General features: G+C 39.5%; 1 protein-coding gene across 3 annotated transcripts; it reads right to left on the bottom strand.

Moving 5' to 3' along the window:
- Positions 1 to 91260: 91260 nt before the first annotated feature.
- NRG3 (neuregulin 3) lies at positions 91261 to 526306 on the bottom strand. 3 transcript variants are annotated; one of them, XM_075422987.1, is made up of 9 exons: positions 525050 to 526306; positions 346087 to 346216; positions 215108 to 215181; positions 171605 to 171628; positions 124965 to 125067; positions 119658 to 119784; positions 111338 to 111465; positions 102723 to 102893; positions 91261 to 97765 (listed from the first exon to the last, which is right to left on the bottom strand). In XM_075422987.1, the coding sequence occupies exons 1-9, from the start codon at positions 525744 to 525746 to the stop codon at positions 97258 to 97260; spliced, it is 1962 nt and encodes a 653-aa protein (XP_075279102.1). In that variant the 5' UTR covers positions 525747 to 526306; the 3' UTR covers positions 91261 to 97257. The 3 variants fall into 3 exon arrangements, with proteins under 3 accessions (XP_075279102.1, XP_075279101.1, XP_075279103.1); XM_075422986.1 differs by having other exon boundaries at positions 171605 to 171631; positions 525050 to 526305; XM_075422988.1 differs by lacking the exon at positions 525050 to 526306 and adding an exon at positions 362335 to 362411 and having other exon boundaries at positions 91262 to 97765; positions 171605 to 171631.
- Between the last annotated feature and the right edge of the window lie 50410 nt (positions 526307 to 576716).

Below are 576716 nucleotides of genomic sequence, written 5' to 3'. Positions count from 1 at the left end.
TACTAGAATTGATGGCCAGTTTTAATCTCATTTTCTGCCTCTATTTACAGGAGGCAAGCAGCTGGTGTTAGCTATATTTTTTTGTTCCCATACCATGCAAAAATAATCAACATGCTGCAGTTTCCTGGTTAAGGGCTGCCAGTTTCCTACCTGCTTCATTCACAGATAGAGCTCCAGAGTCAGGCCCAGTAAGACAAGGGTTTTCAATCTAGGATGTTTTGGCTGGGGTTTTTTTCCCCCTCTGATACCAATGTTATAAATCATGCTTTAAAGTCAACTTCTACTCTTTGTGTATCTCAAGTGACTAAAAAGGAGTTAAGTGACTTTGAGCTTGATGCTCCTGTCATATATTCAGGCTTCCATAACCACAACCTCCAGTGATCTCCATTACTGGCTGTGATTCTGTGATACCTTGGTTTTCTCTGCTGTAGTATTCCCGTAACAGAAGATTAGGACTTTAAATCTTCATTGCTCACAGGAACAGATAGCAGCCGAGAACAAATTCAAATAAAATTGAAGGGACAACACAAAAATTGAAATAGACAAGTTTGGCTCATCAGTGATATGCAGAATCTAACATAAATCTTACAGTCTTTGGAAAAACAACTATCAATTAAGGAATTTTGTGTTCCTAAGGTGCATCTTTAAGCAGATCTCAAAGTCTTACTCTGTGCATAGGTAAATGTCATTGAAAAAGAGACATGGAGAATGTATGCAATGTATCAGATAGACCCATATTGAAATGTAAAAGATAGCTGGCTGTCTTAGCAAGTTCTGTTCAGTGTGCCATAGTAAATAAAGGAGGCTGACTACAGGGCTCAGAAATTGTTCTCGATGTGAGCTATCTACAATAAGTGAGAAAACACCCTATGAAGGTAGGGGGCTAAATAAAGATAATGATCACTCCTGCTGAATTGTGTTGCGATTACGCTGTTGAAAAGGAGAAAAATCTAAAGAACAGTTCAGGAGTCAAGAATGAGGATTCATAGAACAATCCTAGGCATAAGGTAGCAGACTGGGTGAAAGACAATTACTGTCAGTTTTCCCACAGCTTCCTAAGCATACCCTTCAAAGCTCCTCAGCTTATTCTGTGAGCACGCAAAAGATATATCAATCTAGAGCCTTTGGAGACCAAGTCTCTGAAGACCACTGCGTGGGTGGTAAAGTTATATGTTGTTTGAAATGATAGAAAACTCCACTGACATCTGTCATTCCACTCCATATCCAAAATCCTGTTGTGTCCTTCAAAATAGCTAGACAAGTGTCCCAGAGGTCAGCAGCACAACTTGTTTGCTTTCAGTAAGAGCATAGTATCCCTGTTTTGATGTTGTCTGCCAATTCCAGGTTATTGAATTTTGTGTGTGGTGGTAAAGGCTACTCACCTCCAGCACAAAGTTCAATCTTTGGCCAAGAATTACGTAGAACAGTATGAAGTCTAGTAACAGAAAAACTTCAAATTTCAGTTACACACCTGGATGTGAATGTTATTCTCAATCTGAACTTCTACAACCATGAAGAGGTTATCAGTGTTTTCAAAGAGCTCTGAAGTACTTTGCTTTCATCCAAACAGTTAAACCCGGCTGTCTCTGGCAAAGCTATGCTCCATAAATGGTTATCTGTCCTATTCTCATTATTCCCCATCTCCTTCCATATGCATCTGAGCACAAGTACAACTAGAAAACTAGAAACTAGACACAAATTTCTTCCAAACACCTGTTAGCAATGCCAGGCATTTCCCTAGCTAAAAGTCCTCTTGAAATAAATAAGCTGTGATGTTTGGCTGAGTTTTAGAGAAGAAAGCAGCCACAAGATCTGTACTGTTCAGGTCAAGTTACCTCTTACTACTTTACGTGGCACATTACTAAAAGACAACTGTTGCAGCTAAATTAGCAAAACACAACAAAAGCCCTGATCTTGCAGTTAAGCATGCTTCTGGACAGGCTTTTCATTGCCCTTGTCCATATAGACACTTCTAATGCAGCTGTGTGGAGCAAGAAAACTATAGGATTGGAATAGCACTGAAAAGTGTTAACTCTCTTTCAAGGTTTTGTAGAAGTTAGGCATAAAGATCTGACTATGGCTCATTTATTCCTTGCTTGAGGTCTTTGGCTGAAATAGCTACATCTCTTGCAGCAGAGGATGAGAACAATTCAAGCCTTTTGGATGCCTATTGCATGATGGCACCAGCTGTGTCCTTTCTACAGTGCAGTAATATACTCTAACAAGATTTCAGTGGTATGATCTATATCCAAATATTGCATAACTGGGGCAACAGCAGTACTATTGTTCATGTCAACGGAATTAAATCAGAGATGCTACACAAAAATCACAATTCATTTGAAAAGAACTGTTTTAAAACAAATCTTAATTATAAATATAAATGCAGCTGTGGAAATGCAAATACACCCATGCTGTAATACTTAGTTCCTTACATAACTATGCTACACAACAGAGGACATTTTGGAGTATTGGGGAGAAAACCCTAGTTCCTAATTAACAAAGCACACAAAACAGACTTGAAAATTATTAGATTAAACAGGCCAGTATCATCTAGGGTCAAGTATAGGCATTACACAGTCAGGTGAAAGTGGTTTTATAAATTATTATTAGAATATTTTTCTCCCTCAGCTAAATGGCAGCTGCATTTAATCTGCCTAAAATATCTTCAGTGCAGAGTAGCAGAACGGAAGTAGGTCAAAGGACAGAGCCAGCAACCAGCTGATAACAATCTTCAATAATAACCAGAAGTGCCAGGTCAGGTTTATTTTGATTCCAACATTTTGATTTCTGAACCAACCTGGAAAGCTTCTTGTGATTTAAACAGTTGATTGTGCTCTAGTTCAGTGACCACGTCACACAAAAGTTCATATGTAGAAGGGAAACTGACACAAATGAAATATTCATCAATTTGTGTCAGCAGAGGAGAGCATAATATGGAAAGAAAAGGCTAGAAAGCATTCACCAATGCTACATCAAATTGATCCTTGTCATTGCTCATTTATCAGCTATGCCCCATGGGTACTTCCCTCCAAGGTTTTTTAGTGGACCTGCTTTTTACAGTTCTTCCTAGGCTCTTTTGTACAATTATCCATTCAGGGAAGAGAAATGAGACAACACCACGCAGGTGATCACGAAAAAGAAACAGCAAGATGAAGGAAGCTTATCTGTAACACCACCCCCAAGTACTCCAACACTCACTGTCACCACATTTCCTTCTCTGAAGCTTGCTAAAGCAATACTGCAATGCCACAACACACCAGAAAACCAATTGTTTAACAAGTCTGATTTATGGCAATACCATTGCCATCCTCACCTCTTATTTTACCATCCTTCTCCAGAGGATTCAAAATACAAATGATTATGAACAGGGAGCAGGAGGAGTAAATTACTTAACCACTGAAGAACCAATTCCTCTGTCCTTACAATGGACAAAGTAAATGTTTCATATACTCATATATACATACATACACACAGATGAACACTTTACAGTAAAGGCAGTTTTGTTGTTTGTTTTTTTTCCCCCCCCCGTCAAGTAATCTGCACAGTAATTGGACACTTTGATAAAACAAAATAGTTATCCAATGTAGAACTTTCAAAAAAGTCCTTAGAAATGAACTTCTGAACTGTTCTAGTGAACATTTTCAACCAAACTGCAAACCTCCTCTCAACTTTTAAAGCAAGCTCTCATTTGCCCTGCTGTCTACTCTATTCTGGTTTGCTTTTCAGTTTTCCCACTCAGAAACCAAATATTTTGTATTTTAGTTTCTCTTATTTGTGAAAGAGACCTTTCTCCTACCTGTTACGGTATTTTAGATTTTTGTTAAAAACTCTGGAAAAAAGCTGTGCATAAAGCAACACAGTAAGTAAATATCTTCTGGTAAGTTCTGTATCTGCTTCAGAAAACAGCAGCTCTTCCCACAAAACTAGTGTTCTCCAACTAATTTCTAAGTAGCAGTTTCTAAGTCACACTCACTCAGTTCAGCAGATGTTTTTAAACAAGATACTACAGCCTAATATGAAGACTAGAAATAAAGGAACACAGCCCTATAAATAGATTGCTATTATTTGCTAAAGTTACAATAAAGGGACATTAACAAAAATAAAATTCCCCAATGCTATATTCATCATTTTCTCACTGGCATTGAACCAGGTTTATCAAAGTGATAAAGAACAGCTGGTGAAGGACTTCATTATTTGTTTTTAGTCATCAAGCAACCAATACAACAAAGAGCAGAGACTTCAAAAAAAAAAAAACCCAAACAAAAGAGCTGATACCAAACCAAAACAGGCATATGAAATAAATCCAAGAAAAGCCAAGAAGAAATGCTGGTGTGATTATCTGCTATGTGGGCCTCAAAAGAATCATGTCCCAGGTCATATACACACCTCAATGAAATGCTAAAGATACTCGTAACACTTTTAGGTCAACATTTCCTTTCCATACCACTTCTACTCAGAGCATTGTCTTATGTATGTGTGAAGAGCTGGGTGTCAGCTTAGCAGTAATAGTCTTTGCTTGATAAAGTCTGCACTGGAGACCTACGAGGAGATTTTATACATTGCCTGGAGACTTTAGAATACGATAAGTAAAAGAAAGTGCAAGTTGCAGATTAGCTAGCCATATTAATAAGGAAAGTCATCCCGAGGGAGAAGTTTTGCACCGAAACATTTCACAAGTTTCTGTTTCTTTTTCAGCTGAAGCAATATCCAGCAAATCCCTGACACTAGAATAATTGGGATGCAGGAAACTTTCATTAGAATGATAATCCAAGAGTGCTTTGTTAAAATACAAAACTCTATTTGCATTTGCTGCTCGCAACAGTATTGAAAACAAACCAGATGTTACTTTCATATTCAAAATTTGAGGACTTTTTTGAAGTAGCCACACATTAGGACAAAAGCTTACAAAACAAAACAAGAAAAACAAAGAAAAACCCCTTCCAACACCTGACAAAACAAAAAGTTCCTATTTGGAATTGATACTAGACAACGTTTACAATGAAATTATGTGGCATGGAAGACTCCTGTTAGCCGGGTATCCAAAACTCTTGTTGGTACTGCAGAGAAGTGTGCTGAGTGACCACGAGGCTACGCGGGACCACCTGGGTACTCCGCTCCCCTGCTCCACCTCCCCTCGCCGGGCTGCTCCCCACGCACAACGCCCGCAGAACGCGCCCCACGGCCCAAAGCAGGGAGCAGGCCCAAAGCCGCAGCCACACCGCGCCTGAGGAGCCGACCAGACCACCTCACAGGCTGCACCTGCACCCTGGTCTTCGCCACCACTGCACGGTGCTGACGCAAGGCACCAGAAGCAACAACAAAAAAACACAACCCAAAGGAGAATTTTTTTTAAGAGCCCAAACCAAGACATCCCAGAGGAAAAAAAAAAACAAAAACCAAAAGAACTGCAGCTGCGAGTTGGTTTTAATGCAACCCATCTGCGCAGGACAGCCCCCAGGCAACACATCCCGCGTTACCTCGCACCTCCCCGCCGGGCTCACCGAGAAGGTCCCGTGGCCGCCTCAGCCCGCCCCGAGAGAGGGAGATGGAGGGGGTGCAGCGGACCCGGCCGCGTTTAAATAGCCCGCCGGCGTCACGTGACCCGCGAGGCCCCTCACGCCGCGCGGGCCCGGCGGGGCGGGGCCTGCACCAGGCGCTCACTCCGCGCAGGCTGCTGGCTCGTCGGGGTTTCCAGCGCTTTCTCTTGCTGAGCGGCGAAAAAACGCGGAAAAGACTGCACGTTCCAAGCTGAACGTGTTTATGTTTCCAGGCTGAACGTGTTTATCTTTCCAGCGCGAGCAGAAATACAGCTCTTTGGCCTTTGTCAGCTTTTAAGTATGTGCTCGCAGCAGAGCTCTGGTTTCATCGCATTACGCGGTGAAGCAATGTTTCAGGAGGAGACTATGGCGTGCTTTCTCTGGGGTGACGTGAGCGAGATGAAGCGCACAGAACTTGAATGTGTTTAAAAGCCAAGCCGGTTTGTCAAAAGATGAAGTGCGTGCAAAACGCCGAGTGGCTGAAGCAGAACAAAAGCAGGACCTGTGCAGGAGAGGAGCCAGAGCCACTCCAGCAAAAACTTTCTCAAGTCAGAGGGTCTCACCGACAAGCCTAACCCAAAGATTAAGCAGAGCTTGAAAAATAGCAGAAATTGTTTACAAATAAGCACCTGACCATAAACGCTGATCGCATTCACCCATTAAACTTTATGTTGTGAAATAGGAAACAGCAAAGTACAGAGCTGGCTTGCTCCGCTCTGCTCTGCCGCCCTGCGCCTCGCAGCCTGCCGCGGCTGCTCGCGTTGCACCAGGCTGCGCTCAAAAGCGAAGGCGCCGACATGATCGGCTTTCGTTGTCATTCACCTCTTTGTTCTTTCTTGCCTTGCTATTTCTCTTGAAGCAGAAATCACTCATGGTGGAAGCGTATGGCATTTTCTAGGTATTAAAAGGACAAGACTTCGAGCTGTGTGCAAGAGGAGTTCCCCTTTACGGCCTTTTTCCAATGTTTAGGCATCACTCTCAGTCACCAAAACCCCCTGTCTAACCTTGTTGTTGCTTAAGTTTCCGTACATAAAATTGTACAGGCCCTTATGTTTTGCTGCTCTGCACGCACCCAGCCATGAGTGGTGTGATAGTGTAGACCTGCTCTACCTTAAAATCTTTGCCAGCGCTCATAAAAGAGGCTTTTGCCTCCCTGTTCCATTTGCTGGACAGATTCAGCAATGTGTGGACTGCACTGGCTCAGGAGCACAGAGCTAGAAGGGGCTTCCTGACCCACGGGGGTCCTGGCTCCACAGCCATCCGTTAAAAATGCCAGCGATGTCTCTTGTCGACAGGTCCAAGCACCGTCTCACAGCTGAGGAGACACAATACTCCCCTGCGCTCATTCACAAGACCTACTCAAACGTGCTGTGATTTCACACAGATGGAGCAGTAATAATAGAGTCGTGGGGCTAATAACACCCCTAGAAGAGCAACGGCTTTCTGAAATAAAGCTCCCAGGTGAGCCTGGTGTAAGATCATGCCTTGCTCTGTAGAGGAGAGTAGAAAACAAACCTTAATAGCTGCTCATGATAGGATGCAGAGGAAATTCCCATCTGGCTCCATATCTGTACTTGGATTTGTGCTAAGTGGATTAGCAAAACACCAGCCAAACACATCTGAATTTCATGCTCTTTGCTCTTTCTATCAGCTTACTAACGGATGTTCTCCACAGAATTCAGATTTTCTCTTGTGTGAAAAACGTAATACATCAAGTGCGGATTACTGTGTGTACCTTGCCAAAATCCTACCTGTAGCTGGAGCCAAACCCCAAAGTTGCAGAGGTTAGTAGAAATAATACTCCAAAGCCAAAGAGTATGTCAAAATCAAAAAAATCCTTCCTGATCTCCCACGTGTACATCAGAAGAAAGCTGGAGGTCTGAGGTTAATACTGTATAAACACAGTGCAAATAAAATGTGTGATTGAGCCTTCTACCATAGTTCTGCAGATTTGCAAGCAGCGCAGAAAACTAAACATTATTAGGAGAAACTAAGGTAACAAAGATTTTCTTGAAGAGGGCAACAGTTATGAGGAAAAGTTAGTAGCCCCACTTCTCTTACACTATCACAATCTTTATCTTTTAAACTAAGTCGCTCTAATTGTATGCATCTGCTGGATTCGAATGCCATTATTTAATTATCCAGAGGCCATCTCTCTAAACACAAAACATCAGGCCCACCTCGAGGGCCATGCTATCTCAAGAAGTTTTGGGGACGGTCCAGCCTGCCTAGCAGCACAGCCAGCCAGCTCTTCCCCCTCAGGGTAAAGGAGAGAGGCCCTCCAGCCTCCTTCTACCCTGGTACAATGAAGGGATGGATAAGGGGTAGCAACCTAGACCTAAATTTTGCACCCATTCTTTACCCCCACAGCCTGCACGTGCAGGGAGCAGGTGATACATGTGCCAAGCATGCAGCAAGAGCCATGGAGACAGCAGTGTGCAGATCAGAAGATGTCCCAGTCTCACATCCCAGTACTTGTGTACCTTACAAAAACACCAATCTTAGGAACTTTGCTGAACTTTAAGAGTGCTCCTAACCGAAATGTTTGTTCTTCTACTGGTTTGATTGACCAAAGCTTAGGCAAGCATCCAGGGAGTTAGACTTGAATGCCTGGGGCGACAGCCTTGTCCACGGTAGACTTATTATTTGGCATACATTTCTCAGCTAGAAGAAGGGCTGCCGTTTCAAGAGTTTTTGAAATATTCCTAAACAATATAGAAGGAGTTTATCAATGTTTGTGCTGAAAGTTCTTAAAATTTCCTTATCTAGAAATAGCTGATTCTTCCAGCAGCTTTGTGTTCAAAATAAAGCGTACTGAGCTTGGGTTTCACCAGCGTATTCAGAACAAAGCCATTCAGGTACTACAGCTTTTACTAATGAGGAATGACCACCAGGCTGACATCTGAATGAATCGGTGTGTTACGTGAGATTGTTCAGCAGATGTTTTATTGGTGCAACCGTTAGTCAGAGATTACTTCCTTGTAATTCTCTGGTATTCCTAGAGGATCATTGATAACCAGTGTCATCTCACATAAATTCCTGTTCCTTACTTCTCCGTGTTTGAGGGACTGCATGTTGCGAACCACAACAAAATCTCCTAATAGACCTGTAGAGCCCTTCTAATAGAATTACAAAAGCAAAATTAGTTGACACAACTTGAAAGAAACCAAACTTTCTCTGGCAACGTTTGAAAATTTTTGAAGCATGCTTCTATTGGACAATGTGCTATCTTTAGACAACCACATTTTTTGAGAGGAAGAAGAGAAGGAACAGCCATTAGACTTCAAATCATTTCTAAATGTTTGGGATGAGGCATTGCATTAGGAAGCCTGTTGATCATTTTTGTCATTAAATGCTTCATGAATATTGCTTCCACTTCTCCTGGGATCTGTGCTTGTTTCTTTCAGAAAGCCTTCCTTTCAGCTGTTTACAATAGCAAAGTGGCACTGGAAAAAATGCTCAATTAGAATTTGCCTATTCCTGAATAGTTACTTTCATATGTTTCTGTTCTTCACGGGAGCCACTAAACACCTGCTTCTTTTTTATCCCCTGCCTTATTATTATAATCCCTTCATTCTTCCTTCTGTTTTGTGCTTTTCTCCCTAATTAGACACCTTTCACCTCTCAAGTTACGGAACTAAAGTGATCTTTACCAGTGTCTCGTAATTCACCCCGGATGCATTATATCCATGGCCACTCCATGCACTTTGTGTAGTGCTTGGGACAAGCTAGAGGGGCTCCCAGGCTCGGAAAGTGTGTGTGGAACTTGGCAGATGCTGCTTTTGCTCTGGAGGGGAGAAACAAGGGGCACAACACTGGCAGCATGCAAAGGAGCCCATATGGTAGCAAAGGCCAGGTACTGTCCTGTGTGCCAGAGAAGGGGTTAAAGCTCCCAGTTGTGCTCTAACTCTAGTCTTGTCAGGATTCAACTTTAGAACCTGCCAACTATTTTGGGAGAAGTGAGAAAGCTCAGTCACAGTTGCTTCCTAAGCATTAGAGGAATTAATACAATCTTTAATAATCTTTGCAAAAATCGGACTCTCAATTTTTATCCAGCATACATGCTAAGCACTGAATCTGGATCAGGACTCATGTTTCAGAGCATTAATCTGCTATTCTGTATGGTCATCTTTTTTAATACTTTATGGGTTTTTGCTGCTCATTTAGCCATCACCTGCAGATCTTGTTTGCTATGTTCTTCCTCATTGCTTCTCTAATGCTGTGTTGCACCTTAGCCTTTCAACCAGGTAGCCTGGAGCGCTGAGCTTTTGATTGGCAGCTGCATACTGGGTTTTCTGCACTGAGATTTTAGGGTAGATTTGCAACACTTAATAGTGGCTGAAGGACAAAATTGGTTCCTGTGTGCTGCTTTAAGGTGTCGCACAGATGAAGAGCGGTTCTGATTTTTCATTCACTTGCTTCCCGTCAGGAGAGCCTGCACAAATATTTTTTATTCCTTTACAACTGAGATCAAGTCTATGAGGAAAATACATGCTTCATGCACAATGCTCAATTCACCCTAATTTCAACTGACAGCTAACACCCCCCCCCCCGCCCCATTCCACTAACTGCAGCCTCATGCAGTTAGAAATCACTTTACCAGAGCAAGACAAGGAGGCATACACGTGCAAACACAAATATGTGGAAACTGTAAAGGGTTTTGTAGAACATAATAAGTAAAAAAAAAAAGCTACATCTGAAAATCAAAATTATCATTATAGAGTCATTTGATAGATGAGCAAACCAAACACACAGGAAGAAAATGATCCCACAGCACACATGGTACTGAGAGAGTGTTAGCAAGAACAGAATTCTAGTTTCCCAACCCAGTCCTCTAACCGAGACATCAAGCAATCCCAGGATTAGATGAGTATGAATCGTTGTAGAGATACAAGCCTTTTGAATTAAGTCTTCCTTGATTTACATCAACAAGTTCAACTTTGAATTACTACCCTGAGGGATCTAGATTTAGGTTTGGAAGTATCTGCTTGCATTAGTTCAAGTCAGTGCTGTCTGGGAAGCAACGTGAAAAATGTAGAGCAAAAGCATCATCTACTGATTAGTCCCAGCTGTAGTGTAGGTGTGGGAGCTTGTGTGGACCAGTGGGCTTCAAAGCCAGCATTTTCCTTCCATTCAGTTTTCACCAGCTCACAGTCTCTCCATGATCACTCCCTTAGAGTGGACAAGAAGAGAAGTGGGGTCAGATATACCCCAATTTCAATCTAAAGCACAATATCTCCCCTAGAGAACCGCATCGCACTAGAATTAGCCTGTGTAAAGCCCCAGGAGCTTCCTCTCTTTCCGATCAAAATTAAACCTCTTCACCCTGAACTCCTTTCTTGGATCACTTCCTCATCATTATTTTCACCATTTTCGCTTTGCAGTTCTTATGGTCTTGGCTTATTTTGCTGCACATCATCCCCAGATGCGAGAGCCACTCCAGTGTAGTCATAAAATGTCATTGGTGGTAGCCTGCCCGTGAAGCAGAACAGAGTGGATCTTTAAACTCATTCCTGAGACACTTCTAGAGATGAAATGGTATTTCATGGCTCTTTTTCCTGATATTACCTACAAGCCTATAGATTGTCACGATTTTTCAGTAAAACCATTGTGCGCTGGAAAATAAACTGAGACCCTGATTGCTCATCCCCCTAGGAAAATGAACAGTTCTACTAGCTGAGCTGTCTTCACTTGTTTCACTTCAGATCAGTCACACAGAGATAAAAGGCTTGTATCCCTCTGCTAATAATTCTGTCCGCCTCAGTCATCAATACCTTAATCCTCCTAAAGAAGCAGAAAACTGCCTCTCACAACAGTAGAATTGAGCTAATGAAAAACTTATTTGTCTCAGAGATGGGAAAAAATTAAAAAGGTTAAGCAAGCAACAACTGAAAATGTAGCCATATTTATAATGAAAATAATTATATTAGCAATTGTACCTTGCACTGCTTTTTCACATTTTGTATTATCAACTTGTACCTACATTTTAATCAGATTAATGAGATCATCTACATATTTTAAATGTCGGAAAGACTTTAATAAAATAGTTCCAGAGAGCTAACTGGGGGTAAAAAAACCCAAAATAATGCACAGTTCATAGAGCTAGCAGAATACACTAGACACAAATGGAAATATACACTCAAGAGAGAAGCAAGGCAAATGATTTGAGAAAACCAGTTCTTTCATGGGGGAAATAAAGGAAATGCAAATCTAAGCATTTCTAATCTTCTGTAGCCTTTGATGTCAAAGAGATCAGGTTCTAAAATCATGTCTGCTTTGCGTTACAAATACAAATGTTCCTTTCCAATAGAGATAATGTCAGAGAGAATAATTTCTGCCCCAGTGCATGAGTATTGTCATTGGAGAGACAGAGGTGGCCAACAAGCAAAATTGAGATTGCATGTCACCAGCATGGCCTGAGGTGGGGCTACAGGGTGCTGCTTCACTGCGTTGCAGGGAAAGCCAGGCTGTTCCCCCCTCCCACAGGTACAGCAGGCTTAATCTGAATAACTGAAGAAGTGTTTTCTGGAAGGTAAAACCAAATTTGAGGCAATTGCACAAGCAGAATGAGGGAGCACTGACATAGGAAGCAGCAGAATGCAAGACTAGTCCAAAGTGTCCAGGGCTTGCGATAAGAGATCTTCCATGCATAGCAAACACTGGGTTTATTGAAATTAATCCCAATCACCTGAGGGTGAAACAGAGTTTTAAATTATATTTCTATCTCTGTCCCCTAAAGATTTCAAACAGCTTTTTCAAGGGAAATGTGCTGACTTTGAGTTTTCTTCCTAAAATCATTTGGTGTCATATTTAGCTACTCACTACACAGGAAATTCAAAATAAGGAGGCCAACTCCTGGGCGATTTCTCTCTGTAGCAGCAAGTGGAATTCCTGGAAAGAAGTAGTGCTTTATCAGAATGATAGTGCTAGGAAATTTAGGTTTTTGCTGATAGAAGCAGAAAAATATGTTTGATGTCTCGAAACTTTTAAAACAAAGAAATTGTAAAGCTCATTCTGCCTTTGTTGTTAAAAAACATCATGTCAGATTCATAATAATCCATTTTAGTTGATGCTTTTTACCCTGCTAAAAGGAAATAGTACTTCTAAGCTTTATCACATGGGAGCTTGCATGAAAGAGAAATTTGACTTTGCCAAAATAGCATCTTCTGTCTTCTCTGCATAGTGCATTCAGTTCAGATACATGTTGCTCTTTCTCCTGGCAGTTAACATGTGCAACAGTGTGTTTATGCCAGTTTGACCTTCCTGTTCTTCCCTGTCTCATTTCTGCTTGTGTGAGCACTGTGAGCTGATAAAGTACATTTCTAAGATCTCCCTACTTCGTGAAGCCTTGAAAAGAAGACAGCTTTTTCTCTGGCTCAAAGCTGTTGAAAGTAGACTAGACATATACCTTCCCAGCACAGTCAGGAAACAACAGTTAAAACTCTTCTTTTGTTGAAGCAAGTAGATGAACAGCGTACAACAAACTTGTGCTATGCTTAGCAAAGTGTCCATGAAAAAAAAATAAACTAACAAGCCTGCACACCCTGCTAGTTGGAGAAGTGACTGGCTTTGTATGGACCCAAGCCTTGAATGTTTTAAGGACAACAGTTATCAAACAGCATAAATCCATATAAGATCATAGCGAAGGTTGACTTACTAATTTTCCTTTTTTTCTTTTCCTCTTTTTTTTTTGAAAAACAACAAAACAGTTGCCCTAGCCACAGTTGATGCCATGCTCCCACCCATTTAACCACCCAAAAGGAGAAGGGCTGGTGTCTTACTTGATTTTATCAGGGTTTCAAAATTTTTTTCCTTAATCTGCAGCTGAATGTCCCTTTCTCCAATAAACAATCACTCCCATTAATGAAACAGAAAATTAGAATTAATTAGTTTGCGCCAACTAACATTACTGTAATATTGACTTCAAAGCTATCTTTTCAAAAGCATGCTAAGTAGTACTTTGCAACCCAATGAAATTAGCGAAATAAATAATGGGGATTTTTTTTTCTCACTTTTAAGCCAAAAATCAACTGATAATCACATTTATGAAAGGCAAAGCCCAGCTGTAGCTTTTTTAAAAATCAACAATTAAAATAATGAGAAAGGTTTAATTTCCAAGTTCACATAAAGATAATTATCAGTGGCTTATGGCTTTGCCACATTTTGGCATCATATTTCACATAAGCTTTACATATATCAAGAAAAAATCTTCTGTCCTTTACCAGAAGGATTCTGGGGAAAAAGCTCATAGCTTAATCTGTAACAGGAGTTTCTTAAAACTGTTTAATTGGGAAATTTAATACCTCTGTAGTTTGGTAAGTGGACGTAAAATATTGTGATCTGTTGTGGGATAGGAGATATGTTTCCACCAGAAGACAAGACTAATATCACCTCGGTGTCTGACCTGCATCGGTATGTGCTGTCATGAGAGAATGTTTCATTGCCTGTTCATACGTTGTTCGTACAAGCTGTGGATTGTGGTCAGAGCAGTGTAATGGCACCTGTATCATTAATGTTGCATTTGTTGCAAAAAAATCATAGTGTTTCAAGTGAGACAAGGAGCTCAAGAAAAGAGAAGACAGTCTTATGGTTTGAAAGGATACAAGCTGCTCTGGAGAACTGCATTTTGACTCTGCCAAAAAAACCCCCTCGTGTATTGTTGGGCAAATAATGGAAACCAATACTTTTCAGAGATGCTTATTAAAGTGTATTTCATTATTTGTGTAAGGGATATCTGAGTCTTGTTTGCAGAAGGGCTACTTGAAAAGGACCTAATTGGAGCTGTTCACTGAATCAATACATTAGTATAAATGGCTAACTAATTTGTCTTATAAATTGGATATAAAAGAAGCAAACAAACAAAAAACCTTTGCACACAGTGTTGCGCCTTTATTCTGTCCTTCAGTTCCTCTTATGTAAAATGGAAAGAATATATAACAGAGGTGTTGTGAAGATAAAGACACCAGTTTATGTTAGGTGCTCAGATTACATAGTAAAAAAACACAAATAAAAGCCTCTGAGGGCCTTAGTAAATCTTCCATCCACAGAGAGTCAGACTGATGCAGTACATAAGGCACTGAGGCCACGCAATGAACAAGAAAGATGTAAAAAAAGATGTTAAACAGCTAGCCACAGAGTGAGTATAGGGGATGAGAAAAGAGGTCATGAGCCAATAGCATGGAACGAGGCAGGAATCTGGTGGAAGAATAAAGAAAATTGACTTAAATGATGAGTTAAATAGATGCAGTAACAATTTTGATACTGCCTAAATTCTTAGCAAATTCATTTTATATAATTTTCTTTGCCCTGTCATAATAATGTCACCAATGCTATTTTCTGCTGCAGTTCCACAGATTTTCTTTGTACAAGATACACATTATATGCAGGAAGCTTTTAACAAATAGGTCAAAGAAAGTATAATAATAAAGTTAGAATCAACAAATACTGTAATTATATTGTACTTCAGGAATAATAAATCCCTCTTAGAAACGCTTCAGCGTATATATTTTATTTTATCAACTCTGGAATTTAGTGTTCTTGCAGCGCACCACTCACCAGGTTTTCTTTTTTAATGGAGAGAGTGAACAAAAAAAAACCCCCCAAAAAACCAAGACAAAAAACCACAGTTGAATTATTCACGGTAATGATTTCGCACCTAAACGTAGGTGAAAACCACTAACTATGCTGTTAAAGGTAGCTTGACTTACTAGATGATTCTGAGAATGTTTCACTTGTGAAAATGTATTCGGTACATGTTACTTGATGCAATATAACTGAATACTGCAAAGGTTTAATTCCAAGGTCTTGGGTGTTGGAAAGCATTGGCAGGCAGCAGGTTTGCATTTGTGTTCCCTTTGGGACATGTGGATGACTGTATAGAGGTCCTTAAAAGAGAAGACAGCCTACAGTCAGGTAAACTGAATCTTCCATGGATAATTTGGGGAAAGGTACAAATCCAAGAAAAGAGCTGGAATGCCCGGAAGACCCGGCACCAGGCAGCAATTTAAAGGGCCTGCACTTAAAATTCAGTCCTGAGCCCAGTCTCGTAAGCACATGACGTGCTTGAAAGAGCATAAAATCAAATATGAATTTTAGCACAAGAATGTCAAATTCTCATGAATGATCTTATTAACATCTATGGAAAAGTTAATACTAGTTCTCATTGGAGATGGGAGCTTAAAAGATGAGCGGGCTTATAATTTATAGCATGCTTTCACCTCTAGAGAGGCTGCCTGTATACATCAGAGAGCATTCTGTGCTTTTGGCATGTTTATCCAGACTTCTAAGTTTCACTTAACACGGCATTTTCTACAGAAAAAGACATCCCTGCTCCGCTAGTGGTGGTGGTCAAAATGGTCTGCCAGTGCAGCCTTGCTCCCGGTTCCCAGTTCTTCTGGTGGGGCAGGTACCATAGCATGAAGCTGAAACCAATGAGCAGGTCCCTCTAGGTGGGAGTTTGGTGCCTGTGTAGCACTGCGGCCCCTCAGCAGCTCTTTCGTACCATATCGGTCAGGAGGCTGAAGGGCTGTGGCTGGCCTGACGGCATGTGGGACCAGAGCAAAACCACAGGCCTGGGGTGGAAATGGATGCAATGCTGGTTCCGTGGTCTCCTCTCTTTTATCTTCTTTTCCCTTGCTGGATCCTGGAAAAGAGCTTACATAGTCTCTTGGCTTTCAGCAGAATGCTCTAAGTGAACTATTTTCAGCTTCTGAAAAATTATGTTTTCAATGAGAAATTTAAACTAATTGCCGGTTTTGCTGTTACTTCGGATTCTTGGGTTTTGTTTGATCAGCTCTAACATTTATTTGTGGGCACCACTCAAAAAGCAATTTAGCCCATTCTCACTTCTATAGTTAAGTGCCACAAACTTGGTTTTAAGCCAGAGGTTACCGTGCACAGGGTAAGCAGCAAACACAAGTGGCGATTTGGCTCCATCTGAGCTCTTCCTGGGATGCTGGTTCTTGCACAAGAAGCAATACTTCTGCAACCTTTGAAAAGGGCGGCATTAACTTGCAACTGCAGGACAGCAACATCTGTTGAAGCTTTGCTCTCTGCCTCTCCCGTTTCAGGCCTGGAGGCTGACTCTTACCTCCAGGTACAGCCACAGAGCTGAGCTGACTCCAGACTTCTCAGTTCTGTAGATAAAACTGAGTTTTGCAGTGATTGTAGAAAGAAAGGAAATAAGGGCTGGAAGGGAGGAAAATATTGATTTAAAACAGGGCTTTGGTTAAATGACCAGTGGTACAGACATCTGACTGTGCTGCTGCTTCTGCCTTAAAATTTGACTCAGCCTCTGTGACAGACCATCCCTCCTTGCCCTTCCGATCCAAACCCACTGTCTGTCCCCTCGCAGCCATGCTTCCCTCATTCTCAAAGGTGTCTTTGCTGACATTCACAGGAGAAAGAAGGAAGTTGAATTGGGTCAAAATATCAGAGGACTCCTGCTGCTGCTGGGAAGGTCCACCACCTGTGAGAGCTGAATCCCTCATCAGCATCCATCGTAGGAGCAGGTTAGAGGTGACGGCAACTCTTCAGGTTACAATAGCTGATTCCCTATAGTTTGCAAGCTGCTGCCCTGCTTTGCCTATGCTTGTGCAATCTCCCCTACAGTGCAGGGCACTCAGACCCTTCTGGGCACTTTGCTGGACATGTGGGGTCCTTGTACTTGCGTGAGGTTTGGATTCATGCTCAAGAGTAAGCCTTCAGCCTTTTGAGCAGTTAGACTACAGTTTATGTTCCTGTACTTTCAAATCTTAAGGCTATTTTCATTGAGCTGTTGCTCAGACGGGCTGCCTCTCATAGCACTGGGATCTTGCCTTAGTGAAAAATATCTCAGGGAAAACAAAGTACTATTGTTGGTACTTAGCTAACAGGCAGGACTGAAGGACAGCAGAAGAATGATGCTTAGCTACCTCGATGGAAAAATAAAGTAACACCCTTTGAAGAACAGCAACCTCTATAGGCTCTCCTAATTTATAGTAGTTATATGCACCATTTGGTTTTGGAAAAATTTCCTTCAGTCTGAAGTAGGACGAATTTAGCGCTTGCAGTGAAATATACCATCAATTTTGTACTGATTGAAAAGGAAAGAACATTTCCTTTTTATGTTTCTTTTATATCATCTTTGTTATGATTTTGTTTTAATAGAAGCTTCAATATGCAGGAAATAGAAAAAAAAGAAAAGAAACAAGACCCTCATTGTAGTCCTTTTTCCTGTTAGGTTTTAAAGTGAAAAAAAAAAAGTTTCCTCAGACAAACTGCGGTCCTCTTTTTCTTTGCCTTATTGTATATAGTGTGTGTATGTGCAATGGAAGAAGAAACCTGATCTGAAAGCCCTCGACTGAAAATTTGGGCATGTCATTGGAAAGCTGCAAATTCTTGCTTTATTTTTCACACGGCAAAACAAAATTTGTACACAACTTACCTGACATTAGAGAGACTAAAACGATGCAAGCCCCACTTTCACTTTCCATTCAGCAATCTAGGATGGGAAACAAGGTGGCTTCTGAGCTGTAGGCAATGTCACTCTGTAGGATAGCTGTTGTGTGACAGTAGCTTAACTACACCTGTGACAAAATACAGACCACAGGGTTGGTTTGCTAGAGGAGGGATCAACAGCTCAGACTTTGATTACTTATAAAAAGAAAACAGGAAAAAAAAAGGTGAAAATCTAACTGAAATCTGGAGAATTGCCTGTATCTATACATCCTATAGCAGAACGAGAGAGAAATTTGCCCAGCAGCAGAGCCAGTGACCATAACCTTCTGCGAAACAAGGGTGAGACTCACGCAATTGTCATGACTCAGATTTCTCCTTCAGAGCTTGGATTGATACTCTCCCCAGACCTACCTGTAACATGCCAAATCATTCGGCAGATATAGGCAAAGAGCATCGCCAGGAGTGCCTGAGTAGTACTACTGCTGTCTCAGTACCAGGGAATCATCCTGAGGCCTGGGAAAGTCATGCTGCAGTGGTTGTACAACGGACACATCAGAGATACTTAGTAAATACATACTGACATAACAGATCAGATCTTCCAGTTGTAGATCAGAAGCCTGAAAGCCTTTTGAGTTCCAGAGGGAGAAAAGCAGAGGAATGCTGTAATGTTTGCCAGTCATGCTTTTCTGAAGAAACACAGATCTCAACACACATTCAACCACAGAGATCTCCTGTTGTAAATAGCTACCTATGCAAGGCTCCAAACGCAAGTCCAGATTTGGGAAAGACAGAAAGTGGCACTCTTGGTTATTCCTCACACCCCAAGGAAGCTTTACTGGCAGGACTGCCTGGAAGACTTTAGCCCAGGAGTTGGCATTTTCAGAGCACATCCCTCTCCACTCTCTTGTAGGCCCCCTTCAGGTACTGGAAGGCTATGATAAGATCTCCCTTGTAAATCAGGCACCCAAAATTGATGGATGCTTATATGGGAGTCGTATTCCTTGACGGAAGCTATTTTAACCAGAAAGAAGGCGGCACAGATTTGGTGAGGCTAATTATTTGCCAAATAATTTGTTTGTTTTTCTGATGTGTGTGATAACCTTTGTGGTAGGTGCACATGAGAACATGACATTTTAGATTAAGAGGAATATCATTGCGTTTAGCTCAAATGCCTCTTGGCAGGCAGTGAAAAGGCTGGCTGTACATTTACATGCAAAATGTCATTTATACAAATCAAATCTTGAACATAAATACCTAGAGATATTGTTTTCCTGTATGCAAAAGTTCATCATGATATTTTCTGTGTTCTGGAGTGTGAGGCATGAGTTAATCATTTGAAAGAGCATTTGGGAGTCGCAGAGAGTCACTGGCCCTATCTTGGGCAGCATGCAGAGAAATGGCGAAAACTGTTCCCCAAACTAAGGATTTTAAGATTTTATGCCAGAATGTCTACTATGTGAGAACATCTTGCAAAGTGGAAGCCTATACATTTAGAGAATCTAAGCTGGAAACAAGCTAGTTAATACCTTAAAAAATAGCTGGTCACTCTTCAGAGTTAAAAATTGGAAAAGAAAGAAAATAGAATATCTTATGTGAAAGAAAATGAGCTGAGAGATAATGAATTACCATAGTAGTTAAATTCCTCACCTGGGATTTGATCCTCTCCTGTGACCTGTTCTGTATAAACAGAGAGAAAGAGGAAGGATAGGAGAATTGAGTCAAAGAAGGACTAAGGGTGATATTTTTTGAAAGGGATGTGGATGCTTGAAGATGAAGCTGGTTGACAAGGGCATTTACAAATTCCTAATTTTCAGTGGACTGAGGCAGTTAGTTGACCCTGGATATGTGATTTAATGCCTCTTTATTCTGAAAAGGGTTTATCACTATTATTTGAGGAATATTTTGTAGTCACACACAATGTATATGACAGAGTCTGCTCCTCAGTTCAGAAGAACTTGAAATTTAGCAGTGTCTTCTCCACATGACACTTCAGGTTTTGTTTTTCCCCAAGAGCCATTCATTGAAAATGGACTCCACCAAACTACTGTACAGTGCTGGGCACAGCAAGGTACACAACAGGAGCTTTTCTGTCTCGTTATGTCTGTGATTCAAGGTCACCTGTGGTTTTCAGAGGGAAACCACTGTTGAAATTTGTAGTTATCCTTAATATAAAAATAAGCCTTTCCAGCCAACCATTGTAACATTTCCCCACCCTGAATAGTGTGAGGAAAATAATCCTTTGGGATTCATCCTAAACAGAACTGACTACTAATCTGTTAGCAGGAAAAAGAGAAATTAGCTTTAGCTTTAATTCATCCTAAGCAGAACTGACTACTAATCTGTTTGCAGGAAAAAGAGAAATTAGCTTTTCCCTTCCCCAGAGGCTCCTCTGAACTGCTGAACAATAGGGTGAAATAAAATGGTTTTGTTTCAAAGTCTCTGGAAGTGGCTGCCATAAATGTGGCTTGCTGTGTGGCATTCTGGCCTTCTTTGGGTTTGAAATGCCACAGGTTCTCCTAAGATTTCAGCCCAAGTTAGAGGCATTATCCCCCTAAAAATTGCTTCCTGTAAAATATTCAGCAATGCTAAACTGGATCCAAAAGAAATGGAAGATGTTCAGTCCTCCCTGTCTCCTTAAGGGGGAAAAATGGAGAACCGGAACACATTTGAACAGGTGGAGAAAAGTTACTGCAATCTTGATTTCCATTCTCTGAAGAAACCCAGAGGCCTGATAGGAGTGAGTTTCAATCAGATTTCCACAGAGAAGTCTGTTGTTATTTTATCCATCTGACACGCGGAGAGATTGTCTCGTCGTAGTCGTTTCAGTCACGAACAGCCCCTCTTCTCTCTGCTCCATTTGGTTTTACAAAATGCCTGGTTTCTGCAAGAAGACTGATTTTGCTTTTATTTCTTCAGCTGAATTGCCTCTTACTGCCTTAAGCAATGTTTGTTGGAGAAGCTGGGCACACAGGGATAAGGGATGCTTACAGTAGCTCTGTTTGCAGGATGCCTTCCTTATACAAAAGATTCAAACCAGGGACTAGGTGATTTTATGACATTTTTACATCCTTTCTTGCGCACTTGTGCTATTCTCTACGGAGCGATTGTTATCAACAGATTTAGTTCATTTTGAGGATCTTGTTGTGTTATGTTTTATGGGGAGAAGTAATAGCTTTCATTAGCCCATCTGATATGGTTGGGAAAAAATAAAAAAGACATGCTTGCTTGCTTGGGCTCACTACCTCTTTTCAGATCTGAAAAATAATTTGCATGCTTGCAGCAAGAGGCCTAGCTGTGCAGCTGTCTCTTATCACACACTGTTCCCAGCTTTAAAATGTAGGAACAAATGTATTTGGAGTGATGAATAATAAATAATCTTTATCTCAACACACTCTTTTATTCCACAAAGTCTCAAGGTACTTCACAAAAAGTAATAAACTTTCTATAAAGAACAAGGACCAACGTGCTGCCACCTCCACAAGGAGAAGTGGCAAACCCTTAGGAATGCACAGCTACTCTGCAGAGGACAGATACACACTCGCACACACAGAGCCTTTGCATACTGAAGCATGCATAAAAGAAGGAACTCTCAGGGTTCCTTATATCCACAAGCACTTGTCTGCTGATGAAAAGTAAATGGGAAATGAAAGATAACAAAGGACAAAGGTTGCATTACTCCAATTTCTAAACTGAAGTCTTAATTGAGTTTTAGAAAGAACAGATAGTAACCTGTATTTTGCAATGTCAGGTGATTTTTAAAAATAGAGTGGGACTGACCAGCTTGGAATTTGCCCAGAACACCAGGTTTAAGACACTAGCCCATTGGGAAACCACCCTGTCCCTGTCAAATGTCTTCATTTCTCAGTATTAAGGAGCACAGGACCTCCAGCAATGGCGGTGCCCTCTCTGGATTCTGGGCATTTGCTAAGTGCCGGGTCAGGAACCTGCACACAGAAATTTCCTGAAAATGTTACTGCGCTGTGGTGTCATGCACTTGTCTCACAAATTTTGCTTTCAGCTTTATGCTGCAATTCTTTATGTCATTGGGGCAGCTAATGTGAATTGGGTTGGAAGATACAACTCATCGTACCCTGGAGCTGAGGGCTTCAGCTATCTACGAACCCCAGTCTGGTTTCACACAACACAATTGCCACGATGCTAGAGTTTTATAGAACAATGCTGTTGAGATGTGAGAAAGCCCATGAGCTAAAGCCATGCGGGATAAGAAAAGCAAAACAATAGACTCAACAGCATTTGCTGAGATGGCGTACTTAAAGCTCAGGGATTTAAGAGCAAAATACTGACAAGGAAAGCTGTAAAATCGTAGGGAAAGAAAAACAAATAGTAGGAAGACAGCAAATCAGCAACATCAAAGATCAGCCTACACCAAGGAGCAAGAGGCAGACCCTTCCTCACCTGACTAATGACTGCCTGTTCAGCAGAGACTCGCCCAGAGTCACAGGAAAATTTGCATGACCCTGTAGCATGGTAGTCCTAGCTAGCCACCGCGTGTATTCACCAATAAATAAATGCTGTGTACTCTGAAGTTGTTTTTCTTACTTGCAGACTCAAGCACAGTAGAGGTACCCAACCAAAAGCAACCCGGAGGCAAAAGGCTAAGAAATAAATGAGCCTTTGCAAGAGGGACATCTGTTTCCATCCCTCTTCCCCTCATTAATTCCCTGCAATCCATTTTCTCTGGGAAGCCCAAACTATCAACTAACTCCATATTCCTGGCATCTGGTCATGGTAAGGGTATGCTGTTGGCTGAAGAGAGGAAAGGAGACACATCAGTCAAAGCTTTTCACTCACCTTCCTCTTGGCTAAAGGAGAAGGGCACAATTAAATGATAAAGGAAAAAAGAGCAGACATGGGGAGGAAATCCAGCAAGATGAGGTGGTCCAGAGTAGAACAAAAAAATGAGTATTCCTGCCTTTGGTATGATGGCTGTGGAGACTCCTGATGCATGCTAGTATCGATCTAACTAGCCTAGAGCCACATTTCTGCTTCTGAAAAGAAAAGGAGGAAACTTGATCTAGATTTAGATGTTCCCCAAACAAGGGAAAACAATGCTTTTGTCCAATTCTACTAGCTCTTCCCGCAAGAAATTCAGTAGTGCAGTGTGATTTCCACCTAGTCTAGGCAGTAGGATCTCAGACATTGGTTGCCAGCACCCACAGACTGCCCAGTCATCCGAATAACAGTGAATTGCACAAGTAAGGCTGGGGAGAAAGCCTGTCTCCTGGAGAACAAACACCACTCGTTCCTGCAGTACAGGCCTATTCTGGTCCTTAGCTGTGAAGCCTGGCTTACAGCCCAAATGGGTAATCCTGCAAGCTATGCAGATTTTCTAGTACAAAGAGAGCATTCCTCGCTGCCCATTTTTATGTTTTAAAAAAACCCTCTTTTAAGGTCAGGGTTAAATCACAAACAAACAAATGCTAATAGAGAAGATCACATGCATAACCCCTGCAGTGTATTTACCTATGTAAATAACATGTAATTTTCACTATCTAATTACTGTTTCATGTCCCATTTCCTGCTGTACTCTGTATTTAAATTGTGTATTTGCCTCTATCTACTTTCTCATAATGTGTCTTGATATGAATATTCATACCACCATTGAGCGTTTGATTACTTCTGTGCTAACCTTGAAAATACTACCCTTGCAAAGCAGCAAACAGCTGGGTGCTGTGGTTGTAGAACAGCAAAGGAAATAAAATACAATAAACAATGCTCAGACTGATTTAACAGCACTGTTTGGGATCAGGCCATACTCTCCTTTGCTCTTTCCTTAGCAGGTTTTTTTTTTTTCTCTTATAAATTACGCAAAGTTCCCTGAATTACAACTCTGGAGACTGGATTTCCATAGAAAAGGAGTGGTGCAAGTAACAGGCAATGCAGAATTGCTGCACATTGTACAGCCTTTTCAGACGGGAGGAAACACAGTTTCTACTGCAGCTGGATGCACATTGCTTTTTCATCACTTGAAATTTGAAAGAGCATCTTTACTGTTCTAAATCAGAAAGAAGAAAAAAAGGCACAGTCTGGAAGAGTTCTCTGAGGACAAAAAAAGGGAGAAAGATCAACAGAATTGAGTATGCTGAAGTATCCTGAACTGGTCTCAACCAGCTTACTTCCATTATGACTGTTTTATAGCATGAAGTTTTGATGTTCAACTTACATTTGATAACTGTAAATGTAACAAATGTAACATGTAGGGAATGTTATCACTTCAGGTGGTCAGAAACAAGTCTTGGTTCTTTGTGAATAATTCGGACGGTTGCAAAACAAGGGACTCCTGAATAATCCCTTTAGGCGCCTAGGCCTTGGGAGAACAGGTATGCAAACTACAGAGATAAGGAGGCTGCAGGATAATCTGAAGACCCCCGCCGAGAGACGCCAAACAAACATGTGCGATGGACATTACCATATATTAATGAATTCTCGGAAAAGCCATTACTATGATAAACATTTCTTGGAAATGTAATTAATATGTATGTTAACATAGCATAAATACCTAGTAACTGTGTCTCTTCGGTGCACACGTTTGGAGGAGAGATCCCCCGTGTGCCCGGCGCCGCAATAAAGAATACCTGCTTAATAGTCTGCTGACTATTGAGTCTTCAATTCCGGCTTTTCACGGCATCACATTTCAAAACAAAGGGATTCTTTAGAAAATGAACAGAATTATTTCATTTGGAGAAGGAATGAAGAGACTTATTATATTAAGACTCTTTCATAATTCAAGATCTGGGAAGAGAAACAAGCTAATTCCCTGATCTCTTTTATAGATTAATACCTACGATGGAACGAGCCATGCCCTGGCAGTGCACGTTTCCTTAGACTGACTACGGAGGAAGCCTAGCGTCACTCCAAGGCTGTCAGACACAGCCACATGTGTCCTGGGCTGGGCAATTCTCTGTTCCCAGGACCATAAACTCATGACAGACAGACAGATGGGCTTGCAGGTGTTAGGGAAGGGGGTTATTTTATGACAGTGTCATATTGACTCCTGGCCACATACAAGAGTCTGTCACTCTCCTGGTCTTGTTTTACCCCTGTTCGAGAGACACCTGCATACCACAGTTTCCCCATCCTGCACAGTTAAGCGACTTGAGAGCATTATCAAGATGCCTATGTATCAGCTGCCGTTCACCTTAAGAGCACCGAGCTCACAGCTAAGTAACTTGTCCTGGTGGTTTGTGTTTTTTGCGAACTTGTTACTTCAGTCTACACGGCTTATACATTCACCTCTGGGGGTATCTTCCAAGTATCTTCATAGCGAAGGCATCATTCCCTAACAGCTTTGCAGTTATGACTCAGTGACTTCAGAGAGTTCCAGCCTACAGAAGAGGGAAAGCAGGTCTGAGCTAAGAAGTAACTTCTGTGAGAAGCCGTGGAGTGTCTCTTACTGAGACATGATTTTATTTCATGGCCTCTGCCGATTTATCATGTCCTGAGGAACAGTTAATGCAGGGAGCTATAGCTGCTGAGAAAATGCAAAAAGTTTAGGCTGATATGGATCTTCAGCTAATTAAGGTGTAGCGGCTGAGAGTTAACTCTGTTGTCTCCTCTGTTTGCCGTCTCTGTTGCTGCCTGTAGAAGTAAGGCTCTTTAAAGCTGCTCCAATGATACAGCTCTGCAGAGGCTGAGTATATGCACTCATGTTCACATCAGGAACACAAATGGACATGATCAGCATGGTAAGATTTTGGTATGGCAACTTTTCTCCTGGCTCCTGATTATCAGATTTGTTACAGTACTGGCTAGGGACAAGGCTAAAATGTATCACCACTCCTCTGCACGTGGGAGTTTCATGGAAGGAAGAACTCTAGGGTTAGCTTAATAGACTCCACAGCTCCACGTATGGATTTCATCATGGGACAGTGGCGTTCAGAGCCAGTGTTTGATAGGAGTTGAGTTCCCAGAAGTCTTGAGAGGACTGCACCCTATATTGTGAAATGACCAAGGTGCACTCACAGTCAGAGCCCATTTTTGAAAATCAAATCTTAATCACTTCAGTTTATGGACAGATGAGAGCATTATTCACTGAGGACCACTTCTTTCCCACACAATACATTTAAAAGAGTTCTACTGGGATATAAAAATGCAATTGCCAAAGTTATTAAAATTAGATCGTTGCTATGTAACGTGCTGCCATTTTTTAATCTATGCAGGCTGCATCTTGCTCTTGGACAGAGTTCAAAGCTGAAATGGACAAACTTTAAGGAACTCTATAAGGACCAGCAGGAAACTATAGGATCCCAGAACTGTTCTGAGCTTTAACTAAGTTTTGTCTTTAATGATTCTGTTCTGCCTCCAAATAAACTGAATAATGACTAGAATCTAAAGCTTATTTAGGAAGTTGCCATAGTAACAATTAACTACCTCTAAGCCTTTCAGCTTTATTTTATCTTTTTTCACTGAGGTGCCCTAAATTACTTGAATCCTGAATAGCTACAGTAATATATCCATGTCTTTGAACTAAATGACATGGTTTTGCTAGAACTCTCATTATGTGAATATTGATTGAATTTCTAATTGGGACTAGGCATCATCTAGCTGACAGCATCACTGAGACAAGCCATGTAAGAGTGAGAAAGATGATTAACAGAAAAAGCAGAAAAAAATAAGAATGCTGTTTCCCCTAGGAAGGCAGATAGGCTGATCAAGCTGAAGAAACAGTGAATGGAGTAGAATTAGCTTAAAAGATTAAGTTTATATGGACTACAAACCTCCTCCAGTTGCAGTGCTATTTGTTTCTGCTGTTATCCTCTTACAGTCTCTTAAATATAAAAATATCTGAGGAACCCAAAGAGACTGAATCTGACCTGTGGATTAAATAATTATTCATGCCAGTGCAAAGGTCTTATTAACCCTAATTATTCTATTTTAGGTGCATTTTCCTCTTTGTCCTGACAGGAAAAATCCTGATATTGTAGATTGTTTCATGAAATGTTGTGCCCTATATTTTCCTCTGCCACTTTGTCTGCTGTCATTTGACTTTATCTTTGATGAAGCAGAGCTTCTGAAGTGATAGTGCTTCTGATGTAATTAAAAATAACTATCACATTCTCAAAGCTTAAATTGTGCCCAGGCACCCATTCCTGGTGTTATTCCTACCCACTATCTTTAACCGTTAAATGCATAAATCTGAGCTGTAGAAGATGCATCTGATCTGGTGCATGGGGCTCGTCCTTGGACTTAAAATCTTTGAAAGTACCATACCAGTGTTTTGTTTCCTTTAGAAACTTCAAGCATTGCTGAGGGCAGACTTCAGGACAACGTGCCATGCAGAATACCCTCACCTCTGCCTACTGGTATTCATCAGTATGCTCTATGCATGTTCAGTTTTCTGTCTATCTTTTCAGTTATTACTGTGGATTGTGTTCTCATAGCTGTAGGTGCCAGGATTTTCTGAGTTACCTCTCCTGGGCGTGGCCTGATTACCAAGAAGAACTTCAGGCCTCATGAAGAGCAAAGAACAGTCCCTCTCAGTAATGTGGCTGCTGGTTCTCCTTGCCAAGGCAGAGGGGCTACTGAGGTGCCCCAGTAACTGTAATAGCTCCAAAGCTTAATTTGGCTCTGCAGGATTCTCAGGGTAGCTGTCTCAATCTCTCAGTTCCTTATTGTGCTACTTCTGCGGTCAAGAGTTACTGCACACCTCCAGAGATGGCTATGCAGGGCCAGCATCATGCCACCAGTACCTTGCAGAAAGAGTTTAAGTAACACAGTGTCTGTAGCAGCTCCTGTTGTAGTGTCTCCTCCTGTGTCCTAAGTGTTGTAGCAATTGCCAGTTTGCTTTCAGCCTCTAAGGTCTTCTGGGATCAGTGTTAGTACCTGGACCATTGCATTCAACAGTCAGTAATGGCCAGAAGCAGCCACAAAAGGCAAGCATTTACCCATATCTCTTCGATGAAACTGAAGTCTGTAGCATTAAAGCACCCTTCTGTTCTCATATCTGTTTTTTATTCATAGTATTTTGGTCACTCATCTTTCAAATCAATCCCACTTTTTGGCCCTTACTTATTTTTTGTGCTAGAAAAAGGAGAGCATTTTCATCTTGTGTTCATTTTTTTGCTATAAAGACAGTACATTTCTAACTTCCCAAGTGAAAGTGGGGAAAAAAAACACTTACCAGTAGCACTATACAGAAAGCAAGTAGTCTTTCTTACATCAGATAACTACAAACAGTAACTGATAAAAATTGAACTTTAAAGGAATTGGAGCAAAATAATTCCAATTTCACTTGATAGAATGCCTTTTCTAAAGCTGGCCCTAGGGCAAAAGAGAAAAAGCAGATGACTTCACTATTGCTTTGATGAAAACAATATTCATCTGGATTACCCTTAAACCTGTCCTGGGGTTTAATAATCACTTTAACTGCAGATAGCTTAAAAGAAATAGCTCAATACTGGGTTTGTATTATTTTTCCCACATCTTGAAAAGCATTTCTGCAAGTCTGCTGAATGCCTTTTTTGATAATAAAAGACCAATATCCTAAAGCAAAGATGTTAACTCCATCCCTATATCTGATGGGAAGAAACACAATCATTCAATGCAAATAAAATCTGGAACAAAAGGATAAGATGTGGTCATTTTTGAACCAGAGAAAATGATTCAGCAGATGTAGATTTCTTGTCTGCACTGCAGTTCTCAGAATTTTCATAATTTACATGACTAAGAGATGTTTGGCTGCTCAACCTTGTAATTCACAGGGAAATTGCATCTGGCTATTTACACTGTTATATTGACCTTGGAGAGCTTCTTCTACATATTTTTCTCTTGCAAAAATGCCTATTGCTATCATATAATGCAAAATAGCAGTGACGCCAGTCGTCACAATATATAGCGTGAAGGAGACTCAGCTCCTGGGCCACACACTGTTTGCTCTTGGCATAGGACAGGACAGTCGTATGGGATGGAAGAATGAAGAAGCAGAGTTTTCAGCCACTGCTATACTCTATAGTGCAAGGTGCAAAGCTGGACAGTACAAAAAAGGTATCTATCACTCACACACATCCTACCAAGCCACTCCCTTCCAAGCCAGCTACTGGTTTCTATCTTCTTTTATTCTTTTGCTAAAATTCTTGTAAAAAACTGTGCCTGTTAGGATGGGACAGCTGGAGGTGGCTGACTGTGAAATGTCTTGCATGACGGGAAAGATGGATGAGCAGAGGAGGGAGAGCCACTGGGGTGGGGGCAGCGTCGATGCTGCACTGGCCGTGGCTATTACTGACTAGCAGCAGGCTGCCTTATTGATAACGAGATGAACTGGGCTGGGGGGGCTGCAGAGTAAAAGCACCGTCCCCGCAGCGAGTTCAGGTGTGCTCCAGCAAACGCAGGCTGGAAGCTGCTCCAAGCAAGCTGACCGCATGTGAGTAACTGCCCACCCACTCTCGGCAGTGCTTGAACAAACAGTGCTCCCATACGCAGCTTCTGCAAGGGCTGCTTGCAAGACAAACGTGAACAGCTAGAAAGGCCACTGCAACATATACAACATCTATTCAGCAGCAGTTTTCAGAAACGGCTTCTGAAAATACCTATCCCTTCTCCCCAGTTGTCTTCCCAGGATGGACACGCTGCATTTTCCGAAGACATCTTTCTCTGGGAGCAGCTCCTTACCCTGGACACCTACTTCACAGCCACCATGTCCTCATATCTTTTTCCCCCAGCTTCTGATGCCCTCTGATGCTCCATCCTCCATCTCCTCCTTCCTCCTGCTTTGCTCATGTGAGCCTCTGGCTTGGTGGGCGGTTGTTTGCTGCTCCATTCCTCCGAGACCTGTGTGTCAGCAGAACAGACAATCACCACAGCCCCAGAGCCTCGCCCCCTCCACACCTTATTTCCAAGGAAGGCTGTGGCACCTCACACCGACAGCTCCCCAGCTCTTTCCACTGGCCGGTCTGCATTTCTCTGTCAAGCTGGATGTGGCCTCTGCACTGTGTCCCTTGCCACCTGTGATGCTCCACACACTACCTGAATGTACAAACACAACACACGCTTTTTCATATATATGCTTCATTCGTTCACGCGTGTTTAATTCAGGCACAGTGATTCATGCATTTGCTTTCCTTGGAGATATTAATACCAGCTCATACATACAGAATGAGAAGGGAAGTAGCAATAGCATTGAGACTGGCCTATAACAGATGTTAGCAAAGATAGTTATAATGTCTGCCTGGCATACATCTTTGTTTCTTGGGTGATGTGTGCAGTAGAGAAATAGAGGAGAAAGAGAGAAAGATTGTAAACCTTAGGTGTACGTCTGGAAATGAAACAATTTTGTACATTGATTGCTTCTGTCTGGAGAGGAGACATCTTAAACCTCTATGAATTATGCTCTGAACCTAAGGAGAAAAAGCTATACCTTTAATTTCTTGCAGAAATGTGCTGTGATTTTTCTGTAGCTAGCAGAAAAAGGAGTGCACTTTCAAAAGTGGTAACTGGAGGTCGTTACAAAAGAAACCAGCTGTTGGAACCTGGTGCTGAAAGATAAAATGCTCAGGTAAAACCTAGTTTTAAATAGTTAATTTTAGACAAATGTACAGGCATTTTCCTCTGATATTTGTGAAAACACTTTTGCATTTTACCAAGGAAAGCATTGATAGTTATTAGACATGAAAGATGCAGTAAATAAGTGATTTGTTGTCAAACATCTCAAGTGGTGGTTGTGATCACAGAGGTGTGGTGTTTCCTTCTCTTCTTTTCTCCCCTCTCCCCTTGCTTCTACAGTTCTCAAACCCCCAAATAGTATTTAACAATTAACAAAGCTTTGTAATCATTTCTAGACTGGGCTGCTAATTTACCCAGAACACATACTGACGCTGGTAATGTTCAATATTACATATAAAGGTAGCTGATTTTTCATGGTGGTTTTAATGGTGTTTTACTTTATGATGGATGGTGTTCCTTGTGGGGTCCAGCATTAGTATTACGTTCACAGCAAGGTGGAGTCGCGATGGCTGTTGTAAAATTCTTGGTCTTTCTGATACGAAAGACATAATGGTTTCATTTTACTGACTCACATTAAATATTTGGTTTGGGTTTGTCCTCTGCTCTACACTGACCACTGACATAAGTTCATATCCAGTATAAAGAAAGGGCACAAAGCAATGAAAGATGTACTGAAATATCACAGTTCTTAAAGTTGTCACATATCTTAAATCCACATAATGATACTTTTCTTCACAGATCTGCTGTTAAATCTGCACCCACCCTAAGCACATTTATATTAAAAGTAGTTATTCAGTAAAATTCAAGCACTGTTCCCTAAATGTTAAACAAAATTCCCCTGAGAAATATGCTCATTTTTTAATGAACTTTTGCAGAAGGACAAGACATATCTTACAAGCAGATAGTTGAGACCAACTTTGCTTTATTTTTTTTATTATTCATAGTGTGTTAGCTTGGTATTTAATAATGTGATTTACTCATTTCACTTAACTAATACCCATAATTAATTATTAGAAATAATTATTTCTTTACATTATGACATTTTCACTGGTGTTTTTGAGTTACAGCTTTACTGATGTTCACTAATAATAAGAGCTCCAGTCGTTTCTACATAGGTAACCCTGAGTATTGCTACTGGCTTAGCAAGGCTGTTTTGTATGTTCGCTATTGGAAAAAAATAAATCTCCTCTTCAAGTCTCTGTAGTGGTTCACCTATTTCATGAAGCCTGGTTTTATCTTCTGATTTGATAACGTAGCTCGTATGGGCAGAAATTATCTGATAAAAAAAAAATCTCTTCCTGTACTCAGTGTTATGTTTTCATAACACTGGCACAGTCTAAGGCTATAAGGAAAATAAAAGAGGTCAGCACGGGAGGCTGAGCCCAAAATCCTGTTTGTTTTTCCACCTATATGAATTGATCTAATAGAAGACATTACTTCTCCTCTAAATTTGATGAGCTCTTTAGAAGGGACTGGGTGGCATTTTAAAGAGAAATGGATAGGCAAAGACAAATAGTCCAGTGAAGTTAAGCAAATGCCCCAAAGCCCTCTGCCTAACTTTATTTCATACTGTATGATGAGTCAAGCATATGTTTACCTTTCTGTATTTTCTGTCCCAACCACAGGAACAGAGAAGCACACTTTCAAAGGCATGTTTTCATAAATACCATGTTTGTATAAATAGAGACTTCTTCCTACAAGGTCTAAGACATCCTTGAAAACTGGAACTTGAAAGACTTACGCTAAAGCAGGCTGAGTCCTGAGCCCTGTCATTGCTGCGCTGACGGGCTCTGAGGAGTCAAGTTCTCAAACTGGACATCGCCACAAGAACTTCAGATAACAATTACCTTTCCACTAAAGCTGAAAAGTCAAAAATAGAAATCCATACACTAAAAAAAAAAATCCCCAACACTCTACTATACAAACAGAAATCAGCATTTTTATAAACCTCAAAAGGTTTTGGGGAAAAAAGAAAAAAGCTATACAATTTAGCAGATGAAGAAAAATCATACATGCACTCTGTACCCTTCAATACACCAATCAATTCTTCCTCATACTAATACTAAATTATTTTTTTTATAAAAATGCAGATCAACTTCACCTTAGAAATCTCCTAGTAAAACCTTTTACTCATTAAAATGACTTATGCTTTTCTTGCTACTAATATACTTCACCTATTTGTATTGAGCTATTTCCCTCTGGTCAATATTCATAGAGGAATCTCATTCTTTTAGTAAAGTCAAAGCATAGTTCCTATGGTCTCAACACGCTTGGACTTATTGAGCTTTTGAGGTACAACCTTTGGCTGTCTTATTTGCATTTCCATGTGGACCTCTGACCTTCACCCAAGTGGGCTTCAGGTATCCTTTGTGTTGGATCCAAGCACTAGTCTTTGGCTGCATCCTTTACAGATAATTTACAAATTAATAATATTCTTTCAATAAATTACTTTAAAAAAATAATGCAATTATGCAGCAGTAGATACCATTACAGCCACTTAATTTGTCTTGCATTCTCTATGAATTCAGAAGAAAGAAAGAAAAGGCTGGCCAAGCTAACCACCGTGGACAACAACGCAAGGTTCATGTTTTGTTAAGTTGACACATTTAAAATTCTAACTTTTGGGTTTTGGTAGGAATTTAGCATACAGCTGTGCAAGGAAACAAAATAAATTTTAAAGGTTTTTCAACAGGATGCTCCCATTGAGAAACTCAGAAAAGGAAACATAACTTTAAATGGCAACAATTTTCTGGAGATACCTATTGAACAACTATAACAGTCGATAAAATTATGCAACACAGATTATTTGCTCTGTTTAATAAAGATGAATTGAAGACAGGTTCGTTGTGCTTTAATTAGTAAAAGCAATAGTTAAGAGCTCCTGTTCATCAGATTTCAGAGGATTTTTAACAATAGAAGCTATCTAGAGACATTAAGTAATTCATTGTAGATTATGACCAAATATACCATTGGTTAGGATAAAAGCTCATGCTGATTTCTTGTTCTGTACATTCAAGGACAAGTCCAGAAGTATTTCACCTAAGACAACTAAGTTTAGGAAAGTTGAAGTTTAACAATATGCAAGCAAGCCAATTGAAGGAAGGATGCAGGGAAGGAGAACTTTTTTTTCCCCAAGATTTGCTGTTAAATTTAACATCTGTAAAAGTAGCTTTTGATTATTTAGTGTAATAGTCTTATAGCAAATACGTGAACAGTTTTGAAAGTAGTAAGTCTTTATTCTACATACGTATACATAATGTAGATCTAGCATGCCCCTGCCCTCAAAATCAGCTAAGGAAATAGCTGGGACATTATTACAATAGTCTTCATGCTCCCTATCCATCAAGGGATGCCTGGTATCTGCACTGCAAAGATTTTTCTGCTCTTTTTTTTATTAGTTTAATTAAGAATGGCCAATATATGTGAGGCTTACTAGCAAGTTTTTCTTTTTTTTGTGATCTTGCAGCCTATCTAGAAAAAGAAGTATCGCAGAGGAAATAGAAGCATTCATGATTCATGAAATGCTTTGGGCACAGACTCAGAGTAACACTTATAAGATCTGTGCTGTTTAGCCCTCCCTATTCAAAATTCATTAGTTCACACATACATTCCAAGACCATAAAATTAAACAGAAATTAAAAACAGGCTTAAATACCTTCCTACGTAGGAAGGCGTTCTTTGGAAATATTGGGCTGCAAACTATAACTTCTTAAAATAAAAGTGCCTGGCTATCATTTAATGTGGTATCTGTCATTTAGGATCCCTCAAAACAGTCTGCAACTCTTCCCACTTATGTCCATAGTTTTTGGAGCAGAACCTTGGTAATCAAGTGTTTAAGAACATTTTTAACGTTAATGGCAGGTCTCACAGAAATTAAAGCATCACCAAATATTAAAAATTGATGACTAGGAATAGGCATTACCAGGTGCTTCAGAGCTTTGCCGAGTCCACGTTTGAGTGTGAGAGAACTTGTGGTACTGATGGCCATAATACAGAGAAAGTTTGTTTTCACAGCGATTACTTTGCTCGGAGATGGGCTTTTAAATAGAGTTCCCTGGCTGAGACAGCAAATATTCTGTTTGGTACTTAAAACTGTATCTTCTTAGGAGGTGCCCTTGTAATCTGCCTTTGAGTACCCCAGAATTTCAGTATTTGAACAGCTATTCTGCAGATTAAGATCCATTACCTTACATCAGAGCTTGCAGTCAAATATAATGAAATGGAGATCATGTGCTGTATACATGCATGTTTCCATAACTTACCTTCATTTCCAAAGGCATCACCAACTGAAGTACATTATCTTGTTGTGCTCATGAGTTAATGACCAGAGCTAGACATGAAGGAGTCAACTGAGTCCTCCTTCGTCTGATACTTACTCTGTTTGTACCAACTTTTGCTTCACTTTTACTCTCTGCAAGTGTGGCAAGATTCTTTTGCTAATTGCTTTCATTATTTACCCTTTTTTTTTTTGGGGGGGGGGAGGGATACAATCCATAGGTGCTTTACAGAGCTCCTTTACCTCCAAAGTGAAAATATCTACATGCAATGAGAGGCTCATAAACCAATGAACTGCAGCCCTTCAACAGTTGTGGGTTGTTGTTTGCATTGCATTTCATTCGGTGTGAATCTGCATTCAACAGCGCTAGAGAAGGCCGTCAGTGCCAGCGCACTGCCTGGACTTGCCAAGGCCCAAGCACAAGGGCACAGCAAAGTATTTCAGTGGTTTGTCAGATCTCACCAGTGCCACAGTGCACTCCCAGTTAGCCACAGCATAGAGCATTTCTTCAAAAATTCACTATCATGATCTGCATACCTTTTTCCATAGGCTTTGAATCATGGCTTACATACATCTGCTGAGCTCATCCCAGATGGGATTCAAATCATCTTGAGACTGAGTTCATAAAACTGGCATCAGATCACTATGCATCTTGCACAAGTTGCTTAGTAATGACTTGTTCATATTTTCATGGACATAAGTTTATATTCACATCCTTAGCGACTGTACTTATGTATAGAGCTAGATAGATTACCAGACTCACCTGGGAGGGCATTTTTATGTTCATATGGATAGTTTTACTCCAAGGCAACAGTAGCTCCCAAAACACTAAAGATGTTGCTCCTCTCTCTGGGGAATTCTGTCTTCCACACTGCTTTGCATGGCAAACACCTCTATCTGTTATGAGCAGGGGAGAAGCACAAGGAAGAGGGTGAAAACTGATCTGTGATGGTCTTTCTGGGCTTTTTTTTATGTGTATCCTCTGCAGTGAATGCTACCAACTTCAAGTTAGTTTGATATTCTAATTTTTGTGCTCTTTAGTTACCCATGGATGGTAAATAAATGCTTCACAGTGAATCAATTGATGTATACTGGGACTTCAGCTGCAACTGCTGCTGCTGTGAAGTATTGAAATACAGATAAAGAGTAAGTGAAAAGTGATACAAGTCAGTAGAACAAACACAGTAGCAATATACTGTTTTTAACTAAGTAACACAAAACAGATCCTAAATCACATTGTATCTTTACTTGCTTGTCTTGGGCTGTATTAAGGGAACAGTTCAAAGACAGAAACTTACTCTCTCTCTTCCTGTTCCACCTCCCACAACTCTCTACATTTGTTGGTGAATTACCCTTCATAACTTGACATTTATACTAACAGATGCATGACAGATAATCACTCCCTCGAACAGAAAATGGAGGCTAGCAAATTATTGTGAAATTGTTTGATTTCTCTTAGAACAATAGAGGTGAAAACCTTTTCTAGCTCAGCAGACTTATGAGACACCTGTATTATAACTGGGAATCTTGGAAAAGACAAAAGAAAATCCAAAGCAGAGAGTCACTACTGGTTTTGCTGAAAGGCAATTCATTTTAAATATTCACATAGAGTTTACATTTTGCATTGCTTACCTAAGAACCACTTTACGGGCGCTCCTTTCTTGTGTTCCCTTGCAAGGATATTGTGCTTTTCATTGGGAGAAGTAAGGTAAAATTCCACTGTTTAACATACTACAGGTTGACAGTGGGTCCCTTTTTGTAGCTGATAGTTATCTTGATATGCAAATGTGCGCATTACAGAACTCTCTCACCCATCCTATTTCTATTCCTTAGTGTCTACTGCAGCTTACAATTATGTTTCTAACTCTCCCTATTATAAAGCACTCCGGTTGCCTCATTGTAAATTTGATATTGGAAAGCTGACTGTACTTCAAAATCACATTCCTGTCAATGCTGTACACTGTACAAAAAGGACCATTCAATAACATTTTAGTTTAGAAGGATTCACAATTTGCATAAAGTAATCCAAACCGGGCAAAGAAGTAGCCATCCAGATTCTTATCACACGCTGGTGAGGGAGTTTTCTGCTGTGGGGAGGTTCATATCTCATGCAAATTCAGAGGCCCCAGTAGTATTCAAGATATCAGCAGAACAGAACTATGCCAGAAGTCAATCAATACTTTCACTGCGAGTAAGAGCAGAACTAGAAGTAGCTGCCATGAAAGCACAGAAATTAAAGAAAATAAAAAGGAGAGTGAGATAATGTTAATTGGCTCCTCCACATGTTACCATTTCCTACTGAGCCAAGTTTCCCATACAGAACTGGAATGTGGATAAAATGTGATAAGTGAGTTTTAGGTAAGTTGTACAGAAATTATGTTTCCTCATGTACTGGCGTAACATTACATTTTACCATGAAAAACACTCAGTCTAGATATAGCTATAATTTAAATATTTGAGAGCTTACTACAGATTAAAGTGTTATATAGCCTGAAATTTCTCACCTCTGCCATCAGCTTCTCGAGGAACCTGAAGAAGGAGCTCTCAAGTACTACAGTGAGTTGTGTCGGTTCATGCAGATATCTATGTACAAGATTTAATGCATCTTTGAAATACATCTTCTCCTGCCTAGAAAAATTCTGTGGCAAGAGGGAGGGGAACCTCATGAGAAATCATGAAAGAGGAGCTGATCATGGATGACAATCAAAGGAGTCAGTCTGGAGCTCGGTGCAATCATTTATAAAAGCTAACCGCTTTCTGTGAATACTGACAACTTTGGAGAAATGCTGCATGGATTACAGATGGACGAGATCTTCTGTTCTGAATAGCAAAGGCAATATTTAGAGCAATAACGAAGGTCAGGACATGTTTGCTTTCTAATTCACCTTAGCCTGTAAACAATGGGCATGTGGGGCTGTTAAGCTCAAATCCTGTGAAAATGAGTCCACAGATTTGTTAGGTTGTGGATCCAGACTGAGCTAGCATTTTGGTAGGTCGCTTTTACTGTGTGTAAGCATGAACATCTAGTTGACATTACTTATACATTACACTATCTATCATTTTTAATATAGTAGATGAGAAACCCCAGACTTTTGAGGGCATCAAAGGCAAAAGGGAGATCATGATTTATTATATATTATGTAATATCATTGTGTATTAAATCACAGCATCCTTTAATCTCTTAAAATAAAGAATGCAGAGTAAACTGTCGTCTTTGACGCATCCTGTATTCTTTTGTCCCCCAGCTCCTTAATCCCCATTCTCCTCAATTGGCCCACTGGCAGGATAAAATAAAATGTGACGCAATAACTAGAAGATTCTTCCAGGCAAATGAAAAATCAAACACACAGCACTGATTTTAAATGTGAGAGCAATTAACCATTTGCTGCAAGAAGTTGCCAAAGAGATTCTTTGGTCCTTTAACTCTCAATCAAGACCTGACTGAATATCATCCTCAAAACTTTGCCCCAACTCAGTCAGAATTAATGAACCGCATCAGGGCACTGGCAGCAGAAACTGGCCTCTCTTATGTAGCAAGTCTGATCTGATATCATAGTAGTCCCTTCTGGTCTTGAAACCTATAAATCTGTTTTCAACCATGTCAAATGCAATAGCTCTCCACACAAAATGGAATCTCTGTTTGCCTTTCTTCTTTTGGCAAATGGATCCTGCTAACAATTAAGGTTGGCAAATTCCAGAAGACTGATGTTACTTCTTTTTTTTTTTTAACTGCCTGCTGAGGCTTTGGCTCTGTGTTAATTTCAAGAGACTGTCCTCTAGCCAGGCTTTGCTTTTTTTCACTCCATCTTGCATATAAATATTTTACCATACTCCGATATAAAAATTTGATAGAATTTGAACTGAGGAAGCATAGATGAGGCAAAGATATTCAAGCTTAGCTTTATAAAATAAAAATGTTTTTTATCTTAGCTGCCTTACTAAAGAAATTGAGAAGAAAGTCTATTTGTTGCTCTAAGTTTTGGAGGAAAAGGTATTTTATGTTCTCATATTAATCAGGAAAGGTGTGTTTGGCTATTGCAATATGTATCTACTTTATAATAACAAATGACCAACCTCAGTAGATAACCACACAGGCAATGTGATCTTTTCCAGTGCTGAAAGAGAGATTGTTGATCTGTTCTGAGCCACAACAACTTTAGAAAGTCACACCCACAGAGCATCTTTTCACTTAGACTGAAGTGTTAAGAGGCCAGGCTTCGGCATAAAATTATACTGATTTACTAAATGTCTCTGTGATAAGATTTTTATCATTTCCCAGTGAGCAGAACAGTGGAAGGAGATGGTAAAGACAGTTTACAAGTAAATTGGTTATGAAATTCTGGGTATTTTGTTGATAGAAAGGAAAGAAATTATGACCTAGTAGGTAGATAAATATACTTCAAGTTTGAAAGTATGGATTACTGAACTGAAAAATTATATCTTCTTGGCTATAATTGCATAGCTTCTAAAAATAGGAAAAAGTGTATTTGGAGTGTAGGGTTTCAAGAGTTTGAGAATTAGTGATGAAGTGGTGATGTAATTTGGGGACAATATTTTTCTAATTATCAAAATGTGAGACGTGTCAGGATTTTTCTAGATACAAACTGAAAAATACTACCCGCCTCTCAGTTACCAACTCCAAAATAGCCAATGCTATAAATAGTAATACAAGTTTATGTGCTATCTCCCTTTTAGTAGAAGCTTTAAATGAATGGGCCTTGACACATACCCAGTGCTTCCGTCACTTAACTTTGGTGTTCCATTTCCAAAACCAAGATGCCTGTACTGCAAAATCTGCCCATAATAATCCCTTAAAATATGCTTTTTTTGTATCCTAAAAAATAATTTAAAAATATCAAGTCAATCTACTTCCCAAACTGCTCAGTGCTGTTAACATTCTCCTTTTAGCTTTGCATCGTATACAACGAGCATTTCATTTGCCTAATGAAAAACATATTTAAACTAATGAGTACACGGTGTTTTTATTTACATATGCAATTAAAATTTACCACTATTAATAGCTGACAGAGGGGAAGAGAAAGTGTGATTATTCCAGTAAATGCACACTCTTTCAAGAGGATAACACTTCCCAGACAGCACTAAAGATACAGATTAAAAATTCCCATCAGTGTGGGAAAAAAAGTAAATCTCTTGAGGTGTTCCAGTCCCCATAGTCCATTTCTGCAGACAAAGCAATTAACACTTTCCCCCTCCCTCGATGCCCCAGAATTTATGATCCCTTTATATAGCCCGCAGCTTGCGTTCCTGCCAGTTCCTGGAGGAGTGCAGGTGGATTCTCCCAGCAGAACCTGTTTCAGATTTTATTCTGCAAGAACAGAGCTGTGGGGACCAGTCAGACCATGAGCTTCTCAGAGCCTGGTGGGGGGTCAGTTCAGTAAGAATATGCTGCTCTGCAGATACGCAGGAGAGAAAAACGACAACAAGCGTACCCTGAGTGAGGAAGGAGAGCCAGGGTTACTCACTACGAATTGCACAGGAGAGAAAAACCTGAAGATGGGGCTGCCTTTAGCAGACAAGGGCTATCTGGCATTGACACACAGGTGGGGCACAGTGAAATGAGATAAATCGAAAGGAGTCAGTGATCCAGAGATCTTTAGCCCACCCCATTCTTCTGAGAAAGAGAGTTCAAAGATGAGCATCGGACACTAGTTCTCACTGCATGGACAGACATGGCAGAGAGTGCTAAATCTTCCACCTTTCTGCCGCTGTCTTTCACGGATGTTACAGAACCTGCTGGGGAAAGCAGGTTTCTGCTTAAAGTTGCACCATGCTCTTACTGAACGGTGCTGTTACTACAGCACGCTCCATTCTAGTGAGCAAGAATTTTTTCAGCAACACTATAAAGGCACTCAAATCTGTGGTATACAGCATAAATCCTTCGTTACTGGTATGTGCTGATATGCATTTTTCTAAACATTGTGTGAATGGTGCAGCCATAGCTAGGATATGAAAAAGGTTAGTAATACAGATTGAAACAGTCTTCATGCAGTTTTACAAGCATCAATAACGCTACTTTGATTTGAACCTTTGGGTCGAGTTGCCCATTTTTTAGTTTAAAGAAGAACATATAAAGAGACAGCGTGAATAGAGACAAAGATTTAATAATAATACGAGTACTGAACAGAGGGATTTAAAAAAAAGAAAAAAAGACAAAACAGGCATTTTTGATCAAACCTTTTCAAGTGGAGAGAAAAACTGCAGCTGAAAAATCCTGACTATAAAAGCTGTAGCTGTTTACTGCAGCTGAATGTTGGTTACCACGCCGATTGCTGGTTTCAGTCACTCTATACTTACGCAAAACCTTCCTGTCTGCAGTGGGAGCAGGCTCAGCAGCACTGGTACCAGGGCTGGCTGAAGCAGTCATTGCTAGTTTGCCTGCATACACAGACACATCGCGAGGAAAAAATGGTTTGAAAAACTGAAAGGCTGTGAAAACTCCAAGTCCTAATGTCAAAAGATTAACTGTCGCTGTAGTGATTTTTTGTAGGGTGGGTAGTTTTTAAGAAAGGTTGATACACCGAGAGGTGTGTATGGAGTTGTGAGGTAAAAAAATGGTTTAAGACATTAGGGATAGTTTTGCTTAAGCAATTTCTGTTCAAAGAACTGGACACGAGCATGGCTAACCACTACAGATCTGTAGCTGGATAAGGAAGTATGCCAGTCGTATGCTCAAACGTGCGGGTGCAGATTTAGAGGCTGTAACATTACTGTGTCTCCAGATGGTGCTGTTACAAATTGAGTTTTACATTCTGTTTACGTGAAAATGTAGGATTTACTTATCTCTTGGAGAAACCTGCTGGTTGTGCAGTTCATTGTAAGAGCTGAACGAGTTATTTACTACCTATATTGTGCTAATGCTCAAATCCTGTTGCTGTTTACAGTGTGGACCATAAAAGGAATCAAAAAGGACTATCCAATGCCAAAACACTGGAGATATCACTTCTGAGTTAAACAGCCTTTAAGGAAATGGGCAAAATGAGAGAAAATAGACAAGCAATTCTGTAAACACAGACTAGAGAAATCACCAAGTGCTACATACGTTATAAAATCAATCCTCTTATTCACAATGCCAGAAAATAGTTTCAGAATTCTGCGCTTTGGTAACTATTTCTTCTTTTCTTCCTCTTCTCTCTTTTTATTCATGGCCATGATGCACGCATTGGGGGCAGAATAATCAAGAGAATGGCTACATGAAAATACATAACTTTTTCTGCTGTCCATCTTTGATTTGTTTGTCTCTTTCCAATTATACAGTACCATAAAGCTTGAGCAGGGTTGTCAGCACAACAGAATCAGTGTTGCTGTGGAAGACTAAATTGTATTCTTTTCCACCTTCTGCTATGTTAACAAAATTGCCTGGTAAGTTTTGATTCTCAGACATTTGCAATTTGCAGTAGTTGATGATGATACATGAAGCAGAAGGAACATGTTGATTTTTAACTGGATTCAATTGTTACAGTAGGAATATTTGGAAATTATTATTTCCAAACTCTGAAGATTCATAGTAGAATGCTCTATGTTGATTATGGAATACTGAGATGTTATTTTAGGCAAGTTAATTTTCTAACTAATCGCTGCATTGCAAGTGTAGTTATTAGATGGTTCTAGAATCTCTTTTATTTTTTCTCCTCTGTTAATTAACATTTCAAGATTAAATAAATTGTAATGTTATGATAAATCCACTGAAGTTTCTTTTGTAGTGTTATGATAAAATCTCAGCTAGGTTTCTAGACACCTGTAGATGATATAGGTGCAGCACCTTAAGTTCTACTGACAATCTGAGCTCTCAGGAGTAACATTAAAAAGTGTCTCTGGACATGCTTTATGCCTAACGACTGCTGAGTTCCATTAAAACATATGTACCAGCTCAAAGAAGCACAGCATATGAATTAGTACGAAATGGCTTTCAAAGATAAAAGAAGTACTCCACGTGTGACATTTCGGCCCCTGTCCTTCATGTTCTTTAAGTTTATGGATTTTTAATTCTTTTTCCCCTATGGAAATTCATTGATGCTTTTGCCTTTAAAGTTCAGCGTATTTTCACAAAAGTGACTTCCAAAAAAATATGTGAAATATATTGCACAAATGCAAGGATATTGCACACAAAAATAAACTGGCCAAATAACGTAGCTGCTGCTCTGAATTATTCTCAGATACCTAGCAAGCAGTAGCTGCATCAGAGCAACTAAGTAAGCAGGATAGAAAATGAGTTTTGGCACGACTCTAGGAGTTAGCATTCTCCATTTCTATGGCAACATTGATAAAAGATTGTTAATAGTAATGACATACATGCAGAATAAAAATAAGCAAACTAAATAGAAAGACATCTATTACAAGCGTAAGTGTTTTTCCTTTTTTAACAGGAAACACATGTACAAACTTCGGTACAGCACAGACTGATGCATACATCATTAGCTTAGTTTGCTAGCAAGTAGAGACAGATGTATGATGAATACGTATTTGACCTAGGTTTACTATAGGAAAACTATTAAAAAAGACAAATGTAGACAGAGATTGTGATTGTTCAGCGGGCATTTTGTAGAATCAGAGATTCATTACTAATGAATTCAGGGTACATTAAAATTCTTGGCAGTTTTTCTCTGACACAATGATGAAAATACACAGTGGAAACTTTCTCAGCTAGGAAAATTTGCCTAATGCATTTATATTCTCACACAGAAAATAATAGGCTCTACCTCCAGCTACTTTTGATCCAGCTACTAACATAATGCATTATATAATTCTTCTCTGTACATATATACATATACATATTTATGTATTCTCATTGGTTTATAGACCTGCACCTAGAAAAGAGAAAAAATTCTCCTTACCAGGGATTCTCAAATCTCAGTTACACCGGAAGGAAAATCACAAATAAACATAATGCAAATCTTACCATCGCCTCCCATTCCTCAGTGGAAAATGCGTGGAGGTTCCTGATGATACAGAGAAGAAAAGCCCGATACCATCACCAGATAAATCAAAATCCATTACAGGGAAACAAGGAAGGGCAGGAGGGATGAAGAATAATTAAACCTCATCTTCATATTAATCTTTGCTTCAAATACAATCTGAATGTGCAGCAAAGCTCTACCAGCTTTATATAAGCAGGGCTTTTCATTCATTTTCACAGGGTTCTGTATTTCTAAGTTCCTGATAGAAGAAAAAAAAAACCCACTGAAAGTTGTAAAATATTTCCAGCTTCTGGGTGGAACTGAATGCCTGATCTGAAAGACTCTGATTTAGCAATGTTTCTGGGGCACGCTCAAAAAGTTCAAATAATGTAGAGCCACTGTGTGGGAGATGAAGCATCTAAGTGAACCAGCAGAAGCTAGAGCAGTCAGGAGAAAGTATCGTCTCAATCAACTGGAGATAAGTCTAATAAAACACATACCACAGGTATGCTAGAAGAGGCATAAAAAGCTTTCCCCCAAAGAAAAACATATTTGGACAAAAGATAACAACGTGAAACCTGACAAAAGCTGCTGAAAACAGCCACAGTCAGTACTGGAAGCAAGCGCGTGTCTCGGATGTTCCTTGGGTGCCCACCTTCACCTCCCTGAGTTGTCTTGTGCTTTTACTTCTCATCTCCTTTGGGGGCCAGACCCCTAACCCTTACCTTAGATGTCCTCAGTTCTGTACAAGTGTTCATACTTGCTTCAGATTTCATCCCTCTGGGTAATTTAATTTGAAAACCCTTTGTGTACAATCTTTCCTATTTGATAGACTTAATCAGGACTAGAAACAGTGCGCTCCGTTGAGAGTCCCAGCCAGGGGAGTGGCTGGGTGGCCACTGTAGCTCCCTCTGAAACGCACCCTGCTTGCCTTGCACCCCAGGCATACCCCAAGGCTGCTCCGTTCAGGGTAGAAAGTGAAGTATTTTGTAACGTGTACTTGTTTGGCATAGTTACTTAAAAATAACAAAGGTATTTAATTCTGCCAGCTATTCTAGCCTGTAGCTATCAGAAACAATTGGTTGACCAGCACACCAGGGGGTAACACGCACCTGCACAAGCTGGCGCAGACTGGTCCTGACCTGTGAAACGGGGTTGCATGCCCTCGGACCAAATAGGTATTCTCCAACAGAAAAGGACATATAAGCACCGGTGATAACATAGCTTGGGGAAGAGTGAAGGCCCTCACCGTGCTCCTGGCATTTCTCATCAAAGAAGCCTTGAAACTGGATGTCTTGACCTTGGAGATTAAGAAACATCAAAGACTGAAACCACAGGAGACCGAAGTACAGCATCAGAGTCTCAATACTGTGGCTTGACTAAACTGTTTGATTAGTGCTTGCTTTTCCAGCTGTCATCATTCAGATTATCACAAACTACTTGCCAAATGAGCCCCTGCTTGAAGTTTGGAGATTTGCCTGGTTTCTCACTATCAGAATCGCTGTCCTCATGGCTGTCCCTCAGTTCCCTTCTAACAACAGTTGCGACAGTATAACATCAGAGAAGCTTTATCTCCTTTCCTGACTCTTATCGTTGAAAAATAGTAGGACTTAACACGAATGGTAAGAAAATGCCAGCAGGTGTGGAGTGCCTTGCGGTGGCCCTCCAAGCCCAAGCACATCACTGGGTGTCAAAACTTTGTAAGGATAAAACTTACAGCGATAACTAATTAATCATGTTTAGTAAAGGTATTTTAATCTCTGCCATTTCCCAGCAGGAATCAGTGCTGCGTGCCTCATTTCTTACTTGCAGCTTCCTTGTGAAAGAAAACATTTCCACTTGTTTCTGTAGGTAGAACACCACCTCTTAAGGAAGGTGTTAGGAAACGCTGGGGGCAGGGGGAGCCATGGCAATTAATATCTGAACTGTTTGCAACCAGTATTCCTACTCAATTAAGCTAATGTGGGTTATGCAACACAAAAACAAAACTGAAATAATCACCTTCGAGCTGCTCAGTGGAAACATTTTAAAAGACTATCCAAAATGCTTGTCTATGAGGGATTTGGAACATCATTTAGATGCCATGTATGTCACGCTAATTATTTTGGAAATTCAAGCTGGAATTTTCTCTAGTCATAGCTCTACACAAATCAAGATAATTAAAAAATTATAATGCATAAGATATGGGTCTTCCTAGGATGAAGAAAACTAATTTGAAGGGTAATTTTCATAAAAATGAAATAAAGAACAGATTAGAAGATGTGCAATCCATGAAATATTAAAAATTGTCATTTAGGTACTTGCTATGGGACTTTAACTTCAAAAAATAGAAAAGGTAATTTAAAAGATTGACTAGCTTCAGAGGTTGAGAGATGCAAGAACATTTGGATTATTAGTTCTGACAGATCCTTCACCTTGTTGTTTCTGCAGCTTCATCCTTTTTGAAAATGTTAATCTATTTCTTTACGTAATCTTTTAACTTATTAGTATTCCTTACGTGGAGAGGTTTGTAGTTAATTTGCACCCCAAACATGAAAAAGACAGAATCTCCTCCCTTTTAATATCACGCTATGAGTAATGCAAACTCTATTTGCACTGCAAGTCCTAACTGGTGTCTTAATTAGTCAATAATCTTTGTCAGTTTGGCCAATTAACAAAAAACAGAGCCATCTCATAACCTTGGTGCTATTTATGTGAAGTACTGAATAAAACCAAACTAACAGGATTGACACAAAAGGTAGAACAGAATCTGTCATTTGTCACTTGTGGTTTTTTTCCCCCCTCAACACTTCTAAATTTGCTCATTCATACAAGGTGGATGCTTTTGTCCTTGTATGCACATCTGTTTCTCCGTATACACAGATCTGCAACAAGTGTACATATTTCTCTAGATAATAATCACTTTTATATTTTACTAGCACAACAATTTTTCTCCAGAGCATCAGTTATTTATTCCAACAATTTACCTTCTTAAGCACACCATTCTCAGGTCCTTCTTACTAGATGTATTTCTTCCATCACTTCTCAGCTATACTTGTCTAGACATGTGAATTCATAAACCCCATGCATTAAAAGAAATTTATTACATCAGTGCTTTTATTTGTAAACACAGATTGAAATTGGTACAGAATTATCTTTCCTCTTCCTGTAACCAGTGCTGCCAAGTCTAAATTAATGCCAGGACTCCAGCATAGAAACACAGCTACAACTCCTTACATCCGAAGTCTTTTCTCTTTTTAAAAAATCATTTTTGCCTTTAGCCAAAAATTGTGGTAACGTAGAATGAACCTGTCAGATGTAATTTCACTTCTCCAGTTCCTCCATTGGAAAGCACAGAGCCGTGCTGTTCAGCAGTAACTGCTCAGAAGCCTGTAGCCAAAGTTCCTTTTTCAGTGTATCTCTCCTCGCATGTTTTCATTTAAAAAGAGTATAAAAAACAAAAATAATTTGGATGTAGAACTCTTCCTTGTATTCAGAGTGAAAGCAAATATTTCATTGCTCAGCTCTTGCAGCATGCTCTGGTCATCCCATTAAACACTGGTCCCAGAATTTTTAAGTGTGCACTGATTCACTTCATCAGAGCAATACTTTGCCATGATACTTTTCTCATATTATTTATCCCTTCGACTAAAAAAAAAAAAAAAAAAAAAAAAAAAAAATCAGAATTTTTCCACCAACTGAGATTTATCAAGCCTGACCATTGCTGGAGCCAGCACTAACACAGAAAGCCCACCTATAGATAGAAGCCCCTGTGGTAAGCCACCGGGTAGGTGAAAGCACAGAGAACTGCGATGACTTGCAAAAAGAGTTTGAGAAAACTGCTAAAGTGATTTTGGAATAGTCTGGGATCCAAGGAAAGAATCGGCTCAGTCTCATCAGGCTGCTCACGTCCCTTACACTGAGGAGCAAAATACTGCTCTTCCAGGTGTACGCGCGACTTGAACTGGCAGGGTTACCTGGAGTCCTGTACAGTACGTCTTTTGAGTAAGAGAGAACACGGAATCGGAATCACTGGGCAGCTGATTCTCCCGGCAGACGCTGCTGCAGACCCTACCACGCCAGGTACTGCTGCTCTCTTGGAGGGTGAGCACCCATGCCCTTCACAGAGATCGCCCACCATCAGGAGCACAGCGTAGGGGAACAGGGAAAAAAACATATGAAAAACACCATAAGCCTTTTAAGCTTTTTTTTTTTTTTTCTTCCCTTTTAATTCTGTGCTGCCTGCATACCTGGCAGTAATTTGGAGAAGTACTGAAGGCTGGTACCTCAGGGCAGTCTCTCCCTGCTGTTCCTCGCACTTTGGCGCATCATGTCAGCGCTTTGCCAACGGCCCTCTCGCACAGTTTAATCCTTATCCTGGCAGATCTTAATGCATGGGGATTCACAGGAAAGAGATGTAGGATTCCTTAGTTTGGGCTATATCATATCTATAGATTTCTCCAGGAGTCGCCTTCAAGTCTCCTTGTAGGAACAATGTAATGCAGGGCAGGAATGGTAACAGCCAGAATTTAGTCTGATTTACTCACCCTTAAAGAAAACTAGGAAGCTACGGTGCATACTGAATGACAAGAAAATAATCTTTGTTTACTGGACTAAAGCCTGGAAATCTTTACTTGATACAGAGAATGGAAGCAGTTTTGTGGTGAGCCAGCCAAGAAAAACATCCGTTGCTCAGCATGGCATCCAGCTAAACTAATCTTTGCTTTCCACAGGAGATGCTTTTTCAATAATTTCTAAGAGCTAAAGGACTTCATTAAAAACCATGCAAGCATTGATCCAGATGTTAAGCCGCTCTGTACAATGAGAAGCCCTCCTGGAAAGCAGTAAAGAATAATTGGTTCATTGTTATCTGGTCCTGAGAAAAGAGAAGAATATCGCCTGTTTATTTAATGTTACTATGTAGAGGAACTTGTTTCGTTGTTTACATGCTGTTTGAAATGCATTTAATTATAATGGTTTTGTGTAATTAAAGTGTAGGTAAACATCCAGTTTCAACCTAAATGCCTTATTGTTGCACCAAAATTCATTATTATTACAAAGTGGGATACAAAGAATAACGTAATACTTATGAGAAGCAAAACGGGGCTCATTTTTTAAATAACCAATGATAAGCAGAAATACTATTTCTCAGTTGTTCCTTGTAGACTTTTCTTTAGTTCTCATTTTTATATTATGTCTATCAGCTTTAGCCTTAAAAAAATGACAGTCCCATAGAAATAATTTTTAGAAGGGTAAACAACTAAATGAAAAAGTAATCCTGTTCATGATGCCAAAGAATTTTGTAGCATGTTAATTTTTTACAAATTTCTGTATAGGCCTGGCAATGCCATTTTAAATATGGTCTTAATAATAACCTTTGCCAGTTTACTTAGACTTAATAATCTATTATTAAGGAAGAAATTAATTCCAAATAAACCTGACTTTGAAACCTGAGCACTGAGTATCAGTAAGAGGCAAATGTCTGAAGGCAGTTTCTTCTTCAGTGTCTCAGCAAGTTTATCTTTCTGTTCTGTTAATGGAGATTGCTACAAATTTTCAGGAGACTGATGCTTTGATCTCCATTTTCCTTTAGGTTTGGGACTCCTTCCTCAATCTTTCCTGCAAAGATACAATGCTTCACTCTGGTGCTCGCAAAGGAACTGACCAAGCAGGCAACTGATTCCAGGCCTGTTAAAGTCAGTAGAATTATGATAAAAGCATTTTTCTTGTTATTTTTTTAAATGAAAATAAATATCTACACTACCATGTTGCATATCAGGCTTTGATGAATGCCTCAGTTCCCCCTGTGCTGCCCTGATTCTTCCTATACTGCCTCCCAGCTTACTTGTATCAATAGTTATGTCCATAAAGCACACTATCGTGCTCTCCCAACTCCTAAAATACCTCACGCTTACGTCTAGTTGTTAAACACCCGAGCTCAATGTTCAGCCTCTCGCCCTCTGCAATGCTGCGACCTAGTGTTCTTCAGAGACATTTTAAAATTTAATGATGTGGCATGTCCTAATGAGAAACATTTAGATCCCGGTCTATTTATGTGAAAATCAAAAGCCATCATCACTGTGTTCCCCATGGACAGCAGACTGAATTTGCGAGTCACACTAAGTCCTTTTCTTCCTTCTCCACAGATTTTACACAGCAGTGTACAAAGAAGAGGAAAGCAGGTACCCTGTGAATGCCAGGTGACAGATTCAGACGATGTGAGACTTCACTAAGCATTTATTTGTAGGAGTCTGCCATTACAAATGGTTGTAAGTAATGATCTTTTTTCATTTCTGAGACTGCCAGAAAGACTTTGCAGCTGTTTAGTAGGGAAGTGAAGTGAGGAGGAGACAAGGGAACCTCTGAAGCAGTGTCCTGAGAGCATTTTAGTCACAGAGAGTGGGCAAGACTTGGACTGGCATTTGTGGTGCCTGACCTCAGGGATCAGGCTTCATGAAAGGTGTTTTTTCATCGGAAAAGCCAATGGCCTGTGTTGGTCTGTACATTCTTCAAGTAGAAGTTTTGCCTCCATATCTGATAGCAGGATTCTATTTTCCTTTGGGGTATGGCAAATAAAGTAAATTTTTTTCCTATCATCTGGACAGCAAACTTCTACTGCTAGCATACCAGCATGCTTGATTCGGAAATGTGCTCTGTGTGTTAGGTCAGCCTCGAGAGTTAATGGATTGTTTTTACCAAAGAAAATGATGTTGTAAAATCCTAATTTGCTGTGATCTGCAGTTGTTACAGTGAGCTGAACTGAAATCAAGAGTAATTAGTTTGACGTAAAGAAGGACAGATCACAAATTGTAATTGTGTCTTAGCTATGCAACCTACAAAAACTTCATTGGGGTAGTGGCTGCTGTAGAAGATCAGAATTAACCCAGGTGAAACACTGTGGCTGCATGCTGGATGAAGTGTTGCACTTAGTCCTGTTGACAAGTACAGAAGGGTAAGAGAGGATTACAGGGAAAGAAGTGGGCAGCAATTCAGATATCCTGAATCCTGATAGCACAATAGTCATTCGACAAATGAACCCGAGTTCTATGGTTCATGGTTAGAACAGTGTAGCAGCCGCTGCCACTTTCTGCTGAGCCCCTCCCAGTTTTCACAGAAACAGAGGGGAGAAATTTGGGGGCTGTCTCATGTATGTGACCTTGGTCCTAAATACTGACTCCTTCGGTCAGAAAATGGCAAAGTCAAGGCAAAATTTCATTGAAACAGTGAGGAGTGAAAACAGATATGCTGCAGAAGTAAAAAGCAGCACATTTCAGAAATCAAGAAATAAGTCATGATTTCATATTCCTCTTAGAAAAAAAGATAACGAACCAGAAGCAAAAGGCAAATGAGTATCAGAACAGATCTTGATTAATTTGCCTTTCTAACTAAAAATGAAAAACATAGAAAGCAATCAAATACCTTAAGTGTTTTACGTACAAGCTATAATAAGTGAAAAAAGTTGTCCTGCAAAGCAGTTGGTGTCAAAGAAAGTGTTTGGGCTCATATTAGTGCTTTTTGCAGAGATTCAATACAGTGGAGGAATTATTAGATGATATTTGAGTCTACAAACATAACTGAATTTATGTGACAACTAAACCCAAGCCTGGCTAAAGCTCTTATAAGTTAGAAATAGGTGTCCAAGGTTTTGATTATATGTTTGAATTTTTTTCTAAGTCATCTTCCAAAAGACTGATGTTTGCTCAGACCTGATAATCAAACCAGATTTTTTGGAGCTGTTTTGCAACAGAACAGAACATGAATACAAGTGAATTAAAGTATATCCTTCATCAACCTTCTAGTTACTAAATATGTCTCTTCCTTTTTCAATTTAAGGACATACTTCTTGTCTGTTTTCAGACACGTAAGATTCACGTGCTTATATTAGTCATTTTTTCCTCAAACCAAAGAGAATTCTGTAAATGCTTTGCTTCAAGAAAATGATGGGAAAAGTCTCTTTAAAAATAATCTTCTCCTTAAATATATAAATTTATCCTTTTCACTCCTCTGCATTTGTTAAATCCTGGAATTCAAGCTTAATGAATTCTGTTTTGATACAATACAGTCTTATTTTTAGATAATGTGGCACAAAACACACATTAAACGTTGATTAGAATAACCCATGCTTTCAGTGAGCTTGAAAGCGCTTGGTTGTCGAAATGTGCAGATAGTGACATCATCTTGAAAAAGCCCCGAGCCCCTCTGGGAGGGCTAAGGATATTCAAGCACTCCTCAAGCTGACATTTGAATGCCTGGATTATCCAGGCCACAAAACCTGAGCTAACAGCCCTTTGTTAGATCTTGTACTCGTCTTTTCACCACAAAGAGAAAACTGTTACATTTGCAAAACTAATTCTAAGCATACACTTCTAAAAATTACTTTACTTTATGCATTTTTTCCATGAAAGAAAATAAACCTTCTATAACTAGTAATTGCACCTAAATGATCCCCTCTCCTCCTTCCCTAGCCCATACCTATCTATCAGGCGATAAAAATTTGCAGTGCTACTTTGCCCCTTAGAGCTTGAATGGAAGACCTTAGGCACTGGAGCAATGTCCTCACCATTAGATCACTTGTAAACTCCAAAATTAACATTTGTCAATGCTAAAACCTACTCTGCACTTAGTTTCAAAGGCTTCTCAGAAAGACTTCATTCAGAAGACCAGAGAGCCTAATGTTGGCTCCCTCATTTACAGGTAAACTACTTGGATTGCATGTAATGATTTAATGGTATTTTCACCGAACTTTTATTCTCTCAGTTTGCCTTTACTGCTAATTTTATCACCAAATCATTAGTGAATCAACATTACTTCAAAATAAAGAAGGAAGGAAAAACAAACCAGTCAACCAGCCCACCCAGCTTGACATAGGTTGATTAAACCAAGGCATTTCCACACTGAGGAGGAAAATCAACGTGTTAACGTGATCCTTTCTTAAGGAGAGCTTGATGGTTTGGGAAATTTCTCATCATATTTGTAAGGTTCCAATCTTCAATATAGTTGTGTCACTAGGATTACTGTTATTGAATAATTATGGTCAGGCATTGAAACTACCAACAGAAAATACTAAATCCTTCAGTCCAACAGTGTGTTAAATTCTTGCCTAATTTGAGCACATAAAAATTCAGCAAGTTATTCAAGCATTTCAAGTCAGGTAGGTACATTTTCAGAACGGAAACCTTTAGTGTAATTTCAAAACTAAAGTGGAAACATCCGGCATCTTGCAGAATAGGTATAACATACAATTAAATAAAAGTTTGGAGCATGTACATGTATCTTTTAGGTAATCGGCGTGTCCTAGCATTGCTAACCATCCTGAAATAAACTTGCTTTTTGTTGCAACCATTTCAAAATCTGTGTATTTCAGGCTGACAAGAAAAGCCGATTTTTTGGAAGTTCAGAAGGCCTTGTAGGAGTGTTTTTTGAGGATTTGAAATGTGACACTCCTTAAATTGCATATTGTTCTTGTTCTAAAAGAATATACCTAACCTAGCTAATGTACATTACCTGCAAAAGTAATATGAATAACCATTTCTAAAAAAAACAGGGTAAAATATTTTTAAAATAATTGGAGAGTTATTTCTACAGCATAACCATGTTGATTGATAGATTTGAATGGGGGGGTGGGGTAGAGAGTCTTTGAAGGGCAACAACTGGAAGCCCCATTATTTCAGACTTTGGAAACAGGATCAAATAAAGCTGTAAAATTATGGGTATCTTCCTCTCCTGGAGGAGGAAAGGTTAGATTACTTAATGTCCTTCTCCATCTTTCTCTGCTTTACCTCTACTTCTGCAACCAAACATTTCCTCCTACAACAAATTGTTTCAGTTTACCTGTCCCAAAGGAGCACCTTTGGCACAAAAAAATCCTCCAAAACTTTAAGATCATTATGTCAATGACCAACCACACAGACTGAACTTCAGAGTGCTCTACCTCAATATTCTTTAGGTTTGCAGTCCTTTCGCTATGTGATGTGCTGAAATATGTGAACCTCTGAATTAAAAAAGGTAATTATTCCAAAACTTGTCTTATTTGAAGATGATCATTGTAGCATTTACATATTTTTCTTCTGTAACTACTTTTTCCTATACATATTTGTCAGAAACCAGTATGTTTGTGAAAGTCATCTCCTAATAAAAACACAGAGACATTTTAGACCCAACAGAACCAAAAAAAATTCAATCTAATATTTATAACGTCACCCATTGCAAAACATCACACACATTTCAATAAAGAAAGGATGTAGATTTTAGTGATATCCACTGTATATGTTCTGTAGGGATTCCTGTGTAAACCAGTTCCCCAAACTGGCATCCTTGATTTATTCATCCAAAGATTATTTAGCAATCTCAAAAGAAAGAGGGACTTAAATCACAGGAAGTTTCCAACTGTTAAGTGCAAATTTTCAGCCAAATTGCTGAAGCTTAAAAAATGGCCAAGACTTTCCTTTTTAGGAAAATATTAATTTTCTTATGTAAAATGTTTTAGATAGTGAAGTATCAACTACCTCACTTATAAGCACTGTTCAATTAATTATATGCAATGTGATATACAGTGACAAAATAGAAGGGTATGTTAGTATCATTTCTTGGAAAGGCCACTAAACTCAGACTAATATTTTCAGTGGCAATGGTTTAATCAAGATCATCTCAGGCAAATATGTTCACGAACTTCAGGAAAACAAAACACAGAACAATTGCATTAGTGAAGAGAATAGGAATATTTTATCAAAACTGTCAAGCTTTTTCTTGAAATGATTTCCAGTTCATTAGTGCACACTTTTGAGCCAAAGACCAAAATAAGCAGTACCCCAAAGAAAAAAATACACTCATTAACCCTAGGTCAGGTTCTCTATGAATTTCAGAGAGAATAACTCACCAGGAGAATAATGTTCAAACATCCACAATTTTCCCACTTTCATTTCTCTTGCTGTCTCAGAGACCCTTCTATTTATGGCCAAAAATGTGTCTGCAACCCACCAGCACATGAAGTTCAGCAGAGCTCAGGGAGAGACTCCAGACAGTGCGAAACCGTGATTTCTTGTACCACTGAGCAGTGATGTCTCCAGCAGCCACTGACCATGAGTGGGATGCTTCTCTTAAATGCATGGATTCTTAAATGTCAGGATCCTGCTCTTAAACAGATTTGTCCACCAACCACATTAAAGGTCCCTGATCCCTTGCTAGAAAGTTACCTTCTCAGAAATTTGGTAGTCCTTTCAGTGTGTGGGTCTGGACACATACACTTCTTGTGGCACATGCTTTTGTCCGAAGATGTGTTCAAAAACCATGAGAGATGGCATGGCCAGGGTGCAATATCTAGATACTGTCTATGGTTAGACTTTCATCTGCACCGCTTCTTTATTGGAAGAGCAGAAGGATAATATCCTTAAAAGTGATGAAAAAGAAGATTAAGGTACTGAACGAATATAAAGAACACAAAATTGTTTTGATAATTTGCAAAGCGTGTCAGACTCTTACATTAACAGGCAGTTTAGAGATGCTTATTAATACAGGCAGAGGAGAGAGACGGGATGAAAAAAGGATAGATCTAGAAAGGTTATGGATATAATTATGGATGTCCTCAGAGTCTGACATTAGCAAATTTTTTATATTTATTCCTAATAAAAATTCTTTTAATGAAACACATTCATGAAATCTGCATTGATTTTATTGCAGGGATGTAGCCAGAAATTTACTTGGAAGAATTATTTCCATGCCAGTCAGTTTTCCAATTTAATTTGAAGCAGCCTAAGTTTACCGAAAAGTAGAAAATTGATTGATTACTGAAGATCACATCTTGTAGTAAATGGCATTGTTCTGCCTGGGGAAGGAGTTTGCCATAATTTCTCTCAAGTGCTTGGTGACATTGGATCAATGCGGCTTCAAGCAAGAGCCTGGACTTTTTCCTGCAGAGCTCTCTGGAGAAAGGGCTGCATGCCCAAAGCAACGGGTATGTGGCTTCAAGCAAGAGCCCTGACTCTGGACTTTTTCCCTGCAGAGCTCTCCAGACACAGGACTGTGTGCTCAAAGCAACAGGTATGCAATGGGCAATGCCCTCTGCCCGGTGAGATAAAGCTCGATCTGCACGCAGGGGCACACTATTCTTCACAGCCATGAACAATATGAGCAGATTTGAGCTATCTGTTATTAATCTGTCCTTTCAGATTTCTAGCCTTCTAAATTACTTTAAGTGGTTTTAGGTAAAAGCAAATGCAAAAGAGGCTAAAAAGCCCAAACCTGTGTTAAGATTTAATTGGGGAAAATATCCTGTTCTTCGCAGTTAGATCATAGTCACTATTGAACTTTAAGACTAAGCCACTTCAGATTGATACAAAATAAATAGTAACTGCTGATAGCTGTCAAAATCTGAGGGAAAATCATTAACCCTCCTCCCATCTCACTTCTAACAGGAAGAAACAGGAAGCCCTTTGTGGATCAGCAATGACACAGTAGATTCAGGGAGCCACATCACTCAAAAACTAAGTCATGCAAATACCATGAGATGAAGCTGACAGCCTTCAAGAGTGGCTGAGTGATGAACAGCCCTCAAGCTCTCAAACATCTCATTGATGATAACAGCCAGATATGGGCTATTTATGGCTTGCCTCAAGTCTCCAGCAAGGCAGTGGTAAGCCATCATTGCATCCCTGTATTACATTAACTGCATTGTCAGAGGTGCTCTCGAGAGGTGCAAGAGAAAGAATGCTTTTTTAAGCTTGAAAAGACAAACCAAAACCAGAAATCAAACTGTGCTCTCTTTTCACCTATAGATCTGCTAAAGAATTCACACAGGTACTATTAACTAAAGCAGTAAAAGTCTCTCTAAAAATTCATCTCTATATAGAAAACTATTTTTTTGCAGTTGACGGGCCCTGAGTGCAGTTAAAAAGCATTTACTAGAACATATTCATTTACAAACAATATTTCCTAGCTTTAGAAATATTCTTGATTATGGTTCTGCCCTCTGTAGTGGGAGGCAGATATGTTATAAATTGTTGGTGTAGGGTTATAAATGTTATGTTTCACTTACTCAATACAATTTGCTCCTATTTCAGGCTGCACACATACACACATGTTCATTTATAGCCTGCAAGCAGTCATCCTAAGACACCCTCTGCCTGACCTAATCAGCTATGGGTCAGGTTTGATTCACTTGCTAGTGTCCCACTGCCACTTCTGTTTTTTCAGTTATTACAATAGGCTTTCCATTTCCTACAAAGAAGAAAAAAAATTTCATCTGACACAATTTCAAAGAGAAAAGCACATTTGTTACCATAAGAAATACAAATTCCTCCTCTACTTCAGACATATAAACTGAATTTCTATTAAAATATTTTCTTCACCTGACATTGGGATCTGCAGCCACAAGGGATATTGATTGCCCTGTACAAACACTCCAGTGCTGGTTCTAACACTGTCAGCGTGCTTCACCTATCATGCTAATATATTTAGCAAAACCCAATCTGTAGTCTGTCATTTACACAACCACTGTCCATTCACTATCTTAAATTCTTATTCCATCGCATTTATAAGGTTACCTACAAAGTCTCCCTTACAGCACACGGATTGCCATATCCATTTGAATTTCTGAAGCAGGGAGAAAAAGCCCGAGGCAAGGATTTTAGCAGAGCCACACACACACCTTTAGCTCCTTTCCCTTTTATTGGAAACCCAGCTTCACCCCTTCACCTACAGCGAGCCTTTAGATGTAAGGTTTTGCCAAGGATCGGAGCTCTGTAACAGAGCATCACTCCACCATACCTGCTTTACAATGGAAGACCTCATCGACTGCACCGAAATAAATTGTGTTCAAACCCGCTCTGCTGGCGGGGCCGTGGAGCCAGCCCACCTCTCCTCCAACCTGCTGCTTCTCACAAGCCAGTAATGACTTCTTCCTGCGCCATACGACAGAAATAGTGGCTGTATCAGAGAATTATTTCCTCTGCACAGTTTTTTTTGCAGGAAGAATATGTGCAACCAACTTTTAAAGCAGAGAATTATTTATTAAACAATCATTATGAGGGCTAAGGATTCAGTAATTACTCTGCGCGATTAGTCCCCAAAGTGGTATGAGACTGCGTTCCCAGGTGATCCAAGCTATGGAAACATGATGAGTGCCTGAAAGAAAATAGTTCTCTCTAGAAGAGCTTGACTACAGTAAACGATTACTTTGAGGAGGGGGAGGAAAAAGAATAGGACTGAAGGTAAAAGGCAAATCAAGGGAATTTGAAATTGTTGTCTTTTGAGTCGTCTCCCTTCCCCAGGCGAAGCAGACACCTGCCATGAGGTGAAGCAAGTGCTTTTGCTACGGCAGCAGTTGAATAAGAGCACAGAAACTGGTATCAAATTAGACATTATCAAAGCAGAACAGAATGGTTTCATGCCCTTGAATACTGTCTGCCATCTCTTCTTCGGTAGGCAACTACCAGCTCACAGATTATCTTTAATATTTTTCCACATGAAAGTTTCATTCCAAATATCTCAGAAAAGAAAGGATTCATCTTGGAAAAAACTGTCCAAAATTATGTTTGATTTTTTAATTAAAATGTGTTCTCCTGCTCTGGCTCGGTACATAGGATGCCAGCATCAGACGAAGCACTTTTTCCCCTAACAGATGAAGACGACAAACAGTAAGTCTTCCCTGCCCCATCACTGAAGAAATACAGCGAGGGAAATTTATGGGTGTCACGAGGGCCACCAACTCCACGCCTTCTCGGATGGTTGCTCTGTTCAGGGTAATGCCTGCCAGGCAAACGCATGGCATCTGCCCTCCTGAGAGCAGACCCAGCAGAGAACTTTTAATCCCTCATTCCTTCTCAGATCACTCTCTGGTCTCCGGTTTGCTCTGATTTAAATCAGCAGAGGTGAAGCATCTCCCCCATGGTACATTGCCCCGTCCAGACTGCATCCGCCTCAAATACCTGAGCTAAGGGCTCAGTGACCAAAAATGCTCTGTCAACAAGCAAAAGGAGAGGTAGTGCTTTCTGCTGCTGGGATGGCAAAATAGCACCTGAGCAGATGAATCACAGTGAAATGTGGGTGGCTGTTTGGGAAAAAACACATTTCTTTGTAAGTGTGGATACCTGCACTTAGCTGAGTCACGCCCCGTTGTTTTCAAATCTGTAATTTGAACCAGTTACTTGCACATGGGATAGAAAACGTTGGCACTCAAGGTCTGGGCAAAACTCTGAACAGAGCGTGGGACTTGCTATTAACTTTTTGCATTTTTTGATCACTATCTCAGGGAGCTCACGCCCGACAATGGCCAAAGGTCAGGCGAGAAGGCTGTAATAAGCAGGTTCCCACAGCAGGAGCCTCTCTGCACCATGATGGAGGGTGACGAGAGGTTCAGGGGTTCTTTAAACAATATTGGCCACCAGAAGGGGACAAATCTGTGATTCTGTGAAATGTGTTTCCCAAGGGAATACCTCATTTGAGTACACCAAAAACATCCAATTGAACTTGAGAGAAAATAATACTAGAGTTAATTAGGATTGTATTAAAACTTAAATCTTGACAGCTCTCTTGGTTGCTTCACCTTTCAAGATTTCTATGTTTGGATTTACTTACAGAAGCCTGCAGGTAAGAAGTCTGTACTTTGTCACAGTTCACAAGCTAGGTAGGAACTCAGACAGAAATATGTCCTTGCAGGAATATTGTTTCATCTCAAGTGCAACTAATATGAAGGTCATTCTACCCTTTTTCCTCTTTTCTCTCTCAAACACCTTATTTGCTACAACAACAGAGATTTAGAAAGAAAAATCAGGGCATCATATAATGATTCATAGCCAAGCACAGCAGATGCATTAATCATTCACATCTAACTCTAAAAGCATATTAATTTCCAAGGATGATCAGTCAGTGAGACACATTTATATTTTAGCTGGAAATCAAGTTTAGGAATGGAACATCCTGAACTACTGACCATAGAACAAAGTATATGAAATGCCACAGAGCCATCTTCATGGAATCCAAACGCATGGCTTCTACTCCTGCAAAGAGCTGTCCTTTCATATAAGCAACCCTATTCTTTGCAATTCAAGTCGTGATTTGAGAAAATATCAGGAAAGATGAGCCAGAGGTGCAGAACAGAGCCAAACACGCTTGGTGTCCGCCAGTCTCTCTTAACAAGAAGACTAAAGGAAGGACGCTGATGCTTGACAGCAGAGTTGAAAACTGGAAGAGACCTAGCGTGATTTATCCTTCTGTCTGAATAGTCCTTGGTGATCTTTCTAATGGTTCTCGCATACATTTCTAGTGGGCCATTGGAAATCATGAAAGTGAAGGCACTGAACGTAAGCTCTGTCCAATGATACATGGCAAAAAAAAGAAAAGGCCTTGAAAACATCCCTAGGAAAAAGATATCCAGCAGACAAGTGGCCAGCAGTGACAAAAGTCATATGCAAGTAATGAGCAGAGGACAAGGCACACTACAGAATATTTGTTGTATGTGTAGTAGCATTTTATAAAAGAGTCCGTAGTCTGGAAACTAAATCTCCCTTCACTGCTTAGCATCAGGATTTCATTGTCTGCATGGTGATGCAGCGATAAAGGCAGGTGGCCACGCTACCTGCACTTTTACTGGAAATTCAATGTGTCCTTTTCACCATTCTGTATCTCCCTTTGTATTCTTTACAAGAAAATGAAATGCTTTCATGTTCTCTTTTACAAAGAGATAAGAAATATTTTTTAATGTCCCAAAAGAAAAACATTTCCTCATAACACAAGCTGAATTTCTGTGTAAATTAGAAGCTGTCAAAGTTGTTAAACTCTTACAGATTTCTCAATTATAAAAAAATCAATACTAAATATTGTGGGACAAGGAAACAGAAAAGGTGATGGCAAGACCCTCTCACAAAAAGAGAACTGTTTTTTGTTAAAAAGAAGAGTTTAGATCCCCCTTATAAAGGTAGTTTTCTGATAAAAACACAACTTGAATGTATTTATAATTATGTGCTGTTTGCATTATTTAACTTCAAACAATCAAAAAACATTTAAAAGCAAACTATTATCTTTCCTTTCTTCACTTATAGGTTTATGTATTAAGTTAACACACCATGAGTCATATTTGAACTCTAAGGCTATTTCTATGCATTGAGTTGTCACAACAGCAGCACTATCTTCTGGGAACAAAGCAGTAGGAAAAGAATTTTAATGATAAGAAAAGATTATATTATACTGTTGATATGGCTGGTTTGGATTATATACTAGAAACTGAACTAGGACCAATGAAATTAAGAGCCAGTATGAAAAGCAGTGGCAGAGAAGCTGGCCACAAGTTCAGTTTTGTGGCTTGGCAGCCTCGGGAGCATATTTCACTTTGGCAAGTGTTTGTTGCTGCTCCCAAAGCGCACATCCACTGGAAGCCTCGATGCTCTGGAAATCAGGGGCAGGGTGAGGTTTGCTTCTTTGGGAGCTCCTTGCTAGCTGGAAATCTTGCTTTTTGACTGCTCTTCTGCATAGTGACAAACATACAAGGGAGCATCCCAATAAATCAGCATCTTGCGCTCTGCCGGAGGGGACTCTTGCTTGGCATTCAGAGCACGGGCACCTCCCACCCGCAGCTGCATTACCCACATCAGCATTATCTATGGAAAGTCAGCTTGCTTCTGTTTCGGAGGAGAAACACTTACAGGCTAATAAAAGCCATGAAAACAAGATAAGAACCGTTAGCGGGAAATCATTTGTTAAGGCTGAGAACTGCGGTGGCAGTGCTGCCCTGCCAGCGGTACTGCTTTACAGAGCAGATAACGCTCGTCCCGACAGATACAGCTTTCTGCCCGTTTCCTGCGAGTAATCACCCGCTGTTTTTCAAGTGCAAGTTTTAGCTGTACACTCACTGATGCTTCTTGTCAGCACAGTTCGCAGACCGCAGAAGATGCTATGTACAAGAAATTAAAAGCCTCTGCTCCGGGGCAGCACTGGGGTCTGGAGGGAGCAGTCCCCACAGCTCCCTGCACGGAGTAGATGCGGTAGGAAAACTCCTTACTGTAGCAGGCACACATAGCTCAGTACCTGCTCCAGGTGGGATCAGCAGAGGCACAAATTTCACCCACCATCCTAGAAGTGCTCTGGCAAAGAGGGTTGCTAGAATTTATGATTTTTTGTTTTCTTCTTAGTTCATTAGTCTGTGTATATTAACCTGTGATTTATGCTCTTTTCTCATTTAGAAGAACTAAGAGTATGGTAATATGGTAAATATACCATCTTCTACAATGTCACCCCATACTCATTAATAATACTTGATCAAATGTAAGAGTTATTTAAAGAAGAATCAGAAATTTATCATTACCTTTATCATAAAGCTTGCTAGAAATAAAGCCAGGATGGTGCCTGTGATTGTCGCGAACTTCTAGGTACGAACTGAGTTTAGGGCAAACCATGCCATTTCCAGGGCTAAAAAATGGCTGAAACAAAAAAGCAGGATGTGACAGCACGCTTACCAACAAAATCTCTTTTGTTAGAAGTAGGTTTAATGGTACAAGGTACGATTGTGGGTCTGGCTAAGGACATGTGGAAAAGGAGTTATGGATCCTTTATAGCTCAGAACAGACCTGTATATTAGTATTAGCTTGCAGTAGAGCGCATGTTAAACATCTCTGATGGTTTTAGGAATTCAGGTTTCCAAGATGTAGCTTGCTAGCACTTAAAACCAATGACCTGTGTAAGTGCCATTGGTAGTCATTAATTTCAATCAAAGCTATCCCCGCTCAGACACTGGTGTAGCTAGAATGCCAGAAAGAATTCCATTTATTACATAACTATATCAAAACATAAAGTAACATAAAAATTACTTTACCATTAGTGTTTCACATGCCTGAAAGGTGCACAGTCAAATATAATCCTCTGCATTTATATGGAAATCAAGATAGCCTACCAACTGAAAGTATTATTGCATTCTGCTTTAATATACTGACCCTTGACTTGCTGCTGCTATGAGCTTCATCCCAGATGAGCCTGCGGTAATGGAAGTCTGCTCTCAAGGCAACAAACTTTTTAAATATCTCCACTCAGGGCACAACTGGTAACCAATTCGAAAAAATCTCCAGAAACTTGCAAAGCAGTGGTTTCTGATCTGAGAGGAGAAAGCAGCTTGGGTACCTGCATGGGAGGGGAGGGATGGGGAAGGGCTTTGGGAACACAGGGGGTGGGGAGGGGGGGCCGGTGGCACAGCAGCCTTCACCTTGCTCATCAAGCAGGTCTGCGGGTGAGCAGCAGCCTCCCCTCCACAGCCACCTCTCTGCTGTGATTTAAAGCAAGAGTCCTTTTTGTGCCTGCCAAGAGAAATCTCTCTCCGACTGCTCAAAGCTCAGATGAGCTACTTCAAAAGAAAATAAGCATTTGTTGTTTCCTCTCTAGCAAAAACATACCCTAGAGCTTCAGGTTTATTATAGACTCCTACGTTTATGCTCCTGCTCCTAATAATGCCCATGGCATTATTCCTTAAGCAAGGAAAGAGCAAAACAAAAGCAAAATGGACAGAAACCTGAGCAATATGCTCATTAACAGTGTAATCAAGAGCTCCCTGCTGTCAGCAGGTATCTTTTGAGCTATTTTGCTGGATTCTTTCTTAGATTTTGTCAGTCTTTGACACCCTAGTGTAACCACGGTGATGGAATTAGTTAATCATAAAGCACGAACAATGCTGCTATGTCCCTTGTACAGCCCTGCCCATCTGGACAATAGGTCTGGGAACAGAGGGTTTAGTCCCTAGGTAATCATTAATGTTAAACAGTAATGGTGAAGGGTGATTTTTAATAGAAATAGCGTTAGCAAATAGTTGCAGGTGTATTTGTGGTACCTGTCTATTGTGTGAATTAACTGAAGCAAAAAGTCATACATCTCCCCCCAAAGAAGTTAGTGTTAATTAAAACTAGCAGGTGCCTAGAACTGGTCAAGACGACCCGTGCCGCAGGGACAAGAGCCAGAAGAGGACTGAGTTTGCGCAGAAACTGTGATGAAGAGGATAAGCCTTCATCTTAGGACCCCCGACGACCACCACTAGGAGGCACTGCGCAAGTGCGGGTGGGAGGAGTGTATGAAAATGGACTGATTTGACTATGAAAGGGCTTATGTCATCAGATGAATATGTATATTTTGATCTATATAAACTGCACGGAAAGGGTATGGGGTATGCACGTTTGGCGGAATTATCCCCCGTGCATCCGACGTCGCAATAAAGAATGCCTGCCTTTTAACACTACATTGGTGTTACGAGGTTTTATTCCCGGATTTTCGGTGACACTAGCAAGTACAGTTGCAAGGAGGGCTGGGCAAAAGCAAGGAGGTACATGCTGGCAAGCACGACAGAACCAAAGAGGACAGGGACCGTGCCGAAACCCTTCCCCAGCTCAACTGGCACAGACAGCAGCAGCATAAGCCAAGAAGAGTGCTTGAGTAGCAGCCGTCAAACCCAAACTGCCTGAACAAGACTGAGCTCCAGTAGCTCTCTTCTCCCTTAGCCTCACCCCTAAGCATCACAGGTAAACAGTGCAAAGTCTGAGACAAGGCCTGGCTGCTTGAAAATTTTAAATAGCCTAGTCTCATTATCTTTATTCCCCATTCTTCTTCAAACTTCTTAATGTGGTACTGAACACCTGTAAGATTTGATAACACACTGTTTTGTCCTTCCTAACCCAACCATGAAACAAAACCCAATCCCATCTGATGGGGTTGTCCTCTTTAAGACATAACCTTTCGCACACGGGAAAAAATTCCTCTGCTCAAATACAACTGGGGGTTCTCCAGCACAGGGAAATCATTCAAACACACAAGGAGGTACTAACTTTTCATACGCAGAATTCCCACCAGCAGTAGAGTTATGTAGGTTTTGAATATTGTAACTGGATATAGACTATGAAGCCCTTACTGCACAGTTACAACTAAAGGATCTTTAACACAATCTTTGTCTTTTTCCAAAATCGGTTTACAAGGGAAACAGCAGGTACGTTCTCAGCTTTAGTAAAGGCATCAAATATCTCCCCATACCCACTTTGGCTGTGCCCCGCCCCTACGTGCTTGCCTTTAGCAGATCCCTGCATGAGTAAGTCAGAAGCAAGTCCCAGCAGCACACTGCTAACGCACCAAATCTTGCTTTTATTTCTGACTGTTGAAGTGGGATATGCAAGTAGCAGCTGGACAAAAATAACTCTTGAGACGTGTGAAACATTTGGGAATGAACTGACGTGTTGATAAGCAAATCCAGCAGTCTGTGCCAACTACTTTTTAAAAAAACCAAAACATCTACTCTATTAATGAATTAAGTAGCTATTTCTTCCATTGTTAACTTTCTCCTGACAGCTACGCAACACTGGATAAATATCCCATCACGCAGTTGCGGTTTATGGCTTGGTGATCCACAGCATGACAGTTAGGGCAGCTTTCAGAAACCCTGCTGCATCCCAGGAGGGCACGAGCCTTTCAGCAGCAACCACAGTACCTCAGCCTGTACACTTTCTAGCTCTGCCCACTGCCAAACTGGGGGAGTGAGAGGACAGAAGAGCTCTGGGAGAAAAAAAAAAACCCAGTCTGTTACTCCCTAGCATATTGCCATCCTGCTCCCATCGCAGGCTGAGGAACCTGAAGGAGCGAGGCTGCAGCTTACCAAGCTATAGCTACAAAATGGGAAAGACCCTGTCCAGAGCCTGCTACCCACTAGTCATGCCACTGGTTTTCTTTGTGCCGTAGGAATTTCACACATGGTAGGAAGTTTTTTTTAGTGCCAGGTATGGTGTTAAAATGTTTAATCGTTGTATTGGTTCACCCACCTCCACAGCTATGGTTCAAGCCAGTGAGAATTAGTTCAATTTTTTTTTTTTTGTGCCGCTTCTATCCTGTTCCCTCAGCCTTCAGAGAGCCAAGTACTAAAGGGAAATTGCCTATACGATTTTTATTTCTTACCTTTTTAGCCTGAACAATGCACTAGGATTAAAACAGTAAATATTTCAGAAGCACATAGCTTATTATAAAGAAGTTACAGGACCCTGGAATTAAATAGGCTTTGTATCCTCTTGACAAGTTACCTGTAGGAGCAGGGAATGAGCAGTGATGGATATCTGGCCTTAGCTCCGCTTTTCCAGGGCAGGCTTCACCAAGCATCTGGAAGCCGTAGGAGCGAGTGCCTCCTTATCTGGACTGCGCTGGAGCCGTATCAGTCTGAAACTAATTGATGCAAGAGCTCAGTTCCTTCGAGTTTGCTATCTTGGCTTGAAAGCGAACAAACACAAACTACATTTCAATACAGCCTACTACGCAAGCACTGGCAATTTGCAGTGCTGCAATTAGAGGCTTTTAATGTTTCTCACCCTCTTAAGACAGCAGTTCCTTTCAGGAGGCACGCAAGCATCTGCACATAGCTTACAGGGCCTCTAGAATACTGTTTTTTTCAAAGCCTAGAAAATAAACAGGAGAGCTTTGTTTATAAGCATATGGTTACACCACAGAGGAAATGAAGTAAATGACCTGAACTCTGCTCTAACTGCAAACAGTCCTTCTCACCATATTTACCATGTTAACAGCCTGTGAGGAGACAGAAAGCTCCACACTATGAATATGTTTTTCTTATAAAATAATCTCTCAAAGTTTTGGATTGGGAAGAATTCTGCTCCATGGTTGCCCAGGGTACCATTCAATAGAGCTGTTTGAACGGCCACAGCATCCTCTGCAGACTTTTAAAATGAATCTGTACTTGGAAAAAAAAAAATCTTAGGCGAGGGGAGTCTCCTCATCTGTGATCAAGATTGCGAATGTGTGTACTGTGGGCAGAACCAACTGATAAATGCACACTTGTGTACAGGAAAAACACAGTCAATATTGATTCATGAGAGGGAGTTAGAGATCTCATAAATTTATAGCTAGACATTAAATACACAGAGAAGAGGTTTCTTTCTTACCTGAAGTTATCTTTGACCGATTTTCATCTTGAAGTATGAGTAATAGATCCTTCCTGCTGATCTGTCATGTATCCTCCTTGCTTACATCACCGTGCCGACACTACGCGATACACAGCGGTGGGTTTGCCCAGTGGAGGACCGAGTCATCCCACCATAGCCTGGGACCTCAGCAAAGCGCTCTTGCATTTTGGAGAATGGGATTTGATGCCTGTGCAAGGCGATGCATGCAGACATTTAGGGACCAAATTAGACGTTTTTTCCAAAGAAAAAGAATCTAATTCATAAAGTATTGAATACAGCAGCAATTTTTCAGCTATTCTGCTCATGTCTTAAATTAATTCCGTATGAAGTTACAGGCAGAGAAATCTTCTGCTCTCTGCTTTGGTTATGGAGGATCCCCCTGCACTGGGGAGGTCCATTCCCCTCCTCTGCACATTCATAGCCCTGGCCAGATCCCACTGGAGTCTAGACAAGTACCCGGGGGGGGGGGGGGGGTGGGGGGGGGTGTGGATGGGGGAGGTGGTGGTGGTGTCTGAGGGCACCCCAGCAGCACAGGAGAACTGGGTGAGCGTACAATATCAGCATGAGTTGCTATTTCTACTGGGGAAACATGATGTAAAAACATAATGGAAATAGCTCAAAGCTCCTGTTTTCAGCCCTGAAAGCAAACAAGACATGATTTCTCTGATGTAACCTGAACAGCCCTTTCCTTGGCACAGCAGTGATGGAGACATTCTGACTGGGGCTCCAAAACACAAGACACCAAGTAGCCCTGTTAATTAACACATGATTTCCTGCAAATGCAATCCACCTTTTCTGCTCCTGCTCTGCCAACATACCTGTACTCTTGACTCATCCTTAGGAATTGCAACTAGCTGCAAGGACAGCTGGAAGCAATTCAGGGTTACTCAGAATTTGAATTCAGAGGATCATTCCTCTTACATTCAAAGACATTTAATTCTCACTATGTTATGCAGTGCATGTTTGAATTGTGAGCTAATGAGCAGTCCAAAAATAGGAAATAAATCCATTTCACCTCTTTATTTTCCTCCATGTGTTTAAAACACTGCTCAGGTCATCATCCAGGAGTCATTCTTGTGATGAGTTACAAAGACATAAGAATAGATTCGTGTATAGAGTGGCTACCAATATTTGATCTACATATAACACCAAAGTTATTAAAGACTCATGAACAGAAAGTATACCTTCAACATGTAATAGACATGCCATGCAAAAAGTAAAAGCAGCAATTAATATGCATTTCTTGATACCATCCTGGTCTCATCCTGAGTATAAATGAAATCAGTCTTCAGACACTTGGAATAAGTGCATTTGCTTTTCTAGCTACATTCAAAATATTTCTGACACACTTTCAAATCTGATTGTCGGTTAATGCAAATGTAATGCTTCTTTCAGTTTAGCAATATCAGGAGAAACAATTTCCTTGTATTTAGGCAACACTGTCTTAAGCGACACTGTCTTAAGCGAGAACAGTTAAAAATATGAAAAGCAAGAGTATCAAAGGGAATTACCTAGTCAATAAAGTTTCTTATTTATGTTTAAGAGGTTTTCAGTGTGGCAGACTGCTTCATTTCTGTGCTTTGTTTCACTTCCCTGCCTTTCTTTTCAACCCAAGACAGAGAGAAAAAACAACAACAAAATACAATGCACCTGCCAGAGACCTTTTTAAGTAGAAAACTGCTGGAGTATTCTTGTCTTTAAACAGACAGCATGTATCACAGCTGGAAGATTCATAAAGAAAAGGAACATGAAATGATACACAAAGAAACTCAAACATCTTCCATCTACAAGGGCTCTGAAGCCTGATTTTTGCAAACATAGCTTTGATATTTTCAGTTGTAGTCTTCGCTGATAATTGTATTTGACAGAAATTCCTTTAGGAGCCAAAATCAACTTATTACTAAGCACATTTGCTACAAGGAGCTTTTACCAAGCTATTCATTTTTCTTGCATATTTTTACCCAGATGCCCCTCTCTAAATCTGCACAGATGCTTGGAGCCCAGCTTTTCTCGTACAGTTCCGTTCCCACTCCCCCACAGAAGGGAGGATTCTGCGTTCCCACCAGCTGAGTCCCTCCGGTTCCAAGTACTCTGTGAACAAACATCATCCCCTCTCCACTACCAAATGCCAGATTTATCACTACTCACCCTGAGTAGTGCTTTAATTCACATCCCAGGGGAATACTTACAGACAACTCTCAGTGCAAGTGGCACCCTGAGCTTATTTTTGTTAACTCTGTCTTCTCCTTCCTAGAAATCTCAAGTCTGTACATTCATTCATATCTGGAAAGAAGTCACAGCCACCCGTCGTTAAAGATCTGGTCTAGAAAAGCTCCAAAGGAAAGGCAAGCTTTCCTGGCTTTGCTTTTCCCTTGCTGTACAGGCTCTTGTGATGGAATTTTGTAGAGGTTAATTTCTTCTGCTTCTGGATGCTCTTCCTACCTTCTCTTTGATTCTCTGCAACAAATTTACCATTGTAAAATGTTTGAAGTTGGCCTCTAGCCAGAATCTGACAAGGTTTCCCCAGGTGATTTTTCCTCTGCATTTGATGCATACCAAGCAACACTGTCTACATACACACACCAAAAAATCTCAGAAAAATATAAGCCCTGAGAGGCACCAGTACACCTTTTTTTTCTTAAAGCAAGCCATTTAAAGTAGATGTAACAGACATCACTCCATATATTGAAGCCGAGTTGCGCGGAGGGAGTTGGTCATGCAAAGCCCATGTTACCAGCATCCACATCAATGGATGAGTTTCTGATGACCTCCTGCTCTATGACGCCAATTCATAGATTTGGAAGCCACTATAGCTAGCTGTGTTTGGCCATTAAGGAGACACAAGTTTATCATCCCCTGGGCTACAGAAGCAAGCTGCCATGTCACCAAAAGCATATGATGGCAGAGGTCCATTGTGCGTGCAGGAAGAACTCCAAATTCTCACATTTCTTTTTTTGCCCAAATTCAGCTGGCCACACTTTGTGAATATCAGTGGCTATATTTTTTGTCACCATACTGTTTAAGGGACAGTACTAGTCTTCAAGATGAGATATAAAATGTGATTTTACCCTTTTTAAGTTAATGTTTTCCCTTATTTCTACAGGCTCCATAAAAACAAATGTGCACCGTGGAAAGGAATGCAGAAGTCACTGCTCTGCGAAATATTCACAAGGTTTTAACAGAAATCCTTGTTTGGAAGTGCCCTAGGATGTAGGCCCTCAGTGGCATCCAGTGCTTTCTGAGAAAGCAGACACGAAAAATGTAAAGAATGGAGATGTTATTCATTCTTTAAATGACATTTTTCCATAGAGCTGTAACTTTCTGTAGTGATTAGAAAGCAATGGAAAGCTGGCTTGAATAGGTCTGTCTCACTGCTTGGAATTTTTTGTTTTGGGGAATATACTGCAACACCCATTTTTTATTAAAATTACTGAAGGCAGATGGAGGCACATGAAAGTCCACAGTGCTGCATTAGAAAAATCAGATGGAGTTAGCTTTGTCTAAGAGACCATCTAAGTATTTACGCAATTCATCCTTTCCGTGTTTTAGTCCTAGATACAGGGGATTGTTCAGAGTATGCTAATCTGATGGAAAAGAAGAGTTTAAATAGTATGTTTCATATACTATCCTTCTATAGATTACATGTAACCTTTGGTTGTCTTTAGCAGCTTCTCTCAGAATATAATTTTAAACTCTGCTTTATATCAACAACTACACAGACAGCTAATGGAGGTATCTGCACCCCACAGTTAGATTCAGGATGGTTCTGCTCCCCTTGTTCTGATAACAGCAATTTTCTTTCACTTGAAGTGATACATGGTATTCTTTTTAGACCAGCAAAATCAAGCTTGTTTTTCCATTTCTCTAATGATTTATGCCGGTGCTCATTGCCCTTTAAACTCAGTGGTCCAGCCAGTTTCCCACTCGCCTTGCCATCCACAGTTAAAATATGCTTTGCCGTATTTGCCCTGGCTTAACTGGACACTCTGGGTTAGCTGTAGCTCTGTTAGGTAAGGTATGTTACATCAGATATATCCAAGTATTTCCAAGTATAACAGATTGCAAACGCAGGTAAGAATTGGTACAGGAGTACACAGGCACGACAAAGTCAGGTGAACACGGGAAAGCTGTGATCAAGCACAACTTCCATCAGTGAGCTAGCAAGAAGGTGGCCATAAGTCTCTTCACAGCTGAAAACAAACACCCCTTCAATCTCAAGTTTGCTGTGCTGTGGAAGCTTGCCAGTATTCAACACCATTATCACTGATTTTTTTTTTTTACCTTCTACATTTTATTTCCTCTGTTTGTTCTCCCCCTCAAAGAAAACATAAGCAATTTTACTCTGGAACTACACAGACAAGAGGCAGAGACTCACATTTACCAAGCTGATGCCCAAGAGCCAAACAGCAGTGAAATAATCTGTGCTTGAATTTAGTCTAGTTTTCTCACATTTCACTCTTTGATTAACGACTGGAAGCAAATATGTACAATTACATACATAGAGGACTGGTTTTTTTAAACGTATCTGTTAGTTCCTGCCCCATTTCTTTTGTTTCATTCAGCTGACAGTCCAAAGGAAAGGTACTGACCAAAATACACATCATGATAACATTATTATCACAGGATAATAAAATAGATACTCCTGATTTTTCAGCTCAAATCCTGAAGCCAGTCAGCAGTATGAGATTAAAAAGAACCAAACTGCACACTTTTCCTGGACCTTTCTTAAAAATAATACTATCAAACCTCAGAGTTAAGTTTTTGTTAGCAACCATCGAAAGGACCTGCATAAATGGCAGCTTAAGCATGCCTGAATTGCAAATCACCCATAAATACAGAAAAATTTCAAAGTGAAACAGAATGCAGTAAGATTTAATTAATTGTAAAATAAAACATCACAACCATTCTTAATATCACTATTTCCTACCATTTGTAATAGGAAAACAAAAAGTAACTGTCACCTACCAAACTGCTGAAATAATCTAACTGCCGTAGAAAATACACAGAGAATTTTTTCTGTGTATAAAATTGTCTGTGCATGTTCTTTACTTTTTTTGCTCGCTGTCCCCTACCCCCTCCCAGCTATGCTTTTACTTCCCTTGCTATCCAAGATGTTGTGCAATTTTCCCAGCAGGCATTAAGTATGACCCTCTGACTGGAGAGCTTCCTAAAAGGAGCGTTGGGGGGCAAGAGGAGCTTTAGCTGTGGGGACTGAAGCTGTAGATCTCCAGCAGCTTCGCTAAGTTCATCAGTCTTTCTCTGCGACGTCCCCCGCGGCCTGAGACATAACATATATGCACATACCTGAGCTGCAGTATTTCATGGCATGCTGTATCCTCAGAGCCCTATGAAAAGTCTATGTTTTTTTCTGGAAAGCTAATGACGATTAGTATTTCTTCTTGGAAAAAGAAACATTCATTGGGTTTTGGCTACTCCAAATGTTTAAAGGAAATTAGTAGGCACATATGCAACCCAAGTATGTCAAAACAGGATACTAAAAGCACATCCCAAGGAAAAAAACATCCTTGGTGCTACAATATACATACGCTTTGAAAAAGTCAGTCAGCTCTTTTGAGGCCATGAAGGGGCTCTGTTCCCTGGGGAGTGACTGGTGGGTGGTTCATAAAACTGATTAAACAACTCCTTAGCACCAGCTAGCTTTCTATTAACTGCTAAAGGATAAGCTGGAAACTTTGATTTCAGTTCAGATCACTAACCCAAAGTTTGTCCTGGTTTCAAAAGAATTTATGTCAATTGGACACAACAGCTTTTTCTTTATTATTTTGGTCATGAACACAACGGATAAAGATTACTCATGTAATGACTCAGTAATTTCCTATTGACTGAAGCAAAGGAGGCAATCTTTCATGTTCTTTCATGCTACGATCATGACGTGAACAGCTGTTCCTTCCCAACTTCCAGTCTCCATAGGGAAGCATACATAGTATGCATAGGGCATTATCTCCAAGACGTAACATGCCACTGGTGAACCATGAGAATCCTTAGAAAACACACAACTACGAGTCTTTTTATTGTTGTTATTCTTAACTTTCCCTAAAGCTGCTTTAGTGTAAAGAACCTTGATTTCATATTTACTATGCCTGTTTTTAGCATGCACTACACATCAGATATCCCAAGACAGAAGAATTTATTTCCTGGAACATCATTTTGTCATACTGTGACTGTGAAAAGTCTGCAGAAGATGCTGCTTAGACATGTCTTGTCGTTAATCCTTATTTAAACATTTAAAATGTCTAATAAGTTGATCACCTTGAACTAGCTGAAGAGCAGTAGTCATATTAAAAATTAAGTAAAAGTACTTTATTTCTGAACTGGAACTCCCACAGGGGACATTAAAAATGCAAATTTCAAGTATGTTAATTAATTTGGAATAACTTTTGTATGATATCCATGGAAATGTGCTTTTAAAATACACATGGAATACCACTATGGTTTAGCGCATCTGTTCTTTGAAGACAAAAAAGCCCATAATTTGAATCATTCTTTTCAAAAAATAAGCTGTGTGTTGCTTATGACACTGCGCAGAGTTCATGTGTGGTTACACCAGAGAGTACGTGAGCCTCAAAGCCTGTTGCATGTGAGGCAGTAAAAGCATCCATGTGGCAGGATGAGCTCCCAGGGCACAGCCAGGCAGTGGGGAGCACATTCAGCACTGACTCCTCGCACCTGCCAGGACACTGGCTCAGATCTGCTGGCCAGAGAACCACTTTATGTCCTTTCCTCTGAAAATAAAATAAAGCTATATGATTTATTAGTGCATACAGGGTGACCTCTCGCAAGGCAAACAGCCTCCTTTTTCTCTGCCACATTTCCCTACTGGCTGCCATGAATTTCTCTTTGTGTCACTGCACATCACGACCCTTAGTACTTGCCACTACTCAGCACATTAATTTCTGTATTCCTGCCTTTGAAAATACTTTCTTGGGTTTTATGCAATTTGACTTGGACGTATTCAGCCAGTTTCTGCTCTCCAGACTGTTAAATATTACCTTTAAGAGCTCATGTATGGTCTGGAAATACTGAAAAAGATCAAGCACAGTGCCCCTGAGAAAGGGGTGAGGACAGGAGCAAAAAGGAGGTCTAGGCTAACAAGAAGACCCAATTTCTTAAAGGATACCAAAAGGAATAAAGTATTTGTGGGAAGTTTTGCAAGGATCTGCAGGTACTAACAAAAATGGGTTTGTCAAATATGACCTGTACCAAACCAGTCTAGTTTCCTTCCCTGACAGAAGACCAGACCATGTAGGTAAGTAAGCCCCAGTAAAGGTCATATCTTGGTTATAATAGAAAATTTTTGGCACCCTTTCTGATAAAACACAGGAAACATGGGCTAAATAAGACCACTACAACATGGAAGCTGAATCAATGGCAAAACACTCTGCCCTCGGTAATTATCAAGTTTTCATTGTCAAAACAGAGGGAGGCACTGGCTCAAGTCCTCCTTGATGGAGGGGATTCAAGAGGTGAGGTAGCTCCAGAGCAACACTCTGGGGAAACAGAGGCACCCCAGGCTGGCAGGGGTTTCTAACAGTCTTCAAATGCAGAGACAAAGTGGGAAAGGGCAATCTACTCTGCATGTCAAAGATGAAGCCAAATTAAGTACTCATCTTCACTTGCAGCAAAGGCAGTACAGGATTCAAATTTGAAAAGAATGGAAAAGGACCTGGGGAAATTACACAAGGTTTGAAGAACGGTCAGACAAGCAGTCTTCAAAACGGATGGAAGAGTTGGTGTTACGTTGGCTTCTTGGTGTCCCTCTCAGCCCTGTTTCCTGAAACTCTTGGATAGACTTGCCTTAACCTTAGAAAAAAGGATGACTTATTAAACAGGTATTTACACATCTGAGATGGAAGCACTTATTATGAATGTGGCTAAAAGTGACCAAAATCAGGTCATTTCATAGCCTTTTGCCTCTTAGCAGTCCTTAATTAAAAAACCCTCGAATTTAATTAAGCACAATGCTGTTTATGTGTCTTTGGGAGTCCTAACACACCCCCCCCATCTGGAATTTATTTTGATTGTAGTTAACAGCAGATTTGCTTTCAAAGATTTTAGTAATTTTAATTTCCCCTATGAAAATGCTCCCATTACAAATAAATCATCTCTTTTCACAGCAGCCTAGAAAAGTAAATACTCTTATCCTTTAGCAGCTCAACAAGACAACATATGCATGAACTTTCTGAATTTCTGCCACATTAGTAGGAGGTTAATATATGCCTGCTCCATTAGAAGGCTGAGATCCATCTTTTGTGCTAGATACGGCAATTGTTTATGATTCCAGCTTCAGCTGTTTGTGCCGACGCTTAAACTCACTGGGCTGACGTAGTTTAGAACATGCTAGGGAATAGCATGTCCCTCTCCATCTGCTCATTTGAACCACAAAATTAGATCAACTAAACCAGATAGTAGTAATAAAGAAATCTAGAAGGAAGTATGTTGGAAAAGTATGAACAAGGCCGAAGCATAAAAGTTAAAGTAGCATTTTTCATTACGGCAACAGCTGAATTCTTCCTTCAACTACAGACTCGGCAGCATAACCACGCTTTCCTTTTACTCAGAAAACTGCATGTCATACTTTAGAAATTTGGCTGACCTGCCCTGTGCTCGTCATCCTCAATGCTGCCTGTGACCACTAATTTGGTGAATGTACTGCAATGGTATTAACTGAAAGAGAATTAAGAGCTGGGAACTAGCTTGCCCTGTGCTGAACTCCCTCCTTGTTACTGGTTTAGCAGAGAACACTGGTTGCCATCCACGTGGTCTAGGACAACCCTCATATCCAGCCATGGACCCGTGTGCATTGGCGGCACAGTTCTTGCCATCAGAGTCACATACAGAGGATTATTTACCAGTGACAAGCTGCCGGGAGCCCTCAGATGTGTTTTGTTGCTGCTTTTGGCACTCCTGCAGCCTGCTGCCACGGTTATTTTCTGCATTTAGAAGGTTTGATTGTCCCCCTGCATGGGAACAGAAACCTGGACGACTCATTTTAGGATATGGAAGCAGCCGTGGCATCAGCGCAGCCAGCCACTGGGGTTTGCCAAGCCTGGCTGCCACTCCCCGGCACACTCAGTCTGTCTGCAGCTCATTTCTCCTCTCCTCAGAACGTCACAGGTGCCAGTGCTTGGCATCAGCGATTGCCGAGCACACAAATACTCCAAAAGACACTCTCAGAACAACAGCACTACCATAAAAAGCCTGTCAACAGTACCAAATGCTCCTTCTAAGCAACACAGAGAGCAACACTGCAGTGGCAAGGGGGTGTGTGTCTGTTAAAGCCCACCTGCAGGGTAGGAAACAAAGGTAAGAAAAACTGTCACTAATAAGGAGTAATAGAAATAAAATCTTAGTATGTGTTTTGAAACAGCAGCCACAGCAGGAACACTCCTATGATGTTAAGGATAATCAGCCTGAAAAATACATTCAAAACTTGGTTTGAACTCTGCTACACATACAAGCAATAACGAACCCGATTCACACTAGCCCGATTTGAGCATGGCTCTGCTGTGACAGCCCCTGCTGCCCTAACGGCAGGGCCAGGCTGGGACCAGCCTCCAGCACGGCCTCAGAGGGGTGCAGCAGCATCGGCTCGCTCGCTCGGGCAGAAAGGCAGACGGACAGCACAACTCTCTGTGCATCAAAGAGGGATACCTGTACCAGTGCAGGAAGCCTTGATGGAATCTCCTCTGTCAACTTCAGCCTCAAAAATATTATCTCCATATACCCCATGATGGCAGAGAATACTGCTTTGGTTTGGAGGAGCTCTACTCAGTCCCACAAAATATTTTGCTACCAGCTAGGAAGCCACTTCCATGGATCTGGAGAATCCAATACTCTAAGACATACCCTACTAATAATGAAAACAGGTGCTCAAGACCTCAGCAGCTGACACATATGGCACCCCAGCATTCACTGAACCAAGGAGCCAGAAAAGCCCCAAAGAGTTGGTACTGGGACAAAGCTGTTGCAACTGGAAAAACGTCCATCATAAAAAGCCAAACAGGATTGACAGGAGTGTCCCTATCCCAAAAGGGAAAGGGATTATGGCTGTTAAATCAGTACATGCCACTTGGCCTCAAGTGGTCTCCCACACATTTCAAGATGACAAGAACACAATTTTCAATACAGGAAATACAGTAGGGGAGCCATTCCTTGTTCCCTGTCCAAGCACCCTTCTAACTCCTTTTTCCTTGCTTTCCCAACATTCATTAAATTCTCCTTACCGTGTCACCACTTCCTCACTCCTGCATGTCATTAAACTCTGTTTGTAAACAATAAAGATAATTAAAAGGTTTTACTGAAGTTTCAAACTCATGTTTTCGCATACATTCTGAAACCCAGCTGAAATTCTGTGTCTCTCCGTTCACTTTTTTGTGCATTGCTGGGGCCCTCATCATTACTTGTGTTTGCTGCTTCTTCAGGATTGCTGCTGCTGGGAATGATTGCCTTTCCCGTGGCAGTTACTGCAAAACGACAAAAGCATCCTTGGCTTCCTTTCCCCAATCTCCATCCAAATACAGATGAGGCATATCAGTAGTTTGTGCCAGAAGCCACCACGCTTGGGTTGCAAATCTTTAAGTCTGTCTCACACTCAGCTGAGAGCTGCTCGATTTTCCCCTGTGTGCTGGGAAGTATTTCAGTAGAATTTTTGTTCAGGTTTTGTTATAATGTTATCAGACAGACTACCAGCCCTTACGAAGAATCCTCAATGCTAAATCTGGATTGACTAATTTGAAATAAATCCTTTCAAGATTACAGATATGATGGCTAGTACCTGTGTCTTTGATCAACTTCCAATTCTTTGTTAACACTGTGAAGTTGAAAAGACCACATAAGACTACCAGTGCTTTTGCTTTTATTTTAGAAAAAAAATAAATCTGAAAACCAGAGCAAGAAGGCTTCATTCCTAACCAGGTATAGCAGTTATCTTTAGTTTGACAGAAAGCCCCACTCCCTGAAGTCTCTGGCTGGCTGGATTCACCATCTCTACAAGTAACTTGCTATGTAGTTTATGGTTATTTTAGTTGCTTCTCAAACTCAGAATCACAGAATCACAGAATAGTAGGGGTTGGAAGGGACCTCTGTGGGTCATCTAGTCCAACCCCCCTGCCGAAGCAGGGTCACCTACAGCAGGCTGCACAGGATCTTGTCCAGGCGGGTCTTGAATATCTCCAGAGAAGGAGACTCCACAACCTCCCTGGGCAGCCTGTTCCAGTGCTCCATCACCCTCAGAGGGAAGAAGTTCCTCCTCATGTTCAGACGGAACTTCCTGTGCCTCAGTTTGTGCCCATTGCCCCTTGTCCTGTCTCTGGGCACCACTGAAAAGAGCTTGGCCCCATCCTCCTGACACCCACCCTTCAGATATTTGTAGGCATTTATAAGGTCCCCTCGCAGCCTTCTCTTCTTCAGGCTGAACAAGCCCAGTTCCCTCAACCTCTCCTCGTAGTGGAGATGCTCCAGTCCCCTCACCATCCTTGTAGCCCTCCGCTGGACTCTCTCCAGTAGCTCTTCATCCTTCTTGAACTGGGGAGCCCAGAAATGGACACAGTACTCTAGATGAGGCCTCACCAGGGCAGTGTAGAGGGGAAGGAGAACCTCCCTTGTCCTGCTGGCCACACTCTTCTTGATGCACCCCAGGATCCCATTGGCTTTCTTGGCAGCCAGGGCACACTGCTGGCTCATGGTTAACCTGTCGTCCACCAGGACACCCAGGTCCCTGTCCGCAGAGCTGCTCTCCAGCAGGTCCACCCCAAGCCTGTACTGGTGCATGAGGTTGTTCCTCCCCAGGTGCAGGACCCTGCACTTGCCCTTGTTGAACCTCATCAGGTTCCTCTCTGCCCAGCTTTCCAGCCTATCCAGGTCACGCTGAATGGCAGCACATCCTTCTGGTGTATCTACCACACCTCCCAGTTTGGTGTCATCAGCTCATCAACTCATCAACTCATTTTTGTGCTCCTGAAACCTCATTAGGGCTTTGCTGCTCTTGTATCTTCCATGGCCTAATCTAAATCACTTAACAGAAAAATTCTTATTTTTCCTTTATCTCTCCCAAATACCCCAGGGGTCTGCTACACATGGATCATGTTTCTAATCCATTTTTCTTCTTATTCTAAATGGGGAACCTCATACCTTAACTTTCAAACTGACCACCAATTTTGTTGGTGTTGTCCAACATTGGTTTTTTTTGTCAGACCACTGATCAACCACCTGTCCTCTCCAGCACACATCGCTTTGGGATTTTGCTTTGCTTAGATGCAATTTTTTTGGTTTAGTTTTCCTCCAGAAACTCCAATCCTTTCTTTTACATCTTTGTTTTACACTGTTTAAATAGTTAACGATTTGTTTGGCCCTGATTATAAAGCCCAAGAAGCAATCAAGCAGACTTCTGCGCTCTCTGCTTTTATCAACAAGCTTTATGCATAAATACTTTGGTATTTGCAATACAAAATAGTAATTGATTTGAATCACACTGAAAGAAGTTTAGCGTAAGGAAAATCCACACAACTCTCTAGCAAAATACAGCAAGAGCACCAGGGCAGATTATGCAGAGATACTGTCAGGGACCTCTGACACCTTTCTAATAAGCAGCTCCGGCATTAGTGGAAAGACCACATCCAGCTCTTGATAATCAGTTGCTAAAGTAATGGTGGTTTCAGTCACCCTGATGAAGTTGATAACAATGATTAAACTGGCTACTTAAGACACCTTTTTGATTAAAGTAATATTTAATCCATAAATCATGAAATTCACTCCTGTTTGACTTCATGACACGTATTTCATGAAACTCAGGTGAGAAATTTTCTTCTCAGGGGACAACCCCATTTTCAGCTCTTCCCATTTATGCTCTCATATATGGGATGAGGTTGGCTTTGCCCACACAGGAAACAAGGCATTAGACAATCGGCAAGCACTTCCATAGTTTCCATCCTTCACTAATAGCTGCTTCTTGCACATAACAGCAGCCCAACATTTTACATTTCTAATAATATAAACAAGAGAAATTCAGCCTTTGGCGCTGTGAATTTTGTACTCTGGGCAATCTTGCTGACTTCAAACATGCAGTAAGTCATCATCATATTTTTCCATCATCATCCAGATAAAGTAAAAGGGCTGTGATTTCTAGCACCTAAAAGAAATCTAACACATACTAATAATGAACCCTTTCTTCCTCTTCTTCTCAAGTAGGCATATGACCACAGTGTGATTATGTGGGGGGGGGGGAAAGGAATACTGGCACATTAGTGTGTCTTCAGCTATTGCTCTGATAGTGCTTATTGAAATTCCCTCCATGCACTGCTATTCCTTCCCACTGTTTGTAAGGCATTAGCAGAAGAACTAAATTTCAGCAGAAGAGTGCTAAACAGAAGCATTTCAAGTAATGCTGGAGTTGTAATTACCTCAGCCTATTATAGCCATATAAAAATAGTAACTTCTTGAGGAAAGCAATTAATAACTCAGTACAGTAAAATAATTAGTGGTAGCTTTCTAAGAAAGATTAATCCATTTAATTCACAGAGAGGAGAAGCTGTATGTTAGAAAAATTAATCTATTGGCTCAATTAACTAGATAGGAATAAAAGGCTCATTTGAGCTGAAATCAAAAGTTACATCTTTATCTTGCTGGTCTACATCTATAGTAAAAGTTATCACCAATAAATCTATAAACACTGCTCAATTCAAACTGGGAAAGCTCCCAGAGCAAGGCACACCCTATGGCTGTTGGGTCAAGAAGCTGTCACACTCAATAGTAAAATAGAGGCTGTTAACAAGGAGTAGCAAGCAAAAAGCACCTGATCTCTGCATCACTCAGGAAAGCTCCCAGATCAAGCACAGCTCAGAGGGAAAGGCGAGATCTCCCCTCTCCCAACTCCCCTGCTAGTTGCAGGGCTTGTCAGATGCCAGCATCCACCCCTTCCCACACACCTCTGTCATGTGTTGTGCACAACATCAACTTCACGTGTTCCTTACGCTGCTGTCTGTAAATAGGACAACTCATGTCCATAAACTGCAGTTTGCTCTAAAACTCTTCCCTACCAAATTACTGCTACAACATCAGCTCTTGGAATATCATTGGCTCAGCAGTGGTTTCTCAAGTGATCTCAGCAGGTGAGTCCCCACACCCCAGCATCTCCCTGGAAGGAAGGTCCTCAGAAGCTTCTGCCACCCCTGCACAGATAGCCAGAAAGCTGCACTGAGTGGAGGTATCGGGGCTGATATCAGGCCCTCCAAATGTCTTGGAGACTTGGCCAAAACAGGAACCACTTTTTTTCTTTTTTTTAAAAAAAGAAAGTCCAGAATAACTGTCATGTCTGTTATCCCTGGTATAAATCACAGCCTAGAATAGCAGCACCATTTTTAGAAGAGTAGCAGCAAACTGTCAAGTGTGACACAGGAAAAGAACTAGAGCATGAGATACCATAGGAGGAACCCTGAGAAGGGCAACTGGAGACTTTATATGACACCAACAAGAAAGCAGGGGACATGCTGTAGCTGTGGGGATTTGCATCAGCTGTAGGAGAGAAGTCCTGTTCTCTCCATTTCCACCACCTCAAGTCCATTGTGTCAGAGAATTTTCTGAATGAAAAGAGAAATAGTGTGAAGAGACTGTTATAAGTGAGATGTGTTGAAGTGGGGAAAATCAGGCATATGTAATGCTTGCAGTACTCAATCGGACTGTAGAATCAGTAGTTGTCTACCATCCCAGACTACAGGAAACAAGTTTAAAAAAAAGAGTTTTGTTTTCCCCAAGTTAGCCCCTAAAATTAAATCCCTGTAACTTTCTCTGGCCTGACCTAAGGAATAGAAGTAGAGAAGATAACTAAGCACGTCTCTCAAACTGAACAACTTATTTTTTTTTTCTAACAATAATAGTGCTTTTTTTCCTCCAGCCACTTCAATTCCTTAAAAAGAAATCTGCTCTAACTAATCCATTATAAAGATGATGTTTTCCAGCAATCGACTTCATCCACCACACCTCCCCCAAGCCATTTGTCAGACTGATGAGTTAGGAGGTAGAGCTGTGGGTCAGGAATACCCAGGCACCAAACATCACAGGCTTTACCTGCAAATCCCTCTCTGGTTCTGCTCTCGTGTGATTATGCTGAACAAAAATTTGCATTTCTAGCTACCTCTTTTTCTGGTCGATAATTGCCAGGACAAACAAGGAGTTCTATTTTCAGAGTACATTCCCCCACCTCGTTTTGCCAAGTAGCTGCCCTTTGCTAACCTGGATCTGTCTGTCTGGCTTATATCCATCTGAATATGTAGAAGGTTCACAGAAAGTTTGTCCTCTAAATCCATATTAACACTTGACACATAGCTCTCCCCAAATCTGTCTTGAGCTTAGGTGAGACCCACGCTTTCCCCAGGCCTTGGCTTCCTCAAATTCCTCTGCTACAAACAGCCAGAGCCTCCCAAATTATCAGACTCTTCCTTGCCTCTTTGTGTCTTGGTAAATCCTATTGTAACAATGCTTATGAATAACATAATTAAACAAAAAACACCAGCTACAAGCTCACCAGAAAAGAGCAAAATCAGAATGAGTGGCTGCTCATTTGCTGCCTGCCCACCTATAATTTCATATTTCAGTGTAATGAGGGGAAAATAAGCAAAACAAGCTCCTCTACTCACGGTGGGAAAGCATCCAGAACCCGTAGACATAAGCACAGTATTTTAAGTAGCATTAAATTAGTAACAAAAACCTTCATTTCATGGCACAGCGCTGCTCTTGAAACAAGATAGCTTCACGATTATCTTTGCTTCTTCAGATGTGCTACAGCAGGGACATTTTGCCAGTCACTAAGCACTTCACTGGATCTGCATATGCATATGCTCACCAAGTCCCAGCAAAAAAGATGCTTACAGTAAGACATACTCTTATTTCTCATAGTACCAGTGATATTCCTATAAGCATTTTGCTAGGAAGCAACTGCAGTGTTTGCCATGAGCAGTATATATAACTTTAAATATAGCTTAAGAGGTACTTGTTAGCATATTTAACAGTTTGCTATGGGTCTGTGAAGAGTACAAAGTATTTAAATGGTTTGAGGAAAGTTTTCGTTGTGCAGATGACTGCCTAAGCAAAGTGGTTTGAATTATTAGGATACAGATTGTCACAGGAAATTCCTGAAGCCGTATAATAGCTGCTGCAGCCTTGCTTCAGAAAGCAATCATAATTGATGTGTTTTTAACATTGGCAAATAGCATTCCATGAGCACATGAAATTTTAAGCAAGTATCAAACATGACTCTTAATGGGAATTTTATGAGCCCCTCTCATTGCATTCTTACCTGTTACACTTTTAAGCTGCACCCTTGAAAGTCAGCCCAGTTCCTCCACATGCAGGCTGTTCTATTGGACGGCTAGACAGCATGCACTGCCTGTTGTGACATAAACCACACTCTAAGCAAGCTTCAGACTTTTCCATTCTGGAAAGCAGCAGACAAGAAACTTCCAATTTACCCTCGTGCGAAAGGGAAAACAAAGGAGGTACTCTTTTACCAATCGATCAGACATGTTTTCAAAACAATCAGCCATAGCTCTAAATGGAGTCAAAGCTGGAAGATAAACCTATAAGACTGTTGCACTCTAATACCTTAATGCCTGCTCTGTCTAATGAACTCAGTTACTGTGTGACAGAACAAATAAACTGCTACTGAAAATATCCAGCACAAACCAAGGAGGAAATCAGAAAAAATAAACCTAAACACCACAAGTATTTCCCACCACAAGCATTTGCTCAGAAATGGCACATTTAGGACACAAACCTCCTGCCAGAGCCATGCCTCCAGAGCTGCCTCCACTCAGTAGCACAGTGCCTTCCTGGTGCAGACCCCCAAGGAGAAGAAACCTGAAGCTGTGGCCTCTGGTGGGGAGATAAAAGGTGTCCTCAGTGATTTCAGCTGTGACTGCAGACCAGGTGACCAGCTCGATCTAACAGGGGTCTGGGGGTTGCCTGTGGGTGGGAGCCTTACCTGAGGCAGCGTGGTTACTTTCCCGCCCAAACCACTCCTCAGCCCTGGGCAAAAGGAGAAACCTTCTGATTAGACCAGTGGGTTTCAGCATCAAACTCACCTGAGCACCTGGGGCGATGAGGTGCCAGGAAGAGCAGCTTTGAAAGGAAATCATTTTTCTGCTATTTTGTAAAGTCGGTGTGTTCAAAAGCACCCAGGCTAACACCACTAAAGTAAGGCAGATTTCAAGCAAAAAACATGCCTTAGCAGAGGCCAGGTGACAGATTGAGACAGATATTCTGAGCTACACAAAAAGAGCCCGAGCATTAGCCAGGAGAGCAAGGAGATGCCGGGCAGTGGTCGGGAGTGAAGCCGGGGGGAGCTGGGAGAGCCCGAGTGAGGTGGGGCGGAGCTGGGGAGCACCTGCTGCCCTCCCAGCCCCTGGCCCTGCACCCTGGTTTTGGCTTGGCCCGGATAAATGCCAGGTGCTCACTAAAACCGCTCTGTCACTCCCCCTCCGCAGCTGGACAGGGGAGAGGGAATATGGTGAAAGGGTCAAGGGTCGAGACAAGGACAGGGAGAGGTCACTCACCAATTACTGTCATGGGCAAACCAGACTGAACTTGAGGAGAAAAGGGTGTTTAATTCATCACCAATCAAATCAGAGGAGGCTAATGAGAAATAAAACTAGATCTTAAAACACCTTCCCCCCACCCCTCCCTTCTTCCCGGGCTCAGCTTCACTCCTGATTTCTCTACCTCCTCCCCCCCCGAGCGGCACAGGGGGACAGGGAATGGGGACTGTGGTCAGTTCATCACAGGTGGTCTCTGCCACTCCTTCCTCTTCAGGGGCAGGACTCCTCACACTCTTCCCCTGCTCCAGCGTGAGGTCCCTCTCATGGGAGACAGTTCTCCACAGACTTCTCCAACATGAGTCCTTCCCATGGGCTGCAGCTCTTCATGAACTGCCCCAGTGTGGGTCCCTTCCCACAGGATGCAGTCCTTCAGGAACAGGCTGCTCCAGCGTGGGTACCCACGGGGTCACAAGCCCTGCCAGCAAACTGCTCTGGTGTGGGCTCCTTCCTCCACGGGTCCGCAGGTCCTGGCAGGAGCCGGCTCCAGCGTGGGCTTCCCATGGCATCACAGCTTCCTTCAGAAATCCACCTGTTCCAGCGTGGGGTCCCTTCCACGGGCTGCAGATGGAGATCTACTCCACCGTGGACCTCCTTGGGCTGTAGGGGAACAGCCTGCCTCACCATGGTCTTCATCATGAGCTGCAGGGGAAGACTCTCTGCTCCGGTGTCTTGAGCACCTCCTCCCCCTCCTTCTTCACTGACCTTGGTGTCTTCATTGTCTCACTTCTCTCTCTTGACTGCTGTTTCACTGCAGGTTTTTTTTTTGTCCCCTTCTTAACTATGTTATCACAGCGGCACTACCACAGTCACTGACTGGCTTGGCCTTGGCCAGCGGCGGGTCTGTCTTAGAGCCAGCTGGCACTGGCTCTGTCAGATATGGGGGAAGCTTCTAGCAACTTCTCACAGAAGCCACCCTATAGCCCCACCGCTACCAAAACCTTGCCACGCAAACCCATAACAACCCCCCTTCCCTTGTCAGGGAGCAGGATGGCCCTCGGCTGGGACTTAGGGTGCTCAACGTGCTGTGAGCTGCGCTGGCAGTGGCAGGGACCTGCAGCGACCTGAGGCTTTGCCTGGGGCTAACCGGCATCAACGAGAGAAGCGTTTTGGAGGCGTGCGAGCAGAAAGTCTCTTTGGGGTTTGAATGATGAATAAGCTCGGCATGGAGAGGTTTGGCACAAATCGCTGGGGACGCGCGTGAAGACACAACCCTGGGCATGGGGCGGAGGGAGGAACACCCACGCAAGCTGCCGGGGACTGAGAGGAGGAGTGTGCATTGCGTCCCTCGTGGCTGCCCCAGCTGGGGGCCTTGGTGCAGGGGGCCAGGTGCAGGTGCGTGACACAGATTTCACCCCATCCCCACGGCCGCTGCTCTGTTTCACTGTGTTCAGGTGGGAAGTCATTTTGCAACGTCCTTCTGCTTCTGCTTGCAGGGACTGCAGAATTAAAGGTATTGCCGCCTCTGCCTTTCTTCTCAGTCGATCCTCCCTGCAGATGTGTTAATTTGGACACTTCAGCCTTTCTACATGGTTCCTTTAGCCTAAAACCAAGAGGCTTGCAGATGAGGCGGGAAAGATTGACTTCAGCAGCAGAAGACTTGGACTTTGCAGGCAGATGCCTCTGTGTGTGCCAAGACACCAGAGACCCCTGAGCCTTGTCGCAGGCTCCAGCGAACCCCAGCCGATCCTGCATGAAGCCAGGCTGAAAGAAGAAAGCTTTTGTCCTCAGACAGATTGGTGTCGTCCCTTTTTGCAGCCTTGCTAACAAATGAAACCTCTGCATTAAGAGAAAGATCACCAGAGACAGCAGGAGCACACTGCTTCAGTAAGCAAAAAGGACTGAATTCAATAACACACAATAAAACTCATTTGTGACGCTAAGTAGAGAAATGATACTGTTCAGCTTTGCTTACACATATGGTAAACCAATCCGGGTGCTGGGAGTATAAAAGCGAGTCAAAATACAGATTGATTCTGAAATCAGTTCTTTCTTTATCCTTTAAAACCATGGACAGGAATGTACATCTCCACAAAAACAGAGGCCAAACATAGCAAACCAAAACATTTTCTGGGATGCTGCGTGACAGTTTTCTAAGGTTATTTCCTTTCAACCACACTCAGTCTAAAAACAGCTTCCAGCTGTGGTTAAAGTAATCATGGTACACATTGCACACTCCTTGAAGCACAATCTTTGTCATAGGCACTAAGATTATTCTTCTTCTGTTTTTATTTCTGTTTTTACTGGTGAAAAAAAAACCATAGTTGAAAATAAACACCTTTCCGCCCCTTCTTTAATGTGCTTAGTCTATGTGGCTAAGTGGATATTCTCTCCAGCTATTTAGATAAATAAAATTTAAGTTGGACCATTCATTTCTGTGTTCTAAAAAAAGTTTGTGTTTGTAGTGTTACATATATATATATATATATATTATTCAGAAGTCCCAGATCCAGCTCAGATGTTTACCAGTGAGTTTATTGGGGCAGAATCAATTTTATTGATATTTTTATTGTCTTCTTTCAGTGAACGGTTCAAGACTTTCGGCTGTGAAAAAGGTTTCACAAGACTCGCCCTACGCATCAAGAACGCTCAGACTTCATGCCCACATTAGGTGCTGTTTCATGCATATCTACAGATCAGTTTTAAGGTAAACATAATTTCATGTGATATGGAAAAGATCTAGTGATCAATAAAGGAAAGTATGAAATTAGGTATAACTCTACAAGCAAAGTTCACCTGTTTAAATGAAGCCTGACTGACTCTACTTGATTAGTGCTGAGCAAAAAGTCTGGAATATTGGATTTGTGACCATTAAGACTAGTTCTGGGAATCAATCATTCCACTTTTACTTTTGGACATCTTAATGGCCTTGTTGACTAAATAGGGAGGACTGGAAACCTATTTAACCAATAAATCAGACACATGACTTGCAAAGGCAATTCTTCCCTGGCAGTTATTCCAACTATCCCAGCTGGATACTCACAGTGAACAAACCATGTTTCCATCACCTTCGTTGTGTTTATAAGTGCTTTCAACACGGGGATTTGCTCTGGGTGGCGTCGGCAGCCAGCGAGGCAGCAGGTGTAGGGCACTGCTTGGTCTTCTCTCAGCTGACCAAGGAAGGCAGGCAAAGCACGGCCACCCAGATCCTCCCCACAAGGATGGAGAGCGGTCCGTGGGCTATAAGACTTTGCTGGAGCATGGGTATTTGCCCAGTGATGTGTTCTCGTTATTCTCTGAAGCCACTTAGAGACATCTTGAAATTAATGTAAATACAAAACTGCTCTGCTTCTTGCTCAAGAAATTAAAACAAAAATCACAACCTTGTTACCAATCTACACAGGGTTACAGAGGAGCCTTTTTTTAAAGGACTGCCATTTGTCATTCTTGTCCAGGTTGCCTGTTTATCTCGGTCCTGGGAGAGCTTTTCATTTTAGCTGAGGAGGCCTCCCCTGCTGCGAAACCCCGTGTCGGTTGCTCGCCTGACGAAGGCGCTGAGCCCGTGGGATGCTCCCTCCCAGCCCAGCGTGCTGCCTCCAAGGCAGAGGGAAGGACTGGTTTGCCCTGCTTGCCAGCAAGCGATGCGGGGCTCGGTGTGACACCCACAGCTCCGGCAATGGGGTATCACTGCCGCCCAGGTAATAGAAATAAAAGCCCATTAGTCAAATGGAGCTGAGACGGAGGTTAAGGACAATGGTAAATACTGTCCTGAGCACTCTGAAAGTCCATCCTGAGACACTACAAACCACCGGCAATTCAAAACAGGCTGCCAGTTTATATACATCACGGCCTGCAAAGATATGTGAGCAAACCATCCAGAGTCATCTTAGTATTACTGGTCTGTGCAAATACCAGTGGAAATAGCTGGAAAGGTTTTTGGTAATTAGCCCTTACTTATGCTCCTGTCCCCTCTGCAGAGAAGGCAGAGCACACCTCTTGCCTGAACTTTGCTTAATGTTTGAAGTGTTTTTAGGTACATTGGCTCTCGGAAGAAAGTTTCTTAGGAAGAAAGACAGAGTAGATAAGCACACATATGGACAAAACCTGGTCGTAATCACCCTTCCCTGCCAGGGTACCATTTCCTTCTCTGAGGTCAGTATTTTAAAGACTTTGTCTCCTGAGCTGCTTTGGCAAACCCTACTATTGTTAGGCTAGGTGGAAATGCAGACAGGATGGATCTGCGGTCACTGCTTCCCTATACAACATACAGAGAAGTGGCATGGAAAATTATATTTGAAAGATAGATTTGTTACATAAAGTGGGTAATATGAAAGATCAGCCTGGCAGCTGATCCACGCTTAGATCTGAATGCATATGATTGCTGCAGAACAAGTATGGGGAGTTTTGCTTGCACACATAAATGATTTTGGACCCCAAGACCCAGCTCCGATCTGTAGAGTTGGAAGACCTCACCCCATGTTAGAAGTGGAGCTGAGTGATCACAATCATTTCCTCAGGCAATGATGTATGAGTGACGAGAACTTTGAGAAGGCTTTGGAAGCAGCTTCACCTCTGCAATAATCATGGAGAATAAGCAACGAAGTATAAAAAATGAGGTTAGCCAGAATCAAACTGCTTTAATGCTGTTCCAAAGTAACCCTGACAGGAAGGGAGATTTCTGCTTGGCTTGCTCCAGCTCAGGCGGTGGGAACTGATGGGTTGGGTCAAACCATGAGCCTCAGAAACTGTAAATCAGCACTATTGATGGCACTCCGTGTAACCTGAGAGCAGCTGAGAATCAGTCCCGTCGATTTTTGTCTCATAATATTTCATTTCGATTTGATGAGAGGAGCCTTCACAGAAGTCCATGCTGACACCTGCCTTTTGGCAGTCTCTAGCAGAGGAGTTGCAGACACTCAGGGGCTCGGGCCAGGCCAGCTTTAGAAAGGAGCATAGGTTAGCACTGCGGAGGTGGAAACCTGCGTTCTACTTCAGTCTGCTCAACTGCTGAGCCAGCATAAACATCTTCCTCCGGGAGCCTCGTTCTCTTCACATTAACTGTGCTTTCAGTCAAACAGCTGTCACTTGGACACCATCAGTCTGACCTGGAAGTTTTACATAGTCCATTTTTTCTTTTCAAATATATTAGTTTTATTTACCTTTCCATGTAAAACCCAAAGTTGCCATTGATGTGCACAGAAATCTCCAGCATTTTATGGACAATTCAATACATAAAAGAATTAACTTGAACATGCTTCTCAGAGAATGGTCTGGGTTGGAAGGGATGGGGACAATCTTTTTAGTAGAGACAGCAGCGACAGGACGAGGGGTAATGGTTTTAAACTAAAACAGGGTAGGTTTAGGCTGGATATAAGGAAGAAATTCCTTACAACGAGGGTTGTGAAACACTGGAACGGGTTGCCCAGAGAGGTAGTGGAGGCCCCATCCCGGGAAACATTCTAGACCAGGTTGGACAGGGCTCTGAGCAACGTGATCTAGTTAGTGGTGTCCCTGCTCACTGCAGGGGGGTTGGACTAGATGACCTCTAGGGGTCCCTTCCAACCCAAAACTTTCTATGATTCTATGATCTAGGTTATTGCAGGGGGGTTGGACTAGATGACCTCTAGGGGTCCCTTCCAACCCAAAACTTTCTATGATTCTATGATCTAGGTCCAACCCCCCTGCAGTAAGCAGGGACATCTTCAGCTGGATCAGGAGAGAAACACGAAGGACAGATCTTACCCATGCCCTATTATCATGATGTAAATCTAAATATTTGTAATTTAGAATTGTGACGTCTAATCTTTTTTTAAAAAAATAGTGAACATAATACAAGCATTTCAAGTAAAGACGGTTTAAAAATATTACAGAAGAAATTGTACTTTTTTTTTTTTTTTTGACAAGTCTCTGCTTCCAAAATTCAACACAGAATTTGGAAATCAAATTCCCAGAATTTGGAAATCACTGACTTAAAAACCTAACTAGTGCTAATGACCACAATTTCACCAACATGAGTGAGAAATAAGAAAGAAGTGAAAGTAAGGTACGTTTCTCAGATGATGTGACCTGGCACAACTCAAAAATCCATCCCTCCTCACTCATGGAAAAAGCTGTGCCATAGCCAGCAGAACCAGGAGAAGCTCCCTACCCTCTTCTGCAGAAGAAGTTCACAGTGTGCATCTTGGTGGGGTGGTGGGGGTGGTAATAATTCTGCTAGCTGCTGTTTTCCCCATGAAGAACATTCAAAATCTCAGCTATTTCTAGGACATTCAAGTTCAGCAGATGGCTTCGATCTTGGTATCGATGGGTAGATTTTTGAAAAAAAAGTCATGGAGTATTCAGACCTCTTTTCTTTTTTTGGAGCATACTCATGTATTCTTTCCTGGAAGAGATCAGAGATATCTAAAGCAAATGAGTTTCACTTGAGTCAGAAAGCCAAAGTGAAACCTATACTGCATTTCTGTCCTGCTTATGCTGAGGTATGCGATACTTGCCTTGGCTCTGTATAGAAATAAGCTTTACATTATGAAAGAAACATCGTCTTAATGTCTTGACAAGCAAGGGAAACTCTAAGGTTGAATTCCTTAAAAAAAGGGCTTAGATATATTACTGGCATGACTTACAAAATGGCCTTACCAAGTCTTCCTTCATTTCACTGGTGCATCTTGATAAGCTGCAGCTACTACTTTTTCTTCCAGAGAAAAAGCAAGGAACTATCTTTTTATTTTAGACATTTTACAATTTTACTTATTCTTTCTGTTCTTCGGTATTGTATTATTATTTGTGCTCTTCGTTTCCAAATATTTACACAACTGAGAGCTCTTGTTCCATATTCCTTCAAAGCAAGACGTACATTAAAAGAATAATATTTGCCATAGAACTCCTAATGTTATGAACTTTGGCATTATTTATATGAAGACCTTGGTTATTAAGAGGCAGAAAGTTGCATCTGAAGCTATAGCTCAGAACACTTCAGATGACTCCTGGTCTTTGGAAGTCTGAAAGAAGTCCAAGGCTTCAGGTCTGAAATCTCACAGTACTTCCCAGCGCTGGGCAGGAGAACTCAAAGAGACTGGCTGGCTTGGAGACTGGAAACATTGATATAGGCAGATAAGAAGGAACGGCTGGAAAATGCCTTGCAGCACAGGCTGCATAAAATCCTTCTTTGAGGAAAAGATCTCCCATTAGGTCTAACCAAAGCAGACGAATATAATAATATACAATTTTGAAGTGTTTAGGCTGTAAATTGACTCAGTGGACATCCCCAGTGTCTCAAAAGCTAGGCTGTAAATTATACTCTTGATTCTGAGGCGAAGGTAAAATTGCATGTGAATAACAATGCTGAAGCATTGTGAATTCAGTGATGTCAGTACAACCAGAGTGAGCATATGACAGCACAGAAGTAGGCCATGCAATGCAAGAGCAAGGAATAAGGACAAGAGTTTATTAATGCCCAGTCACTACAGTAATGTGGTACAGACTATGGTCACTGTTGAGGAAAAAAGAAATATAAATTGCATGTAGGTCTCCTCCTGATGGTGTTAGAGAACATGTTACTAAAAGCTACAGTACAAATACAGGATTTCCATGCCAGTTACATACGTTATATCCTGTACTTTATTATCTTCGGTCGTCAATAAAAACCCTCTCCATTATAGCTATAAAATATTGTAAGTCCTCATATAAAAAAAAATTAAAAATTGGGTTGTCTTGCTGTACTTTATTATTTATCTGTGAAGTTTCACAAGAATAACCATGTGGGGTATGAGGAAATCACTCCTTGTTTACAGGACTGTTGGCCAAAGAGGAGACTGCTAAAACTGTTCCAGAAAGTAAGGGTCAGCACAGCCTGTCGCTGTCGTGTGCCCTGCAGCAGACAAACTGTGCTCTAAGAATAAAGAATCAAAACATAATTACCTTTGTTTCAAGGGACAGTACAAGCATTACGAGTTTGGAAATTTCTGCCCCTTTTCCTTTTCTCAAATACTATTAAAATGGTCATTAATAAATTCAAGTAGTTTAAGCTTTTGGCATTTTCAGCAGACAGCTGGATTGGTTTACTATGAAGATGAAAGCACTGTTACCCTCTGCAGCATACACTGGGGATGACCGTGTCCACCTCCACTGCAGCTTTCCCCAGTTCTGGGGTACAGCGATGGCTTCCACTGCCATTAATATATTCTCTGACTGTATTTCTTGCAAGAAAGTACCAATTTCTATGGCCAAATCCACTAACCGCTATGTAATAAAAGTGAACCCCCCCATCTTATTAATAACTTTACTGCTGTTGTAGCTATTTCATTTATATCTCATGTATGAACTTTGCTATTTAAAATACAAGCCTCCTGTTTGGTATGGTGATTCAGAAGTGCCAAGCCTAAAACCTGAAAACTGGGTGTCACACTTGTTTTTATGTGAGTTGACATCAAAACAAAGGGAGAATAGTCTCAGTATGAACTTAGAGTAACAATGCAGTACAAAAAGAAAAAAGTTTGCATCACCTTATATTTTCAACAAGATAAAGAACTATATTATTCTATGAATCATTTTAAAATATAATTTAGACAAAATCTTGTTCTCTTTGAGGAAATCTAACAGTTCGGCATCTGGGCCACAACAGAGGACAGGGATGGCCTTTAAGGCTATATGTCAGACAATACAGATAATGAGATCATTGGCCTGTTGGGCTACGGAAATTAAAAAAAGATCATAAAAGCTGAAAAATCTATACTAAATATTTGCTTTTTCCCAATGTCCTTGAAGATGAGCATTTTAAATTCATGCCAAGATAATAAATCACTTCATATAATCTCACTGTTTTCCCAAATGAAAAACAGTTTATAGGGAAAATTCAATTTTATTGAAAGGCAATTGATATTAATGCCATTTTCAAAACCAGTTTTTTATTCCAGGTCTGCTCCTTCAAGCCTTAGTTTTATTTACTGTGGCTAAGACTCTGAAAGAGTTCTTCTTTTGTTCATTTTCATAATTTCTTATAAGAGAAAGAAATGTTCATGTAATTTCTGAAATTAGACTAAAGGAAGCTGGGGGATGATTTGGGAAGAAGAATCCAGTTTTTTTTCCCTACTTATACAAGAAGTAGAGAAGTGTTATCTGATTGAACGTTTGTATTCAGAAGCACATCTAGCACATGCCTGGCCATAAGCACACACCATCACCTCATTGTTTATCCAAAATTTAAACTTAAAGCTGTAGGATTTTGATGAATAACACTGAAATTTTCCACATGGTGGTAAGTTCATTGCTGTTAGAGCCTGGTTAGAGATACTCAGCCCTTGTCAAAGACAGACCTGGCAAATCAATCACTCGGCCAACGAAACTTGCACCATATTCTACTGAGGGTGTTCACACACTGATATGAGTGTGATTTTCACAAGTAAACTGAAGGTGGCTCCATAAATCAGTGTAGAAGTCCTTACATCATGTGGTAGGCTGCCAAGCTCTGTGACGCTACGTTGGTCATCGAGCAGAAGAGATCTGGGATGCGATCCTCTGTTAAGATAAACTGCCATTACTGTGTTGACTACATCAGCTGAGAGCATGGCTAGGTGGCTAGATACCAAGAGCATTCTGAAAAGCCCTTTACTTGTGGATGTATTTGTTGATCTAAACATGATCCTGCAAGAATTAGAACGTTTCAGCTTTTGGTCATGGAAGTACTGAAGAGTTTTTCAGTGGTTAATGCTATGAAATGTCCCCATACTTACCTATACTTCCTACTTCAAATGCTGGGATTGTTCTACTGACTGCGTTTTTTCAGAGTTATTTTGGATTGTTTTGAAGGAATTCTACACAGAAAAAAAAAAAACAAACAGGATATACACCTCTCATGATTCTGCTCCACAGCATTATCCTGAAGAGACATAGGCTTTCTCTATTCAGTTCAGAAAAAGTTCAATTTATTTGATTAGCTGTTCTCCCAGTTTACTCGAGTGTAATGCTGCACGTAAGAATTTCCACACCAGACTACACTTGAACTCCGTAGGTCAGATATAATTTTTAATTATGTTATAGGTAAATGACTGAGTTCAGAGACTCTTTCAGGGGGATTACAGTCTGTTTCCAAGTCTGGGAACAGCTGTAAACTTAGGCAGTGACTCGCATCCGTTCTGATCCACCGAGTTCAATGGGACCACATGGGTCAGAAGTAAAGCAGAATTTGGCCTACCATTTCATCTGTTTCAGTGCAAGTTCCTTCTGTGTTCTCTACATAATTAAGTGCCAGACCTCAGAGAAAATGTTGTCCCATTCACTGTAAAATAGGAGGGTCCATGGAGGAAAATAGTTGCATTAGAGAAACACACAAATGACATTAAGACTACCTAGTTTGATGTTTTCAAACCTTTTTCTTTTCTTCTGCAAACAATGACAGTTTCAATAGGGTCTGAAGTGATACTCTTAACAAATAATACACTAGTCTGTCATGTGGTTAATATAAACGTCTCTCTATTCAAACATGCTGAAAACTGAATAGAACAGTTAACGTATAACAGTCACACATCCTTTGCTGAGTACAAGAGCGCATCTCTAACATGAACTGAAGATATCCTCACCATTTCAGCTCTCCATCTGTCATTCAGTCAGACATTTCCTTCTCTTAAATACATCGCTCTTCCCCTCTTTCTGGGTCATTCGGGGGTGCTGAGTGAACACATTCTCTCCATAAAGACATTGGTTATGATATGATTCTTTCTTCAACAGAAATCTTGCCGTGTGCTTCCAATATGTTGCCAAAGGTGAATTTGCAGAGTTTGGTAGGATTTAGGGGCGAGAAAGTCTTACATCTGGATAGAAAAGATTTAATTTTGCAGCATCCATTTGGGCAGGATTCTGCACTTTATTGCAGAGAGACCATCTCTTGATGAAATTAACGGTGAACAATTAATTGTGATTGCACTTCACAAATCATTGAATCAGAGCTTTATATAGTAGCCAGTTTTTTTATTACAGGTATGTCCTCAGGGCTTATGGGTAGAGGCAAGCTCACTTTGCTCATGTCCTGAGCTGGTGGGATGCAAGTGGTGTTGACAGAAAAGTCACACTACTGTCGGGATTCAAAGCTGTCCCACCTAATACACCTCATCTTTCAGAGGGTTTCTCTGGTGGGGGCTTGCGGCTATACCCACCGCAGTCAGCTCAGCTCATGCACACTGAGATTGTGCCCAGCTGTGACGTACTGCAGAAACACGTCAGGCTGAGACCACTCCCACCGCACTGCCACGACAAAAGCTCTGTGTCTTTGAAGAAGGGAGTCCAAACGAGGCATGCTCCACCCCGGGGCGTAAAGCACAGTCTGCCCTCAAATATATTTTTATTGAAAACACACAGCAAAGATTACAGCCATAGAAAGTTCTGTAAACAAAACAATTGCATTCATTTTTCTCTTAAAAAAAAACCAACCCAAAACCAAAACTGCAAAAGAAATCAAAAATAAGACTTGCTGAATGAAGACTGTGAATAGTAATTTTTTTTTACTGTCTCAACAAAAAAAAATGACATACACCTTCAGCATTTCTTTTTGAAATTTACTTGACAGAGGTTAAAATATTGCTTTATTCTGACTCAACATACAACAGCACTGCGTGATCGATTGTGCTATTCTGGGAAGCCTTGAGACTTGTGAACGGGAAAGTTCAGGGCACATTAATAAATTTAACAATTAATTTGCTGCAAAGGAATATTTTAATACATTCTGTATATACTGTAGATTTGTTTTTTAATCAGTCTTCTGACGTTAACCAGGGAAAGCTATTTAGCAATTATTTATTATAGTTCACTTTATTTTTCCCCATGAATAAGCAGATATTTTAATACTAATAAAAACTGTAACGTGTGTGTCACTGAACCCAATTCATTGCATTATTGACATATTGTGTTACAATTTATGGGGGGAAGAGGGACTCAAAAGAAAACGAATGCAAAAAATGCTTACAGTGAGATTGGGATATGGTAACAAGGAAACGACTTTTCTTCTCTGAGGCCTGGATCCCCTGCAGGGAGTGATCTGGTGCAAAACATCTGCTCTTATATAGAATCAGATCTGTGTATGCTTGTGGGTCTGCCCATACTGAACCATCTGCAGGGCTGAAGCTTTAAAGTTCACAAGCCTAAGCCATGATTAATTAAAGTGGCTGGAGAGCGGAAAGTGGGAAAACATTAGGGCAGCATGGACACTTATTGGCTGGATTTTGATCATGTTGGATCTCCCTGACTCTTCTCTGAACAACCCATAATAAAAAGTTAAAAAAAAAAATCACACACACACACTGAGAAGTGCTCCTTGAGAGCTTACAAATGCCTTTAAAGTGTAACAGTTCAGAAATGTTGAGGGGTTGGTAACGAACAACGGATTTTCTGTTCCCACTCAAAAAAACCCCAAACCAAAACCCAAACCCAAACCTGTTGCAATACACACTTTTGCACTTTCTCTTGGTTTTCCTTACTCTCCACCAAGGCAGCTCTGATAGGCAAAGCTCAGAAGATGGAGTGGCTGCGGGCTCCTGGCCACGGCATCTCTACAGACCCCAATCCCGCTCCACACTTGGCCAAATCCAAAGCTCCTAAATGTTTCCATTGGCTTTCTTGGGCTGACTGACACACTAAAGTAAGGTCGAGAGTCAAGCATCTGGCTCAATTTAGGGATTTATTGTCATAAATGTACAGTAGGTACCAGACCTCAGAAGCAGACGTCTGCGTGCCTGTTTCCACGGTGTGAACCTGGAACCAAGAGGAGAGGGGAGCGGGTCTGTGCTGGGGGGACAGGCCTTCCTCCTTGGGGTCTGAATCCCTGGCCAGCAGCTCCCTGCAGCGCTGCCCTGAAACCAGAAATTAATCTAAGAATGGTCTTGGCCTTTACTGGAAAAAATGATGCATAGCCTAAGCCTTCGGACAGCCCAATGGGACCGTGGTACAATGCTCTGTAACTGAAACTGTGTGTGTAAACCTGCCTAGAAAGCACCTGATGTATGCTTCATCCCTCCTGGAACTTTTCCCTTAAAAAAATATTTTGTTAAAAAACACTATGATATGAGGGCGATTGACTATTTGGTTTCTTCTAAGTAGATGCTCTTAAATTAATGCATATAAATAATTTGTATTTAATCTCCTCCCTTCCTGTTTAGCAAAGCATCGAATGCACAGATCTCTTGTTTCCCCTCCCGCAACCCCCACACAGAGTCACTTGGTCAATACCGAGTCTCTTTGCGTTTCGCTTTTTAAGACAAATTGTGCCTCTCGCTCCAACTTGGCCGTGGGGCTCATGGGCAGAAAGGCCGTGTTCTCACTCGCGCTGCTCTCTGCTTCTACGCTCGCCAGTTCATAGTCCTCCGACCGCCTCGCGTCCGTCAGGATCTGAATCTGCTCCTGCACAGTTTCTAGCAATATTTTCACTTCGTGTTGTTCTGCTATAAGACAATTACTGACTGGGGAACTCACATTGACAAGTTCAGCTGAATAGGAGTTTTTGCACCATTTGATGCCTGTTACTTCCGAAACATTTTGCATTTGCATGCAGGCTACGTCCAAGCCCACAGCCGGGATGATGGGAACGGAGTTGGCCCTTGAAGCTGAATAGCCGACCAAGTCCTTCTGATCCACGTTATTAAAATAAGGGGTTGTCTCTCTTGAAGGCAGTTGCATATTTATTGAAGTATTCTGAGGAGTTTTTAAACCACTGGAGGAATACCTGGAAAGAATAAAAAGAAGTTTTTTTGTTGCACATCAGGCGGTCAGATGCAACCGGCAGCAGCAACGCTGTGAACTGTGCTGGAAAGACACACCTCATTTTTCTCTCACGCTAGGAGCACTTGGTAATAGCATGGCCCTGGGGAAAACAAGAGACTCTGGAGACCTGGTTTTGATTTTCAGATCTGCTGGTGGCAAACCACTCCTTCCCTCTCTGTCTCTTTTTGCCCAGCAGTACATGAGAGTAACAACAATTCCTTTTTAAAAGCTTTCAGGAGCAATACTGTATTACAATTAATTTTGTTTGAAATTAAATTTGAAATTCCTTTCCTCCTTTCCTAAACAGGGATATGGATCGATGATTTCCTCAACATCAGAACTCTCAATGTCAAATGGCTATTTTAGGAAAACACTTTAAAAAGGTACAGAAAGGACAAACCTCAAACAAAATATGGCTGCATAAAAATATGGCTGCATAGTCTTTATTTACACAGAAATGACTGTCTGTGCTCCCCTTCAGACAAGCAGGGCATCTAAGTGCAGCATACCTCTGAAAAACATGCCTTTTTTTCGATTGCCCATACTCCGAGTGTTGGCCTGATTCATTTTCTTAGATCTCATTGGGAAACAGAGCTAATACACTGGGCACAAAAAAAGGTCCATGTTTTCCTGATACTGTAATTCTGTGTTTCAAAAAAAAATTCTTTATCCTCCATGAATACACATCGTAGGACGATTTAGTTATTGTGAGGCAACTTTTGGTGAATTTTTATCAACATTTGCAATTTGCTTCAAAGCCAAATTAATTATTCTAATCAGAAAGCCTTTTCACTACAGGAAATACTTAAAAAACAGAAATGGAAAGTATACTAAATATAAAGTAAAGGAAACAATGACAAAAAAAAAAGATGTTTCCCATTTGAGAAGCAGTATTATCAGAAATTTGGTGCACTAAGAGTTACTATATCTACTGGTCATGATTGCCAAGGACTGCAGATATTGCCTCAGTAACAGAACATATTTTATTTATAATCAGCTTTGTGATTACCTCATTCTTTAATAAGGCAAGCTAATGGTGAAGTCTAGTATGTTTTAACCCTGGATGAGGAAAGCAACACTTAGACCTGGTGTGGAAGGAGGAGCTGTGAGCTCTGACTTGAAGGGTATTTTTCTGAAAGCTGCTTAAGCCTGCTGGACTTCACTAGGGATCACCTTCTGCTTACAGATCTGCCTTGCTGCTTTCTGGCATTAGCAGAAAGAGAACTAAGGAAAAGAAAGGGAAATGCATGGAAAAGCCATAATATTAGTGTACAATGCTAATTAACTGGAAAGGCTTCCTTTGGCCCCATCCTTCTGGCGAGCTGTCAGAAGGAGAGAGAGGAGGAGATAGCTTTTGGCTTGTTTCCAGCAGACCACCGCTGACTTGTAGTTAACTTGTCTACGGTGGCACCGTGTTTGTACCACTGCTTGACACGTTAACCTGTACATGAGCATGCACGCAGTTCCATGCAGCCCCTGTACGGAAACTCTCCAGGCATCCCCAAAAGACCAGAGAACGCAGCTGGGAGCTCTTTGATAATGAGGAGGTGCTGTGATCTTTGCTGCTCTCTGATGGACAGAGATGTTGCTTTGGGAAGTGGGACCCAGGGAAATAATATAGCAAGTGGCCTTTTTGGACATGTGATAGAACTTGCACATGCTATACAGCTACATCTCTGCTTTACAACTGAGCCAGCTAAGACTCAGCTTTTGGTTAATTACATTTGCACTACGCTTAGTCACGCTTGTAGCCGTTCATGAAGGGCCTTTTTAGAACAGTTTTCAAGAATCAGTATGAATGAAATACTGATCAGGGATATTATTCCCGAGGGGGGACGATTAAAAAAAATAAACAAAAACAAAACAGTGCAGACCTTTGGGTTGTGCCCATTCTTGTTTCCTTTGCTTATTATATAATTGTTCAAACGACTATAGCTGGAGAGATCGCATCAGTTGCATTATTCCCTTTTTTGGTAATTCGGGCCCTAAATATATTCTGGGCTGCACCCTGAAAACAAAGGGAGTGAATGTTTTTAATGAATTTCACATGCAATGGATGTATTTTATGGATGATATATAAGCAAAATGAAGAAAAGTCTGAATTAAAATGGGTTTGGTGAGAAAACAATAACATTTGCCAATTCCATAGTAGGTATTCAGTTTTTCTTGGTATTTTGAAAACTAATTGGCAGCAACAATAACATGTAATGCAATGCCTGGCACATTTTGATAATATTTTTTGAAATACAGACAGACACACCAATTTTATGCCAGAATTCGTATTTTTGCCCTGTGCTCACAGGGCTTTCAAAGGAGGACTGAGGTTGAAGTCAAGCACATACACTGTGTGCAACAAGCAAGGTATTACACTACTAGGGACATTACATCTAAACTGTGTGAGACTCAGCTTTTGGTTAATCACAAACTGATCCATGCTTCTACTTGTGACACCAGACGGCTGCTGTTTTCAGACTGAGACTTAGACCTATAATTGCAGAATCTTAATTACATTTTCCTATAATTAACTTCCCAGCACTATAGTTCCTCCTAAGACAGATATCTTGTTTTTATCTGAAAAACTATTTTGTCTGAATAAATTCATTCACATGCACGTTATTTCAAAGCGCAGCTCTCTCTCCACCCTCTTCCTAAAACTAAGCAAAAAAAGAAACCCAAACATTTACAAATATGCAACAGTAATTATGTTATACAGTGTTTAAAAGTCTAAATTAAAGAATGAAACTGAAAGAAGCATAGTAATTTCACTGCCCCCTTGAAACAGATATTAAAGATGGACAGAAGTGATCGGAACTTAAAATACAAAATGGTTTTCATTTAGCATAGTACCAACAGATTTGCCATAAGCCCTTTGGCTACAGGTGTTCAGTATGTGAGCCTGACGACAAGGTCCAGTAAGGTGAATGGGAGTCATTCCAGTGGCCATACCAGGCTTTGTTTCAGCCTTGTAACCACACATACCCATGTATACACCCCCTGTTTTCTATGTAGATATGACGCATTTGTTCTTGTATACACAAACACGTTTGTATCCATATATGTGCACATGCACAGGCCACAAGGCACTACTACTAACGCTTCACACCGTGTAGCGCAAACAGTCGTCACTGAAAGCATGCGATCAAGCCGCTGCCCACTGAACTGCAGGCAAACTCCTGGCACCCTCGGGGACTCGAATTGGTCTCCGAGACGTGACTGGCATGGGGATGGTTTGTTTTCTTTCAGCCTCTCATTTCAAGCAGGTTTTTAAACTCTTTCAAGTAGCATACCGATTAAACAACTGGTATTAGCTGTATTTGACTCAAACTCTGCAAATATTAGATCCTGTTGCAAATAATGAGATCTGGTGCTTCTTGAAGGCAGTAAAAGCTTTCTTCTCAATGTGGGGTGGGAAGCGGAGCACTTTTACAGGTCTAGATAAAAACTAATCAGGTAAATTAGCGTCTTTTCTATCAAACATAAACGTACAAAATCTGACTAAACTTCAGCCAGAGTTGCTGACGGACGAACTTCAAAAGGCTCACAGAATTAGGGAGATAAACCACTTTGATTTGTGCATCCATATAGGGAAAGATAGAGGTGAAAAGAGAGAAGGAAAGGAAGGAGTGTAACTTCGGCAGGGAACAAGGGGACTTTTCATTTGGGCTGGAAATCTAATGAGACTACCTACACTATGAAATGAACAGATATTTAGCTGGTAAAAAGCCATCTGATTCGGGTGAAACCTCTTCTTGAGTTAGAGGAATTCCACATAGAGTTAGTGAATTATTTTAAATTTTTGTTCAGAGATTAGATGTGTACTTATATTTTGGTTGAAGAGACTACTTCACTGATGCAACACAAAATAACTTACGAAAAGTTTTGTTACACTCTTAAAAGGCTTCATTTACATAAAAAACATCATGAGTAAAACTGCAATAAATCAAAGAGTTGCTTTTGTTTCCATGTCTAACATTGACATTCAAAAAATTCATTTCTGTGGGTACTGGTTGAAGACTTTTGGTGTCATATTTGTGATATGCACCGACTGCTGTGACTCCCTGTCACAACACCACCTGCTGATGCACTCAGAGGTCTCCTTCAGAGAAAGGTCCCATCATTAGAGTTGATATTAGGAAGCTCTAATTCTACAGACATCCCTAGTGCATGAAATATGGATGAAGTACTGTAGTGGATTGAGGCCAAAAGGGGTCATAGTCTGGTCCAAGTATCAAATTTGCAGAACTGCAGATTTAAAATCTACGCCAGTACGAGTTGATACTTGTAATATCACACGCTGATTTCCCAAAGAAGAGTAAATACAGCCATGCACACAACAGCTTTGCTGTTTTCTGCCTCGCTTCTCAACCTAGGAAGAGGCTGCAGCAGTCTCCAGAGCCCGTGTCACGAGCCACTGCCGTGGAAGAGGGCAGGCTGTCGGCCTGCCCCTTTCAGGAAGGATTGCATTCGGAGGCACAATTTTCGTAAGGACACTTCACAATGTACACAGATTTATTTAAAAAAACATGGAAGTTGGACTTCTGAAATATTTCCTCTTATTTGCCCAGTGCTGATGGAAGAAAAAAACGCTATGCAAAGATTACTAGATTACTAGAACTGCACATCCTGACACCACTAAAAAAAGCATCAATTACAAAGAGTAACATTGCCAATCACTTGCAGTTTGTTCCGATTGCTCCTTCTACAGCCTTTCAAAGGCTTAAAAAGAGTAGTCAGCCAAATAAAAACATACTACCTTCAAAGAGCCAGTACGCTGAAAACATTCTCCTGCTTTCAGTGCTATAAACCCTGGATCCACAGTACACTACAACAAAGCTGGAAGGACTGTAACGGCAAAGCGTATTACCCCCGTAACAGCAGCCACTCACAAGCTGGCTCTCTTCAGTTATGTTCTTACTTACCCGTGACAAGGTATTGTGTCCTGATCTGTGATCCTTGACTCTTCCAGCTGCTGATACGCTGGTCCTGTAATTCCATTGAACCTACCCCGAGGCAAGGGAGGAGTCCTCCGAAAGGCATTTCTGTGTAGCATCCCACTTTTTTGTCCTGGGCTGCAGCATGAAGAGAGACTTCTAGGAACGACACCAAGAGTACAGTAAAAATTATCACAGCAAAAGTGTAAATTTCTTCAAAGTAAAGATTCAGGATTAATAATGCATGGATTACTGTTTTTATAAACTTTGCTGTGGCGGTCTGTGACGTCAGTAGAAATTCTCTATGGAAATATAATACTATGATCCACAGCTAGCTGCTGTTTATGTCGTATTTAGTACACCACCTCTCTTCTAGGAAGAAAAATAACTGCCTGGTATATTAAATGCTTTCTCATACTCAATGAAGGATGCTTCTTTTTCTCGTGCTACATACCATAATCCTGCTATACAGAGTTGACTCCGCAGACCAGATAAATCAACAGCACAGCTCCATCATAACTACAGCGGAGCTCAAAATCAGATCTGAGATTTAGAGCCCACTGTATCTTCTATCAGCCTACAAGGTCCTGCTTCCCCATACAACATGAAATTGGGAAAAAATGTAAGTGAAGAATACAAGTGAAGCTTATGAACTGCAGCCTGAAGAAACTGACACAAGTTTTCTCCACATTGAACAAGATTTCTTGTCTATATTGTTTTATTCTTGTTTTACATACATTGATTTTTTTCTTCTTTATACATAAACACTGTGTTGTTTCTTGATGCAATATGATACAAACTCAGATATGATTAAAAAAAAGTAATAGTTTTCTACTTATTTTAGAAAATTGCTTTTGTAAACACCATTTTTGTACTGTTTTGGATGGAGAATGGATCTTTTCCGGTTTGTGCAGGAATTAAAAGACAGCTAGAATCCGCATAGTTTTGGTATATTAACCAAAAATTCAGCTGTTGCTAATGCAAAAGTAAAGGAAAACAGAATTAAAGGAAGATATAACCTATTTCTACTGTTACCAGGACACAGTACTGCCCAGTGTGACTGGCTATTCATTTCCCAGCAACTTATTCTCTTGATATATCTTGCGTTGTAGAAATGCATATGTATTACCTCATATTCTCTCATATCCTTAATGATGTTTTAATATAGGTTTCGTAGATGCATTTTAAGAATGATTATTTTTGATTACGTGAATAATTTCAACTTCTGACACAATTCAGCTATGCAAAAGACTTTTGATAAGCTTGCTTCTCTTTTCCTGTTATACAGTGACTTAAAAGCAATCTGCATTTTACACCTAGTGGGAACTTTATTTATAGTTAGGGCCACATCTACTCCCAGAGCAATTCTTGCTTGGACCAAGTATGTTGGACAAATTCTCTTGGAGCATACTTTTCCATTAAAACCAACCTTTACTCCCCAAAGTCAAAACATAAGAAAGAAATTCAACAGTCTCTATCCTACTGCTCAGGCTAGTAGCGTTCCATCACGGTCTCTGCTCTGTTCTCTTCCACACTTCTACTTCCCTGATGTTTTTTAATTGAAAAAAATCAATAACCCATAGCAATAGCACTCCCTCAAGGATTTTTGGTGCTTCCTTAAATAGATTTTTCCTTAGTTATTAGGGAGGCTGCGAAAAAACTTTTTTAAAAAGACTGAAGTATCGGCCTCTTGATTCTGAAGGCTGAGTTCAAGTTGTGAGTCACAGTTCATATTCTGTAAAATAACACTACAATATCACAAAAAATTTGAAAATTTCTGCTCAGGAGAGTCTGGGATTATTACAGCAGGGGATCTTAAAAAATGCAGCGAAATGAATAATTCCTGATGGATAATGAATTTCAGGGATTGTTAATTGATTGCAGTATATTCATCAATGTACTAGAAAAGTCAACAAGGTGATTAACTTAACAGGTTTTAGACTGATTGCAAATATTTGAAACTAGAAAGGTATTGTTTAATTGTGGTTGGTTTGATGCCCTTGTGCATGTTCCTTGCTGGATGAGAGCACACGGTCTCCCATCTCATAACACACCCATGCAAATTCACAAAAGCTCTGCATTTGCAATAGACATAAGTGTAACACATACAGGTGTACCCGAGATAGTTGGTATAAACTGCAGGAAAGATGCATATAAATGCCCGATCGAGACTTCCTTCAAATTGCACCAAAACTCTCGTTGGTGCATCTAACACGAGATGCTGCAGGCTGCTAAAGGTGCGTGGGCTGGTTAGGCTGAAGGGATCTGGCACACGCCTACATCATCCTGCAATCACAGCAGCTCCAGCACCAACAGAGCTTAAGCAACCCATTTGTCGCTCATGTGAGGTTCTTAGGCTTTCAGCATTTCTGACAGAAAAAACGGAGGAGAAAATGAATAAAAATCATTTGTGGTCATGGACAAGACAAAGTCACTAAGAAGGACCAGGAAATATTTATAGACAGTGCAGCTGCAAGCTGCAGGATAATGCTCATTTCTTGAAGCACCAATGACAACAGAGCAACAATTTTTGTTAAAAGTTCTATGAAAAAAGTGAAAGTTTTTCGTTTTTCACTAAACTGCTATGAACGTCAGCATACTCTTCCTCCAAAGTGTTAATACAGTTCCTCTCAGGCTGCTGCTCTATTGCTCACATGAAGCGTTCCTCTCTCACAGGCAAACACTGCCTCAGGGAATTTATCCTCCTTTAGCCATCATTATGATTTCTTCCCTGCCATACTCCAGTCTAACTGGGTAAAAGAAACCAGCCCACGTAACTGAGCTGTTCGATTAAACAGGCCAATAAGGAAAGCCGTAGCAGACAATAACAAAAAATCAGAATATGCTTGAACTGGTTCACAAGTAATGCATAAACTAGAGAGAAATACAGTTCTGATGAATTAATGGTTTGAAAGAAGTAGTTCAACCATTTCTAAAGTTAATTAAGAACTTGGGATTCACGGTCACAAATTGTTTTGTGTGAAAATTTTGTTTAGGTTGAGCAACTGAGTAAAAACCAAAGTCAGTCGCGGCAGGTGGAGTACTCCCTTCTCAACATACACAACTTCCAAGTGCAGTTAACCATGTTCATGAAGAGGAGACGACTTGTAGTGAATTTACAGTAACTCTGGGAATTCTCCTGTATTACTTTTTAATTACTAAACAAAATTGATTATACATCATGTTATGAATACATTCAGAAGTAACTTTGCCAAGAGGAACATCAAAAGCATTAACAAGAGAATGAAAATTCAAATGTTCAAACTTACGATGGGATTCCAGTCCTTCCCTTCTTGTTTAATAAGCACAATGGAGCTAAAGAAATAGTGCTTACAACCATGGTTTTGTGTATATCTATTCTACTTGTTCTTTCCCCTTTTTTCATGATTCTAATTCATGAAAAGAAAGATACAAAGTTGAAGGAGGAAGAAAAGTTCTAAAATTGATTGCAAATGCTCTGGCTCTGTACCTGCAAAAACTATACAGAGAGGCATATTATATTACATACCATATTACCTACTATATTACCTACTGATCATGAGATGCAAACATTAGGGTTGAAGACATGTTTTTTTCCTTGCAAGACAGAACAGTAAGTACATACCCCAATGACAGAGCTAGTTGCCAGATAGAATATCTTCTGACATTCCCTAGAAACCACATTTTCAGGCTAAGTTAGACAACCTACTGCTAACATTTGTACAGATTGACTATTCAGATTTTCAACCAATTTTCAGGCTTAGTAAAAAGTATCTGTATGTGATTAAAAGAATACTAAGATTGTAAGGAGACTGTTATGCTAAAAGAGCTGTGGTATAAGAGAACTGAACTTAAATAGTTCTATCCCTTTTTTCTCCATAGAGTCCTGTATCCCAAGCATTTAAAAATTACTCTTTTCCCGTGTCTTTGCAAAGTAATCGTGCACGGTGTCAGTACATGATTACTGTCTGGGAAAACATCTCATCTACAATGGCACCATGACCTGTGTTTCCTAGCTCGTGTTTATGAACCGTTACGGCTGGTCAGGTTCTCAGCCCAGGTGATGGAGCGGGACGGTAGCCTGCTGTTTGCTGTACTCTCCTCTCCCTTCGCATATGCAGGAGAAGCTTTCCTGCAGCCAGCTATACCTACAAAACTACTCTTCATTTCTGAAATGGGAGCATTGTTGCTGCCATTACATATTCATGTCTTCAGGAACAGCATGTGCTGGGGCTGACTGGGGACTTTGCAACCCTACATTAATCCTTGAACATTACCAATATCATCTGGTCACCATCCCAGTTCCACCAGATACGTAGATACACATAATAGGAAAGGGAACAGAGCATTTGAAGACACCTCAGTGGCACTGAGTTTAATCATCTGCCATAACTGCAGACTGAAACAAGACAGACTTTCCAACACTTGCTACGGAACACAGTTTACTCATTCCTCATATTAGGCTCATGAATGCAATTTGAGTCCATAGTAATCAGGAGGCCATTTTAACCAGTGGTGTATTCTCATGCTATATTCAAATGAAGTGACAACAGTGTCTCATGAAGTGGTTTTAATGTTTCTGACTTATAATGGAATTGTCTTGATAATATTTCCTCTCATCTCACTTATCTTTTCAACAGGTGCATCACTGTGACTTGGTTATCCTTTGACCAAATAGCATATACTGAACCATTTCTTCCTCATTTGTTTCTTAAATTTTGTTATGATTTGTCCCCAACATTGACTAATTCTTTGAGAGCCCCATTTGTGCTCCACTGGTGAATGTCTTCAGCCCAGCACTTACCTTCTCAGTGTAACCCCTTACTATGCCTTTTAATGACCTCTGTATATCTGCCTTATAGCTTTTCTGCCTCTCTCTACTTCCTCCCATTAAAGGCATTAGGCACGTGACAACAAATCAAATGTTGACTGAGGGTGTGTAGAGATCTAGCTCACCTACACCGCACAGAAAGAAAGTTATCAGTGTAGTGTTGCAGGAACTGCTGCTGGTAAACCTGATGATAATTCTTAGCCTTTTTTACATCTACCCAAAGAATCTGCTTCCCCCACGTTTGTCCTAAGGCTAGTCTTGACTAGTCTTCTCCAATATAATAGGTTCTCAGTTCCTTTAACAAATTTTTCCTCTCCCTAGATATATGACATTTGCTGTTCCATCACCACATGGCACAGCTCCCATTTTGGTAGATTTTGCTACCAGACTAGAAATTTCATGAACCAGTTCTCATTCCAGACTTCTTTGATCAATATTAACCAGACTATTTTGACTTCCGGGCTTTGACTTCTGCATTTTACTTCCACTTTGACTGTAGTAATGTTGATTTTCATACATTTGATTCTATTCCCATTCTACTTTCGTCCTGAAATAATCATCCTAACTGAAAAATGAAATATATTCATTCAGGATTACCCTAACTGCTTTCTATATTATCTCTGTCCCACCATCAGCTTTACTTCTTCCTGTAGAGTACTCCTCTTCTTTATACAGCAAGAACAATTGACTGCTTTCACTACTACCAGTACTACTTAACTCTCAAAGATTTCTGAAAATGCTCACTTCAGCATGACTTCTTGTCCTCTGTGATATAGTTTGTTTCTTCCTCCACACCCCATTCCTTTTAGGCATTCTTTTTAGCAGATTTCTCCAGAAAACTATGTTCATTCCTTGGGAAAATATCAAATCCCTTATACTTTCTCCCTTTCGGGCTTCCTCTGCCGTTAGTTGCTTTAGTTTATCAATATTTGTTCTTTGAAATTCAATAGCTTTATTTACTTCAATTTACTCTTTCTTTTAATTTAAACTGAATCAATTCAATTGGTAGCATAAAGAGTAAAATGCTTACTAAATAAAAAAAAGTTTTTACCATGGTTTTCATGGTCTTAAAAGTTTATTAAAATGCAAACACAAATTATTTTGAATTCTAGAGTAAGTTGATCCTATTTTGGCATTTTTGTAAGACAATACAGCTGCTCTAGGCTGAAAGCCTCTGCACTTGGCTTTCATCATGGTATTCTCTGAAATGAATCCCTCTAAAATCAATGATGACTGAATCAATGAACGAAAGTCACGATGACTAATTACCAAGAAAACTGCTTTTCAAAGGGATCAAAACTCAATCCCACAATTAATAAAACTCTAAGTTGTTGCTATCTGTTAGAAATTATGACAGTACGAGTTTTTTCCTTGCTAAAATCAACAGATAATTTGAGAAGAATTTTTGAGTGAATCGTATACTTTACGGGAAGTTTACCGATTAAACACATTTGTTACTTTCCAGTGCTGACTTTCCTAAAGAGTTGTTTTACATATGCAAGCAGATGCTCTAAAATTCTTCTACCGTAATAACAGTGCCTAACACAGGTGAAATATTTTAGGAGCAAGTTTCAGTGGAGACTCAAATTTTCAGTTCAATCTCTGCAATAATTCTTTGCATGCAGCTGAGGTTGCCAGAGACAGAAAATTGTTGTTACCTAGTCATCTGAGTGAAAGAACTAGGTGATCTCTGTCAGTCAAATTTCAGCATCTCCAAATGATTCCCCCACCTTGATAATCTTACTGCCAGGCCAAAATTGCATTGGTTAGGAACTGGAAACAGACAGCTCCTGATTTTAAGAAATAATCACCCGTCATTAGTGCCCTTGAGAACACCAGCGGAGAAAACAGTTCTGGATGTGGAACAAAATCTTTCCGTAGCATGCAGAAACAAAACAACAGTATAGTTTAACAACAGCATAAAATAGAGAACCTGCAGAGCTGCTGTAATTTTTCCAGGCTCATGTCAGGTTTGGAATGGAATGAAGGAATGTTTAGGACAAAATGTATCCCACTAAAAGAAGAAGTTTCCTCATCTGGCAACATTTGACCATTTGGCCACACTGAACGCTATTTAGAAACTAAAGAAACTGAGTAAACTAGGAAGCCATCACATGGTGCATAAATTAGGCAGCCTTACAGGTCTTCAAGGTTTAAATCTGTCACAGGTTTTATAAAGCAAGGGCCTTGTATAATAAATCTTAAGTTATAAAACTACAAAAAGAATTCTTTATAAATTAAGCTAGTCATTCCACATCTTAAAATAGTTCTGAAGCAAAGGGTTAAGATAATGCAGTGCTTGACATCTGCAAATAAGATGACTGTTGGTTTTTGCGGGGTTGGTTGTTTTTTTTCTGGGAAAGAGATTTTGTGTTAAAATGAGCAATCTGGGATACTGCATTAGTTCCATGTAAATTCAGTGTGGCTTATTCTGTAATTTCCCTATGGAAAACAGGGAGTCTAGAGAGTCATTCAGCTTTTATTTTAAGTGATGTTCATAAACACAAGACGTATTTTCAGTCTTTAGTTTCTTTCCACATTTTTAAGTTTAGGTAATGTTGTGGAACAGCATCTAAAACATTTCAAACCTGGATATTGCAATCACGCTATTACAGGTAACGGAATGTCACTGTGTTTTCTCTGATCTTCACCTTTTGACTAAATTGAAATAAAATTCCCCCCAGAACTTCTGTGGAAAGCATTCTAGGCAACAATTCCATAGTTCATCTATGTTCAGTAAAATTATTAAGCATATTTTGAAAATCTCTTTGCAATAAGGAATAAGCCCTAAGAAATGGATCTGACATGACAGTTGGCATTATTTTTTTCATGCCAAATTAAAAGCTTAAGTAAGGTAAAAGTAGATAGGATCCAAATATCCCTTCCTGGCTCATATGCTTCACTTTGGTAGGCTCAGCAAATAATTCATTCAAAAGAGAAGGAACATGTAGCTGACTGGGAGACTGCAATGAAAATGCACCAAGTACTACAGAAGCTAGATGATAACCTCATGCAGGCTTTTTTTTCCCATAATTTAAAAAAAATTATCCTTTTAATAAATAAGTCTTTCCCTCCAGATTATCTAGCTAAAAATACTCTGAACTCATTTTTCTCAGCCTTTCTTCTCCCTCTGTGTGCTCTGGACCAGATGTTACCACTGCCATTTCACCAACACTATTGCTTACACCAGACACGAGTTTGGTTTCTAGTCCCGTAATGAAGCATCTGCACTCTTTTTCATCCAAAAAATTCTAATCCAAATGCCATCCAGTGATGGGTGACTTTTCTCTTTTTTCCTCTTGGAAACAACCATCCAAACTTTTTAAAGACTAGTTTTCAAAGGCCAGCATGTGTTCATAAATAAGTCATTATTCATTTCAAGTAGTATTTGTTTAAAGAAACAGTGAGACAGGCTTGAAGTTTGCAACCATTCCTTTCTGCATGGAATGAGTCACTAACTTCATGAACATCGATAAGGAAAGCCTTGTTCTGAATGGTTGCTCAGCCTACAGTTGTTTCATTCACTGGTGTGTGTCTACAGCTTGGATGGCATCTTTAAATGCTTCCTCTAGGACTTTTACAAAACACAGATAAAGCCCGTGAGCATTATTATCACCTTTTCTGTCTGCAGCTAAGAAAATGCTTGGGCATCTGCTTAACGAGTCAGCTGAGGCTCTGTCGTACCACACCATTCAGCATCTCTCCTAGTCCCAGTGCACAATGATCCCACACACCAGTTCAGCGACATCCCTCGCAGCCTGCCAAATCTCCCATCAGGCGGCTGTTTGCTTACCTATGTTGCTTGATGGGCTGTGTTCCTCTGTCGGGAGACAAGGCCTCTGGGAAAGACTGAGGGCCTGAAAAACTAGACTCCATAACTTTGTCCAGAATTGGCCCAGGATGCCTATCTGGTTTTGAATACTGTGGCACAGAGAATAAAATTAATTAATACACAAAAGGCAAAGTACATTGTTCATGCTATTCAATCAAAATTAGTATCGGAGCGGGATTATAAGTGCCCTAAGGCATTTTTAAATTAAAATTGGGCATTGCAAGTAATATATTCATTCACTATTGTTTACATAGTGGAAAGTGGCAGTACTCATTATCCTCATTACCTTCTGCACATCAAAATGCCGATACTGCATTAGTAGCAAAATTACTGACTGATCTGCCCATAATGACAGGGAACACCGATTCCTTTAACTAAGAGCCTGGGTTTGTGGCTGTCCATGCAGAGACTGAGAGCCCGAAACATGTCTCAGAGGACCGTCAGCACCTTCTTGGGTCCTCTGGTGATTTCAGTCAAACACTGCTTATATCAGCATGCGAAAGTACAAAAACCAAGTCGAAACAGCATTTGTGTCATCAGATAAGGAAAAAAAATATTTGAATCCTATCCGTAGATATCATGTCTATATCCCTTCTGAACAAGTCTGAAACTTTTGACCTGGGAGTATCTGTGCTAGTAAGAACAGTGTAAACGTAATTCTTCTTGTGACAGCTGTAGGCATAGGGCAGTCTTCGGGCACACAGTGAGACACAAAGGTCTGTGAAGCAGACACCGGACACGAACAAGAACAGATTTGCTTCTTCTTGCTTTATGATTCCACTGGAAATTCAGCAAAAATTGTGTCTCTGATGCTGAATGGAGCCAGAGAGTCAAAGTATAAAAAGGTTGCATTTTGGCTTGGAAGAAGAATCAATGTTTTTAGTAGTTACTGGGCAATATCTCAGAGATATGAGAGGTTAACCCACATTTTCACTCAGATATGAAAAAAACTGCACTTTGCAGGTTTTTTACATTACTTTACAACAACCTGCACTAAAACTAATTGGTCTATTTTTCTTTAATCTATTTCTTTCTGTATTGAGTTTGTCTTTTTAGTATTCGATACCTAGATATCCACATTATCTTTATAATAAACTGGTATTGTGGAAGCTATTACATAATTAAATATTTTAGTAAGAAAATACAAATTAAAATAACACTAATAATAATAAAAAAAAATCACTGTGGTAAAAAATGTCATGCTATTGTACAATAGCATAAGCATTTGTGGAGAAGATAATAAGATTTCTTTCAAAGTGCAGTTTTTTGTTGTCTAAAAAAAGACCAGTAACTCCTTAAAAATACAGAACTATTTTCTGATTCTCACTTATTCTTATCTACGTTTCCCCAGACTTCAGCAAAATCAAAAAGGAAAGTCATACAAGGTTACTCTCTTTTAAAAACAGGTAAGAAGCAATTTTAGTCCATCTACTCAGGCTTCTTATGACCGATTTCTACACATAAAATAAGAGATCTTCAAGATTTTCTCCAGTGCTCTTCTCCCTCATTCTGTTGTATGAAATAATACCCAAATAAACAGGATCAAAATCCTTGCTTAGGTGCTTCTGAAGGCAAAGCTATGAGAGCGGCAATACGCAAAATGTTGCTGCACGCATGAAGTAAACACAGCTGAAATAATAAGAAGAAACATATTCCACTTTTATTTCTTTCAGTTACCATGATCTTTGTTGTCACTTGTAAACGTTGTAGATAAAATATTCAGACAGAAGTATGATTTTTAAGGTACCCCTGTCTGTGACGGTTTCAAACTTCAATAGTTATCTTGCCAGCTGCAGAAGTGAAACTGTCTTTGCCTTCTGACCTGAATAACTCAATTTAAACTATGTAAAGAATGGGCTGTTAGTGTTAGGAAGCTATTTATGTCTTTTTTTTGTGTTTGTTCATGATACCAAATTGAAGGCTTATAAGACCACGAGCATGAAGTAAATCATGAAGGGTAATCAGAGATAAGCTGTGCCTTTTGCTAGATCCACGGTTAAGGTGGATGTGGGCCAGAGCGATGGTACACAGTCTTTCCTCATCACAGCTGAGGAAAACCAGGACACCAGAAGCTGCTCTGATGCTTACTAGCAAACCATACTGAAGGTCCAACACCCAGCACCACCCAGGCACAGGCTGCAAAGGATATTTTTCCCCCTAAGCGAACATTTCTTTTACACCATTTTGAGATACACCACTTACCAATTACCATAACGGCCATAACATTAATTACAATGAAAACGTGAATCACAATTTAAATTGAGGGTGTGAATATACAGAGAATTTGAACAATGTAACTGAACTTATTTGGACGTATCACATTGTTCATATATTTTAACAGGTTTAAACACCGTTGGGTTTATTCTCCTTTAGCTTAACCATAAGTGCCACATCCCTTCTCTGAGATCATCTCTGGAGAAAAATCTTTTCAGATTTCTGTGAGGAGTTTACAGCAGTGTCAGCTGGTGCCCCCAGCAGTGCAGGATAGGATTACCCCCATCCGTAACCCAGCAGAGCCCATCCCGCTGCTTCCACAGCCCAGTTTTCACCTGGGCTGAGCTCTACAGAGCCCTCTGACTGCTGTGAGCTGCTGAATACTCAGCCATGATAGGGAATAAGCTGTGAAACACTTTCAAAGGACTGTTCCAGTAGGTTGAAAGCATCACTGAAAGCTTAGCTGTATTATTTGGGTTTTTTATGGTTTTATTGTCTTCTTGCTTAATTATTTCTGCTTGTTTGAGCAAATACTGAGAAACGTTGATGCATATTGCTATATAAATTAAAGAATAATTATAGCATTTAAAAATAAACCATTCTGAAAATTTTCAATTTTCCATGGTTTCATAGAGAAAATAATCTGTTATGTACAATTACTCATCTCTTTGATAATAAAATCCCCCCTCCACAGTTAGTTAATGCTAAGCGAATCTGCACAGGCATCCTGGGCCAGGACACAAGAAATCAGCCTCTGCCACTGACCTACTGTGTGACTATGAGCAAGTAATTCCCCTGCTCCGTGCCTTGTATTCTTTGTTCTAAAATGTATGGTCTGTGGGTAACAAATGCCGCTCGAGTGCTACAGAATAGCTTGACACTGTTTTCCTAGTATTATGCAAAACAAAACGCCCATCCCTCCACCCTGGCTTTTCTTAGCTCTTTCTCCTCAACGATTTTCCCAAAACAGTAATAACAAAAAACTCCAGAAATGTATGTGGCATTGGAAGAGAGGTGATGTGGGGATCCCATTTCAAAAAGGACTGAGAGGGCAGAGGAGTCAGCTTTAAATTACTTTCAAAGAGGGTGCCTCAAGGAGGGAAAGAGCCAATGATCTTCCTGGATGGGCTGACCTTGCACAAAAGCCCTTCAGGTGGCATATTTAACGTCCTTACAGCTGTTTGCATATGCTCTATATGTTTTGTTGCCAACCCTAGCTCTAGACAGAGGCCAGCAAATTCAGGTTTGTCTATTCTGGCAGCTCTTCCTGAGTAGTCACGCTTTATAGAAATGGGAAATTTGCTTTTGATCTCAGCTGATAAATCACATCGTAACTCAGGCAAAACCACACAGCAATCTTTTAAAAGATTTCACTGTATCTGTTGCTCAACGTATATTAATTGCATTTCTATCACAGTGACTAAAAAGAATTTATTTCCTACTCCTATCAACGAAAGGCAACAAGTCACAAAAGGAGCATTTTTTTTCCCCCCTTCATTTAAGAATATCAGAAACCTGGAGCTAGTGATCACAAGCTATTAGACACAAGCGTAGTGAAAAGTGAAACCACACACTACAGCATGAAAAGGATATTAACCACCTCAGAGGGAAAGTGGCGGGGAATTATAGATCCACTTAGTACCATGGGAGAAGGTATTAAAATCCACAAAGGTGAAAAAGGCCACTTTAAACAACTGCAACAACTCTCAGAATCACTTAAGGAATTGCAAGGCTTCAGCTGCCTCTGGGTTTTTTTTTGTTGCCTGATGTATTTGTCAAGTTACGAGAATTTAAAGAAACCCTGTAGTCAAAGGAAAAGGAGCTCTTAGTCGGGAGCGCGATGAAGACTGGTGAATCACAGAGGGCCACACCACCTCCCCTAAACCCTTGCACGGTGTAGGAGAGGCACAGAGCGCTTGTCTTTCCGAGAGGGGGAGCTGAGAATGACAATTTGCTTCTTTTTGCCTATGAGGACATTGAACCACTTGCTGCATTCCTGTGGAGAGCCTTCGATAAATATCTCTTGAAGATAATATAATCTCTTTGGGAAAGCAATACTAGAAGTCATAAGTTACATGCATTAGGTGAAATAAACCCACATCTCCTATGTATCTCAAAGATCCTGCATTAAAAACAGGCACATCTGTCTCTTCCTGACTGAAGAATTCATGCAAGATCAGCAGCATATTAAGTATCCAAATCCAAGACACTAGAAAAGTTTGCAAGAAATGAAGTGTGTTGCTGACAGAATATTTAGTAAAAGCAGTGGACTTGAAGGAAATTCAGGTGAAATACTAGGAGCTGTGTTCAAACCATTCTTCATGGATCCTGCTTACTGTAGACAGTAGTTCTTGTCTAATTTGTATCCCTAACAAAATAATGGAATTGATACTGGGAGAAATAGGCTCGGCACAGGAAAACAAAATTACCAGCCACGAGCAGCAGGAGTTCAGAGAGAATACAGATGTCCGGACAAATCCTAACCCTTTTTTTCACTTTACAGAACCCCAGCTGAGCAGAGGAATGAAGTGGAGGAGATGTAATCCATCTGAGCGTGGGAAGGAAAAGCACGTGATACTTCAAAATATCGTCAACGCATACAAAAAGCCTTATTTATTTATTTGTTGTGATAGAGCAAATGGCAGGGAGGCATCCATGTTTTAACTTAAACGTCTAACTCTCCTTACATTCTTCCTCAGCCTCGGGGCTTGCCAAGGGAGGTGCTGGGATGTGGCCGTTCTCCCTCGCTTGTGTTTACCCTGCTGATCAGAGAGGGCAAAAACCCCAAAGAGAGTAACGTCTTAAATGAAGGGAGCTCTAAAAAGCCTACATTTTTCAGTTGGCCAGCTCCATGTTTTTCTGAATACCCTGTTGTTTAACTTGAATATCCACATCTGAAAAAGCAGTCCTGCTATATGGGTGTTTAATGAACTCGGGGGAACGTCCAACACTTCAAACCCATTCCTTAAACACTGCCTTTTGAAACAAGGATTGCTACAAGGTAACCCGTAGTCCAGGATGCAGCAGGAGAATTCTGATACAAATAGAGAGTGTTTTAAAACCAAACATTCGCAGCTTTTAACCTTTTATACGGTTCTCATAATCACACTCCTGTAAAGAAGCTTTAATTGGCATAGAGGTGGGATGACATTGCGACTGAGGTCTGAAGTCCGTTTCTTTCGCTTCTGCAGTAATGCAAACAGCTGCAAGTATAATGAGTTAGGCCAGACTAAATGCAAATTTGTAATTCATGTTAATGCTTGGTTAAAAATGAAATGTGTGGGTTTTCTGTTAACAGCAATTTTTATACATTCACATGGCTTCTCTCATTTTAAAAAAAGACTCAAAATTAGCTTTGAAAAGAAGTAAAAAAAATAATTATTTTGCTAAAGTCCAGTCAAGGGTAAAAAGGGAAAAAAGCAATGATGAGGAGAAAACGTACTTCACTGAGGCTGGTCAAGCTCTTTACAGCCACAAACTGCTTGGAACACTATTTGCTATACCCTGGGTCTTGGGAAAGCAGTAAAACCTCTTTCTCGAGCAACACAGCGCTTGGAAAGATCCATGCATCCTTTACTAAATGTAGCAACCTCTGAGTCAAACTGTGGTGGCTCTTTCAGAATAGACATCATTAGAATAGTCATCAAGAATAATGAACCTTATGCAACTATTCTCAAGTCCACACTAATGTATTCTTCTCTATAGAAGAAAAAAAAGCAGGGTGAAACACCTGAAAGCATCACTAGGCGCTTTCAAAACAGGCAGGAGAAAAAAATAGAAGAAGCTCTTAGTGAACAAGCGAAAGGTGACATACAAAAGCAAGACAGTTTTCCCATGGAAGACGAGCACTTAATTGGGAGAAGAAATGGCTTCCCAGATTGCATAAACTAAAAACCGCCAGACTGAAGGACTGGTCTCCAGAAAATAACCACCTGCATTTATTTCAGTTTCTTTATTGGCTCCTGGAAACAAAGAGAACTAAGATTTCTGCCCGAACTGATGCAGTGGGAGCTGCCAGTGGGAATCGCAGAGGGCTCACAGGCAGAAATTATTGCCCGGTCCCTTCCCCAGCCAGCAGATCCACCGGGCCACACCTCTGGTCTCTCACGGAGAGCCACTCAGCCATGCCATTGAAACACCATTTCAAATTTCTTTGCTGCTGCCTCGCCATACCCCCTGCCCCTTTTTTTCCCCTTCAACCTGCCAAGTTTTGTAAATATTTAATGAACTACCTACATGTATTCCTGCACTAAAATCCTGCTAACAATAGAAACCATTCTTACCCTGCACTGTTACGCTACATCCTGCACAAGGTCATGCTGTTTTTCTTCCTTAGTATCTTTGCTCCCAAAGGGAAAATGCTTAAACGGCAAGGAGAAAAGACCTGCCTGCAAGCAGCCACCAGAATAAGAAAATGGTGTTAATTACCCCCTCTGATAATGCCAGGTTGAACAGTGTTAAAAGCTGAAAAGAAAATTTGGATTGAAATAATAAATAATAATAATAGTTTTCCATCTCTAATATCTGGACTCTACAAACTGCTACTTCAGCCATTATGGCTATTGTTATGGCAAAAGAAAAAGACATAAATAAACTTGTTGATGTGTTTGTCAGCTGCTCAGAAGCGGTGGAATAGTTCATCACGATGTTGAGCTGACAAAATACTGCACTGAATTGCAGTGAGAAAAAGGCAAAGAACATATTCTTAGTGTTAACCAAGACCTACTTGATAAGTTAGAACAAAAGGACCATAAAAGTTCATTATATCTTTAGCTTTTGTTGCCATCATTACAATCCATCAACACTCCCAACAGCTTTTTTCGGGGGGGGCTAGAAGTAATACATGACTGAATGAACTGAAAGCGTAACAAAGAATTGCACAAGGTTCCCTCAACTGTGATTATGTCAATTTAGCGGAGCTATTGGCCGTCTTCAAATAGCATATTTTTTGTGAACCACAAAGCATCTCATGACCATAATGGCGCTCGTACAAAAAAAAACTTCTAGTGAGCACAAGCAATGCTCTGACAACTCCTCTGCTATAGCATGGAGGCTCTGCTTAGTCTGAATTGGTTAAAAGGGCTTCTACTTATTTCTGCATTAATTGGATGTAAACCAGGAGTTCAGACATCTGTGGCTAAGTGCTCACTTTTGCTAAACTCCCACTATATTGATGCAATCTGACAAATAAGGTAGCCGGCCCTTTAAGCAAAGCATTTTTTTTCTTTAAGAGTTAGGCATTTAAAAAGGCTTCAGTACATCTTTTATAATTTCCTATTACATTACTACCAGGATCCTTCTCAGCTGTTCCAAAGACTTGGTTCAAAATAAGACAGCACTAAATGTGTATGACCAGGGGAAGAGAATGACAGGCATTGGAAAGAACCTTGCATCCAGGGCTAAACAAAATCGGTCGTCTTCGAGTTCATTATTTCAAATACACGTTATGTATTTCATGATTGTGGGACTGTGTTAACTTACATGTAACTATATACTGAAAACGACTAGATAAATTCCAAATTTAGTTTGAACAAACTAGTCTCTTTCTGGTATCAAAAATCCCTTTAACTCAAGACCCAGGAAAACGAGACCATCTGCACAGTCTTTCCTTGGGCACTAGTTTACACGCAGAAATTTAGTCCTAGATTTTGAATTTACTTTGAATTAACTATGACAAATATCCACATTTCTTCATGCAGGTTCATTAATTATTGGAAGACTTGAAATCACTTAAGATCAAGGACCTCTGTTTCACCTATAAACCATACACATGAGCTAAGGTATTGCTGCAAACTATAATAGTAATTTCCACTGCTGGATGCAGAGCTAGGGGGCACAGCAAGGTCTGCTACATGAACAAAATGTACCAAGATCCATTGAAACAACTTCAGAAAAAATTCCCTGCTTGGAGTTTTCCATTACCGGGCCTAACAGAAAACATTTTATGAAAGAGGTGAGAATTCTTGTTCCCATTGCTCAGATGCTAATAGCAACAGGGCGATGTGCTGCCATCAGCAGCAGGAACTCAGCCAGGCTATCAAGCGTTGTAGCTGGCAGGATTACTTACATTTTGCAGCTGGACTCGGCTTTGTGCCATACACTCTGACTTTGCCATCATGCTGGAAGCATTTAGGCTGTAGGTTTTCCTATTCTGTGTTTCTTTCAGCTGTTCATGAATTTGCTTGGTTTGTTTCCTGCAGAGAGAAATACAATTCACGTATGAAAGAGCTAGTTTGATCTTCTGCTATAGCCATGATATTTTTATAGCTATGGTTCCCTTTGTTCAAAGCTTCACCATATTAGATCAACCAGCTGAGCTAATTAATGAGTGTCTAATATTTCAACACAGTGGTCATTTTCTGGCAAGGCTTAAGAGAGGAAAAAAAAAGAGCTCTTCAGTTTAAAATATCTTCTATTCTCCGATTACTATAATAGCATGCTAGTTGTTTTAGTGCAGAGTTTTGTAAGATCACCTATTACATATTTAACAATAGCTTGCAAGTAGATCTGAATATTAAAAAAGCATTTTGCTCTGATTTAGAACAAAGATTTTGGCAGATACAGCAGGCATTAGCCCCTGTTGGCTATAAAAAGTGTTGAAGAATCAAAGATTCCTGCTAGCTGATTAGACTTGAACTATAACCCCATATCTTGCATAGACCAGCTTTTGCCTACATGTTTAAACCTAGAAAAAAAAACATCAGTACGGTATCTGAGGCTGCGTTTTTCACATATTATACTATGATCCATTATGTCACAGCTAGGAATACCACTAGATGAATTACTTGCAATATTCAGGAGATAACAACGCTATTAATAAAGGCTTTCTGTTTCTGCCACACTATATTGACAAACCAAGTTTCAAAGTTCTGTACACGATTGAGGATATGAAGCAGCAAACTTTATTTTAAATACTTCTTTTATCTTCTGCAAACAGGTACCTCAACTGGGCAAAAACTGTTAAAAAATATATTTAAGGTCTTTTATCAGTCTCTCTTCTTTTGCTAAGGTACATTGGCTGAGACTATCAGTTTTAAATGATCACGAGAAATAACTCCACAGCACTATTTTATCTCTTTCCTTCCTTCCCTTCTTCCTTTTTCTCCCCAGCAGATGCAACTCCAGAAGCGAACGTACAGAGGCCCTGGAAAGCACCCAGCAAGGTGAAGGACTCGTCAGCAGCACTTCGTTGTGCCACCAGCAGCTTTTGGACAGCAACTGGTGCAAACCCAGATTTCAGAAGGAAGCGATTTCAGGGAAGTGTCGATAAGAAATGAAGGAAATATAGTCTTTCTACACTGAAGTTTACAATTTTAGCAAAGAAGCTTCAGCAGCATTTTGAAAAATTTCTGGTGATTTTGCTGCTGAAATCCTTGTGACGTCATCCAGTTTGGTAGCATCTTACTTGACTCAGGCCAAGGAATTTGACACTGAACGAAGTATAAAATTTGGTTTAACTTCTTTTACTGGAGTCTGTCTAGTCAGGAAAGTGTGAGAAACCAGACAAAAATGACTTGCTTAAGTGGTCAAGGAGGGAAACTGTGAGAAAGGACAAGTTCCCTCAATATGAAAGCAAGCAGTGAGAAGTATCCCAGTTCTGATATTCAATTTTAATGATATGGTTTTGAATATATTAAAATAAATATATGAGATTTCCTCTGCCTTTGAGTCCCTTAGATCTGATTCAGCATTGCACAATTTAAATATTTGCTTAAATCCAACTAGCTGTAAGCACCTACTTAGCATCAGGTGTTTGTTATAGCACTTTTCCTGAATACAAGTCAGAAACTATAACAAATCTTGGACTATATAAGTATGTCTTATGCTTTCTATTTACGTCCTATTTTGAAACAGCATGGCAAATGAAAAAGAATGAATTTACATTGTAAGCATGTTACATATATGAGTGGCATGTTTTGAGTAGAGCTAGGAACTCATAATTAGTAAGATTTATGAATATGGGTGGGTGAGGAAATAATTTCTTAAGCTCAAATACTTATTTAACTTTCAAATTTCTTCCTTAGCCAAAACAACTTGTAAAGTTAATATCAGAATAACCTGAATAGATATATAATCTGAAGGACTACAGGGACAAATTAAAATAATTAGTCAGTTGATTCTGAAACATTTCTTTTAAAAACCTTTTTTTATACCTACTCATTTTTGAAACCAATGAAATTGAATAATTTAATTTCTGAAACATCAGAATGAACTCTTTAGTGTCTCATAAAATTCCAGGGGAATTCATAAAAGCAACTCTAGAGCATATAAATAATTATTTTCTGACCAGCTAAATTACATATACTGAGGAAATAAGCATACATATCCCTACGTCCTACTGTAAAGCCAGCTATTTGCACGTTTGTCTCCTTAATGGTTACAGGACGTCCAGTCTTTGCTGATGACTGTTTTTTAGCGGAGACTTCGTATAAAGCCTAATGACAGCGAAACATGATCACAGCATCAGACTTTGGGAATCTCTCCTATACAAACAACGGTCTTAGAATTTAATTAGAAAAATAACAAAACAAATTACAAATTTTTGGAACTATAATTTTAATTTATTTAGAAAACCTGGGTTGAGAGTTGTTTCTACATTTATAAACACCTATAAGTAAACTGGAATATTCAGCTTCACTGCTGCAATCTTTTACATTACAATTGAGATTCTCAAAGGTAATTTACTGAAAGAAACAATCTAATAATTAATTTCCTTTTATGTTCATGCAGCTTAACATCAATATTAGGTTTATGCATATTCATTTTGCCAAACCATGAGATGTGCAGTTATAAAACTAGAAACTATTAATAATTCAAAGTTTTTAACCTATTAATATATTTATTTTATTATTTTTGTTTTCAAAACAAATGGGCCTTGTGTTTTACTTTAGAGATATTTGGCAATTAAGAATTGTTACCTCAGCAAGAAATAAAGTCACTAATCATCTATAAAAATCTAGCCATAAAGAGTGGCCCATTGCTGTACTCTCACTCTGTTGCTAACACTTGCAGCACTTTCTTGATTACTGTAAAAGGAATAATTGGAAGGGCCTAATGTTTAATTATAGTTCTGAACTTCCTCAGATTGATTTTATTTTAAAGAAGGACTTTTAATTTAAAGTTGCATAGGGAAGTATGTATTTCTAGCATCAGGTATTATATAATTGTCAGACTAAGAAAGTCAGGGTCAGCGTCTTCAAGGAAATGTTTTCTTACAGGGTGCAGCATTCAGAGTTTCTGCATCAGAAACTCTGATGAGATACATCAGATAAAACCCAAGGATTTTAAATTTTTGATACATCAGATTAAACCCAAGGATTATCCCCCATGCAGGAGGAATGCTTCCATAACTCTTCAGCATGATCAGGATACATCTCCCTGATGAAGAAGCTCCTGAAAACCTTTTGACTAAAAGCTTATCTATGATAAGGGTTGAGACACTTTCAATTTGTTGGGTTTTCCACCCTTAAGACACTGGCCAATGTCACAGTTACAATATGGTTTTCTTGTGGCCTCTATGCAACCCAGTCTAGACACTCTCACTTGCTCTTTGGACAGTTTGCCAGATGGGGGCACAGCCAGGGAGTTAGGGGTTGATTACCATCCTACAGTTACTGTGTTCCGTGTATTCGATAAGACCTCTTGACTGAACTGGAGATGCTCATGTCTCATTACTCTTCAAACTTCAGTTCCCGAATCTGGCATAAGCACACTTCAGCTCTTCCCAGTAACTCTTAACTATTGTATTAATAATGCCGATAAAAGCCCAAACGCAACACCCCCACCTCCTGCTGAGATATGAAGTGCTACTGTCCTGCAAGTTCATCTCTGAAGCATTATTCCTATTCGTTATTTTAGACATAGTTTTCCCCGCCACCTCACCAAAGTCATGGTATTCTGAAGGCTGTTCCAAGCCGGCTGTCCACCACTCCCTACAACAGTGTAAAACCAAGAGGTGCACAGCTCAGTAACAAAAGGACATTTTATTCACACTATGCTCAGTTGTTGACTGCACCTTCTTCCAACTGACAATCCCATTCTGCCTTTTCTGAATCTCTCTTCATCAGCAAAACCCTCAAGCCTTTCCAGGAAGACAAGAAACACCTTATTGTCTCTTTATTTCTTCTGCAGATCTAAAACAAATAAAGCCATTTCCAATGCAGTGGCAAAATGGCTGTCTTGCTCACAATTTATACTACAACCAAGGAGTCTGCAGTGGGGAACTGTCCTGCCATGGCATCATCCCAGCTGGCATCACTATCATACTCTAGGTCCAAAAAACCATTTAAAGAAATGTCTCAAGACATTAGAACAGGTAGGAGTACATGAATGATCTCAAATCTTCACTCAAATTATGTACAAACTACCCCTGAAGTTTAGGGGGACAAAAAAAGAATAAAAAAAAGATGTGGTGTCTTATCCAACTTCTTCCCCCCCCCCCCCCCCCCCCGATAGAAATGTCAAAGCATTTTTTTTTGAAATAAAAAGTAGTCCTCATCAGATTTCTTACCCATTGAAACAAATTCTAAATAGTGGGATTCAGATAAGCATCCAAACTTGTAAATAGTGCAAACCTCCACATTTTTGCAGCTCAGCCACCATGACTAAACTCATGCAGGTACTATTCGTATTGACATGTGTTCTCTCATCAGCTCCAGCTGGAACAGGAATGAGGGATGACAACCATACAGAACATATTTATAGATACAGTGGCATTGACAAGCACGTCATGTAATTGCTATGAGTTTTTTGCAACTCAACTTACACACATAACAATAACTATTATAAAATAATGTTCAGTTGAGAAAAAAAATAGAGTTGAAAGTAAGTATTTCACTTGACAATAGTTTAGTAGAGATGAATCCATCATGCTTGAATAGTTCAGTGTGCTTGGGCGTTACAGATACTCATTATGCAACTACATGAGCAGTTTACAACTATTAGCTACAGGTTACAGATATCTGCAGAACTTGTATCTTTCTGCATTTCTAACTTCACCTCTGTTCTCAGCATACAGAAACCAAAGGGACATTCAGGGATATGAAATGAAATGCAAAAAGGAGATGGTACGTTTAAACTTCTATTTTCAAAAGAGGAAAGTGATTATTGCACTGATAGTAAAATCCAGAAAATCATTATTGTCAAAAAAAGAACTGGAAAGGACACAAACTCTTCTTTCCTGATATCAGAAAATAGAAACAGGAACACATATTACTCGTCTTTACTTTTTTTTGGACTTAGTGTAGCCACGGGGAACTGTTCTGGACTGTCCAGAGGTAACGACAGCTTCAAAAGGAGGGGAAGACCTGAAGAATTGTAAAGCCGTAAAAAGCACAGAAGCTAAATAACAAACACGCTAGATGAAGGCTCTTACTTTGTTTTGAAGTAGAACGCTGCACAAAGCATGCCCACTACGACTATGCCAAAGACGATACAGGAAATAGACAGCACCTGGCGCTGGTACACTTCTTCGCTCTCTGTGAACAGCAAAATTGAGAATTATGAAAGCATCAGAAAACGATACTTGCGAAAAGTGGATTTCAGCACATCATGGTTTCACTAATGATGGACAGATACGAGAGATTTGGAGGTCTGGGTTGGCGAATTCCTGAACAGAATGGATGCTTCTCTGAACCTCTCATCTACATAAGATTCTTAGAGTCGTGGCCTCCTAGGAAAGGTTTAGAAAGGGGTTCCAATACATACGGAGAGATACACAATAATAACAATCAAGATAGTTTAATATTTTATCTGCCCTACATGCTATTTTCCAGCTTTTTTTCAAAAACTTCTACTGCCAATAGGAGACAAAGAGCCCCACAACCATGAAGTTTTTTAAGTCAAGACCCATCAGAGCTCTCACAAGGTCCCACAAGAGTCAGAGTTCTTTTTTAGCTACCCCAAAAATATAAGGTTTTTTGTGATTGAATGATGATTACAATGCCTTACTCCCATGCCATTCCTTGAAGTTTATGTATAGAATCACAGAAAAGAATCATAGAATGATAAAGGTTGGAAGTGACCTTGAGACCATCTAGTTCCAACCCCCCGCCATGAGCAGGGACATCTTCCACTAGACCAGGCTGCTCAGAGCTCCATCCAACCTGGACTTGAACACTGCCAGGAAGTGGGCAGCCACAGCTTCTCTGGGCGACCTGTGCCAGTGCCTCACCACCCTCACGGTGAAGAATTTTTTCCTAATATCTAATCTAAATCTGCCCTCTAACAGGTGGTATAACATAGCACAGTAAAAAATTAATTCAATCAACTTGGATAGAACCCAATGACTACCATGCTACAATGCACCAGATAATGCTTTCGTGGAAGTCTGCTTTTTTAAAGAAATTTCTTTAATAAGTCTCATAATCTTCTAATTAATTTTAAAACAGGAACAGAATTAAAGTAAAACAAAAGAAAAAAAAAATGAAGAAACAAGCGAAAACACTCATTCATGACAGGTCACAGAAGCTGATCAGCAACTGGAGTGTCACACACTGAATCCATCTAACAGCTCCTGAAGTGTTGTATTTTATTTTCATTACTTCTACTACTTCCCTAGTCCAAAGTGCTAACATGCTAAACAGTGTTATTTTCCAAGATCAGTTTCTCCAAGCATGCAGCATACAAACCAGTATTTTCATTCATATATTTTAGGTAGAAAACCAGCATGTAGGATTATCAAAGCACAGTAGAAACACTGTATACCGACAACCTACATTTCCTCTAGGCTGGAGATCTTCAGTGCAGACTCCCCCATCAATATGAATACCAGACACATATGTCAAGCAGGTGACAGTAACTCCAAGTTCCAGGTTGAGAAGTCTCAGGTTCATAAGAAGAAAACATTTTATGATAACATCAAGGTGAATCTAGGTAAATATTGGAAAAAATCTACACCTGACTGGAACTTCAGTCAAAAACTGCCTGGTCTTGCAAGGACTGAAGACTACGCACAGCATCCTTATCACTACTAATTATTATTTTTTCAAGACTGAATACCACAGTGCTGTTACTAAACATTTGGAATCTTAAATATGATCATTTATCTCTTGTAAAAGTCTCAGTTCCTTTTCATATGCTATTTCAAATAAAAATACAAGTACTGAATCTTTATTTCTTAATTACTACTTTACTTGCTACCTCAAAGAACACCACAGTAATTCTGAAGCCATTTCTAAGATGCAAAATGTCCCCAGCTCCTGTTGAATTTTTTCCCTCATTTAATTTTGAAATTCTAAAAGTTGTACTTCTAAAATACTGTCTCAAAAATAAAAAGAAGCAAATAGATTAACTTACACTTTTTACATTTCTGAAATATATCTGGAAAGGTTCAACAGGAATTCAATAGGAAATCCTGATAACATTGCAGTAAAACGGATTCCAGTCGTCCGTTATTCATCGGCATGTACAAAATTTGGATCTAGACTGTAAATCCTCATTGGCAATGAACTAAATGTTGGGGGTTTTAATTTCTTGTTTTGTTTGTTTGTTGTTACTAGCCTGTGTAAACACAACTATCCACCTTCCATTTTCACTGCAGTACACCAAGGGCTATTCTTACAAATTTTGAAGTCTTCTGTTGATGTGGATGACACTGTAAATAGTTAAAGAATTATTCAGTTCAGCAATTGTTAAGGTGTTTTGCCTCCATACCAATTTCAGCACCTACTGCCTAAGACCACAACTAAGCCATACATACATACGAACTGTAATGTCACTCAAACACTGCATATAATAATAATAAAAAAATCTATTTATTAAAAGAAACTGATTTAAGTAATGTGTGCAAACAGGTCTAATTTTGCTCTTCTTTCAACCTAAGTCCTCATTAAATACTTTCTTTTTTTCCCCTTTTGTTCTGTTTTTCAGAAATGGTGAGTTTAACACAGCTATGGTCTTTTGTCAGCCCTGAATAGATATCACTGTCTTGTTAAAGATGCTTTAGAATACATCTTACCAAGATAAAAGCACTTCAGAGACTGGACAATATTATCATGCTGAAACAACTCTGTCAAGATTTAAGTCTTTTGTGTAGTCACATTAACCCCTGCCACTAGCTTTCAGCACATGCTGACCTATGCTTTCTTTCCTTTTTCTTTATTTTGTACAGTGCACACTTAAAGAACTACTTATTGATCACATTAACTGCATTTCTTAGACACCTTTGTTCATTTTTTTTACATCCTTTGAATCTTTATTTATGTATTGGACTCCACCATTTTTTTGTCTCAAATATCTTCAAATAAAATCAGTTAAGCATTCTTCCATTCTCTAATCTTCCACATGGGCTTTTTAAAAAAACCCCACCTTCTTACTGATAGAAACTTAATCTGTCTTTCTTTGCAAACTTTGAAGGTCTCCTCATGGTTACCTTGGTTTAACATCACTATTGCTGTAACTATGTATGGCACAGCTGCAATCGTCTCTAGCCAAGGTGTACTGAATAGGGCCTCTAAATACGGCAGAAGGCCACAGCCAAGTACTGCAAAGCATTTTGGCCACAGCCAAGTACTGCACAAAGGCAGTGAAAATTCATTCCCCTTAGTTGAAGATGTGCATACATGTATTCACACACTGACACAAACTTCCCAAGGTAATCTAAAGTGTGACTGAAATATAAGTCGCTCTTTATTCACATATTCCTTGTGAAATAAATCAACTTAATTGCATTCTATTGAAATAAATACTCTACGGAGAGGATTCTTCACTTAACAAACAGACAAGAAAATATTACAGCTAAAAATCAAAATATAAAACTACCATGGATATTCCTAAGTAATCCAGCTGAGGAGTTAAGACTACAGAACATGAATTCCACCAAGCATTCAAATTATACAAAATACATAATTTATACCAACAGAAATATAACCACAGACCACAGTGCTGAAAAATAATGTAGTAAACTGTTTAGATGCAGACTATTTCGTTATAACAAATGTTACAGAAAGAAAAAATCTTTCCAGAACACAGAGACAACACAAATTTACATGGGACATGAAGCCTGTTGAGAGGCTGGGTCCCACAGACAAGTCCCCACTCTGTGTCTGTGCTGTTACATGTCTAGCCCATTTTTATTTATACTATTGATTCTTTCACATTTTCATACCCCCTACAAAATTGTCTCTCTCCCTTCATCTCTGTCACGTCACCCCACTGAACGTAAACTTCTTATGTCTTAAGTGTTCCTTTTCCTAAGCTGATCTCACACATTTGCTACCATTATGAAACACAGAATGACTACTAGTGACCCATGGAAGCAAAGTTTCTTCCAGCACTCACATCACAGTCAAATTTCATTTGTCTGGTACTGAAAAAAAGTACATGCCATATTCCAAGTACTAGGGTTGTTTGGTTTTTTATTCTCTCTCTCTTCAAAATTTACTCTTAAAGGCTGTCATGTCTCTGCTTTATGCATGCGGAAAGACCCGCTGAAGCATACACATAAGTCTTTAGACGATTAAAAAGTATAGGGTAGATACATATTTCTCTTGATTGTTACTTGTAAAGGATATAGTAGTTTTGTTGTGTAAATAAGCTGAAACTTGCCTTTTCTCCATGACTTTATTATAAAAGGAAGAACACTGGTACAAGGTCCTTGAGAAACAACTACACATGTTTGTAATCATCTCACTGAGAAAAAATTATTTAGTTAATTAAAACAGATTATGTTCGGCTTTGTTAGCAGCTAAATCCACAATATCAATACCAGCCATAATCACTGGATCCTCTAGTTCTATTGCGTATTTTCTGAATTTATTGAAATATCTTTGAAAGGTCTTTCAAATACGAAGAACAGCACTGTGCACGTGGCCTAAGCAAAGCGATAACAAACCAAAAACATCAGCTTTACCCCTTGCGGTGCTTATTTCAAAGATTCTTCAATAAAATCTCCATATGTCACGATCATCACAGAGAATAATTATTGAGTATTCAAACTGAGCCAACTGAGAAATGACGACATTTACTGTACAAGTGCGTTACCTAAGCTTTGCTCTATAAAGAAAGTATGAATAAATGTGCAGGTTAATTTTTCTGCTGAAGTTTTTACTCCCAGCCCAAAACCCACCATAAACCCTAACAGCATTAAGTATCCCCTTACCTTCTTCACTCCCCTCCCCTAAATGGACCCGTTCGGCATTGCTGCAAGTAACAACATGCTATAGAATAAATACCCAAAGTCTGGTGTCATGCATAGCAAAGACGAGACAAACACCTGCTTTCCACATGCTTTCTTCCATCAATAAATGCCAATGAAAACTCTATGAAATAATTCTATGACTTATTTTTGACCAGCAACTTTAGAGATGTTCTTCTTCACCTTTTTCTCAATTGCTGTAATTTATGAGCTAACAGAGGAAGCGTGGCCTAATGGATAGAATATAAAACAAGCTCCTCCTCAATAAACTACGAGGGATTATGAAGGCAGGATTTCTTTCTGTCCCCATGCAAAAACTAAGCCATGCAGGTGCAGTGAAGTGGGCACTGTCACCTCCATTGTAACCTCGCTGCCACACACTTGTTTCATTTCCCTTCATTCCCTGCCTGTGCAGTTTCTGACACACCTCTTCACACGCCATATTGCACTGGAACATCCCACAGAGACAGAACCTCACTGCTGAGGTGAACCTTCAATAGTATCATCTCCCACTTACACTCTTCTTGCTGTCCTGTATCATTAAAGTCCCACATATAACAACACAGAAGGAGTACATGGAAACCCCATACACAAGATTTCCAGTACAATATGGATTCCTGTAAGTTAAAAGGTGAGAGAGTAGTTAAAGCATATTTCTGAACATACTTAGATTTGTGTGTGACAAGTGCTGAACTACATAAGGCATTCTAAAATTAATTCATGAGGAGAATAAAAAAAGCCTGCATGTTCCACAAAGCCTGTGATTGCCTCAGCATCAGACTTCCAACTCTCCCAAGAATTTTCTCCGTTCTTTGACTTGCAAAAACCTACCGTACAGATTCACTGCCATATGCTGTAACTTGTGCTAGGGCAGAACAATTTAACAGTTGAAAGGCTACAAGCCACAGTTCACAAATTTCTTCTTTGACCTTGGGGAAGCTGAGATCCTTGTTCTCTCTGTAACCATGAGGATAATGTTTCCTCTTCCTTTTTCAGTGATTAATGTGATAAAATTTAATATAAATATATTAACCTCTAAAGGAATAAAGACTATGCAAATATATAAAATAGATAAACCTGCCCCAGATATTTCTGTTCCGACATCTTTAAAGCATATGAATTACTTCACATAAAATACCATGTTTTATTCTAATTCTCAGCTACTTTTACTACACACTGAGTTTTCTTCCTTCATCTTTTGCCTGTCTGGGTAGAATTTCCCTTTCAAAAGGGCTTCAAAAAACTTGGGTTCACAAATTAGGAGCAGAAGTTTATATCTGCTATCATTTACAGAAAGGGCAGAGTCAAGGTTAATTGCACAGATTCACTTTCCAAACTGGAATCAGAGCAAGCTGACTTCTGCTGGCAAAAGTTCATAAAGTATTTCATAGTTTCGATAGTGATGCTCTCTTGGGTAGAGCTGTTCAATGATTCTGATTGTAACGAAGATTAATAAAATACATTTTCTTGTGCTTGTGGAACATCCGCAGCAGAAGGATCTTAACAGCAGCAAAGTGAAATAGATGTAGCCCGTTATATATTATAATTGCACAATATTATACATTGTTTGATTATTGGTATTTAACCCTAGAGAGATCATTTTCTGCATACACTGAAGGCAGAAAAGGAAGGGATGAGTATTCAACCAGACTGACCTATTTCGAGTACTTATTTCTATAATATTAATGCTGCATTAGCACTAGTTTTGCATGGAATATTAAAAATTCAGCAATGAATTAAGTATAATGTTATAGACTCCTCATGAAAAGGGTTGCAAAAGTATGTGCTCTAACCCTGAGCTCTCAGCCAGCTGTTTTGGGTTGGTGAGTGAAAGGTGACATCTCGTCCAAAAATAATGACCTAAAATCTCCTGAAAGTTATTTCCATCAACCCATACTTAAAAAACCCCACAAAATAAAACCAGACAGTGGAGAGTTATTTGCAAAAAAAGAAAAAAAAGAGGCTAACCTTACACAAGAATGTCTATTGTCTGTGGTTACAATAACTGACGTGCAATAATCAGCAAGTGAAAGTGCAAATATTGTTAGGAAGTGCTAGTTGTTGCAAAGTGAAAATTTGGTAAGTACTTTTAAACATCAAGATCATAATTCTGAAGGTAAATTAATTTTAACTCAGCTTCCTAAGAAACAAATATTTCCTTTTATCTTCAGGGAACTTGGGAATTTGTGTCAGCTATAACCAGAACTCAAATCCAGCAAACTTCCAAAGCCTTAGTTATGCAACACATTTATTAAATCTTAGGCTTGAAATAGCTCCACAGGAAGATAAAGGAAAAAGAAAAAGTCTGGAGTTTGCGCACATCAACAATTTACGAGCAATACACTAATTCTCTTACAAACTTTACCTACTTTCATTCTATTTCTAAGATGGGTAAGGTCAGTAATCTATCAACAAAAAGCATTACCTAAGTCTCATCAGCCTCTGTGTGCATGCACTAATTTTCCTTTTTGAAAAATTGTTTTAGAATTTATTATAGTAATTCCAAATTTCTCTAAGACCTTGTATTACTGAAAAAATACACCCAGTAAGCTAACCTGTACTACATTATTATTGTATACTAACAAGAATAAAAATTACAGATGACCCTTGTGTTGGGGTCGATGTAGCTTGAGAATTAGCATGACTAGGCCGCTTAAGCAAAACAGCATAACTGAACAGGCTGCTGGAAAAGACAGCTAAGAATAGCCATTGAGAAAGTCCTGATAGTGCACATGGTGTGGGTTAGCAAAACCAAGATGTGTTCAAGGACGTGGAGGCAGTCTGTTGCTATTGGCGTTAGTGCATAGTTACCAATCATAAGGGAATGTGGGGCATGTGAACAGCGCGTGATTTATGTCTGTAGCCTATTCGAATAAGCGTAATCGCGTATACAGATATGGAAATTGTACATAACCACACAAGCGGGAGAATAAAGAATCCGACTGTGCATTGTATCAATGCGTGTGAGAGTCATTCGCGTCCTTTCACGGATGCTGAAACTCAGCACCCTTGTTTTCACCTTATTCATTTTTTGACACAATCTGAATAAAAATGTTTCAACTGGAGTCTGCTAAGTATAAGAGAAAAACAAATATGAAGACCATTTTTCCTCCCTCGCCCCAGTTTAAATTCCAGTCTGGATATAGGGGGAAAAAAGTTACCCGGTTAACAGACCGACAGCTAAAAATCTCTGGCAATATTTTAGACAATGCGCACACTGAAAAAAATCCTCATGATAAAAAGGGTGAAGATGTCTAAAACTGTGATCCTCTGACAGAACTCTCCCTGTCTGATGGCTGCCTGCACTTTTGCTGGTGTGTGAAAGGGATGAGCAGCCAAGGAGCCACCCCTCAGGAACAGCAGTCCCGAGGGAGAGCAAGTTGGTATCTGGTGGAGAGAAAAAGAAACCACTAAAAGAGCTGAAACATTTCATTTCTGTTTTATATTAGACCACCGTTGAGGGCATTTCTACTAAAAATTCATCAGGTCGCTGAAGAAATAGTATCATGGTAACATGGTGTGAAATTCTGGGCAAACCAGCTACAACTAAATGAGATAAATATTGCCTTAATCTCACTTGAAATCTTGTAGCTTTGAGATGCAGAGCTAGAGACTTCCTGAAGTTTTTCCTGGGCAGTAAGGATTGCACGTGGCCCTATATGCTGCTGTATTCTTGCAACTGAGTAAAAAAAGTCAACAGCTCTGAGCAGAAAAGAGCAGGGAAGCAGCAAGCATTTTCAAAGAAACTGCATCCCCTTCCCCCAAACGACCGTGCCATGTCTGAAATGGAGAGGGACAGGGCCTCACAGAGCACCTATTTTTTTTGTCATCTCCTGTCGTTCAGTGCAGCAGGGCACTGGCCAACGATACTCCAGTCACCAGACCAAAATCACCCAATTTCCTTATCATTCAATCAGCCATCAGCACCTAGTCCCATAAGCAGCAGAGAAGTTACTGGTGTCTGGACACAGAAAGCTCTGCCTTTATTACCAAAAATGAAAACAAAAAAAGGGATTGAGAATAGCAAATAGGAACATCCAGATTTTAACAGCATGACGAGGCAGAACAATTTGCCCCCTCCTTCTTCGACTGCGAAAGAAACTTCAGAGTCTGACAACCCCTCTTTGCACGCTTTTTCTTTGTGTGTGTTCACATTGCACAAAAGAGAACCACAGTGTCAATGCTGTGTGAGTGCTTTTCTCGGCATGATAGACGGCACGAAGGGTGGCATGGCAGACAGCACTGAGTCCAGACAGCACCAGCAGCACAGCAGCAGCAACTCATGCAGCCAGGAGATCAGCAGCAATGGAGTGGTACCAAAGAAGCCAAATGCAAGAATACACTGAAAAAAATCTCAGTGGGACAGCTGGAGGTTTCAAAACACCTTTGCAGTCCTCTGCAAGTCCATGTGGTGCAAAACCTCTTCACAGTACCATTGCTAGTACCGCAGTACTGAACTAATAGCTAAAACTAATAGCTACTGAACTAACTAACAGCTAAAACCACTTGTGTTTTAGTTACTCAAACCTCTTAGCAAACAGCTAAAACTTCCCAATCTACCATCAAATCTTACTCTTTACGTCCCTTTTGCTTACTGAGAGTCACAGCCCCAAGTACCTCCAGGCCCCACTGCCAGTCCAAGAAATGCAAATCCAGCCCCTTAAAGGAGGCCTTTCACTGTCAGACCGCTCTCCGTGACAGGATCGTACTAAGGCAGCAGGCAAGGAGGGCACGCAAGATGCTGGTAATTTAGTTTCGCAGCCAAACACCAACCAAGCAGACAGCATGCACAGTTCCAGCTGCCTTTGTGGTGACAGCACTATTGACCATGCTCCTATAATGGTTTTGAAACCATTTGAAATTTAGGTAAGAAAATCCGCATAACTGTAATACATTGCAAAGTCTGAATGTTAACTACTGGTCTTTCATTAAACAAAGACATTTACAACATTATCTGCACTGTACAGAAAAAAGCTTCTACTCTTTCACAGATACACAAAAAGCTTCAAAACATAAATCACAAAAGCTTAAAGACTGGAAAATATTACAAATATACAGTGATTTTTTAAAATTAAATAACATTCTTTCCAGAAGGATTTAGTCTTTTGGCTATTTTTTTTTTCTTTTTTTTCCAGTGGTTATGTTTCCATGCATATTCTTGCAGGATATCAATTATTTGCCAGGTCCTAGAGACATTTCGTACCACAGATTTCCCACAGAAAGTAACATTCCCTTGCTCTCTCTCTGACAGAGTGTGTAAGATCCATAATTCTGTATGAGAGTCTTAAGTGGGGAGAGAAATGGTATACTGTCCTGTTTCCAGAATGATGAATCATCCTTTTTTCCTATCTTAAGTTTGGCTCTTCTTGGCACATCTCTTCATCTTCCCTCTCTGATTTTGTTATCTTCATTTCTTTTTTGTATTTCTTATTGTAAATCTCATAACCAAACACAGTTCTGCACTTTAAAAATGTCTTTGCTATCATCTTTTTTTTCCTTCACCATCAGCATGAAAAATCTTCCACAGTGAAAGTTCCATTCAGCATTCATTCTTCTTTAATAAGACCAACTACTTCTACAAAGTCCATGCTCAGCTGAGCTTTCCAGCTCTCCTGAGGCCCTGATTCAGCCATACTTCTTGCTGCTAAATGGAGGAAGCAGAGGGAAGGACATTTTGACACTATCTTCCCGCATGAGTTATTGCGGAGTGTGTCATGGTTTCTTAAGATACATACACATACATAGGGAATAATCCAAAGACCATTATGTGCAATAGGCATTGGATCAGATACATAATTATTGCACTTTATATCGTTTTATATGTAACCCCATAAAGACAATTTCTGAGAGGTTTATTACATAAAAGTATTACGGCTGTATAAAGCAATCGCATTCTTTAATTCTGCCTTAGTAATTCCTTAGCTGATGAGAGTTGTTATTCCTAAAATCTAACATCTAATATAATAATGTCCTAATTTCCTAGCTGACACTTTACTTGATCTCAGAGCTTGCATTGCTATTATGAACAAACCCCTGCCACTGGAATTTCTCCCACAGGTGAGGTTTATATATCCTATATCTTGCTCACTTGCTAGTATTGAACATTTCACTTGAATTTCGAGCTAACGTGAAAGCTGCCAAAGTCTATTTGACAGTTATTGTTGATGGTTACATTGTCAGAAGCTCACAGTAAGTCAAGAAATATTGTAATTAAGTGCCATCTCTGTTTTGACTGCTGCTGTTTTGACCAGGGTTCTTTTACAGTTTTTTTTTTTTGTTTGGTTTTTTTTTTTACAAAAATATGGTGTGAGCAGTGACAGCAGAACCACAGAAAATGATTGTTAATCACTTGAAATATTTTTGTTTTTCTTCTTCATACACTGAAACAGAAACGTGGTGTTCCACCTGGGAAGGTTCTGGAGGGTGAGGACATGGAGGATAAGGATAAGAGCTTGGTTAACTGCAAAACAGTGTGACAAGGGATACTGTGTGGCTACTGAAGTACAGCAGTTTCTGAACAAGACTGTGCAGACACAGGACTATGTATTTGTGCATTGCCTTCTAATTGTTCCAAGCCCCAACTCCCTGACCTGGCTTCTCCTCACAAGCCAGTACCCAGGGAGGGATGTGACGACAAGAAGAGAGACTGCCAGAAGGAGTCAGAGAAGTGTCCTTCTTCACAGAGCGTTGTGTCAGTCTGCATCCTCCTTGAAGCCATCCCCACTCCAAGATCCCAGATACGAGGAGGATTAAGAGACTATATTCTTGTGCACCCATTACTTCTGCTGCTGATTTTCCCTACCTACTCCATGAGCCAGTGGAAATTTGAGACAGAGATATGGCTTGGTGCATGCTGTCCCCCACCTCCACAGGTGCATCAGCATCCCCCTCACCTTGTCACAACATAATCCCATCAGCAAGGTCCACAGAATCATGGAATCCTTAAGGTTGGAAAATACCTCTAAGATCACCAAGTCCAACTGTCAACATCACCATGCCTGATAAACTGTGTCCTGAAGTGCCACATCTACACATTTTTTGAACACCTCCAGGGATGGTGACTCCACCGCTTCCCTGGGCAGCCTGTTCCAATGCCTGATCACTCTTCCAGTAAAGATATATTTCCTAATATCCAATCTAAACCTCCCCTGGCGCAACTTCAGGCCATTTCCTCTCGTCCTATCACTAGGTATTTGGGAGAAGAGACCAACATGTCACAGCACATGCATGTCTGCTCACCATAATACCTACAACACGCAGGTCTAGGCTGGATACACCTCTGTAAATGATGAGAGAGACAACCAGACTACACCGGCAGAGCGAGAAGAGTAAAATAGCACCTGAAAGCAGCTACACTCTACCCTTATTCCTCCAGAGGTTTTTTCCAACATGAGGGATAACGTGTCCGGTTGTTCATTCTAAGCAATGGCAGATGCTTAAAGCCTACTAATGTGAGTAGCAGTGTTAAGACACAATCAAGCCCTCAGCCTTCAAACTGCCTCAGAGAGTGCTCCCCGCGCTCCCCCACATCGGGGGATCTGCGTCATGCATTTGGCAGTGGCTGCAGGTAGGCACCACGCTGCCAAACCCAGGCTGCTGAAAGGCCGGCTTGGCTGTGCAGGTGACTGCTGGGACTGCCACAGCACAAGCCCTCTTGACTTTCTTTGCTTCAGCAGGACTGAAGAAGGGAATTAAAATCTTTGGCGACTGACATCTTGCATGGCATCAATAATCCATCCTGACTGTGTTCCGAGCTAAAAGAAAGTTTTGAAAGTAGTTGAGAATACAGTTTTACTTATTCTTGTAACTCTTCCTTCTGGCCTCCAGACAGATATATACAAGAAGCAATATAGAGTCTAATCTCTCTATATTAATATATTTTGGTGGGTTTTAAACACGTGCAAATCGTAGCTCAAGGGGATGCTAACACATGCTTCAAGATAAGCGTGTACATAAACAAACACATTTTTTATTAATAGATTTTTAAATTTCAAAATCCCTTACATATGCTGAATTTTTTTCAAGAGTTAAACACATAGAGTGTCAGAAAAAAATCCATATACTTGCCATTTCGAAAAGATGCATGGTTATTCAAAACCATACATTGCAATGTAACTTCTTATAATCAACAGAAGAATAAGAAATTAAACTCAGCAATAGCAAAATGACTTTCAGTATGACACACACAATAAATTTAAAGTTAAAAGTGATTTAAAAAAAAAAATCAAATTATCTCTGACCCTGAGGAGGTTACTGAGAAGCTGGAGCCAGCGGCGCATGGCGGGACAAGTCAAAACAGACTGTATTTAAAATGAGAGTGTTTCTCACTGGATATGAGGAAAAAGCTCTTCCCATGAGGACAGGGGGGTGGTGGCCCAGGCTGCCCAATGAGTCCACGCAGTGTCCATTTGTGGAGATTTTTGGCACCCAGCCGGTTGACTAGGGAGCTCCTGAGGTCCCTCCAAACCTGGATTATTTTATGACTGCATGAAAGGGAGAAGCTTTATCCAGTCAGTGTGTGGCAAGCTGAAGGACATATTACACCAGTGTCAAAACGTTTTCACGTGAAGCCTGACTGGTAGGACCAGTAATAAACATTTCTACCCAGAGTGCCTCGGTGGGTGTTACAAGCCAGGAGCTGTCACACACGATAGTGATGTTGGCAGCACAGGGCAGATTTTGATGTGCTTTGTAACATCTCTAGTCATGATTTTTCTCTAAAAATTGCAGATGGAAATACTATGCCAGAAGTAAGCAGTACCTCTCTTCATCACAATATTTTCGCATAAAGCTCACTTTGCCAAGCAGTCACGGCAAAGTGTTTTCAGACTCACGCTTTATACAACAGTCCTTTCTGTACCCTCAGCTTCAAGTCTTTTACAAATATTCACGTTATTTTCTGTGGCAGGTATGATGGACAGCTTATGACTATAGGGCCAAACGGGTGCTGAGCCTTGAACAAACATTGCTGAAACATCACAGCTCCGAGTATGGCTTAATGAAAAGGACAAGCAGACTTGGAGAGGCTGAGCAGAACAACCCATACAAAGGCAGCTGAACAGCATGCAATAACTTGGCCTACTTGGGCCTGTCGGTGACCCAGGTTCCTCTTCTGCCTGGGTGAGACATATTTTGAAGAGCCTGGATAGCGCTGGGCGAGGTGGGCTGATGGGGAGGCAAGAGGCGACAGCAGCTGCAGTGCCATGGTGTGAAAAAAAAGGTAAAAGAACACAGAAGAATAGCAGGGACTGCAAAAGACAGCACCATTTACGATCCCAACACCGCGGAAGAAGTGTGAGGGTTCACGGAGATGCCTTTATGACTGCAATTGAAATTCCACACAAAGAGGCTTCCTTGCTGGCCGACCTTCTGCCTGTGCTTCCAAGTCATTGTTCTCTCCCCTACATCTCAAGTTACTCGTGTTTTAAAATTATATCATACAATCATAGAATCATAGAATGGTTTGGGTTGGAAGGGACCTTAAAGGTCATCTGGTTCTAACCCCCCTGCCATGAGCAGGGACATCTTCTACTAGACCAGGTTGCTCAGAGCTCCATCCAACCTGGCCTTGAACACTGCCAGGGAGGGGGCAGCCACAGCTGCTCTGGGCAACCTGTGCCAGTGTTTCACCACCCTCATGGTAAAGAATTTCTTCTTAATATCTACTCTAAATCTGCCTTCTTTTAGTTTACAGCCATTCCCCCTTGTCCTACCACTAGACACCCTTGTGAAAAGCCCCTCTCCATCCTTCCTGTAGGCCCCTTCAGGTACTGGAAGGCTCCCATAAGGTCACCCTGGAGCCTTCTCTTCTCTGGGCTGAACAGCCCCAACTCCCTCAGCCTGATGATATGCCTTCATACTTCCTAGCAGCTTTAAATAGTTATGATTAATTCTCCTGTCATTAATTCAGGAAAAATCCAGTTTGTAATATTATCGAGGCGGCAGCTAGGTAAAAGCTCTGCACATCTTAACTGTCTCTGAATTTTTCATTTGCTGTCAGGTGTTGCTAAAGCCAAGGAAAATGCATTGCCTTTCCACCTTGCTTTTCATACATCCTCTTTGACAACTCTTATCTGTTTTGCTTCTCTGCGCAGGACTAGAGAGGAGATTCCTTCAGATGACCCTTCTTTACTCATCATCTTAACAGTATACATCTTCTATACACTTTAAGAAACAATCAGAAAGTATATGATTCATCCAGTTGCCAACATACTGCCATCCTCAATTTCAATTTTCACAATATTGTCAGAGAATGAAGAGGTGGTACGCAAAAGTGGTAGTCATGAACTAAGAGAAATGAATAAAATAAACTGTCATTAAAAAGGTAAGGACTTAAAGCTTCCTCAGTTGCTAACAATGAAGGAAATGCCAGGTCTCAGTTTAGACATCATCTCTTCCAAAACAGTTTTGTTTATATGTGTTTTATATATATAACAAACATATAAATATATATGTTTATGTTATGTTAATAGCTGGGAACTAGATTCAAGAACCTGCCAAGCTGACACTCCTCAACCCCTAACTCCTCTCACTTGCAGCTTTTATTAAATCTTTCTGTTTATTTCAACCTTGTTTAGACTCATTTTTGAGTTGGAAACATTTAAGCAGTGTTTCAGATGGATTAATCTGGGAAATCCACCTGCTGAGTCTCTTCTGCAGAGTAAAGCAAGGATTGCTAGGAATAGTGGGACCGATTCTGGTCTGCTTTGCAACATGCAAGAAAATGCCACTGAAAACTTGGAGCCATAGTGGTGAAAACCCAGACTGTGCAGGACCTGCCATTGCTACACATTGGCTGGAACAAGATCTGTCATTTGGACGTGAGCTTTCCTCCTATATTTAGTCTCAAATGGTTCTTTTTGAACCAAAAATCCATTTACAGGTATTCTTAACTGGCATGTGGAACGTCAAATGTTCCAATAATGCAGAATCAGACCTTAGAAAATACAGATAAGAGAATCAACTACCAGCTATGTGTCTCATTTAAGCAAAGCCTTCATTAATCATGCCTCTATTAGGTAATGCCAAATTTCAGCTCATTAAGAGTATTTTCACAGGGGCAACTGCAATATTTGAAGAAAGCAGGTATTTTCCCGGGCAAAGGCTTGTGAATCCTCTGACAAGACCTTTTGAAAGGATTTAGAAATGCTGACCAGGATGCGCCCTGAATATGTTGCGTACTTATGCCCACCTGTTTCCTGCTCCTTGTTTTTCTCTTTGCCATCTCATAATGAAATTACATACCAGCCATTTCTTCACTAAAAGTCAAATTTTTTTTTAATCTTTTGACAAAACCAATATTATATTCTAGGTATTCTAAAAACAGCCTAAATTTCAATAACTTTATGAACCAAACTATGTCCTGCAGAGTACTGTAACACTGTGATGATTTCTCACCTATGTTACTTGAATTTATAGAGAGACTCATTACTGACATCTCCATTAAATGTTGCGGATGCCTTCAAATTTGTTGAATCGTTGAGGTCACTTATGAGATGTTGAACTTCAGTAAGTGAGTGTGTCAAATTGTATATTTTTGCGCCAGTCAATGGGAAATAATTTAGGGATAACTCTGGTACTTGCAGCACATTTGTAGCTTACTATCAGGTTTATCAGACATTTTTATAAAGATCACTAACTTTTAGTCTATAAACACTACAGAAATAATCCAGACTTTGAAGCTTAATGATTTTAGTCTTCATTGACAAAATTCAGTCTGTGCAGTCATTCTCAGGTATGTCCAGTTCAGGCACAAAATAGACTGGAAGCCAAACGTTCCTTCTGGCAGGCCCAAAATTAAAACATATAAATACAGATCACCTTATACATTAGCCAGGACTCTCCATGTAATTCACTAAATCGCTATCTTCTGCTATAAAGTTTAATGAAAAAGTTGCTTTTCCGCAAAAATAATTTCGGAAGTGAACCCCTTTCAAACCCTGGAAAAGGTAGAAATGTACTTAAAATAATCAAAATATTACTTCTATTTTTATAAATAAACCTATTGCGTAAGAGCTGTTTACATATTATTTCACTTTTGTAAAAATAATATAAATATTCTGTCAAATACGCACTTCAAGTACTGATGAAATAGCATACTAAATGTCCTGGGGTCAGCTGGGATAGTGTAGGAAACTTCCCACATACTTGAAATAGTTTTTTTAATTCCTCATTGCATATTGTTAGGAACATAATTGCTTTAACTTTTAATAAGTTTTAACTTGTTAAAACTGCCTATGATAACCAAGAGCTATTTATGGTAACCAAGGCCAACTCATCAAAAAAACACAACAGCAATTATTTTTAGAAGTATATATATGAAACTGTCCTCTTTCCTTCAAAAAAGTCCGCAAACAGGATAGAGACGAGCTATTAGCTAACTGAAGTTCTTCTCACAGGAAAAAAAAAATCTTTTAAATGGTGGAGAAAGACAGAGGGTTTTTTTCAGAAGAGTCCTTAAGTTTTATCCTTCAGATAAAAACTAAACAAAGGCAATGAGGGCTGTCACCATGCCACTATGAGTCAGAGGAGAACCTCAACCTAGAAGTAGAAAAGGAACAGTGCAGATGCTTTTGGAAGAATTTTTCTGCAAAATTCATTTCCAAGACATTATAGCTCACATCCAATATTGCAAAGATATAGGAAACTTTCTTCAGATGTAAGGTCAAAATTTACCCTGCATCTAAGCCCATCCTTCTACTTCTAGCTTGGCTTTGGCTCACGATCAGGGAACTGTTCCAGAGTGTCTGGGAGAGGAACCAGAACAGCGAAATCTTCCTCCCAAATCAGCTTAAATCAGGATGTTTTGAAAGTCTGTAAGTTTTGCTGAATCCTGTTGCTGCCTTAACTATCTTGTTGAAATTCTTGTGGTCTGTGTGTTGCTATTACGCACACATGCTAGGAACAAAATTCAAACCTCGCTAATTAATCTTTCATATGAAATGGGTTAAAACTGACAGAACAAATTTGTGGCTGGCTAGGTACAAGTGATATAAAGCCCTCTCCTAGGATTAACAGAGCAGAAACATCCAAGATAAAGAAAAGAAGATTTCAAGGTTTAAATTCCTGTCAAGAGGCACTGGGTTTTGCTTTTTTTTGTCTTGTCTTTTTTTTTTTTTTCTTTTTTTAAATTGCACTTCCAGAGCCTAAGAACAAAAAATTTTAATTAAACAATTAACAGAAGCATGTAACCATTCTTCTAATTTGGGGAATTAGCTAGCATGGGGATGAAATGATTAAAGACAAGCAGAAAGGATTTAACCAAAACTGGAGAAGTTGACTTCGGAGAACTTTCCCTGTCACTTCTCACGAAACGTGACAAACTTTTCTGCTTTCTGTTTGTCAGTTCAGTAATTATGTTGGTATTGATGAACATGGGTTGAATAACATGCACATTACACACGCGATATGGACATACATTGGCTTTTTAAACAGGTTGGTGCTGCAGAATACCGAGCTAAACATCAGGGTTTTTCAGTAGGCATTCACAGGTTTTTATATATGTGTGTATATATATATGTGTGTATATATATATATATATAGACACAGAGAGAGAGGTCACTTTCTCTGTCAGTCTCTCTTGGGTGCTCTTCCGCACTGAATCTCCTCTGGCAGTAAGACTCCATGACTAATAATTTGACCAAGTTCAGGTGACTGAAGCAAGTATGAGTGATGAAAGCTCATCCCTAGTACAACCCAAACAAGTAGTACATCTCCTGAGAAAAGTCAATAGTCCAAAAAGCCATTGATTTTTTTCAGTGGAAGAAAGTATTTCACTCCAAGTCGTCTTTTGCATGTTCAGTGAACTCATCTCATAAAATAGTTTCTTCTAGAGGTAGTTTTTCACTCTCTTAGTCGAGTGAAGTCAGACTGAAGAACTGAGACTGAGACTCAGACTGAGTTTTAAATCATAATGTTAGTTGAAGTGTGGGTTGTTTTTTTCTTTCCTGCTCTTCCTAACATGAAAATAATATGTTTCTGTGAGACAAATCACACATGTAAATCACATACATTTCTGTGAAATAACAAAATATCTCATGTTTCCATGACAAAGAAAGTTTCCTAGCTATACGTAGCACAGTGTTTCACACACTTCTAGCATAGTACTATTGTTCAATACCTAGCTCTAAAACTCTGGAATATATGAATAGACTGTATTTAAGGCGAAAACCTGTAGCACTGCCTTACAAGTCGTCATCCGAAAAAACAAAAAGAAGGAAATGATATTTCTTGTAGTCTCATATTTAATATGCTATGATACACCATCATATTGCTTATAGTTACAGTACGAGGAACTCAAACAGCAGTGAGATCAACAGTGAATTTATGTAACATTTTCTTACAACAACATGCTGGAAGACAAACCTGCCTAAACAGAAATCCTTCAGCAGCTTAAAGTAAAAGCAGACGTTTCTCACTTTAGCACCCTATACTAAGGAATAATAAAGAAAAAAAATCTTACTGATGTCCAAATTTTTATTTCTTCCCATCTGCCATGCTTCCTGCCAGTCCAGCACTACCTGGAAAGTCGCTTGGGTATTACAGAAACAGAATAAAGGACGATGCCAGAAATCTCTTTTCAGAAAGAACAGCTCTTTCTTTTTCTAAATAAACTTCAAAACATGGACTTTCTAACTAGCTCATGTACGTATGTATTTTAACGGCATGTATTGGTACAACACGGTAACCTGATGTGGCTTAGTCTATATGGTTATTATTACACTTGCTTCTTTCCTACATTATAAATGACCTTGAAAGCAAAGCATCAATAAAGTTCAGTTTTGTAGGTACCCAGGAGGATATAATCTGACTTTTTAATGTCTTCTAAGTTCCCTTATGCTAAAATGTCCTATCCACCTAGTTTCCAAATCAAAAGACACCTTCCTTTAATATTGACTACTGCTCTCCAAGCAGCAACGCAACTCTCTCAGGAATAATGCAATGTTTTATCCTGAAATACTTTATAAAATTCTTTCAAACTTTCTGTACAAGATCCTTCCTACTGTGAAAATTACCAAACATCTAACCGGACAACTCATAACCTTATCTGCTGTTTATTTGTTCAGAAAAATGGGATGCTATTTTCTTATAATAGTTCAACTAATCAAAATGAATTAACTATATACATTTTTTTTCCTATTTATGGCACAACAACAAGAATTCTACCTATTAGACCATAAACATGCTGCTCTTAAGGGAAACATTAAAAAAATCTCATACCTGAATCCATGTATATTTCTCTTTAATCCAAAACTGGTTTCTGTGTAATAATCTATTGTCTTTTATAAAAAAGAATTAAAAAAAACCCAACTAAAATAATTTCTAATATAAGAAGTCAATTTTGAAGCTTCCAGAAATCATTATCTATTTAGTTTGCTATTTAAGAACTAATTTAAATATTTTTGCTTGGTTTGCAACAAAGCTGGATCGTTTTGATATAAAAAAAAGAAGTCTCAGGACACAAGAACCTCAGCAAAAAGCTGCAAACTCAACATGGCCCAGAAACTTATTTTTTTAATTTAGGATTTGCTTGATTTACTATCATCGATAACTTTTATTTACTATATATTTTTATTCAGTAATATGAAAATTTTGGCCCTAAAGCAACTAGTTGATATTATGATTCCAGTGAAAAACTCTGGTGGCTGAAGAAATGTGTAATCACATAAGATCTCTTTAAAGACAAGAAACGAGACCACCAGCTGCTCCCTAATAGGCACAAACTACTCTTTCCATACCGCAAACCTAGAGATTATAAAGACATTCAGCAATCCAACCACATGCAATTGACTTTTTTCTTTCTGGTAAACCACCGTGAAATACAAGGCTTTTTACATATTCAAAAATATTCAGATATGAAATGAGGCAAAAGCCTTTTTATGTTAATCAAACAGCCTAACGTCAGCAATAGCTCTGCTATTTAGCAGCTCATAGAAGCTAAGACGAAGGACAAGGCAAAAATATGTCTGAATACATCCAGTCCGAGCAAGTTTTACCTCCTCAGCCAAAATGTACCCCATTAAACTTACTCTGCTGAAACATTTCAAGTCTATGGGAAACTATAAATACCACCATTAAATAAATTTTGTGTATATATATATATACACAAATAACTTCTAAGCACTCCTCACTGGACCACTCAGTACCCTTACACGTTCAAAAAAATTCCTCCTCAGAGAAAAATACAGCACCAAAAAAAAATATTTCAGAAATTTTTGGCCATGTGACATAAGAGATGTTATGAAAAAAACGTTTTTTTAGCTTAAATTGTAGAAGTCTTATCAGGTAATGAAATATAGAGCCATTTAATTGAACAGCCAAGGGAGGAGAAATTTAGACAAACGCTACACTAGGGACATCAGGTTTTGTTGCTATTTCTGTGACGTTAACACATTGATTACAACGTTTTTCACTAATGAGCAGTAATTACCACTAATGAGCAAGTGAAGCTATTTGGGAGATGCAGATAATCAATTTACTTGGTTTACCAAGTAAAATATACATGCAATGCATGGTAAACTACTTGAATTGTATTGAACAGCTTTCCTTTCTGTTAAGTGAAAAAAAATGAGCCCCCAATACTAACCTATATACTAATTGAAGAGAGAGAGTAAAAATTGAGATAGTGTATTTTACTGAAAATTGTAATTTACATATAATTTACAGATACTTATTATCTCATATCCTAGTTATTTTTAACGTAACCGTTATTGCAATCCGTTCTGGTAAGATGTGCATCTCCTTCCTGTTGTTTTTAACGTAAATGATCTTTCAAAATTGGATATTAATTTATATGACCTTTTCCATATTTTTTGAAGAGCAGGCTGATTAACTAAAATTGTCTCTAAATATTTGACTAAAGAAAGAAGTGAATTGGCTTCAGTTGTATTAATCCCATTTTGTTTTCCCTGTGAATACCTACTGCTTGCCTGCACAAACAATTTTCTAGAATTGGAAGTATTTGAAGCAAATTTTAATTTTGTTTTCATTTAAGTTCCTATGAGATGTACATTTCATATGGTACTTGATGGAACGTGGTAAACACACTGTTTCCAAAAACCAAAGCACAGAGATCCTGCAGGATCCCTTCTAGGAAGCCAAGAAGTAACCGAGCGAACCGCAGAAGACCCGTTCCTCGAAGAGGAATCCACACATAGACATAGGGTTTGGAGATACTGAAAAGGAAGCAGTGCCCATATAAACCTCTGCGGCCAACAGAGAGATGAGTTAGAAAGAGTCCATCCTGCTACATACCTGCTTCTACTGTCTTCTTCGGCACAGGACTAAAATTCACAGTCTGTCTCAACATCTCCTCCTGTAACGGGTTTCCATATGTGCCGAGCACAAGACTTGGTTTTCTCCCCCCGCAGGTGAATACCTTCATGGCATGCGAGGAATTTCTCTGCACAGCATCCCAGGGATAAACACCACTAGCTGCCTTTGGCCCCAGGGCAAGTGTCCTACCAGTGATTCCCATCCTCACGCTGCTACTCCAGCTGAGGACAGTTAGGAGGAACTCAGATGGCGAGCAGAGTCATTTCAGTTCATAATTTAGGGAGCACTGCTTTCTCCTGAGGATTTCAGTTAAGTAGTACTTAAGACATTATTCAGTTCAGTTCAGTTAAGACATCATTCTGCCAGCACAATCAGTGGCATCCAGTCAACCCAGTTCACATATTCTGAACACAAATCACCGAATTTTTTCTAAGAGCTAACTATTTGTAAGAGTGGTGATACAACAAAGAAAGCAAGGATTTGAAATTAAAAATAGAAAACACACAAAAAAAGGTAATTATGTTATACGAAATGTTTGCTGAATCATTGTTGATGTCAGGAGCACTTTGGACATAATCAGTAAAAGTCAGTAAACACCAGTCACTGCCAGGGTGAACCCTTCAGCTGAATGGCAGATGTTCGCACCTCTGACACGGGTAAATGACTCAAGCTAAATAATACGTGAAAAACATGTGCTCTCTGCTTTATGATACTTCTCAGTATTCCTAGGCTAGCAGGATCTACATTAATTCTCACAATGACATGTTTGACAAAGATCACAACAATATTTGAAGCTCTGTGGAACAAAAAATGACAAGAGTTAAAAAGCCAGAACCAGTATTTATAGAAGTTATTGTCCCAAGCTGGGACACTGTATTTTCAGTAAAAAATTGTAAAGCAAACAGCCTACTTCTCCTCCCCCAAAAATTTAAGCTCTCAAACTTCAGTCAAGGCTTCAGAATCAGTACTTTACTTTTAACTACTTCAAAAAAAGACTGCTGAAAGTATTTAGCCTAAATAGTTACAATGATTTTTCTGAGGAGCCTAATGAATGCTTCAGCTGCATTTTAGTTTAAATTAAGTGGCTAATTTATGTTGTGCTGCTTTGTTAACTGCTGCTGATGGGCAGGCACAGCAGTGTGGAAGCAGAATGGCAGTAAGAGAATTTGCATGATGCGATTATTCACCAGTAAATGAGTCCGGGGACAGACAAATATTGCTTTCACTTACAGCTGTATTAAAGTACCTGGCATGGACATTATTAGTAAACACTGAGATGGTAGCTCCCAGAGTGATCATTGGTAGCGTGTGGTTATGAATGGCAAGACTCAAACCAAAGGAGCTCTATTCAGCAGCAGAAACTCCAAATTCTGCCAACAGGCTTTTCTAAAATTACAAATCAATTTCCTTCCAAATAATTAAATCCTCTCAGGTGCTACTAGGGTTCACTTCTTCCTTCGCAAAGCAAACTTTTCTTACTGTTTGCAAGACCAAATAAAAGTAGCCTGACTGAGTACGTGCGTCAAAGCCACCGAGTATTTTCACAGACACACTGTTCCCAGTTATGGCTCAGATTCTTCCATGCTGAATAAAAAGAATAAATGATCAGAAATAAAATACGAAAGTGAATGGCAGGTACTGTTCTGGTTGCTCCCAGTTGATCAAACAAACAGATTCCTATGTAAAAATAACAAACCTGGGAGGAAAATATTGCACCCCTGCTATTACTAGATCAGTCCTGATCTTTTATTTTAGTGTGAGGTTGAGAAAAATACACTTCTGTATGTTTGCAGTGTCAAACCCACATTGCATAGCACCTAACAATTTGCACAATAAGTTCATTTGGGCATTGAACACAGTTGTACTGTACCTAATGTCCTGGACTCTCACTCTGGCTCCTACATGCTACATAAAACAAATAAACAATTATAAAGAACTAAAACATTTGAGGAAAAACAGCAATAAATTAGTCTCTCCACCTCAAGCTCAGTGGATATGTGCTGGGATGTACTTTGCATAGATAGGGCTTCAAGTTCAGAGAAAGCTGACTAGAAGATAAGAGCTGCCGATAACCTTCAAAGCTCTACTCTATCACTGAAAAATGAAAGTTTCCCACATAGGTCTCCAATGGATTAGCAGCTTCGCTGTGTGCAGGCCCTCCCCACGGCTTTTCATTATATTTCATAGTCACTTAAGCCTCTTCCTAATAAAAAGACAATGCCAAGGGTGAGATTATGAAATACTCCAAAGTTAAGTTGATAACGATTTAATTAAATGTTGTTTCTGGCATGACTCAGACAATAAAAGGGAAAAATGAATGCTATAATTGCTTCTTCTACTGCCTTTTCACAATCTTCTGAGATGCTCTTCCCATGACATTGCCTTTGAGAGTGTGCTGCAGAAGATCTAGTTACATGACATGGTTGTTCAATTGCGTTTCACACTAAGCACGAAGGATTACTTTTGACTCTAGGTTTGGTACGGAGCAGGCTCTGCATGATCAGATTTTGTCTGTTGCTTTTTAATTAAAATAAGAGGTCCTCAAAGGGAGTAAGTGAGCATAGCTCTGTTGAAGCGAGTATTTACCAAGCCTTCTCCCAACGTCAATAGCAAAATCTTCCTGTTAGATCCAAGTTGTACTTTCTATGGTTATGCACATCTCTGTACAGAGAAGGTTCATGGCACTACTTATAAGCAAGATTCATTCACTTAACAGAGACACTTAATAAACACACACTTCTGTATTTGTTTCTTCAGATGTCATTTTGTTCCTTCATGCTGCAAGCACCTCATCATTTGTGCTCTCTGTGCCCTGTAGCATGCTTTCACTCTACAAGTCACCGTGATGGATAAGCAGATAAATAGTTTCCCCGGTATCTCCTCTATTATAACTTCTACATCATTATGTTTCTTCTATGCTATATTCTTCCCATATGTAAACCAACTCTGATTCAATGTAAGCTTGGAAATCTTACTTTGATAAGTAGTTTGGGGTCACTGCCTCATCATCTGCTGTTGTTGAAGTAGGCAAGTTAGTGACGTTCCAAAAAGTGCACATCAACTATTTTCTGCAGAAGACATGGAGAGGAGTGACTAAATTTACATTTCCTCTTAAAAATGGACTGCTGTTACAGTTTTGAATTATTTGACACAATAATCTTGTATCTTACAAACCTATAGAGCCTCCTAGTAGATGTTCGGCATAATTATCCATTAATCAAGCCCAACAAATAATGATGATACACTTAGATTGTGTTAAAACTGTAGTATAAGGGAGTACATAAGAGTTTTACCTGGGAAAACAGGAAATCTAATTCAAAGAGCACATAACACCAGGGAAATTACATAAGGAAACAAGAGGAGCTCGTTTTCAATAACAGAAATGCCTATCAAAATATGTGCAAGAAATACTATCACATGAAAAGAAAAATTCATTAAATTCCCATATGAAACTTGGCAATGGCACAGTTACTAGGTAGTGTACAAAGCCACAGACAGCTTTGAATCGGACGCTCCTATCCCAGCTACAGAAAAGCCAGAAGAAACATTCCTCATGTCTGCAAAAGCAGAAACTTGCAGCAGCAGTTCAATGCTAGAACTGCCTTTGTTTGTCTCCCGATCATTCATGCAAAAGCACATTTTATTGATGTTTTTCCCCAGACTGACACTGATTTTCTGACTCGGAAGCAGACTAGTTGTAATACTGAATTTTTTCCTCAGCAAAACTCATGGCTTCACTTTCGCCATGACAGTCTTCATTCTCAGACTTTGTTTTTAGGGTGACAAGAAGAAACAAACCCTTTTCCACTAAAACAACAGAGTCACAACGTTTCACAGGATGACTGCTGCGTTTTCCAGCCGAGTGCGCTGCCTCCTAACCCAAAGTGCCTTCTCCTTGTTTTCTTCAAGAGGCACTGGACTTCCTACTCTGTTTTCAACTTCACCTTTCCTGCCTACAGAATCACAGAATGGTAGGGGTTGGAAGGGACATCTGTGGGTCATGTAGTCCAACCCTCCTGCCAAAGCAGGGTTACCTACAGCAGACTGCAGAGGACCTTGTCCAGGCGGGTCTTGAATATCTCCAGAGAAGGAGACTCCACAACCTCCCTGGGTAGCCTGTTCCAGGGCTCCGTCACCCTCAGAGTGAAGAAATTCTTCCTCATGTTCAGATGGAACTTCCTGTGCTTCAGTTTGTGCCCATTGCCCCTTGTCCTGTCGCTTGGCATCACTGAAAAGAGCTTGGGCCCATCCTCCTGACACCCACCCTTCAGATATTTGTAAGTATATATTAGGTCCCCTCGCAGCCTTCTCTTCTTCAGGCTAAACGAGCCCAGCTCCCTCAGCCTCTCCTCGTAGGGGAGATGTTCCAGTCCCCTCATCATCCTTGCAGCCCTCCGCTGGACTCTCTCCAATAGCTCTTCATCTTTCTTGAACTGGGGAGCCCAGAACTGGACAGAGTGCTCCAGATGAGGCCTCACCAGGGCAGAGTAGAGGGGAAGGAGAACCTCCCTCGACCTGCTGGCCACACTCCTCCTAAAGTACCCCAGAATGCCATTGGCCTTCTTGGCAGCCAGGGCACACTGCTGGCTCATGGCCAACCTGTCGCCCACCAGGACACCCAGGTCCCTCTCCGCAGAGCTGTTCTCCAGCAGGTCCACACCAAGCCTGTACTGATGCATGGGGTTGTTCCTCCCCAGGTGAAGGACCCTGCATTTGGCTTTGTTGAACCTCATCAGGTTCCTCTCTGCCCAACTTTCCAGCCTATCCAGGTCACGCTGAATGGCAGCACATCCTTCTGGTGTATCTACCACACCTCCCAGTTTGGTGTCATCAGCAAACTTGCTGAGGGTACATTCTAACTCTTCATCCAGGTCGTTGATGAAGAAGTTAAACAAGACTGGGCCCAGTACTGACCCCTGGGGGACACCACTAGTTACCGGCCTCCAACTAGACTCAGCGCCGCTGACGACAGCCCTCTGAGTTCTGCCATTCAGCCAGTTCTCAATCCACTTCATCGACCACTCATCCAGCCCACGCTTCCTGAGCTTCCCTAGGAGGATGTTATGGGAGACTGTGTCAAAAGCCTTGCTGAAGTCTAGGCAGACAACATCCACGGCTCTCCCCTCATCTACCCAGCCAGTCATGCCATTGTAGAAAGCTATCAGTTTGGTCAGGCATGATTCCCCCTTGGTAAATCCATGCTGACTACTCCTGATAACCTTCTTTTCCTCCACTTGTTTGTTGATGACCTCCAGGATAAGCTGCTCCATCACCTTTCCCGGGATGGAGGTGAGGCTGACCGGCCTGTAGTTCCCTGGGTCCTCCTTCTTGCCCTTTTTGAAGATTGGAGTGACATCGGCCTTTCTCCAGTCCTCGGGCACCTCTCACCATCAGCTTCCGTCTTAATCGAGTTGGCGTACAAACACGGGTCAACAGGAGGGATTACAGCATTTTATGACCCCGATTCACTGTGCTCCATGCTGAGCAAACAACCTTGGGAAATAATCCAGCAGACAAGGGTGTTCTTCAGATGCCGCTTGTCTCCTCCCTACAAAGCAACGATTTTGCAGTAGCTGCGGCAACGCGCAGCAGCAAAGAGAAGGGCTCAGACGTATCATACACATATTTTGGATGATAGAACATTATTTCTTCACTGTATTCATAACAAATGCTCTTGAAAACACTAAGCATTAACACTGACAGTGTAAACTAATTGGAATTTGCTGGTTTTAGGCACAGCTTCAATTGCTTTTTATCCCTATGTAAGATAAACCAGGGAGATACTGGGGGATATATGGTCACAAAGGAGCAATCAGTGCGTATTCCCTGTCAGGAAGTTATGAGGATGTGTTATGCTGAGCCAAAAAGTATCTATCTGCAGTTTCACAAAAAGGCTGGCAACTCTACCTGTTAAGCGCCGAACCTACTCCGATCATTCAAATCGCACGCGTACGTACCCTTGGAGGTACATGTGAACATACCTTTGTGTATGGCAAGTGGGTGAGCAGCTCAGCTACTCAGCACAGCTCTTGTACCTCTGTAGGGAGGTGGAGGAATCCAAGCGGAGCTGCCAAAGCGGTTCTTATACCACAGACTACGTGCGGTGAGAGCTGCGCTTGGCAGGGGGAAGCCAGAAAGCTGCTGTGTGTACATACGCTTTGCCTCAGGGAAGGACAAGGGGCATTAAAATGCACCCTAAAAAGTAGGCGGGTATTGTTGTTAAGTAACTGCAACCCATCTACAAAGTCTTTTAAATATCAAAAGGCATTCCTATATCCCTATATGATGCTTTCATATCAGCCCTCTCCATCCATAGAGAAGGAAGTAAATTTTAAGTTATGGTTATCACACCATAGCCAAACCTCCCAGCCAACGGAAGGATCTGACTTCTCCAGTATGACTGGTTCATCTCAGGAGCTGAGCTCTTCAAATTCAACAACATTACAATAATGAACTGCATAACCTCTGAACTGCATGGTACTTCAGTTTTTTAGAGTAATAACAAACTTCTTAACCAAGAATGATTAAATTTAGAGTAAGAAACCATTTTCCTTTGTAATATTCCTAGTAGTAGATGACCTGAAATGTTTCCTATCTGCTTTCTCTTCAGAGAACAGAAACAAGAAGCAGAGCATCCACAACATGATTGTCCATATTAATAGCATTCTTAAGGGAAGGAAAATGTACTTTCATAAATTGCTGTAATTGTGCCTGGACAAAATGGGATGTGTCATTAGATGACGCATGATTAGATCAGGAGGTTAGATTAGAACGGCAGTATAGGGGTTTTTCTGTGTGTTTGTGTATAACACAAATGAAAAAATGTGACTTTAAATAAATGTGTGTGTAGATCCTTTGCAAAAATAGAAGCCAGCACAGGAAAACAGAAAACTAGAAAGGATCCCAGAAAACAGAAGAGGAATCTTTACACTAGATAGCTGGTTTAGGTATTTCCACAGGCAAAAAAATTCGTGAGGTCAGTAATTTTCCATTAACAACTTTATTCCATTTTACTTGAGTCGTATTTTAGTTCATGAAACTTTTGATTTGAGAACTGATTCCTCTGAGATTTTCTTTCAGGAATTAAGCTTTATTTCATCTAATAGATATCATGTATTTATCTATTTAGCTACTTCACTAGTTTTCATAAGATACAGTACCTTTGCATGTTATATCTTTCAGTCCCCCATCAGCGTAAAAGGAAGCTCGCTTGACAAGTGCAATGATAAAAGAGGTGAAAGCCAGGTTACACAAAAAAAATCACAATTACATTCCTTCTTGGAAATTATTCTTATTACAAGTGTAAGTTAGAATCTCTTGTGGCACCTGGGATACAAAAATATGTTTTTGATATTTTTTTTAATCACTTTCATTCATTATGAGACAATTAATTCAACTTGTAAATCAGAGCACATGTTATCTGAAATGACTTTTGTTCACTAACAATACAAACAGGTTCAAATTAGTTCACAACCATCCATATCATCCAACTGCACAAGAGAAATCCCATATTTATATGCAGGAACACACCAGAACCAAATTCTTCACAAAGAGATTGTTCTCTTCCTGGTTAAGAAAGTTAAACCGTGGTCAAAATTCTTTATATGTCTCTTGCCACCGCTCTTCCAGTGAATTCACACCTGCCTGCAGTTCTGTTTCTGCTCTTGTCTGTGGCTCCCCTTTTCATTAAACCTAACGAGCCCCGGTGGTAGAGAGCAGCCCTCCGCTCTGCAGGGGATTGCACCAGCCTTTGACATTGCACTCTGTGCTGCTCCCATCTAAATGGGACAGGTCAGGTATGACGGAAGATGGCAGAGATTTTTACCATCAAATATCTCTAACAAACTGTGGGACAAACTTTAAAAAAGCCCAAACAAACCTAACATATAATTAAAGTCATTAACAGCACAGAAGGTTACCTTTGGTATCCAAAATGGAAAGATCTTACAGGATTCATTTTTTTGGGTCGCTAGCTAAAAAGGCTCACACAGTTGCATTCAGAATACTTAGTGGATAAAAGATCTTAACACACGATCACTTCCTGAAGAAAATGAAAAATAACGCTAATGAAAATGACCATAACCTTTTACATTCAAATTAAATGACAGAAAAAAAATCAATGTATATAACAGAGAGGGACAAAAAAAGAGGAAAAAACCACATTATTTTCTGCCTTTTAACTGCCTGTCAAGGTTAGGGGAAAACACATTTTCTTAAACTACCAAAATATTTGATAGAATTCTTTTAAATTGAAATTTTAAATCTGCAAAACTTTTGCCCTTTAAGCATCGGGAACAGATTTTACAAGTTTCTTATCCTCCATTTACAAAAACATATTCTTTCCTCCCCAGCATATTTACTTTCATAACCCACTCTTCCTAAAATAATCTCAAAATAACCATCAGTTTGATACTGGCTCAAACTGTAAACGCTCAAGATCATCTAGACCACGTAACCTATATGGAAAATCTTCTCTATGTGTTTTGTCGAGAAAGATGCTCAACAAACTCAGCTGCACCAGTTGATAATCATACGGAAGCTACTCTGGAAGACTCAGGCCATGGCAATGTTTACAAAGTCTGTGACACAGAAAAAAGAAATCCAGATAACAACATGACCATTCAACACAGTGTTTAAGCTTGAAGAGACAGAAATCATGCAATTCTAAAATGATTTGTAAAACTTAAGAAACCAAACTAAAACAAATCATCAGCCTCATGGCGGGGCTAATATATATTTCTATTTGCATTGTCAGGAGGACAGCAAGAACAGCACAAAGATCTCTGATGAAAACAAACGGCTTTAGAGAAGGGCACTATATTTATAGAAGGAATTCAGCTACGTTTTGGATGGACTTGCTACATAATATGTTTCTTGTAATTAAAAAAAAGTTAAAATGACCATTTACTTCTTTGAGTAAATACACTACTAATGAAAAAAATAATTCAGTCAGGTCAGTTTTTTGTACTACTGTACTTTTATCTGCATAAGTTAATACATTATTAATAGATAGTAGAGCACATTATGAACTTAGGTTTACAGTAGCTAATCCACAGTGCTAGCGTGCTGAAGAGTGTTAAAAAATGCAAACTATTGATCCGTTAGACTGTACAATGAACTAAACAAAATTATCAATCTCTTCGGTAAAACAGCATTCCTGATTTATATACCACTTTTAAATTACTGTAGAAATGTTCCCCAAAGCATAAAGATATCCTCCTGCTATAGTGTGGTTTTGGTAATGGGTTGGAGCTTGTATTTCTGACGACTCCCTGAAGTTGCATTGCCCTTTCACTTCTGCAGCAGGATGCTGAGTTTCCCACCTTCTCTGCTACAAAAGCCAGAGGTTACAGCACCAGCTTGAATGCAAACAAGACAGCAAATAGTATCAATGGGGAAGTGTAATGCGAAGGCATTACTGGCATTGTTAAGCAATATCAATGCAGAATGACCACTGATAAGGTGATTTTAGGGTATTTTAGAAGTTGAGATTGGCATCTGCCATATTTCAGTACATTTCAGTTAGCATCACTTGATCTTGCAACCTATTTCACTGTCCTAGTAACAGCTCAAGCTTACAGCCCATATGCATTCTTATCTCAGGTTAAAACCACGTATGCTCGCTTTCAAGAGTATTTGCATATTTTCATGAGCGCATCTGTGCAACATAACCCAGAATCTTGCAATATTCTCATACTGGGAGTCAGAACAGCAGCCCAGAAGAGCCGGGTAATATCCTGTTGTCTTACCCAACTTGGCACACTTTGTTACCTCTCGTGTTTATTTTTTAATTAGGTTAGTGTGCAAAGCGCACATTCATAACCCCTCATTTTCTTTGGGAAGTGACTAGCACTTTTGGGTGCTACCAGAAGTACATAATGACATAATAACCACACTCAATAATCAACCTGCCTTTTTAAGAAGTTTGGCCAATATGTAAAATGATATAGGAAAGGAAAAATTGTCCCTAAAGGGAGATGATTAGTCTTTTCCTCCTTTTGCTGATAGTGTCAACACAGAAACACCAGAAAAGAAAGAATACTCTATTAACTTCATTTGGGTTTATCGAGTTGCTTGTTCCCTGCCACCATTCACTATAAAAATGGAATAGATGAATCTCAGTCTAGCAGAATGATGTCATAAAACATCTGATGCAAAATATTTTAATACTACAGTCATATTTGCTATGTGAATATCATTAAAACACAAAGATGAGTAAGATATGAAAGTAGAAATACTATCTAAAAAGGCATTTTAATTATTTGAAAAGTTTTTAAAAATCTCTTGAAGTTCATAAATTTGGAATATACAATACAATTTAAGCAATTTGAATATAGACAATGTTAGAAAGGAAACAGCCTCAGAGTAAACAAAAAGAATCTGTCATAGATTTTCAAGACTGAGGCATAAGACAATCCTGACTGTTAATCCACCTTTCATGATTATGCTCCTGATTCAGGCTATTGCAGATATGTCTATCAATAAAAGCACTTATGGAATACAGTGTGCGTTTGCTTTAAGCTAGGCCTGTGCTTTAAATACCTTTTCAAGCTTATTTTGACGGCATTCTCTAAAGCTTATAGCTCTTTTAGTAAGGCTCTTTGAATCACAGAATGTTCGGGTTGGAAGGGACCTCTGTGGGTCATCTAGTCCAACCCCCCTGCCAAAGCAGGGTCACCTACAGCAGGCTGCACAGGAGCTTGTCCAGGTGGGTCTTGAAGATCTCCAGAGAAGGAGACTCCACAACCTCCCTGGGCAGCCTGTTCCAGGGCTCTGTCACCCTCAGAGGGAGGAAGTTCTTCCTCGTGTTCAGACGGAAGCTTCAATTTGTGCCCGTTGCCCCTTGTCCTGTCACTGGGCACCACTGAAAAGAGTTTGGCCCCATCCTCCTGACACCCACATGAAGATGAGGCTGCATTGTTGAGCTGTTTCAAACAGTCTTTAATTCTGTCTACTCTCAAAAGATCTTTAAAGAACGTGGATGACTTGATGGTGAATACTACTCTTCCTGCTACTGCTATGGCTGAATTCTGTTCAATGGTCTTCTATCAGGAATCACAGCAGATTACATGCCTTATTTCCATAAACTGACTGTGAAGACTGATAAACTGCTTTGCTCATCTTTTTGGCCATTAGAAATCTCAACACTTCCAGTTAATTCTTTACAGATTTGCCTAAATACTGAATTTAACGTGAAGTCAGGTACTAGGTGAGAAATTCTCTGTATCACAAACCTATACCACATGAGCAGAGACATCTAAAATCGAATCATTTCCTAGCCATTCAGTTATGGTGATCTAACCTAAAACAATGTCCTGCAGCTCATTAATTTTGGAACCTGCTTTTGTATCAAGCTGATAAATTCTTATACTGTAGGTCTGGATAATTAGAAGGCCACAGAGGGAGCTTTACTTTAGAATTATATCACTCACTTCTAATAGTAAAATGACAGAAATGAGGGCTAGTATAGTTTCGACAGGGTAAGACAAGAAGGGCTATCAAAACTAAAGCTAAATACTTTTTACCTACCAAAAGCTCAACATTCTAACAACATCTCAACATCTAGCAACCTGATCTAGTTAGCGGGGTCCCTGCTCGCTGCAGGGGGGTTGGACTAGATGACCTCTAGGGGTCCCTTCCGACCCAAAACTTTCTATGATTCTATGATTCTAAATAAGCAGAGAATTGCATATCAATAAGCAATTATTTGTCTGAAATATAAAGTAGTAGAAAATATATAATTCCAGAATATTTCTACACAAACAATAAATTAAAATGAGACATTTTAACTAGATATAAGGAAGCTCTTTTACCATTAGGACAGTCAAGCATTGGAACAGGTTGCCTAGAGAAGTCGTGCATTCCCTGGTGTTTAAAGACTAAGCTGGATAAAGCCCTGAGCAGCCTGCTGGCACCTGAGCTGACCCTGCTCTGAGCATCAGGGTGGACTAGAGACCTTCAGGTCTTCAGGTTCCACCCCGAATTATTCAGTGGTTCTATGACTTCCACCCTACAAATACCTTTTAAGTACACAGGAAAACTCACAGGCATACTAACTGATGCTCTAGAGGACAGAAGTTTCAGACAAGAGGGGAGCAGAAAAAAAAAAAGTACACGAGGAAGCAAAACAGGTGGCATAAAGCAAAAGAAAACAATTTTTTTAAAATTATCTCCTCTTAAAGCTAAAATGGCAATAAGTATCAAGTAATATTCTCAGATAAAAGATTAAGAATTAGGGAAAAAATATTTGTATGCTAGTAAATAATATATAACAGCTAGTAAATAATATATTATAGATCAGGAACCACTTCAAACATATTGCACTGGGAATTTAGTGCATAAAGACAGAGATGGCAAAGAGGGAAGGGATATTCTAAATTATTTTAACAAGTATGTAGCTCCTTGCACTGCAGTGCTCCTCAGAAATAACTAAAAGACAGTTGGGACCTTGGAGGCAGCAAAAAGAACTCTGAACAAACAGAAGGCTAGCATTTACTATTACTATGACAAAAGAGGCTTTAGGCTCTAGCATAAAAGAACTAAAGTTCTGAATAATAGATGCAGGTGTTCATACATGGACTTCTGAGTAATTCAGAAAATTTAACATTACAGACTTTTGGTAAGAAAAAAACCAACATCAACAGCACAAGTAATAGTGATACCAAAATAATCAGGAAATAAGAGACGGCTGCAAACAGAGGTGTGCCAAACAATGCACAATAAATGGAAAAACACCTAAAGGAAGTAAATAGCTACAAAGCTAGTCTCTCAAGAACAGTGGCACGAGAGTAATGACAGCGAGGGACAGGGTCCTTTGAACAGCAGCAGACCTTGCAAGCAGGTCTATCAGCACAGCGGTGCTATCAACACACGCATCAATAAATTTTAGAACACCGAGCGCAAAAGAATGAAGGGTAAGATGAAGATTTCATAGAGACTGAGCAAGCAGTACAGACGGCAACAAGATAAATGAGGTGATTGGTGGTACACACTTTGATACCATAAAGAGTAAGGAGTATAGAATGGGACAAAACAGTAATGTGGGATGTATTTAAGAGAAGACAATTTCAAGGCAAATTAATCATATACTGGTATTTTCAGGAATTTTTATTAGCGTACTTTACTGAGAGAAGAAACTCTACAAATTTAAATTGAAGCTTTAAATTTATAAAAGAATTGGGGAAACCAAACATATTTTATTGGGGGGGGGGGAGGGGGAGGGAGGGAATGGGCTTCTTGGAACGTGAACTGTTTCCCCACCGCCTTCTTCACAGTACCAAAAAGGGGACCAGACTATGTCCCCATTTCTGCTGCATAGGTGAGATAGTAGACTAGCACCACCAGAATCCAGGAACACAGGCTAGACATGCAGCAAAGTATTCGGAGCACCTTTCAATCCTAAATTCACAAGGTAGTTTGTCACAACAAGAGTTACAGCTGCAAATTTGAAGGTGATATAGAATTTTCTTTGCAGGAGGACTGTTCGATCCTCACTGCGGAGGAGCAGACTGAATGGGATGATTACTGAACCAATTCACGGCCTATAGATGCTAAATCCAATCCATAAAGGTATTGAGGCAATGAAATGATAAAAACAGCTGATACATGAATACTACCAAGCCCTAAAAGATACAGGAAAAATTAGAAATCACTTGACAAAGCAAGCCAACGGCGTTACCTTACTCACCCCTTGAGCAGAACAACACCTGCCATAAAAGTTGAACAAAGCGGCACCGATGACAAGGCACACATTTTGACTGTCTTTCAGATGTCCTCTATCCACACCAATTGCATCACAGTCACTCAAGAAACTTTGACCCCCTACTGAGGAGTGGGAGATCACCCTTCCAGCGTAGTTCTCACAAATCACTAGCTGTATTTGGCAAACCATTCATAAGCAATAGAGTTTCTGTATTTTTGTCGAGGTTTTCATGAGATAATCTAGTTTTATGAGAGCAAAATCTTGAATAGAACATGTAGCTTATAAGAAGTAATCTTGGGAAAAACACACGAACAGCTGTTTAACTTCAAGGAAACAGCATAACTTAAGAAAAGTACATCCACCTTTTCTCTCCAGTTCACCCTTATGTCAGTTCTTGGAATAAATTAATATAAAATGGCTTGATTTATTTCTATAGTATTTTTATAGGATTCACTCACCTTTTCCCACCAATGGTCAGCCATCTTATTTCAAGACAAGATTCACTACTAATTGAAAGAATAAGATGCTCCGGTACTACCTTACCTTGAAAAGAGACTCTCCATCAAGCAAGAAAAACTTTAAAAGCACACTAGAGAGATTTACAAGAAAACAAACGACTGAAATAAAATGTTTACTTGTTTTTGGTGATTTTCTCTCTTCATCATTCACTTAATGAACCGTTACTGAGGACACTTTCTTGTTTTTGTCTTAAGCACATTACTTGAAGTACAGAAGCATAAAGAAACTTCATGCAGCAAAATTAGGAGGAGTCACAGTGTTATTCTCACCAAGGCAGGTTATTAATTTGAATTTAATAAAGTCTTATTTTTCTATGGTACACATTCTAACAATGCACTACATGCAACTACTTATAACTCAACAATTTTAAAGGTCTCCTTTGTAAGTCCACTGTAATATGTGAAATTTCCAGCACAACTGGCTTTATATTCAGTGTATAGACTCTACCTTACTGACTCAAAGAAAAACGTGGCACCAAGGACATCTAAACTTTTCTCATCAGAAGCAAATTGTCCTTATCCTGAAAATAAATATAAATTAGTTGAATAAGAGTAATGAGCACAGTGTAGAATAAATACAGAAAACAAAGTAGTTGGTATCTTTTCATTAATATCCCATGCAAGTGTATATTACAGTGATAAACACATATTTTTGTTCTTCTAAAGCTGATTAACTGTATTAACACTGCTGCATTCATTTTCTGAGCATTCATATTTTATGAGCTGGGCAAGTCAGTGTATATTGCAAGTCCCATTTTTCAAATGCTGTATCGCTTCTGGATACGAGAGGGGACATTACAATTATAAACAAGTAAAACTTCAGTGTGTTCGTGTCATACTCTCCATTAGTTAAACAGAGCAGTTGTGATACAACTGATTTGTAGCTCCTTCAGTAAACAGCAACATACACTTAAATAAAGCAAGTTATATTGATCAGCAGATTCATGAAACTAATGGAAAAGTCTGCAAGGATATAGAAAAAAAGCATCAGGTGGGTACAAAAGAGAAAAGGTAGGGAGAAGAAGAATGAAAGTTGAAGAGAGGAAAGGAAGACACTCTTAGCTTTGCACAGTTACACAAAATTACTTCTACGTGCTAGGTTTTGTAACTCCTGTTGAGGGATTTATCTGTTTTTCAGTTTTAGGTGATTTGGATTCACTCAGGAAAAGGACAAGCTCACTTCACATGTGGATCCAGTCACACACTTGAACTTGATTTCAAGTTCTGTAGATTATATCACAAATAACAACAATCATATTGAAATACACATTGATTTCCCTGTGTTTTAGTCAGAAACCACGGGCAAGACAGAAGTAACTCTTCTTAAATTCAACACTGCGAGTCTCAAAATTTCCAGTCAACTAACACTCTGAAAACATCCAAAGTCTTTATAGGCATCAATGTGAAATATTCTAGGCTTGCACAGACATACTTCAGTCTTTGCAGCACTGAGGAACTCGGTGCTTGCCCCGTGCCGTGCCGGACTGGCAGGAAGGCTGGAAGGGCAGCCGGCCACCACACACGATGGAGGAAAGGCTCAGGCAAGGCAGTGCTCCACACTACACTACAGAAGTTCTTCAGCTGATTTATCCATGTTCCTTTCATTTCAAGCTTTCAAGTAAGCTTATACCTTTGGAGACTAAGGTCATTATTTCAATGATGGAAAGAACTTGCAGTCCCAGCAATTAACAGCAATGTGTGGGAAACTACTAACAGAAGTCTTAACGCTCTTAGTTGCAAATAAACTACTTTCTCTCACTTCTGTCTCCTCCACAAACTGCTTGGTCTTACTCATTTTGTCTAGCTCTTCTCTAGCTGTTATTTCAAATGGATTTTTTTTTTTGTATTTCACTGTCAAATAGTGAAGATCGTAAATTGTTTCAGTTAATTCAGCCGAGAACTTCAATACTGTCACATTTTATGCTCCTCCATTAGCAAGTTATTATTTTATATTTCCATTTTGATTTTCCTTTCTATTTGAACATGAAATGCAAAATTACCAAGAGACCTGAAGTAATAACCATAGAATAATACTATATTTTGATAGAGTGTACTTGCTAAGGTAGGCTTGGAGTAGTACATGATTAACTTATCACAAAAATAAAAAAGGATGATATTCATATGAGAATTACTGGATGACTGATACAATAAATATAATCACAGTGACTCAACTACATGGACATGATCCAATTGGTGTGTGAGAATTCTGAATCCACACCAAATGACAATACCTCATGGTGATTAATTTCACCCTTCAAAGATGAAAAGTCAGCAGTGGTAAACAAAAAAGCTGGACTGTCATCTGCATGCTACAGTTTGCAATCCTGTGATTATTTAATGTGTGGTTAAGAACTGAGCACACAAGAACAAAGCATGCACACTAATACACACTACTCATTTTCCCTCCCCTCCTTTTCTTCTGCTCTGGCTTGTTTCCCAGACAACTGTTGGGCTGTCTAATCTGAAGCAAAGGCTGGGTAACTGGACAAACAGTGTTTTTCAGCACAGGCAGGTGAGTTTTGAAAAGGGGATAAACTGATGCTGGGGGGGATGGGAAATGGGATCATGAGACAGTTCTCAATTAGCACAAAAATAACTTTATTAAAAACAATCAGCCAGAGCAGGAATAACATCTCTGCACTTCCCCACGCGCCAATATCCTATAGCACCTGCAAAAGAAAAGAAAAGGAAGTACATGAAAAAGTAATTTAGTGCTCTACATAGCGCATTGTCAATTTTTCCACACTGCTTACCCTTCTCCTCTTCTTCCAGCAATTACTGGCAGGACACTGTCTCTACCCATTCTAGGCACAGAGGACACAGAAAGATTTAGTTCACTGTCAGAAACATCAATTTTTCTACACAACTGTAATATACAAGTGCACCACTGTCATGGAACATTTATTGTGATACTTACCTTCTGCCTTCCGAATCCTTGCACCATTTACTGGATGAGACTTGAGATCAACATAACACCTCCGAGTAGGAAAAGGACAAAGTAACATTGATTCACTGTGGCTGCATAAACATGGCACAGCTCTGGCATTTGGAGCCTCTCTTCCTGTAGCAAGGCAACTTCAGTACACAGTAAACAACCTTCTACTAATGAAAAAAAATGCCCACCCTCGTAGCCTAACACTGGATTCCCAGTTCTCATGGACATGTCTGGATTGTACTTACTACTTTGAAGTCTCCACTGAGGTCTTCTCTCGACTGGCAACAAAAATCTCACCGCTGGCAAGTCTTCTGGCAGCTCTCTCTACCGTCACCTCTGACGTGCAGATCTCGCCTTTGTCCTGCTAGGCTTGTTTCAGTGGCGTACAATATATACAAGTCACTTTCTACATATTTTTGCATCTCGTTAAAACTGCATCTGAGCTCAAACAAGGCCAAGAGTAAAATCTCAACATTGCAAGTCACTTAACCACATTAGCATACCCCCACGGTGTCAGTTTTAACAATTCCTCAAGCTGAGCGAAGCATTTACCTAAATACCACATGCAAAAGGCAGGTTACGAGGCTGACCGGGTATAAGGTCACATTTAAATACACAGCTGTCTGTTCAGTGTTGGTGCCATCCAATTACCTGTATATCATGATAAAAAGTGTTTAGCTCTGAGATATACCAGCCATGCAGGAACCTAGGGCACATGCCTCAGCCCAAACCAGAAGACACGTAATTTGCATACATAGAGACATAATACAGCAAACTGTGCTCTGTATGCAGCTGAGATGCTGTGCCCACGTTTGAAATTCAGCCTCAAAGCACACGTCCTTCCTCCCCGAGGTGACAGTACAGCACAACTGCTCTTGAAAGCAGCACCACGCAGAATAGGTCTGTACCTGGCACTAGGAGTTACACGGAAACTTACCTGGAGGCTTGCACACTGTATCCATGTTTGAGGCTTCACAAATTCACTTTTCTAATCCACAGATAACACTTTGACCTTACTAGTACCCCCGGATCAGCACATCAGGATACAGAGTACACATTCACATGGGAAGTGAAGGCTAACGGTTATACGTAGCATTACCGCTGATGCACACCCACGTCAAAAGACTGACACCCCACTTCATGCAACTAGCACCTCCTCCCAGCCCAGTCCACAGCAAAACAGAGAAACCCAGACCAATTCTGCCTGGCTTTCTAAACTTGCCAATGTACCGTGTTACCAGGTGGTTTGTGATTTTTTTTGTTCAGTTTCCATACGCTTCATCACTAATGATTAGTAGCGTCAGAGAAAGCAGAAGAAACCAAACACAGAGGAAGGTCACCAGAGTAAGTTACATATATTAACATTATTTCATCCATTTTATCCACACGGTTCACAGCATTACTGTTTTGATAAAGCACTACAGGCTACTAACAGCACGCATAAGTTAACTACATGGTAAATCTTAGTCTTGCCTTTTAAAAATAATGCAAATTAATCCAACTCAGTTCATTGCCAATACAGAAAATGCATATAAATTGGAAAAATGACATATCCAGAAAAGTACAGATGGTAGTGCCAAACCAATATAACAACTAGGCCACAAACATCTAGGGATAAATCTCTCCCTCCCACTAAATCAAAACCAAACCTTGTCCCCCAAACTGAGCCAGAATGTTGGAAGGCAGCCTGCAACATGTTCATCAGGTGCACGTTGACTTTCATTTAAGAGGGACGTTTTCCTAAACAGGTCAGCCACTGGCAGAGGTTCCTCCACCCCCTGAGGAACCTCTGCTTCATCCGATACTCTCAGAGCACACTGCTTCTATAAAACTCTCTCTTCTGGTGCTCTCTACAGGTGATAAACGACTCTTCTTCCCAGCTAAAAGAATCCTGTGAAAGTGCTGGAGATCTAAAACCATTTCATGCCTCAGGATACTATTGTTATTTTGCAGCATACTTAAAAAGCACAAGTATTTCACACAGCTATCAGAAATACAAGGTCCCAAGAAGAAAGCCTTTACTGAAGTGGAAAAGGTAAAATCAGAAGAAGGGAATGAAAAGTTGGGGCAGGGTGAAGAGCAAAGGGATTCAAGGTGCGATGACAACAATGGTAGTAAACACTACAAGTATCAATGCCTACCCGAATAGCACCTCTTAGTTCTTCAGGAATTTACTGAAGGAGTACAGGTAAGATATTTTAAATGATTATGATTAACAACAATATAATTATTAGACAGGTATGCCTTCATTGTACTGGGGGATGACTGTGATCAGAATCCCTAATAATAGATTTTGAGTAAACAGGAACATTAAAACAGTCAGTGTGCCGCATTACCAGAAAAGGATCTACCTGCTTTATACCTGAAAAAAGGAATACAGGGAAAACTGAACTTTAGAACACGTACATTCTTTGCTCACGTAACTGAACATCCATCCTCTCTTCCAGTGAGGACAGAAGTGTTACATGGTTTTATAACAGATAAGAGCTGCTAAATGGTAACTACGGCTAGGACCATCCATGCAAGCACTGGTTATTTATTTTCATTGTCTGTCTGCTGCTACAAGACATTGAGCTTCAGAGGACGGCGCACCAGTTGCACGTTTTTTGAGCTGTGCAGGAACTAGTGAACTTTGCCTTTTATTTCTTAGCAAACAGGAGAAATACTAAATTGTTGCAGTCTTGCTTATACTGCCCACCAGCAAAACCAACATTTTGCTTTCGAAAAATCAAAATGCATCTGCCACAGTGCATGACACAAGGTCAGAGAGTCAGTTTAGTTAACTGGATCATGTGTTCCTGGACTCTTAGGCACACAACGATCTTATTGCAATGAGGAGACAGCAGGAGTCAGCCAAGTGAAAACAAAGCATGCACCGTCTTCTCCAATATTAACAACTGCTCAGAGTACAGAAAACTGAATACATTTCACATCGTAGTGATTACAAGGAGATGTATAAATGTTAAGAGGATCCCGTCCTTGAGTTGCTTTATTGCTCTGCTCAATTAAATGTTATTTAATGATTCACCTCTTACAAGGGTATTATATACCATTCATACTCCACTGACTTCAGTGAAGCTGCTTCTGATTTTTCCAGAAAAGATAACTAGTTCTCAGGAAAAACATTAATTTCCTGTGTCAGGCTGAAGCATCAGCAAGTTAAAAGTAGCAACTAAATATAGCAATTGCTGTAATATTTTTGTAATTCACACATGGGGAGATTCAGGTTATCACATCATAATTGTTTACACCTTTGATATTGGTTTAACTGCTAAGCAGCCTAAGAAGGAGAACTATTTCATGTAACGACTTTATTTCCATCAAAACTGCAGCACCCTGCCTGTTGCAGTTTCTTAGGGTATTTTATTTTCAGCACTATCCATCATAAATTACCCTTACAGAACAAAAGATACAGATTCTGGATCATCAGATTAGGCAGTGTAGGTGAATTGCTGAAATAGCCATGATTGTTCATGTCTGGTAGCAGGTTATTCCTGTTATACTCACTGACCTTCATGTTTCATCCCTTAACACACCTTAACTCTACTCATTCTCAGTGTAAGAAAAGAGTAAAACTCTCGCCTCCTTGTCCTGGGCACGGACTCTTGGCACAGAACACTTCTTTCCAAAGATCACTCTCAGGCTTTTGCATCTCCTTGTATCTGGTGGTTAAAGCAACGATTTCACTCTGCAGCTGGGACCACATGCACCAGGTCAGTCTCCACAGCTCAGCTTTCAGCTGCTACCTGTTGCACCAAAGTAACCTGATCAGCCACGTTGGCTGTCAGAGATACTTAGCTTAGTCGCCAAATTTTCCATCAGACAAAAATAAACCATTCAGCCCTGAAGTGTGGTTAACCACTCGGGTCAAAAATGATAATAAGCTGTAGATACTCACATCTTCATGTTATCTAATGATAACAATATATTACTTCATTTTTGCATTGAACAAAGGCTGCTTCTTTCAATCTTTTTTTTTTCTTACAAACTCGCTGTGCCTCACATGAGCATTCCCAACAGCCAGCCTGCTTTCAAATGACATGACGCTGTTAATATGCTGAGTAGATTTCCAGTTTGTAGGAACATTGTGATAATATTTACCTACCTTTGCGTTGGAAATTTGAATAAAATTGCACGCGGCACCATTGGTGAGATAGTTTGGGAACCATGCTGACACAGGCACCAGCCCAGCCTGGGCGCATGGCACTCCCGTGTGAGCTTTCTGCTGTCCTCCCGTACGAGGAACCAGGGAGTACAGGCAAGGAGACAGCGAGGTCTGCACCCTCTTGTAAGAAGAAATAGTTTCTGTGTTACACACTCCCAAAAGATATTCCCCAGAGAGCTGAGGAACCTAAATGCAGAAAGCTTGACAAAAATTACTGTAACTGAGAATCTAAAGCACAGAGAGACTAAAATACCTTGCCCAAAGCCTTTCCAGAAGATCGTATCAGAGATGGAAACTGAATCCAGCTCTCACCAGTGAGTATCAAACATGAGACATTTTTTTCTTTTCCCTCTGAGGTACTAGAAAGTATAAAGCATTTCCTTATCACCAGAAATTTCATAAAGCTTGGCCACTCTGATCACAATAATTAAATGCACACTTCTAAGGACATAGTGTCCCTTAAACACATACTTGGCTTTCATTTAATTCAAGAGAAGCTGCACGTGCATACATCAGAACCCTACATTAATTGTACATTTGCAACATACTAAAAAAGATATGCCGTATTAATATGTCTGCATTTATCTCTGCTATCCATAGAAAGAAACTGATATGCCAAACCAAAGCCAGCAACAATATTGAAGTATCAGGTATTCATGTCTGGGAATGCACTGTATTGAATATTGTACGGAACAGAAACTTGACAATATACAAAAGGAGAAGGGGGTGGGAGAGCACGAGCGAGGTTAACACAGCAGTCAGTGTGACGGATAAATTGAATGCGTAACTCTTGTTCAACAAGTCCTGCAACGTGAGAGCTAAGGATCTGGTAGCAGAGAGATTTTGACAGGTAATGGAAAAGCAATGTACACAGCCTCCAACTACTGCTCTCTGGAACTGGGCTTGTGGGAGAAGACAGTATCAGCTGGTTCGCAAAAGGACACACAAATTCGTGGACAACAGATCCCTAATAGAACAGTGACAGGGCTGGGCAGGTGCACACACTCCAATGATTCTTGAGAGTCCAGCAAACAAAATGACTACGCTCATCTGCTTTCCTTGGCAAATGTACCCTAAGCTAGACGTGTAGTTGGTGTATGCTCATCTGTCCCCTGGGGCACCTCTACAGACAGATGTTCCTGCCTACATGAAATTTTAGCTTTACCACTGTGGAAAGAGCTCAACCTTCCCTGGGAATCCAGGCTTACGTGGTTTTCAAGCAAAATCTCTCGAAGATGATGACAGAAATGGAACTCCTAAGACAACTGAGCCCACAAATGCAATGAAAACATTAGAAAGAGTGTTCCCTGGATCACGTACTAACAAGGCTAAGCTCTGCCGCATCTATACGTTGTTATTTTTCATAATTGGAAAACACTCTTCCTGCTAATTGCAATTATTTTCTACAGTACGGAAGTAAACTCATGGGAAAGGCTCTGCATGAGTGGCCCTCATTTGATGAGTGTATTGTCACCGGATCTCTCTGTATACAGGGTGGGGATTTGTACTTCGCTATGTGTGCAGGAATGATTCTGTATGTGCTTTCACTTCCTAAGTAACTCTTCAAAAAGATTGGAGGAGGCTTTAACAAGCACAAGCACTTCACTTTTGTGTATGATTCTGGAACTCGTTTTTTTCTAGCCCATGGAAAACCATCTCAAGCCTCAGTTTAGACCGCTGTCATAATATTTTCAGGCTCGAGACACAAGATTTCAGTAAGTTCCATACCATCAAGATCTGTTCCAATATTAAATAAGACAATCAGAAAGATACTCGTATGAGAAGACTACTCTGAGCCAAGACTTCAGGAGTTGGCTTTATTTCAAGCCTTCAAGAGATGTCCTAAAAAAAAGAGCAAACTGAAATACTCAAAGTTAAAATAATTCAGCTTTGCCTCCTGGGTAACACTTTCCTGCTTCCTATGGAAAGGCTCACTCTAAGAATGCTATAAATATTCCTTACCCTGTTTCTTTTACGTGTATACTTGTCCTTCAATTCGTATGCCTCAAGACTGCTGCTTACAATTTAAGTTAAGCAATAGAACTGGGACATATGCAGAGCCTTCAAAGTAACCATTTCCCCATCGTGCTTGTCCACTAAGTCTGTGAAAACACTTGCATCAATTCCACCAGTACTTTTAAAGTTTCATATAAAGTGAAGTGAAGCACTGAACTTCTGGAGATCACAGAACAGTTCTCTAGAGAGAACCCTTCTCTAGAGAGGAGACAGTTCTCCAGGTATGCCACAAGAGTCCAAAAGCAGAAGGAAAAAAATCCCTCAACCTGCTGGCTATCCTCTTGCTAATGCAGCCTGCCATGCAGTTAACACTCATCACCGTATAGGTTTCAGAACAACTTACAATCAGCTTGTCAACAAAATCCCCATATCACCACTTACAATTCCTAGGCTATCATTTTTATTGCTAAAATCTAAAAGAATGAAGTAAAAATCAACATAGGGAAAGGACACTTTAAAAGCAATTTTTTTATGACTTCAATATGAATTTACAAGCTTTTTATTATAGTGTTTTCAGTCATATTTAATGGCTTATGCAAGCTGTTTTTACACAAATGATGCACCAGTCCACTAACTCTACTCAGGACAAACCTTGGCTTCCTTGAGGGAATTACCTAGGCTCTCTGCAGATCACCAGCTGAGAGGTGAAGCTAAGCCTATCAGTCCCTCGGGCTACGAACACGTTACAGGGCAGAAACTGAGTCAATAGAACATCGCCTTCTCCTTTCCAAAATTATAAGAAGCAAGTATTCCTTCCTGCTTTAGCTTTTTCCAAACCTGCAGTTAACTTATTTGTCCTCTTTCTTAAAAGTATTCCTCTGATTTGCCTGTTAAAAGCTAATGAAAGGGTTCTTGTTCAACCTAGTTACATTTAACAGTGTAATCAACACCAAATTCTGAAAAAAATTATTTCAAATTTAAGATTTACTTTCCTTTATATGAAGATAGACATTAACTCTTTCCTAAAATCTCCTACAAAATATTATTCTTCAAATATCATGACATGACCATATAATCTTTATATTATGTTTCATTAAACACCAAAACAACACCAAAACATCATCATGTAGTTTTTAATCCCCCTAGCAGTGGAAAAGAGAAAAACTGAAGCTTCATATAATTTCAAATGTAACTGGTAAATATAATACGAGCCCAATCCAAAATCCACTGATGGAGGTCACGAGATTCTTCCCATTAATTTCCATGTGCTCTGAGATAGGGCACCAAGATGAATTTTAGCAAGTGAAAGGAAGAGAAACGAAAACTTACCCATGAATTCAATTCCTAAATGGTCTGCTATATCCAGGAAAGCATGTAAAAGAAAAAGGAAAAAAGAAACAGAAATGTTAGAAACAGACTGACATGTAAATCTCACCTTTCTCATCACTGGTAGCCTTCATTAGTGATACAGCAGAGCTGCAGAATGCCATGCGGGGTCAGGGGACCGCTGTGTGGGTACTGGTCGAATCACAGAATGGTAGGGGTTGGAAGGGACCTCTGTGGGTCATCTAGTCCAACCCTCCTGCTGAAGCAGGGTCACCTACAGCAGGCTGTACAGGACCTTGTCCAGGTGGGTCTTGAATATCTCCAGAGAAGGAGACTCCACAACCTCCCTGGGCAGCCTGTTCCAGTGCTCCGTCACCCTCAGAGTGAAGAAATTCTTCCTCATATTCAGGTGGAACTTCCTGTGCTTCAGTTTGTGCCCATTGCCCCCTGTCCTGTCGCTTGGCATCACTGAAAAGAGCTTGGCCCCATCCCCCTGACACCCACCCTTCAGATATTTGTAACCATTTACTAGGTCCCCTCGCAGCCTTCTCTTCTTCAGGCTGAACAAGCCCAGCTCCCTCAGCCTCTCCTAGTAGGAGAGATGCTCCAGTCCCCTCATCATCCTTGTAGCCCTCCGCTGGACTCTCTCCAGTAGCTCCTCATCTTTCTTGAAGTGGGGAGCCCATAACTGGACACAGTACTCCAGATGAGGCCTCACTAGGGCAGAGTAGAGGGGAAGCAGAACCTCCCTCGACCTGCTGGCCACACTCTTCTTGATGCACCCCAGGATCCCATTGGCCTTCTTGGCAGCCAGGGCACACTGCTGGCTCATGGTCAACCTGTCGTCCACCAGGACACCCAGGTCCCTCTCCGCAGAGCTGTTCTCCAGCAGGTCCGCCCCAAGCCTGTACTGGTGCATGGGGTTGTTCTTTCCCAGGTGCAGGACCCTGCATTTGGCTTTGTTGAAACTCATCAGGTTCCTCTCTGCCCAGCTTTCCAGCCTGTCCAGGTCACGCTGAATGGCAGCACAGCCTTCTGGTGTATCTACCACACCTCCCAGTTTTTGTCGAAAAGAAAAGCAGAACCCTACCCTTCGAAGGGCAATCCTAAAACGGAATTTAGGGCACTGAGCTGTCACCAAAGGGAAACGTACGTGGGGAAGGGCACAAACGCCTTCACTCATTATATTTATATTTGACTGAAGTGCCTCAAGCCAGCTACGTACAGGAATTCCATTTTCTCTTCCTCCCGAAACTCCTCTCTCAACATGCTAACTGCTATCATTAGTTAGACAAGGTTCTTGCTTTCATTTTCTCTGACAGAGATTAAAATTTAAAGATATGAATGGAAGGCTTTTATGGAGTTCTGCAGCTCTCACTACAGCACAGTGGCCACCCGTGCACCCAATGTGGTTGCACAACTGCTACCTGTTGTGCAACAGAAAATCCGACTGCAGGAAAGAGCAGCCATGCTCCCTGCTTAGCTGTCTGACTGAAATCATGTGATATTTCAAGACATTTAGAACTGAAGCAAAAATTTTGATGATTTTAGAATACTGAAGTGAATTTACCACATGGAGTTCAAAACACTTCAGGACCCTTTTCTCACATGAGAAATTAGTATGTGATATGTCTAACAGACGGACGATTTCGTGCAAAGTATATTTAAATTTATATAAACACTTCTTAATTTTAAGTTGATAGGAGTTACGTTTAAGTTGATATGCGATTAAAGAATAACAAACTCTCCATCCTGCAGGGACAGGGCAACAGAAAACATAACTGACTTTTCAGAACTGAGCGTGTAAGGAGCAGTAGCTTCAAGTCCTAGCTGAAACTGTGGAAGGCCAGGCGTTCAGATAGGCTGCAAAATGCAATTTTCCTCTACACAAGGCTTGAAATATTTGGCTTTTGCATGGGAGGTAATGGTTTGCATTACAAAGAACAAAGAAGGAATTTTTTTTTCTGAGGAAAATGCAGTGTTTTCCTTTAAAATAAAATAAAAGCAAAACATTTTAATTGCATTTGTCTTTCTTTCATTTTATAGTCACATTTCCTTAATACAGAACAGATCAACACATGATTTGGCCACAGTTTCCAAGTGCAGTGCGTGGGGAGAGGAAGGCAGCAGAGAAAGAGCAGGAGGGATACAGGAGAGACAGAGCAAGAGCAAGAGCGATGCGTGTCGAACCACTCGGTCCCATTAACTAATGTGCAGCAACTTTCAAAACTCCACTTAAGAACTATACAGTAAAGTTAAAAGAAGATTTTGTCGACATAAACCAACAGTAATTTTAAACACTTTGTTGTATGAATTGTAACCGTGACGAGAATGTGAAATATTTGGACTTCTGTTGAAAATACTAGGAGTGATCCACGTTTTGCAATCCTACACTCCTTCCAGGAGAAGACATGGAGCATATGCTTGGTCAGTTCACTTAGCGTACAAATCTATACAATAGTTGCAAAAGTCCATATTTATCTTCATGCAGAAGACAACAATATGCATCTCAAAAGAACATAACATAATGCTACGTGGTACAGCTACCTTATTAGTATGGGGTTAGGACAGGCGCAAGTCCAGTGACACTCAAATTAGTCTTTCTTTTTGGTATTAAATATGTAACTCAAACCCATAGTATTCCACACTGCAATCTTCTAATCTGTATTCCTGCATTCATGTACAACTGTCATGTACAAACATCCTCAGTACATTTCACACAGGGAGGCAATTTTTGCAAGAGCATGAGATCAGAAATATCAGCAGCGCGTTCCACGCACATCACACACAATCACAGGGATTTGTAACTTGAGTTTTTGCCTCTAATTTTCTGTACCTGTGAAATCTGCAAATATTATCTGTGTGCAATTCACGCCTTGCATCCTTCTGTAATGATCAAGATGCAGTCACCAACTGCCTACTTTAAAAAAACAGTAACAGAGATCAAGGCACTGTAATCTGGTCTCCAAGCAGCTAAGGATATTCACACATGAAACAAGATCGTGCAACATCATCTTAAGTCTGTGTAGAACAGCTGATAAAACCATCCTCCTTTCCTAACTGGGCTATGCACGTCCTCTACCTGTTTTCCATTTGCAGCCTGCAATCTCTTCACCGAGTTCACCAGTACGATTAAAAGCCACCTTCTCAACAGTGCATACAAAATACACCTTGCCTTTAAAAAAAAAGAGAAAAGGATTTTGGCTCATCTTTGAGCGGTTTATATGCAAGTGAGAGTCAATGGTACTTGCAGCCTTCCTGGGAAACGTGTTCAAGTGGAGAGGGTGGAAACATGTCAGGTTATTTATTTTAAATATTTCATGTGCCTTGAAAGCAATTTCTGCAACCAGTGTAAAAGCTGATTTACCCAGATCACGATGAAAGGATGTCTAATGGGATAAACTTTTGCAGTAAAATATCCAAGCTGCCAAATTGTATCATTAAGCGTAGTTCAACAGGCTCTACAAACAGCTATCTGGGAACAGAAAACCATAAAATCACAATTCTCACAGATTTAGGGCACGCTGGCACTGCCGCAAGCCCTCCTGCCCCACTGCCGTGGCACACGCACAACAGCAGCAGCACCCAAGCCTGGGAGTGGGCTCCCGCACGCACCCTCGGGGCTAAAACGGTAAAAAGAAGAAATAATCCTCTTTAGAGCCTGAATGTACTCACTTTCTGTCACCCCTTTCCCCCCTCACTGCAGAAATTCAGCTGCACTCCCAAGTTAGCAAAACCCTGACTTTGAAGCTTGTTTTCCTCCATACAAAGAATGTCTCCCGCAGCAACGGTGTTTGCCAAAGCGTGCAGCGTCTTGGATCAGGGACACAAGGCAAGGAAAGCTGCTAGAAGAAACGTCAGCAGTCATTAACCATACCCCTTGTTCGGCTTTCATTATTTTTGCCATTCCAAGATGTTTACTCCACTAGCTACAGGAAAAAAAACAAACCAAACCAACAAAATACCACAAAAAATAAGCAAACCCAAATCCCAAATCTTTATGTCTGAAAAAAATTCGAAAAGGGGAGACGACGACTGCTTCCAAGCCTTGATCTGAGCCGGCCCTGCCAAAGGCCATCTCAAGCTCCCCCACATCTTTTCCAAAGGCGGAAAGTGACGCTGGCTCTCTTGGAGTAAAGCCTTTGTACCGCGGCTTGCCATTTCCCACAGAGGAGTGACTGGACTCTCATGTAAAAGAGCTCCGAAACCTTCCTGCTGGAAACGTAGCGGCGAGACGAGTCCCCAGGGCTGCCCTCCCTCCCTGCGCCCAGCTGCGAAAGGAGGGATGGGGAGAAGGACGGGAAGCAGGTTCTGCCCATCATTGGGCTGCCCCTTGGTGACTAACCATCAGTTCAGCGGTCACTCTCCCTTGTGCTGCGGTGGTGAAAATCGATGATTTTGCGAGCTCCAGCTTTAGAGTTGGGTTTCCCCGCTCTTAACAACGGCAAGAAACCTTCCCAGCAAGTCCATGTGAGAGACAGGCACTGCGCAGGGAACTGCACAGCATGGGCTACAGAGGGAAGCGAGCTGTGGTGGTGGTGACCCAAGACCGAGTCAAACGCAAAAATGTGAAGTATTGACCCCTGCCATGCCACAGGGCAACAAAGGACCATTACCTTGCTACACAGTCGTAACGCAGAAACGATAACTTGCCTGCAGAGCACGTCTGTGGACACCGCGAGTGCAATGCCAATCAATTCACCACCAAGCGATGCAGTTTCTTTAAGGACTCAGTTTGACAAAAATGTCTACGAGAGCTATTAACGTGCTGAAGCGTGGGCGCTGCTCCACAAGATGGGGTCATTAACCAAATAATGCACCTGCATTTTATTTTTGTTGTGATTTCTTCTTTCTTTCTGGTGTTGTTATGTTCTTAGGAACTAACATATTACTCAGACGGGAAGATTATTCACTTTTACATTTAGTTTTATGAACATTTCTGTATTTTGTTGTTGATGTGGGAAAAATACTGTGCCTTATGGTCCTTGCACTATGTTTGTTGCTAGTATTATATTCATTTTAATTCATCCTTTATGAGTATGTGCACACCTGGGAATACCTGATAACTAGCACAAGAGAAGATAAATTTGCACTCACTAATGGATTAATTTATTAGTGCTTCAGAAAGAACATGCAGCCTTGTGTCTGAATTGTGGTTTGCTTGGGCTTTTTTATTCATCATATTAACGTGGAGATTTTTCCCCAGTTAAAGACAGGTTTCATTAACCCAAGTACATTCTAAGCTACACGATAAATAGAAACTCAACATGTAAATCTCACCAATTTATAGAAGAAAAATCATGGACATGAAAATATTCGTTGTAGACCATTACAGATGTTTTAAACTGTTCTAAAGATAGGTTGACTTGGAATGGAGGAGACAGCTTCAGGAAATCGGTGCAACAGCAAAGTATTTTCCTCTGCAAATGAAATTTATCAGTTCAAATAAACTCATAAGATTTGTTAAATTATCCTTGGTAATTATTGTCTTGAATAGAACGTGCAACACAATAATATGCTGCAAGCTACCTTGGGACAGCTCCAGTACTCTGAACAGATTATCTGGCTGGAGTAAACAGGACAAAGTTTAACTCGTATTAGACCAATCAAACTTGCTCTGAAATGAAGAAAAATCCTTCCATTCAAAGGGTACTACTTCAACATACAAACTGCTGCTGTCTTATCCATTATGTTTTATTATGTTTGGTAGTACATAGTTAGCAGCCTATTTGTGTATTTCATGAAGCTAAAACCGTAACTGGTTACATACATATATATATATACAAAAGTATATTATTTTTTGAATCCTCAAGTATATTATTTTTCTGTGCCTCATTTTGTATGTGAGCACACAGAGTGATGGGACAAAGGATTTCTCTATTCTGTAGGAAGAGGACATCGCTCCCGTTTCCTCTCTGACATCCACAGGAGGTTATCAGACTTCGCAAACTGGCCAGATGCTCTCAGAGGTTGATTTGGGTTTTTTCAGTATCATAAAGAAAAAAGACCAGCATGTATTAATGTATTTTACAAATTTCAGTTATTAGAAAGCACAAAATCTGAGTTTGTTGTTTGTTTTGGAGAGGTTGCAGTGATCTGTTTCTGTAATTAATTTAAACAAAAGCACTCTTCATAACTTTTTTTGGGGGGGGTGGAAGAAATGATTGGAATGGATCAGGAGAATCAGAGACAAAAAATCAAGATAGTTAAACTACTCATTTTTCAAAACATCTTCACTGAAAGACATGATAGAAATCTCCCTCTGTGGGACATTTAAAAACAGACCAAACTAAATCCTGAGAATAGACTAATGCCTAGTGCCTCCTTTTATCCTCTCTCAAAAACAGGATTATTAGAATTTTTCCAGGTGTAAAATTTCCTTGGCAGTAGGTAGACTTTTAGCTGATGTAACAGTAAGTATACAGAATTTATCGGTAATTTGCCCCACCTATGTCAAGACACAGTGATGAAAATCATAAATACGCACATCCCTTACAAGATACTGGATCAGTTTTCAATGAAATTATAAATCATGGTTACAGAAATGATAACAACTTAAATACAAAAAAGAAAGAAGGCCATAAATCTATAAAAAACTTTAAAATCTGATACATTCTCAGTATAAACAATAACAGAAGATTTACATTTTACTCAATTTATACAGATAACGTTAATTTTATTTTAAACAAAATAAACTCAATCCACAAAAAATAACTACTGAGGACAACATCTAGAGGTTAATTGCTTTATCCACTTTTTTTTAAAGGAAAAAAAAAAGGCAACGGATGAAAAAACCCAGACTTGCTGTGAGTATCTGTATGGCTCTGGAGAGGCTATGGCATAGCCGCAGGACAGCATCCCCCCACCCACCATCAATTCCATGACAAAGGAACATTTGAAAAACATCCAGCAAACCTGTTGTTATATAAATAATACACAGTGCTGAATAATGGAATAAACTATTGATTTTCTTTCCCTTTGAGTGACAAAAGCTCGTGGCTGTGGTTTACACCACCAGAGCTGAAAGATTATTTCTCACTTTTGAAAATAAGTAACAGCAATGCTCCCACATTCACAGGTTCAAGACAAGTGGGAAATTTCAACTGCTTACCTCATCTGCAGCTTGCAGGCTCAGGGGATTAAACTTGCCTCTTGTCTATCATTTTTAAGACGTTAAATTATCATCTCTACAGCGAACAGACTAATTTACTTCTGTTTGAGGCACTATGCTGGATTTTGATGAAAAAATTTTGTCTCATCAAACAACGTAGCAATCTCTACTGATATCCACAATATTGTAAATCAGCACAGATTTTAACCCTAGGTTGATTTTTGTTACTATAGCTATAAATTCAGCAGAGCAAATAACATGTCTCTCATTTCAAATCAACGAATAGCCTGTTGAAATTACTCCATTCAATTTACTAAATTCCTGAAGAACATGTTTAAGAATTTTACCAAATCTAAGCCAAAATGTTTTGTGTTTGGTATCAGCCAAACGCAGTAATGCTTTATTCTTCTCTAAATAACTCATCGTTTTCATCAGTGAGAGAACAGGTAAATGCTACATGATGCTGCTATACGCAGGAATATTTTTGCTGATTTACTCAACATTCATAAATCAACAGAACTGCTCAACACACATAAGGACTTTAATTCATCCCACAATACCAGCGGGAAACAGTAACTCCACACAGAACCCTTTGTCCGCAGTCAGCCGACTTGAAGATGCTTTCTTCTTTAACTTTCTAAAAGTGCAATGCTGTTTCCATGAAAATTAGTAACTACATCAAATGAAAATGAAGCTGCCTGTACAGAGCCTCATAGCTCATGGTGACGAGATTATTTATGAAGTTTTCACCATATATATGTTGAAAATGCTAAACCAATGTGATCACTCTGAGATTAACTCCCCCCACCTCCGCAATGAGACTGCAGTATACATTGCACATTATATCCTGGCTACTTGATTACTGATATACATCAACTGTTACAACTAATGATTCTGACAGATATTCCTAGAAAAATCAAGACTTCTTTGATATTATTCAGTTTTGATAATCAGTAAAACCTCTGTATTAGCTTTGTAGTTGCAAAAAATGTAAATTTTCTTTTTTGTTCCTGTTCATAACTGAAGTCTATCATCTCCTGTAAAGTTCTTTTTTCCTTTCTTTTTTTTTTTTCCCCCCTCGGTTCCATACATCACACTTCTTTTACATTGCCATCTAAAAGTCCAACCTCACATATGAGATCTCTGACTGTGCTAAGAACTATACAAAGAGAAAACACCGCTGTAGCTGTTTGACCTACTTCTACAGTTCTGAACTATTTTCCTGGGCTTCTGCAGCAACTATGGCAACGACTACACTTGTCCCACCGTCGCAATTGCATAGTATGTGATCATGGCACTGTCACAACTGAGGAACTGTCAGAAGAATTAGGCCATGGAGCAATATATTCTATCCTTCTCGATGGCATTAATGCAATGGTTCCTGCAGAGCCAAGACTCGCACTGCGTAAAATCCCGGTCCCATCTCTTACAACTACTCCAGGTTTGCACAGTGGCATCACACTGCCTCTGCAGATGGGCTCGCCTTTATCTGCGGCAATGCTGGCGACTGGGTTTGAACATATTTACTGAAGTTGAGCTTAGATGTTTTAAGTCATTAGGCACTTCCACTGAATTGCAGTAGCAATTGGCATGGTTAGTCACGCAGCGTCCTTTGAAAATATCAACCTCTACACTGGAGAACTTGGTCCTTTCCCAGCTATGTTACGACAAGGTCTCATAAAGCTAGATAGGAGAGGGGAGGGGAATCATAATTTTTTGTCAAAAACCAGAAAAAAGTACAAACCATGCCCCAAAAGCATATTCAGTACTTTCAAAACATATGGTCTGGAAAGTTTTTGGAACCATGTATGAATTAGATTATTTATCTTGTCATAGGCGTGAAAGACTTCACTTGACTGCAGAGTTCTGAGGGAGAAAGAATCCTCTGCTGGTTAAATAAAGGATGCAGAATGTCTATTAAGGTGGGATAAGTATACGAGTTTCTTAGAAATTACTGGAGGGATTTTTGGACCATTATTTCCAAATGGGTATTTGATAATATGGGTCTGTAAAATATACACAGCCTCACAGAAACATTAAAGGAATTGTTAATAGCTCCCTCATCTTATGAACATATGACATTTAATAAACATTTCTCATGCTAAATGTTACTTTATTCCTTCCACAGATCATTAAGCTGTCCTTCACTTGCCTACTTCAGGAAAATGTTTCAGATGCAATTGTGTTGACTGCTCTCTAAAGGCACAAAAAATTTTATAAGTTTTTGTCAATTTCTTAAAACCTAATTACTTTCTTCAACTTCAGAACAAGCAATGTACAGCAATTTGTGAAGAAAAAAAAATATAGCTTTATTCCCTAACGCACTAAGTAATTTAGCTCTACTGCAGTCAAAAAACAAACTGGCCGCAGCAGAGTACAGGTATTTACACCAAGATTTTTACAATATTGACTGAAAGTTTTATGGCTGTGAATTACACATCTCTAATGACAAGAAAGTTGCTGTATTTATTTATATCCATACTTAGCTGCCTCGATAACTGGTCTGAGTTCTTCACAAAAGGGCTCGTGAGACTCAAAGTTGTGGGATTCTCAGACCATTTTAGAAAGATGCTGGTTTTTATCTGCCTTGATCTGGGAAACTACATTTCTTTAGGTATCCAGTTTTGACAATAGTAACCTTATTTGCCATACACAGAAGACACTTTATTACGTTGTTTCACTTAATGTAGAAGGTAGCACAACAGTTATTTGAACTTACTACGATTACTCCGTGCATGTGTCACACACCACGTACAGAACTGCCTTACGCAGCAGCATCACTGAGCATCCTTTCCATCAGTCCTGCGTTTCAGGCTGAGATGATGATAAAAGGGCATAAGCTTTATTCACAATTTTCCCCATGTTTGTGGCACTTGCTGCCTTATGGGTTCACTGGTCTGCTGTGCAATGCATACTCCCATGTATTGGGAGTTTCTCAACCCACCTTCCTGAACCACTGAAAGTTTATTAACACCAAGATCTCCAATGATTTTCCAAACCTTACCGAGAGTCATTTCTCTAGGAAAGCGGCATGGAAGTCGCTTTACACCTCAGATCCAGCTGCAGGTGACCAATTGTTCAGGTTCGGCTGCAGCCGGCAACAAAAGCGCCACGCGGCCGCCCCTCCCCCCGCCGGGGTGCGGAGGAGAATGGAAAGGAACAGGCAGAAACCGGTGGGTCGGGATAAGGGCAGTTTAACAGAACAGTAAGCAAAGGGAACTATAACAACAGCGATACAGAAAAGGGGAATACACAAAACAAACCAGCAGAACAGAGCCCGCAGAACAGACCTGCTCTCTCGGACCGAACCGCCGCTGTGCCCTCCCCAGCCGCGAGAGAGTTCCCTGCGCCCAGCTCCCCCCCACCGGAACCCAGCATGAGGCACGTGGTATGGAATACCCGGCTCTGTTTGGCCAGGTTGGGGTTGGGTCAGCCCGCCCAGCTGTGCCCCTTCCTGGATTCCAGTGAAAATCAACCCTGTCCTGGCCGAACCCAGGACAGCAATCCACATGTACGTGGTGCTTAGAAGGCTTTTATGTACAAGAGGTTGTTCTCAGCTACACAGGTCTCCCCTAATTAGTGAGGGAGAAGCACTCCTCCTTACTGTGATTTCTTTCAATTTCACAGGGCCATATATTTGAAAGCTTTGAAGAACTTTATCAGAAAACATAGCATTTGCCCAACATCTCTTCTGATTCAGTGGAGGAAATATCACGTCAGTTCACAAACCTACTCGCATTACTGTGCAACTCTCCCATGTCTGTGAGAAGGCAATACGTATAACAAGGCAACAACTCCAAATCTAGGCACATCTCTCCTTTTTTTCAATGAAAACTCCCTCTCTATTCATTTTAAAACTCAACTAATGATGTTGTTTTTTTTTAAAAGCTACTGCATGTTTGTTGGCTGTCACGGTGTGCAAACCATGCACATACACAACATCGCTTGCACTGCATTTATGCGGTATGTGGTACTAAACATTACAAGGACAAAAGTTCAGGTATAAGTGGCTTGCTAGAGAAACCAATCACTTTTATTTTTGGTTTCTTCTTGTTACCTGGGAAATGTCTATCAAAAACTTTGCAATTCCACCATAACATTTCAGCAGTTGCATTTTATTTAAAGCTGGTGGGTACGCACAGACACTTCACAGAATCACAGAATCGTAGAATGGTAGGGGTTGGAAGGGACCTCTGTGGGTCATCTAGTCCAACCCCCCTGCCGAAGCAGGGTCACCTACAGCAGGCTGCACAGGACCTTGTCCAGGCGGGTCTTGAATATCTCCAGAGAAGGAGACTCCACAAGCTCCCTGGGCAGCCTGTTCCAGGGCTCCGTCACCCTCAGAGGGAAGAAGTTCTTCCTCATGTTCAGACGGAACTTCCTGTGCTTCAGTTTGTGCCCATTGCCCCTTGTCCTGTCACTGGGCACCACTGAAAAGAGTTTGGCCCCATCCTCCTGACACCCACCCTTCAGATATTTATAAGCATTTATAAGGTCCCCTCTCAGCCTTCTCTTCTTCAGGCTGAACAAGCCCAGCTCCCTCAGCCTTTCCTCATAGGAGAAAGGAACACTTCAGTACCCCAATTTGAGTGCTCTCTCAAGCCATCCATCAGATGCTTTCCCCAGACCCTGTCCTGTGAGGCTGGCGCAATGTATGAACAGTCTTCATGGAAATACACTACTAATTGTCTGCCGATTTATGGTATCAAACCACAAACAGCAGATGGGAGCAGAAGAGCTCTGTTTTTCTCTAAGTTAAAAATCCCTTCTTGACATCTGGGAATAATTTGCTCAAGCTAATCAATACTAAGCCAGGTATGCTGGAGAAGCACACTGATTTGGACAACAGCTCTGCAGTGTACACTGTGCCTGAATCGTAGGATTTTTGAAGGGAGATAATGAGACGAGATTTGTTGAGATGTGAAAACTAAGGACTTGAGGTGTATTATCAAGGCACCAAGTAAATGTATCTCTCACGTGGAGCTGTAACAGTTCAAATGATGCCAATTCTATTTGTGGGTGTTGGCACACATGCCCTGACAACATCAGACCAACATGTGTTTATTAACCTACAGATAGTGTAATAAATAATTCCCCATACCATGCAGTTGGATAGAGTACATGCAAATGGAATCATGGTTTTTTTCCCATGCCTAAACTGCCTTTTTTATGGAAAGCTTATGGAAATCTATTCTGCTTAGAAGCCACAGGCTAATGAAGTAAACAAACAAATAGCAGCAATAATGAATGGCGAAAAACGACCATCAGATCTTCCTCACAGAGTCTGAGCATCTTGTGCAATTTTTGGATACATGACATGAATTTATGACTTCTGATATGTAGATAACAATCTGAAAAATTATTTAATTGCTTTTGTGTTTGAATACTTGCAGGTGTTCAAGTTCTTCACTAGTATAAATACATTAAACCAGCATTAACTAGTACAAACACGCACCACACAGGTGGTCTAAAAATGTTAAAGATTGGCATGAATAATATCAATCATCTATGAGACTGGAAGCAGACACAGGGCTATGATAGAAAGAACTACTACCTGCTATCAACAGCAATAAAAAATAGCATGTTGGAACAAGAGTGTATGATGTGCACACAACTCAAAATCGCCTACAGCGAGGGCAGCAAAATTAAAGCTGCTATTTGCCCTCATTTGTATATAGCGATACACTGCAATTAATTGTTATGAATATAATGTGAGAATAGTGCCAAAGGGCCCCATATACAGAAATACTAAACTCATTGAACATAACCTCTCTTGTCAGACCCATTCAAACAAATACTTTGCTTAGGCACGGATCAAACGTAGACCAAACCAACCAGAATGGTACCTATGTGCTGATACCTGCAGCACTGACGGTTTACATCTGGCCCTCAAGTCAACTCACAAATTACTGCAGCACCCTCGCAGAGCCGCATATAAAAACAAAAAACCCAAATGCAAAAAGGAGGAGAATTCATTCTGTGACCTTCATAAACACAAATCACTGATTATTTAAAAGCTAGGCAAAGCAGTTTAAATGAATGTGGGGATCATTTGTTAAGGGACTTCACAGAAAAAAAGCAAAAGATAGCCACTAGGAAAGATTGGAAGAGCCCCTAGGGCCTGCCCTGTGCAAGGCACCTCACTGATGCCTGTGCTTCGGAGGACCAAAGTGCACTTCTTTCTTCTTATTTCTTCTCTATAACACGAACACTGAATGGCCTCAAAGAATTAAAAAGTTCTGGACAAATATCAGAGAACATTCCCCCATCACAGGTCTTTTTCATTCCAGGTTTAAGATACAACTTCTTTTTACACTCAGTTAGATGTTAACAATATTGAGGAATTCAATGTTTCCCTTACAGGACTAGGGCATAAATTATTTTGACAAACAAAAACAGGGCAAAAGGAAGGTCTGGATTCTTTTCCAGTACCAGCAAACCAGGTACGTCAGTAAGTAAACAAGTTCTGAACAATGATCTAGAAAACTGAAATAAAATAAATAAGATAATGTTATAACCCGCTCAGGGTTTGGGATTTTTTTTGTTTGTTGTAAATCAGTAGGACTTTGCTCAGAGCAAAGCTGTGAGCTCAAGTCAAAATGTTTTACTTCCTCATAGACTATTGAACTTTCACAAATTATCAATGTGGAAAGGGAAGTTTGCCTTCACCACACTTTGTCCCACCTCTGCACCTTAATTCACAACCTGGGCAATGCACAAGATCTGTGAACCAGCTCAGCCAACGGAGTAGGTACCATGCTGCTGGGCAGGTCTGGCTCTGCAAGGGCTGACCCGGCACAACTGCCATTCAAGTGCGGGGTAAACACCATCATCTACCCACTACAGACGGTAGGTATATACCTAGGCGGGATTAAAATGTGTTAACTGTTCCTGTACTGTCCCAAGCATTTCTATCTCTAAAAAGTAAATATAAAGCAAATATTAAAACCACCTGTTTTTTTCTCTCATCTTTGATGAATTATAGTCAGCAGTATGGAAATCACCTTTACATGAGATCTAAATGAGTTTTGAACCAAGGTCTGTACAAGAGGAAAATGAGTGAACTGCTGCAGCTTCAATTAATACAGTCTTTGGATAATCTGCTACTCAGATGAAATAGGTTTCACCTCCTTGAAACGTACTACTTTGAGAAATTAGATGTGTATATGGTCATGAAGTAAGAACTATCTCACATGTAAATCCAATAAAATCTCTAGAAAACATTACAAGCAATTTCTAGCAGAAATACAGGATACCTTACCGAACGGTCTTCTCTTTTTAGCAAGTCATAAAATTAAAGGTGTATATGACCCAACATGAAGAAATTATTTCAAATTACAAGAGAAACACATAATATATCAGCATTTCAGGAGTAAATTAAACAAAGCTGCTACCTGCATATATTTTTATTTTATTTTTGCTAAATGAAACTGTGTCACGAATTCATTCATTTACGAATACAGTTACACTGACCACAGCAAGGTGAGAAAAGCACTGGGTTATCAAATGGACTTGCATTTTATCTGCCAATGCAGCCTGCTATAAATGGAGGCACAAACTGGCAGGTGACCCCTCAAATGACAAGACCACAGTTACTGGGCTGGGAGCTTACATGGAAAATTCCTTTTTTTGCAGTGGCAATATTACAGAGCAAATAGTTATAAAAGTGTCAGACACACTGCAAAATGTTCACAAACCTTAAGACAGTGAAGGGAAAAAGAGAAAAAGATACACTTCTGTTGTGATTCCCAATATATTTATACTTCACTTGAGGGTCAGAATTACAGGTACAGAATAAGATCAAGTAGGAAAATTAGCCTGAAAGATGGCAAAAAGGTGTCAAAATTGAGGACCACAATTTTCCAGTGCCTGCTCCAAACCCCTCTGAAGAGTAATTGTTGCTGACCTGAGATGAAAACTGTGATTTCACAGCAAACTTTGGCAAGCTAGCGGAGTCATGTAAAAAAAAAAAAAAAAATTAAATTTTTATTTCACATGTATACGGTCTCAAAACTGAGAATTCCAAGTATTGTTTCTTTTTCCTCTAGCTACACATCTGTTTTACAGTCATGTTCGTGGCAGGGTTGAGAAGGAGCTTTTGGAGGGGCTATAATCAGCGAGAAAGTCAAGTCCCCTTCTGACGGCATGAAGATGCCAGACAGCAGTGACAAAGGCAGCCTCAGGTTTGTGTTCAGTGAGTAGATCTCACCCACATCACGCTAACCCAAATTCATTAATCAGATTGTTAAACAAGCTACTTTTTTCTTCGGAGCATGGATGTGTCAGTAAACAGCAGAAAAGAGAGGTCTAGAGTAGGCTTCTGACCCAAATCCTCCCTTTTCCAGCACATTTAAAGAAGGAGGAATATTGCTCTTCAAAGGAGCTGTAAGGCTCCTACAAAATAGTATCTGTATTTCCTGGGACTCTGGCTGCAGCTCTTCCCTCAGCTCTTCCCTTCATCGCATTTACAAGAAGCGGTCTTTCTCCCTAAAATGCTGAACAGAATAACAATCTCATCCTGCCATTTCCTCCGTCCATTACATCAAATGCGGTCTGAAATCTGTGTTACAGAAGGGACCGTATTGCTGCTCGAGCTGACAGCAGCATCAGAAACAGGTATTTACATTTCAGAGCAGGTTTACAAAGGGCCAGTAAATACCCTGGAAATAAGCTGATATCAATGAAAAAGTACTTCCTACTATTGCTATAATACCATTACCTCTGTTAGGTGTGCAGATAGAAACAAAGGTTTTTTTCAGAGAGGTTTGTGAAGAATTCAGCATTTTGCCTTAATATCAGAGAACAGCAGCAGCAATATTGGTTTTCTCAAAGGAAAACAGTTGTCCATTGCAAACTGTAGTCCCCTCCTTTTTCAGCAGCTGTGCACTACATATAACTAACTTTCAAGAATATTTGAAGCTGAAAAGCAGTCTCTATATTTCATTTGCCATTTGCACTTGCCATTGAGGATTAATGATTTTCTTCCCTTAAATACAACATAAAAGAGGCTAGTGCATGGTCAAAAACACATTTAGGCACCTAAATACCTTTCTGAAATGCAAAACCCGATACCTTTACCTTTGAAAACAAAGCTGAAGTCACTTTCAAAATGGTCTTAGGCTCATACTTCTTAAGCTCTCCTGAAAATTTTATTTCTTTGGAGCAACATCTACATTGTAAGAGAGACGAGTGACTTTTTCACCTAGCCTTACATTTACACAGTCATCTAGTCAGCAGGAGGTATACCTGCGTGTCGTTATTGCAACATGGAAGAACAACCATGCATGAATTATCACAGCCTAGGAACACCTCGTGGTCTTGCAGCTGGTTCCTCCATGATATTGCTATTCTTGCTCGTGCTAGGTAGATCAGGTTAGCTTGGACACTCCTAGATTTGCTGTGAGATACCCATTTTGCTGAGACGACTACTCCTACTTCGGTCAAACAGTTGTATTAGCAGCAAGCAAGCAGGGCACCCAAAGCTGGAGTCTGCATACTCACACGTGGAAAATTTCTACAGAGGTCCAGCAACCATGGCAGGAATGGAACCACAAGGCAGTGAATCTGAGTCACTTGTACCACCATAGTAACTACGTTGACCAGTTGAGGTCTTAGATACGTCTTAGGCTCTGAGATGCAGAACCTGATTTTTCTAATGTATAAGAATTTTCTTTTGATTTTCAGTCTAAATTCATACTGCACCAATTTCAACACATTCATTCTTGTGCCAACATATCTTTCAGCTTCAATCATTCTTACCTTTCCTTTATATTTATCCACTTGAAGTATTTATAGACTCCATGATATCTCTCTGACATATTTCCCAGGCCATCATTCTATAAAGCTGTAACTTCCAGACAGACATTGGAACATCTATCAATTACTCTGCTAGATCAGCAATATATTCACTCAAACAATGGTGTTCAAATACCTTTAAAAAAACCCGATCACTGCTCCTACCATCACCTCCTACATTCCTATAAAACACAGCACACGAAAAGAGCCAACACTATACCATGTACCTATTGGTGCTGCCAGAATCACCAGAAACAAATCAAAAAAAACCCCATCGAGCAAGAATAAAAGAGGGAAAAAGCTTTGACTAGCACCCCAGCACCTTTGAGTCAGGCTCTTCAAGGGAGAGAAGAATACAAGATCTGCCACCAGAAGTGCAATTTCATCCCAACAGGTACACTAAGGACTGTGCTGGCTGGCATAGTTGCTCGCTCCACTACCGGGCCATCTGTGAGAAAACTGTCATAATGAATCTGGAGATTTTTCTTAGGTCCCTTTTGCCTAGGAAGGAAATTTCTGCCCCACTAACTGGATTTTAGGTAGAATTATTAAATGGAGAGAACATTTTTAACAGAAAAAATGTCCTCCCATCATATTTGTGTGACAACTTCCAGATAAAATAAATCAAAACAGTTCAAGATCTAACTCTTTTCCATACCCAAGTTTTGCACCGAGGAATGATTTTCAGAGTAAAAATATTCTGGTTTTAGAATGGAATACAAAAATCCAAGACAGAGGTCTTAAGATTGCATTTTTAAAAGCAACTTTTACAAAACCATGTTGTGATTATGACAGGTTATGTATATATATAGTCATACAAGAAATGCAGTCATACACTGTGCTTGCCTCTGCCTTTTGTGCAGATGCGGAACACTGCTGCACAAGACCATCATAATATAAATACTTTCTTCTGTATTTCTTTTACGTATTATTTTTGCTAATGCTGTTTAGATTGTTTGGACAACTTACAATAGCAATTTTGATGTCTCGTTGACTTCTCTTCCCTGTTCTCTATGCCATTTAAGCAAGTTTAAATACACGCAGAGTAATTACATGAGTTGTTAAATACCCGCCTACCAACTGCCACGGTACCTGGAGAAGAAATGTTTGTTGCAGAATTCACACAGGTTGAGGCCTGGAACGTGAACCTTACTTCTGGAAGGTATTCTCAGTCAGCGATAGTCATATATTAAGCACTAATATAACGAGCTGAAGACAGACAGATATGCCAAATGCCATGAAAAAAAAAAAAAAGGCACACAGCCCGAGTCAGCCTGGTTTGCAGTCGGTGTCACTGTGATGGAGTCTCATTAGCTGCTCTGCAACTGCACATTTTCATTTTCTTACAGTCCATTAGGCTGACTTTAACAAAATTAAACACACTCCAGGGCAAAATACCCAAGTAAAACAAAACACACTATTTATTAACATTTTCTTAAGAAATCGCAATTTTGAGGATAAACGTTTCTTTCTTGAGCAAACTAGAGACCATTCCTCCCCATTCTCCCATTCAGATGTCCACAGAACTGGGATGGGGGAGAGCAGAGGTATTTTGTTGCTGTGAAACACAGCCACCAAAAATACATCGTGTCTAACTGGACATTACTAAATGATATCTCCTCCATAACAACATAAAATTAATTATCACACTAATAATACAAATCTAACTCTACTATGATGAATAAGGTGAATTAGATTAATCAGCATATATCAGCTAAGTTAATCGTATGACTGTGTGTCCTATTCAGTGCCTTTCATCTGTTGCGCTAATTTCTGTTTTCCCTGCCTATGGCCATTAAATGAAACGTATGTAAAGTCAAAGAATCATTTGCAGCAAAATATAAGAAATGAACAACACTTCTTAACATAATCTTTTAAGGATTCAAAAGGATCAGAGAGTAGGTCAGATATTGAATGATATAAGACCTATTCACTTGCTTCACCTGCCATGTGCAGGCAGCAGGCAGGGATAGCTTACATTTTGATTTGACCTTCCATGTGTTTTACCAGTAAACGTATGTTTTGTCAAGTCACTGGTACCAGTGACGGTTTTCTTCTCTTTTTTCCAAAAACGGTCTTTGTAAACAAATTAATTGGTGTGCAGGATGTGCCACCAATTCAGGACATTTCAGCCATTTCGATGGGTACTTCTAGGCTTTAAAGACCACGGAGCGTACCATCACTGAGGAATGAAGCACGGGCTGAAGGTGTTACCAAAGCAGCTCTGAAAGACGGGGGTCTCTGAATGCCATGGCACAGTCCCCGTGTAGCACACCGTCCATTACATGCGTGGTAAACCAGTTTGAAAGAATTAAAACTCCAATCCGTTTATTTTTGTCCTCCTTGTAGCAAATTTCTTGGACACAACTAATGTATTTGATTTGAGGCCTTCGCCCATCGTGAACTAACCTGAGATGCCGACGGGATTTTTCACAGGCCATGCAACATTCTGAGGCGCGTGTGGTCTGGCCAGGATATTTATACTGCTTCTCAAAGATTACAAAACCAAGTGATGAAAGTGAGAGGTGCCAGCATGCACTGTGCTTAAATCAGCTGACAGCCAATAAAATGATTCCACATGGAAATAATTTTAATTCCAAATTGTTCCAGTGCTTTGTAATGAATTCATACAGGAAATCTGGGATTGAGGATCAGATTGTTCAAGATCTGTTCTCCCTCCATGCTCCTTTCCCTCTACCTTCTACTGCTTATTTGTGTATAAAAAACCCCAGGCTGGAATGTGACTTCCCATTTTGTGACAGTTGCTGGTGAGAGAAATGTGGCAGTGGTATTTTAAATGTCTGCAAAAGTCTCAGGGTCAGTGTGCTCTGCTCTGCCAGGAAACCTCTCCTTTGGATAATCAAAGTGGAACAGCAACTGTGCTAAACATGAAAATGGACACCACACCTTGTGCCTTGTCTGGTCAGACACTGTCCCGCTCTTGCTACGAGCACTAAGAAAAGACAGCCAGGAGGCACTGGGCAGCGAGCAGCGTGATGTGCTAGCCCATGCAGATGAAGTTCATCCCATTTGTACATGCTGGTCCTTCACTTTCAGACAGCGTTTGATGTAACTGGAAAAGATGCTTTTGTGATTGTGATGGAAAGGTAAAATCTTTGTGGTATTTTTGGATCACGGTTTACTGTTAAATTTGTATTTTAGTGCATTTTCATGTTAGAAAAAGAGGCTGACTGCTTACATTTTTTCTCAAGTTATGCCATGAAGAAATACAATTTGCCTTTTAATAGAAACATCAAGCACCCATTCTCTCCAGTTTACTATATAGATTTGTATACCCCATACAAAAATATTATGAGTTTAATTGGAACAGACAGCATGACAGCATAATTTTCTTCAACTGTTTACAATTACTACAATGGCAGCTCCCACAGAGCTCTCGGTGATTTTTCAAGAGCATTTGCAAGCATAAAGTATGTGTTAGGAAAAAAAAAATAGTAATTTGCTACAGCTGTGCAAAGTGGATTAAGAAAATCTATCAGCAGTGACACAGATATTGAGAAATGGGAAATATTTTGCCCATCTGAGAACATCTGTAACATTTGGTGCCGTTAATAGTTTTTCTAATGGCTAGATTAAATCAAGTATTCTATTTTAGCCTCAGTTATATGGAACATCAGAAAAAGACAGACTTACAGGTTAGGAAAGTACTCTGGTTGTTCTTCATTTAAGGGGAGAGTGAGATCAATATGACAGAACCGAAGACCTTTGGCCCTCCAAAGCAGAGGAAAGCACACAGCGTACATGAAGTTCTGGCAAGCTCTGTGAGAGCGTGGCAGTAAGACAACGCCAAAGGAGCGTATCAAAGGAAGAAAAACACAGACTATGAGTTTAGGAAAAAGTGGTAGGAAAGGCTCTTCTCTGGCAGCTCTAGTGCTGGAGCCGTGAACAACTCCCTTTAGTTTGATGTGTCCTGTTCAGACAAGAGATTTTGCTCCTTCTTTCGTAACCATAACTGCATCAAATATAGCTGGGTATTACCAGTGTGTCCTCCTAACCGCTAATTTCACAGAACCTTCACTTCTAGCTAAGCCCTTGGGTCAAAACTAATGTTACTATTCTATGCAACAGACTCGAAGCCTCTATTTAATCAGATGATGCAGAAAGGAGACTTACATGGAAGACTAGAAAAACAAGCAAATTTATTTTCTAAAGGGCATGTTGAACACGGGTACTGAAAGGAGCTTTGTGAGCATAAGGGCAATAAGAAAACAGAACACTTTGCTTAATTAGCCAATAATGAGAAAAGCTCATTAGGGAAGTTTAACACACTAACAGAAGTTTATAGAAGACAGCAACCCAGTTCTTTTCCTGGAGTGACTTTATGGTGATATAAGTTCTTCAGATTCATTACACTACAGATTTATTCTTTATTTACTTTTGAAGATATTCTCAAGGCCCAAAAGATCCTTTTTTGACCTTGAACTTTGTGCTTTTGTTGTTCGATTTGTCACTCAAATCAGATTAGAATAATGCAATAAGGACAGACGGAAGAAAACTGGGCTGTGATTAATACACGTAAATTACGCTGAAAAAGGGGCCCATGAGAGTTACTTGGTAGAAGATGGACAAAATTGCTTTACTTCTTCAGGGAGCAGGGCAGGCAGAGCAGTACTCATGAAAGCAGGCAGATTAATTGGCTTTTGCTGAGCTCTGTGCTGCTGCAGCTAAACTGCTTCCCCAGCGTGACCTAATTCATTTAGAATTGGCTTGGGTATTCCCTCACCCGACCACAGGACAGGCGCAGTATGCAGCGCACCGCAGAAATGATCTTGGAAAGTCGCACAGCCCCATGCCAAATAAATTTCTCATGAGCAAATAAGACTTCATAAAACATTGCTGCAGCACAAAATTGATCAGTAAAATCAGAAAAGACTAGATTAAAACTTGTATAATGTAGTCAGAAAACTGGCATAGTAATTTAAATGTACTATCAATGGCAATTAGCAAGAAGCTAATAAGCATCTAAGTCACAGGACACTCCGCATCCAAGTGCTTCACAGCGTTAGTGACCATTACATCTGTATACTGACAGGCCTCATTTTCTCCAGTGTACTCACCAGGCTGATTCCTCAGTCTCCTAATTTTCCTTGTATGCACAAGCTAGAAAAGCCTATGAGTTGCTTTGCCATGCAGAAGTTCATAAGTTTCTTTCACAGATTGCCTGTTCTCTGAAAATGACCATATTTATATATAAAATGTGGCCAGGTCTTATGGTTCTATGGAACTCACCTCAGAAAATTTCAGCTCCAAGATCACTATCTCAGCTTTTGTTTTGTTTAATTTAAATGGAAGAGAAAACATGTCTATCCTCTGTGAGGACACAGCTACTCACAACTCAAGAAATAAGCAGAGAAATAAAGAAAATTCAAATGTATTGAATATATTCAAATGTTTTCAAATCCTTCTTTTAAGCAGATGCTACTGTTTTTAGTTGGCTCATATACTGCAAAGGTAAACTACGAAAGAGTAAGAAAAGCTTTGTGAAAATAACTGGGATGATTAACTAAAACAAAGAAAAGGGCTTTTGCTGAGAGTAAGGGCATAAAGTGATGAATGTCTATGTACCATGCATAAAACTAAATAATTTTTTATAAGGGTAAGTTTACAAACAGAAAAAGCCTACACTTCATGTGCTTATCACTGAAAAAAGGAAGGTTAGAAGTGCCCAGTGCATGACGAACACATCTTTAATATTTTGCCACGCTGTAGAGTTTCGGCAGCCACAGTCCAACCCCATCACTGGCCAGCCTGACCTGCTTCACCACTAAACCTTACAACTCACTGATCGCATTTTACAACTGCAAAGAAGAGAAGTTACGACCATGCCAAGTGGGAGCCCTCTAAAACTGCCTGTTCACAATGCAGAGCTCCTGGGGAAGAATTATAATCAGACAAGTCACATTAAGTTACTTGACTCTGTAAAACAAATCCCACCCAAACAAACAAACAAAAAGGTGCACATGGAGCCTTCTGTTTCTCAGTTGGTGGTCCTCTCCCTTGCTTTCAGCCACTTTCAGTGTTGATAAAGACTGCATTTTTTTAAAATTAAAACCAATGGTTATTAGTTAACATAACTGATAAGAATTTCTGCATCTCTGAGAAGAGACGCTTGTACACCAAACACCTGGGTACCAATTTAATACCTATAATGACTTCCCGTAAGACTACTCAAAGCTTGTTACTCCATGTGCCTAATGGCACCCTTTAGAAAGGGTTGTCGAGCTCTGGGCTCTGTTGCATCTGTCAGAGTTACAGTCACAACACACACATGACATTTAAGGACAGATTCTAGGGAAATTCTGTACAGTTTTTGGCGTCAGCGGTTTCTCTACAACCCTGCATCTGTCTGTAAGTCCTCGCAGTAACAGTTCCCCTCCCTGTGGAAACCAGATGTTGGAAAAGGAATCAGAAACAAACTGTTGCCATCTCACCTTCTATCCGTTACTAGTTGTCCAGTCCAACATCTGTTCTCAAATATCCTATCCACTAGCAAGCTAACCAAGCCAAGGCATGCAATCCAAATACCATTTGGGACTCAACAGAAAGAAAAAAACTCCCAAGCCCTAAAACTGCATAAAAAATTTTCATCAACCTTTCCTAGGTGTTTCAAAGGCATTAAGGAGCTAATTTTCACAGAGCCTAATTTCAGAAAGTGACTTAAGACATACAGGAGCCTAAATGTTATTCAATATCCACAGGTGCCAAAATTCTGCTAATAATTTTGCACTTTTTGCCTTTACTTTCTCCTTTTGTGTAAGAGATTTTGCATTCTTACACAGCAGATGCATTGTTTTACATTCATATAGTGGTGCAGCTGCTGGTACCTAAGGCTTGAGAGATTTATGGAAAACAACAGGAGCGCACAATAAACAAGTACATTTGGATGCATACCAAACAGAAGCTGCATCAGTCAATCAAACTGCTGGACAACTGATCCAAGTTTACTGAAAAATGTAAAACAAAATAAAAATCTCCAGTCAGCCCGGCTTCTCCTTCAGAAAAATACATTATGCATTTCACAGTCCTGACATGGATAATGCAGTACTTTCCTCCTTGACCAAAGCATACCATAGAAATTTGTTTTCTAAGCCAATGGATGTGTTAAAGTAGAAATCAAGTCATTCTTCTGCATTGCTATCAGTAAAACAGAGCAACCATATCAATCAGTTCATGTAACAAGAAGAAAAAGTAAGTGGCAATGTCAGGATCTCAGCACATCCCACTTTGCACACAAAACAACCGCCCTTCATCTACACAGTAACTGTTGTACCAGGCAGACACTGCTTCTTTCCCCGTCGCTTCACTTATTCTGACATGTAATTTTTGCATTTTTTCTGGTGTAAATACCACATTCTGTACAAATGAAAACAATAAAAATTTCTGTGTATGCCTTTTTCATGAACAAGAGACCAAAATAAAGAACCACAGCAGTCCCAATCCAAACTTGACAACTTTGTGCGGTTCTTTTTCAATTAGAACGACTGAAATAAAAATAATGATATAGAGAGGTGCTCTGGATTGAGTTCTTGATTACAAACCTGTACCAAAAGTCAAAGGTGTCTGAACACAGCTCTCATTAACAGCTCTGAGGGAAAATGGCATCTGGTATTGAACGTGCAACCAGGGACGAGCAGATAGAAATCGCGGCACCCTATGGTCAAAACCTAGGGAGTAACATTCCTACCGCATCGATCAAAGCAACTGTGTCTATTCCAACTTTCCTTTCTCTTCTAGCTTTTTATGGTCAGCAATTTAAGACACTTGGTAATCTTTCAGAACTTCCCAAAGTCCTTCTTCAGCAATGTGCCTGACCCTGGAGCCAGATCCTGACCGTGATCCCAAGGCTGCGTCACCAGTCAGGGCTCTATAGAGCTGAAGTCCAAGCTTGTCCACATCCGTCACACTGAGAACAACTTTCCTTCTGCTCCTCCTGGCATTCTACCCCTACTGCTCTGTTGTCTGACACAGTTAAACCCCCACAAAACTCATCTTAAAAATGTAATATTTTTCTCATATTCCCCTTGATTTGGTTTCGTCTTTCTTTGAGCCAACCACCTACTAATAAACAGTTATCTACCCCTACCTCATATTATAATCTGCTGGTAAGGGATTTTGAATCAAGAATAAAAAGGGATGTGCTTAGGCAATATTCATAAACTCCTTCTCTGATCTCCTATTTTTCCAAACGCCCTCCTCTTGAATAATCTCTTAGCTAATGTCTAGCACACAGCTACATTTACTGGGTTTTAACCTTTACTATCACTCTTAGCAATATTATTTCCTTTGCTGCTGCTCCTTCTTCCACTCAGACACAGACCATCTGCCATCCTGCTCACCAAATTACTTGTCAGCTCTAATGTTTGTAGGCACCAATGGATATTATAAGCGTGAATTACATTCATATTTTTCTTTCTAAATTTTGGGTTAAGAAGAGTATTGTATTGTCATGAGAAACTGACTACAAAGAAAAAGCAAAAGCCTGTAGCAGATAGGACAGAAGGCACGTACCATAAATTTTTAATGTGCACCTCCCACCCCTTAATACAACCTTATTCAAATCCTCTTTCAGTAACCAAATTTAAATAGTTTTCAGCACACCTATACATTGAACAAAGGATTCCAAGTTATACATTTTAGATTTTCTCCTGAAAGCTGATCCATTTATGTTAAGCAGCAAACCACACAAATTGTTCCAGTGAAAAATGTACAGATGATATTCAGATTAATCAAACTAGAGAATCCTTGGAGTAATTCTAATGGAGTACTTGTAAGGATTGCAGCTCTAAAAGGCAACTTGACAGCTGATGAAAGACAGCGTTGTCAGATGCATGATGTAAGGATGAGGTGTAACTACGAAAAATTTTGGTTTATGTCAGCACATACACACTAGATGTTAAGAGGAACATTTACATTTCAAAGGTCAAGATGGGAAAAACTTTGTAGCCCAGTTGTTCCAAACCACTTGATGCAGGGTCAGGACTGGAACAGAAGATCAATCCTCTTTTTATAACCGTTGACCACTCTAAGCTTGAGTAATTATCATTTTAAGGCTTAAGTAAGTCTCATTCTCATTTTAGTAAATCTCATTCTCACTTTAAGTTTAAGTAATTCTCATTTTCAGGACAAACGCATCTGGGAAGTTAAAACGTACAGCAGACTCTCCAGGTCTTATTCTGGGCAAGCAAAGGCTCATTTGGATTTCATTTCAGCAAGTCTCTCCACTTGTGCAAAAACTGATTCCACAGTACACATCATAACCACCCCAAGAAAATCGGCCATTGGATTTTTTATTTTTCTTTTAAATCTCACCCACATTGCCCCATCTTGACAGTTCTGTGCAGGGTAGCATAGAAAGATCTGGATATTATATGCAATACAAGAATGGAAGTGGTTAACTATTAAAACTGTGCCAAGTTTTAGAAAAAGTCTTTAATTTCAAAAGTTGCATTACTCCATTCACAGCCGAGAGACACATAAAGGTGCTGAAGGAGCTGGTAGATGTCATTGCTGAGCCACTCTCCATCATCTTTGAGAGGTCCTGGAGAACTGAAGAAGTGCCTGAGGACTGGAGAAAAGCCAATGTCACTCCAATCTTCAAAAGGGGCAAGATGGAGGACCCAGGGAACTACAGGCCAGTCAGCCTCATCTCCATCCCGGGAAAGGTGATGGAGCACCTCATTCTGGAGGTCATCATCAAGCAACTGGAAGAAAAGAAGGTTATCAGGAGTAGTCAGCATGGATTCACCAAGGGGGAATCATGCTTGACCAATCTGATAGCCTTCTACGATGGCATGACTGGCTGGGTAGATGAGGGGAGAGCCGTGGATGTTGTCTGCCTAGACTTCAGCAAGGCTTTCGACACGGTCTCCCGTAACATCCTCATAGGTAAGCTCAGGAAGTGTGGGCTGGATGAGTGGACAGTGAGGTGGATTGAGAACTGGCTGAATGGCAGAACTCAGAGGGTTGTCATCAGCGGCGCTGAGTCTAGTTGGAGGCTGGTAACTAGTGGTGGCCCCCAGGGGTCAGTACTGGGCCCAGTCTTGTTTAACTTCTTCATCAACGACCTGGATGAAGAGTTAGAGTGTACCCTCAGCAAGTTTGCTGATGACACCAAACTGGGAGGAGTGGCTGATACACCAGATGGCTGTGCTGCCATTCAGCGTGACCTGGACAGGCTGGAGAGTTGGGCAGAGAGGAACCTGATGAGGTTCAACAAGGACAAGTGCAGGGTCCTGCACCTGGGGAGGAACAACCTCATGCACCAGTACAGGCTTGGGGTGGACCTGCTGGAGAGCAGCTCTGCGGAGAGGGACCTGGGTGTCCTGGTGGGCAACAGGTTAACCATGAGCCAGCAGTGTGCCCTGGCTGCCAAGAAAGCCAATGGCATCCTGGGGTCCATCAAAGAAGAGTGTGGCCAGCAGGTCGAGGGAGGTTCTCCTTCCCCTCTACTCTGCCCTGGTGAGGCTTCATCTGGAGTACTGTGTCCAGGTCTGGGCTCCCCAGTTCAAGAAAGATGAAGAGCTATTGGAGAGAGTCCAGCGGAGGGCTACGAGGATGATGAGGGGACAGGACAATCTGTCCTACGAGGAGAGGCTGAGGGAGCTGGGCTTGTTTAGCCTGAAGAAGTGCAGGCTGTGAGGAGATCTTATAAATGCTTATAAATATCTTGAGGGTGGGTGTCAATAGGATGGGGCCAGACTCTTTTTAGTGGTGCCCATCAACACGACAAAGGGCAATGGGCACAAACTGAAGCATAAGAAGTTCCGTCTGAACATGAGCAAGAACTTCTTTACTTGGAGGGTGACAGCACTGGAATAGGCTGGCCAGAGGGGTTGTGGAGTCTCCTTCTCTGGAGATATTCAAAACCCACCTGGACAAGGTCCTGAACAGCCTGCTCTAGATGACCTTGGTTTAGCAGGAGGGGTGGACTAGATGATCTCCAGAGGTCCCTTCCAACCCCTATCATTTTGTGATTCTGTAAAGTACCCTAAGTTGAAATCTAAGCAAGGTCTAGTTCAAACTACCCCAGGACTACATGTATAACACATATATATATATTTTTTTTCCTTTTCTTTCTTAGGTAACTTTGTTAACAGGAAAAAAAGAAAGAAAAAAGAAAGATATTTTCATCTTTATATGCGCTGAATTCTGGAGGTCAGCTTCATGATGCTGCCAACTCACTGAGTTCAGCTAAGCATCACTGGATTTGTTTTGCTGACCCAGCAGGGTCAACATCCTTGCTCTAAGTATAGATCTGCCCTAGCAGTCACTGAATAATTTCCCTCTATTAAGAAGCAGTCAGATAGAGAGCAGCTATGACTTTGAGTCTTCCTCAGACTATCATATTGAAGCGTCTTAAGTAATCAGAAGAGCTCATATCCTCTATATGTCACCTTATAACTTCTAAATTTCACTTCTGCCTAATTTGCCATATTCTAATTGGCCTCTGGTGGAGTAAGAGAGTACATCTCCCCCATTAACTACGTAGGGAACTTAAGGTTGTCTTAATTCAGACATCTGCAGGGTGGTATGAAAACCCATGTAGAAATTACGCTGCTTTCACATCTTCTGCTGCGAGGTTCCTGACTGATGCAGGGTTGAGGAAAGAGGAAGTCCTGAGGAAGAAATGGGTTATTCTGAATGTACCTTCAAAGGCACAGAGAGCTCATCAAACAAGATCAAACTGAAATGGGTCATGATCTCCCCAACCAGATGCACGTCCATACTTAGCAACAACTATTACAGTTGCTGATGTCTTAACAAAGTGTCCTTCTCATGATCTGAAGTGGCCCAACTTGTTATCCTTCTACTTAAAAACCCACGTAGTAGCACTGTCCCTTAGTCACAGAAGTGGCAGCTATACAATGCTGTGAATATGCCATAGTACTTTCCAAATAAAGAGTAGGAAAAGAGTTTTCTACAAAAACAAGTTGGGTAGCAAATATTGGCTTCTACATAACCAAGTCCAAATTTTGAAAGTCCTCCTCCTTGATCACACACCATGACAGATATTGTCAGCTAATTGTTTTGCTTTTTCTCATGTGGCATTTTCTTTTGTCTTTATGGAATGAAATCTGAATACAAATGTACAGGTTATAAAACTCTATTACTGTACAAAGCCCTGCTATGCTCAACTCAACATGCATCCAGATTAGAATTACTGACGACTGCAAAGTCAACAGCTATAAGAAAGTAAAAATTGGTGAGATTGATACGAGGTCTGACCCATGAATTTTGCTTATTTTCCCTCAGTGGAAACATGTACCACGTCAAAAAATGATGGTCTTCCAGCAAATATTTGCTTTTTTCCATTTACCAGCTTGCTGTCTGACACATCATCCTTGTTGTCTATTTAATAACAGTCATGTCATTGTTTAGTTTCAACGGAGAATAGACTGAGCAACCAGATGTATCAGGACACCTCAGAAGAGCTGCCATGGTTTGTACCATGCAGTTTCACCACAGGCGCTTGGTCACAGGCAAAAGTCAGTTTTGCACTACTGCATCCAGGCTGTAAAGTATATTGGAGATGGGCAAGGACAGAATTTATCTTATAGCAGTCTTACCCTTTTTTGATGGTTCTGTGACACAAGGAATGACCTTACAGATTTGATACATTTTACAGAACAGATTTTTATTTTCAGAAATAACCCTCAGCCTCTCCTTACATGCAGGGATTTACATTCTTCCTTTTAAAGTAACTGCTAGTCTCCTGAATGCTCCTACCTGATAAGCTTAAATCTATCCTACTTCAGACAAACCAGATGCATTAATCTGTCAGAGCTGCAGCTTATGTACAGATTGCAACAGCAGCAGGCAAGCAGAAAGGGAAAGCTTGGTCCAAAACCCTGTGACCATCATGTAAAGAGCCATAGGGGCAGAGTGTTGTCTCACAGAGCCCATTCAGCCAGCCATCCCCACTCCACGTGGTACCCAACTCCGAAAGCAGCTTCAGTTAGTCCCTTCTGCCACAGAGCTATAAGAACATTGTCATTTGCCGAATCAAACAAGTTACTGAGTATCGCCATGTTAAAGTCATGGTGGGAGACCTCCCTCAGTGCAGCTGCAGGACACCGGCTTGGTTTTATCACAGAAGCAGGCAGTTATCACAGAATAGCTAATGGCACTGTAAATCTACACCGTAACTGGCAGTAACTGGTTCCACAGGCATAACCTAAACTAAAAACTGATTTTCCCTACCATCTGTTTTTAGATGTTGCAGCAAAATTTAAAAGAATATTACAGAATTGGATATAATCTTTGATCTGTAATATGCACAATTCATCATTATTCTAATAGTCTGTTCTGGCCTCAAAAAGAAATTATGAATTTATATTGACTGGCTTTGCCTTAAATACATCAGCAGCCAAATATTCCCATTTTCCAGTGGATCGAGACATTCGCTACTATCATACCAGATTGAATCAGTTTATCTGATTTATTCCTTTAGTGATGATCTTTCCAATGTCTAGAAAATGAATAATAATTTTCTGAGAACAGTAGTACTGCATTAGTAAGTTGTTGTTTTACTTCGAGTTGTTCAGACATCTCCATATATGGCTTAAGCAAGTTTCACAGCTTTCTTCTGAAACAAGTCATCTTTTCTCTGTAAGTGTAAAGATAGAGGAAAAAAGCATTTTAAGCCTTTTAGAACATTTAAGCCTTTGAATGTTTACTGAACGCTGAACAAAACCTAACCAAAAGGGTTGCTTAAAACTTGGAGGATAAAGACAGAAAATTAATAAGCATTAATATGAGACTGAAACTTTCAAAGACGACTAAACCAGACTGGAATACTGACAGCCATTACAGTAAGAAAATTATCTTTTTTATATATATTAAGATATGTATACATATTTATAATTACAACTGTTAATCTCCACAGACCCACAAGTTCCTTCAAAATTACACTCTCCCGGCCGTCAATGTACCGACTTGCCTGCCAACTGCAGACAGAGGCACTCGGGGGGAGCTCCTCCAGCAGCAGGAGCCAGGCTCCTACATTTGAGCTGCTCAGCTTCATAGAAAAAGTCTTTTCAGAACGACTCATTAAATCCAGAGAATTAAAATACAGCAGATCATCTCCCTAGCAAAAGAACTGTAGGTTTGTGAGTTAAACCACAAATTAATGCAAATAATTCAGTCAGAAGTTTCAAATGTGCTTAGTATCTTTTATACGAGTAGTTCTCCTAAGAAATGATATGCATCAGTATACAGTTTGCATCATCAAGACCTAAGTCAATATCATACTGTTTGTGAACTCCAGCACCTTCTATAATATAGATCAGCATTAAGGCAAAATACTGTCTTGTGTTCTCTCTAGGGTAGAGCAATACTGTAAAAATACACGTTTACTACACCAGAGACTTCAGCTGTACCAGTTCATCACTACAGATAGCTGGGAAACAGCAGAAAAAGCTTAGTCTTCCTCTTCCAGAAAAGAAACAAGAAAAGACATTGACCCATTCTCTTTTCTGTGGTGTGATCTAGGCATTCATCTGGAAGAGAGGAAAATCAGGTCAAGCAGAACAAGGACTTGAACCTGTTTCACCTGTTATGGACAGGCCTCTTTTCCTGTATCGGATCAGAACTGTTTTCTTCTGAACCTGAAAAAGCTTTCGCAGTAAAAGTACTGTGGAGGTACATAAAAAGCTTCAGTGCTGAAAATGCAAACTTTGTTCAAGAAAAAGTCAGTTTTATTAAAAAAACTCACCCAAACCAACAACAAACCAGGTTAAATTTAGACACTGCCTTTCACAAACAGCCCACACAGTAGATATTTTCTCCTGATAAGCATCAGGTATTAACCTTTATCTTCAGAGATAATTGGAGCCAGTTCCTTGGGAAACAAAATGGAATGTGGACATCTGTTCACTGTAAACATGTAAAGAACATTTTGGATGCTAAATTAAACTGCAAATTATGTTTTTATTGTATTATGGGGCAAAAGTAAAAATATAAGGAAGAAAGGGAAGCCTAAATGAGACAGATCAGACAGCGCATGAAAAGCAGTTTGTGATCCAGGCATTCATGTGGAACATGGGAACCAGGTCACAAGGAACAAGGAGTCAAACCTTGGTTTTGGAGATGGAGTGAAGGCCACAGGCAGTGGCAAGGTGGGAAGAAATCACAGCAAAAGCACGTGGCAAATGTTGAGTGGTAGCAGAGATTAGCAGAATGTGAAGAGTCGCTACCAGAAATGTAATTCAGATGCTGAAGAGGAAAAACACCTCACATGGGGAACAAAATAAAGTAGATATGTCAGAATAGAAAGCAAGAGAGAGAGAGAAAAAAAGAAGAAACCAGAGAGCAGAAAATTAAGGCAAGAGGGCCAAGAAAGAGAGAACTGATATCTTAAACAGCAGAATATGTAGTATGCTCAAATCTTTTCCTTTTGATGATGATAACCCAGCTGAGATGCTAAAATGGCTGGTGAAGGTGGAAACAAGGTCAAAGAGCAGAACTACTTGCAAAAATCAAATGGGCAGTGCCAGGCAGAGGTTGGCTATTACATTCAGTCATTCGGTGGTTTCTTCACAGGGCCATTCAGAGCTAGCTTGTCAAACCTGCTCCTCAGGCTGTGCACAGAAGCAACAAGAGAAACTTTTTGTTTTCCAGGCCCCTTCTTAACCTGCGACTGATGATGGCAGCAAACAATTGGACTTCTCTACAGCAAGCTGGTACTTGCAGCGAGAGCCAAGAGCCAGGAGCCGTGGGAGCTGGGTGCTCTCCGAAAAGGTTGGAAGAGAATCAAGTACACCCAATACAAACAACCTCATCAAGAACTGCCTGTTACAATCTGTTCTTTGGTTTGCTCCTGGGACAACATTGATCCGGTTCATCTTCTGAGAAATCATTTCCACGATCGAATTTATCGCTGAAGAAAATGAATACTCATCCTCATGGTCGGCAGTTTCAACCCTCCAATTGTCATTACAAAAATCTCTAGCAAAATAGTAGTCATATATAGAATAAAAGTAATGATAGGACAACATAACCTCGAAGGATTCATTAATAAAACATTTAGCAGTTTCAGCGAGACCAAGATTTTAGCATTTGACCTTTATGATCCAGGGATTAGTCTCCTAAATTGCTGGGTTTGCGCAGCAAATTTTTAACGAGAAATGGCTGTTCCCTGTTGCCAAATACGATTGTTATGGAAGGCCTGAGAAATGAGCCTGAAAATGCCTTCAGGGTCTTTCTTAGAAGAAAATTATTACCTTGATGAGGTAATCAAACTCATAGTAATGCTGACCCCTAATGTTTTCCATAAGACTGCCATTATCCCAGAAAGGCACCTACATACACACGTTACCCCCTAAGCATCTGGTATTCATAACGCCACAGAGCACTTACTCCATTAGTATTGAACGATACACTTGTTCCAGGTTTTCCTTCAGCAGAGATTGTTCAAATGAGCTGAATCGACACTGGTAGAAGCCCCACGTGAAGTGAAAAGTCTAACAACAATAATTGTCTTAATAAGCAATCTTGTAGTGGAATATGGACTTAATGCAAAGAGTGAAGATCAGTTAAGAGCATGGAGGCTCTTGCAAAGTTTTGGGAAGATGATCAGGACATTGAGCAGAAATCCTTTCAAAGAAAACTTCAGCTGTCATGTATCGGCCCCTTAGCATTTTTACTGTGAAGATAAGCGCATGTTGGACTGTTCTCAATCTTCGTGCCTGTAAGAATCAGTGCAGAATTTGCCTTCCTGCTGTTTATTACTTACAGACATATAACTGTACTGCAGACAGGACAGATCAGAACATCAGGCACCTCAGAACTTCGTGATTTATCTGCATGTGCACTGCTGCATTTTTTACTAGAATCATTTTAACACAGAACCACTCATAAGAGAAGGCAAAACACTCAGTTCAGACTTAGATTTAATAAAGACAGATACATTCAAAGGCATGAGATTAGTTGCCAATAAGAGAAGTCCATCTCTTTTCTCCCAGTGTTCTTACTAGCTCCTCCAAAAGGCTATGACAACTTTATGAAACCTATACCATTCCATCTCCACCAATCCTGAGGCATTTAACATCAAAAGTGTAACTACATCATTGAGACAAAGCGAAACACTACCGCTAAAGCGAAATGCTATTTGGACAACTGAGTAGCTAATTTAGAAAGACAGATCTCGATGAAATGAATGCTTTTCAGCTAAATCACTGTCATGTTTGTGCAATTTTCCTACAAGTCATCTCACGATTACCCATCTTTGCTTATACTTTTCTCCCTGAGCCTGAAGAACTATGGCTGCTGCGCTGCTGGGTTTTCCTCTTATAAGGCCTGCAAATGTGATCGGATAAGTCAAACAATTGATTGCACCTTGTCCATCCAGGCAAAATCAGAGAAGTCCTTTCGAAAGACCGTGGGAGATTGACACCTACAGTAACATATTGTCAGCATGAAGAGTACGCAAGTCAGAAAAGTTAGTTACTCAGACCAACAGGCTAAATTCGACACTTCCAGAGCGTCACAGAACATATACTTCAAGCTATATTTATACTTACGGTTTTCCAGACACAGCAGATTTAGGAAATCACAACGTGTTTGTAAGAGGAGCGGATGGGAGAGGTTGATGTTTCAGAGGCTCAACACTCCCGAAGGTGCCTGTTTAGCAAAAGCGCTGCACCGCCTCTCATTCGGGCACGGAGATGAGCGCTGCGCTCGCGGCAGAGCAGGCTCGCCAGCGGGAGAGCGCGTTCGCGGCTCCAGCCCTTACGTAAGCCTCTAACCTCTCTGCACAGCCATCTGCTGCGGCTGTTGTGTAACAAGCCGGAGACGAGTGTTTCTCCCATCATATGGTAACTGTCCTTAAAATACACCTGCAAAAATCCCTACACAAAGACCTAGAAATTCTTTAACTATAAGCAAGCCCCACATTTCACCAATGAATGGTAGTTTGGAAAGGCGGCCTTCAAACTCCTCTGCATGGGGTGGCTGTAATTTCCATCTTGATTTCAGCATCTACGAATTATAGGAAGATAGACTGAATAAATCTTTTGGCTGACTGGGATTTGCATTGCTAGATATCTCCATTTTCTGTCTTCCTTGGGATTTATACTGAAGTCAAATGAAAGGAATTTTCAATTTTGTTATTATCTTTCCACATATAAAACATGCAGCTTTTAAAGGAGGAGTAGGAAACAAATGGTTTTGAAGTTTGTTTGAGTTTTTTTCCCTGCTGTCAAATATATTGCATCTACCTGATTCCAACTTCTCTCTATGAATTTCTACAGAGATTCAGTCTTCACAAATTGAATTATAGACGACCACACCTCTGGCCCAAAAGTCATGGCAAAACTAGATATACTTCAATACTTCAAATGAAAAGTTTTGAAAATAAAATGTTGAGTAACCAGATGCCAATACATTCTTGTCTGCCAGGAGAAGAGAGGGACAGAGAAGAATGAAGAACTGATGTTCCTTTAAAACTAATACATGGATTTTGGTCAAATTCAGATTGAATTTTTCTACTTTTCCAGAGAAACCTGTATGACTTCTTATTTAAATATGATTTTAGCTAGTACTAAATACAGATACATATGCATTTGGTAAGGCTGACAATTCATTTAAAACTGAAATATGAAATGGGAATCAGTTGCAAACGTCCCTTCAAGCTTTCCAGAAAGAAAGCTGGGGGGGGCAGGGGGACTCGGACGACGGGACATGATGCTACGTGTGTTGTGTAAACTCTCTGCTTTCTAAAAGGGTTGGGAATTCATTTAAGGTGGAGAAAACAAGCTCTGTGATTGCACACAAAAGAAATGAAAGCAATTCAATTTAATGCAGTTTGGAAACAGCTCTCAGTAGCGGATTTTTTTGTTGTTGTTTTTACTTGAGAAGATCAACACAAACTTAGAATCCTTGAATTAATTTAAAATATTCCGCTCCTCTACATTAGAAACATGAAGAGCACCAATACTCTTGATTTTTAAAATCTATTCTGCAGTACTGACAGGAAAAAAAAACAAATCACCGAAGAACATCTATACTGCACATCCTGTACAGCTACCTGGCCCATGGAAACAAATATTACTTCCAGTTGCTTCCTATGCAATTAAATCTTGTTTTAAAGATTCTAAGAAACAATTATATTATCAAAACTGATAGCGATTTAGAGTGTGATTTTCTTTGCCCACTGCATTAGTCGCAAATTTGTGATTTCAGTTTATCTCTCTTGGGCTTCAATTTTCCAGCATGTTCTGACAACAACACATTCACACTTCCATTTATCACTGACAAACCATTCGTTAACGCTTTATTAATGTTGCACTTCTGGTTTTGAGCATTCCATTCCAGTTCTGCAGAATAAAGCCCAAGTTCCTATTTTAAAGAAAAAAAACACAAAACAACCACCACCAACAAACAACCCAAAACCAAATCAAGAAGATTCATACTATTCACACAAAGTAAAATTTCTAGCTTCAGCACAACTCACATTTAAAAAGACATCATCTTTTACATTCTGTATCCTGAGGTCTCTACCCACATGTGATCAAAGAGGAGGGAAAACATGTCCCTCCTTTCCCCAAGGGTATCTTTTCTTTCTTATTTTACCTTGCTGATGTTTCATATTCCCCACCCTGTGTCTCATGTGATGCTCCTTTTCTCCTCTACAGATAAATCCATTCAAACTTTCGAAGTGATTGTTGCTTTCCTCCTTTATTGCCATTTTTATTACGGCAGTTCCTTCCATCTAATCTTTAATGCACCAACACTAATTTATGTTGATTTGTGATGCATCTAAACTGGAGGAACTCTGTTTATATATTCTTACAAAGAAACAGTAGTTAACAGAAATGTCATAGCCACTTGATGGATGCCAACAGATCTTATACTGACTTGTCATTTTCAGGGACATCACTTGACCGTTGCCACCACACAGCTCTTAAAATCTAATTTCACAAGGCAATCAAATATCAGATTTTGATTATTTCAACTTTGTAAAACCTTAATATCCTAGAGTAATATTAATAATCTTCCTTCTGTGAACACACAGTGGAGGCAGCACTCTTCTTTGCAATTAGATTGATAAAACAGCATAAAATAACAATTACTACAAAAGAAACTTGGTCTGCAGCCACTCCCTCCATAAGTTTCTTTTGAATACAAAACAGTCTTAAACACATGACATCATTATTGCAGAAGGGCTTAAAAACCTCCCCCCCCCCCCAAAAAAAAAAAAAAAAAAACAACACACAAAAAAACCACAAACCCAAAGTCAAGCCACAAATACAGATTTACATCCAGATACTAAAAGGTCTATCTGGGGTTAAACAAGCCCCATGTTAAATCTGTTTTAGAAGGACTTGCCCTCCACAAAACTCAGATATCCACTTCTGGCTAGTCAGTCCTCCTATCTTCCCTAATTTCTCTTCCACTCACAACTGTCCCTGCCTACATCCAACCTTCAACGTCTTTCCAATAGAAAAATCTTACTTTCTCCCATGCCTTCTAGAGATTAAAAAAGGAGGAAAAAACAAATTCAAAAGGGATGTTGACAAATTCAGAAAGTTGACAAAAAAACCTAGATTCTAGGTTCTAGAAAATCAATCATTCAGTAAGAGACTTGGAAGTTTCGTTTATTTAATTTATTCAAATTATTTGAAAATATACTCTATAAATAGTTCACAACTGTGATGCGCTTTTTCCTGTTTGATAACAATTCCTTTACAGACTACCTTTGTGGTGCCCAATGCAGTTAGCAGAAACCTCAAAGCCCAGCTCCGCTTAAAGCAGGAGGCTGAACCTCCCGAGTTCTCCAGAGAAGTCCAGACTTCTCTTTCAACCTAAATTATCCAGAAAATGAAAATAAAATAAATAAAAAAAAAAGAAAATCACAAAGCCCAATGTTTTTATTTGGTTTTTGTTTTGGTTTGGTTTTTGAGGAGGTGAGTGTGGGTCTTGAGACTTCAGATATGTTTCTGGAAAAACAGTATTTTTCTTTTTGAACTATCTGGAGTTGTTTTACTTATTCACCGTTCCAGTCTTTCAGGAGAGGGCTTTTGATCCTTTGCTACTTAAACACGTAATCTAAGAATAAGTAACTGCAGATTCCAGACATGACACTTGTAGGTTTGCCTTTGATGAGATTCAAAAAGAAACACGATGTGTGCCATGCTGTCACAGGTTAAAGTATTAATGACAACAGGCTACTGCTAACTCTAGAGCAACAAGACTTCTGACATTTGAAAAAGCCAGGTTAAAAGACCTAAGTGAAACATGGTGGAAACTGAGACGAGAAAAAAAAAAAAAAAAAATCAATGCTGGAACAAGGTGCGCATTTCAAAAAAGAACATGACTGACAAATTTGGGCTGTGCGTAAATTTTGGGTGGAAACTGAAGAGTCTTGAAACCCTCAGAGAATGGATGATAAACAAAACCTGTTTCTAGTGGCTAGTTCACACTGATTGTACGTGGTTTACAAATGAAATATGATCAGCTTATGGAAGGAAATACATGATGGGGATGACAGCAACAGCAGGAGCAGGGCCTAATAACCTATAAGCTTTCCATCCTATTTTTCTTCTTTTAGAAAATAATGTTGGTATTTTGAAAAAGGATCAGATAACATTCCCAATATTTGATAAGAAACCCTTCTTCACTTAAGCTTTTTAAGTGACTTAAATCCCACTGAAGTGGGACTGAGTGCACCCTCAGCAAGTTTGCCGATGATACCAAGCTGTGTGGTGTGGTTGACACGCTGGAGGGAAGGGATGCCATTCAGAGGGACCTTGACAGGCTGGAGAGGTGGGCCTGTGTGAACCTCATGAAGTTCAACAAGGCCAAGTGCAAGGTCCTGCATGTGGGTCGGGGCAATCCCAAACACAAGTACAGGCTGGGCAGAGAGTGGCTCGAGAGCAGCCCTGAGGTGAAGGACTTGGGGGTACTGGTGGACGAGAAGCTCAGTATGAGCTGGCAATGTGCGCTGGCAGCCCAGAAAGCCAACCGTATCCTGGGCTGCATCAAGAGAAGCGTGGCCAGCAGGTCGAGGGAGGTGATTCTGCCCCTTTACTCCGCTCTCATGAGACCCCACCTGGAGTACTGCGTTCATCTCTGGAGCCCCCAACATAAGGGGGACATGGATGTGTTGGAGCAGGTCCAGAGGAGGGCCACAAAGATGATCTGAGGGCTGGAGTACCTCTCCTCTGAGGACAGGCTGAGGGAGCTGGGGCTGTTCAGCCTGGAGAAGAGAAGGCTCCGGGGTGACCTTACAGCAGCCTTCCAGTACCTGAAGGGGCCTACAGGAAGGATGGAGAGGACTGTTCACAAGGGTTGTGTAGTGACAGGACAAGGGGGAATGGCTGTAAACTAAAAGAGGGCAGATTTAGATTAGATATTAGGAAGAAATTCTTCACCATGAGGGTGGTGAGGCACTGGAACATCTTGCCCAGAGATGCTGTGGATGACCTCTCCCTGGCAGTGTTCAAGGCCAGGTTGGATGGAGCTCTGAGCAATCTGGAATGGTGGAAGGTGTCCGTGCCCATGGCAGGGGGGTTGGAACCAGATGATCTTTAAGGTCCCTTCCAACCCAAACCATTCTATGATTCTAAGATTCTGAGGTCAAATGGGACAACTTGAATGTTAATATGACAAATATCATAAAACATCATAAAACTGAAACACACTTTCCACATAAGAAAGTAGCTTTCAATGCTAAGTTAAGAACAAAGTAGTTGAAGGTGGAGTGCAACATAATTTGGCAAAAAAAGGGTGATGTGACAAACTCATTCTTAATGGCATTTTGCAATATCTGCTCACAACAGTTGAAGTTTTAATGGATATATTTTGCCTCAGTATAAAAATTGATCAACAGAAATATCCACGGCCTACATACAACTTACCTTTTAAGACTCGCTGGGCCAAGCAGGTCTACTCCAGAACACTATAAAGGATAGTACATGAGTACATTTGTACAATTTCTGTTATATACAAGTTCCCAATCCTATAGATACACACAGCACTACACATACCTGAAAAATTACTTGTACATAAATTTATATTAGTTGTATTTATAATGTTGAAAATCTAAGTGCTTTACCATTGCCATGAACTGTATTTATAGAGAAATTAGCCCAGATGGAGAAAACTAAAGCAATGTTTCAAATATATTCCTATCCTTTCCTTCCAGCACGTGACTGTTATTTCTTTTCTCATCGTCCCATTACTACTTCCTCCATCGATGAAGACGACGATGACTAAGACAGAGTTCAAGGACTTGTCCTGCACAGTATTAGCAGAGCTGACAGATTCCCTCCTCTTGATAGGGACTGTGAGCATGGGTTACATCATCTGCAGCGTGCAGCCTCTTCCCTTATTGAGGATGTTATTAATTTTGTCAGGTTCCTTGTGGCTCCCATGGTTTAGGAAGGTTTCTCCCATATTCTCAGATTAATAAACTTCTCAAACTACTTGCATTTGGGTTGGGGCTTTTTCTTGGCTATTTTTTTTTAAGCATCTTTCACTTATATCCAGAAAACCTGGTTAAGAGTGGAGAAACTAAGGGAAGTGGAAGCTGTTAATATCTGTGATGCTTGAAGGTCAAGTAGAAGGGCCTGAGTTTGGGGTGTTTTGACATTGCTATGTGTCTTACATCTGCTGTCTTATGAATTTGATCCTAACTTCAAGCTGAAGGAAGGTAGAAGGTGGCAGATCTGACTGCAAGAAGCCATGGATGCCAATCCAGGAACTCTAAAACTCCAGCAGGTGGTTTCAAGAGGCTTCCCAAAACCAGAATCTTAAATATCTTTACCACTCAGTTTAATTAAACTACATGTACATGGTTTAGCATGAATTAATCTGTATTAAGTATTACATAATTTGTATTAATATCTGTGATGTAAAGTCAAGACCTGCCTAGCATACACCTCAAATGAGGTAAGAAGCTGGCTTTGGCCTACTACTGTTAAAAATATTGCAGAGCCATATTACATTATTTGTCACTGCGCAACCTCAGATAATAGCCATGCTGAACAAGCTTGGTTTGGTTTAGAAGGTTATTTGAAAAAACAAAAAACCAAACCCCACCTGTTGCACATGTAAATAACTAACAATTTTAAACAATATTGTTGCTATTTTCCAAGTGACTGTGGTCCAGATTCACTTCCCATTTAAAGACGAGCGTTCTGAAAATGTAACCTGCACTATCACAGGCAAGGTAAGATTAGAAATATATTGCTTTAGCATTTCATGTATGCAAACTTCAAATAAGCTAAATACTATTATCAGATGCATCAGTAGCAGATCCATAGCCATTTACTACTAAGAACCCTAAGCAATCTCACAAAACTCGAATGAGCTGGACTTCTTTATAAAGCTTGACTGACACCAGTCAGCGTTGGCTACGTGCAGTCCAGACACAAAAACACTCCTCTCACTGTTCAAATTCTGGAAATTAAGCCTTACATTTTAAAAAACCGCTTCTTTCTGAAGCCACCTCCAAATTTACCCTTTAGTGTCCTTCAGCAGTTCTCTTCCTAATCCAAACACACATTCGACCACAAAACGAAGTTTTCACAAAGCAACACCAGAGCCTTTGGAGATGATCATATTGCGTTTGACTACCACATCAATACTTTTTACACACCTCAGGTTACACAAATAGCAAGCATTTCTACCGAGTGCTAATTATCAGCGCAATATTCATTTTTGCCTCTCCAGGGGAAAGTAAATAGACTACTGATTTAATTCCTGAGCAAAATGTTCATGTTGTCCAGTTGCAGCAGAAAGTTTCTAATATCTCCCTTTCAGGTGAGGCATGCTTAGAACAAGTGCATATGCATGTACACACGCAGAGATATATCACACTATGCCAACACACAGAAACGCAGCTCAACAGAAGCTTTTCCTCTTCTGAATACAGATGAGGGTTAAATACTACTTAAATTTCAAAACTGATTGGGAAAGTACCTAACTCACGTTAACCTTCTCTATTTATACTGGAAGAGGGGCCCTTCTTGGGCCATAGGTATGTCCAGCGGATTTACATCAACATCAAGCCAAGGTCCCCTGCTCTTACATACTCTAAACAATAAAATTTTGAAAGCAAGCCACAATAAAATTGCATTTGTAATCAAAAGATGTAAAAAGGAAATTTCAGCAGAACCTTAGCTTACTGAGCAGGATGAGGTGGTTGAATAATTTTACGGAAACAATGCAGTCAGAAGCCAGCCAGGGTTAGTAAGCATCTCCCAAGCAAAGAGAAACAAGTCTCTGCAACCAACACAATGCTGCAGAGAAACCACAACAAAACTGTCTGCAGTATATAAACACCATAGGGTTTTTGGTCTTGTTAGATGCAGCTTAATCTGGGAGTCTCTCCTGGAACTTTGTATTGTCCCTATATGTATTTCACCTCTGCTCTTTAAAGAGTAAAGCTAGAGCCCCGGTTAAAGCCAAATCAGACAGGTACCGCCCTGTCCTATTGTTAAATGATTTTTCCTTTCTCTCACTTTAAGGAGGCAAAGCACCTTTTTATTCACATATACACAACTTTAATGTTGACATGTGCATGTACAACTCGCCAGAGGTAAAATCTGCCTATCCATTCCAGGCTCTGCACTTCACCGTTAAAGGTCAAGCAAAAGGAAAAGCTAAAGCAAATACAAAGCAAATTGTAATGGGAGCTATAGAACATACACAACTACAAAACAACATGTGTCTTTTGCAACAGGCTTTCACATGGAAAAGCACAAGAAAATCAACAGAAAGCACACAAAAAGAGACTAGAATAACAAGCATTATTCTTCAAGAAACACAAAAAAACCGAAAACAAATTTTAAAGAGCACCCAAAACCAGAAGACTTCATACATTCCAGTTTTCAGGTATAAGAACAAAAACAAGAGATTGGATCTGACCCTTTGCTGTATACCAGCTCATTTAAAATTTTAGGATGATCAACATTAATTAGTAAATGGATTCACTTCCAGAAATTCATCTTGGCTAATATTTTTGACCTAGTTTTGTGAGTCAACAGAATTTAAAAAGGGCAACAGCAGAATAGGAGAACGGTGTTCTGGCATATACTAAGCAGTGTAACAGAAAGTTGCTCTGTCTCCACTTTACTACCTGAAAATACGCCTTTACTCTGCAAATACAGAGCAACTTCACATGTAAAAGTGAAAAAAATCTGAGTTTTGTGCAAAGTGACATCACACATTTCCAAGGAGATTATCATCTCTGCAGTTCCAGACAAGATGAATTTATTTTCTTTCGAAGGAACCACTTTGTAGCCTATACATGGTTTCCTTTTACGATATGTAATTTGATTTGTTTTTGGGTCAAAAGCAGAGACACTTGAACATTTTGGCTTTCAGCAGGGACCGTATTATTCCAAATCATAAGGAATCATCATACTCTGATGGCCTGCGCTGCTGCAGCAGAAAATGGTTTATAGGAACAGAGCCTGGAGGATGTGTTTTTATCCTAACAACAGAAGCAACACCGTTCTCCGCACACAACCGCAGTGGTCCACAGTATGCTTTCGGGCAACAGCCAAAGGATCATCTCGCATGGCAAGAATACCCTCCAGCATAGATTAAAAATATAAGAAAAACATTTGACATACTTGGATCTGACAAGATTGAGTCGGTTTTCGGCAAAAATTGGTCACAGCGGACTCCTTGGTAGCCCTCTTTGCACCTGAGAAAAAGGGGATAAATGACAAACATACGCATGCGATAGTAAAAGGTTAATTTCAAGGTAGCAAAATCAACTGAAATTCTCCCTGCCAACGCTGCAAGGAACTTGAATATTTACCGTTATTTCAGCTATTATAGAAGCAAGGTTATTACTGAAACACAATAGAAACACGTGAAATCATTTGTATTTCAAAAAATACCCCTCAACCCTTTTCAATCATTTTCGAAACTATGAAAAGAAACATCACTTAAGCATAACCCTTCTTTTAAATATCACTTCAGTGAAACAATGACAGAAAAATCCTCTATAAAATAGACAAATTTGTATAAAATAAACTCATTAGGTAACACAAAGCTTTGTAAAGCTTCTGTACTGTACAAGCCATCAGATGAACAGCTTGTTTAACTTTGGCTGTTTGAATAAGCAGGGAACGCTTATCTAGCCATTAATTTTTAGACTAGTTTCTACTGTGCTTCAAAGATAACACATGTAGGCATGATGGACAATGTCAGGCATTGTTTGCAAGTGAACAATCTTAGATGTCTGTAGAATTAGATTTTAAAGCACACAGCCCAGAATATCCTCCTGCCTTCACAAACATGAACTTGCTTTGACTGAGATTCTAATACTATTATTTATCTTGAAACCTTACTTTGAATAAAATCCATTTACTGCATTAGAAGTGTTCTCAGAAGCGTGTCTCTCTCATTTCAACTAAGTGTATCAGAATCAGGCCTTTAATTATTTATTCGCCAAGTAGTTTTTCAGAGAAAAGTGATGGACACTTTAATTATAAATGATAGCAACCGGGACTCTATCTCCCAAAGCTCTTGCACATCGTACAAACAATATGCTCAAATCAGCATCCCCACCTTCATTAGGAGTGACAACTGCAGCTTGAATTATGTGATAATGTCAAGAAGAGAAGTTATCTGCTCCTTCGCAATGGTTCTACTCACGCTTCCTCCAGAAGTTGCCTTTTAAAATGCTTTTGGGTTAATAAATTAATGTTTTCCAGTCTTGATTCAGGAATTAGAAAGCCCATTAGAAAGCAATGTGGAAGTCTTGCGGAAGTGAGCTGGAGGCGCCTGAGGTATCAGGTGCCAACAAGAAAATACCCATGAAACACCTCAAGGGAAAAAAGGGGTGCTCTGCTATGAAGGTAAAGAGGCTGACAGCTCAGATGAAATGCCTCTATACAAACGCACGCAGCATGGGAAACAAACAGGAGGAGTTGGAAGCAATCGTCCTGCTGGAAAGCTACGACCTGATTGCCATCACGGAAACTTGGTGGGATGAATCCCACGACTGGAATGTAGCTCTTGATGGCTACAGGCTGTTCAGAAGGGACAGACGAGGAAGGAGGGGCGGGGGTGTTGCCCTTTACATCAAGAAAACACTACAGAGTGAAGAGCTGTCCCTGAAGAATAACCACGAGCAGGTCGAAAGCTTATGGGTAAGAATCGGAGAGAGAGGCAACAAAGGGAACCTAGTGGTTGGTGTCTACTACAGGCCGCCAGATCAAGAGGAGCTGATAGACGAAGCGTTCTTCCTCCAACTCCAGGAGGCTTTGCACTCGCAGGCTCTTGTCCTACTGGGGGACTTCAACCACCCCGACATCTGCTGGAAAAGCAACACGGCAAGCTGTAGGCAATCCAGAAGGTTCCTAGAATGCATTGAGGACAACTTCTTAAGCCAGGTAATAAGCACCCCTATCCAAGGGGATGCGATACTAGACCTGGTGGTCACCAGTGCGAGTGAGCTCATTGGGGATGTCAAGATCGGAGGTAGCCTGGGCTGCGGTGACCACGCACTGGTGGAACTAATGCTACTGAGGGAAATGGGAATAACGAAGAGCATAGTCAGGACCCTAAATTTTAGGAGGGCAAATTTCCAGCTCTTCAAGGAGATAGTCAGAAGGATTCCCTGGGAAACGGTCCTCAGGAACAGGGGAACAGAACAGAGCTGGCAGGTCTTTAAGGATGAATTCCACAGAGCGCAACAGCTCTTGATCCCCAAGTGTAAGAAGTCGGGCAGAGAAGGGAAAAGACCAGCATGGCTGAGGCAAGAGATGCTGGTCAAACTAAGGAAGAAGAGGGAACTGCACAGGCAGTGGAAGCAGGGACTGGCTTCCTGGGAAGAGTATAGGGAAGCTGCCCAGTTGTGTAGGGATGGGGTCAGGAAGGCCAAGGCACAGCTGGAGCTGAACTTGGCAAGGGATGCAAAAAATAACAAGAAGGGCTTCTACAGATATGTCAGCCAGAAAAAGATGGTCAAAGAAAGCGTACCCCCGCTCATGAGCGAGATCGGCAAACTGGTAACAGCAGATGAGGAGAAAGCTGAGGTACTCAACAACTTTTTTGCCTCACTCTTCACTGGCAATCTCTCTCCTCACCCCTCCCGAAATGATGGATGGCATGAAGGAGACCAGGAGGGTAAAATCTCTCCAGCTGTAAGTGAAGACCAGGTTCGGGACCTCCTGAGGAACCTAAAAGTACAGAAGTCCATGGGACCTGATGAGATGCATCCCAGAGTCCTGAGGGAACTGGCTGATCTAGTTGCCAAGCCACTCTCCATGATATTTGAGAAGTCATGGCAGTCAGGGGAAGTCCCCAGTGACTGGAAAAAGGGAAACATTGTGCCCCTTTTCAAAAAGGGTAGAAAGGAAGACCCTGGGAACTACTGACCTGTCAGCCTCACCTCTGTGCCTGGGAAGATCATGGAACAGATCCTCCTAGAAGATATGCTAAGGCACACGGAGGCCAGGGACGTGATTCGAGACAGCCAGCATGGCTTCACCAAGGGCAAGTCCTGCCTCACCAACCTAGTGGCTTTCTATGATGGTGTAACAACAAGAGTGGACAAGGGAAAACCAATGGACGTCATCTGTCTGGATTTTTGTAAAGCCTTTGACACGGTCCCCCACAACATCCTTCTCTCCAAATTGGAGAGCCATTGATTTGATGGGTGGACTGTTCGGCGGATAAGGAATTGGTTGGATGGTCACAGCCAAAGGGTAGTGGTCAACGGCTCAATGTCCGGATGGGGACCAGTGACGAGTGGAATCCCTCAGGGGTCCATACTGGGACCGGTGCTGTTTAATATATTTATCAATGACATGGACAGCGACATCGAGTGTGCCCTCAGCAAGTTTGCAGATGACACCAAGCTGAGTGGTATGGCTGATACACCAGAAGGACAGGATGCCATCCAGAGGGACCTGGACAAGCTGGAGAGGTGGGCCTGTGTGAACCTCATGAGGTTCAACAAGGCCAAGTGCAAGGTCCTACACCTGGGTCGGGGTAATCCCCGGTATCAATACAGGCTGGGGGATGAAAGGATCGAGAGCAGCTCTGCTGAGAGGGACTTGGGGGTACTGATAGACGAAAGGCTGGACATGAACCGGCAATGTGCACTGGCAGCCCAGGGAGCCAACCGTGTCCTGGGCTGCATCAAGAGAAGCGTGGCCAGCAGGTCGAGGGAGGTGATTCTGCCCCTCTATTCTGCTCTGGTGAGACCCCACCTGGAGTCCTGCGTTCAGCTCTGGAGCCCTCAGCACAAGAAGGACATGGAACTGTTGGAGCGGGTCCAAAGGAGGGCTACAAAAATGATTCGAGGGCTGGAGCACCTCTCCTATGAGGACAGGCTGAGAGAGTTGGGCTTGTTCAGCCAGGAAAAGAGAAGGCTGCGGGGAGACCTGATTGCAGCCTTTCAGTACTTAAAGGGAGCCTATAGGAAAGATGGGGACAATCTTTTTAATAGAGACAGCAGTGACAGGACGAGGGGTAATGGTTTTAAACTAAAACAGGGTAGGTTTCGGCTAGATATAAGGAAGAAATTCTTTACAATGAGGGTGGTGAAACACTGGAATGGGTTGCCCAGAGAGGCAGTGGAGGCCCCATCCCTGGAACATTCAAGACCAGGTTGGACAGGGCTCTGAGCAACCTGATCTAGTTAGTGGTGTCCCTGCTCACTGCGGGGGGGTTGGACTAGATGACCTCTAGGGGTCCCTTCCGACCCAAAACTTTCTATGATTCTATGATTCTATGACATTTGTGAGCAAATACGTGAATTGAAAGAGTTGCCATCAGACCCAAAAAAAAGCAGTAAAAATACACAGTCAGAAGATGAAAATATATATAAATATATATGTAGATATTATTTCAAAGCCTCTCCTGGCATTTCTCTGTGAAGGTTACTGAGTGCTACTTTGAAAATCAGCTTCTTACTGGTACTTGTCTATAAAATGACTGACTGGGAAAAAACTGAATTCAGATCCTATGGCAGTGGTAAGAGATTATCAGTCAAGGCAAAAAAAGTTCCATTTTTTTTTTAAATGCAGAATATTAAGTTAAAATTATCCATTTGTCCACTAGTCAGAAAAACGGAAGAAGTCTCCATATAATGAGACACAGTCTCCCATAACATCCTCCTAGGGAAGCTCAGGAAGTGTGGGCTGGATGAGTGGTCGGTGAGGTGGATTGAGAACTGGCTGAATGGCAGAACTCAGAGGGTTGTCGTCAGCGGCGCTGAGTCTAGCTGGAGGCCGGTAACTAGTGGTGGCCCCCAGGGGTCAGTACTGGGCCCAGTCTTGTTTAACTTCTTCATCAACGACCCGGATGAAGAGTTAGAATGTACCCTCAGCAAGTTTGCTGATGACACCAAACTGGGAGGTGTGGTAGATACACCAGAAGGCTGTGCTGCCATTCAGCGTGACCTGGACAGGCTGGAAAGTTGGGCAGAGAGGAACCTGATGAGGTTCAACAAGGGCAAATGCAGGGTCCTTCACCTGGGGAGGAACAACCCCATGCATCAGTACAGGCTTGGGGTGGACCTGCTGGAGAGCAGCTCTGCGGAGAGGGACCTGGGTGTCCTAGTGGATGACAGGTTAACCATGAGCCAGCAGTGTGCCCTGGCTGCCAAGAAGGCCAATGGGATCCTGGAGTGCATTAGGAAGAGTGTGGCCAGTAGGTCGAGGGAGGTTCTCCTTCCCCTCTACTCTGCCCTAGTGAGGCTTCATCTGGAGTACTGTGTCCAGTTCTGGGCTCCCCAGTTCAAGAAAGATGAAGAGCTATTGGAGAGAGTCCAGCGGAGGGCTACGAGGATGATGAGGGGACTGGAACATCTCTCCTACGAGGAGAGGCTGAGGGAGCTGGGCTTGTTCAGCCTGAAGAAGAGAAGGCTGCGAGGGGACCTTAAATGCCTATAAATATCTTGAGTGTGAGTGTCAGGGGGATGGGGCCAAACTCTTTTCAGTGGTGCCCAGCAACAGGACAAAGGGCAATGGGCACAAACTGAGGCACAGGAAGTTCCGTCTGAACATGAGGAAGAACTTCTTCCCTCTGAGGGTGACGGAGCCCTGGAACAGGCTGCCCAGGGAGGTTGTGGAGTCTCCTTCTCTGGAGATATTCAAGACCCGCCTGGACAACGTCCTCTGCAGCCTGCTGTAGGTGACCCTGCTTTGGCAGGGGGGCTGAACTGGATGACCCACAGAGGTCCCTGCCAATCCCGAACATTCTGTGATTCTGTAGTCTTTTTCTTCCTTAAGTGTGGTGATCACATTGCCTTTGACCATGTGAAGAAGCATGCAGAAAATAGAGTATCTGCATGAAGTCTAGAATTTGGCAACTATAAGATATATGACTTCCTCTGAAATGGAAATTTTGAAAATGGCATTTGGAACCTCAGTAACAGATTATGACAGAAGACAAAGCTGTTGTACTGTACATGAGGAAAATAAGCATATCCTAGGCCAAAAGTGAGTTGTGACATTTAACAGAAATGTCTTAATAGTGCTGTGCCCAAAAAATGAATTAATATAAAGCTATAAACTGATTCTAGCCTCATAAACAGAAGTAATCCAACTTGAAAGACGGAATTAATAGTACCTATGAAAAATGAAAGTTAATTTTTGCAGCGTATCTAGACCAATGCACGTATCTTTCCACTTGTAAAAGCTACAAATTCACAATCTCAAAACCACTATCAATTAGAACGATGCACCTCACCATTTCACTGAATCAGACACAAATTATTTTCTCATGACACCATTACAGCCATTGCACTGACAATCAGATGCCAATAAGAGTACATATTGCATCTTTTATTTATTCTCTATGAGAGGAATCAGAGATCATCATAAAGAAATATTCCTATCATCTATAAATATTCATCAAGTATTTATTTTCAAAGAGAATGCAATACACTTTATCCTGGGTTAGAGAGCCAGTTATGCAATAAATACACAGTAGAAAGCCACGACATCGTGTAGGCCATTGGGCTGTCCCACAGTCTAGCCTGAAATACGCTGTAAACAATGAGAAATAATTCCTCTGCTCAGCAGGTGAGCCAAATACAGACTTCTGTGCCTGCAACTAGAATGGCTTTAACTGGAACAAATGGAAATTTGTATTTATTATTGTGATTGTTATTAGGGAAAGATTTTATTCACAAGGGAAGAAAAATGTAATCGGAACAGCAAGGGTCAGGCAGGATGCCTTGTCATTTAACATGTGCAGTATGTCACTATAAGCAGAAAACGGGCTTCCTAGACTCAACAGATGAGACCACTGAACCACAATTGAGAACGTTTCTCAGTGGATATCATGCTCAAAGCCAGACCGAAAATAAACTCCTCATAAAGACCAATAGTTTGCGCTCTGAGTAGTTTGTCTGAGAAGTAAGAGATTCACATTCAGTTTTTGGTGTGAAAATCAAGCATTGAAGACTTGAACCCAGGTATTCTATATTGCAGAAATGTCCTAATCACTTGATTATTGTCTATTCTAGGAAGGACTGCTCTTGCATTGTTCTTCAAAGAAAAAAAAAAAGTCAGAGATATTCCATTTTGTCTCAAAATAGACTGGGGAGGGGAGGGGAGGAACCCTAAATGACAATGAAATAAGTTTCCGCACAGCTCTAACTGTGAATAAGCGAGTGACACAGTCATGTGTCATGCGTTGGACAGCATCACTACTGTTACCAGGTATTATTTACACCCAACAGAGTTTGTAGTGAAATACAAACCAGAAGTAATATTTTAACAGCAAATAAGCTAATGGTTATGGGAGACTTCTCCGGAAACTGATGGACTCGGGAGACAAGGTATGTACTGAGCAGCGCTGGCAGAGATGACGTTTTTCTCTTTGCCAGTCTGTTTCTGTAGTTTCACAGTGGAAAGACTTCTTCAAGTTGACATGATTTTTCCAATATTGTGGCATAAAATGATCACGCAACAACTTAGGAGCAAACTGTTAAAGGCTTTTCTTCATTGGGAGAGTGACTGTGGGCTCTGGCCCGTGGGTGTGTGGGGGCTGCTGGCAGCAAGTGTGTGGGACGGGGCACAGACGGGAAGAGGAGGAGGAGGAAGAGGAAGGGTGACAGTCCCTAATATAAAACCAGTTACAAAAGCCTACCATAGCAACAGGGGAAACTACCCCTTCATTAATTCCTCCCTTGATCTATTTAACACTCCAACATATGTAACTGAATAAAGCTCATTCTCTTCCTGAAATGAAAGATGGGACTTTAAAGCTAGGTGAAAAAAATGCAGTTTTTCCTCAATTGTTTCCGTAAGTGATATAGCGTGTCCACCTCATCATACTCCAACCTATTACAGAGAATCATTTTTTAAAATATGCTGCTCATTGGCGGGCTCTACCCTTCTTCCTTGTCTGAAGATGACAAACTGTAGCGATTTTGTAACCAGACTTCTAAAATGCACCAGTGAGATCTTCCATATGGATTCACTATCTAATACAGCCGTCCGGTCTTGGTTGTGGTAATTTTATTAAAACCCATAATGCAATCATCTAACTCATACACGACCATAAAAATCCAGTAGCCTCTGCTGCCCTATATCACCATAGTAAAGCAAATTTCACTAGTCAAACCACCTAGTTACCCAGTATTTACAGACACCATCAGTAAGCAAAGCAGAAAAAGGAAACAGATTTTTGACTGCCCTTAGTAACCTCAAATACAAACAGCCAGAGGCTTTTAGCACCAAGCAGTGAAGATGATGCCTTCTGTGCCAAAAAGTGTAAACAGAACAAGTCATTAAAGGGTCTTTTTTGGATACATGGGTCTTTAAAATGCTGTGGATTTATGAGCGCAGCACTATATGCAGCTCTGTGACCAGCAGACTCTTGGACGCTCCTTGCATAAAGTTCTAGCTCTATGGTTTATGTTATGCACAAAATATAATCTACTAACTAAAATTAAACTAAGGTCAATATAAACCAATAAAATCAACTAAATTAAATTAAAATGAAAGCACAGCATTAGAAAGAACGAAACTGGGGACCCAATACGGAGTTGGGTAAGGACACAGTATTTCTTGAACACAAACAGAACACTTACCCAGGAGGCTTATTCCCCTCCTCTTTTTCTTCTTTCAGATTTTTTTTTCCTAAAATAATCTCCTCAACACAGATGCAACTTACTGTATAATAAAGGTTTCATATCAGGGTTTGAACATTATTGTTTGAAGACCTTGAAATCTATGATGTGATTGAATTAAGATACGTATCTGCCTTTTCTTTTTCTTAAAGAAATAAGGTTGGCTATTGTGTAAAGATGTAGTACAATTCTTAAAGAATGGACAATAAGACTTTAAGAAAAAAAAAAAGTCACTTTTAAAACATTGCAGCTGTTAAAAATAAGTAGAGCAAGTAACACAAAGGAAATTATATTGAAAAGGCAGCCAAAGAAGGGTAAAAAAAAGTTTTTTCTGTATCATTTGCCCTAGAACCAGGCTAGCTGAAACACTCTTAACTTCAATAGAGAAATTGAATCAGACTCTTTAAAAATCATACTTCTCATCGGTATAATTCACTGTATTTTTTCAGGATGTACATTGCCAGTGCACCTCTCTGAAATGGGGAAGTACTATTATGTTCTTGGTGCAAATGGCATAGAGATTAAAGGTCACAGCTACAAAAACCCGAGTCATTGCCCAGATTTAGATAATACAACCTTAGACTAATTTGTCGACTCCAGGGTTTCAACATCCTTTAGCCTTGAAGAAACTAAATGGGGATACTTTAGTAAAATCTGAATTCTCTAAATCCTCTGTAGGAACCATTGAACTAAATGAGGCTTTTAGCATTTAAAAAGGAATTATGTGGATTTGACTTAAATGCCTCATCCAAAGTTATGCAGGAACTACTAAATTATCATTCCTCTCTTGATCTGGATGGATTTCCTTCTTTGCCTTTCATAAAAGGTAGGTCAGAAAAAGAAATAAAAATTAACAAGAAGTGTTAGTAAAGCCATTCAAGACATCCAGACCTCTGGTAGCACCTAAATTAAGAATCATTACCCTCCCATCAGCAGACACCTTTTTTTTTTTTTTTTCATTTGAAGGTGTTCCCTCAAACAGAAGGAAGTTTCAAATACTCAGTCGACACATATAACCTATGCGGAATTGTTACACAGTAGTTCTAGACTACAGTATTCACTTAAAACTCAGGTTAGGTTTTGTATTCAAATATACAATTTTATTGTATTATTGATAGTTACTTGGTATCAAATTTACTTATGGCATATCCACATGCAGGTCAACATTTCAGACTCATACAAACTTTTTAGGCTTTTCATGTGATAAGAATTATCTTCACCCATTGTGGTTAATGAAATCCTTGAGAAATTATTTTTCCCTTTGTTTCTATAATACATGTACCTGGATACAAGTCTTCTGCATAAATACTCGCAGTAGCAACTTATCAATTGAGTGGCAAATTAGCAATTTAGCTTCAACAATCAGATTCAAGATTGAAAAAAGGTTTTGCGTTTAGTTTTTTATTGTAGCAAGAATGTGAGAATTTGAAGAGGGCACACTTACAAGTCAGCAACAGGTATCTAGAATACAGCCATATTTCAAACCCTAGCGAGTGGTGTATAATCAGATACGTAGAAGGCACTGGGATTCAGATAGACCTACTTATGCTGCTGCTTGTCCAATCAAAATCAATGTATTCATTTAAATCCACATAAAACTGACAGATGCTTAACTTCAGTGCTGAATGGAGCCTAACTGACATGTGCCTCCATCTCTGGGCTGCTACCACATCTATTATGTATGTGAAATCTTGTTACGTAGATTCAAAGAAAAAAAAAATATACCTTTTACTGGTGACTGAGCTAGGATGAATTCCATGATTTCAAGAGATTACTTCCTCTTACGTCCTCTATACTTCATTTTCCATTATACATTTTAACATCAAAATTTCTAGTTTTGAAGTCCTTTGTTTCCCTTTCTGGTAAAGAACAGTCATTAAGACTGTGTTTAGGAACTATCAAACCCAAGCACACTGGGATGACCAGAGAACAGGCAACATGACCAACAGAAATGAAATCTTTCCCTCTCCATTCTTAGCTCAATAATACTGAGCAGTAGCCTATTGTGTTTGAGAAAAATTCAAAAATGATAGGACTGCATTACTCTACTGCAAAAAACATGGCTAGAAGTACAAACACACCGCAGACAGAATTGGGCAGAATCAGTCATCAAAAATAAATAGACGGGCCAAGACCGACCAGCATTTACATGCCAAAAATAGCCCTTCTGTAGAAGAAATCTAAGAGTCCTTCTGAAGTATTGCCAAATGTTTAGCTCTTGACATGTTCCAATGGACAAGGAAGATGAAAGGAGAAGAGATGCAAAACTTCCTTCTGAGATTAAGAATACTATTAAACAAGCTAATAGAAAATCAAAAACCTTTACTAGAGCAGGATATGGAGGAGTATTTTAACTTCTAATTGTCACAATAAAACTAGATTTGGAACAAGATTGGAAAAAGTAAGCAAGAACATGCAGTCAATGTTGACAAGCACAAGGTCACACTCACCTTATGCTAAATCTTTTAAAATCATAGTCCCAGCAGACTTATCCTTGTTTATACCAATTAGAAAATCAAGCTTAGTATCAGCTCAACTTTTCATAGCTGTGCTCTAGTAAAATCAAATGTTACAAGGTTGACAAGTGATAACTTTTACTCAGAAATTCATACGCGCTTCTAATTCCATCTAAACGGCGCGTACAGCACTTTATGACTCTGTCTAGGTCAGACAGCACTGGACAGGCAACATAATTTTTTCATTATAAAAGTCTTGATCATTAAGAAATATACTACTCCATATCAAATAAAATATCAATATCTGGAAAAATCTTTTTGAAAAGATGAAAATGTGAATAGACTTAATCAACATTTTTCATTTTAAGAACTTAAATTTTTTAATGCTTAGCTTCTGTTACTATATATTAGTGCTGAAATCAGGAAACTTCCAGTCTGTGCTGCATAAACTGAGTCCTGAGTGCCAATATTAACTCCAAGATCTGCAAATGCTAGATTTAATTCAGTACAGGTGGGCAAATGTTTACCAGGACCTTTCAGAAGCACTGAACCCTGGAAGTGACTGCACTTCAGAACTGCAGTTTCTATGTTCTCGTTTGCTTTTTGAAGCAAGATTTTAGTGCTGACCTCTGCCAGGAACAAGTTGCCAAAACCTGTTCATGCTAGTAGCTCAATGCAAGTTCATCTCCTATATCCATACCAAACCAACCTACCTGTGGCAGCATTCTGACCAGCCTCCGGCGTGGCACAGTGTAACAATACTGCCCCATGCCCCGGTGCTTTATGTTTCAAATTTAACTCAATAGAAAGAGCAACACAGACTTTCCTAGTTCATATTGCACCATTAAAAACAACAACAGCAACAACCACCACCCAGAAAAGCCCTCCTCCTTAACAACCACCTTCAATCTGTAAACCACAAAAGCATTAGCAGCTGTATTCGAATATCATCTAATAAACAAAATGTTTAACCAACTAACTGAGCAATCATTTCTCTGCTATATTGGATTTAACCAGCCAGAAAAACTGAAAAGCTTTGATTAGGTTTTTCCACAACATACCTCTGCTGTGTGATAAATGATTTACTATGGATGATAAATGAATATAGTCTTTCATTATGTATGGCATTCATCAGCTAGGAGAAGGCTTTTGAGTAAATGGAAAGTGATTTCATACCATATTCAAAGACTCATGCAGCTAAGGCTCAGATGAAAGCCACATTCAATACTTGAAAAAACAAATGAAAATGAGACCTTTGCTTTACGTTATGTCTGCCCAAGATTAGCATCTTTATAAAAGCCCTTCAAAACTCTTCTTGAAAACATCTTTCAGGGACTGGACTTAGGTAGGAAAAAAAGATGACTGAAAATCAATAAAGGAAGGACTAAAAGATGTAAGATTTATAGATGCTATCACGGTGTTCGGTAGGAACCTACCTCACCTTCAAGTGCCCATTTGTTAAAGATGGCAATTATACAATAAGTGAGGCAATTCTAAAGAGAGGTGTACACTCACTTGAAAGTAACCTAACAGGTTTGCTGGATGGGTCTCTTTTTCCAGTTTCCTCCCCACACATACAACAAGCTCATCATTAAAGTCTTTTGCTTCCAGCTACATAAGAAAAGCAACAGCCGAGGACTTTTTACAAAAACTGTCAAATAAGTTTTTCATTTTGTTTCTCTGAGTATTTCTCCATTCAAAAACAGAGCCAAAAACACTCAAAGAAATGAAATTCTCTGTTTCAAGCCCAAGCTCGAAATAGAATGGATCCCTTGCTTATCATGAAAAAGTCATGCAAGTTTCCAGTCCAGCCCTTCAGATTCAGAAACATTTTTCAAATTTCAGCAAAACTTTCTAATTAATTTTCTGGACAAGTTTTAAAACACACATAGGAACTCAGAAGCTTGTCTAGTAATAATATCTATATGGAATAACACTTGCTACAGATTCCTCTCCTAAACAGCTCAAGGCCACGTCAAGCTGATGCTTATCCACAGAGACGGAGTGCCTCTGCCAGACACTCAAAACCCTTCCGTAATTTAGTGAGGTATTTGGTTTGTACCTATTTTGGAAAGAATAATTGAAGCCGCTCTGGAGGTTACAGTTAAAATAGCCTTAATTACTAACAGATGGTCTACACAAATGATGCCCTCTCACTTTACGGCGGGAAATAAACGTGCCTCTGCTACTGTATTTTATCTGATCAGCACATATCACATTTCATAGATAAGAACAATCTGACATGCAATGTAACTGCCTAACAAAGTTCAAATAGAGAAACATTTTCCAAAATAACTCTTCCTTAGCATATTAAGTATAATTTAGAACTCAGAAAATTCATGGTGTTAAAATTCAAGCAAGTCATTTTCTGGAGATATTTAAAGTTGCTAACTGAAAAACTCCCAATCTTTAAAGTTGCCCCATTGTACAGAAAGGTTTAGTAACAAATCTGGAGTAGAATCATTATTTTCTGAAGAGACAACTATATGTATTGTAATGACATTATAGCATCCGTATTGCTATGTAGATTTAGCATAAAACCAGAAGCAAAAGCTCTCCTGCTAATAGATCAACAGCTTAGCAGTCAGCAAAAAGGCTCGGGGTCAGTTGACTCAACCTAGTGAGTTTAACTCCTACAGAAGTCACCTTACAGCGTCTACTGCAGCTGGCAATCCCCCTGGCTTGAAGCTTCAAAATGTCCAATGAAGACCCCAGCTCAAAGCTGTTCTGAGTTTACTCTGCTCTCTCCTTAGTTCGGTGGCAAAACTCCGTAGCAGCTAATGTTGGAGAAGCACAAACCTGCAACGGGAACAGTGCCACCCAACAGGAAAAAAAACCAGTTACCTCATAATCCACATGAAATGCAGGTGGAATGCTGCAGAAGTGATATGGCAAGGCCCCTACTACACTATATAAGCAAAAAAAAAACCTGAAGCTTAAATGACATGTCTAACATAAAAAAACCCCACGTTTTACACAAAATGTTGTTACACCAAGGAAAAAAATCCCCTCATTGTTCCACTATGCAATCTTGACCTGAAGTCTTCTTCATTAGTTTCTCGCTTGTGAGTTAAAAGAACCCACACCATTAAAAAGTAGTACTGATTCGAGAGTTTGAGTCCACAAGTTATTAATGCGAGTTCATTAAGTTTCACCAGGCACCGTATGTATAACTTCGTAGGGTTTGGATGACTATGTTTCAGACTACAGGATGTGTGTTAACTGAAAGAAATTCTGACTGCTGACAGTACCTGACCCATCAGTGACGTCATTTGCTATTTGTGGAAAACGGGAACTTTTCCACTAGAATACAAGGAATGTCAGTTTATTAACAGTAACACAATTCCAGGTTATGAATTCAGCTCAAGCTGCATTTTTTTGCAGATTTTTTTCAAGAATCTTTTAAAATTCTAATTATTTCATTACATCTTGTGAGTATGTTTGGTGCTTCCCCACTGCCCATCAGTTGCAGGTTTGTTTACATGCCACCGAGTCCTGTAACAATATACTTGAATGCAGTTATTTTCTACACTAGATAAAATTTCCATTCTTTTTAAAATGTAGATTTTCTTCAGAGTTAAGAACCAAACGACTTCAAAGCCCAAGGATGTTATGATAAAAAAACCACAAAACATCAGGATAATGTTTGTTCACTCAGCTTGCATTTAAAAATCATAATTCAGTTACCTTGCAAGTCTTGATTAACACAAAAATCACTGAAACAGCTGGAGGCATGCTGATGAACACAAGCTATAATTACTCTGAAGAAATGCATGCCTTAGTTTAAGAATAAAAATGACCCAATATATAATAAATATTGTTAAGAGATTTCTATCACAGGCATTTCCAACAACAGTGGCAAGTGGTTTTCAACAATTTATAGCAGAGACGAAAGCATGGTATTTACTGCCGATTTCATATTTTTAAAGCTATTTTTAATACATTACCACCAAGTAGGTTAGCCACCCAAAATGCATGGTTCGCAGCAAGTAGGGGCAAATTTACATTTTTCTATGTCCATTTTAATACTTGCCCAACAGGCAAAGCAGCTCTCCTGCTGACACAATTCTCACTATGGGCTATGTGCTAATGCACAGGAATCCAAAAAATTATGTCATGGTTACTTGTGGGCAGAAAGTAGTATAACCAGGATATTTTAATTTGCTGGCTGTCCTGCAGCTTCTGCAAGAAGAGCAGCAGAAACAAAAACATTTATTCGAGACAAAGGAGCTCCTGAGATTTGTGTCAATATTTACAGCCAGGTGAACACTATTGAGAGGAGTAAGACCTTCCTAGCAGCTCAGCTCTGCAAAATGTCAAACTGTCTTACATTAAGGTATACAAAGTGTTTTAATTCAAGCAAATGAATGGAAGCTACATGAAAAATAATTATGCATTGAAGAGAACAGCACTTACAAAAGGACGCGCTACATTTGAGTTGATAATTTGCATCTCTTGTCAATACTTTTTTAAAAGTAGGCAGTTGCCTGAAAAGTCGCCCATGCTCTGCCATCACCTGCCAAACTGAACAAAAAAGAAAACTTTGAGAACTGGAATATTACTAAGTAAGGGTAACTCCACCAAGTAGCACTGATCTAATGTGCGTGCTGCCAGAAAATACGGGTCATATATGCAAGACTCTTGCCTGATTTCATTTTCAAAATAATGGCAGCTGAGGGCAATAATCAGGAAAGTCATTATGTCCCATTTAAGATCATTTTGTAGATTAGAATTAGTCTCTGACAAGATGTCCCTATGAAATTTGAGGAATACATTTGCTTCTCCTGAATTCCTAATCACAAATCAACTGAACTCAGTGACGTGGTTCTCATAATTCGCTTCTGAATTCAGGTGGAAGAAAAGCAGCACAGCTTGTACTGCCTCTGGACAGTGCTACCAAATTTTTCTCACCACATACACACAAAAAGAGCAGAACAGGTCATTCTGATCTTATTCATTCTTATTTCAAAGGAAATAAATATGAAAGACTAAAGCCTTTAAGAGGAAGAAAGCAGAGGATGCCTGCCCCCCAGCTCTGCTCCGGGAGACACGCCGCTCTCCTCCTGTGTGACCATCAGCCGGTCTCTTACAGCAGTGCTCCCACTCCCAACGCCGCTGCAACAGCGACACAGCTGCAGCAGTGCAGCCTTCCCCTCGGCAGGAACTTTGTCAGGAGAAATGAGCAAAAACCAGGCAATAATGGTGGTAATGTATGCATCAAAGGTATACAAGTAATAAAATAAATCTACCTTTGTCATTTCCTGCAGAAAGCAGAAATCCTGTGTTATCAAGCTCACTCAATTCATTAAGCATGTTCTTCTTCAGAGAAAAAAAAACAATGAGACTTGTAAAAAAATGAAGCTACATTAATTAAACATGCATTAAATATCACTTATAAGGAAAACTAGGGTATTTTCATTTCCTTTTTTAATTTAACTTCTAAAATATTAATATCAGGTAACAACAAAGCAAAGCTTAGAATTCCCATCCGCTTTCATGTAGGATATCAGTTCCCTTCTACAAACAGGATATAAAGACTCCTCGTAATTTGGAGCAGAGAAGAGTAAGAAGGAAGGAAAGCCTTGTCTGAATGACCTCTGAGGCTGGATGATGAATGCAGATATTGTGGATATTGGCTAAGCTATACGCATGCCGAGGCCAGCACAGGTATGTTATCTTTACCATTTCAGTCAGCTTCAAGACTTTTACCGCTCTTTCTCCTTCGTCGGGGTCTTAATGCTAGCAGACCCAGAGCGATTCAGAGGCAAGACTCTGCAAGTAAATTTGGAGCAAAACTGGAGAGAAACAGGTGTTGCTGGAAGAAGCCCAATCCCTGCTACACCCCACCAGTTTAGGATGGAAGTACCCCACAAACCAGAGCAATTTTCAGTGGCTGCCTGTTGAGCACAGCATCCCAACCGTGTAACTGCAAGCAGCACAGCCTGGGGCTCCTGCAGGTTCAATGACCAGCTGGATGCCCAAAAAGCACTTGGAAACCAAGACAGTTTTGCATCTGATCTGGTCTTCAACATGCCAAAGAGATGGCACTAGTACGCTTATAAGTTACAAATCAGTTATATTTCACTGTCAAGATAACCACTGTGACAACCCACTTCAATCTCATCCTTCTGTCTCCCTTAAGACCTTGTTCAATTCTATAAACATCTCAGAAACCGAAGGTTTTGTTAAGAGTAACATTACACTAAATTATTCAAATACTGTTTATATCACGAGACAGTAGCAGATAGCTCAACACAGACGACCGCCCACCTATTCCCTGAGCTTTTCGGTAGAGTTTGGCAGCCAGAGCTGTGTTCCATGATGCAGCAATTATTTCATTAGGAGTAAGCGAGTTAACTATTCTAAGGTTAGCTCGGACATTTCTGCACTCCCTTTCTTACAGACTATTCTAAATAATGTATTGCCATCCTTGATACTTTCACACTATTGCTATTTACTGCTATTTCTCCCTGTATAACTGCACAACTAAATAACTGCATTTATATATGCATTGATTATTCAAAAGTCAGACCAGTCCTGCAGTGAAACGCGTTTATCCCAGTTTTGTGCATGAAATATAAATCTTTCCATATATCAGCTATGATTGGAGTAATTACTCTGCAAACTCATTGTCATTATAAGTTTACCTGTACCTCTAATGAGGTGGGTTTTTTTCCCCCCAGTGGTAACTATTTAGCAAGTTCCTTTAAACATCAGTACACAGATCAGAAAATAAAAAATGACCAGACTTGCTTTTTCCAATAACACCAAATAGCGTTTTCTTTTTTGTCTTTACTGCCTTTCAGATTTATTAGAAATGAGATGCTCGTTAATTTTATTTATTTTTTATGAACCAAATGTGTTTCTAAACAGAAGAGAACCCTCTGAAAAATATCCTCATCATGTTTTGCTTATTGCCCACGTATGTTGGCTCTTACTGTTAGAGCAGCATCTGCCCCTTTACTCCCCTCCATCACCATTATTTCAATGATCTACATGGTAAATTTAATTTGTATTCTATCCTGTTAAAGATGACTTATACTACATTTTGCAACATGAAACAACGCTTACTTTTTGAAATGTGGAAAAGGAATAAAACTTATTTTAGAGCTATGCTATTCCTTTCCTACAGAGAAAAGATCAGATTCAGTAGCATAATAATGCCTTCTTACATCCACTTCAAGAGCTAAGAAAATACCGTTCTCCAGCCCCAGTATGTTCCTATCGATTGCTTAGTGGGGAAGAGAACTCAAAATATCTGCCTATGAATAATATTTTAAAGAAACTGGAAATATAAGCAGCTTAAAGCAAGTGAAGGAATCTATATACCTGCAGCTTAAAATACTCTTTTAATTTACCTCATAGGAGTTTGTGTTCAAGATTTATAAGGAAAGAAACATCAATTGCACTTAAACCTGGTGCCCCTTTCAATGTATTTTGTGCTACACAATCACTAAGCATTCACGTGGGATTTACAGTGAAATGGTTTCATTTGATTTGACATAACATCTAAAAATGGTACCCTGATGCAACAGAGATTGATACAGCACTGTTACCGACTTCAAGCTAGCACAAGGATTAATTATTTGAAGTCTTCAAAAAAAATAAGCAGGAAGATACATACTGCTGTCCTGTCCTTTTATAGACTTAATGAACTTCATCAAGATTGCATTATTGATTTAAATTCATGTTTTTCAAATCCACGTTCTCATTAATTTGCTTTGCTTCTAATGTTCCTCTGGAGTTAGAATAAAACAACATGAACTAAACCAGCTATACTGGGGGCAAAAGTCAAGTTAAACCTGGTTTAGAAACCAGCATTTTAAAGCCTCAGGTTAATGTAATCTAGTGTGATGCATTAAATTAAGTACTTAGATTCGTTCTTAGTCATTTTGCCACGTCACCTCCTGACTTTATCACTTCACTTACACAGCCTAATTACAAGCTCAAATGCTCAAGAAAAAAAAAAAAAATCACCAGAAAACCTAAACCTATCTTGGCTTCTAACACCTAAGAAACTGACAATATTCCATTAATTTTAGAACACATTTCATGCATTCCAAAGAATACTACACTTTGCAGAAATAATATTAATAAGCTCATCTGCATTAAAAGTCAGAGAGGTAAAGATATTTTTGTGTATTCCAAATCATTCTTCTCAAGAGTTTTGTCTTTTCACGGTAATCATAAACACAAGAAAATTGCTCATCTAAATCATCTACAAAAACATGCTCTTGGTTTCATAAATAATGGTTTTCACAGATAAGAAATATAAAATTATGCCTTATTTAAACAAATTCAACCTGCAAAGATTTACAACTTAATATAAAGGCTTCTGTCTCTAGAGTCATATCATGGAAAATTAAATCCATCAATCCTGAAAAATGTTTTCCTTTTTTACTTTATTTCAAATTCTACCGAGTCAGGAAAAAAGTTTCAAATAATTAGCAGTGTTTTGCATGTCTATCACTGTTAATAACCTGAGTCCCAGAGTGCTATGGAACAGAATCAATGAGTAAACAACACAGGAGTCACAGGAAAGCACTGCTGTCTTCAGCACCTTCCTGGAGTTTGCTTTTGGAACACCGAGGCCTTTCTCTCTCCTCTTTTCCCTCCAGATTTCTGTAGTTGCCTTTCACCAGTTCGTACACTTCGGAAAAGAGAATCCCTGGCAGTAGGTTTGGAACTCTCCCCCTCCTTCCCTTTATTTTTTGCAAACTGGATTCATCCTTATCCTCCTCTATTCTACAGGTTTAACAACCTGCCTCAAAACCAGTATATCCTCTAGGTGTCACAATTACCTACATAGCCTAGACAGATCCAGAATTTCAAAGATGCGAGTTCTTGGAAGAATACCATGTGTGAAATTGTTGGGGGAACCACGGCCATGTGGTGAGCCCTCCAGATACTCTGGACGTGACTATTGATAGCCGGTAATGGAGCAGGCATCAAGGTCACAACGAGGAACAATGAAGCCTGCATTAACTGCGATTAGCAAGAAAAACAAGATCCCGAGGAGCAGTTTGATGCGCATGACTGATAGCATCGCATGAATCGGAGACTGAGAAGTACGCGTGAACAGCGTGTGGACAGTGCATGCATCCAATCACGTTAGAGCTATCGCGTGGCAAGGAACTATATAAACATGGGTTTACAGCGCAATAAACTGGCTTTGTCTGATCATATTGATCATATGATGAGTCCTTAATCCAGCCGCGACATGAAATCTCATCGACAGTCAATATGGCACAGAAGCAGCTGTATGGTGAAGGACTGGCGTGTCTGGCATGAGGAGAGGCTGAAAGTGCTGGGATTGTTCAGCTTGAAGACAAGGCTCAAGGGGGATGTTACTGATGTGCACAAATGCCTGGTGCTGGGACTGAAGAAGATAGAGCCAGACTCTTCTCCGTGATACCCAAAGACAAGAGACGATGGGAATGCACTGAAATACAGAAGATTCCACTTAAACATTAAACCCCCCTCTGTTGTACTGTGAGAGTGGCAAAACACTGGAGCAGGTTGTCCAGAGTACCTGTCCTTCAAGGTATTCAAAACTCAAGTGGACAGTCCTGAACCACCTGCTGTAGCTGACCCTGCTTGAGAAGAGCTTGGACTAGATGATGGTCTGTAGGTGCCTTCCTACCTTAATGATTCTGTGATAACCAAAAAGATAATTTCTCTGAGAATTACAAGAGTTCCCACAGTAAAAACGAAACCAAATCAAACCAAACCATCAACAACACCCCCCCCAAATCTCCACAAATGCCATCTCTTTTAATGAAGCAAAATTTCAAGCCCAGCATATTTCCTAAAGCCCAGTCTAGCTGTTAACAATGTTTTAGTATCATGAGAGACAGATGAGAGGAAAAGAGATTTCCATATCTGAAAACAACATTCCCTGCTTTCTAACAGTGCTCATATGAGTCATGGAAACCAATCATCCAGGCTTCTTTAATTACTGAAGACCTAGGTTCTATACATAGACATCGTTTGCTCCTCCCCATGCCCCAAAGCTTGAGGTCTGGTTTCATCATGTTTGCTTTAGAAGTAACTCACCTCACTTAGAGCTATAATACACAGAATAAATGACATAAATGAAATGCCATGTGTGAGTTGATTATATTATAGTTTCATTTTTTCTCTTTTTTATAAAAATGTTTGAAGACTTTTGACCTTTTTATCCTATTCTGATTGATACAGTAAATTGCACCCCAGGGAGACAGAAAAGAGGAAGCAAGAGCTAAATCCGACCAGGCAAAGCATAAGACTGCATACAGCTTGGAGAAAGCACTTTACAGCAGAGCAGATGGCTGTAAAAAACAAGATGTTTTCCTGAAGTCTAGCTGACGCTATCTGTACTAATTCACTATTGGAAAGCAACTACCAAAAATATCAGTACAATACAAGCATTTGTAAAACATCGTACCTATTTTTCAACCAACTCTGTCAGAAGTTTACTGAATTTTTTTTCTTGAGACACTTTTTTCAACAATCACCCATAACTTTTCTGTATGTTCCCGCTATCTCAGTACATGGAGCTGCAGATTTCAGAAAAAGGAGAGCCTTTAATGATCCACAAAAGCGAAGCAATGCTGGTTAAATTAGAATGAGAGTAAAGCAAATTCAGCTCTGAAGTTCACTGTGCATACCGGAGCTCATCCAAGCCTTGTATCTTCCCTGGGAGGAAGGAACATGTGCACAGGACAAAGGTTTCTCAGAGGAAGTGGAAACTGAAATAAGAATTAGTCATGCGGCTTCTACTCCAACATAGAGTCTCAATTTTGTTCGCCACCACTTTTGTATCCAACCAGTATCCAAAGTTATCTTAATGATACAAAGAGAATTGAATTTATTGCATAGCCTTTCCACTGCTCCTGTATTCCCAGTAGGGAAGGATACCTATGTACTATCCATTGCCTTTCCACTGACAGATTTTCGTAAGGAGAGGGTACGTGTAGATGTGGATAGTATGTGATAACATCCTGGTTTTAGCTGGTATCATACCATACTGCTCACCTAGCTACAGCCGGACTAAAAGGCAATTAGAAGAATTACAGCTCTTTTCTACCGAATTGAAGCTTGCCTAGCAGTCGAATGTAACATAATGCAAGTCTCTTCACGTGTTACCTGCAGAGCATTAAGCACTGAATCCATTTTTCATGCCCAACTCCCTAGCACAGTTGCAAAATTTTTAAAACCCACACTGACTTCCAGCCATCGCAATTGATGGTACTCAACACCTAGGCACAGCCTCAGCTATCTTCAGGAGGACAAACATCACTACTCTCTACAGACTTCCTGCACTCTAATTCCCTTACCAGTTCAGCACTTACTCTTCCCTCCCCAACGCACCACAGATGTTTAAGTAACCCCTACATGACCCAACATTTGCCTAATTCAATTTTCGAAGGACAATATTGCCCCTGAAGCGTTCTGTTCCACTTACTGATGCAGCCACCAAAGCTGCCATCTGGTGGTGGGATTTCAGTTAATTAAATCAATGTTTCAAGATTTCTGGCCATCTGGTGAGACAATAAAGCTTCCTTGCTACAGCAGAGAGGAAGTATTCCCAGGTGAGCCACACGTACTTACCAGTACGAAGCCTCTTGATTGAAACTATTGCTTCTCTCTCGAAGCTTTCTTGACAAGCCGCCCCGCAAGACCTTCCCGCGAGGAAGAAGCTCAGGCTATGGCTACTCATGCTATGGCCACCTTGACTTTCTGGCACACTGAAACAATTGGATTTCACCTGGAAACCCTGCAGCTCAAACAGGCAAGTCTCTAGGTGGAATGAAGTCTAAAAATTAAAGCACAGTGTGGACCATGGACCCACATCTCTCACGGGAACATCAAGTTTTTGGAATCCAATAAAAATGCAAAGACGCAGATGGAGTCACCAGAGCTATCGTCTGATTTTAGTACCTTCTCTTACAGTCTATACACCATGTTATGAGGCTGAGCACTTACACCACTCAGAACTCTCTCATTAATTATATTACATTTCCTTATGTGCTGCAGGGTGGATCACGCTCCCTTCCTAACTTCGTGTGCATCAGGGCCCTCTCCATAAGCAAAACAAGTTTAAGAAAGCAGACTACAACTGCCCAGAGAACAAAAGGCTCCTGACTGTTTTTTCTTCTCTTTTTATACTAACACCACACTAGTTGTTTTGTATTTTACCAATTTTGTTTGCCTACTTACGCACTGACTTCAGCTCTCAGTAAACACAGGTTTCACAACTATAAGTAAAACGTACACGAAATGTGTTGTTGTCTATAGTTTCACCTCCCTCTGCATTTTCCTAATCTTCTCTATTAGACGCACCTACGTTCTGTAGACACAGATCCCGTGGCATTTCAATACACTTGTGGATGCTCTAGCAGAAGAGGACTGCTGTCATTTCTAACTATTTTAAAACTCCGAACAGATGTTAGACTGCACAACAGAACAAATAACTTCAGACGAGTAAGATGAGATGATTTTTCCAAGACATTTATAAAATTCTACTGTGTTTTTTTAATTCCTATATCTGTTCCAAGGCTGAAAACTGAATTTTTACAGTGATGTGGATATTCTATAGCCTACCTGAATTTTTCATTATCCCTTAAATACTATTCCTTAGTGACAGAGCCCACAGGAATTATATAAATGTCTTTTTTAAATATACAACGTCACTGAAGGTCCTAAAGTGATGGTTTCAATTTTTTTTTTATTTAAAACACCAAAAAACCCCCCTTTTTAGGCATCTGAATAATTGGTCCTTATTTTCAGAGCTCAGATATGTAAAGGTCTAGCAGTCAATGGAACTGGCGCTTGGCCTCTACGGCTGATCCTGTCAGCCGCTGAAGCGGCACTTAACCACGTTGAGTTTCCAGTGCGAAGTTCCAGTGGGAGCCCTCACACACACAAAGCTTCAGTGATTTTTGGAAAGGCTGCATGGGTAGCTTCCCTTGTATCCCAAAATATTTCCCAATCATAAACTCTCTTCCAACACTCTACTGGACGAAATAAGTCTTCCCTGAAAAAAAATGAAGTAAAACCCTTAAATTCTCAACACTTGATGAAAATGTGTCCGGCATTCACCCATCTGGAGTAGTGCATCGTACACATTTATACAGCCAGGGAGGTGCCACTGCTTCAGACCAGCTGCACAAGACATACTCATAATGAAGCCTCGGTGCTGCTCAAGTCATACCCCTAGGACTTAGACTTGATTTAGGTTTTAAATGGATTATAATCTAAGTCCTTAATCTAAGACTTAACTGGACTGTAGCTCATAGCTATTTCCTCACATATTTCTGAATTTTCTTTTAGAAGAATAACAAGAAATAATCTATGATTCTAATATTTATTATGCATTTTGTTTTTATATTTACCTTGTACAAGTAAAACAGGATCATCATCTTTGTAGTCTAACCTCAGCCACTTTCTAGTGCTTAGTCAGTATTTTTCTTTTCTTTTTTTTTTTAATATAAAAGAAGAGACAGTTTTGGTTGTTTTAACTGAAATACTAGTTCGATTGATTCTCTTGACTGAGACTGGATCAAGACCACCCCATCAGGCTTGAAACATATAAAGTTGCATTACGCAAGGGATTTTAAGTCTTGCAAACTAACTCAGTGAAACTGCTTTCAGTATAAATACAGGTGTAAAACAGGTCAAAGGAGTACACTATTTTTTGAACTCTCAGAGAAATTCACAGAGCACCTTTAATATAGATTACCTGCATACACAACATTTAAAAATGGATTCCTAGAAACACTGCAATGTTTTGTAATACTTCTTATTTATAAAACCTGGGTTTTTTTCAGAATGCTTATGACATCATTTTTTGCATCCTTTGGCCACAGAAAGATTTGCCCTTGTGTTATATTAAATTAAAATGTCACATGTCATAAACCTCATGTCACTGTGGCTTCTAGGATATTAGAGGACGAAAAATTCGTATTGACAGATTTTTCTTCATGAAGGCTTACATGCAGAAACAAGCTAGAGTCAGTCATTAATTACACATATACACGCAGAAAGACAGTATTAATCCTAAAATAATAATACCTAGAATTAGGGTGGAAAGTACAATCCAGCCTTGTGGAATTATTTTCAGCTGCAATCGATCAAGAGCTGCACAGCTGTCTGACTTCTGTAAAACAGTAATTCTTAAAAAAAAATAAATCTGAAGGTGCCTGAAGTGTGCTCAAGCTCTGTCCTTCTCCTGGGCTGAGAACATCTGGACCAGCTCCAGGTGATCACATCGCAAATACACCTGGATAACAAAACTAGCCAGCCAAACATTTGAAGTAATTCAAGCGTGTACTTACACCTTGCTGTTTTGTTTTTTCAGAAAACACACATTCAAATCTTAAGTGAAAAAAATAATGTCACAGTTAGATCCCTCTCCCCCATTTACAGCACTGAAAGATTTGCTGTCCTATATTCCTTTAGAAATGCAATATGGATACACACAAACATGTATTTAGCCCAAACACGAAGTTACCTAACCAGAAAGGAACAACGGGAGATGTCCCTCTTCCACATAACTTTATCATTAGTTAGTCCCATATATTTTTTTCTCATTCTGATTAAATTGATTCTGTATTCTGCTAGGAGCCAAACTCAGTACAACAATACCCATGTTTGTTAACACCCAGAAGACCACCACCACCTTCAGTAGAATCAGGTTATCTCCTCTCCATCTCAGCATGAATCTGAAATCATAATGAAAAATACCGCATGGAGGGGTTCTCCACTGCTACTCTAAATTACCACTTGTATGTAAAAAAAAAATACACTTTGTCATTTACTCCCTTTTTACAAGACCCTGTTTTAGGAATGATAGTCTTATTTTAAAATGCTTTCTCAGAGAAAAACATCTACAATAAATGTTTTTATATGCTTCACAGTTCTCTTACAAAGTTTTTAAATCAGAAGTCTCAAACTCAGAGTTTCACCTCGATAATGGGCTGGGGAAGAATCTCTTCATTTTTTCCCCAGACAAATTATGAATTTAACTATATTCTTGTCCTAAAACAAATATACTGAGTCATAAAATAAGACAACAACAAACAGCCTGATTTTATGGATTCCTGAAAGCCTGAAGTTATCAACCTGGATAGCAGAAGAAAAAGAAAAGAGCTGCCTCACCAGAGACACCAGGCAAATGCTGCCGTTAGCAATGACTGATCTGGTTACAAGAGCCATCACCTTCTTTTTTTTTTTTTTTTTCAGTAGTTGTTTTCCTGACTTAGCTGCTTGAATGCCAGTTTTGCCTATTTCTGTGATTTCCTTCAGCTTTGGGTTTTTGTTTTCTTTTAAGTTCTGTGACAATGTAACAGCCCCAACAACTACACCATATGCCAGCGGGATAGCAAGCCAATTACTCCAATAACACAGGTATTTCAGCATAGGGGATAAGCCAGTTACATCCATGTAATTTCCAGATGGATACACAGGCCTTGGAAAGAAATCATGTTCATAACTTTAACTCCATTCACTTAAGAAAATACCTAGTACATATGCCCTAAATTCTATGATTAAAGAGAGACAGGAGATAAAATGTTGTATTCACCCTTGTCTCTGGGCATTTTAAAATTATTATTTGCTTGCCATTTTCAAAAAAATACTTGTGCTGTATGAAAAGAAAGTCAAAGAAAGAAGCTTGTTTGGGCAAAATTGAATTTCTCTGTATATCACTGTGCCGTATCTTTTCTGACTAGAGGTAAATTCAAATGCCAGCTGAATGCAAATCAAGCTGGCAACAAGAGAAGACCGACTCCCAGCGATCGGATGAGACCGCCCCTTTCCCAAGAGCTCCCTAGAACTTCACTGCAGACCCAAGGCAGCTAAGACTCCTGTGGGCTACAGCAGAGCTTTCCAGGCTTGAATATGACGACCATCATATGGCAGTTGTACCAAATCTAGACGGGCTGAACAGTTAGTATTAAATTGGCATTTTTCCTATGGCAAAAGCAGTACCTTCTTCGCCAGTAGTTCTAAGTGAAATTTACAAATAGCTGTCATATATACTTATATATATTCACATATATATTTACACACATATATAATACATATATAAGTGTGTGTGTATACATATTAAAAATATGTATTTGCATTATTACTAAGGTTGAAAGAGGAAAAAACCCTTCTGTAAAAGGCTAGGATGTCTCTCGCTTGCAAGCTGTCAAAATGGCTGTAAATGATTTAAAGACTTCTGCTATTTTACTGCAAATGGATACATTTACATACACCACAACCAGAAACAATACAAGTAGGAACTATCAGTGAAATTTTACACTATCACTTTCTTTAATCAAACATAAAAATGATTCATCCTGCTTTCTACTCGAAGAAAAACACTCCATAGGGAAAAAGCGCTTACAACTTACTCTGCAAAACAAAGTTGCCAACAACATCCCCTCTCTAAATTTTATTAAAGGAACTATAGGATCAAACAACAAAACACCTTGCTAGAACTGTGCTTAATTGAATTGTCCAAGACTGGTGGTACAGAGCTCATTGCAGTTTACTTATGAGAAAATTAACTGGTTCCAGTTGGTAGAAGCGGCGTGCAATTGACTGTGCTCGTAGCCCTCTGACAGAAAGCAAAGATTTTGACTTGCTGGCAAGTAAGGGCAGTCATATGCCAATCTTAGCCTACCCTGAGGATCGCCTCCCAGTCCCTGTTGTTTTATTATTAGTTTGATTTTCCAAAAGATTATTTTCCATCAGCTTCCCAAAACATCAAAGAAACAAAGATTTCATGATGTGAAATCCTTGTCGCTACACATAGATGGATTTCATTTTGGCATCTTTGCAACGTGATGCTGATAAAAAGCAACACTGACTTCAGGATAATTATTTAATTCCAAAGAAATGCCTGAATAACTTCTCTCTTCACTAACAACAAGCAGTCCTACAGAAATTTAGAACATCCAAACCATTCTCACTTTAAATCTGAAATAAATAGGCATTTGGCAATGATACATTCAATATATATGATAGTTTTGCTGCTTTTATCAATTTCTATTGATTACCACTTAAAAGTATCAATAAAACACTCTGTTGATTTGATGGCAGCTGTTAAAATTTTGTAGTTTTATCATGGAAAACTAGTTAAAGCGTTACTCCTGCACGTGGTGCACTCTGGGATATAAAGCATGCTAATTGAAAATATGAGAAGCATTTCAGCTATGCGCAACGGGGTTTTTTGTAGCTCCCAGCCCGAATGTTTGCCCTAACATCAGGAGCCCAAACTTTCCTCGTTCTGCACATTTTCATACCCAATGTTGTAGGTATGAAATGGATCCGTATTCCTAACTACAACAGCATTGCTAACCAATAGCCCTTTGGTGAATGTTCTTTCTTGGGAAAATCTCTTACCTAAGAGAATAGACAAATGAAAAAAAAAAAAAAGTGTACGGATACCAAAGTATGTTTGTAAAGAAACGTCCTGTTATTTTCAGATAGATACTTCCCCACCCTAAAACAGCTGCCTTTTTATCAGTATACAGCAATAAGAAATTCAACTGATATGTTTACTACTTCTAAATCATGATTTAAGAGAAGCATATTATGCGCTGTTGCAACCTGATGGCCTCACAGTTTATTCATCGCCTGTCTATACACAGGCATTTCACACAACATGGCAGGATCGATGCGCCTCAGAGTGGGAAGGCCTAGAAAAATCATACTTCTCTTCGCTTCCAACTACCATTTAGTACACAAATGGTACTGATGACAAATTGCTAATGCCTGGCAAGTAATCTACGTGGAATTAGTTAACACCCTTTCTTCAACTGTGAAGCAAGGAAATGTATTTTTCCAAACCTCCCACCACAATCAGTATTAGCAGGACAGAATGGGTGAACTGGAAAATACAATTCCCCACTGTCAGAAAGTGCTGTAATCATGCAGAGGCTAGATCTTACAGTCAGAGCAACAGTAACCTGAAGTGGGAATGAATATCCTATTTTACTGTGCATGCACTTGATCAGAAAAATGAAAATGTTCTCAGATGAAATGAGAATTCTAACTCCTTCTTTGTATTTCAACATATAACATAGACTCAGAGGCTACATTTTTTTGATGGAAGATCCTGCATCCTGGCAGGATAATCTCTTTCAATATTACAGATCTATTTAATAAAGGTTATTGTATATCTGGATTTCTGCAACGTATTTTATGTAACAGCACCTGACATACTGATTAAAACTTTCATTATGTGGAAGTAACTACTCATATGTTAGATTAATTAGGAGCTGCCTCCCAGACTTTAGTAAATAAAATTACTCAGGTCTTCTGTCTTGATTGGCTGGGTGGTTCATATTTGTTGAGCTTGTTTGGAGAAAAAAGGAATTACTGAGACTCTTGAAAAAAACCCCACAAATAATACCCAAAATTTTCATGATGAAAGATGAGCATGGCAGAATGAAGTAGGTTTCTTAGCAGGAAACTGGATGGAGCTAATAATAAATAATAAAATTAAATGTTGATTGAACAATAATATTTTAATAAATTTCAATCTGGAATAAAATTAAGTTCTGGTTAATAAATAAAATTTATTTGTAATACTAAAATTCAATTCTGATTAATAAAGTCTTTTTATAGCCCTAAAGGAGAAAAGAATAGTGTCAAAACCCCTGCTCCGTACATTGAAACTATTATACTGGAAAAAAGAAATCACTCACATAAAATCATGTAGAAAAAACTGGCAAAACTACAAAGGGAATCAATCTTTTCTTTCCAGTAAGTTTCTCTAAGTTCAGTATTGCAAAAATGCTGCGCAAAATTGGTACAAGGTTTACAAGACAGAATAATAATTTTAGGCTATACAGAAATGTTGAAAATAATCTACTGCTATGTAAAATAAAATCTCACTGCAGGTTAGCTGCCATTGTTTACAGTTACACAAATATTTAACAGACATTTATTTGATGCACCTTATTCCAGTTCTGGATTACTTTTCTGGTAGTTTGTTTCCATTCCGGAACCACTGCTGCCAGGAACTTACAATTCATGTCAGTGAGGGAGTTTCAAATCTACCTCATCTATCTATTTCACAAAACACAAATTGGAATAAATACATTAGGTGACCTTATATCAAATGAGAAAAGCCATATGCATGATACTCTTTCCTAAATAGATGATTTAAAAGAGGATAAATGCTCAAGTACCAGCAGGTTTTTTTTAATGGATGCAGTTGGTGGATTGAAATTGTATTTTAGTCAAACATTTGGTTGTAGTTACAAGCAGGCTTAAACTTACATCACTTTAGTGTCTAAGTCTGCCTAAAGTTTATTTTGATCTTTTAATTAAAAGCCCTTTCTAATGCAGCTTTTTAACATGCAGGATTTTTAAAACATCAAAGTCATGGTTCAAGGATCTCCACAGATGGACATCTAAAAAATCTGAAATAAATTTGAAAATGTTTAACAGGCATTGCTTCATCTTCACCTGTAATATAGATTAAACTTCACATGAATTCCACACTCCAAAACACCACATAAGTTAGATGTAGTTCATGTTGCTTAATTTCAATTACAGAATGGACTTACTAGTTGAGGGTTAGTATTGTAATAACACCTAACCGACATGAAATGCTGCCTTAAAGCTGCTTTTCCCTAATTTACTCACTAGGAAGAAATCCTAACATTATTTATACCATTTTGGAAATGATTCTTCAGCTGCTGAGACTGCATCACCAGTGAACTTGGGGCAGCCTTACGGCAAAGCACCAGGATTCTCTGAAAATGGGAAAACAGAGCTTGTTTGGCTTTGGTATTTTCCTGATTCTCTCCATATAATTTGATGGCTACACTCAATTTTCCTATTTTTTGCTTATTTTCAAACCCTATGTAATACAGAACTGCTTAGATAGATGTCTTTTTATAATTAAAATAGGAAAAAAATGGGTCTTAATCCAACAAAATGCCTATGCATAAGTTAAACTTCAAACAATTAAAGAGTTACTTTGGGTAACACTAATCCAAATTATTCGGCATACTAAATTTAACAGATCCGTGTCTTTACAGCCTACTAGAGAAACTGAAGAAGTAAGCTCTTGGCACAGCTCTGGACACAGTGGTATGCAATCAGCACTTAGTGCAAATCAGAATTATTCCTTCATTCTGGGCTTACCAAAATTGTTGAAATACAATCAGCTTTGTTAATTATCATACTTTGATGACATTACAGAAAATAAGCACAAAAGAGTTATAATTAAAGTTTCAGTTGTCAATGCCCTTAGATGAGAATTTTGCAGGGACAAATACTATCACCAGGTACCTCTAGAGCAGCTGGCTCCAAACAAAAGGAAATCTTACCCTGAAAGAAAGGGAAATATAATGTGGAGAAACTTCAAGAGTATGAGTCAAAGAATCAAAACTGCCTAATCTGTTAATAAGAAAAGCCACTCATCAGAGTTGATTGCTACTGATCCGTCATGTCAATGAAAGCTGAAAACATACTTAAACACTGTGAAAAAGTCGCATAGCTTCAAAATATATTGCTTTCCTGGGTGAATATGAATTCAAAGAGAAGACTGATGTAAAGATGATTTACTTAAAGATCCTTAGGCACATTGGTATTTTCTGTATGTTTTTGGTAAATTCAGTGCTGTTAAAATACAGAAAGAAAAGGTTAACACTCACATGTCAGCTTTCTGACAGATTAAATCAGCTTTTGCATCAAATGGCAGAAAGAATGGTTCTGTGAAATTTTACAATCCAGGGAAGGAAAAGTTGGAATAATCAGCTTCAGTGAGAGCAGGGAAAGTCAGAGAGAGAAGGATAAGTTTTGAAATAAGTGCACATGAGGAGGCAGAAACCTTAGCAGAGAGCAGGGACTGGAAACAAGGGTAATGTGTTAATAAAAAAGGAGGAAAACTGTGTTTGAATCTCTGTGTCAGGGAAATAAAAAGAGGTGGTAGAAAATACATAGGAAGCAGAAATAAAAGTACAAGAAAATAAAATCTGAACTTTAAAGAAAAAAAGAACAAAAAGGAATCCATTGCAACACAGAGGCAGTAATCAATGAGAAGCCAATTTTCCAGTGTTTTGAACTGCAGATAGATAGAATCCTTTCTTTGAGCTGAGAGGTATCGAGGACCACACTCATTAAAACCAAAAAGAATGAAGTTACCTACATTAGTTCCACAGCTGTGAACTCTGAACACTGAGGCAGTAAATTCCAAACAAAACGAATCTTTCCTTGAATAGCCTGTTTTCATTCAGGAACACCTGCATTTAGAAATCGACACCAGCACAAGTTTTCTGAATGTGCATGGGTTCTGCAGTCTACCTGCCTCCACCAGAACACATCAACTGCTTCCATGCTCCGTCCTTCAGCATCAGGTAATGCCATGGGCTCCTATTTCTTATTCCCTTCACTGTTATCATGCAAAATGAGTTAAATTTATGGAGGGTAGGAAATCAAAATAGCTATTAAAACATTTCAGTAAAAATTTTTTGTTTTTTTAGAATTACCTACATTGAAATACTAAATGGATATTTAAAGTCTTGAAAAAATGCCATTGAAACAACTATGAGAAGTGTCTCTTAGCAACAAATGCTCCAGGGGTTCCAAAACTAAACTTCCTCCTTTGGTGTGAAAACAAAACCCGGCAGAGGTCAAAACAAACCCACCAATACACAGGAGTGAAAAGGAGAGACGCAAATTCAGCTCAGCTGCAGAGCAGCAGCACAGCTGTGAGCCAGGGCAAGCTCGGGAATCCCAAGGCAAATCTGCTGTCATCACAAATGCTTCTGAACCCAAGACCCACTTCCATTCCACACTAATTACACTATCTCCACAACCTGCTTTTCCATTTTATATTCCTGAGAAAAGCTCGGCACTGTTCTGGTACCACAGGAAGCACACGCTTCCACCTCCTGCTTGCAGAGTCAGGCTGACCATCACAGGCAACGCGTAGAGACCTGATGCACTGCAGCTGCCTGGTGGCAGCCACAACTGGTCTTACTGGCCGGTTGCATCTTGCCGATTTGCTAAAGAAAGACAGTCAAAATAGTCAGAGAAAGTATTTGGCCAAGTAATCAGTTTTTCATAGAATTTCAGGTAGCAGTGGTGACTGATGAGAAATATAACAGCGTGAATCCAGCGTGAGCACGCTCTGTGCAGCACCATAACTCCACGCTCTGCTTGGGGGACAGAAGGGTGGGGGAGGATGCTGACGAGGGGACAGGTTCATGCATTGAACCTCTGCTACAGCAAATCTGCTCCTTGGGGGAGCTGCAGTAGAAAACCTACTCTAACGGCATGCTTACAGCAGCCCAGAAGCTCCTCTAAATCGTACTGGTCTTGCTAACAGGTGTGAGAAAAACTACAGTGCTGTTTAAGCTGGGAACGTGATTTTTAATAGGACATCATAGAAGTGTAAGAAACCAACAATCAACCAACAGAAGAGATGATTATCTGACATGCAAAAAGTAAATACGCTTTGGTTTTCCAAGTTATGATATTCCTGCCTTACCGCATCTTTTATCCACCTTGATTGAAAAAAAAAAAAAAAAAATCAGCTCTGAGTTTTAATTCTGTGATTTGCATTAACTGCCATCATTATTGATTTTATTAACCTCCTACTGCATATTCCTGCTGACCAAAATCAAGAATCATGTATAGCCATGCTGGTGAGTGACTGCCTCAGTTCAGCCAGGTTATCATATTCGGTTGATATAATGCAGCCTAATTTTCTGAAGAAGGAATATTTTGTCTTCTTCTTGTAAGAACATTCAATGCTGTTGATGTCATCGGCACAAAAGAAGAAAGGGTTTTTAACTGAAAATGGGGTGACATTGACGAGAACAATGTAAAATTTTAATAAAGATTCAATGCCAGTGTCACTGACAGGGGAAAGTGGGTTGGGTGAAAACACAGTTGATCAAATCCAACTGTGCTCAGGGGAACATCTTGTGAAACACTCATCACTTAAGCCCTACTTGTCACTCAGAAGAAGAGTTACTCCACAGAATAAGTCTACTGCTAACCTTATCCAAATGCAAATACAACCCAGAGGGAACAATCTGTTAACTGAACAAAAATGCATGTACCAACGATACACACGTCACACACAAACACCACTGCAATCACATACCTGAACTCCCCGCAGCCATCTCAAAAAAACACAAAAAAATCAAAGCTACCGCAGGACTGAAAAAGCACGTACTTTATTTAGCCAGACTGTGAATGAAATAACGTAGCACTGATGTCTTTTAGTGTAACCCTACATGATTAAGAACCTGAACTATCAGCAATGCCAAGCAAAACAGGAATTTTTTTCTCTGTGAACGATTTCATTAAGGTTTCAGCCTTGACCTCTCTGTTGTTGAATGAATAAAGGATGGATCATTTTAAAACAGAAAGACAAAGTGAATGAAAAAAAACCCAAAGTAAATCTTTAATTAGGTAAGTCCTCCTTTGTTGCCTGGTTCAGGCAAAAGCAATAGACCATATGTTTCAAGTGACTAAATCTGCCTTCAGGTTTCTGATGAATACGTCTCTGTGGGGTTGTTTCTGTCAATGGCAACATTTTTTTTTTATGGCTTAGAATTTGCTTGCTGGCAGCCACCTGCTAGTAACACCACTACAAATTAGTAAGCTGCTCGGGAGTTTGGACACAGCTTAACAAGTAATTGAGAGGGTGGGTGAAAACACATCTAGAAACCATAATACCCACTTTAAGCCACCTTTTTCTTGTTTTGGATATCAGTTCTCTTTAGGACATTCAGTTCATCAAACAACGACTGGAAATGTGAGCTAATTCCAGTTCTGTGAGCAGTTAGTAAGCTCCGTTTCCAATTCCCTCTCCCCCACTGCCACACACCACTTATTTCAGGCATGCATAGATACTATCCCAATTTCAATCCAATAACTCAGTGGTGAGAGTTACTATGAATATCAAGTTATAATATCAGAAATTTCCTTTATGTCACTGCAGTGCCACAGCACATCCAGATGATGTAGAAGTCTAACGATGACAGGATGCTCAGCTAACTAGGGTTGAGCACAGCATGGGACCTTATCTGTCTCCAGAGATCTGAGATGCACTCCAACTAAGTCCGTCTCTCTCGACTGAAGTCTCTTTTCATGAGCTCCTGCCAGTTACTACACTTCTTTCAAATCTGTTTTGACTAGTTCAACCTTGCGCTTGGCCAGGGAGCAGCACTAACCACTAATGAAAGGCACCATCACATCACTGTGATTTATTGCTCCTAGTACTCAGCCAGCCAACATGCTCTCTCAAAACTCCCTCTGCCAGAAAGGCCTTACCTAGTGCATATGTTTATCATTTAACTGACTTATCTTGACTCTAAGCATCATTTTTCACAGAGCAGATAAGTTGGTGACTGTAAACAAATGATGAAAAAGAAATGGAAACAACTGTGGACTATTGAAAGTCCACTGGAAAGAATCATAGAATCATTAAGGTTGGAAAAGACCTCTTAAGATCATCAAGTCCACCTGTCCACCCAACACCACCATCCCTGCTAGACCATGTCCTGAAGCACCACGTCTACACCTTTTTCGAACACCTCCAGGGATGGTGACTTCACCTGGGCAGCCTGTTCCAATGTCTGACCACTGTTTCAGTTCAGCAATTTTTCCTATTAACCAATCTCAACGTCCCCTGATGCAACTTAAGGCCATTTCCTTTTGTCCGTATTCAAAGGAACATAATGAATTTGTAAATAACTGAAATGGGCAGCCTCCACACCATTTATCCCTCTTTACATCACATGTATTTCTAAAATGTCTTTTAAAGATTTAAGTTTCATATCACTGCTATTAAGCAACTGTAGTTTGAAAAACACATCACGTGAAGTTTCAGCAAGCACCTTAGATTAACACTACAAAGTTTCATGTTATATGTTTTTCCTGTTCTTTTTTGTTGTTAAAATCCAAAGGTTTTCTCCTCCTGTACCAGGGAAATAAAGAAAAAAGTTTGGCAGGAAATGGTCTGTTTTTACAAAGCGGATGAAGTATATGGTTTTCATAGCCATTGGTTTTTGAGCATAGAGGTAGCCATGTTTTAACAATTTGTGTAACAGCTCCCCATAACAAGGAGAAATAAACGCTGTTTCTGCAGTTTATATTGCTTTAGTGATTGGACATGATCTCTTTGGGGCGAAGTCCGAGGTTACAGCAGCTTATAGCTGAGTAAGGTTTATTTCAGCAGATCAATACTGATGTACGGCGCAGTAACCCTAAAGAGAACACCGACCAGGCTGCACGTGAAGCAGCCTTCAGCCCTGTTCAAACACACCTGCTAACAGTACCGCTGCTGCAACAGGAGCTCAGAAGAGCCCAGATGAGACTAGTTTCCTAAAACACAGCATTACAACATTCTAGAAATCACACTTCTCCCTAGAGTTTATTTTTCCTGCTTCTGCCATGGCAATTAACAACTATTTTGAGACCAGTACTGCAGCTTGCTGTAGAAAAAGCGATGTCTTCCACCACCACGTTGGCGAGGAACTGTAGTGCATACGGCAGTCGGACCTGCGCTGCCTCCGCTGCAGTGCTGCTGCTGCAGACTCATCCCTTGTATTTCCAGAAGCGGTTCCTAGAAGTTCTGCGAACTGAATGTGGTCTCATCATTGCGTATACTAGACTTTCTCTACGATTCTTCTTTAACCTTTACTTTGTTTTACATTTGAAGACCTTACATATCCAAACACACCTGAAAAGAAAAGCTGACTGGTCAGAAAACAGGACTTGGGTTACTTTATTTTTAATTTGGGAGGAAGAAATGCATCTTCGATTACTTTGGTAAAAATCTTATCAGAGAAAAGCCAATTTATAATTGACAAACAGAGGAGAGAAGAATTAAATACAAGGATAAAAATGGGAAATCTGCCTTACTGACATACTGACAGGTACATGGGTCAAATATAATGACTAAGCTAGCTGTAAGTGATCATTTAAGAACGGTCTTTAAGAAAATGGGACATTTAATCTCAAGCCTTAAGGATTAAAAGTATGGCCTGAAGCTCAGGTCCCAGACCTGCTTTAACCGAATCACATTCTGCCTGGGAGGTCTCAGAGGGAGTCAGAAACCCACCTTCATCTTCACATGGCAGCGTTTGTCAGTCAGAGGCAAAGAAAGACCTCCAATGCCGAAGTTAGTTTCTATTACAAATTCTTGCACACAAAGGTTTATTCTTTACTAATTATTGGCTCAATTATAATGTTGATGAATTCATTACAAGTAGTAAAAAAAAAAAAATTCAGTAACACCATATTATTAACATTTAATGTGACAGATTAGAAAACAGTGAAAATTGGTGCTAGAGTTTAATTGGGGTACCTAACTGAAAAGTAAATGAATATAGAAACTTTCCCACTGCAGGACAATGCACAGTCTGCTGCACTTGGCTGATCATTATTCTTCAAAATCTTGACATTAACAGCCATGCAAATGATACTGTGATTTACTGTCCCTTTACTGCTTTTTTCCCCACATGATTCCCCTTAAATTGATAAATTGAACTCACAAGTTCTATAGCGACTTTCACTAAGGATGTCAAAGAGCTTTACAGAGTGAATTAATCAATTAATCAGAGCACCACAGTGAGGTATTTTACGCAAGGACATAACAAAATCCAAATGCAAATCTGGAATACATATAAAAGGAATAAATCCAAATGTCATGATAACAGAATTGTACTTTGTGATTTGGGTGTAACTGAGCCGGCAAATTGGTGAGGACATAAAAATAGAAGGGTTTGAGGCTTTTTATTTTTATTAGAATTGCTCCTTTTATCCAGTGACAGTACAAAATGAGAGAAAAATAAAGGAAAATGGAGCTCTGTGAAAACTCATTTCCATTCTTTATGTGATGGCCTTAAAGCAATCAGCAAAATCTGTATCTTTAATAAGAAGACTCCCAGGTACTTTGAACTGTGTAGCTGATTACGGACTGTGCTTTACTCTTCATTACTTGCCTTTTCTAAATCTTTGCAAGGACCAGCTACAGGTGTAGCTCCCTTAAAGCAATGCAGATCAGGAAGAACTCCTCCAATCTCAGTAACAGCACGCTTATTTTGGACTGCAGTTGCACTGCAAACCAGCCTAAGCATTTGTCACTCATACAATGATGAATAGCAATCACACAATTAAGAAAAATACTACTTACATTCAGAGACTTCATGGACGCTAACCTTAAATACCCATACTTATTACGTTAAGTACAAATCTGTCCAGAAAGCTGAAGTGATTTGCCCTAAGTTGAAGAAAACTTCAAGTTCTTCTTTGCCCTTGCTGCCAAGAAGGCCAATGGGATCCTGGGGTGCATTAAGAGGAGTGTGGCCAGCAGGTCAAGGGAAGTTCTCCTTCCCCTCTACATTGCCCTAGTGAGGCCCCATCTGGAGTACTCTGTCCAGTTCTGGGCTCCCCACTTCAAGAAAGATGAGGAGCTACTGGAGAGAGTCCAGCGGAGGGCTGCGAGGATGGTGAGGGGACTGGAACATCTCTCCTATGAGGAGAGGCTGAGGGAGCTGGGCTTGTTCAGCCTGGAGAAGGCTGAGAGGAGACCTTATAAATGCCTATAAATATCTCAAGGGTGGGTGTCAGGAGGATGGGGCCAAACTCTTTTCAGTGGTGCCCAGTGACAGGACAAGGGGCAACGGGCACAAACTGAAGCACAGGAAGTTCCGTCTGAACATGAGGAAGAACTTCTTCCCTCTGAGGGTGACGGAGCCCTGGAACAGGCTGCCCAGGGAGCTTGTGGAGTCTCCTTCTCTGGAGATATACAAGACCCGCCTAGACAAGGTCCTGTGCAGCCTGCTGTAGGAGACCCTGCTTCGGCAGGGGGGTTGGACTAGATGACCCACAGAGGTCCCTTCCAACCCCGAACATTCTGTGATTCTGTGAAAAACACCGATGCCAGCTGCAACCACAGAATATAAGCAGGAGTGGGAGAGATTTCGGTTTTTTATTTGTAACACTCTAAAATGACAATCATTAATGTTGTTCTCAATTTGTCTTCTAATTGTTGATAATTAATATGTAAACCTGCCATAAATACATTCTAGTTCAACAAATAAATGAAAAAATAAGGTCTGCAAATACTCAAAGTTAGCATGATAAATTAGAAAAACATCTTATTTTGAAAACTTTTTTCAAATGACACACTCAGAGTTACAAAAAAGTAAATGTATAAATTCATAATATTTTTAAAAAAATTGTTCTTAATTAATGCTCTTTTATTAGAGAAATACGTCATGAGAGAAAAATAGTTTTTAGAAGAAGCAGTAAAAAACCCCACCCCAAATGAAAGCCAGGATATTACTTTAAGGAAATAGCAGAAGTCTTCCTTATCAGCAGAAATGAATCAAACTTGAAGGAAACCTATGGATTCTAATTCATTTTCTGTCTCTGCACAGCATTGTCTGGAAGGTTTATGCAGCTGCACAACTGGGTAATGGGTTCAAATCTGCACCACAAAGAGACTTCTAAATCAAATTCTAAATCAATACTTTTCTTTTGCTTCTATGGTAGAGTCTATGGTAGCTCAAAACCAGCTTGTTTATGCTTGACAGATTTCCCATAAGAGCTATTAGCATAATATTTATCAGCAGTATTTCAATGCGTGAGGTCCCATTTCAACAAAACCCAGCAAAACAGGTTAGCTTCAAGCCAGAGAACTGAAGAGAACTATTTCTCTTCTTTAAGTGATTCACTTAGATTAGGACCTAAAATCTAAATCCCAGTCCCTGGCTTCAAAATCTACTCAAAACTCAGCTAGACTTTCCTTTAACTCTATGCACCATGCATATCGCACACAGATGCCTTTCCAACTTTTATTTTGGCTGAAAGCAAACGATTAAAAATATTCCATAAAAACAGACTGCGCAATATTGCTATTGTGGACAAGATAGGATGAAGTGTGTATCTCAACACAGAAACCTTGTTTCATGCAACATTGTCCATTTTAAAAAATTTGTTTAAGATTCAGAAAAATTCTAATTATCTACTCCCCAAATCAAAACTATTTAGAGCCACATTCATCATTCAAGCAAGTCTGTCTGTCAGAAGACGATCGCACTGTGAGTCACCATTACTCTTCTTGTTTTTCTCAGCACAGACGAGCTATATCCCAAACAGATTTATGTTCTGCTGACCAAGAAAATCGTCAACGGAAAGACATGCAAAACGTGAGGTCTCCTACACTTCAGTTCCCCTCTAAACAATTAAATGAGTTCTTTAGAAAGAATCCTAGGCTGACTAGATGTGCTTGGCAAAAAGCCGGCGATAAGAGATAAAATGTTTCATAACACTAAAGCAAGTTTATAGCCCTCTCTCATTCAGGAGCGCTCCTGCTCTGCCCTGCAAGCTGGGGAGGCAGGGGCAGAGGCATGCTGGACTGTCACATTGATCTGCTGTCAGATACGATAATATCTGGTGTAACACCAAGAAGAAAACGTCAGTCGTGGTTCTGTTTCACAAACCCTACAACTGCAGAGATAATTTCTTTCTCTCGCACAACTCCGACCCACCGACTGCTTCCCAGGCAGAGCTTCTGGCTGCCACCGCCCCCCCGGCTGGCCCAGTGCTCTGCAACTCGACAGTGGCCCCTGGCGGCTGCTCCTGTCCCAGCCGCGCGGCTCTGCTGGGGCCGGGGCTGCGGCACCTCCTTCCTCACCAGCTGGGCATCACGAGAGCAGCCCTGCTCTGCTCTGCGCAACGACAACAGCAGCTGCTGATTCAGCCTGCCCTCCTCTTGAAGAGTGTTTCAGATTGGTGTTTTGACTAGAGGAATTTAAACAGAGCGCTAAAAGCAAATTCTACTTCTTTTTTAATTAAATAGTAACGTAAAAGCTAGGAAACACAGAGACTGCATGATTAGCTAAAGTAAAAAAACCAAACACACACAACGGAGAGCTGATAAGAACTTCTTGTATTAAATCATGTGCTAGAGCTTTTCTGGGATGCAAAGTCGAACTCCTGTCCAAGGAGTTCACAGGCAGGGCAGCAAAAGTATGGATGCTAATATGACAAAAATACATAAAACTGCACAAAGATAATGTACACATCACCAGTTTGAGCTTATTAGGTTGCATTTGTATGTACATTTGTTCTAGGGTTTAAAACTTTACCATCTTCTCTGAGGTAGATCAAGCTTTAAGCTCAGAACCGCACGTCAGATGTTTAACGCATGAAGGAAAATCTCTTCTGACAGCCTCAGCGCTATGTTTACTTTACAAATTTGTATTTGTTACCTCCATATGAAGATGTCAGGCATACTTTTGCTTATTTTATTTATCTGATTCCCTGTAATATCTTGTTATTGTTTTCAAAAACCTCTTGCACTTAAGAGATGGCATAGTAAAATACCTCCTCCTTCTCCTCAATATTGTAACAGAACCCTGGGGAAGGGCCGTGCAAGGCTGCCCAGGAGCTAAGCTGGCAGGTGTGTGTGTGAGAGCACCCTTTCTTCACCAAATTTTACAGACCGTAATCAGCTGCCCACATTTGGAGCTGCACATAGCCGTACAGTTCGCTGAGCACCAGAAATGGCCTGCTTGCAAAAAGCAGGCAATTCACCTGGCTGTTCTTCAGGAGGTCGAGTGGCCAAAGCCTCTTCCCCCAGAACCTGTACTTCACCAGTACCCACACAGGAAAATACAAATTGACAAAAGTTTCCATGGACACCGGCTGAAATTAAACAGTGCACTGGTGACAGCATCAGTGCTTTACTAGTGAAGATGGCAATTTTTGCTGAGCTGAGAGTCATTGCAGGTATTGGCTCAGGTAAGCACCACACTATCTACGCAATGAATTAATAACCTACCATCAGTATAAATATTCTTTTTTTCTCATTAAAGGTGCTTCTAATGTTTATATATAAGCAATACAAACAATAAGCAACTCAACATCAATCTGAATCATGTCTCATGCGAAAAGGTCTCTAGACTCACCATATTACTGCTTCATTAGACAAAAGCTAGAGTGAATAGACAAACCTCATGTTATGTCCTTAATGTCACTAAAACATAGCATAAATGGAGGAAAGAATTCCAGAGCTGCTGGCTCTCCATTGAGAAAATTGTACTTTTAGTCCTTACGCATTTATATTTACAGGATGCTATTGAAAGCAACTGATTTACTTCCAATATGCTAAGCACTGCAGAAGTAAGCTTTGCAGTTAAAGTTCATCACCTTGAATAGTACCCAGAAGCAATTAAAAAAGCAACACACGCTCTAGTGAGCAGAGGGGAAGCACAGGATCCACCATGCGCACTGCCAGCACAGCGCGTGCCTCCCCACGTCACGGACTGCGACTGCACACCACGACCCTTCTCTGCATCATGGCATCCACAGGAGCATTCCCCACAAACACGGCCAGCAAGCAAGGTGCAGCAGGGAAGTGTTCTGAGCACACACCGTTGTGTTCAAAACATACGTAAGAATGCTGTAACAACTTATCATAATATTAGAAGTACACATCCATATATAGGACAGCAATCTAAGGAAACCCTGAACAAGTGTGATTTATATGACTGCCAAATGCTTTACTATGCGGTAAAATATTGGACAAATACCTATCTGTTTTAAAAATATTTTCCTGGAAGCAGTTGCCTCTAAATGCATTACAACCCCTTCAAACGAAACCTACTCTTAATGAGAACCATTGCACTGGATGGAAAACTCGCAGAAAAAAGCCAGCCAAAAGAACGAGAAACAAACTGTGACCGAGAACCCGTGGAGCTGGGACCTAGAATTAGAGACTTTCTGGTATAACTTTGTGTAACAATACTACCCAGCCTGCCTGCCTGCAAAATCAGCACTCATATAATGGGCACAGCTGAGTAAAAATGATATTATTCCAAGAAGCCCTCAATACCCCAGTTTTACATATTAAACCCCCCAAAAAAAGACTAACTAACAAACAAACGATTAAGGCCCCAAAGCAAAAAATATTTAAATTCCTATTGAGAAGCTTAAATAAGAGTTACACGCTTAAATGCTTCATTTAATCTGAACCCTAGCATACAATGCTGGCACAGCTCTTACAAATGATCTGAGAACACGCTTCTTAGGGCAGGCAACCTCATCTCCAAATTTGGCACTGGTTTTAGGTTCCCTCCATACTTCAAATCATACTTCTTCGCAGTGAAATCCTGGTAATCAGGTATTCATGTCAGGAAAGGTGAAGAACTGCTTGTTATCCATCTTCTATTTCCACCACTCCCCCTCCTGCAGGCTGAGAACTAAGGCTTTCTTCCTCTCCAAAAACATCACCTTCCAAAAGGCTTCGTACGTCGCCTTTGGCAATAGACGCCACCCTTCCAAAAGCTAGGATATCAACTGGAACATATAAACTCATGTTGAAGTTCAGAAAGGAAAAATAATTTATTTTCAGAAGTAGTGAACACTACAGTGCTTTCTGTGTGTGGCACAGCTGAACCAAAGACTCCCTGTACTTGATACCACTTCTACAAGCTGTGGCTCCTTGTGCTGGAAATAGAATACTGCAGAGCCCCGAGGTCCGGCACCTATCAGCAATCTGTGTCCTAAGTACAGGGCTTGATTTTCACGGGAGTAACAAGGTTGGGCAGGTGAGGCAGTACAGAGAGATTCACTTATTCAAAGGATTTGAAAATTAAGAGAAATAAGTCATCTTCAGTGTTTCTTTACAGGCCACAGTAGCTCAGGAGAGCAACTGAAACCCAGTGGCGGAGGTACAGGCAGCTTAACCCACTGTCCCTCTGGCCCTCCGGTGACCTGGCAGCTGTTTTCCAAATGCAGTTATTTTGGAAAATTCAATGTATTTGGAATAATTATTCCAAATATCCATAGCAGTTCAATGCTATGATTATAATGAAAAACTGTGTATCTTTTATCTACTACTAGATGTTTTTCCTTGAACAAACTACATCATTATCACCTTTTCCAGCATGAAAACAACACTATATAAATATCACTCTAAAGTAAGCTTCCAGACTAGACTGCTAATCTAAAGGAATTTGCCACTCAGTTCCCACTGACAGGGGATTTTTCTAAAAAGCCTAGACCTAAACTAGCAGGACCCCATAAATACAACTGCATTTGTCAAGATGCACACAGATTCAGGATTTTCTGAAATAATACGAGTTGACTTGACAATCTCATTTAAATTATCAAATTTATTTTAGTTCTTGCTTTGCACCAAAGCATATATAAAGAAATCCTCCATCTGCTACTGCAGGAATGACTTCTTTCCCTAAAATACCTTACACGTCTATAGCAAACTAGGCCTAAATAACGATCCATTGCTATAGATTAACTGCACAAAAGGCTGTTTTTTGTATCCGCACATGTTTATTACAGAACAAGACACTGTGTAATTATTCAAAATACATTAAAAAAATACAGTCTGCATTGATAAGATTCCCAAAGGCATCCCACTGTAAATGGAATATGCCTTCCATTAAAGAATTCCCTTTTCCAACTAAGAATCAAATGCAAAATTCAGCAGGGTTCCAAAAAGTTACAGAGTACAAATAAAAGAGCTGCTTTCTATTATGCCGATCCGTAGATGGGTATGGCTTAGTCTGCTTGTTAGAAGAGAAATACCTTGCCAAAATTAACAGATCTAATACCTTAATCGGTTGTACCACACACGTTAGCCTATTAGTGAGCAAATTATGGAGAAATCCAGAGAACCACACACAATAACGTGCTTAGCAAAGGCATGCAGTGCTTTCCACCATCTGCAATTATCTATGAATTAGAGACCTCAAACACCAACAGCTTGCTCAGTTAAAGCCTCATTTTGTTTCTGTGCTGGTTTCATTGCATCTCAGAGCAACTTGAGCTCTCGAGAATACGATCCACCCCACTCTTTCATATGCACAGTGTGTGGTAGTACTTGTAATAGGTTCAATTCTACCAGACGAAAATATCATCGGTAGGGTGAGAAGAAAGTAATCCTAAAAATGCATGATGCTCTCACCCAGACTTCTGTATCCCCTGAGGAAGCTGCATCCAAAACTTAACAAAGATTTTTTTTTTGCTTGATTGTTATAAGTCTTATGCTGAAGAAAGCATGGAGAAGAACACACAATGTTGTGACAATCGCATGGATCTACTCATCCGGATTTCTTCCTGCGCTGTGTCCATCACTGGATAGCTGAGGACAGTGCCAGCAGCCTCAACGAGAGGCTAGAGAAGTGGCACAAGGCTCTGATCAGCTATTCCAGTTCATGCCCTGTTAGAAAAACTGCTATGACAAACAAGCTCCACACAGTAAGACCTGTCTTCAGAAATGTCAGCACGCCACTTTCACAAGTACTAAATTAACTCACAAAAGCGAAAGTCTTAATGGCTCCAGTGATGTAACTTCATCTGTTGAAGCTGTTGATTCAATATGATGGAAATGTTTCATACATTTGTATTCATATCATATCCATAATGGTTCCAATGGAGCTATTTAATGTCAATTAAATGCTATTACAGTGTCAAAGGGAGTTCATTTTCAATATATTTTATTCTTCCTTAATACTTTGTTGCAGTACTTCTACACTTTTATTTCAATAACGGTACAGCAAAGTTAACTGACTACCAATGAACTGAAATAATGAATAATTTCCTTTCGTTCCCAAAGCAAATTATAGTGGCACTTGCCTGTCCGCCTGTCCAGTCTAAAATATGGTCTCTGCCCTCCAACCCCAACCAAGCCAAGAGGGGCAATTGCATGAAATGCGTAATTACACATGAGGTAATGTCTGAGTAGGTCCCCTTCCTCCTTGATACATTTCTAATGATGTTTTGTCTGTTTTCTGGCTTCTGCACCTACCTACTGAGGATAAAATCTTTCCTTTTTGTCCTTTTCTTTATCAATGCTCCATTCTCCCACTCTTCAGCTGGTTTTATGCTCCCTCTCACTGTAACCATCTCTCTGGTATCTCCTCAGGAGTTACCTCCTTCCTGCTTTAATGAACGAATCACAACCATGGTTTTCCTCTTGTTCTTTTTTCCGCGTTAATTGGCAGACCATTCTTCTACCTGGCACTCAAACTCTGGTATTTGAGCTAATTCTGATGTAATACCTCTTCTGTCCACTCCTTACAATCAGACTCTCACACTCATCTATGCCCTGTATAGATTTATTTAGTTATTTTTATTTGAATAAATCTGTGCTTTTCATAATTCTTTTCTTAACAGCAGTACATGGTGTTCCAGACCAGTACTTGTTAACCAGTCCCCAATGTGATGGGAGTTTCCTTTATTATTTATTTAGAAATGCTCTCAGATTTGTCTCACATCTGTTCCATATGAACTGGCACAGAAATGACTGACCCCAAGGTGCAACAACTCTGACTGGAAAGCATGACGTTCTTTCCAGGTTATATCTGGTCTGACAGATGAAGGTTAGATTGATGGGGGTGAGAGAGAACGAGACAGTGACTATTTCTCTTCTCCTACAAGCCCTAGAAAAGACTGGTTAAGTGTGAATTTCACAATTTGCTGTCTGCTGCCACCAGACATGTTTCAAATGATGTTGTTGTTTTTTTCTCTAAACATATCCTCCTCTCTAATCTCACGTTTATATCCACCTACTTAACACAGAAAAGCACTGGTTAAGAGGACGATAGGAGAGCAGTTACTGAGACAGGGTAGGAAGGGTCAGTTTTGCAGCAGAGTACCTCCCTCCTGCAGCATCATCTTGTTTTTACAATAGAAACCACCCTGCTTGGCAGGAGGGGATACTGAAGACTAGGTCCCATCCTGACACACCAGAATACATTTAAGCTTTAGGTTAATTAGCCCCAAAGCTTGTAATTGCTCATCTCGCCTATGGCTTAGGTGCAGCTACTGTTACTCCCTTTGCTTCAAGAATGTCACATATTTGACGCTTCACAATGCGTGTGTTATAAGGAATTAAAGACAGGATCTATTCTTTTTAATTTACAAGCAATTACAAGAATAATTTTGTAAGCCTAGCACTTAAACAGGGCGATCACTTTGTTCACAGTTTCATATCTTTTTGCAGAAAACATCTTGTCCAAAAGCAGCTCATATTCCCAAGATCTTGCTCTCGGAAGAAGAATTTTGCTCGAGAGTTAGTGAAGGCTCCGTTGTCTTTGGCCAGCTTTGCTATCCAGAGATGCACATACTGCCAGAGTCTCTAACTGGGATTCCAAGACATTCCTTGTCTCTGGTCCTTGCCAGCTTTTCTTTTAGTCTAGTACCTTAACTTCTTCTTTTACTAATTTAGTTAACAAAGGGTTTTAACGATGTTTTATGTTGACAAAAGCATAATTGGTAAGTAGGTTGCTCAGTAGCTTCAAGATAACCTGTGTTTGCCCCAAAACATTCCAGCTTACAGCACCTTCAAACAGAAGAGTATATAATTTACTGAAATGACCCATTAAACTATAGCACGAACACATTTATAAACATTAAGTCACAGTAAAACAAAGGCACATTCCATTGAGAAAACAATGATACGAAATTACAACGATAGGGTTCTGTAAAGGCAACTGTGGATCTCAGTTCTGAATACAAAATTCTGATCAAAAGGAAGTAAATTGGGAGGTCACTGTTAAATATTTCTGCAGGCAGAAATGCCACAATAATTTTGTACCTGGGGCTGCAAACAGAAGGTGCCATTTTCCAAAGGTGATTAAGGATGGACGGATACAGAAAAACTGCTCACGCTAAAGGATGCAGCTAGAAAATTTTCAAAATCTGGAATATGCAAGATTAACACTGAATATTTCAACTATAATTTCACTATTCTAATAAACACCAGTATGCCTTACTCTCTCTTCTGTTCTCAAGGAGGCAAGGATATTCTAAGGTGATCTACAAGACCGCTTGCCTTTCAGCAATTACTCCTAAGTGTGACACTGAGTCTCTCAAATGTGTGCACAGGGTAACTTCGGCTCTGTTTCTCAGCAGAGGCTTACTCCAACATTCAAAGCATGCAGACTTGAACAACTTGGAAAGGCTGGCTGCTTCTTTATCGTAATACTTACAAAACTCATGGCAGATATTTTAAATAACAATAATTGTAATCTGCCTTACACCTTTCAGAGCCTTAGCATAAGCTTTTCTAAAACTCAGAAAAAATAGGGGTATTGCAAGTTCCTCAAGACAAATATGTAATTTCGAAAACCTCCATAAATACTCTTCAAAAAGTGTTTACTTTATGAAGTCTTTGAATACATACTTTGAACTTTCCTTTCAAGTGGCATGATGGATTCCAAAAGCTCTCATTTCAGAAACAGGCTATAGCATACTACAAAGGTGGCTACAGTAACCTTACCAAGGTTACTGGAGCTAAAGAAAGTTTTTCTCCTAACAAGTCAGATCCATTTCTCTACAAAGATGCAACGGACACAGTAAGGTTAAGCCATGGTAAAGAGGGATCTCTCATCGGCTCCAGCTTTAAAAGTAGCATTTTGTGGGGGTTTTTCTAGCTTGCTGTCAGTCATTAGCCAACCGAGCGCTCCTAATGCTTCCCTATTTTTCCCATGTCAGTGGCAAAAATGTTCTATTAATACAAAAATGAAACTGGGCAGCAGGCTCTAATGCAAGCTGCCTTTGCTCAGCTCTGTCAAGAGAACAGAAGAGTAGAACGAGCTTCTGTACAGCCAGAAACCAGATGAAATAACTAAGAAAAACCTCCCCAAACCAGCTGAAAGAGACTTGCTGAATAAAGACAGGAGTCATGCTGCTTCTCTGACATTTTGTGAAAAGATGACCTCTCTGCAGATTTCAGATCTTTCCTATGAACACACACAATTGTTCCAACCAAAAGCTACGATTGCAAAAAGGGATACACAAAAGATCTTAACTAATTGAGCCTGTATTTAATGCCTTAAAATACTGGTGTGGTAAAAATATCATTATTGATTTTTTGAGTCTTCACTAGGAAAACAGTAGTACATTTACAGAATAAGTATACACAGTCACAATACGAAGCTTATTGCAAATACTTTTCTTTCGGTAAGCTCACTGTATGTCTTAAAAGAAAATTTCTTAAATGAATTGCATTAGCTTACAACAGAAATTCTACAAAGTTTGCTTATTTCTCCACATGCTGAAGGACCATTCAGACCATACTCTCACCCTTCCTGCTGCCTATCTTTTTGAAAACAGCAATAATCTTACAACCGTGCTTTTAAAACGTAAGCTTTTCAAGAGTCCCTTTAAGCCCCTGCTTATATCAAGTTATATTAGCCAAGTTCTATCAAACCGGATAAAACTGTCAGGATTTGGCACTACAGAATGCAGTACTACTGTCAAGAAAGGTGACTATTTTTTTTTTATAAACTCCTTTCTCTGAACAGTCAAAGTCACGGTAAAACACTACCCAATTGTCTCTTCCATTCTACCCTCTCTTTAGTTAAAACACCAACTCTTTTCATGGTTTTATGCATTTTTGTGATGTATATACATCAGTTTATCAATTTCCTACACCTGGGATAAATAAATGGGTTTATGTTTGTTTTTGTTTTTTTAACATATGTATATCACCGTACCTTTCCTAAGCCCGATACAGGTAATGGAAATGGGTTTAACACCACAGCAATAAACGTCAAAGGAATTCACTCTTTACAGAGATAAGCAACTCTCTTCAGAAATACTTTCCAGCTATCTGGAGAAACATATAGTTCATAATCACTGTTGCTCAATTTATCATTGCCTATTAATTTTAAACACAGAAAAAGCCTATGCATTAAACTCAGGTTTCTGATATATGGAATACACGCTGTTTTCATCTTAAATTGTCACTACAGGAATATCTGCCGCAACCAGTATCTCAGGTCAACATGACTCAGAAGGCTAGAAGGAAAGTGAAAAATAACTATGCCAAAAATCATAACAAGACTTTCATCATCTGGTGATCCACTTGGTTTCCTATGGCAATCTTTCATTACATGACTGCAAATTACTCATGCGTATTCCTTCTTCCTAATTATGGGCCTCAGTTTTACGAAAGCCTCTGCAATTCATAACAAACAGGTTACCCTTTAGATTCAATGCAAAATGAATCACCCTTGGAGAATGACTCTCCTGTAGCTCAAGTCTCTTTTAGCCATGTAATTTGACAGCAGCATTAATTCAGGAATATTTCTGGGTTTAGTCTTATGAAAGTCAGTACCAAGGAAAAATCCAAAGAGACTGACAAGCAGGACATATAACGCACAAGTAAATCTAATACCAAATAAAGCAACAACTCAGAAGTGGTGGAACACATTGCCACAGCATCTAGTCACAGAACTCAAACGTTCTGTGTGTGTGGGTCGCAGAAACAGCCACCATGTTTTGGTGAGAAGCAAAAAACTTTGTTTCAATGGCTTTGAGCCAGCCAATAACAAATATGGTCACATTAAAAAAAAACAACTATACCTGAAGATTAACCCATAACTACACTTTATAGGATAAGCTTGACTGTACTTTCTTTTACAGCATTTGCCACGTTCCAACATCACAGAAAGAACTACTGAACTAGACCTAGCAAATAAGAACGTTCAAAGGTCTTAAAAAAAAATCTCACTTCCTTTGACTTCCTCATTGTATGTAGGAGAAAAGTAAAAACAATGATATCTGCAGAATATCTATACTACTTATTACCCAAAGTGTATTTTTCACATCTTTTTAAAAGTTGAGGCTGCAGGTCTAGCTCCTTTTGAAATACAGAGGAGAAGGTAGGGTGGTCTGTGCATGTGAAAAGACATCTAACAATAGGATTATTATAGTGTTTCTGGAGCACTAACTTTTTCCCCCCCGAACTTATACTGTGCCCACGAAAATAAAGCTTTGATACAAGATTTGACTCCCTAAGGCCACCCCAGTGTTAAATAAGAAATTTAGATTCACATCTGTACCATACACTATTTATAACTTCATGACTGAAACTCAGTAATTCCTCCCTGGAGCTTCTGCTTTAGCACTTCTCTACTCTCTCGAGTATTACCAGCTCTGAATCAGTTTGTATTACAAGGCAGTAAATGAGTCAGGTGCTTAAGACCAAACAAGAGCTCTCGTCCTAACTATGCATCAGTCTGAAGAAACGAGAGCGAGCAAGTTCCTCTGCCTGCATGAGGTTCCAGCCCAATCCAGTTTGCAGGACTGAGCCCAGTGATGAAATACAGAAGTGTACCATTACAGAACAGATGCAATATGCATAGGTTAAATTTTTCAGTCTTATAAAAAAGATGCCTGAACCACTGGGTTTCTTTCAAAAACCCAAACAGGCACCTATCTACAAAGACTACAGGCTTTCCAAAGCCTGCAAGTCATTTCTTCATACTTCATCTTCACTAGTAAGATGTGAGCAACCTTCCTGGCTCAGTCACCCAGAGGTTTCATGAGGACAAACACAGTGGAGACTAATGAATATGACGCTGAGATTATGGTAACTAGGCAACTGAATTTTTGGTTTTCATATGGATGGATTCTGCCTTCAGGGTGCTGCCTTAATACAGGGAAAACAAGGTTATTAAAAATGCAGAGTTTGCAGCTCTTCTGTACCTTTGCTCTCTGAGCTTCAAATGGTGTATTGGTTCCTGAAGCATTTTTGTCCTGAACCAGTGAGGAAGCATTTCCAGGGCACTAAAAACATATCAAAGCGCTGACATGACTGAGTGCTCCACATTGACATTTAGGGGATTGGATAGTATCAGGCTAAAGCTCTTCTGTGTCTAGAGAGACTTAATTTCAGCAGCGTGGTTGTACCATGTGTTCAATGCATTAGTCCTAGAGAGCTCTTCCAGATGCATTCCTAAAACTGCTAGTGCATTTAAGAGAGAGGAGAATAGCTCTGCCAGCAAAAGTAATGAATAATATCTTAACCAATTAGAACTTTTACGGGATAGGTAATTACCTAGACCTTTAAGAAAGTACTAGAATATCCAGCATCACCTTCAAATCATTGACATCTGGAGTCACAGATTTCCAAATCCTGATATAGCTACTACAGGTGTACCAAGTTTTAAAGGGCCCATAATTATGAATCACAAATGTTCTAAAAACAACCCAAGTAGGAAGGCTTTTTTTTTTTTAATCTGCCTTTCATGGAATCACTATACTTTGTCCACAAAGACAATAAATTAATCTAATCAGAACTCAAATATAATAGAATTTCAAGTGTTCTGCCAATAATTTTCCTCTAGGAATAAGCAGTAATCATCTACTACAATTATGTATAGCTAGAATTATTAAATACAAACATGTAATATCGATGTTTAATTTTCTCTGTTCCTTTTGTAAAACATGCAGAAAGATTAAAATTTTAGAGAACTCATACTAAAGATACATAGCAGAAACACTCTTAAACTGTCATCTTACAGCAAAAGAAAATCTGACATTCATATGCTGGCCTTTTTTCTTTTACCCTCTTTTTATTTGGATTTAAGAAGCAGTGTGATGTTTCTGTTCCACCTACCTGCCAGCTTTGAAGCCGATTTTTAAATCCGTTAACCTGATTAGTCAAAGTAAGTGGTAGCTTGAATAGTAATTTAAACACAGTGTAATTTGGAGAATACAGAGTTTATTTTAAATGACAGTGCACAGAAGTGTACATGTGTTATACATACTAAAACAGGGAATGCATTTTAAATTCTAAGGCTTGTTCTATATATTAATTTAGAGCTAGTCAGAATTAATCAAGGAAGTTAAATTTTCCAAAAATAGATTTTAAGAAATAACATCAAAGATATATTTATAAAATTTTAAAAAGTAACATCTCAAACGTATTACAAATGTAAAGATGATTATGGGCAGACTATTCTGATTTGGGGTGCAATTTTGCCAGAGACAAAACAAGTAACGCAAATAATGTGCAACGTCTTTAAGACAACTTTCATGTGATTCCTGGGGAAAGACACCATATGTCGTCCCTAGGATCCTTCTGCAAACCTGAGGGCAAAGTCAGATGGTGACACCCAAGTGGCTGCTTCAATCCTTTAGGAAATGTTGGACTGCAGTGATTCAAAGTTTCTGGCCATAAGGAAGTCAGGATAAAACAAAATTCATGTTAACAGCAATTTTAACAGTGAAAAAGTTGATTTCTTCACAAAATCTAGGCAATGCAAAAACCCTGTTGTTGTCAAGTGTTTTATTTCCAGCAACGTTACTCTGTGGGCCCCACTCTGCCTTTCGTTTGGAATCCCTTCACCCACTGCGTAGAGCCTGTGCAAGCGTTCTTCACTAGTGTGAGGGGTTTACTTTTAAAGCACTCCTACTATCTAGGGACATCAGACGCATCAGAAATGAGATATTAGCAGCATTTGCAAAATCTGTTTTGGTAGCCTCATGAACTCTGGAAGCAAAACCAGAAAAACCTGGGACGTGGCTGGTTCCTCAGCTAAGATTCAAGGGAAAAGGAGAGTTCAACTTGAGAGAAGTCAGCTCCACTCCTGGATCCCAGTGTGTGACTCCCCCATTTCAAAAATACTGAGCTTCAGGTTCCTTTTCACCCTGCGCTATCTGTTTAGACTGTGATCTCCTCTGCACTATCTCCTGCTGTGAATTTATATATGACTTATAAAGAAGAATGGTGCAAAATAATTTTTACAAACAAGTTTACCGCTGTTGCAATCAAAATAAATGGATATTAACAGATTTAAGGCAGCAGCCACAAAGAGTTTCCAGAATCATGTCACCTGGACGTTCAGTTTATTCAGTGATATAGACTTCATTTCTGCCAGCTTATTCAGTGATAGAATTGACTCTCTATTACTTTAAAAACATGATAGGCCTTTTCACTACGAATCTAACTGCACAGAGATCTGATCACAGACTTGGAGTTCAGGACTTGAATGTGATAGTTAAGGCCAAATATCACCCCGCTTCTTTGTCATTTCCTTCATAATACATGGCAATATTTTTCATTATTTAAACAAAGCTTTCTGAACACAAAGCATGACACCTTTTTTCTCTCTGGAAAACAAACAAATGAACTAACATTCATAGCCCACAATGGTCAGAACTAGACTAGGCAGTGCGAGAGCCATTATAATTCTAGATTTTCTGCTACTTTAAGTTCTTTTTAAGGCCCCTTCTCAGGCACAAAGAATAGGACCTTGCACTGCAAATTCTCTCTCCTTGGATCAGGACACTGGCCTAAATGCAAAAGGAATTCTCCTTTACAATTACTTTGTTTTAAAGCTAAATTAAAAAAAAAAAACCCAACAAAATATGGCGCTAAAAAAAACTATTGCTCTTTGCGCACCAATTTACGGAGAAAAAGTTCTTCAGCTGCATACCTGACAAACCTATCAAGTTACTCCACACACAGAAGATCCCACCACATTCCAAAGAATACGATGCCTAAATAATTTTCACTTTTTGCAATAGTCACTGACTTATTAGGAGCAATTTTATTTTAGTCTTCAGAAATTTGCACTGAGATCCTCCCAGCAGACCTGTATAGCAGCTGTCTTCCAAGAGAGACATAAATGAGTGTCTGGTGTATCTGATGTCTCATATATCCTTGGGAGCATATGGTTTTTAAGAAAGATATTTAATTTTGTGTAAAAATTCAACAATTTCAGCCATTGGCCTCTAAGGCTTTCATACAGCTACGATATACTTAACTACACTTCACACAATCATAAAAACTCCTAAGTCACGAATGTATAGCTTAGTGTTTTGAGATTCGTATTTCAATCCTGCAAGATCTCACAAATCACACCGTGTCATTTGAATACGTATGTTATGTCATGCATTGCCAGGTCACTGCAGTAGATTAAAGGAAACAGTAAAGCTTTTAATAGTCAAGGGAATTCTGAAAGACAAAGCATTGCATGGAAGGAAGGACAGCACTTGAGTCAAGATGCGATAAAACAGGAGACTTCTGACAAAAAAATGGGAAAAGGTTTTGTATAAAATCTTTCTCTAAGAGTCCTGCAGAGCTGCTCAGATTTTGTAGAGAGATCCTGTGGTAAAGGATTCCTAATCCTTATCATCATCTTTATTAAATAAGGTAAGAATACTCATCAGGATTCTTCTGTCAAATGGGTCTTCAAGTGGTCTATTTCTTCCTAAGACACCAATTATAAAAAAAGAGAGTGCCGTTTCTTTCCAGCATAAGATTGTTGGAGGCTTCAATCTGGATACTTTAAGAGCTCTGCTGAATAGATTCAGTTCTCAGTGGTAAGTGGATGAGAAAGGTCAAGTATGTCAGACGCAAGATATTTTAAAAATCATAAAATAAGAAACAGCTCAGAAACAACAGAGGAATTAACTAGATTAATACAACTGCTACATCCTCAAAGTCCTTAGCAGGATGTTGGAGACAATCGCATTTATTCGATAACACCCATTAAAATATTCATATACTATTAATTAAAAACAATTCCCATTAATATTTTCAAGGGCACGTATGTAAGAATGCGAACCTGCAATCCTTAGACAATGCTGATATGTGATCAAACAAAAATAAAAGCTTTATGCTATTTGTTACTGAGCTCAGAAGGCCACACCTGCGAGCTGTCTCACAAAGGCTTCCCTCTACTTCTCATAGAAAAGCTCTTGGAATAAACAAGTCTCCACTGACAGTGACGCTACTGGAAAACACTCCGAAACCGATATGAAATAAAGGCCCACAGGAAACTTGTGAGGTTTCAGAAACTGTTTCCATTCTAGCAGGCTGTAACTGGTATCTTTGACATCTCTAGCTGTAACCACATATCAATCAGGACACTGGAGACTCACCTCACTCTTGCAAACAAGACCAGCCCGCAGCGATCAGGAGTCCCACCTCGCAACCGAGAGGAGGCGGCCACAGCCGCCGCCCCGCTATTGCGGCTTTTTACTTTACTCAAGGCTGCTCTTGAGCACACATCTCTCTAACTGAAACAAAGTTACGATGCCAGATGTGGTTCAATCAATAAGACTTTTACTTCCAGAATCTGAAGAGTTAATTCACAGCTCCCCAAATTACTGTTGAGGTGAACCAATCTTTCTCCTTGTTGTAATCTCATCTAGAAGCTAAAGAAGTTCCTGAAAGAAATATGCTCACAATAAGTGCCTACTGCAAAAAAAGTATATACATCTGCCAGATTCATTGAAACATTCCTGGCTAGCCTTTCAGTTTCTGTATTCTCAACTCAGCAAGTCAATTACAAAAGTCACGTTGACATTTTATATAATAGCTTTACAAATTGCAGTATTATCAAAGTTAATTTAATTTTATTTATCTTCTCTGTGTTGAAGTCCACATCTCGGGTGCGGATGATATCCACAGTGAGCAATACATTTGATCCACCTCACAAAGAAAAGTTCGGCTCTGGGGCTCTTAAGGAGGTACCTGCTGTGTTTTCAGACCCTACTGAGAAATCCTTTCCATTTTCATGAATCATTAAGAGCACTCCTGTAGCACAACACTCGGACTTTTTGCTTGAGCTTTAACATTTGCTACTTAGCTGCTCTTTTGCATACGATTACTGTTGATTAGCTTTTGTAGGATAGATGTTTGTCTATATTATTTGTGACCTACAGTGGATGTAACTATGGTATCCTGCAGTATGTTAGCTGGTTAAGATGATTCCCTTAAATTGCTTCACTGAATATCACTAATTGATTATAAATGTGATGATCATGAGCTGTCAGATTCTTCCCTCTAGAGGTCTGCCTGATTTAACAGCAGAATGATCAGACAATGATATATTCCATAATATATATGAAAAAATGATAAATATCACAAACTTTACTATAACAATGATTATATAAATTAAGCATACGATCATTTAATACATATTGTTCTTTTCTAGTTCTGTTTCTGAATTGCCAAATTATATGGTTGCACTATTTCTTATCCAAATTATTTTTTCACCTACCCAGAAATATCACTGCATAAAATCTTAACATAAAATTAACAAAAAAACCCAAACCCAAAATCATACACCACTGCTACTGCTTTTCAGGGAGTCTGGACTAATGTTAATGCTAACATTAAATAGCATAAGAATTATGTAAAGCTGCAACCATAATTAATGAACATTTTGTCATTGAAAAAATGGAAAATATTTTTTGTATCTTGAAAGAAACTAAAGGCAAAAAAACGATCCTGTTACTAATCACAAGAAATACATCGCTTCATGCATTGTTTAGTACTGGAAAAGGATCATGAGCAATCAGCCATATCAATGCTATGCCTGACATTTGACTACCTTAAAATCTCAAATAATCTTTTTTTTTTTTTTTGATGGTGAATCTTCTCCTAATATCCAAAGATCTGAGCTAGTGCAAACAGACGATTTTTTCCCCTCCCACACACAGCCTCCTCGGAGAACAATCACTTTACAAGACTATTCTACATTTTTAAAGTTCTGCTCACACTCTATGGAGCCTTTTATGTAAGACAAAACAAACATAATTCATTAATGTCTCCTTATGTATTACTTTAAATCGCTTGTTACTCCCCTTCTTCAGTGGAATCTATTCAGATTTTTGTTTAAGGGGCTCAAAATCTGGACAAAGCATTCTAGCTAAAATGCAAACTGGAGATCTGTTAATATACCCTTAGATGGTAGTTACCTCATTTTCCAGCTATCGCATCATTAACTTATTTAGGAGAGTCAGACTAAGAACTATTTTACTACTCAGCACTACTTACACTTTAGAGTTCACCGTCCCAATTGCAGTATTTTTCATTTTCATGGACTGTCCTTTCAATTCGTCAAAATTATTATCCCGTAACCAAAAACATTTACAACTCCTTCCACATTGACATCATTCACAAATGCTAAGCTTCAATATTGCCATTAAAATAAAAATAAATATAAAAATAAAACATTAGAACTAGATCAGGATATCGATCTTGGTGCAAAAGAAAACTGCTGACATTCATTTTCTAACCAGATGTATCTGTGCTTTATCACGGTTCTTCTTGGAACATCCTTAATTTGCTCAAGAAAAGCAGACAGATCTTTATTAAAACTGAGGTACTGATACATATGTTCCCCCAAGTTATTCTGTAGACTACATATTCTAGCACAGAAAAATAATTCACCTGTCTCCCCTGCAACATATTTGCACCAAAGCTCCACCAAAAGAGTTCACAGCAACGGCCCTGCCATCAGCACTATTACGTTCAAGTCAATAAAAGCAAAGTATTTATTTTTCCCTGCTAGTAAAAAAGTCCTGTTATGGTTTAGCCTGGCTGGACACCAGGTGCCCACCAAAGCTGCTCTGTCGCTCCCCCTCCTCAGCAGAACAGGGGAGAGAAACTATAAGGAAAGGCTCGTGGGTCGAGATAAGGACAGGGAGAAATCATTCGCCAGTTACTGTCAAGGGCAAAAAAGATGACTGGGGGAAACTGACTTCATTTATTTCCAACCAAATAAGAATAGGATAATTAGAAATAAAAACTAAATCTTAAGAGACCTTTCCCCCGCCCCTCCCCTCTTCCCAAGCTTAACTTCACTCCCCATTTTCTCTGCCTCCTCCTCTCCAGCGGTGCAGGGGGACAGGGAATGGGGGTTGTGGCCAGTCCATCACACGTTGCTTCTGCTTCTCCTCACACTCTGCCCCTGCTCCAGCGTGGGGTCCCTCCCACAGGAGACAGCCCTCCACCATCTGCTCCAGCGTGAGTCCTACCCACGGGGCGCAGCTTGCCACAAACTGCCCCAGTGCGGGTCCTCTTCATGGGGTGCAGTCCTTTGAACATCCACCTGCTCCACCATGGGCCTCCATGGCTGCAGGGGACCAGCCTGCCTCACCATGGCCTTCACCACGGGCTCAGGGGAAAAGCTCTGCTCCGGCGCCCGGAGCACCTCCTCCCCCTCCTTCTGCACTGACCTTGGGGTCTGCAGAGTTGTTTTTCTCACATATTCTCACTCTGCTCTTCCGACTGCTGCTGCTGTTGTGCGGATCTTTCCCCTCTTCCCCCTTTAACACATTATCCCAGAGGTGCTCCCACTGTTGCTGATGGGCTCAGCCTTGGCCAGCAGTGGGCCCGTCTTGGAGCCAGGTGGCACTGGCTGTGTCGGACACAGGGGAAGCTTCCAGCAGCTTCTCGCAGAAGCCACCCCTGTACCCCCTCTGCTACCAAAACCTTGCCACACAAACCCAGTGCAAGTCCTCTACAAGCAAACCAGTTTTCAGCATTCATTACATGTACACGAGTTAGGGTCATTTTTAACACGGAAAGCAACTCTGTTTATATGTAACATAAATCAGATAACGCTTCTATTCACTGACCTAAATCCATATGACAAAAATATTGCTCATTACCTGTATTTTGCAGGCATTTTAAGAACAGAAGAGTATTATCTACATTTCCAACTATAAACTGGGCAGCCTTCTTTGTCAGCTGAAGTTTATACTTCATTTATTTTGGCTTAACATTGTATTTTTATCAGTCAAAACATGGACAAAGATGACCCACTGCTTTGCGTGCCAGGGAGGAATACAATGGTGTATTAATGTAAAAATGGAAATAAATGACATTTGGGATGCTTCATTATGCCATTAAAATATACTTCCCACTTCAACAGAGACCCCAGTTCAAATTCATTCTTTTAAAAGAATAACCCTTGCATGCCTTTATATGCCAGGTTTTTTTACTTTTTGCTTCTAACAAAATATACTAACTGTAATAAACACTACTAATGTCCTTCTGCCATGAATTAGTTCACATACCACAGGCAGACAATCAAATCCAGCTCTGGATGGCCACATAGCTGTGATCATGTCACACAGTGTAAAAACAACCACGAAGATGAGCAAGGAGGGATAAAACCTCAGAAGTCCTCTTTTTGTGACTCCACAGTTCCTTCATTAGACAACAAGAAAGTAAAAAGGATGATATGCTGAGGTGGATTTTAAAATGTTACTGGAATATTTGGTAAGGCTATTATTCAGTTCAAGCTGTGATCAACAGTCTCTAGCTATCTTTCTTCTACATTCTCCATGAGAACAGATTGGAACACAAACTGCTACACTGACTTGAATTAAGCATAATCACAGGTTCCTCAGATACATTTTCACACTTTGAGGGATCAATATCTGTGATGGATAAAGCCTCAGCTAAATTTTTACTCCCACCGCATCAATTTAGCTAAAGGAGTTAACCTGTAGTTAACCGAGAACTGAAATATTAAACACAGAGTGAAAAGTATACTGGATTTACAGTTCATCTGCATGGGAGGGCAAAAGGTTCGCACTGTTATACAGTTTCCATCATTAGTTGCTCATCTTGCGTTAGTCTGCGCCTCCTCAACATATTTATTGCTTAGTGTACAGAATGTCATGTACAAGACATCACAAACTTTGTGCAGCCATTTAACAGACTGGGGCAGCTTTATATTGAAATAACAGATTCTGAACACTCATGAGGAGAATAAAAATTCTCATTCACTCTCATCTTCCCCTTATTCTTGATCGAAGTTGTATTTTCTAGACTACTAACAGAATTGCAAATCAGTCTACATACTTCTCATCGATCTGTGGTTATCCAAACACAACAGAGACAACAGTCAATGACAGAATGGCCGCCTCTGACTTGAAAGATGACCATCTACCTTACTTCCATTTACCCCCAAGGGATAGAAAATAGCAAATCTGCCGAGACTTGTACTGCTGGTACAAGGCCTCCATTTTCTGCTTCCCACCCTCAAAGACACATATAAATTTGTGGGGCAGTAAGCCATTTTCTGTCCTGCCTTAACTGGACCCAGTGCAAGAAGTCGTGATGCAAGATACAAGGTACAGCACCTGGCATTGTCTCTCCCCCTGGGAAACCCTGCTCAAGGGCACAGTCTGCAGAGCAGAGCCAGTGCAACAGCCTTTGGCCAGTTGTGGGACCCAATGTACCCATCCACAGGTCATCTGACACATCACAAAATATGTTATGGGGGTCAAGGGATTCTCATACTAAACAATCAAAAAATCACCTTTTGCACGTATGCATATAGTCAGGCATTTAAAGATGTGTAAGAGTCACATAATTTCATACTAGAAAAGGAAATGGATCTCAGCTCACATCTTTTCCCAAACAGTTTTGTATAGTCTACGACAAAATGAGCACCTGGCCCTTATGGCTGCAGAATCTGTATCCTCCTGCTCGACACAGTCGAATCCAGCCTGAAAAATACAGCAGTTCTACAGCGAACAGCCTGAAAAGAATTTCTAAGAAATGTATTTGCAAGTACTAAAGTCCAGCTATGGGTTAGTCAAAGGAACAAGAAACATCTGAATTTAAAGTCGAAACTGTTCCCCACTTGCCCAGCCCCAGGCTTTTACAGCCTGAAAGCTCAGAGATCCAGCTTCTTCCCCCCTTGTTCTGGGGAAGAATTGCTCCAGTCAACAGATCAGCTCTATCCTTTGTCTTCCTGGGTAGGAAGAATTTATGGTTTGTGCTGAAGAAAAATCAGACTCTCAGTAGTCGATAAACTATGAAGTATTTCACAGTAAATTACGCTGGAATATAATTCTGCAAAATTTCATAAATCAACCAGATGCAACTCCTCTATCCAGTTATCTCCATCAAGCCATATTTACCCTCACCAAGAGTATTTGTTCCAAAGTAAACCACTTGATTTCCTGCACTCCTAAGCATATGCCAGGTAAATGAAAAGTACCTTGTGGCTAGAAAAAGCCTGCACACAACACTTCTTCCATTTCCATGAGTGATGGGCAGCCTACCAAAAATCCTGAAAACTTCTTCACAAGGAAGCACCATTTTTCTACAGAATTCTACAGATAAAAATAGCAGATTAGGAGTACATTTATATGGCAAAATGTACTATTTAACAAGCCCTGTAACTTCACAGATAAGGGCCACACAACAGCACGGGGGTATTTGCAGTGTAACGTGGTTCTCCTGCTAATATATCCGGTAACACGAAAAGTAAAAGCATTTCCACAACGAGTCCCACAGGCGCTATCATTCGTCTTAAATCAGTCTCTATGTAATATTTGTGAAGAAAATTGAGAGATGTCTCCCTGATTCTGTAAAATCATTGCTCCAAATTCACGACCTCGACTTGTAGGTCCCAACTAGAATTTGAGAAAGGATGGGGTTGAGTCCTCCTAGTACCCCAATCTCTTCTAACTCTGGGGTAGGGAAAGAGGGCACGGCACACAGAAAGCCGTCTCCTCTCCAGTTGCCCTCAACATAGGAGGTTTTTTACATCACAGAAATAACAACTGGATATGACCTCACACCAACTAGGGCAGGGAAAGGGGTCAGAGACGAAAAGCAGGGACACAGCCTTCTTTTTGCTGCATTCTCTTAAGCATATAGTGTGGTAATTAAAAGAAACTATTCGCTTTTCTTTGAATAATTTCAAATGGTGACACCAAGCTGATCTTTGTATACATTTAAAATGGGATTTCATAATAAGACAAATATATCTGAATGTATCAAATTTATGCTACAGGTATATGAATAGAAAGAAAATGAATAGTTTCCTTGTCAACAGCATGAAACATACTGGATGAGATCAGGATTAAGTCTGTCAAAACCTGCCAACAGCATTTAGAAAGAACCATATTTTTCCATGTATCATTGCAAATTCAGATAATATCCTCAATGACTGGAGACCATTGGGATTTGCATATGATATTAAAGATTGTTTTGTGCCATAACCATAAGCAAAATAATTTTTATAAAAACTTTGCATTGCCTGCCTAAGAGCAAATCCCTGTGCTGCTTTGCACTTATTAAATTCAGAATTTTATAAAAGTTTGAATCAGCAATTAAAAAAAATCTTCTATTTTTTCTCTACTGCATGAATCAAAAGCAAATTGCATATAAGGGTCCTCATAACTGCATATAGAAATAGAGCATATAAGAGCAGCAAACGAACAACATGCCTTGCAACGATGACGAAGATAATACAGAATTGTCTGTCAGTCCTGTAGCAGTCAAATCATTTCGATCCACTAGCAGCATTTGGAGCACAGCTCGTTGCACAGAATTTCTGTCTTCTCTCAGGTGAATGACACACGCAGCTCCGAGATGAAATTTGGGGTTCAGACCAGATCATCCAACTTTTTTTGCTGTCACACACTTTGCCTCAGAAGTAGTCTCTGAAACCAACGGCTCCTCTGTGCATTTTAGTAGCTCCAGAAGGACTAACAGCTCACCTGTGATCAATGACTAACATTTTCAGCAAGAACTTGAGAGACGAAATGCATCCTTAGCCAAACAGTACTAACCTTAATAGTGAAAACAATGATTTCTAGTGTTTAATAATTAAGAATAAAGTCCTACGTACACTACATTGTAAACAGATAGCAAGTATTAGTCATCCCTTGCTACAGCCAACACAGTCAGTAGCGTCAAGAGAAATTCAAAACACTGTCCCAGCACGTCCCTTCCCAGTATATGCTCCCTGTCTCTGTTAAGCTCTTTATCCCATCACTTTGTTATCCAAGAACATGCAATGAAGACTCCTCTTTGGACTTACAAGAGGTATTTTCTACTCTGGAGTTAAGAGAGGTACTTCTCTACTAAGAGTTACTTTTCACTTCAGAAGAAGAGGGAAGAATTACTGTTTTGGTGAAGAACACCTCTCTCCCCCGAGGCGAAAGAAAATGCTTTCCTCTGCTGAACAAAAAAGCTGATCTAGGAATGCTCGGGCCACTGTCAGCGAGTCTGAAAAATCAGTTAGTTTGACACATATAGATCTACTAACCAAAAAAAGCTCAAGCTGGCTCTAACCTGGGGAAGGGACACAGAGCGGCACATTCACTACAGTCCGTATCAGCTGTGTCTATAAGGAAGGATTAATGTCAGCTGTACGTGCTGGTACTTGATCAGGCAAGTGATTACACAGGAGTAACATTTCAATCAGAGCAGTATGGCAGGTACAAGTAGAATAAAACATTCAATAATTTTCAGTATTCTCACCAGTCTTGTGCCAATTAAAAAGAACCATTCTGCAGGACAACACAGATTATATACAAACGATTCATTATGCAAGTAAACAGAAAGTTTCTAGAAAGCTTTATTTGGGGACAGCTTTTTTAAAAAAATATTTGCTTTTAATTTTATATAGGAAGACATAATATGTTTGTCTGTTAACAAAGCAGTAGTAGGTCTTCTATAATCCCAAATATTAGTGAAGGATAAAGTTAAATTCTACTGAATTTCCACATATGAATGCCTTTTGAGAGCACAAGCTGAATAAACATGGCTAATAACATATGAAAATAGAGGCCTTACGCACTGACAGCTAGCCAATAGGTCACTGCAGGTGAACTAGCAACATCTCAAAGCAAAAAACCTGAGATTTATGCCAATAAACAAGACTGTCTTGGCTGACATTTACTTTCTTTCTCCAGCAAACCCCAAACCACTTGCACTTCTGTTTTCGGCAACTTTTTCTTGTGCTTCCTTGATTCTGTTTGCAGCACTTAGGTTGCTTTAAAAGAACCAAATTATGATTTCATGTGTAAAAAGCTGTGAAAATCTCAAATTATCTATTTAAGAGACAGTATTTGCATGTGAAAGATTTTCAATTTCACATTTTTACAGATAGCTGCTCATTTGATATATAGCAAGTTTTTGTTACTTGAAAACAAACAAAATCTTTCTCTGCTGAACAGAGAAAAATTCATTCCCTGAATAAAAAAATGCCCTCAAGTTTCACCAAAATTCTGAACTGAAAAGAGCTTGTGTTTTCTAAATAGTCAATTATAACACATAATCCTAAATGATTTAGCAAGCTCTATGCACCTTTAAAATTTATAAATACATGCCATACTTATTTCAAGAACTGTTATAACAAGTACTGTTAATTTCTCTATTTTGATTAACAACTGTGAGGAAGATTAAAAGCCTTGCTTTTTTTTTCAGACACTTTATTCCCAGGCTCAATTCTACTTACTCAAGTAAGCTGTAACACTTGAATAAAGTGGAGATTTATATTCCAGTTTTCACAAGTTCCAGACGTTTTGCAAGAGGAAAAAGTGGAAGCATCTATCTCTTTGCATACATTCAGCAGGTTTCATCTTTCCTGTTGCATTCTAAAAATTCTGTATGTGTCTGTATGCATGTATACATATATTTCTGTGTATGTATATACACACACAAACAGGTGTATAAATGTGTGTATAAAGGGTGTACATACAAACATACTTTAAAATATATAGAATGCAAATCAAGCTTAATTCACACAGAGTAATAAACGTTAACCTTGATAGTAAAAAGTGTTAAAATCAGAGACAGACGCACAAAGCCTGCATCAAATATACATGGAAAGAAAGCAGCTAGAAGTAATCAGCAATTATTTTCATCCACTGTTTCTGAACGAGAGTATTACCCATTACCGGCACACCTGTACCCACCCACACGCATGCAGTGAGAAGTGGGCTGGTCCAGTTCACTCGAACACCCTCCAAGAATTTTCCAACGAGGCAGCAGCATCCTCAGGGCAAGGAACACAAAATGTCAGCATCAGCACTTGTATAACAGATAAAGATTTTCATGCCAATCTTGCCATTCTGAACCTTTAGGATTAATTATATTGCATTACTATATACCTATTTTGTAACAATTACCCCATAAATCTGCTTTTGACTTTTTCAGCTTTTTAGAGTTATTTTTATAAGAAATATAAATTCCAACATAAATTGGTGTTGCTGTAGCAACACCAACTGTCACTGCTGTTTACTGCAATTTTACTACTTTATTCATCAAAAGTAAATGAGTTATGCATATAAATCCAATATAGCAATGCTAGTTTTATTTATTCTATTATATAAGATTTTTCTATTGTAACTTATTGGAACATTTCTGAGCACTCCTTTTGCATAAAGGGATTGAAGAGAGAACTCTGGGGCAGAACCTGTCAATTCAACAACTCAACAATATTCAAATTTACTAAGAACTCATTATTTCTGAAGAGATTACCTGTTTCATCTATTTCACTTTCAACAAGGCCACTGCTTTGAACCATTAAGAAATACATTTTAGCGACGGAATTTTTCCAGTGATGTTCCAGAAATTAATTCATTTTCAAAATGAAGTAATTAAATCTGATTTCCATTGTACAATGGTTCAGACTGGAGCAAGACAAAGTAGCCTGAACATTGAGTTATTAAACCTCTCAAACGAGACAAAAAACAGAAAACCAAAAGAAAAGAAAAGATTGAGTAATCATTCTCAAATACAAAGCTGAAATGAAAAATCAACATTCAGTATCTTGCAGGGAATGGAAGCTTTGTGTGAATAAAAATTTAGGGCATGTTTAAAGAACTGAGAATACAAATTAAATCTTTTACTCACTAATATTTTCTTAGTTTTTAAGAAGAGCCAGAAACAATAGAGAAATTCTGCATGATGAATCCCTTTTGTTTTAAACTTCCATCATAAAGAGGGGTTGGGGTTTTTTAATACTTAGCAGTGCATAACACTGCTGCTTTGATGGACTTACGTCACGCTTGCCCAGCTTTCAACAGGGACCATGGGAAGAAGTGCTAATTTTCTGTGCCACTGTTGTCCTATCACACTGCCTCATCTTCTGTGACCAGAATGGAACGCTATTTAGCCAATAATAGAGCAACATTGTAAATAAACTTAATGTTTTAAGCTGCCAAGCTTGCAGAGAACCTTGTTCCCTTACTAGACACAAGTAATACGGGTCACAGTCTGCAGAGTGAAAATATGCTGCCTCCTTCCCTCGCCAGCAATAAAGCTATGGTCTTCTGTTCTTCATTCCTTTCACACAGAGGAACTGTTTCACGCTTTAGCTCAGAAGAAAACAACTGTGCCTCTGATAATTGTTTTCCCTAGCCCCAACGGCTGGACTGCAAAAGCTTAATCTCTACAAAGATTCAAATGCCAGTTAGCAAAAAAATCAGATATTACTTGAGTGACAGTGTACCATAGTAAAAAAAAAAATCAGTACTATCATTTTATTTCACTAACTTATCTTGCATTTTTTTAAAGGGTGTTTTGGATGTTCTATATCTTTTGTGTGTTCTGTGTTCAGTTTCTCCATAATTTGATCAGTAATACAATATATAAAATGGGGAAACCTTATAAAACACATATAAAATAAAAAAATATGTGAAGAATAAGTAGGTGGTTTATTTCTCCCAGAGACTGATATTCTACAATAAACACTTTCAGATTAATCGTTAGTTTCAGTTATTTCCACACCATTTCACTTGTAGTCTTAAAGAAAAAAAAAATAGCTATTTTCAGTAACAAACATACCACAAGATCCAGAATTCAGAAAGAAACAGCAGAAAATTACATTACAAAACCATTCAAAAATTCTGTGCACAAGAAGGTGTTACAATGACAGACCAGACATCAGACTCTCAAGACCTGAATCCATGTAATACAGAAGCATAAAAGCTACAAGGTATTGAAGTCCTATTGGTCTGAAAAACCTCAGAAAACTGAACTCTCCAAGAGAAGTGGGCAAGGATGCAAGTATTTCAGAAGATGCAGTATTTCAGAAAAATATTCAGAAGTCAGGATTCAAAGGTAAATGTACAGCAAGACTCCCAAAGTTTTGGAAAAGATTGTATGGAAAATGATAGTAGGATGACCTAAATTAATGGAAAAAAATGAAAAAATGATAAATACGTATAGGCAGTGATCTCACAGGAATCTTTTGAACTCATTTTGTAAAAAAGCTAAACTTCTGGGCAGAGATGCACATACTTTCCCCCAACAGATTATTGAAAAAGGTACTCTGAATTTATAAAGCCCATTTTCTCAGCAGTCCTCAAGTTGCTTCACAGCTGAAAACAGAAAACATCAAGAACTGCTGTAGAGTGGGTGATAAAGCTGTTATCCCTTATCAGGTTGCAAAATGAGGGGAAAAAATATAACCCTAGTGAAGATTATGACTGCAGTACATCTGTATGTAAAAGCTTTATTATTCTTTCAGTGATGGACTCAGAAAAGATCCCACAAGACAGAAAGTGCTTCAGAGAATCACAAAATCCTGTAGGATTCATGAAGCCTCTTTCTATGAATTTCTCTCTGCTTAACAGTAAGAGCATACAGGATGTTACAGGATTTCTTCCTTCATTTCAACACTGAACTCCATAAAAAGCTATTCTGAAACCATATTAAAATAAAAGTTTATCTGCCTGTTTAATTCCTGTATTAACTGGTGAAATAAAGCTTATTAGTGCTTGGCTCCTCAACTAACCGTCAAAAAAAATATACTACCCAGTAACACAGTATTTATTATTCAGTGTCTCCAATCTTTCCAAACTTACTAATAGCTATGGTGCAGCATTAACAAGTAATACATGTCCTAAGGCAATGTAATATAATATTCTAATGCATCGCCAATATGTGGCTCATGCCCAAGTGTCATAATGAAAGTTCCTATGCCCAGCACACCTTTATTCGCTCACCCAAACCTTTCCAGCAGTTTTAAACAGGTATCCCGTAAAAACCAATACTTTCACATCATTAGAAACATATGAATGTTTCTTCTTCCATTAGGACATGGCTCTCAGTTCTAACCTATATAGGTCAGACAAAAATACTGAAACATTATTCAGGGAAAAAGTTATTTTGAGTAGGTTATTTAAAGGTCTCAAAAACGTCCTGTTTTTCTTTCCCTCTTCCCATCTCAGAAGCCTATGTAATTGATGCATGCCATCAGTCCATTTTTTTCAACAGAAAAAACACTAAAAAAATAGCAAAAATAAGACTTTTGCAAAGTACTAGAATATTTAGAGAAGTTGAGCAGTTTTAAACAAAACTGGTCTCCAAAGGCAACAGACTGCTGATGAGAACATAAGACAAAATGGCATACACCTACTTCTTTGGAGAAATGAAATGATGTATTTTACTGTTTTATCAAAATAATAAACTAATTATATATAAACATAGAAAAGAGGAGATTAACTAGAAGAGGCACTCCATTGGAATTAACTGGGATTTATGATCATCTCTATAAAGTAAAACAGATAAAGGATAACTGATGAAAAGTCCACTTTCAAACTGCTTTATTTTCATGAAAATAGAATGGAAAAGACATAATATAAATAAGAATAAAATGTTTTATATTGAAGAAAAAAAATAAAATCTGTAGAGATAAGCGAGACTGCTCCATTCATCTGGAGCCTGGGCTACTCTAAAATACACCACAAAATTTAGCTGTTACTCCTTCTCAGCTTGCAAGCATAATTTGGTTTGATATCAAAACGATAAAAAATTGAAAGTTTTCCAGAGATGCTGGAAAACACTTCATTCAATAGTGGCTCTGAGCATTTCAACAGTGTGCAAGCAGAGCCAAGTTAAGCTTCCCATAGGGATTTACATGCATGGAAAGCATTTCATTGAAAGCTAAGGCATAGCACTGTGTTTGCTGGAAAAGGTCTGACAAGTATTCCAAGATTCAAAGAGGAGAAATGACAAGATTTAATTAGAGAAGGGAAGAAGTAGTGTTCAAAACTCAGTATTCACACCACAGTCATCCATACCAGCAGCTCAAAATTAGAATATATGTTGCAAACAGCAATTGTGCATAACAAGTCATCCCTGCCACTATAACAACACCAGGTAAGGTCTTTAATCATTTTTAAATATAGAGCTCTATCAACCTATGACAGTAACAAAGTGAGTATTTAATCTTTTATTATTGCTAGCGGTTTCCTTCTCTCCTGCCCTCCTCAAAACAACCTCTTCTTCTCTTGTTCCCTGTCCCGTATCTTTACTTGACTACAGGAGACTGGATTATTGAACGAACTCACAAAATGAAAGTTCAAAGTAGAGCCAGAGCTGCTGTGTCACCTTGATCTAACAGAAGTGAAGAGTAAAATTTATTTTGCACCTGCCATTCAGAACTGGAACGTGGACAGTACGATACACACCACACCAAAACTCAGCGCAGTTGAGCTAAACACTAAGCTGATGCTGTTTGCTGGCTATTCATTCCAAGCAACAGAGCAGGCAGGCACAGATCTGGCAGGGAGAGCCAGAGAGAAAGCTGACTTGATTCAAAAAGCCTTAAAATTGCTAGTACAAACCAACAGCAAATTATTCCCAAAGGATGAGACGAGCAGGATAGAAATTATGTACCTTCCAGAAGTGATACATGTCAGATGTTGCTTTACACGTGGTTCTTTATTCAGGTTTCTCATTAAAAAATCATCTTTAGTTATCCTTGAATCTTCCTTACATTTTTTAATGCACTTTTTTTAAACATAGCCAACTTTCTTGTTTGGGCAAGCCACGTACTATCAGCTTACATCTTTAATTCACTTTTAAAGAATACAGTCAGCTGTTTGTTTGGTTGGTTTCTTTTGTGGTTTTTTTTTTTTGAGCAATGCACATAAGATTGCCTTCATCTCCTCCTTGCCCCTTCTTCCCTGCAACAAAAGTCAACAGCAAACATGACTTTATATTCAACAACTTTCCCTCTTCAGTCTCTCCTCGTCAAAAAGTCCAGTGTTCCTGAGCGTTTCTCTGAATAACTCAGCCATCTCTGTAGCTTTATCACATCACTAAAAGAAACTCACCATAAATTATTACCTAGAGTTCGCCACCAGAAATGATCCCTTAAAATTCACTGCATAAGAGACAGGCATCATTAATTAAGAGATTACTTAATTAATCCCTAAGTAGAGCTGGTGTTAAAACTCTCTTAGTTCCAGTCAAATTGATATTCTGCAAAAATAGATATCTAAGAGGGATACCTTTTCAAAAATATTTGTATTTCTTCAATTTCTGGTTTACGATCTTGTTTTGAACTCTGTGTTAAGATTCTTTTACTTTCCTTCCAGAGCAAGCAACAACACAAATGATGTATATGTAATCTTTCACTGAGCCTGTTACCCTGCAAAAGACCATCTAGAAATATTCTCCTTACCTTTTTGACCTAACTCCACCTAATCCCTTTGAAAAATTCTCCAGTTTTGACTTACCATATTGCATGAACACCAATTCATGTTGTATATGAATATATCCAGAAAAAAAAATCTACTCCCGAATGTCTTCGATATTCAGACAAAATCTTTTCCCAAAAGAATAAAATCAGCAAAATGGAAAAATAAGAAAAATATAAAATACCAGAGATAAAGTAACTTTGGAACCTGCAGCAATAACCTGCAGTAAGGTAAGTTCAGCCTTAAATATTAGCTAGTCTTCCATGTGACGCTAAAGTAAAGATTAATTGCCTGAATATTATCTTAGCAAGTCTCACATAAGCCCACTGACTTCACTAGAGTCATGTGCACTAAAGCAAGAAAGAACATAGTCAGTCTCATTATAAATACATACTGTAACATGCCCTGAAGTAAAAAATTATGCTGTGGGAATGCATTAAAAAATAATAGATAAAAAACCCCTCAAACATTTCAGAAGCAAGCATTCAGTAGTCTTTCAGTCCGAACATTTCTATTCAGTTCTTTTTAGATGACTTCTTTTCAAGTTTATCGAAAATCTGAGCTGAAAGCAATTAAACACAACCCAGGTGCATACTCTGTAACTGAAAACAGAAGTAATGATAATTGAAAACGCTGCAGTGAAAGTACTAGAGTCCTATCTTAATTGTTAACAGCAGTAATAATAGCAAGTGTTAACAGTAGGTTAAGAATTTGATGTTTGTAATGAAGAAGCTACAGATGCAAAGAGTTTCTGACTTCTGAAAGCTTACTTTTCCTAGAAGCAAAATCAGATTTAAAAATATATATATTTTATCTCAGATTTGAGAAAGCCTATGCACAGACACACCAGCACAAACAACCAAGTTGACTTCTAAAGTCTCTGCAGGGCAAGGATTTAGTTTATGGAAATAGATCTGAAATTACAGAAATACTTCTAATACATTAACACAGGACATGAATGAAACTATTTTCTCTTTCTGAAGCAGCAGAAAGGAAAGCAGATTAAAGCTTGATTCAATGTGGGTGCAGGTGGGAGGAAGAACCATTGAGATTGGGAAACACTAGTATGAATTTATAGGCAAATGAAGTCTTCTACAAGACAAATCTTGTTCTGGAGAAATAGCTATATTGCAGGCAGCATTTATCAAATGGAATTTTACAGATGAGTAAAATAATTGACTCAAAATAGGCTATGTATAATCTTACCAGAATAGTGCTGCTCTGACTCACCTGTCAAAATAAAACTCAGATTCTTCTCTACTCTGTCGGAACCTACCCCCTCATCTACTTCTCCAATCTACACTGCCATTTAACATCACATCACACACTTAATAAAAATTATCTATCATTAAAATTATGAACTAATCCTGAGCTGAGTTCATTAAAGTTGAACACAGATTTCTTTCTCAGAACCTGCCTGTAGGCCTGTTGAATCATTTTTTGTCTGACAATTTTAACAAATAATTTCAGTATCTATTTATAATTTTTGCATGAAAAGTGCATATGCATAGCACCTTAATTTTCTAAGTTGAAATTATATAGGACAGACATGGTGGAAATCCCAACTTGCATCTCTGATTGCAGAATTCTGACAGTAATCACTGGGTTTTCACATGCAAATCAGCACGCCAATCTTACAAACCAGCTCTCCACAAGCATTAAGATCCACGTGGCTATATTTGGGCACAGCTGTACGGACCACACGCAAACAGCATGACTGGAATTGAGACACAAAAACAACCCACAATTTCTTAAATATCCACACATTTTGTATCTAACCTATTTCTAAAATCTTTGTTAACAAGGAGGAAAACAGCCAGAGCTAACGTTCACACATTGTAGTATTTTGAGGGGTATTATTTTGTCATTTCCCTCATCCTCTGTTCCAAAAAGATGTCACAGCACTGAACTCTTAACAGGAAGAGGAAAATTTACTTTTCTGTGTAATAGAAAAAGACGTAAGGACAACCCCAGCCTGGATAACAAGACAATCATGACACACAATGGAAATAAGGCATACATTTTAAACCAAAATAAAACCACTGGATTTTCCTTTCAGTGAAAACTTTGAACTAAACTTGGACGCTTTCTGAAAGATGTGTTTTAGTCCATTTACTTTGATGGGGGACCTGACCTGCCCATTTTCACAGAAGGTACGCTTTGCTTATTCCGTGTGTGAGAGGAGTTGAGGTGCTGATTCAAATGTGTGGCCAAGGGCCAAACAAACCACCTGCTCCAATTTCAGCCTCAGACCTGTCCACAGAGTCTGTCACCGGGCTTAGCTAAGTCCAAGAGTTTTCTTGTTCTCAGTAGCTGATAAAGTAAGGTCAGATACATGCAATATTTACAAGAAGCTTACAGAGCACTCTGAGGCATTTTGGAACCAGAAGTACTACATGACTTGACTTGATTCCAGTATCGCCTTTCTGTAATATCAATTCCAAGTTCAATTGCACCACTTAAAGACTGTTCTTGAAGTCAGAATTTAAAATAGCACAATCAAATTAGACACTTCTGAAGTTAACAGCGAGTGCAAAAATTGCAAGGTAATCCAGTTATTATTCTGCATAGTTTTCCATATAGAGCAGAAGTTTACCATTTGTCATTTATATTCTACCTGATATTCAATGTATGAGAAAAACAAATACACAGCCATTACTTCTTGTATAGTAAGGGAGAAAATGAGTCTCACCCATTTCAGTAACGTCTATTGGATTTCTTGATACATGCTCTAACTTATTTTCTTTTAGACATATACTGACCTGTGAATCCAAAGAGACACCAAGAAACGGTAACAAGAATAAAGGTTTGAGTGTGTTAACAGATTACAAGATCCTCAAAAAAGGATACAGCAGAACTGCAAATGATTTGGAGAAGGGACACTGAAGATGGGCAAAGGTAAAAAAATAACTTCTGTGCAAGAAATATTTACGTACAGCAAAGACGCTTCAGTCTCTTTCCAGAAAGACATAGCTGAAGGGAGAAATTACAAATGCCCATCAAAACATGGTCTTCAAGGTCAAGATGATAAAAATTGATTCTTCACTCTGTCTTCCAGAATGAGGAGCAGAAGGCATCAGCTGAAACTAACAGGAAACAGCTTCAAAACTATGTGAGGTGACTCATCACCCAACAAAGGGTTGAGCTGTGAACTTCCTTGCTAATGGGTGTTTAGAAGGTGAAAGTTATATCCAGGCTTAAGGAAGACTGAACACATTTGAGTAGGAGAAGGTTGTTAAAGATTAATAAATACATAGGAACTACATCCAGCCCTGAAACACTTGATCCAAAAAAGGGCTGGAAAGGTATTAAGAAGTAACATAGGCACTTCAGTCATTTTCTTACAGCCGTCGTTGTAAACAGCACAAGGGATTAAATGGACCTCCAGAATGACCTGCTACAGTCACCCTGATGCCATGCTGGATATAAAACTGTACTCTTACAATAAAGATATAATATCCTTTTGCATAATTAAAGGAAATTTAACAAACAACAAAATGCTACATTTAATGTGGAACAGAACAGTAAGCTGCACAGCTTGATAAAACTCTAGCTGTAACCGGATTTTGAAATGTTACATCTTCGCCATGTATTTAAGAATTTTATATTACTCTATTACTCCACAGCCATTCTCAGTGTAGAATTTTAGGGCCACTCATTTTCAGAGGTTGATTTTAATTTTTTTTTTTTTTTAGAAACACAAATAGAATGTTAACTCTAAAATTCACCTAAAATTATTTTCTCATGAAAGCTGAAGTACTTAAGAAAAGAGTGCAGATTTGCTTTGAATATTTGTAAGCAACATCTGGCCTTCTCTCATCATGCTTATGTGTTCTGATTTTTGGGTGCCATTTATTTCAGTTCTCTGCACAATCAGATACAGCACAATCTATCAGCTATTAATAGACTTTGTTGTTTTCTCGCTGATCAATTGTACAGTCTTCACCCAGCTCTTACAGACTACCCAGACCAGAAGCTACAGCTAAATGCTGGGGTGATGGGGTGGACAGGGGAGCTGCAACACAAAATAATGTTTTCAGTGTATTTTCCACAACCCTCTCCTGTACAGACTTCTGTTCTCATTTTTACGGCAAAAATGGATGGTCTTTATAAACTGCTGACAATGGCAAAGGTTATTTTTCACAGAAACAAAGCAAAACAGTTTTTACATACTCAGAACAACTGGGGTTCTTTGCATTTTTCTTTTGTGAAATACAGTACGTATTTTGGGTGGAGGAATGAAGGAACGTAGAAAAACACCTTCCCCTAAGTCATGTCTTCTTGAACAAGATACTAAGATGCAAAGGATCATACCCCATCTGCCTGCCCATGCCTCAAGCACTTCAAATTTTCATAAGTAGAAGACCGCATTCTGGAAAACACCCTACAGAAGATGAAGCAACTTTTAAATAGCTTTTTCTCATTTTTTGTTGCTGTTTTCTTTACCTGACACCATCAAACGTATGACAGCTGGAAACATCACTTTTTAGACAAGAACACACATCCTGAAAGCTTACTGCAGAATCATAAAAGACTGCTACAAATAATTCTGTCAGCAAAGTTATCTCAGAGCTAGACAAACACAAGAAATATTTTTATTGCAAAGCTCACAACAGAGAACATTTCTTTGCATTACACACCAGGTCCTATAGCAGCGATAGAACTGAGCAACATCCACCAATAATTTTATTGTATTTTTTAATAAACTGATTTTTTAATGAATGGTGACAACACCAAGCTGAGTGGTGTGGTTGAGACACTGGAGGGAAGGGAAGCCATCCAGAAGGACCTGGACAGACTGGACAAGTGGGCCCGTGTGAAACTCATGAAGTTCAACAAGACCAAGTGCAAAGTCCTGCACCTGCACTGGGGTAACCACCAGTATCAATACAGGCTGAGGGATGAAGGGACTGAGAGCAGCCCTACTGAGAAGGGCTTGGGGGTACTGGTGGATGAAAACCTGGACATGAGTGTGGGCAGCAGGGTGAGGGAGGGGATTCTGCCCCTCTGCTCCACTCTGCTGAGACCCCTTCGGGAGTCCTGTGTCCAGTTCTGGAGCCCTCAGCAAAGGACAGACATGGACCTGTTGGAGCGGGGCTGGAGGAGGGCCACAAAAATGATCAGAGGGCTGGAACACCTCTCCTAGGAGAAAAGGCTGGGAGAGTTAGGGCTGTTCAGCCTGGAGAAGAGAAGGCTCTGGGGAGACGTTACTGTGGCCTTTCAGTACTCAAAGTGGGCCTACAAAAAAGCTGGAGAGGGACTTTTTACAAGGACATGTAGTGACAGGACAAGGGGTAATGGCTTCAAACTGGAAAATCGTAGATCTAGATTAGATACAAGTAAGAATTTTTGTATGATGAGGGTGGAAACACTGGCACAGGTTGCCCAGAGAGGGGATAGATGCCCCCTCGCTGGCAGTGTTCAAGGCCAGGTTGGATGGGGCTTTGAGCAACCTGGTCTAGTGGAAGGTGTCCCTACTCATGGCAGGGGGGTTGGAATTCATGATCTTTAAGGTCCCTTCCAATTCCAGCCATTCTATGGTTCTATGATTTAAGCAGACTATGCCTTAGGCAGTCACATGCCTATGGAGCTGAAGAGGAGGGTAGTGTGCAGAATGATGACTGGATTCAGAGACCATCTCAAGATCTGTGAAAAGCACAAACGGACACCTCTGGTTTGCAGAAGTCCTGCTCAAGAAAGGACAAGAACTTCCACTGCATGTGGTGCTAAGATGCTGCTGGCTAGCTTGCATCCCAGTTAAATGCTGCTCCCTGCTCCATCCCACCTTCGTATATACATCCCACCTTCGTATTTACATGCATGCTCAACACAGGGACAACTGAGCTCTTAGTGCAACTGTCTTCACAGCCTAAATGCCCAAGTAATTACAGCGCATGGGAAGGAACTTTTCTGCAGATTGGTAGGCTGAGAAACTGAATGTGCGTCACATGAAAATTATAGTTCTGTCCTCTCAGCAGAAAAAAATGGAAGGACATAACAACGTTTTTAAGAAACCATTTGATCATTAAGGTTGAAGCACTCACTACCTGTGCTTCTTGTGGTACTTACTAGAATTCTTGGGTGCCGACCCATTGTGTGGCAGAATTATTGATCTTTTTAACTTTAAATCATGTGACAATGGTCAGGATTCATTTTGCACAACTCCTCTTTCCCTGGCTGGGTTTTAAAATTTTTTAATGATTATTTATTTTATGGAATAATACCAACATCATTATCCAATTTTGGAAAAAAAAATACAGTTTGAAACAGAGAATATGAAATATTTCACATTGCTTTCTACGTAGTCACACATCACCTATCAAAAATTCTAAGCCACTGAGAAATACACAGCATGGCAGGCTGTCAGGTTGCTCCCTATGTCGAAGTGGAACTGGCTCTTCACATAAATACTTTCACAACTGCAGCTCACCACAAGTGGGAAATCCAGACAAAGCTTTTCACAGACCCCCTCAAAGAGATTTGATCTGTGTACGTCAGAGAAATGAATGACTTGGGTTTTGTAAAGCTGGAGATTTTAAATTTGGTTAGTGAAACATTTGCCTATGGAACCTTTGTTACAACTATGCTACCTAAGAACGTATTCTAACAGGATTCATCTTCCTGAGGCACCCGAGTTGTTTATAAATAGCCTAGATAACGTGATGACAAATACATAGTATTATTTCTGGAAAAAGAAAAGAAAGAAAATTGGTACTCAGTTCAAAATACCTTATTATATATTGCAAACTGTGGAAAAAAGTCCGTGTAACATCACAAAAAATGTTTTATTTAACTTAATCCACACTGGATAAAGTTTCTGGAGCAGCTAAGAAAAGCTCAGTTGACAAAACAGAAGAATCAAACCCCAGAAAGCCCCTTTTCTTCTAAGCTTTGGTAATTCTCACAACTTGCAAACTGTAAGTCAGGTCCTAAATAAAGGACCTTCTTCCGAAGCTATCCTAAATTTTACTTGCTTTCCCCCCCCCCTCCTTTTTTTTTTCCCTTAACATGATGGAAAACAATTTAGGTTTTGTCCTAGAATTATGACGGCTCAAGGTTTCTGTGGTTTTGTTATTCAGCATGAGAAACATCCAGTTTACTTGCAGAAAAAAAAACAGTAATAGAGTAAAAGAGACAACTGCAATATGCTGCATGAGTATAGAACATGCAGAAATAAGCATAAAATATGTAGAAATGCACCAGGCCTATAAAACAGGGATGACACGAATAGCATGGCAGACTGAGATACAAAATGATGTTGTCAGAACCAGTTACTGAAACTGGTGCAACCAAAATGATGAAGAGCAAACAAAAAAAACCCCAAACAAACATACAGAAAAAAGCAAGGAAAACCAAGAAAATATTAGCCTATTCTAAAAAACCCACACAAGCTAACTTTTTCTTTTTTTCTCCTTTTAACTGCATACAGCAGTGGTTAGTTTTCACCAGAGTAAAGACCCTGATACGCTGAAATTAGTCTAGCTGAGGGCACCACACAGTCAGACTGCTACAGCACATCATCTATAAGGCTGAGGGGGCTTAAAAAGCTAGATTTCAGTTAAAACCCTATTCTTGTCTTGCAGCTATGCAGTGGGAGGGTAGACGCCTGACTCTTCTCCAAGGTGCAGAGTGACAGGATGAGAGACAAGTGACACAGGCTGGAACATGGGAGTTGTCAGTTAGATGTAAGAAGTTTTATTCCCCTCAAGGTTGCTGACACACTGGAATGGGTTGCCCAGAGGGGCCATGGAGTTTTCATTTCTGGAGATATTCAACACTCAGCCGGTCACAGCCCTTCAAAGTCTTAAGCTTTAAAAAAGCAAACCAAAACAAAGTAAACCCAAAACACCTAGAAAACTGTAATATATTCTTAAAGATTGAAGTGCTTACCCTCCAGCACCTTAGCTGGTGATAATTAGTTAACAACACAGCATATCTGGTATTCAGTTCCAGTGTATGGTCACGCATCAACTTCCAGCCGTTCAAATACAACTTGTTAGAAAAGTGCTACTGTCAGTAAACAGAGGTGTGCTGGTAACAGTTTAGGTTACTAATTACATTAGACATACAGTGACTGAATAACACAACTAGTCAATAAATCAAAACAGCATCAATGCCTCTTTCTTAGTACACTTCCCTAGGAAATTACTGTCAGCTTTCTCAGAGCAATAGCTAATAGAGACCAGAAGTTTCTTTCCGCTACTCAGAAAAGGAGATGTGATGAATGAATCAATTCCAAAATCTCTGGACCCATCTTCTGAACTGTGATGATGATACGGATTAACTAGACTCAAGCTCCTGTTCCCATCTAGTTTGTCTATTATGTCTCAGCACTGGAATCATGCAAATCTAACCCAGAAAGCCAATGACCCGTAGTATCACACCTATCCTTGGCTCCACAAAATTGTGTGTTCTGTGTATTGGAGTGAATACTGTCTGTTGGAATGAATAAGAATCCAACGGCAAAAATCCCTCTCTCATGGAAACCTCATACATATGGACCAGCAGTTTCTGAGTACACCAGCAATTTCAACAGGATTTGTTAGCAAAGAAGGAAAGGAAAAAAACAACACAACCAGGAGGAAGAATTCCATGCAGACACTAATAAAACAGCAGAAAATGGAATTACACTGACTTGTGTTTAAGCAACACTACTGTATTACAACAAACTTTCAGCACCAAGTTCAACAAAATACAAGCTCCGATCTTCATTTTTATTAACTCGATTATGCTTTTTGCCTTAAACTACGGGGGGAAAAAAAAAAAAAGAGAAAACATACTTCATTTTTTAAACAAAGAAACAACTGCCATATGCATTTTCTTAAACACTCAAATTACCTAAAATATTTTGCCAAGGAAAACCAAGCTACTCATGTGAATGAGTTGAATACCGGTTCACTTCTTTCTATCACTTTCAAAAGAATTATGCTGACTTCGGATGGAAAAACAGGTAAGCAGTTATCTAGAATGGAATTCTCTCTTGGTAAACCCCCTAAACTTTAGCATTAACCTCCCTCATTTTATAGAGTTCTGTGCCTACATAAAAAGCAAAATCAGAAAGAACACCAAAACATACCATCAAGATGTTAAGCAGTGACCACAGCACAGTCAGGCTGACAGGTACAGAAATGCTTTACAGAGGTTATCTTTTCCTTCCCTCTTACTGTATACGTACAGAATTCAAAAGGATGCTTTAGCTTTTATGAAGAATATAAAACACCAACTGCTAGTTTTGCATGCTTGTCTAAATGTAAATGTAATGGCATAAAACTATTCCTGTTCTCATACATTCAAAGCCATTTGACAAACCATCCCAACTGCCAAATCAATCACTTTATTATTAATGTGTCATGTATGATGTCTTTGAAAAACTAAGTGTATCCAAAAAGTCTAAATTACTCTGTTTTACTGTCTGTAACTTTTATTATATGTAATAGGCTTCAAAGCTATTTCTAAATATGAAAGTAAAGCTCTTCAGGGAAAACCAACACAACAAAGAGTCTCTGTCTCTAAAGTTACTGGAGTTGATATGAACCACGCATTTTCATACATATAATGAAAACCAGAAACAGTAAAACAGGTATGTTAATTCACTACCACTCAATCCTGCAGCCCCTGTCTGCTAATTCCCCTTGAATTCACTCAAGTACCCAAGACTAAGCAGATATTGAATAGCGTCCAAAGTGGAAAAACCCTTTTCCATGTGAAAATCACATTCACTCCATTAGTGTGAAAATGGACTTTTCCAGTAATCGGGTTAGTCACCCAACATATAGACCACACCAAAATACAGTTACTAAAATACAAAGGTATTTTCTGCTAGTTGAATATCATAAAATTAAACCATACTAAAAAGAAACATAATTCATTAACAGATTTTCTATCCAAAGCACGATCTGAATAGAATATTCAAAGCTAATTGTTATGCAAAGACTTTGACAAATCCACAAGCAGAAACAGCCAACAGAATATTTCATTTTATACACTTAGATTAATAGCATGGCTTCCATAAAATATACTTGTTATTAAAATGCTGAGCAAAAGCATCAAGTAAAACAACTGCATTAGTTAAGCTCTTACTGATGAAATAAATCAGACCTTCCCAAAATAAAGGGAGTAAATGAGAAAAATCAGAATACAATTCTTCATAAACGCTACAAATCTACAAAACTGCTAAGTACCAAAACTTCTGAAATCTTGCAAAACTGAGCTTCTTGCTTCAGGGACACCTGAACACAAAATGGGAGATGTTCTGTGGCTTTCAGGCTAAAGATTATCCTCCTCTAGCAGCCTGCAAAAACCTGTTTACAGTGCATCATCCCTCTGTTTTCCTAGCTCCATGACTCCTTCTGCCATAAATAAAACAGATGGGGAAACCACCCCAGAAGTGATGGAGGAAGACAGCAGAGAATCTTCAGACCTGTTACATCTTCCATCACTTGGTTGCTGACCACAGCTGATGACCAGGCAGATGTTACTGCTCTATCTCCAACCTGTTCACATGTGCCAAGTCATCTTCACCACAGACTAGAGAGTACATGACTTTTATTTAGATAATTATTTAAAAGTTAGGTTTTTAATTTTTTTCTAAAACATGCCAGAGTTAAATTTGCCATCTTTGGTTAAAATAAGTAACAGCTATCTCTACTTTTAGAAGAAGTATTGAAAAATTTTACTGATTAAGCGCTCCATCCCATTAAAGCATTATACACTTATTAAGGAAACATTTTTGCTGAGAATGGGAACCTTACTAAGAATCTACTTATTGCCTAGTGTTTTTCCCATTACTAACTGTTAGTTTTTTCCTTACTTTTACATAAATACTTGTGTCATTTGGATTCAGTAACCAACAGAGCTTAGTCTCACTCTCATTTTGTGCTCAGTAACCATTACTGGAAGGTTGTTATTTTATAATGACTAGCTTTAATATTGTAATTCCATATACTTGAAATACTAATTTCCAGCATTCTGATCCTTACATCTAATTTCTTTTGATCCAAATATACTCTTGAAGACTAGTATTAGATATGATAACTACATTTTTAAACAGCAATTATATATAACTCATTGCCAAAACCAGGCACTCTGTTAAGATTCAACACATTAAAAGCACAAATTGACACAAACTTCTTAGAGCACATGACACTCACAACAAGAAAATAATTGTAAGAAGACCTCAAAAAAGAAAATTAACAAAACCATCCAATCTTCATACCAGATGCACCTATCAAACAGAAGACACTGAACGATTTAAGATGGGACCACACAATCTGACTCCACACTTCTAATCATAGAATCATAGAATCATAGAAAGTTTTGGGTTGGAAGGGACCCCTGGAGGTCATCTAGTCCAATCCCCCCGCAGCGAGCAGGGACACCACTAACTAGATCAGGTTGCTCAGAGCCCTGTCCAACCTGGTCTTGAATGTTTCCAGTGACGGGGCCTCCACTACCTCTCTGGGTAACCTGTTCCAGTGTTTCACCACCCTCATTGTAAAGAATTTCTTCCTTATATCCAGCCTAAACCTACCCTGTTTTTGTTTAAAACCATTACCCCTTGTCCTATCACTGTTGACTCTACTAAGCCTACAGTTATTCCTAAAGCATTCATTTCTGCTGCAGATAAAAAATGATCTAATGGTTTTGGCAAAACACTTCACTCAGAAGGCTGAAAAATTAAGAACAAAGTCATTGAGATTCTTCTCACATGCTTTACTGACAAAAAAACCCAAACCATCTCATGGCTTGTCAGATTATTCAGCTAGTTCTCAGTGCAGAAAGATTTACATACAAATATGGCTATACGCGACAGGAGGAGGCTTTTCGTGCAGAGGTGATAAAATCTTTTCTGGATTATCCTGCAGACTTTTAGTTGTTCTTTTTCAGGTGTTAGAACCAATCTTCCTTTCATTCTTTCTTTTTGAATTCTTCCACAATCCTGAAGAGATGTTAATTAAAACACTAGAGCTGATGAACAAATTGGGCACACTTCACACCACGAATTAAAACTCACTCCCACAATATTTTGGTCAGATGTATCTGAACAGTCTACGGACAATATTAAAAGGCGAATTATACCATGTGAATTTCAAGGGCCTGCTGGGAAAATATAAAGCCTACTAATATAGTCAGTAACATTAAGAAAAACCTGACTGAGAGGTCAGATGGCACACAGCAGAAGTAAGAGCGGGTTCTTAGAAATAACAACCTGACCATCTTTCTTTTTTTTCTTCCCCTTTTATGAGGTGGTCTCTTATTTCTTGAATACAATGATATTTTTTAAAATGAAGCTTGATTAATAAAGGTAAGAATGGTTAATCACTTATGCTTGAGTTTGTCAGATGTTCTTCTTGTGTTTACAGGTCAGTATACTGGTCAGAAAATGGTTCTTCCAGCACTTGAAATTCTAGATGTCCTAGGAGATGTAGGATCTTATTCCCAGCCCACATCAAGCAAACTTCTGCGTGAAGTCAGAGTCTTGTACCTAAAGCTGCATAGCATGCCACAGTACAGAACAAACAAAAAAACCCACCTTGCCTTCGGAATCTTTGAATTTTATTTATGATATTGTTTAATTCTTATTTTATTTACCATTTTACCATAGATTTCTGATCACTTTTGCCACAGAGTAAGCAGAGAAATAATGGAACAAATTCTTTAAGTCCATGTAAGGATTACTGGCCAGTGGGATTTTTAAATATTGCAGACCATAAAAAAAAGGCATCAGCATAAATTAAAAAAAAACCACCTGATCGGTGCTAAAGGTGAAACAAAGGGAAGTAATTCTTACAGTGGTTTATTTCTAATGTATGAAATCTACTCTTTACATAACACTACGCCCATACACTTTCGTTAACTATTCTTCACCAATTTACGCACAAGAACACACCTGAGCAGGAGAAAACACTTGTGTGCACATTAACAGGATATTAAGGTGCTCTCCCACTCATTATATTAAATCACACACAAGCTAACACTGGAAGTGAAACAATAGCAATTTTTTTTCCCCCCACGCACAGGAAAAGGATGGCTGTACTATTTCGCTAAGCATTAAAGATTTATCTTGCCATACCTTCTCACATGAAGCTCTTTAGCTTAAATGCATATTTTGACACTGTACTTTGTTCACCGTTCTTCCAAGGGAAAAAAAAATGCACCTGCAGGAAAATACACTTTTACTATATCTCCCTTATGTGGGAGAAGAATTTTCTTATCAAACGACGTTGTTATTTTCAGTTTACCTCAGGGTAAACTTGCAGATGGCCTAAACTCTGGATATCTGTCTCAGATATTTATACTATGTTTCCTGAAGGGCTTCTGTATTTAACACTGCTGACACAAGCTCCTGTAAAAGGGAAACCTCGAATACTGACAAGCAAGTCAACAATTATTTCTGTTTATCATCTCAAGCATCCAATCCCTTCGAGGCTTACCTTGCACTCCTAAGCAGTTCTTTACCCAATATAAGGGCTCTGCTTTGTCTTGCTTCCAAGCCCTGCTACATTACCCTGTATGTATACATACCAATTTAATGAAAGCTACTTTAAAGGATGATACATTCAACAGCTTAGCAGTCACGTTGAACAGCCATGCAGTATTTTGAGAACTGCATTGTTTCCAACTACAAAATCAGAACACTTCGCTTACACTCAGGGACTTCAATTTCCAATATGTGGGATACACATCTCCTTTCGGAAAGGCACAATTAGGGAAACAAGTATAAACCTCTCTTCTTTTAGATGAGATAAGGATAAATATAGTATACATGGACACCAAAAGATTACCTGTGGGAAACCTGCTTAAGAGAATGTATGTTTACACCTTCATTAAAAATTAGGAAGAGGCAAAATTAAAGCCGTCTTCAAATTTCAGGCTCCTAAGACTGCTCTGAAACATCTTTTTTGATACATTCCCCACAACAGAAAAAAAAAGAGAAAGACTTTTACAGAATGGCTTAGGCTGCAAGAGGTCATTTAGGCTATGCGGTATAATCTCTGTCCCTCAAAGTCACCAAAATTCAACTGGAAAAGGTCCTGAGAAACCTGATTTAAACCTTCTGTCATCCCTGCTTTGCAGGGAAGGTTGAACAAGATTTCTGACTTCAGAATGCTAGGAAGGTTTTCCTAAGTAACCATTAACTGGTGTTTCTTTTCTCCTGATACCCTCAAGACTAACAGCCGACTCACAAATTGCTGCACATCATGCCTCAGAGTCCAGCATTTCAAGTCAGGCACTCAAGAAATACATAATTAGAGATTAGACCTGAAAAGTCTGCTTTAAGTCATTTTACTGGGACTTGTGGACACAATGCAGCAGAAACAGGAACAACACCAACAAATTTCAAAGCTCACCCATCTAGCATGTTATACAACTCGCCTTTCTACCTTAACACTCTGGACTCCACCCGTTTTTTTCTTTCCAGTTCAACGCCTCTCCTTCTCCCAGTCCTTCCTCTACAGTGAACACGGAATCTTGTAGAAAAAAGTATTAATATATAAACTGTAGTAGACATACATATATGCATACATACATATAATGTGCATATACGAAAACCCTGATGAATTAGTGTATCTAGTTAGTCTTTCTTTTGGAAAGAAAGAAATCCCCCCATCAAAATCGTATTCCAAAAGCAGTGAAGGATTTACACTAGAAAGAATCCATCTCAGTGAAAAAGCAATTACACAAAGCATTTATGTCAAGGTCTACTTCAAGGACAAACAATGAAAGATTTTGACTACAATTCCAGTAAATATCACTATTTTCCAGCGCTTTGTTTTAAACTATAAATCATATTCTAAACCACATTATCTTTGGAATGAAGAGATGTGGCTCATGCTCCCTAGAAATGCTTTTCAGCCACAAATCTGCTAAATGCCACACCTGCCACTCTTACGCAGCTAGCTGTAATTAAATACAGACAGTTTAGGAGCTGTAACTATTCTACACAAAGCATCCAAGTGGAATTATACTAATAGAAAAAGTAGAACCATATTTTCAAAACTGACCATAAAACAATCTTACCTTTTTAGCTGTACTTCAGGAAGTAACAGGTTCCGTTAATTTTACTTTGGTACTTCTAAAACATAATCATACCTTTCCCCTAAATATGTCTGCTACAAGTGAACTAATCTGTCAGCCTGTCAGTGACTTTGGGTAAGGCATTAAAAAAAATTAAAATGAAAAAATATATGCTAATAGATAGCTTAAATTTCTTTCAGGATCAAAGAATTCTATATATTTGTTATTTAATTATCTTAGCATGTATTTTTAGTAAGTACTACATACCTAGACAATTCCTCTTCATGCGTACAAAAACTGCTACCTTGTACTTTGTTGTTGTTTTTAAAAGGAAAAAGAAAAATGCCAAAAGCTGCTTAGCCAACAGAATCAGAGTGTTCTTCCTCCTCATGCTGGTACTGCAGAACATTAATTCTCCTGGTCACTTTGTACCTATATTTATATTCTTCCATCACAGAGAGGATTACTTGGCAGTGTTAAAGTGAAACACACTATTACAAGCAAAGCAATTCTCATCAGAAGTTACAACATTACTTATTTTTGTGTCCCTCTATCAGCAAAGAAACACTGAAATTCTAATTAGCAGGCAACTATAAAGCAAAGTGGTATTTCACTAAAAGAATCCAAAAAGGCCAGCTCATATTACAAGATTGTTTAGAAATTGAATTTCTACTTCGTCAGCTAGCACATATAACTCCCAGGCTTTAACCTGGGTATTGTCACTCACCATGAATTTCAAATGACAGACGCAGGCCCCCACTCTTGTTTGTTTGTTTTATCAGAGACCACCTACTGCACAAAATCAGATTGCTTTACAAAGACTTTTTTCATTATATTTATGATTACTACTTTACCCCCACCTGAGGAACTCCTGTATAATTTATTCCCTTTCAGTGAAGTAGTACTTGATCCTAGCCTTACGGCTCTCTTGCAGTCTGTGAGCCACAACCCTGACCGATACAAGCAAGCAGAGCTCTGCTGAGATTAAAAAAAAACCACCAAAACTCACTGATCGTGCTTATAATATATATTTTTAAATTATGATATGAAAATTGCTTGAATTGGCTCAATGATTGAAAATATAGTCTTTACAAAAAACAAAGAAAATTAAAACCACTACAGAGCTTCATGTCGAAGTGCATGGAGGAAAATGAAGTAGCAGGCACCTAACTGAAAAATTTATTGTCATCTTTCAGGAAAGGAAGAGTAGCTGGCTATTTGCTTTGTTCAGCGCAGAATTACATTAGGGTGCCATTACAATGGACCTCAAGGGTAACTCGGCTTTCTTTAAACATGAAACCAAGAAGCCCCCAAACAGTAATGTTATGCCTTCAGTCATGATAGCTAAATAAATGCACAGTACTCAAGTTCTCTGCAGTAAACACTGCTCAAGGGCATACTGCTGAACACATCCGCAACCCGAGATCAGACGGACAGAGCAGGGTAACAACCACCTGAATGGAATCGACTTCTCGTGAAGGATCAGAGATTTCTTCACAACTGAAGCCTTGAGATTAAGCAACATGAGTTGCACTCCAGCTAGTCTTTTCAGGTTTTATGTTCCCTGTTCAGAGGAACCAGTGGAGCACAGTGTACAGCTACTCAGGCAACACAGATCATAAATAATTCCAGGTGTGGAAGGACTGTGTTAGCCAGCACCGCACTTCAGGCCATCAGACTTCAAAGGGCTGAATACCCTCTGAACCCAATTCCGTGGGAGAATTCCCTTCTGTGCATGGAATTTACACCTTTTTCCTATAACTCCAGCTAAAAAGTCTGGTATTTCCCAAATATGCCCAGAATTAGAATGATCTCCTCTTTCTTCCACAAATGAAGACACCTGTGAAGTCCTCTATATCGTTATCACCTCTGTTGCACCGTACAGTAAACTATCGCAAACACTAAATGTAGTTCCAACGCCACTGTAAAGAAAAATTACCCCCAACTAGGGACATCATGTCCACTTGTGTACACTACAGCCCCAGAAGCATTAGCCAGAACACTACTGCTATATGTAGCATCAAAATACATATAGTGTTAGCCAGTTTTCCCAATTTACGCTTCACCATCATCTTAATTTTAGATTTAATCTATACATTACCAAATAATTCATCTGCAGCAAGCATTATACCTTACGTAAGACAAAGTAACACAAAGCTATGTACAGAGGTCAGATAACCTGAAAGAAGACTCAATATAATTTTTTTTTTTTAACAATATACGGAGTCTTTATGATATAGAGTATCTCCAGAGACCTGTACACATAGTAAGTGTAGATGTTTTGCTAGAATGTGGATCAGAAAAAGGCTTGAAATAACAACAGAAAGGACAACATTACTTGCAAGAGCAACTGATGAACAAGATATCTTTAGATCCCGCTGGTTGGAGGCCTGGATGGCCCTAGATAATCCCTATCCTCAAAGCTATATGAGAATAACACCACCTCACTAAACTTGCAGGTGCAAATAGATACTATGTTACTTTTTTCTGGTGTGGTGGTAGAGTACTTGGGCAGCCTAGAGCTTAAAATACTCTGTGCTTGCAGTAGCAGATGGGGTCTATTTCTTGATAAGTTTGGTTTGCATGAAAGATAATGTGTAAACCTAGAACAGTACACACTCATCTAAATGTAAACATGCAAGATGCCTTTAATAGGTGTCATGGCCACACAATACACTGTCAAGACGTATATCAAAGAATACACAGAGGACAGGGAAGAGATTAAAAAGTATATGCAGATTGAACACACACTTTCTGGTCATTCTGGAGTATAAAACCTAGCTAAATATCCACTTAGAAATACTAAAGTGATTTACATCAATTAAATAGGTGGCCAATAATGCATAAAGTTCACAAAACTATGTATTTAAAAAAAACACTCAAGTTAATACTGCAGATGCGCATAGATTATATGATTGAATACGACTCTTCTAGTATGCTAATAAAAATTATTTGAAACTTTGCTCAAGAAGCAAGAATAGCCAATAAAACATATTACAAAACTGTACCACCTACCAAATGTGGAAATTAACTGATCTGTATACCAAAGAAAAATACCTACATGCTCTTACTTTTCCTCATGTGGCATGAGGATAGCTTTCAGGCTGTAGAGCTGCCAATAATATCAGATCATACAGTTTCACCCATGACTGAAAAACTATGATAAAATTAATTGCTGAAGAGGCTGTGGAGAAAACAGTCTGCAAAAGAGAGCGGCAAAACAGTGGCTGCTAAACACTACAAAATTCTTCGTTTTATGGAACTCCCTTGCACATTGGAAAAGTTCAGGTGTGCTGTCTATCACATCATGCTTCCCTGTAGCCTAATTCTCTCCTCCCCTGTAACCAACAGTCAGATAGAGCTTTACAACAAATCTAACTTCTTGCTATTCACAATGTAAAATCAAATAAAATAAAACTCTCCACGATGATTGGCAATGCTAAAGCTACAAGAAACAAATGCCCCAAGGCAAGCAAGTCACAGCTGATTTATTTTTTACCAGCACAGAGTAAGCAAATAGTGTCTAAAACTAAATCAAAGGTCCATGAGAATTGCTGGTTTCAGCAGATGGATGTGCTCACCTCCACCTCACCTCAGCTACCTCTGAGACACACTGAACTTCAACCAACATCAGCATACAGAAGCCTGATTTTAATCCCTTACAAAATGAAAGCCTGTAACATGACAGTGCCAATATTCTTGCCACATAATTCATCAGAGAAACACACTGATTCCATTTTGGGAAGAAAACACGAAGTATATCACTAAATTATAACTTGACTTCTCATGTATTGCTTCACATGCCTTATTCTTGAAGCAAAAGTGTTTTAGCTTTGAGTTAGCAGTGTGTTCAGCAAAATTTCAACAGGGTACTTCTGACTGCAGGAATTCGAGTCAGGCAATCCTCAATCAGTGCTTTATTTAGACTTGAGTAAGACTGTGACCACACGGGTCACTTTCCCCCAGTAACAATCACAGGGCACACAGCGCTCCAGCTCGTGCTTCTAATAAAACTGTGTGATTCTCTTCCTACAGTTCTCTGTTCAGTCATCTAACTTTGCTAAATTCACCCTCAGCAATTTCAAGCTACCTTGGACAACTTTGAACTTCTTGGAGTTTTCACACAATCCTCCACAACATCTCAATATCCACAACCTCCAAACGAGGAGGTCTTTCACTTCAGATGTTTTCAAAACACCTGTATGATCAAGCCCTAAGTAACTGAGAAAGAATAAAAATCAAACTGCATTCTCATTCTTATCTTAAGGAAAACTATACTTTCTTTTCCTCCATTCCTCTGTTATTTTTCATTTTCATATGCACCTTGTTTCTAGGTTTTAGGTACTACCAGTAGCACAGCTGCCAAAAATACTCCTGATTCTTCTGGAGGCTCTTATGGCTCAGTTGCAAATACAGGAAGGAATTGATATCATTTGGTTAAGCTCCATTTTTTCAAGCTTAACTTGGTAGACTCACAAAGTCTGAGAAAAAAGCAATAAAGTTGTTTTCCATCTAAAGACCTGAAAACAGACAGGGAGATGAGTTTAGCCTATAGACATTCTCTGAACTGTAATGAGGAGCAATAACTGTAACTCAGCAGTTCAAACTCCACGCACTCATAACCCAAGGTGATGGTGAGTCCTCTGGCAATCACAATTAAACACAAAATACAGAAGGGAAGAAGATTTGCTCCTTGTGACTTCAATGATATGCAGGCACTGGAAAAACTAATTATTTGAAATACGTCAGCATAAGAAACGTCGCAGCCTAATCAGAGTTACAAATCTCAGAGAAAAGGCCATGCTGCTATGGTGCAGCTCCCTCTGCAAGACAATGAGAAAATGTCAGTCTCAGCGTCACCGCTTGAATCCATTTACGGGCTTCCAGTTGTGGGAGATCAGTAATTCAAAGTGAAGGCAAGAGATGTCAGCTAGTAAAAGTCACACAGAACAACAGACCAGGCGAGTGCTGGCTCCGTGTTGTTAATGGCTGCGTGTTGTTAATGAAGCTGGGTGTTGATCCCTCCCTTCAGTAAGCAGAAGAAATCAATATAACTGAATTCAGTAGCTGATTTGTGTGCTCTCAGCAATGAATCTGGTTGTGCTAGGGGCTTTCACACGGGGGATTACTAGAATTAAAACAGAACCCTTTTATTAGTGAGATAAGTAGATAAATGTTGAAATTATAACAGAATCCTTCAAGGTTAAAACCTAATAGTATGTCGGAAGGAGCCCTTATCTTTTACAGTGGGAAGTCAGTCTAAATTAAAATGCAATTCTGTAGTTTAGGCAGCTCAAATATAGCACCAAAGAGAATTGATTCCTCCTCCTCCTAGCAATAACTCAGATCAATGCCATGGGATCAAAGCCCAAACACCCTTTCTGCAGATTAAAGCACCGTGTGCCAGGCTGGCTGAAATGCATCATCTCTGACTTCAGGTCCACGCCTCAGCCTCTGACGACAAGGTAGATTCTTGCAGAGGTTATTCTCTCTTGAACCCAGACACCGTTTGTGCATGGTTGAAAAGACAAGGCATCTAACCTATGATTTCTTCTTCCGAATTGTTTATGTGCACTGAAAGAGAGGCAGGCATCTACCCAGCAGAGGCAAATTGCCAGGCACCACTAGACACGATACTGCACAGACACACTGCAAACTGGCATGCAGCCCAGAAACCTGCAGAGAAAAATAACAGGTTTAGGTCTAAAACCCTCAGAAGACCACACCAAGTTTTTGCACCAAAGAAAGGCGACAGGAAACAAACTGTTCTGTAGCCTTGAACTTCCATTGGCCAGAGGAAGCTGGAAGCTAGGTTACAAATTACACATTTATAGCAATTTATTAAAATTGGCTACAAAATAATGGATGTAGATTCTGAAGACCACCTGCTTTTCTATACACCAGGTCAAAGCTCAGCCCTTGTAAACTGCATCATTTGATGGTCTTACACATTATGTGTCAGACAGGCTGGAAGAAGGTACAGAGGTACTGCAGGGATTAAAGCAAGCCTCTGACCTTGAAACACAGCGCTTGCCCACCATGGGGGACAATTTATTAGTTATGTTGGTAGGGGAACACAGATGGGTGTTCTGATAAAATGTGGTGTACATCAGTACTCCGCAATACAGAAACGCATGTGATGCGCATGTGTAACACAAAATTAAAGCTCTCCAGAATGGAATTTTTCAAGTGTGTCACTGCCTGCAGCTTCAGAAGTGTTTGGAAATTTGCAGAATATACATCTTAGTTGTGTTGTATACGGGAACACAAAAAATCAGAACTAGAGTTAGAAGTAGATTAAGATGATTTAAACTTTAGTGAAGGAAATCACACAAATGATTTTCTCTCTTAAAATTTTACATATTTCACTTCTTTCTTGGTAGACGCAACCAAGAATTCTTTGTGCAGTAACATTTTGTTCAGAATTCAGGTACAGGTTCACAACGTACACCTGAAGTCCATTTTCAAGGTACATTTTACACATGTTAAAAGGAAAAAAGACCAAAGAAATACTTCCCATGAAAATCCGCAGTACTACACGCAACGGCCACGTACCTCATTATCATACAGAGCATGATCAACAAGATATTGTTTTTTCCCCCCAAAAAAATTTTTTCCCCCCCCAAAAAAACACACTGCACCACTGAACTGAACAATACACAGAGAGGAAAAAAGAACTACGAGAAATATGTGGAGTATTTTCCATGCTAAAAGGCCACTCCTTGATTGTGTTATATAGTGTAACACCTAATTAAATTAGAAAAGTCCATTCTGGAGAGAAAGAAAGAAAACTTTTAGCTGTAAATAAAAGTCCCAACACAGATTTTTAAAGGTTCTTGCTAAACACACTCTAGAAACAAAACAGCGGTCAGACTCAGAGCATTGCAATTGCCAGACCGATGTACTGAGAACAATGGCATGGGAAGTCTGTGATCAATCACAGTGTACCTAACATGAAGCACTGTCTCAGACCTGATCTTCAGCAAAATGGAAGAGATGTGACAACAGCTAGCCCTGTCATATACATGGAAAAAAACACGATGAAATTATAGAGAATTTGGGGATTTAGAGAGTCTCATGTGGCCCCTGGAATACAGAAATACACCCATATACCCTAAAATAAATCTTGCAACTTATTGGAGACAAACTAGAGAACAAACCAACTTTTTTAATACACTTCACAACTACATATTTTAAAATGTACCATGTGATGGTGCCTCTGTCACAAATGCAAAGATACTACAACATAACCAAAACCAAACTCAAAATTAGAAACCAATTGAAATAATAAATCCACTTTAGGAAGCCTGTATGTTCTTTTCACAGTAAATCTAATTAAATGTGTAACTGCAACTCATTGCCAGAGAGTATAATTCAACTGTAAAAAAAAAATGATTTGCAATGTTTTTAAAATTACTCCCTGACTAATGAACAAATACGTTGCTTCTCTTTAGTGAATGATACTGTTGCTACAAGCAGAGAGGTACAGTTTCCTTAACTGAACCCGGCTGCTTTACAGGCTGCTGTCCCAGACGCAGCTGTCTTTCCAATGCAAGTGCAAGAAAGCGAATGCCGGAATGGGCAGGCTTGTATCTCCCCGGCAACTGTTGCTCCTGTGCGAGCTTCCTCCGGGAGATTGCCTGATCAGATACACCCAAATCACGGGCGACAGAACTGAGCAGCAAGGCAGACATTTCATATTAAGGCTCTCTTTTTTCTTTCTAAAAAGATTGGGTAGATTGTGGGTAGCATGTGGCAATCCGTATGTGTTACATAGTGATTCTCATCCTTTCATCTTTGCTGTGATTATTATGCCTAATATTGATTTTTTATATAAATATTCAGCTACTCCAGACATTCTGTGCATGACAGTGGCAATATATATTCACCTCCGTTGACTCATAAGAGACTTTTGCCAGATGTGACCAAAATAGATTTATAATCCCATCCATTTCTTTCAAAACATTCAAAACATATAAAATATTAAAAAAAAAAATAAATCCAACAACAAAAATAACAAAAGAGCTTTGGTAAAGTGGCAAGAGGTTATAGACCTGCATCTGTCTTCAGCCCTTGACTCTTTCACTTCTCCTGATGTTTCTTCCATCATATAAGAAAACTAATCAAACCTAATCCAATCAAGTAATAAAAGTGCTACAATTTCTTAAAATGCCTTACCCTGAAAGGATTATGTTGGACATGGTGAGTAAATACTCTTTTCTGCAAAATAATATATTTAGTCTGAAACCAACATCAGCAGGCAACTGTACAGAGCTCTCAAAAAATCATCTTTTCCATGCAAACAGCATCAGGGGGCTGGACTCTGCCTGCCACAACAAAAAACTCTCCGATGCTCTGACGGAAAAGACTGTCAAGACTCAAGGAAGGCTTCGGATTCACTTCAGTACCTGAGCATACTACCTTTAAACATATCAAGTATTTTCAGTGATGTGAGACAAGCCACTTGTAGTAATGTATATAAATAACTGAATTATGTGCAATTTCCATTTTCCTTGATTACTTACCCTGTAAATGTCAGATGATCTCATATACCGTACTGAGGCATATTAAGCAGGCTTATTAATTTCTGGATTACAGAACTGAAATATTTTTAATTCATTTTAGATTATGAACAGTTTGAACTCAAAGAAATACCATCTGTCCTCAAAATTACTAGTATTTCATTCTGTTTCCTTTTTTTGAAACCCCAGTGTTACTTTACAAAGAAAGAGAGTAATACTAAGAGGTTAAATGAGCAATAAAGACCAGATTTCTTCAAGAGCTAGACTAGAAAATAAAACCCAGGAGTCCTATGTGCTTGCTAGTTTTCCCGAGCAAAACTTATCATCATTAATTTGGCCATGAGAGCCTGAACCTATTCTTAAAATTTTATACAGGAAACTGCTGAACAAGTATTTTTTTCTCCCCTTTTTTAAGCTTTAGATTTAAAATTAGGCAAATAATTATTTATTAATACTAACTGTGTCGCTTTTTGTTCTTAACAATAGTTTGTCATAATTGAGAAGTTTATCCACGATTCTTTTGACCTAAAAATCCCAGATTAAATAACTAATAGCTAAAATCAGTTTAGATGCTATGAATCAACCTTACTAATTGGCAAAAACCTGGATTAGAGATTGAAAATGCAGTGGTCAAATCCAATGTTATCCTCTCAGAGTATCCAGCTTTAAATTCAGATTACCTGATGTGTATCTAAGGAAACAACATTGATACCAATCTGTCTATTTAAAAGGCTTATTTCTATTTTCTTGTTAGATTCAGTTAGGGCTGTTAAGTAAACACAGTTGGGAAGCATTAAAGCAGTATGAGCTTGGAATCAGTAATTGAAATAAAAGAAAAAAACACCAACCCATCATTTATACAGAGGACTGATTTAATTTTACAAACATAACCAGAGGTCAGCAGGAAAAGCACCACCTCTCTCTTTGAATTGCCAAATTCCCAAGTCTCCTTAGGCAACAGGAGAGCTTATTTGACTGCAGAAGAAGGGGCAGATCAGACAGTACAAGTTGCCCAGGAATCACAGACAGCCCAGAAAAACTGCTGCTGCAGAAAAGCTGGAAACTGTTTTGGACACCTCATAGTGCTTCCTTCATACCGCTACTTCTTCTTACAACAAAGGACGTTTCCAATCTCTAGACATACGCCACAGAATAAAGACAAGGTCAAGCCTACTCTCACAGCAACGTTCCTGTCCCAAACTAGAAACCTGATGTGCAGTCCTTCTGCAGTTTCAGAAGGCACTAACAGCTCTGCTGTGTCTTTATGGAAAATGGAACCTTTGCTTGTCTTGTTTTTGGCATGCTCTTGCCCTGAGTGGTGAGAACTTTATGCGAATGCACGAGCACACAGACTAACAGTTTATGACCTGAAACTAGTAACTGCAATTTCACTCTCTTTATGAAAGCAATAAATGTTTTTTGAAACTACTAGCTGACAACAAAAGTTCCATTATTTTCATGTAGAAATATCAATCTAATGGAATTTCGATAAATGGATAAACTTGTTCTCTGCTCTAATGTGAAACCCACACTACCTCTCCCATTCTTCGCCCCCCAGACTTTTTTTTGTTAAGCCTTCCCTACCTCAGTTAGGCTGGAATGAAGAATGAATTGATGCTGCATCTGAAGAGAGGTTTCACCAGTGTATTTGCACTAGTATTCATATTTTGTATGAACACTTGCTAGCTGTGTCAATTGTTAAGATAAACTGAGAGATAAAAAAAAAAACAGGATGTAAAAATAACTATCTATAAAATATATTAATGCCTAGACTCCCAATAGCTTGACTAGATTGATATGTAATTTCCACCTCCATCTCTTTTTTCCCTTGTTAAAGACAAGCATGAAGTTCATCCTTTTCTAAAGTTCAGTATATCCATGAGTTCACAAAGACAATTCCCCATGGACCCGAGATTTTATTAGCAGCGGTTTAAGTACTTACTCAGCCAACGGAATACATTTAAATTAGTGAAGTGTTCTTTAACTGGAGGTTGAGTTCTTGTCCCTCCCTCACTATTAATTGCAGCCGATTCACTGCAGTTGACCTTCTTTATGAAGATTAATGAAAATAGGGTTTTGGAACTTCTTGGCATCAGGCATACATGGTTGTACACTGAGCATTAGAAACTATCTGACAAAGTGAGATAGTAAAAAGTACCATCCACGGGACACAAGAAGGTTGTTTGAGCAGGGCAGTAAAATTCACATCATGTTTGCCAGTAGCATCTTCAGCAGTACAAATAAGTTTGCATAATTAGTGACCTTTCCTAATATATCTTTAGCAAACTATTTTTACGGTATCTTTCTGTAGTAGCTCTAAAGCAGAGTGCATCAACAGATGTGCAAAACCCAAACATACAACTTTTATTAGAATGATACCACCTTTCTGCTTAATAAAATTGTAATTTTTTTTTTTTTTTTTAGTTTATACTTGGAGGGTTTTTTTGTTACAGAGAATGGCTTTGGAAATAGGCCAAAGTAGCAAGCCTGTTTCACACACAACATAAATCTTTCTTCCCTCTTTTCAACTAAGAATGGAAATTACCCACTGGAGGGGGTCTGCTCCTAGCAGCACCCACAGATGCAGAGAGCACACTCCCTGCTCCGTCAGACTCCGCTTTCTATCTGCAGCCTCCCTCATTTTCTTCAGGCAGTGCCACTATCCTCCGCAGACAGCCTAGCAGTCTCTTCCCACTTCTAGATCCTCCTCAGTAACGAAAGAAATATAAAACAGACTTCTCCATTCCCTACTCAAAATGAAATGTATAGAACTACACATCACACTACATCTCCAGGAACTTTCTTTATTATTATGTATTTATTTTGTGGGGGTGGAAGGCTGGGAGGAAAAAAAAAAAAAGTGGTCTGAATCTTACAAAATACAGTCGTTAATACCATTTAAGAAAGAAAGATTGAATACTTCTCAATGGATATGAAAAAAGCAGAAAAAACCCAACAGCAGAAACCTGAAAGCTATTTCCATACACATAAACAAAACACCTGAGATGTATTCCTCACTTTTCATTGTTTAATGAATAGAACAAATGAATTCATATCCTTATTTCTGTCTCACTCATGAGGCTGTGTTTTCCCAAGTGCAGCAAGCTAAATTAAAAAAAAAACAAAACACTACACTTCAAGTTTACACCTTGACCCTTCCTATATTGTGTAATGGTGAAAAAGAAAAAACTTTTCCAGCACAAGCAGTTTGAATGCTGAAATGTTATCCCCCTCCCTAACCAATTAATTTTAAGACTAAAAAAATTTTAAAAAGATTAGACAGTGATTAGACAGTTATTTTCCTTTTTTTTTTTGCTGCTTCCTTGTTAACGCTTCTGTGAAGTACAAAAGGCTATAACAAGATATATACACAAGTTTTTAAATTAATTTTCTAAACACTTACTATTTGGGATTGTCAATCTGCTTTTTGGACATATTTTTTGAAGTATCTGTGTACAACCAGCTGTGGTAATGTGGCATGTATAATTTACATCCTTATTACCCATTCTAATAACAGGTAAACACACATTAGAATGGCTGGTAAAATGAAAAAATATCTTAAAAACACTTATTAATTGAAAAGCATATAAAACCATACTGTAACTTTTCTAATTCCTCCAGCGCTACTTGAGGAGATGCAACAAAATAACTCCCTCATGAGCTTAAGATTTTACCACAAAAATAGCCATAGAGACATTCTTTAAAAACTATTACAAACTTACACAAAATGTACACATTAAGGCAGTTATGTAACAACGTCAAAAGAATCAGACTAATGTGTTACAAAGTGAGATCAGCACATGTGTACTGCTTAAGTACGTGCATGCACTATAGGGGAGAAATCTGATCTTTTCCAATGGCAAATCATGACTCAGCCAAACCAATCCACATCATATGCTAGATGCTTGTACACTTTCAAACTCGCTGTTGGAAATTTAAAGTAAATAAATAAATCTGTCTATGGAGTACCTACTTTTATTAAGATGTAATAATCTCTTTAGTCAGACAAAGATTTGAGATGTTTCCAAAGTGTAATTACAAAATTTATGTGCCCTGATTTTTATATTATTCATATTTTTCCAAGTACAAATACTAAAAGTTACAAAGGTAAAAAACCAGAAGGACACCAAGTACAATAGGAAAGGAAATTATTTTCATTATTTCAAATTCAGTTTCTAAAAGTCTCTTTCACTATAATTTAACATTCTATTCCTTTCAAAACACATGATTCCTACCACAACAAAAACCAAGCTACATGGTAAATACACAAGAATACTTTTCCAGTGTCTTTTATCAACTTGCTACCAATATCCATATCAAATGTAAACACAAAATTAGTAATATAAAAAATAAAATGCATTTCAGGGCTCTCAAACTCCTACCTAAAATTTTGAATTTGTTTCACCAGTAATTATTTGGGCTTTATTTTCACAGGTAACAGACTCGGAAAAGAAGTAACTTGTTTCCTCCTAGCAAGGAAGATGGGAAGAATTACCAAGACAAATTACATGCTGGGATTATCATACAGTGTTAACTTGGCAGAAATCACCTCTTATGATCTAAAGCCAAAAGATTTATTCTGCTATGCAAAGATGCCATTTTCAAAAATGAGCACATGAAGTTCTCTCAAGCACTTTTTTCCTGGCAGAGGAAGGAGGTTACCTACGACCATGTGATCCCATTACAGGTAGAATTCAATGATATGAAACCTGAAAATGAAGCCACATGCATTTTCTCACTTGGCTTCAAGTTTTGTTTCAAAGTCAGGCAGAGACACACCAAACTGCTCAGTGAGTTTATGACTGATTTGTTTTATCTGAACAGATTTGTGTCTTAGAAAAGAAATTATGCTAACTCCTCAGTTGGATAGAACTGCTGCAAAAATCAGATAAAAGGAAATAACTTCCATTTATTTCATTCTGATTTCATTAAAATCTGAAATTCAATGAAAAATTCATATGTATGAGCTGCTTTATATAACATAAATAACCATACAGTAGAAAACCCACCAATAGATTCCACAAAGCACTCTTTACCTAAACCATTTTGCTAAGATACCCTAGTAGTGCTAACTACCCAGTCAACCCCCAACTTCATCCTTCTGGGCACCGCTTGCCTCTGCCCTTTGGAGGTCCTGCACCCATACCACAGACGTTTGCTCAACATGAGTAGAAAACTACCGACTACATCACTCCTTTGAACTTTCGTCACTGAACTGAATAACCTGTGGGAAGGACTTGATTCTCTGGAAGCTACAAGTACATACGATGGTCACTGATGGCGACCCTGGTCCTACTCGCATCAGTTTTTTGCCCCCCTGACTTTAGTTAGCAGCTGGATAGGGATCATGAGTTCTATTTAAGCCCAAAGTTCCATCACCTGCAATTCAAATAGTTTTGTCTTGTTTTCTTTTTTTTTTTTCTCATGCCTCTATAGGTATTTTGAAAACAGAATTTATGAGGTGAGCAAGCATTCTACAATGTGGTTTTAATTTACATGCAGATATCCTGCACAGTTTCATGTCTCTGTCATTGTGATTTAGAAATTAAATTATTTCTAATCAAAACCAAACACTGGCAGCCCTTTGCATACATTTAATGGCTTAGGTGAAACCCTGGCAGCAAGGTCATTTCAGACAAGCCCTTCCTAATGCACTCAGTATTTAGAGATGCCTTTCAGTATAAGCCAAGTGATTAAACCACTTCAAACTATGTGCTGACTATCTGTAAGCACAGGCAAAAGCAATACAAGCCCATTCAATACTGTCCGAAAAACGAGTTTCAAAGCTAATCAAAGGTTATCAGCGGATTAGGTTCTCAAGCTCTCTTCCTTTCACATTCAAACCAAAAAGCAGTCAGATTTTACTGTAACAAGTCTGCCCTCTCAAAAGAAACAGTCTACTCATTCAAACAGACATGAAAGACCTTCTTAAAGTAATAGCTTTTGGCAACAACCAACCTTGAATACTTTTAAAACTGTGATCTCCAGTAAAATTCTCCAAGCTACCAGATTTCCCTCTTCACTATCTGTTGGGACACCTGTTGATGGCGACACCGGACACTGTTTCCAAATGCTGACCAGATCTGCAAACTTCAAAAAAAACCAAGCCCACCCAATGCCATCCTGTAAATTTTAAAGCCAGCTATCAAAAAGCTTTGTAAAACTGATAAATCATGGAGAAAGTGTCTTTATTTTGGAAGTAGATATTCCTGATCAGGAACAGATAAGTACCAATTACACAGAACCAATGCACTCCGTGCTATTATTCCTGAAAACACCAAAGAGAGATACCTGGATACCTGTTGTATTCACTTTCGTTCTGCAATGAACATCTATGTGCAGGTCATGTTTTACTTCTTCAGGGGTATCTGTTTTTGTATTGACTGAAAATTACAATGGTAATTTATGTCCTGCACTTCCATACTGGATCACTGCAATGTTTTATTTTATTGATTTCCTGGCAGCCCTTTGCATACATTTAATGGCTTAGGTGAAACCCTGGCAGCAAGGTCATTTCAGACAAGCCCTTCCTAATTCTGCTCACTTCACCTCCCAACAACACCATATCGTTAGCTTCTAATTAAATCTTGTACATTTGGGGCTTTTTTAATCTATAAAGGTTCTTAAATATTAAGTCAAAATTTCTCTTTGTCCTCTGGCGTGTACCCTGTTTCCCTCATACACTCAAGCCCAGCAAAGCTTTTCTTTAAAGGATTTCCCTATTGATTGAGTGCTTTTTTTTTTCCCTGCTAAGCTTTTAGGTGCTGTTAAGCTTGTATGTCAGATCAACCATTTGTTACGATTAGGCTGACAAACTTTCAGCTTTTAACTCGAGCCTCAGAGCTCATTTACTTATCTAATGTAAGCTTAATTACCTGTGTTGCTAAGTCTGTTAAAAAAAAAACCCTGAAATATTGTACCTGGCATGAAAAATCTTCCAACAGGCCACTTTGGTAGCCTGACAATTGACAAGGCTTTGATTCTTCAGAGCACACACTGATTTTGGACTCAAAGGACCAAGATTAAATGACAATCCCTCTAATAGCATAGAGGCTGCTTGCAGGGCCCACCCTCAGCAAATGGCTTGGGCAAAAACACCTACTAAAATAAGAGCATGAATGTAAATAGCACGTATGGACTGAATACACCAAATTGCCTGCCGGGTGTTTGCCTCAAACTGGTCATGTCAAAAGAGGCTGCCCTGAGCCCCTGTGTTCACAAGGCAGCTGTGTTCTACACAAATGCACACGCACAGACATTGCAGTTCACAGGCAATCTTCCACAATATCTGCTTTAGCATCTTTCCTACTGTTCAGAGAAAAGTAAAAGATTAAGACATCTGCCATATACAAATGAAAAATCAAACAAGTTCAAAACCTAATCTCCTGCTTTCTTCATGTTAAGACAGTAATTACTAAACGCAGGAGTACGTTGTCACTTCACTATAGTGTTCATAGTCTGAAATTCAGAAATTACTTTTCACACAAGGAACTCTAGCAAAGAAAGTGTGATAAAAATGAATAATTAAATTACTTTTGGATGGCAATGGAATTATTGGATGAAATTTTCTCCTACACATGAGATCTTATTGCTGGTCCACAAATATACATTACAAAAGGAAAATGCTTTTGCATGTAATATATGGGTATATTGTTTTAATTTTATTACATAGCCTTATGCCACACATTACCATCATCATTACAGATACCATTCTCACCTGGAGTAAACTTGCAAAGTTGCCATTTTAACAGAGCTCTGCTGAATTCCAGCAACTGCTGAACTACCCAGTACACGCAGTGAAGGCAATAGATGTACTGAACAACTAATCGCAGCAGATTTCATCAATGTTCAGTACGCTGTGATTACAATTTGGTTTAAAACTACCTATAGACAAGACAAAGCACTAAAAATTTGTTTGAGAACAAGGCTACATTCACACAAAATAGAACGCCAAGGCTCCCTCCAGTACAGGCTGAATTCCCACTGCTGACGGCTATCAGAATGTGACAGGAAAATCTGTATGCCAGTTACAGACAGATCCAAATGGGACAGATGCTCATGGAATATGAGCATATTCGAGACAGCCAGCATGGTTTCACCAAGGGCAAGTCCTGCCTCACCAACCTAGTGGCTTTCTATGATGGTGTAACAACAAGAGTGGACAAGGGAAAACCAATGGATGTCATCTGTCTGGATTTTTGTAAAGCCTTTGACACGGTCCCCCACAACATCCTTCTCTCCAAATTAGAGAGCCATTGATTTGATGGGTGGACCGTTCGGTGCATAAGGAATTGGTTGGATGGTCGCAGCCAAAGGGTAGTGGTCAACGGCTCAATGTCCGGAGCGAGACCAGTGACGAGTGGAGTCCCTCAGGGGTCCGTACTGGGACCAGTCCTGTTCAATATATTTATCAATGACATGGACAGCGACATCGAGTGTGCCCTCAGCAAGTTTGTAGATGATACCAAGCTGAGTGGTACGGTTGAGACACCAGGACGGGATGCCATCCAGAGGGACCTGGACAAGCTGGAGAGGTGGGCCTGTGTGAACCTCATGAGGTTCAACAAGGCCAAGTGCAAGGTCCTACACCTGGGTCGGGGTAATCCCCGGTATCAATACAGGCTGGGGGATGAAAGGATCGAGAGCAGCCCTGCTGAGAGGGACTTGGGGGTACTGATAGATGAAAGGCTGGACATGAGCCGGCAATGTGCGCTGGCAGCCCAGAGGGCCAACCGTGTCCTGGGCTGCATCAAGAGAAGCGTGGCCAGCAGGTCGAGGGAGGTGATTCTGCCCCTCTTCTCTGCTCTGGTGAGACCTCACCTGGAGTCCTGCGTTCAGCTCTGGAGCCCTCAGCACAAGAAGGACATGGAACTGTTGGAGCGGTTCCAAAGGAGGGCTATAAAAATGATCCGAGGGCTGGAGCACCTCTCCTATGAGGACAGGCTGAGAGAGTTGGGCTTGTTCAGCCTGGAGAAGAGAAGGCTGCGGGGAGACCAGATTGCAGCCTTTCAGTACTTAAAGGGAGCCTATAGGAAAGATGGGGACAATCTTTTTAATAGAGACAGCAGTGACAGGACGAGGGGTAATGGTTTTAAACTAAAACAGGGTAGGTTTCGGCTAGATATAAGGAAGAAATTCTTTATAATGAGGGTTGTGAAACACTGGAACGGATTGACCAGAGAGGCAGTGGAGGCCCCATCCCTGGAACATTCAAGACCAGGTTGGACAGGGCTCTGAGCAACCTGATCTAGTTAGAGGTGTCCCTGCTCGCTGCAGGGGGGTTGAACTAGATGATGTCTAGGGGTCCCTTCCGACCCAAAACTTGCTATGATTCTATGAATACTTTTACAGAAGGAAGATGTTTTTCATTGGCTATTTATTGTTCACCAGTTTCATATCATATTAAAAATAAGATTCACATATTTAAAATACTTAATGTTTAATGTGTATACATAACAGCTTGTACAGAAAAAGACTGTGAAAATATCTAGCCCATCAGGTAAAAATATCTCAGGCTACTGATGTTCATCACTGCATTTACTAAAAGAGTACTCAATTTTTCATTAAATAGACGCCACAGAATGTGTATGACTAGCACACAGCTGTTCCACAAAAGAAAGCAGAACATAAGACAAAGTTTTCTGGTCCTTTTAGGAAATTCTTAGGCCTTTTTAGAAACACAATGTTGCAATATGAAACAGGGGATCTTAATTTCCTTTGTTTGACAGCCTTTGGTCTGCACTAAGAATCGCAGAACAATTCAGATTTGAAAGGAGATCAGCAGGTCACCTAGTCCAATCTCTACTCAGAACAGGGTCATCACTGAATTCAGACAAGGTTGTCTCCATGTCAGGTTTTGAATGTCTTCAAGAACAGAGATTGCACATCCTCCCTAGACAGGTCTTCCAATGTTTAATTACCTTCAGAGCGATTTCTACACCACCACCTCCCACCACCAAGTCAGAACCTCCCATTTCAGTTTATGACCATAGCCTCTGCTAAACCACTGTCACCAGAAACAGAAGATAGTTTGGAAATAATGGACACTATTTACACTAGTGTGCACAAAGGAAACTTTCCTTTGTGTTTTCTGTTCTATGTATTGTTCCCTTCATGCTTTCAGTCACTGGCTTTCATGAATTTGGGCAACATTTATGTGCCGTAGTTCTAGCTGTTATTTTAAATAAGTGTTCCACTGCTCACATGACATCTAACCTACTGGGTTTGCACACTAATGTGAAATTGTGCACTTATATAAAAATTGAGGACAGTACTTTGAGATGTGTATCTGTAAAGAAATCTAAGCTAAAATATTATCATTATCATAATCATAATCTTTAAAATTTTAAATTAAAAAAAAAAAAAGGTGAGCAGAGAAGATAGGTTTCCTATTTCAGCATGGAGACTACAAAGGGCTATTATCTTGGTTTAATTACAACAAAACCCAAAAACCCCATCTTGAAAAGATTGCAAGTACTGAGTAACTTCAATGATAATTATTAAGTGTTGACAACTGTAGAAAACAAGTACTTCACAAATGTTAGCTTATACTGGTTTATGTGGTTGATTTTATACAGACATCAACTTTCAGTCATTCCTGTTAGAACTATTCATGATAGCTAAGGAAAGTGATTAACCATGACTACAGAATTTTACCTTAATTACTTCATTGTAATACCATTCATAAGATGAAACTTGCCATACTGACTGCTTGCAAATGTGGGGTTTGAAACCATACACCGCCATCCTGGTGCTTAAGCTGAAGCAAGTATTCATGCCCTTGGCGCAGAAAATCTGAGTCAGACTAAGCAGCACACACGTTTGAGGATGTTGTCAGTACGACTGACCTGGGACCAACCAGCACTGATGTGCAATACATTCACATCAGCAAAGACATTGTGCATGGACTGACCTCAGTTAAAAGAAAAAAAACCTGACAAAGTCCCCCCACGAGCTCCAAAAAGGCTGTATAAGAACTGTTACTAAGCTGATTAACTCTAACTCCTCAACCTAAAAAAAACAAGTAAGCCATTTCCCTGTTTTCATTTGTTTGTTTCTAAGAGCAGATCCTGAAAGAGAGAAGTGAAAAAGCAGAAAATTGATTTGGTGTTTTTTTTTGAACATAATCTATTTATGCATAAAGCACGCTCTTCTTGTCTGATTATATCTAAAACAACAAAATGACAATCACAAAGGATTCAATTCCAACAGGAGATGAAAGAAGATAACACATGTAATAAAAATACCTGTAAAATCGGAAGTCACAAGATAATGCAGGCTTCAGTCATGAAGATTTACATCTGACCATGTTAGGTTCAGCAGATTGGTTTATAATACAAGGAGAAGCAAAAGAACAAATAAATGGGAACAGGCTAAAAGAACAACTCCCAAAATACTAATGTCCGAGATAAGAGAGTAGGATAAAATTCAGTGAGCAATACATATGCATCTAGACTTTTCATTCCATTAAAAGCCACTTCTTGTTATTTACTTAGCTACTGCTGTGATTAAATAGTATTTAAGACATTGATTGGGCTCAGCTTAATGTAACATCAGAGAAAACTAAAATAATTACACGAATTCGCAATGCAGCATGCACATTCCACTTCATATGACAGCAGAAACCAGATAGCTCCCCAACCAGGCTTGCACTTGCATCGGTCTTTACTAACCAGCAGTGAGCTGGTCACAAAACAATGACCTGTTTGATAATTATTTATCAGGTTGAAGCACAGGTCCTCAAAAAAGTGTATTAGGTAACTCCATCTAGTTTTGTTCATTAGACCAAAGTCTAAAGCATAATCAATTTCAAATGCAATTAATAAGCTCACTTTACAAAGTCATTGGAGCTGTGCGTTTGAGAGGCAATAATACAAAATATCCTATTTTATAAGGAAAGTGCTATAGCATAAACGTATTTTAAGCACACAGAGAAACCAAGGATGGTTGAAGGTACAGGGAAGTCTCAGACTGTGAGACTGTTTTCCTGATCTACAAATCCCATGAGACCAAGACCTCCCTATGGCAAGTGCAAACTTCTACTAGAAGGGAATCAAAGTTCCAGATTTACTGCAGTCTAAATACGAAGACAGGCAAAAAGGCAAAGGCAAAATGACTGTTCCAAATGAACTTTGACTCTATTCAAAAAATAGGACAGACAAGCACGTATAAATGTCGCCTGTTCAATAAACATCAGAGGTTAAAAGCTACAGCCTATTTCAGCACCAGAAGACTACTCCAGAAAAGTTCAGGATTGAGTCACCCCTGAAAAGAAGGAACCAAAATAATGAGATTTAATGCATATCATGGATTCTTCTAACAGACACCCCAGGAGCATACCTCTGGATTTACACAGAAGAGCAAGAGTTCTCCACAACAATGAAATGCAGCATTATACCAACTCCAACAAATGCCTTGTACACTTTTTAAAGGAAAATAATAATCTTGTAGTTAATTATTATAAAGGATAATACACAGCTCCTATTAGCTACACACAAACTGCCTAATCATTTTATGAGTTGTAACTGTAAATCTTTAACCAGTTTATTAGACCTCCCTGTTATTCCAGCTGAGTACAAATTAAGAGGAGAACAGGGCTTCCATACCCAGGCTTTATGGATGATGACAAAGATATTTACTGCCACCGCTGTGTAACAAAAATATAATACAAGCTAACACCTATGCTGTAAGGATGAATCTAAAGACAAATACGTCAATCTCCTTATTCCCCACGAAACACTAGAAAGTGTTAAGGTCATGAATGCTGCAGATACCTAATTTTCTCAGGGTGAAGAAACTTGGAAAAGATTACATCTGTCAGTAATCAATAAGAAAACAACAATGGTAAAGTGTAGTACAATCTTCTGATTGAGGACTTCTTCAAATCTGTTTTTTAACAGTTCAACAGCTTGTATGATACATCAGTCTATAAATACCATATTTTTTATTATTATTTACAGAGGGGAAAAAAAATTAGATTTCTTTTTCAAGCATTACTTGTCTGTTTTCTGAGATGTCAGCAGATTAAGTTAGAGAAAAAACAACTGATGGGTGCTACATCTTGGGGTTTTTTCCTATACAAAATAGCTGAATTTCAGTGCTAGCAAAAATTGGGAAAGCTTGTCTGGAATGTTGCCCATTTACAGACATTAAGGGAGTTTTCCTGGTTAGCATGCAAACATTTTCAAGCAGTAAAAGGCTGAGATTTCAGTTTATATCTTCTACTACATAGTTATATTACTCTGACCCTATTGTGAACAATTCATTAAGCGTGAATTCATATTTTCTCCCAAATGATACAAGCTCATGCTGTCATGTAATGCTGTAATTCTGCCTGTAACTAGAAATTGTGTTCCAGGATTAGCATGGTTACTCTTTTAAGGTCATACTGCTTAACCCCTAAGTAAAAAATAAATTATAGCAGTAACAGGAGACAATCTAAGAGAAGACCCCTTTACCATCCCACTTGATCCCAGTCACTTTTATCTATTCCTACTTTCCTCTGTAATGCTTGTGTACTGTTGGCTCCTTTCAGTAACTATACACACAACAACAAATTTAAAAGGAATTTGGAATCACAGAAAAGAGATAAAAAGTGTTTGCAGGAAAAAAAAAAGGATGCCTGGATATATAAATAATCCCTCAAAGTTCCCAAAAGAAAATACAAGGCTTCCTAGCTTTTGTTAACATCACCACTAAGAAATTTTCTATATGAGAAAAGCTTGACATGCTGAAGAGTCATGTGTACTTGTAAATTTACTTGTAAGCATTGTATTCTTGTGTGCGAGGCCTGGCATTATAATCCTTTGAAAAATTCAGATCCTGTACACAATTTACTTCTCTGCTAAGTAATCCAATTTTTCTATCTGCTACTACTGCAAAGGTCTTTCATTTGTTACTTATCACTGAATAACTAAGACTGACCCTTCTCATACATATACATATATATACACATATATCTACATACATGTATGTATATACATTTTTTTATACTTCAAACACATATATACTCAATATTTGGTTCCCTGGAGCTGTACTGTCTTGCGTTACTACAATTTTTTTCTCAGTTACTGGCTTTCTAATTATTTTTTCAGGGAGCTTAAACATTTTTCACATGTAGCTGAAAAAGATCAGTAGCTAACCTCCAGCATAATTTCATAATTATGGGGATTAGCAAATGATCAAGCAATATAACCCCTACCTAAGAATTTATGTCAGACTGTAATTACTATGCTTTTTATTGTTAGCTTTCTCATGCTTGGACAGCCTGTTAGTCTGACAGGAAATTATCAGGATTTAAAAGTTAAGCACAGAAAAAGCATGACAATATATTCCTGCATATTCCAGGTATTGTATTAGAAAATTCCAAGTCACTGCTCTAAATCTGTCTGGTTTTAAAATACTCGACACTTTGACTGGCACTCCATTTCCATGAACAAAAAAAAGTTTACCTTCACAAATCCTGATTCTGGAAATGTTTATATAACTGAGATTCTGCCATTCCTAGAAAACATGCTTGGGAGGACACAGCTTCCATGTGGGTCAGAGCTCCGAGCTTCATCCAGTGAAGACACAGCTGAGGATGTTGAGGATCAGACATTAACACCTGCCCCTCCCAGCTCTTTCTTTACTCCAGGCTGCCCTACCCCAAGTTCTGCTCCCAGGACAACTCATTAGCACCTCTCAGGTGCTTCAGTTCATTTTTTTATAAAATTTCCCCTTTTTTTGGGGGGGGGGAAAGGGAGAGAAGGGGAGTGTTGATTGATCTTCTCGGCAGGAGAAAGGCTTTTGCTCAATGAGTACATTCACCAAGGGAGAAGTATAACACGTATTCCCTGATATGCAACATAAACTCAAGAATAAGTAGTATTTGGGGTGAAACTACTATGTCTGAGATACAGTGACCATTTTCCTCTTCGGACCCTGGGACCACTACAGCTCTGAGAATGCACTGCCAGGATCTAGTTCAGAAAGGGATTTAACTGAAAAAATAACTAAAAGATCAAGAATAACTTGAGTTACACTAGAGTGTTAGATCAAGTTTAACTTGAGTTACACTAGAGTGCTGCGGTGGGCCTGAGATTAATACTAGTCACCTATGACAAGATACCAAACAAGCCAAAATTAGCATTTAAACAGGAGGAGAGCACTTTGGACAAGATGCACAGATCTGTGATCTGTTTGGTTTCACCAGATATTTTGTATGATCACTGTTCATTGCTTAAAAATAACTGGGGCAAAAAAACCCCAAACAGATAAACTTCTTATCCTTGAAAACCATGAAAAAATTACCAAACGCAGCTATAGACGCAGGAGTGTTTTCCTTCTATCTAATCGAACAAACCACGACAGTTGGGATAGTTCTGCAACAGTATCCAAATAAATTCATTAGTTCCATTTCTGTCAATATGTGGCGTCTTGTTTTCTGATGTATATTTACAACACTAACAAATTAAACCACCCAAGGAAAGACAGTACAACAAAGTGCCTCTGCAGAAGAGCATGAGTATCTTGATGTCCAAATTTCAGCATATAGTAAGATTTACTAGAAACTTCATCTCTGCAAATATTATAGTTATCCATCATGCATAATGAATTCACTTTGCACTTCATTTAGTATTCATACAGTCTGTTTCTTACTAACATGTTGCATATATCACTGCTATCTCATCCATTTTCTTGTATTCAGAAATATTCTGCGGCGCACTACTTGCAGAAATGAGGTAGAAATAAAAATCTTCACAGTGCAGCGTACTAAACATTGCCACTGTTGCAGAAGTCATTACCATTCAAACACAGAGTGCTCAGGGTTTTACAGGAGCAAGCATTTAAAACGCACTGCTATAACTTGATAGTTCTTTCCAAAAAGAGTATCTTTGTTTCCTGCTTTGTGATGTTTTTACTGTAGCTGTATATACAGAAAAAACACATCAAATTCTAGCTGTCACTGCTGCTTCCTAAATGTTTCTTTATCCCATTCACTTAGTCCCACCTTGCAACCACAAACACATACATTTCCTTAACCAGTTATTCTCCTCAATTTAAGGAGACATTACCACAAAGGATCACTGATTACAATCAATTAGCTTTTGTATTTTGTAGTTGCAAACCATTTCAGTAGTAAGTACAGTCCTTGAGTGTTGCTATCATACTTTCTTTCCCCTAGGAAGGCCCTTCTGACTCTTCTCTATACTGAACTTCTTACTCTTCCTAGCTTAATAAGTTTGTATGCTTGTCATACTGTTTTAAGTACATGTTTCCTTTAAGTTTTGAAGGCTTTGAAATCAGTGATAGCCACATCCTGCACTCCTAGGCAGAATGTGTTCTTTTGCATACTAGTGTGTTCTACCAAGTGCTTACACACTCCATAGCTGGTCCCAGAATCTGAGCATCAGATGAGACCTGTGTTTTCAATATTTTCCTCCCAATGGATTAATGATTTAATTCCAGTAGAGATTTCATCAAAGGGTTAGCACCATATTCTTTTGGCTTTATGGATAACAAAAGCAAAATTCAGGTAAATACACACATGCACATCTATATATTATGTCTTTTCACAGTACTGGCTTTGTCCTGACGATGCACGAAGTCTCTTGCGGTTACCTCCCGGTCTAGCTTCTATTATATTCTACCACTGTATAGACACCAGGCTACGTATAGCTTTGTTAGATACAGGCATAAACAAAAACGTCTTCAACTTGACTGAGATGTTTAAAAAGTTATGGTGTAGAATAACTAATTATTATTGCCACATTAGCTTACTTTGTTTCTGACTTTTTTCTAAAGTGTGAGACAAAACGATTACACCTAAAAAAGCTAATCCACATGAATATTTAAGAAAGTCAAGTAAGTGAGTGCTAATTATAGGTTGATGTCCTGACCACACTGCTAATGCAGCAACAGCATCAAACAACTGACTGCATACACGCTGTTATCTTTTGACATGAATTGAAGTTTTCAAGAACGTTAAGCTTAAATTACTGTTAAAATTAAGTAGCAGGATATCTGGTCATATGTCACCTGTAACATCACCAACTCAAAATTATAAAAAATGAGGGGGAAGAATGGTTTGAAGAGAAGCATTCCTAATACCAAATTTTTAATCTGTGTTATAAATATGAAACATATGAACTCTATGAGGAAGGTGAACATGCTAAGATCTATCCATAAGCAATTCTTCTAATCAGAAATGGTTTATAAAATGCTGTAACAGTTTTCAAAATATATACATCAAACTGATCTTTTAAACAAGCAGGACTGTAAACAGAGTCTTGGAGATAACACAACAGGTAAGGCACAGTCATTTCTATCAGACTAAGAGCTCTGTTTTTAAACCTTCATCCCTATTGAATAAAAGAACAGAAAAAGAGCTTCAAACAAAGATGGATCCTTCTCAAGCAATACAACAGTTAGGTCAAAGAGAGTTGCTATAGTGAGGCATTCTTATCGGAGGAGGAGATGGGATGGAGTGGATAAGACACTGAATAAACCTACTTAAATATAGCATCAGACCAGTATACTTTCATCGTCAGCCTTTATTTCCAAATCTTTGGTAGTAAACTAACTCTTTGTAACTTTGGAGTACAAACGATTTTGCAAAATTGGGCTAGCAGATGTAAGACACAGAAGCAAGAGACCTAAAAAAGATACGCAGGAGCTGGATCTACTAGGCATACGTTTAGTTCGGTTTCACAGGTTACTATAATACCAGTCCAAGTAGGAAACAGCTCTTGCATCTATGAAAAGTCTTATCTCCCTTATACTGATGCATTTGTCTAATGCCTTCACCCTCTTGCTCTAAAGTCAGGATTTAAATGTAATAAACATGCACCCACATGTAACTGCTTAGATATACAGCAGCGAGGGCAGAAGAGACATTTGCTGCCTTGCTCAGTCACTGACAAAACAGAATGTGCTGTTACAGTTACGCTAGAGGATGCCATACAATTCACAAGTTTTCATCTGAAAAAAGCCCTTATTTTTGTCTTAATGAGTTTAATTATATATTTAACAGCACTTGATTTGTAAATAATTTTTCCACGCACACATTTAATGTTTGCATCAAAACGAAATACTAAAAAATTGCTTATGCAAAATGTCTAAGCACCCACGTAGCTGTTTTTTCTTTCTTGCTTTGGAAAGCCTTTCTTGACTTCTCTTCAGGCCTCTTTTCCATAAAAGACAGCAGGGACAATTTCTGTGTCTCATGCATCATGACTACATTTTTTGAAGTCTGATTCAAAAGCAAGAAAACCCCACAGGGCTAACTGTTAAACACATTAGCATCATTACTTAGATTCAGTTTGGTCTTTGCCTTAGGAGATGATTGACATCAGCATGACCCAAAGAAAAGGCTTGGCATATTCACCACTAGCAAATTTCTTCCACCAGCAGCCCGCTATTCTCTTTTCTTCCCAGGCAAACACATTTTTCCCCGAGTTAAATATTACATCAGTCTCTAAAGGATTAATCACAAGGGTTCACTTGTCATGAATTTCCCAGAGAACTTTCATCACTGACTTCTAATTTAAAACCAGAAACAACAAAATACCAGTAATCAATAGCCCTACATTTACTTAGATGCATTTTCTAGACTAGACAAGCTGTGTAAACTGAAACTCCAACTGTTCTTCATAAGTAATGCAGAGCGCCAAATAACTTTACTATCTCAGAAATGATGAAGAAAACCAAAGCTGCAATTGTCTGCAACGTAGAAACCATCGAGTCTTACTATGGATACAAGACTCTCAAGGATGCCTGTCTCTGTTAAATCTAACAGCATAGTCTTTAATACCAGTCGTGGGTGGCTTCACTTGGCCTTTTAATTCACCTCTATCAGACAGCGGCTGATATTTGCCACCTGCTCTCTGCAGCAGGACAGCCCTCATTACCTGACTGGAAGGCATTAGTCAGATACCTCAACGATTCATGTCTTTGAGAAGAGCGGCAGATGTCAGAATAAAACTGTGATTTGTTCTTAGGTATGAGAGCATTCCACTACAGGCTTATGCTTCTCAGAAATGGCATACTACTTTTAAGGTATTTTAGAACAGATTTATGTTCTTTGCCATTCTTGTGTGAGCTTATTTTTTAATCAACACAAGTCACATATAAACCCTGTTTCTGTCCTCAAATAGCAAGCCATCAAGTTACTGCACAAAAAATGTGATAGTAATATGGTAATATAAAATAAGACAGTAATAACTTGTCTTCAGTTTTAAGTGCCTGTCTTTACCCAAGCCACTTGTTTTCTGTTGCTTTTTTTTTTTCCATTTTACTTTTCAACAGAACAGACTAATATGCTAAAAGGAGCCATCTTTCTTAATTGTTTGGCATTGTTCTCCAGCAAATTTCTCACTCTGTAAATTCATGTTGGCAAAAACTACATAGTGCAGAACGTGGATGAGCAGATGCTACCATAGCTGTCCAAGGAAGCTGATGAGAGAAACAACCCACAAGGCCAGTCAGACTGAGCCACGCCACAGGGTGTCTGGCCCTCGGGACACGCCAGTCTGAATCAACAGGAGCCTTTGCGAAGGAAGGAAGGAAAAGCAACCATAAGCCCTCTGTAACCGTTCAGAAAAGAACATTTCTGTCAGTTTAGCAGAATTTTTGTAGGACATGGGGTGTTTGTGTTCAGGAAATTAACATCTTCTGACAGAAGTTTGTTTTGCTAAGTTAGTGACTCCTAGTTCCAGAAGAGTGGGCCATTCTAAAGCTCCAACACACAGAGCTAAAATCTCAGCCCCACTCCAAATCAAGTAATATCAAATAATAATAATAAAGCCCCCGAGTACTTAGTTTTCAGCTCTACAAATACCCACAATGAGACATACATCTCTTTCCTGAATGGAATGATCAAAATGGTCAAAGCAATGGAGAAAAGCAAAACCCTAAAGGTTTCCTTTCCCCAGTACTACTATCTGTATTTCCAATATCTTGTATAATTCGAACCAATACTGCAGTACGGCGATAATGCTCCTCTTTTTGAGTCCATTTTAGCAAAGCTATTCTCTATCACACTAGATCAATATCTCATTGATATATACTCTGCCAGACCAGCTGCAATGTCATGTGCTGTTGCTGCTCAGTAATATGCACTGATTTAGTGTATGTAGCTGAAAGCTTTTGCAACATGCTGAATGATTTATAAAACACATGGACCATTGTTCTAGTAAGACAAAAATTATACAGATGCTGGACAATGCAGTAACATGAAGTTCCAATGATTTCTGCACTGGTTTTTGGTGAGCGAGTCATGCGGACACAGAAGCAATTTAGCATGAAAGTAGCACCAGAGATTTATGGACAACATTCCCTTATACGCAATTCTCCTCAGCACATGAAGACTTTGACAGTGCTCGAATACAAAAATCTCTGGTTTTAAGCAGTTAGGCTTATTTAATTGTTGCTGGCTTACTAATTCATCACAGTCTAATTTTTGTTTCCCATGTTCCCTGTGTACTATGTACTAATTCGTCAAAATTCTCACCCTCCATCGTTTGCTCTGGAGTCCGCGAAGATAATCAGCATATAGTCACTCTGCTGCCCTAACCTTGCCCTTCAACCAGCAACCACAATCTTTACTGGTGCTGTCACCCACCTTTTCTTATTAATTTGGCAAGATCAAGTTCGAAATGAACTTTTCCCACTGGAGGGGGTTGCAGGGTGGGGCGTGGGGTAGAAATCTGTTTCAGGCCTTGGTTTGTATTTCCCTAAGAAGATTACAGAAAACCTCATTTTTATGATCTGGTCATCCTCATGAGCTCTGTCGGGAACCTCAGTCACAGTGAGAAATCTAAGCAGAAATTTGAAAATCCCTCCAGAAGGCAGTCCACTAGCAATGCTCCATTCAGGACAGCCATCGTACACGTGCTTTACACTGTGCACTTTACACCTCCAGACTTCTAAAATGGTAGTAGACCCAGAAAGCCAGCACCTCACTATTATCTGAATGGTATCAGATGGGACTTAATGGTACAAGAAGAATGAGAAGAAAGGGACACAAGAAGAAGGGTAGAAGGGGCAGCGTGACTCAAGCACAGCCTCTGTGCAAAGTTTCCTTCTGCAGCATCAGAGTCTGCCAGAGTGACCCCATCAGCTCCAGCCCCCTAACCTCCGCTTTAAATCTTGTATGTATTATTCTAGCTTTTACTTTTCAAAATCAAAATAACAAAAAGAAAGGACTGAAGGAAAAACCTCACACATTTCTGTATGAAATGAGGCCAAAGGAAAGTGGCCTGTCTGCAGTGATCTTCTCGGGGCCAGTAAGACTGAACTGAGGCTTCACTCCATTTCTAAATATTTATTTATCCCCTCTCCTCAATAAACTTTTTATAGAAACAAACCAATAGACAAGTATTATTTTATTTTTTAAAAGCATCGTACTGAAAAAAAGGAAAAAAAAACTTCCCCATGAAGTTTGGATGAAGCATCATAGGATTGGAAAGGGACAGACAAAACGCCTGTTGCAAAGACCTTACACATTCACTAAAGAGAATGAGTGCTACTTTTTTCTAAGAAATGTGCAGTACCTGACAGAAAGAAGCTACCATCTCTTCAGCCTTTCCAGTAAGCTAGTACTTTAGTTATAAGGTATTTATCTGCTCAGTTTGAAAATATTTGGTTTCCATGATACTATTGAGATTTACTCAGCCATCGAAGTACTGAACTCCGAGCATGATGCTTCCTGTGAAAGAACTAGCAAGTATATAATCTAAAAAAAGATACTGCACAGAGAATTCAGTTGCCTCATGAAGAGATAAAGAGGCAAGCTTGGAATTTAAACTCAAAGTTAGAAAAAGGGTTTTCAGACAGTTTTAAGAATCAATCACAATGACAATAAATTCTGTCACATGCATACAAACTTAGCTTTCATCAAAATATGAAGGCTTTCAATACAGATCATTCTTCCTTAAAAATAAAACATAATCCCACCCAACTTGCAAAAAACACCCAGTATGTCTTATAATTTATCTTGCAGAACGTTCTTTTTCTTTGTTCCAAGCACACAACTATACCTTACACCAAATATTTCTTGATATCATTTCTTTAACAGCAATATACTTTTTTCGCATTGCAGCTCAGACTTCAAATTGTTTGTATTCAACCAAAGAACAGAAACTACAGACTTGACTACAATATCCAATACAATATGAAATTCAAACTTATCCCTTGAATATGGCGATAGGTTTAAATTATCTACATTTACGGACATTTTGATAAGGAAATTTTAATATTGTCTCACCTGCATTGTCTCACTATCTTTTACTCCAAGAGCAAAAGATTGTTACCATGAAAGCTAGACATTGTGACTGCAGACCTTGAGTTTTCGGGTATTGATTTTGAGAAATTGTTTTAACTTGTATTTTTGTATCTTTTTACAAAAATATTTACAATAAATGGCAAAAGCATTTTACAAAATTTTTATATTTTTTATTTCCTTGCAATTAATCACAATGTTGCCATTTCAATTCAAGGTGTAAAGGCTAATTAAAATCATGCAATTTCAGCTTGTTGTAAAAGGAAATCCAGTGACTTACTATGTACTCAAAGTTTATGATTTACTAGGCAATTTTAATTTTGCTCCTATTACTGTATTATTGCTGTACCAGCATGGAGTCAGAAGGCCTTGATCGGGACTACTGAAATCAGCTGAATACTGCAGAAAATCCACACATCAGCTCCAGCCCTCCTAACCCATGCAGACTCTGCACTTTCAGGGAGGGAACTGCAGCATTTGCAGGTCCTTGCCAGGAGAATAAAGGATATTAAGAAATACAGACTCACAGGCATGCAGAAAGCAACATACATCAGCAACCTGATAAGGTCAGGATAAATTTTCTTTCAGATCTATCATCATCAGAAGACAATAATTAAAAATGCAATAATCTGTGCAGACATACTGAATTTTCTATTTGCATTTATTTCAAAGCTAAGACAGTGGTAAACACCATACCTTATAAGTCCAAATGTTTTTTCATGTTCAGTCATCTTTCTAGAAGAACATGGTGGTTTAATAATCAGTTTATATTTACTATCCAGTGCTTCCTTTATACCTTCCAACAAGAGTAAAATAGTAAGTAAACATTTAGTGATATGTTCAGAATACAGAATTTAAAAGCAGTACTTTCAAGCTAGATTTTGTATTCAACAATCACTGATGACAAAAAAAGAAGGCCAATTAATTTGGTTGTGATACTCTTTAGAGATTTAAAATTTACATGGTAAATAAATTATTATGGCTCTATTCAGAATTAAAGCTCTGCTTAAAGACATCCAACTAAAACTCTGCTGTTTCTTACAGTACTTTTCAGCAGATACAGTAATGACCATACACCATAAGGATTTTCTGACAAGTGTCAAACACCCATAGTGTATACACAGATCTCTGTATTTTTTTGTTCTAATTTGCTTAGTTACAGGGTTTGGTACATGATCTAGCACAGCATATTCACAGATTGCACGCAGTGTGCCAAGCTATGCAACAGAAAATAGGATGTTAGAGGATACATGGGGATCCTCATGTTTGCTTCCAATGGGAATTGATTCAGTGTTAAAGGAGATTTAAAATATAACAGGAAGTTACACATTTACTCCAGAGACAATCACCTTGGAAAACAACAGATGAGCAACACATGTAGCACTAAGATCACAGCAGGTCATCATCTCCTGTGGTTAATATCACTTTGGAGGGAACAAAAAACCCCTACACGATACGTAGGAGTCATAATTACTTATCTCTGTGCCTTAAGAGTTTGGGGAGAAGTTAGAAAACGGTGGTATTTTGATTCTGCCTTTTGTCCTCTTTCTCTCATGACACAATAGGTTTTTTACACAGATGAAATGTTTTACCAGCTTATGATGTGCAGAAGAACTTGTCTTGCCTATCACGCAAAAATGGGATTTGAGAGTTCCATGTTTCAGAGTTCTGTTATAAAAATATAGTCACCAGTATTACAGTCATCAAAGTTTTGTTTTAAGAAACAGTCACAATGCTGTTGGTCTTCCTTTTACAAAAAAAAATTGGCTCTGGTTCAAAAAGAAGAACTGGGGTGGGGGAACCAAACAAAAAAGTCTGTTCAATATACAGAAGCCGAATTTGATTAAATAAGCTCAAATTTTCACTGAAGACTATTTCATTTCAGAAAATAAAACTGATTCCCAAGAGCTTGTGAAGAAAATATTCTGAAGAATTTTATTGCTTGCAGTCATTCTTTACCCCATCTTTATTATTTTTAGCATTCCAATTTGAAATATTTTAGAGAATGCAAATTTTTTTTCCCTATTAATAAGCATTTCTATGCAGACTGGCATCTCAGTGACTCTGAAAGCATCAGCTGATCCTACGCTGCATATACAGTGTTAGTTCAAAGTAATCTTTGTGGTATGGTTTCAAAGTTAGCACATCTGAAATCAGCAAGCAAGTGTAACAGCTAAATGGGCAATTTGCATGGATGCAGCCAAGGACAACTAACAAGACTGAATCAGTCCTCATCTGCTGTCCTCAAAATGATATAAACTCCTTCGTAAAACCATTCTCCTGTGTTAAACTTAGTCAGACTTTGTAGCCCCATAATTCAAAATCTGAAAAGCACCATTTTTGAGGTAAGACTGGAAAAGTTAGCCTCCAGAAAGGCGTATTGTGTGGAAGAAACAATAAATTTAAATATGTTGTAAAAAAAAGTTATAAAGAAAGTGGGAATGTTTTCATCCTGGACAGAACAAGTAGTAGTAGGCTTAAATTTCTGCTAGAAAAGCACTAAGCTGGACCTCAGAAAGGTCTTTACAATGGAAAGACAAAAGATCACCTAACAGTATTACCCGGCAACACCCGGCAACACTATAAAATCTCCAATCTGAGAGGTCTTTCAGAGCAGGTCAAAGCTCTGTCAGAACTTCACTGCCTTTGTGTGACCACAAATAACATTCCCAGATCCTTTCTGAGCCCAGTTTTCTATGATTCCATTACACATCTACCGAAGATGACAGAACTCTAAAGTGAAGAAAATTCCTATTAATGGTGATAGCTGAAAATAAGAGTAAGAAAGACATAACAAATGTACATTGTAAAGACCATTTTTTGTTGGCTTTATTCGTCAGCTACATACTGCATTGCATTGCTTTTTTACGTTTGTCATCAACTAATTTTAAACACCAAAGTGATTCTAATAATACAATGTTCCCCTTACTAAAATCGCAGATTCAGTATTCATCAGAGATACTTAAAAGAAATGTCTATTATAATGTTTAATGTCAAGGCATGTTCTCATAGTGCTGGTCTTCAAAATCCCTCCTCTGGCTCAATGCACACGGACATTCATAATATGCTGCAGCACCAATACTCATGATTTTCAATAAATGCATAATAAAAATAGGAGTTCACATTTGGACTCTGAAACAGCCAGAGACACTGGCAAAGGGTCACATCCTACCCAGAACCTTAAAGACAGTAAAAATGTTGATCATTTCTGGCCATGTTTTTATTACTCAATAATTTCTAACTTCTTCTCAAATGACCTACATACAAGACCTACAAATCTTGGCAAATCAGAAATTTCTTTTATACCATAAGCTAACAGTATAGCTCTGCTCTTGTTTCTTTTCCTCTTTTCTCTCTATTCCTCTGTGCAGGAATGTGGTCCTCAAAGAAACCAAAAGCCTTGCGGTTGTTCTCTTTTTGTTGAAAGAGGACAACATTACAAGCTTCTGCCTTTGAAATTCCCACAGGTCCAATTTTAATTTGAAGGGAAAAATGAAAAAAAGCATGAGGGGAGGAACCTGCAGAGAAACAGAAAAAGGCTAGATGTTTTAAAATCATTTAACTGATTCCATCCTACAAAACCACGAACAAAACGTATAGCAAAGCTAAAAACATACCAAACCTCTAGAGCTTGCTTCTATTTTCTGTAATTCAAAGTAAAACATTTCTGTGATAAGTTCACTCCAAGTCCCCACCCTCCTAAATTTACAACTAATAATTTTTTCCTTTGCCTTCATGTTGGACAACTTTAATATAAAATTTCTTATTTTCAGGCCATAAGGCAGCAAGAGATGACACGTGATAACTTTAATTATCCTAGCTACTGTTCTTCAAGTTGCTTCTTTATGCATAAAATTAAGAACACAAAGAGAAGAGGGAAGAATGGATGGCTACACGTTACCAAATATGCAGAAGTCACTTGTAATGGAGATTGCCATGACAGAGCAGAACAGAGGAGTGCAGGGAAAGAAAAGTGTAGGCAGTTGTAACATTTACCACTTTTTTAAACTAATTATCAGAAATATATCCTAATATAACATAAAATGGAAATTTCAGACTTCATTCAACTCTAGTATTCCTACTGAAATCAGTCTAGGACATAATTAGGTACATGTAAGACCAGTTATGAATGTTTAACTTTTAGAAGTGACCAGGATTTAGGTTCAGTTAATAACCCTATTTCCACATTATTCTGATAATTACTTGGTGGGGTATAAACTATAAAATCATATATACAGTCATACCACAGCCTGAAATAAATACTCCTTGTCCAACAGCCATAACATTACACTAAATAGCATGGATCAGAAACTTGTTTTCTGCAATATTCTGTATTTTATGGTATGTTTCTCTGTTTTCCCAAGACATAAAATCCTTTAAATAATTAATTTCATACACTGAGTGCCTAGTAAGGCATTGGAAATAAAAAAACCCTAAATATATCAAAATATATAAATATATAGATATGATTTTAACAACTTTCTGCCCTAGACTGTACCAGACACTGTATCTGAAAGACAAGCAATTGAAAAGACTCTGAATGAAGATGATCTTAATGCTTTTTTGTCTCTAAATTGGCTAATGTGGATTGAACTTGCTTGCATAATATCAAGATTCAAGGAAAAACACAATGAAGCTTCTTCCTTATTTACTGGAATAGCACCCCTGTATAAACCCTCCGAAACTATAATCCCTTCTGATCTCTCTTATTCCCATCATGGCTGTGCATCTAAATGACATCATAAACCTGAGGTGCCACATAGGAAAAGAGCTGCAAACAGCAAGAAAGGGCATCTGAAAAGTCTCCAATACTGTTGATCAAAATTCCTTCTTCTTACAAATTTTGAAGAAATTCATAGATAGTAGCTTTTTAAGTTTGAAACATCTGCACTGCTTCCATGAGTTGCAACTTTAGAAGAGTTAAAAGAAACCATGTTTAAAGGCAGTAATGCATCCCTCTCTGTTCTTTCAACAAGCTTGATGTCAGGCAAAAATGCTTTCCCCAACTGTTTACTGAAAATAATCTACCATGACGTCTACCATAATAATCCCGACTTCAAAATAGGCAAACAATAATTTTAGCTGTTTTTAAACTTAATTTTATATAGCCTTAGTCATTTGTAGCAGAAGCTTGTCCTTCAGAAGTAATTCCAGAGATAACCTCTGACTTTTGCGTTCCTTTGTCATACATCCTTTATATTTCAATACTCCGATCAACAAGATACGATGGGCACATCGTAACTATCTTAAGCAGCCTGGAGTCTGAGCACCAGTTTGTATGCTGATTCGAGTAGGAGTCAAGTTATTACTCTAGGCTTCTGACACTAGCTTTCTTCAACAGCATAATTATTGTAAAAAACGCAGTTTGCTATCTAACAAAGTGGCTGAAAAGGCACAAACACAGACCAAAAACTCTTCCATTACCACCTTCTGGAGATATCTCTGAATATACTTTATATAAATCTGCTTCTTACTACTTAGTTGGCAGGTTGCTTAAAGAGTTCTTCCCTGACTGTACTGGACTAACTTCGAGAAACTTTTTTCAAATTCAAACAGTCCCTTCACTCCTAAACACTACAGTAACGCGCACAGGATAAGAACCCGAATATTTGTCTGTTTAATATAACTCATATATGGCAGAGTACTTGCCTGTCTAATCTTACATACCTGAGTTTACATAACACTACAGAATCCACATGTTTTTGCCTCACTTCCCCTCTTCCTATCTGTGACGGTGGGTAGGGCTTTCTTCGCCGGGTGAGGGATAGAGGAAACGTGTTTTCATTTGCTCTTCTCATTTAGATTAATCTAGAGTATTGGTGGATTAAAGTTTTGGTAGTTTGCATTTTGATATACTTGGCACTTGTTCCTATTTAAATGACTCAATTGTCCAGAGTTTATTTCTTCTAGCAAGACTTTTTCCAGCAGATCTTCAGGGAGAATGTCTGCAGATAGGATTAGATTGGAAATGCTATTGCTTTCAGTGTACTTAAGACACTGGGGAAGATGAGAATTTAAATAAGAGATTTCAGATGTCTGGATTATGCACTTCACAAATTCCTTCTTGCCTAAGGGAGGTAAGAACAACAACAACAAAACCCCTAACTCATTTCCAAGTTAATTTAAAAGCAGAGTTTGATGGCAGAATATTTGCATACGTTACCTTCAAGACAGATGCAATATATGCCACAGAATCACAGAATGGTAGGGATTGGGAGGCACCTCTGTGGACCATCTAGTCCAACCTCTCTGCCGAAGCAGGGTCACCTAGAGCAGGTTGCACAGGACCTCGTCCAGGCGGGTTTTGAATGTCTCCAGAGAAGGAGATATGCCATTAATATTTGCACCCATACTTTTTAAGGTTTTCTTTTCTGCAAATATATTGTGTGTGCTATAAAAGCTATACAATCTTTTTTTCTCTGGCAGGTTCTGGAAAGCAAGGGGGAATCCCCAGTTCTTGCAAATTGATGGAATATTCCTTTGCAGGGGAAGGACTTCACCATTTTGTATTTTTCTAATTTTCAGAATATACCTCTTCAGCTTGTACTTCGTTTCAGACAGCATATACTGAGTAATAGCTTTCTGTAGGTCACATAACTCTATTTTCCTTTAGAATAAGGAAACAGGAGACAGTTTAGAGCAGTTTCTTCCATTAACAGATCAACTTTCTTCATGGAAGTTTGTAATTGATACGGAATGGATTTGAATCATCTCTACCAGTGGAGATGTGCTACACAATCAATATAACCTATAATGAGAAGCCAAAGCTTCAGAAATATGAGTTGGCACAAGAAAAGGTGATGATAAAAATTAAAAGTTCCACCAGCTTTAAGTGTTCTTGGTAGTGAGACATGAGAATAAATGCTAGCACAGCATTGCGTCCTAATCTCCCACTTAGGTGCCAAATCAAGAAATCCAAGAATTAATAGCAGCCCCAAGAAAAAGCTAGCTCAGCTGCTGAGTCAGAAACTACATTTTTCACTTCTCTCTACTGAAATTCAAGGTTATAGCCCAGCTCTTACTTCAACCAATGGAAGGGATCTTGCCAAATGCAAAGGGAGCTGAACTCGGTCTCTTTCTCTTCCAGTCCTTCAGAAAGAGATGATAGTTTACTTAAAGCTTTGTTTCACTCACATTAGTGATTGTTCTAAGAAATGGTACTTCTCTTATGTTTGGGAAATTACTGTGTGCAGCCATAAATGAAAGAATTAACACTGTTGGATTTGACAGCTCTTACCTGTGAATTAAAAATGTATAGCTTTAAAAAAAAAAACAAAGTAGGCAGGGGGACATGCTAAGCCTGTAACTATGTTTTCCCATACTTTACATTACCTGAAAATGGATTTACATTAGTCTTTTAGTATTCCAGGAAAGAGAAATGAATTCCACAGTTTTTCAGTCCTCTATGCTGACGTAAGTTTAAAATATATACTTTCCCCTAAGTTTCAATATTAACTTTGGATGCATAGCTACACAATTTCTCCTTATTTCTTCTTCTTCCTCAAACTCTTTCAAGAACATTAATTTGAATAAACGTTTCATACAAGATGAACTGGACTATGAATTTGATTTTCTTTTTATGGATATTTGCTTAACTCAGATGAATCACAGGTGAATTGAGGTAATGTGTAATTTAAATAGCTGGGCATGCATCTTACGTGTACAGTATTGTGGCTTTTACCTTATTGCTCTCACTGAAAAAGTGTATCTTCATCCTAGTCTGAAGAAGGAGTGCAAATTTCTTGACTTCAAAAGTTAGAAATAGAACAGGAAACTATAGTATTTAGTAATCAAAATTTTTCAAATGCATATAATTTGAAAACCTGTATTAAGATGCACAGCAGAAAGGAAATAAAACCTGAAATAGCATCTCAATAAAAACTTAAAACTATCAGTAAATACAAAGCTTTATTTTATTCTGTATTTCTTTTTACCATGATGTTAATTTATCCTCCCCCAAAAAAGATGACTAATAAAAACTTGTTTTCAAACAATGTTTTAGAGGTATAAATGGATAATAGAAGTTTTGCCAGGGACTTCTCTGGTGCATAGAGCTGCTTGAAGGAATGATACTATGTGAACAGCAACAACAGTAATAAACACCGATTTACTGCAGTACTCAAAAACTTAAGCATGTGCTGAAGGGTGAATTTTTGTGAACACATCAAGGGAAACATCTGTCATGATGTTTGAAATACAGACTGTCACCCTGCTGCATTAAACCACTCGGTTTTGCAGATATCTGAAAGTAATTGAACTTCATAAGACTTCTCAATTTACATATATATATTTTTCAAGCTGAAAGTATTTTCTACTGCAAAAGTTACAGAAGATTGAAGAAGGTAAGTATCTGCTAACTGCAGTAATCTAGAGGAAAATCTGTAAATAAAAACCACTGTGAAATGGAGTGCTGAGATTGTGAAAATTAATCAATTATAAAGTACTCTGACAAGAAGCTTTCTTGAGAGCCTCTATCTTCTGAATGTAAAATTACAAAAGCATGAATCAGGTGTTACTGAATACAGCCGTGTTTAATGTGCATGTCACATAGCATGTTCTTGGACTGTTTCACTAGGGAAGGATGTTAAAAGACTCAATCTTTAAATTTAAACACAGTATGTTATTGAATTCTTATACCATAAGACTTGAAGGGTTTTAATTTTAGAGGACTATTAGGAAAAAGAGTATGGATAACTGAGAAAGTACTCGGTTTATGCAGGTGAAGTTTAGTATTTGGACAAAATAATTTAGTTTGGATTCTGATTAACTGATTCCAGTGAAGTGAGCTCAAATCTTCCACGTTGATTACAGAAAATTTCAGACCAAACAGTAAAAATCCTGTAAGATCAGGTCATACCAAAAAAGTTATGATATGTAGGTAACAAGTACAAATCTTACAGATGTCTTGGGCTACACACCATTTCCTTTTGAGGTTTAGACACCATATCTCTTTGCGGTTCATATCTAAAAAGATTTTAAATGATAAAACAGGTATACGACAGCAAAGCCATGTAACCTCTTCCTGTAATTTCATGGGGCAGGACCTTTGAAAGAGAATGAAGTGGTTTGGTTTTTGGGGGTATTTTTTGTTTGGGCTTTTTATATGAAGAAAAAGAAACATCTAAAACTAGACAAGAAAAGCATAAGGTTTTCCAACAAAAAGGGCAAAGTAGTTAAATTGCAGATTTGTTATTAACATTACTTAAAGAAATAAAGGCTTTCACTTCTTTGTTGTTTATTAGCACTGTCATGAGTATACGAATATGGCCAGGCTGATTCTGCCCTTGGGATGCGCAGTCCGTGTGACAGACTTCTTGGCCACAATTTCTGCTTCCTGACTTCTTACAGGCCCAAGTTTTGAAAAGTACCACAGTCACAATGCTTTAGGCACACAGGCTGTTTAATTTGAGCTAACAGAAAGAACCGCATCGCTGAAGGCAACCGCGAGTTGTAAAAGCACTGCTGAATAAGCAGGTGATGTAATAGTAACGCAATGTGATATCTGTATTAAAACATAGTTGCCTAACAACACCTTGGAGCTACCTAATCTGGTATTTCAAGTTCACCTCAGCTTTTCTAAAGCAAACATGAAAGTAAAAATGGCAGCATTTCCAGCTAATGATATGTGCAGCTATGCAAATATAATCTAGATATGTGCTACAGCTATGCTCATAAGCCAATAATTTTCACAACAGGAGGTCTGTTGATTGCCCTTGACATGGAAAGTATCCTAAATTTTAAGTGTAGCTTTCTTCCTCCTTTATATTCTTGTCAGCTTAATGCAATGGATTATTTTTGACGAAACTAACCTTGTCATATTGTGACATCAATTAAATGTTTTACTTATTCAATGCTATTCAATAGTGAATAATTTTCTGGGTTTGCTTTACTTGTATGTTGGAGGCGCTCTGGAAAAGCATCACTGTAATACAAGATGGGGGGAACACACAAAATGGAGCAGCTAGTATTATAAAACACTACATAACAAGCCATGTAACTAAAACTAGGAAATTATATTCTTACCTGGTTAGATTTTTATCTTATGGTTAACTGCACTTATCATATGCCGTGCCCAGAGCTGTTCTAAAGTCCAATCTGTTTGATCCCTTTTTCCTGCTTTTACTGACAGCAAAGGCTATGCCTGGATTACAATTTCTATTATGCAAAAGACTCACAATAAAACCTGACAACATTTCTCCAAAATGGACTTTCATTATAAGGGAATTCAATCCTCCTGGTCTCACAGCAGATTTTAAACAAAACTGAGCAACTCTGGTACCATTTTCTTAATCAACTAAGTGTAAAAATGAAAATTTTTATGCATAAAAATGAGCAAGATCACCAAGCTCAAAATTCATCAGAACAAGGCAGATGCATCAAAGGTAGGTCGTCCTATGAAATGTGGAAACTCTGGGATAGTAACCACGGTAGTGCTCTGTGGATGCATATGTATAACCTGCTGTAATTTGGTTAACTGGGAATGGCATTTTGTTTACTGTGCATTTGAGAGTCTACTCTTTTACTTTCTGTTGTTAGAAAACTTTTTTCAGGTTTTATAATGCTTGCTTCATGAAGGACAGATGAAGGACAGGAACAAAGGACAAAAGGAATAGCTCCTCCAACATACTCAAATCTATAAAGCATACATCAGAGTTCATTGCCAACGCCAAGATTCCCAGTGCATACACAATAGTCTTAATGGCTTCTTTCAGAAGAGAAAATTTATAGTGCAATCCTCTTCTCCCCTCAAAAATTTAGCCACTCATTCATCCAGTGTGTTCTAGTCTTAAATGGGTAACCAGAAGAAAATGAAGGGACTAAAAAGAAAAAAATAGAAAGTAGAAGGATACACGCCAAAAAAACCCCAACCTCAAAAGAGTGACTTGAGATAGGGTCATAGAACCATAGAATGCTTTGGGTTGGAAGAGACCTTTAGAGGCCATCTAGTCCACACCCCCCCTGCAGAGAGCAGGGACATCTTCAACTGGATCAGGCTGCTCAGAGCCCCCTCCAGCCTGGCCTTGAATGTTTCCAGGGATGGGGCCTCCACTGCCTCTCCGGGTGTTTGAGATAAAATTGTACAGACAAATAAAACCTAAACTTCTTTTTTTAAAGCCTGCATTATGTAATACCCAGTTAAAGGCCACTGTATCAGTGGTGACTGTGCACTTGATTTGTTTTGTGTAAATAACAACTAAAAGCACCCTCACTATTCACTTACATTCTCAAGAAGGCAACAGGAAAAAAAATTCAGCATATGGAGAAGCTAAATATGAAGTTTCCCTACCGTTGACCTATGCTAGCCTTAGAACAAGCTAATGTTAAACCATTCACAAAAATAAATACTGAAGTCACACCTTTAAAATAGCACAAACAACATCCAGTATATCTTGTTTGTTACCTAACCACATGGAAGAACTGTGCCAGTTTACATCTCCAAGCAAATTTTCACCAGGAGACAGTGAGTAAAACATAGAAGTTCAAACAAAAATGGAATTACAGAATTTGAAACTATAACCATTCCTATATTTTTCTCCTCCAGTTGTCAACGAAGCTAAAAAAAATACCATGACTTCAGGACACCTCATCTGTAGGAGGCTAAGAATGTAAGATGCTTGAGCAGGACTGCTTCAGACCTCCTCGTCTACTGTATTCCCAGCGGTCTTCTGCAACATGGCCTCCCTCTTGCCCTTTACCAAGAAGGGTGCATGCTAGTCCCACTCCCCACAATTACAAGTTCAAACTAGAGAAGGCATGTATCTCACAAACCAGAAAAAAGTTACAGAGTCAGGGCTCTACAACATCCAGCTGCCAATGTCATCACTGACTGCTGGAGTTTGACATGTGTCATCTCCTATTGTCCAACAAGTGGAATGTGCTTGAACTGCCAGTCGAGACTGTTTGCACAGACAGTATGGGTAATGAGGACACAGAAGAGGTCCAGGATGTAACGCAAATATTTATTAGTTGCTATCAAATCTTTTTTTTTTTTTTTTTGGCTTTAACAATCAGTAGCATATTTGTCCTTAAACTTATACACACAAGAACAACTGTGCAACTGCCTAAGCATATCATCTGCTAACACCCTTTAAACCTGAAAAGTGAGACAGAAATTTTTTGCTACATCAAGGTCTTCTATCTGCAGCTGTTCCACACAGCAAATTCCCATTTCAGTAAATTGGTGCTCTGTTCCCATAACAGATGCAAAATCAAACTCCCAATGAGAATACACAATGCAGCCTGATTCTAAGAACAAAATATCATTTCTCTCTCTAAGTCTTCATAATTCCGTATTCGACTCTTTTAATTGTAATGGGAATCCCATAACCCTTTCATTCTCAGGGAAAATTACTTTTTTTCTAGTTAGAGGGCAAATACAGTACATCAATATTGTATTTTTCTGTATGTGTACATTCTAGCTGCTATTTCAGAGCATGGTTTTAGGCTAAGGATAGAAAAATACCTGCAACCCACTCACTACAGCACTGGCCCTGACTAAAAGGCATATAGTCTGTTACCAAGGTAGAGACACAGCATTTGAAGGTCAAATTAAAAGGTTTCTCTTCATTAATGACATACATATCAGTATCATAAAATGATTCTGAATAAACTGCTGCTTGTCGTGAAAGCATTATAACTAGTTTAATCACCTTGAAAGTTGTAAAATGTGTCTTCTCTTGCTATATCAATTTTTATTGCCTTATACATGTCTTTATGTGTTGCACACTTCAAAGTACTCATTGAAATAAGCAGGTGTTTAATTCCCAGAGAACGTGTCAATACCTGAAACTCGTACAAGCAATGCAAATCTGTTACACACGGGAGCTAACAGATTCACAACTGACACCCGTATTTCCCTGTGGAAGAATTACACAAGAGAAGGTGATGAAAAAAATTTCACTCTTCTGGAAAGAATGAAAACTCAACACTCTGGCTCGTTTAGTTAAGGGGAAAAGCTTGGATGTTCAAGCTTCTAGCTGTTAGTCAGACTGCAGCATTAGAATCACAGCAAATAAACAGGAGTTTGGCAAAGGCAGACAACAGGAAAGATACTGAAAATGAAACAAACAAAAAAAGACAGCTCTGTTATGTGATACGCTCCTGTAGATATTTAAAAGTTTAATCCATACAGTTTACTAGAACAGCCTGTTCAAAGAAATAAACTAATGAATTTACCAGTCTTAAATATTTGAGTGATTCCCTTGTTAACAGACCATGATACTTCTAAGAAAGACTGAAAATCCCACACCTGCTTTGAGAAAACAGTAAATGGGAAGTTTTACGATAGAACTTGCAAAAGTCATAATTTTTCCACTATTTCCATTTCTAATGTTGAATTTAAGAAGCATGCCATAAGAAAACATAAAATAAAGAGGGGAAATGAATGGTCACTGAAGCATACACAACTGAATGGGAAAAAATTACCAGCATGGTATTAAAAACAAAAATCTTAAGAATATTCTTCTGATATAAGCAGACTCTCATCAATCTTTAAATCCATAAATTTCCGCTTTCAAACGAGGCGCATATGATTTTGTGACTTTTTTCTACTTTCAGTGGGATTTAGCAGCTGAAGTCCCAGACTGTCCAGGAAAGCTTCTGAATATCTCAGGGGCTTTTTATTGTTTATATTAGAGATATCTATACATTCAGATGATCAGTTTAGAGTTTGGGCATATAAGCATGTCTTGGATACACCTTCTGTATGCCAAAAACAGTATCTTAGGAGTAGATTAAAATATGACAAGTTTTCGTTTTGGACCACCTCTGTTTAAAAGGTTGTTTGAATAGTTCAGGATTTTTTTCATTCTCATCTTTAGGAAGATGTTACAGTATTCCTGCTGCATATCGCTCTACTACGCTCTACATATCGCTACTACATCCAGCATAATTATATTCGGTGATCTGGTTTTCTTTTCTGATACTCTTTAAAATACATTCAAGATGGTCACAGACATTAACAGAAGTTCAGGAGCATAACATTGTGCAACAGCTATATAGCAGGTTCAGATGGCTGTTACAGTCCATTTTATCTTTCAGTAATTAAGAAACCCTAATTCTTAAAACTACTAACCAAAGAACTCTTCCTCTCTCTCAACGAACACTGCATACAGCTGTAGTCAAAGCTCCACTTTAAGTACTCAAAATAAAGGAATGCTTCTGGTATGTAGAGGAACATACAATTTTTATATGTAAAAACCAAACCCAAATATTAATCCCTACTTGTTTATAAGATTAGAAATAAGGATATGGAATGTTTTTGTTATCTATGAAAGTAATCAAAATGTTGCTTTTTGTATTTCCACATTTGGGTTTACAAATATTACAGACTAGTTCAAAAACCACCAACTGTGAGGGATGCAATGAAACTGGCAGCAAATTCCACTGCTTCATAACATGTTAAGTCTGAGTGTTTATTTTTTCTAATGCTGTCTCCCTTGGACAGAAGACTTTTTTTGCAACTTCGTTGCAAATGACTTACCGGCAGTGTTTATGCGATCCTGTTAAGGTTTCAATCACAAAGCATTCCCCTTCATTGAGACAGTATGCAAGATCCTTGTCTTTGCATGGCTTAAAGTGCTCAGATCGTTCAGTGGAATACGTTGTAGTATCTATGGAGAAAACAAAAAAGAAATGCTGTAACGCTAAATATGGAATGTTCTTTAAGTAAATCTTCAATAAATTTGACCAGATTGGTCTCAGTATCATCAACTGATCCAGACAGGCTAATAAACAGAAAGTAAAAACACAGGGTAAGCAAACTTCAGTATGATTGCAATATTATTTGCAATCAAGCTTCTTCAAAAGATTCACAAAATGAATCTTGTATTTGGAAATATTAGCAGAAAAACAGACTAGACTTTAGCAAGGTTGAGTATAATTTCAACCACTTCCAATTTCCAAAGTATCCCTTCTAAAATGTAAACACACCTATTATGTATTCTTTAACCAAATCAGTATTTTCATATTTATACACTGAAATAAGGTTTTAAATACAATATACAACTTTTTTCATGAAAAATGAGCAAGAGTAGTTAATACAGTAACAACCTTAGAAAAACTCATAAATCCCACAACAACAAGAGAAAAAAAAAAAGCCAAAAACTGAAGGACAATGTTAATTTGATTCAGCAGTCACAAAAACTGGCCCAGAACTCAAACACAAGCAATGCACCATCAACTGTTTCATTTCAGGCACATCATCTGTAGGTTTCTCTAGGTCCGATCGAACACCCCCGCAACACAGTCCAAAAAATTTATTACAGTTTGGGCTGCTGGCTGTAACTTTGGAATATGTACGTAAATAATGAGATTTGGAATAGGCTGACAGTACATCCGAGTGAGCTATCATTCTTGTGTTCTAATATATCTCTTCACCCTTTCCTATTCAGTTGGATTAATCAACAGCAAAGCAAAATTTTCAGTGGAAGATGTCTGACTGACAGGTATTTTAATTTTCTTCAGCAAGACAAGGATTTTTCTAATGAAGTGTGATTTTCAAAGTAGACAATGATATCCACAGAGCCATGGCTCAATCTTCATATACAATCTTAATTCTCAAAGTTTAAATTTCTACTCAGTTTGTGGGGAGAAGGAACAGAATCTAATGTACTAACATATAACAAAATGATCAGAGAACATTTCATTACATACCAGACTATCACAAAGTATCCTGTTGCCTGCTGTCAGAGGAATGAAGCTGTGCTCAATGCACATGGAACTTTGTAAACTTAAAATTATGTAAACACACTAACTTGCTTTTCGCTTGTAATTCAGTACAAAAAAAATATCAGCCAAGCTAATACCAAAGTTGAAAACCAAAACACTGAAATACAAGATACCTGTAAATACAGTTTTGCAAGAAAATTCAGATAATTCAAAAATCTTTCAGAGTAACTTTTCTCATTCCTAGTGTATTCTAAATACGCTAGCGCTACAAGTTCTCCTTGTCATCCAGATTAAGCGAAGAACAATTAACAAAATACATTTGAAAAGAATAAGAAAATCCACACCCTAATCTTTGTATATAACACTCTTTTTTTTTTTTTTTTCCCAGAGAGAAAAAGTTTTATTTCAAAGTTTTTAGTGGAGAGAAAAAAATCCAACTCCAACAGTCTCCTTTCCAATGCTTTCGCAGATTCAGAACGACTGGTCCTGCCACTTCTCCCCACAACAGCAATTACAAAAAGTGTGCAAGCTACACAAAAACTACTATGTTTTTAATGACTGCAAGCAAACCCTGAAGTGAAATGTATCAAATTGAATTTTGGAAACAATACAAGAAGTTTGTAAATGCAAGCAGTGACTAGCACATCACTGTTGACATTTCAGGAATGATCAGGTTTTATATAACAAAAATATCTCCAGGTGGAAAAAAAAATAGCCCAGTTACCTTTTAAGGTCAATTTTACACTTAAATGACTAGATCTATCTCCATCCCTTTTAAATAAGGAAAACTGAAGATAATATTATTTGAAAGCACTTGCAACAACTACTAAAGGTAACTAAAACTGTTTGATGAGCAGCAACTCAACTTGATAGGGCTTTCGAGAACAGAACACTTACATTTGTCAGCCTACTCTGAAGAAACAATCTGTGCACATACCTTTACGAAGGTAGTCGCACTACACAGACCAAAGCAGTCTGAGATTTCCCCAAAGGACAAGAGCAAAACTCAGGAGACGCGCGGTATCACAAAGCAAGTCTTTGAGGTAGCAACATACTGAATTCTCAGAGCACAGTGTTTGAAGTGCAGGACACTCCTACCATAATTAGCTCGAAAATACCTTGTCAAGGTCAGCATTTTAAAGTTTTACATTATATTCTTCTTTACATGATATTATTCAGAGGTTTCTTTCCGTTTTATTTTAATAACTTCTCTGTTCAGTATTACTCAAGATTAAATCAAGCCCACAATAGAAACTTTTGCCAGTTCAGCAGTGTCAGAGCAGAGCAAAGACAGCACAGGACATTTTATACTGGCAAAAGTGCCACTGGTGATACAACTCCAGCACAGCTTCATTTCAGAACTAATGGAAATTACACACGGAATTGGACTTCTCTGCTGATATAAACTGCTCACAAACTATTGCCAGCCTTAGCAGCAAGCCAGCCTCCCAAACTGAAGCTTTCGACACTTCCAGAGGAGTGATGGGGTACTCTGCCCATGCAGAGCAATGCCAGGCTGGAGTTAAAACACTCCCCTCAAAGACCTGCGTGTGTTATTTATAAACAGGCTTAAGCTGTGACAGTTCCTTTTCTCTGTTTCGACATGATTTCAAGCTCTCCTTACATTGTTTTGAGTTGTCTCTGGTCTTTCAAATTAAGCACAACAGTTGTAATTAACGACAATGCTGACAGGTTCTTATGACAGCCTCGGAAAGCACTCCTTACATTGAAAAGTACACAATAATTTGTAGCTTATGTTTTTTAAAAATGAATACAGTCTCATTAAAAGTCCATTTAACATTACAGCCTTCTCTGTCTTGGAAACGTTTGTACATGTCTAACAAGGCTGACGCAGGTGGAAACATCTGTGCACTGCTGATCTCTGGTCTGCAACGATCAGCTGTCTCAGCTACAAAGGTCACTCGCTAACATACAAAAGCTGTGTTACTAATTGATATCCCAGGTACCCCTAGAGCGGTTTGGTATTTTCTGCTGGATATACTCACACATAGGATACGGGAGTTTTCTGAAAGGCTACAATCCTGCTGTTATTTCATGTTGCACTCACGATGAAACAAAGACTGTTACAGCTTCATTAAATATTGAAAAAACAAAGTCTAAAAACTTGTTCTAAACTGAACTACAGAAAGAACAAAACAATGGAAAACACTGTAGAGACTATATAGTTTTCTTGATTCCTTTTCCAATAAATTATAAATTCTATTGTCTGATTTGCTTCTCTCCCCCGCTCCTTGTTATTTTGGACTCCTAACCAAGCACCAAACAGACATTTCTATGGTGGAATTGTCCTTCGTAGCTTCAGAAGCCTGGTAAGTATCCACCATTCTATTGTGAGGTTTGATATTTTTTTTTTTTAGTAACTGATAAAACCTAGGCATTCACAAAATTACTAGTACAGCCCATTTATTTATTTCTAATCTTTGAACATGGTAACAGACCCAAACATCTATAAGTAACAAAAGGGAATTTCTGTTATGCATTCAGATGTCCTTGAATTCAGTACGTAAATGCCAATAATCCATAAACCCTTATAGTTGTCTTTCTTATTTTTCTTCTTTTCTTTTTAATTGCCAAGTGTCCAGGTGTTCCATGCAAAAGCAGCAGGGGCTATTGATTATTGCTGGAATCTTTCCAACTAAATTGCAATAAAGAATTTCTAGGCACTTTTATTCTATTTTTCTTGCCTCATTTTATCAGCAAAGCTTTACGTATGATTCCCATACTCCAAAAATGGATATACTGTTGCCAAGCCTCAGATATCACTGTTTAATCAAATGAGCAAGAATTCACTTCTTGTTTCAAAGGAAGACTTTGAGACCTTTTATTTAGAACCACAGAGCTGGTTTAAAAGAATGAAGTCATTTGGGAATGCTGAAAAAAATTCAGTTGGAAGTTTTCAGATGTTACTTTATTTTGTTAAGGTCTAAAGACTGGTCTAAAGCAGTGTTAGTGACTTTGTACTCCTATCTCATTAATCTGTTTCATCACGTTTATACCAGCACAGGATGGCTCATTACAGCTAATTTATTGAATGATCTTCAAGGCATAATACAGATACTATAAATACTATCTCCTCCTTCAAGGCTACCAGATTCACTGTTGCCAGTACTGCGCTCTCATATTAATAAACCTGTAATTGCAAACGACAAATGCAGGAAAAAAAAAGAATGCAAGATCTAAAATAACCTAGCAAAGAGCAGCATTCGTGGCAGCTGTTTCTGCATAGACTGCACCGGCAGCAACCATTCCCACCCATCACATCTGTCTCTGTAGCATTCCGGCTTTAGAAACAGATTTCACTAGATACATCTCAAACAATAAAAGTTTTCCATGCTAGCTTTAAACGATACCCACACTGTATGCACCTCATTGTAAACATTTTTTCCAGATAGACAGCCTCAGCTGCTAGAGAGAGAGTGAAAAACATGACCTAGGGGAACAAGAGATGATCAGACCCTGCTTAACTTTTCTGAAGACACTAGCGGATGGGCATCCAAATTTTGTAGCTACGTAGTAACATTTACTTCTATAACATAGGTATGGCAACCACCGTGTGCATTACGAAGGAGGAATATTTAAGACACTGTATTTGGTTTAATGCCAGTGCTTACACATTGAAAGTCTTCTTAAAAATACTGCCTGTTTTGACTACCATAGGGTATGACCCACTTTACAGATTTAGCATTAATGTGCAAATTAGCTTTTCCTTTATTTTGTTATCCATTTATAACTGATCATTTCTCTGGGAACCACTGACTTGCTCAGGCACCAGAAAAGTGAGATGCTTATTTTAAGTCACTGACCCTGTTTTTAAAAGCACTACAAAGGAGAAAGCCAATGACCAGCAACTGGACTTCCTCTGAAAACGCAACTCCAGTTACCAAAAAAACCTCAAAAAACCTGAACACTTTTTACAATACATTTTTATATCACCATTGTAGTCTATAAAGAAGGTAACACAAAAGGTCATTTAACAGCGTATAGAGAGTTAAATTTTATGTTCAGTGAAGTCAATGGCAAAATATTTACAAAGACTCAGTGTAGGGCTCCCTGCAGTTCTTACAGGATCATATAGTGCTTCTCTCCTGGTATTTTACAACTTTGTTGTAGCTTCACTATAAAGGGTCTTGCAAAAATTGAAAATTACACATGGATAGTTTATATATTACTTTGTTTACGCACAATACCCTGAACCTTAAAAAACATACAACCTGAAATTGTTATTCCTGGGCTTTTAGAAGTAAACAAAAGGTGGGTAGGGGGAGAAGATACCAAGCCCTAGCCAGATATTCATTAAGGGAGAAGGAGTGAAAAACTTTAATATTACTTGCAAGTGTTTGTTATGATTGAGCCTCAGTTGTTGATAACATGTTCTTAAGTTGCCAATATTTGCAAAGTAAACCCATTTTTAATATAAAAGCAGAGATCTGCCTTTGTCAGTGCTAACCGAACACTAGTCGGTGTTAGCTGTGGAGACTGCTGGGGTAACTGAACTTAAAAATTCTCGTAATAAATTATGAGCAAAAACCTAAAGATATGTAGAAATTCAAACTTTATTTTTTAAAATAGTAACAGGGTTCTTCTAAACTTACATGAATTATTTGCATGCATTTATCTATGACTAAAACCAAAAGCTTAATGAAAATATGAAAAATATTTTACTGCATTTACAGAGACAGTTTTGTATTAACTAGAGATCGAATTCTAAATGCTCACTATTCAAGCAGCTAACCCTTAGCCATTTTGTGCCAGAAAAAATTTCATTTAATCCGTTAACACAAGGATTTGATTGCATAGTGATATAAAGCAAACTCGTGCTACAGATGCAGGAATACATGGAGCTTTTCTATTATCCTTCAGATTAAACGAACAAATCTGTATAATTTAGCAACATACTGATAAAGGAGCAGATAGATCAAAACATCGTCATTTGCACTAGCTGCCTTCCCAGCCAGACTGCGGAGGCAGCTGAAATTATTCTCAGTGAGAGACAGTCTGAATGTTTTTCCTTCGTGTTTCATTCAGAGGATTATATAAGAAAGCTCACGTGACATTAACTCAGTAAGCACGTTCCTGTGAAACACTTCTCCAAAATTAGTTCTTAAAGTGTGACCTTGTTCCATAAATGAATGTTCACATTTTCCAAATGCATTATCAGTTTGAAATCACAATACACAAGTACTAATCCATATCTTGAAAAATATATTCAAGGATTTTCAAGCTACTAGTCCATTATTAGCAAAATATCATGTGCTATTAGAGAACTGCTTGCTTGCTGCAAAACTCTTACATATTAAAGTAGAACTCTGCTTTCATGACTTAAAAGAGCCAAACCGAGCAACTATTATTTCTGAAAACAATGGACAAAAAAAATGCCCACCTAATGGTGTCTTGCAACTGAAACCCAAAAGCAGAAAAGCAAATAAAGCTAGCATCGCTTCAGAATGTATCATCTGATTACATCTGTCAGAAATTAAAATACCAAACCCTGAATACCAATGATATTCATCTATATATGTGCAGAATTGCACATCAGAGGCTGCATTCTCCTGTACAACTCAAACTGAAATCAGTGAAAGCTGAACAAATGGGAGATGACTCGGGAGAGAGCCCCGTGAGACACAAAAGGCCAGGCTTTTTCAGAAGTTCAATGTCTAGGAGCCAAAGAAACAGGAGTGACTAAAACTCTGAAAGGTTTTAGCATTCAATGTGGAGAGCTATTTTGAAAATTGAGTCATGACAGTTGTGATGGGCACTCTAGGCGCAGAGTGCTTTTGCCAATCACACATGTATTTAGGCATCCTTTGGCAGAACTTCTCATTAATTGATCTAAAAGAAACTCACTGAAGAATACAATGAAAAAGTGACATACTCAAGATTGTGCCAAAAAGTGAATGCACCATCCCCAGCGGGGCTTCTCCCTGCTTTGACCCCTCGCAGTCCCTCCCATCTCAGTATAACAAAATCCCTGGAGTCACCAGAAGCCCTTGAGACTGGGTGGCACCACTGCTGTACCAAAAGGGGAGACCCTATCGGGTATGTGGATATAGCCCTATGAAATAATCTCCCATAGATGGTGAAACTCAAATGCAGTTAAATTAAGTGACTTTGCAACACAAAAGCAAAATACTAAATTTAAAAAAATTTAAAAAATACTTCCAGGGGTGCAAAAATTGCTGATGCAATCTTAGGGGAAAAAAACCCACAAAACAACAGAACAATTCTGCATAGGTTAAAAGATGTTGGAGGAAAGCAAGCATAACACACTACATCTGTGATGTCTGCAACCACCAGCACTCTGCAATGAAAAACAAAAAAATTCACACAAAACCTAGTGTACCAAATCTACAGTAGGGTGCATCAGGAAGTTCGTGATAAAATATTTTTGGTTCAGTTTGCCTACTGAACAAAATGTTCGTTTGGAGCAATGATTAACCAGTATTTATCAAGAATAGTAATAAAAATAAAGTTGCCTTAAAGAAATCAGAATAATTTTCCTTTATTTTTCATGCTCAGCTCCAGGTGATCTCAGGAGGATTCAAATCTCCTAGCCTAGGTAGGACTGTTACTTTAAGTGTATTTGATTGGAGTTCCTCATAAGTAAGTTAAAGTGAAGAGTTTCACAACTTTGCACTTTCAAATCTGATATATTTGAAAATATATAAGAAAAGGAAATATAAGAGGAAATAGAGAAGATGAAATAGAAGAAAAGAAAATACAAGAGAAGAGCAGTGATCTAAATAACTCAAAATTGCTACAGAAAGAGTATAAAAGTGGTGCTACCATCATTATTACATGTAGTAAAAACCACAATTAACAGTGCTGCAAATCTTTTTATTTCTTACATCACAGCTGTCTTCTCTCAGGTTAGCTTGACTAACCTGATCTCCTTCTATGACAAGACAACCCGCTTAGTGGATGAGGAAAAGGCTGTGGATGTTGTCTGCCTGGACTTTAGTAAAGCCTTTGACATCATCTCCCACAGCGTTCTCCTAGAGAAACTGGCTGCTCATGGCTTGGATGAGCATGCAGTTTGCTGGCTAAAAAACTGGCTGGATGGCTGAGCCCAGAGAGTGGTGGTGAACAAGTTCTATCCAGCTGGCAGCCGGTCAGGTGTCCCTCAGGACTCAGTACTGGGGCCAGTTCTGTTTAACATCTTTATCAATGATCTGGATGAGGGGATCGAGTGCACCTTCAGTAAGTTTGCAGATGACACCAAGTTGGGTAGGAGTGTTGATCTGCTCAAGGGTAGAAAGGGTCTACAGAGGGATCTGGACAGACTGGATCGATGAGATGAGGCCAACTGTACGAGGTTCAACAAGGTCAAATGCCAGGTCCTGCACTTGGGTCACACCAACCCCATGCAACGCTGCAGGCTTGGGGAGGAGTGGCTGGAAAGCTGCCCAGTGGAAAAGGACCTTGGTGTGCTGGTCGACAGCCAGATGAACAGGAGCCAGCAGTGTGCCCAGGTGGCCAAGAAGGCCAATGGCATCCTGGCTTCTGTCAGGAATGGTGTGGCCAGCAGGAGCAGGCAGGTGATCGTGTCCCTGTACTCGGCACTGGTGAGGCCGCACCTGGAGTACTGCGTGCAGTTTTGGGCCCCTCACTACAAGAAGGACATTGAGTTGCTGGAGCATGTCCAGAGAAGGGCAACAAGGCTGGTGAGGGGTCTGGAGAACAAGTCTTATGAGAAGCGGCTGAGGGACCTGCAGCTGTTTAGTCTGGAGAAGAGGAGGGTGAGGGCAGACCTTACTGCTCTCTACAACTATCTGAAAAGAGGTTGTAGTGAGGTGAGTGAGTCTTTTCTCCCACGTAGCAACAGGATGAGAGGAAATGGCCTCAAGTTGTGCCAGGGAAGGTTTAGATTGGATATTGGGAAAAAATTTCTTCAGCAAAAGGGTTGTCAATCTTTGGAACAGGCTGCCCAGGAAAGTGGTTGAGTCGCCATTCCTGGAGGTATTTAAAAGACGTGTAGATGCGGTGCTTAAGGACATGGTCTAGTGGTGGACTTGGCAGTGTTAGGCTGACGGTTGGACTTTATGTTCTTAAAGTTACTTTCCAACCTATATGATTCTATGATTCTGTGACTCTCTCCTCCTGCTTTTGAAGCACAGTGTGGGATGGGAGTTTAGATGCAAGGACGAGGGGAGAGAAAGATAATGACAGAAACCTTGGATCTTGATGTCTATGCTAGTACGTGCAGATAGTTCCTCCTGCACCCACCCATGCCACAGCTGAGAGCTAACAGCGCTGGAATCAACTGTAGCCTAATTCCAGCAGATCCCATGTGTAGCTCTGTCTTGTTCCACATCGCCTGATTCCCATCAAAAGTCACATCAACAATCCAGTATCTTTAACCTTATATATGTGTGATCATAACCCAGCAATAAACCTTCAGCAGTTCATTCTACAAACTCTAATCACCAATCCAGATTAGCTGGACTCCAAAGACTCTTCACTTAAGTGAAAACTGCATAATACATAATTATGAAAAGTATTTGTGCAATGGACACATACTGGTAAACAAGGACAATCACCTTGTAGTTTAAATTTATTTCAATATAAAATGAAAGCTTAATTAAATCACCTACTCTTTTATTTTGAATTAAGTGATTTTCTCCTTTATCAGCATATCAAACAACCCCTTTTCTCAGCACATGGTGAGGGCAGAGGGGAGAATAAAATTTACTGTGGGTCTCAGGAGGGAGGTAGACGCCCTGTTCTGGTGGTGCCCCTTTCCCAGCCTGCTTCACCCTTCCCATCGCTCAGGAAGACATAAAAGTCTGTGACAGCTCGAAGTCCTCGTTGCAAGATCCCAAACACTGATGGTCTCAGCTCCTGGACCTTACCTGGCATGATCTTTATCATCCCCTACATCCAGCCACCCAGTATTTCATCCGCTACCACTATTCTCAAAACAAATTATACCCCCAAAGCTGAGAAACCTTCAACTAACTCTAAGGCACAAAACTGCCACTTGAGAGTGTTAAGGAAGAAAAAAAAATAAAACCTAAAAAAATGATACATAATTTAAATCAGAAGATATCTTATCAGACCTCCGGCTCAAAGTACAGTTAACTTTGGTTTTAAGATGAGGATGCTGTAAGTAAGTCCAGTTGATTTTTTAAAATCTCCAAGGACAGAGATTCTATGACTGCTTATAGGCCACCCGTTGCGCTGCACAGTCACTCCTTCACGATTTTTTTTGCCTCCTTATATCAGACTCTGAGAATAAGTAAGGCAATACTCTGGAGCTGATTAAAAAAAACCCAAACCAAACTGAAACCTACACAACTGAAATAGCTTCCCTGATGTATGAAACAGTTCACTACAAGTTTCTTAGCAGAAATTAAAAGTTCAGTACATGTCATATAAAGCATAGGAACTGCTTTGTTTTATCACTCTATTTTTTTTGGACTTTAACACCCTTTAAGAGCTTTCCAAAATTATGAAAAAAAGAGATATAACATTTCAGATTGTGGATATGCCTAAACCACTTCTCAGAAGAGCAAAGGGGATTTGATTGCTTAGTATAAAAGGATTCTATACTGTTACCAGCAATGGGCATAGAATGAACTCTGCTTTAAAAAATCTGTTAAACTAATACTGATGAAAGCTTGAGTACACATTCACTCATATTAATGAATCTTCTTTTGACTGCTCAGGCCTCTCCAACACTTTTCGTCCTTGCATAGTAAGCGTATCGCAGATAGCTGCTAGGTAGGCTGTATTGTTGTGAAGTAATGGAAAATTACAATTAGATAGCATTCAATAGTGATAGAGTAAATACTATCAACACTGAAGCAATCTTCCATCCCTAAGAATAACCGTATGGTACGAAAATTCTTCTGGGAACAAGTATTTCGTAATTTACCGCTCATTAGGACCATCAGCAAATTCCTTAAAGTGTGCTAAGAAATCAATTACCTTTGTGTTTTAAAGACTTAATTATTCCTTCTAAACATTCATAAAACACAAAGGTTAAAACAGAAAATAAAAATGCTATGCAAAATATAAGGAATAGACATTATGCTATAATACAAAGATATTCATTGCCATGACGCTACTAATAATCTTCATTGCAAAGCCCAATTTTATGTAGAGATTATTTTTAAATGTTTGGAAAGTTACACATAGCTTCTCCAGACACTGCTAAGAAATGACTGATTCTACTAAGAAATTAGAAGTGGCACAACTGTAAATCTGCTCAGACTATTAACTACAACCAGCAGTTCAGAGCAAACATGTTTGTTTTTCTCTTGTGAACGTAAGAGAAAAACAACATTTTTCACAAAGCTTTCGGCTCTGAAGGCCTAGGCATCCCTGAAAGGACTGGCTATTTTTTTCCAAAACCTTGTGTTTTGTGTATGTAAATAAGCAGCACAACGCATACACAAGACTGTAAAAAGGAAAACACTGCTGTTTAGTAGAGGTAGGGGCTTTCGCTTCCCCAGCTATTGCTAAAGGATAGAAACACTAAAATTGATAATGAAGGCCTCATCATTAACAGGAACTGGCAAGCATCCTCACAGAGCACCAACACCTTTTCAATCACAGATCTGTAATGAACTGTATTTGCAAATCTTTATATACACTATAGTACAGGAAAGTTCTGGAAACCAAGTATTGTGTCATTTTCTAGATTTTTGTAGTAAGCAGCAGCACAGTGAAAACACAGGCCCATGGCTAACCAGGGCAGGGAAGTCAGTCACTAACAGCACTGATGAGGCCAAGGTCCCCCACGCCTGCCTCACCTCCGTCTGTACCGGCGTAGCTGGACCCTGGGTGACAAGGTGGAGCAGCTGCACCCGTGCGTGCGTCGACCCACAGGCCCTGGAGGAAGGACCGGCCTGCGGCCTCCCGCCAGGCCTTGGCCCACACGGTGCTAAGGGCCTGAGGGACCCTGCTCCAGGGCGTTCAGAGAGGCGGCCGACCACGGTGCAAGGCCGCTGGCTGTAACCTTCGAACCAAGCCATGGTGATCAGGGGATGTCCCTGACAACCTGAAGAGGGTAAACGCCATCCCCGTCGACAAGCAGGGTCCAAAAGAGGGCCCAGGAAAATACTACGGCACTAAGCTGGGTGGTGAGGGACACATCAGAAGGGAGAGCCACCTTCCACACAGCCCGTCAGAGCAGGCAAGCAAGAACTGTGCGAAGCTTAACGTGGGCAGCGGTGCAACGCTGCAGCAGCGCAGGCAGATTGGAGGGGCATCGCTGATGGAGCGATTTCCCCACTCCACTCGGCGCTTGCTGGTCTGCCCCTGGAGTGCTGCGCCCAGTTCAGGTCCCCATAATGCAAAAAAGAGGTGGCCAAGCTGGAGAGGGCCCAAAGGAGGGTCATGAGGATGGTCAACGGGCTGGAGAACCTGCCCTACGGAGAAAGGCTGAAGGAGCTGGGTCTTTTCTTGTGGGAGAAGAAAAGGCTTGGAGGGAACTCACAGCTTTCCAGTACTTAAAGGGCAGCTACAAAGAGGACGGAGGCTTTCTCTTCACAAGGAGCCACATGGAGAAGACAAGGGGCAATGGGTAAATGGGGCGGTGGGAGAGGTTTCCTCTTGATATAAAAAAGGAACTTTTTAGCTAAAAAAATTTTTAGTTAAAAAAAAATCAGTTACCGGAACAACCTCCCCAGAAGTGTGGTCAGAGTCCACAATAACAACTGTAATAAAGAAATTCTTACAATCACTGACAAAGTACTGTAGGCTAAACAATAGGTACCTAATGGAAAAAAAGGATTATACTAGTTATATAGGGAAACGCTTCACATTGCAATGTAAAAATATTAATTATCAAGAAGCTATGAGTAGTTTGTTTGACAGGCAGCGTGACGCTCTTTCTCCAAGGAACTGAAATAGGTCAGATAATGCATTGAATAGAAACGAAGGAAATAAGAAATGCAATTTTAACCCTGAGCTTGTGCATATTTCCAAGGCATGCAATCTAAAATTTATTCACCATTGCATTTATCATTCTGACATCCTTGTGGTGCGGACATGCAAAGTCAGGCTATGAAACAATATTCTCAGCATTTCCTTCAACAAAGAAATACATATAACTTACAATTTCTTTTTAACCTCATTTGGTCACCTTAATTCTTTTAATTCAGTCTTCCAGAACAGAAAGGGGATAGGCATGAGAAGGTAAAGCGTCTTTGCAATCGTTCCTTCATTCTCTACTGCTCTGCTCCTGTGTACAGCTTACCTTGCAAGATTTCTCGTTCTCTTTCTCAGGTAAGGAGAACACTTTTCCACCTATTTCTGACATGACATTGTGTGAAGTGCATGTGCTGCAAATCCCCTTGACCTTACTACCAGCACGTAACAATAAACTGCTCAACTCTCTAGGCTAGCATTTTCTAATACAAGTAATTAGGTAAATTACATATAGCTTCTTAATTTAAATCCACGGCACTTCACCGTAGCAAAGTGTCAGTGAACTGCAGTAAGGAAGACCCAGGTAATAAGGTTCTAATGTGAGTTACTACAGCTTCAGAAACTAGACTTTGATGGAGAGAACCTGGGTTAGGTCTGAGTGACTGGAAATGTCATGGGTATCAGATCTAATATCACAACATCTATATGATTATTTTGTAATATTTCACAGATTAATAGAAACATGATTTTTTTCTATTTCACAAATCCTTGGCCTTTGACTCACATTTAAATCAGGTTTAGTTGTACCTCCCTCTGGTCTTGGATTTAACACAAAATTACGAGTTCAATATCTGTGATTCAAATCTAAGTCACTGTAACAACTGAGACAGATTTTTCTGCTAAATTGTCTGCAACTGAGACTATTAACTTTGGTACAAAATGAATTTAAAATAGTTGAAACTTCTTGGCTTCTTACTGTTAAGAATACACAACCTTAGTGCAATAAACCAATATACACATAGTCTTGGTAACTACAAACAAAGGAGCAAAGGGAAGGGATGACGTGGAGTTTGCAACTATAAGGAGAGCTGCTTTTGTAGAGACACAGTATAATACACTCCCAGATCTTTCTTGGGACCATGGCTACTACGAACAATACTCAGTCAGGGCTCCTGTTTTTCACTTCAGTTTCTACAAGTCACAGCACTCTGCAATGCTGCATTTGTAAGCACGCTCTCTATATCCAATGTGCACTACTGTTCTAATTTTATAAGCTGTCAGTATCCTCACCCTGAGTAAAGTAGCACAGGTCTCATATCTTACTGACTCAGTGCTTGATTAGCAAGTTTCACGAGATGTAATTACTAGTTAAAATCTGCATTTCCCATTGCAGTGTGTATAATTCATTAATTTTAATGTTATATTAGAAGTTAATATATATTTTCCTCCTAGAGTGCACGGCTAACTGGCAGGCAAGAGAAACATGCACACAACTCTTTTATATAATGCTACTGAGAAGATTATAAAGTATCAGAAACCCAGTTAATAAAAGAGCTAGCTACCAAAAGGAAGTCTAACTTATTTGCCTACCACATTTAGTAATCTCTATGGTAGCTATATCCTGCCACAATGATCAAGAGAGGAAATTTAATTCAATCTTTCAAGAGTGACAAGATGCTAGTAAACTAATAAGCCATCATTGTCACTCTTCTCTGCATCTTTCAAATTCTACAAGCTCCTTCTAGACCTCAGCACTAGAAGCATGCAAAGCCCTCAAGCCTTACAGTCTACACTTATTCAGTGACTTAAAAAAACCACCACCACTAACACGCTACCATCTACTCCTTTTCTAATACTTCCTTATTTATTACACATGCAGAGATTATAACATTGTATGCACACAAGTAGGCAAAAAAAAAGCATCGACTGCCAAAGAGTTCTGACTACCATCAGGGTAGCTACAGCACTTTTATTTCAATTCCAGGCCCCTATGGTATAAGAGCATGGCACTCTGATTTGCTGGTAGTATTGCATCTCCCTGCCAATTCTAGCTGCCAGAGCATTTTGAGGTTATGGTTATTTGTGGGCATCTTCATCCTTAATCAGTTCTGAGCAACAGAAGTGTTATTGCAGGCAAACATAGTGCTATGCAGTAAATATACTCTCAGCTTTTTACAGTATAATCTGTGCTGATTTTGGTACAAGTTATGATTTTTTGGTATTAGATAAACTAGTCAGCCTTTACAGTACACTTTTCAACAAAATAACTGTTAAAGCTATGATTAAGAGCATTCCAGTAATTATTTAACTCCACTGGAGATCATGAAGAGAAAAAGCCCCTGAGAACAAATACTAACTAGAATTTTAAAGTTCTTAAAAACATTCAGGTTAATTTTCTACTCATTAATGACTAAATAAATTTTGTAGGTTCTGCTTTTCCTCTCACCCTTCTTAACTTTTTAAAGGAAAAATACTATGTATCCTTTTCAATTAAAGCTGAAAAAAGCCAACTCCTCTAATTTTATGCACCTGATAAAGCAGTGTCATTGAGGGAAAATAAATGAAATAGCAAGTTTTTCCCTCCAATGTTACACAAAATCAAAAAACACAAGGTCTGCCCGGTGGTCTTCTAATAGTACAGATTCCAGTGCTACAGAAACCTCACTCTTCATTCGCACTCAAGTTACAATGAAACCAGCACGACAGAACAAAGTGACTACTACTGGCATGTCAAAAAGGGTAAAGTCAATGTCAAAATAGCATCAACAAATCTACACTGTTGCAATATTTTATGAAATTCACTATTTCCCCCCATTTCGTATTAGCAAAGAGGAATGAAACATCTGTAGCAGCTTCTCTTCTTGCTCGGAGAAGCATTAAGATGCAGTCTCACCCTCCAGTTCTCTTCACTCTGCAATTAATTGGTTTAGATAGTACAGACTAAGCACAATTGTAGCAAGCATCTTTTCGCAAGAAACTAGCCTTGAAGTAGAAAACAAAAGTATTCCTTAGCTTTCCCACGCTCCTGAATCCTATACATGTTAACCTAGGCATCTACCAGCGTTAGCTAGTACGGAGCACGAGATTTCACACGTTGAAGTTGCATCCTTGTTTTATTACACAGATTAATTCAGTATATAATTGAAATGGAAACGATATCTCCTACCTTTACCCATGAGAAATTAGGGCGATATCAGAAGAACTTTGTGTTTGATGGTTGCAAAACAGTCAGCATTCCACTGCTAAACAAAACAGCTTGAGCTTCAACAAATCAGCAGTGTTGGCATCTGATATAGCTAAAGTAAGGAGGAGGAGAGTATTTGTGAGATGGCACTGACAACTTCATTTCCACTTCCGTGCAAATTAAATGTAGGCTGGGGCACAGAAGTGGAACATAATTAGACATAAAAAGTAGGACTGCAGGCTCTGGTCGACAAGATATTGGTACAGCAAAGAAAACGCCAATTAAACTAGCAGTTTAGCTTACAACCTGCAGCATTAATAATGCTCATAGAACTACAAGACAATAGCAACAGAAGTCCAGTTCTGGAAATGCAACACAGAACACCTCCAACAGTAGCCTAATTTCTTTTTACAATCTCTCAATCAGAAAATGCACCGTATTCACTACTTTTGTGCCAGGAAATTGGAGAAAGACATATACAGAAGCGACAGCTGTGATCACTGAAATATGAGTGTATAATATGAGCAATTAACAGCTGAGTAATAAAAGACAGCAGAAAAAGTGCATCACCCTCTACTGATGGTTTCCAATTCTTCTTTAGTGCTAGTATATACAACATACATGGCCACAACTGCATAACTGTTCTTACTTATATCCCTTACACATCTTTCAACCTGCTAGCTAGAAAAACAAGCACGATATTTCATAATCATCTATTGTGTTAGGCTCTTTTTAATGACATTTTATAACTAGTAGGAGATTTATTGTCTACTCGGAAGCTGCGCAATAGGCAGCTAACATATCATTGCTGCAGCTGTCTCCAAATTTGTCATGTTACAAAGCTGACTCAGACAGTGATTTTGTGCCAGAAGATTTTTGGCGGCAGTTGCAAAAATCCTAGCAATATCCCCTCTGGAGAGCATAACAGCTACTCTTGGAAGTGTGGAAAAGGTCAAGAAAAAAAAAAATCAGCTGACAAATCAAATAAGCTGGTTCCAGAATACTTCAGTAATCACTGTCAGAAGTTCACAGGAGATGAACCCTAACGCTAATCAATCCCTCTAACAGCATCTCATTTCAATTTTGTGAAAAGAAGTCCAGACATAAATACTTACTTATTACAGTATTTCTCTCTCCTCTTCCAATAAATGATTAATTTTTGACTTTGTTTCCCTGGCCATGATGTTTTAAAAATAGTTTTCCTGTAACGTTGCCCAGGTCACATACAGAAACACTGAAATATCTGAGGCTTTACGTAACAGGGAAAGTAGATTAAAAAAGTGGTTCTTTACAGCAGTGTACCACCTAGCTCCTACAGGTTCCAGTTTAGTGCTCAACTGGGAGAGACAAGAGACAAATGCTGGCCCTAAACAAGATGCATTTGCTTCTCAGCCATTCCCAAGGAAACCTCAGGATCATTTCCTTTACAAATCATCTGCCCTACTGTTCTCCTATGCAAATCTTCCCAAGGCAGAGATTGCTTTATTTGTGCAAGTTCTGACCAAGGATTACAGGAATGTGTGTGGAATGAGAGGGTCAGGGGAAGCAGAAAGGAAGAATGAAAAAAAAAAAAAATCAGCTGCTAACGCAAAATTTCTCCAAATTTATATGGCATAGGGTAGCAGGTTTTAAAAGCAACATAAAATAGGAGGCAAAAGCCTAACAAGAAAAACCAGTGAAAATTCAGGATGCCCAAAGAAAACCTGCTCACACCAACAGGTAACATGTCTCTTCAGGAAACAAACATTTAGAATTACAAAAAACCCACCTAACACCTCTGTGTAAGCCTACCTTTTCCATAGCAGAGATGTAACTTGGATTACTTCAAGACTGCAGAAGTATAAATCATTAAATAGTGGTCTACAGATGTATTTAGGAATCCAATATTTATTTGCAGATGTTATCCATTTATACCTACATACAAATATAATGTCCCAAATCAGCTGAAGCTTCCACTCACACCCCAGTTTAAAGCAGATTCAGTGTAGCACTTCTTTCTCTGTGATTAGACTTACCTGTGAAACCAATCCAATGTGAAACCAGGGTTACTAACCTCACTTGTTAAAAGTGAGAAAGTCCCAGACAGCTAAGCCTGGTTTGGAGGTACTCACTCAGATTGAAATTACAAAGTTTATAATTTTGTATCTGGGATTTTATTGAAAATTATTTTAAAGGAGTTATTTTTGCATTGCCTCAGTGTTCAGTTTCTTTTGCCAAGAGTAAATTTAGACTGAAGGCCCTCAGAGGCAGCAGACAATGTGTAATGATTTGGATCTAATCAAAACCTGAGCAAAAGCTTGGAAAACCTGGGTGTATGGGCAATCAAAGTACATGATCAGAAGTTCTCTGGCACATAGCAAGTGAAAATTGTCGGCTTCAGTAGTGTGTGGGATTGAATGAGCCATCTTTTGCATATCAAAATTCTTCATCAGTGCAAAAGTTGTTTAAACAGATCCCATGCCAGCCTCCTTGAACAGCCACTGACATGTAAAAGCCACACATATCCACATCTAGGAGAATACGGATAGAGTCAGAATTTCTTTCTTCCAAGCTGATCTCATTTTTGCTGCCACAGCCTCTGCAGGGCACTGTAAGTTGGAGTAAGCTAGAACAAACTAGAACAATTTTCACATTATCTCGTTTGCATGAGCAATGTGGCTGGCTCTAAAAATAAAAATATATATTTAAAAAAAATCAATCCTGAGATGGTGGAATCAATGTTGCACATCCCTTTTGGCAGCTTCTATCTCTCCATTTGCCAGCTACTCTACTTTCTGCTTTCTCTGGTTTTCTCTGTTTCATGGTTATTCAGTAGATTTATGCATTTTCTTATGCTATTGCCTCAGTACTGTCAAATGTCCAAGATAATACTTTCTGCCAGCTAATTTTCTTCCTACTAGAAGACAAGGACTTCAAAGACAAAATGATCCTCTTGAGTCTTTATTATCCAATTTTCCCACTTGTGCATACACCGCATGTAGAGTTTGTTTGAGGTGGCACAAGAGGAGCGGTGCGCCCTGCCACGCACTTCCTCATAAGGCTAGCAGGGTTTTCTGTGAGTACACAAGAGATATGGATATTACTGAAAATCTCTGCACATCTCAGTTGTATATCCAAGTTCATATCAGAAGTAAATGGCTTTTGAGCATCATGACCTAAATCACACCTGAACTGGCTATTTAAAAATGAAAAATTTACAGAATCGCCAAAAGCCACTATGGAAGAAAATTAGGATTTTCCTGCAAACTATCACTGGACAAAGTCTCAGCAGGTATCAGAAAAGCCCACAGACCTGTGTGTCCATGTTACATACACCATGGCTACTTAGATCAATATCTGAGTATTGCTGGTATTTCAGATGTTCCAAGAAATATTTTAAAAATCTCTGCATCCCTAATTGACTTAATATGGCCAATTAGTGTTGCTAATGATTGTTGCAGAAAATAGATACATCACTGATGCTGTATTTTTCCATGCCAACACAACTGCACATGCATCATGAGACCGTGGGTCTAAGAAATCTCGCTTCGTGCAGCATGTTTCAGTTCAGAACCTGCCGTGTCCTTCCACATGCCGCAACGCCATGTAACAACTATTGGAGATTTTCCTAGGCTCAGACTTCACCATGGCATTATGAAGCAGATGCAAGATTTCCGAGGAGAGAAAACAACTAGGCAAACAGCTGAAAGCTTGTACATTTATAAAATTTTGGCTGAAATTCAGGCTTCTAACAGCTGCAGCCATGTTCATGACATTTTGAAAAAATCTGAACTTCAGTCCTACAAAGATTTGCTTTTGCGTGCAAGTTTTTGCCGCCCTATTTTAGGACTCAGAAAGGACTCATCACTTCACATATCTCTCTCTCACGGCGAAGCTTAATTTTTAATGAATTGCAATTAGGAGCTGAAGCACCACCCCCTGTCCACCCCAACACGGCTTACAGCTCCAGCAATCATCTCTTCGCTACTGCCTTCCCTCCCTCTTCAGCACTGGAGGCACAACACACATAGTGTAGGACCCTCCCATCTCGTCATACAATTAGACAGATGAACAGGCTGGGACCAAATCAGGAAGGAATTCAGATGATGGCATTATTTCAAAACCTGTGTACTTTGAACTTTCCTTGAAATGCCAGCAGAAATCTGAAGATCAGTAATTTTATCAGTTTTCATATCTGTGGCATTTTACATAGCGAGAACTTTCAAGGGCTGAGGGTTTAACATTCTGAGCTATCCTAAAAATCAGAGTGTAGCAAAATCCAGGGCAGAATCTGCCCTAAAACCAAGAACAGTTAGAAGTCTCATATTCTAGATGTTAATATTCTCCGTATTGCTGTGAGCTATATTTGACATTATTTGTCTAATGCCAGAGCTATGCAAAGGACTTCACAAAATGCTGGAAATCAAGATTTACTGCTAGGAAATTTCTCTCTCCAGTTTTAGGAAAAAATCACAATGCTGTGTAGAGGCTTACAAACTGTAGAATACTACTCAGGTAGTCTTCCCCTCTCATTATTTTTCTAGTTGTCCTTACAGATGGTTTTTAATAAAGGATTTCTAATTGAAAAATTACATATGCAGTCATTTCAGACCTCTAAGCTTTCAGTACCATATTCATAATAATGACATATCAATGAATTTAAAAAAAAAAAATCACCATCCTTATTTTTTCCTGCAGACCCACAAAATAATTTATAATCTTCTCCACCTCCTCAATCTTTAATTTCATTATTTCCACACTGCTTTTATCTGGGTTTGTTGACAGACGCGCATGCACTTCCCAGTTCCATTCTGACTGAGTTTTCTGCTTTTGCGTGCTATACTCCATTGGTTTAGGCTTTCTTATTGAGTGTCATTGTCATATAATTCTGGTATACAGAAATCCATACATACACAAACTTTGTCACACAGTAGTTTCACTAGAACAAATGCTAGCATTAGTATTATATATTGGTTGTTTGCAGCAGTATGAAAAATTAGACTGGTGGCTGCTCCTATCTATGTCTGATTGTTTGTGGAGCCATGCAGGTGGTGTCAGTAATAAGTTTTGACAGACGTGCAGGATTTGTGCTTGATAAAGTAAAGTTGTAAATCTGATAATCTTATCATTCACTTCATTTTTAATCAAATCTCCATCACGCGTCTATACATGCATACGGTTACATATATGCACTCTAGCTTGCTTGTTTATGATCACATCAGTTGCTTGGGATGAGATTTATGGGCTGGATCACTGGTAAACAACTTTGGCATCTCATTTCAGTTTTATCTGGGGAGAGGCAAAAACATGAGAAAGACTAAAGAATTATTCTGTGCTTCAGCCAGTATTTTAAAACTTGTAATGTACAGCAGCTCACTCCCGCTGCCGCGGAGCTTTGCGTACCTCTGGCAATGTTAGTATTTCATGAACTACAACTGCACTTTGATAGAGGTACCAGAAAAAACAGCAAAAAGCTACTTCATTACTTTCAATCCCAACTATAAACATGGTATGTTTAAGGCTTCAGCACATTCGTTAATGATCTTAAATCTTTCTAATGACACAAAACATTTTGAGATACACTGTTTGCCACAGAATATTCTCCAGGTTTATTTGCTATGACCTAAACTTTCATATTCAAGCAATGTTTATAAAACACTGCTGACAGTAATTGACATGCTATGCTTATTTTAATTCAACTAGAGAAGGCAAACCTCTGCATCGACAGCACCACAGAAAATTTTATTCCACTAGATGCAAGTTTAGTTCCATATTCACTGGGGAAAAAACCGTCTCGAATAGATCTCCATATCACCACAGCTCCTTGGCCTCACTGACTGATACACTATGGGACTATCAGAGGAGTAGAAAGAACATTAAAAACTTTTCAGCCCAAGCCTGTTTAGAAAGATATGTATTTAAGTAGCATCATTTTCCCGCCTTCTCCATCTTTGTTTTGCCCTTAGTTCCATGAAAAGTCTTCAAAATGGTAAAGACAGAATTTGATCTCTGAATACAGCTTTTATAGAGACTTCTATCCCTACAAACTCAAAACTAAACTTTTGCCACCTCAGAGGCATAAAGAAAAATGGAATCAAAGTCTCAATAATGTGCACGACAACAAAGCAGCCCGCAGTTCGGGGGGACGGAGAAAGTTCGTCCTGCTTTGGAAGATCAGCTTTCCAAAAGCGCCCTTTCTGCGCCAACAGGATGACTTTCGAAGAGGAGGTTCCAGCCAAAAGCCTGCCTGGGCCACACCAAGCACAGGAGTAACAGGGGCTGCTGGCAACCGCCAGCACAACTAACAGGGAATCACAACAGAAAGTGATTCCTCATCCCCCCTTTCTTCAAGAAAGAATACAGGACAGACCTTGTCCTGGAAAAAAGTAATCTAAATCAAAATAAAGAGGAGAAAAGTATCATTATTAACCTCCGACCGAAACACGAGTCAGTGAGCCACAGAGAAACCCAGTGATTCACTGGACGTGACACACAGTGTTTATAGCAGAGCTGGGAAATAAACCAAGAATGCCTGAGCTGCTCTAGATCTGCTGTCTCATAAATTTAATTTTCATTTTCACCAAAGCTTTAATAAATAAGAATGTGCATGCCAAACATCAGAACTTCATAAGACTTAGGTGTAGTTAGAAGATCTTTAAAATGCAAAAAGTAATTGTCAGAGATCTCTAAAAGGCACTGGGAATTCATCAGCTATTTCTCATTCTAAATCACAGAATCATCAAAGTTGGAAGGGACCTGGGGAAATTACCTAGTCCAGCACCCCACTCAAAGCTGGGTGAAACACTGAATGCAGATTGAGTTGCTCAAGGCTTTGTCCTGAATAGTCCTGAAAACCTTCAAAGAATTTAAAAGAATTTAAAATGAAAATTATATGAAATATGTCAAGGGGAGAATATCCTGAAGAGATATCCTGTTAAATACCTTTTGAAGAAAGCAGACACGTTCATTCCAATCATAAACAATACTATTTCACATGGCCTCTTTCAGACAGTTGACCTCGCTTGGCTGTGCAGCAAGTGAGGGCAAAATGAGGCCAAAAAGGCAACACGGAACATCAAATTATAAATCCAACCTGTCTGTCTTCAAGATTTTTCTTCTCATTTGAATTTAGTGTTATGGCAAACTGTGTTTCAAATACAAAAACAACCACAGTCCCGAAACAAAAAGGCTCATATGCACTAGCTGTTTGGCCAGAGACAGACACTGGGGGGGGGGGTGGGGGGGGGTGGGGGGTGTGGAATTCACATAAACGCATCCCTTGTCCCCTGTGTAGGTAACCCATGTCATCACATGCATACAGCATAAGAAGGTTTTCCAACCAATCAGTATGGAAGCATCTGGAAAAGCAACTAGATGAAACGATGATAACTAGGGCAAAGAGTACTATAAGGAAATTACTATGAAATCATAGTTTATTTAAGATACATTATCTATGCTTATTTAATATATTCAAGATGATGTATTTTCTAACCTTTGGGAGGGAAAGTTTCTCTACTACAAGATCTCTTTCTTCCCTTCTATACAAAACAAATTAGAAATAATTATTTTAAAACATAACATAAACCAATATTTGAAGAGAAACAACTTCTCTGAGAAGTATGTTCTTGAGATAACTCAGTGTAGTGATGGGGAACTGTAAATCTTATAACAAATTACACATTTATTTTGGAGAATACTCTCTAGCAATCATTGTCATTTATGCCTTTTAAAAAGCACACAATGTTGCCTGTGTAAACACTATTTTGTTCCTCTGATTGGTTTCAGTAAAGAAATTTTTCCAGGCAGAACATCTAAATTAGCACGTATTGAAAAGCGTAATGTCTTACACCCATCTGGTTTGGATTTGTGAAGTGGATTGTTGTTCATACATTTTCACCTGCGTGGAATAAAACCGTGTTGATGAAGCAGTAAATATTTGTTTATTGGACACAATGAAAGATGAATTCAGAGCACAGGCCACCGTTAATTATGATAGGTACTCTGCCAAATATTTAAAAAACATCAACAAGCCAACCAAACCAAACAGAACACACTTGCATAGTGACCCACGGGGTTCAAGCACATAGCCCAGCATCTTGCTGCACATTGGCCAGCCTCTTTGGTTACCATCTGCAGTTGAAATATCCTATTGCTTTTTTTGCTCTCTGTTATGCTAGATTTTACGCACCTGAAACAAAATCTATTCCTGTTTTCTTTCTGATCTGCTGGAGAGTTTGCTGAGTATCTATGACACATATTGAGGTCCCAGTTCACAGAGCTGCAAAAAAGCTCTGCCAGATCCCTGGATAAGAAGTGCTTTGTAATTCAGATAAAAAAAAAATTGACCAACCCAGCCAGTAAACCCCACTCACCCAAAAAACCCAGCCCCTAGCTCAAGAGAAAAATAAGAAATTTAATCAGAAGATAGGCAACAAGGTTATATGGTAATAAAAGCATTGGGTGAAAAAAAAAAGTAAGCAAACCTCAAAATCTTAAATTCTTTTCACTAAACCAAAAAAAGTGGTTTTTTGCTCCTCCTCTTGGCCAGCTGGCATGCTGTCTTCTCCAGACAATGCAGAAGCCCTGCCTTCCTTTTTTGTATCTCTATGTTATCTATCTTTACATTATGCATATGCTTGAGACCAGGATCTCCAACTGCCCCCTCTGCTGAGCTTTCAAAGGCTGCTGCACATCAGTCTAGTCTTGATTTAAGTTGCTGATTAATTAGGATGTGCTTAATTCAAGGCATCTAGAAATGACAGTGAGCTCCGAAAAGCAATTAACTTTATTCATTTAGTCTGGGAAACCTGGCAGTCCAACCTTTAGTTAAGTGTCATGCCTACAGATTAGGCTACCTGCACGAACAGTACCGTTGATTTCACATACTTAAAATTAGGAATACCTTTGCATCTCGGGGTTTAGCTGTCCATCTCTTTAGGACAGACCTTTACAGTGTACTAGTCTGTACCACAGCGTATGGCACAGAGATGCCCAGCACTTCAGTGAGTGTGTTACTGTGTCCTATGCTTACCTGGATTTCAGAGAATGCAAGTCTTTTAGAAACCCACAGAAACACCACCCTGAGAACCCGCTCGAGTTAAGGAAATAAGTACTTCAAGAAGTATCCACCGTCTGAAAAACATTCACACGGAAAGCTGATCCCTGGCACATTTGAAACAGAGGTTATTATTTAGGGACTTAGGTTTGCGCATGTTCTTTTAAATGCTCTTATTTTAAAAATAAAATCATATGACATTCTATTCCAGTGCATCTGTACAGTCAGTGATTCATCTAATCAGTTTGCTCTTGTGCAGTCTCATTTTACTAAGTAGTTGCAACTATAAGTACCTCTTAAATTGTTTTACTGCATTTTTCCATGGCAGTTATATCAGGATGAGCTGCAATTTATCCCCGGTTCAAAGGCAGAACTCTGGCAAGTGTCACTTCTGTGCGGCTATGTCCTAACCTTCATTGACATACCTTGAGCACAGAAGTCTTCTCCCCAGATGGTCTCTGGATTTGGGGAACAGGATTGTCTTTTCAGCATGTTAATATTCATTGTGTGGAAAAGGATTGAGGAGAAAGCCATGCCAGTGTTCCTAAAGTTAGCTAGTCTAACTAGATCCAGCATTCTGGCTCTTGCATGACCAATATAGACAGAATTTTTTGTAAGACTAAAACTATAATTAAGTTATACTAGTATTCATATTTTTCATATTTAGATTGCATTTACTGCTATTGTTGCTTCTTGATACCGGCATCTAATCATCAGTTTGCTGCCTGTGGATTTACGCATTCAATATATGCTAACTCAGGGATCTCTGCAGCAGTCTCCACCGCAGACAATTTGCAGCTTTGAAGATTCATGGGAAGACTGTGGAACAGATTAAACTGTTACAGGGGCTGAGCCCAGCCTATAGACGATGCCTCTGGCTCTGCACGCTTACACCACAGTGACTGCAATGCGTTCTAAATTAATTAGTACGTGTCCTTCTGTCAACATACAGTCTCAGAAGCATGAAGCTCTGGACAACAAAGTGTGAAAATGTTTACTCAGTTCTCAGCTTACTGCAGCATGTGATGAGCTGCTGTGGTTAAGAGCAAGCTGTATATGCAAACTAGTTGAATTCATTACTGCTCTCATCTGCTGTGAGGAGATAGCAAGACTGATTTCAACCAGCTTTTTTTAGATGTAAGTTGTTTATGTTACATACCTACAATTTCTAATGACATTCAAGAAGCGTTATAGCGTACAACCTCCTTTCCTCCCTCCGCAAGAGTTTTAATCTAGAAGAGATTAAAAAGAGCGGGAACTGTGCAAGGTTTGCGACTTGTTCAAGTCCGCAGAACAAATCACAGCCAGAACTGCAGTTAGCTCACGTGACACCCAGCCAGCACACAGCCATCGTATGCTGGTTTGAATCGGCAGAGTTAAGATCCCGTGTTTCAGTGCGGTACCTGTTCATTGATTATGTTCTTTACGTTTGGTTGGAAACAACACGGAAAAAAGGAGCCGACACTGTCCCAAAAAACCCCCCAAAAAGGATGGCTTAGCATAGTTTACCAGTCAGCTGCCATTTATCACAAAGCAGATTTCCCAAGATTTTAAGCATCAGGACATGGAGTAGCACGAATTTTTATATCCATGCTAATGTTGCCAATTGATATGCACTTGTTAGTGCAATTACTACTTTTGTACTAACATGGCTCTGAATTAGAACTAGTTTGGAGTAAAGACAGAGTTTGTGTACATCTACACAACAGTACTGGTATCCTTTTCATTGTAATTAGAACTTAAAGTCTGTGACACAACATTTTGTTTGTAATTTTTTGAGAATATCTACAGAGGTTGAGAGTAATAAATTTTTATTTTGAGTGAGGTAGTAAGAAGTTTAATGGAAATACAGTGTTTTCTGCTCCTGAAGTACTTAGCAGCCTGGCATATAGATACTTTAAATACAGTTCTAATAGTTGTTGTCTTGAACTGGTCATGTTTCAAGTATATAAAGAAATGTAGTACATAATATACTCTGTTGCCTCTAGCTGTCAGTTAGTCAGCATGATGTTTGAGAACCAAAGTCATCTGAATGGCTTGACTTTTTAGTCTAAGTAGAGTTTGAATGGCAAGTAAATAATAGGGCTTGCCCTTATTTTTATGAAACAATTATATAATGGAGATCTTTCAACTTCACATTCTGCAACAAGAAAACAACTATGGCTTCTTATATTCATAACAGAAGTATTTTTATGCACAATATTTTAAGAACTCAGTGTTCCAGAATTAAATCACTCTTCATGAAATAAAAGCAACAAACTGGTATCACCCAACATTTAATGAAATGTGAGACAATTGCATCAGTCAGTAATAGAAGTGCTTGTCTGCAGGCAAGTGATACTCAGCTCATACTTGCTAGTTTAGCATAATCTCCTAACAAAATGCTATGCATCAAAATCACCCATTGTTTATTTTGTTGTTGGTTTGCTTATTTGGGTTTTTTACAAATTCAGATTTTAGAACAAGTTTTGTACTTTGTTTTATATTTGAGTAATTTAGATAAGCTATCATTCTTCTTTTGAAAGCAACTCTTAAAAATATGATACAGAAACAACCTATTCCATGAACACTAGACAGGAACCAAGATAACATTCTTTGACATAGATAATGCCAGTTCACATAATGTTTACATTCCCATGGAAGTCAATATCCAAATAGTAGATTTTGAAAAGCACTCATTACGCCTAAAGTTCATTTCCACTGAATTAAAAAGATTTTTTTTTTTTTGTCAGAAAGAAGCTAATATGTTGCTTTGGAAAACTCTGGCCCAAGTCTCTGTTATTAAGTAGGTGGATTTAGAAGTCAACCTCTCTTACCGCACACAACTGACTTTTAAATAGCTTTTTAGTATCAAAAAATTGGTCAAACAAGAAGCACTCTGGTATATATCACTGAATCATTGAATCATAGGTTGGAAAAGACCTCTAAGATCACCAGGTCTAATCGTCAAGCCATCATGACCATGCCTACTAAACCACATCCCGAAGTGCCACATCTACACGTTTTTGGAACCTCTCCAGGGATGGTGACTCAGCCACTTCCCTGGGCAGCTTATTCCAATGCCTGACCACTCTTTCAGTAAAGAAATTTTTCCTGATACCTAATCTAAACCTCCCCTGACACAACGTGAGGCCATTTCCTCTCATCCCATCGCTAGTTACTTGGGAGAAGACACCAACACCTGCCATATGCGTAAGTATTGAGCATGCACTTCATAATGATTTTCGCATATGGCTGCAAACAAAACAGAACTCTGTACTATTTACTCAGAAATAGTAAGAATAGCTCCTTTATATTAGACATATATTCTGAAGGCAGCTTTCCCCAAAAAGATAGTGTGTTGAGCTGAACGTATATCAAGCTTTTTTGGGTCTATTTTGACCGCAACCCATTTTACAGACAAGATTAAGTTTCAGCCGGCCAGATCTGCAGATCCATATTTGTGATGCAAAAATCCATCACAGGAGTACCTAAAAAACATCAATAACTTAGGCTGGCTAGCAGCATGATGCACCTTAAACGTCACTGCACGTTGCCCTGAAGGTTAGCAGCACTAGTCTCCTGACAGCCTGAGCACGACTGGCTGTTACAACAGCACATCTGTATGTGCACATCTGGCCACAGACCATTATACAGTGCATCTGCTGTTCTACAAGCATGCAGTCTCAATCCTGTGCACATTCAGTGGTACTTCTGAATGCACATAGGTGTTTTGATGGGGCAGCACCATGGTGCTCTTTGCTAAACAAAGCATAATGGTATGGATCAAATTAGAAAACTTGAAGTGTGAAGTCCCACAGAAGTTCAGGACTTTATCTGTAGTCTTAAATATCCATTTAAGAGCACAGAACAGGTGCGCACATGAGTACTCCCATTGACTTAATTCTGAACACTCATCTGAACGCTTCTTTGTATAAGATCTGAATAAATATATAAACCCATAAAGAAGTTTGGCGTGAAGTATAACTAAGATACACGTTGCACTAGTCATATAACTTCATTACATTTTAAGATCCACTCTTCAGATCTCTTGTGACTCAACTGAAGTGATGTACAAATCAACCAGGAAAACAGCTACAATCATTAAGGAAAATCTGGTCTCTGTAACTTTGTCTTAAAAAAACCTAAAATCTTTATAAAAGCAAACTTATATGGGAAGAGTTATAGCTTCCCAATGTGTACTATGAAAAAACCCACAAAACCAACAAAAACCAAACAAACCCAGAAACTGCTGAAAACTTATACAATAAAAAAGAGTATAGACTGTAATAATCACACTAAAATACTTTTGGTGACTGGACATCTATTTGACAGCAGTAAACTGGTTGGTTAGGGAGAAAAGAAGGTAGAAGGCTGGTTAAAGAAATTCCAAATCTATTTTAAAAGGAAAGATTAATTTCTTTTCCAGAGTTTTCCCACTTGTAAGATCAAAATTGTATAATACTTAGTTTTAGGTCAGTTTGTCTTGGATTCGACTACTTCACTGTGCTACCCCAAACATATTAGATTTCTGCAAACATCTGCCTGTTTGCAAAATACTTGTCCAGATGTTTTACAGTGCCCTTCTCCTTCAGAGGACCCTTGCTTCTTTACTTGGCATCTTTGGTGATCAGAGGCATCCACTCCGCAACTGCTCATTCACTGTGCAGCTCCACGTCCCTTTGCTTTCCCTCAGTGCTTTCAGACGTTGTAGGAGAGAAGCTTGCAGGCAATACCCTTCCTGCTGAGGGCTGGGGAGCAGACCATTTCTTATCTTCCGTTACAAATGCCCGGCCTCAGTGATCCATGCACACAGACACCACCGCTCAGCTCTGTTTGTTTGGGAACACAGCCAAACAGCTGAAGAGGCAGGAAAAAAACCCCACAATCATCAGCTGGTGCAAACCACAGCAGCTATTTGCTCAGCAGCACAGGTCATTCTAAAACCAGTGTAATTCTGTCGCAAGCAGGTCTTCGCTCAAGTTGTGAGTGAGAGCCTGCCTCTGACTTTCTACACCCCGCAGAGAAGAACCCTGCCTTAGCAGAGCAATTGCCTCTCCAGGTACTGTGCTCATTTCCCAGCTCTACACCAGAACAATGAAAAAGTTACCCAACTGAAGGAGACTTACAAGAAAGTTCATGTGAAAACATTCTTTAGGAAATAAACATAACAACATAATGATGGGGGGGAAACAATGGTTAAATTAATTATTTCAACTTAGCTTCTCCACATCACCTACAGACGAAGGAATCTGACATTTTAATTTACAGAAATAGTCAAGAGTTTTGTTGCACGTATACATTATTTGTGAAAAGAAACTGATAGCTTTCTAGGCAAAAATAGATCTACAGCCATAAGAAAGCATGAAGTTGTGACTCTGAATTCAAGACTTTGAATCATTAGGGCCGACAATGCTCTTGGGAAGTCCACCCTCCTGCTTAAACAGGGACATCGAACTTAATCAGGTTGCTCAGGGCTTTGCTTGAGCGCATCTCAAAAACCTCCAGTGAGAGAGAATTCACAACCTCCCTGACAACCTGTTCCAGTGCTTAGTTACCTTCCAAGATATTTTCCTTATATTCCATCACAACCTTCCTGTTAACATTCCTGACCATCATATCTTGTTCTCCTGCTGGGCACATCTACCAGAGGTTAGTTCATCCCAGACAGAAGACTCTGCATTTGTCCTCACTGAATTTCATAAGCTTCCTGTTGGCCCATGCCTTCAGCCAGTCTAGGTCCCAGTCAAGGAACAGTGACAAAGGTAATTTCTGAGGATACAGACAGCAGAGTAAGCTAGCTCTAGAAAAGAATCCAGACAACTTTGGAATATATCCTTTGAAGGTCCAACTTCATGGCTAAGATGTATGATTTTTCACAAATATAAAAGGATTTTCGAGAATTAACAGGCTTGTATTACAGTTAGAAATTAGGGGGAAAACTTACTCCTGTTAAGAACAGGCCACTGGAACCGATTACTCAAGGAGGAGGAAATGAGACCATCAGACTAGATGATCTGTTGACTGCTACATTATTCTATTATTTAATTACATACATATAGAATAATCACAGGAATAGGAAAAATAGTGTATTTTGCTTTAAATAGAAAAGTGTGTGATCGAAACCTTCAACAATTTAATCTAGAAAGCATTTCTAACGGTGGCAGAGATTTTCTTGTTGGTTGGTTTTGGGTGGGTTTTTTTCCCCCAATGGTTTGCAGTGAGTTTGTCCCCTTACCTCATCAAAGCAATAATCTCTTGGTAAAGCACCTCAAATAAGGATGTATGTGGCAGGGTTGCCTTACAGTAAAAGTGTTGCTGGTTTAACTTAGTTTAAAAAAAAAAAATTACTTTCATATTTTAAGCCTATTGACTTCACTTTCCAAAACAAAACCAAATGAAAACCTAGAAACACTTTGTAATACATCCATTTTGGCAATGTGAATGGGATACTCTATTTTATTTATTTTCCAACCTATTGTCTTTAACTGAGGTTGCTATTGATTATTTTTAGAAATTAGAAAATCCCTTAGCAAACTACTTCTTCAAACCCGTGAAATGAATTTGAGTCTAAATATGCATTTAAATACTCCTAAAATTATTTTTTCAGATGTTATAGAGAGTATAAATACTTGCCTATACTTTCATTTTTATCCTATATAGTGACTATATGCTATTACTTTTGTACATTTATGGAATAAACAAATAAATCTGCAGGGAAGCCAAAAAAAGGTCCAGAGATTACCAGCGAGCAGTGTGTGATGAACGGTTGGTCAGTCTGTGAAACCTGCAGTCTGACAGCATTCTTTTCAAAGACCTGCAGGTATTCTTTGAGCTATACTATGTTTACCTAGAAAGAACTCATCCAAAACCAGAAAAATCTTAGCCTTTGAAATTGCAGTGAGGTCAAAAAATAGTCTTTCATTTGCCTTTCATCCAAGTTAACACTGGCATAAGAATTACAAGCAGAAGGAAAACTTCTTGCTTCCATAGGAAGCTCTAAGGCTGCCCTCAGATGTACAGAAAACATGACATACTGTGCTGCTCTTTCTGAATTCATTTTTTAACCACACAGGGCGTAGCAGGATGAATCCACGTGTTCCTGAACACCGGCAAGCATCACACGTCGCTTGATGAGCAAGTTTGGTTCACATGCCATAGAAGGCACAGAAGACTCCAACAAACTGCGGCAATTGGCATGGCATGATTTACCTGCTGGCTCTGTTCAGCTGCAGTTAGGACTTCTGGAGAGCACATCGCTGGAGACAGCTATTCACAAACATGTATGTCTGAATAATGCCTAAAATTATTATTTTTTCATCTTTTTGCTCTTGTCACACCAGTCTATAGGCGGGGATAAGAAAAAAATTTTACTCTTGCAATGATTTTCTGATCTAAATTTAACTTCAATTAGACTGAAACTTTAGACATAAAATTTTGGATTTGCCTTTTTACCATTACAAAATGAGCTGACCGGACATAATTTCATCCTCAACTGCAACACCATACTTCTTCTTCATACGTTCAGAAACCATTAAACCTGTAATTCTTCACTATACTTAAGAGTAGTTACTCACTCCCTTCTCTTTTCTAATGTAATTCTCTGGATTTATTTTGGCCAGTTTCATAATGCATAGGCATATCTCCTTTGAACATTTAAAAATAAGGTAAATTCGCATGCACTAAGAAAGCCTATTTCATAAAAACTAAATACAGTCCACTTACAGTAACAATAATGTATTACTCAGCAATACTACTGGAGATTTTCAGGGATATTTATTATCACGCATTTCCTACAAGTGCTCTTGTAGCTCTGCAACGGCAGGTAGCCTGTACGATGCCAACGGCTTGCTGAGTTGCATTTGGAGCCTACAGACTAACTGAGCTCCCTGAAATGGGTTTACCTTTCTCCATTTACACACATTGAACCTTCAGTGAAAGGTATGATATAATAAAGGCAAAGCATTCAGGAGAACAGCAATGAACTACCTCTGAGATGGAGATGGCAGATAGCCATCCTGTAACTGGAATAACTGAAAGGAAAAATGAACAAAGTGAGTCTGTATTTAAAAAGAAAGTGATACTGCTATCTTTTAGTAGCTGATCTTTAGTTTTAAATACTAGACACAGACATTTATTGCTTAATGGGTTTACGGGCTTGTATTTTGTTGTTACTTTTTCTACTCCTCTCTATTACAACTGCAGTTGCAGTATAGGAGTAATCTCCAGGACAGCAAAGCAACAACTACAATTGAGAAAAGTACCCTTGCTCCCTACACACACATCCACACTTCAAACTACTTTTTCCTCAACAAAAAGTGAGGAGCTGAGACAGCTGCCTTCACCATCAACCAAGAAAGCACAGTTACTGCTCTGAAATCCATGACAGCAGCTAAAATAACTGTTGCTGAGCCTTCTGCAAATACCCCACCTTCTTAAATAATCCCCCATCTTCCCCTTGTCTTCCAGCAAATTCCCAACAAGCTGAAGCAGCATGCAGAGCTCCTTTCATCACTCTCTAAATTTCTAGCAACGAACGTAAGTACTCAACATTCAAATCACACAACAAAGAAATAAAAGGAATGAAAATCATATATTCACACCCTTAAATTCTAAAAATACCAGAATAATGCATTCCAGCCTCTGTTAGGTATTTATGAGAATCCCACCGCAGTAGTGCCATCGCTTTCATTTTATCTATTATTACAACACCTCTAAGAATAAAAGAAGCGCTTTCTTCCCATACTCCTTCACTTAACCAAAAAGAAAGGGAAGCTTTGTATCTTGCCCAAGGTCTTGAGGTAGTTTCAGAAGAGGTCTGCTGTTCTGTCTGAATACGTTTTTTCCTTTCATTTTACTTTTCATTTCTGTACCTTTCATCCTTTACCTTTACCTTTCATAAGGCAAACACCACATGTATTACTTGTCTTTTAAAATGGGCTATGGGCAGGCACTAAAATTTATTGTGAAAAGAGGAAAGGAAAAGTGTAATCACATAATTAAAGAACATGTCAAGCAGTAGACTGATGGATTCATTTAATATCACCCAGATAAACAGAACAATTTAATGTAGCACTCAAACATCTGCTTAATAAAGTCACTGCCTCCTGTAAAACCCACCTGGACCACAGTGGAGATGATCATGTTTCAAGATGGTGGTCCCTATCATTAAAGCAGCTATTAAGAAGAGTGTATTAGCTTTCCTGCTTTCATGATTAAAACATCCTCAAGGTTCCTGTGATACCCTTGTAGCTTCTTTCTAACATTCACAAATGTAATCAGAGCTGCACCTGAATCTGCTGTCAGTTACAGATTTGAGTATCATGTTTAGATAAAACACGTGCTACGCACGTCTCTCCTGTAGCTCATTATCTTCAAACGACAAAAATCAGACTTAATGAAACCCATAGCAAGATATAACCTTCATTTTTACATGGCAGAAATCTTAAATCTGTCATTATTGTTACGAGAAAAATCCCTATGGTGATACACTCCAGACAACAAGATTACTCTCCTTTCAGAAAATTTTAGTGCTGTTAAAAGTTGACACATCTAAACAGACAGGATAGTCAAGTTCCCTATTCATCCACAGAAATCTACGCCACAGGAATAGTAGCTGGCAGTCAGGATAGTACCTTTCTTTAAAGAAGGTGTTTATACCTATAGGCAATGAGGATAAGGTTATAAGCAATAAGGATATAGATTGCATACAGGTTACTGAACACAAAGCTACTGTTTTAAAGCCTAGAGGCTGAGCAGTTTGCCTGATACCTGGTATACATTCCAATCCCTGCACGTATCACAGATAATAGGTAAAAATTAAAATAGGTAAATTGAATAGGTAAAATCTTTGTCATGTCACTTCAGTGATTCTATTAACTTTTGCAACTTCTCAGCACCGGAGTTTTCAGAAAAAGGGAAAATAAGTACACATACTGGGTAGTAAGTAACTATTGAAAAGCCCCTTTATTTTCCATCCTACCATTTTCTCACACATGTGTGTATATATATATATACCATGCAGGGTAAGGTATGTATAATTCTGCACACTTTGAAATGTTCTGGAGAGAATGGCCATTAAACACGTGTAAATACTTCTAGTAAGTATTGGTCTTCATTAGGAACACCAGCATCTAAAATAATAATTCACTAACTTTTCTCTGTATACCAAAGTCTCAAAATTAACTTCAAAGCTTCTCTGATGACCTGAAATGCTTCAGTGTGTGACTTAATTCATGATAATGAGTTTTGTACATGAATGGTTCAATGACAGATAACTCATACGCAGCAAACACACTGCCAGACTGCTGGGTTGTGGGCAAGAATTGTATACAAACTTCTCATACTTCTTCCAAGGGAAGAGGCTTCCCGACATACTGTAGCTGGATGCAGATTCTGAAGGTATCAATTTTAATTTTATTTCCTAAAATATCTAGAAAGGGATTGCATATTGATTCTCTCCTTTGCAAGGCAGAAGAGATCTGCCACGGTTAGCTCTGGATGCTTCCAGTGGACTATAATCAGCATGAACCACCACATTACTAATAGATTACAACTACAGTTCTGGGACAGGCATCCATGTTTCAAGATGCTGGAACTGTGTTATCAAAACATCTAAAAGCTTTCCAAAGTGTTCAAACTATTCTGGCCTTGGCAAAGGACGCACCGGTGAAGACACATTCCCCCACCCCAGTGTAACTGCCCGTTCCAAGCAATTGACTTTTACTAGGCATTTGATCAGAACACCACATGTCAGTCTTTCGATAAATTTCATGTATACATGATGTAAGTGGTTAATTAACATTAATTATATGATATTAAGCAACAGAATGCATGTCAGAAGCCATATAAATACTTAATCTGCAGAATTATTTAGAAAGTACATTTCTGCAGTAGTAAATAATTAATCCTATCTGATCATTACATAAATTTTGGTAATTAAAGAAAATAAGACAGCACTGAAACCACTAACACAGACTTTTTTAAAGCTGGGGTTTTTTTGATGCAGTTACCTTCGTTGTTTACTGTAAACTTACTCCAACAGGTACAGAAAATCTCATATTTTGGAGTATTAGAGCAATGTAATGATTATCTTAATTGATGCTTCCAGAACTTCTGCGACTTGCAAAAATCTCCCAGTAAATTTTCCACTATTTATGCAGCCCCTTACATCCTAGGGTGGTATTCTCCATCACTATAGATTCACTGGGATTGGAAAGGAAAATCTTTGCATTTATGCTAACGTGCCACAAAGCGCGTATTTTTCTTTTTATTCCTTATTTGCGTAGAGCAGTCTGTGTAGCTGAGGCCTTACTGATTATAATTTCTCCTTGGAATAAGTAAGATGCACATAACAAACTCTTTCAGCGCTAATGAAAACAAATCCAAAAAAATGTTACTGTTTAGCTGACACCTATCAACTGTCAGATTGACGTGCAAAACACTTTTGGTCCAGGAAACAAAGTCAGCATTTCAAATACCCTTCTAGGCAAATCCAGCAGTGTTTTGGTCCCCTCACCGTGCTTTTCCTGTAAATACCAATTTAACTGCTGAAACCATAGAGAAACAAAACATGCAGTTGAGCTTTTCTCTTAAAGTTTGCATAAAAATGCCAGAAAACTAAATATAAATGGTAGGCCTATTGTTACTCGTATAGCCTTTAAAACAAAATAAATCCTTTAAATTTTCCTTGAATGTATTTGTATATCTAAAGAAAGGTTTCATCCCAGTCCAGCTAAGTTTAAGAGCTTTCCAGTTGCAGTCACTGTGGTACATGTACGGAAAGCGGCAAGTGCCAGCATACACAAAGGAAAGGGAATTTAAGATGTGAAGTTGAATAAGCAACACGGCAGTAAAGGACTAAGTGTGTAGCGAAAGCACTAGCATTTAGTTTTAACAGGTAAAGTATTCAAAAAAATCTGAAAATTCTTAGTTGATTTGGAGGTCTCATCCCTGTGGTCTCACTGTGCGAGTTCCAGTGCCTCAGTACAAAATGAGGTGCTTACAATCCCACAAAAATTTAAACATGGGCTTAACGCTACTTTGGCGGACAAAGACGGACCCGCCGCTGGCCAAGGCCAAACCAATCAACAACTGTGGTAGCGCCGCTGTGATAACATAGTTAAGAAGGAGAAAAAAACTGAGGGAAACGGCAGTCAAGAGAGAGGAGTGAGACGATGTGAGAGAAACAACTTTACAGACACCAAGGTCAGTGAAGAAGGAGGGGGAGGAGGTGCTCGAGACATTGGTGCAGAAAGCCTTCTCCTGCAGCTCGTGATGAAGACCACAGTGAGGCAGGCTGTCCCCCTGCAGTCCATGCAGGTCCACGGTGGAGCAGATCTCCACCTGTAGCCCATGGAAGGGACCCCATGCTGGAGCAGGTGGATGCTTGAAGGAAGCTGTGACCCTGTGAGGAGCCCACACTGGAGCAGGATCCTGCCAGGACCTGCGGACCCGTGGAGGGAGGAGCCCACGCCAGAGCAGTTTGCTGGCAGGGCTTGTGATCCCATGGGGACCCACGCTGGAGCAGCCTGTTCCTGAAGGACTGCATCCTGTGGGAAGGACCCTCGCTGGGGCATGTCGTGAAGAGCTGCAGCCCAAGGGAAGGACTCGTGTTGGAGAAGTTTGTGGAGAACTGTCTCCCATGAGAGGGACCTCATGCTGGAGCAGGAGAAGAGTGTGAGGAGTCTTTCCCGGAGGAGGAAGAAGCAGCAGAGACAACCTGTGATGAACTGACCGCAGCCCCCATTCCCCGTCCCCCTGCGCTGTTCAGGGGGAGAGGAGGTAGAGAAACAGGAGTGAAGCTGAGCCCGGGAGGAAGGGAGGGGTGGGGGGAAGGTGTTTTAAGCTCTGGTTTTATTTCTCATTATCCTCCTCTGATTTGATTGGTGATAAATTAAACTCCCTTTTCTCTCCACGTTCAGTCTGGTTTGTCCGTGACGGTAATTGGCGAGTGATCCCTCCCTGTCCTTAACTTGACCCTCGAGCCTTTCACCATATTCCCTTTCCCACGTCCAGCTGAGGAGGGGGAGTGACAGAGCAGTTTTTGGTGGGCACCTGGCATTTATCCAGGCCAAGCCAAAACACAGCATCTGCTTTCTCCACGCGTATTTCCCCTCTTCTCTGTCAGTAAAGGGGAATCCACGTGGTTTTTGCTGCTGCTGTTCTTCCTTTTAAAAAAAACCTTCTAGCAGTGTCTGTTATATAGGTTACTAATTAATTATTACTACATGCAAGCTATATACTTTGTTTCCAGTATTTTTGTGCAGCTCTGCTTATTCTTTGAACTCATTTATCTACAGTTCCTGGTAATTTGAGGTAGGACCAGAAAAAGTTCCGCCTCCCTGCTCTGCAGCTTCTCCTGTTCGCCCGTACACTGTGGTTACTACGGTTGCTGCAGGGATTCATAGTTGTCACCCTGTTGACTGAAGCGGCGATGCTGAAGAAGCAGAAAAGGCAAATGCATGCAGAAGAGAGGCCGCAGCACAGGGATTTAGAACACAGTCATATTTTGCCTTCAGTGATCGGGGAGAAAGCGCGGCATACTGCAGGCGACAAATGAGATGAGGCTGATGCTGCCAGCGTAACCCAAGACAGATCTGTTCAGAACACAAAACGCAGCAGGAGTGGTGCTGTCTGGGAGATACACCTCCTCCAGAAAAAGGTCAGTACGGATGAGGATGGAGATATCGCAGCAGTACAACACCGGGGTGTATCTGGATTCACCTTATCAAATAGCACTGAGCAATCCGACAGAGGCCACCGAAGGGTGGCTTTATCAAAGGCAGACAGATTGATTCAAAATCATTCGAAAATTTTGAGGGCTTTTTTAAGGTAACAATGTTATTCTATTCTCGGAAGCGATTGCTAAGACATCGGTGCTTTCACTGTACTGCTGAATTAAAAGCAATCAAAAGTGCTTTCAATGTAGCCATTCTGCAATAGAAAGCACTAACTTACATGTTTAAAACCAATTTTTTTAAAACTCTGGATCTAAAAGAAGTGCTACACAATGTTAAAATAAAAACATTTTTTGGTGAATAGCCATAGATCTCTGTAATTTTAATAATTCTTTAATTTTGATAACAAACTTAATGCCAACAAGGGCTGAAATCTGCAAATCTGGGTGGTGTTGCAAGGTTCAAAAATTTCATTAAAACGGATTCTCAGCAAACGTAGGAAGCACACACATTCACTCTGTTCAAGAGATTACTTTTGTATTTTCAAGTATGTGCTAACAAAAAAAACATTGAAAACCTATTAGCATTACTAAAGTGCAATTCTTCTCAGACAATTTATTCTAGCAATGTCATAGGTGTTAAAATGTAGTCAGGAATATATATTTCCTTCTCTTCCATAGGTCTGCCCGCAGCATGGTAGGGTTTGCATAGATAACTGCAAGCTGAAAGGGTTTCAGTCAGACATTCATCAAAAACCAGACCTGGAAGGAAGCTCAGGAGGACAATTCATCCATCCTTCCTCCAAGAATTTCAACAATACTCACGTTATTTCTGATAAATGGTTGTCTAGATTTTTTTACTTTTTATTTAAAACAGGTTTCAGCCTTAATGATGCTATTCTGGTGCTGTTACCATTCTAAACTGTCAAACTCTTTCTGCAGAGCTGTTGCCTACCTTGTTTCTCTCCAGCCTCTACCTGAAGGAAGGGTTAGCCCAAAGACACAACTTTGCACCTGTCCCTGCTCAATTGCACTTGATGTCTCCCCAGTTGTTCCTCTGAGCTGTCAGCACTCTTTCGGATTGCAATCCTGTCTTCCACAACACACCATCCTGCCAGTTATTAAGTGCTATTTGAAAATGTAGTAGATAAACTCTCTATTCCCTTCTTCAGGTTGCTAATGAAAATATTGAGTAACACTGGAGCCAGGTTAGATCTCTGTAATTTTAATAATTCTTTAATTTTGATAACAAACTTAAGAACTATGCTACAGTACTGATTTTTCCAATACAGGCCGATTTTTCCAATCAGTCGCACATCTATCTGCACGTCGTTTCACATATATCGTATTTTACTACTTTGGTTACGTGGACTAGAACACCATTTCCACAAAGAAGAGAAAAAGATGACTTTTTTTTAATAAAATTAGTAATTTTGACTCAGTGCAGAGTCAGATGGATTACTTAAAAAAAATAAATGACTGTGTTACAGGAAAAGAGGTTGACAAAAATTAGGTGCTTAACACTTCTTGGACTACTTATTGTAGGATTTTGATCTGTATATATTTGCTTCCTATGTCATAAAAACCATCAGCTCTTTCTTGAGTTTAAAAAATCAAAATCCTTTTCTGTAACAATCTTCTCTCCTATAGTGACAAAGTGAAAAGGTACAAAGACTCTTGATGACAAGAACAGCGAGGTCAGCTTTTAATGTGTTTTTGACTTCCACTGTTTGCATCTGTGTACGCATTTTGTATTTTACACTATTTCTTTGACTACTGTTTTATTTTTAAAGTATGAAATTCTCATATAACTGCTTGCATCTGAGAGACAGAGCTTAAAATTCTTCAAGAGAATACTGCAGTAGGATGATGCTGTGAATACGTAAAGGGAATGGATGACGTTTCTGCCTTCCTTGTGTTATTAACCAGTCAACGGAACCTTCTGCTTCTGAAAGTCCATTCCATTGACCCTCCAAGTCTCATCTTCAGTCTTCTCCTCCATTCAGTTTGAAATTCTCTGAACAACTGGAAACCTAGCTGAAAGAGGAACGATGCTTTTTCCCATATCAAAAAGGCTATGCTGCTGTGCTTGCATGGGTGTCTCAATACAGGTGCTACATTCATTCTAATCATCGCTCCGTATGCTACTTCGACAAAGCAAAAGCAATGTGGTCCTCCTGAAAAAGAATTACCTTTTCTTCCTAAAACACAATGCTGTGCCTTTGTCACTGCAAGGCTGGAGCCCACTTTATCAGCTATTTCTAGTGTATTTCTTTGCAATGGTATTCTGTGCTGTACAGTTACTCCATTTGTTTCTCTGCATCAACTGGAAATTCAGAGAACATTTGCCCAAACAGGCAAACTCATTAAACAAAGAAATGTTGGTAGGCATTTTAGCCCTGGAGCTTAAATTTTATTTTTCTAGTGCTTGCTCTGTTCATTGTTTTTATTAAAAGAAAAAAAAAGTAAATAGACTGTTATCTGTGTAAATAGCAATTAATCTTGTGTGTCGGTCAGAAGGCAGCACTTCTATCTAGGAGCACCAAGTTTATCCTCCAATGACAAAACTTCTTTCTAGCCATAAATGACATCAGATACTCAATTTTGCCAGAAATGCACCACTTGGCTTTGAGTGAGATTTTTAAACTTCTGTCTCTCTGCCACCTCTCCAGCAGAGCTAACAGAGGAAGTAATGCTGGAAACCAATAGCTTGAAAACAAGAAATAAAATACCCCAACATACAGGATAACAAAACCAAAACTGCATCATCAGTTATTACTGCTGAATTATCCCCATATGATTTAAGATGAAAAGAATTTAGAAAAGAGGAAACTATACAATTCTGTAAGCTTTAGTAGGAATAAGGAGGATCCTGGCATATGGCGGGATATGGCACCTGATCTGCAACCTTAACATTTTAACATTATTTTGTCTAAGGTGAGTTAACAGAAATTACTCTGCAGATCTCTTTGGAAGTTTCTTCCCCCTCAGCCGCCCCTCAGAGCTAAGAACAAAGTCCAGAAGTGTCCAAATGCTTCCTAGAGGTCACTAGAAAACTGCATATTCCAAAAGAAACCATTGCAAGTGATCTAATAAAGTATCCCATTTCTACGGTAACTTTTCGCTTCATATAACACAGAGCACCGAAATGAAGAGTTGTGTCAAAAAAAGTCCAAACTTCTTTTCAAAAATGCTGGCACATGACATTTTAAAGCTTTTTAAAAGGTGTTCTCCGTTGTCCTTCCAAGCCTATCAAAAACTAGTATAATTTCATGAACCATTAAGACTCTAAAGGAATGGATTTCTCCGCGTATAACCAGAGTATGATTTGCATCCAGCTCTACCAGCAGATAGCAATCTATTCCCTCCTGTTGGCACTGGAACAGCAACAAAGCAAAACAGAGCTTTGGTAACCAGACAGCAAATACAGCTTGTCAAAAAACCTACTCCTCTCTCTCCTTTTCAAAGAGGCATTAGCTTCTGCTGCTGCCCCTTACCTAATCCAAAATGATCACAAATCATCTGTTATTACAGAAATTAAATGCTTGTTTGGTCAAAAAGAGGCTCTATTTGACACATCAAGTGTGCTATTATGTTATTCCTGCTCCTGTTTTATCATATTGAGATTCACCTGAATTCACATCAACAGTAAACCTGAGCACAGCTCAAGAATCAGTGTAGCAATAGCTGATAATTAATGGCACTGTTTGCATATGAGTTCAAAAATATGTATCCAGCATTTGTCACATAGTTTACATAAATACATTATCTTTACATAACCACTTGCAGCAGAAAGCCTTGTGATCAATTAAGACAACAAGTAAATTAGCACCTAAATTCACTGTACAATGCACATTTTATAAAGGCGCAAAAACCTTGGAAGGCCAGAAAAATTAACGTAGCATCCAGATTCTGCCAAGCAAAGACGTGCAATACTAAGTATTGCTCACCTCAACAGCATGTCTGAACAGACTTCCAACCTCAGTTAGTATAAAAACGGAAAGAGAAGATGAAATCAGATTAATCTTAATAGAACAGTAAAATTCTGGACTAATATAGAACAGCATCACTCCTGGTGAGAGATCTGGGGGGAATATTTGCATTCCCTACCATACACGCATAGAGAATCCAAGTTTAAATCTTTCAGGCTGTATTATTTATGACTTCACACCAGGCAGACCTCTTCCATCAGACACATGGAAAGGAACAGACCTCCTGCTTTCTCTTTACCTACAAGTTTCATCACCACTGCAGAGAAGCCATCAGACAAGGACTCTATTACATTGTTGAACAAAAGTGTAAGAGGTTAGGTAAGAACGGTAGACAGCCTAAACCTAACTTCATTATTTAAAGCAGCTCATCAAGTAAAACAAACCAGGTATCAATGCCACAGGTGATACAAAATAGAAGGGAGTCTCACCAACGCCAACAGAAAAGAATATACCACAAAAATTGAGAACAAAAAATAAATCCCCCTTGAAAAAGGAAACTGGACTCTGAGAAAATGGACAAAATCTTGCTAAGTGACAAAACTGAAGGACATGATGAAAAACACATATTATACTTAACAGCCAAAGACAAAGATAGGATGTCTATGACTGTGTCAGTAATGTGACTTGAACAAGGCTAAAATGCATCTCAGCTGTATGCAAAAACCTTTCAGAGGCAGATGACAGCCTTTCTGCGTGGTTCTTGGTGCTCTGGCACTGTTAAAAAAGCCTGGACAACTGAAAAAAAGAAGATTGAGCAGGTGTTCTGGTTTTTTGTAAGCTGGTTCCTTCAGCTGATACTCAGTTATCCCCACTTCAACATGCCTAACTGAAAAGAAACAATAAAGTGCTTTACCCACGACAATGCCTACAAGTTTTTCAGCAGAGGATTAGCAGCAACATAACCAAGAGCCAAGAACAGAATTAAGACCAGGAAGGTGGCTGAGTAGCCTATGCCCAAGCAACTACTGACGTCAATCATTCCTGCAGTGTTCCGAGGCAGAGGTCCCATAATTGATACATTTGCATTTAGACAGAGTTAAACACTTGGGTGCTTTAAGCAAGAATTTGGAAGAAAGATGGACTGCTTTGAAATGTTTTCTAACTCTAAGTCCCAATGTTTTGCCTAACCAATATTCTCCTTTAAAATTACGTATCTATGGCAAGAGGACACCCAGTTTTTTCCCCACCAGTGTCTGACATAACCTGTAAGTAAACCAAGCCATTTTAGCACTTACTATTCAGCTCCATGTCTCAGAGCAATTGAGGAAATTCACTATCATTACATAAAATCCACTGACAGCTATTCATATGACTAGACAGCATTGGAGAAAGATTGAAAGATCATGATAAATCATCACTGCCACCACAGCAAACAACATAAAGAACTCCATACAAGTCATTTAATAAGTGACCAGAAAAGTAAATATCTGAATACAAATCTAAAATATCCCATATATTGCTGCTAATCCTCTTCAGCCTGAAGAAGAGAAGGCTGAGAGGGGACCTAACAAATGCTTATAAATATCTGAAGGGTGGGTGTCAGGAGGATGGGGCCAAACTCTTTTCAGTGGTGCCCAGCGACAGGACAAGGGGCAACGGGCACAAACTGAAGCACAGCAAGTCTGGTCTGAACATGAGGAAGAACTTCTTCCCTCTGAGGGTGACGGAGCCCTGGAACAGGCTGCCCAGGGAGCTTGTGGATTCTCCTTCTCTGGAGATATTCAAGACCCGCCTGGACAAGGTCCTGTGCAGCCTGCTGTAGGTGACCCTGCTTTGGCAGGAGGGTTGGACTAGATGACCCACAGAGGTCCCTTCCAACCCCTACTATTCTGTGATTCTGTGATATCCATTCCTATGACACTTCATCTATCAGAAAATAGTAATCTGTGGCCAGATTCTATCAGTTACTATCACATTTTAAAACACACACACAACACATGTACACAAACAAGGCAAAAAAAATCAGTACAGATCAAGAAATGGAAGCACATTTCTACCTTATAAATTGTTTAAAAAAAAATTGTCTGAGTTGAACCTTCACAGTAAAGAGCACTCAATAACTTCACAACAGATGCAAAAGCCATGCCTACAGCACCATTTTAATCTGCACCACATGCCACGCCTTGCTGAGGCTGGTACCAAAACTCATTCCCATTACTTCCTATTGTTGTTAGCCTGCAAGAGTTAAGAATTATTTGAAAACTGTGTGTGAGGGGAGTAAATCGGAACATTTATTTTTCAGTTACGTTGGGATTGACACAAAATGTCTGTAAATTACTATTAAACAATGACCCTTCTTGCTTCTAGCGTGGGTTCCCTGTAATTTCAGATATCTGCTGATTCGAACGAACTCCAACGCGGGGGGGGGGGGGGGGGGGAACCACAAGGACTACTAATTTTCCCTGCAAATAACAGCAAAAAAAAAAAAAAGTATTTTTACATGTGTACCTGGCAATAGCAAAATACAGAACTGTATGAATGCATTATATATTGCAAGAAAAAGATTAAAAAGTGTATTTTTTAGTTTTATCTTTCTACTTAAAAGACCTTATATCACCTCAAGAAAAAAGGAACAGAGAGCATGTGAATAAAATCACAGAAGCCGGAATTTCACCCTAATCATTCTCTTCCTCTATGAAGCCTAAAGATACACAAGTTTTTAATAGCCAAATTAAAAAAAAATACAAAAGCTACAGCTGGCCACACATTCTGTGATCCCCCTTTATCACTTGCCAATTTATTCATCCCTAAAGGCTTCCAGAACATTTTGAGAACCTTGCTCTTTTGTGATTTCAATGGGACTCATATTCAGATCTTCATATATGAAGTATACAGAGAGTGCATTTAATTGTCTAAATACAGACTTAAGTTCTCTACATGCATATGTTTTGATTTAGTATTTTGCTATCTGAAGTGCTGGTTTTCCCCTTACCCTACTAGTATCTGTTCATTATCTCCAGAGACATCAGAATTTTTTTATTTCTTTGTAAAGTTCTTGTTCCCTAGTTTGTATTTACCTATGTTAAATCCTCTTACTCAATTTTTTTCCTTTGCTCCTTCCTGCTTTCCATCTCAAGCAGAAGGTGAGTAAGATATATAGCGTAGGATTTTGAACTTGAGCCAAATTGCCTGCCTTGGTATTCATATTGATACTACAGACAATTTCAATGTCATTCAAATTAATAGTTCACAGACAAATTGGATGACTTGACAGCTGTTACTACCTATAACATAAGTGTCATATCACAGTAAAAACTGTGATACTGAATGACAATTTTTAATTATTAATTCTTCATACTTCAGAAATTCTAGATCAGACTTTTCTGTTCGTAGCAGCAAGTCATCACTAGATTACATGTAATATCATTTAAGAGTCTTTTTTTTAAAACATGTATACAAAAATAAACATTTATAGACAAACTCCAGTTTGCCCACATGACCACAAGACTGACCCCAGAGCTCAGAGCATGAGGCTGTCGCCTGTTCTCCCGAAAAAGCGAGTAGCTACCCACGGCATACTTTCGCTTGATCCCCACTGCAAAGGAGCCATTAGATTTAGAGCTGCAGTACGAACAAATATTCATTCTTTTTCTGCGCCGTAGCTATAAGCAGTGTCTTGGAGTTTGGTTCTAAATGCTTCCAGCTTGATAACCTGGGCAACTCTCTGTGATCCCATGTCTCTGTGTTTGACCCAGGACACAAAGCAGCCCCTATAGAAATGACTAATGATTCTTTCAGCTTTTATTGCTGGCATTAGCACTCATAACCCCTTTTATATCCAAGAGCTTATAAAGGATTAAAGCTCTGTAAGCACGTAAAATAATTCATAATCACTGCAAAGTTTCAGATTTTCCTATCCACAGAGTCAGGAGAGCAACTTCTCCCAAAACTGAGGAAAAAAAAAATAATCCTAATACATTGTTAGTTGGAAAGACTACCATACATGCTGTTTCAACAGGTGTTCCATGCAGTTTTGATTTCTTTATGTTTCCCTACATAAACTATAACGCTAAACACCAACGCAACAAGGAATCACACAGGGAGACATCAATGTAGAAAGTCATTCAGTCCCCAGCAACACTTTCTCCCTGAAGCTCTCACCACCTTTAACAGGCTATACGCCAGCCCGAACTCATGGGCTGGAAGAAGAAAATTCCCCAAACTAACCCACCAGATCCCTTTTTCAGGTGACCCACTAAGGGTTCAGGAATTTCCATCCAGGCATGCTGGCTTGAAAGTGTCACACCAAGGATGCTATTTTCTGCACTTGCAATGGAAGATAAAGGTTGAATACATGCAGCTGTATTCTGACAGGCTTGGGATTTGGGACACAGTGTAACAGAGTGACAGCTGTGTTTGTACTCCCGGTCTGCAGCTAAAACACGTCCTGTGCTGATGCTCAAGAATTTACCTGAAAACACTTTCCTGAAAGTTTGCAATAGATTCTTAGCAGTTCGCTGTATTTCTTCTGTTTCTTTTTTCCTCCATGTTTGCTGTTTTTTTAATCTCACTTTTATTCTTCCATACACTTTAATTAAACTCACTGAGCTTTTGAAGTTTTCTATTAAATAATAGCATATCTTGCACACCAGTTGGGCAATTACAAGCACTCACTGTTCTGGACTGCTGGCAAATTTTTCAAATTAACTGGCCTAGATCTTATAAGAGTAGGAACACATCATTAGACAACATTCAAATTCAAAGGAGGCATTAGGAAAGGTAAGAAAACTGCATTTCACTTATTTTTAAGATGTAAACAAAACTGATGATACAGCCGCTTACAAGTTCTCAACTAAAAGAGGAGAATACCAATAAGATATGTGGAGTAAGTTTTCGGGACTGCAGTACTTTGACCGTTACATTTAAAGTCCTAGTTATTGCTTTCCTCTGTTTCCTGCCAGAATTTTTTGGCAACAGCAGTAGACTACTATAGAGTCAAATGAGATACCTACCAAGAGAAGCTAACTCAAATCATAGAACCATAGAATGGATTGGGTTGGAAGGGACCTTAAAGATCATCTGGTTCCAATCCCCCTGCCATGGGCAGGGACACCTTCCACTAGACCAGGGTGCTCAGAGCTCCATCCAGCCTGGCCTTGAACACTTCCAGGGAGGGGGCAGCCACAGCTTCTCTGGGAAACCTGTGCCAGCGCCTCACTAACCTCAGAATCAAGAACTTCTTTCTTATATCTAGTCTAAATCTACCCTCTTTTAGTTGAATGAAACTACTATTTTTTTAGATTCTTTACTTCTAAGTTCTACTTATTATGAAAGCATTTATCTAGTATTTCATGTCTAATAAATAAGGATTAAACCAATCAAAAATTAGCAAATACTGTATAGTATCAGCAATTCATTGGGTGGAAATTACAGACCCTTTCTGCCAAGACAGGCAGAAAACCAGCTTGAATAGACCTCACTGAACAGACTTAAGCAGCAAGCTGTTTATGTATTGTTTATCTAAGCAAAAGAAACAAAGGATGCCAGCATCTCACTTGGAATTTTTCTTAGATCACAGAATCATAGAATAGTTTGGGTTGGAAGGGACCTCCAAAGATCATCTAGTCCAACCCCCCTGCAATGATGTCCTATGAAACCAAGTATCCAGCTATTGATACTGAGCACTGGCTGATACACAGCTGAGAACTTCAGAAAGAGACAGAAAATTCCTGGCAATTCATACAAGCACAGGCTCTTAATCTCAGTTCCTTCACCCCTGTCAGATTGATTATACCATGTATAAAACTGTTAAAACCAAGGTGCAGAAGTCCAGAGCCATGGCGTCCAACACCCTTGGACAATTGGCCAAAACATTCACAGGGAAGCGGCAAAAGCTGATGTTTCTGTAAACATGTGCTAGCTCTTGGGACCTACACTCCTGCATGGACGTGCATTTCTGTCGAGGTTGGACACAAACACATGACATCTCAGCGAGGCAAAAAAACTGTTAGCTGCTCTGAAAGTCTACTTCTAAACTGAAATGAATACACAATTTGCAAGGATGTATGGAACATGAGGATATCTGGTTAAGGGCAATTCAGCAAAAGAAAAAGACAAATGACAGGAAAAGTAATAAATCAACCACCGAGCTGCACAAACCTTACAAAGCAGAAGAGGACAGAGATGATAAAGCTGTGAGGGCACTGCTTTACAATTCTAGAATAATTAAGGTTGGAAAAGACCTCTAAGATCACCAAGTCCAACCATCAACCCAACACCACCGTGCCTGGTAAACCACGCCCTGAAGTGCCATACTTACACGTTTTTTGAACGCCTCTAGGGATGGTGACTCCTCCCTTCCCTGGGCAGCCTGTTCCAGTGTTTGACCACTCCTTCAGTAAAGAAATTTTTCCTAATACCCATTCTAAACCTCCCCTGACACAACTTGAGGCCACTGCCTCTTGTCCTATCACTAGTTACTTGGGAGAAGAGACCAACACCCACCTCACTACAACCTCCTTTCAGGTAGTTGTTGAGAGCGAGCAGGTCTCCCCTTGGCCTCCTCTTCTCCAGGCTAAACAACCCCAGTTCCCTCAGCCTCTTCGTTGCCCTTCTCTGGACACGCTCCAGCCCCTCCATGCCCTTCTTGTAGTTAGAGGCCCAAAACTGCAGATAGTATTCGAGGCGCAGAGCACTCTGGGTTGATCTGCGTGGCTGTGCAGTGTACGTGCCCATCTGTCTCTCTGGAGACTGTGCTCACGTTGCTACTGGCTGGGCCTGCAAACGGCAATGGTGAGGACCAAACCTGTGCAAATCACAGAACCTAGTTACACTGTCCAAAGACCTATGCCTGGAAACAGCTCCTCAAATGGCATGGCAGAACTTTTTGGCTTCCTTTTCCTATTGCCTTCAGAGATAGCATAGTAGATACGAGAACCAACACTGATTACAATTGTGAAATTGGCTTTTAATGGCAATAAGGGACTCTGCAAGCAATTTGAGTTACAACAGGCTGCTCTAAATTAAGCAGTGTGACATAGTATAGGTGAAGTTTCTCCACACACAACCAACTTGCATTAGCAACAGAACACCCTTCAATAGAGAGCAGCCCTTCTCAAGATACTGCTATAATTATAAATACCTCTCCTACTCTGAACAAATTTACTTACCAATACTCTCAAAGCAGTCCTATAAATCTTAAAAATAGATGACTAAATTAAGCGGTCATTCAAGCAGCTTATCTCATTAATCAGGAGGAGGGAAAGATCTTAAAATTTACGATCAAAATCAAAACTCATTTTCCCTTGAAGGCCTAAACAATTCACTTGAACATCCCTAAAGGAAATATAAGAATGAGATAGGTTATAATAGCTTTGGACAAACCTACTGGGGTTTGAACGTTGATTGCGTTTGACCTATGGGACCACATTTTTTCTTTTCAAATTTCTTTGCATTGGGTAATTAAGGAGCAAGTCTTGCCAAAGCATAGATTTTCGTGTGTTTTGTGGCCCTCCTGGCTGAAGAGCATACAGCTCTCTCACCATCCCCCCCCCCCCCCCCTTTTTTTTAAGCTCTTCTATACATGTAAAAAATCCACAATTGGATTTCCTAGTCACTGAATTTATGCTAAGAAAATGAAGTATATGTATCTCTGAAGTGTGACTGTATCTATCCAGTTTGTAAATCAACATGATACCTATAGTCCCACAGTAATTTATAGAATAGCTTTTGTATGGATCTTCTATATGGAACTCTCATTGACACTGGTGGAAATACAGGTTCTAAAAACAGATGAAAGGTCCTAAAATTTGCTTACAAATCATCCCATACCTTCTAATAATTTTCTGGAAGAGACTTCCCCAGAGTTAAACTCTAAAAATTATGACCTGTTTAGGACATATCAAAGATAAGGAGACGTTCTACTTACTGAATTCTGTTTTAAGAGAAACTTGACGATACTCAAAACACCTTTTCTTTTTCTCTGCTCATGCCACCTAGATTACCGTCAATATCTGTCATGCTATGTAGATTACTTTCAACAGTTATCCTGATCCATTTCAAAGAAAGTTAACTTGCCTTTGTAGAATAACCTCATCCAAGCAAAACAGCAAAGCTAATAGAATGCAGTTGTAACTTAATAAGCCCAACAGAACCTCATAAGAAGCTGTTAATTGGGATATAGATGATCCCATAGCACTCTATTACACTGTATATCGCATGTCATTTATCCCAGATATTGCCAACGTAAGATGGATTTTAAACATTATTTTCTTAACATTTCTCTCCTTGGAAGGCTACGTAGAGATGGCAACCACAATTAACATTATACAATACTCTGCATAATAACAAAAATCTTCTAAATTAACAGCGAACAATCAAAATTGCACATTACTTTTTAAAAGAGTTTAACAAGGTCAGAGTCGCATGATTTTTGTGGAATAAATTCACAAATTCATAAATTCATAAACTCACATTCATAAAACATGTTTTTAAACCATTTCCAACCCAGCCGTGGCTGGCTGTTACAGTAGGTTAATTCACCCTTTTCAGACCACCAAGCTTCTACCGATTTCTAGATCAGGTTTTTCATAAGTCAGTTGCCCTATATGCTCTGCTGAACTTTTGAATTCCCAGGCTCAGTGACTTCAAAGTCAGTAACGCAAACTGCTCCCACGGGAGTTTTTGGAAGGTCCACTGTGATACCTGCTGGATTTACCTACATGACAATGGGTGACAAGTCACCTCAGCACTAATCCTAAGTCACTCGAGTGTATCAAGCGTCCTCAAAATAAGGGTTAGCAACACGCGGGCATGACGCAATCCCACAGAGTTGGGCTGAATTTCTATCACGACAGATAAACAGCAGCATTCATATGTGCATACCCGTGGGTGCAACACAGAAGAGGTTGATCCACTTGTGTCAGAAGAGGGGTGTACTTTCTACAGTGTTTCCACCTATATTTAGAGAGTCAAATTTTATTTGATTCACAAAAGCAGCAGGGAATGCACAGATCACGCCAAAGGCAAATGGGTTGGTTTATTTCTAATCAGCTCTAATAAGACCCTAAGCCTATGCAAGAGGAATAAAAACTTTGGGCAGGTTTGCGATATTTTTTCCTCTACATAGGTGAAATTTTCAGACCCGACTTTCAGAAGTAATACATCTTGCTTAAGGTAGGTAACACTGAAAAAGACAGCCTTATAAACTGGGTAAAACTTTGGCTTTATACTCATTCTCTTCTCATTAAAAGATCTTCAATTTTTCTAGTGATAAGTGAAAACAGTTAAAAAAAAAACTGCAATATCTATTTTGAAACAATTATTTTCTACTTGATTTCCTAAAGATTTTGGTCAGCATATACATTAGTGCTGCATTCTAATCCTTTTTTCTCTATTTCACATTTAAAACTATGTGCAAATATAATTTGAGCATTGTTTTCCTAATAATTGTAGCCACTGATTACAAAGAAGGATTAAATTAACTAACTCCTTCTATGCTTATTTGTATTTTAGCTGTAGACTTTATGTGAGAAAACTACTGGGAAATATTTTTCCTTGTGATTTATTTCATACATTCTAAGACTTTTATTTATGTTCAACCATTACCCATTACATTAAAACACAACAAATTCAATATTCATAGAATCATAGACTCAGAATGGATTGGGTTGGAAGGGACCTTAAAGATCATCTGGTTCCAACTCCCTGCCATGAGCAGGGACACCTTCCACCAGACCAGGTTGCTCAGAGCTCCATCCAACCTTGAACCTTGCCTTGAACACTTCCAGGGAGGGGGCAGCCACAGCTTCTCTGGGCAACCTGTGCCAGTGCCTCACCACCCTCGTGGGGAAGAATTTCTTCCTAATATCTAATCTAAATCTGCCCTCTTTTAGTTTACAGCCATTCCCCCTTGTCCTATCACTACACACCCTTGTGAACGGTCCCTCTCCATCCTTGCTGTAGGCTCCTTCAGGTACTGGCAGGCTGCTATAAGGTCACCCCAGAGCCTTCTCTTCTCCAGGCTGAACAGCCCCAACTCCCTCAGCCTGTCTTCATGTATCTTACAGTGGCCAGGAAAAATGTTTAGGTGAGATATCTGAGTTATGAACTCAGAACCAGTACACTTCAAGGGGCAAGAAAGTATAAAACATACAGCCTTTTACAACTACCAACCCTCAGTGGGACTTGATTCTGGGGGCCTCACTGGTGTGATGATATTGAAGGTAGAAACTACTCCATGGCAAGATAGGTTAGAGAGGTCACTTGGTCTTGAAGGCACCTTTGTACGAAGATTTGCAGCTTTATAGATTGAGACCACAGCAAAATAACTCTGGAAATAAAGGGTGCATTTGATTGTCACTAAATAAACCAAGTGCTGCTGAAAGGAGTTCTCATCAGGACATAACAAAGAGCAAACAATTCCTTAAAATTTCCTCCAGTTTTTATTTTTAATGGATTTCAAAAAATAATAAAAATGAGCATATCTGAAGCGAGTGCTAAGTACTAACGCTGCTTTTACGAAGCATGTAACGTGAAATTTTCATCTAGCCATAGTCTTTGGGCTACACGCTGTGATAAGACTGAAGAAAAGGTGGTCTGGATGAAAATTGATTCTTTTGCTTGCAGCCAAATTTACTATAATGAATGAAAGCTAGAAGATATTGACATTTCTCGCAGTAAATTAAAAAAAAAAAGCTGAAGAAAATAGGGACTTTTCATTCTATTATGAGCTGAGCAACTGAGGATGACACATATAGAAAGAAGAAATCATTACTAAAACAGAACATAGTGGAAGCAATTTTAAGAAATTATTCTTGCACCAGAACAATATTTTCAGGGCAAGGAACCCAAGGTGGCCTTGTTCCTGCCCTCACTCGAGAAGACAAACAAGATCCTACAAATTAATGAAGCAAGCTGTGAGAGATCAGAGTCTGACACCACGTGAAGGAGTTCTGTGTAGACTTCTTCATAATTATGTGGAAGTAAAAAATATCTGAACCTACCAGGAAACAGGCTCTGTTGCTCAAAAACTACGACGTAAATAGAAATTGATTTTTCCTCAGTTAAATAACATCAGCTGTATTTCTTTTGAACAAATGAGCTCTCTTGCACTACAGGTGGTGTGAAACTATAGGGCCAGGCTATGTGCTGAAAAGGGAGCATGCTCAACTGTACTCATGCACTGCTAATGTAATTGAAAATTCAGCAGTGCTGCACAGGGTAATTGAAAGACCCATACAGCTTTGATCTCATATTTCCATTATCTAATATTGCAAACATCAATCTCTGAATCACATACACGGTAGTAAGAGTTGTTTTAACATCAAAAACACAATTAAAATATAATTATAATGAATGTTCAAGTCTTCTAATTTAATTAGCCCACACCTGTTTTCCATCAAATTTCTTTTAACATTTTATATATTAAAAGCAATTCTGAATTTACAAGCAATAGGGTAGTGGAAAGTCTTCTACCAGAAACAAATTTTGTTTATTTAGAAGTCTTCTTACAGGAACAGTGCTTAAAATGCTTACATTGAGCAACACCTGCCTTTGACAACTTCTAGGATAAGCTTAATCCCTTTTGGCTGATAAGAGCAATGATCATGGAATATTTTGAACACTGATTGCCTACATTACAAGCCCTGAAACTGGGCACAAACAAGGTATAAGCAAAGTTGTAGGGTAAGGTGTCCTTGACGATAAAGACCACAAGAAACAACTCTGCTCATCAACACCGACGTGCAGGTGAGGGATAACACGAGCACTGAAGAGGAATACACAGTGACAGGCTGCAATGTCTTTTGTAACAAAATTATACACAGTTCAAGGCATAAACTGTATCTAGCATTACAACATTTCTGTGTCGGAAAAAGAAAAAGGTAATCTAGTGCACCTGAACGCAGAACAAGTCCATCTCTAGGCCACTGCTCAAGCTTTGCCACTGTGCTGTTTTCTTTCACACCTTTGAGCGACAGGGCCAAAGGCCGTTTAACCTCATCTCCTGCTTTCAGACACATTGTTTTCTGACTTACGCGTGTCCACTCTTGAGGCTGAGGTGATGTTTTCTGCGCACATACAGGCAAACACCAAGCAGCTTGGCTGAACAGCTCCATCGCAGTGCCACACACACTAACAGCAACTGGGACAAAAATGAAACCAAGTGTTCTGTTTGCCTTAAGCTTCTTCCTCACCCATGCAATGCAATGCCACGCATCCACTAGCACGTGGTAAACCACATCCAGGACACAGCTCAACAGGCTTCCCATTTCACACCAGCTATCCTCCTGAGGCCTTTCTGACCTCAGGCAATCGGGATTTTGGCAGGCTGCTCATCCCATGCCCAGGACTGCCATGCAAGATAGTCCCAAGCTGTGCCAGGACCGCCAGCACACTGTAGGCAATGTGATCCTACCAGCAAGTGCAACTGGCTTCCTCGCTGATGACGTTCGAGTAAAATTCAAGCTGCAGTGGATTTAACAGCCACTTAAATCTTCGGCTGCTGAGACACTCTACACTTTCTGTTTTAAAACTGACATTAAATGACAAGAAGAAAGTTTCATGAAGAGCCTGCCTAGAGTGAATCTGTCACTCAGACAGACATTCATGAATCATTTTAAGTAGTGTGCCATCAACAGACCACCAGCTGGAGTGAAAAAAAAATATCTTTTAACTTCACGGTAAAGAACAGGTAGTTAAACTAGAGCTCCTAATAGAAGTATTTCCGGACCAATGCATCGCACAGCATTTCTGAAAGGCAAAAATCCAGAAGACCAAAAGCTTGATAAAATTAATATAAAAAGATACCAGTATGATGATTCTAAATTAATGTCCTGGTAAGATAAAAGAAAACAAAGACAATGTCATAAAAGTATTGTCCAACAAGTATTGACATGTGGCTTTTTTTTCACTCTCACTTAAAAAGCATTGTTCTGTATGCCAGTAAACACTAACTACTCATACTTGGGAGTCTGGCCATAGCAGATTTTGTAAGAACTAACCTCAGGCTTTGAAGCTAGAAGAAATAATTCCCAACTCCTACTGCTTGAGCAGGCTGTTGGAGATGACAGGTGGCTTCTCCATCAGAGGGAGACAAAGGAGCACAATCCCTTAACTAAAAGGCATGGTCACTATGCAAGAGAGAGCCCAATGAAAGGCATTGTCACCAACTGCAGAGGCTTTGAGGAAAAGGGGAATGGAAAAATCAGCAAGAAGAAAATATGAGAGGCCAATGTATTATTTCTCTGATCCCTTTCCTGTCTCCCTCCCTTTGTTTCCCCAGTAAAACACATTTCAATACTGGAAAGAATTACCTCTACATGTGTTTCTTTCATCAGTCTGGCACACGTTGTGTGTAAGATAATAAGGAAAATGAATACATTTTACCCCTGCCAGATGTGATCCGGAGTCAGAAACACCTCAGCTACAAATCAGTTCTACCTGCTCTGTAGGAATCCTTTATTTTATTTTTAAGTGACTGCAGTAATCTGAAAATTATTTGCATCCATAAATTTTCAATCACTGAATGGTTGGAGGCTAATTAGAGAATTATCTTTCCGGCAGGGAAGTATTCACACTTATTTCGCACTGGCAGGTTCTGCACACTGTTAAGTAACATTTGCCTATTTGTTCTAACAAAGTATGTTAATAAATGCATGGGTTTTGAAAGAGAAGATAAAAACCCTTGGAAACAGAATTCCACCCACCGGTGCACTTACATCCTGGTGGCACCAAATCCTCTAGTTGTAGAGTAGGGACAAATTCAATCTGCCATGCCTACAAATAACCCCGTCCTCCACAACCTTCAGATAAACACCGACCTTAAGATCTTTTAAATATGCTTTCTCAGCTTTGTCACAGACAGACAATTTTATTCCTTGAAAACATTCTCTTATTTCTTCTTACTCATTCTCATTGGCACAATTTTTGCCTATTGATAAAACTCCATGAGCATACTATGCTGTGTACGTAAGGCACCTGATTTGTCCGCAGAAATAAAAAATCTGGCCAAAAAGTATTAACTTCACCTAAGCTTCAGCAGAAACCAGGAAGTAGTGCAAGATCTTTCCCCATTTGCATTGACGACCTGAATTCCCGCTAAGGTAGCTCAGCCAAGTCTTCATCCATTTTCCAGAACATGGGCTTCAGCTCCTCCAGAAGCTTCAAAACCTCCTGCTCTGTGCAGTGACAGCTCTGACTCTGCTCCCACACCAAATCAGAACAGACTTTTAACCTTCACTCTCTACCAAGCTTTCCAGTGTGCTATGCAGCTCTACTTACAAGTGCAAATTATATTCTTAGTTTTGTAGACGCTTTGGATATCTCTAATAGAAATCAATTCAGTTCTTGTCTGTTACTCATCTATTAAGACAAAGCAGCTGATAAAGACCAGCTTGTAATACACACCACATTTTTTTGTATGCAATACACCAAGAATTTGTGTGCTTACAAAATGTTGCTGAAGTTTTCATGATATCATTACATCAAAACAGACCTGTTCCATAAATATCCTGGGGGGAAAAAAAATAATCCTAAATTCTCATGCAGTTCTACTGCATAAAGCCTGGAGAGGTTTTGGCATTGGGGGGGGAGGGAGGGGAAGAATGAGATTCTCTATAATGATTTACAAGTTTTCAGAGTGCATTGGCACCTTGTTTGCCCAGGTCACATTCGCAAATCTCCAGTTCCTAAAACAACACCCACAGTTTAATTGCAACAGCATGGAATTTGCTACAGCCAGGAGGTTTCTTACCCATGTCTTGGGTGAGCTCTGCCACACTACAGAGAGCTTGGAACTGCTGCGCTGAGTTGTTCTTGAAACCTGAGCTAGAGTATGTCTGCACTCACACTTAGCAGCATAGACAGACCTCAGGATCTCGTTAGCTATTGCATTTTAACAACGTAAAACAGAATTGCACTCTTCCACAAAACAAACCAAACAAACCAAACCCCACAGTGTAACTTATTATTCTGTAACACCCTCAGACTTCAAAGACACTAACTCAGAAAAGTATTCAATTTTATCTTTTGAGAGAGATCAGTTCAGAGAGCTTAGTTTAACTATCTGCCCAAGCAAAAGAGCTTTACGTGATCTAAGACAGCATATCCTATTAGGAAAAACTGCCAGAATGATGAACATTAAAATAAATGAGGAGTGGGATTGAAGTGGCGTTAATGTAGCTTCCCTCATAAATGCAGATCACAAATTATGAGGAGGTTGATTACACTGCAGAATTGAAAAATTTTAAACAAGATAACACTAGTAGCGTTCAACAAAAAGAAAACAAATATGTAAAAACATGGACAACATTAATAGAATACAGGAAAAATGTGATACTGACAAAAATAGTCTCAGAACATAATGAGGAGCAGTTGTGTTGTACTTCTCTGAAGTTAAAGCTATTAGTAGCATTATTAATGGTATTAGAACACCATTTCCAGGTGTGACGTCACACTGCATTAATTCTTGTAAACACACGTAACCCAAGGCAAAGTCTTGAACCCACACCAGACAAAAGGAGAGGTGCATTAAGAGCTGAATGGAGTGTATATCTCATTGCTGTAGACAGATGGGAAAGCTGGTAAATTTTCCCTTCTTCCTTTGTACTGGACCACAAGAAAATACCTAGAACATCTCGAACATTAGACAGGCACACACTGCAAGCATGCACAGAGACTTACGAAAGCTTTGTGCAACATATCCAACAAGAATCACCCCGTCTACAAGCAGCAGACTTGCAAATAAGCAGTCAAACGTCACAAATATTCCCAGGCTGCAATTCAATTAATGCTTTCAATAACACAACTATGACAAAAGAAAACACTACCTGTATGGTGATATCAATATTAGTCTTTAGGAATTTTATATGAGCACTTTCACAGCTAGACTCACGCAATAAATGTATCAGTCTCCAAGTACTGTTGTGTCTACTTGATCTCTTGATGTCATTATTTGAATTAAAGATTATACCTGATTATATAGAAGAAATAATGACTGATCAAAAGGAGTGACACTGCAGGAAAGGACTTCATATTTCTCAAATTTACCATGGCACATATTCCAAAGGACTAGAGACAAGAAAATGAATGAATTCACTTTGCATTAATTGCAGTGAGGAGCCTACAACTCGGTGACTTACTGCACTGCTTGTACCAGCCCCCTGCAACCACACCATATGGCAGAAAAACACCATAGTTTTTACCAATGGCCAGAGAGCAGGTGTCACTGCTTTCATATAAGCTTCGTAAGTAATTGCTTAAACAGAAATATCTAGCCTACACTAACATGATGGAACTACCTTGTTTTTCATGGATGCTGTGTACTAATAGCTAAGCAGTTGAATATAAAGGGACAACCCAAAATTCAAAGTGATTTTTAAATGTTATCTGTTAGACGCCATAGAAACTCTTTAGTGTTTTAAAAACAAAGCAAAAAAGAAAAGAAAAAACATCGAAGAGCTTCCCATTAGGCTCTGCAATTCACAGCACAAAGTGAATTCTGAGTTATACAATGGCTTAAGACTTTTATTTACAGTCATTTTAATAATATTCACACTTCTATTGGGTTTAGAAAGATATAGATGTGCCATGGTTCCTATTGTAAAATGAAAAAATATTAGTTTATCTGTTTGCGACTTATATGACAATAAGTCAATGTTAATGAGGCCTAAAGCCTACTGGCTATTTTCTGCTTTACTACAAAAGCCCTCAGAAATGAGCAGGTTCCATAAATGACTTGGCTATTCCGCCTCTCTCGTGCACTGCACTTACAATTTCTCGCCTCTCTTTGGGGTTTAAGTTAAGAATCCGCTCATCACTGATAATGCTTCGCATACGTCACAAGCACGAGATTGCGTGAGACAAAAAACGCAGAGAGTTAAAAAGCAAATTTCTCTGCCCTTCCGCCTGTATCTTCTCATTGTGTAAAGCTGGTAATGCTAATTACTCATTCCTTGCTTTTATAAAGAATAAGTTTTGCTCCTCCACTATTTTGCAGGTCAAATTAATGAGAGATCAATGAGAGATCAAAACAAATGAGTACATTTTCCTGAAGGTGTGCATAGTTCTTCCAGTGTATGGTTCAAAGCTGGATTAAATTTCTAGAAACTCTTCCTATTTTTTGAGCATCCACCAGCTCCTTCAAGCACACTGGGGATTTCAAACTGGCCAGCAGGAGATGTCAGTGGATCCTATTTCTTTGGTTTCATAGACAAATTTAAATTTTATTTTTTTCTTCAGGTAAATAATTATACAGCAGTACCCCATCACCAGTCCCCATTCCCCATTTTTCAATTGCAAATCCATACATTGCAAACTGATAATAACCAAAGACTCTCGGTTCTGAGCTAATCAGACTTGCAGCATAAATCAGCATTTGAAGAATTTAAACGCAGGCCAGTACTTCCCTGCTATATATTCTCGCTGCCTACCATTTGGCAGCTTCGTTCCCATTAGCTGAGGCCACAGAAGAGAAAGACACCAATGTGCAGAGGGGAGTTTAACAGTCAAAGGGAACAGACGTTAATTAAGATGTCCTTGCACTACTAATCGCATAGACTCCAGCAGATCAGGGTTCACATTTTCTGATCATTCTAGAACTGTGAAAAATATGGTGGTGAATCTGATGTTACTGGAATGATAAAGAGTTGTAGATAGGCCACTTTCCTTTTTTCATTTATAAATAAAACTAAACACAATATTCTTAATAAAGATACTTGCATATACATTCCTTCTACACAGAAACAAAAACAGACAAAAAAGAATGCAGAAGAGTCATTTAGGTAAAATGCCTGCACATAAAGAAGCTGCACTCAGCAGCACCAATTAACTTCTTCAAGCAAGGCAGCTGATTGTGACTTCAGATAGCAATGCCAAGTGGCTAACGTGAAGATCAAAGCATTTTCCAGCCTGCCTTGAGAAGATTACAGTGTTAGAGTAAAAGTGACACAGACAAAGACTGATGAAAGATGGATCAATTTTCTTTTGGAACTGAGCAGTTTGGACATTAAAAGCATTCGGGCAGTTTCACATTAGAAGTCCACGGCACAACTGGCAGTCTCAGTTCTACCATTTCAGGTCCTTCCTCTGCTTAGTTCAGAAAACCACTTCGAAGTGAGTGTATATAGTATTATTACACAGCCAAAAATAAAGCTGGAGCAGAACTAGTTAGTTGGTCTTTGCACTGTTATACCACTGTCCCTGGACTTATAGGCTTGAACCAAATTCTCTCTTATTTTCCAGTACAAAATAGGTAGCATATTATAGCCTATTGGTTGAGATTTGCACCCCTTGGCCTAATAAATGCAGGACTGGGTAACATACTAGAATAGAATCAGGTTTGTCAAATCTGTGAAAAGGAAGAAAAACTTCTGGCCTCAGAAAACTGGCCAGTTCGGTTGTACTCCAAGCAACACTGCACATGCTGGTACTTACACCCGTTTATAATCTAAGCACAAAAGCTGGCAGAAGTGGATAAGGCTCTAAATAACAGCCAGGCAGCACAGGCTTTCCAGAAACATGGCCAGCTAAGCTGGGAAGGCGAGAGGTTCCTGCAGTTTCACACCAAAAGCACTGAGAGACAGGTGAAAGATACAAGTGAAAGACTGGTGAAATTGCCCACAATCTTCCAAAATGAGAAGCTCATCACCTGCTCTCTCGTCTCTGGCAGGTTCAAGATGCACACATCCTTATATATGTCCTTTTATAAGTGTTCATAAAACTCTTGACTTGCTTTTTTACAAAGTTCCACTGTAAATATTTGTGTGCTCCATCGTAAGCACTTGATGAAATAAAACTTTACATAGAAGGTTACAATATTCTCGCTCCATAAAACATGATTTTGAAACTATGCTATAGGAGCTTCTGTAAATGCTCACAGGCTGCCTATTCTAACCAACTAAAGAAGTACAATTCACACATAATTGCCTAGTTCATTACATCAAATCCTGTAAATATTTTATTACACTGTTTTACAGAAAATGGTCTTTGAATCTGCCACTGCTGCACATTCTACACCTACTCAGCTATTACGCTCAAAAGACGGGAGTGCCATCATCCACAGCTGAGAAGACGATACCAGAAGCAAAACAGCAAGAGCAAGTAACTACAGCAAATTAGATACTGGACAGTTTCTCTGCATGGCAGCCAAAGGATTTAAGTATGTCTTGTTCGAGTTTTGGTTGTCAGTGGTTCATTCCTGTCGCAGAACCCCTGCCCCACAACAAGAGGTGTAAAAATGGGCAACAGGAATAGCACGGAAGCAGCTAAAGAAGAAGTCGGCTATATAAGCCATACATTTTAGATGGAAAAAAATGATTATATTGGGATTTTGCCTAACTATTCCAGCACTTCTATTCCACAAGGTAAATAACACTCTTAGCTTACTTGGTCCTGAAGTCTCCTACAGAAAGCAGACAACAAATTAGACATTGCCCAAAAACGATTAATATTTTTGCATTTGGCTCCAGTCTACTTCACTATAGTATCACGCAGTCAGAATTTATACCAGACTATCCTTCCACACTTCACTCACAATCTTCCTTAACTAGCTTGTCTACTTACACAAAAAATACTGCTGTAATCTTTATATAAATGTTTTAAGTATAGAACTGGTCTTCAAGAAATGAGTATTTGAGAAAAGATTAAAGCTAATAAATAGTTGTGATAGTTGAAATGAGGACTGAGCTACGAAACTGAAATCAATGATTCAGGCATCCATATTAGCTACAAACACAATTTTTCAGTGAAGAAATAAGATGTAGCCCTGTAAAGAAGTCATACATTAAATCCCTAAACCCCTTAAAAGAAAAAACAAATATCTAAGTTAACTATTCAATCACTACTGCTCACAGGATGAAGAATCCACAAGCAGAAACACTCTGTTACCTCCTCACTTATTACTGGAAAAGAGATTGGTCTTGAGTTTATTAAGTCAGTAACAGGGGGTACTACAACAAGACCTGGCATATTTAACAAGACAATTTCTGAATATACTGAACAAAAATTCCCATTTGTCTTAGTTGACATTTAGCCCCTAAAAACACTGGTATACTTCCACAAGCCAGTATCCTGTCTGTTCTCTTGGACTAGATTTATCAATGGGAATAAATAACACTCAGGGAAAAAAACGTGTCACTAGCAGAAATATCCGAACAACGTGGCTGGTGGTGTTTGAAAGATTGCACAAGAATTTTGGCTTCAGGAGCAGAAAGGCACAACACTCAGAACTGAAAATCAAGCAAAATCTCAAAACACACATTCTGTACCACTGCTTCATTATTTGCTTGATTTAAGATCACATGGGCTTGCATTTAGATTTTTGTACTTTTGTGACTAAACTATGACCACATTTTTAGTATCACTATTTTCTATGGGACAGAAACCCTGTTTAGTGCAGATATTTACTTTACTACCACTATGATTGATGGTTCACCTATTATATGTGACCATTTACCATCACCCAGCTGGTAGTGCACAAGACTTGGAAAAATCCTATACTCTTCTTCTAATCTTTCCATATGCACCTTGGTAACTAACAGAACAGCCATCTGACACATTTCTTAGCAAAACACAAGACTGTTACAAGGAGTTGCAGGAAAACTGAGCTATAGTTGTTAAAAAGAAATTGCCACAAAGTTAAAAGTTCTTACAGAATGAGAAGGACTTCTTAATTTGCCATGTCCACCCGGATGTTATACGTAGTTACACTTTACATTTAGAGGCTAGGAATAAATGCCCATTTAGTTCCAGCTGCAGACAGAATTAAAGTGCTTGCAATACTCTTTGACTTCTGAAGCTAGATCCTCACAGCTTTTAATATAAAACACAGAAGATACACTCTTGAGTAGCTGACTTCAATCCCATTACTTTTGCCTACATTAATTCTCTGCTGCAGAAGCACAGTCTAAGCATTCTGCATGGGATAATACAGCAACTACATAACTGTTAGAGCTGTGATAGCAACAGCTAGAAGAGAACAGCAAAATCAGAGTACAGAGAGTTTAAGTTGAAAAGGATACTGAAAACCTGGACTATGGAAACCAATAGCCAAACTCACTACTGGATCTTTGCTATCTAAGAAAGATGTCTTGAACTGGGAACCAGAGGTTTTGATGCTGACGTATCTCAACTGTATAACTACAAAATATGAACATTTAGAGACTACCCACTTATTTCATCCAGTACTATACTGTCATCCTTCTTTAGGATCAGGAGCAAAAAGCTCCTTTATCTTCTACAGTCCCTTGTAACAGGCCATTTGCATCCACATGTATACATTTGTACAAGCATTTTGGGGTACTTTGGTGCCTATTTTAAATAAAGGAAGGATTACTTTCAATGAGCAAAGCACAGGTGCATCTATGAAGCTCAGAAACACATGGCCAAACCAGCTGAACTCTAGATGAGGATGCAGAGAGTACGCACAGAAGCTTCAGCAGCATGAGTCAAGTTCCAAACTGTTCGGATGAAAAATTAATTTTAAACAAAAAGCCAAACTTGTTCATCTTGTTTCGTATTGACAGCTCAAAAAAAAAGATATTTCTCTTCAGTAACATTAGCCATTGCAGGTTGTTTTGAATTAATGCAAGACCAAGTTGGATGACTTCTCACCCGCACCCTTGTATCTAAGCTGTAACCTAAGCAGTTCACTTGTTCTCCACTTACCAGAGAAAACCATTTCAAAGTCACTCTAACCTGAACTGCCACTGAAGCACAGACCAAGTGCTAGAGAGCATCATTCACTTCACAAAGGCGGTATCTCAGATTTCGACCTGTATCAGTATCGACATGCAATCTAGATACAGCAGCTTGGTCTGAAAAAGTCTCCAGAACCAAGTTCAATGGCACCCATTTTCCGGAAAAGTGCATGTAAGTATCGAGTTAACTGTGAGCTCCTCCTGATGTCCAAACACAGGCATGCTTCCTACGGGATGCGCTCAATAACACAGATACTACATTAGCTCATGATTAAATCTCTCCGTCAGAAGCAAGAAGTAACATTAACAGGTACTTGTTAGCACTGAATCACGTCTCTTTATTGCAATGTTTCTCTTTATTGCAATATAGTTTTAATTAGCATTTACAAGACAGGCCTGTGAGATCTAGTGAAGCATGGGGCACACAAGATGGGTTCTTAGGGCATCCATTTCTGTCTATTTAATAATTACGGTGATAACACTGAACACTATGCAGGATATTACACACATTCATTACGATACTATCTTTGCTCTCTAGGAGGGAGTTTATTTGTTTGCATTACTTAAATATATGCTGTAGAGTTAACCGATTTTAAATACTCTTAAAACCAGGGAAGATTAAAATTAATCTGTGTTTGCAATTGGTAAAATGACACTGTTTGAAAAACTCCAGACTTGAGGCAAAACCCGTGCTTTTCATTCACGCTGTCTTGAGCTTGCTTGATCCCCAAAAATGTCCCCAAAACCAGCTTGCAAACTATTTTTCTACTTGTCCAAGTAAGGGGATGAGAGGTGTGGAAATCACTATACCTCTGCTTTTCACATGTAAACTTTGAATCCCAGGAAAGGAATACATAAATACCAGTAGTTTACCGTCACTGCAGAGCAGACAATAAGAACAGAGCTTATAAAGTAATTTTCTGGTAGAAGAGGCTCCATAATCTATTCCCAGCAGTAATTTGATTTAATAATCCTCAAATGAAACAAGAAGCAGAGAAGAAATTGCAGCTCAGAAATGTTTTTCTCTAAGTGTTTCCCAGGATTACTCTGTTTTAACTACCCTTGCTGAAGACTGCACCTTACACCATAAACTAGCCGTTAATTTGTAAGTTTGATCCTCTATAGCTTTTCAAATTACCTATCACAGAATCACAGAATGTTCGGGGTTGGAAGGGACCTCTGTGGGTCATCTAGTCCAACCCCCTGCCGAAGCAGGGTCACCTAGAGCAGGCTGCACAGGACCTCGTCCAGGTGGATTCTGAATATCTCCAGAGAAGGAGACTCCACAACCTCCCTGGGCAGCCTGTTCCAGGGCTCCGTCACCCTCAGAGGGAAGAAGTTCTTCCTCATGTTCAGCTGGAACTTCCTCTGCTTCAGTTTGTGCGCGTTGCCCCTTGTCCTGTCGCTATTTTCCCTGACTTTTCAGGTATCACATATGAGTAAAGCATGCTGGATAGAGCAGGGGAACAAAAAAGGGGAGGACAGAGAGAAATTCAGTTTGCAAAACCTACTTTCACAAAATGTGAACATTAGTATAGCATTATATCAGCCACGTTTCAGGACTTTCTCATTCATTTAGAAGCTTTTATGCTGAAGTGTTTTCAAAAGTAGAGTTTATAAAGAACATTTATAAAAACATCTTTTGGATCAATTTTTCTGCTTCATCTCTGAAGTCATGCATTTTTTATGGTAGACTATTCATATTAGAGCAAATCTTGAATCACATAGTGGAGTGAATCTTGTATTATGAAAGCTTTTCTGGATAGAAGTTGTTAGTTAAGCAAAATAAATTTAAAATTCATAGTCTGATGACATAGAAAAAGGAACATGACCAAATAACTTGGTTGAGCTTCACCTTTTTCTCTACAAGCACGGGTAATTTGTTCTGCTCCAGATTAAAAGCATACCTGAGAAATTTTCACATCTGAACAAGTTACCTTGAGGAAAAAAATGAAAGGACACAGACTTCTGTAGGGAAATCTAAACACATTTCTTTTCTCTCTAAAACCAAAAAACACTGGAACCTTACTGTCTTTGCACAAAGCACAGCCTTTCTCCAGCACTCAACTCCAGCGAAGATACGATTTTGTCCCTGTTACACAGCTCTTTGTGTAGAAACAGCCATTTTTAAAATTCAGAAAAAGTAGCAGAGAATAAGCTGCAGCTCAAAAATAAAACGTGTATCTCTGGTTTCCAGGATTACTCCATTCCAAGTACCTCAGCTAAGAGCTGTACATTAGCTCAAAAACCAGCCCTTAATTCGCAAGCTTGATCCAAGCCTTTCCATTTACCGCTTTTCCCCAGCTTCCAGTTACCAGCTGACAAAATTGTACCCCTGATCGACATACAGGAGAGTTTTCTCTTAACGTGAATTATGTAAAGTTACACTCAAACGTGTTACAAAGCTATGCTGAATCAGGAAGCCAACAGCTTTATCTGTAGCCACAGAAGGTGATACGTACGCTTCTGATCACCTCAGGCCACAGTGGTTGCACACCTCTAGATTCACAGACCAGACTGAGACTGAAGCACCCAGTGGCTGGGCAGAAGTTAAGAGGGAGAGTCCTAGAGATGGAAGACTCTCATCTGTGAATGTCAAAGCAGCTGCATAGCTTACAGCTTTCACCAATAACACAGATGCAGGCCCTGTACAGTAATTCTCTTCACCATTTTAGATATTGTGAAGAGGGATACTATGGTAATCTTTCAATATTTATGAAGAAATCAACATAAGACAGAGATTAACACATTTTCCTACCAGTTCACTAGGTTTTACACATATCAACACCCACTACTTTCTCTGTTTTACAAACATCAATATTTACCCACCATCATGAGAATAATTCAGTGTTAGTGATCTCCTGAGCTGCGTTTAGCTGATAATTACACAAGTTACAGTAAATCTTCTACACTACCACCCAGCGGGACATACTTGGTCCCGAATTTTCCTACGCATCAAAAGCTATCAAAAGTAACTCGGCAGTAGCTGTGCAGAGTACCTTCAGTCATGTTTGGCATCGTAACGAGCTGTCTGCTACAGGCACGTAACACTAGAGCAACAGGGCTAGTAAGAAGGCAGAACACAACCATCCGTCCTCATCATACCTAAACCATCATTAGCAAAGCCAGAGGTAGCAGCTTCCTCTGCTCAGACACAGAACACAGATACCCACGGTAAGTCTTCTCCTTACTGCTCCTGCCAGGAACTACAGTTTGTTTCTGGGACAATACACAGGTTTTAAATAGCAGCAGATTACGTGACTTGCACCAAATAATTGCTTTTTCCTGCTGTCGTGTCTTTTGCCCGGTGACCCCCTGCAGGCACAGGACCATATTCACATTTACCACGTTACAGACGAGGACCCAACACCTACTGCCATTACCACAGCAATTCATCCAGACCTCACTTCAGCATAAAAGAGCTGCAAGGAGAGAAGGCTGAGGGACAAATAAAGTGTCATAAAACACAGCCTGTGGGTCACTGCACGAGCACAGCTATAACAAGAGAATAAATGACAATACCACAATACAAAATAACACTTACTAACAAAAGGATCCACAGGCTGCTCTTCTTTCATGTTTAAATTGCAATGTGAGCCTCTGCCACAGCTGCTGCAGCAGCTCTTCTGCCACCCGTAATCTCATACACATTTTTAAATTGGCAGGTTCACCTCTCCGAGGGTGAAAGACGTCTCCAAATCCAAATGTCCCATTGCCTGTCCTGAACCTTTCCCTAGGGGCTCCAGGTCCCCAACTCCCTTGGGCATCCGAGTTTTAATTTTTCCTTAAGAGACGCCAAAAGCCTCCCGCTTTCCCCCGCAGGTTTCCTACAGAGACAGGTCAGCCGCAGCAGCCCCCCGGTGCTCCCAGCCCCCGGGCATCCCCACAGCCCTGCTCTCCGGGCACAGCCCAGGCTGGGCAGCAGCTTGGCCACAAGTCACACAGGGAATAAAGGGCATTGAGGCTTCATCTGGGCGGTTTTGGCAAGGTGGAGAGCAGGGCTCGCTCTGCAAATATTTAAACACGTCACTAGCACACCTGGGTGGCAAGGTCAGGGATCTACTGAGACTAAAGCGCTCGCTAGCAATGTGCAGAGGAGAAAACGCTTTCATCATGAAGACAAGGATTTTAGTTTTGAGTAGGTGACTTATCTTTCAAGGTTACACATTGCAGTGACAGTGCAAACAGGAAAGAAACATAATATATTGGCATAACAATATTTTCTTAATGATATTAACTGAGAGACATCAAAGCCTTCTTTCATAGAGGCTTGGTATATCCTTGCACACCCAAGCAGGCAGGAAAAGCTGTCTCTGTGAGGAGAAGGTATTAGACATGCTCAGCCCTCTTTCACCAAAAAATAAAATTGGTTCATATTGAAACATTCATCTCACTAGACACCCTGGAGAAGAAACTATAAAGCAAAACCGTGGTCAGGCACTGGGACAGGCTGCCCAGGGAGGTGGTGGACTCCCCATTCCTGGAGGTGTTTAAAAAACCTGTAGATGTGCCACTTTGGGATATGGTTTAGTGGGCATGGTGCTGATGGCTTGACAGTTGGACTTAATGATCTTAAGAGGTCTTTTCCAACCTATGATTCTATGAAACTTTTGATGTCTCACTGATTGTTTGTATTTTCAGCAAATTTTGGATGTGGAAACAACTCTCTGAAGAAAAGGCCTGTTCAGAGCAAAAGCATAGGAAACAAGAACCAGCAAGAACCTATCTGCTTTCTTTGGGAATTAAGTACATCTGTGAGTCTGCTGTGGCTGGACACTTCAGGGCAGGTTATTTTCACACAACATCCTCACCGTGGCTGGGGAGAACAGAGCAGTTCTTACCATTTGCTCTCTACTGCACTCCTAATTAGAGAAAACCGCACCAGCTGCGTGGGATTCACTCATAGCAAATAAATAAATAAAGTCAATAAATAAAAAATGGTACGACTAAATAAATAATTAAAAAAAATACCTTCAGGCGCAACTGCGGATGATTTCATATACAATTTTACAAACACCTAAAACATTTTCATCAAAACAAACAATCTAAATGTAAACTTACATTTTAAGTCATAAAAGTCTGCTACACCCCTGAAGTTGGGGATAAATTTCAAATGGAATATATGTACCTATAGGCACCATTTCTTTTTTTATTTATTATTAATCAATTTTAAAAGATAATCTATTCCTTACCTCTGTATTCATTCCATAAATTTAAATGATATATTTAAAATACTCATCCTCACCAGAAACAAGCAGCATTAAAAGATTTCTAGTGCAGATAAACCAAGATGAAATATATTGTGGGGTTTTTAAAAGGTATATACAGATATTTGTCCAAATAAAATAGATTCTACCCAAATCTCACTTAGATTTTCTGACATGATGGAGATGGCCATCCAAAAGTTCATTACAACACCTGCCTCTTCTCCCAGCAGCTTTTATTACTGGCTAGGCATAGCTCTGACATCTGCTTTGTTACGGGTGAATTTAAAAAACCACTCCCACAAAGTGCTCTAGAAATGAGCATAAGAAAGCCCCGCCTAGCAGTATCTTCTTCCATGGGAAAGAGGCATTGCACGTAACTGCAACACTTAACAACATACAGCTTTATATCATATTTACTTGCATTTGCATCAATTATTCAGCAAAATTTTCACATACAGTTTATCCGTCGGCGTAGAAAAGCCTCCCATCAAATGCATGAAGCCGGCAGCGTGTTTGAGCAGAAATTTCCTTGCTGCAGACAGAAGCTTGTTGCTGAAGTACAAGCGTTGGCATAAGCAATCGTTATGATCAGAGATGTGACAGAGAGGGACCAGAGCAAAATGTGGACCATCCCCTAATATAAAACTGTTTTCACCTAACTCCAGCTTTCACAGCCCCAGACTCAAGCCCCACCAGATACAGGTGGGGTGGAAAAAAGGTCTCCATCATGCTCAGGTTATTAAAAACACCAGTACAGACCCCTTTGGTGGTGGCTTCCTCAAACCTCATGACAGGCTGTAAAAATTACTGGTGGTTTTAAGGGTAAAATGTCCTATCTGATTGTTTCCCATATTTTCAGAATGCCAAAGCTACAAATGCAAAATAATGTTTTGTTGGGTTTGCATATGAAAGGAAAAGTGATTAAACCATTCCTGAGCCTTCACATTACTGTTCTACACTGCCTGGTCTCAGAACTCATACTACCTTCAAGCATGTTTAGAACAACATTTTTTTTCTCACTGCATATCTTTTACTTTACAGAGTATGAGGACTTTAATACTATTGCACCGTTTAGTCCTTTAAAAAATAGGATTAATTCATTTTCAAAGTCCCAGTAAAGGACATTTTTGCCACAGTCTGCAAAGGAACTTGCTTCTGCTTCCCAGTTCAAACCACCAGATCGTACCACCCACCACAGGACAGAGCAGGTTGGAAGTACAAGCAAAACCAGTATAAAAAGTCAAAAATACAGAATAAAGATACGAGGACTTTAAGATACTGCCCTAGTAACGAGTTGGTTAGGCTCTGTAAGCTTGGGAGTTTCTTACAGGAAATTCTGCCGCTGATTTTGCTGGAGTAAGGAATTTCATTTTTATTCTTCTGGTCTTTGGCTCGATGGTTAATAAGATCCAAAAATTAATGATTATTTGTGTGCAAATCAAGCAAGTTACATGGGTCAAAGATGAGCAAATATTTCATACACTAAAAGTGCACAACAGACGTGGGAGAAGGAAGTAAAGTAACGAGGAGTAAAGACATTGGTATGTAAGCAAACTATCATTACCGTTTCGGATTAACTTCTTTACGTACTCCAATTTACTTGAGTTGCATCAGAATTCCAGAAAGTTATACTTTAAAAATGCAGACTAATATCTTGGCTGTAGTCATAATTCAGTGTTCAAAAATAAATAAAAATTTCAAATTGGTGTTCATATTTTCAGACTGTAAATGTACATACAAATGTTGCAATGAATTTGTTCTTCATAGCTGTTCTAATATTTGAGCATTTTTTCATGTGAGCTGAATAATTTTGGTACAGCAGTTTTCAACTGGGGTGATCTCATTCAAAGTCATTTGTGTTATGTCTGCGGCTGGCCCATGTGTATCATGTACATAACAGTTAATGTTGCAAACAGGACCACAGCATTACTAACACGACTGCTTACAAAATCTGTAGGACAATTAGCCTTTAAATATTTTAAAGCCATTAAGCGTTCTTAGATTGAAACTAGATGATACCATTTATAAACTAAGTAGCTCTTTCATCCGTACCTCCCATGTTAGCTCAGTAAATTAATGCTTTCAGCACAATTTAAAATGTAAATTAATCTGGAAGCAGGTAGTCCTGCTGAAAATGCAGTAATAAATTAAATGGACATTTTGTTCTCTGAGGAATCAAATTTTGAAATTGCTGTTCAGAGAAAGTTCAGACAACATTTTTTTGTTCACTTTGGACAGAATAAACAAACATAGCTGTGCTTTTCCAAAACTATTTTCCAGCACTTGCTGTTTACATGGACCTCCTGATAAAAAGTGGGAAATGCTACATGAGCACTGAAATGGCTAATGTTATACTTCAATGCCACAAAATTCGTTTTTTTGCACAATTTTTCTATCATGCAAGAACACAGAAAGCCCATTCATGTCAGAAGATGAGAATGTTAAACAAGTTATGTTCTTCTTTATAAAAATATGGACTATTTAACAAAACAGTAGATGTAAAGTTCAACATCTGCTTTGTATACTAACTTCACCTCAAATCTGGAAAACACTGGGATGTAATACACACAGAAACATAATTTCTGGAAACAAAAATACAACCTGGAAATAAAAGTTTATGAATGTAAGTATCTTTGTAACGATAACAGTTTAAAAGAACGAGCTGAAGCAGAGAGAAGCCAAGTATGGATGCAGTGATGTTTAGGATGCATTAAACATATGGACTCAGCAGTCGTAATAGGCAAGGAAAGGTTTTCGAACATTTTCTGATTTGAGACACCACTCTGCTCCCCAGTTAGAAGGAGGGAGAAGTAAGAACCTACGCTCTTGCAATATCCATATGCAATACAATGTTTATTGATCGTTGTGTATGTAAAGTTGTATAGCTAGTAAATATACTATTCTAACAGCACAGGAACATCTGGGTACCCAAAACAATGTTTTAAATCACATATTTTTTTTCTGACCAAAGTCAACGGGTTTGCATTCATCTGTGTCAGTAATGAATGTATATATTTGAAGTTCCTGTATTCAACTCTCACAAACAGGAGAATATTTTAAAAAGTAATTTAGGTTACCTTTATAAGACAAGTTATAGAAAGTTTCATCATGTAGAAGACTTGCCAAGAAAATGTAAGTAAGCAAAGACATGTGAAAGTGCTTTGCTGTAAATGTAACATTTGATAACAAGAGCTGCAATTACAAATCAAAAGACATCAAAGACAAAACACACACACTCCAAAAGAGTTTAAATGTAAATTACTCCTTCAAAAACACACAGCTTCATGCTATGTAATTAGATTCCTACCAATTACAGCATTAGAAGCACAGTAGTAAAATACAAAACATAAGTAGGAATAGGACCATATAGGACATAATCGGACCCCATATTTTACTCTTTTTCAAAAATTCCCTTCCCTGTTTTGGTGTATGTTAATCAGTAAACTGCCAGACAGAAAAAAATGGCAAGTCAGGGCTACAAGACTGAGATTTTTTTCTGCATTTCTCCTCTTTCTTTGGCTCTGCGCTGTTATCTTCCCAATACCAACACCTTTTTCTCGAGGTGGTTCTCTTCCAGCCCTTGCTCTTTCTCAGACCTACCTTCCTCTTCTCTAACTAGATCTGCCTCTTTGCCTAGCCCAGAAATCCTTCCTTAATTAAACAACAGAGTTTGGCTTACATGTGACATTCTCTTTGCCACAGATTTGACAGTTTTAAATAAACCGCAGAGGGAATCCTGGCAGAACTCTCCTCTAGGGGGTATGGGTGAGAATGGGTTAAAAATCAATGCAAATGAAGTCTGAGCCTCAGGAGACTCTACTACATTTCTTCTGTTCATAGGCCAAATGTAAGACAAGTTTGATTCATGATTTTTCTTCTGCATATATCACATTAAACTTCCCTTCAATTAAAGATAGCTTTTGAAGTTTGTGGCTTGACAGTACAGTAAATCTGGCTGTAAAGCTGACGGTGCTGGATCAAAATCAATATAGTCATACCAGACAAAGTGCTGCTCCAGCACAGGCTCAGCCTGCTCAGTCAAATTCATTCTGAAGCGTTCATGGAGTAATTTTATACTAACCACCTTTCTGCTGAATAAGGCATCTTGGTAACACTTTTCTACAAGGAGACATCACAGAAGGAATCTCACCACTAACCAAGGCAACATTAACTCCACATCATATATCCCTTGTTTTCTAATCTGCCAGACAGATTATTTCATTTCCCCATCACACCTAGATCAACTTTGTACAGTGGTGCACTATTAAATTACACAGAGTAGCATGTCCCCAGGTTAGACAGAAACACAGATGTTTCTTGGATAAGCAAGCAGCAGCCAGGTCTTCAGGGACCAGAAGTGCAAAGGAGCTGTGACTGCGGGTTAGAAGTGCAGCTGGTTAGAGGAGCTGGATGAACTGCTAGTTGTCTCTGATTACTGACAGTTCCCTTGTTAGGTAAATACCTGTTCCCAGAAACTTCTCCACTCCCTGCCCCAGAGGAGCTGAGCTGCGGCTGTCCATTCCGGATCTCGGCATGCCTTGATTTCTGCCTCCGGAGGTGGGCTGAAGCATCACACGCTTCCAAGTCACAGCAGGACAAATGAGCCAAATGGTTCTTGTTCTTTGTACAAGTTCAAGCAATAATTGACCTAAAAGCTGTATCTATAAAGCTCTCAAGAAGACGCTAGGTTTACATTGCCTCAGAAAGAAAGGGGAGAAAGGAAAGAGTCCAAATCCGCACAAAAGTGCCTGAGGGCTCTGGCAGGCTCCTGGTGCCCCTTGGCCGCCTGCTGCTTCAATAGCAGTGACTTTTGGGAGGAATGAAAAAAATCCTGGAGTACTCCAAGAAGGTGCCAATGCTGTCGACGAGATCCTTGCCTGAAGCTGAGCTGTCTCCCTAGGTGTGAGAAAACCCTGGGTGTGAGAGCAGCCCGTGCCCAGGCAGCAGGGCAGAGGAGCACAGCGCATGCTCCTGTCCATAGTGCAGACCGAGCCCCAAAAACTCCCATTACAATTTTGTTGTCTTCTCTGGAGCCATTCACTGCTCTCTTCTATGGAAAAGCGTCACCAAGTATACTCAGCTGGAAACATTCACAAGTAGGTCCACAAAACCTAAAAGAAGACACCCAGTAGCAACCTAAAAATTATATTTATTTGGGAAAGAATGCGAATCAAATTTTCAGAATACGAAACGTCATTTTGAGAGTGACAACAGTGTGGAAACTGGAGACTGTAAGAAGTATGAGTTTTGCTTTTAAATTATTTTCTACTGTCTCAGTTTATAAACACTGAGAGTCTACAGCTTGGCAACATAATTCAGTTTTATCTAATATGTTTTTCCCATCATCTGTCTCCAAATAAATACCACAAATAGTGTGTAAGCGGTTTTACCTAGAATAAAAGTCTATAATAGTGTTACAACATAATAGTGGCATTCAGTAAACGCAGCCAGAAAACAGAATGTGATTCAGTCAGAATTAATATCCTAAATTGATGCACAATGAAAACACATTTTCCATCATACCTATTTAATGCAGCATGTTTTCTCCAGTGCACCAAGGCAGCAGAGCTAGCTGGGATCCTGTGGGAAAGAGCCCACAAAGCCATTACAGTTTTCTTGCCTATCCACATTCTGGCATAAGGAAGTAAAAATACACTTATACTTTGTCCTTTGATAATTTTCTTTTTTTAATTCTTCTAAAGCTGATCGGATGTCTTTAAAATTTCCAGCCTCTGCTTCCCTGACTTCCACCTTCTCCCCTGACTAGGCAGAAGAGAGAGGATGGCCTCTGAAGCAGGTTAGACCTGAGCTCTACCAACATTCAGGTCTGACCAGTGGGAAGTCCCAGTGTATGATTAGGGAGCTCTCAGTCCCTGTTTGTAGCTCAGCTATGTAAAAAAAACCCTCCGAAAATCTGTTTTGCATTTAGCATCAACAAAGAGATGGTTTTCTTGTAAGACAGAGAACAGACCCTTCACCAATTCATAAACAGAGGTAAGCAAAGAAGCAAAACTCTAGATTAATCATACCCTTGTGGGGTTGGTGTTAAGATCCAGCCTTCAGAGAAAATTCACAGGTGGATTTCAGAAATTCCTACAGTTTGAATTTTAGGCCTCTCTTGAAATCTCTCTATCTTATAACCTGTATCCTACAGGTAATACTAAATGTATGCCAAGAACAAAAACAACAATTTTTTTTTTCTAAAACTCTCACACCATTCTGTTTCTGTCTCCACTTTACATGGATTAAAATGCTCTGTGTCATAAATGCTACTGAATATATTTACTAAAACATGGAAAGAACTTCGGAAGATCAGGTATAACATCAGTCATATTTCACTGAAAACTTCAAAGAAGTGAAGAAATTACTCTTAACAAGCTAGTAATAAGCCTGACTTTCAAAGAAAAAGGGTTGAATTTTTTGAATTAAACATTTTGAAAATTCCACATAATACATCCATTTTTTTCACAATTGGTTGCCTATGTTACAAAGACTGCTTGCTGATTTTTGCCCTGCCGAAGATGACACTCAAGAAATGAGAGTGCCAAAGGTGAGCGTTCCCTCTCTGCTTTCTACATACCCTCCAGAAGCAGCAGAGCAGCGCAAAAAAAAAACCCTTCCGAACAACAAAATAATCTATATGCTGCCAAGAAAAGAATCCAACAGGGCAAGTACATGGGGAGATCCTCAAGAGTTCTCCTGTGTATGTCAGGGCGTTAGGGATGGGATTGTGGCACTTGTGTGTCTCCTGTCAGCCTGGGGAAAAGTTGTCACGTCATCAACAGATCCCAGAACTGTTATTAAGAAATCAGAGTGCGCTTTTCATTAGGAAAGAGAAACAGGTGGACTAAGCCTACCTTAACCTGTTCTCTGCCACCATCCCCAAAATGCCCATCATTTACATAGCATCTTGTCTTAGAGTATCTATTAGGAAAGCTCATCAACAGTGCGATTTCTTACTGTATTTAGTATGCAAAATATGATTCTGAGCCCCACAGCATCATACATACACAGCATTATGCATGAAAATAAAAAAGGTGGATTGGGAGCTGTTACCTGGCCCAGAAACATGCTACCATGCATTTCCTTCCAGTCCAAGTACATGGGAACACAGTAGCACTTCATTTTGTGCTTGTTTAATTTAGGTATTTATCACACGAGGAAACTGAAGATATGGAAAGTTTCCCTTTCCTTTCCGCAATTTCATCTGGATGACATTCACTTTTATCTATTTTACAACCTAAAAATGTACCAGATGACACCAAAAGTTTACTGATCCCACGAGCTTGCTTCAGCAGTGGTAAACAGGCAATGACCGAAGAGTCTAACAGATATAAAGCAATAGCAGTGATATACGATACAGCCTTTTTCATGCAAAACTTTGTGGATGGAGAAAAAAAAGTTGCTGAAACAGTTGGCTTCATCTTCCTTGGCTATAGCCTTAATAAAGCTTTTGTCAGAGCGGGATTTCAGACCTCTGAAATGCAGATGTCTATGTCTAAACCTGTTGTATAGATACACTTTCCAGTCAATGAAAGAAACGGGCACTTGCAAGTTATGACCTATTTTGGATACCTGAAGAAAAAAAATAATTGAAGTTTGTAACAGTTAACAACTACAACACAACCCTCTAAACATCTTTAGCGACCATTTTAAGATGCTTTTTTTTACTGTGTCTAATGATGTTCTGTAACAGAAAAGGAAGCTTAATAAAGTAAAAAAACTTAGGAAAGAATGAATACAGCAAAATAAGAATGTGGGAAAAACCGAAACTAATTCTTATGTAAAAATTTAGACAAAATTCTAAATTCTTTGCTTTCTAAACACAAAAAAAAATTACAACTCAAAGCCCAAAATGATTTTAGGCATGGTCTTTCCTGAATTCTCCCCTCTTCCCCCATAAAAGCAGCTTGTCCCCTCCTCCTCCATAAAAACAGTGTGTGCATTTTTCCACCCAAAGGCAACTACCAATCACACTTCCAAAAGTACTTATTGGACAGAACAAGTTGGTGGATAATGTTTTAGTTAGTGTGCTATTACAGGGTCAGATTCTGAGTCTAGGACCTGGACCTCAACTAGCTCAACTCTTTCTCGTCAGCACTTTGGATTCATTCTAGGAGCATAGTGCAAATACTCTTACCAACATCCAGACCAAAACAGCTAGGTAAGAGAATTTAGAATAATGTATTTGAACCTCACTCATACAGAAATTTTTACAATTACTCCACTGGAGAATCTGATGGCTAATTCTGGAAAATATAGTACTGTGAGGTGACCCACAGTGCTAAAGCATTTGAATAATTTCATTCCTCTTCAAGAACGCACATAAACATATGTTTAACTTTAATGATAGATCATCTCACTGCTTTCATCTGGACCTAATCATTAACCATAAACACGTGCTTAAATGCTTCACTGAAAAATGACGAGATTACTCACACACTTAAAGTTAATTGTATGCTTAGACGTTACAGTGGCCTCTTGGCAGGCTGCAGTGTGCTACGACTATTCAAAGCAGAAGGAAGCTCTAATGCCCTACAGCAAAGACACTGATTGTGCCCTTCTTTCCTACTCCATAATGAGTTGCGTGGGGTAGGCCATGTAAGACAGTCTCTGCATAGAGTTCTCCAGTGGGACTTGGCCAACAAAAGGCCTGTAATAAAAAGCACATCTAGTGAATTGATCCAATTCCAATAAACGTTGTAATACTGAAAATCACTTCTTTCCCAATAAGAATACTGATTAAACATAATAGTTATTATTACCGTCCACTTGTCAGACTCTCAGATGAAAGTCTAGTTATTAAGTAGCCTCATCAGCTACTGTGAAGGCTGCAGAACCATGCTTTTGGCGTAAAGACTCTATCTTCAGTAAAATATCAAGCTTATTTTTCCACAGAGCCTCAAGCAATGGTACTGGAGATGCAGTCTGTGTGTCACTTCTCTCCCTCTCTCCTCTTAACATACCATATTTATGGCCCTTACGAATGCAACGTCTAACCGCCTTCCCAGAAACTGGAAGATGAAAGTCTGCCAGACAGAGCTCATAGCACCAAGCTGAAATCCATTTCCAGGGAACTCATTTCAGTTCAAAACGTAAAAAAATATCAAGTCCGCCTTCTTGGAATAAAAACTGTGTTATAAAAGCACCAAGCAAGTTTCTTCTAAATCTCCCATGATTTCATATTCAGTCATGTCAAACTGTTTAATCTAGTAAAAGTCTAGTAACCAGCACAGGGACAGACAAACAAGTATATGAGCACTTTAAGAAGAAAATAGGATCTGTAAAACTAATAGAGATCAACACCGCAACACAGCTGTTAGTTTGTAGCCACTCACAGAGCATTGCATTTAGCATATAAGTCACTTGTCATAGCTGTTCGTGCACTGACTGAAGCTTTCCTCCTAACTGGATTGCTGTATTGTAATGCAGTGCTAAGCTGACTGTCATGATGTTTTTACATCTGGGCAAGTAAACAGCCTTTGATAAATGCTACTATTTCTTATGAAACCGAACATCACTTGTCGCAGGGAACAATAACTCTGGACCATGTCCATCACTTGGACAAGATTTCCACCTACTGTCTGCCACTCTTCTATCATAGTTCCTCACAAATCCACTCCCTGCCTCATTATACTTCTGCAATTGAAGCACCTTTCATTCTACAGTCTCTAAGCACACAAAGAGACATTTCAGTATGCACCTTAAAAAGCAATGCATTTTGAGTAGTTATTTTACTTCTACTGAACTGAAAATATTTTTTAGCATCTACATTGACATGAGTGGTTTTGTTCCTGTAGTTCACTTGATTTCCAAAATCAGTTATACTTCTTACAGAGCAGACTAACCTGAAATGGGATATTCGGGTTAAAACCAGGCAGTAATCCAGAATGAACTTTAGGTTTGTCATTTGCTGTTTCTCAGCATTTAAGAAATAGACAAAATCAAATTGCCTTTTTTTTATCTCCGCAATACTCTGGTCAATTGAATTCCAGCCTGGCTCACAGAACAGAAATTTAGGTATTTGCATTGTTAAGCATTTTTTGTTTTTCCAGAAAAACCCTGCAATACAATCACAGAATCACAGAATAGTAGGGGTTGGAAGGGACCTCTGTGGGTCATCTAGTCCAACCCCCCTGCCAAAGCAGGGTCACCTACAGCAGGCTGCACAGGACCGCGTCCAGGCGGGTCTTGAATATCTCCAGAGAAGGAGACTCCACAACCTCCCTGGGCAGCCTGTTCCAGGGCTCCATCACCCTCAGAGGGAAGAAGTTCTTCCTCATGTTCAGCTGGAACTTCCTGTGCTTCAGTTTGTGCCCGTTGCCCCTTGTCCTGTCACTGGGCACCACTGAAAAGAGCTTGGCCCCATCCTCCTGACACCCACCCTTCAGATATTTGTAGGCATTTATTAGGTCCCCTCTCAGCCTTCTCTTCTTCAGGCTGAACAAGCCCAGTTCCCTCAACCTCTCCTCGTAGGGGAGATGCTCCAGTCCCCTCACCATCCACGTAGCCCTCCGCTGGACTCTCTCCAGTAGCTCTTCATCTTTCTTGAACTGGGGAGCCCAGAAGTGGACACAGTACTCCAGATGAGGCCTCACCAGGGCAGTGTAGAGGGGAAGGAGAACCTCCCTCGTCCTGCTGGCCACACTCTTCTTGATGCACCCCAGGATCCCATTGGCTTTCTTGGCAGCCAGGGCACACTGCTGGCTCATGGTCAACCTGTCGTCCACCAGGACACCCAGGTCTCTCTCCGCGGAGCTGCACTCCAGCAGGTCCACCCCAAGCCTGTACTGGTGCATGAGGTTGTTCCTCCCCAGGTGCAGGACCCTGCACTTGTCCTTGTTGAACCTCATCAGGTTCCTCTCTGCCCAACTCTCCAGCCTATCCAGGTCATGCTGAATGGCAGCACAGCCTTCTGGTGTATCTACCACACCTCCCAGTTTGGTGTCATCAGCAAACTTGCTGAGGGTACATTCTAACTCTTCATCCAGGTCGTTGATGAAGAAGTTAAACAAGACTGGGCCCAGTACTGACCCCTGGGGGACACCACTTGTTACCAGCCTCCAACTAGACTCAGCGCCGCTGATGACAACCCTCTGAGTTCTGCCATTCAGCCAGTTCTCAATCCACTTCACCAACCACTCATCCAGCCCACGCTTCCTGAGCTTCCCTAGGAGGATATCATGGGAGACTGTGTCGAAAGCCTTGCTGAAGTCTAGGTAGACAACATCCACGGCTCTCCCTTCATCTACCCAGCCAGTCATGTCATCGTAGAAAGCTATCAGATTGGTCAGGCATGATTTCCCCTTGGTGAATCCATGCTGACTACTCCTGATAACCTTCTTTTCTTCCACTTGCTTCATGATGGCCTCCAGGATAAGCTGCTCCATCACCTTTCCCGGGATGGAGGTGAGGCTGACTGGCCTGTAGTTCCCTGGGTCCTCCTTCTTGCCCTTTTTGAAGATTGGAGTGACATTGGCCTTTCTCCAGTCCTCGGGCACCTCTCCTGTCCGCCAGGACCTCTCAAAGATGATGGAGAGTGGCTCAGCAATGACATCCGCCACCTCCCTCAGCATTCGTGGGTGCATTTCATCGGGGCCCATGGATTTGTGGACATCCAGATCACTTAAGCGATCCCTCACACAGTCCTCCTCGACCAAGGGAAAGTCGTCCTCTCTGTAGGCTTCTTCTCTTACCTCCGGGGCCTGGGATTCCTGAGGGCCAGTCTTAGCACTGAAGACTGAAGCAAAGAAGGCATTCAGTAGCTCTACCTTCTCCACATCCTCCGTCACCAGGACACCCGCCTCATTCAGCAGCGGCCCCACGTTGTCCCTAGCCTTCCTTTTGCTGCTGATGTAGTTGAAGAAGCCCTTCTTGTTGTTTTTGACATCTCTTGCCAGCTTCAATTCCAGGTGGGCTTTGGCCTTCCTCGTCGCATCCCTGCATGCTCTCACCACGTTTCTGTACTCTTCCCAAGTGGCCTGTCCCTCTTTCCACATTCCATGGACCTTTCTCTTCCACCTGATCTCCGCTAGAACCTCCTTGTTTAACCATGCAGGTCTCCTGCCTCCTTTGTTAAATTTCTTTCTCAGGGGGATGCATTGCTCCTGTGCATGGAAGAAGTGATGTTTAAAGAGCGACCAGCACTCATGGACCCCCCTGCCTTCGAGAGCCCTGGCCCACGGGATTCCTCCCAGTAGCTCCTTGAAGAGGGCAAAGTCAGCCCTCCTGAGGTCCAGGGTTTTGATCCTGCTTATCGCCCTGCTTCCTCCACGCAGGATCCTGAACTCGACCATTTCATGGTCACTGCAGCCGAGTCTACCTCCGACCTTCACATCCTCCACCAGTCCCTCCTTGTTTGTTAATATGAGGTCCAGCAGCGCGCCTTTCCTTGTTGGTTCCTCCACCACTTGCATCAGAAAGTTATCATCGATGCTCTGTAGGAACCTCCTGGATTGTGCCTGCCTAGCTGTATGGTCTTCCCAGCTGATGTCAGGGTGGTGGAAGTCCCCCATGAGAACCAGGGCCTGTGATTGTGAGGCTGCTTGCAGCTGCCTGTAGAAGGCCTCATCAACTTCCTCCTCCTGGTCAGGTGGCCTGTAGTACACACCCACCATAATGTCACCCTTATGAGCCTGTCCCTTAATTCTAACCCCCAAGCTTTCAACTAGTTCCTCATTTGCCCCCGGGCCAAGCTCAATGCATTCCAGTTGCTCCCTCACATATAGAGCAACTCCCCCACCTCTCCTTGTTGGTCTGTCTTTCCTAAAGAGTCTGTAGCCATCTATGACAGCATGCCAGTCATGCGAGTTGTCCCACCACGTTTCTGTGATGGCGACCAAGTCATAGCCGTCCTGCTGTATAATGGCTTCCAGCTCCTCCTGTTTATTGCCCATGCTACGTGCATTGGTGTAAACACACTTGAGCTGGGCTGTCAATCTCAGACAATAAAGATTTTGATAAGACTAAAACCAGTAAGAGATATTAGTTAAATATTTTTCAACTTGTAATATGCAAGGACGAAAACATTCAGTGAAAATGAGAGGGTGTAACACAAACCAGTCAAGTGGGGGGGAACAAAACAGCACCTACTCAGCTCACCCCCAAATTTTCAGACAGTGATACAATATATTTGATGTCTTAAAGCTGAGAAAAACATTTCATCTCTGCGCCAGGCAGTACGTTGTCTGTATTTAACCTGGGTTTAACAATAACTGAATAGGTTCCTCCATGTTGTAATGTTATTATTTTCTTAAAGTTCCAGCGGTTGCTGCCATATATCAGCCTCTTTGGCAATCCCAGCAGGGAGACTGAACACCAAGAGAACCCGCAGCATCTTTTTGATCTTTTACATCTCAGACTTTTAAGGAACATTACCACCATGGTGAGGGAGAGACTGAATTGCCTTTAGCTTTGTCGTAGTTAGCACAGTAGTTCTTTGTAAATAGGATCTCAGGAGAGAAAGCAATGTGTAGGTTCCAAAAATAAAGGAAGAACTTAATTGAGGAAAGGGGGAATATTATCTCTTTGAATGGTTGTAGGGCACAAAAAGGATGGAGCATGATTTAAATGCAGAGGCAGACTCCTGCCAGGGGGTAACTGCTAGCAAAAAAGTCTCACGAGTGGAGAGGAATACAGAATAATAATTAGTTTGATTCTGTCTGAAACGAGAGCAGCGCACAGCAGCCCAGACAGCGGCTGTGCGTGGCATCGTGAGCCAATGCGTGGGTCAGGACATTGCCCTGCTGTTGTCATCCACTGTGAGACACACACCGCTTGGAGGTGATCAAGGCAGACAGTACTGCCAGGATCTTTAGGGCTGGGACCCAGCATAAAACACTTAAAACTATATTCCACTTTATTTTCAACTGACTTCAGTTTTCTAAACACAAAACCAAGTTATTTCCAGTAAACCACTGCTCTCATGAGGGGAAAAAAAATAAGATTGTGGCCACAGAACATAAATCAAACTGATGTAACCTACCCTCACAAATTTTGCCCTGCTCAAAAGAAATTTTAAAAATCCAAAACCTTCATTATTTTTTTTTTAAATTAGTCTACTTGTGAAAGGAGAGCTGTGGCACAGCTTCCCAAGCAGTACTTTTCAAGGTATCACAGCAAAGGTGAAAAGCGCACTATCCAAAATTCCTTCTGGATAACTTTTTTGTGAAAAGAAATTCTTTCTTCATAGACAAGTGCAGATGCCTGAATCTCCCTATAAATCCTTAAAATTATTTCATTCTGAAACAGCGTCAGTATTTGCAAAAACATAGGCATTTAGACTTTAAATAGTTAAGAAATGAGTTATTTTTCTGAAACAATCTGAAATTGTTCAGATCTACTGACAAGGAGGTGAATTACTGATTGTAAATTTTAAGGTCTACAATTAATCTAACATAATTTGTCGTTATCAAATGCGTTAAACCTGTGAGAAACAAAAGGTACATTTTTTCCACTGAGTTCATGAAACAAAAGTTTAGGTAACTGTCATTTATTTGGATAAATAAGTATTGCCAGAAGCACAAAAATAACAGGCCTTCAACCAACCAGTTCTGTCAACTCCCAGCTTGGGCCAAAAATAAAAAACATCTGTAGATTCACCAGCAGAAAATGACAGCTCTGTGATTCCAGGCTCACTTAGGAGATCTTAAAGCCTTAAACTGAAATACACTTCATTAATTTAGTCACTGATAATTCAAACAAATGTGTTCTATGGGATCAGATGAACTACCATAAATCCAATTCTGATTCCTAATAACACTTCAAATCAAAATGTTATTGATAGATGATTGATAAAGCTCAGATTGATCATCATGAAAATTAAACGCAGCTTATTTTGACTAGCATCACAAGCTCCTATAAATTACTTTTACAGATCTCTATTTTTCTACATAAATTTACCACATTTGCTGGCATATACACAACCATTTCATCCAGAAAATATAGAGGTTCCTCCAGATCTCCCCAAAACGATTTCTAGAAGCAACTAAAAACTTATGTAAGAGATTGTACTGTAAAGACTGGTTTATAAAACTAGAAATCCAGAATAGAGCCCATCTCTACTTATTCACCTCTTCTAAGGGGAAAATTGGGCATGGTTGTTCCCCCGCTGCTAGGGTGTTGTCTCCTGTTAGGTTTTTTTACCTTCAGTTAATAACAAGGATAAGTAAACACAAATGTACTGCAGGAGCAAGGCACAACTGAATTACACACACAAATGTTAGAAAGAGACATGAAAACTCCGTGTCCCTGTGGCAATTCAAATCAGACTCCACACAGGCATTAATTCCGTTCCGAATCAGCCGTTAGGCAGGAAAGGGAATCTACAGCTTTGTTTCAAACATCTCCTTATATCCATTCCAGACAAAAAGAATAAGACTGAATCTATGCCTTGCCTTTATACAGCAGTATGCACACTGCCCATCCAGAGAACAGTGCCCACAACGCACAGCTCACTCTGCTGTGTTGCAGCTTGAGGTTTAGTCGGCTCATTGCTTCATCTCACCTCCTGCATTGTTCAACTAAGCACACAGATCCTTATGGAATACTGACAGCACTTGCTGTACACATCTGTTTTTAAGAGATGAAGAAGCTATTTATTTCTAAGTCACACTGCATCTGCCTGATACCACCATTCACAATACTTGCTATTTCCAAATGCTTTGCTCATGTTTTCTTATCTCCTGATGTTTAAAACTGCAAGTGATGAGACAGCACTTCCACACTTCGGACACCTCTCCAAATCCAAGGGGACAGCAAAGTGTGTGTCTGTTAATTACGACCATCCCAAATGGACTGAAGCTCCAGGTTCAGGTAGGATGCTTTTGTAGTACAGATATGCAGCCATTCTATCACCAGGCTTCTTTGCTTCAACTGCCACAGTCAAACAAACAAGCTCTTCTTGGCATGTAAGATCAAAGCCTTTTGGCCTTTCTTACCAAGTAATCAAGAAAGTAAGGACACAAAGTATTAATCAGAATAATTATTCAAATCTGCCTGACTTTGCTGAGCAGTGAAATTCAAACTTCTAGATAAAATGTATTATGTTCCTTGAGTTTAACTCCAGCTTTTTATTCTGCCTACTGGCGCAAGCCCTCTGTTTCCTTGGTAAGTAGAGCTGAGTCCCTGGAAGACGTCAGCCATTTACAGGCCCACTGCAGACTCTTATAATGTATTTTTACTCATTCTTCAGTAATAGCCAAAACCATTGAATAAAAGTCAGAGCTGTCTTGGTTTAGATCCTATATAAACACAGTACTTAATATAAACAACCATAGAAAAGAAAGGCAGGCAGCCAGGCAAGAAAAGGAGACTTCTCACAAAGTCTTGGATGTAGCGAAGTTGACAGTGAAGAGAGAGCTACAAACTTTATTTTTCTCTGGGATTTTGTCCCATGTTGAACTTTAAGCTGTGCTTGAAACACAAGACACTACGTACGCAAGTAGATACGGTGTTGATCAGAGTTTCAGGGTGGTGAAACACTGGCACAGGTTGCCCAGAGAGGCAGTGGAGGCCCCATCCCTGGAAACATTCAAGGCCAGGTTGGACGGGGCTTTGAGCAACCTGATCCAGTTGAAGATGTCCCTGCTTACGGCAGGGGGGTTGGACTAGATGACCTCTAAAGGTCCCTTCCAACCCAAAGCATTCTATGATTCTATTCTATGATGTTATGATCAGATCAGATCAAAAAGGAAAAGGATCCTCAGTTTCTGAAAAAATCAATCTATCTCCAAACCTCCTTGCTATCACATAGCAGCTACAAAAGGAGAAATGTTGATATTTACCATCAAGAACTTGTCCCTAAAGCACGTCTGTGGGAGAAGACCATGCTCCTGATTACTAAGGAAGCGCACTGTACCAGCGGAATGGAAGGGTGGCTCCATGGATGGAGCCTTCCTCACCAAGCAGCTTCCCAGGAAGGAGGCCGCTGCACGCCCGGATCAGACGGACAGGGAAGCTCCTGGGCGCCGATTCTGCCTGCCCCAGGCAGAAGCCTTTGCAGCTGCTTCGGGCCTCTCTCAGGAGCACAGTGTTGCTGACCTACTCATGTCCCAACTGAGCAAGGCTTTTGTTTGCTTTGGGAGAAAAAAGCCAAAGTTCTAAGTCCAAATATGGAAATAAAATACTTTGTCTGTGTCCTGGGTGTGGCCAGGACAGGATTAATTTTCACCAGAATCCAGCAAGGGGCACAGCCGGTCGGGCTGACCCAACCCCAACCTGGCCAAACAGAGCCGGGTATTCCATACCATGTGCCTCATGCTGGGTTCCGGTGGGGGGGAGCTGGGGGGACGGGAACTCTCTCGCGGCTGGGGAGGGCACAGCGGCGGTGCGGTCCGAGAGAGTGGTTCTGTTCTGCGGGCTCTGTTCTGCTGGTTTGTTTTGTGTATTCCCCTTTTCTGTATCGTTGTTGTTATAGTTCCCTTTGTCTGCTGTTCTGTTAAACTGCCCTTATCCCGACCCACCGGTTTCTGCCTGTTCCTTTCCATTCTCCTCCGCACCCCGGTGGGGGGAGGGGCGGCCGCGTGGCGCTTTTGTTGCCGGCTGCAGCCGAACATGAACAGTCTGCTTCCCTTTTAACTTTCTTCCTCTCTATAGCTAAGCACAGATGACTAAGTAGGATAAATGCATTTAGGCAAATCTTTACGACAAAACAGAAATACTTTGTTTGCACTAAACCATTAATATTTGTGAATAAAAATGAAGACACACACAATGACCACACACTACTCTGCAGTCTCCTCTCTTCTTCTCTAATAGTTTTTTTCCGAAACAGATTGACGCACCAAGCTGCTGAAACCTTCCTCCTTGCCAGCAGTGTGGTTTGTTTTCAAATTAGGTACCACACTTTTACTAATTAGCTACTTTACTCAACTCCTGCTTCGCGTGTGAGATACTCGCAAACCAAGCTAGGAAGCTGAAGATTCTTGTACCTGCTAAGAATAAAAAAGCGAGACTTTGATCTCCAGCTTCTAGTCACAAGCATCAGACCAAGTCTGCACGGATAGCAATTACTCAGAAGCAGGTGGTATCAAGTACTGTTGTTTCTCTAAATAAAAGCCTTCACGGGTGGAATCAGCAAACTGCCAACTGATAAACAGGACAGATAATTTTCCCTAAGATACCTCAGGTTTATAGTCTAAACAATTCCTAGAGAATTTAACAGCTAACATTCACAAAATGGCAAAGCTTACATAAAAATTGTGATGATTTTTTTTTCCTTACTTTTGAATTCCTTCATCTTTAAAAACAAAAGTAAGATTAAAAACATTATGTAAGTTTATGCTGGCTAAAACAGTTTATACAAAATGCAAACAGCTAAAGAAAAAATAACGAGCCTGTCAAAATATTAGAAGCAGATAAAGATGAAAGATGGATGACTTACACAGAAGAAAGCTTGAATTTTTATACTTATCTGAGGATCAAAAAAAAATAGAATTATATTGATAATTTTATACTTTATCTAACATGAAAAATGTTGCCAGGCTTCTAAAGGTTCTTCTTTCCAGAGGGAAGCAAGCTGCAGAGGCGGGAGGAGCGGGGCACGGCAGGCAGCAGTGCTGCGTCTCCCGCCGCGGGCACTGGCTCCCGGCCACTGCTGGACTCCATCTCAGAGCACTGACACGCAAACAGCTCAAAAACGTAAACTAAGAGAGCAAATGGTTTCACAGGCACCCCATTTCCCCATGATATAGGGAATTATAAAGATTCTTTACTGGATCAGGGAGTGTATGACTCCACCCTAGTTTCTGTACAGCCCTTACCTTTTCTTGATGCATCAAGTTTTTCCCGCTTGGAAACCAGGTTAGAAGGGTAAGTCTATCAGAAGGCTAACTCACACAAACTCTTGAAGCAGGAGCTTGCTATCTCAGTGTTTACATGGAATAATTGCAGCACATGAAACAATTTATGAGAGTCGGCTTTTAATGCCGTCTTTAGAAGGTACTAGTTAATCAGAATAATGAAATCAGTTTAAGAAACTAAAAAGGAAGTAAAACTGTTAAACTGGTAAAACAGCTATTTCCTCCGGAGCCGACAGATAGCTATAAATAGTTTTCTTTGGTTTAATAATTACAAGAAAACAAGACAACAACAAAAACCCAAGAAAACACATGTTCAACTTTCAGGGGCAGAAAAATGGCAGATAAACTTAGCATGACAGAAACATCATAAATCTCAGGAAAAGCACAATTTACTTGATAATTCTGTGATTCCAGTCGACAGAGCTTTTGAACGTGAAAGTAGTTTTCAATAAGTTTGCAAATCTCTGAAGTTATTCAAATATAGGGAAAGAAGGCTATGTAAATCTCTCATGTCAACTCGTTTTGAGAAGTTTTTGCTCTTTATCTTTTAATACAGTACATTGTACTCAGTGCAATGAACTGTTTTAAAATTAGTTTGCTATAAAACTCTTTCCAGGGGTGCCCAGTGACAGGACAAGGGGCAACGGGCACAAACTGAAGCTTAGCAAGTTCTGTCTGAACATGAGGAAGAACTTCTTCACTCTGAGGGTGACGGAGCACTGGAACAGGCTGCCCAGGGAGGTTGTGGAGTCTCCTTCTCTGGAGATATTCAAGGCCCACCTGGACAAGGTCCTGTGCAGCTTGCTCTGGGTGACCCTGCTTCGGCAGGGGGGTTGGACTAGATGACCCACAGAGGTCCCTTCCAACCCCTACCATTCTGTGATTCTGTGATCAAATAAATTGAATCTTCTATATTACCTTATACACTGCACGACACTGTGCAGCCAAAATTCAGCTGTCTGAATGAATTTTTCACTTAAAGTCTTTCAGCTCAGGTGACTGGGAACACAATTATGCATTCCCCATATCTTTGCTGTACTAAGCATTCATCTTTTATGCTGCTGTCAGCGCTATTGCACTTTTACCGCTTTCCTATTTCTTTTGTATGCAAATCTCCAGAATAATGAACGAGAAGCTATCACATCGTTTGAAAAAATCTCCACCAGATGTGAATTGTGTTTATCCTGACTAGGCATTCTTTATCAAGACTTGGAAGGTGGCAGGTACTGCCTTAAAAGTTTTGACTAAAAACTCAGATTGCTTTCAAATAGATGTAATTTCGTAAGTGTTGTTCTACGCCTGACGTTGCAGAGGGTATCAGACAAACCTATCCTATACAACGCAACACCTTGAGTGAAGAGATATTTTTCTTGAAACTACCAATTGTCAGTCCAGTATTATATCTTGGTTATAAATGTCTGTGCTTGTCCATCTAGACTGGCCTGGTAATACGAACCTTGACTTGCACACAGAAAATTCCTCCCTGCCCGCAAGCAGATAATGTCCCATTTTCATCTTCATGAATTTTTTAATTTGGTGATCCACCTCTACAGTTAAAGCATTTTTTGGCTCGCCTCTTCCCAGCCTGCTTCTGCACATGAACAGGTGAGACGCTATCGTTCTGGGGAACTGAACTGAGTAAATACACAGTATTACCTTGAATGGGTTCGGCAAGCTGTAGAGATCCTTCTTGTTCCACTTCTGCTGATATATCACAGTTTATTTAAATACCTATGTATTTCAATACTGCCATGGCTCACGCTGAAATCAATCTCATGTTAACGTAACACCTTCCCTCACCCCAGATTATAATGGCAACCCATGCAACCCATGTACTCCTCCTTAGCTACTCCTGATTGTACTCATTCCCAAAGTGTTTACAAGTGGATTTACAAAGCATGCATGGGAATTGCTAACCCGCCACTGAAATGCAAAAACCTCTCAGGTGAAACAAAGCCATTACTTAGGAGTGCCCAACTCACTTGATTTATCAAATCTAATTATTTGAGATATTAGCTGATGCCTCACAAGGTAATTCATAGTTATTTCAGAGGTATAATTAAAACTAACTCTGAGCTGAGTTAGAATATTAAGGCCAAGCCCTGCCCTTGTCTGTATGCTTTCTAGACAAGCAAACAGGCATGTTTAAACGCACGCAGTACACTGAATCTATTTAATGTATTTTTGGGAGGCTGGACTGGTGAATCCACTCATAGTTTGCTTATCCCAAAGAAAATTAGATACTATTAGAAAAAATAAGACAGAATGTTCAGCTTATTTATTTAACGCTAAAAGAGGTCATTCCTAGGAAGGTTTCCATAGCAACCACCACTGTGAAAAGATTGAGGAGAAAGGTGTTGGTTGGGCTTCCTCTGTAATGATCTGGAATTAGCCACCCTCCCCTCCCCAGCAGGAGACTGCTCAGCCCCTCTTCGCTTCATCACCGATGCATCGGACGAGAGCCTGCCTGGAACCGCACCTAAAAGGAGAGCGGCTACCTCATGAGCGTGTAACAATATGAATTCACCAACATTAATTTTTTATTGCTGTGGAGAAGGCTTGCTCTCACAGCACAGAATGATCAACCACCAAATACTAGACTGAGAATCCATAGCTGCTCTAAGCAGAATGGAAGAGATTAGAGTAGTGCTTAATATTTCCCAGCTGGACTGGGGTATTATATGCATTAGCTCTTTTCGTTCGATTCTACTAAAGCCCATGTAGCATAATATTATTTCTGATTTGTTGTATCTAAGCTTGAAGTCAGTCCCTGATAATAAAAGGACAACTCACTAATCCTCTGCATCTCAACGTTGCTATCACTTGACAATTTTATATTCATACTTTATTGATTCCTGTGAAAGAAATATTCTCTGCTGATTTTTAAATTACATACATACAAGAAATGGTTCAGCCTTATCTCTGCCTTTGGCTGGATACAACAAAGCTATAAAGATTTTTCTTTTTTTTTAAAGGATGATAGTACAAAGAGCGTGCTGACAATGTGATTTAGATCTGCTTAAAACCAGAGAGTAAATCCGGTTCATGAGAAAGTTGAAATAATAAGTCCATCTTATCTACCAGCATAAAGAGGGAGTGGGAGAACAATCACATTACTGGAAGGATGCACTTTAGAAAATGACACAGCATCTTATTTAAGATTTTATTCTTTCTGAAAGACATACTCCTGTTTTCTTCTGTCATCAACGCAAAAGCTTTAAAAAAAATCAAGCTTCTATATTAAATATGTCTGTGTGAAAGACAAATGAAACAAAAAGCAGGAGAAGCTATCTATGAAGTACTAACTTCCTCTATTACACCACGCCAGTCATCAGAAGGAGCAGCACTGAAACCGCTTGACCAGTGACAGAGAATCCAGCCTCATGAAACACAGTGTTTATCCAGAGAAAAAAGCCTGGTCCTACAAAGCGTCCTGTCGGTGGCTGGTATCTTTCTTAGTATCTCCGTATCTCCTGGAGGTTAAGTTTCTAACCACTCCTCAGTACCACAGCAGTCAGTTTCCCAATAGGCTTATCAGTGAAGTATTCAGAATTTCAAAAGCCCCAAGCACCCCAGCTGCTTTCCGTCAGAGAGCTGGAAAATATTGCACAAATCTGCTCCAACATAACTTTAAACGTCAGCTAATAGCTCCTCATCCATCTTCCTCTTGAATCCCTTTTCATCTGTTCTTTTGCCAGAAACAAGGCCAACATCCTCCGGACACATAAGCACTCCCAGTACTGTTCAAGGTTTCAGCCCTGTCAACCTTCCTCTGTAATTATATTATAAATCTCTTCTTTTACCATTATGCAGAGATCAAGCGCTCCAAGGAACAACCCTCTTACTATATGTCACACATTAATAGCTGGATCCTGTTCTAATTGCTGTGATGGTAATCCAATGTATAATTCATACAGCGAAGAAACTAGAGAGTCTGGCCAAGGCAGCGGTACCAGTTCCCTTGCTGATTCACAACTACCTCCAGAGCGGTTCTTTCATTTGTGCTCATCAAGAGTCAGGGAAGTTCAGAGCCAAATCAATAAAAACCATGTCCTCCCTCTATAGCTGGGGCAGAAATAGTCACATCAATACAGATAATCAATTCATTTTTCTGCAGTTGCATACGATTAGCATCGAGAAGACTAGACACATCTGACTTTCAAAATAAGCTTTAAAAAGGCCCAAAGATTCACCTATAAATCTCATATTTATGAAGAAGATTAGCATGTCTCAACTCAGAGCAAAGTTTTTGAAAGTACTAGAAAATATCCGTTTTTAGAGATCCTTTTCTTGTAAACCTCAGGCCTCTTCACCTTTGTTATTTTGACATATTTTTATTACTGCAACCATATAAAGTGTGAAGTTCTTTCTATACAAGCATTGTTTACTGAAAGCAACAGCAGTCAATAGCTTCCCACTTTTTAGCCACTCAACTCAAACTTTTTTCCCAGTCAAACAAAATTGAAAATAGCGTTCCTGGAAGATAAATCACTTTATATGACCTGCTCCGAACATGAGACACCATGAGTGAGCAAAGTCCATCTCCTCGCAGAGGTGGCGGCAGAGAAGCGTGCACGCTGCCGGCAGATGGAGCCTTCCAGTTCATCAGTCATCATTCGCTAATGAGCTGAACGGCTGCAAATTCTGAGGTATGAACTTTCAGGTGAGTTATGAAGCCCGTCCCGCCGCAAAGTCTGCTGCTTACAGCTGTATATTTCTAGAGGGTCTCTTTGCAGCATTGCTTAAGCAGGAGAGAGGAAGCCGGAAGCTTTCCAATGCAAACAGGTAAAAAATGCAACTACTCTTCATATATCAGTATCAAAAAAAGCGATGTTCTGTCTGAATTAAGCCCTCCTGCTCATCTGGCTAGAAAATGCTAAGGAGAATTTTTGGCAAGGCAAAGAAAAACAATAACAGAAGAAAAAAAAAAACATTCTTGAGTTGAAATGCCACCATTTCAGTAAGAAGTTCTTCATTTTACTCAACTATTCTTTGCAGAGAAGTAGCTACACAGTATAAACATTACATCTTGAAGAAAGATTACATGGTAATTAAAAACAATGAGTGTATTGCAACGAGGCTTAAATGACTTCAAAGCGATGTGTTTTATCTTGCAGACACCACATGCCGGCCGGGGCTGTGCAGGAAACACACTGCCACAACGGGCCTGGGCTTGCTGAACAGATACCCAGCACAACCTACCCGGGGCATCACCAGGGCAGAGACAAAGACCTCCCCACCTAGGCTTCCTCCTCATCATCTAAATTATCACAGAATTGACTGCTATGCAACATCACACTTCAATTAGCTGCAACGTTTTGTTCTTTTGGGTGGGTTTTTTCTTTCCTCCCCAGAAAAGTTCGGAAGTCCTTCACTCTTCTGCCCACCACATTCCCACCTCAGTTTGAAATTTTCAGGGATTTCTCGCACACACACACAACAACTCACCCCTTCTGCAAGCAAATTATTTTAATTAATACCTATGCAGGTGGCTATCTAGTATTTCATTCATCCTGTAGAGTGTATATTTCATGAATATTATTGGAAAAAACAAGTGTATTTGTGAAGTGGAAGATCTTCATTAGCACCGTTTACTTGAAGGGCACTATCAAGCACTAAGTCCAAAGATGCGAATGGCGTGCATTGGCAGCAGTTGCCACCAAAACCCTCTATCTCTGGAAGTTCTGATTGATGATATTTCACAGGATCTGAATGGTATATGTACATATACCATTGGCTCATAAAAGATAAAACACATAGGGATGTCATTAGAAAGTATGCTATAACTCTAATTTGAAGTGATAGCAAAATATATGATATTTAATCCAATGTACTCTACTGCACCTGGAGGGTGTGATTTTTTTTACATAATTTGAGCTATGCCGCTTTTAATGCACACTAAGCTGATGTGGTTCCTTTATTACAAAGAACTCCAAAACACCATTATTGGTGTTAGAGATTCCTAACAGTGTTTGCAGAACGTCACAAGTTTCATCATACTGTACTGCAATGGGAGATATCGTTATTTAGATATATTGCAGCTCCCCGAATAACCTGGTCATATGCTTGCTAAGCAAGAAGAAGAGGCAAAGCAGACCTTGTAACAAAGAATGTGTTCTCGCATTTAACCGAATTCAGTGATAACACAAATTAGATTGAGGCAGCCAGAAGACCGCAATTAATGGAGGAAATTGCAAAGTGAGTCAGCCGGCTGTGGTGGACAGTGACTGGACAAGACAAAAATTAATTTAACGCAGGAGCTCAGAATTTTGATGGCATCAAAGGAGAGAAAACAAAAGAGACGGTCCTAACCTAAAGACAACAAGGAGCAACACAAGGACCCAAGAAACAACACAGTACAATGCTTGAGATTTGATTGGATCTCAATTGTAGATTTGCTTATTTGCAGTTGACAATTGAATTAATGTACATATTCCGCAATTGTTGATGATCAAGTCATACGTGAGGTGACTTAGTAGCACAGTGTTTTGATGCATTTGCGTTCTGAAGCATCACAGCAAGCTGGAACAGTTCTTTGCCCTCTGCAGTGATTTATCTCGCCTGCTTCCTTAAAACCAAGCGGTGAGCAGACTGCAAGCTGGCCCGACTGATAGCTGCGACAGCCCCTGGCTGATGTGTGATGTGTAAACCCCCACACGTCGCGGTGCAATGCACCGGCTGTACAAATTCACTCTGTTCACAGCAAGCAACACACCTCAAAATATAGACAACGCTGCTTTGTATGCTGCAAGATTTCAGTTTAGCCCTACATTCAACCCTGGGCAGAGACTATAAAAAGACAAACTTCCAAGTTAGTATAGCTTGGCTGAAATAAACCCAAAGACCTAATTTTGAACATTTACAATAAAATTACACCAGAAACACCAGCAAAAGATATTCTATCATCATCCTCCACTTAAAGAAAAATAACAGAAATTATAGACTTGTAACACTCAGTACAGGAAAGCAAGAATTGCATTTTTAGCAGTGGGAAATCAAATGCATCTATTCATCACTCCTTTTACAATTTTAAAGAAACTATTTAATGGCCATGTCTTTTCTTCAGCTTTCTTTTTACTTGCTCACAGCATCTTTCACTTTGAATAAGAGCTAAGTTCAGCAACCCGTAGGCAACTATTTCCAGCAATTTCATAACAATTTTTAAAAGCGTCACAGGATGTTCATGAAGCACAGTATTCACAAAACACCTTCCTACAAGTCTCCTCTAATTTATAAATGGAATCAACAGAATTCTGATTAATTTGTATATAGTGCAGTGTTTTGTTTATCAAAGAAAGAACTCTGCTTCTAAGCTCCTCATCTCATTATTCTCAGAAAGGGCTTGTAGCTTCAATATTTAATGTCAGGGAGAAAGAGAAGGAGTTATAAAATAACCACCACTTCATTACTCATTCCATGAGTATATGAAATGAAGACATAGCGATGTACATGGTAAATTATGAACAGAACAACTGGCATTGCATTCCCTGCATTAGAATGGTTCTTGCTGTAAATGCAATTTAGTTTTCTGGCAATCACACTTCAAAAGCGGCTGGGATCAAAGATAAAACTGAATATAGCAGTGATAGCTAGTCTTCCCACTCTCCCACAGATACCGACTTGCAATACAATGCAGGACAAATATTAAAGCTTTTTACTATTTTCCTTTATATGGGAATAAAACAATAGGCCTCAAAAACCTTATATTGTTCAAAAAAGCAATAAATAAAAAAGGAAGGACAACTATGGGTTCCAGGTTAAATTTTCAGAAATATTAAAACAGCACATTGTGACATTTCCTATTTTAAATATTTTACCTTTCTGACATGCTGATGTCTTACAAGTGAATGCTGAAGGTTTCTCTGAAAGGCTACAGGTGCTGCACGGACCGTGACAGAAAAAGACAACTGCGTTCTATGCAGCCATCGAGGTGTTAATGGTGAAAACAGCAAACATTATGCTCACACGATTCTCAATGAACTGAAGTCACAGCGACTCTTCTAAGGAAACCATGTTGTTTTTTTTCTTTGGCATTTTTTGCAATTCATTATTGAATTTATTATTATGTTACTACTAGCATGCCGTGCAACAAGAGCCATAGCACTAGGGGAGCTCTAGGAAGGCCAAACTGCACCGTACTTTTATCCGCAAGTCATTTAACCACATGGGCGAGAACCTTTCCAAGTGCTGCGACTCTGAGGTCTGATGTGTATGACAGCGGGGCTGACTCAAATCACGGTTTACGCATGGAACACAGGGCCTAATTATTTTCGTGCTAAGCCTACCAAAAGTCATCCAGCCCTGTACAGATGCAACTACACAAAGTCAAATCATTCTCTACAGAAATTTTAAAATGTGGTAATACAATTGACTGTAGATAGAGTGGATTAGTTAAGCAAACTGGCTTTGATAATAACAATATTTATTAGATTGACAGGAGTAGGCTTGAAAGGTATATGGTCCAATTACGGCCCACTCAATTTATGCAGCTATAACTCTTACCCACATTCTACTTGGCAGATGCAAAATCCAAAATTCAGTGTTTTCACTGGTAATAAACATTTTACCGGATGGTCACTTAATCAAATGTATTTGCTTACTAATACAGAAACTTTGCAACTACTAGCACATTTTTATAACGTTGACGTATTTATAAATCTAAAAGCTGTTTCAGCTCTTTTTATAAAGTCAAATATAGTATAATAAATACTGCAACAGAATTTTCAGTTTTAAAGAGAGCAGATCTAACAGGTTTTGCTTGAGAACTCCCTCTATACTTAAGCATTTGCGGGTTTGAGTCCATTAGAAAAAATGGTTTTCAATCTATTGTCTTTGGAATGCAACTAAGAACATAATGATTGTCTGCAGGTTTAATTTAGATATGGAGGGCCCTGGAGTACACGAAGAGATCAACAGAATTTTTACACTGGAGAACAGTGCATCAGAGGCTATACCTCCAAATAAGAACCTGCCAGCCGTAAGCGCTTCTGCTTACTGCTGTTTTACACCGCAGTCAACTTTCATGCTAAAATTCTCAAGCGTGGGAGTGGAAATTAATTTTTAGGGGAATATTCCAGATGGACCTGTTCAGACGGACAATCTGATCCAACCAAAACTGAAGTCAACCATCACCATTAGGTTTGTCCAGCACAGCTTGTGCCAAGACACCAGAAAGCTGACAAACATAAGGCTCATCACAAAACTTACCGGACTGCCAAGACAAAGGATTTGCCATGTCCAGACACATCCAGTCATTGGTAACAGCCTCTCAGAGTTTTTTTAAAGTTATTTTCTTCTCTACGTAGCTCAGAATCATCATATACTCAAAAGATGAGAATAGAGTGGATTACCAACAAAGCTACTTTGAGGCATACCATCAGTGCATAACGTTTTTTGGGACTATTTAAATGTCAGATTGTCTGTGCAGAGTGATCAATTAAACGGAGCTAAGATCTAGACTCCATCAAAAAAGCATAACTTCATAGGATAGATATATATCAGTATATTTCTCCTAACAGGATAATATGTGTCCTTTTATCTTTGTCATGCACTCCATCTTTAGTTACTGAGAAAAAACTCAGAAAAAAGGGGGGTTTAAAAACCCCTGAAAAGCTAATTTCTATACTAGACCCGTTAAGGCTCATTATACAGACATGGATAAGTAGCATCACTTGGACTCTCTGTGTCAGGTGGAGAAGACATAGGTCAGAAAAACCAGGAATAAACCAACCACCCAACTACAACAACAAACAAAAGGCACTAACGCACTTTGTAATGGCATCAGCAAATTTCAAGTCATGGTTTGAAAGAATGAAACCCGCATTAAACAGAATTTGTACACTTGTCCACTGCAGTAGAGTCTCAGGTCAACATCTAACATGCTCTACAGCGATCTGGGAAGGAAATCTAATTTTCCATTTTAGTCTGCATATCAATACCCTCTTCCTGTGGTAAGACTACTTCTCTTATCCCCATGCCACATGGCAAATCAAATTCACAACTGAAAGTCACAACTGACTGACTGTAGGCAGACTTTAAAATACGAAATTCCTATTTTCCTGTACAGGCCTCTGCATTATCGCTGTTAAAATATTCATTAATTTTAGACAATATTAATTATTAATTTAGCTCCAAATGTGTTCCTTTTCCGGCAACAGTATAGCTTCAGTTTAAAGTGTGTTCAGTAAATGTTTTATTGATCAAATACCAGTTCTCTTTAGGAACATCCTCAGTAATATGACAGGAACAAAACTTCAGAAAATCTTTCGGGATGCAAAAATGTGAAGTCACTTCTTTTAACTAATCTACTTTCTTTTCTGCATGATGTCTGAAGTAAGAATACAGAAAGAATTCACGGGTGCATTCAGCCAAGAAAATTGTTCTCCTCAACATCTGAATTTAAAGCCAAATCATAATATTTAAGACAGACTCTTTGATTGTCTTTGGTTTACCTTTAAAATTGTATATGAAAAAAGATAATGTGCATGCTTTAATATTCTGTTTTGTGTCATCATTCTCTCTCATGGAAGCACAGAAGCAGTATCAACCTCCAGGAACTCAACTGGCAACCAGCGTTCCTTTCATCTTTACGTTTCTCTGTCTGCTCTCTCCTCATATCCTTTGTATGCCAGTATACATTTGTACTCTTTTCTTTTTTTTCTTAATAAATCAGATAAACAGAATACTCTGGAGGACACATGAATTGCTTTTGTGGTGGGTGTCAACATTTACTCTACTATCATTAAATGATACAGTTTACCATGTTATGTACAAAGATTATTTCCAATAAAAATATTTAATCTTAAGAAAGTCCTAAGCCATAGAAAGAACAGGCAATTTAATTTCTTGGGAAGACATTCCAGGAACCTTCCCCTCAGCAAGTTTTTCTTGATATTCAGCCTACATTTTTCCACTATGGTTAGTAATTAGTATGAGTAATTTTTTTTACTGTATTGTTATATTGTTATATTGTTATGCTAATATTATTTTGATGCTTATATTCTTCTACTACTTGTAGAACGTTATGATTTCCTAACATCACTATCACTATTATTATTTATACCAAGGTAGAATTTAAGAGGTTTCTGGTATGGATCAAAAATATTTTTGTAAGAGTTTTACAAAAATATAACTCAAAATATCATCACTTACAATCTGAACCTGTGCAATAAATACATCGGTTTAGTCATTCATTCTAACTGAAACCCCACTATTCCCCTATAACTGCTATTTCCCTCTGACTGCCTTTCCATTTGCCAGTATAGCATGACGGTCAGATGCAACATAGCAGTTAGAAAGCTCTTCAGGTTTCTAGATGCAGGATCGTATGCATGCGGGACTGTTGTCGTCTTCTCCAGAGCAGACACAAACCAAATTAGAATGCCCATTTTTGTAGTGTAAACTCATGCTTATAAAGTGTGCACCTACACGACTGAGTTCACTGCCGTGCAGTTAAATGTAATTTTTCTATTGATATATTAATCTGTATTTTTGAAAGCAGTCTCTCAATTTGTTATGCCAATATTTCAAAGTGCACTATTTTTTCCTGATGATGATGAATGATAGTCAAACATCTCTCACTATCAATTTTATTCCAATGATACGTCTGTGGTCATATAAAGCAATTATTCTAGTTTCCTCAGAGCTGTGTCCAACACTCTTTTCTCTTTACAGCATACTGAGTGTTAAATGCTGTATTTACCAAATGCTAATATGGAAATTAGAGAGGGAATACCAATATTAAAGTCTGATGATTCTGTGCAGGAAGCTAAATCATTAGGCCTTAAGATCTAACGGCCTTAGGAACATAAAACAGCTTATTTATGGATTAAATATGCAATGTATTTACATTTTTCCAGTTCATGAGTTTTTCAATGATTTCTTCTCCTGCATTTTGTCTGCCTTACAGTCTGTACAAAACAGACATGCTTTTGGCTTTTTGGTAAATATGAAACAGTAAGTACAATAGAACGTAAAAAACCCACATATTTTGGTTGTATAGAAAAATCTGAACTTGACAAATTGGTTAAAAAATTGATTTTTATCAAAAGCCCTATTTTTTTTTGAAACTAAATCTAGAAAGCTGAAGTGATATTACGCTGAGCTATCGTTTCTTCACACGAACATTTCAAAAGTCTCAAAATGCAGTGCAGCAGGATGGCCTGCTTTGTTGTCATTATCTGTGACGTTATTTAGATCAGCAAACTACAACTTATTTTTCAGTATTCTTTCTAAAAGTTGGCTTTTATTATGTAGTGCTTTGATGGCTGATGCAGGACCAAAGGCTTACAAAGTATCCCACTATTTATTTCAATGATGAGCTATTAATGAGCTTACAGTAACTGTAAAGGCAAATCTGAAGGCAACAATTGTACAACCACAGAATGCAACATGGTGATGCTTAAAATGACATCTGTTACTCATGTACAACAGACAAGAAATTCACCTGGATTCCAGTCAGCTATATTTACTGAAGTTTTTTTTTTAAATTCAGTGCTGCTTTTCTAGATCACAGTTAGTAATTTAGAAAAATAGTATTCTTACACACAACAAAATTATCCATCACCTTTAAACCATGTCACAATTAAAAGGGGTGGTATTCAAGAAAATTTTATAGGTTAATCTAAGGACTTGAGTGCGACGAAGCTCTGTTTTTCTTCCTCGGGCTTAAAACATTGTCCTAGTTTACCATATCTTATTTCATTAATGTATCGTCACTGGAAAAGAAAGCATTAAGTACAAAAATACATGGCTTATCAAAAGTTAAAACGGAATGGCACTTAATGGAAGAGCTAATACCTTCCCCTAATGCACTTAAATCAGCTACAATTGCACTCGCAGTTTCAGGGAGGTTGTACTACAAAAGATTTATCATGATGATCTGATCATGTCACCACAGATTTTCTGTGGACTCCATCTTACGGATGTTCGAGGGGATAGCCTGCAGGAGAAATGGACAATTGCAACAGCCATTTTACAGGTGTTCCTTTTAGCCCACTATTCCAGCAGCTCAAACCTTTCTAAAATCTCAGCTTTCTAGATGCAATTTCAATAAACCGGATGCAGCGAACAAATAGATCTAGTATCTGACATCTGACTAGAAGCAGAGTTAAAAATAAAAAAACCTGAAGAATGTAAGAAAAAGCTGTTCCCTCTCATGTTTGTTTTTAAAAGGATGTCCTGGTTTCGGCTGGGATAGAGTTAATTTTCCTTCCAGTAGCTGCTGTGTTTTGGATTTAGTACAAGAATAATGTTGGTAACACTGATGTTTTTAGTTGTTGCTAAGAAATCAAGGACTTTTTCCGGTCTCCCATGTTCAGCTAATGAGCAGGTGTGCAGGAGCTGGGAGGGAGCATAGCCAGGCAGATACCCAAGCCGGCCAATGGAAATATTCCATACCATAGACATCATGCTCAGTTTATAAACAGGGGTTGGCCTGTTAATAAAGGGGGCAGGAATTATCATTGTTCTTGTTTTCTGTGAATTTTCTTTTTCTGGGGAGGCCAAACTTTTCTGGGAGTTTGGCCTTTTTTGGGAGTTCTGCGAAATTCACAAAATCCCAAGTTGCGGGTTCTGTGATTGCCGCTCGGGGACTGGCTGCGAATCGGTCATCAGGCAATGAGAAAATTGTGTTGTGTACAGTTTCTTTTGCATATTCTTTAGTAGTAGCAGTAATATTTCCTTTGTTGTCTTACTAAACTGTCTTTATGTCAACCGACGAGTTTTAAGTTTTGTTCATTTCTCTTCCACATCCCACTGGGGAGGAAGGGCAGGGGAGAGCGAGCGGCTGTCTGGTGCTTAGTTGCCGGCTGCCTGGTTAAACCACAACAAAGGAGAAGACAATCATCCCAGCCCTTTAAGAAGTCTAGGGAGCTTAATATGAAAGATGGTATAATATAAAACTATTTTGGAAGACAGTTTTGGAGAAAAGTGGCTGTTTAGTCAATACCATGACTTCGGATCTGATAACTCTGAGCAAATTTTAAATATATTATTTGCTATGTTCCTGAAGCAACAAGGTGTGTTAGCCCAACCTCTCTCACTTCCAACCAACTTTAATAATACTATTACAGCTTCTGAAGTTGGACACCTTTATAGATAACTGAAGGTGAGACAGATTCAGCAGCGAGTGCAGAGACAATCAGTGTTTTCAAAGGACATTGCATCGTATCTCAAGGAGGTAAAAAAAGAGCTTCTGGCAGCTCGTGAAAGAAATACAAATTCATCGTGGCACGGAAAGAAGCCTCTCGTGAGAGTTGTAGAGCTGCAGCTGCTCCACTATACAATCAATGAAAAAAATCAAGTCATTCACCAAGACAAAAGCAGGCAAACACCGTGCTAGTTAAGAAATGCCTACCTGGCACTTCACCACAAAATTTTATCTTTCCACAGTCAAAGAACCTCAAATTAGTGAATGTTATTAGTTTCTCTCCTGACACAAAAGACAAAATCGCAGAAGCAGAAAATGCACTCAACTCCCTTTGCACCTCCCTTGTGTCATGTTGTAATTCCCAACTGTGATTCTTCTTTGTGTAAGCAAACTGTAATTGTTTTCTTTTTCCATTTCAGTGGGAATAGAATTAGACCCAAGGCTGCTTGATTATAAATGTTGCCCATGCCTCACTTTTCTACCAACCATTTGTGATGACCTATCAGTGTGCAAGTGCCCCATTTGTGCCTGAAATATTTTCAAATCATACGAACCCCGCATACCAGCAACTGAAGACTTGCAAGTGCAGGCTTGCCAATTACATTAATTTTTACTTTGCCACAAAAGAGGTCAGATATTAGCTGAATCTTGTAATGGTTCTGCTGGCAGCTAAAGGGTGTATTTTTGTACATAAAATAGTGCTGAGCTTCTGGAAAATAAATAATTTGTTATGCAAAATACAACTACAGAATCCTTTTTTTTTTTAACTACAAGTCTGGCTCTGAAAAGCCCTGTTACTTGTTTCACTGTTGGCAATAGAGTAGAAAGTCCATTACTGGTGGTTTCCAAAATGCTGTTAACAAGACAGTGTACTTCATGCAAATAATTTTCACTTCTGCAAATATTTTTACTCTGCTAAGGGTATTCTCCCATTTGGTTTCCCTGATGGGAAAAGTCACCAGTAAGAATCAAGGAAGAAGCAATTGCTTTTCTATTGCTGATGGGATAACAAACTGGAGCCAGTCAAGTTTCCACTGAAGCATCAGAGTGCTGACAACGAACAGCACTTAACTACTGGTTCTTGTCAATCATGTGGCAACTTTTGCCTGAAAAAGCGTTTAAGGCTTCACTTTCCCAAGCCACAGAAACGCTACAGTAGTATTTTAAAACAGTGCATGGTAGGCTTGAAATTATACACATATTCATTTTGGTACGAAATACTTAAGCGAACTGTCCATGATGAGAGAATCAAATTTCATGGATAATAGGTTCACTGATCACTATGAATTGTTGGTATTTAATTAAAACATTTTTCCTCAGTCAAGAAGGTCGTTATTTTCTAATGGAAGCTGGAACATTTCATTGCACACTCTCAGTTGACATCACATGTTTAGCACACTAATTATTTCTCTCAAATCAACTGGATTTGCACTGGAATTCTGTTGTGCATGTAAAAATTAGTAGAAAATTTCCAAACTGTTAACCTGCATGACTCAATTCTGCTATATCAATGCAGCAGGGTTAATTTTGGGGTGGGTGGGGGTGTAGGTTGAGTCTCTTGTGTTGTTTTTTCAAAGCTACACAGAGTTACCATTGAAAAAGAGCAAGAGTATTTATATTTTATCAGTTTGTGTAAGCTCAGCTAATGGCCTACCTACGCAGGCTGGAACAATACCCAAAACGATAGTTACACACGCGTGTCAGATAGCTGAACATCTCCTCTGGGACTTTGGAAGTTGCCTCAGAAACCCAGCTGCCTGGTTACACAAATTTATCATAATTGAGTGTTCAAACACCCAGGTACAGATGAATTATTGGTGGATCTGTGAGGGAAAAAAATTTGGCTTTAAATGACAGTCAAGCAACTACCTTGCTGCCAGGGCCAACACTAACCGCACGTCCGGGGAAGCGGCAGAGTCAGCAGCCCGCTCCGAGCTGCTGAGAGCCTTTCCCTCGTGCTCCTGAGCCGAGCAAGATGCTGCCGCCCCACACAAGAGTCCACAGGCAAAGGCACAGCGAGATCCCCGAGACCTGTCAGGGGACACCGGACATAGAGAGTATCTCACACCAAAGGAGGATCTGTAAAAAGCCACTGTTTGCACTTGCCCCCTGCGATCCCGATACAGGATCCTGGCAGCACTCAAAGATGCTGGACCTGAATCCGCGAAACTGCCCTCCATGTTCAGTACATGAACAAATGATGTGTTGAATCACAGCATATATATGTGACACATCATAACATGAGACTCTCCTCCAAGCATCCACATCATCACTCTGCTGTAGTTCTCATACATTCAGCACGGACAGTATGCGGCAAAGAGAAAGTGGAAATGTTAAGAAACCCAAATGGACAGTTCCTTAAAAAACTCACCTTTCCCAGGAAGTCTGTGCCTAGCATCCGAGGTTGTCTCCAGATAGGCACCATGTGTTAAACAGCACCTGTTGCCCAGATTCTTCCAGTAAGTTTCAAACAAATACACAGCTAACATAAAACATTAGCACCTACACCAACCACACAGAAAACTACTCAGAATAGCAATGTCATTATTAAACATTTATGTGTCTCTGGAACATCTATGCTTATTTGACTTATCAGAAGGCAGTGCTAAAGGCCAAAAAACTGAGAATGGGATAAAAATCTTTGGTTTAACCACAAAAAATCACAGAGAAAGCAAGTTAGTATGATTGGCCTTTAAAAAAAAAAAAAGCACTTTTTTTGTCTAACGGCAGCAAATCAGAAATTTCAAACGCTGTGTACTATTAGAATCTATAGTATACGTATATCTATATATATATACATACCATAAGAAGTGGCAGATACTAGGCCAGGTTGTACAGTATTAACCCTGACCCTGCTTTCCAGAAAGTACCCACTATAAAACCATCCAGATTTTTAGTTTGCCTGTCCAGCTAACCTGGAGCAGAGAACAAAGACGCTTTCTCCTCTGGTATGATTTAATACTAATAACTGTGTGCACTGGCATGAGAAAGCTGTATTTCAAATACCGTGCTGTAAAACAATAAAGTAGAAATTTCTGCTCCAGTAACGCTGGTGAAAATCAGTTTTCTGGCTTTCATTACTATTGTCAGAGGATTTACCTGTTTGCAAATCTGTACTGCTAACAAGATCTATCTCTAACTTGGTTTAAGGTCAAAATATGCTCACAGTGGCTGACAATACTGCAAAATAGCCATCATTCATTTCTAGATCCAAGCTCCTCGCCTTCTCTCTTTCAATCTGAAGTAAACCAGCTGAATCAAACATAAATATCCTTGGCCACAATCCCTTCTCTAAAGGAGATTAAATCTGTAACTGGAACTGAGGATTTCATACTGTAAAATAGCAGGTCATCAATGCCTGAAGTCCACATGACAGAAAGACGCAGCACTGAAAGAGCACTGGGATTTGAAGAAGATGCATAGAATGAAAAAGGCACAAAGCTTTCCTCCACCTGCCACAAAATCCTCATAAATCTAACCCTGCAGGTCACACCTCCTTGCTGTTGGCTCTCCTATGTACGCTGATGGATACCATCTCTAGTATAGAGTGTTGAACCCAGCTTAGGATACAAAATTTGTACATACTTTTCATGGCCTTTAAATGGAATCAACTATTGCATTAACATGGCTTAATAATATCAGTAAATTGATGGTTAATAAGAATTCAATCACTTTTTTTGTGAATTTGATATTCAAAAGATATAGGGAAAGTAAAAAAACAGATTAGGAGGCTACAATAACTCATCACAGAATCTGAAAGAATTACATTTTGCTAATCTAAACTAGGCTACCTTTCATTTGAATTAAGCCTATAAAAGATCAGGGATGAGAGTGACTAGAACATTCTTTCTAAACTTTTACAGACTGGCTGCAGATTGTGTTTTGGATTCTCATTGCCACACTGGGGGGAAAAACAACAAACACTTCTACACTGCTGTAGTAACTCCTGAACATTTGTCTGTTTGGTTTATTAAGTTAGAAGTTACTGTCTGTGCTATAACCAAACAAATAGCTACTGAAGTTGGAACAGCTCTTTCAATTAGCTTTGTCATACAAACAAGGACATTTGGATGTGAATGAGTAAGTGGCTGGTACAGGCAAGAAGAGCGACTGCTGTCTGGGGGAGCCTGAAGAACAACTGCAATGTCAGGATGCGACCACTCATGCCAGCTCCCCCCACTCACACGCACCCTTTTCCAAGACTGCATTGGGTATGCTCTCTCAAATCAGCCAAGTATTATCAGTCAGAAGACGGACAAGTATGACTGACACGCCGCAAACGGCTGGCTCCTTTCCCTCTCTGCAGCAGGAGCAAGCCACAGCACCAGATCTCGAGCAGGAGATGGTGGGGCTGGAGTGGCTTCACAGCGGTAGGCAGCAGCGGGGCAGAGATGAGACCCCACGCCACGCTTCCCCTCCCCTCCCTCACCAGCACGGCCCCTGCGCTGGGGCATCCCGCGGGTTGACTCCTTCCCCGTGGTGACCAGGAGAAAGGCCATGGCATTCGCCTGATGCTGGGCAGGAAGGTCAGCTGCTGAGGGCTGCCCGGTGCCAGGGCACTGTCAGGAATCCGCCGACCAGGACGACCAGCCGTGCCCGGCACACAGAGAGAGCCATGGTGCCCGGCGGCAGCAACGTCCAAGCACCGAGCTGCTGGAAGCACTGCCCTGTGGGACACCGTGCCTGGGACTGCCACAACCGGTCAATCGGTCTGTGTAAAAGTAGCCTGCTTATTCGTGATTCCCTTCCCCCTCCTCCCAGTCCTGAAGTGACCACAAAAAAACCACCCAAACCATAACGGAAAACCATAAAATCTTTCCTAAAAGTGTTCACCTTTCCTAAAGGTAAAAGCAACCCAACAATACACAAGAGCGAAAGGAGAGAGTGAGGGGAAGGCAGCAGAGCAGAAAGGCAGAAAAGAGCTTAAGATGTCAATAGCCACGTGTTTAATTAGAATGGAAAAAGTTCTGTTCCCGACCCTAAAATTACAGCACACAAAAGAAATAGTTACATTTATCTCCATCCTTCTCCTGATTCTCAGTGTGTCCTGACAGACCAACAGAAACTAACTCCAACAGTGCAGAGTCACTGGCATAGCCAGATTATCCATCCCACCCTGCTCAAAGGCATCAACAGGCTGGACCAAAGAGTCTTCATCCAGGCAGCCAATGTCTGTCTGTAAGCACCTAGATGGTTAAATGTTTACACTTTGAATTTAAACGTTCAAAATTTTAGACATATCTAACTTGTTCAGGCTGAAAGGTACCATGCCATGTCCTGGGAGTGGGTTTAATTAAGATTTAATTATATCATCTATTCTATTTTAGTGGCCTTTAACCCCCTTGCAAAAACACCCTGTCGTTAGTATTGATAGGATTGGTTTGGCTTTGCTTTAAAGGAAAGGTTGGGTGACTCCGTGCCTGGTTAAACAGAGGGGCAGCAGCCCCCACTGCACCTTCTGGGCAAAAGCGAAGCAGTGTATCTTGCAAGTACGCAGGCACTAGGGTCTCTCTTCTTCTCTGAACACTTAACAGAACTCAAACCAAGTCAACTGGTTTGCTAATCAAAAGGGAAATCAGGAAAAAAAAAAATCACATAATAATTAGAGGAAAAATGCTGTTAGAAATACATGCATTAAGCTCCTCCTAGTAATTACCATACCTGTGGGCAGCAGGTAAGGACTGTCTTGTCAGATGGCACAGAAATTTATGCTTTTACACAGTATGAAAAACAAAACCTCTCAAACTACTAAATTATAAACAAAGTAAATTATCTCAATGCAATGTATTTACTATGATCTTTCATGCAGGCTATGATATTTTCAGTATGTAATCACAGGAATGAGTTTAATTTATTTCATTAAAAATTATTGTCCTGCTTTATCAGGTTATTCTTTTGCACCTGTAAATCTTTTCTGAGGGCATACTGATCAAAGCACCTTCAACAGACATAGATTTAGAGCTGCCTGTAAATTGGAATGCTAAATCTACTGTTAATGCATCCAGGGAAAAAGCCTCAAGAATTACATGACTTAATTATTTATGAGAGGTCAAATTTGAAGTTAGCATAATTTAATATTTCTCTGAAAAGCTCCCAGCTAGGTTACTTTAGTTGTCTTAACGAGTAAATGAAACCAGATCTGACTGATGAGGTAGCAACTTTGGAGATGTTCAGGCTTTGCAAGAACGGTGCCATTTTCTCATGCCATGCCTCAGAGCACTCTGCTGCAGAAATAACGCGATCACATTTTCCCTTCGTGCTCTCTGCGCTGTCTTCACGCTGGGACAGACACTGGCGTGACTCAGGGACGGCACTATAGATCAGAGGGGCCCATTTCCTTCTCTGTAATTACACCAGCATGTCCCTCCCAATAAACAACGGCAATGGAAATTGTTACGATGAATAATGGGTTGGGATTCAACGCTGAGGAAACAAGCAAGGAGAACTTAGGAAACACTGGCAAACCTGAAAGCAGAAGATACTGGTGGGGTTTTTCCCCCCCCCTCTTTTTTTTTTAAGATAGAATAAAACAGGCCTCGCTCTAAAGATCACGTTTGCATTTACCACACAAATACATCTTGCTTCCATCTCAGAAGCAGTCAATATGTTAACAGTTGTAACTGTCCAAAAAATCAAGAAGCTTTAAATTACAGCAACTTCTATGACCCTCCAGTAAACAATTCAGCCTTTTATATAATACTGCTTTCTGCCCCTGAATGGTACTTCACATTTAATTCCAATTTGACAGAGCTGGTTAGCTCTGTTTGCTTGACTCAAGAAGTTTTTCAAAAATATCACACAGTAGAACCTATTTTTCCAGGAGAACTATACAATTCAGTGTGTTACCTGTCAAGATAAGAAGAGATCACTCCATTACACTTGTGTATACTGTATTGACTGAGCTCAATACAATGTTTCTGGTAGAGAAAGATGCAGGTGGAGGTAAAGTGGATTAGTACAGGTTCATAGAATAATTTACGCTGGAAGAGGTCTTTCTAGGTCATCTGGTCCATCCCCTGCTAGCAGGGCTAATGCCAGGGACATTCAGCGACTTGTCCAGGCAAGTTCTGAATACCTTCAAACCTTTCTCACACACTTGGGTACTTATCCACACACTGGTTCTGCTCATTTTGAAGACAGCAAAGTCAATGAAATCTTTCATGAGATCCTGCTATCATTGAGCTGCTCATTAATGACTAAGTTCATGGCATAAATTGATATAACTAGTTCACCTCAATTAATTTCGTTCTATTCAGATTCTTATCCAATACTTCTTATGGAGAAAGAGATCTTCTAATGGACACGGAAAGTAGTTTTCTACCCAGACAACTTTACTGTAAGTTTTTACACTGCTTTTCTCCCCTGAATTCCTGAACAAACTCAGTAGAATCCAACCCACCCACCTAAGCAGCCTGTGAAGGAACCAAGACCACTATCTGTAAGATTTAGAAGCTTGATTATTTATTTTTGTTTGAGGTTTAACTTGTTTGCTCTGTTCTGTTTTCCTTTCTGTTTTTTTTCCTCCTTGTTGGCAGCAATTAGAAAATTACCACAGATAAAGCATTTGCAAATATTATTTTATTAGGCTAGATTCTAGCATTACCTTGTAAGACTGAAATGCAGAACTGTACTATATTTTCTGAGAAGAAATTAATATATTTACTACAGAAAATGCAATTCAGTATCTTTCTTTAAGTCTTGGGGCTATTTTCCCATAACATCTTGTTGGTTGGCAGCACATGCAAAACTCCAGTGACACAGCTTTGAATCTCTTTGTAAGTAATGATGTTGGAAAAAAGCAACTACATTTAGTTTCAACCAAAGGAGACTTTGTTTAACACATAGGAAAAAAATAAGGGGGAAAAAAAATTTTTGTTCCACTTACTACACATAAAAATTGATTAGAAAACTACATAAGCAAAACTTCGTGTTAGATTGTACAAATACAAAGGCAGTTTTCATTAATGTGATTATACTCCTCCCCATGGGAAGCATCATGGTCATTTAAGAGATGCTAATTTGTGTCTTTCAGTGGTGACTGTAAAAAGCCTCCACGGCACCTGCCCACCACTCTGCGCTTTCTGTGACTTCTGACAGATTTCAAAGCATTGTCCTGGAACTGCCTACTGAAATAAGCACACATTCATCAGATTTAACACCGACTTCCACCTCTTTAGTGAACTGCGGAGTGTAACACTACACAGTGCCAATTAGTGACAACAGACGTGACTAAAACTTCATAAAAGCTTTCAAGAAGTGACCTTTAAATTAGAAAAATACCCCATGGTTTGAAATCTCTGAGTCAGATACAACAGATGACTTCTCTGTACCCCTTTTTTCTGCCTACTTCTTGGATACGCATTAATGAACTGAACATAACTGTCATCACGAATTCAATTTATACATACAAGAACACAAGCAAAAATCCTATTAGCAAATAAAGCATCATGATTAACTTCCCCCAGGTTATCTACCCGCATTTCCGTATCTTTCCCTAAAAAATGATCCTTCTCATAATTCCGTTGGTATGTTGTAATTTTAGTGGCAGTGACATAAAGAAATCAGCAAGGCAATGTTTTCAGGATGAGATGCTTTTTAAACTGGTAATTTTAAATCAACAAATGTAAATGAAAAAAAGTAAATACAGAAACCTTGCTTCTCTTATTACTACCATTAGAAAGTTGCTTCAAGATGTGAAAACTAAACATTTTTCACTAAAAATGTCAAATTACGTTCTATGATTCTAACCTGGCAGTTCTGCCAAATTACTTGTACTCAGGACATCTGCTGATAGGTGTGAAAGCAATTGCAGAGATACCTAGTCTATTTTTGATTCTTTTTTTTCCCCTCAAAACTAATCTATTTCAGAAACCAAAGTGAAGGCTTAGAACGAGTAATATTCTGGGCTTCAAAACACACTTCATTTTCCCTATCTGTACCACAGAAGTTGCAAGAAATCTGGCACTACTCAAGAATAGCAACAGACAAAATTATAGTTTTTGTCACATTTTATTCTATCACTATTGGTTTTTCAAGGATGACAAGAAGAAAGGGATTTCCTTCTGGTTTGTTAGAAGACTGCTTCTTGCGGTCTGTAGAAACCCAGCACAGACATTTTGCTAAAAAACATTTGATGCAGAGGAGACCTGAAGACCATATGGTTTACTGCAAAAGACTTCTCTCTATAGTTCTGACACGTCCTCCTCAAATGTCGATCTCGTTAGTCCGTGGCAGGGGGCAATAATCCCCACGTGGGAGGGAGCTATCCACCCAGTGAGGCCCAAGTGCCTAAGAATCACAGAATCACAGAATGGTCGGGGTTGGAAGGGACCTCTGTGGGTCATCTAGTCCAACCCCCCTGCCAAAGCAGGGTCACCCAGAGCAGGCTGCACAGGACCTTATCCAAGCGGGTTTTTCATTTTATATGATCTGATCAGGCTGCACAGGACTGCGTCCAGGCAGGGTTTGAATATCTCCACGGAAGGAGACTCCACAACCTCCCTGGGCAGCCTGTTCCAGTGCTCCGTCACCCTCAGAGGGAAGAATTTCTTCCTCATGTTCAGACGGAACTTGCTAAGCTTCAGTTTGTGCCTGTTGCCCCTTGTCCTGTCGCTGGGCACCACTGAAAAGAGTCCGGCCCCATCCTCCTGACACCCACCCTTGTGGTATTTGTAAGCAATTATAAGATCTCCTCTCAGCCTTCTCTCCTTCAGCCTAAACAAGCCCAGCTCCCTCAGCCTCTCCTCATAGGACAGATGCTCCAGTCCCCTCACCATCCTCATAGCCCTCCGCTGGACTCTCTCCAGTAGCTCCTCATCTTTCTTGAACCGGGGAGCCCAGAACTGGACAGAGTACTCCACATGGGGCCTCACTAGGGCAGTGTAGAGGGGAAGGAGAACCTCCCTCGACCTGCTGGCCACACTCCTCCTAATGCACCCCAGGATCCCATTGGCCTTCTTGGCAACCAGGGCACACTACTGGCTCATGGACAACTTGTTGTCAGTAACAAGACTGGACAAAGTAAGTTGTTCCAGCATCTCTGGAATCCAATAACGAAAAATCACCTAGAAGTAGCTAACAGTCTTTTAAATGAAGCTCACAGCAGTGGTTCCTGAACTGAGCCACTGCAAAGTGCCTCCACGTCCACAGAGCTACCTGTGCCACAGCTGTAAAACAGCTGGCAGTTCTTCCTACTGGCCATCATCTGGATTTCAGAGACTCTTCATGGTTTTGGCATGTTTAAAAGACAGGAAAAAACCCTTCTGTATGCTTTACATGAAATGTTTCTTTTGTTTCAGTCACAAAAAAAATGCAGTTTAAAATCGCAGTTTAAAACAAAAATCAGACTAGTCCCAAACCAACAGGAGAGAACTCACAAGAAGTTTCTGAACATGAAAATGTGACATCTGTAGCTCTCTTGCATACTTGATAACCCTAAAGTGGACACAACTACTGTATCATGGGGAGAGATGATTCTCCTGCTTGTCATACTTGTCTTACTTGACATGAAGATTATCTTATCCTCTCTTTAGTTGTACTTTCTTAATTGCAAATAAGAATAGAACACGGTAATTCCAAACACCACAGGTGTATAGTGAAAAGCATCTCATGGACATTTGAACAAATCTGACTGCAAAACCTAAACACTTCCAACTGTTTCAGATGTCAGCTTTCCTTCTCAGCCTACAGAGCCTGGGTTTGCCAGAGGCATGATATTTCTTCTTTATGTATTCCTTAACACACTTTTTTTCACCAGGAAGAGTTAATTTGATGAAATGGAACTCCATTTAGGGTATAAGGTTGATTTGGTAAATAGCCTGTTTCTACATTTTGAAAGTAAAGCCAGATTACATGAATTCTGAAGTTATTTCAAACTTCAAAGCCTTTCACATTTTAGTGAAAAAAGAGAAGTTTAAATTTAAATGAGAAATATGAAATATATATTCACACAAACACACACACTAATGGTTTTTTTAGATCATTAATTTTTCTTTATAATATCCAAAGACATAAATTTTTCAGGGTTGACTTTTCATGAGGAAAAATTTCCTGAAATACTGAAAATTCACTTGAAGTGAGAACACCAATCCTAACTCATTTCCTATCAATAGATATTAACATTGAACTACAGTCACCATTGTCATTTACATGTGAATGTTAATCTTTATGTGGCTGATTATAGGTATAAACATTTAAACACTTCTCTTCTTTAGTGCCTCTGAAGAAGATTGTCCTGGTTTACAACTCTATTAATTTGAAATGATACTCCCCTATATTAAACCTCCACTGTTAGCTCGTATGGTCTACCTGTACTTTTCTCCATAACAGTTCAATAAAAATGAGTGCTTTGTGCAGGCATTACTCACCTTGCTATTAAAATAAAAAAACAAGCCAAAACCAAACAACAACAAACCCCACTCCATTAATGTAACCTCACTGGTTTTCCTGTGAAAACACTTACCACAGTTCATTCTTTCAGGAATCAAGGGTCGTAACAGATGAAAAAAGTCCTGTAAATGACTTCAAAGTTGTCACAGATTTAGATTGTAATCTAATCAATTATTTCTGTATTGTACACATTTAATCAGCTTTCACTTATAAAATTTACCTTGCATAAACATTGCACATGCTACAACATGCAAATTTAATAAAATAAGCATGAAACGCATTAACAGGAAGATGACAACATCAGTGTTATCCTGTTTTCTGCAGAACAAGTTTGCAGAATTCCACAAAGCATATTAATAGCAAAAGTTTGACCCAAAGATGGATGTTTATCCTCATTCCTGGCTATCACAACAGCAATCCTTTAAAAAGCAATTTAGAAATACAGGGCGGCCATGCACATCGGGGCACCTATTCCATTACCTGCCATGAAGAAAGGCAACCTGGGATGGCAGAGACACGATCTCCTTTCCTCCTCTAGACCTTGCCCGCAAAGGTGTTAAGCTATTCTGCTGCTGCCCTGCCATGTGTCACCACATGTCTGGGAAGGATAGGGTTGCAGCTCTTTAAAGAGAACAAACCAGATCCTCCCAGAGGAGACCAGTTAGTCTGCTGCAAACACCAGCAAAAAGTTCATCTGTACCTGAGCACAAGCCAGATCCCAGCATAAACGCCAGAGCACAGGGAAGGAAGACAAAAGTAAAGGTCTCTTCAGATGTGTGTACTGAATTAGCTTTGTTATATATTTATATATTTAAATAATAGCTAAGATCCCATAACATCCTTCGACACGGTTTCCCATAACATCCTCCTAGGGAAGCTCAGGAAGTGTGGGCTGGATGAGTGGTCGGTGAAGTGGACTGAGAACTGGCTGAAAGGCAGAACTCAGAGGGTTGTCGTCAGCGGCGCTGAGTCTAGTTGGAGGCCGGTAACTAGTGGTGGCCCCCAGGGGTCAGTACTGGGCCCAGTCTTGTTTAACTTCTTCATCAACGACCTGGATGAAGAGTTAGAATGTACCCTCAGCAAGTTTGCTGATGACACCAAACTGGGAGGTGTGGTAGATACACCAGAAGGCTGTGCTGCCATTCAAGCGTGACCTCAACAGGCTGGAAAGTTGGACAGAGAGGAACCTGATGAGGTTCAACAAGGGCAAATGCAGGGTCCTACACCTGGGGAGGAACAACCCCATGCATCAGTACAGACTCAGGGTGGACCTGCTGGAGTGCAGCTCTGCAGAGAGGGACCTGGGTGTCCTGGTGGACGACAGGTTGACCATGAGCCAGCAGTGTGCCCTGGCTGCCAAGAAGGCCAATGGGATCCTGGGATGCATTAGGAGGAGTGTGGCCAGCAGGTCGAGGGAGGCTCTCCTTCCCCTCTACACTGCCCTAGTGAGGCCCCATCTGGAGTACTCTGTCCACTTCTGGGCTCCCCGGTTCAAGAAAGATGAGGAGCTTCTGGAGAGAGTCCAGCGGAGGGCTATGAGGATGGTGAGGGGACTGGAGCATCTGTCCTATGAGGAGAGGCTGAGGGAGCTGGGCTTGTTCAGCCTGAAGAAGAGAAGGCTGCGAGCGGACCTAGTAAATGTTTATAAATATCACAAGGGTGGGTGTCAGGAGGATGGGGCCAGACTCTTCTTAGTGGTGCCCAGCGACAGGACAAGGGGCAACAGGCACAAACTGAAGCTTAGCAAGTTCCGTCTGAACATGAGGAAGAACTTCTTCCCTCTGAGGGTGACAGAGCACTGGAACAGGCTGCCCAGGGAGGTTGTGGAGTCTCCTTCTCTGGAGATATTCAAGACCCACCTGGACAAGGTCCTCTGCAGCCTGCTCTAGGTGACCCTGCTTTGGCAGGGGGGTTGGACTAGATGACCCACAGAGGTCCCTTCCAACCCCTACCATTCTGTGATTCTGTGATCACCTTATCCAGTCTCTTGGTTAATATCGTCCTCAATTTTTTTTGTAAATGAAAAGAGACAGTTCACCTTTTGAAGGTAAATAACAAGAAGCAGTTCCTGCTCTAGTACCACACCATGCTTACGGCCCTTTAAAACCCCTGCTACTCAACAATTATTGCCACCTGGGACTCATGGAAATGAGACAGTAATGTCTTTAGCAGTACTTCCTTTACTTGACAGTCATGTTACACAAAACTGTTTTTTATCAGTTTACTAAGTACGTAAATCAATACGTAGTCTCCACAAAAACCACCACATAAAAATATTGAAGAATACTATCACAAAAAAGATTTTAAAATATCATCTGTCTCTGATACTTCTGTCTCCACACTGCATGAGAACTGGCAAAGCACTTGTCAGAAACACAGGATGGACTCACTACCCTGGAGAAATTTATAAGAGAAATCTGCCTGCCCAAGCAAGCGCTTGACATTCAAAACTAAATTCCTGAAACATAACCAGCGCACAAGAGTTCAGCCGACTAATGGGTTTTAACTAGGCAAAATCTGTACATTTCTATCATGAAATCGACAGCTTCGGCTCCACACTTCATCTTTTAAATGCCATGTACACCTCAGCTGGAGGACATCAATAGCACCATTGATTTTTTTTTCCCCACTTCTGTGAAAGTACTAATTTTCTGCAGTTGTAATGATACTGCAAAATTAAAGTAACTTGAGACCATTAGCTCAGTCCTCTTTAAGGTACGTGACTTGACTACGCCTCTGTATATGACTACAGCTTTAATGATACCTGTTCATGGTTCCTTCCCTTGTCTTCTACTGAAATCCTCACTCAAAAGCCCCAATATGCCAAATAATCAATATATTCTTTACCAATTGAAGAGAACTTGGAGAAAAAATGTAATATGGATCAGGCTTCACGCTGTTTTTATCTCCTCACTGTTGAGGATAATCTCAAACATTATCCAAGTTCTCACTAGACAAGTTTTGTGCTTCCGCTGCTCCAAACTTGCTTCTTCCATAGCTAGAAAGTCTTTTTAACTCCAGGTGCATTATGGAAACTTAGCCCTGATCTAACATTCATGCCTGAATCCTACATGTTCTCTGGCCTTTACTTGGTATTTGTATTTGCGTAATAATGGTCTAATGATGTCCAATGGGGCATCTTACTTGAACACAACACCTTCTTCGTGAACTTAAGTCTACCATGTTGCTAGATCATTTCGCTTTTCTCTCTCGTTTGGCTCTCACCCCGTAAGTGAGGTTTTAAAAGCTGCTACTTCATCGTCTGCTTTCAAACATTTTAGAGCTGCCCATACACGTTGCATTATGGTAGAAAAAAACGTGGGATTTCAAACAGGAGACGGAGAGAACACACAGATGATACCTGAAAGTCTGACAGGATTGAGCGTCTCAGGGTTATAAAACAGGGATGTATTTTTAATTGAACAGATCACTTTCATGAAATAATGAAAGGGAATCTGTTATTATCTAAATGAAGTTAGGGATTTTCTTTTTTTAAATAAACTGCTAGATGCTAGCATACTGAAGCAGAGGAATGGTTAGTTTACAAATGCACTAATTAATTTTAAATGCTTGCTTTACATTGTTCAGAAGGCTAGAACTGTTGTAATAATTAAGCATGAAAACAATATTTTCTCCATGCATAGAGCACAGAACAAATAATAATTATCTGAAAATAATTCTTATATTTCATTATTTACATACAAGTAAGTGTTTTATGGTACATAAAGGTAAGTATGTGGGATGGAGTCCATAACATTTCAAATCAAATTTTATTTCCTGGTTTCTAGGTCATTGCTAGCAATCAGACATTCTTTCAAATGGCATCCTCAAAAAGGACATCATTCCCTCCCCATGTCACACCACACACAGCTGCTACAACAATTCGTGAAATTTATTTCATTCGCTTTTTTCCCCTTCTTCATTTCTTTCCAAATCTTTTCTTTAAACAATAGGGAAAACACTGGACAAAAAGAAATAGGTGGGGGTCTGTTTAAGTTAATTTTGTTTGCCTGTTAAAAAGTTAGACTGGAATCTGAAGGACATTTAGTAAAGCACAGCTCATATCAGTACAGATGTATCCCGGGTGCCTTTGTGTATTCATAGCAAAGTTTCATAATACAGGCAAAAAAAGCTTTATGTTCTTTCTTCTTCGGTCTTGCTAGGTGACGTGAATTTCTAAGTCATATTTACAAGAATAAGTAAGAACTTAGCATTTGCATATTAGTAATGTTTTCTTAGGATTAATCCTTATCTTACACAGAGTGCTTAATTGCTAAAGTATGACTGATCCCTAACAGCTACATCTGCATTAAGTTCAGTTCTCCTGTGATCAACAGGTCAAGCTCACTTCTGCCTTTTCTTACAAGAGGAAATAAAACTGTCAGTCCTTATTATCACGATAACCACATTTGGACTCCAACCCCAAGTCTTCCGTAGTCTTTTCACAGAATTTTTGATAAATTAGATCTTGCAGACAGGCCTAATATTATACACTAGAAAAATACTGATAATGGGAAGAATTAATTAGCAGATAGTATGATACTAGGAAGACTTTTAAAGTACAAATTAAAGAATATATGACCTAGCAATGTCTGTTGAAACATTATGTTTTTTTTCATTGGAAAAAAAACCCAAACGTTGTTTTGTTGGTTTTTACAACAAGGTATATGAAAATTGTGTTCCTTAAAATATCTTCTATATTCACATTTTTTCTAACCATGTGTATTCTAGATCAATGTCAACACAAAACCAGATATTTATTAAATGCAAGCAGGCCACAGATATAGCCAAGAAGTTTTTGGGGAAAAAAAACAATTCATCAAGATGCTACAGATAATTCCATTTAAATCAGTGGCTTGGTCAGCATCCAAAACAATTGCAAAGACGTTTTCTAACATGTATGATCTGAAAAAGAAAATTCATTTATATTGGCTCTATGCTTTGCACATTGTTTTATATGGTACAAAATCACCTCCCTAAAGCTAGCAGCCACAATTTAAAGTGAAACAGAATATCACAAAAGCCTTAAAATCACAAGGAATTTTCAAATGATTATGCTGACTTTGGAAAAAATACCTCACACACACAATTATTTACAGTTTGAATACCTCGAGTTCATGCAGCTTTTAAGAAAATTCCCCTCTGTTCACAGAATCACAGAATGGTAGGGGTTGGAAGGGACCTCTGTGGGTCATCTAGTCCAACCCCCCTGCCAAAGCAGGGTCACCTACAGCAGGCTGCACAGGACCTTGTCCAGGCGGGTCTTGAATATCTCCAGAGAAGGAGACTCCACAACCTCCCTGGGCAGCCTGGGCCAGGGCTCCGCCACCCTCAGAGTGAAGAAGTTCTTCCTCATGTTCAGACAGAACTTGCTAAGCTTCAGTTTGTGCCCATTGCCCTTTGTCCTGTCGCTGGGCACCACTAAGAAGAGTCTGGCCCCATCCTCCTGACACCCACCCCTGTGATATTTATAAACATTTACTAGGTCTGCTCGCAGCCTTCTCTTCTTCAGGCTGAACAAGCCCAGCTCCCTCAGCCTCTCCTCATAGGACAGATGCTCCAGTCCCCTCACCATCCTCATAGCCCTCCGCTGGACCCTCTCCAGAAGCTCCTCATCTTTCTTGAACCGGGGAGCCCAGAACTGGACAGAGTACTCCAGATGGGGCCTCACTAGGGCAGTGTAGAGGGGAAGGAGAACATCCCTCGACCTGCTGGCCACACTCCTCCTAATGCATTCCAGGATCCCATTAGCTTTCTTGGCAGCCAGGGCACACTGCTGGCTCATGGTCAACCTGTTGTCCACCAGGACACCCAGGTCCCTCTCTGCAGAGCTGCACTCCAGCAGGTCCACCCCAAGCCTGTACTGATGCATGGGGTTGTTCCTCGCCAGGTGTTCATTTTGCTTGTGTCACTAATAACACTCAACATCATGGTAACATTCCCGCCTTCTCACGTCTGCAGAAACAGACCTCCCTCCGTCCCACCCTACACGCTGCTCTCAGGGAGAGCGATGCTTCACCAAGACGGGGAGCTGCTGCCTCCTCCAGAGCAGATGGAGCCGCCAGCGCCAGGCTCTCTCTAACCTGACCTCCACTTTGAGGAAAACTTCTAAACTCGGATTGCTACTAACCTAGGAAGTTCTGTCATTCCTTCGAAATTTGTCTTAAACTTTTTCTACAGAAAAGTGGACTAATAATACTCCAGGATAACAATTCTTTAATGATTTCAACCAGTACTTTCAAAAGAAAATTGTATGCCTGACTGATTTCAATATGGGGCTCTGTGCTTTCAATACTTCCACCCAGAAACGTTTCCTTATTTGACTGTTTGTCCTAACCGTTCTTTACCGTTCAGCTGCACTGAACGCATCCCTCCCTGCACGTTCCCATCCCAGCACTGAGAAAAGCCGCAATGAAATCTTCACAGACATTACAGACATTCCACAGTTCTTCAGACCATGCAAAGGTAGTTATTTAGATTAGTCAGGAGGCAAACAAATTGCTAGCTACATACATAGAGAATTCTATCACTCTCTGTAAATACAACAGATTTATTTGTTCCAAAAGCTTGCAAATCTTGATTACCCTGACTCTGCCACAGAGGGTGGACATGTGTGAGGATTTGTAGTCAATCCTTACTGAACACGCAGCTAACTAAAGCAGCTTAGATGAGATCTTTTATTTGATGGCAAGAGAAGTAATCTTGGATGCAGTATAATGTATACAATCTCAAATCACTATATACTGATTTTATCACCCCTCTCTTTTCATAATCTACACGTTGTAACTGCAGCCAGCCTATAACCCCCACACTCCTCCGCTGCAGCGTCTCGCCAATTTACAGTACTCAGAGCCAGCGCCAGTGTCTGCCAAAGGCATGGTCAGATCTCTCACTCATCTCTGCCTCCTCAAACAAAGCTGTGGAAATCATCCATCTAAATCCTCCCTGATCACCTTGCGGTGATCTCGCTTCCAGAGCTGTTCAAACATATGGCCAGCAATCAGGCCGCGTCGACCCTCACATTCACCAGAAAGGTTTAGAACAGCTCAGTGTCCCCTCTTTGTCTGTAATTTCAACTTACACATACGTCATTCCCTTGAGACGTCATTACCCTGCTGAAGTGGAAAATTGTATCTGTATACATTAGAAAAATAACACTGCTACAGAAAATGTGAGAACTGTTGCATGACAAATCCTCTGTGCTGCTTGCAAGAAATACCACATAGAATCATAGAATGCTTTGGGTTGGAAAGGACCTTAAAGATCATCTGGTTCCAATCCCCCTGCCATGAGCAGGGACATCTTCCACCAGACCGGGTTGCTCACAGCTCCATCCAACCTGGTCTTGAACACTGCCAGGGAGGGAGCAGCCACAGCTTCTCTGGGCAACCTGTGCCAGTGCCTCACCACCCTCATGGTGAAGAATTTCTTCCTAATATCTAATCTAAATCTGCCCTCTTTTAGTTTACAGCCATTCCCCCTTGTGCTATCACTACACACCCTTGTGAAAAGCCCCTCTCCATCCTTCCTGCAGGCCCCTTCAGGCACTGGCAGCTGCTCTAAGGTCACCCCGGAGCCTTCTCTTCTCCAGGCTGAACAGTCCCAACTCCCTCAGCCCGTAAGGCACAAATTTCACATAAATGCACATCCTGGAAACTTCGGAAGCCAAGGTTCCTCACACACCAAACCCCAGGAAAAAGGTGCAAGAACGACTGTGTATTTTTGGCTGCTATTTCAAAACCCGGTCTGTTGAGCTATGTGCTTATTGGGAGAGTTTAGCTTCCACAATGGCTAGAAAACTTCAGAGGGCTTCATGCAGTCAGACAGGCACCTACTCAATCAGATTTGAGACAAAAATCTTTACCTGGGCGAAGGCACTGTCCTATCCAAACACAACTGAAATCTATCACGTTGAAGGAAGAAAGTAGCCATAATACTACAAGGGCGATTCTCATACTTCAGGTGCTTTCATTAGGAAACAGTGTTTCATGAACTTAACAGATATATAGTATTTTTAAAGCGTTTTGAGAATTTTTTGCTTTATAATCTAGATACTTGAAATCACATTTAAGAAAAATACTTAGTACAAAAGCAAAGTTGTGATTTGGTGACTCCTAGAAGCTGCAGCCCTTGATTCTAGTTGACATCCACTAACTTTACTGCCAGTCAATGAGAACTGCGTGACAGCAGTTGTGGAGAAAACCACGGTGCCGACAGGCTGGAGTAGTTGGAGACTGAAACCAAGTCAGGCAGGATGCTTATGCTCTCACTACTCTAGCTCAAGGAGTATTTACACAGGATCTCTACCAGAGAGTAAATGGAAGAATTATTGCCGTATTTCCTGGTGAATGAATACATGAAATACTGAAGCATGGATTACATCCACAAGGAAAGATTCTGATGAGAGAGCATGAACTTCAAAGGAATACAGCAGAAACTAGAAATCTATTTGTTACGGTAAAAGTCAACATTGAGTGCAGGACAGCTTAGAACCACTGCTTATTTCCTGATTTTATCTGGATACCCTACTACTGGCTAAAGATAGCGTGAACATAAAGCCTGGCTCTGGACACAGAATTTAGAGACATGATTAGAAGAGAGATAATAACTATTTCTAGGAAGAAAATAATTCCATTAATTTTGCTGAAATGTGTATAAATATACATACATACACTAATATAGTGTGTATAAATATATAAAAGCATACATGTATATAGTATAAATACTATATATATTGTATTTATATGTAGTTGTATATATGCAGACCATAAAATTGTCAAAAACATTCATTTATTTGGTATAACATATTAATATATGTATGCTTATGTACATATAATAAGAAGTTAGTCCTGATGAGCAGTTTCGTTTATTATTTTAGGCCAACTACTAGGCTAACTTCAGTGACTGCTCAAGCATTAATACAACTAAAAAATATATAGAAACAAACACAGTAAAGGTGATTTAAGGTAAAACCAATTTAAGTACTCTGATTTATCCTAAAAATACTGCACCCATTGTCCCACCAACACAGCAATTTGCTTGTGATATATTTGTGGACTTCTCATCAGATGTTTCCGAGTTACTGAAAACATGGGATAGAGAAAAGCTTGAGTAAAAGATCTGCAAAGCCTACTTGGAACTCGTGAACAAAGATCAAAATCATTCTTTTTGCACTGCAATTTCCCTTTCTTCCTACTGCTTGTGAGTTCTGGTTGCTAAGCGCCTATAAATTAACTCTGCATTTCCTATTTTAATACAGGTGGAAATTGCCAAGCTAACCTTATCTGCTTTACAATTTTTAATATTCATATTTCCAGTGTAATATGACAACTTTTATGTATTTTCAAACTGCATATTGTATTTTATATCTTATCTGCATGTGTGATACAGCTTCATTTTATCTTTCATATTGAAGCAGTATAAACTTGTCTTCCACATATATGTGGATGCTCAAGGAAATACAGGCCAGACAGCTTTACATGCCAGTATTGTCATTACATCCTGCTGCTTTACCAAAAGCAGATGCTCAGAATGCAGCAATCTCAAATGCCAGATTTTGTTTCTTTTTAAAAAAAATATATTTTGTCTTCCTCAAAGTGCAAAAAGAGATATACACTGTTCAAGGTTTCAAACAGGAAGAGCTATAGAGTTAAAGGCACCAATACAAAATGAACCCTCTCGTTTCTCATAATTTTTTGTGATATCTCTAATCACACTGTGCATGACTTAATTGGATTCAGCAAAATCACTCGAGCTTTTTGTCTTCTGAAAGCCTGAACAAATGGATTAGCATGCTGAAATCTGCACCTCGAAAAAAGATAAAGGAATTATTTTTATTTCCTTTTGTTTAGCCCAATGAAGGAATTAAAATGATATTTGAAATTAGAATTATAGCAGGATGTCAGACAGTTAACTCCGAGAACACACAGTCTCAAAGGAATATTCCAGACAAAAAAAGACGTCACAAAATAAACCTATTCCCTTTAGCTACATAGGAAGAACATATGCAACACACTCTACATCCACTCCAGTTCTGTCAAAATTACTTCTACGCTACAACTTTCTGGGTATATTCTAATTTAAATGTGTTAAAACCAAATTAAAAAAAATGCCACCGATTTGTTCGTGCCCTATTGAACTATTTTCATTAAAAATTAATATCTAGACTTCTTATCATACAATTTATATAACTAATAATTCCTTGAAATTTGGTGTGAGAATAAAAGCTTGGGTGTAATCCTAGGCCTAGAAATAACAATTTTCAATTTCACACTAAGTCAGCAAACCAGAAACTAAAAAAAATTTTACTCTAACTAAACTAAAGAAATAACATTGGCACCTCTACCAACAATTTCTGGCTAGCACATGAGATACTCTCAGCATCCTACCAGATTAACCAGTTACAGGTAATTGCACCTTCACGGGGAAGGTATGTGGCGGAACTGCTGCTAGGAATCCTACACAGGTGAGCGCGAGCTGTGCTAGCTATCTAGCGGGGAAAAAAGTTTTAGGGATACTTATGTATTGCAAGTCAAGATGTAGTCATAAATTCTGCATTTTATTTGGCTGAGTTAATGTTGATTACCAAATAACAGCTCTATAACTGCCGGCTGGAGGGAGGTGCGAACTGACTTGGAATAAAGTAATTGAAACAGAACTAAAACCACTGCTTTACCCTTAGACCACGCACAAGAGAAATGACATTTGCTTATTTTTCTACACAGATTGAAGGACAGCTTGAATGATTAATCCTTAAATGAGTAAACAGAAGGGGGGGTCTGGATTGAATTATACCCTAATTTCCTTTAAAAACTTGCTGTGGACATATAGCTACACTGTGTTGTAACAATGAATGCGAGCAGGACAAACGCTGGACACAGGCAGTGGAAGTATAAATGCATAGGACTGGTCTTTAATGTCAAATATGCGGAAAAGCACAAGCAAGAACTAACTTCCAGTTCCATATTATCACCTATTTAACCCATTGAAAGTATAATTGCTTTGCAACATCAGCAGTGGACTCCCTCAAGCCATGCTCAAGACTTGTTCCGTAATTCGCAAAGTAATTATGTCCTCAATTTAGAAAAATGTATGGTAGGCATTCAGTACAATTTCTATTTTAGGACTAAACCATGCTCAGTGCACATTTGCACATCGTATAACTCATTCAGTGTTTAAGAGTCCTATTGCACGGAGGAAAAATAGCTAATTTATTCAGTCCTTTTAGAATTAGACTTGATATGGAAAACTTTTGCAGAGCACAAAACACCTCCACCTCCCATAGGCTTCAGTGATGCCTGAAATGCAGAAGGACTGAAATCATCTTTATAACCTAACAGGCAAAAATGAAGATCCTCATGTCTGAACTTTTTCATGCAGATAAATGAAGAGGCTCTGTATGAACTAAGGCTCATAAAAGGAAAACCTTTACAATTAGTGTTTATTCAGCAAGAAAAATAAACATTATGTCTACCTTGAGCAGATGAATAGATCTACTCAAGTCAATAAATACTAGTGAAATGAATGGAACCAACATTGATTTCAGGGCAGCCAGGACTTCACCCAATGTATTTACTCTGAACAAAACCGTATAAACACATTAATTGACTGCAAGGTTAGAGATTTAGAAAGATGCAATATAAATTCCACTGACATCTGTGTAAACCAATACTTTTGACTCCAGCCTTTTTGTTACTTGAAGTAATTTTATCTTTAAGTTCTATATTCTGAATAAAATCAATAAACTATTATTACCAAGTTTATTTTTATGAAAAATCAAACTATACTTCATTCAGTGAAAACACAGATGCTTACAGTTTATTCACAGCACATGACCAGCCATGAATACTGGTCAGATGTGGAACCTTGTTGCATTCAACATACTCTGTGTTTCTGTTTTAATCATTATTTTAAAAAGGTATTTTGTAACCTGATTCCTTGAACTATTTAATATGCATCAGTAAATATGTAATTTAGAGAATTATTCGTAAATTATATCAAATCTGTGATTAGGAAAAGCAAAAGAGACAGAATTACCACTTCTAAAAACAGTGAAAAAATGGGCAGCATGAGTGACAATTGGCAGACTTCTTCCCAACTTGAGACCTTACACAAAACAGACATTGTAAGTTTTGAGGCAATGCAAGTCAACCTCTCATCCAAGAACTGTAACAAGAGAAGTAAAAAATGTATTAATCATTGATACATAAAGAAGTGTCATCACACTTAACTACTTAAGCTGAAAAGTAAATATGGGGTAACTATGTTCAAATGGATTATAATTATCTCAATGTATGGGGAAGTTTTCAATAGAATACTTTGGCTAAAGCGTTAATTCTAATGACAACCATATATATACACATAAAATTGAAGAATTAATAATATTTACTTATTTTAAAATTTATTTCTTGATATAAAGTATCTGGGGATACCACAGGAAATCATTCTCAGTCATTTTTAGCCATGACACCAATGTGATCAACAATATCCAAAGTCCATTTGGTAAATTTGTATGTGTATCAGAGACCAGAGAGACCCTACTCTAAGACGTTTCTCTACAAAAGTCTCCTTTACCTTTGTTCATATACTTTATACTTCTGACATTAGGAACTTCCTATAAGCACACAGGTGGCATTACAGGAGTTCACACCGGTTTAAAATGATTAAAGCCTCTCACTAGTAGAAAAAGATCCTACATTTTGTCACTTCAGTTAGCCAGTTGGCAACCATCACAGCCCGAACGGGACAACGAAGCATTTTCTTTCCGTTCTCACTCTCTGTGATTGGCTTCATTCCTTGAAAGATAGCAGTGGAACTTCGACGTTTATTTATTAGAGTACTTTCACTATTTCAATTCAAAAAGCAGAGATGACTTCATAAGAAAAAATAACAAACACATTTTTGTTGCTTGCAACAGCTATGATGGTACAATGGTATAAAGGCAAATACATGTATTGGTGTCAATAAAGGTTAACTCATTATCAAGTAAGCATGCCATTTTTAAAAAAAATCTACCTTATTAATCATATGAGGGCCATGTTTCTTTTTATAATGAATTACTGGGTTATTTTATATGTGACATTAGACAAAATAACTGCAGTACCCATGGTCATTGCATATGTAAATTGACAGGCCGCTTTGTTAGGTTCATTGTATTGATTGGTTTTAGGTATGAAAACATATTCCAGCTGTATGAGCAATGTAAGGGATTACTAATTCAACCAGAGTCAGCAAAATGAATGTGGGGCACAACCAGACTGCACTCTAGGGGAACTGGAAAGACATGCGAGCCATTCTGCTTTGTTCAAGCCCCATGTGGCACCGTACGCACGTAGGCTGATTCCATCTGATTCCTCTCTATAAAAATACTACTTGTAGTCTATCGGACTAGATTTCAAGAAACATTCTTTCTTAAATCATTGCATGAAAGATGTTGCAGAGAATCAAAACTGTTGCCCTATGTCCCTGTAAAGTCTGCAGTATAACTTTAAGATTTTTAGTCTCCTTTTATTTTTTTAATAATAGAAAATATACATTTGCCTGGTATATTTAAGACTAAATAATTCTCCTAGAAATCAGGGTTGGAAGGAATTCAGAAGATTGTAAAATAAATATTAAATTAATTTATGAGCATATTACTCCATCAAGGTACACACGCATGATAATTAAAGGCATTTCTACTAATGTAGTTCATGCTTTCTAGAATCACAGGAAGGGGAAGCAATTCTTCTCAATTTTGTGAAAGACTTTTATGCCTCCAAATCATTAAATGATTAATTATGCAATCCATATTATTAAATGTTATCAAAATATTAAGATATTTGTGCTTCAGCTGTATGTGTAGCAGCATTGTGACTAGATTAGACAGTGTGAGGGTTTACTACTGTTGCATCACACAGGTCAGATAGGAGAGTTTATTACTGAAATTACCAGCACCCTTGCAACTGATCTGCTCTCACTGACAGACAGGTACATGAGTTTGATGGAGATACAATGGTTACTGCAGCTGAGTTACTGAAATGCTTGTACGGAAAAAGAAATGCCTGAAGGCAAGGAGTAGCTACTGAGTATGAATCAGGATTTCTGAATGACTCCATCTGATACTTCCACTCCCCTCTCCCTGCAAAAGTGTGGTGTTAAGAACCAGGTGAACATGGGGAAGCCAGGAAAGAAAACATACCAATTAATACAATAATTTTACTTATTGAACAGTTTCAGTATAATTACAGCTATATTAAGACTGTCATGGTGAGGCTTCAACAGTGCCATTATGATGCCTACATAAAAGGTGACTCATCAGAGCCCTGAAATTCAAGTGAAACACTTACTGTCACTTAAAATGGTTTAGGAAATGAAAGCCAATTTATGCAGCCTAACAGACTAATTTACTATGCCATTTTCATTGTTTTTCATTCAGACAGGTTTTTGTTGGCACACAGAACCAATGCAACAAGGAGAAGTTTCTTTTGAAAACCATGCAGCAAGATGGTATCAATTACAGACGCAAGAGAAGAAACAGAAGAGAAAAAAAGAAAAAAAAAAGAGAGGTCATCTAAGATGCTAAATGTTAAAGCTGAGATTTAGAGAAAGAGGTACAAGGGAAAAAATCAGGAGAGCCTGCAGGCCTTTAAATTTATACATAGTCACTTAATGAATGCACATATTTTTCTGAAAAAGTGTCTGATAGAGAATTATGCAACAATTATTCCTAAGGCTGTAAGTAAGAAAATTTATAAGCTATTCAAAAAACCATGTAATATTTCAAAAGTTATTCAGCATTCCAAAAGCATTAAAAAAATGGACAAAAAAAAAATCCACAACACATTATATAATGTACAACTTCATATACACCATGCCTGTGAACAGCCAGTGATCTGTGTGAGTAACCACTTCCCTCTCCCCTGCACCTCGCTCCACTCTGGGAAAGCGATGGTACCCATCCCGGTCACTCCTCACGGAGACTCCAAGGGATTCTGTCTTCTTTGTTCTCCTACAGGCTGACAGTATTATCAGCTTTGGAGCTGTATGCATCTTTGTCATACAGCAGAAAAGCACAGGGAGATAGTCTTACAATTGACAAAAAAAAAAAAAAAAATCAAAATGGCTTTTCTAACAAAAAAGCTACACTTTAACAATCCTGTGCAGAGTCTATTAAAAACTTTCTTTATTGGTGGAAAGTGCGTACCTTTAAACTTGTTGTGAAATACAGGAAATTCACCTTCCTAGACCTAGAGTAGGCAGGATTGGCTAACATAGGTAGAAAGAGATTCCATCTTAAATGCATAAATTTAGATATTGTTTTAATTTTTGATACAGCCTAATAATAGAATAAGGTAGAGAACTGTATTAAGTTTTTGTGAATTGCATTTTGATAGCACAAAGAGCATTAAGAGAAGACCTATGAAAACCCATGGGCTTTGGACAAATACATACATCCTTTAATGACTCTCCAGCATCGTGTTTATAATATCGATGAAAACACTGTTTCAAAAAAAGAGAAAGTTCCTTCAGTTCTTTCTTGTACTTTTAAAAAAATGGTGTAATCTATACAAATTCATCTATAAAGTTATACTGCTTAAATATAGACGTAATATAGGCAAATGTTCCATTAAATAATGTAAATGGGCCATTTCCTTTGAGTGAAACTCTGAAGAGTATTAAATTTCATAGTAACATACTCTGGTTTCAATAGAAATTTCCATTTTCCAATCAGTTTTTAAAAACATATTTCTATAGCACTATCACACACTACAGCTTACTTTCACAAAACCTAAAACTTTTGGGCTAAAGTTATAATCTTCAAAAAATGTACTTAATGTGCTTAATGGTTTGTCAAGGTCAGTAACACACTACCTCCTCAGATGCTTTTTAAAATTATTCCTCAACGACCCATGTATTATGAAAAAATACAAGGGAAAATAAATGTCTGAAAACTATAATACATACTGAATAACTGAGAGGCTACTGACCATCAAGTTGCTTAGTTCAGAAATACTGAGGTAAATTATACTGAAATTAAGTATCTGGTAGAAGCAGCAGATATACGAGACAAATACTGGCGAGTAATCTGCAGGCCATAGCAAAGATTTTCAAGGGGAAGTTTAATATTAAAGTATTTTACTAAGAGCTCAGTCCTTGTGAGTGGCTCACATCACGCCACACCCTTAGAGCTGCTGATGTCAGGTGGACAGCACATGCTCTCTTCCGCTTGGAAGGGAACACAGCATGAAACTACATCTGTGTATGAAAACAGACCAATTATTCTTTCTTTGGGGTACCTTCAGAGACAGTTGGGTTTTTTTAATATTAAACTTGTTAGATTTTCATTCCAGTTACATTACTAATAATGTAGGAATGTAACCTACATAGTAGCTGCTTCAAGCACAGCATCCTTCCAAGCAACCTCCCAGGATCTGACTATGCTAGCCTACTCTAAAAATAAAGTCACCTGTCATGCGGCCTTGCACCAGCTATGAGCAATGTGTGTTCTTCCATCTCCAGCTTTCAGCTAACACGGCAGTTTGGAGTACGAGTCTTTTCCCAAGCAGAAAATAAAATAGATGTTAAGTGAGAATAAGCCCAGCAAAACTGCTTGCATTGCATTAAGGGCTGCTATACAATGACACCTAAATATATTTCCATGCGGCTGCTCCTACCCACTTCTATTGTAAAACACAGTAAAGAGATTTTTTTTTTTAAGTTATGTAACAAGAATCCCAAATAAAGCATCACATGCTCCTTTGTACTGCAAAAGCACAAAAAGCTTCAAGCAATAAATAGCATAGAGCTGTTAATTAGTTTTCAAGGGTTAGATTCCGCCACCATAAAATGGGACAGAACCTGGAAAGCAGAACAGGCAGAATACTCTCCAGAACACTATGCAAGGGTCCGAACAAGAATTTAGTCTCCATCTAAAAGGAAGGACACAGTGACAAAATTCAGTCATTTTGACTGAAGAAAATGGAGGTATAGAACAGAAAAATTGGCATTTTCCAGATGATAATAATAATAGATAAAACAGATCAAGGACAAGCAAAGAAACAAAATCTTTTTGAAAGTACACATATACTCAACTTCCAGGACAAAACCACTGTTTGACAGTAAGGGCCAGGGAAAATTTTTTCTCTAGTTGTGGATTAGATCTTTCTAGTGCTTTTACAGGTTATGGGTCTCTTTGAGGACTTTACTAGTTGAAGCTAGATTTATTTCCTTTGGTCTTTTTCTCTTTGTATGCATGAGGAGGAGACATCTCTGAATACATACTGAGAGTCGGACAGATTACTGAACAAGGGTTCTTAAAAAGCAATTGCTGCCTTATACCCCTAGAACTCATGTCTGAAAAGCACCTTCAGTCCAAAGAATAATTTCTGGAAATCCACAAAATATCTGATTGTTAGCAGGGAAGAGTGTGTGGACTCGCTAAATAAAGTGTTTTTCAATTTTAACTCAAGGATTTTCCTCTTTCTTTAATCCCTCATACGAACAGAAAGACACACACCCGCCCCTTAGAATGAACACTCAAGTTCTCCAGCACAGCCGTCATTTTTGGGTAGCTAAGCCTGCAAGAGCAGCATGAATTGTTTGTTCTGTCAGTGATGAGGACAAACCCCACGCTACCCATTACGAATCCACATGCACAAATGTACCTCAGCAATAAACAGGCAATCTTCCTGATGCAAAAAATCCTCTGTGCCTGGGAGATTTATTCACATCTTTACCCTAACTGACAAAACAGCAACCAGGTAACTTCCTGCTGGAACGCTTTTAAGAGAAATTATGAACTTAAAAATAATTTTTAAAACTGACATAAAGAAAGAGAGAACTGACCTAAGGCATGCTGTCTCAAACTTGCAAAAAAATTCCACATCGGCTGCCAAGAGCAGCCTGAACCAGCACAGTTTACACCTTTGTGGCTGGTAATTCAAGCTAACGCTGACGGCAGCAGCATCGCAAGGACCATCTCTAAGAAAGGATGAGGTACGTGTTTATTGTATGTCAGCCATTATGCTCAAACTTGTCTTTTCAAAAAAGAAATAACTTCATGACAACCAACAGATAGCCCATCTGGAGTACAGGTTTTATATGATCCTCGCAAAAATTAGAAGTGAAAGAATAAAAATTCAATATTAAAATGCTACAAATAACATAGCATAAAATGCTGCAAATCAATAAAGAAGTATATTCTAGTTTCCTTTTGCATATTTCATAAATGAGTTTATAGAGATATAAAGAAATTATATAATGTGAGAGAAAACAAGCCAGAGATACACCTATTTCCTTCTCTTCTTTGATTTCAGCTGATCACTCGTCTTTTAAAAAGCAACAGCAACCGCTAACTGTGCGAGAAAAATAGCATTTCACAAGCACCAAGGACTTTTCTAAGTTTGTAAGCTGTACATCTCCTTCGAAGTTATACAAACAAAGAAAGAAACATAGCTTTTAGCAGTCTAAACATTTGTCCTTCTGTTTGAGGGCAGCAAGGCAAAACAAAAAAGGTCAAAAAAACAGAATCTAGAAGTCAAAGCCATAAACAGCAACAGCCAGGTCAGAGATGATGCGCAGATATATTAACCCAGGGAATCTACGATGATGAAGGGAGAAAAATCAAAAGGATTACTGTCTGTCTCACCTCTGAAACTAAGTCTGAAATGGGATATTTTAACATGGAAAGACGCCAGTCAAGGATACGATACACATTACACCAGAAGGCCTGAAGATACCTTCAGGTCGAAGAATCAGAAAGGCTCGAATGCCAGCATTTCTACATTACAGCATTATCAATTGTAACGAAGAAACAGAAGCCTTCTTTAATTTAATAACCAGCTGGCTAGCACATAAATTAAAGAGTTAACAAAATAAATAGCAAAGGTGTGTTAAAGAAACATTTCCTAAGAAGCCCAAGGACAGTGGATAAATCACCTCTGCTACACAAATCAAGAACTGAAGCACTTGTCCGTGTCAGGCCGAAAAAAAACATAACCTGGAACTACCACACATAACCCAGCAAAATCCAACAGGAATAACACGCTATTAAGAGAAGGCAAGTAGACTGAAATGCTACAGAGAGAGGATAGATTTTTTTGTTTTAATGTTTTACTTCTTTCCTTTTAACTTTTCATTTCTGCTTCTCATCTACTCCAGGCTATTATTTACAACAAAATGGGTGACTTGGGCAGTGAAAGCCAAATTCAAGTACTAACTTGAATGATGTTTATATCCAGAACGACCTCAATCTTATACTCAGTACTTTCAAACTACCTGGATCACTTCCGTCACAATGCGCTGAAATTCCCGAGTAAGCTAGCTGACGGATTTTCCGTTACCTTCTGAAATAGTAAATATACTTGCCAATACATTTGTAATTATTTTTGTAACATGTTTAGCGAACAAACAACAACAACAAAAAAATCTAAGGAAAAAACCAAAAGTAACTTAAACCGCCAGAACATGAATTCACAGTTCTTGAGGCCTGACATGTCAATCAGCAGCAGCTCATAAACTGACTGCTGCTTGGCACATTTGATCAAAGGGGTTTATACATTCAGATTGTAAAGTGCAGATTAAAAAGAAACTAAAGCGTCCCAAATGATGCAGCTCATCTCTCTGCCTCATCCCTCACCTTCTAGTTACCTGCGACCAGTTTACCTGCGTGCCTCCCCCACACAGGACTTGCTTGTGAGCTGGAGATGAGATTTAGAAGAGAAAAAGGGCATGAGAATCCTTTAACCAACACCTCCTGCGTACACATCTACATCTAAACTAGTCTACTAAGCTTTCTCTGCTGTCAACGAAGAGACCGAGGAGCGGGTATGCAATAATTCATCTAAACTTCCGGACAGAGAGGAGATAAAATGTTTTAGAAAGAGATGAGATAAAATGAGGCACATTAAAACTATAGTCTTCACACATTCAACATATTTCAGCTACCTCTCCTAATCCCTTTTCCTTCTTCTTCTCCCTTCCCCACAATCTGATGTAGTCTAACATGAAACTTCTCAAAGTTTACATTTACAGGCACTTAGTCACAATACATCCTAGACAGACAGATACAGAAAAACACCTTCTACTAAGTAAATCCTTAAGGTCCAAAGGAAAATGACAGTCTTCTTGAAATGTAGGGCTCTGCTGACTACCACTCAAATTCCCTTCTCTCGGAATCATGGAAATTAATCATAACTCTACATTTCATTAAAATATAAAGCTACATTTAAATACGGTGGCTTCTAAATGTGCGCTCCCAAAGTAGAAGTGGCACATGCACCTTGATGGCCAGCAGCCATCATACTCCAGAAAGCCAAATTATTACTGTGTCTCTATGCTGCTATCTCTACAATGCTTAAACAGTCCTTTCTTCTGAGTTCTTGGATCTTGAAGGTCATGCTACATTACGTATTTATTCTGACAAAATTTTAGAAATCTGACACAACGAGACAGTGGACAGCAAGCTCCACAGTGATGGAATTTAACTCTTAAAGTTACATCAGATTTAAATTTATTATATCCTATAATATTTAGCAACACACTGTACAAAACTGCAATTTTTTCCTTCCTACTAATCTACATAAGCACATTTTTAAAACAAATCTATGTTTTTTTCTGACCTAGGATAGTAATAATTTCATTCCTTAAATACCTTAGGGTTAAAAAAAAAAAAAAAAGTCATTCTTTTACACAGTTGCAAAAGAGCACTGAAATGTAACCTTTACGATAGGTCAATAAACTTCAGATCAGTAAACATAAACATGCCTTTGCCTCCAGTGAATATATTACATTTTAAGAGCTGTGTTCATCCCGTCTACAATTTAGTGTAAGTAGTCACATTTTATTTTCTCACTTTCAAAATGCCCAGAGATCAGCTCTAATGTTTTTGCTTTGATTTGCTTGAATAAAGGTCTATTTGAAATTTTTGCTTTATGCAAATAAAAAAGTTGCATGTAAACACTTCTTGCAATTTGGAAATAAAACCAAAAATCATATTAGAGTGGGATATCTGATGCATCAAATTATGATGACTTGGCCTCTTCAGGGACCTACTGGGAGGAATCCCGTCGGCCAGGGCTCTCGAAGACAGGGGGGTCCAAGAGTGTTGGTCGCTGTTTAAACGTCACTTCCTCCATGCTCAGGAGCAGTGCATGCCCCTGAGAAAGAAACAGAGCAAAGGAGGCAGGAGACATGCATGGTTGAACAAGGAGGTTCTAGCGGAGATCAGGTGGAAGAGAAAGGTCCATGGAATGTGGAAAGAGGGACAGGCCACTTGGGAAGAGTACAGGAATGTGGTCAGAGCATGCAGGGATGCGACGAGGAAGGCCAAAGCCCACCCGGAATTGAAGCTGGCAAGGGATGTCAAAAACAACAAGAAGGGCTTCTTCAACTACATCAGCAGCAAAAGGAAGGCTAGGGACAATGTGGGGCCGCTGCTGAATGAGGTGGGTGTCCTGGTGATGGAGGATGCAGAGAAGGCAGAGCTACTGAATGCCGCCTTTGCTTCAGTCTTCAGTGCTAAGGCAGGCCCTCAGAAATCCCAGGCCCCGGAGGTGAGAGAAGCAGCCCACAGAGAGGATGACTTTCCCTTGGTCGAGGAGGACTGTGTAAGTGATCGCTTAAGCGATGTGGACATCCACAAATCCATGTGCCCCGATGGAATGCACCCATGAGTGCTGAGGGAGGTGGCGGATGTCATTGCTGAGCCACTCTCCATCATCTTTGAGAGGTCCTGGAGGACAGGAGAGGTGCCTGAGGACTGGAGGAAGGCCAACGTCACTCCAATCTTCAAAAAGGGCAAGAAGGAGGACCCAGGGAACTACAGGCCGGTCAGCCTCACCTCCATCCCGAGAAAGGTGATGGAGCAGCTTATCCTGGAGGTCATCATCAAGCAAGTGAAGGAAAAGAAGGTTCTCAGGAGTAGTCAGCATGGATTCACCAAGGGGGAATCATGCCTGACCAATCTGATAGCTTTGTACGATGACATGACTGGCTGGGTAGATGAGGGAAGAGCCGTGGCTGTTGTCTACTTTGACTTCAGCAAGGCTTTCGACACAGTCTCCCATAACATCCTCCTAGGGAAGCTCAGGAAGTGCGGGCTGGATGAGTGGTCGGTGAAGTGGATTGAGAACTGGCTGAATGGCAGAACTCAGAGGGTTGTCATCAGCGGCGCTGAGTCTAGTTGGAGGCCGGTAACTAGTGGTGGCCCCCAGGGGTCAGTACTGGGCCCAGTCTTGTTTAACTTCTTCATCAACGACCTGGATGAAGAGTTAGAGCATACCCTCAGCAAGTTTGCTGATGACACCAAACTGGGAGGTGTGGTAGATACACCAGAAGGCTGTGCTGCCATTCAGCGTGACCTGGACAGGCTGGAGAGTTAGGCAGAGAGGAATCTGATGAGGTTCAAAAAGGGCAAATGCAGGGTCCTGCACCTGGGGAGGAACAACCCCATGCATCAGTACAGGCTTGGGGTGGACCTGCTGGAGAACAGCTCTGCGGAGAGGGACCTGGGTGTCCTGGTGGACGACAGGTTAACCATGAGCCAGCAGTGTGCTCTGGCTGCCAAGAAAGCCAATGGGATCCTGGGGTGCATCAAGAAGAGTGTGGCCAGTAGGTCGAGGGAGGTTCTCCTTCCCCTCTACACTGCCCTAGTGAGGCCTCATCTGGAGTACTCTGTCCAGCTCTGGGCTCCCCAATTCAAGAAAGATGAGGAGCTACTGGAGAGAGTCCAGCGGAGGGCTACAAGGATGATGAGGGGACTGGAGCATCTCTCCTACGAGGAGAGGCTGAGGGAGCTGGGCTTGTTTAGCCTGAAGAAGAGAAGGCTGAGAGGGGACCTTATAAATGCTTACAAATATCTCAAGGGTGGATGTCAGGAGGATGGGGCCGGACTCTTTTCAGTGGTGCCCAGCGACAGGACAAGGGGCAATGGGCACAAACTGAAGCACAGGAAGTTCCGTCTGAACATGAGGAAGAACTTCTTCCCTCTGAGGGTGACGGAGCCCTGGAACAGGCTGCCCAGGGAGGTTGTGGAGTCTCCTTCTCTGGAGATATTCAAGACCCGCCTGGACGCGGTGCTGTGCAGCCTGCTCTGGGTGACCCTGCTTGGGCAGGGGGTTGGGCTGGGTGACCCACAGAGGTCCCTTCCAACGCCTACCATTCTGTGATTCTGTGAAACCCATTAAATAAGAAAAACTCTTACATGGCATTTTTCTTTGAACGCAACTCATTTCTATTCTATACACTTAGTTAAAATCAATCACAGACCAAGCTGTGGCTGCAATTAGTTTGCACTTCACTACCTGTATCACTGATTATATCTGGAGAGGTGTAGGGAATAATAGCACCCGTCTGGCTTTTTCACTACCCGGCAGTTGCTCACTCCAGAGACAGGACTCCTGAAGAGTGGCTACCATTGCTTTAGCATCTGCAAATAAGCGTCTCTCCCAGCTCTCCAATTACCTGCTTTGTGATTTTACTGTATTAGCTTAAGCAATCTTGTAACAATCTACAGCTGTATTCGGAACATAATGCCACCTTGAGAGAATTATGAGGCGTGTTTTCAAACAATAAATTAAGTCTACTGCACAGAGGACAATCTGACACAACAGGGGGCATGTGCAGCAAGGTGAAGAAGTTGATGGTTCCAAGTAGAGATTTTTCTGCACAACAGAAAGACAACAGTTCAATAGTTTGTATAATATGTTGACAGTCCTTGAAAATTACTACACCACTCCAGAAAACCATAAAAATAGCTGTTGTTGCCATATTTCTTCCCCATGAAGACTTAGGAAATACTCCCAGAGCTGTGGCTCCAGGATTTTAGACTAAGACAGACAAGATTACAGAAAGGATGTGAAGGACTTTATTGCCACTTTAGATATAAAGCTGAAGGTGGAGAGCTGTGCTGGTATTTCAGAAACCTAGCACAGGCCAAGAACGTGTCCATGAACGGACCACTTGGAAGTGCTTGAAATGTTTAAGCGTTTTGCCAGGTATACTTGTAGACTCCAAAGTTGCAGAAATTTGCTCGTTCTGATTCACCTCCTGCAGAGACCAGCTGATGTTGCAAAGTTGCAAAATGTGCGTGAAGTACGGAACAGCTCGGTGACATTGGCAGACAAGGCCAGAAACAGTAATTTCATCTATTTTGGTACCAGCTCGTCTCCTCAAGAGAAGCAGGTAAAGTAGCAGTTATATTGTTTTAAGCAGCCCATGAAAGAGCCATACAAAGGGACCAGCGATGTGCAAAAACAACGGGGAGAGCAGCCTTGCATTCATAACTGACATGAGAACATGAGCATCACTCATACATTGGTGGTTAAGACAATATTCTGTTATTAGTTACCTGTGCTGTTGGTCTGTACTGATTTGTAAAGAAGAGAGGGCCAGAATTTCATCTGAGACTGATTCTTGGAAAAAGGAGTCTGAGTATATACTGATATCCGTAAATGTAAAATTTCCACTTACTAGAGTGATTGCAATTAAACTAAAGTAGATCCTTGCCGTTTTGACAAGACAGGAAAGCTCTAAGACAGAGAGATTCCTAAATAATTCTACCTCAGACAGCTCGGCCTTGGGAGGGCAGATGCACCAAGCTACAGAGATAAAGAGGCACCAAGAGGGCAACAAGACCAGAGCAAAACAACCTGGAAGGACACGGTATTGTGCAGAAACACAGGTCAACCAGTGGACACTGTGATGAGGAGTATAAGCCTTCATCTGAGGACCCTCAAAGACCACCCGAGGACACTAACAGACATGCGTGAAATGTATTAACATAGGCTAATTAGTTCTTGGAAAAGTCATGAATATGCTAAGCATTTCTTGGAAATATAATGAATATGCATATTGTGATTGTATTTAACCTGAAATGACAGGGAGTTTGGCGTGCACGTTTGGAGGAGAGATCCCCCGTGTGCCCGGCGCCGCAATAAAGAATACCTGCTTAATGGCCTTCTGACTATTGAGTCTTCAGCTCCGGCTTTTCATGGCATCAGTACGCACACATACCTTTGTAACAAAACAGAGCATCCTCCACAGCCCTAGCATATGCTTAGATAATCTGGAATTTTTAAAACATGTACCTATTCTACATGGAGAATATGAAAAACCTTCCAAAGCATATTTTTCTTAAAATGAAGAACCACTTCATCCTAACAAAAAAGAAACTTGAAAGACTTGAAATTATGAGAAAATTCATAACAAAACATGAAAGCCATTTACCTGTAGTTCCAATACGATTAGAATTTTCTCACTGCACCTCTTCAGAGCGTGCTGTATCTATCACTTCAGTTAGGCAGGGCATTAGGGTTGAAAACCTAAGACGGTCTGAGAAACAGATTATCATTTTGGTATTATCCTTAATTTTCCCAGCATTCATTGTCAGAACGAGAAATGCAAGTAATGGCTTTTTTTTATTCTCATTACAAACTCTGTGAAGGAGCATCATGAACACCACCACTCTGACACTTGCAATGTTGTGTAATTTGATTTGTTGGCAATTCCCATTCTCTCCTGTTTACAACCTGCAGGAAAGAGGTGAAATATCTAGCCAGTCAAAACAGAGAATATTTATAAGACTCAACTTTATGGATTCATTTTAACTTTCCAGTAAAGTGGAGAGCTTTACCTTATTATACATCTTGAAAACCCAATGTGCACATAACCGAGCAACAGCAATTTTTCCGAGAGCAGCCATATTATGAGCTTAAGTAGCTTCAGCAGAGAAGTTAGCCAGATGTTTAGCAAGTCTCCCAAAAGTTTAAATTCTTCTGCTTAATGAAGTAGATACGCAAATGCCAGTGCCCCTTTCTTGGTACAGAGCTAAGATGAATTTTTAAGTTGCCGTTTCTAGCTGTTATCTCAAGGACGTGAGGAGAAAGCAAGGTGATGCTCCCAGGCTGTGGACTGCCTAGCTGATACGGGGCGGGTGACCAGCCGTGAGGCGTCCGGCAGAGGGACTGGTCCGTCTCCTCATTCCCAAACTGTCACCCATGCTTCCCCTTGTCAGTGTGGTTCCATCTCCAGGATGACCCTGCTGTCCTCCAGATAAGGACTAACCGCTACTCCTTTCATGATAAATGATGCTCCCCACGTAAATCATACCCAACACACACTTGGTTAAGATAGCTGGAATTTGTCTCTTCTATCAGTTATCTCAGCGTGAGTTGTGCCCAACGCAACCCTTGGCGCTGCCAGAAAATGAGGGAGACCTTTGTTAAAGGTTCCCTTAATTAGAATTGCTAATGAGGTCTTCTGAAATTAACATTTTAGTGTTCTTAATTCATTTTTTGAATGGATTAAACAGAAAAGCCTCTAATTTTATAACAAATACATCTCCCTGTGTTTACCGGCTAAACTTTGGGCAGATAAACAGCCACGTATCAAACCCCTGGCTCAGGCAGCGCATGGTCACCGTGTGTGACATGGTTATTATTTCAGTACTGCTGCTCAAGCACCATGCTGCATGGACAGCAGTAAAGACAGAGCCCTCTGGTTTCTCCACCGAGCAGAAAGCAGCAACATGAGGTTTCTGCAACATCTCAATAAGATGCAAGCACCAGCATTAATCATGAAATCTGATTGATGTATTTCATATACACGAAAAATTAAGGCAAGATGAATGGTGAACATTGAATAAATTGCTTTTTGCACACAGACTTCCATGTCACACCTCTGGCTGATGACAGAAGTCTATTAACAAAATTAAGTAACAACCTTGTAAATTTATGAAATAGTAATGTATCAAGGAATAAAACAGCTTTCAGACAAAACAAAAATGCCTCGCTTACGGTGAATGCGAGAATGGTGAATGCATATTGGTTTTACTGTAAAATGCTACAATCTGATTCAATGGTTTAAACAGAAAAGCTCTTAACTTTTCTAGTAATCACATTAAAAAAAACATGTAAATAAGAGCTCTTCATTGTCTTTTCTTCTATGTACACAAAGAATGAAATAGCATTCTCTTAAAAACCACTCATTTAATCCAGTTTTAAGAATTAAAAGAGAAATGCTTCATTGATCAATTCTACTACTCTCAAAGCATTTTTGTAAACTCAAATAATTTCCAAAATTGCCCTTAAGATAGATCTCAAGCTTTCCGAGCTATTTGCTTAGCATGTGTATCACATACTGTGACCCAAGGAAGTTAAGTACATCTCAAAACCAGTTAAAGACTTCAGAAGAGGGTGGGGCCTCTTCATCTGTTTCCCACATCAATAAAAATAAGCATACTTCACAGCAAATTTCCAGCATTTGTGTGGTTCGCTTTTGCAGTACTCCTCAGCTTGACACAAAAGATAGGAAAACTGCTTAGATACTCAGCTTCCACACCACCTTTTGTGCTATTTGATGGACAGGAGCTCCAGTCCCAATACTTCTTTTCAGTGCCAAACTCTTTATTTTAGAGAGTCACTCTGCCCTAATCACCGGCATCTGTTGCGCCTCTACCCCCAGAATACATCATTTTCTTAGAACCTTCTCTCATCCTTTAACTGCTCCTGCTTGTCCATGGCAGTGTGTGCACTTCCAGAGCACTGATGACTCTGAACTGCCTCCCTATGCAGGCTCTCCTAGCATAAAAGAAGAGAACTTCTGAGCAGGGTAGGTGATGTGGCCCACATTAAAGTGAAGTACCACGCTATCTGAAGCATACTAAAAGCGTTTACATAAGGAATTCATGCTGGTTTACTACCTTCTATCCAGGCTTGCCTTTTGAGCCCTTGAAATGTCAGCCAGCTCCAGGGAAGTTTGCATTAAGTTACTGACTCGTTATTTGGGGTTTTGGAGGCTACTCCTAGGGAAGCAACACGTGGAAATGAAAATTTTGCCTCATAGACTTTTGGTAAATCTCACAGAGAAATCTGCACTGAAACAGCAAGATGAAAAACTTGAAACCGCAGGTGAAAGCACAGCTGTGATTTGCAGAATTTGAAACGCAAGAATGTGAAGGTATGACAAACATCTCCCTGGTTATTTCACAGGTAAATGTGTATGTGGAGCGAGATTAAACTGTTTAAAAAGACATCAAAACAATAGGTCTGCTTCATTTTCCACATACTAACTCAGTGATACATACACACTGTAAGGGAACAAGAAACCTTACAAACTGTGTCAGAAACGCAGACAAAGCCCCTGCAGTCCCATACACATCCCAGTCCCAGTTTTCTGTTTGCTAGACCCATGCGACTGAAACAGCCCCTCTCTCCTGCTCTCTACATCCTAAACCAAAGCCTTTCCTGAAGGAGCAGCAGGCACTCTCTGATAGCTGACCACAGCCAGGAAAGCTCGGGACAGGAGCAGGTGAAGGTGCGGAGGAGGAGGAGCAGGGAGCACAAGCATAAGGCACAAACCAGCTGCAGGGGGAAATATCACTGTCCCTCTCCAGGTAGAACGTCCAAAACCCTGAGCGAAAGGAAAAGAACCAGCTCCGTAGACAGCACGAAGAGGATTCATGCGAAGACAGAAAAAAATGCCAGGCAGGAAAAATCCCACCTCTGATAGAATATAACATATAATTTTTCTGCTCAACAGAAGCATCCACTGAAACTATAGACTAGTTCCTTACTATGACCAGCAAGTTTCCTTTGGAAAGACTTCCCCCGATTGTGAATATATTCTTATAAACCTGACCTATACCAGCAGAGTTGATTAAAATGAATAGTTAAAATATAGAACTCTTGCAAAAAAAGGCCAATATTAAATATGCCCTGGCTTTTAAAATATAAATCCTAGTAACAGGCTTACCTCACGTCAATATTAATGTAACGCAAAAGAGAAAAAATACACAATATGGAAATCATGGTTACTTGGACTCCTAATACAGTCATTCCTCACATATGTATTAAAGCAAGTTTTCAAGTGGAAAGCATTCCACCCTTCATGGATATGTTCAAGGATGCTGTTGCAAGAATATTCTAGATGTTTATTGGTTTGGGGGTTTTCCCCCACACACAAGTTTTGATACAGTTTCCTTTTTGGAAGACTATAGCAAGATGGTTTCCTAATGTACAGCGAGGATGAAGGTGCACATTTCAGCAGCCTCCAGGAGCAATATTCCAACACTCTCTACTCATACATCTTTCTCTCAACGTATCGATACATAGTAATAAAGTGTTAAACAGATTAATTTCTTTTATACATTTCTGGGTTTTATTCTCATTTGAGTAGAAGCTGCTCCTGGTGCAATAATTATAAGCTTATCAATCAGGGAATGACAGACAGCAGATATTCATTCTTTCGAAGGAGAACTGCCAAGCTGTTGCCGTGGTTTATTATATAAAACCCTTAGTTTTGATACTGCGATTAAAATGTCAATTTTCTTAAAGAGCCATTCTCCATCAGATAGATCTGATTAAATTTGCATAGCTTAAGTATGGGAATTAAAATGACTTGAAATTGAGATAAACTATGTTTGAAAGCATACACACATTGCTTGCACAAGTGCCTAAACAACAAACTCCTCAGAGCCACGACTATCAGACTATCAGTGTGGCATTTATGCAACATCTGATACAGGTTCCAGCAGTCCAAGCAACGATACCATTCTGCCAAAACAGTCTTCAGAAAGCAGATACCCCAAGAGAAGGACAGAATGGATGTAACAATGAAATCAGTGCAAACTACAAGCCATAATTCTCTCATATACGCTACATAACACAAGCAGCACTTCATATGGACAGCAATGGTGCTACACAAGTATCACGGAAGCAAAAGGCTTGAAGTCAAGACAAGAACCTGAATGAAAATCGCTGGTTTGTGAAAGAAACGCATTAGAGACACAAATGGCACGTAATTCCAGCACCACCTGGAGAGGGGCAGAGACTAATCTGGAAGACAGACATAGCAGCCACATGCTGCAGGGTAAGCAGAGTAAAGAGCGCTTGCTCCTTGGAGTCACGGTCTAGACATCAGCAGACCAAGGTCTCGGTTGAGTCATAAGCCCAGCAGGGGGAGATGGCCCCAGCCTAGGCAGAGGACAGGAGGCTGAAGACAACCTTCTCTTTTAAAAAAAGAGACACATCTTTTTCATTGCCAAAATTAAAACAACAGTGTCATGAAACAAGAAGGACAGCTCAAATAATAGTGCGAGTAGCCCTTCATGCCCGTTTTGGCAGCTGGCTGTACCCAGCCCTCCTCTGAGGGTGCAGTACCCAAATTTATGTTGTAGAAGATCACTGCAGGATAAAGAAATGAACTGCACTGGACACATCCAGATGCGTCTGGCCAAACTCTGCTATGTACAGAGTTCTGACTGCAAAGGGAGTCAGGTTAGAAGGAACAAACCCTCCCTTTTCCGTTTTACACTCTCCAGTTTCGAAAACGTTCCAGAATTTAGAACAACTCTGTATGACACCACAACACAGCAAACGGTTAAGAAACAAAAGTGCCTTACTGACTGGGTTTTTTTGATGACCAATGGGATAAAGATAGGCAAACAAACACCTACTGAAAGGCCAATATAAATTTGCTCCTTTCAATAGTTTAAATACTACTTAAAACCACTTATTTTTCTTTGTCACTTAAAATATATATGTATACATATATATATATATACACACACACATACACACACACACTAGTTCCAGGTCAAAATGAAGCACCATTACACACTTACTGGCAGGGAAAACAGTGCTTTCCCCCTGAAGCTCGAGAACTGATATCCTAGATCCATTACAACTCAGCAGAAATGTGTGATGTGTTAAAGAAGTAATTGAAAATAAATATTATACTTATTCAAAATTACAGACCACTTCACACTATTAATTACTTCAGCAAGTTGTGTATTTTTACACTTGTAATCACTCATAGAGATATGATTACTGCTAAGCAGACTCAAAATAAATATACATGCCAATAGCTGTTTAAAAAAAACAACAAAACAAACTGAAAAGAATGTTTTCCCCAAACATTTTGAAGACATTGATTTGTGCTCATGCTTGCTGAGAATTCCTGTCCCTGCTAGCCCTGTAATGATGATCTAGAGCAGCCATTCACAAATCATAAATGACCAATCCATAATCCCCCTTTATGGCTACCAGCTCATAAAGGTTTCACTGCATTATGGAGTCAATATTTCCTATATGATAGAATAGAGCAGTTCCAGTCAGAAGGGACTTCCCTGGAGGTCATCTCTTCCAAGACCCAGCTCAGAACAGGTTTAATTAGATCAAGTTACTGAGGCACTTGATCAAGAGGTAGCCTGGAGGAAAAAGAAAGGAAAACAAACAGTTCCCCATAACTTCTGGGATTAGTAAGGAGTAAGAGTAATTTACCATGCAGAGAAATGGATTAAAAGATATAAAAGAACATTGGGGAAAGGTTTTATTTTAAAAAATACAAGAAAAATCATATATAACTGCAAGAATTAAATGACTAGCAATATTCTTTAAATAATGGCACATATAACAGGATGATTTGATTACTGCGTAATTAAAACGGGTCATTATCAAACAAAATTGCCCTGTAACTTATCAAAGACAGCCACCCTTTGCTCAGAACTGCATATGGCAAAAATAAACACTTCAGGGATGGATTCTCACTGAACCTTGTAAGAGTGTCTTCCTTTAAGTATGAACAGAATAACATCTTCAGGTCTATTTAAGACCACACAAAAGCAGGCTTTTATGAACTTGAGTGGGCAACTTTTTATACATTTACATCACCTCCAGCACACAAAATCTTTAACTCAAGATTACAGGTAATATGGCTAAAAGCAACTTTGCAACCTTTGCAATCGGGGCCTGATTGACACCAAAAGTGTTCTTGGAGTTGAAAATACAACTTTCCCAAAAGTTAGTAGGATTTATGTGCTAAGTGATTTGGTTATCTCTGGAAAACTTTTGTAGCATGGCTTCTAAAAAGGATATATTTTAATCCAGTGAGAAAAAATTACAGGATGAATTTCTGTCTCTCTAGACCAGAGGCCAGAGTAGAACATCATGAAGATTTCAAGTGATTTTAAACCTATAAATCTATAAATGGGGGCTTAATAATCCCATTTATTTTTTTTTCCCCACCAAAGTTGCCCTTCCTAAGGGGAACTCAGCAGATTCTCCAGCTACTCATGGGGTTTTTTTTATGGCACTTGATAACGAAGTGTTAACATTTATGTGTTAACCTCATTTAAAGTTTATAAATCTCAAACTGCTTAGTTATTCTGTTGCTATTTCTCTGTTTGAAAGGGGGGGGGGGGGGAAATCATTTACTTGACTGTGGTTACCACGAAAACAACCAACTCCAGAAACAAGAAAAAAAAAAAAAGAGGAAAAAATAGAAAAGAAAAAGAAAAAGAAAGAAAGCCTAGATTTTCAAATAAAAACAAGAACCCAAGAGCCCTGAAAAAAGTTCCAAGTACCAGATAAATTAGAATCAAATAATGAAAATTGGCAACACAGAGCAGAATATTTCAGTCTTCTCAGAGCTTCTGCTGAACAGAAATCAGGAGATGCAGACACAGGCAAACCTAAAGCTGGATTTCACTAAATCTACTGGAGTGCTACTATAGATCAATTTCTTTTCTCAGTTTCTAATCTCCTAAAATAACACATCTTTGCTTTAACATTCTAAAGACCTCAATACCACATTCCTAGTGCAGGCCACGGAGCTACAGAGAATATTCTTTTTTAATCCTGAGCAGACTCCTGGTCTCCTGGCAAAGCAGTGCTACGTCAACCCCTCTGGTTTCTCATGCCAGTCACAGAATGGTGCCCTACATACGCTACAAGGTCTCCATAAAAAGTGGGAGAACCTGATGCTGTTACTTCCATTTTAGCTCGATTATTCTGCAGTTTTTTTTTACCTCTAGCTCAGTGAGTGCTTGAATGAGTAATCAAGTAAAAAGATTTTCAGGATATGTAAAACCTTTACCCTTTCAAATGTGCGACACATTAGCACTGTCTTAGCTGTAATATTCAGCTAATATTTCCATGGATGTCTGGCTCTTTAGTGAGCTCAGAAAGCTTTCAGCTTTTACCTTAAAATTTAAAAATACTTCCACTGTTTTGTTTGTTTTTCCTAACTATAAAAAGTAACACCCTATATGGGAGGTCAAAAAGAATGTGACACCTCTTTTACTGTTTCAGAAGATAACCTTATTACTCACTAAGCGAGTACAGCATCAACCTTGGATATGGTTGATGCCAACTTTTTTTATCCTGTCCAGTGACCTGACTTTCTGTTCATTATCTTCACTATAGACATTTTTCTGAGTAAAACCAATTCTTCAACAGGGAAAACTAGAATGAATTTTCCTTTGTTATTGAACTTAATCATAGATGCTAATTTTTGTATGTGTTATGACAGAATTTTCAGTGAATTTAATGTTCAAAGAATTGTGTTATGAGAAAAAAAAATTACTGTTTACATAAAGCCTGCACAGAGCAGTCCTTCTTTATACATCAAATGGCATTCTATGAAAAATGAACTTTGTATCAACTCTTTGACAAAAAAGCCAAAAAAACACTTGTTTCAGATCACAGACTGTACAATAATGGTCTTGAACAATTACTATTACACATCTTGACACTGAGTGAAAAATCAGGCGCTTACACTGGGCATTGCATCAATAGCCATCACCTCTCCTCCAAGCTCCACAGCAGCATCTACTCTCCCTATTTACATACCTATGTCAGATAGAGCGACAGCTAACAGTCATAGACTGCTACTGCAGAGCAGACTAAAAGCCATGCCCAGCGTACCTCTCAGGTAAGAGATTTATACTTGTATAAATTGTGTTACAAGCCAACTGTAAGTCATGTTCTTTCAGTTCCAACAAACTTTGCTAAATGATGCTACCATCTTCTAAGATAAAATGATACAAAACTAAATTTGAAGTGCTCGTGTCCTTTTATTTTTTTCCTTTTAATATTAACACTGGCTACCAATGGCAAGAGAGCATGAGAACCAGGAAAAACAAACTACAAGGAGCTCTCCTGACAACAGCAAATATTCAAACATCAGAACGTTCTATTTTTTTAATTTGTTCTGGGCTTTAGGGACATTACTTATTTAGAAAGTCCCACTGAAATATATTACCTCTGCTTTCATTATCCAATTCCAGAAGTTGGAGCTTAAATCAATAAGGCATATACCAAAGTTTGCAATCCTGTCATATACTAACCTACAGATGTTTTAACTCAGTCTCTGCCAGTTTTTATAAAAGTGAAGCACTTCTGAAGGATTCGAGTCCAATCTCTGCTTTCAGAGTTGGGACTCTGGAGAGCAACGCGACTGGCAGGTCCCTGGCCACGTTCACCTCTTCTCTGTGCTCGGCTGATACTCACAGCCTGGCAGCATCCCTACGCTAGGGAAGGCCAGAGAGGAGCAGGAGGAACAGATCAAACAAGGACAAATTTCTCACCAGTGACATGAGGATAAGTTTGTCGAGTTCATAGTGCTCCGAAATGTATCACAGAAAACCAATTTGCATTTGTGGTTTTGTAAACACTACATACTGATTACTCTGCAGAAGTTAACTCGGCTGTGACTTAGTTTCTCCATTCATAAAATGGATGTATTATATCATAGATCTCAGATGGAAGTAGACCTAGTGGACCACCTGATAAATGCCAAAGCAGAAAGCTGTGGCTCAATGGCTGATGGAAAGGCAGACAATAGCTGAGGATATGGCAATACTCAAGATTTTACAGGAGTTCTGTACTTTGTCTGCAAGCCCCCAGTGAAACACACACCAGGAAGGGTAGGAGATGGAAAAAGTGGAAGTCCAATGCCTAATATTTTTATTGTACTTACTATGAATCATATCTATCCATATCAGTGCAATTCCTCCATTTCTGCCCCTAGCCTGAAACCACAGTCTGAGTAACTGAATTTTTTTATACGTCATTCTCCAGACAGAAGAGACTCCAGTTAGAGGCTCCTGCGTCTTTGCTATTCAGTTTAAAAAGACATCCCCGTAGGGCAAAAACTGTTGCTTTTGCAGAGTTCCCAGTACTTCCCGACTACCAGACCCAGGTAAAAACCAAAGAACTTGGCAATGACTCCGTATTGAATTTTATTTGAAAACTAAAGGTTTCACCTTAGGTTGAGACTTCAGAGAAATTAATGATCTAAAAAAGGAAGTATTCTGCTTTACAGAAATATTTTAAACAATTCCTGTGTGAGAGCACCCTACTGTATGGGGAATCCAGCTCCAAGTATTAAAGTCTACCTGGGGAAGCAAGCAAGCTGGAAGCTCAGGGACGGCATCATCAATGCTTTAAGCCAGATTCCTGCAATTCGCTGCTCTGGTTCAGGAACGCTCCCTTCAATTAGAGTGAGGTAGGGCTGAAACACGGGAGGCCTCCCGCCGACTAAATAGCTGCCCTTGACACCGCAGGCCAGGGTCTGCCCCTGAGCAGCAGCAGTGGTGGTCTTTGAAAGATGAGTTCTGTTGAATCAGAAAGGGTGCTTGAAAGTAATGTGCAAAGTGATATTTCTAAACCAGGTTTAAACCAGCAATCTACTATTAACCCCAGTTGCTCATTTTCAGGTGCTAACTAATAAATGAGTAATTCTCGTAAACTGAAACATCTCAATTGTTCATTCTAACTTGGAAAGCTCAGCATTATCACTGATACACCAGAAAGCCCTCTAAAATTTCAACGAGGGGGTGAATAGCAATTATATGTACATCAGATAGATACACGCTCAACAATGTAATTCAGCTATACAATAAGAAGTTCCAGCTATCTGTATTTCCTCTAGAATATTCTACACAGACCGACTGCAGTACTGTTTAAATTATTACTGATTTACATAATCCCATGCTGGGTACATATTATGCGGTTTTGAATTACAGGCACTTAAATTTCAACTATCTTCTCCCAGATTACACAAAGACTGGCATAACATTTTTTGCTGTAGCAGCACACGCATCTAGCTGGGACAGAGCCCAGCAGAATGCCCCGTCCTGCATCGAGGAGGACGAAGCACTCGATTGCAGTAGGGATTTGCGGGGAGCTCTACTCAATGCAGGAGCAGCACGCACTCCTCGTGTACTCCTGCGGTACAGCTGAAGGGAACTGGTGTATCAACCGCACGCAGACCACATTTCCAGCTGAAGCACCACGCTCCCTGCTTCTGGGATCAATTCATCACTTTTAAAACAATCTACATAAAGCAACAGAAGGTTCTGCTTAGCGCAGTACAATAGGGATAACATGTTCATTCTGCACCAGTGCAACACAGTTTTGAGAGATAATAAAGAACTAAGGGGTGGATGTTGCACGGATCGTATGCATTTCCTTTCACGGTAAAGGGCACGGACTTGATTTGATTCGTGCCGTTTACTATCATAAATCAAGACTTAATCAGCAGCATCAATGGTAAAACTTATGTTCCAATGATAAGAACCAGCAGAAACACACATAATGGACTATAAGTGAAGAGCTAATTCCTTCCTAAGTGGACATTATTTTATATACAGAAAACGCATTTCAAAGTACCCACACCATTTAGACTAACTGTACCAGATATCTGCACAGCTTTTACTCTAGAAGCCATCCTGCAGATTCTTTTGCTGTGATTTGTCATGCACACTGCCTCAGGAGAAGGAAAAAACGGCACAAAAAATGTTGAGTAAGGTTTTCATTAAAAAAATCAACTTCATGCTAAGCACAACTAAAAATCTTTAGCCATTAGAATTAGTCACCTGCAAAACAGTGAAGTGCAACATGCAGCGTAACAGATTTTTAAACGCACCTGAAAAAACATGGGCTTGTTCCCCTTTATTTGATACATCATATAGTGATAGAGTAGTGAAGAACATAAAAAGACACATGCATCTTCAACACACATACTTAAAATATTAATTGTAAAGCACAGCATATTTAGCAACTCCTTCACTGCTACTTCCACTCAAGTGTAAAACAACATTACTGTGAATTCTGATGTGCCACAGTCTTTGCACCTCGGGCAATGATCTTATATCTCATTAGCTAAGTAGGTCTCAGTGGGATCAGAACTGAAAACGTGCAGAGAGGTCAAGATTCAAACCTAGAGGATATCTGTATGTGAGAAGAATTCAAACACGCAAATAAAACATTCATCTGAACATCTCTACTCCCCTCATTAGATACAAGGGCCTGCACTTTCTTTCATACACCAGAGCAAGCACCATGCTGAGACTGTTCCCCCAAGACTTTCTAGAGAGCAACTGTTCTGGTTTTTATTTTTTGGTCTATTTAACATGATTTTACGAGATACACACATACATCAATTTTGTATACCACTTGTTCACTCAAAAACATTATCTCCCGTTTTCAGCAATGCCATCTGACGAAATCAAATGAATGATGCAAAGCCAAAGGCGTAAATCAGCGGGACTTGAGATTCTCTCAGAGTATTATAAATTCAGCAAGACTTCCTCTCCACTACTACCATCAGATTATTGCTAGTTAACTACCAGCTGTTCCCCGTATCAGCTTTACCATGATTGTGTCCAGAACGGCTGTCACTACCTCAACTGCACTTCTCCTAGTACTCACATCTATGGTTTTTAAATACTAGCAGTCATTCACAAGACTTTTTGAACCTATGTAGGATATCTTAATTGATTAAAAATCCACAGTAGTCATTCAGAAAGCTCCTTATCCAGAGATGGAATATTCTTTTTTGGTGTAACCTACCTAGACCTGAAGTTCAAAATATTTCAGCTTTATACTATATTATCCAACACATTAGTTAGTTACCTGTAAAAATCATTATCTCTGTATGACATACAGTTTCTCTCTCCTTATCAAGTATTTCTGAAAAATTGTATTTTTAGCCTTGGTTCCACCGTTCTTTACCAAACCTAGCTATGATTAGACCTATGCCGTTTTTAGAATTTCACTGCTCCGGAATAGTTTATAAAGAAAACTACAATAATTCACATTTTCTCTTTATAGTTGCACTCTGATATCATTTAGCACTTGCCCATTTCCTAACATGCAGTGCTCTCAGCTTTTCCATTTTTATCTATATATTGCTCTTCCTTATTACTCCCTTGTTGATTAACTTCCCATTTTAATCTTTTTTTTTTTAATCCAAAGAAGTTCTCTTTCATGATGAGTTGTATTATTTGGCATCTAATGAATCAGACTTGCACAGTTCCCAATTATCACTGGTATTCTTATGTTTCACTATTACCTCCCACTCCATTCGCTCCTAACTGTTCTCAATTTCACATACATATATTTATGTATTAAACTGGCAAGTATGCCATGTTTATTCTATAACACTGACTATATTGTGTTTTTACATATCAAGCAAAATTATCATAATCATTTTTAGTTCAGTGATCAGTGACTTTGATGAATGGCAGCACAGCAGAATGAGGGTCTTCTCTGTAATCTAAGGTAGCTGTAATATTTTGCATAAAATACCAACTAAAGATTTCACAGGATGTTATTACCTGTGACAAAATGAGTCCTTTCCTCATTCCCAAAAGGGAGAAACAAAGAGGAATCCGTATGTGAAGAAGTGTGCTACATTTATTCTACTCGTCTTCCAAGGCAGGACAGAGGGGAGAGGAAAATCGTGCGGTCCACATGGAATAACACCTACCTTGAAAGGCAGGTGAAGGAAACAAGGCTCCCCAGGAACCAACTACTGAGCTGAGCTAGAAACATCTTTTCATGTTTTGAGAGCTGAGATATAATCATATAAATATTCTTCTTGGATAGTCCCCAAATGCAAGAAGTTTGAATCAAAGAATTCTCTCAGCCTTATTTTTCTTTCGGTATTAAAAAAAATATTGAAAAAGAGGGAAAAACACCCCTCCCCCCAAACGAAGTAGAGAGGAAAATTTTACTACTTGTACTTGTACTGTACACTTTCATAAAGGCACAGGTATGCTGATATATTTCAAGGGACCTTTTTTAATTTGCACGGAGGAAAAATGTAGTATTACTGAACTAAGTTTCCTGAAGGTTTACCCTGGGTTCTGTATTCCTCAGCTGTCACATCCTGTTCTGTAACTGGTTAAAATACAAGTGTCTGTTCCATCGGCAGAGGCTGCACCTCCGTAATGAAGAAAGCAAAATGTGTGTGCATGCATGTGTATTAGCAATCAATTAGTCAATTTTACAAACATTAAGTTGAAAGGGATGGCTTACGCCATAACACCAAAATCATTTACACACACTTAGCAGGATAAATATTCCCCTTCTAGGGCTCAGGCTTCTAAGTGTCTAAATCACTACTAAACAGAAAATTGGGTACCCTTGAAAAATGTTACTGCATATACGGTAATAATACTGTTTCCAAAAGTTGACAAAATAAGGATTTAATTGTGCAAGTACGCATACATCACTAACTTGCAGGTGAGTAAGCTCTCTGCATAATAATATACATACATAATATACATCAATAATACACAATTATAATTGAATGCTTGTAATTATTTTCAGGATCAAAGCCCTTATTAAAAATTCAAATTTAAGCCTTCTAATGGTAGTAGTCATGATGGACTTACATGCGGATATAATGAAATTGAGTCCTGTAATAAGTGACATGTTTTGCATATACAATTAGATAATCTTAAAAATGATCAGTGTAAGGCTGACAACTGCCAAAAGGAAAGAGATGAAATTGTGAGGCTACTACTAACATTTACTAGGCAAATACGAAACATAACAAAACTGTATTCGCTAGGAGACACGGTGAACCCACCAAGTTACGGAAGTGACAGGAGACCTGAAGGGATGGGACGTTTGGCTGTCTCTGGGCTAATGACCTGAAACTAATCTCTGGGTAAAGACCAACAATGAGGGACTGCACCAAGCAAGAGCATCAAGCCTGCTGCCTCCAGCCTGCGTTAGCAACAGCAAGGCTGAGCTCTGCCCAGGGAAGCAGACAGACGAGTTACAGGACACAACCCTTCGCTGGCAGCAGCCATCCAAGGGCCTTCGGTGACTTGGATTTTAAAATGCATATCAAGAGCAGAGAAACACCATCTCTGTACTGCCTGTTAACTCACTAAACACTGGTTGTGAAAGAGCCACCTCTCTCCCAGATCGTCTAAAACTGCAGAGTGAGAGGAGGTAAGGCAGCTGGAAAGGCAAAATTTTATACCAGAGGAACCGGTCAGTGGTGGATTATTTGCAAAGGCAGGAAAACTTGAATAGTGAATAAAGTTTTTATATTTTTTAAGTGTTTCTGAATTTTTTAAAGCATTTATAGGAGTGACTAGTATCTTCCCCACATTACCTACCAAAAGTGGAATAAAAAAGTATGACTATCTGGGGTGAAAGTCAAAACCTACCCCCACAATAAATTTGAAGAGCTGTGCAATTAAGTTCTTTAGAAAAAATACTGTTTATATTGCATTAGAAATAAAATACAAACTCACATGTCACCATTTCCAGGGTAAAAACAAATAAAAACATCAATTAGATACAGAATACAAATACTTACAGTTTAAACTGAATTACACTGCTTGAGTTAGTCTAGACTTATGAAATACAGTTTACAGCTTACACATGATCTCACATAAAAACAATCAGCAAAAGTCTGAATTTACAAGTAAGAGCTGAGAAACCATTTTCCCCAAGGATGGCATCCAATGATGCCGTACTTTAGCGGACACTCCAGTCTTTTTTGTAAGCACAGGCTCAAAGAGTAATCCACACACTTCTGGAAACTCTCCTCATTCTCGAGCAGTGACTTTCACAATGGGAGCATCACACACAGTCATCAGCTCTGCAACACAGGTTTTAAAATGGTCTGAGACTGAAGCACAAACTTTGCTCTTCGCACATATCTGTACATGCCACTGAAGGCTACCAGGAGCATCACAGAAATGTGCAACAAAGCTTTAAAAAGGTTTGAGATTAAAGCACAGATCTTGATCCTTACGTGTACCCCTATATGCCATTAAAAGATATCAGTAATGTTGTAGAAATTTACAGATTGTCTTGAAGTTGACAAACATTACTGACAACAGTCATCTCTAAATATTTGTTTTAAAGACTGCTGAGGGTGAGTTTTGTACACTACCAAATACTAGGTTGGGTCCTATAACCACATGTCCTCACTTTCAAATATCTGTGTGTTGCTGGGAAAACTGTTTCCAGTTTGAACATTCAGAGTTTCAGCCTCCACTCTTGCGTAACGTTTTCACTTGCCTACTATGTTGAAGAATTTTCTACTATCAAAAATTTCAGCCACAACATGGGAAGTCCCTTCCTCAGCTGCTTTAAAAACATCTGAACAGCGATGAATTAAGAAAGAGAAAATCCAGCCATCACCCTCTGCAGCGGAGCAGGCTGGCAGCCCAGCTCCTGCAGCCCTCCAGGCTAACCTGTGCTCTCCTCTGCAGCAAGCAACCAAACGGTGCTGGAAGGAGGACTTCCCCTGGATAGACTGGAACTTGCTACCTAAGAAGTAATGTTTGTTCATCTTCCCTGCGTTGTGTGGGTTTTTCAGTTTGGTAATGCACTCCGAAGATTTAACAGAAGGTTTTAGCTTCAGTATGCTAGGTCAGCATGAAGCTCATTGAACAAACCGAGCTCACAGGGGTGTACTTATTAAAAAATATTTCCAGTGCAGAAGATTGAGACTAACAAATATTCTCGACTGATGAGTTACAAAAATTCTGCAAGGGAAGATATACACAGCCTGAATCCAGCGTCGCTAACTCCCGAAGGCGACAATATGCCAAAGCATGTGAGCTGCACTATCACCGACCCACCGCCCTCTCCCTGTTCAGAAGCTGGACTTTCGCGTCCTATTTAAATCAGATGTTCCTAGGGAGCAGAGCTCATAGTGCTGCTAAATATAAAGACCACTTCTCTAAAGAAATTCCAGACATCTTTCTCTCTTGTTAGGGATAAAGTAACACTTCCCAAACTCTTATTTTTTTTAAACGACACAGCAATAATGCCTAGTTTGTGCTTAAAGCCAAATATTCTTGTACTACTACTAACAGTAGATTAATCAGTGAATTGCTTCAAAAAATATAATAAACTATTTCTAGCACTAACATGCTCTTAAAAGGTGTCTGCCATCAGCAGAGCCACAGATGAAATAACAATAGCAGAGAGATCTTCAGATTACCCCAAAGACTGTTGTTGGCACTCGATGCTGTGAGCCCACCGGCGCTGTGGGAAGCCCCAGGCACGTCGGCCAGCGCTGTGAACCCTGGGGGCATCCCCAGGGCTGTGGGATCGAAAAACAGGGATGGATGAGAGCACCACATAGGTCTTCCACATTAGAAATGGAGTAACAGTTTTGCAGTCTGGTACTGAAACAAATTGCAGGAACACAGGAAAGAAACTACTCAGGTAAATGCCACCAAAGACAAGGAAGACTTATGTTTGGATTCATTTTCTGGCTGATTCGAAGATCCGGTAAGAAAAACCTAACAGTACAATGTATACTGTTAAGCAGGTATTCTTTATTGCGGCGCCGGGCACACGGGGGATTTCTCCTCCAAACGTGCGCGCCAGACACCCTGTTGCTTCAGGTTAAATACAATCACACAGGTAATTATTCATTATATTTCTAGGAACTAATTAGCATATGTAAATATCTTTCACGCATGTCTGCTAGTATCTTTGGGTGGTCTTCGGGGGTCCCAAGATGAAGGCCCATCCTCTTCATCACGCTGTTCACTGATTGACATTTGTTTTCTGCGCAAACTCAGTTCTAGCATTACATATATCATGTCCTTCAGGTTGTTTTGCTCCAGTCTTGTTGCTCTCTTGGTGCCTCCTTATCTCTGTAGCTTAGCGCATTTGCCCTCCCAAGGCTGAGCTGTCTGGAGTAGAGTTATTTAGGAGTCTCTTTTATCCCACAATTATCCCAATTATTTGCTGAAAATCAAGACCACTTTTGTTTCACTTAATTATTTTGTCTAACGACTAAGTGATAGCTTGTGCCCATGTCCTTCCACTACATTCCTTAATGAGAAAACAGGGATTAGTGTAACAGTTATATTGTTAGATCACTATGCATGCAGAAATACAAGTTACAATACTAAAGACTACTAAAAACTAGAGAATATTAAGGCCTTTTTGTTGTAGTTTCACATTTCTTACAATCCTCTCTATCATGGCGTAGTAAGGATTAATATTTGCTTTTGTGGAAACCAAAAGTTAAAGACACTTAGAGCTACCATTTGGGTATAACCAGTTTGCTTAAAAAGATTATATATTGTAAGTTGTTTTAAAATTTTAAGCATATATTAGAACGTAAGCCTACAAACTAAACTAGGTCCACCAGAGAAAATTATGTCTAAGCAAGAAGATACACACACTAACATTCACTCAGATCTTAGGAATGTATGTTTGCTAGCTAGTTCATCCTGTATTTCAAAAGAATCTACCATCGGTGTTAGGAAACAAACAAAAGTACAAATGAAACAGCATCAAAAAAACCTACAAAAATAATTGCAAATTCCAACTCTATTGCTACAAGAACTTTTCAGGTGCAGCATTGCTAACTCTGTGTCACAGCTGCATCCTAGCAAAGGCTAGGTGGGACGGGAAATGTTTCTTGCAACAACCGCAGCCTAGAGGCTTTTGTTTGGTTATAAAGTAAAGCCCTTGATCATTATTACTTAAAGCAAAATTTTAAAAGTGTAAAATGGATTATTTTTGTAGTATAAAATGGCTTATTTTGTAGTTTCCTGTAATAGCTTACCATTGCAATAATTTATTGAAATTATAAAAATGGTGTCTAGATAATTTTCGCTGTAGCGTTCTCTTAAATATTATTGACTCAACACACACATGTAGTTTCTTCATAAGTGTCTTACTAAAACCTTTTTTTCTTAATCCTGCCTACTGCAGAAAAACAGCTCCATAGCTAGTTCCTTCTAAGAAAAAAAAAAAAAAAGACATTTTTATTCGACCCTTCACAAATGTATTGGATTTTTTTTTCACCTGTACAAAGTAAGTGAAGTGATAAAATAAATAGTTAAATAAATAAACAAATGGTTGTTTCTACATAAATGGTGAAAATACTGCAACTGAAATATTGGATTGTATCCATTCCGTGTCACGAACTTTGAAAGGGAAGAACTGTCCCCCAGTCAATATTCAGCAGATATGACAGCTAAAGTTAAGCAGCAGAGTGCTTAAATTAGATTACAACTACAGGAATACTAGTAGATTCGAAATGAGGGCTTTGTCTTCCTCACAAAAACTCCTGCATAACTGAGAGTTACATAGTTCTTTTCACTCGCATTCATCAATCTTTAAAAACAAAAACAGTTTATACCATGTTTGCTATTTCTATGACGACATTTGAAACGTGCTTTGGGATTCCCAGCCACTACTAGAGTTTAATGCAACTACTACTTTTAAGTCCAAATAACAGCAAAATGTAGAACAGATTAAGAAAAAATGAATACAAAAATAAATATAACTACAGCTTTATTTTGCTCAGAGAGAGGGCTGGAAATATGAGGCAGAGAGCCTTTTCTTCAGGCTTTGTTTATCTGGGTATTAATGAGCATGTGTTCTGTCCGCTCAGACGTGCCGGGAACACTTTCTTTCACATTGTGCAGTCAAGAAGGGAACTACTGAAGAAGAAATTGAGGATTAATCAGTGTGTTAATTGAGGTTATCTAGATCGTGATAGATGGGGACAACATATTAAGCAAGTTACTATGGCAGCCAAACTCATCTGTTAAAACTAAAATTAATGGATAAACAAACTTCAGTTCACTTTCTCATTGATTTTTATCCAGCTGCAGTGGGCTATAAAAGAGCTATCAGGGAAAGCAATCCATTAGCTGTCAGCTCCGAATGCCTTAAGAAGCAATTGCTAATCCTCCAATGATATCTCACTAAATCCTAATCTCTACAAATTGTTCTTGGAAGAAGCATTAAACTAGTCATCAGATCAGGTCCTTAATGCTTCTTAGAATTATTCAACCTGTAACCCATTAAAGATCATGCAAAGTACTAAAACTTTAAAATCAAGTTAAAATAAATCAGATGGATATTGTCACCAGCAGGTCTACTCCTTCCTGTGTTTTGTATGCCATGGCAAAAAAACAACACGAGAAAATGGACCATTATAACAACAAAAAAAAACCCCAACTTCTTAAGATACATAAAAATTATGAGACTACTGTTGTGTTGCAATTTTGCTTCACAATATGATCTCCTATTATAAAAGGGTATAAAACACTTTTATTAAGTGGTGGAGATGATAGATTCATTAAAATTTCAGTGCTTGTATCATTCCAGATAAACAGTAAAATAAAAAGACATTATTTTTCTCACCCTGTTAAAATCTAGATTGTCTCACCTAGAATTATATGAGATGCAACCACTAAAATGGGTATGGCTAAACCAGTACGAAGTTGATATAAATTAATAAGGTTCTAAGACTAACTTAGCATTTTAAGAAAGGAGAAAACAGCGATGGAGCTTGAAAAAATATGGAATAGGGATATTAATTTCATGGAATAACTGTAAAAACAGTAATATCTCCCTCATATGATGTTAAAGGAAACCATTCTTTTTGCTTCCCAGTGCTACAGAAGTAGTTCACTTGAAGACTTTCAATTACAGTTCTGGTGAGAGCAAAGAGGTAAAAATTACTGATCACAGATAACGATCTAAAAAACTCAAAGTTCTTCAACTGGGACAAACACAAGCTATGATGCTTAAGCAGAGATGATCAACCACAAAGAAAAAAAACCCAAAACAGAAAAAAAGGATGCCAAAGTAATGCCAAGGGCATCATCCATCCTACCTACACACCTCAGAGAGAACAACAAACATAGGGTCATATTAGACATCAGAAAAACTTTGCAAAGGTAATGATTGTGAAACACGAGAATAAAACTGTCTTTGTGGAAGCTCAAAGACTGGGAAATAGCATTACAAACCCTCAGATTGCACCTGGTCCTGCCCTAAAGAGGCAACTGTGAGAAGAACAGGGAAGGGACAAGTTAGCGGGTTCTGCTTTTGTGATTGCATGAATTCACAAATACTGATCTCCAAAACAGAACAGGACAAATATAAAAAAAAAAAAAACCCCAAACAACCAAACCACCACACACACGCACACTAGAAAACTTATAAATATTTTGGTAAAAAAATGGCAGTGGTATAACTCAAGTGAATCAATGAGGTTAGAGAATATGAGCAGAAAAGCTGGAGGCCACACACTGCTGTATAAAGTGCATACCATGAAATTGCAGGCTTTACGTCAGAGCAACTCTGAAAATAATATTTTTAGCCTATACGAAGCAACTGAATATAAAGGTTACACAGTAAAATAATACAAATGGGCATAGAAATTGGTTGACAAAAATAACTTTTCAACAGGCAAAAGATAATAGACCCACACTTTTCAAATCAGATAAACATATTACTAGTATTCTACATTTTCAGAGACCATTTGGGGCTGATTGTTCAAGATGTTTTGAAATGAGTATACTAAAGCTTACAATGTCACAGAACACTTCACAAATCTGAAACTACAGTTTTTGTTTAAATGTGTCTACTGTTTGGTGAAATACATCAACAAGTAAAGACATGCCAATGTTTCCAAGGTAAGGAAACTTAACTCCAGATAACATTTTTAACAGCTATGATTGCTGTTGAATAGCTGGGGCTAGATGTAATAGGAATTACTGTTTCTTCAGAACTTTTTCACAGATTAGGACATTTGTTTAAACAGCTAATCCTGTACTTTCTATGCTACCATTTTAACATTGTTCTAACTCATGACCTTACATGTAAAGGGACTGTTTTACTTGACAGATAATTATGTTGAGTTCTACAAAACTACTGTTTAGGCTGCACATGACTCGTGGTGATACGTTTTAATTGCATGACCAAGAAAAGCAGTTAAGTACAGGACGAAACAGAGCTTAGCTGAATTCTCTCACCGATGTACAGCAGAAGTTTTACTGTGTGTGACCTCTGAAAAAACAAATGCCTTCTTACATATTAGGGCATGTTAGACATCTGAAAATAAAAATGGATCCCACTGTCATATTAAACAGAATATGGTGCTACCTAATACACAATAAAATCTTCTATTTTTAATATTCTGTATTGTGCTTTTAAATAACATATTGTTGTATCTTCTTCTAAATGTTGAGGAATGTAAAGAAAACGTACAAGGCTTTTTCTTTCAAAATGATGTTATTCTTTACTCAATTACCTGCTCAGGAAAAAAATTAAGCCATGATGAATTTATCGATCTAACTAAACCTTTGTTAGTACCATGTCTAAGGAATAAAGACAACCTATTGTATTTCTTAAAGTTCTTTTCTTAGCACATTGAAATACTCACTTAAATTATAATTTTTGGAAAACGGCAAGAACATTCAATGCAGAAGCAGAAAGTGTCAACAAGGTGTTAAATTATAAAAAGAAATACTCTGAGAAGTGTAAATTATTCCTTGCGAAGCAGAAAAGAATCATAAAGCTCAGAAAACCTATTTTTAAGTGGAAAATGGATCCCTTTTAAAATGATGGAACAGCATTTTTTAAGACATCTGTCATTCGGAACATCCCCTCCACACAAATTTAATATTATAGTACAATTTTACAGTGCCAGAAAATTATCTAAATTGAAAAAGTCATTAAAAGTCATTAAAAATATTAGCTGGATAACCATTAAAATAATATAACCTTTTTATCTATTGAAGTTAGAGACATACACCCACAAACACAAATTTCCAAAGTAAACATGTAGCAGAGCATATATCCAAAAAAGTTACATATAACCAAGCAGCAGTTACAGGTGAATTAGGACAGAAACTGCCCCATAAGCTGAGGAGAGGACAGAATGATTTAGCCTACTATCTCAGTGATGTGTTTGGTCCTCAGAAGACAAATATGGTGGCTGTAAATGCAATCTATTGTAATGGAAAGGAAGTGCAGAAGTGGCAAAACACGGGAAGCCATAGCAAAGCATCCTTGGCATTCTCTCCAAATGAGGATCTTGTCTTCTGCAGGAAGAAATCAACAGGCAACTGATCCTTCATCAGACTGCTCTGACTGCTGCTCAGTCAACAAATCGTCACGTAATTGGAATTACAGCTCTCAGATGTCAGGCAGAGAGATGTAAAACAACCCCAGAAGTATCCACAGCCACCTGTGAACTGGCAGGGAACATGAAGGGTAAGGACTTGCTCACTGGAAAGGCCAACTGCATGAATCCATCTGCTTGAGCACTATGCAATGCTTCGGAAAATGTTCATATCAAGAACATAATTTAAGAGATCACAACACAGAACTTGGAAGACAGAGCTATACTGCTATAAGCAAACATAAATTTCTGGGGGTCATTCTCAGATGTTTTATCCCCATGTGTAAACAGAAAATACACTCTCAACACGTAAAGATAACACAAAAATTATTCCTCACTTAAATGCAACTCTGGCAGAGACTTGAACATAGTTAAAGCTGAGAAAAAGCCTTCAAACTCTTCCTTGTGAAATAAGGTAAGGAAAGGCTCAGAGGAGAGTGGATGACTTGACAACTTCCTACCTGACTGGATACAAACAAGTACAGAAAATTCTACCCCACTGTGGCCACCTGAAAGATCACAGAACATGGTAAACAGAAAAATGTGATTGCATTCTTTTAGTCAATTATTTTGCTGTTTCTAGCAGCAAATCTTCATCACGTTAAACAGCTGCTTCTTGGAACAGCAAGAAAAGGATAGCAGGCACTCAGTTTTGACTCAGTTCTCACAGAAAAACAGAAGCTGATTCAAAACATGATGAGAGTATGATGCAGCTCAGATATGACAGCAAAGGGGGATGACAAGCAAGACAACAGCCATTACAAATAATAGGCAAAGGTTTTCAAAAGACTTGGGAAGCTGGAAAAAAAGAAAAAGGAAGGAAATTAAATGCAAGGGGGAAAGCCTAAGAATATAAGATATAAGAACTTCAAATAATATTGTGATCTAATCCAGGAAGGTATGAAATTCTTCCTCTCCCTGAGAGAGAGAGAACTCAGCAGGGGAAGACAGTAAGTTAAATGACAAAACAGCCTTTCAAAAATAAAATCTAGCCTGAGCAAATTATTCAGGAAACCAAGAAAATTTTAAAAGCTATTAGGTAAAGGCAATAAATAAGGCATTTAAGTGTATCAGTCACAGGAAGACTATGAACGAATCAGGTGTTCCACTAAAAGATCAGGCATCAATTATGGATATTGCAGATAAAATACATTACTTCTGTGCATTGATCCTTACCACAGAATATGATGGTGTTCTGAAGAAACACCTCCTACAAACTTTGTATTTCCAGTAGAAACCACTTATATAGAAAATGAAGCACTTGCATAAAAGAAGCATCAGGGAAGGTTCTAGAAGATGACTTTCTAAAGCTCATTGCAAATTTCAGAGCATTTGCCAAAAAATAAAATATATTCCAATAAAAAAACAAAATCAGATCAAACAAGTCATCACAAAAAAAGAGATCAAACTACATCCTTGACCCTCACAAAAAAAAGTGGGCCAAGATATTCCAAATATTTCTCTCTCCAAAGACTTTCAGGAGGGTTTTGTAGACTAGTAAAGACCAATAAGAATAATTCTCAAAATTAAGCAAGTTTTGAATACAGAAGAGTTATTCTCTGCTTAACTGGAAGCAAGTATCGAATTTACATTTTGCTGTTGCCTACATCAGTATTTTTGACGCTAATACAGCAAGCGGGACAGAAATGGAAATTGAGGTGAGACAAACAGTACAGGGCAAGAAATAAGCAAGACACAACTCCACCACTGGACTTCCATAGTAAAATTACACAAGACACTCTGAATTTAGAATTCTTTTCTTATTAGGTAGAATTTTAAAAGACATGGCTGCCCTTCAAGATACATTTTTTGAAAACTAGCACTTTGGATGAAATACTGCTAAATGGAAAATAAGTATGTTCTGAGCACCATTACGGTGAACACGATCTTTTCGGGCCTGATTCTGTGTTCACTGAGACTCATGACAGCTTTTCAACAAGGTGCAGGGGTGGTGGAGCATCGCGCGTTCAGGTGATGAAGATGACAATGAAACGTTCATGTCGCTCAGGGGTGTGGAGCTAGCATGGACAAAACAACAAGTTCAACGGGCTAGGAAATCTCTCTGTTGGGGAATTTGAAAAGATCCACTGAAACGGCCCATGATGTGTGGAATTCTTTCTCCAGCTCGTGTTACTACTTTCCCTTCGGTAGTGCTACCCATCCCGAAAGAATCCCTGGGAGAAATCCTACAGGAACCTGCTGGAGACTGCATCAGGAATGGATGCCAGACTGTATCACCTGATTGTGGGCACAGCACATCATCCTGGGGCAAATTCCTTCCTAGCTCTTCAACAATTCACCTACTGGCAGGAGTTTTATCATAATAAATCAGGCCTATGAGAAAGCATGCAAAATCTTCATGATACATACAATTCCACCAACTTTCCTGATCTCCTGAGCTTCTAAATCTGTTTTTCTCCATCCCTCTGAGCACAAGACCTCTGCTGCTACCTCTACTGTCCTGTCCTCTCCCAGTATTTCTGCAAAGCTTAACTGAACAGCAACATAGCCAGAATAAGTGCAGAAGACTGAAAACAGCATTCACGATTTCACTGTGTCAGTAAAGCACAGGTAGCATAGCATGTATCAAAAAAAATGAAATGAGGAAAGCCAGCTTCTGTTAGGTTTATCGTGTAAAAGTCCTCCATATAATGCATCACTTGGGAATAACTATTACGTGTTCCTATTTAAAAGATTCTACAAAACCCATCAATTAAATTTCTATATAGAAGTTACAGTCTATGCTTCGAGAAGCAAATATAGCAGAATACATTAGAATTCATGCCTAATGCAAGACAAAGCCCAAAACTACCATTAATTTTTTAAATGTGCAGTACCAAGTCCTCCTTGGTTCATGTCTTGATTTCATATAAAAACTCCAAACATACCATGTAATTTTTTTTTTTTATTTTAGGTGTGTTTACAAAATCATCTAAAAATCACACTTTCTGTGATGCATTTCACAGTGACTATGCATAGTAGTTATACAGCCAACTGCTTGTCTCTGTGAGAAGTCGGTCATCTGGTAGAGTTTCACATGGTTTACAGAAAAAGTACCTGGGACTTTGGAGAACTCTGTTTGTTGGGTTTTTTTCTCCTTCTGAACTGTTTAATAAACAGTTTGAGACTTCTACCTTTTGTAATGTAAATCCTCTAGCAATGACCTTGAAACCTCTGGAAGTTCAGTTCTTGTAGAACTGTTTCAACCTGAAGCTGCTAAACTGTAATGACGTTGCTTTCTGAAGAAGAGACACTTGTTGAAACTCTAACCACCCACACCTCTTTCATGCAGCTCACAAAAAAATACTAGATGCAAGCAGGACCGTTTGAGATACCAGGAGCCTACCTACATTAGCCATTTGTTTCATACTAGAGTAAATATTGGGTCAAAACAGTCACTGAGGAGGTCTTTGATTCTCCAGAATTACTGCAGTGGATGTTTAGATTATGAATGCTGTCTTCACTTACAAAATGGGTAAATCTTACCTTACTTCAACAATTTCTCTCACAAATTTAACTTTTTATTTTTTACATACTCTTTTTAAGACCTGAAGTTTACAGTGCAGCTTTCTGTACAAATGACAAATGTCATTACAAAGCTCTACTTGCAGATCCCCAAGAAAATTCCAAGGCAATCAACCACTTCAAACTGAGATCCCCACAAAAATAATTTAGTTTCTCCTAATGCTTATCCGACTTCCAACTGAGCATCTCGCCACATGATGGTGGGATGAAATATGAAATATGTGGAAAGGAAGGGGGCATACCACTTGGAAAGATTTAACTTTATGTTATTTTTAAAGCAAAACCACCCGAAACGGCAAACTTTTTAGTGCTTTGATGTTCATGTAATGAGATTATGATATAAGTGTTACAAATCAAGATTGACAGAACCACTGAGAGTCGTGCAGAATATAAAAACACTGTCAAAAACCTTCTACTCAGGTGGTAGCCCACCGTTCAGTAAAATGGGTGTTCCAGTTGCACATGACTGTGCCAGACAGAGAGCTGGTATGTGTCCCACATCAGGCCGCAGGCAGAGCTTCCACCGACTTCAGCAGTAACAAAGATCCACAGGCTTAATCCACTACCATTAAAATTAACACAGCTTTAGTACTACTTCAGCAGGGACAGGATCAGTCCCCAGACAGACTACTACCTTTAGTCAACCCTATGATTGCCTGGGGAAAATGCATCCCACCTTCGGTGGTGCACACCACATACTCCAGTCGTAAATACGATGTCGAACCCAAGCTGGTTGTTAATAGTACAGATCCATTCATTTATTACTCCTCCTTGTTTTCAATCCATTTCATTATCCTATTTGCAACCAAAATACTCCCAGCTCTCCATTCCAAACAGCAGATTATGCCACTTAATAGCAATTAAATGTCCTAAAGGCATTAAAAAGGCTATTACCAAAACATATTTTCAAGCACTGGTATAAATCATTTCATATAGGCTTTGAAATTCAAAACAAGTGAGCCTTGGATATGAATGTCTGTCTCGGGGTCATATGTCTAGGTGTTAATGCAATATTAATCTTCAGTAATAACTAATGAGACTCAAACTTTCTCCAAACTACTAAGTCTGAATATATGAGAATTTTAAGCTGATAAACAGTTTCTTACCCACCTTTATTAAGCTTCTCTAACACTGACATTGTTTTTAAACCCCAAACCCAACAGCAGGATAAATAAGCAAATAGGACAACACTTAGCAAGCTTTACACTTACCTATTTACACTTCAAAGCTAAGCATATCAGTTCAAGTTACAAAAAACATTTTCAGTTAATTAGTTAATAAAAAAAAAAACTTTGTTGATGTTAGAATCCTGTTATTGGAAGGAGGTTGAAAAGTGAAAGGGAAATCAGTTACATCACCTCACCAGAGACACAGAAAAAGCATTTGCCAATTTTTCTCCAATTGTATCAATCAATCTACCAGAATACCTCTCCTGCAAACCTCATCTCATTCTCCATCCGAGATCCCCTCTAACAAATACATTACTATTCTTAGAACAGATTTCTTTTTTTTCTTAGAGATCGGCATAGCTACATTTAATAAAAGTCAACTATGAGCAAATGCAGAACAACAGACTAGGCTAAGCAAGTCACTCCTTTGTAACTGTTTATTTTAAATGTTAGCTAGAGCCCACTTATTCACACTTATCTCATTGGGTTTGGATTTGGCTAAGGATCCCACCTACTCGGAGAGCATCTTGACTCTATCTATAGAAGACTACACCATACTGAAAGTGTTTCTTCCTTTTGATGTGAGATACGGCAACAATAACACCTCAGTTCTAAAATATAACAAGACAGCAATATAAAACATAGTAGTTACTAAAATTTCTGGTGACAACTGACTGTAAAGTTCAGCTAAAAAGATGTAAATGGGATTGTCATAACGGCAGGTTTTGCCCTAATGAGTGTCCCAAACTCAAATGTGACTGAACTCACTACAGGATAAAAATAAAGAACTCTGAACAAGAGTAATTGCTTGTTAGGGTGCCTCACGTACTGCCCTGGCCTGCTGTCAGATACACTCCTGTTATTCAGGGGCATATTTTGGCTATATTTGGAGAGATGCTTTTAAATAATCTAAAAAAAAATGAAAGCTTCCATCCCTTCCTCTTTAATACTAAAGTCTAATAGGTTTCACTCTCAGAGAATTATTGAAAATGATCACACACACAATCAATGGCACAATCACAGACATCGGATACTTAACGAAATTTAAAATAAGACTTGTTAAGTGTATCTCCTTATTATTTTTTGAACAGCCAATATATCACACCTCTCGCTTCTCGCTGTACCTCTTCACCATGTCCTTATCTCACAAATAAGAAAATCCGAGCTTCAGGAAAAGAAGCGACCACTCCTTGTCTCCTAACTTCAAGTAACCAAGAATCTATGGTCTGTTACTTTCCTTGAGGTTTGAACAACTTTGGGGGATAAACTGCAGACTAATAAGCAAGCTGAAATGATAAAAAGAAGTGATTCTATAGCAGTTGTTTATTATAAAGGCTCTGTCAAAGTCACCCTTTTTCTGGTGGAAGTGGAAAGTCAAGGCAATTTCATTCAGTCGCACCACCAAAGCGCAGAGCTCCGAAGGCGACAGCGCAGCACAGACGTTTATTCAAGCCTGAGCACTGTCTTCACAAAAGTATCTCCATCTATGCACTATGGGATATGCTTTTTCAGTGCCTAGTGGGAAAAGTTGTTTTATTCTGTAATGTAGGAAATCATTATACAAAGTGACTAACAAAGATACGAAATAATGTTAAATTTCTGATACTACGTTTGGGGTTTTGGGTTTGTTTGGGTTTTTTGCATCAACTTATTTTCCATAACTACTACTGAAATTGCATATGACATATATTTAATCTAATATCCTCCTATTTCCTTTATTTATGTGTTTTGGTTATCCCAATTTTCATTTATGCAGAGCTGAACCGCACTTAGCAGCTTTTAATTACCTTCTTGCCAATGCAGAGTTGGACCAAATTCTGGTGATAATTAGAAGAGCTTCATTATGTTTGGACTCTAAATTCTTTAACAAGCCTTAATTACTAGATCTCATGTAAAACATTCAGTCTGCTGTCTGCTGTGGTCTATCTTGCTTCTTGCAGTGATTCTTACAGAACTGCAGAGCAGCCTACAGAACCCACTGAATACTTGGTCACACCTGAGATGAGTTCCTCAGATTCTAATTCTATTTCTTTGTGCAAAACATAGTAAATTTATTTTTAAGTAGCACTTGTCAAGAAAAAGTCCAAGAGTCTACGCTGTCATATAGATTGCATTAACAAACAGGATTACAAACCTAAAAAAAATTAAGAGTGTTAGAATGTTAAGGGATAGTCGAAAAATAATCTCTAATTAAATAATTCAAATATAATGTATTTAATTAATTAGATATAATCTTACAGTGTCTTCTTAAAAGCATTTAAAAAAATTAGCTCCCTAATAAACCCACACTGCTTTTCAACAGCCAAAATTCTCACAGTATGCAAATAAAACATCTCACAAGAATTATTAATCTTTCTATCATCTAGCACACCTCATCCTTACTGTAGGACTCAACCCACAATAATCTCTTTACAGTAAGGACTTTTAGTGTAGGCCTGCCCAATATACTTCATTTTCTACCCACCAGCCAGGATCATTGTTAAAATCAGGGATAAATGTATATTAATTATTCTATTAATTATTATCAAACTTGAATAAATACCTGTTCATGTTTCCAAAATACACTCTGTAAACAAACCGGGCATGAGGAGCTCAGCAGCTCCTCAAGCTGTGCGTATTCTCATTTCTAGAGGCACCTTACAGCAGTGAGGCTGCGGCTGCCTACAAACCCCCCACATCTGCTAAGGTAACAGAGGGCAGCTTTTCAAATGTATGCAAACACAAGGTGTAATCAAGCCTTGTAGTGTACCAAATTACTGCAATTCAGCAGATGCAAGCAATCCCCTCAATCTCCTACAAAACAACAATTACAGTATGAGGCTCTTCTTTCTTCCCCTCTTGAACGTATCACACACTAACATCTCAGCTTCATACATTCAGATTAAATCCAGCCATCCAAGAACTAAAACCTGTAAGAATTCCCTATTGCAGGCAGATATTTCTAAAACCAATTTAAAATATTAAGTTACTATTCTTGCTTTTCATTTAGGACTAAGTAAGCCTCCGTAATGAATGTGCTCCAGATATGAGAATGTATTAGAAACGCTTCTTTCCCTCTGTGCTTTCGCAGAGAACAAGGCAGGAGAGTTAATGCTGACAGAGCCCAGGCAAAGGCTGTGTCTTCCCAGATCAGGCCAAATCGTGCTGAAGAGCTTCTTGTGCAGAAGCGCAGGACGGGTACAGCTCACCCAGTCATCTCCACTGCCCATCCACCACCCTTCTTCACTAAAGCAAGGCGACAGCAGTCACCAAGTGGCAAAGGTTCACTTTCCCTAGTACAAATGAGCCTTCGGACCCTAAGCCCTGTGACTCAAAGTATCCAGTGAATGTTTCATCTTCTGTGTTGTTTCTGTTATCAGTATGAGTGTCAAGGTCGTCACCTTCACAGCTCAGAAGGTAATCAGCTGAGGCAAAGGTGGAACCTCCTAGCAGAGCAGCTTTGGCAGGAAGAGAGCCTGGATGCACTATGAAAACCCGTTGCAGAAGTACATAGTCTGAGTAGCAGACTGCATCATTTCTACATTGTTTGGAGACAATCCGTGAATTTAAAAGTGTGTATGTTACAAACTCAGAACCACCACTTCTGAGTATTTTCACCTCTTAGATACTACAGCTTATGAATTGCTATAGTTTGCAATGTGTATTTTTCTAACATTTTTGATTGATGGAAACTAATTACAATCAACTTTATTACACTGCAATACAGTCTTATAAATAAGCAGCTGACTCCACGTAATGTATGGTATGCACTATTAACATGAATTATAAAGATTGATATCTAAAAGCAAAAGAAACCCAAACTGCTTAAGGAAAAAAATGTTGCTGTATGTACTTATGCATGCCATTTTGGCTTTTTAGTTATTTAAAAAAAAAAAAATATTAGAGGATTGAACTTTAAGGCTATGACTCTTATGTAGCTGGGCCAGATTTCAGGCTAAAGACTAATGTGGTTTAGCTACTTATGAAATAATTATGAAAGTACCTCTACCCTTCTAAACCAGGAGCACTGACAATCATCAGAATAATCCCCTCAGTTAAGTTCCTGAACCCACTGCCCACTGAACTGCAGCAGTGCAAAGTCTTCATATTTGATGCTGCTAAGTGGCAGGAAAATCACCGTACCATGTCAGTGCAGCTTATCTCTAGGTTTCAAAAAAAAACCCCTGCTTCTCTTTTGTAAAGACAGACTGAACAAGAAAATTCATTCCTCTGCACACAAAACTACTCTTGAAAAAAAACGCTAACAAAGCACACCCCTTGGGAAGACAATTAATACACTGGTTTTAGCAAGTACTACACAATCAATCCCAAGGCAAAATTTCTGGGATAGCTTAGTATTACTTTAGTGATAACCCTCTGACCATTGCAGTGTAATTCACCAGGGTGGAGAGGAAACAAAGATTCCCTACCTCTTATTTTTTAATATTCAACAGTATTACCGAGCCACTGAGCAGGCTACCTAGCTACCATTCTGAGCACACTATCGGAAACGCTATTTTATCGTGCATTAAACTGGGAGACATAAGTAAACACTGGCATTGCACAACGCAGCACGATTTTGCAGGTTAGTAACACTTTTTGACACAAGTTTTTTGTTTTTGTTAAAATCCTGATTACATTTAGAAGGAGCAGAGCAACTGCAGGCTAGATCGTACATTTTCCACCTTCCCTGCCAACCACGTTAGAAAAAAACCCTTGTCACTGCAGCAGAAACCAACCACCAAAGCCCTTCCAAGAGAATAACCTCATCTTATTTCAAATGCTTGCTTTTGACACGTTCTGACATCAGTAAGAATAATCAGATCTGGAAAAGAGGCTATTTACTATTAATACTAATTTAATGGTTTGCTGTTACACAGTGCTATAGCCCCTCTATCTGGTAACAACCAGCAATCAAGGCTCAGTTCCTGCTGAACTAGAATCTTTAACAGTAATGATGCTGTGAAATGAACAACGTGAAGATAATTTCATGATCTTGATTCAGAAAATAACTAAATCTTAAAATGCAACTTGCCATCACTAATGTTTTAGAAAACATTTTCTATCTACAAACTTTAGGAAAAAGTCAGTGTTGGCATGTGTCTAGCTGAGGAGGTAATACAGGGAAAAACTGTACAAAACCAGAAGTATTATTTTCTGGAATAATAATAGTAATGAAAAAAATAAAAATCAGGTAAGGAAATAATTTAAAAACGACGTGCAAAAAAATTCATGACCCACATGTCTTGTGACAGTCTACAGCTAAGCAACTACGGTTCCCCAGAACACAAAGATTTTACTACAGAACGTATTTCAGGCAAAGAATAAACAGGATAATGGTATCATTTTCATGGTAGTGCTGAACACTTACAAAAAAGAAGATGCACCAATGGAAACTCAGTTCTGATAAGCACATTTAAATAACGCAGACAATTTTTAAAAAGCAGCACTTTAAAGCTGATGTACATTTATTTACACAGGCAGGCATCTTTTGTCAGCATTCACACTGCAATCTAAGACACAGTAACAGATTAAATCACACAGATGTTCACATAAATTGACCCTGATTCCGCAGATGCATAACTCTACAAAAGAGCAAAGGCATCACTCCCACACCCTAAATTGGGCCTATAGGTTTGCAAAATCGGGCCATATTGCAATCTCCTTATAAAAACCAAAGACTCTACTTAATTCAGCATGACTTCGACATGGAATACCATCAGGAGATTTTTCCTCAATTCTTTCCTAACAAAGTTACAAAATGTCTCAGTGAAAGTTCTTTTCATTCAGGTTAAAATACTAATCCATTTTTCTGCAAAGAGCACCTACCACATCACAAATATATACGCATTGCATCTTCTCTATGAGCGTAACATACAAGTGGGGGGTGCGGATGGGACACAACTGTAGGGCCCTGAATTGCCAAGAGATTAATTCAAATTTTAAAAGGAAAAGAAAAGCCATAAAACCAAAAAGTAACTAACAAAAAGGAAGATGCGAAAGCAAAAAGAGATTTTGCAAGTTGTTGGGCTTATTTTACAGGGACTAAAGCAGGAATTTCTTCAGCTATTTCAGACCAAAGTTTCATTTTATCTGTTTACCCAGTTATATTTTTATTGGACACTGAGCCTCTCCCATTCTACCTGAGCTTTTCCCAAAGGTTTAATTCTTGCAGAAATACAAAAATCAAACTACTCTGAGGAAAAAACATACATCAATTTGGACTTAAAAATCAGCTGTTAAGCATTGTATGAAGTGAACTATCTTTGAAGCTGAAGAGTTTGTCTCCTACAGTCAGCAGTCATCAGAACTACACCGCAAAAAAAAGAAAAAAACTCAGAAGTATCTTGTAAAAAAGACCTGAAAGTCATTAAATCCTCCTATTCACATGCTACATGAGAAACACAGCTTTGGAAATGCAAAATACTGCCTTCAGAGGATGGAAAAGATGCAATACTGGAAGAATTGTGTAGGTTTTACTTATTTTATCTATATTTTTAAATATTACTAGAGTAATATTGAACATATTGTTAAAGTTTCAGAAACAAACATGTAAACAGCTAGCAAGAAGTGTTTAGTAAATGTATTTTTCCCTGTTATCACCAAATTTCACTTGGAAGAGTTGATCCAATTAGGTATTTCTTCTGTGAAAAGGACACTGAAATTTATAAATGCAATTGCTCTTTTAATTTTCCTCGTGGCTGCTTTATTCATTTTTCTCCTCTTGAATGCATTTTACCAAGGGGCCCCAGAAACCTGCGTAAAAACCCAGCCAAAAAGCACTTGTCTGCCTACGTGCATTTACTCTCTCTATGTGCTACCTCCAAGCCATCCGAACACTGCTGCTGTGTCTCGTCCTGGTCAGAAGTGTCCTCGCCTGGCAAGCCCGCCTGCTCAGCCCTCCTGGGGAGCTACTTTCCTTCACTGAAGATGTACTTCAACTCAGTGGAGTGGCTGGAGATGAGGTATGAAGGGGAAGGTGAAAGTATGAAAGCAGCCTTAAGAGCCATCCGCCCTGGAAATTTAGTTCTGATCAATGAGTAAACACAGCCCCAGTATGTTTGATGTGGAGCAGAGCCACCTTATTAAACACTTCTAACCCTCACCGTATCGATCCAAGAACTAAGTCCCTTAGAGTGAGAAACTATCTCCATAACACAAAGTATCTTCTTGTTTTTACTGTGTTTTGTCTACTTTTGTAATGAAAAAAAAATGCACCTATGCACCTAGTAACAGTGACAGCATATCCCTTCCACACAGGAGAACCAGAAAGAGACTTTCAAATTAAAAAAAGATGCACTTTAGCTCGGCATTCCGCCCAGCTAGCTACAATGAAGCCTCCAGGTTTCTCTTCTGAACTAGGCTGCAAGGACAAGCACCAGAACCCAAGTAGCTGTCTTGCTTAGCAAAGACTGGTCCTGAAGTCACCACAGGCTTTGAGGTCCTGACTCTCCTCAAAAACAGGCACTGTGCAAATGCACAGAGACCTGCTTGTTTTGCACACACGCATGTGCACAGTTAGGATGGGAATACTGCAAACTTGTTCAAACCACAAAGAATCTCAAAAGGAATCACCAGGCTCGGAGACATCCAAAGGTCTCCGGGTTTTGTTTATTTATTTCTGTGTCTGACCAGGTAGCCCTACACGATTTCAGTAGGCATCTTTCCTTGTGCAGTTTGTTTCCAAACAAGTCAAGGGAGAAATCAGCAAAACCAAACACTAGTATGCTTTAGATACTTCCCGAAAGGCACATGAGCTACAGAATTTGAAGATAAAGTCAAAGCCAAATCCATACCAATCCGGGTATTTACTGGGCTTTGCAGGAGGTTTCAAAGCAATGAGTCAGATGATAAATGTACTGCAACACTAGACGCAATACTGTAGATAGAGACAGGTCTTTTGCTTTAATTTTTAATTTCCATTTTCTGTGGGTTTAGACAAACCACTGACATTACTTTAGCATAATACTTTGCAATGAATCAATACCTTAATTTAATAATGGTGTTCTGTTGTCAACATATAATATATCACATAATGTCCTTGTATAGACGCTAAAAAATATACCAAACAAAATGCAAGACTTTGCCTCTACCAGCGATCACAGGTTAAATCCATGTAATGAGAATCCTTACAGCCCCCAAACCCCAGGGTTAAAAGGCAGCACGGAGTAATTTCAGCCGTATCCCTTCCTCTCGTCATACCTGTGCGGCGAAAGCTCTCCTAGGTCATGGGATTCCAACAAACGCTTCAATAAAAGGAACACAGAAGAAATATATCTGAACAGAATCAATGCACATCCCACTTCCTTATGAACTCAGTGATAACTGCGCTAGTTCCCAACCATAAAGGGGATTATAAACGGAAAACGGAATTATGCCCAGTGTCATCCAGCTTTATGGAAACAGATGGAGAAAGCTAATATGAAAAATAAAATAAAATTACAAGTACTTCCACTTTAGTGGTGTGACTGCAATTCTGTATTTATTATTTTTATCTTGACAGTAGCCTTCCTGCTGACAAGTATTTAAGATGGGAAACACAAATCTAATCATGTCTGCGGTACATTGACTCATGTTATGTGAATAGAAAGTAAGTGGGAATGAGGAAGAAGCAAATGCTCTTAGAACTCCCAGTTGTTTGCTTCAGTATTTTTTCTTCCAATTCAACAGCTTTTGATGCATTACAAATTGATAAATCACCAACATTAATCTTAGTCAATGCTACAGGCATGTGCTTTACAGTCATGCGTGCTCCCCTCGATTTCAATGACAGCTCATGATCATAATGTGAAGTGTTCACAGATACGTGTCACTTGTTGGCAGAACGTTTCAGAGCTCTGGGAAGAGTAGGTCTGGTTTTACTACGGTTTGGCACCTCCCACAACACCCTCCAGTTGGTGAAAACCCCGCAGTTCCATATAAGTGTCATCCTTAATGTGAAAAAGATATTTGAGTCAGTGCAAAATAAAACAAACAGCTTTTACCAAAATGTCAGCCTTGGTAACAGTTCAGCTGCCAGATGCTTGTTACTTGAACCCATGCCGTGCGTAACAACAGAGAGAGATGTGACTAGGATAAACGACCGGACCAGAAAATCTTTAGCAGGAAATGAAAGTATACTCAGGCTGCAGTCTGGACTCATAAAAAAAGGTCGCAATTGGACTTCACAAGATACATTGATTAAGAGCTCTGTAACATCTCTTTCTTTGGTTACTATGCATTAGTTGAGCCCCACCTGCCTGACCTCGGTTCTCAGCATTAGCCTTTGGTCATCTGAACACAAGAGAAACCACAGCGCTATTTCATAGCTGAATTCACACAGGAATTCTTATAAGTACAGTATCTCAATTTAAAGATAATAACGCTACAGAGGAACCCAGAACACCATGAAAAATGCATACTGGAAAAATCAGGGCACGACTCTTTAGAAATGAAACCAATGGCTTGATAAAAATAAACCTCACTGGTGTGTTCCGGTCAGTTGGTTGATTTTTTCGGATCTACAGGCTGGACTATCCTTCTGAATCAATGACTGATTTTTATGTTGAGCAGGGGGTAAAGAGGTTCATGCTGAAAAGCCGTAGTCCGTGCACGATCATGAGAAACACATGCAGGCACAAGCCACAGAGCAAGATTTGATGAGTAAGTGGCTTTTGCTTAGTCAGAACCTGGAGGATCTTCATCGAGAACTTTCAAAACAGCTAACAGATAGCTGACTTTGAGTGAAACACAACCAGGAATTATTGTCATTATGCACACCCACAAAAAAAGTGAGAGATTTCACAACATCTCCTCAGACGAATACACACACAGAGGGAAGACTTTACCAACACTCACTTCAGGTGGGCAATCATCCGGCTTTCTGGAGAAATAACTCCCGATTTGCCTTCCATTTTCCTAAGTCATATTTTGAGCCCATTTTAACGTGCTATAACAATTAAATAACCCGCAAAGTGAGCCAGTATAAGTAAAGACAGCTGCTTCTTTTCTGAAACGCTATGAAACGCTAAATAACCTATGACTCCTGCCTACATATGTGCCTTGCCCAGCCCGAGGTTCGCACAAGGGCGTGCACTATTCTGAAAGCTGGGGCATCAGATTTGTCACATCAGATCTGTATTCACACGGTACAATGGGATACGTGATTCTCATTTCAATAGCAGCCGGAGCAACGGGCACAGAAGGAACACGCAGCTCAACCTGGGAAATGAGGATGAATTTGTTTTAAAAAATTCTCTTTCTTCCTAAGAGCTGTTGGCAGCAGATGCAGATACTTGCTTTGGAGTCACACCATGTCAGCAGTTCATGGCAGAAAGATGGCATGTCTTCTCCCTCTCCCCTCCAGTGGATACTGCAGCGTCAGAGAATTTCACATGTAGCCTCAGAGATGCTTACATGTACCAGGAACGTACAGCTGCAGGTTTTAAAAAAAATTTCCACATGCCCTACAAATTCAAATCCTTTTTTATGTAATCTATTTAATCTTCCATTAATGATAATCTCTGCTATCAATGTGCCCAAACAGGGTCAATTTCTGCTGGATTTGCACTTCTTGCATTTCATCCTATAACCCAGCCGTATTTAACGAGGGGAAACACCCTGCTGCAAAAGGTATTAGCAATCTCCCTAAAGCAATAATAGTTATGAGACTCTGCAGCTGCCAGGAACATTTCAAGATTGTGGGTTTTCTTCTTCCTTTGTGTGTCTTGCATGGAGGAGAGTCCTGCCAGCTGAACATTATTTATTAATAAGGATATTCTTGCCTTCTATACCTTGCAAGGAGACAGCACAGAGTAGCGGAAATTGCTGTGGATTTCTCTTGCATGCCCAGAAGACAGAAAGGGGAGACAGGCAGAGATTGCAAGGGAGCATTTAGACCCTGACAGATCCCACCCGGCAAGCCCAGGCAGCGTTTCAGACGCACATGGGTCACGGCAGCTTGAAATGCCATGTAACAGACCTGGTTCACACCAGGCTTGAAAACAGAGACACACAGGTTGAAAACCAGGCTCCCTTTGCTGTTTTGTTCTAAAAGTGCCCTTTACAGCTCCCTGCACCTCAGTGAAATGGGTAAATCTCACACGAGATTTTCCCTCTGGTAACATCTGACTTGCTCAGGCTGTACCTCCAGAGCAAGCAGGCTCAGACACACCTGTAAGGGATAGTTCTTTCTCAATTACCGTAGCAGACACCGGGGAACTGCCTTGTTTGCTCTGCTGATTTAGTGATAGTTCTATTCGTAATCATCCCCAGCCATCCGCCACCTGCACACCCACCCACACATACACGTCCAATTTGCTGTTCTTCTCCCGATTTTGTCAATTCACAAGATCAGCTCGCCCTCCATACACTCTCTGCCTCGGGGCTCATGAGCAAACAGATTTAATGGAGAAAATAAAGTTCAAATGACTTGCTAACAGAATCCTCCAGCGGATTAGGTACACGTTAGCATGCAGAAGGGGAGCTGTGAAAGCAATTCAGGTGGCAGCATTCAATCGAACCGACGTTCCTAGCAGAAGCAACTAAGGACACGCAGCTTCTCGTTTCCTATGCTGCATCCGAGAAAACGCAGATGACTATAATACAGGATAATTGAGCATTTCACTAAACAGCACCACGCAGAAGTTTCTCTGGCCCAGACTGCGTTTGTCCTAGATAACCTTTACGAGAAGCTGGAAGTTGATGCACCCAGACCAAATGAATTTCCAGATTCAGCCCGAATCCTCAGGCTCGTGCCTGGGCAGGGAGGGAAGAGCCAGCCATCGAGCATCGCCCGGGGAACCAGCCCCCTCCTCTGCTTCAAAACCAGCCGGCGGGGGCACAACGCGCCCCGCAGCTCCCGAGGACCGCTCTCCCCGCGGACGGGGGGGACGGGGGCACCAACTGTTCCTCTCGCTCAGACACCTCCCATCCCAGCATCTCCCAGACACCTTCCGCAGACCAGCGTGGAAGGGGAAAAGGGGGGGGGGGGGGGGGGAGTCTGCGCCTTCCCTAAACCCCCCAGCGAAATGTAGTCACCTCAAACGGTTGCTCCCGCCTCACCACCCATCGCACAAGCGGGGAACTTGCCGGGGGCGGGGGGGGAAGAAGCGCAAACTTCGGAGCCGGGCTGCCTCCCGCGGGGCAACGACCGCACGGGAACCCCGCGCCTCCCGGGCAGCCCCCGGCCTAGCGGCGGGCTCCACTTACGGGTTTTGGGGGTCGTGCTGGCCTCCGGCGTGGTGGTGGTGGACTCCTGGAAGGGAGACAGGGTCCAGGACGGCGCCGAGTCGTGGACGTAGATCTTGTAGGAGGAGGTAGCGTGTGCCGCAGTGGGCCAGGCGGGCGGCGGCGGGGTGCTGGGGGCGGCGGGCGGCGGCCGGGCTCCGCGGCCGGCGGTGCCGGGGGGGCCGCTGGCGGGCGGCGCCGTGCGGGGGGCGGCGGGGTGCCGCGCCGCGGTGGGCCGCGGGCCGGTGCGCGGCGGGCCACGGGTGCCGGGGGGCCGCGGGGGGGCTCGGCTGATGGTGGTGAGGCGGGGGCTGACGCGGCTGGGCGGCCGCGGCGTGGCGGCGGCGGCGGTGGTCTCCGCGCCGCGGGGGGGGGCGGTGGGCTTGGAGAGGAAGAAGGGGTCCTGCCCCACGCCCTTGGCGTCCATCAGCTCGGTGGGGACGTACTCCTTGACGGAGCCCACCACGATCCACTTGAGCAGCATGAGGCTGAGCCCGAGGCCGATGAAGCCGATGAAGAGGGGCACCACGCACAGCCACGTCTGCTGCCGGTTCCAGACGATGCAGTCGCTGCAGCGCAGCTCCCGCGGCGGCCCCCCGGCCCCATCCCCGCCCGGGCCCCCCGCCGCCGCCGCCTCCGCTGCCCCGGGCGCCGCGGCGCCGGCAGCCCCCTCGCTCATCTTAGGGGCCGGCTGCAGCCCCGGGGCATCAGCGCGCCGCGGCTGCCGGCGGCATGCGGCGGAGGGGGGCGGAGGAGAGCGGAGCGGGGCGGAGGGGAGCGCGGCGCTCAGTCACGCCGCCGGCACGGCATGGCCCCCCGCGCCCTCCCCGCACCGCGCCGCGCAGCCTCCCGCGGCCGCGGAGTCAGCGGGACGGCCGCGCCATCCGCCGGGAGCCCTCCTCTTGCGCTGCCCGCTTCGGCCTCTTCGCTCTCCTGCTGCTCCCGCCGCTCTCAGGCTTTGCTGTGCTTTTTTTTTTTTTTTTTTCCTCTTTTCCCCCCTGGGTAATAAGTCGCAAGAATGAAGCTCCTCGGTTTTTTTTTTTTTGTTTTTTTTTTTTATCCCAAGCGTGCGGCTCCGGCGGCGGGCAGGCGCATTCCTTCACATCGGCGCTCCTTCTCGCCGCTCCTCTTTTTTCCTCTCCCCGCGGGGCTGGGGGATCTTTTCTCTCTCCGTCTTTCCTTCCTTCCTTCCTTCCTTCCTTCCTTCCTTCCTTCCTTCCTTCCTTCCTTCCTTCCTTCCTTCCTTCCTTCCTTCCTTCCTTCCTTCCTTCCTTCCTTCCTTCCTTCCTTCCTTCCTTCCTTCCTTCCTTCCTCTGCTCCGCTCCCTCCCCCGCCCGCTCGGCTCCTGCCTATGCCCGGCCGCGGCGCAGCAGCATCGCTCGGCGGGGAGGCGGCGGCGCCGCACCCGCCACTCCGCGGCCCCGCGGCCAACCCGCGCCCGACGCCGGGCCGGGGGAGGCCGATCCGCGGGCGGGGCCCGGCGGCAGGAGGCACCGGCTCCGCGCAGCTCCTCCGCGGCACCGCGCTAAGTCCGGCCCGGCATCGGAACCTCGGAAAAAAAAAAAAAGAAAAAAAAGAAAAAAAAAATTAAAATCCACGGACACCGAGGGAATAAAAAAAAAAAAATTAAGATAATAAGATGAAGCCCTGGAGGGGGGCCGGCAGTGACCCAGTCGGCAAAAAGATAGGGATCCGGCAAATAGAGAGGGTCGCGGGAGCAGGTCCCGCCAAGCTCGCCGCGGCGGTCGGTCGGTCGGTGGTGCGGTCCGCAGGCAGGCTGGCGCGCAGGGAGCGAGGCGCCTCCCACCGCAGCCTAATGGTGGTTTCTTAATGCGCACCAGATAAATAAATGATCCAGGCGAACCCCTCGGGAGGATGCGTGCCGCGGCGAGCGGAGCCTGGGAAAGGAAAGAAAGGGAAGGAAAAGGAAAAAGCGGGGGGCGGGGGGAGCGCCCGGCCCCGTGCTGGGGTAGCGATGCGGTGGGCTGCCGCTCCCCGGCGGAAGAACCCTGCCCGGGGGGGGGGGGGGGGGGGCCGAGGGCTGGGCGTGTGCCGGGAGGTGGGGACACCCCCGGAGAGGGGTCCCGGAGAAGGACCGGGGCTGAGGACAGGAAGATGATTTCCGACGCTGCTGCCTGATAACAGACAACAAGCAGCGTTTTGGTGGTGGTGTTTCTAGAAGGGATGCCCCTAAAGGAGCCCAAAAGCCAGCAGACACCGCCGACAAGAGGACAGTGCCTTCCAGCAGCTGGTGGCACAGGCAGGTGTTGAGATTGCAGCTCTCGGGACGCACCCAGACAAGCATTGAAACTGCTCCGGCTTTTTGATCTGCTCCAGAGTTGAGCTCCAAGTTCAGGGTGGTCACCAGTGGTGCTTTCCACTCGCTGACTGGACACAGGCTTTGAACAGCTGGGGTGGTCGCTGCAGGGCCAGCAGCAGTGTGCCGAAGGGTGGCTGTATCGCCATTTCTCAAAATTTTCAAAAATAATCTGTAAGAGTATCGATGTACAGATGTTTTTAACCCTTTCTTTGGAACTGTTACCTCATTGGTGTCATTTCCTGGTATTGACATGTGGTTTCCTTAGTCATGTATTTAAAAGTATGTTAATATTTATGCAGAATAATTGAGCAGAATAGTTGGGAATAAACTGTGAAATGTATTTGTTCTGTACGTACACAGACAAATACAGAAAATAAAACACTGCAACTGAAACGTATTCACTTGAATTTTTCTGCAGAATGAATGTTAATAGCATTTATCATATAATATCAAAATTACATTAACTAGACATCTAGATGATTGTCACTTCAAGCAGTCCAACTGGAGTTTGGCAGCTTCTCTAAGACAGGTCTATGCTGACAGCTACCAGGAAAATCTGTGGAAGTGGCTTATCAGGTAAGCATACCGTTTAAACACTTCCTTATAAAAAAGCACTTTGGCATCGGAAGACATGAGTATATGAGTTTCTAATCCTTTGATGAAGAAGCAAAAGGATTAGGAGAAAGCATTTAGAAACAACGACATGAGCATTGCCCGCTACACAGGTGGATGCCCAGTAAGGCAAGCAAATGAGCAAGACAGGGAGGTCTTGGGAATCCTGGGAGGCTTTGTCACTGATTTTATGGAATCCTGGATTTCTTATGGAAATCTTTGTGGAATATCCATGTGCTTTCAGCCGTGAGTGCCTGTCCTGCACAGTCCTTGCCATCCTTGCAAACTATGAATACCTTTGTCCCGCTCTGGGCTTTGTGTTGCCTGCACGGATGTCCTTTAGCTCTTCCCTCTTCTGCAGCCGCATTGCTGTTCACTAAGCTCCATAGGAACCATTCTTTGTCTTCATTCTCAAACAATTTGTACATGCTTCTTGGGGGAACAGAGCACAACAAAAATGTTTTACAACCCTCACAAGACAGAGAGTTTTTATTTTTCTCATGACTGTGTCCTGAAGTCTCTCAGTGTTTCGTCTGTCTCAACTGCACTTCTTCCCACCAGTAAGATTTTCATGCTGTCAGCTCCTGAAATTTGTAATGGTTCTAATGGAAGACATCAGGATGTCATACCATTAAGATGACTCAAGTGTAGCCATTTCATTGTTTAATATTGAAAGACTTCCTGTATTACAAGTAAAGATGTTCAGGCTTCTTTTCTTACAATTTCCCATTCTTATCATTGAGGGTTGACAAATTATTCTTGAAATTGATTGCGGAATGCTTTCAATATGCCTCACTGAAGTGAATTACTTAAAAACAGGTATTCCCCTGGTAAGTGAATGAAGATCTTAGTTAGCATTGACTATTATCCTTATTGACAAAAGTTCTTTGGTCTAAAAATATGAAATGGCATGGATCTTGATACAGGAAGCTCAAAGCAGCATTCCCTCAACCCCCCAGTAAATGCAAATGTATTGCAAATAGGTTCTCCTTCAGGTAAAAAAAAAAAAAAGAAGTCATGCACCTAGACAAACACTTGAGTGCAGGCAATGTGTGGAAACCTCTTCCTGTAATAATTTAGTCATGAGTTAAAATGCTGTGCTGTGTACAACATCACAGTCTCTGAATGCTTCTAGATTATTTCTCTGTCCTCAAAAATTAATATTCAAATCATAATCAGTTTCTCAAATCAGCCCACTCTTGTTAAACTGAATCTGTTCAGTGCATTAATTCTAATTTACGTAGGTATTTGGTAAATTTCACTTGCATTTCTTCCTACTCATTCTGTATCTTAGCCCTGCTCTTTTACTTATTCTGGAAATATGTTTATCATGATCAGAAAACAACATATACTTTATTTTGTTTGACTTACTTTTCATAATATGCAAAGACATCCTTGGTATCTTCTTGAGGACATCTGTGACGGGATGGAATAAAATTATTTATCTATGGTGGAGTCAGTTTCTTAAGGGCTGGTGCGAGACACACACAACAGATGCACTGTTTATGCATGTCTTGCTTTGTTTGTCACAGGGGGGTTACATTCTGGCCATGCGGTAGGTATGCCACAGCTAGCGGTTCTGTTACGAGGGTGCTGTTCCTGAACGGCTTCAGCAGAACCACATACAGCCACCTAGTCTTCAAATAGTGAATGTAATACAGGAGTTAAAAGAGTTGGATTGGCTTTAACTGTTGTCATGGAACCAGTCCTTGAAATCTCAGGATAACTATCCTCATAATAGCCAACAAAAGAAATAGAAATTCAGACCTGGAGAATTAAGACACTTCTGGTGCCATGTCCATTTCAGCACCAAAACAAAGTGCGTGTGAGATGCCTATGTTCCAATCCCCCACACACACCCCGTTAGAAGCCTTTCTTTTCTCCCCAACTTCACAAAGTATCTGAAGACATTCATTGATAATTCATGTAAATGTTATGTGAAGCTGTCAGCAGCAAAACCTCTACAGTTACTTCACTTCACGGTGCAATCAGCCGCTAATAGCATTAACGGTCTCTCAAAATTGTGGGTTCTTCCAGCACCCAGCTCACTTGCTGCATTCTGACAGTTCGGCAAGTGGATGTGGCAAACACAACAGTTTCACAAACAAAGGATGCTGGCATTGGGGCTGGTTGTATCAAAAGCTGTTACGCTGCTGAGGTATTTTCCCAAACTAGGCTATTTGAATATTCTTGACTTCATTCTTCCTCTTAGGTTTTAACCTCTGCTCAGCTATAACATATGTGTCCCTAATAGTTGGTTCACAGTCAGGGAAGGCCTTGCTTTTTGTCTGAGGTCAGCACATAACTCTATTCCTTCTTCCACGTGAAACATATAAATAGTGTTCCACAGATCCCATAACCCAGTGCTCAGAGCTAAAGTACTCTTTCCCTCTCTGACTGCTAAAACAGCCATTAGGCAAGACAAACAGACTAAGCTTTATTCAGCTAACGTATTGTCAAGAGACTTAGGCTATATACCTGTGCGTAATGTAGAGCCCAAAGTATGCCTCCTTGTATTTTTACATAGGATGTTATGAATTTTCCTGGTACCCAGGAGGAACAGCACAAGTCGCGAGGAGTGAGAAATCCAGCACGGAACTCAAAAGCATGGCAGCCGTTTGAGACGTTAGCAAGCTGCCAGGTGGCATTATGTCAGTCTCAGACAGGTGTGAGATGAGTGACAGTTAATTTTGGAATAAGGAGAAGAACCTGCTCCCTCTCACTGCAATATCAACTCTGAATAACAAACCCATGACTAAATTAATTGGATAAAATACACCTATCCTTTCACACAGTGCGAGTATACTGATTCCTCTTCAACAGTCAGCATGTCCTCAGTTTTTCATCCCATGTGTAGCCTATTTGCAAATGCCAGGGCTGCCACTAAATATTTATAATTACACTTTAAGGTATGCCAATGAATATATAAAATTCAAATATTTATCTTGGTATGGTTTGTAATGATCAATTGAAATACATCATGACGTTAGCAAAAAATCCCACATCCCAAATCCTACAAAACATGTTTCAATCAGGAAATATTAGTAAAGTGGATACTTTCCTTGGAGGAATTTATTACTAAATAACTGAAATCCTGAAGGCCTGACTCACTTTTTATCAAGTCAAATTCCCAATGTTCTCCACTTTTAGCTAGCCATAAATTCTAAGGATTTCAGTGGGAGAAATTCTGTTTGGCAAGAGTAAAATCAAAGTAATTTTTTAATTCTGATTTTGGTGGTATTGCGTTAGTCCCTTAAGAACACACAATAATGATTTCAGACTGAGAAATGTAGTGACTAGTCTTAACAGTGCCCTTGCGATATACTGCAGCCACTGCAACAGAACAGAGATGCATATATTACTCTTCAAGCTTTTGTAACCTCTGAGATTTTTATCAGGAACATAAATTTGGGATGCCAGAGGAAGAAATATTTGAAAGCAAATATAGAAAATGCCGTCAAAAAGCCTTGCTCCAAAGCACGATGAAGTCAGCAGAAATCTTTCAGTATATTGCACTCTATCTTGGACTAAGCCCTAAACCAAATTCAAATCTTTCCAAGATTTAGGACAAAATGATGACAACAGCAAGTGAGAAAGCCTATGAAGCAATCAGTCATCAACAGACAAGAAAATTAAAATTATTTACTATTATGACTCACTTCCAATTTTTTTCCTGAAAATCTACACTTTTTCCATCCCAATTAGTACACTCAATCCAAATTAATCAGGCAGAAAGGGAATATGTACTACATTTCAGACTTTGGCATCTTTCCTTTCTCTTCTCAAAGTTGCTTGCTGTCCCATATAACGTCTGCCCAGTGCAGAGAACACTGCTGCTAGGTGTTGCTCGGTGAATGGTGTGGCTGGCGATATCGTCACATGACGTGAGACTAGGTACGTTTTGAAAATGCTCGCACTTTTACCAGTCTGTCACAAGGAATAATGAACAAAAATTTAAATACCTTTAGTCCTGCTGTCCATTGTAGAAAATTTAGTCTTTGCAGATAGGTGACTACGAAAGTATTGTTTCTGCAGTGATTTCCCTATGCTACCAAAGAGGCAAAAAGGGTAAGTTATAAGCTCTTAAAGTGTACATGAAAGCAAGGCGGGTGCTTGTCTGGGTCTTCCTCTCCCCAGTAGCCCCAGGGCTGGGCAGGGATGGGTGCCAGCAGCCTTCAGGTGATGGGTGCTCCAGCAGTGGCTCTGCTGAAGAGGCACAACCCTGGAAACTCCTTCATTAACAGGTCTGAAGGGTCCAACAGATTCTTTCTGAGTTCTCCCTGGAAATTAACCCAAAGTACCAGAGGAATAAAATATCAATGGAAAAAGTAGAACTTAAAATAAATTTAACGCTCTCATGATGTCCAAAGTTTATAGGAGCAGAGATAGATTAAAACTTCCTCAACTGTCCCAGCAATTAAATTAAATCCAAAAGGACTGGCTTCTCTGCCAAGAATGACCAAATAAATGACCGATCAAGCAAAATATTGCTATTGATTTTAACACATAGAAAAACAGTGACAAGAGAAACCGCCAGGAGCAATTAACTTAATTTTGTGTAGATCCTAGAGAAATGAACTTGGAATTATTATTTTCTTCATAATATTAACATTAATCCAGAAATTTATTTTTACCAGAATGTTTTGGTGTAGTACAGGCTAGGTGCCAAGACTGAGTAAGCCAGTTCAGCTATGGATTTTGTTTGAGATCTTGGATAAGTTATCACAATTTCCTCATCTTTGGAACAATGTTTCCTTACTGCTTTGTTGCTGTGAGTTCCTTCATTTAATTTCAGTAAAGCTCTGTAATGGTGCTTTTCATAGCTTTAAGTGTTTTGTTAGGGTTGTTGCTGGGGGGAGTTGGTCACACTCAGCCTGTGTGAGTTCAGCCTGAAACAGTGCTTCTTGTATTTGAAATGTCAAAGTCAGCCATGGACGTCCAAATCTCTGTGTAACAAGTTTGGAAATTCATGTTTTTAACCTTGACTTGTTCAAAGGTAGCAATGCTGAACAGCGCTGACCCATGCTTTCCCTGCTTTTAGCAGGCCAGTTCTCCTGTAGCCAACAGGAGCTGGTCCCAAATGTTCCAGGACAGAATCCATCCCATGGAGGCCAGATTTCCATACCCTAATGCATCTATTAAGCAGCATTTATTCCTGATATGACCTAAATGATACCAATTGTAAGGCAATTGCCTGGGAAAATTAGATCAAAAGTAATGAGTGCTGTTAATGTGATTTTGGGTGTCAGGAGGAGGCTCAGCAGCTTAGCTTAGCTCTTTAAAAGCTGCCCAGAATGTCCAGAAGAGCAACAGGTAGAGCAGGCCAAGGAGAGCAGTCTCCTTCTCCTTCCACATAACACAAAAGGAATTCATTCTATCAAACTTCTTGGAAATAGTTTTGTGGCATCCATCCTTAGAGTTATATTTCAATGACCCTTTGAAGTAGAAAAAGCCCACAGCATCTCATCATTCTCATAGTTTAATCAGGAAAAAAAAGCTGCATCTTTCATCTTTAAAGCTTTGAGACACCCATGAAATCATTCAAATTTTCCAAGCACTTCACCTCTTGGTAGATTTCAACTACGTAGAAAATACACCTTTATTTTTTCCTTCAACACAGAAGTCAAAATAAATGTTTCTTAGCACCCCTATGTAACTAAGAGGAACTTTTCTACACCTAGTCTAAAACAGCATAAAGAGTTATGAAAAATAAAGCAGATGAGAATCCTGTTTTTATCACTTTTGCGTATTTCAATGTAACTGCGAATGGAGAAACACTAGGGAGGGACAATAAGAAGTAAAACAATGCCTAGAGCAAGATAGCTGCTTAATAAATATTTCAAAGAGAATGAAAGATGGAATGGTAATTGATAAATACCTGCCTGATATTTTTATATACAGAATCTATTGTATTAAAAACAGTGATATAAAAAAATGAAAAACAGAAGAATGTACCCAGAAAAGTTTAGGATTTTGAGAGCAATAGAATTACCAACAATCAGCCCAACTTGCAACGTGTTTTAAAGAAAGTAGGATTCAACCTTAAGCTAATTAAGTACCAACATTCAAGTTTATGTTTCCACTTACTAACAATGTAGGTGTTAATATTTATTTGTCCAATGGAAAACTGGAGATGAATTCATTAATCTAAAATCCCAGTTAGTAATTCTGAATCATAATACTGTATTTCTTTGTGTGTGCTATGAACACATCAACGCACAGCCCTCATCATGGTAGGTATTCTCTGCAGTTCAATAGTCAGGGATTTAATATTTAATAAATGGTGTTATACAGACAACAACATACCTTGCATACTCTGATGTTTTAACAATAATAAGCATGATAAACATGAGATGTAAGGTTTACTGAAAGAGTTTGTTTTCTTTTTTTGCTGTGGGGATTTTTTTGTTTACCAGACCACCTGAACTAGTTGGAAAACAAGTTTTCAGTCACCCAAGGCTTTTTTATTTTAACTCTTTTTTTTTTTCCCCTGCAAAATTGTGTTTTTTTAATGTCACTAACAGATCTAAAGGGAGAGTGGCAGAGCTTTTATAAGTATATATGCATGCATGCATATAAAAGTAGACATGTATGTGTGTGTGTAAATGTAGATACATATTTGAGGAGGAAGACGTTAAAGCTGTGGAGTAAGCAGGGGAACAAGTACCCTGGCTGCTTAAAAAATCTCTGTGACTTTGTCCCATTTGGTACCAAAGCAGCCACCAACCAGCTGCTAAACAGTCACACAGCTCAGGTTTGTCTACGAATACACGTGCAAATCTTCCTGGGTTTAGAAGCAATACAGTGTAGAGCCACTCTATTGAATCATATTTTAAGGTCGAATTACACATCCATGACCCACCCCACTAGGCTATTCTGGCAAGCAGAAATTGAAGTGAATCTTTCACCGTCAGCTGGGATGCACAGAGGAATCCCTAAACAAGACAGCTACAAAATAGGTTTTTCAAGAACAAAATCATGTAAACTCCCAATTAGCTCCCAATCACAAAGCAGGACCAGAATTTCTGTATCTCTTTTCTGTGCAGAATGAAGATTTCTATTTAAAACAGCTGTCAGGAGAGGCTGAGTGGCTAGACTTCATACACTGCTCAGCGATTCATTTGTTCTACAGCCATCCACATTTGCCTTCATCTCTTTTGGGAAACTGGGAAACTGAACCTACTTTCAGGGGAAACTTCTCCAGTCAATGGGTCTGTAATCAGGGAATCAAGCTCAGCAGAATGGTAAATCTGTACTCAGAACTCAGAGGCCAGAAATGAAGATTTCAAAATTAGTTGCTCAAGCTCCCTAATCATCCAAACCTGTGGTCAGGGAATCAGGAGTGTCCCCCAGGTCTCCGCGTAAGCTTCTACTGCTATTTCTTTACTTACTGTATTTCTGCACTAGAATGTAGCACAGAATAACAACATCCACAATGCGGCAAAACATTGTTCAAACCTGAGTGCTTCAAATCTGCATTTTCAATGTTTATTTGGACAAAGCACCAGTGTCAAAAGTGCTGCAGATATCTGCTTCCTTTAAAATGACCAGTCAATTGCATGAATTCTGTATAAATCTTTCACAATTACATGCCTGAAAGTAAAGGTTAACTGAATTCCCATCATTTCAAAAGTCACGATGTATTGTTATCCCTGAGCTTTTGTACGCTACATACTGTATTCTTGTGTATACTTTGAGCCAAAACTAGACATGTGCTCAGGAGGCAGAGGCATTCTTTGGTGATAAACCCTGATTTCATTTCTGGCAGGAAGAGAAGGCAAGGGCAATGCATGGTATAAATTTACCTTATATAACTGTGTTCATGCCATGAGTGAAAAAGAACCTGTACTGTAGATGTTGCTGCCCTCCCTCTGAAGGCAGGCAAAGATCAGCTTATAGATATCATTACTTCTGTGCTCTTGAGGATATGCACTAGATTCAGCTGTTCTAAACTGAGTCCTCAAATTCAGCCTCCATTTCTCAGCCCTGCTGTGCAACAGGGCAAGCCGTACTCGCACCTACAAGAAACTTTCCCCTAGCCGCTTGTGACAAACAGCTTTTTAAATGAAAACTGCCCCTGAAAAATAAATCTGCTGCATATAAATTCAAAAGTATACGTAGGCACGTATACAAAGAACAGAAAATCTATAAACTTTGGTCTCAGAAAACCTATTGCATCTCACAAACACTGGGATATCTTAGTTGTAACTCTATCCTTCGGAGTCACTATCTTCATTCACTGGTTTTGCGCAAACTGTCCTTAAATACTATGCTGCCTTTCTGTTCTAAAATGAGGAAGCTTTTAATGATTAAGCATCCTTTTGATAAAGCAGTGATACAGTTTTAACTGCTTCCCCAGTAATGGTCTCCCCATTAATTCTAAGGAGATAACATACAGAAGGATCTCTTGCCTCTGGTCCTTGCTTCATCTCCTACTTGTTAATTCTAAAAGCTGCTTTTGATTGAGTCGGAAAAAAATCAAGCAGGCAAATGTGTACATATAGCTAATAACATACACACAGTCTGACTTCCTCCACAGCACATTGCTTACATACACAAGTGAGATAAAAATTACTGCTAAGATGAAAAGCGCTTCTCATCTTAAGACCCCATTTCCTATCGCATAAAACTTTCTAAAAATATGTTCCTTTTGAGATATATAGTTGCAATTTCAACACTAGCAATGCCAGCCAAAGTGGGAACTTTGAAGGGAATGTTCAACTCAATCAGTTCGATCATTAAAGTTATGCAAATGCAAAACCACATTCCTTCTTTTTAAACTGCTATGTTTTAGTTGCAATCATAAGATTCAAGAAGCGAGGATGGCATATAAATGTCAAAAACTTGACAGCATCATAGGGTGAAATCCAGTCCCAGCTGTGGTCAATAGCAGAGCTTCTCTGTCTTTCAGTAGGAACATGATTTCACTTACCATCTTCACAGAGCAACTGAGAACTGACTCCAGTTTGAGAGTGAAACTGTTGAGATTGCTTCTCTGTAGGAGCAGGCAGCAAATTTTCACTGCGTGCTACCAGCTCAGGAAGTTCTGAAGCAAAATGCACTAAACCGAAAGAGTGATGATAAGACAGACTTGTACTGCACATCCTATGATGTCACTGTTGTTGCATTTTGACAGTACTCGCTGTCTTGTGAAAAGGAAGCAACACAAATGTCGCATTCCTTGCCATAAGACCAAGGTGGTGCAGCAGTGTTCTCCAAGAGGAAAGATCTTTTTCTGGGGACGCTTGCTGTTCAGCAGCTATCATCATCTACCCATTTCAAATATATGAAAACCAGTTGCATAAACGGTGAGGAAACCTACTTCCTCCTGCCTTGTTCAGGATAGGCACTGGAAGATGTCCCCCATGAACCCAGCAGAAATGTTCCCTGCCTAACCAGACTGCTTCTCTGAGTGGTGGCATGGGGGTTTCCTTCCCCACAACGTTCCATGCCTTTACTTACTGAATCAAGAGATTTTTAATTAGAAATTATTGTCTTTGTTAAAAGCCAGTAAGATAAGGAGAATCACCATTTAATGAAATATATTCCTCTTGTTCTGCCATCATACTCATTACAAGAAGATTTTCGGTTTGGCAGTCACCTTTGAAAGTGAGCTGTGCAACGGGTGCTTGCCTTTGCCGCTGTGCCTTCTTTATTTTTAAAAACCAACACAAACAAAAAACCACAACAAAATAAGCAAAACACAACAAAAACCAAAAAATCGCACCAATCCCCCCCCAAATAAAAACAAAACAATACCCCCCTTTTGAACTAATGCTAAACAGAAAAATTCTGAATAACATATTTTTAAAGTCATTGTTCAAAAATGTCACCTATGGCAGTGCAGCAATTTAGTCAGATGTTTCACACTAAGTCTATTGAATTAAAGAGATCTTTCTTATTAATACAGAATATTCTATATTCTTAATATCAAGCTTCTATGAAATTTGTAATATAGCCAAGCAAATCAGATAAAAGTTAGACTTACTGTAAGAGCCAAATGTTGACATTCCTACACAATTTGAATTACCTGTTAGCTCACGAGTGGCTATGCTTACTATTTTTAGAAAATAACAAGAAACTTAGATTGCTCACTTTTAAAAGTATAGTGAGTTCCTCATCTCTCTGAGAATCTTGAGATCCATTAAGATAATGTACCTATGGCCAAGGTAGCTGGAAATCGAAAACAACTAGAGAGATAAAAAAGAAGAGCAGATTCAAACTGAGAGGAGAAGGAGGTACGATATCGTCTTTCTTCTGAAGCTATGAAGGTCAATTTTTATATTCAAATAATGTCTAATGTACTGGGGTATAAAGAGTTTGCATTTTTATTCTAATTTGTTTTTCTTGCAACTTCAGAATCACCAGCAAAGAAAATTACTTTAATTGCAATGCTTTGCATACAAATAGTGATTACAGCTTAGTGGATTGTTACGACACGACACCACATAACTTATTAGATCAAATTGAGTGACGCCCACACCATACCAATTTTTTCGATGTAGATAAATCAAGTTAAGCTCTCTCAGAAAACCTAAATATTTATGACCGAAAAATTATGGGTGTCAAATCCACTAGGCACTGGTTACATGGTCCTTGATTCAGAACTATGAAATAATCATAGGAAACCGCAGTCACAATGTAGGATGGCATTCAGAGCCAACAGCAGCAAAATCAATTTTAATTAGTTCCCAAAGAATGAATATGTAGAGATGAAAAATCTTTCTCCAATATATTCAAACAGCTTATTTTTTACTTGGTTAATTTTACAGAATTCATCAAAGGAATGCTGAGTGACTAAAAAGGTGCACATGAAAGCACTGAAACAGTGAATTTCATACAGAGATATTTCTACATTTCCTGAAATTTTCAATTTTTTTCCGAACATGTTCTCTTACAGAGTTAAATACAAATATCTGAAGGACAGAAGAAGTCTCCAACGTTGTACATTCAGAATGAAGTAGCTCAACATATCATTTATGGCCAAATTAAATCTACTTATGATGGATATATTTTGGATACTATTTTACAGGTATCATAGCAGAAATTAGCTGAGTCATCATTTGAATCCAAGCACCATTTTTCTACAGCTAAATCACAGTGTACGTTTTTTCCTGAGGAGCAGAACACAAATCTAGCTAGTGGCAGAGATTTTAAGTTTAAGATTTTTACTTTGTTGCCTCTAAACTTTAGATTTCTGGCATTTAATAAAAAAATTATATTCTGTGGTTACATGCCAGTGATGGCAGGATAATGGATTAGGTCAGGCACAGCCCATGTATTAGTGGGTGGGACAATGAGAGACAAGGAATCTCTTCCACCACTTTTGCATTTTGTGTGTCCTGTAAAGCAGTTTCTTTAGTCTTAAATATTTTCTAGTTTGTAGGCTATGGATATTATATACAGTGCTTTTTTCATATACCTTTACCTCCATTTATTAGTAATTCCTGCCAGTAGTAAAAGACTCCAGGGGGTGAACACTTGAATAGTTTGAAGTGAGATGCAGCTCAGAAGCACTCGATATATTTTCTAACAGTCATACCTTTCTTGACAAGTTCTACTTCACTACACAGATGCTGTTTGGATGCTCATATGGTCCACTCATACTGCATGTCCGGCTCAAGGCAAGTGAACCTGCCAAATGAATATATTAGTACCTGTACAACTGGTGGAAAACTCAGGTTTCCAATAGTGTTGTAGGATGCATGGTGTGTTTTAAGGAAAGGTGGACGAAAGTGTACGAAAATAGTGCCTTTTTTCATGGGTAATGGATTTTTTAAAAAATACAAGAACATTTTCTCACCATCTGGCATATAAAATAGTATTTCTTTCCTATAAAAACGTTGGTGTTGGAACTGTAATATCTAGTCAACCAAATCTCAGCCTTCAGCAGGCACTGAGTTAAATGAGTATTTCTGCGGTGTTTGTATGACATACTAACCCTAAATGCAGTACTGGTGATAAATACCTCATGGGTGCTCTAAGCAATGCTACTATAACAAAAGACAAATGAAACTATGGCATACTGAGGACAAGAATATATTTTATGATGAATAATTTTAAAAATATTACTTCATTGGTTTACAAATGCAGTTCAACTGACTTTTTCTTAATAGAAAAACTAAATGTGTAGGTTAATCAGGACTCCCAACGGTTCTCTGTACAGATGACATGGGAATCCTCCTCATCAAAGCTCACGGGCGTGCTATTCATATGCCCACAGAAGCCATACAGGTCAACTACAACTACAGCAGACCGAGAGCCCTTAAGTTAGCAGAGGGAGGTTTTAGCTATTTGCAGAAGACTAACAATAAGTAGAAAACAAAAATTAAAGGAAAGGAACCTAGTCATAGAAAAATACTCTGAAAGACATAGAGGTGGAGTACTGCTGAACTGATCTCTTGGCTTCCACAGTAGACTGGTACCTTTGAAAAAAAGGCATAAGTAGGACAAGAAATTGATGACGGGTTTCATTTGAGTTTCCTATTCTTTCACAGTTTGCTTTTGGCATTGTGTTGTTAAATTCATGATTAATAATACTTTTTTTTTTTTTTTTTTGCCTTATACCGGAAAGCCTTTGTTAATGGTAGTAAATAAAAGGCATGTTTCATTAGAAATCACACAGCCAAATAATAGGGCTGCAGAAACTCTTTTGTCTACAACCCAACATGAGTCTGAAAAAGTGCCAGGACATGGAAGAGTCTGTCCTAGTGCGTATTATTTGAGGAGCTATGGTGGGCTTCACATCAGAAAACTCTGTCACAGACATATGCAGTACTACTGCACTGCTGTTTGTAGAATACTTTCAGGGCTGGGCAGTGACTAGAATTTAACATGGAAACAGTTTTCTTGATTTCGTTGTAATTGATCCCAGGCTTAAAATTAAACTCAAACTTATGTAATTAATTTACCTAATTGCCTTGCTGCATGAGGTCTCTCTACTTGATAGCATATCATCCTGACAGGCTGTAAACTATAGTTTTATATCAATGCATAAATGTAAAAGTATTGATGTACAGTCTGCCACTGTGGGACATTGCATAATTTACACAGCCATTATGCAGCCACAAGCACATAGATCCAGATCATCCCGAACAGCTGTATCCAAGCTGTCTAGATTTTAGCCAACACTACCCATTTATTCTTAAACCACTTGTGCTAGCATTGTTGTAGCACACTAAACAGACGTGTTCGCCAGGGCAATCCCAAAAGTCATCTAACTGCACTTCATGTGTGCCTTCTGTATAGCAAGACAAAATTCTCTTTCTGCTTGCAATCTTTCATCTCCTCAGACCAGTAAAATTTTGCCTTGTAGTCATTATCACAGTGCCCAAGTTAAATGCTGTTGTAGTACTCTGGAAAGCGTCACTATCCTATACGTCTAGACAGAGCTTTCAAAGCTCGCACAGAATCGGGGGTAAGGCCCCTCTGCCCTAAGGAAACAGCTCGTGAACCTTCTATGCAATACCACAGCTCTAACGCAACCAGCCCAGATAAGGAGCTCGGGGCACAGCAATCTGTTCAGCCTGTTGACAGTCCCTCCAGCTGCTAGAGATTTAACCACGCACAGACACAGACCAACGTACAGAGCAGACATGTAATGTGTGGGTTCAGGAGTACGTCGTTATGCGTGGCTTCATCACATGTTGCGCTCAGCGGCGACTGATGCAGTTTCCCTGTTTGGCTCTTCAGTGAGGAGGGCATTTTCAAGAGGTGATGCCAAGTACAGTTCTGCTGTTAGTGTGTGAGTTATGTCAGAGTGCTATGAAAGGCAAAGGTAACTTTTCTTGCAGGTTTCGCAGGATGCCTATCAGATCTGTAATGTTACTTCTTGTACACTGCCAACACATTTTTTCTACAGTGTCAAACACCTGCCTGGCAGGTGGCATCTCACACTGAAGGCATTTGTTTGGTGGAGACTCAGATTCTTCAGAAGGCATTTGCTGTTTTCCTTCCTCTCCCTCTCTTCTCCCTTTTCCCTTTCCACTCTTTTGTGTCTTTATTTGTTTGTTTGAAGTGCCTGGCCTGCAGTGTGTGCTACAGAACAGATTAATTGCTTTCCAGGGCACTCGGTGGATTCAGTCCAACCAAGAATCCCTCGTAGCGTTTGTTTAACCATTTTGCCATAGATGGTACAGATATAAAATTGTCTGTTGCTATTTGATCTATCAGCCCTGACCTGATCATTGTGTGTCTGCAATCGCATGTCCCTAAGATCCTCCTCGCGGAATTAACCTTTTTCCGTCTTCAGTGCCACTTTACTCCTGTTACAGGCCTTTAACAGACAGTCGAAGATTCAAGATGTGACCTTCTGATCTCAGACAATGAACGAACAAAAAGGATAACCTGGAAAAATCGTTATTTGTCCTGAAAAGAATGTTAGTTTCATCTACTTTGAACTAAAATTGGAAAGTAAATTTAATCCAAAAGGAGGAGTTTTATCCCAGTTCTAATACAGTATAATTTAATTCTTTGGCAAGGCCTTTTACTTTGAGGACTGGCAATAGTTAGCTTGCAGTGGCCCTGCCTCAGTCACTTCTCAGCTTTAACCTGGAGATCCTCCATCTCCAAGCAGCTTCACTCCCTTGGCCAGGGGCGACACACGAGCCAGCCCAAGGCTTAGTGTCCATTACAGAGCTGAAACCGCTGGCAGAAATGCTGCAAGACTTCAGATTACAGCTCAGTTCTCTGCCAGCTTCCACATTTCCTACGTGAAGACTCCTGACATCTCCGAGGCCTAGCTGCACAACAGAAAGAGCAAGCGCCTTCGCTGCTCCTTTTCCATTCTGTTAGCACAGGCTGTGAAGGCCTCAAGGTGACACTGCGTTGCGCACAAACATTCCCTGCCAGATCAGTTGTCTGACTTGGAAAAATGTGCGGGCTTTTCTAAAACACGAATAGTTATTGAGAGTTGATTTACTACAGCAGTATTAGAAAGTTTTGTAAGATACAGACTGTTCTCCAGCCACCGTATGAATCAGGACAACATTAATGCAGTTAGTGAAATGTATTACTGCATTTGATAAGATTCTTAGACCCATTTTCCCCCCAGTTTTGTAGAAAACTCAGACTTGTTAAGTCTTTCTTTTTTTTTTTTCTTTACATTTGCTGTGCTTCTTTTCAGGATTATAATACGTCTTCGCTCAGTGTTTGGGAACCTCTTAAATACTCTTCTTCGTTTGTCACAGAAAGGACAGAAACAGCCTAAATCCATGTATAATTTTCTTTTTTTGGAAGAAAGAGGTAGAAGACAGTAAATATAATTTCAATATCACTTCAGCGGGGCAGGATCCATCCTTAAATGTTCTTCTAGTCACTAACTTCTACTTTGATGACATGATTATTGTTTAAATGTAGAAGAAAGCAAGAGAGTTTTTATACAGAGTGGGTGTTTTCACCTGCTGTATGTAAAAAAACTACAACCCACAGCTTGAAGCACATCCAAGTAGCAGCAGTAGTTAGGTATTGGCATCTCACGCAAGAAAAAAAAGAGCTTGAAAAATGATACAGCTTAATAAATTTTTAGTATCCTAAATCTATACAAAAAGTTCTCAAAGGGAAATGTAAATTGTGAACAGGGAACACTTCTGATTTCTAGAAAGGATAATCAATAATAAATCCAGGGAATAAGGATGAATTATCCCATTTAAGTCTGTGTAAGGAACAGGATCGCACATCTGTATGCAGGCCTTCAAGTAGCCAGATAGCTTTTTACAAATACCAATTTCCATATCACACATGGCACCTTCCTGTAGAAGTTATTGTAACTATTAATCTCACGTAATATATACATGCAGTGATGGCATCTATCAGGAAATTTGCACCCAGCAGAAATGAGAATCCTTAATGAATATTGTTTCCTGAATCCATTTAAGACCCCAAAACATTCTGGACCAAATTTTGCATTGGAACAAATGCTTTACTGTTATAAAATTTTCAAAAGTTGTCTTTCATATGTTTTGTAGGCAATGCTTCCAAAGTATAATGCAACTGTGTTACTAATCATGATAAAAACCAATAAAGCGTTTCAGGTAAATAAAATGAATCTAAAATTTTAGAAGGCTGTGGTAACCACAGGCACTTATTTATTTGTTTTCTGAAATGAACTGACAATTCAACTGAAAGAAAAATCAGGGTAAACCCAATTGGAATCCACATATTCACACAGAAATCTGGAAAGATCAAGCAGAGCTTTAGAACAGTTTGTACTAGCGGAGTCTTGGTCCCGTGTCTATTAGAGTCAACAACGAAAGTTCGCAGGGTCAGCTGGAGCTGAGCAGAACTTGGATCAGACACGCCAGCAGGCAGCAGGCTGCCGCTTGCTCCTGTTCTTGGAGCCAGCTGCTCTGAGCTGCCTTACCTGCAGCCACATAGGTATTTTTGGAGTCCGGGATTTCCAGCCTTTTGGTTTCTGTGTTGAAGCATAGCCTCCCAGACAGGCTCGCCCTACAATTCTAATTCGGCCCAGTAGAAAATGTGAAGATTTGAGCATTTGTTTCAAACTGGAAAGCAACCAAATTTTTGAAAGCTTCCTTAAAATGGAATTGCTTTTCTCTACCCAGATTGAAATGCTGGATGAAAAGCTGAAGAGGAATATTGAATTGGCCCTCCTGAACTCAATTTTTTATTGACTAGGTTTTTTTCCCCTGACTTGTTTGGCTTTTTCCCTTGCTCAACAACAATAATTTCCAGATTAGGATATTATATGAGAGTATTTAATACATGGACAAAATGGTTCTCTGCTGCAGTCTCCCTGATATTTCTCAGTACACAGATACAGGGAGTCAGTGAAACAGGAGTTTGCATTCTGCAGCTGAATTACGTTACAACAACACAGATGGAACTCTAGATGTAAAGTTGTATTTTTAGCCAAAGCACAGTTGAAGCAGTGTCATCCAATGCAGTTAGAGACGTATACAGAGATGCTTGCCGTAATACACATTTATCACTTTTAGTGAATGGCTGATACACAGTAGCCCACGTACCCTGTCTTTAAGAAGTACGATCATTTAAAATATATTTTTTTCCTTTAACAGGAAAGAAGAGAGTATTCTTTTCCCATATGTGGCCTCATATTGGTGCTTCATTTGGCTAGCACTCAAACTATTCCTCCAGTTTTCCCTTTGTGAGTATCTGTGTGTGAAAAATGATATTTTCATGGGCACTGGTGTAATTTCTCCAGGGTGAAACATTTGCCAGTTCTGTCAGAGAAAGCAGATATTCATTGTAAGAATTCTGAAATTCCACCTCCACGGCACAGGTGTGAATTTCCATACATTTGCAATTGTCAGTTGTTCAACATTTTCATGGTAAAATGATCACTTCCAACAGCAAAATCCCCTCATTTCGTGAAGGATTTGAGGTGGGATCAGAACCATTTATCTTCATCACATAGTATTTCTGTGATGTTTCTCTGGTACAGAGAGGTTTTATTATTTCTGGCATATTGCATATCTGAGCTTAAAAATTAGAAAAAATAGCTTATTAAAATAGGAATTTGAAAGCACTGGAAGGATTCAGATTTAAAAGAACTAAGAAAGGCAGGGGTTTGGGTACAGTCCTCTGCACAAACACATATTCACAGTTCTCAGTTCCTGGGCTTTGATGTCCCATGCAGACACATCAGTGAGGTGCTGGACAAAACTTTCTGGGTGGATGAATATACACCCCTCCAACAATTTGATGAAGGACTAGCTTGCGAATATACATAAGGGCAGCAGTAGTCCCTTGTACTATAGGTTGTCACTAGCTTTAAAAGATTAAAAGCCCATTGGAAGCAACTCTTCACCATGTCCTTCTCCACTATAGAACATTACTGTTACAGGTCTGTGAGGAGCAAAAGAAGATATAAAAGATCTATCAAACGTTGGAGGCTTTGGAGCCTTTTCTGGAAGAGTGCTGGATATTGCTTTATATTTCTGGTAAACAGGATGCAGACCTTGGGAACAGGCTAGGGAAAAGCGTACCTGCTAAGACAGACTTAAACAGAGAATCAGACAAGGAGAGAGCAAGGGAAGGAACAGGCTGCCTCTTGGAAATCCTGTTGCTACTAGTAAGGAAAGCACTGCTTTTCCAAAGAAAAGATGCCATGGAACAGCTAAAGTACTGCTGCTTTTAACCTTAATGAAAATAAGCAGCCATCACAAGCTAGTCGGTGTTTTCTGAGACATTTAAGGTTTAAGGAAATGAAAACATTGATTTCTTTTCTCAGGAAAGTTTCATACTTCATAGTAAGGCGTCTTCAATAGTATTTTACAAACTGATAAAGCAGAGAAAGTCATAAACAGCTTTTCAAAGGCTGTTCTTCTTCCCTTCCTTCCCAATGGGAGGTAAGAAAAGGACAGACAGCAGCCACACAAGGCTGGAGACTGTGGGTGGTCAGGGCGCAAAATGTTAGATAATGCAGCAGTTTAGTTGGCTCTATTCCGTATCTATGACTACACCTTGAGTCCTGCCTAGAAACAGTGTTTAATTCATCTCAGAAAAGCAAAAAAGTTAATTATGGAATAAATGATAGAGCCCCACCTACTGTTATTTTACTGTATACATTTCTAGATACACACACACTTAATGCAAATATAATTCATTAGCGTATGGATGGGTATTTTTTTTACAGGAGCCCTAATTATGAATTATAATCCCACAGTGTGTATGTTTTGCATATACACACATGACTGCTTAACTTGTATTTAAAATCTAGAAATAGAAGTGGGTTTCTTTCCATCACTCTGTGATTCAAACTTTCCTGGTTAATATGAGCTTACACACATACAAAATGTTCCCCGGGGAAAGATTAAAATTTTTCAAAAAGTCCTGAGAATCTTTTGGTCAGCCGTTGACAGAACAAATACTCTTCGCTAGCAACACTAGGGTTTGCAAGCACAGAGGTTCCATCACCCATTACCATCCTTAGCAGATTATCTGACACGCGATGTTTTCCACCCAGACTTTCTCTGCTCATGTGTAAAGGAGAACAAAGTACTCCAGCAACATGAACATCCCCTGAAGTGGCAGAAGCTTTGCAGTCCAAATGGAAAAGCTTAAATACAACACGCATGGAGTATAGGATATACATTATTCTTATTTTGAGTAAATCAAACCACAATACTCAGGAAGTTAATGAAGGTACCATCAGACAATAAAATGTCTTGTCCCAGACAACACCTATCCAACACATGCCCCGCTGACAAAGAATGCAACACACAAGTGAACTCCCAGTACACACGAGGGTTTTAAAAATACCTATTTCACCTCTCTGCTTGTCATTTGCTTTGCCTTTACTTCAGTTTCAATTGAACTGGAATTACCATTGCAAAGGGAATTCCTGAAAGAACTTTTCTGAAATCCCATGTCCAAAGTGGGAGGCATATTTTGAAAACACCAAAAAGCATTCTTGTAACCTGTTGCAATAATAAATCAGTATCACATTTTGCAGGTAGCATCTTGTCTTTCCAGTCTTACCGGTTACTACAAGTTCACAGTTTGGAGCTATTTTAAAATAGCAGCAGAACTGTGTCAAAACTACAAGGAAAAGAGACCTCGTGCAAGCAAAGTGAATTGAAATAGCTAATAAAATGTGACAGCTGGAGAAAAAGACCAATTCATGTATCGCACGGAGAATGGCAACAAGCTTCAAAAACCTGTTGTTAGCTGGCAGCAATTGTTCTCTTCTGTCAGTTTAATAGGTGATAAGCCAAAAAGGTGGAAGGAAACCTTCCATGTTACAAATACGCTTATTTCCATGGTTTCATGGTAGGGTGATGATAATGCTTTGAAATAAAGCTCTGCAACGTATGGTTCCCAGCATCTTAACAAAGCTAAATAAAAATTAATTTATAACTTCCTATTTGAGTATCAGTTTCTTCAAATGAAGTACAGACATCTGTCTAGCCTGACCTGCTGCCCCTCTCTTGCTGTGTTGTAATACTTGCTGACAACAGCGGATGTGGTCTTACTTGTCCCCCAAAAGAAACTAGAATGTTTGAGACTAGGCAACTAAAGGACGTGGTCATAAATATTGACTGGTTAAGTTGTGCAAAATATTTGGTGAAAGGATGCTGAAATGATTAGTATTCTTTAAATTTTGGCAAAACTGTAATAAATAGCTTTAGCTGAAAATCCTGAACATTTTCTGAACAATATACTTAAACACTTCATATGTGATGGTCAAAACCTGGATGTTATAATATTAGAGTAAGCACTGATAACTCACGAATGAGAGGCAACATCTTATTCTTGGTACTACAAAACACTCTACACCAACCTCAATATATACAAATTTTCATAAATTCACAAAAAAAAATTGCTTTATTTTAATTTTAAATGCTTTTGGTTTGTTTTCTGTTTGGCCTTTAAATGGGAAAAGGAAATTTTGAACTTTCCAGTTCTCAGTACTGAAGGGTTGTGGTGGTGCAGCCCCCCTCACTCCCTCCCCAGGCCACGTGGCGACCCCAGAATCAGCCAACATTTTGTCCTTGCGATGGTTACAAGAGCAGTGAGTTGGGATGATGAGGCTCTCCCTAACCATACCTGAAACTACTGCTGCCTAAGTCGTAGCCCTGTCTGGTCGATGCCAGCACGGTACAGTCTGGAAAGTATTGCTATTGTACAGTTGCTGCTAAGATACCGGAATCATCTAACACAAATTATGGCCAGAAGAGAAAAAAAAATGCCCAAAGTCAATCATCTCACGACCCTAGAAACAGCAGTCCCACATGAGGCCCTCTGAGCTCTCCTGGACCACAGCGGCCTGCGCCCAGCATCTCCCTCCGCACGGGACACCTCTCAGGGCTCGTGAACTCAGAAGTTTGCAAAGTTCGGAGGACTGTCCCTGAAAGCTGATGACAGGACCCGAGCTGAAACCCTTCACTCCCTGAGGCTCAACCGTTGCCTGCTGAGTAATATTGAGACATTTGAAGCGAATATTTCACTGAACTTGAGGGGAATTTTTGACAGGTAAACCTTTATAAGTTTATATATCTTTGTTTGTGTATTAAGTACCTGACAGCAAGTATAGTATAAAGATTGCCATCTCGAATCTGTAATGAAGTCACTGTTGTGACTGAAGTAAATTCTGTTAACTCACTTTGTAAATGTTAAATTAGTCAATGATTAAGTGGTGCTAAAATCCTGTGATCCCCCTCAAACTGTGAATAAACTTTAGATTGCTGCTAGCTGTATAAATCATTCTACCTTAATCCTTCCTCATTTTTCCTTCATATGTTCCATCCACGTAGTAAGTAATAGAGTGAACCTTGCCATAGAACTTTGTTAAATCACACTTTTATAAATTTGTATTAAAATCACTTTTGTGAATACCTTTGACAGTGATTCTTTAAGCAGTCTAAACCACTCATTTCACGATGAGTTGAAGAGATTGATACGATTCTTTTCAAACAAAGAAAAGAATTTTCGTAAGTCTGTGCAAGGAACAAAACCTGTCCTTTCTAACATCCCTGAGGGAAACAAATCCAAATAGCAGGACAGGTAAGAAGCACCAGAAATTGAAGAATTTGTAAACTTGATTCATTTTTTCACTCAAAAAATGAAATCCAAAGTGGGTGTGTAGAACATTCTTTTGAGCTTTCTCCTCCTGCTCCCCTCACCACCATTAAAATCTGAGGTGTAGCTATGCTCCCACTTGTCTTCAAAAGTCACCTGCTCTGCTTGTCCACATATATACATTAGTTGATTAAACAAGAGGCGCAGTATTACCTGCAACAGAATATCTCAGATAAGAATAGGCTCCTGCTGTCTTGAGAACGACTTTTCAGAACTCAAAAGCACGTACCGGTTATGGATATAGTGTGGTAGCATTTGAGTTTAAACTATATATATGATAGGTTTAGTACATCCATTAAATGTTTGGGGGTTATTTACGGTAGGATGTCTAGTAGTTATATAACATATATTACTTCCCTGTCAAAATCAATAGAGGATTAGGAACACAGTTTCGAAGAATGTATTGAAGAAGAGACATGTTTGTTCCTGAGTATTTGGAGCATGTCCTTGAACAGCATGGCATTATGCACAGACTAAAAGCTCAACATTTCTAAGTTCTTCTGCAGAAGTATGTTTTTTTAAGGATGAGCCACAAAATGCCTTTGATGTTTGCATGATACTAGCACAAGAGTGCATTAAACAGTCTATTTTTTCCCTCAGGGACGTCACTGCAAGGGCTACAGAGCTGTGGCAGCAAAAAGTACTTTGTTAAATAGAAGTGCCAAAATCCAATGTTGAAAGAGACAGGAACATAAAATGGTGCAAAACACTTCTGGCAAGTCAATATCAATACATTTATTGTTGTCCATAACACCAGGAGGCCAGACCGTATAGTCTGTGGACTTCCTTTAGAGCTGGCTCAAGGAATTTATGGCACACAGTCCTTATTATTAAATTACTAACATAACATACTCTAGAAATAAAAGAAAATATACTGACATTTAATGAAATAATTTGCTAAATAGTTGAAAGATTCGCTAGACTGCTGAATAACTCAGAATTGATATGCTTCTCTAATTTTTAGATCTGATTTTAAAACACAGCGCCTCCTCTGGACACACAGGCTGTGGTTTTGTTGGCTGAGGTCTATAAATTTGACAATCTCAGCTGGATTCTGACTCCGTCTTGTTCTCTGAAACCACAGGGTTTCCTGAGAGTGAATTTATCTAGGAGACAAGAAAGACAGTATCTTTTGGAGTCAGGAAGAACAAGAGATAGGTGTGTCAAGGCCAGTTTCTGGCAAACTAAATATGAAATGAAGAAATGTGAGTATGTCTGCTACTAATTTTCCGTAATTCTCACCATTTTGTCCTTAGAAATACAGCTAGATTGAGTACACTCCAAATAGATATCAAAGTCTTGTGAAGCATAAGTATTTTTTCAATTTCCATATTGCTAAGCATACAACCCACAGAATCCTCATTACCTCAGTTAGGACCTTGTGTGAATATCAATTTTCACATCACATGGGAGTGTGAAAAATGGAATTTTCTCTAGGACAGATCAAATGACTGGGATTAAATTCGAAGGGCCAGACTTTTGGAATGACTCCATCAACTTGGCAGAGTTATACAGCTTTACACCACTTGAGAGTCTGGCCTAAGGTACATATTAATCTGTTTAAAGTATGTCAAGCATTCTAGTAGTATCTTCTAATAGCAGCTTTAAAAATGTGTTGCAGGCCTATAAATATGTTAATATTAGGTGTATTTTTTCCTCATAAAACAGACACAAAGGAGAAAAAAGCTTAGGACTATCTGAATTATTGTAACTGCAAACTCATATTCTAACCCTGATACTACAGTATATTTACCAAGAAGGAGGAAGCTTTCCAATAGCACTCCAGTAAACTTCAATTTAAGCCATGGAAAACTAATTTTGACTATCACACATTCAGAACAGTCAAATTAATTATCACAGCAAGATGTAAAGTGAAACAGGAGACTGCAAATAAAAGGCACACAGGTTTTAGAGGCATGTATGTTTACAGTTTGTTTAGACTGAAAAAAGTTTCAGGAAGTTAAATATAGCATATCTATACCAACCAGCTCCACCTATTTCTGTCATGTATAAAGTGTTCTGAATAACAAAGATTTTGCTGCCAGCTTTAACTAGAATTTAGTCCTAAGAGAAAAGCAACTTTTAATGGCAAGTTCAATGTAATTCAACGGTGTGTGAATTTCGGATCAAGCAAGGTGAGACAGTATCGGCACAGCTTAGTGCTACAGACTATGGGAACAGATTTGTGGCTGTACTTTTCTGCATCTTCACTTTTCAGGTATACCAGCCGCATCAGTGCAAGAGATTTCGGATTGACTCACAAGGCTGCGTATTTTCCAAGTCCAGTAAGGAAGGTTGCAAACTCCCAGTGAAAGCCCTCTGAACTCCTAGTGTGCTCTGGTCTCCTCTGTTCTCTCATGTGCTAGTACTTTAACCATGACCTAGCAAGACTGTACTCACTAGTGAAACAACTCCCTCTTTGACTGTCTATACTGCCTCTTGTAGAGATACCCATATCCTTTTAACTTTGTTGGCTATGTAGACCAATATTGCTACAGACGCATACAAGTTAACACAGCTGCAAAACCTCCTTTGAAAGCTACATAAATTCCCAGCTGCCAGCCTGCGGCAAGCACCTGGAGTAGCTGGGCTGACCAGTTAAAAACTGTCTGCACTGACTGCCGAGTTGACATGCCCTGTGTCATTACAGACGGGCTGGAATTATGAAGAACATATGGATGGTAAATGCAATGGTGGAACTTTATAAATAACCTAAAGATGCTGTTATTCATTGATCACCATAAAGAGCCACAAGAAGTTAGGTTTCCAAGTTCAAATAAAAACTAAAAGAATCTGGGGAGTTAATGCTTCTTCAAAATCCTATTTCTGAATTTTATACAGAGTGATGAAGTAGTTCAGAGATGTAAGAACAGCTTAAATCTGGAGAAATTTCTACCAAGTCCCACATTTGTCAGCAGGGCTGTTGTGTTCCAAAAAGAAAAAAAAAATGGGGATGGCTTTATATTGACTGTTGTTAGCACTTAATTAGCATATCCTAATCCCGTCCCCCCCCAAAGTATTCTGGACATAATTACATATAGTAATGTGCACTGCCGCTTCACTGGGCTCTCCTGGCTTTGTCCAAGTGTAGTTCAGTTTGAGCGCCAACTTCCCTTGTAATTCTGGATGATGGATTTTCCATGATTAAATGTAATCTAGCTTCACCTGATATTTAATTCCATTTACACAAGATAAAAGCCTAATAAGAACCATCGCCTGTTCACAATGCATATCCTTCTTTTGTCTTTTAACTCATGTACCAAATAGTCCAATCATATTGGATCCACACGAACCCATCAATTGTTCTTAGATCTATTTATCTACATTTTTCATTGATGAAAACAGAAAGTACATTTCTGAAAAGTCTTTATCCATCAAGTCATCTCTCTCCATTGGCACACACGTGACTATCGTATGCCTGAAAAATAAATGGCTACTCAAAAGAATAGGTTATGGCTGAAATAAAAATAAGCTTCCATGAAGCATAGAGCTACCACATATTTTCAGCCAGAACTGCTAAAGACTTGCAAATTTGTAAGTATCTAAAAATATGGATCTTTAAACTATCCTTTCATGAATCCAAACTTTATTATATAGCAACAGGCATATTAACCTTGATGTTCTACTCTACAATTTAACAAATTATGCATGGTTTACCAGAGTTTAATTTCACTTCCTCTGTGGAACTGTCACGTTGTAATTAGGTGAACTCCTACAACACAACTGAATATACTGAGTTGGCCTAATATATTAAAAAAAAGTTTTGATTCCCAAGTTCGATATGAAAATGCTATTAGAGGTTCAGGATGATTAATAAATCAACACAATCCTTCTGAACTTAGTAGTCAGTATTCCTTCAAAACATTAAAATGCTTATTTCACTTGTGTTATTTTTGATAATTGTGTATTTTACATTTGTTTTTGCTATGAAATCTTTAGCAGTTTCCCAGCTATAACATTGCTTTTCCGCTCTTTGTGCTTAGCAATTTATTATTCTATATTCTCCTTGATCTCAGATGGGACTACGAATGTAGTAGGCACTCATTCCTGACTATTGCACATTTCTGTGTTTAGAAAATCCCGTATAAAAGGGGAGGAAAAGGAATAACAGAAGGATTTAGATTTTCTTATTTTGTATTGAAAAAAATACAGTTTGGTGTACTGTTTCTGTTGAAAGCACAGAAAATATCTTTGGTTATTTTCCTCAATGCGTTTTTCCACAATGAATTCTCAGCAATCATTGAAAAACAATTCTTTGCAGCAACACTACAGTATTAGAAAAAAAACAAAAAGCAAGAAATATAAAACCTTTCCAATAATCAATAAAGTTCTAATCATGAAATGAAAAGCTTTCAATACACCTCAGAATACAATTCTGTGCACAAATACAAATGCCAGGCTTCTGCACAAAGAGATTTCCATGTGGCTTCCATTTCCAAAATATGAATATAACACTAATTTTATCTTTCAAGACAGAAATATGAATATTGTGTACAAAAAACTGTATGATCATTGCAAGTGTCAATAAATATTCTGAAACACTGATTTAGAAATACTCTCTTATTTAGTGTAGGTTCTTCATTGATTAAGTACATTTATTTTGTATTTGGAAATCTTCAAAGTCCTTTCAACAGAAACACGTAAGATGTATGAACATTTATTTTCGTGATGTTGCAGCTCTACAAGGAATACAAGGTCTATAGAGAAGTCCAAGGCACCCACCATTATGGGCAAAACTATTAGTTCTTTTCCTACAAAAATGCATAGCACTAGCTGTACAAGTGAGTATATAATCTCACTGAATTCTATTAAAAGTATTATCTTTGAGAATGATATACGAGTGTATAATCTCACTGATATATGAGCGAGTAATCTCTTTGATATATGAGTGAGTATATAACCTCGCTGAATTCTATTAAAAGTATTATCTTTTTTCACTTCATCATTGCCTATTAACATTTCTTTGGTTTTAAGAAACAACAAGTTTGAAACAGGGTGAAATCATTGCTGCAATTCTGCAGAACATTATGTAATTTAATCCTAATGGGACAGATTGTGAAACAGAAAAAATGGTCCAATTCTATTCAAGTAAATGTGAATTTTAAGAGTTAAGATTGAATTGCATTGATTTTAACAGTTTAACAGCATAATACGGACTAATTCGTGAAGAATGAGTCCTTAATGTGCCTCTATGAAACCAAAAACACCTTTAAAAGCTTTTGTAGGGCATGGAAATCATTTGAATTTTGTTTATTTGTTTCTGTGTATTAATCCACAAGTGATGCTAAAATATTTCTGCCAATGAGTAGAAAAAGAAACAAGGTATTTTGCAATGCTTGATTATTGCTGCCTGTAAATGGGTTGCACAGTATAGGTTATTTGCTACTTCCCTAACAGCAATTTCAGAAAAGGGATTTAATGAGCCAAAGAGAATCCAAGACCAAGGTAACTTCAGACTAGTTTGTTCAGTTTCTGTTTCCTCACTTGGCGATTTTAATCCATGATCTCTCAGTGTCACTGAAGCAGTCTGATATCAGGGAGAAATCAACTCAGATTTCATGGAAAATGTTTTCATCGTAAGGGAGGGAATAGGAAAGGGAAAGACCCTCCCTCTTTTGCTCTTAAAGCTATCTGGGAGACAGAAGATATGAACACTACAAATATGAAAGGCGTAATTGTGGTTTATAGTTGTTCTCTCCATTACCAGTAAAGAGAGGAAAAAATCAAAAGGAAGCGAATATGAGGCTCATTAAAAAGATATATAAGATCTACAGAAAATGTCATCCCACTGACACTAGCCAAAATGCCTACAGGCGATGTAATTTGCATTTGCTTTTGCACAATTTTTTAAAAAATTACCAAGATAACAAGTGCACAGTTAGCTTCTGTGTGTCAGAGTCAACCATTGCTGGCTGTTTAATTACTGACCAGCAACAGCAATGTGTTGTCTCCTAACCCGCGAGCGTACAGACGTCGCTGGTCATGGCGTGGCCTTTTGCAGCTTACGGCAGCCTGACTTACAGGGCAAGGTCGGTTGTGGTTTCCCCACACCTTGCAGGGCCTTCTGGCAGCCGCATCAGGAGGGTTGCGGTGTGCGATGGAGAAGATTGCGGTGTGCGATGGAGAAGACAGGGAATACACAGAAGTTTACAAACAGTTTAACGCCTTTCTCAGTCAAAATACTAAAAACTCATCCCTGCACGACATTATTAAGGCACAGAGTGGATTTAGAGCAAGAAAATCTATCCCTGCCTGTATCCTCTTGTCCTGCTAGGAAAGTAAGTGAAGTGTCTGTACTGACGCTCTCAGCATTCAAAAGGCTGCTTGTGGAAAACAATTCAATATCTTCACAGAAATCCTAGTCAAATACCTATTTCTAAGTAATATCCTGATTAAGCCACCGACTGTGGGAGATAGGTTTGCTCCAGAAAAGTAGGAACAAGTTTCAGCAACAAGAGGCAGCAAAAAAATGGGAAAAGACAGCAGGGAGCAGAAGTACAGGGAGAAGGGCCATTTCCGTGCCTTACAGGAGAGCAGAATGGGATTTGAACCATCAGAAAAAAAGAGGGATCTAAAATAAGTATCCCTCTAGCAAGAAAACGTAATGTAATTTCACCAGTGTCCGCTTCATTCTTGAGTTGCTACCCATTTCTTTATACCAATACCATCAAGATGTGTATATTTCCTGAGAAAAAATTTCTTCTCTTCCCCAAAGGTAGCGAATTTCAAAAGAACTTTAATGCAAATCAAAACTGATTTTTTTTCCTGTTTCAGGAAGTATTTTGTATTTTTCAAAATAAACTCTACTGAAGACAATACAAAACAATGAATTGAATAGGGCAGTTTACTTGTAAGCACAGTACTTTTCAGAGTGCTCTTAAAGCTGGAAAATTCAGAACATGGGATATGGAAGTATTTTAGTCCACAATCAATCCATCATGCTGCCCTACTTTTAGGCAAATGTGTTAAGAGAAAGCAAAAGAATATGGAAGCAAGCTAAAAGCAACAGAGTGTAATAGTTTGTAGTGTGTGTGGTCCAACCAATGAAATATCTAGACCTACACAGAAAATGGAAAAGGTAAGCTTGTAGGAAAATGTTTCATTTATATTCCTGATAATGAATCACACTGGTTTACTGTACATAGCTGCAGACTGCCCTTCCACTTTGAGCAACAAAACAGAACGGTGTTAGGAAAGGTGAACGGAAAATTCCTCTTCTGTAAATAGATTTCACAGGTGATATACTATAAAAAGTGATAGATTTCCCATAAACAGCAAGCGTACTCTAGCTTTAACTAAGACTGTCTAGTGTCTGCAAGATCCCAGCAGTGGCACATTGAGAAAATCCCTGTCAGCAATTTTTGTTTGCCTTCCACCCCCTACCAGCTCTAATAACACCTGCTAAATTTGTTTGCACGCTCTGCTATAGGAAATAAAAAATGCTATTTTGAATGATACTTATTAAATATCATCTGAAATGCAATATCCTTTGTGACAGAACAAAGTAAAATGCCCTTTCAAGGAACTCACGATGTTGAAGGTTAGCACAGTGGTCCCATTCTTTGTGACAAGTGATGTAAAAGCATCTCCTCACATCACTCTGTGTTATTCACAGGCATATAATTGTTTTATTGGTCCTCCCTAGTTCCCCATGAACCCCAGGGTTCCATCCTTTTCCATCCTCCCCTTCCACTTGGTTTCCATCATCATGTGTTTCTTCTTTAACAGTGACACCTCTTGCTTGCTCATTTCCTCAGTTTATCAAAAAGGTTCATATTGTTTAAAGGCACAGGAAAAAAGAAGGAGAAAAAACCCCAATCCCTCCAGATCCTGAGATACTGTAGCTATGAGAGAGTCCTGGAAAAGCAAAGAAACAAGTAGCTTAGAGGCAGAGCTTCATGAATGTGAGAGGCATTCTCAATGGATTGACATTCCTTGTCATCACTGAATTGTCTTTTGCCCTCACTCCTTGTCTTACCACATCCTACCTGGACTATTTCATATCAGAAGTTTTCCAGTGGGATTACTTAGATGAGCAACAAAAAACATGTATCAATGGAACAAAGTTAACTGCCAGAGACAGATTTTTGGCAAGAGGTGAAGCTGGGTGACTATTACTCATTACAATTAGAGAATCTAAAATTACCGCATTAGTAATCAGCCAACTGCTTATTTGTCACTCCATCCCTGAAATTACACATCTTACACAGATGATGCCATTTCAGGAAATGACATCAAAACCATGTAGGCCTTCTTATATAATTAGGCTGTTCTTAGTAGAGTGCAACATCTGCCCCAGTAGTAACTAATTGTGTGTCCTATATTCATAAGTATCCAGAAAGCACATAACCAGCCTGGATTTATAACAATTTACAACATCATTTTAAATGTTATATATACAGAGTGATTTTCGATACCACAACATGGCAGTTAAAGGAGATTGCCTGAGAGTTGAAGTGATTTGTTAAATTTTATTTACATTTACTTGCAAGTCTATGTAATAATTTTTCCTCCTCGAATTTCAGAGAGGTTTTAATACGTTTAAAGAATGTAAAGACGTCTTTTGTGATGGAACAAAACAAAAAAAAGAGGTTGACTGACTATGCACAGTTTGCACAGAATTGGCAACAAGGGCTCTAAAGGCTCTAAAGGATTAGTTGAGCTAATAACCAATAAACAAAGAATATGTAACCAACTGAAAATGCCCCATAGAAACCAAAATTCGTTGCAGAACAAACAAACACACACACCACATGCCCCACAATGAGGGCTTAATTGTGTGGAACTTTAAACTCCTGATGGAAAAATCCATTTAGCCCCTAAAATCCATATATCTTATCCTTAATAAATGTTTATACGGGGTTTAAATATAGTGCACTTACTTAGATGAAAAAAGATGTTTTTACTTCTCTGGAAAAGACATGATAGAAAGCTGAAAAAAAATCCCAAACCCAGGAAATAGATGTTAAAATTGTTCTAGTTGGTGAATGACTTCAGGTGTTTTGGATGACTACTTAGTTTCTATGATAATTATGCTCCAGGAAGCAAGGAGGGAATGCAGTGTCAGCATTATGCTATGCCTTTGTTGCTCAGAAAGCCAAAACCCACATATTTTGTACTGTGTTTAACTACAAGATAGTAATATCTATACCTTTGTTTATATTCTATCTAGCTAATTTAGTAACCTAACAGTCGCTATTTTGTACTTTTCTTTCTGATTCTTTGTAACATGGTATTTTCGTATCCATACGCTTTAAGACAATGCTGATGGAAATTTCATTAGGGACTAGATTCTGCATGAAGAGATCCCTGTCTATTTGGTGAGATAAACAAATCAGTGAGTTTGCTTCCAGGAATATCTCGTAAAAATCTGGTTCACTGACTACAAGAAGCATGGACTGCATAGCTCCTTGTAGGGCAGACACATTGGCTCCAGCAATACTGATAAACAAACGTGAGCTATGGAGAAAGTCAACTATTGGACCACTAGTCATTTACACTGCTTAGCTGTTGCCTTAGTTCTCATGCCTATTTGGGACACCCTAAACTATTTCCAAGACAGTATCCTAGGCAAGCTTTGAGGGCTGTTTAAGTATTTGCATTCAGTATTATTTCTGCTTCCCGTGTGAGACCATCCTGGTCCAAGGCTGGCATCATTAGTTGCAAACAGTCTGCTCTAGTCGTATGGGTGTTGGTCAGTTTTCACAACCTGCCTTGGAGCCAGGGCTCACTTTCCAACCATTTCTTATCTAACATTAAAGACTAAAGCACGCTCCTGGAACATGTGAGAACAAACAGGGAGAATCAAAGCCCCAAATCTGTTCCCTGATGATACCAGCCTACATCACAGAAGATTTTTAAGTCAGTGTATCTCAGAGGTATTCACACCCTTTGCATGCCATTTGTATATGTAGGTATTAATCTGTTCTGAATCTGGCACCTTACTGGGCAAATATCTCCAAATTCTTAATGTTTCAAGACAGTGCTGATTCATTATTTACTTTGTCTGTTAAACTGAACCCCAGTCTCATAAGCTGCTTAAAAAATTAATAACTCCAACATTAGAAATGATGCAATTCATTCTTGTAGCTTTTCCAAACCTAATAAATGTCTACCAGTTGCAGGGACAACAAATTAAACACACTAAAACTTTCAGAACAATTCTAGGAAGTGCATAGGCTGCAGCTTTCCTGAATGAATGCACCTGGGCCATAAACCCACACAACTGCTGGAAGTTCTGTGAGGCTTCTTCTGTCTTTACATTTTCCTGCCTATCTCTTCTCTTACCCTTTTCTCCTTTTCTGGACATTGATCCACAGATGAAAATGCTGAAGCTGAACAAAAACTTGGTTTTGATAAGAAGAAACGCAAGACACTGAACTGCCTTTTTGGGGACAAGAGATGACTACAAAGGACCATATTTTGCTGTTCTTTCCCCCCAGAACTGTGTGGCTTGAGCTCCAGTACCAGCCAGTTAGAGAAGTAGAGATATTTGTGGTGCATGACTTGATTTCAAATGCTTTCAGGAAACCTGTTTTGGAAGGAAGGGGATTGGGAAATGGAGGACTTATAAAATGCTTCCGCCTTGCTCCCACCATTCCAGACGTTAATTTTGCTTCCTTGCATCTTTGTTATAAATATAAAACAACAAAAAAATATATTCCATTTGTGAAAAAAACCAAATGCCTCTCAGCAGGAGAGAGTTACTTGTCTTTCTGTCCATAACTACAAGATGATGAGCAATATTTATATTTATGAAGCTCTAGCCCACCAAAAGGCACAACACAGAACGCATTTCTTTCAATCTACAGTTGCATAGTATTCCTCAGAAGCTTACTGAAAATTCTTGTCTGAATTGATCGGGTTACACAGTTGCTCCTTAATAGCAACATACCCAGATTCTGTAAACAAATGTTACTGGTGGCTTTGAAATTGTCCAAAACCACAAATAGGTATAACCAATTTTAGATTGTTTCCTACTTCTTGGAAAGAATAAGAAAAAAGAACTGTGTAAAGTGTTGGTTTCATGCCAAATCTTAAAGCAGAAGAAACTCAGCTTGCAACAGCCAGACACGTAGAAAACTATCATAAGTGTATGTTAGATGCTTGTGGTATGTTGATATCATCTTCATGCAGCATCAGAACTGAAACTCCCTCTAGCATATTCTTTTGTAGCTAGTGATTATAGCTACTAAAGCTCATTTCAACACATACAGCTTTACCACCGACCCTACAAACTTTTAACTAAAATAGTGGATCCAAAACACCTCTTCTGAATTGTCCTATTTCTTTTCATCAGTTGTCACCTTTTTTCCTGGATATCATGTTTATGTGAAATGAGTTCATGTTTTCACTTCAAGAGCCCTGAGATCAGATATCCTAGACAACCCATACATCCAGATTGCTATGTACCATATTAATCAATATTTTCCCCTATGAGTTTCTTTCTATGTTAGCCAAACGATTTCTTTGTGGTAGCTTATCCAAAATTTTGATGTGTAAAAAATTCCCATCAGACATGAATTATGGACATCACGGAAAATGTTCTGAAATTGATCCAAAATAGTTAACTCTTGCTATCTTGTAAGTATTTATCTAAATATGTATAATTTTATGCAGTAGTATTTGCTCACTTTTATTCCTATAAAATGGTTGAATCCCTCCAAACAATTTCCTCAACTTATGTTTAAAGCATGCTTTATTCATAGAATGATTGCATTTAGAAGGTGCTATGTATCATTCAACATAAAATAATTTTTGTCTCAGGTGGCAATAGTCCTTTCTTTATACGTCTCATAAGAAAGAAAAGGAAAATAATACAAAACAGTTGAAGAGAGCTGTGACGTCAAAAAAAGAGTTAGTCAAAGAATCTACAATATTAACTCTCTCATATTTATCTGTTCTTTTTGCTGTCAAATACTGAGATAATGAGTGCCTGAATTTAACCAACTTGACACTTCCTTTATAACAATTTTGTGTGAGGACCTATGATTCCCTAATAAGGCACAATATACCTATATTGCATAGCGTGCAAACTATGCCCCAGAGTGCTTTAAGCTAAATCATACAATAGCAGTGGTAAAAAAGTAAGTGAAAGCAAAACCAAAGGAGAAGACTTAAGAAGACAGAGGAAGCATATATTTTCACGGGACTGCTAAGGGCGGAGAGATGCCAGAAGTTATCCCAGCTGCCAGGGATTCTCACAGCAGCAACTGCAAGTTAGAAAAACAGGAAAATAGGTAAATATCAGTAGGAAATGACCAGGCAAGGCAGAGGCAAGGCAGAGGTAAGAGTGGAGACAGATGTCCCCAAAAATTTGTGTGGTGTATTTTGACATGCAGAGTAAAGAAACCTGCACTAAACACAAGCACATAGCCTTTCACTAACATTCTTAGCATTAATGCATGTTTAGAGAGCCCGGATTATTTACAGAACATTGAAATCTGAACCCAGAAGTACATTGTGTCATCTCTGTGTATGTGAAGTTGCATGGAGTTGATGAAGGTTAATGCAGACTGCCAAAATAAGCTTTTGTAAACTTCAGCAGGGAAGGTCTTGGTACAAGGAAACCACCACACACAGTCATACACATACACAAAAGCACAGCAGAACAGTAAAGTGGACAAAAATGAAACTAAACTGTAAAGAAAGAAATCTCTATGTGTCTTAGGAAGTGGCGAGATGCTAAAGGCTGCACTGAAGCCAACAAAAATGAGGATGAAGTAAAAGCGTTTGTCAGTAGGAGGGAAGATGGTAGTGGCACAGGGTGAATTATTTTCTTGGACAGATTGAGCCATTCTTGAAAATGGTCAGGGTTATTGCTAAATAAATGCTGTTTGAAGAAAGAGAGACAGCTATTGTGTTTACCTAACATAAAAGTGTATAACATATGCCTCTACCATCTGCTCTGCCCCTGTTTGCAGCTGAGCTCAGCTCCTTATCTGTTATCAATGCTGTAATCAATCATCTATCTCTAATTTCTATCTCCTCTTGGGCAGAAGAGGCAGAATGCTGTGCTACCTTGGTACTGCTTTTACTAGTGGTTACATGCAACTATTGCAGATTTTAAAAATGTATATTATTGTGACACTGCTCCCGGAGAAGATTCTGTAAAACCATCAGTATCTCAGAGCTATGCAAACAGAGGGGAAAACTGAAGTCAGCGTAAGCAGTTATTCGCAAAATGTCAGCACTGAGGTGATCACGTGAAGTCACTGTATGATGCACACGGAGGCACAGTTCTGATTCTGCTAAGAACTGTGCGTTTATTAATTCTCCTAGCATTATGCATAGCATTTTACCAAGAGTTTTCAAAAGTCCAAAGGTCTTTTACCAAGCGTTTTGGCAACCTGCAACCAAGAAAGCCATTTGAATATGTAACAGGAGTGTACAGAAGAAAGGAAAAACAAGTAATGCAAAACAGTGTAGCCCAAAGGTACTCTGTCAGTCACAAGAAACCAGAAAAATGAGACTAATGCATTCCAGACTAGAAGGAAATGGGGAAAAGAGCACAGATTTAACTTGCCTGTGATCCTATCTTTTCCATAGCAGGAAGGAAGATGATACAGAGGCCGGACCAGGAGGAGCCAGTAATATCTGAGATAAAAGGCATGAAAGACACTGGGGACAAAACTGAAAGAGAGATTTTGCTTAATGTAAGAAAAGAAGAGGAAAATACCTGAGATATCGTATGCTGAAAGACAATATTAAGTATATCTATTAAGTATGTTGTAACACAAGTTGCTGTTTTCTCTTTTTATAGCATTACTCTGTTGATGCAAAAGGACGTTACTTTATCCTTTCGCCTTGTCTAGTGACAATACTGTCTGTGAATGACCTGACAGATCAAAAGGCATGATCTACTGTTGCTGACTTGTGCCCTGGCATACTTATGCAGACTTACATTAGAGGTGATATCGCGGACTAAGGAAACAAAAGTGTCATCTGGTCACTAGTACCAGTCATGGCATCTCTTTAGTGTGCTGCAAAATAGTGTGGATTATGCCTGAATATGCCTGAGGCTCTCCAGATAAGTCCTGTGTGTGACAACTGTAATTAAGCCTTCATAACAATCATCAGAAAAAGGGAAGAAATCAAGATTTGCAAAAGATTTGTCATTTGATAATTCATGCAACATATATGGACTTTAAAATTAATCTTTGGAAACTCAAATATAAATCTCATGATTCTGTATGTGCAGTATTAAAGCTACTGATTATTTCAATGATGGAATTATTTATCATGTCAACAACTTCTTGTCAACACCTTTAAGCTGAATCAATATTGTTGTTCTTATGCTATTATATTAAATAATCAAATTTTTTCTTAAACCTACAAAATAGATTAATGTGTATGTAGGTCTAACACTACAAAATGAAAATTAGACTATGCTGAGGACATTATAATATTTATACATAAAACATGATAAAGCAAAAAACTATGAAAATGTCACTGTGAATCAAGCATCAGATGTCATTTCAATGTACAATGTGTGTTCAGTAAACTTTCTGAAAATGTTCATTAAACATGCAAACTATTTGCAATATAGTAAGTCTGTAATTTGGACAAAGACAAATTCTAGAAAACCTTCAGGGTGTTAGTGTTGGTATATGCAATATGTAGAAATGAACAGAAATTATTCAAATGCATTTATGACTCAGTCGTCAGTGTTTCTGCAAAAGAATGGAAGTACTGAATTCCTGCAGATAATATATAGAAGAAAAAAATATTTAACTGAGATATACTGATTTTTCATGTGAGATGAGAATTACCATAACTTGTAAAGCTTTGCCTGTTAGTAAACATTTGCCGTTCTAACTCACTCTTCATGTTAACATCCTCATAGGTGCTATTTTTATTCTGTATACATTTAGAGAAATAACATAGGAGGTGCATTTCTTTTTAAATCAAGAATCAATTAAAATTTAAACACATTCAGCATAACACACTTTCATATTTCATTAATCTATCATCGTTTCTTTAGTATAATGTTTGAAATTGTAACTGTCGAGTTGCTTTCTTTAATAAGGGACAGACACCAGAATCCAAACCAAACCCAGACGTCAGAATAGATCACGGGAGGGATGGAAACAGAAAAAAAAATGAGAAAGACCATTATGAGATCCAAGGAATGCATGATGAATAAGAAATAAAGGTGAGAAAAATGAACATGGAAATAGAAAAAAAAAGCTAAATAAAAATGTATATCCAAATTTACTTCTCATTGTTAGGAGTTAGAGAAGTCAGGGTTGTGAAGGTGATTTTCTTTTTCAAAATTTTCTGCCCTTGAGGATCATAATTTTTCCTCAGATTAAAAAGAGGAAAATCTATGTTCAAATAAAAAGCATGAAAAATTTCAGTTTCCAGTTTATTCATCTGCCAAGGAGAAAGACCCATATGATAAAATGCTAACTTGCCACATAAATCAACAATTATGCAAGCACCACAGAGCTGAAGTAAGTGCTAGCGTAACCACATGGCAGCACTTCAGCTACATTCAGCTTGTGAGGGCAACTTCAAACCAAAGAAAGATGAAACATTGTCACCTTATGCTCTGGTGAAATTCTCCTAATCATATTTGCAGCCATCGCTGAACTCACAAAATTGTTCATGCTTTTTTTTTGTTCCTTTTCTCTTCTCTTTTTCTCACGAAAAGTCTCAAAGATGGGACTTTTTTCCAGTATTAGAGTTGCTCATGGAGACCTTACTGATATCTCATCTGGGATTCAGTTATTGGGGGGAGAGGGGAGGGGAAAATTGCTTTTTGTACAAGCCATAACTTCCTGACGAATCCAAGGGCCAGTCCTCTTTACAAAATTTATCAGAGCACTCGTGAGCAACAAGTCTCAAGTCTGGGCACTGACAAAATTTAAAGCCCAAGAATACTTATAAATAGAATGACTTTGTAATTTGGCACTGGGAATTCAGGGTCTCTTGCTTTATCTTAAAAATCATACATCTGTATATCCTCACAGTACAGATAACAGTTAACTTCTAGGGGCCTCGAGTAAGGTTGGACCCCTACTGATTTAGAGCTCACATACTCACAAAGGAATAAACATTATCCTCCTTGAGGAATATGAAGAGAGGAGACAAAAAAGGGTTGTGAAAAAGAGCGTGTTATAGAGGTTGCTTCTTTTACAGCTGAATACAGAAAAACTAGCTGCGTTTTGTAGACTTCTGAGTGTCAGTTTAAAACCTTGACGGATAAATGATTCTGTCACTTGTGCCAACTACCGGTTCGTACTCTCGGATGTATAACTCTATTGATACGACCAAACTGCAGCATTAAGCCAGTGTTGAAGGAACAGAAAAGGGGGGATGTTAATGAATCCTCCTTTTTGTGCTTCACAGTGTCTCTTACCTGGAGGGCTCCTGTACGAATGCTGACCTAGTCAGACTCTGCTTAGCTAATAAAAATCAAGCAAGACAACAGCCTTAGGTGATATTGCTGTAGGCAATTCAGATGCTTTACAAAAACCTGGTACTGTAAATTTTTTAGTCAATTTTATTGAAGCAACAGTGAAGAATCTGAATAAAACACTGAATCAAACACAGAAAACACACAGAAGCATTTCAGAAAAATTGAAGCAAAAAGAAAGGGAAAGTGTGGGTTGATAGAATGGAAAAAGACGGGCAACTAGAGAGAAGTTATTAATGAATGCCTCACAAAATTACTAAAATTTACATTTTCTTCCATTTTTCCCCATTAAGGAAGAACAAGTATTACATAAAGACGTGACCTTTTTCAAATAGATCAGAAATAAGTCCGTATCCATTTTTTTCTAGTCATAATTAGCATTTCACCAACTTCTGACTCTACTGAAAGACAACATTTCTATATCTTAAAGCTTTAATACTCAATGTTATCCAGTTACTTTTAAATTAAAAATCCCTGTCTAGCCCTTATTTTATTGTGAATTTCTATTTTCACACTTGTAAGTCCTTTATAATGCTTCACCTCTTGCTGTTATCTCCAAAGTACTTTCATCAGATTATTAGAACAGTGCTGGAATTAGAGTTCTACAAATGCTAACAACAGTAAAGCTGTGATGTGGGCACCATCACTAAGTCACAGGTATATATAGCTCAGGGAGCCATGACTGTGTGTGCAAAGAGAAATAATAAAATGCAGTTTTATTATATGTATTTCTGGTATGTTTTCCTACACAGTCAAGTAAAATTTTAATAGAAAAGTGTACATAATTAAACGATGTCATTTAATAGTGTACAAGGTTATTTGGTTTTATGACTCAGGGAACAGGAAGGCTCTACACAATGACTTGAATTTCTTTTCCATTAGATGAAAATGTCCTTTTTCCTTTCTCTGCATTGCTGTTTGTAATTTTTATTATCTTCCAGGGTGCTATTTTACTTTTATCAGGGGGCTAATTGTTGAAAGCTCCTTTTAAGCCAAGATAGCATACCCCCTACCTCTTGTGTGTCGAAATGATAAAAACGTTTATGTAGATTCAAGTTTTTTTGATTCCTGTAATTTGCTTGTGCAAACATTTTTAATTTCTTGCTATGTTTTCCCTTCCACTCATTATTGTGACTGCCTTTTTATGCCCTTTTACTCACCATGTTAGAAAGAAAAAAAAATTACACTGGAACAGCTTCTAAAGAAACTGCTTACAGCCTACAAGATTTACAAGACAGCAGCTAATTACAAAATAGACATATTTCTGTCATGTTTAGAGACCAGTGAGCAGAAAAACCTGATGGGATAGACTTTTATTACACTCTGTTTGTATCTGTGGTATAGATTCTATCCTGGCAGAAGTTCTTTTTCTAGTTACTGGATGCTGAAACCTCGTTTTGAAGGATGGGAATAGAAACATCGGGGGGGGGGGGGTGAGGGGAGGAGAAAAGCAAAATTAGCCATTTGAGAAGGTCTTGCTTAAACTATGCACTCATTTGGACTGAATCATAGGTATTCAACAGCTGGAAAGCAGACAAAATATCCAACAGTTCTCTCTGTAAACAGTTTGAAGACACTAGGACTATGTGAGCTAAGCCGGGAATCAGGCTCAAAGGTTAGAGTCGTATCATTTGAACTGAGATGTGAAAGGTGTGAAAAGAATGAGAAATTCTAGGTGTTCACAACTGCCCTGACTATCCTTATTGTCTGGTTACAAAACTGACCGGTCTCTCAGTGACTAAATACAGGCGTGTCGTTTGGCTCGCCATAGCAGGCCAGGGTATCTCGCCTGTTTATTGGTAGAGCAGCTATCTGAATGCATGGCAATAGCTTGTCATTGAATCTTTGAGTAACTTACACTTGTTGTTATTCTGGTGATGCGTGACGGTGTTCCTAGTTATTCTGAGAACACATCCTTGTCCAGGCATGACCTTTCAGTTACAAGAGCAAGAGGAATTAGAGAAGTCTTTACGTGAATACTAATTTTACTTTATGTGAATACTAAGACATTTAAGAAGAAGTTTTATTAAAGTTTAGTAAATTTTATAATTAATATCCCAGTCATCTTCAGGCTGCTAGACTAAGAGAATAAAATGCCATATAAATGCTATAGATCAGTCACTTATCGCTGATTTAGGATGATAAAATTTGCATGTGTGTGTTTGTGTGTCTGTATTTTTAACCTTATTAATTCCAGAACATCCTCTCAGCACCAGGTGACACTATTAACCCCACGCATTGGGTTTTATTATGTAAATAAATCCTTCAGTGTTTCCTTTTTGTTCTAATTTCTGTGTGTGATAGAAAATAAGAGGGAAATTACTATGAACTTAAGACATCCTCTTTTTAAGAACAGAGAAAAATAATTTTTCTTCTACATCTTTAATGACCTTCAATTCTTCTGATGTTCTTAAGTACCACTTCGAATAACAGCAAAATCGTGGTAGAATAGCAAAGTAAGGAGAATTATGATTTTCACTTACAGTCCTTCTAACAGAGTAAAATTTTTCAGTATTACTAGTTTAGAATACAGTTTGGCTTTCTCAGTGGTTTTCTTTTACTTGATTTTCTCTTTGAAAGCTTGGATTATATTTCTCATAAAAAACCCCTGGAAGTTTCTCTCACTATTGCAAAATCTTTGCCGAAAGAGCACATAGAACTCTACAATTTAATTTTTTTTCTGACAATATCTCTTGTTTTGTTTTGCATAGCTTTGGGCTGGGTTCATGTTTTATTGTTTCTGTACAACAAATTTATTTCTACAACACCATTAAAACATCCATAATGATGTATACATGTTCTGCGTTTTGCTAAAAAGTCTGAGATATGTGCACATGTTTCTAAAGAGTTAGAAAGACATGAGTGCTATTCATTTTCTGAGGCTCAGAGGAAGACAAATTCAGGAGCGTGTCCTTTCTAAGAGAGAAAACATGACAAAATAGAACTGGCAATGTTTTGAAATTAATCATAATGTTCCTGCCTCATCTTTCAAAATAGTTACCTTGACTCTAAGAAAATAAAAAAGTATTTTTTCCTTCTGGAAGTAGAAGAGAAATAAGGTATTCATATTTACTATGAAAAGCAAGAATGATCTTTAATTCTGAAGGTCCAACTGTATTAAAAAAATAAAAACTGATTGAAAATGACAGCCTCTACTCAAAACAAACTATTTTATTTCCTCAAGAAAGAAAAAAAGCCATTTTCGTCCCTCCCTCCCCATTTTCAGCTTCCTGCGTAAGTACTGGTATAATCAGAAATAGAAAACACATAATCAAAATACCATACAAAAGTCTATTCTTTTGATATTTCTAGTCTGACCAAAGGTGAGAGGTGTTAGTAACACAGAAAAATGAAATTCTGTGAGATTTATGGCCTGGCTTTTGATCTATAGAAGACCAACATCCAAGAAAAACATGGAGAGGAATTAGCAAATTTACATGTTATTGATTTCTACAATGAACTCACAAGATGGGTAAATCACTACGCTTCAGTGTCCTTTTCAGTAAAAGGGGGATTATAACAAGATGTAGATTTAACACCATTGCTTAGGAAAACAGAGGAGAATTTATAGCAAGACTATTGTATCGGAAATTGAAAATTCTGGAGTATGTAACTTGATGCTGGTGGTTACAGTCAAAAGTCTAGGGCTTTAACCTGATTAGCGATTTCATAGAATCATGGAATGGTTTCGGTTGGAAGAAGCCTTAAAGATTATCTCGTTCTAACCCCCCTGCTATGCAGATATTTTCTCCCAAAAAAGTGATTTCTTATAGGCAGCATATTCCCAACACTTCCTCCCCTCCCCTGCCCCAAAGAATCCACAGTTTGTGTTTTCTTAGAAGAGCATATTATGGTCAAATCAGTGTGGACCGTTGCTCTTGTTCAGTACTTTTTGTATAATAACTACAGTCATTGCTTATGTTCTGCAGTTGTGCTTCTATGTATAAGCAGTTTAAAATCTGTTTAGCAATCCATTCAACTTTTAAGAATTTCTCTCAGACTTTTTAAACAGCACACCATAAATGACATCTCTTACCAGCAGTACCACCACAGAATAAAAATGGTAAAATGTTTTATATTACTTACATAAATTTCAAGTGAATTCTCAGGTTTCCATGGCGAAACACATTCATCTGGCATTTTTCACAATATTTATTAATTTATTCAAAATCCCTATCTGAAATTCTATGCACATGCACACACAAAATTCTAACAGATCAAAATGTACTGAACTCCCATAAATACAGTCTTATATCACCTCCATCTTGACACCCTCCTATGCTAATCTCTTGAATAATTATCTCAGCAGAAGAGCTTAAAAAATGAATGACCCATCCTGCTTGCTCTATGAAGCCCAAAGAACCGATTTGAATAATATGGATGTAACAGATATCAAGCAAGCTCATTATTCAATATTTTCCTGAAAGAACCTCTCATTTATTTTCCCAAAGTGGCTTTAGATTTTGGTCTACAAAGTTGTTTACGGAGGGAAATTTCAGATACTATAAACTTCTATATTGTATTTAACATGGGGACGCCACCAGTAGGACTGTAAAGGCTACTGCTAGATACGTGTCGCTATAAACAATGGAATGAAACTGTACCATACTAGGGAGCAGTTGCAATTCCAGCTAACCATTGATCACGCTATTCAGGTCCATTACAAGAAAGAATGAATCACATTTCTTCGGAACAGATTATGCTGCTTTGTTGAAATCATCATCAAGGTGGGAGAAGGCGGCCCCCTGTTCTTTGAGCTCAGCATGCTTAAGCAGATGGGACTATACATATGGATGAAATAATTAAGATTCAACATATAAAACACACTACATGTTCTGCCCTCCCTGCAATTAAGAGATTTTACTTTAGGCTACGGAAGCATACTCCTACAAAAGCCAACCCAAAATAACTACAAAGAACTTTCTGTATGTTAAGCTAAAAAAAACACTGTAAAGAGGAATGTAAGGCATGATATACCATAACTGTTTTACAGCACAGTAACAGCAGAAACATAAAGGTGTTACTCCAAAACAGGATTTATGAATTAGTTTCACTCCTGTTTATATTTCGATCTATATATTTTGTAACACTCTACCTTCAATTAAAATACTCATTTTCAATTTTCTTTTAAAAGAAACTATCTTATAAGGGTGGATAGCTATTCAAGGAAACTGAAGTAACAGAAATTAGAACACCAGCTGGGCTGCACCACATTTTCTGGAGGAAAAGCAAAATGGTGATCTTTAATATTTTCAACTACGCTAATGACACACAAGGGCTTGCTGACAAATGTTAAAGAGTGAATTTAACCTTTAACCCAAGTGTAGTCATTAAAACCATAATCTGAAAGCTTCAAAATACATAACTACAGTCCGCACCTTAATTATGCAGTAGCTATTGCAGTTGATCTTCCATTTGCCTCACTGTATGATAAAGACGAATCATATTTTAGTTGCTACTTCACCTTAAGTGAGATTTCCAATTACTTGTGTTAGTTTGCCAAAAAATGCAAAATTTCGTCTGAACTACAGATTTGGAATTGGCACATTTGATTATGACTCTAAATTATGGCTACTTTTGAACACATGTTGCCCTGAAATCCTCCAACATCAAGGTGGAAACATATTTTTCATCGTTCATGATAGCGTGAAATGACCAATATCTGTTGTTAAAGGTTCTCAACTCATGCTAGAGCCTCATTCAAAACCTAGGTTTCCTCCAGCCATACAAACGAATACACACAGAGGACAATTTCTTGAAAAGTGAAGAGCATTTTTGTAGAGATTTTACAACTTTATAACTGACTTTGGAGTTCAAGAAAAATGTAATTAAATATGCAATTTCATAATCTTAAAATCTATCCTATGACAGTGACTAACTACTTTAAATATCAGTATTTGTTCTGAAACTAACAGAAAAACGTTTTTCTTTACCTACCACCAAATCAACAAGCAGGACTTACTAACTCCTGATGCAACTCAGGCTGTGATTCTGCTGAGAAAGAGGGATTCAATATACCTGCAAACGACACATAGGTTTTTGAAGTTCAGCCTTATTCTCTAAAGTTTTTCCTTCTGCTCCTAGTCAGTCAGAAATTAGAACTCCATTAACTGTAAGTTTCATCCATCATTTCCAGTTAATATACATTAAATGAATGGTAGAGATTCAATCCAAACAAGAAGTTTGAGGTTCTATTCCTGTTTCTTCTTCTGGAAAACATATATTTGATTTGGCCATGCATTTAAAAGTTGATCTCTTGTCTGTCACTCATCCTGGCAGCCCCTCAATGATATTCTCTGTTCTATGATTAATAAAAACTCCGCAGGCTCCTTATCCCCAGAGCGAAGAAAGAGAGATGGAAATAGACTTGGCTAGTTGCCATCAGAAAATTCCTTGGGTGTCCTTGCTAAAATGGAAACCAAAGCTTTTCACATGAACAGCTCAAAGAAAAGCACTGTCTTACTGCAGAAAAGTAACAGGTTTTGAATAATTTTCAAAATCAGATCAGCAATTTCCAATTTTATCTTCTCTTAAAAAGGTGTTAGTGACTGTGTTCTCTCCATCATGGTATATGATGAACTGTCACATTTCCAAGAAAGTGCCTTGATATAATCAGACAGGTTAAGCTCTAACCAAATGAGAATACAGAATATATGTTTAGAATGAGGATGATTTTAAAATCCAATCTGTCTCTTTGATACCACTCAAAATACAGTAAGCTGCTGGTGCTTACATCTTTTCTCTCTCTCTAGTACTCCAACAGTTGTACCTGCAGATAGATGGAGAAGGTGTGGCAATCAGGGCCAGAACATTTTATGGTCCAGTGATCTATACAAACATTTGGGTTGTGGGTAGAGCCAGTTCATCCTTAACCAAATGCTTCACTGGGAAATCTCAGAAATATCTTGCCTGGATTACTATATACCATGGAAAGTTGGACACTATTTTGGGATGTGAGAGAACAAGTCAGCCCCAATAGGCAAATGAGTTTAGCCTCATAGCACATGAAAATATCATAACCACTAACATTTTGAATAAAGTTTAAGTAAAACTTCATCCTTAAAGACATTTTTTGAAGGAAAGACTTTCTTCCTCTGAATATCCAATTCCATGAGAGGGTTCAGGGCTTTGAGACAAGTCAGCTGAGTGCATGAATTCGTTGGGAACAGTAGGTAACAGAGAGTAACACTAAACATTTTGTTTGTGCTCTGGCTTGTGTAAGTGCCATTCATAAGGGTCTAATATTTCTCTGTGTATTATGTAAAAAGCTTAAATATTTAGTTTTACTACAGGGACAATTACAGTCTTATAAGTCTCCGTTTTTAATCTAGTCTACCATTATGCTTAGTTTGGGCTCTTCTTTTAGGGGACAACTCTTTTCTTCACATAGGGTATAAAGGCTATCAAAAATTACTTATTAACATAAATAGTAAAGTGATTACTTTGAAGAGCTGGCCAAAGTGGTTTCAGCTAAAGGTTTTTAAATTGAATAATGCTTTTTCATCCAAACAGAAAAGTGCCATGAAACAATATCAATTTAACTGGTCTAGGGTGCACTCTTTTGTCAATTGATATGCAGAGGAGACCTAAATTGAAAATCTAACTTTTTCAGTGAATTAAATTTCAGGTATATGGAAACACTCAGATTTTTTTTTCCACTTTGTCATGGAAGAAAAACCCCATAAACCTCAATGCTGTCACCAAATAAACTGTCGTTACTTTACCAGCTTCTCTAGTTACTAGCCCATGCAACGCTGTAGCTTTGCAAGATTACTTGTGAAGAGGATGCCAAAACAGGTGCTGACTGGGCCAGCTTGTAACGAGGATGTTATTACATTTGAAGCTGTACCATATTGTCAACTGTTTGGTCTGCTGACTGCCTCCAGGAAGTGGGGGAGGAAGATGTGATTGAAGAATTATTATAATGGTTAAAGATAGAAGGAAGATTTTTCAAAGTCTCAAATGGGAGTTGGATACTTAAAATTCCTTTAAAATTCTCATTAAGACTCCTGTGAATTTTATATATATAAAAATAATTCTCAAGGGGACTCTATTTATTTAGCTGTATTTTTTTTTTGCTTGTGCACCTACTTAGCCTTTGAAAAGAGAAAGCAGAAACTGACCTCAACAGCACAAAGGAACTTCTTCAGCTTGGAAGTTTTCGGCTTAGATGACAATAATCTCAATAATGCTCAGTATGAACATGCACTGGGATCAGACTGAGTGGTCTGAGGAAGGTTCTGAAGTGTGTTTATATCCTATGGAAATGTGCATCAGTCATACACATGGACTTATTAGAAACTTCATAAAGAGGAATGATAAATAGGAGATGACAGCTGACTCGGAGGGACTATAAAGTGCCATCGTACTCTGTCATTGGGGAGGGGCCAGGGAGGAATAAGGAGAATTCTTACTAGAACGGCGATGATCACAATGAGCAATTTCTGCACAGATAATAGTGCTTAGGTGACCTCTCATTGCATGAATGAAACAAGAACTTACTGTGGATCATCTGGCAACATTACACTGGACAGAACCTTTATCAGACCAGACACCTGTAACCGAATGCTGTGGTTTAAGTGATACTTTGTGTGCACAAGGAGAGAGAGCACAAACAAACCCCAAACCTCCAAAGAAATTAAGCAAAAAAAAAAAAAAATCTCTGATGTCACACAAACAGTTCCTAATCTCCCGTGAGATCTCATTCACAAAAATGTTTCTAACATTTAACATAATTGAACATGGAGACTTTTATGCTTTGGTTGCACTTCTCCCTACAAAACCAGAAATTTAGCAGGCTTGGTATAGCAGCAACAAGATTCGGATACTCAGAAAAATGAGGCATTAGAATTAATGTAAAGTCACCTGCTTCATGGGAACAGTTTATATGAAAACATTACAAATGCGTGGGAGTCCATGTATGTGTAAATAAAGAATAAATCAGATTGTGAAGGTTAATGCATCCTTTAAATAAATAGCAGAGTGTGGGTGATCTCTTCTCTTCTGGTTTGCACTGATGGTGATATCTCCCAGTTATGATGATAGATAAACATGCTAAGGGAGCAATCATCCATGTAAATTTGTCTGACAACAGGAATCAAGAAAAGGGAGGCAAAGCAAGCTTCTACTTTCAATAAAAAATAAATAAGGTGTTAGAGCAGTGCATTTTTCAACCCTCAGTGAGTGTAAGATTTAAAAACTCAAAGCACTAAATGCAGCAGTCTTTCATCACACAGAAATCCTGTTGCGGACAATGTAAGTCTTGCTTGATGAAAGGCTGACAAATTTTTGCCAGAGACATGATAAAACAAAGAGTGGTTATTTCTGCTTGTTTCATATTGTCATACTTAAACATAAATGGGTGAATTTCAAGCACAGCAGGAGAGCAATAGAAAAACCATGGCTTCAGCAAATTGCTAAGCAACATTTCAGTGCCTGCAAGTCTCACTTAGAAGCCTCTGCCAGACCAACAAGTAAGAGGAACACTGGAAAAAGAGTTCTTACCGAAAAATGGAGAAATTCATAAATCTATAAATCAGACTATAACAAGTTTGTTTGCACCATTGATTCAGGGACTTCTATAAATAGCTTTCTCCAACTTGAGCCACTGAGAGAGCTAGAAGCTATAGTGCTTGTAATACAACTAATACAGTATTAATAATACAAGCAACACCATAAATATTACTCGTAGTAATAATGCAGGTAACAGGATGAGTATTGCCTCTTTACTTTACAATACAAGCATTGTTTGAGAAACTTCAGTTGAGAGTTAAGATGGTGACAGCTAATTTTCCCTGATTTTTGAATTCCAAACCAGCAGTATCTAGATTTATTTCCTGAAATTAACCTGCTTTTAGACTTACCATAAAATTAACAGGTAGAATTAAGGCTAAAGGTTTTCCTGTTTTTGTTTTCTGCTGCCAAATCATGAATATTTTTAGATTTAAGATGCAGAAGTTTTTGTTGGATCCCTTTTTAATAGAAACTTCCTAAAGGAACGGTTGATTTCCGTAATTTACGTACAAAACTCCACTTTCGATATGAATGTGTCCAGGCGCTGATTTATAGTCACCTATCAGCATGATTAATACATATTTTCTTAAACTACTATTTAAAATAGAAAAGCAACATTTCCAATTTCAGATGGAAAACTGCAGTGGTGGAAATCAAATGACTTGTCCAGGGCCACACAGAAAGTCTGCGGCACAAGTAAAAAAGTCCTGACTTCCAGTCTAGTGCCTTCGCAACAGGATCTTACTTCCTTCCAGCAAAAGAAAGAAAGAAACATCCAGATCCACCTCCGTGAGCGCAAATGTACTGATGCAGTTGGGTGCAAAGCTGCAGGTTTTGCTAACGTTTTTAAACCCAGAAGCAGAACATTAGGTATCTTATCAGAGACGTACTTTATTACATTCAGATCTAGTGACAGGAAAAAAATCACAATAATTTCTATGGCATGCTTTGAAACAATTACACATGGGTATCAAAATAATTCCAAAGTCCAGTCAAACAATGTTTCTCTCTCAGCAAGCGCACATTTATTCTAGCGCAAATCCTACTAGTACTGTCTTTCATTATAGCACATGCCTTGTTCGAAAGCAGGGACTAAGACCAAGTCAGCATTCATGTGCTCCAATTTCTATGTTTCACACTCCCCCAGCTAAAAGAAAAATATTCCTTATGACTAGATTACATAACACTTCATTATAAATCCTCATAAACACTTATGTAACCTT

This window comes from Opisthocomus hoazin, chromosome 6 (genome assembly GCF_030867145.1).
Source record: "Opisthocomus hoazin isolate bOpiHoa1 chromosome 6, bOpiHoa1.hap1, whole genome shotgun sequence".
Lineage (NCBI taxonomy): Eukaryota > Metazoa > Chordata > Aves > Opisthocomiformes > Opisthocomidae > Opisthocomus > Opisthocomus hoazin.
Note: the sequence above shows the minus strand (reverse complement) of the source record. Positions and strands in the feature narration are given on the sequence as shown.

Excerpts from the sequence above, each read along its gene's own strand:
- NRG3 (XM_075422986.1), bottom strand. The coding sequence starts at position 525,746 with ATGAGCGAGGGGGCTGCCGGCGCCGCGGCGCCCGGGGCAGCGGAGGCG. Across the intron at positions 125,068-171,604 it reads TTTAGGAATTGAATTCATGG|AGAGCGAAGAAGTGTACCAG; the intron begins GTAAGTTTTCGT and ends TGCTGTTCACAG. Across the intron at positions 102,894-111,337 it reads CAGCCCATCAAGCAACATAG|AAGTCTCTCTTCATGCTGCA; the intron begins GTAAGCAAACAG and ends TGTCGTTCCTAG.